The following is a 573,468-nucleotide window of genomic DNA, read 5'->3' as shown; positions in this document are numbered from 1 at the left end:
CCCCCAGCTTTGGAATAGCCTACCAGTCTGTGTTCGGGACTCAAACACAGCCTCCATCTTTAAGTCTAGGCTAAAAACTTACCTGTTTAGTCGAGCCTTTGGTTAATTAGTTTTCCTAACTATGTCCCTCTTATCCCCCCCCTCCCCCTCTCTTTCCCTGAGCTGAGCGGCTGCCTGTCCTAAGAGGGTCTGACCTGAGATGCGGCCGGCGCACTGCACAGTGGTGTAAAACTGTATCCACTTATACTGTTTTGTGTCTGTGCTGTTATCCGGTGTCGACCAGAGGAGGATGGGTTCCCCTTTTGAGTCTGGTTCCTCTCAAGGTTTCTTCCTCCTGTTGAGGGAGTTTTTCCTTGCCACTGTCGCCAAGGCTTGCTCACTGGGGGGACCCGGATTCTCTGCAAAGCTGCTTTGTGACAACATCTGTTGTAAAAGGCGCTATATAAATAAATTTGACTTGACTTGACATGTTTGCTTTCAAAGTTTGCTTCTGTAGTTTTGTGCTGCTGCTACAAGGCTAATGTAGCTCAGTTACAGCCATTAGTTAGCATTGTGCAAACTGCATTCCACACACCTGCTTCAAAACACTGTTGTTTTTGGTTAAATAATAAAATTTGCACATAAACAGTTTCATAAAATAGCATAGTAAAGCCATATTAAACAAAGACAAAGAAACATGCATGTCAAATTGCAACTACATTATCATCCAAGTCGCTTATGCTGTGTTCAACCAAAGCTTGTAACTCGAAATTTCTGACCTCTGACTAGGAAAAACCAAAAGGAATGCCCCGCAGTTGGGAATTCCTACTTGGAAAGTAAGTCGGAAAGGCAGGGGTTGCGCCACACCTCCAAAGGTGGTGCGGCAAAACTTCTTGTTTCCAAAAAAAAGACCAAAAAAACAATTAGGCCACTGACTAAAACTACCTTTAATGTCATGCTAAAAAGTCTCTATAAATCTATTCATGAAAAGGGTCAGTGCTTTTTTTGTTTGACCCTGTGCTTCACTGGGTTCAGCCTCAGATAGCAAACTCTACTCTGTTACTATCACATTTGCAACCAAAAAAAAATCGAAAATAGAGATGGTTATCATCTATGTGTATCACAACTCAACACACCTCACTTGATTTCAGCCTCTTTGTGATTTAGTTATGTTCAAATTGGAAAACTGAACATTGAAGTTCGGCCAAAAAAACACTCCACGATCCATGAGCCAAATCAGACATATCTTCACTATTGTTTCATTGCTCATTGCTTTTATTAACAGTAGCTTGAGCTGCAGGAATGATATGAGTGTTTTTAAAGAGTAAACTGTTAAAGCAGGCAGATTATATAGACAGTACAGCGCTGATGTGATGAGGAAAACATGCTCTAGTGTTGAATTCTCTCATGAATTAACCCAGTTCAGTTGTTTGGTGCGGACCTGATTACGGATTGAGTGTACACATGCTAAAACAGACTGAACTAAAGAACAAGTTTGACAGGTCTGCACCGACCAAGGTAGGTCTAAAAACAATCTTAGTTTAGCAGTGTAGCAGTGTAGTAGAGTGCATTAGCTCATGTATCACATGAAAAGCATGTTTACCAGATCAGTGAGCTGCAGTTCCTCGCCCTGAACACCAACTACTGAAGGTTTGAAATGGGGATGGCTGGTTTTACTCTCTGTCTGTTTGTGCCCGTGCAGTTTAGGGAAAGTGGAAATTTTTATGTGAGCGTCCTGAACTTCAGAAAGTGGTGGGTCGTTGCCCCAGTACTTCAAAACATTCTGGAACAAATGCCCACTCACCCCCATGGTTTTGTGACCCTACACAAAGGCATCCTTAACCTTGAGTTCAGCACATGGTGTCATACCAACATGGCTGCTTACACCGTTCACCACTTGTTTAAAAAAGTAAAACATATAAACAAGACAACAACATGCCTTTTGTGACTTTTTTGTTCTTTAAGTCTTCATTAATGTGAACTGAACATCCATTAATGAGCTCAGACAAAACAAAAGAGGAGGTGTCCATGTTTTTTCCTCCCACTTTCACGTAATTCTGAGCTCCAACTTCCCACTTCTAAGTTAAATCGAAGGCAGAATTAGTGCAAAATTACAATTGTTGGGTGTGTCGCTAATGTAAACATAACCAACCTGAATTTGCCAGCCCTGTAAGCAGCCCCAAATGATCTGAGATTGCCCTGATCAGACTGTCATAACCCGGACTTTCACCTTAGCGTTAAGATTAGAATTAGATATATTCAAACAAACAAACAACAAAAACAAACTTCCATTTAATACTGGATAGAACAGTATTAAATTCTATCCTACAGATATTTTATTTTCCTTATCTTTCTGATTAGACCAGGGGTGCTCCCTCCTGGTCCTGGAGATCTACCACCCTGAGGAGTTCAGATCCAACACACCTGGCTCTAACTGTCAGATGCTCCTGAAGACTTTCATTACCTGGATCAGGTACAATAGATGAGGGCTGGGGCTAAAGTCTGCAGGGTGGTAGATCTCCAGTACCAAGATTGAGCACCCCTGGATAGACCATGAGCAAAAATGTTATAGATAACGTTGGTCTTCCTTTGAGTTTGAGGATAAAGGAACTGTGCCAAGTCACCCCACCCTCCAAGAAACTAATCAGACTTGATTCAGCTAAAGCCCTATTGGAGCTGGATTAGTTTTACCTGGGGAGGTGCTGTAATTTGAGCACAAGTCTGCTAACTAATAATTCCAGAATGAACTACCTTCTATGATTCGCTGACCTCTGAGCTCTCTCAGTAATAGTAGTCGTGCTCCATTTTTTATTTATTTATTGATTTTTGCAACCTGAAGCCAAGGCTAACGTACACCATCGGGGGCAGTCATGGGCTGGAGGAAGGTTGCGGGTTCAATCCCCAGACCCAGTATGTGACTGAAGTTGAGCAAGGCACCTAAACCCCAACCTGTTCGTGGGTGCCGTGGACAGGGCTGCTCACTGCCCCCTAGTGTGTATGTGGTGTGATCTTGAATGTACCTTGATCTTGAATGTACCTTGTGCAAGAAGTTGTCCCAACTGTAAAGTCTCCTCCCTCACCTAGTGTAGCGTTTTTGGGTTTTTTGGCACCATATTTGCCATTTAGCAGCGCCACATGTTTTGGTTCGGATGCATGGTGCCTGACGCGTAATGCTGATGTCAATGTCCGTGTGATGATATTTCGATTGGGGTAATTTGGGGAAATTACACAGATCCTTTATCCTGTATAAATCGGCCAGTCAAATCATGCACAAATTACAGTACTGGACCTCCTCTGGTAAAACCAATCCGCCTTAAATGGGGCTGAAGTCAGCCAGCTACAGAATATATGTGATAAAAATGTCCTCTTCAAAATGAAAGTGTTGTTGTTCAGTGATATAAACATGCAGTTTGCTCTTGGGGACAGGAGACCTGCAGACGAAATGACACTGATATGGTCGATTTGAAGCATTTGGAATTTTTTATCAGGAAAAGACTGACGGTGCTCCAGTTATATAGATAAGTGAAAGGGGAAGGAGTGAGATGACTGAACGCACAAGATGGAGTCGTACCATGAATATTTTTGTGGTCATGGTGTGAATTAAATCAGTCAAGGATTTTATTTCCCTTCAGTCCTTGTGATAACGCCAAAGCCATCGTTTCATGGTGTTCCCGTCTGTAATTTATCACTTATGTTCTTGCCCTGATGGGTAAATTAATCAGATCATACTGTATGAGTGACAGAGCTGAAGTTTTGTGAAATATGAGTCTTGCGCTATTTTCCAGAAGGCTTCAGAGCAATTATTTCCTGGGGAGAGATAGTGATGCAGATGGATCAAAGAGCTGCGTTTTTCAAACCGATAGTGCACGTTATTGCTGATGTAATTAGAGAAAAGCATTTTGATGACACATTGTCTGAATTATGGTTGATGTGAGTCTTATGTTTCAGCACTGTGAAAGTTTTTAGTAATTCAATGCCACAAATGCAGACTACATTAAAAATCAGTCTATAATAGGAAATAGCTGTTTAACTACTCAGTTGTGGCAGTCCCTAGCAGTAGGTCAATATTGAGTAGACAAACTTTGGCTTATTTTACTGTAAATCTTACATTTTCCATCGTTAAATCAGTGTTTTCTATGAGTTGGTTGAATTAAGAACCCATTGTAATTGCTTATCGTTTTGAGCAGTGCCAGTTATACCCATGATCTAGTCTTTAAGCAAGATTCTGCACTGCGTTTGAAAAGGAAACCAATATTGATGTCATTAATTGGTAATGAGAGTTTAAAAAAAAAGAGAGAGAAATCCACCTCCCAGCCACGAGTCTGGAGGGCACCTGTGTGAGGAAACTTGAAACCGTGATGCTTCAGCTCACAGTATGTGCTGTGTGTGCACCTAACAGATGCTCTGTGTGTACATGACGGCAATATAAATGCAGAGGCATGGATTTTCATGGGCCGTATTCCGCTGATTGTTGTTTTTTTCCCATTTTAAAGGGGCTTCTTTTAGATCCCAGAGGTTTGGTGGTTACATTTTGTATGCCAGGATGTATTTGAAGTAAGATGACCATTGGTCTGAGTAGCTTCTTTTAGGGAATGTTGACACATACGGTGTTGAGTGGATTAAATACAAACCCTGGTGCGATTTGTTAGAACAAGCGAGATGCTGCTATTAGAACCCTTGTCACATTAAATAAGCAGACTGCGGCTTGAGAAGGTCAGCCTTGGTCTGCTTCCAAGCAAACTCTGGTGCAGAGTTTAAATCCACCCAAGCCACTGTCTGTTCTCACAGCTGCCGAGCAGGAGGAGCTACAGAAACATCCAGTCCAGAACCAGCCAGTTCCAAGACGGTTTCTTCCCCCCAGGCCATCAGGCTGCTGAACAGCCGGTAGTGCTGGTGTATCGGTCTATAGGCCTGTCACTGCACCTCTGAGTCATCATCTCCATGGACAATCCACACCTCGACAGCCTGACTCTGATCTTACTGCACCTTCATTCTATTCTATCTATATCTTGTATATTCTGGAAGATTTCTATCACCTGTGTACCTGCATCTCATTTATTTATCCACCTCAGACTAACTGCACATACAGAAATGTGTACTTTTCATAGTTTTATTACATAACTTACTACTGTACAGCTGTAAATTGGAAATAGTGCAATACTAGTGTATATTGCGTATATGTGTATATATTGATTTGGTATATATATATATATATGTATATATATATATATATATATTTCTTTTTTCTTCTTATATATATACATATATACCTAAGATTTTCACTCATCTTTCACCTGTGTAAATGTGATGTGACAACAAACATGATTTGATTTGATTTGTTTTGATATGTAATCTTACTGTCTTACCTCACATGTACAAGAATTCCCAAGCTAATGGCGATGCTAATGACACAGTGCATTCACTTAAGACAGCAAGAAAGACATGGTAAAAAGAAATAACGGCTAAATAAATGTTTTATCATGTTTCGTACTCTTTTCTGGAGTGAAAGCAGTGCGTAAATTCACGTAGCCCCTCCTACCTCTGTCATTTATACCAAGATTTCATTTCCCACGTGAATTGGTCACAGACATTACAGACGTCCTGTGGTAACCTGGCATTACGCCACCTCTCCATGGAAATTAATCCTGTCCGAATACAGCTTCAGTTTGTTACCACCTTAATAAGGATACTCACATTTAGCCCAAAATTTCTAATGGTCATCCCCAGATGCTCCTGTTACAAGATCCTCACGACATACAGGCTATGCTTGGACTTTACCTGGCAAAGTTACGTTACTTATCATGAATTTTTTTCTCAAATGAGCTAATCTGTCTCTCTACATTGGCTCAACATACATCACAAGCAGCATAGTGGGTAAATTAATACGAAAATGCCTGAGAATCTTCTCCACCATGTTGGTCAGGCAGCTGTAAACAAAGCCATTCATGCTGATTGTTCATAGCCTATATTTCAAGACATTCTGGGTAGGAAGCCACTTCTGAGTTTGCATCAAAGCAGGCCTTGACAAATGCTGCACTAAGGGTACATAGGGGGCGCTCATGAGCAACCCGTCGAACAACAAAATTAAATATGGCCTTGTGATCTTCCTGGGCACATGCAAACAGGGACTGCACTAGTGCAAGTGTGCAGGCCTAAAATGTGTGTACACAGGTCAGTGGTATGTTCACATTATAGGCAGATGGGTCACTTATAAACAGGAATGTTTCAAAGTGGACAGAGAGGATCTGAGCAAAAAAATCAAGGTTGAGCTTAAATGCTTGTAATGTGAATGTAGCCAGTTGCTAACACAAATATGAACGGTCCAGGCAGAAGAGCAAAAAAGCAGAATTGAGCATCAAAGGTTGAAGCCGGTGTGAATGCAGAGCCTGAGTGGATCAGTCCTCGATGGTAATCACCTTCTCGGGGTTAATCTCCACAGGCAGTAATCACTGCAGCAGCATTTGGTGACACGCCACAGTGTGCTTTTATTTTTTCATACCTAGCCACAAAGGACCCTTATTAATTTTTAATAATTGTTATTCTCAACAAAGAGACGGCGAGACTGTGCCAGCTATTCTTACAGCTCCCAGTGAAAGTGCATTAATGAGGTGCAAATGAGCTCTTCTGTTATGCCGTCAGCGACGGCAAAATAATTTCAATATAGCGGTGTAAATCCACAAGGGGACTTGGGACGGCGTTTAAGTGAATTTCAAAAATCCCTGCGCTGGGGGAGCCGCTTACGCCCAGGCCAGCAGCACAGGAAATGTGACATGAGGCAATTAAGCAAATGATCCTCCCTGCCTGGGTGTAGTTTGCGCTGTTTATTCAAAGTCTTGAAACAGTTCTGGGCTGACAGAGGCTGAAAGCGGGGAGCTTTCTGATAAGGAGGAGGTCGCAGGGCTTGTTTTGAATGGAGATTACATCGGCGGCGTGGGAAAGCTGCTTTCCCACACGCCAGCAAGGACATGGCGATTCTCCACAGGTGGAGGTGGCTAATAGAGCCTCATTACTGTGGCTGACAGCACTCCTGGGCCTGGAGATTAGAAGTTGTAGCAGAGCCCATTACAGAGATGCTGCTTTTGATCTCCCAGCACGGTCTGTTGGACCTGTGATAAACCCGCATCATAACGGCTCCACTTTCAACTCTACAAATCAGCAGGAAGCTGCTGGTGTTGGCGTTCAGTGAGCCGTCAACAGTGGCGCACGGCTTTCTGGTAAATAAAAATAGAATAAATAAACAAGCCAGCTTCTCTTTTACACTATATTTCTACATCTGAAATATCAGGTTATTATAAAAAGTCCATAACCTACTTTTTTAAAAAGGAGTCACATCATGGAAAACCAAACTTTGTGATATTTTGAAATAAAATGGTTTGATATACACCGATCAGGCATAACATCCTTGTTTCTACACTCATTGTCCATTTTATCAGCTCCACTTACTATATAGGTGCACTTTGTAGTTCTACAGTTACAGACTGTAGTCCATCATTCATAGTTTCTCTGCATACTTTGTTAGCCCCCTGTTCTTCAGTGGTCAGGACCCCCATGGACCCTCATAGAGCAGGTACTATTTGGGTGGTGGATCATTCTCAGCACTGCAGTAACACTGATGTGGTGGTGGTGTGTTAGTGTGTGTTGTGCTGGTCTGAGTGGATCAGACACAGCAGTGTTGCTGGAGTTTTTAAACACCTCAGTGTCACTGCTGGACTGAGAATAGTCCACCAACCAAAAATATCCAGCCAACAGCGTCCTGTGGGCAGCGTCCTGTGACCACTGATGAAGGACTAGAGGATGACCAACACAAACTGTGCAGCAGCAGATGAGCTATCGTCTCTGACTTTACATCTACAAGGTGGACTGACAAGGTAGGAGTGTCTAATAGAGTGGACAGTGAGTGGACACAGAGTTTAAAAACTCCAGCAGCACTGCTGTGTCTGATCCACTCATACCAGCACAACACACACTAACACACCACCACCACGTCAGTGTTACTGCAGTGCTGAGAATGATCCACCACCCAAATAGTACCTGCTCTGTGAGGGTCCATGGGCGTCCTGACCACTGAAGAACAGGGTAAAAGGGGGCTAACAAAGTATGCAGAGAAACAGATGGACTACAGTCTGTAACTGTAGAACTACAAAGTGCATCTATATAGTAAGTGGAGCTGATAAAATGGACAATGAGCATAGAAACAAGGAGGTGGTCATAATGTTGTGCCTGATCGGTGTATAATGTAATGTTAAAATATTAAACATTTTTAAAAACCTTCATGAAATCTGTACATTGCTGCTTTTGGGACATCTCCATATTTGTCATGTCTCATTTTTCTTCATTGTGTTCACTGAATACTTTGTCCATTTACTTCCATTAAAAATGAAAGTTTGATGGCTGTCCTGTGGTCTGATACTGACCCCCTGATGAAGGGCTAGAGTACAGCAGAACTGAGAACAGTCCAACACCCTGAGAAGACCATGCAAGGATCATACAATCTCAAAGCATTTGTCCACACTTTTACAACCAGCGAGCTCGAATAAAATAGACGTTAATACACTCCATATTTTAGTAGAGGATGTGGGCCACGGTGGGGCATCAGTGGGAGGAAATCTGATTCAGAAGATGTCCATGAGACTGTCTGTCTCATTGCTGGGAAATGTTAAGCAGTACGAGTGGACAAGAGGCCAGCCAGCCGAATTTGTTGCAATATGTTGAACGGCAAGGCCCTCTGCAGTGTGAATAAATACTGCTTTTCTGCCTGCCACATTCACATTAAAACGCCAGGAGCAAAGTAGCCTAGACTGGACATGTCTGTAGCAGAATTCCCTGCTTCCGTCCAGCGCTGACAATTTCCCTAGAGTGCAAGGAGCAGAGGAGGATATGGCCCTTGGTCAACGTGTAGCAGTGGAGGCTTAATAACAAGGCAGCCTAGCCTCTGCTGTACTCTATCCCATCGCTATAACGTTAAAGCTACAGAACCATGGTTTCCTATATTATGACTCACCGTATTTCCTGTATATGTGTCTTAACCTCGTGTCTCGCTTAAAACAAAGGGGAGAGAGGGAGGGCATGCTGAAGGAACTGACGCACGGATCGTGTAACAGAGCAACGCCGAATAAAAGCTCAAGGCCTTCGTCTTAGGAAAAAGGAAAGAGTGGGTGCATAATCTTTTTCAAAACTGCCATGACTTGGCAAGCGAGAAAGGCCTTGATGGTAGTGCATCGGCCCCTGGAGCTTAGAAAATGTTATTCAGAGAGCCGCGAGCGCGTACAAACTCCGCTTCTCTTTTTATCGACCGGCAGCAAGACGTCCACCGCCGCACCATGCTGCTTGGCCTTTGGTCCTGCATGTTGATGTTGGCTTCTTTTAGAAGCAGTAGACATGATGCACGTCCACAACTCCTGCACATGTTGTGTCTGAACAGCAGGTGCGCTGCAGGGCTTTATTATCAGAGTGCGGTTTTGTGGGGTTTTGTTGTTTTGGTTTGGCTTTTTTTTTTTTTTGGAGAAATCAGAATGACGCTAATGCCCACCGGGCCTCTGTAATAAGCAAATAAGATGCTCTTTGTGTGAGCCTGAGAGAGAGAGAGAGACAGAGAGAGAGAGAGAGAGTCCCAGCGAGATGTGGGCACATTCAGATCATTATTCTGTTTCTTTCATCAGCACTTAGGATCCACATGTAGGTGGGCCCATTACTGAAATGCAAAGAGCTTAAGCGAAGTGGTGGTTTCGCTGTGATCATAAAGGTACAGAGTGATTTTATCTCACAGATGGATTAAAAGAGACTAATTACACTTAGCATGAGCAGATGTAGATGCACTTGTGGCCACTTTATTAGAAACACATAGCTTGCTGGTATAAAATGAGATTCTGTAGTACTTCTGTTCGTGCGCAATTTGTGTTAGCCGCCCTCGAGTCCTTCATAAGCTGTCCTGTACAGAGCCAGTGCGTCCACATAGTCGAACTAGTCAAAGGGCACTTGAAAGAAGGCAGAATAGCGTATCAGATTATTCTCACATATGAGGAGCTTGATTAAGGAGTACTCATTTTTCCAAGCTGTCTATGAGTGCCTTCTGTAAGAGCACTGATTAGCTAAACACCGATGACCAGTTGTAACTTAGCAACTGTAACTAGGCATGGTGTGCTGCAGCTTTGCATGTGGGGAACTTGTAAATCAGATACCTGAAATCCTGAGAGTTTGGAGAGGGGAATGAAATTTGACCCATTTCCTAAACTGAAGACACAAGAGGAGAGGGGTAGGATGTGCAAAATCACATGTAACACATGCTAAGTAGCCAAGTTAGCTATAGAGCAAGCCTGGTCATTGCTATATTCACAGGGCCCTGCATTCCCAGAGTTCTATGTTCCTCGTGTCCTGTGTTTCCTCTTTGTAATTCTGGAAAGTCCTGTATTTATAAGGTTCTGTTTCATGGGAAGGCGGCACAGTGGCACAGTGGGTCGCCGCACAGCAAGAAGGGCCTGGGTTCGATTCCCTGGCTGGGTGACCAGGGTCCTGTGGAGTTTGCATGTTCTCCCCGTGTCTGCGTGGGTTTCTTCTGGGTACTCCGGTTTCCTCCCACAGTCCAAAGACATGCAGTCAGGCGGATTGGACATGCTGGATTGCCCCTGTGTGTGAGTGTGTATGTCTGTCTGTCTGTCTGCCCTGCGATGGACTGGCGACCTGTCCAGGGTGTATCCTGCCTTCCGCCCGATGACAGCTGGGATAGGCTCCAGCACTCCACCGTGACCCAGAAGGATAAGCGGTTTAGATGATGTGTGTGTGTCTGTTTCATGGGAATTTTCATGGAAATAACTCTGTGTTCCCCAGTTGCCTCAATCATATTTCTTCAGCATGAAATTAAGAGTAAGATCCATATTCTGATTTTATATGTTCGATACACACAAACATTTTCTAAGCCGCTTATCCTTCTGGGTCGCGGGGGGTGCCGGAGCCTATCCCAGCGGTCATTGGGTGGAAGGCAGGATACACCCTGGACAGGTCGCCAGTCCATCACAGTATGTTCAGTACATAAATCTGAAATTGTGTTGATGTACAAGCTGCTTCCAAATACATTTTCTCACTAAAACCCACACTGATTGAACATTTCAGTGAACACGAATGAGCATTTATTCAGTGATGGGCCGCATTTAAATGTTTTCAGTCATAATTTTATTTCAACATCACAGTATTAACAATGCAAAACAACCAAACTTGTGCTAACAGTGGAAACCTGGAGCACATCCTGAATGACATCTAACCCACATTTCAGTACTGTGTTTAAAACGTGCTTGTCAACTTGCTCCTCTCCATTTATCCCTGATATCTGTGATACCACCTCAAGTCTGTTACTGTATTCTGCTAACTTGCTAGTTATCAAGGTAAGAGCTACACAACTAGCAACAACAAGAAAGAAGGGCAGTGCACCAAATCAATCATTCAGCAGCTTTATGTTGTTATACACTTTTCAAAAAATGGTTTGAGTTACGAAGTTTACTGAGCTACCTAATTAGCTCTCTGAAGCTAGGCTAGCTAAGGCAACATGCATTCCTATTGAAAAATCTGCTCCTTGTTCTTCCCTCTGTGACCTCTGATAAACTCATGACCTTAACCATGACCTTGGGAACCTTTTCATTGGTCTTCTTAATGTATGATATAAAGAGCTGAATATAGAGCCCTGGGACTTCTATCGGATCTGTAATCGAATCCAATACTAAGACAAGCCACGATTACATGCAGCCTGATAATCCATTAATAACCCGACTAATAGCTCAATTGGAATAGAACACGTCCATGTGTACATCTCAATTGGAATATTCTAGTCAGATTGAGGCCGTTCGGAATACAGTTTCTGTCTGATTGATCGAGGTGGGTAATCCTGTAAATAATCTGTTAAATAGAAGAATAATATCCATTCATCCAGCTTATCGTCCAGCTTATGAGTCTCAGAACATGATGTCTTCCTCTCGGCCTTCTTTAATAAGGACATGTGAAGGACGTTTTCCTGAGTCTGACATCATTTTAAAGTCATTAAAAACGCAAGCACTGCTCACTGCTGCTCGTCTCACTCTGACTGGACTCACATGATGCTTGTTGTCATAGTACGTCTACACTAAGTGGTTAGCTATGTATTTCTTCCTGTGGTGTAACAGAGTGTTTAAGTAGTTTGAGCACAATAGATGTAGATGCTCATCTTAAAGTCAGGGGTGTCGAACTTGACCACTAAAAGGGCCATATTAAGAAATCTCAGCAAATCCATGGGCCATTGTTTATTCAAAATATGCCAAAACTGCAACAGCAAAATAGGCATTAAAAACCTATTAAAAAAGAATTCTAAATAAAAATAAATTGTTTTAGGTATTTTTTTAAACTGCCTGTTTGTTCGAACTTGACACCAGGCATCTTTTCTTTTTGTGTAACCGCTGGCCCATAGATTGTTGTTGGTGGTCAGAATGCACAGTGTTGCAGTGCATGCTGGGGACTGTAGTGCATCTCAGGGTGAAACGGGCCAATGAGAATAGAGAATTAAAATAATTTTGCGGATTGTGTGACGGGCCTGACTTGGCCTGCGGACCTTGTATTTGACACATGGGTCTTAAGTAAAGTACTTCAATTAAAAAAATATTTGAAAACTTAGTAGGTTTTAAAGAAGATGTATCTGATCGATATCAGTATCGGCCAATACACAAAGTTTCAGTGATGGTATCAGAAGACAGTTGGGGCTGAATTGCAAGTGTGGTGTATAATATTGTGACTGCAACTTAAATTGTGATTGTTTTCTACAAAATTAAAGCTCTAGGCTTGTTTTTGACCAAGAACACCAGCGTAGATATTTTTCTGACTTGAGGCTTGAACACTGAATGTAGTGTGTCAGACTGCCAGTTAGTTGTGGTTATGCTGTCATGTACGTGTTGGGTTGCTGATTCGTCTGGCTGAACTACAGATATTTAATGAGCTCCAGGTTATTAGATTAAATTTCCACACTTGTTAAGACAGTGTTGTTGATGATGTAGACTATAATAGTAATTGCAGCTCTTGTGATTTGAAAACCGCACTCTTTCATATTGTGATTTTAATATAAAATTGATGAATCTTTCAGCCCTAATATCTCGAGTATGTTAACATGCTTAGACTGAGCTGTGTGTGCTGTCGATCCAGTGCAAATTGCCTCTGTGTGTATGAACTAGCTAATGAGTAATGTTCTCCTTTGTTTAATCAACACTTAGGATTTTACCTGTCAAAGTGTACAACACCACTATTACACAGAGGATAGAACAAGGCATTGTAATTGCAAACAGACAATGTCATTTGTTAATCGTGTTATCTGTAGCATTAGGTGTGTGATTTAACAGGCTGTGATTAGTCTGGGTGTGGGTATATGGCTCTTGGGCTAACAGCCACCCGCAGGTATAGAAAGCCTCTTGCTAATCAGGGTTGTGCATGAAAATGCTCGGCTGGTAATCAGAGCGCTGTGACAGTCGCAGGCCGGCGGCTTGTTATCTTTCCATTTTAACGAGCTGAAGCACGGCACCCAACTGGCTCCTGATGGAAGAGGGAAGGCGAGAGCTTATAGGGCAGTGGTCTACAAGTATGTGCCCCACAAATCCTTATCATGCCTGTGGAATTTAGTCAAAAATGATCTTTATTTTATTTTTGGATTTCCCCCCGAATTTAGTCATAGCCAATTCTGACCCACTAGCTAGGTCTCCCATTATCACACAATGGTTCTCCTAGACTCCCATCCACAAATCCTATATTTGATTAGTCAAGTCAAATTTATTTGTATAGCGCTTTTTACAACTGATGTTGTCACAAAGCAGCTTCACAGAAATCCATTAAGGACAAAGTTTTAACATGAAATGTAAATCCTCCAGGTGAGCAAGCCAGGGGCGACAGTGGCCAGGAAAAACTCCCTCAGAGCTGGGGAAGAAACCTTGGGAGGAACCAAGGCTCACAAGGGGGGACCCATCCTCCTCTGGTCAAACTACCTACAAAATTATTATACTACTAATATTAATAGTAGTAGTAGTAGTAATAGTTAGGAGTCCACTTCAGTGTAGGGTGGGCAGCTAGTCCAAGGCAGGTGGCGGTAGCTGGGCAAGTGGCGGTGACTGGGGCGTGGACAACTGGTCTGAAGCAGGTAGCAGGAGAGCTCGACAGACAATCATCCATCAGTGTCCGGCCGGATTAGCTTGAATTAAATCACTGTTTTAGAAAAACAAACATCCAGTGAAGTAAAAACTATTATTATTAACCATTGTGGAAACCAAAACACAATTTCATTACCATATTGTGTCCCTAAAAGCCTCAAGGCTTTAGCTGGAAAACCGTTCCCAAGTTAGCCTAGTGAGTTATTGTTACAACCCGGTCTAGGGTCAGACCGTAACAGAAAAATGAGAGAGGACTCTCTCCCCAAACCTGTTACCAGACAGCAGACTTCATTTTCACAAGAAAGCCAGCTCATGTTCATTTTTATTTTCCTAAAAGTTCAGGCAGAAGGCTAAACTGGGTGGGATGGATGACTTCAGGGACGAGCATGTGCCAAAATAACAAACAAAACTTATAAAGATTCCAAACTAAGCTGAAAATATAAGAAACCGAAGGTTTTCTCAGGTCACGTAAAAATATGGCAGGGGTGAGGAAGGACTGCATGCTGATCACCGCCACCGTGACTTTATGAATAGGACTTAATTACTGCTGCAGATTTTGCGTGCTGTGGCATGGTTAACACTGAGTTTTATGAATCTAGCCCACTGTATGAAAACACCTGACAAACGTTCATGGCAGACCGCTGCAAACATTCAAAATGTAATGTCAGAAAAAAAAATAAATTCTAGACTATTAAAGGGCTCCTATACTACCCCAACCCCCGGGGTCTGTTTATACTCTGTGTGTTTTTTTTGTACGAAACCATTTTTGATCTTCTCTTTGTCCCTTAGATTTCAACAGACTGTGCCTTTAAGGCTGATATACACCAATCAGGCATAACATTATGACCACCTCCTTGTTTCTACGCTCATTGTCCATTTTATCAGCTCCACTTACTATATAGTAGCATTGCTGTGTCTGATCCACTCGTACCAGCGCAACACACACTAACACACCTCCACCACGTCAGTGTTACTGCAGTGCTGAGAATGATCCACCACACAATATTACCTGCTCTGTGAGGGTCCACGGGGGTCCTGACCACTGAAGAACAGGGTAAATGGGGACTAACAAAGTATGCAGAGAAACAGATGGACTACAGTCTGTAACTGTAGAACTACAAAGTGCACCTATATAGTAAGTGGAGCTGATAAAATGGACAATGAGCATAGAAACAAGGAGGTGGTCAGAATGTTATGCCTGATATGTAAATAAGCTGTTCTGATTGGCTGTTCTGTATAGGGCCTTATTTAAAAAAAACAATGCAGGCTAAAAACACTCCTTGTAACTTTAGCATGAATGAGTGGTGCTAAACTGCTGTAACCTGAATAGATGAATGGATGTAAATTTTTTGCGAAGTCACAAATCCAGAACAGGTTGTGTTTGTTGCTTAGTTTCCATATATGGACTGAATGGACTGAGGAGTGAATATGTTTTGATACTCTAGAAATATTTATGTAATACATCAAACTCTATTATTTAGCCCTCTGGAGTCGACGAACAGGCCAGCGCGTCAAATGAGATGTTTCTCTGTGTTTTTATATTGATATCTTTGTGATAATAGTGTGCAGATATAAGATTCAAACAGTTCCTGAATCTGTAGAGTTGCCTTTTCAGTTCCATCACATTGCGAGATTTAGCGGCCCAGGAAACTCACAGACCAATCACATGCATTGTACATATCACACGTGACTCTACTCAGCCAATCAGATCTGTGCATTACGTTGAGCACTGAGACTCGAATGAGTGACGTACACACAGGGGAGGGACGAGGCCAGAAACAGCAGTCGGAGAAGAAAGTGAGTCAGAGGGAGGTTATTTCACCTGATAAATGTTATTGAAATATGACTGAATTGTACTTTATTTGATTTGACATTCAGTTGTTGACTGTATAAGATGTTGATATACCTACTAGGCTACTTCAGTTTACAGTATATGAAACTGAGTCATGATGTAAGTGAGACATTATGATGTTCTGGACCTTTGCTTGAGGAAATTTTCTCTAACTGGACCTTATTGAATTTTAATTAAAGACCCCTGGTCTATATTGTGCGGAAAACTGACCAAAGGACACTCAGGAAATCACTAAGGACTGACCCATAACGTCAAACACTTACACAGACGCGAGTGGTGTGTAAAAACATTCGCAGCCGCTGAAGTTCCTGCAGCAGTTTTGGAAAATATTGATGAGGATAACATTCATTTACAGAAGTCTGGAGGGGCCATGAGGTAGTTATAATTTTCTGGATTGTTATCTTGGGATAACAGTTAATCAATGAGTTACAAAGTTGTTATCTTAAGATAACAAGATGATTAACTCGTTACCTCAAGACAACAATTTAGAAAATTATAGCAACATCTCATGGCCTCTCCAGACTTCTCTATTTATCTCCCGTTTTATTAATATATTCCACTACTTTTGTGAGCCTAATACATTGGTAAACCAATTTCAAGCACGAAAACAATTCATCCATATGAGTAAAGCTACATTTTCACAAGCAATATTGAGAATTTCTAAAACCAGATTTCATTTTTTCAGCTTTCAGGCCTAATTATCTCTTTACATGGTGCTTCAGGTCAAAATGGCCTCATTATGAAGAGACCTGAGATTGTTCTGAACACATTGACCCACATAATATGTGGGTATCATGTCGTATGCAAGAGCCTTTGAAGACGAATGTTTAGAATATATGCAAAAATCTAAAAAATGCCCTCAGACCCCAGATGGCTAAAACAAAGATACTGAAAACTCTGTTTTCCACTATATGGGCCCATAAAAGATGATATTAAATATTTAAAAATAAATCCTGTGACCGACAGCCAGGAGACAAAGTTGAGGTAGTTGAGGTCGCCCATTGTAAAAACATCACATGGCCCACTGCAGAAGCATCTCACAAGACACATGTCATTGCTGCTGAGCACATTCTGTCCCCTACTGGGCCTCTGCTTCTCCTCCATATTCTCCACCAAGCCAGTGCCTCCTGTTCTGGCTTTGCCGCTGTTGATTTAAGCTGGTGCCTGCACGGCTAATCTGTTGGAATTTTGCTTCCTGGCTGCCGTCACAGCAGCCACGCTCACGCTTATTAAGCCGTACACATGTGAAGGAGGAATGCTCACTCTCAGGCTCATTGCTGTGTACACACCAAACTCTGCTCACACTTTGAAAGGAATCTGCTCAAACAACACGGCTGAGACGCCGGCATCCGCCCACCCACCTGTTCCAGACGCAAACGGACGAATTCTGATTTGATTCACTTCAAATAAGACTGCGTTCTCTACCCCGTGGTAGAATTACACAGAATCATGAGATCAGTGCAATACACACTGTGTGTTTACAGTGTCTAGTTTAATGAGATATAGTTTATTTGTGATTTGTAGCTGAAAAATGAATCAGGAGGATCAATGTTTTGCCTCTACGTTGCTTCTGATGGTGGTGAAATGTCTGCACAGTTTCTCCCGGCTTGCCTACTGTCTGTATTGCTGACAGGAGAATGGAAAATGGAGCGACAGAGTGAGATGTTATCTAGTTAGAGTGACAACACTCAGGAGACACCGAGCAACACAGCTGCCGACGCGTTTAGCAGACAACACAATGGCCTCAGAGTTCAGCATGCAAACATGTTCAACACACACACATTTGTATTTCTGTCTTTGTGGGATGCTTCTGTGTAAATGCTGCTGTGTTACAGCTAATCTAGCCTTAAGCTCAGCCTCATGGACCAAATTAATTATTTTTGGTGTTTTACTTGTTTAAATTTAAGCTACATATTATTGTACAAAAGCATTACTCCTTGTGGGGACCAGCCATATGTCCCCATCAGAGCTGAACTGCTTTGAAAAAGGTAGTGAATACTGAATATACTGAATTTCATTACAGTAAATAGAAAATAGCATATTTTGGGGGGAGAGGGCTTTACAATAGACACTTTTCTTCAGTCGAAGAGATTGGGGGCCTTGTCTTTCATGCTTTCACAAGTCAAAAAAAGTTGATCTTGAAGGATTTAAGTACCCACTGTCAACATATTGTGCTGACCATTCAGGTCAAAGGTAAGACAGGCCTTTACGACTCTAATGGAGGACCAATTAGTGATTACAATCCTTCGTGGATCTAAATAACAAACAAAAAGCAGCTTTTTAGCTTTAATAGTGGTACATTAATAGTAGCTAAAATTAATAGTAGTACATATTGAAATGATAGATTGCACAGCTGGGGTCCTAACAGAGCAGCACTTGAGATTTGAAGTTAGTTGTTTGTTGTTTCGCTATATTATTTGCAATTAACAAGCTAGGCTAATTTTAGCTAGCTAGTTAGCTGTCAATATCTAGGGAGAAAGCCAGTCCAGTGCACCCTTCGAAAAACGCAGCAAGGGGACCCTGATTGAAGCTATAAACTAATGTCTTGTGTCTTTGGGTATTTGGATATTATAGACCCACCAATTGCGGGCCCAAAATTTTATTACACACAGCTATAACCTAAAAATAACTCAACCAGTTTGCACTGAAGACCCTGTAGTCACTGAATAATAAGTAATAAGACTGGGATTTTAAGTGGTTAGGATTATATTATTACAGGTAACGTACTGTAGTCTATTAGCAGTAGAGCAAAACAAGTAAAGCTACAAAACCTTTCATCACATTTGACCGAAAGAATAACAGTTCAGAATAACAGAACTGAACTGACACTTATGTAACATCCTGACAGGAAATGCACTCACACAGATCCAGTACCACACTGATGCTGAAGACAGTTCAGTTTGATCATCCCTCAAAAGACCTTAATGACACTGAGATTAATAAGTGACTCGTCACATTGGTTTATCAGTCTACTCAGGCTTTAGCAGGAACTTCAGTGTTTGTAAAGCACGTGTTTGCCACACACTGTGTGCTGATTTGCCCTGCGATGGACTGGCGACCTGTCCAGGGTGTATCCTACCTTCCGCCCAATGACAGCTGGGATAGGCTCCAGCACCCCACCGCGACCCAGAAGGATAAGCGGTTTAGATGATGGATGTATGTATGTATGTGTGCTGATTTTAAGAAAGTTAAACAAGCACTGATGTTTCTTTTAACCTCTTTCTTTTGACTCCTTGAGACCACCGTTGGTTCCTAAACGCACTTCGTCATATTCTTCATAACTTTCATATTTCATAAGCTACATTCAAATGGTGGGGGTCATATGAAAGCTGTAACTGTCTTCTTTCCAGTCAAATAGATGGGTAATATAATTTTTGAATTTTTCTTTATAATATAAGAAGCTGAACTCAGAATTTTTTTTGTCTATTGAAAGTCGACCCATTTTTCCACAAATCTGGGATATAAACTATAAACAGATGGCGTCTCTTCAGTGATCTGCACTGTAAAAATTATTTTGAAAAATTTTTGGCTTTCAGCAGTAAATTGTAAGCATAATGTAAGAATAATTGTAAGCATAATGTAAGAATAATTTGCCTTACGATTTGGTCATGAAAATTCAGATGGACAAACCAAAATATACCCTGGAGAATAAGTATTCTCCCTCTGATTCAACAGTCTGTATTCTGGACATGCCTTTTCAAAATGCATCGTGGACTGAATACAGACTTCTGTATTCTGAATACGTTTCCCAAATACTTGTTTCCATTACTTACATACACAACTTTCTGTCAAAATAAAAGTGCCAAAAAGCGCCTCTTTGGAGTGAGGCCATAGAACACTGTTTCCCAACCTGGCCTTCAGGGCCTCCAGTCGGTCCACGTTTTTGCTCCAGTCTAACTCCCAGCACATAGGGATGAAGGAAAAATGTGGAACATCTGGGGACCCTGAGGACCGGTTTGGAAACACTGCCATAAAAGAACCACTTTTTCTTCCCTAAAGAAACAATCAGTGGATGGTTTCCTTAAAGAGATATATGAGTGTGAAGAATCTTTTTAAAGTTTAAAGAACCTCCACATAATGTAAAGGCTCTAAAACAATTGGAGGTTTTTCATATAACCTTATATCCAAGAACCATTTATGAAGAGTACTTTGGACATTTTGTCCTCTCAAAGAGCTCAATACTTGCCCACACACACAGATCTGATCTGTCGTGCCCTCATCTCTCAGGCTGGCGGGAGGGAGAGCTGAATTATTCCCTCCTCCTTATTCCCTTTCTTCTGTTCCCTGACAGGCCCTTCAGATCTCAGAGATGATTCTCAGAGAAGGTAAGATACCCGTTTGTGTAAAGGTAACACATTATCGCCCGGATGAGCGCAGCTTCAAATCTCAAGGATGTGTTTGAAGTACCCCAAGATCCTTTACCAGCTAGAATTTTCCTGTTTGCCTAGAAATATATGCGTTCTTATTAAGCAGCTGAGCATAACTAGGCACAGCTCTGCGTGAGTCTGATATGAAACGACCTGGTAAGGTACTACAGGAGGGTGAGAGCGGTGTCATCCTGATCTAACTTCTCTGAGAATTCTCATTCCGAGATCATTACGCACCTCCACCTGATATTTCCCACAGTGTTAGGGACCTGTCATCAGTTGCTGAAGTCCATATTCTAATTAAGAGTCCACTCTAATGGCTGTGGAGAGAGCGAAGTGGTAATCGTCACGTTCTCTCAGGCCAAAGCCAATCATTTACCTTCGACTGGCCAGCTTGATGGACCGGAAGCCCTTAAAACAGTCCTGTGACTGACTGCTGCACAAAGGTCAGGCCTGCATTTATCCTCACTCTGCCTGCGAAGTGACAGGAGATCCAATCTGACGCTGGTTGGGACAGACAGCATGCGACAGAGTGTTGACATAGGTGAACTCTTCATGATCTCCTCATAACCTCCTTATGCTGGCCTCTCCCGGCGGCTAATGACACAGACTCGTTTGTGCTCAGGTTGCCTACAGAACTGCCTCGAAAGTGTGGATCCCCTGGCTTCAGCCCTGAGTGTTGAAGGAGCCAACCTGCCATGGCCAATTAGCCCAGGCTCCGACTTTAAACTCCGAGGTGAGATGGTGCTAATGATTTCTGCTCTGGGCAGATTTGTGAATTCATAAAGTCTGTGATGTTCTTCGTGCTTATGCACACTGAGAGTAATGTATGGAGTTTACTTAATTGTCTGACACTGAAATACATTTTTCGCCTAATTTAAATATTATTACTCTTATTAAGAGCCATCAATATAGTTCTGTCTCCTGCTGACCATATATATTGTGTTTCTATAGAATGTCCTGTCTTCATAATGGCCTTGTTGCTTGCCATCCGCTTTCTCTTTTACCTTCAACTGTTCCAAACATAATTGACTTTTCCAGTGAATTGGTTCTTCTCATAATATGTCTAAAATAAGAGCTTCGGTTTGGTTTTCTAGGCTTTGAGTGGGAGGAGAGGCTTAATTTGGTTGGTTTGTTTTCTTTGCCGTCCAAGGTACCTTCAAAAGTCTTCACCCACACCAAAGTACAAAGGCATCTTTTTTATTGTATCCAGCTTCCCAGCATTATCCAGCTTTCACAGCCATAACGAACCACAGATAAGCCCTAGCTGGACGATTCTGATCTTCGTACGGACACGTCATTACATTCGAAGATCTTTTCAAGCTCCTTCATCCTTCCTGCCGAGTGCTAACCTTGTGTCATTTTTCTTGACTGCCAGATCTGTTATTGTTAATAATTGATCCAAGTAAACAAAAGCTGTCCACTGCTTCTAGTTTCACCATCAAAGTGAAGTTAGCAGTCTTTCCCATTGTCATAACCTTTGTATTCTTCGTACTGAGCTGAAGTTTCATCCTCTTTCCACTGTGAGTGTCGTGTCATACACGTACCAAAGGTTATTGCTGCTTCTTTCACCAATCTTGAATCCTCTGTCATCTTCCTCCAGTCCTGCTTCCCTCATTATATGTTCAGCACAGAGATTGAAGTATGGTGATAATGGGCAGCCTTGTCTTTCTCCTCTGCTGATGTGGAACTGTGTTTGTCCATTCTCTTTCATGATTGTGGCTTGTTGATCAGTGTAGAGGTTCCTCATTAGGAACAGTGTAGAGCTTCCTCATTAGGACAGTGAGATGCTCTGGTATACCTGTTTTCCTAAGGACTGATCTGCATAAATATTTTAGAAAAATCCCAGAAAGGATTAATGTGGTATAAGTCCAAAAAGTTTTAGTACAACTAATACTAGAAAAAATGTACTGTATAAAGATAGACCATGTCCAAGTGTTTGTACAAAATCGGTCAGATTTCTTTTAAATTTTACTATTTTCAGTTTTTTTGAATGAATACATTATCCAAACAAGTAATAACACACATACCAGAGGCTAAAAAAACAGGTCTGCAAAAACTTTAACTCTAACAATCTCATTGTACACATTCACCAATGTAGGTGCCAATTTCTTTAACGAACAACGCAAAGAAACCATATAAAGTTGAGATGCAGCATAGAAGGAGACACAGACTGGTCGCTTATTGCTCCATTTACATTTGAGCATAAAAAATCTGGACATAAGATTAACAGTGTTGATAAAGAGATTAATGCTAAGGTCACTAGACTGATCAAAAAAACATTTAACGTCTTTGTATTAAAATGCAGGTAGGTTGGAATGAAAGGTAGAAAGCTATTTTTCAGTCCCAGTCCAAATGGTTCTGACATATTCAGAGGAAAAATAAGCATTCTGTGGTTTCACACTGTGACTGACAAAGGCTGCAAGGAGTCTTTTCAAAACCAAATCTACAGAAAATCATTAACAGGCTTGTGTTCAGACGACTCTCAGGTGGATTAGACCTGCTAATCAGAGGCTTTTGCCCAAAATTGTGGAGGCCATGGCAGCTCGAGTGTAAGCTTTCAGTAAAGCAAGAGAAGGACACACCAAATACTAAAAAAACAACTCCAATTGTTATGGTGATATCATTTGTAATGTAAATACTTCATATTAAATGTGTCTGTTTTGCATTCTTATAAAATGTGACGTTTTTCACCAGTGGTCTCAGACTTTTGGACCACACTGTAGGTGGACCAGTCTGCTGAATTAGTTCAAACTGCTTTGACACGTTAAATATATACATATATATATATATATATATATATATATATATATATATATATATAATAATAATAATAATAAATAAACAACACTTACATATTCAGAATTTAGACATTTACAAGGATTAACTCAAGGTAATGTATTTATTGCATGGATAAACTCAAGCCATTAATTGAGATAGTAAGTAGTTGTTTTAATGAACAATATAATTAATTTTTATGTGTACAGCTGTTCAAAGCTGTGTTTGCTAGTCATGTACTGAATGTACAAGCTAAAATGACCAAAATGGTCACTACTTAAACATTTTGCAAGGCTTCGGTTTTGGTAGTGACAACATGAAATGTTCCTTTTATTATATTTACTTCAAATAAGATATAAGGTCATTTAATGCTAAATGATTTTAGTCTAAAGTTCAGGTCAGTTAAAAGTTAGAAATGTGTGTTCAACTCTGACTCTGAACCAGTTTAGTAGGATGATCCATATCAATTCAGTAGGCAGTCCAGCTTATGTTGTTTATGATGTGCAAGACTGAGTGCACTCATACTCCTCAGAGTAAACAGGCAGGCTGAACAGCAGTAATCTGTTGGCAGTGGTCTGCACTGTTTTTCAGCCTTTGAGACCCTCTGGAAATGGGGTTCATGACCCCAGCCCTCTTGACCCTCAAACGTTGGGCAGCTACCAAACACACACAAAAACATGACATTGCTGACTATACCTATATGACACAACAGCTGCCTCTTTTGGCTCTGTGTAATTGGATTACCAGTGTCTTCCAGAGAAAAAAGACACAACCTTTTTTAAAAGTTGGAAGTAGTAATATCTATAATTCAAACTGAATATTGCAGATGGTGTTCAGAATTATGATTGTGCATAAACAGTTGTCTCAAAGGGGTTTGAAAGTACTTTATTAATCTTATAAGAGAAATTTGTCATTTTGCTACTTAACCACATCCTGGGATTTGAACCCACAACCTCCCGGTTACAAGTTCACCTCTCTTACTACTAGACCACCATTTAATGTTCATGAAAGGCCACTGATGACTTAAAACCCCGTCTCAGTCAAATTTGGGCTTGAGTACCTACCCCAAAATATATTTATATCAAAACTGACATTAGGAATCCTTTCATCATCAAAGCCACTGTTGAAAAAACACATAACTTTGTGTAAAGGCCTTCCGTGTAGCCTGCTGTAAACATTAGATGAAAGTAATGTGGTTTGATGAGTCATTTCTTTTTATAGGTCTGGACATGATTTCCTGTTGAGAAAGCCGAGGGAAGCTGAAAATGTCGGTGACCATAGTGCACCTCACAGTGGGTCTCTTCTTTTGAAGAATAATCCCGTTTCCTTTAAAATTGTCCCCAAATGTCTGTAACAGCATTTCAAGAAAAGAAAGCTGCTTTGGAGAGAAAAAAGGCCGGCCCAGCTGCTTTTTACTGATTTATCCACACTTTGCCTGTTGATTGGATTGTTTTTGTTCGCTCTGCTCATTTTGATACAGCGCATCAGTGCAGTCACTCGGGGAATTTTAGGTAATTATATTGTGAATGAGCGAACATACAGCCCACAACGTGCTCAGGCAGTCTTGTGTATGTACCCATTAAAAGACCACAACTCAGCAGCTAAATGAAAGCACAAATCTTCAGCGACTTCAGCGTTGAAATTGGCAGATGTTTCGGAAAAGGATGTGTTTTCCACAGATGAGCTTCAGGAGTCTCCGTGCAAGCCTAAGTGAAGTCTTTGTCCTTTAGAGGTCAATGAGCAGTGACACTGCAGAAGCAGATGTGTGTGCTTATACATTGTGATGCACCAGTCTGAAGGTGGTGATTCAGTATTGGAATGCTGGAATAGATTATGATCGATTTATAATAGTATTCAGTAATTTTTGAGTGAGCTTAACTTAGTTCAGTCACATGTTTTTAGGACTGCATTTCAGTCAGGTTTCAGTGTAAGTTCAGCTTAAAAAAAAACAAATATTGAACATGCTGGCTCATTATAAGCTAAAATTGCTTACATTTTTGATGGATCTTTGCTCATTCTCCTCCTCCCCCTCAATTTGTTTGCTGCTAGGTCCCTGTTAGGACATCCTAAGGGCCAGACTTTGAGAATCTCCAGACTTTGGCCTCCAGTTTTATAGACTTCAGATCAATACTATGTTTTTTTTAGCCACTTTTCTTCCAAATTTAGTAATTGCCAGTTCCACCCGCTACTGAAGTCCAACCCAATCACATGATGCTACCAAGCTGGAGGGTGAAGACTAGCACAGGCTTCCTCTGAATCATTTATGGCCAGCCACTGCATCTTTTTGACCATTTTCTGCCACTAACGTAATGTCAGTGATGGGGGAAGGGAAGACCTTCGAGCCACTGAGGGCTGTGGCATCACTGGAGATGAAACTCAGTCTCCTGATGATACGGTCAACGCTTAGACAGTTATGCCACTCTAGACGTTCACTAACGTGCTCAACGTTCTGCAAGTGTATAAAAAACGCTAAAGAGGGACAGCTTGAGCCACTTCTATGCTTGATACTGACATAAACATTTAAACATTACTTACTTTGGAAGACATTCTTCATTTGTCAGTGTATATATATATATATATATATATATATATATATATATATATATATATATATATAGTTTTTTTTTTCTTATTTATTACTATATAGAACTCCCACCTGTTTCACTGAAGTCATCTCTATGAATTTTGGGTACCTCTATGAGCAAAGTCTGCTTTACCAAGCAGCATCTCTGGATGTTCACAGAAAGTTTGTATTATCACCTTTGTGACCTAGGTGAATGGCAGAATTGGACAGCCCTGTCCTGCGGACTTTCTTGGTAACACATACATTAAACCCGCAAGTCCACAAAAGACTGGAAATTTAGATTGTTCTTTAGGAAGAGTGTGGTGTTCCCAGGATTGAAACTCTGGATGTGCTAAAGCTGCATCAGTTGGACAGGTGCACCACTCTACACTGTTAGAAATAAAGGTTCTGTTCAGGTACATTTTTCATTCATCAGGTTACAAACAGTGTAAATGTTCCCTCAAAGTTTCAACAGTGGTTTTAAGGTCTGATTGTGAACCTTAAATAATTTTTTCCAGGTGAAAAGTTCGTATTTGTACCTTTTCATAACCGAATGTTTTAAAACAGAACAGTAAAATAAAGTCCTGGAGACGAGACGGGGTGTGTGGAGTCAGTACAGCTTAGAACATATCATTTCAGTGGATTATGGTTCAGTTATGTTCCCTGACTAAAGGTACTGAGATGTACCCTTGAGGGTCCCACCCCAGTGACAAGAGGGGCAGTGACGGCTTCATTCCTTTATTTCTGAGAGTAGAACTGTGAAAGCATATACATTTTTGTGCCCAAGAAAGAATGAAAAGAGTGAGGAAATCTTCTCAGGACAGTGTGACCTGTGCTCAGACAGAGAGCAGTGTCTGTGTTCAGGTAAAGAGCAGTGACCTGTGCTGAAAAGTGTCTTTTTTTGAGTAACGTCGTGGCTCTGGAGTGGCACAACTGTCTAACTGCATGATCATCAACAGATCATTAGTTCAAATCCCAGTCATGCCACGACCACCTGCGGTCAGGAGTTCAAGAGTTGGAAGCACAATGTAACGTAGCAACATAAACAGCCCCTCAACAAGTGGTAGTTTTTTTTTCACTTTTTAAAGATTTCATTTTCCAGCACAAATCAGACTTTGAATCAAATTGCGGAGGTTTGACGGCCTGCAGGTCAAAGTCCACCGTGATTGTAACACCCATCATCACGATGTTAGAAAATATTTGCTTTAGCTTTGCGGCATGCTCTCTATTTTGTACAGTGGGATTGCATACAGGTTTCTTCTTGAGGAGTTTGACATCTAATTGAATGGGGTATTATCTCCGCTGGGCTGGCATGTTTGTGTGAGGATGTAGAGGTTTTTGAATATGCTGCTGGTGTGGAGGAAGATTTTGAAAACGGATGGAAAAATAATGAGCCTCATTCACCAACCGCTCTAAAACCCACCAGTGTTTTCTTACCTGAGATTTGTTCTTAGGTAAGAACAGAATCTGCACACACTCGAGCACAAAGGTGAGAACAGTTCTGTTCTTTAAGATCACGTCATGAATCTGACGTAGACTCTTTCTTAGCACCTTTCTTGAGAATATATTTAAGGAAGATATTGGTGAATGAGGTCCCGTGTTTTTAAAAATACCTGGGTATGTGTGACCGAGGCCTAAGCGTTTGCAGATATTGGTCACGTTGTTATGGGTCAGGCAGTTGCTGATATTCTTGTAACATTACTTAACTTCTCTGATATTTCTGAAACAGAGCATAAGAACGTCACCAATGCATCAAACCGTGGGAAATAAGCCTGTTAACCATTTGGGAATTGGACAAAAAGGACAAAACTGCAGCTGTGAACTTTGGGTCAGGCAGTGAGTAAAGATCTAACAGAAGTGTGAGCAGTTCCATCTTATAATGAGGCAAGAAAGCTCAACTCAAGTCTTGTGGTACTGACTGAGGTGCAGCACTAAAAACGTGAGTTAAAAAGCTGCAGCTGCTTTGTATTTTCAAGCTAACCTGACTATAAGGTTTTTACAGTGTTTTTTTTAATTTGAAACACTGGTTTGTTTTTGTTGAAAGTTAATGTTAAATGTTTATATGTCTGTATTTCAGTCCTTTAATGTCAAGTCAAGTCAAAGTTTACTTATATAGCGCTTTTTACAACAGGCGTTGCCACAAAGCAGCTTTACAGAAAAATCCAGGTCCGAGCCCCCATGAGCGTCGCCAATGGCGACAGTGGCGAGGAAAAACTCCCTAAGAGCAAGAGGAGGAAACCTTGAGAGGAACCAAGGCTCAAAAGGGGAACCCATCCTCCTCTGGTCCACACCCGATAACAAACAGCATTAATATAAAATATTATAATACAAAAACGGGGAAAAACAGGTGGAGCGATGGTTAATTAGATAGTTTGAGTTTACGCAGCAGCAGCAGGAGGGTCAGTTCATGCAGGTGAGGTTTGCACAGCTTCGTACAGCCTGAAGCTCTGTGGTGGTCAAAATGGTGCAGATCAGCCAACGGAGATGGAGCTCTGGTGACTCTAGCAGCTCTGGTGGCTCCCATGTGGCGACGTAGGCAAACTCGGTCAGGGGCTCAAATAAAGGGAGAGACAGAGAGAGAGAGAGAGAGAGAGAGAGAGAGAGAGAGAGATTGATTGATTGACAGGACAGGTCCGTTTATGGAGAGATATTAGAGAGTAATAGTGCAAAACAACTGACATTAGCTAAATGCTTCTTCAAACAGATACGTTTTGAGTCTAGTTTTAAATGTGGAGAGTGTGTCTGAGTCCCGAACAGAGGTCAAGAGATGATTCCACAATTCTGGGGCTATGTATGAAAAATGTATGTTCTTACAAATAATAATGAGTCATACCAAAAGAATCAGAACATGGCGATATTTTGGATCAAATAATTTCCTAAAGAATTGCTATGATGTCTCTTGTCTGTGGGATCAGAGATCTGCACCCCTGGTTTGTATATATGTGTGTGTGTAGGCTATGTGTGTGTCCTCCCTCTTGCTGACAGTGACAGCCTCTCTGTGGCTAACAGATTTCTGTTTGTGAGCTGACCTTTGACTGTGCAGTGGGCGGCGGGTAGCGCACACGTTTCGGTAAAATTTTCCTCCTGCCAATTCGTAATAAAAGCCCTTAAAAAGCACTGAAAGCACTGATCCACTCTGCCTCTTAACACACATATTCACCAAGTTTGAACATCTGCCCAAAACACATTAAACACAATTCTCCCACTATTTAAACAGCATGTTGGTTCCTACACGTGGAAAACCACACACGCACAATGTGGTGGTGTTGAACATTCATACAGTCATGAATCAATCGATTATTTGTTCTTCTTTGTCTCTTGTTTAGTGTCTGATAGAGATCAGCATGGAGAGAGATCTGAGCAGGAGACAACAAAAACTAGGACATGTTGGAGTAATGAATGGCTTTCTGGAGGCAAGAAACAATATGAATAAATACACTCGTTACAAGCTCATTAGATCCCACTAAAACATGATAGATAGCACACCTTTTATCAGTGTTATCAATAACCTTTTTTCATATATTCCTCTTTTATTTTCTGTGAAACCTTTGCAATTTTTTGCAATGCAAAATGTATTTATATAGAAAGTTTTCCTCTTGACCTGAATCACTTCAACACTGTGCAAGGTCGTTATGGACAGTGCATTAAGCAGTGCAAACTTTTCATGTTTGTTATTTATTCCTCTTCATATTCTGTGAATTTTTTCAAATTATGTGCATTAAATGCAAACAAGCAAACAAATAGATTCAATAAAAACTCTACTTAACATATTACATGGTATTTGTTCACTGACCAAACTGCCTATTAATACCCTGACCAGCATCACGTGTACATCAGTGGCAAACAGTGACTAATAGTGCTGGGCTTTCAACTCAACGGAGTAAAAACACGAGGAAAAATCCACCTCTGTGATCAGGCTACCTACTACTAACATCCCTGTGGAATTCTAGTAGTTTTTAGCACTAAGCTAATGGGGTATTAAGCCCCCAGTACTGGGCTGTGGAGCAGTGGAACTGCATTCTCTGGAGTGATGGAGCTCCATCCAGTATCTTTGGTATGACTTGGAGTGGCATTTGTGATCCAGAACTAACATCAATAGCTGATCTCACTAAGGCTCTTGTGGCCAAACACAAACAAATCCTCACAGCAATGTCCGAGCAGCTAGTGTAAAGCCTTCCCAGAAAAGTAGAGGCTGTTACTGCAACAAAGAGAGACAAACTCCCAATTAATACCCTTGATCGTATAGTGTATAGGCATATTGAGCCTACAGCTGTTCAGCCCTGCCCATTCATCCTGAAGTTATAAGGAGTGTTTTAGCCTGGACTGCTTTTTGAATGAGTCACTATACAACGATGGCGTTTTAGGGCCACTGTTAATAAAAATTAAAATAGTAGACTTTGAGAATAAAGTCGTAATATTTCGAGAAAAATCGTACGGTATGCTATTTCAAGAATTAAGTTGTACTATTTTGAGAAAAAGTTGTAAAATTTTGAGAAAAAAGTCACAAAATTACAGCATTAAAGTGGCATTAATACCAGGAAAGGTCTCAATATTGTGGCCAAAGGCTTTGTGAAGGGAAGGCAGCACCTCCTCGTGTTAAATGAGGGGTGGTGAGTCAGTGGAGTTCTACTTTCATATCGATTCACCCATAAAGAAACACTCAGTCTCCCTGTCTCTCCTGCACATCAGCACCAGCCTGTTATTAGTATAAGAAACGGCTGAGCAGGAAACTGTGTTTATCTACAATAAAGAGCCAGACGGACTCGGAGGAAACTGTCTGTCTGTGTTGTTGAAGGAGAATCGCAGGCAGGGTGGTCTACACGGCTATCGGGGGCTACATCTCCACACCATTCAAAGAGGGCATGAAGTTTCACAGACAGTGAGAATGATAATCAAAATGATCCACAGAGAGACAGGAGTGAGTGGAGCTCCGGCGCCAGAACAGCAACCGAGACCCCAACGCGTTATGGCAGCCCCCCTACAGTTAGCCCACTTTATCCTCCAAATATTATGACTTTTTTCTCAAAATATTAAGACTTTATTCTCGAAATATTATGACTTTATTCTCAAAGTCTACTATTTTTATTTTTAATAACAATGGCCCTAAAACGCTGTCGTACTATTCAGGGCAGCCAGTCAGAACAGCGCTCTTTCATAGACCTAAGTGTGTAACAGGACAGAATCAGTCAGACGCTCACAGATAAAAAGAGCAAAAGAAGCTTTACTAGTCAATTCGTTATCCAAAATCATCGTCAATAAACAGGCAAAGGTCAACCATATCCAAATAGAAACAGGCAAAAAGGCAAAGTCAAAAAAACAGAGAATAAAAGTCAGAACTGGAACCGAATACAGACACATGGGAAATAACACTCAGTAACTCTAGACTCACAAATAACTACGACTAAAGCTGTGCTAACCTAACCAGATCACATGACAAAGGACAGGTGAACAGAGTCCGAAATCGGAGAATCATATTGTCGATAGATTGGTTGAGATGATGTCACAGTCGTGTCCTCACAGAGGGTTCTGGGAATTGGAGTCCACCAGAGAGTCCTTGTTGTTACATAGAACCACATCAGTGCTGTACGTGGGATGTCAGTGAAAATATAAAATTCAAGAAAAAATTAAGATCTGTCCTTTAAACGCAAACAAAAAAACAAACAAACTCCTTAATGTCTTACTTGACGTTTGTTTTTCGCTGACCTGCAGGACACTTTATAAGGTTATTAACAGTACTTTGCATAGGCCAGCCTTGCACCTGCACATCCAAAACAACCTGAAGACCTCACAAGCCTTCCACCACAGTCCTGGTACTTACAGTAAACTTTGTTTGAGCCCTGAACGCAAGATGCCCTGAGCAGTTTTGTTCTCCGTCTCAGACTGAGAGATCTCTGAGGGTCTGTCTGTAAGCCTCAGCCTTCATCATATCGCCATTTGTCAATCATCCAAAATGTCAGAGCGCAGTCTCTGCAGACGAATGGAAAATGCTATTTCAGACTATTTTTTCTCTTTTTTTCATGCAGTCTTCCTCCCTTTGGCAGAATGCTTCCATTAATCTACGTTGTTGGAAATTAAATAGTAAATGTCGAAATGAAATCTCTGGTTACTACGCCGTGTTGCCGAGACACTGATGGAGGTGTTTTTACCTCAAAGCCATGCGGCTGATTGATGTGCTGTTTGCCAATGTAGTTTTAATGAACACAGTTCAAAGAAAACAGTGTCCAATTTGTCCTGTATTATTCATAATGTTTTTGTGTAAATGTGAAATAGATTGTTATCAGAAGTTCATTGGCCAGTTTATTAAAAACAGCTTGTGGCTCCACCTTGCAGGTGTATAATTAGGGACTGCAGTACATCTGCTAATACAGGTTGTGTTAGTCATGCTTTAGCCCTTTCTCAGTGGTCAGTTTCTGACCACAGAGCCACTCTTGGCTGGGTGTTCCTAGGTCAGGGGTCGGCAACACGTGGCTCTTTTACTGTCTTGTTGCAGCTCCACGGCAGAATTAGATTTGTAGATAAAAATAAAATAATCCTCCTTTGCCATATAATAAAGCTCTGCTGATGGTTCTAACACGTCGTTCTAACACATCATTCTAACGCATCGGTCTAACGTATCGTTCTAACACGTCGCTCTAACACATCGTTCTAACACGTCGTTCTAACACATCGTTCTAACGTATCGTTCTAACACATCGTTCTAACGTATCGTTCTAACGCATCGTTCTAACGCATCGTTCTAACGCATCGCTCTAACACGTCATTTTAACAATAAATAGTCTTAAACGCTGGAGTTATGTGTAACTGTGAAGGTTGGCATGCAGACTGCAGGTCACCATAGCAATGCAGACAACAATCTTGCCTAGCTAGCAGCAAACGAAAAGGCAAAAAGAGAGATTTAAGACGAACATCAATAATTTGGAGATGAATAGACATATTTGCATTTATAATCACTCCAGCTATTTTCCTCATATGTTTAATCTGCAACAAGAAACTGTCAAACACTAAAAAGTCATGAGGCTGAAGTTTTCTCACTTGACATCTTCTTGTTCGAATTGTCACGTTCCACCTTAAGTGGTGCAACAGTTAGCTACATAGTTAGCTACATTCTGGTGCCTCAGGTACCATTTAAGGTGGAACGGGAAAATTCGAACAAGAAGCTGGCGAATGAGAAGCAACTTCAAATGTTAAGAGACATTTTTCATAAAAACTGTTCTACTTTTGTGGAAAAGTTTCCTGCCAGAGATGCGAGAAAAGCAGCTACAGCTGAGCTAAAGCTTAAAGCAGAGCAAAGTAAGTCTGCATTTACATTTATATTATATTTTCAAGCCTATATTAGTACATTAACACATACTGAGACATATTTACAGCCAAGATGGTGAAATGTTACTTCAATAAAATGGACATGAAATGTTGTGGCTCCCAGGGTGGTTTGATTTTTGTTGAAACTTGGACAAAATGTTGCAACCCCTGTCCTAGGAGGTGAACCACGCTTAACCTAGCAGTGACGCTGACGTGTCAGATGGCAACAAAACACTGCTGTGTCTGATACACTTGTGCTGTTTCCACATACACTACCATTATCAGTATCAGTGCTATGCTGAGAGTGATCTGACACCCAAATAATATCTGATCAACAGCAGCCCTGTGGTCAGAAACTGACCAGTGAAGAATGGTGTAGAGAGTGGCTGACAAATTGTCGACTACAGTCCGTAACTGTACACTTATATAGACACCTATAAGTGGTCAGTTAGTGGAAGTAAAAGGTAGGCGTTTCTATTAAATGGACTGTGGAATATTGATGAGTAACTGGTGCAACAATAGCAGTGTGGAGCTCTCCGTGGTGCTGAATGTCCTGGTTCAAAAGGTGTTTTAAAAGGCCAGTATCCATATTTTTCTTGTGTATTATTTGTTAACCCTGAGGTTCATTTAGGATGTTTGTGTGGGTTTATATACCAAAAACACGGCATAATAAGTCAATTATTTTTTACATTTTCTACAAATTTCTAACCCCTCTTTTTATGTTGTTTTTGTGACATCACGAAATGAATTCTAAACAGGTTGTTTTTGCAGCTTAGTTTAAACATATAGATGATATGGACTGAAATAGCCATTTGTACGTACTTCTTCAAACCAATGTGATGTTTGTTTATTTATTTTTTAAGCAATAAGTAAGAACATTTTGTTTTTCCGTGTTATGGGCCCTTTAGTCTCTTACATTTTTGGAATATATAGTGATTGTTTCCCAGGAGTGGAAAATAATTGTACTTAAGTATTATTTTTGAAGATCTCAAAAGCCAGGAAATTTTTGTCTTTTTCTCTTGTTAATCAACATACTTCTTGAACATTTGAATGTAAATCAAAACATTTACTATTTACTATCCTTTAGTGTAATTGAGTATGTTTAAAATTCAAGTGTATTTGTGGTGCCATGCTTGCACTTTTAATTTTGTTACAGTGTCTGAATTAAGTATTTAATCCAAAGCATTTATATTTAACCAATAGAATACTCCAGATTGTGTGTTATTGCAAATAAGATCCAGACTGTGATGATCTACAGCACTCGCCATGTACCCACAACCAAATCACAGCCATAGTGTTATTCACCAAAACACATTGCCTCTCATGTACTAATAAAAGTGTGTTGGAAAATGCTGGACGGATGGATTGAACTTACTTAGTAATGTATTATAATATAATGAGTTATATTAAAGTGCTTTGGAGAATACTGCCGTGGCCTTGAGTACAAAACTGCACAATTGTCTTTGCTTCCCTCTGCCTCCCCAATCACTCAAGTGACGCTAACCAGTGCAGGCATCTGTTAACTGATGTAACAGATCTGGCGGTTAGCGTTCTCCTCCAAGCGTGTTCAGCTGTCCAGTGACGCTGCATTAGTAGCAGTTCAAAAAGATGCAAGTGGTGCTTCATAGGTCTTGGAGGAAACCTGTGTTAGCCTTCACCCTCCTAGTGGTGGTGGTATCGTGTGATTGGGGGAGTCCTAACTAGTGGGTGGAAATGGATACGACTAAATTGGGGAGAAAATTGGGGAAAAAAAAAAAAATGAATGGCATAATAAAGGAGACCTAATGTTGAACAAATGATGAAGTGCTCTGGAAAGTGTTTAGCTACAACTTCATCATGTAGTAATGAGCAGCTAGTTAATTGCCAACTACTAGCTTAAAAAAGGGTTAATAATGGTGTAATAAATGTCTTCCTGTAGGTATAAGTATTACCAATCAATGAAGTTGACTGGGGGACTCAAACTAGTGGGTGGGATTGGATATGACTGAATTGGGGAGAAGATTGGGAAAAAAATAAGGCTTAATAAAGGAGACCTAAAATGTTGAACAAATGATTGGGTAATACACATATATATGTGCTACATTACTACTTAATAATGTAGTAAATAGCCAGTTAATTAGCAGCTATTGGTTTAATAAAGGCTTAACAACAGTTAAGTGCGACCTAAAATGATGTGTAATACACAAATAAAAGTGCTCTGGAAAATGCTCAGTTACTACTTAATAATGTAGTAATGAGCGGCTAGTTAATTACCAACTACTGGCTTAAAACTTAAAAAGGGCTTAATAATGGCTTAATAAGTGTCCTCCTATATTGAAGTATTACAATATATGAGTTTTTTAAGCTGTTTATAATGATTGCAAACAAAACCTGTTATTCCCAGAAGAGCGTAGCTCTTGCTGATGATCAGTTCCTGATGTTTCAGTTTCATTAAAGCATAAACAGAACCTTGAACATGAGTATCAATGCCATTTCATTAATTACCTCTATTCAGCTGTTATTTCCTGACCCGAACGCCTTGTTATGAACGAGCTCTCTGCTCACCAGCGTCCTTCAGCAGGGAGGAGGTAATTGTTTGGGGACATTGTTGCGTCTGGATGACATTTCGTGCCCTCCACTCTGTTCCCCTGCTGTGTCGGTCCTCAGTTGACCCGCCATCCTGTGTCCACTCGTGTGTATCCAGGTGGGCAATGTGGTGGGTCACGGCAGGTCTCTTGTCCAGTGAAAGGACACAGTGAACACAGATAAGCTTTCAGGTGAACGGCAGTTCCACTGTTGCATGTGCTCAGTGGGTTCCTGCAGCCTCTCTCCAAATCAGCCAGCGTCCAGATGGCAGATAAAGCAATGGGGGGAACACAGCGCACGCCCAGGCAGCGCTGGCCATTCTGTTTGGGTTGGAGAGCCAATGCTATTATTGTTCATGCTCAGAGCTCTGAATTGAACTCTGAGTATGCGGATGGATCCCAGCCATGCGCTCTCTTTCGCAGCTGAACATTGTTAAAAGAGGAAATGTGTTTTGTTTTCAAGAGGGACCTACTGCGAATCCAAGGAAGAGAGAAAAGAATGAGAAAGACTGTTTTGGGGCAAAAGCCAGTGGCAGAAACAGACGGATAGAACAGCAAAGCTGGTCCATGGACAATGCCATGGCTCTGGTCTGAGTGGTACCATAAGCAGCTTGTGTTTCGGACACTTCACTCTGCCCCTGCAGAGCTCAGAGAGCAGGCGGTTAAACCTCAATGGTTTCATCAGCTTTTAGCATCATGACCTATTAGAAATGAAGCGGCGACGACCATTCAGTCTGCTAACTCACTGATGAGTCAATTTCAGGAATGTGTGCGCAGAGAAAACGGTTTTAATAAGAGTTTCAACAGAATGTCTTTCTGCTCTATGTATCCTTGATGCTTATACAGTTAGTTCCATCCACACAGTCTAATTGGTTTGATTTGAATGCAGTGCAGTTCTTTCACTTTGTGTTTCATTTTGTTGAGGTCTGGTTGCTGAGTAACGACAATAGACCTCTGAAGTTTTCATCATTCTGTAGTCGACGTCATTCCCATATTAGAAATTTGGGTTCCAAGCAGATTTCTCTGTGGGTAAAATGGCCCTGTATGGGGAACAAAACTGTTCGAAAGCTGATACTTTTTGTCATGCATACATTTTTCCACCAAATAATCTGAATTACGCAGTTCTTAAGAGTTGAAAATATGACTGTTGTTGTGTGCAGGGTTATGTTGCTGCACACTGAACTGACATCATAAGACTGGCAACCTCACCACAATACCTCACACAAACCAGCAAGCTCTGCCAAGTAGACTCTCAGAAATAAAGGTATGAAACTGTCACTGGGGCAGTTCCCCTCTTGTCACTGGGGTGGAACCCTCAAGGGTCCATCTCAGTACCTTTAGTCAGGGAACATAACTGAACCATAATCCACTGAAATGATATGTTCTAAGCTGTACTGACTCCACACACCCCGTCTCGTCTCCAGGCTTTTATTTTACTGTTCTGTTTTAAAACATTCGGTTATGAAAAGGTACAAATACAAACTTTTCACCTGGAAAAACTTATTTAAGGTTCACAATCAGACCTTAAAACCACTGTTGTACCTTTGAGGGAACATTTACACTGTTTGTACCTTGATGATTGAAAAATGTAGCTGAACAGAACCTTTATTTCTAACAGTGTATGGTGGTTAAGTTGTTTTGGCAGTAGTAGCCTACAGTTTGAGTAGCTGGTGTTGGTACATAATAGTATAAGTTTAATAGTAGAGCTTACTTTTCATGTGATATCATTTCAGTTGTGGAATCCAGCTAATGTTAGCATGGTGACACATCTATTGTCATTACCAACCTGCCTAGCTGCGATTAGCTACAGAAACAGTCCAGCTTGTTAACACAGCATTTTGAACTGGAAACTAATGTACTCAATCTAAACCTCAACCATAAAAGGGATGAATGGGAATTTTGCGTGTGTTGCGAAAGAACAGCTTTGAGGTCAGAGCACGGATAGGTCAATAACTCACTGACCTTATGGAAGTGTACCGGTTTTTTATACATTTTATACCTGAAATCATCAATTATTGTGTCAGGCAGAGACTCTCAAAGCAACTCAAACAGAGCTCGCTTGCTTGTTTTGGCACATTTTGGAATTAAACTGCTTTTGGCTTGTTGGTTCCCGAAGATGCACTGATGGAAGTCAGCAGACTAAGGCCCAATCCCATTTCACTCCTCACTCCGACCACTTCCATTGTGCAGGTTCATGCCTAGGGGTACGGTGTCCTGATTGTTGTTGAGATAGAGGGGTAGGGTGAAGGGTTAGGGCTACATGGCCCTCCAAACAAGGTTTTTCAGAGGCACAGTTGAAATGGAGTAATATGCGAAAAAAAGAAAAATTCATCAAGATGGCCGCGCAAGCGAGCAAAGAAACCCAAAAGTGTATTTTCTCTCTTAAAAATTACGATAACCATCGTTTTATCTTAGTTTAATGTCATTTCAGTGTATTATGGTTCTTGTCTTCATAACAAGCATAAAAAAATCACTAGTAGTTTCCTGAGATCTAGCTAGATAACTTTCTCGTTCCACCTTAAATAGCATGTCCAGCAGTTCTGATGCCTGAAATACCAGAATGTAACTGCTGCTCCATTTAAGGTGTAACAGGAAAATTTGAGCAAGAAGCTGGTGAATATCTGACTTCAGCTTCATATCACTGAAGAATTAGGGGTGGGCGATAATAAATAATTGCCCCCCTCTTTGAAGGCATATGATGCCCTAAATGTAACTAAAGCCCAGCAGTGAGGAGCTGAACTTTACCCTCCTCTGCTGTCACTGCAGACTGGCAGGGTCGCCTACAGAGCAGCGGCAGTAGCTGTTAATGAAGTAATGCTCTTTTTACCCATTTCATTGGGAAGATTTCAGCTACTACCCCTTATAACTCAGTTCCAACGGGCAAGATGACACTCGAAAACCAGGGGTAGGGGATAAAAATAGGAAATGGGATTGGGCCTATGACTGTGCTTTAGTCAAGAAGCAATACTTGAAGCCCTTTAGCTCCAAATGTAATTCTTCCCCAGAAAAGGAAAAATTTCCAAAGGAGCTCACCCCTGTATCTCAGCGTGCCATCTGGAATGCATATTGAGTGTAAGAGAAAAGTCGATATCAACACTCCAGACCCTCTCTCCCTCGCTCTCCCTCGCTTCCTGACAGAGAGCTGCTAAGCTGAGGTGGAGAAAATTGTTTTTCACATGTCAGGGGGAAGCGTCAGTAGGCTTTCACTGCGTTACGTGTGCTGTCGCGTGGTGTGAGAGCAGATGTATCCTGCTGAGAACCTTGTCCTTTGTGTTTGACCTGAGAGGTGCTTGATCTCATGTGGAATGGCAGCGGCTCAGAGTTGCACCTGATGCCTGTCACAAAGTTCACAAATTTCAGCCAGAATCACAGCTCATGTTATTGCATAATGGATTACATTTGATTTATAGGCATATGCAAAGATTTAAACACTCCTGGTTAATTTTCTGAGTGAAAATAAGACACATCCTCTGTAGGGAATAAATGTAAACCAGGCATTTTTATGCAAATGTTGTTGCTCATTTTCTATAAATTTGCTGATTTTAAGACATTAAAAAAATAAAAACAAAATAAAATGTGCCGTAACTTTTGAACAGGCCACATTTTATGTTTCATTTTCGTTCACAAACATCACTGCTGTCGGAATGAAACCTTGTGTCTCCAAAATGGTAACTTTACAGGAGAAGGAAAAAACCTACTTAACTTTTAATGTAAGTCAATGGAACCAGACTTGTTTCCAAGTCATTTGGGGCTGTTTCCTTTGGTCCATTCAGCATGAGATTCACACACAATGTAAAGGACAGCAGGCATTTTCAAATTATTTAAAAGAAGTGATGTGAAATTCACCAAGTAAACAGTAATTGTGCATTAAAATGTGCAGCAAAAAAAAAACAGCCCATTTGACCAGGGGCGCCCAAACTTTTGCACGACATATACAGGTTTGAGTCCACACTGAAATATATTTCGATGCTATGAAAGTGTAACCAAGATGTAAAAGATGATGTTTCTTTCTACAGAGCGAGACTGAACACAACAATTTTTCATAAATTCAGATCATAATAAAATACAAACACAAGTATGGTATTGGTTCAAACTAGAATCCGCACTTTTGACAGAATATCTCCACTTATTTCAGTGAGCTATGAGTAAGAAGTAGTTAATATCAAATTACACCACTCTTTAATTATTACAGGCAATAACTGCTCCTTCTAATCAATAAGCACCGTTTAACCTGCCAATAGCTGAACATATTGGCTGGCGAATCTTAGAAAGATATGACCTAGGCTTTCTTCTGCAAGCGTCACACAGAACAGCTCCCCTTTTCTTCCTCCGACAGCGAGTTTTATCTTTTTCAAATCTCACCAAGGTTGACAGTGGCTCAGTGTTATTATGTCTCACAGCTCATAACTCCTGCCTTGCGCTTTAATTATCTTATATAGGCTTTCTGGACTGGACAAATAAGAAGTGACACCCTTTATCACTAGCATTGGAAGAGGTACAGCATTTTAATGGCAGTGAGCCGCAAAAAGAGGTCTTTGGTAAGAGTTTCTTACAACCCTGCCCCCCAACCATGTCACTCTGCCTACCATTAATTCAAATGATTCAGTAAGGCATCTTAAACAGAGCAAATCAATATGTACATTTATTTGGTAATATCTGAAATAGATGCGCAATATACAGTTCTGTTATTCTACCCTTCATTTCGTTTCCAGTCAAAACGTCCATTTATGTACAAGTAATTATTTTCTCAGTGTCAGTAAACAAAGCAGAAAATATATATTTAACAGAAAATTACGCAGAAGTGTAAACAACTTAATATAATCTCAGTATATCAGTTTTTCAGTATTTAGTGTCACAATCTGCCTTCATGCACAGGTTCCATCCTTTTCAGGAGACTTGCTTGCTGTTTTAAAAAGAAATCTGGAGGGATGTTTTTCCACACACCCAAAGTTCAGTCTTAGAAGTTGGTTGCATTTTTTGCTTATCACGGTGCAGGCGATCCCAAACACATTCAGTGATGTTAAGTTCTGGACTTTGGGGTGGTCAGACTCTTGTTCTGAGAACACCAGTGGTTTCTTTGTTTGATTTGCAAACCTTCTTTGTCCATTTCTTTTTCTTAGTAAGAGCTTCTTGACAGCTACACATCCTTTCAGACCCATAGCGCTGAGTCGTCTTCTCACAGTGGAAGGATGGACAGAAACACCTGTGGATGTTTTCAGATCTGAAGCAGCTTGATTTCCTCCTCTCTCTCAAAGATGAAAGCTTTAAGTGCTGTTTATCTGATGGGGGCAGTTTTGGTGTCTACCAGGTCTTGTACAGTCGTTAAGTGTCCCTTTTTTCTGTATGTTTTAAGAATTTTAATCATTTTAATAATTTAGTAAAAGTTCAGTTTTTTCAACCCCCTATTTTATTAATCTTAATCTTTTTATTTATCTAATCTCCCCTCCATTTAAACTAGAAAATAAACTTATATATACCTCAATATCACTGAATGTGTTTGGGATAACGTGGACTGTGATTGCAACCAACTCCTAAGACTGAACTTTGGATATGTGGAAAAATATCCCTGCAGATTTTTTTGGAAACCTGAAAGCAAGCATCCATAAAAGAATGGAGGCTGTAATAAAGGTAAAGTGCAGACACACTAAAAGCTGAAAAAAATGTTTAATGTTCTGTAAAATCTGTTTATTTTTTATCTGACACAGTTTTCTAAAAAAAAGAATAACTTTGTACTTGTTGGCTGTTTTGACTGGAGGTTCTTTAAATGATGGGTGGTCTCTGACTTTTGCACAGTACTGTAGATACATCTACTGCTATGTACTGACACATTTTGAGAAAATTATGTAAATTAGGCAGCACTGCAAAAAAAACAAACTGCAAAAATAAATAAATAAATCAATAAAAAAGGGAAGTGAATCAAAGTGAGTGATTGAGTTCTCCAGAGAACAATAGAGCTGTCCAGAGAGATGAGTGGGATGGACTCACGGTCAGACTGATAGGCACCTAGCCAGCATTGATTTCCTTTCCTCGCTCAGTGAAAAGTTAACATCCCACTTATCGGCTAGAAAGCTGGGGACACAGAGAGCTCCTGAGCAGCGCCTACCCACGGTGGCTTTGTGGCTGCTCCAGAGGGACGCCGCACTTCTGATTTTTCTGGTCCGGACCATGGGAGGGAGATAAATTTGACCAGGCAGGTGTGTTTGGCAGAACCCAGAAAGCCCATGAATAATACCTTCTATGACTTGTCGAATCTAAGCTCAAACACCTGGCCATAAAACAATACCGGTCCAGCCCTTCCAAATGTGTTTTAATTAGGAGCCAATCCGTAAGGTAAACATGACCGTCCACTCCTCCGCCCCCTCACCTCCCCTGATTCTGTGGCTGCTGATTTCTCAATCCTTCCCACAGACTAATTAGAAAGTAATTAACCAGACAATTCAGAGTAGACAGATGCAGGAAGGAACCTGCTGCTGATAAAACAATCAGTTGGTGTGCCAGACGATATGTAACACTGTCTAATCTCTGTATGTAGGATTGATCAAACATCATTTGCTGATTGTATTTTTCTTTCTTTCATTGGTTCTGCAGCACCTCAGTAAAGGCGTCTGCCCTGTGATAGCTCACTTTAGTACCACAGAGTGGGAATTATATGTATTAGTCACAGTGTTGGGGAACAGCATTCAGCTAAATAATCTACTATACCTGCTGGTTTCGGGTCTTGGTCTCAAGGCCGGTCTTGAGACTGTAAACGAACGGTTTTGGTCTTGTCTCGGTCTCCACATCATTTCGACTCTGTCTTGTCTCAGTCTTGGGATGGGGTGGACTTTGTTCTCGAGACCAGCCTAGTTTATTGCCTCTATCTGAGGGAATTATAACTGATTTTTTCATCTATCATTACTGAACATCAACAAAACCTTCAAACAGAATAAAACAGTCCTTTCTCTACATGCATACATAAAATCTGTTCACTGCCTGTTGAGGATCTAATTGATCTTTTGCATGATGGCTTAACTGGGTTTTATTAGTTTGTTGAGGTTCATTCAAAAAATACAATGCAGTTGGACTAAGACTATAATATAATAGTAATTAATCATATTTAAGGCTTTTGTTTTTGTTTATTGTTACATTTCACAAAATATATTAAAAAGTGTGATATTTATTGATATCCTAATCAATTTTTTATTGATCCTAATCAGTAATGCCACTGTGTCATAAACAACAAACAAACTAACTAGCGTAACAAGCCTTCCTTGCAAAGATAATTTGCTCTGAGCAGCTCTCAGGCGTTCATTGTTAGAGGGCAACAAAGGTGAAAAGGGTCAGGTTCATTGGTTTGCACTGTTTACTGGCACTGCCTTTAGGTTTGGTGCTGCTTCCATGTTAATGCTGAACAACTGAAAACATGCGAATTCTGATCTGATCGTTCTCTTTAAAGTCGTATGCCTACAAATCAGATATGTATCCGATCCAGGACCACATATAAAAGTGGAAGATCAGATTTGTGTGTCCACACAGCTCTTAAAAAATCAGATCTGTGTCACATTAAGGAAAAAATCTGATTTGTGCCACTTGAGCTGGGTAATGTGGACGTAGCCATACTGGCCTTTTATATGGTCATGATTTAAGATCTGTTTCAGCAAATATCAGGAAATGCAGCTTATTCGGAGTCTCTTTAAGAAAGTTTCACATTGCATAATGTGGTTATTATGAAAAACATAATAATGTAGACAGGAAGGAGCGTTGGTGATTATCAAGTTTGTGTTATTTTTAAAAAACAGGCATTTATGTGAGGCTCCTGTAGCAGAGCTATAACTCGCTGGTTCACTGCAATTAGGTAGCATAATGGGTAACGTTGCTGCTTTGTGCACTGGAGATTGGGTGGTAATGCTAAATTCTTTGGCTGCCTTTGGAAGAACTCTGGTGATAAGAGTGGGTGCAATATGCCAGAAATCTATTTATTTATTTATTTATTTATTTATTTATTTTGGATGGGGGATTTTTTTTCAATTTTCCCCCCAATTTAGTCATATCTAATTCCACCCACTAACTCCCCCCAATCACACAATACCACCAGCACTAGGAGGGCAATGTGCTGTAAATTAAATTATGTTAAATTCACGTTCAGGTTGTTTTTTTTTCCTTGTGCCACAAAATTAATGACGGGGAATCAGTTTCACAAGAGTCAAGTCTTCAACTCCAGCACATCTCCAGCACGCCAGTGACTCTGAGAGTTGAAATGTTTGGAGTCGACTCTTTGACCCTGTCGGCCCCATGTTTGAGTTTGAGTAACATACATTTGTTTAATTACCAGGTTTGGAAAGAGCTGCTCACCAGCCGCTGTAAACACAAACTCTGGTCAGAATAATGATTTTATTGTGTCTGCCTCTACACTGAACTGCTTTGAACCCCAACTCTGTTACGGAAAAAAGCTCTTTATTTTCTCTGTGATTAGGGTTGCAATAAAAGAGGACTGAAGACGGTACATGGAACAAGAGCAAAAACACAAAAATAAACAATGGGCCTTGTTCACCAATATATTCCTGAGTTTGTTCTTAAATTTGTTTTTGAGATCCTAAGAAAACATCTACGTCAGATTCAGAACGTGTCCTTAAACCACAGAATTGTTCACACTTTGTGGTCTTGAGTGTGTGTAGATTCTGTTCTTACCTAAGAACAAATCCTGAAATAAGAAAACATTGGTGAGTGTCAGAAAAACTTGGTGAATGAAGCTCAGTATTTTTCACAGAACATTGTGGAAAAGAGGGTGAAACTGAGGTTTCCTTCTTAAACGCCAGCTGAAACAGTGCTGCAGTTACATTCTGATGCCTACACACCATTTATAGTAACTTCTGCTTCATTTAATGTGCAAAAAACTGGTCATTAATGGTTCATTTTCAGAGAATTGAGACGATGGAAGTGATTTTCTCAGTACATCACTCAGTTTCCCCTCATCTTGTAGCCTCACTATGTGCAATAGGTGATCTGATGTTACAGTGTGTTCAAACGTTAGTCAGTTGTAATCATGTGTCAAGCTGGCTGTTATTACTTGGTATAATCTTGGAGTTGTCATGATATTACTATAATCTGTTTGTACTCAAAAAATGGGGTAAACTATGTTTAGGATGTTTTAATCTCTGCTATAGTCTTTTATCACCGGCTCTGATGTTGTCTTGGTTACCCAAAACGTCTGTGCACAGACCTTAATGACACTTCCAGTATAAAACGTTTCAGCACTTATGTAATGCCATTCATTTGACAGAATTTAAAAGGCTTTGCTCGGATTCTTTTATTGATCCACATTCACTGAACTGCCATAAGTACAGTAATTAAACATTTAGTCAGCTCTTTCAAAACCTCTTCATTATTCCTCCGTTGCTAAGCGAGTCAGTGCAGATTACGTAATCTATTTTCTCCCCGCAAATATTTGCCCTGCTCTCGGAAAAGGTCCTGCAAGACGTCAGCAAAGACCCAAAACTGCGTATGCCTGATGTGTCTACAACAGTATATCTATCAAACGTTGAGCATGCACTGTAGCTCCTCCCAAGCAGACTGGTCAATAGCATCGATCTGCCACTTGGCACACTGCATCGAGGCTGACAATTGATGTGGTGGTGTTTCATTATGTCTCTTCCTGTCCACATCAGGGGCATTACAGTTCCTGGGCCTGACTGAGCACAGGCCAGCAGACATGGAGTCTCCCCTCATTACTAATGGATGCGCTGCGGACGCTCATCAATAAGACATAAATGAATATGACTGGATAGTGTCTTGTGATTTCGTTCTGTGATGTGGGAGAGCTAATCTATAAACGTGAGGCAGGGAGGGAGGGGAGGTGCGGTATTAGCGATGGTGAAAGATACGTACTTGATCCTTTAAACGAATACACCGGCATTTGTTTGTCAACCTAAACTCTGCCGGCCGCACCTGTTTCCCCTATACTCAGTAAAATAACAGAAATACAATTAATTCTTAGTATTAGCTTTAACTCTGTAGTGCTGTAAACACATCAGACGTAGACCACCATGGAGCCACCTGCATGTACATGTGACCCTCTTCTGCTGTGCCAAAAAAGCCTCGCCTTTAAGCACCTTCCTGAAAGCCTAGGAGACGCTAGTAAGTAGTCCCTCATCGCTTCACCTTCTATAGACTGTTTAGGCAGGTGTTGGCCGACTTCTTCACTCATTCACAGACATTTTACACCTGTCTTCAGTTTATACTAAGATGGGCCAAAATTTGTGTCATGATTGTTTGGGTAGTCCAGGTCCAAGTTAAAAGTCCAAAATCTGTTTTTAACTTTGAACCAATTCAGTAGAATCATCAATATTACTCATTTCCAGGCCTGGTGTTAGACGGTCATTTAGTGGGCCAATTCCCCACCAACCAAACACCATGCCCTTCTAAACCCACTATTTTTTCATGCATGCTGCTGCTGCTCTGTGTGCCCGATATAACAGACTCAGTTGATCATGACATTCTTATTGATAGATTGTGCCACTGGGTCGATATATCTGGCCATGCTTTACCCTGTTTCAAAAGCTATCATACTGACAGAGTTCATAGTATCTACTAAGGATGTCTCATACACTAGATCCCCCCTTTTGTGTGGTGTGCCACATGGTTCAATCTTAGGTCCTTGCCTATTTAATTTATAGATGCTTCTACTTAGGAGGGCAAGGAACACATTTTCACATACATGTGTCATTGACTGCTGATGACTTATCTCCTATGGATCAGTTAATTGCATGTAGTGATGACACCAAAAACTGAATCACAATTTTTACAGTTGAACAGAGACAAAACAGAAGTAACAAATCCCAAATAAAAAGACTTTGGTGTCCTCCTAGACTTAGCATCAAGCTGTGAACCCTAAATAAAATATGTAACAAATCAGCCAAAGAAATACAGCCATGCATAAAGTGAGAAGTTTGAAGGCTACATTGATTAACATAGTAACGTTTGCCTGCATCATGCTGTGTTGGCTGTGCTGTATATTGTGAGAAGATAAATTAGCAGATTTCCTGAATGGGTAGACTTTTGGTGATTTGCTGTAAATGTGGCACTTCTGTTGATTCTCTGCTAAATGTGTGGCTCATTTGGACGGGTGGATTTTTTGTCTTCTGTTTTTGGGGCACATAGATAAGCTGTGCTACACAAATACAAAATTGAACATTTCCAATGGAACTCAATGGGCAGAACTTAATTGTTTTTTAGTTCTTTTCCACGTAAAGGAAAGTTATTGTCCATGGTAGCCAACCATCTATTTCAGATGCAGCAGGTAGAAATAAAGTTGAAAAAAGCTGGAATATTTCTTTAACATATCATTGGTTGGTCCAGCCTTTATAATTTAAACTATGATTTATTCAATAATTTACTCAATAATGTTGCATTGTTTTCAGTTTAGTTACAGAATAATTAGCATTATTTTTGTCACGTAGAGGGTTAAACAAATCTTCCTTCCTCAATTAATTTCTGGGCAATCCCTTGGCCGCAAGGATATTCAGCACATTGGTTAAGCCAGCAATTGTGCATCCCCAAAAGGGCCGAGGAAACGCCACCTCAAGTCAGCTTGAAATATTCTGTTAACAGGTTCCAAAAATGGCCTTGCTCACCAGCGTGGGGGGCTCCTATCCCACTGATGATTTGGACACAGATCTCCCTGATTGTTCTGGCACAAAACGAGCTCTCTAAATCCTCTGCCTGCTGAGTGATCACACCTTCAGGGGCCTGTGTGTGGGAGACAAGTCCATTGGCCATGTTGAAAATTAGAGCTGTCTTGGGACGGCTATGAAGATTAGAGGCCCAAATCGACTCACCCGAACTGTATGCCTTGTGCCGCTATGAAAGAGCTAAATTGGCTTAGAGAGAATTCGCATTTGGCCCTGGCCTCAGAGTGGAGCTGATGGAGAATCGAAGCAAATGGAGCAGTAAAACTCCAGCTAGAGGACAATTCAGTGATGCGTTAAAGGTGAGTCACCGGCCGGTGGGTGTGAATAATGTTAAAAATACCTATAAAAGAGTGACAATAATAACAGAGATGTCATCTACTTTTGGCCACTCAAAAAGCAGCTTTAGATTTGATAAACTCTTGATGGACTCCTGGGTCGATGCTGCTGCAGTTGGGCTCACAGCAGCACGTGCGCCGTCTGAGGATGAGTCCTGGAGCGAGGAAGGCTTCAGAGCTTGCTGGAAATAGAACAAAGCATTTAATTGCTCTGACCCCGGTATCCTTTCTGTGCTTGACTCAACCAACGGTGTTCCCATCGTTCAGCTGTTTGTGTGTACATGTGTGTGTGAGAGAGAGAGCTGATCCGCAGTGAGCACAGTGGATGTTGTCGTATGACAGGTGGACAGCATAGGGTCAGTTAGAAGGTCAGGGGATTGGCATCCGCTGGACAGCCGCAGGAATAAGGCGGCACTTCGCTAAGTATGCATAGCCTCATGAATATTATACTGTAGCCTCTCACTTTGGGCAGCTTCTCAAAGACAGCAAGGAGCAGTAAACTCTGATTAGGATTTGCTGCATAAGTTGATTAATTGAAGGAATAATTGGTCCTCCATGTACAGCACCAGTCAAAAGTGTGGACACACCTGTCTGACTGCATGTTGTTGGTAATCTTAAAGACAAGGACATGGTGTCATCAATGCAAAGCACCAGAAGCTGTTTCAGTGCCGACTGCACCCCCTTGTGGTGAATCTTCAGCCTGCTAAACGTGAGAAAGTGTGGAAGTATGTGAATGAGTTACAAGCCAGATCCATTGCATTTAACAAGACTTATGCTTCGATGCTTAAAATTAGTTTGTAAGGCAAATTTAAGTGAAATGAATGCCTTTGTATACATTTCAATGCTCCCCAACAAATAAGATCTTTTCAATATCCAACAAGTGCTCAGCATATGTAGAACTTCTTAAACCACCCGTTTAAGAAGACCAATACTATATTAGTTCAAGTGAAGTTCAGCAGATGAGCTGTCAAACAGACAAGGGATCAAGTGAAATATGTGTCGACTTGATGCCAGAGGTGGGAACAAGTCACTAAGTTGCAAGTAACAAGTAAGTCTTCACACTCAAGTCCAGAGTCAAGTCCCAAGTCAAGATAGTCGAGTTTTGATTCAAGGTCAGTACAGGAGAGTCTCAGGTTGAATCCCAAGTCAACAGTCCTAATCTTATCTTTTATCTTTAATGACAGCATGTTAGTAGTGTATGGCTGTATCTTAAATTATTATTATTATTATTATTTTTATCTATCCAACTAAAATACGAAACCCATGGTACACAGATAACCATGACAGGCATACTGGTATACACAAAGAGTAGGGCACTACACATGAAAAGAATTTTAAAAGTACTACTGAACTTAATTTAAAAAAACTTTATATTTTGATGATTTTTGATGATTTTTGTAAACATTAGGCGCACAGGATTAAAATAAAAAACTGGCTCAGCACTAAAACTAGCTCAGTCAACTAAAAACAACAGCTAGTCTGATTTGAATTTAGATGACAACAGAAACCGAAACGCCCGAGCTGAGCAAAGTTTACAGAAAAGACGACAAAATGATGGTGAATGTATGAAGCTGAAGTTGACTTTATTTTGCTAGCTTCTTATTTCAATTTTCCGTTCCACCTTAAATGGTGTAGTAGTTATGCTCCGGGGCCAAACTGCTGCACCATTTAAGGTGGAATGGCAATTCCAATATGAAGCAGGCAGATAAAAAGTCAACTTCAGCCTTGCGGTGAATGTTGTGCTTGGTTTAACTGTTAGAATTGCTGAAACAGAAAGAGCTGTCTTTTTTTTTTGTTTTGCTACCATGAGGAAAACGGTCAGTTCGCCTGGTAGGTTTTATCAGTAAGACTGGAGTTTAAGTGCTGAGCGAGGGTGAGTTGAGTGAGTTGATGCTGTTGACGCTTCGCTTGTTTCCAGCCTATGGAGGCAAACTTAAACTCTAAATGCTTCTCTTGTCTTCCGAAATAAAGCGAGTATTAGCACAGCACGACGTTGCTGTTTATTCAGCTATGGGCAGGAAACAAATATATTCACATGGAAAATAATCGACTGTGTAGAGTCCCATCTGTAGTCAGACTCTCTCCAGGTTTTCCATTTGAGTCTTGAGTCTTCCCGAGTCATGATGCTCAAGTCCGAGTCGGAGTCCAACTCACTGGTCTTTTTCAGTTTTCTTGAGTCGAGTCTACATTCATCAAATTCATGACTCGAGTCGGACTCAAGTCCATGTCATATAGCTAAATATGTTATACCTAACGATCCAACAAGGGAAAGCTGTCATTTCGCTGCCTAACTAAGCCTAGTCTGGGACTGGGGTGGTAGGGGTTTGAAAAGTGCATCATATCTATGTAGCAAGAGTGGACAGTCACAGTGTAAGGGATGGAGGTGACCACAAGCAGTGAATTTTTCAAACTGCTGAGTTAGCCTTGCTGAGTTAATCAGCCTGCCATGCAAACTTTGTAAAGCAAAAAAGAGTTTTTTTTTTAGGTTTAAACATAATGCACATAGCATTTGTGAATAATTTCTTCATTTGGCTATAAGCTCTGGTTTAAAACCATGCTGTACACCGACTGGTCACTTCATTAATTGTACCTTCTTGTTTTGCTACATAGCTATGATGCACTTTCAAGCAGTGAGTACAAGATGGCGAGGGCATGTTAAAGTGTTGAAATGAGGCCCAAGACTGCTGGAAAAGCCTCCCTGGTGGCTCCTCATGAAGCTGCTCCTGCAATATGATTTGTAATTAGCCATGCATTAGCTTAACTGACAATTTATGTCCATTCATTTGGCACTCACCTACCATGTTCTCATATTTGTCCAACACAATTAGTAATGCAACAGAGCTTCTCTGACAGTTTTCCTCACAGACTTTTGTTACTGTTGTCTTATCGCAATGATCTTTACTTTGTATGAACAAAGTTCCTTGGTTATTGTATTCTTTTAACTCGCACTCTTTCTGTTGTCATCTCACTATCTGGTGGGTTTCTCCTTTTGAATCTTGTTTCTTCTTCAAGTTCTTATGGAGTTTTTCCTGCTACTGTCACCCTCGGCTTGCTCAGTCTGCAATTGGGCCTGGATTTCTGTAAAGCTGTTTTGGGACAATCTTTGCCGTTAACAGTCCTATATAAATAAACTGAATTGAATTGAAAACTAACGCAAACTATTAGAGTTTTCCATTTCTAATATCTGACTGAAGCGCATTGATCAGGCTACAGCTCATATTCGCAGTGAGTGGCGCATGTAGGACTTCCAGAAGGCCTAGAGCAGAGATAGTGAATGGCAGTCCTGGAGGGCTGGCGTCCAGCACAGTTTGGTGATTTTATAATCTAAACTTGGTAATTAACTGCTGGGTTGAATCGGGCGTGCTTGAGTAGGAAAAGCACTAATCTGTGCAGGACATTTGTTTTCCACATAATTGATCTCACCTATTGCAAATCAAAGCATGATCAGTTGATTCCACTGTCAGTTCCTAATTATGTTTGTGGTTAAACTGGTATGTTAGGCCTTCAGTCTAGCTCCTGAGGTGCTAACCAATAGGAGTGCTCGCTTGCCTTTATCTACCTAGATACCAAAGAGAAAATAAATTATATATATATAATTGGTATCTAGGTAGATATATATAAACAGTGATATTTTTTCAAATAATTTTTCAGGGATTTAATCCTTTTTTTTCAATCAAAACTTAACAATGAAGTAAGAGGATTACTACAGTACTTAGAGCTTAAATACAACAAGAATTATAACGCTACTAATATAAATAAACTAAAAATTATGGACAAGTATTTTTTTTTTAGTTTTCTGAAATCAATAGGCTTTTACTGAGAGTGTTCCACTGTTGAAAATGCTTTGGACACACCTACAAATAGGTGTACAAATTTTGACTGATACTATACAGTCGTGTATAACAGGTTTTGCATATAAGAAGTCTGAAAAGAAGTACCTGTACAAAGAACACACATTTAATCTACAGTCACTGTTTATTTGCATAATTTAACATATTGGGAATGAGGCCTGTGCAAAAGTTATGGCACATTTTATATTTTATTTTTTTCCATGTTAAATGAGAACAACAAAAAAAAAACATTGTCATATTAAATAAAAATGCAATGTTTAACTTCGTTCCCTGTAGAAAATATGTTAGCATACTTTCACTTAGCTAATCTACAAAACATGTCATTTGACCAGGGGTGTTCACACTTAGGAAACAACTGTTTATATGTTGCCAAAGCTTAATAATGATTGACCCAAGCAAATGGTGGGCACAGCTTGAATGATCTGCAGCATATCTGAAAATAAACATTAGGAGTGATATTTAGGGATCAAGTATAATACCTGTGTCTGGGAGAGCAAACAAAAGCGTCAATCTTTCATAAGCCCTGGAGCAACACGTCCTTCAGGTTTGACGCCTCCTCGGCAGTTTGTTAAAGCTCAGCTCCTGAGTGTCAGAAGCAGCGAGCGGTGACTGGAGATGAGCGTGCGTTCTCTTATTTGTCCTCCTCCACATTTTCTGTCTTTCTGTCTTTCTCTAGCTCTCTTTCTTTTTGGTAGAGCGAGGCCCATGCTGGGCTGGACTGAGGGCGGATGTGGCTTTTTAAATGCTGTTTGACATTCCTCCTCTGTCTACTGTGGCAGAGCTTTCAAAGTTCTTCATGCCACAAAATCGCATCTTCATCCACAGTGCGCCTGACATTCCGGAGGACTGAGGGTCTTAGGATGCCACAAAAACACCGTCGCCAAACTGAAGAATGTTCGTGCCCTCAAAAGAGTCTTTTGTAAGCTTGGACTGGGTAATTGTGGAGCACAAATAAATGCAAGCTGTACAAATGCGGAAAGCACACAGAGAGCGGTTATTGGCTCTTTTCTGAATTAGAATCCAATTAATGCTGAACCTCCTCCATGCATGAAAGAGACTGTTGCACAGCAGTAATCCTCTGTAAGGGACCCCAGGCGTGCATGTCATTAACTTCGCAGAGGTTTCTGGCAATAGAGTGACGAGACCCATAGCGGCGGGAGATTTGAGCACAGTGGGCAGTGGAAGGCCAGAGTCTCCACCGGAGGTGGCTGGTCAGCAGAAGAACCATCCTAACCAAATAAAAAAGAAATATAAAATAAATTACTACACCAAATTAACTGGAAGTGTATCTTTAAACACATTTTATATGCTGTTTCCCATCAGCCACTATGTCAACACAAAATCACCGTTACTGATGTGAAAAATGGCAGCGTCTAAGCCAGTGGCTTTGTGTAAAAGTCTCATTCATTAAAAAAATACATATTGTAGCAACTCTCTGCTGGCTGACACTGCCACCGAAAAGTTTGGGAGGTGTGGCCATGTGAGTGGCCATGCACAGTGGCTCATGACAGGCGACGCTCTCCTAAAAAGGGATTTTGTTCCAGCGTATGTAAACTAGCTTTTAGACTCAAAACGGATGACCTTAATTCCCCAAGAATCTCGGCCCTGAGCGCGGATACTTCAGACTTTATGCCGCTGAGTAGCTGTCTGATGTCGTCCGATTGCTGTGGAGCATTGTTGGCTGACGTTGGCGCAGCCCCATCGAGGTCTCCCACTTTCCGCCATCCTGCTCTTTGTGTTCACTCTCAGCACGTTTAATCTCCCGTTTTACGGTCAGCATTACCAGAGTATGTTACTATTTACCACATGGGACAAGTGCACCAGAAAAAAAAAAAAAGCTTTAAATTGAGCAAAAATTTCCGCAGAGCAGTGGCTTCTTAACCGGAAGCCCTAAAAAGGGATTTTAATGTTGTTTAAATGTCATTGCTTGCTAGTGTAAGGATATGTTCTGTGTTTTTGTGGTTTATTGTGTCTGGGGGTGTGGGTATTTTATGTTGGGGGTTGGTCACAGTGAGTGAAGCCTGTGGCTAATCGTGACCTCCACTGAGAGTTCGGTGCTCTGTATTTGATTTCTGGTGTGGTGCTTAATCAAGAGCAAATATGAACTAAAAATAGCATATTTGTATATTAAAAAATGACATAAGAATAATCTATTTTAACAAAGTAATGTTGTTCTGTATCTAATGACAGATCTAGAACTTACACTGCTTTGCAGAGTAGACCAGCCTGGGTGAAAATGAGATATTCAGTTATAGCTAGCCCTAGCTGGCCTTTTCTTTCTGTAGTTTATTCATTTACTTGTTCATTTATGCATAATATCAATAGTGTTAGAATATTTTAGAGATATCTTTGTTTATTTCTTGTATTTGTTGAGTCTTTGTTTGCTTTAGTGTAGCTATAAGGTTAAGTTGGCTTGCTGGCTAGCTTGCTGTCTTAGTTTAAAATCCAGTTATACATTCTCACAGATCAAATTTGTTGCTTTGTACTTTCCTTTCTTTTACTCAAGTATATTTGTGAGGATATTAATCTAATTTTTACTAGGATTAGTTTTAGCCTTAGTTTTAAGGTACAAGATTAAGTTGGCTAGCTAGCTAGCAATACCAGACCGCAGGATGTCTGTAGTAGAAGGAATTGATACAGTTATATTGCAGCTGTTATGTACTATAATTTAATAAAAAGCCATACTCGACACTGAGACGAAATAAAGTGCAGCTTGTGGTGAAAGAGACATTTGCAAAAACACTCAAAGCAGTGCCTCATGTTATAAGGCTGAAAAAGACTCTGCAGCCAGACGACAAACATGCACATACCCTACTGTCGCTGTGATATTCTCTCCCATAGAACCCAGACGATACCAAACTCCTAAAGCACAGATACATTGAACCAAAGAAAATCAATGAAGGTCACAACAGAACGACCTACACGCTCCACCAAAGTTGATAGCCACGGGAGCGTCTCGTGCTGTGCAGCCTTTAATACCGTAAGCTCACAAGATCAAGTTTCTGAACAGAACTACCGATAATTGAAGTCCAGATGGCTTAGCGAAAAAAGCACACTGGCAGAGCTCCAGTCATGAAATGAATGTATAATGAAATACGAGCTGGGTATTAAACTACACAATTAAACAACAATGACATCCACAATACTGTGCAGGAAAAAAAATGCATTAGAAAATGCTAATGAGACGTACTCAGCCAAAATCTCTTCACACATCTATTAAAGGAGCTCTCTGGCCAAAAGGTAACCATTGCTATGTCTGTTGTAAACATGCTTGCTCACCTCCTGGTGATGCCACAATAGCCTTGAGATTGAGTTTTTTTTATTAAAGACTAGGAAAACGGCCCTCTGATGTAGCTTGAGGATGGGATAAATGTTTGAATGAAGGCCTCAGCAGTTTGTTTGCCGTGCATGAACAAGGACCGGCACAGATAATCTATACAGAGGAAACATATGCACACTTTAGACTGTAAATACTGCTGCTATTCCTGGTTATGTTTATCTTCGTCACACCCTTGACACCACCTGTTCCAGCTCCTTCCCTCAGTCTGGCGCTTCAGCCAGATGAAGATCAGGACTACCAGGCTACAGAGAGCTTCTTCCCACAAGCCATCACTCTTTTGAACAGTTAATGATTATACATAAACAATATTCTAGCTTCTAAACTGCACTTCTAAAAATACTGGTATATAATATCACACTCAACATTCCATCCTCTGAAACTGCCGTCTAAGACCAGTGTTTATTCTAACATCTTACTTATCTGCCTTATTACCCCACTTATCTGACTGTTAGCCCACTCATCTGAGTCACCTCACTGATCCCTTTCTTTGCCACAATACACCCTTTAACTGCTGCTGCACTCAGCACTTTAACTTAAGACTCATACTTTGCACAATGTAAAGGTTTACAGGTATGACTGTGTGTGTATGTGTATGTGTGTGTGTGTGTGTGTGTGTGTGTGTATGAGTGAGTGATGGTAGGAATGCATGTTTTATTTTATTTTATTTTATTTACTACATGTGAATGTCTGTCTGAAACTGTGCACTGTGAGCTCCTGTAACCAAAACCAAATTCCTTGTATGTGTAAACACACCTGGCCAATAAAGCTTGATTCTGATTATTGTGTTATATCTACCTCATACCACTTACCTTACCTGCTCTTCTGTCTTATATGCTATGTAAATGTACAAATTGAAATACTTTTATTCCTACTCTGTTATACTTTAACTTGTGTCTGTTTTTTTGTTTCTGCCTAATTTATGTCCATTTTTACTTATATTTTAATTTCTGCCTAATGTGTGTAAGTTTAGGTGCAATTATGTCTTACATGTCTTGCTACTGTAGCACTGCAATTTCCCTTCCAGATCAATAAAATATCTATCTATCTATCTATCTATCTATCTATCTATCCATCCATCCATCCATCCATCCATCTATTACATTGTACCATGCTATCCACAACAATGCAAGTAACATCTTAAATGCTACTTTTAGAATCTCCCTTCAGGCTTAATGAGCACACGATCTGCTGTCACTGTTTTAGGAAAATAAAGGTGTAAGCCTTGGAGAGAAACATGAAATATCTAAAAATACTTTAGTAATATTTTAGCAAGCCCATTTTTATGTATGACACATTTAAACGATGACAAGCGTTCTGTTTCTGGTTGTAAATGAAACATTTATACAGAGTTAATTTGGTTTTATTGGAGGTATTAAAAGTGACTGAGCAATATGCCAGGTTAATCTCTATAATTACCCATTAAGGTTTCATGCTGCGAAAAATTGAACACAGAACAACTGCGGAAGGGTATAATGTGCTGTAAACAATTTGGTGCCGGGGTCATCTTTCTGAACAAGCAGAACTGGCCTGCATGAAATTAAGCACATTAATCTCATGTAGAGGCCTGAAATAGTCGGGGAAATATGATTACATATAAGGAAGACAAAGGGCAGCTTAAAAAACACTAAAACCATTTTTCTTAATCGCGCAAAGTGCTTTATTTTATTCCTTATGAGTCACGGTCACCTTTAAACATGTCTTCTGTTGCTTAGGTACTTTTAAAAATGGATAAGCACGTCCTGTAAGAAGCAAAAGTGTATGCAAAAGTGCAAGGCAGAGGCAGACGATTGGCCTTAAGTTTGAGACCCAGGTAAGGAGCCGTCCCCGGCTTCCTGTCACTTAGTCATGCACAACCTAATTGGGCGCCTAAATCTTACATTAGCATTTTTCTCAAAGCATATTAAGGCACTGCATTTAAAATGTCCAGACACACAGGAGGAGACTGCCCTTCACCTTCGTGTACCTGGGGCACTGTTGAGCAAGAACAGCAGGACTGGTACTAAATTAGTTGAAAACTCAAAAATAGCTCTGACAATGGTCAGGTTTCTCAAACTTCAGTGCGTGAGAGGCCGTATTTGAGGATAACTGGTAAGTTGGTAGTTCAAATATGCACATTTTGTGTATGGAATAATATTAAGCAGAGCATTAATTAAGTTAAAGACATTTTAATGCTTTGAAAACGTATCAGGTTTCTCATTACGAGTTGCATTCTGTTCTATTGTGTCTCCCAGTTTTAGTCACATTTAGTGTGTTATTTTACTATTTTACTTCTACTCAAGTATATTTGTGAGGAAATGAACATACCTCTTCCTCAGTTACACTGTAGTCATTAACATGAAGTTATTTTTATTATGTAACATTGGCATCAAGTGTGCTTTGCGATTGTCCGCATCTCTGATTTCTGAGGTTTTGCATATTGTTTTAAACCAAGAGTACATCAAAAAGAGAACAACAGCAGCTAACAAACCTCAGTTCCTATTCTGGTGAATGCTAAATGTACTAAGACGTTCTGCTGCAGTTCTATTACTGTGCTTAAAGAGACAAACATTTCATCTCGTATCATCTGCCTACAAGCAGAGATCCTAGTGGTGCCGCAGTCTCTAGAGTGCGATTTTCCAGTTTTAAGACTATTAAAACCCCCTTACTGATGATGTATCTCAAAGGTGGGTGGAACCTTTAGGGTTCTATCTCTGTTTGGAAGGTTTCTTTTTTTGCTAGCTGGCTATTGCAGAAAGCAGCCGGACAACTAATGGTATTGCTAGGAAAAATCATGAATTTTGTCAAACCAATGAGGCTGAGTGATACAGTATCACACTACAGAATATTATATATCATGACAAATGCTGGTTTTAGGCCAGAATGCCACAGACCTGGTACTTTACCTTTACGTCTATTTTGAGGGGTACTTTTATTTTATTTCACTGATGTGTATGTTTTTAATTGACTGTAGGTTTTGGCTACTCTACCATGAGCTTCTACCTCTAGACACCGTAAACCTTATATTGACAGCATCCAAACTGTACAAATTTAATGATACTCTAATAGAACATTTCTAGCCTTATGAACAGTTTAACCAGTTCAGATTTTCTTCACTGTGATAAAGTCCTCTGGTAATTTATTAGGAGATAATGACTTCAAGCTGAATCAGAAACTAAACAGCTAAAAAGTCTGTCTCACTGTTAAATATACATACAAGCACAAGCAAAGGGAGTCTGAGAGAGAGCAGGGTCAAGTAGTGCTCTGCGATGTGCTGACAGAACAAACAGTCTAATGGTGCAGCGTCATCTGCAAGGTGAGATTGAGGGATAATAAATGTATGCATATTTAAGTAGGTTACACTCCAGACAAGGCAGTTTTACTATTATTTACATCAGGGACACAGAACTAAACTCTAATCCATCAAAAGGCTTTAGTTTGACTTTTATCTTTGTCAGAAAAATAATCAGAAGATATCTTGGTTGGATTCATTCAAAGTGAGCACAGAATGCCTAGAAACGTGTGTGTTTTTTAGAGAAGAGTTTTTTTTTTTTGTTCATGAAATTTTGTTGAAGAAAAACATTCTTTTACATTTTCCAGTAATTTGTAGAGGAAGCTGATGAAGACTAATTAAGGCCAGGTCTTGAAGAGGACCCAGGTTTTTGGGTTTTGGTCTTGACCCAGTCTCACTTTCATTTGGACTCAATTTCGCTTTCATTTGGACTTGGACTTGACTTGGACTTGACTTGGACTCGGCCCCCTTTAGACAATCTCAACCAGTCACGGATTTGTCTTGGACTCGACAAAGGTGGTCTTGACGACAGCCTTCTCCCACTGCACCACCCGCAGTCATCACAGTCTGGTCAGATTACCTTTTAGGCCAGTAAGTCTAACAAAACAGAAAATGAAAAACAAACCAGAATTATTTATGTTAACCGGCCAAAATTTGTGAGAGAAACTGTATTAGACTAGATTTCTTATATCCCAGCCTTAAACAGCCGTGTAGCTCCAAAATTATGGAAAAAGCCTGTTTTTATTCCTAAATCATATGGATTGACACCTCTATGTAACCACACATACAGTTATAGTATTGTTTTGCATTGTATTGTGTTCTGTTGTATTATTTCTCTGTTTTACAGCATGTAACCACAACAGTGCAAAATACAACCCCATTTCCCAAAAAGTTGGGACGCTATGCAAAATGCAAATGGAAACAAAATGGTTGTGCAAAGCATTTAAACCCTACATTTATCTGAAAATAGTACAAACATATCAAATGCTAAAACTGAGAAATTGTATTGTTTTTTGAATTTGATGGCATCAACACATTCCAAAAAAGGTGGGACGGGGGCCTGTTTACCACTGTGTTTGATCACCTCTTGTTTTAAAAACACTCTCTAAGCGTTTGGGAACTGAGGAGACACTGCTGTAGGTTTGAAAGTGGAATGTTTTCCATTCTTGTTTAATATAAGATTTCAGCTGCTAAACAGTTTAGGGTCTCTTTTGGTGTATTTCTTGTTTCATAAAGTACCAAAAGTTTGGACTGGTTTGGACTGCAGCACTCTTTTTTACTGTAGAGCAATGCTGTTGTAACACATGCAGAATGTGGTTTGACATTGTCTTGCTGAAATAATCAAAGCCTTCCCTGAAAAAGACGTCGTCTGGATGGCAGCATATGTTGCCAAAACCTAAATATATCATTTCATTTAGCATAACACAACTTTACCAGCCTTTTGTTGCCCCGTCCCAACTTTTTTTTTTTTTTTAATTTTTACCCGATTTTCTCCCCAATTTAGTCGTCTCCAATTCCACCCGCTAGTTAGGACTCCCCCAATCACACGATGCTATCAATGCTAGAAGGGTGAAGGCTAACACAGGCTTCCTCCGAGACCAGTGAAGCCAACCACCGCTTCTTTTCGAACTGCCGCTCACGCAACGTCACTGGACAGCCGAACGTGCTCGGAGGAAAGCGCCACCCGCCAGATCTGTTACGTCAGCTAACAGACGCCTGCGCTGACTAGCATCGCGCTGAGTGATGGGGGGAGAGGGAGGGGCCATCCTACCCACCCAGAGAGAGCGAGGCCAATTGTGCTCTCTCGGACTCCCAGCTACGGATGGCTGTAGCATCACCAGGGATCGAACTCGCGATCTCCTGATGACAGGGCCAACGCTTAGACGGTTGCGCCACTCGGGAGCCTATGTCCCAACTTTTTTGAAACATGTTGCTGGCATGAAATACAAAATGGGCAGATATTTTTCAAAAAACGATAAAATTTCTTAGTTTTAGCATTTGATATGTTGTCTTTGTACTATTTTCAAATACTTACAGGGTTTAAATAATTTGCACATCATTGCATTTTGTATTCATGTACATTTTGCACAGCATCCCAACTTTTGGAAATAGGGTTGTAATTAAGACATGACTTGTCATGTTTGACCTATTTAACTTCTCCATCCTGTTAACTTTTAACTTCAGCTACTTTCTCCAAACTGCCTAAAAAGAGCATGACCTCACCTGTCAATCACTGTGAATGAAATGCAAAGCCAAAGTGGTTTCATACTGCACACCACAGAGTGATTGACACCTGACATTATGAGACGCCACTACCATGCAGTTTCTGAGAATGCAGGGAAGCAGATATATGCAAAAGAGAGTAGCAGGAGTATTTTTTCCCTGGTATTCATAAAAGAGCTAGATGGATAGGAAAAAAAAATTCAGTTCACCTTCTGGATTTTAGACTGCAAGGCATAGAAGTTCAGCAGCAAGGCTGATCAAGTTTAACCTCACAGCCAAATCCCCAGGGCTGAGCTAATGCCTACAGTGCTAATTAATAAGTCTAAGTGAACACAAATGAACACTGTAAGTTCAATGCTGTAGGTGTTAATTCAACACCAGGGATTTTACTGGGCTCTTTTAATGAATGATACTATCACATGCAGCAGAAAATAAGTAAATCAAATCATAGCGTTATCTGTATCCGAAATAATTCACGCAGCCCAGAATGAATTGCGGCAACCAAAATGACACTGACTCAAGCCTAACTGCTTCCTTTTTCAAAGTTCCAGAGCAAAACAATTCTCAGATAAGCATTCTCCAGTTTTAAGGAAATCAGCTACTGTGGCTCAAAGCCATGGCTCATGTGCTCTGACAGATAGGCCTAAGTATACGCTCTGGGACTTCTCGTCCTCCGATTAAGAAGGAATACCATGAACTTTGAAGAAGTGAAATAAACCCAACCTTACCCAACCTTTCAGAGGGGCTTATCTAAATGACCTATTAATAAGTCTATTCTATCAGCTTTTCTAGTGAGTTCAGAGCAGAAGTACGTCTTTTTTTAGGGGGTGAGGTTAAAGTCAGAGGCAGCGATAAGCCTCTGTCCTGGTGCTTTGAGGAGGAAACATTCATTTACATCAGAAATGCTAACTAAAGCGGGGCAAAACATCAAAGACAACACACAGCTCAATTGAAGTTTTTTTTTCCCAGGCCTATCAAACGGTGCCCAGATGGAACTGCCTTCCAAACAGGTGAAGGCTGAAGCGCTGACACCAACAGCACAGTGTCCTTCAGTTTTTTCAAAGTTCAAAGCTCGAAAGTCTCTGCATCATGACTCAAATGCTGGCTGGACAGACTGTGTTCATTCACTACAGCATGACACCAACACTATAGACGTTACACTGGATGGCAACTGAAAACTGATATATTGAATATTCTTGATTCAAATGTGTTTCTGTAGGAGTATATTGAATCAATACAATTGACCATGCCATGCTCTGCTCACCACCACAAATTGGTTCCTTTAGTAGCTGTTGCAAGACTGGACAGGCTTTAGAGAATGCAGGCATCCCAGCATAAAGTCTTTATAAAGTTAAGAGATGAAACGTGAAAGTTTATTCAATCATGTATGCTTGCTATAGCCGCGAGGCAGCAATGAGAACACATGACAGAAAAACAATGTGATATTACACCGGTCAGGCATAACATTATGACCTTGTTTCTACGCTCATTGTCCATTTTATCAGCTCCACTTACTATATAGGAGCACTTTGTAGTTCTACAGTTACAGACTGTAGTCCATCTGTTTCTCTGATACTTTGTTAGCCCCCTTTTACCCTGTTCTTCAGTGGTCAGGACACCCATGGACCCTCACAGAGCAGGTACTATTTGGGTGGTGGATCATTCTCAGTACTGACGTGATCGTGGTGTGTTAGTGTGTGTTGTGCTAGTATGAGTGGATCAGACACAGCAATGCTTCTGGAGTTTTTAAACACTGTGTCCACTCACTGTCCACTCAATTAGACACTCCTACCTTGTCAGTCCACCTTGTAGATGTAAAGTCAGAGACGATAGCTCATCTGCTGCTGCACAGTTTGTGTTGGTCATCCTCTAGTCCTGCATCAGTGGTCACAGGACGCTGCCCACAGGACGCTGTTGGCTGGATATTTTTGGTTGGTGGACTATTCTTAGTCCAGCAGTGACACTGAGGTGTTTAAAAACTCCAGCAGCACTGCTGTGTCTGATCCACTCAGACCAGCGCAACACAGTGCTGAGAATGATCCATCAGCCAAATAGTACCTGCTTTGTGAGGGTCCATGGGGGTCCTGACCACTGAAGAACAGGGTAAAAGGGGGCTAACAAAGTATGCAGAGAAACAGATGGACTACAGTCTGTAACTGTAGAACTACAAAGTGCACCTATATAGTAAGTGGAGCTGATAAAATGGACAATGAGCGTAGAAATAAGGATACCCCCCATGAGCTTTGCTGTGTGAAGAAACTGCCTTATTAACTGACTTTCTTTAGCACTTACATTGTTCACTACTGAGTTGAACCAGCCATCAGCTCCAGTTGAAAGTGTTTACCTTCCATGTTTGTGACTCAGTTGAGTGTCTACCTCCCTGCTGTTCAGTCTGTGGCAGTCATTTGACCAACCACCGGGAGCCAAAGCTGGTAGTGTAAGCATGAGTCTGCCAATAAAAATAAGCATATTTCACAATCTTCCTGGTCCCACTTCTTCCTTGGATCATAACAGCATCTTGCTCTGAAAGGCTCAATGCTCAGTGCAGAGAGGGCAATTGTTTGCTTCTAGCATTTACCTTGATAAACCATGGTATCTATTAGAATGATAAAACCGTAACACTTTCTATGAATGTCACCTTTGGAAGCATCTATAAACACATTCATAACATGTTATAATGCATTCATAAGTCATTATAAACATAGCTATAAATATTTATAAAAATGCATTATACGTTATAGCCATGTTTATTATGCATTATGAATTGTTAACATAATGCATTATAAGTACTGTTCGTAACAAATTATAAGAGCTCATAAGTCGTATTTGTCTGCTCTAAGTAAAGTGAAGCGTACTGTACTAAAGCCTCCTCCTGTGTTCAGAGTGAGGCTTCAAGTTGAAGTATTTACTGAAGGATTTACTGAAACACTAAAACATTCACAGTAAAGCACATTACAGGCTTCAAATGTCAGAGTTTAAACTAGTGCTGCCATCAGTGTTTTACCCAATGTGGGAAAGGTAATGTACACCACCGTTAGCTTGGTATTTGTCTTTACTTTACGCTCTCCAAGCTGGGACTGACTTCTTTGGCACTGACATTATAACATGTTATTAACACTATTTATAATGCATTATTTTGACAATTCATAATGTAGAATAAACATGGCTATAAAGTGTAATTCAGTGTAATTCTTTTTTATAAATATTTATAACCATGTTTATAATGCCTTATGAATACATTATAATATGTTATAAATGTGTTTATAGATGCTTACATATGCGACATTCATAGAAAGTGTTACCGATAAAACCAGTGCACAGAAGCACAGATAGCCATGATAGATGAGATTCTAAAAGCTGTGGTGATTTTAGCATCCAGTTTACTTCAGACAGTCCTAGAAACGAAATGAAATGCGACTGAACTTCTTCTGCAATGCACATCTCACACCTCAGACACACAATGTAGTATTCACTGCTAGCGTATAGTTTTGTACTCTTTGTTGAACCAAAATATACTTTTATGGTGATTTTTTCTAGAATGACGACTAGTTGACTTCTACTTTTTTGAATGACTAGTTAACCAGAAAAGATTCATATTAGGGCACCCCTAGTATGCATTTGAATCATGTATCTTTAATATAATTTTTTATTGTATAACACTATTGTGTTCACAGGTAATGCATTGTGAATAGACATTACAAAGTAATGTTAGTAATATTTTACTAACTCCTGCTCTTTAACTCAAAGCTAGCCTCAGGGCATTGGGTGCATTCTTTTGTGTCCATATCAAGGGATTTAGCCTTTCTTTAGGATTTGCGACTGGCTTAATAGACTTACTGTATGGCCTTCATGAGGGCTGCAATCATCGCACAACACCTAATTACTGTCGTTTCTGTAATTCGTCAGTTCTCTGACGTCCTAAGTGCTTAGTCTGACAATATGAAGATAATTGTGGAGGGAATGAGTTAGACACTTTGTTACAGCGTGGTAGAAAATTGCACCATGGGGTACAGAGAAAGCACATCCATCAGCTGGAGCTTTTAATTGCTAAATTAAATTTTGCCATCTAGGTCGCACAAATTCAGAGCTAAGGGGGACATTTCATGCTTCTGTTTGAAGATAAATGGAGGGCTTTTTGACAACATGCTATGAATTTAAAAACAGCTGAATGAAAAGCCTGTATCATTAGATCCGTTCAATAATTATTCAGTTCGCTTTAACTCAATGTGGCCACTAGTCATATACTTTTATCAGCTTATGAGGAAACAGTGGACATTTTTCCACCATGATTGCTGCATATTGCCTCGGTCCTCACTACATATCGAGCTTGCTCTTTGAAGACTGCAGTATGTTTATGACGGTGGTTCTCTCCTCTCGTCTCGCTTTCCATGCATCCAAAAGGGAGCGGTCAGTTAAGCCGTATGACTTCTGAGCCAATTTATTTGCATCCCTGCTATCTTTTTTTTAAACCCTGGTCACAGACATGAAAATGAGCAGTTCTGATAGCCTGATAGTGCTCAGTCAGCGCCGAAATGAACCGCCACGCACAGAAGCAAAGCAATCAAAAAGAAATATGTAGGCCCACTGACCAGAAAAAGCACAAAATGACCAGACTGGAGCTGTGTTCAAAGCCGAGAGTCCAGATGAGATCATTTGCCTTCTTTGGAATGAACAAAATCTGTTTGTTTTTGCCTCTGTCCAAAAAGTGCTTAAGCTTTTCATACTGTTGCAGCCTGCAAAATAATGAACACCTGTGACGATCACTCAGACTTAATGAAAATTGGTGTAGGAGATTCCTCTTCCACTGAAGCCTGTGGGATGAACTTGGAAAGAGAGCGACGCTACACCTGCTTTTTCTGACTGCGTTCCGTACTATAATCGTTAAAGCGTGTTGGAATCCTGCCTGAGTTTTGGCGAAGCTTCTTCCAATCCAAATGTGTTTTGCAAGATAAAAACTGGTTCTGTTTTGCTACTTTCCATCAGGAGCACAAGGAGACGCAAGATGAATTCATGAAAGCTCTGTGCTCTTAGATTTTAGGCGAGTTGTGACTCACTAGGAATGCTCTGAATAAACCACACTTACACTGTAAAAGGAAACAAATCAGCTTGATCTAAAACATCTTACAAACTCATTACATTGATTTGTGTCACTCTGCTATGTAAATATATGGGTCATTCTACAGAAACGTCCATTTTTGTGTCCCTAGTGTTACAGATATATTACACTTAAAAAACATAAAGGTTACAATTTTTTTTACATTTTCAAATAAAACAATAAGTTATTTTAACAATTACACCTTCTTGGGCCTCAATTTAGCAATACTGGTTTTTAAATCAATTATCTAGAATTCCAGGCACCACAGAAGAGCTTATCCCCACAGTCATGTGTAAAAGCTGAGGCCATATTTTGAAAAAAAAAACACGTTTGCAATTTTAACTACAATAAACTAAACATGACTATGGAATATTTTAATTAAATAACATAAAGAAAACAAATAAATATTATAAAATATATAATGAAAGTTGTTGTCCCCAGTAGTCGTGTCACTGGTGTTACTGCATAACAAAAAATCTCTTATTTTGAAATAAAAGTCACACTGATGACATCACTTGACTTCCTTTTACCTGTTTTCTGAGGATCTATGAAGAAAAGCACATGGTGAGTCCACTGTGTCTTTCAGTTATCAGAGATTTTCTCATTTAGCTCATGATTTCATATGAAGCTCTTAGTTGAAGTCACTGGTGTGACCGACTTTATTCTTAATTGTAAAAAAAATAGAATACAAATGGATTAAATTCCATATTTTAGTGGATATTCCATGATTGACAACATGTGGTTTGATGCTTTGTAGCCATTTTGTAAAATGCATTTTTCATCAAAAATGTCTCTGGTGTTACCTTTCTTATGTGTAACACCAATGAGGATTGGTAACACCAGTAACACCTATGGATAGATGGAAAAGTGGACGTTCTGTAGAATGACCCATATTTGAACATACTCATGGGAAGCTATGGCTATGGTTATGGTTACTTAACCCAGTCAGGAGTATTAGTTTGCTAAGTTTTTGTGGCACAGTCTTAATTTTTAATTATATGTATACTATTTTTCCAAAAGTATCTGGACACCTGAACATGGCTCCTATATGAATTTGTTTGCCATCCCATTCCAAAACCATGGACATTAATATGGAGTTGAACCCCCTTTGCAGCTGAAACAGCCTCTGTTGCACAAGATTTTGGAGTGTGTCTGTGGGAGTTTGTTTCTAGCCAAAAGAGCATTTGTGAGGTCAGGCACTGGCCTGCAATTGGCGTCCTGAATCAATCCCAAAGGTGTTCACTGGGGTTGAGGTCAGGGCTCTGTGCAAGTCACTGGACTTCCTCCAGGCCAAACTCATCAAACCATGTCTTTATGGAGCTCGCTTTGTTCACAGAGGTGCACTCATGCTGAAACCGGAAAGGGCCTTTCCCAAACTGTTGCCACAAAGTTGGAAGCATAATGTCTTTGTATGCAGAAGCGCTAACATTACCTTTCACTGGAACTAAGGGGCCGAGGCCAAACCCTCAAAACAGCACCGGACCATTAGCTCCCCTCCAGCAAACTTTACTGCTGACACTGTGCAGTTCAGGAGATAGATTCGTCCATCGGGTCCAGATTCCATCGGACTGCCAGATAGTAAACCGTGTGATTCATCACTCCATCACTCACTCCAGTCCTTCGTGGCTGAGCTGTTGTTGCTTCTTGACTCTTCCATTTCACAATAACAGCCCTTGCAGTTGACCAGGGCAAATTTAGCAGGACAGTAATTTCACAATTAAGTGAAATTAAGTGACAGTAATTTTCAAAAGTTTAAGTAATGATTGGCTGACACTGAACTTCTTTTAGTACATTAACACATTTTCTAAACTTATTATTGAATAAGCTAGTTTACTATTTAAAGTTCATGTGAATTGGAAATTGTGTCCTATTTCTGAGTAAAACACATCAGGTAGGGTCCTTATGTTAGCTGAGTGTTTTCGCTCAGTGATACAGATTTGTCATTTAGGCATAAAAAGTCATTAAAAAAGTAATTCTGAGTTCATTGTATGAGCTGTTTCCATATACTGAATTCTATTGATGAGTTCATGCATGTACTCACTTGTATTTGCTTATTCAAGAGCATCATTCAGAGTCACCTCACAAGCCAGTTAACACCCCTGGCCAAATGACATATTTTGTTGATTTTTGAAGTGAAAATAATTAAACAAAACCTCTTCAGCAGCTATTTTAAAACATCTTTCTGAAAGTGTTAATGCAAAGTTAATTAAATTTCATCAACTTCAACAATAGAAAAAAGAAATTGTGGCACCTGCAAAAGTTTGGAAGCAGCTATGTTGGCACTTAGTAACACCTCCTTTGGCGGATATCACAGCTTGAAAATGCTTTTAGTGACGGCTAGGAGTCTTTCTATTTTAGGGATTTTCACTGGCTTTTCCTTACAGAACACTTCCAGTTCTGTGATATTCATGGGTTGTCTTCCATGCACAGCATGTTTACGATTTTCAGTAACGTTCACATCAGGGTACTACGAGGGCCTTTCCAAAAGCAGATTTAGAGGTATGTTTTGGTTTATTGTCCTGTTATACAAGCCTGCCTCTTTTCAGCTTCAGTTTCTTAACTGATTGTGTCACACTTGATTCCATAATTTGCTGATATTTAGTGAAATCCATAATTCCGTCTACCTGTGCAGGTGATGACTTTTTAATGCAGATCATGTTTGTGCAAGCAACACTGCACAGTAGAACGGTGCATCACTACTACTATACTTCCTGCAGATCCTTCGCTGTCAGATGAGGGTTTTGCTTTGCCTTTCTGGCCAGCAAATAAGCGATTCTATCTGACAGTGTTCTTGGTCTTCTAGACCTTGCCTTGCCTTCCACTTCTTAATGACATGACCACAAGGTTTGAAGAGTCAGAGAATTTATTATGCTCAGGAAATGTCAACTGGCTTAGGCTTGTGTGCAGCTGCTCCGCCATGGAAACCTGTTTCATGAAGCTCCAGAGAAACAATTCTTGTGCTGATGTTGCTTTCAGATGCAGTTTGGAACTCAATAGTGAGTGATACAACATAGTATTAGTGATTGTTACATGCTATTCACCTACCCGCCCCACTCTGTGAGTTTGATTGGTCTACCACTTCTTGGCTGAGCTGCTATTGCTCCAAGATGCTTTGATTTCACAATCATAGCACTTACAATTGACCAGGGCAGATCTAGCAGGGCAGAAATTTCATTGACTTGTGGCAGAGGTGGCATCCTATGACAGAATCACATTTAAAGTCATTGAGCTCTTCCCATTCTGCTGACCATGTTTGTCTATGGAGATTGCATGGCTGTGTGCTTGATTATATACACTAATTAGGAAGGGGTGTGGCTGAAACACCTGAACTCAGTTATTAAGAGGGGTGTCCACATACATTTGACCATATAGTGTAGTAAACCTTCCTTGGGGAAATCATTAGCTACCACCAAGCATGAAACCAAATGAAGTTTGTAATAACATAAGGCTATGAGTATGAACACTACCAAACATTTTTGGCAAATGTTTCTCAAAAGAAATATAATTGCATAGGACATAAATCCTTTTGTGATCACAGCTACTGTTTTCTAAGTAGGACTGGCAGCAAACAGTCGAGTTAGGAGAACACTGTATTTAAATTTCATACAAAAATGCAAATCATCACTGTTCAAAGAAAAACAAGTATCTCCAAAATGGCACCTTTACAGGAGAAGGCAAAACATTCTGTACGTTTAATGTAAGTCAATGTAAAGTGATTTTATTCTGAGCCTTTCTGTTGGTTCATTCATCATGAAGTTTCTGAGCTCCAATTATGTAGAAATCTTTTTTTGGACAGTCAAATGCAGAATTTTAAATTGCCCAATGCAGCTTTTGACAGTGTTGGAGGATGTGTAGTTCAATGCATTGTCACTGTCAGGTCAAAACCTCTCCATTTTTCCCCATTTTTATTTATATAATTTGAAAACACAAGCTACTTTTGACATACATACATCATCTAAACCGCTTATCCTTCTGGGTCGCGGTTGGGTGCTGGAGCCTATCCCAGCAGTCATTGGGCGGAAGGCAGGATACACCCTGGACAGGTCGCCAGTCCATCGCAGGGCAGACATACACATTCATACACACATTCACACCTAGGGGCAATTTTAGCACGTCCAATTGGCCTGACTGCATGTTTTTGGACTGTGGGAGGAAACCCACGCAGACACGGGGAGAACAGGCAAACTCCTCACAGAAAGGACCCTGGTCGCCTGGCCGGGAATCGAACCCAGGCCATTCTTGCTGTGAGGCGACAGCGCTACCCACTGCGAGTGAAAATGTTATGACAAATGGAGCAAAAGAAACATTAACTTACATTCAAAGTAAAAGCTGAACTATAAAAGATTTTTTTACAATTGAAAGGAGTGACGCTACTGAGTCAGGAAATAAAAACGTGAAAATATGGCATGGGTGCACTGCTGCTAGTCACTCTGTAAACCCTGATATAATAACTCAAAAGTCAGAAGCGTTGGATCGGATTTCATGGGAGTTTTGTGGATCTCGCCATACACATTAATTTCACACGCACAAGCTCAAAACGAAAGTCTGGCTCGATGTTTGTATTATATATCGTATGATGATGACCATAGTAGATAATTCACTGACATCCTCAGAAGACATGTCCTTCACCAAGTTTTGACTGAGTTCTCTTTGAATTATCTTTCAACACATTTGCAGAGAGGTCTCCAAAGCCCCAAATGTCCCATAGTGTAGCTTTAAGAATTTGTTTCTGCTTTTCTGAAAACATACTACTTTGGAGCAATGATACTTTTATGATAATTCAGAATTTATCAGAAGAGCTTTGTGCTCTCATCTTCCCGTTGGCTCACAGTGGGCTGATGATAAGTCAAGGCTACGTTCCATAGAAGAAAGCATACAAGGACGCTCCTGACTGCATGCAGAGAAAAGCTCAGTGCTTTTGCTGGGAAATTTCATGCACTGTGTGTAAACATGATACCCAGATTGAAGTGAAAATTGACACAGTCCAAGGTTTTGACTATGTCTTCTTTGGTCTTGGTGTCTGAAGTGCAGATGTGCAGTAACTCTTTCCACCCTGTTAAGTACACAATTTCTGTGAGAAAGCATTGAGACAGAGTGAGAACGGAAAGCGGAAGGGTTGTTTGAGGACACTCTGTCGGTGTTTGTGTGACAAGCGGGTGAGAGAAGGAGTGCTGCATATCTGTGATTGCTTGAAGCTCTGGAGGGCAAAATTGTCTCAACTGAAAATCAGTGTGGCACATTAATCCCCGCCATTCAAACCACAGTGATGCATTTAGTGTCATGATTAGCCTCTAAGTAGAGCTGTCTTTTCCCAGTGAGCCATTTTTCATCTCCCTGAGAACATAAACCACATGAATGATACACCATTAAAACGACTGAACATACTTCTAGCGTTATTCTGTGTTATAAAGGAGGTCCGCTCCATCTTTCCCATCATGCCGAAGTGAGTTGAAAGGAATGACCTGTTTGTTCCTGGTTATGTGAATCACAGGAAGGTGCTGCATGTCTGCTCCTTTATGTAAGGGAACAATTCAACAGTTTAAAGCAACTGTTCATAACTCAGATCCTTCAGTCCACCTGCATTGTATAGTTTTATGCTTCCTGCTCGGGACCTGATTCAGCTCAAGAAGGACTTGTCCTTGTACATGACTTGTAGCACAACATAACACTGTACAGTGCAGTTTGTATAGATCAAATCAGAATGTTTGGAAACATAATAGTTGACTAAATTACCGGGTGGTCAGCACGGAAACCGCTCAATTTAAAGGAGCACTATAAGATTCTCGAGAGCAATTGTTGTTATTTGTACTCAACAACAAAACAAACACACCTTTCCCTTCAGTGTTCCTTCAGAATCTCCGCCCCCCCCCAAATTTGTGGACACACACTGTTGGGGCCAACACGCCTTTTTAGATCTTTGTGGCCATAAACCCTTCGCAAACGTTGCACAGACAAATACCATGATATGACATCAGAGTGAACAATGACTCAGCAAGTAATGTATCTAACATTACCTTGGTAGAGGGTTAGCAAACTACAGTTGCTGTTGTAAGGCTAACCAGTTGCTATCACAAACATTCGCAAGCAGGACCAAACAATACTGAGCTATTGATTGTGTGAAACATTAATAAGTAAACAGTTATGAGTTAATGTTACCCACCTGTCCAGCAGGAGCGACCTCCTCATCCCTTTTCATGCATTTCAACTCTCAGTGAAGCTGAAGCGGCTTCTTTTTTGCCAGCTTCTTGTTCAAATTTTCCCGTTCCACCTTAAATTGTAAACTGTGTGGGCAGTCACTGTTTGGGAAGGGCAAAACAAAACGTGGAGAGGGTCGACATGTTCACAGGGCAGGACTAATGTGAACACGCGGCTATGAAAACAAAACACAGAGAATCTCAGATTTACAGCACACACAGAGGGGCGTGACTTCATTCTCTGCTCATCACGCTATTACTCCACTATGTTTTTACATAGAAAACAACTGTTTGCTGCTATATTAATGTTTAAAATATCAAATATATCACCTTTAAGGAACTGTTCAATAAATTCAATGCAATAAATTCAAATGTAACAGACAAAACATTGGCAATAAAGGTAAAACCTGGCTGTGATGTCAAATGTACCCAAGTACGTAATGGATTTTACTACTGGTTACTAGTTTTTTCAGCTTTCTAAAGCAGGTAGAGCTGCTGTAAGTAGTATTAAGCCCACTGAGGGATCCTCTGTCTTTGGTAACACCAGAGACGTTATAAAGGAAACCATCACTGGTTGAAATATGAATGGAAAAGCTCCCATCAGTCAACATGTTTATGGAGAAAGTCCCACCCTTCAAGAAAAAGAGCCAATCAGTTTGCTGGTTACGTCATGAGCAGGGAAAGCCCCTCCCTCTCCTCTGTTGTTAAGATCTGAACGTGTGTTTTTGTGCATTATTGAGCCAAATGCTACAAACTGTTTATGAGGTTTATGTCAGATTTTATCAGTGATTTCAAAAATGTTTTTGAAATTGTAATTTTACCTTCAGTTTCAGGTATTTCAGGTATTTTGGTCTCTTCCCATTCAAAGATAAAGGAGTCTGGTCTTTTTTAACGGGAAATAACTGCCCGGTGGCATTGCAAAGATGGCTGTCGAGTGAACAGACTTTCCTATAAGGACTTTGGTGATACTTGCATTTGTCAACGACAAATTAGTAAATCCTTTACTCTTCTAGATGAAGTTGCCCAGCACTGTTATTCAACCAATAAGAACACCAGAATGGGATGGTATGTTGATGTGTTCATTGCTTCATTGTATTACTTTATAGAGAGTTTGACATAAGGTGTCATAAGTTGTTTGATTCTACACATGATTCTGTGTAAATGTAGACAGTTGTATGTGTGTGTGTGTGTGTGTGTGTGTGTGTGTGTGTGTGCAGAACATCCTTTCATATCAGCCAATATAGTAAGCTAACAGGTAATCAAAGTGACTAATTAGCCCAAAAATTTAATTATATGCTTTAGAGTGACATAAAATGACCAGAAAGACCAATAAATTGTTGGGTTTTTATAAACACTTTGAGTTCAGTTGGTTCATGTTTGGGTCAGTTTTTGTTTTTGAATGTGAAAACACTCTAATACAGTAAATGCTTCTTTATTATGGGACAAAAAATGAACCTAATAAAGTCCTGAAGTGATTAACACAGGAAAATCAGTTCAAAAAAGCTTTGTTTTTTTCCAGTATTTTGGTTAAATAAGTCTCAGAGATCTTGGGATTATGTTCAGTAAAAAGTTGGGAGAAAGATAATTATAGTAGTCAGAAATCACCCATTATTTATTTAATTTCCAGTCAGAACAGACAGATTTAGTGTGTCCATGTTTTTCGTTTATTACAGCTTCTATTCTTTTTGTGAGATTTCCTTTTTCAGTTTTTCAAAGAAATCTGCAGGGATGTTTTTCCAAACCTCCAAAGTTCAGTCTTAGAAGTTGGTTGCATTTTATCCTTCTTACTATCCCAAACACTCCTGATGGGTCCTGAAGAACGGCCATTTAAAAGGCAAAGATTGTACACGCCAACCAAACGGGCACTTGTACAGCAAAACAGCAGGGGCTCAAACCCCTCGGGGTCAATTTATGCCCATTCATAGGTGAGAAGACAATCCATCCTGTCACACTAATCTTAGTTACAGTTTCCTAACTATGTTTCCAAAATAAACTGTGACTTAGTTAGCTAACTGTACCTGCTGTTCACATTAATGTAGGCTGTTTTTTATATATGGATAATTCTACAAATATGGACCTTTAACTGACTAAAATCTGGACGAAAATCTCTTGTTTTGAGAGAACCTACACCTTAATTAAGTTTTCTTTAATAAAACAAACAATTAAACTCTCAATTTTGTCAACAAAGAAAATAATTATAATACTGTTTTGGTTTTTTACCAGTTTCGGTAGTTGAGCAAAACACAAAAATAATGTCTAATGACCAGTTGTGCACACAGAATGCAAAAAAAAAAAATGTATTAAAACACAAAATCATTTGCTTAATTGCAAAAAATATGTGTTTTGATAGTCACAATTCTTAATGTTAAACACAGATTTTTTTGGGACGCATTTACTTTAAAACAACGGGATCTAACTGCTCCATGTGGCCATGAGGGACAGGGATGCAACCTCACCTCCTGCTCTAAAATACAGGGGTGTGGCTCCGCCTATGGACTAAAACTCCTTGTGTTTCGGTAGTGACATGAAAACATGGGGCAGCATTTTTTTTTTTATTTTTAAATAAACTCACAATACATTTGAGTTTATTTTAAAAATGAAATATCAAAAAAGGGGGTAAAAAGCCCTGAAAGGTTTTGTATTATTTAGCTCAGTTAATGCCTGGAGTTGAATCATAACATATTAAATATGTGTGAATACTTAATTGTTTTTTTGTAATGTTTTTTGTTTTTACTGTAGGACTGTCATGTAAAATAATTCGGTAGAACGGTCTACTTACACTGAATGTCTCATACCAATTATAAGCTAAGCTGGCCACAGTTATTGGGATTTTGGGCAGCTGTTTGGGTATCTGCACATCCATGTGAACTCCCTTTCATGCAGCAAGTGTGATGGGAAACCACTCTGTGAGTAGACAGTTCTGGGCCACATAAAGTGACAAAAATGCACCAGCTAGCTATAAAAACAGCTCTATGCAGAGTTCGACTTTCTGAACCAACACAATGCTCCTAATATACCGTCTTGTATTTGTGTATACTTGGAGACGTGGGGAAGGAGAAGCACAGCAGAACAGCAGAGTTGAAAGCGAATCAGGGTTAGACCTCTATCCCTCGCAGGGGTTTCACGAGACAGCTAATTACACCTCCGCACCCCCTACTCCACTCTAAGAAATCACTCATTTCCTCATTAGGGTCAGGGACTGAATCTCACACCAATCAGTGACAACCCAACCCCCGGGCATGGGGGAAATCCACCTGAGCCAGTGTGCATTAAAGTCAATCTGATACAAACGACCAACGCATGACTGTCTTGCTAATCGCAGCCTGGTCTCTGGGCTCCAGTTTGCTGTTGATTTTTATTGCCAGTGAATGTTTGGACGGACTGAGTAGTCTTTAATTGTGGCTGTAAATCAGGTGCTTGGCACCCGCCACCCCTTCAGTGCGACGGCACGGCAGCCAGTTAGTTTGCCACGAAAAGCTTAGACCGTGAGACACTCTCTGCTAAATCAATTAAAAATCATTTGCTAATAGGCTGGTAGCAGATGCATTGTTGTGGCAGGCACTGCAATAATGATGGAAATAATAAACACAGTTTATTGTGCGCCCCTTGCAGTGTAGTACCAGGGCATAAAACATCTCGAAAGTCACAGCGCGCAGAAGAATTAGAATGCGAGCGTAATAAAAAACATTAGGCGCAAGGCGCTCGGCTTAATTTGATTCGCTGTGTGATAAACAACAAGTACGAACAAATTAGAGCAAATAAAACGTAATGAAGCTAAGATTAAATACACTTGAAATCAAATAAAAGAAAGTTATGCCCTTTGACTTCAGAACAACAGACTGGTGACCTGGTCATGTGATCTGTTACTGTAGCCTTGGCCCGGTCACAAGTCTTGCAAATAAGTAAGCAGTCAGAATTTCCCTGCGGAGAAGCTACTTCAATAAGTGCATATCACAAAGCCTCAAGGGTGTTTAAATTCACCCTTATAGCAAAATTAATTTAAGAATGAAATGAACAGTCAGTTTCAGACTGCAGCTCGAATTTGCACAGTGAATACAGGCAATATTTTTCAGATCAGTTAAGCAGGCCCTCTCACACTATAGCCTCTTATTGATAAAGTGTAATAAAACTTTATAAAACAGCTAGCTTGTGAGTTCAGACCATGCCTTCAACATGGTGGTGGTAGTATGAGGGAAGACTGTTTGAGGGAGGGGGGAGAACTCTGAGAACTTGGGCTGGAGTTCTGGGCAGCTTCTGCCTGTATCTAGGAGGCCGGACACCCTCATAGCTGTAGTAGGACTGATGCAGGACTGAGGAACAGGGGGGAGATGGGGAGGTGGTGGTGGGGATTGTGATCACTGCGTCACGGGAACAGTAGGTGAGGATGTGAATTTATAGGGCGTTAAATTGAAAGGAGGAGGGGTTTCAGCCATGCTCCTCCCCTCAAACTTCAGTTAAAACATAACTACATTTCCAGTTCTAAAATCTAATTGGCTGAGCCAAGCTGGTGCATAATACTAGATATTACATATAGTGATGTGCAAAAATCAGAGACCGCCCTTCATTTATTACAGCTTACATTCTTTTCAGGAGACTTGGGCCCAGTCCCGTTTCACCCCTCACTCCTACCACTTAGCCCTTAGCCCTCTGTTTTGCGCACTCACGTCTAGGGGTAGGGTGTCCCAATTCTTGTTGAGGGCAAAGTGTTGGGGCTACATGGCCCTCCAAACAGAGGTTTTTCAGAGACACTTCAAATGGAGTGTTATGAGAAAAAAAGAAAAACCGGCAAGATGGCTGAACAAGAGACAAAAGAAACCCACAAATGTAAGTATTTTCTCTGTTAAAAAAATTATGATAACCACTGTATTATCTTAATTTAATGTCGTTTCAGTGTATTATGGTCCTTTTCTTCATAACAAGCTAGCTAACTTTCCCGTTCCACCTTAAATAGTCCAGAAGTTCTGTCGCCTGAAGCACCAGAATGTAACTGCTGCACCATTTAAGGTTGAACAGGAAAATCTGAACAAGAATCTGGTGAATATCTGACTTCAGCTTCATATCACTGAAGAATTAGCGGTGGGCAATAATAAATAATTGTCTTATAGCCCCTCTTTGAAAGCATATGATGCCCAAAATGTAACCAAAGCCCAGCAGCGCTAGTAGCCTGTTAATGAAGCAATGTTTTTTTTTTTTTATTTGAGGGCTGTCCCATTTCATAGGGCAAGATTTCAACCACTACCCCTTGTAACTCAGTTCCACTCAAAAACAAGGGGTAGGGGTAAAAAGAAGAAATGGGATTGGGCCTTGCTTTCAGTTTTGCAAGGAAATCTGCAGGAGATATTTTTTCACTCTTCTAAAGTTCAGTCTTGGGAGTTGGTTACATTTTATGTGCCGTACTGTGTACTAAAACACATAAAGAAGGTCTGTAAGCAATTTGAGAGAAGTTCTGAACATGAATTTAGGTGACTATTGACAACCAGTGTTAACAACGACTTGTAACTGTAAACTAAAGAAGCACCAAACGTGTCTTGGCTGATTGACTGCACCTGGGGTAGATGGAGTGGGAACCTGTGTAAACTTTGTTTATTACCAGATCTTTCCTTCAAAGAAACGGTCCTAGAAGGCCACAAGGCTGGTGAGGCAAGCTAACAAGTAATGGAAGTCTATGGCACAAAGGAACAAATATGTTTCAGATCTATGAAAATCTGTGTAAAGTAGATACCACAGTGAACCTCATTCTAGCCTCTATTGCTTTGTCAAACATGAGTGGTAGCGTGCTGATGCTCTCATTTTACTGCAGTGGCGCTTTTGGCGCTTTTGGTGCATGTTAGCTGGACCTTTTGACCCCGCCAAGGTCTCACAGTAGCTTTCATTTTCAGGGCATTTAACTCCAGCAGAAATCTGTCTTTCAAACCAAACTCAGACGTTTTCTCTGTGAAATATGTCTTCAATCATCTCACTACTCCATGACATCAGCCTCGCAAATGCAGCCCACAGCAGACAGGCCGCGATGAATCAGTCCCGGCGGCAGATGAAAGCAGTGCTGGTGCTCGGATTCCCACAGCGTTGAGCGTGTTGAATCTTTTTCTGCATGATTCATAGGAAGAGTGTTTGTCTTTCTTGTCCTCGCAGCCTCTGAAAGCCCAGAGCTCCACAATCAAGGCTGTTTGTTTCTCTCAACAATCACTTGGGCCTATTCAGCAGCACCCATCTCACCCCCCCCCGATCTTGTCTCAATCCATCTCTCTATGGCTCCCTTCCAACTGCCTTCTGCTATCTCCATGGCAACTACCATTATTCACCACGCTCCCTCTATGGCAGGTAAATGGAGCAAGGCCATCCAGGGATGGAGAGAGGGGCCCCGACCCTGCCGTCTTTTCAGCGAGACCACCAGGGAGCCTATCTGACCTCCCGGTGCTGCAGAAGAAATGAGTGCACTAAGTGTGAAGCACTGTCATGCAAACGCAAGCTCTCTGCTATCTCCCAGGAGCCAGTTCGATTCCTCTCATGGAGGTATGTCGGGGAGAACGTTGGATGTTGGAGCTGGCGCAGCGTGAAAAGTGAGGAAAGCAGAAGATGAATGGGGAACAAAACGTTCTATATGCTGTTTCCTCTGGGTTTAATGTCTTCCAGCCTGACAGCTGAATGCAAAATGAGCGCGCTCCTACAAAGTGAGCTAAAGCTGGTAAAGAGTGATAAATGCACATGGACTGGGTATTCTCATACCTGTCAAAACCACTAAATCCACGACTGTATATGACACTTACTGTAGCGCTTGCCACTGATATACTGTACCGTTCGAAATGGATGTCTTTGAGGAACAAAACCCTTATCTGCTATTTCTACAATGCCTTGGCAGAAAGGAAGCTGTGCCAAAAAGAAGCGATGCCAAAAAAAAGACACTTTGCTCCCCAAAAGAACCTTTCAATTGAGTGGTTTCAAGGAAAAACTCTATTGAAAGGTTCTTTAGGGAACCAAGAGAGGCTCTTCTATTGCATCACTCCGAAAGAACCCTTTTTGACTCCTTCATGTTTATGAGTGTGGGATAAGATTTACCTTAGACTTTCGGCAGAGCTAATTAAAAGCTTTTGCATTAAGGCCCCCAAGTGACCCTTTAATTGAATGTTTTCCTTACTGGAAGTCTTTTCCATGCGAAGTGCAGACGCTGAGCTACATAAAGGCTAATGTAATGGTGACATGCTGCGTCTTTCAGTACAGAATTACTCTGCAGTCTCACCGGCCCTTTTAGAGCCACCAGGATATGGGTTACATAAGCACAGAGTTCAGCAGCGACCTGTTGGACATTAACAGAAAATTCTAGAAGAAGCCTCCAACGCTAAGCATAATGTCAAATCTGTCAGTTTTTAATTGGTTCACTTACTTTTATGCTCTGTACTGCCAGTGTAACTCTTTAACCCTTCCCATCTTAAAACCGATGAGTTATAGCTGTGTCCTTCCAACCAAAGGTCACTGACGTTATGCTCCCTTTCAAAGAGGCACTAACGTTCACACAAGCAACCACAAACCAAACTCACCTTAGCTGCCTTCTTTCTCATGTGCATCTTAAAGAAATAAGAAAAATCTGGAATGTAAGCAGGGGGCGGCCCGGTGGCGCGGTGGGATCTGGACATGTCTAAACTGAGAATTGGAATTTCTTCGATCATGAGAAGCCAAAAATGCAACCAACCTCTAAGACTGAACTTTGGAGATGTGGAAAAATATCTCTTTTTAAGATTTTGAAAAACTGGAAGTGAGTCCCCTGAAAAGAATAGGAGATATAATAAAGGCAATAAGTGGAATATTAAATACTGAAAAAATGATGAAATCTCTTTATGTATTGTACTTGATGCCCATGGCCTTTGTCTTTTGCTCAGTAGTATAAACTGCAGGCCAAAACCCTGGAAGCAACACTAATGTTGTTAGGATAAGCATAAAATCTGAATTTTTATAATGGACAGTAATGTATTTATTAACGTAGTACAGAGGGGTTTTATGAAATGCCTGCAGCGACAGGGCACATCTAACTGTTTCTTAATTAATTTTGCTTCTGGTGATTATCCCGCAGAGTTTTATTGCAGCCCTAATCAAATCCACCTGATTCTCACTTTCAGATACGGCTTGTATCTGAGGGCTTGGCTAACTGAATCAGGTGTGTTAAATTAGGAGTTTGTGATTAATTAAATTATAATTTCATTATTTCAATAGGCCTATAAAAATTGTGATTAAGAACTGGTCACTGTGAGGTGCTGCTATCAACTAAGAGCATTTCCTACATAACATGCTGGAGGAAGAGAGTTACACAATGAAATGATCTTGAAAAGTGCCTTTGGTTAAAGTAGAGGTCAATAAATACACTATATGTCCAGAAACCTTTTCTAATGAGTGAATCCAGTTGCTTTAAGGTGCACCTATTGCTCACACAAGTGTGTTACATTCAGCATTTATCATCTCTATAGAAAAGCATTGCTAGACTCTGGAGCAGCTACACATGAGCGTAAGGTCGCCATGCTCTGTGCAAACATAGGCTAGAAGGGTACAAAGCGTCCCTGCACTGGGCTATGAAGCACCATATGTGTCTGAGTGTCTGAGTTTATGATCCAGAACTAATCATCTAACATCAGTACCTGGCCTCGCTAATGCTGTTGTGGCTGAATGCAATCAGATCCTCAGACCAGTGCTCCAGCATCAATTGTGAAGCCTTTTCAGAATAGTAGAGACTGGTACTGCACTAAAGAGGAGGCAAACCCAATATTAATACCCCTGATTTAAGAAGAAACGTTGGATGAGCAGGTGCCTACAAACCTTTGTCCATATAACATATGTTGTGTTGGTCATTGGCACGTTGATTTAATTGACCCGCCATGCTCCGCCCACAAATGCATTCTTTTGTAGCAAGTGTTCAAAGTTGGACCAGCTCTGTAAAACATTTGCAAAAATAAAATTTGAAAAATTGAAACAATTTTTAGTCAAAATACCTACCCATTCCTTTCAAACGATATTAAGCGATATTAATATTGTGCATTTGTGGGTGGAGCTTGGGTCAGTCATTTGTTAAATATTTCTGAAACCTAAAAATCACTTTGCATGTTTGGACCACGCCTTCAACATGTGGTTGTAATATAGGAAGACACTGTATATCTGTAACAGGGGAGAGGACTCTGAGAATTTGGGCTAAAGTTCGGGATGGCATCTGCGTTAAGCTAGCAGACTATTCCCTGATGGACAGAGATAGGACAGAGGAGTTGGGAAGAGATGGTGAGGTGGTGATGGAAATTTATAGGAAATGTATAGATGCCCAGTCCCACCAGTTAGAGGAAGAAAAAAATGACAAAAAAAATGACAAAAAATGGAACAATATGTCAAAGTATTGACTAAGTATCTTAAAATAATGACTAATTTAACTTAAATATTTGTCTTAGTATCTGGAAAAAAAGACTTATTTTGAGAATACTGATTATAAAATTTTAAGAAAGCAAGCTAGTTAACATTTTGTGAAATTAAATCAATATTCTGAGATATTATGAGAAAATAAATTATGTTGAAAAAAAGTCAGTATTTTTTTAAAATGTCATTCTGAGATATGAAGTCAAAACTTCGAAACTGTCAATGTTTTGAGAAAATAAGCAGTATTTTGGGAAATCAGTCACTATTCTGAGATGTTATGTCAACACTTTGAGACAATAAGTCAATATTCTGGGAAAATGTCAATATTTTGAGAAAATAAATCTATGATGTCACTATTCTGAGATATTAAGTCAACATTTTAGAGACAATAAGTCAATATGATGAGATATTAAGTCAACACTGAGACAATAAGTCAATATTTTGAGAAAATAAGTCAATATGTTGGGAAACAAGTCAGTATTCTGAGATATTAAGTCAACACTTTGAGAAAATAAGTTTATGATGTCACTATTCTGAGATATTAAGTCAACACTTTGAGACAATAAGACAGTATTCTGAGATATTAAGTCAATACTTTGAGACAATAAATCAGTATTCTGAGATATTAAGTCAACACTGAGACAATAAGTCAATATTTTGAGAAAATTAGTCAATATATTGAGAAACAAGTCACTACTCTAAGATAAGTCAGAACTATGAGAGAATATGTCATTACTTTGTGATTATATTATTTATACGTACAAGTTAATTATATTTTTGATAAACCAAAAGGTGGTGGACTTCTATAGACGTTAGATAAAGATGAGGAGGAGATTGAGAAACTGTATTTAATTCCATTTTTACTTCCATAATTTTGGCCTTTAGCGTACCCACACATAGAAACCTCAGTTCATAAGTCTGTTTGTAGTAAATCAGCCATCACCGCTCCCCAGCCTCCGCACACATGCACGCATGCACCACAATGAACACTATTGTACAGTTATTTCACTGAGAGGTTTTTATTGGCCTTGATGCAGGATTAGGAGCACACACTACAAGATCAGGAATGCAGGAGGCGAAGACGGACTCCTCTCGCACCACGTAATACTCAAAAGGAACAAACAGTACATTTCAACACAGAGTAATGCATGCAGTAAATTACAGCGTTCAAAAAAGGAGATACCATCAGTGATCCTGCGAGGCTCACTATAGCCTCCTCAGAACTCTCCTCCTCCAGCAGCAGAGGACAGAAAATACGGCTAACTGGTAAAATGATTTCCCAGCTCGCCGTAATCCAATAAAAGGATGGGCAGGAGCAGTAAGCATACAAAGAAATACAATGAAAGTCTTTTTCATTTCTGCGGAGTGTTCGGTCCTGTGGTGGACCAGAGCTGAGTTTGTCCTAAATGTGTTGGCTGTCTTCATATGCTGGCGGCATGACTCACACCTCTGTGACGTGCTTCCTCAGTATATATACCCTGCTCCGCTAACTGGCATGCAGAGACCTGAGGGTGAGGTCTGGAGGCCCCACTCCTGGTCCAGATTCTGGAGAGATATTAAAAGGAAAGTCGTGCAGTCCCTCGTACAGTCCATCCCACTGTCAGGATGTGCGTGCGTGCATAAGATTATTTATGGAGAACGAGGGCCACTGCCTCTGGGAAAAAAGGGCAGCGGCAAATAGTGACACAAAGTAATTACAACACAGTGGCCATGCAGCCCAGAACATAATGCATAAATGGATAAAGAAATAAACAGAGGTAGACAAATAAATGACCTGTTATCGTAAAGCAATTTGCGAGTTTGGACTGTGCCTTCAACGTACGGTGGTAGTATGCGGGAAGACGACTGAGGGAAGGGGAGAGAACTCTGAGAACCTGGGCTGAAGTTCTGGGCAGCTTCTGTGAGGAGCTAGGAGGCCAGACACCCTCTATTATATAACTGTGGTTGAGCCGGGGAACAAGGAGGAGATGGGGTGGTGGTGGGGATTGGATGGAGGAGGGCTTTCAAGCATGGTACTTCCATTCAAATTTCAGTTACTCCACCGTTCGCTACAAGAGATGCAGTTGGAACGTCCGGCACAGCAGACCCCTCACTGCACTTCATTTGGAGGGAGAAGGCCAGTCAGCGATAGCAACATTTCCGGACGCATTGTCTTAATAAGAACCAAGCCTTCATGTGGAGATCAAAGCCGTCCTGCCATCTACATTCATCTGATCGCATATGTGCTGTTATAAATCTATCTCTCCTGCCAGATGGACACGAACACGCTGCTCTTCAAAGCAGCGTGGAGCGCTGTGGGGGAGCGAGGGGTAAGCTGGAGTTTATGCTCATTTGCGGTCATATGTGGAGCAGGATGGCTTCGAGTGGCGTGCCGCTGTTGGTGCTGCACGGATGAAATACATGGCATTGCATCATTCGAAGAGCAAGTTTAAGGCAGCTCCAGGCAAGGCTGAGGCCCATCCGTAAAGCATTTTACCGCTTTATGCTGCATGTATAAAAGCAAGTCTGTTTTCTAAAGATATGACGGTGGGGCCATCTGCACCACCAGTGTAGGATGATAATCATCACGTAGCATGATTATTGTATGATTATGCTCAACGATAAAGCACAGCCAAGGTAGGAAATCATCTAATAAAATCAAAAAAATGGTTCTGATTAATTTTCTTTACAGGCAAATTCTACCAAGCAGGATTCATACGTATTTTTACGTCTAACATGCCGTCGCACCATGAGATGTGTCTCCAACATGATTACTCATACCAGGGCTGCTCTGGCTCATTTGCTGATAAAGCTCAATCATGTGATGTCAGACACACTGCTTGGCTGGTTCCTATGAACAAGGACTTGATTAGCTTTTCAGTTACTGAATGCATTCAAATCCCACGTTTGTATACATGATTTTCTTTAAATCGAGCCATGCATTTCCTTTGCATTGTTCTGCTATACTGTAATATCGCCTTAAACACAAGTGAAACTTTATTTCAAGTCTTTGAAAAGACAAGGTGGTTCCTTTCTTTTATCCAGCTAAATCTCATTCTTAGCCATGTTAGTTGATATGTGTCACTGCCATTTTCCAAACATCACATTTGCATCAGGTTGGAAATCGAAGCAGCTAGTCTTGCAGGGCCAGTGGTAACTTCATAAGAACATCTGGGGACAACCAGGAGAAATCTGGACTAAATGTGGGGGAATGTACACTTATTAGGTGGGAACAAACTGAGTATGACATTTCTAAACCAGTCAAACACTTTGTGAAGGTGAAGCTCTAAGTGGGTCCAACAGACAACAAGCCTATCGTTAGTCCATGGATGTAACATAAGTTAGCATGACTGAAAAGTCACACCAAAAAACTTCAAAAGAGCATGTAGATGTGTGTCATGTGTGCGGAGAACATATTACATGCAGTAAAAATAAACATTACCTTTTGCAAAAGAAAACAGTTCTGTTAGCTAACAAGAGTTTTGCTAGCTAGCTTATTTTGCTTGTGTTATCTGTTGTACTCCAGACATTCGTAAGAACACGGCCTAGAGAAATTTTGAAACCATGTTTGTGGCAGATTTTACGTTGTCCCCAGATATACAGGGTGATTCAAAAAGATTTGTTTGATTTCAAAGTGCCATATATTTACAACAGTGAGGCGCCTGGGAACCAATCACAATCCAATTGAAAGAGGGGGTCATAGAGTTTCTGACTGTCAGTGGAAGATGGCTCCCTTCAGTCTGAGAGGAGATGCGACCCCTGAGCAGAAAACGTTCTGCGTTCTCCATTTCAATAAGAGTGAATCCGTCATAACTGTGCAGTGTGATTTTTGTGGGCAATGAAGCTCCAACAGCTCAGAGTGTTCATTGTTGGTTCCACAACACTGGATGATCTCAGAAATCGCATTGAAAGAGTCGTGAGTGCAGCGACACCCGACACGCTCAATCCAGTATGGGATGAATTTCACTGTGGCGTTGATGTTGTACACACAGCTGGACAAGGTTTATATTGAGCACTAGTAAAATTACAGAATAAACTTTATGCTCATTTAAACCATTTACAGTTTACTGCATTGTTCTGTAATGATTTACAAGTGAAATAAATAATTTTGAAATTGGATTAATCTTTTTGAATCACCATGTCGTTATCAGATCACATTTTGCTCCGCAAGACTGCTAAGCAGCTAGCTATTGTACCTACTGGCCAACGAGGCATTCTGTCCTTTCTTTTACAATCAGGCTTGTCTGAGTCATTTCTAAATGAATGCATGCCAAGAGAAGAATACACCAGCATATTTTTAACATAATCTCTCTTTTCCGCACCTGTAGTATACAGGGACATTAATTTCAACATTTCCCTACACTCAGTAAGTCCTGACAACTCATTAACATACAACACATTTACAGTAGAAGTTGATGGGCTGGTGCTGAAGCAAAATACTGGAATATTCCCTTAATAGCACATAAGTATGTGTACATGTATTAGTGTAATATTGGACATTTACAGTGAAAGTGTACCAGTTAAAAAAATTAAAAACTAATTTTTGGACATCTATTCCAATTTAGGTTGAGCTTGAATTCCCAATGTTGAATTCCCAATGTTTTCTTCATGTAATTGAAATAGTTGCCTGTGTGCCTGCATATCTTTGTAAGGAATGATAATTTGGCAGTGCCCCCCCACACCCCCCGCCTCTTTGAGGTCACTTATTATCATGCATAGAGTACATTAGCCAGCAACTGAAACAATCAACTTAGTTACACAGTTCAGAATTCAGGCAGAATAACGATACACTGGGCTTGATTCTACATTTTCATAAGGATCTGAAGTCTATTCTGTTTGAGGCTAAATGGGAGAAAACGGTTTATTCACAGAGAAAGGTTTCCACACAGACTGTTTGGTTTGGTAAACCGTCAGGGATGCTCCTGTGAGATGTCTAGAACTTCAAGCTGAACACAAACACAATGTGACTGTACAACAGAAGTGCAGAAAGGAATCTGCTTGTTTCAGATTCACGAAATATGCCGGTCCAGTGCAGGCAGATTGGATCTTTTCTGAACTAATGAGCATGCTATTATCTGTGAGACACATCTACACATCACATTACGGATCCTCTTAAGACGATTTTGCTTCACATGTTCTTAGGTAAATTTGGGTAATGACCGTCCATTCTCTTCACACATAATCCTGTAAGTAGCTGCCAAAAGCAGGATGATGAAAGGCCAGCAAAAAGCCTGGAGCTCAGGTTAACAGGGCAAGAGAAGATGAGCACAGCAGGGCAAGCTGGGCGAAGCCTGAAAGAGTCCTGAAAGGCATAGGATTTAAAAAGAAATGCAGAGGTGGCCTTTGTGGAGCAGTAGTAGAGAGCCAGCGGCAGTCAAAGGTCTAGGACTCTGGTGCGAGGCGTGTGCAGATTACTGGCCTAAATGTCCTCATGCAATGGCTCTGTACAGCAGGCGGAGGGGAAAAGGCTCAAGCAGGCACAACGCCAGACCCAGGGCAAAAATTCAGCCTTCAAACCCGTCCTTTCAGTCTGTATAAACACCTTATTTACGAACAGGGGAAAATGGCAATCGGCACAACAATATAGTTTTTTTGTGGTGTTGGTGGTGGTTTTCCTCCGTGGCGGCCCTCCTCTGACCATGCTTTCACTGGTCCAGTACTGGAAGGAGGTGCACAGGGTCCCATTGGAGGTCAAGGCTCAGGAGGGAAATGTTAATCTGGGGTGTTGGCGATGGAGTTTGGAGTAGAATCCAACACAGGACTCATTGGTGAAATGGCCTTGTGACTGAAGTACTCCACTACCTGTTTGGGCACCTCTGCAAGAACGCACTTCGCCAGGGCAGCAGGAGAAGCCTGAAAAAAAAATAGTAAGTTTATGCAGAGGGATGAAATGCCTTTAATTTACTCTTCTTGTTAAGTAATCTTAAAATGACATAATTGCACCTATTTTTACATTCAAAGTAAATAATCCGACAAAGCAGAAATTACACAGATTTTTGCCATGAATTACCAGCAAATGAATGCATAGGAATATACAGTGGGGTCCAAACGTCTGAGACCACTAATAAAAGTGCTTCTATTTGGCATTCACTTCTAATTTGTTGCAAAATTTGTCATTAAAATTCATATTATCATCATCATTTGAGTGAAAAGTGAAACCTTTGAAATATTTACATGAATTTCAGAATTTGTACTCCACAATGGGCTCCCCAAGCTTGTGCAAAACCCTGATGAGTAGATCAAATCCACCAGAGAGTCATCTGACCACACGCTTCAATGGATGGATAAGACTCAAAAAAACCTTTTGTACAAAGGCCTTAACATGGTCAATATCTCAAATATGGTTGCATTTAAATAGTGGTATAGAAAGATTTTCATTTTACTTGTCTTCATTTTAAAGCCCACCCTAAATGTTATTTAGCCCCCCCTTCCTAAGTAAATGTACTAATCCAAATTGTCTATAGTTTATTCTAATTCACAATATACTGTAATAGCAGGGTGCAACCTGAGGAAGGCGCTGTTGCTGATGCTCTTATGCAGCGCTGCCTCTGCTGTACTACCAGAGATTGACTAACGTAACGTTCAGCCAATCATATCAGACCTGATACGCTGTAATCCAGTCATATTAATGCTCTGTTAATGCACTGTAAAGTAATCAATAGCCAAACTAAGGACAGGATTTTGGCTAAGCTCACTAAAATAAACATTAGACCTTATTTAAAATCTATAACATACAGAGCGAAACAGTGTTAAACAGAATTAATATCCACCTACAATAAGAATTTGTGGCAAATTATTGTCAGTATAACTTTACTTGGTTGCTTAACTCTAGTTAGCTAACTTTAGTTAACTTTGGGTTTAAGTGAGGTAAAGAAAAGAGGCAAAGCTAACACTGACATTAGCTAACTATCTGACAACCCAACTAGTTTAACCTCACTTGTGAGTGTGAGAGTGTGAATGAGCAAGAGGGATAGAAATAATGTTACTGAGAGCCTTTTGTATTCTATGTATTTAGATTTGGAAAGAATGACACCAGTATTTACCATATATTGTTGTTCACAGTAAGTTAGTGTCAGTGAAAAGGACAAGGCTGGATTCGATCCTATTCACTAAATTCTTGTTCGAGATCAAGAAAATTCAAACAAGCTACTTCAGCTTTGTGTGAAAAGGTCATCATAACAGTTTTATATCCCTCAATTCCTCAACCTGTAGATGAAAATTAAGAGGCAGCCGTTCTGTCGAAGGCCAGTCGGATGAGATTTTTACCAGTTAAAACAAAACAAAAAAAATTTAAACTGATCTCTCATTATCTCCTTGAGTTAAAGACGTTAATCTAGTGGTTTCATGCCAGCTAACGTCACCTAAATCTATTTTCGTTGCACTGGTCTGAATGTACGCCGCGCTGCATCTAACACGAATAGCAAGTCTGAGGCAACAATGTGGTTCTGCATCTCTGGCAATATTATCACTGCTTCCTTTTTACGTATTTGATAGGCTGCTCTAACCAACATGAGGCACTTTGCATGACAACTGCTTGAGCATGGAGCTTAACAAGTTACAGACTTTTTCCTAAAGTATAGCCACCAGTGCCATTTCGAGGTAACTACACAGGAGTACAGAGAGTGTGTTAGTATTATTATTTTGGGGGGGGGGGATGCATAAAGCAAGCAAATCCAAAGCTGTTGTTTTAGTAAATATTGTTTTAGTAAAACAAACAAAAATGTGTGATTTGAATTTGACTGAAAAGATGACTTAGAAGCTGTTTCAAGAAAACAAGAGAGTCATGATGAGCACACAAAACGTTAATATCAGTATTAGAGAAAAACACAGACCAAGCAAATCCATAGCAAATTGTGTTAGTAAAACAAACAAAATAGGGAAGAATAAATTTATGATTTGAATTTGTCTGGACGAGAGCCAAAAAGAGCAGACAAGCGACAAGTGTATAATGAGAAGCAGCATAATGGTTGGGAAGCATTTAAGCAGTCTACATTCTCACAACTCAGGAATTAACGGATTGTTTTTGGCTGCGCACAACAGAGGGGGTAAAATAGCTTCTTCTGGAAAAAGCTGTGGAGTTCCATGAGCCTTTTCGGCCCATCTGCAGCACTGGCATGGCTCTGCCTGCCTCCCTGGCTGCCTGCCTGATTCGACGCGGCCCCACTTGAGGGTAAAGCTGTTTCAGAAGCGCATCGGAGGACACGCTTGGAGGGCTCATGCGTCAAAACTACAGAAGGGCTGCAATTTGTGTCCATCTCCAGTGAGTGCTGGGGATCAAGTGAGGACTGTGGACATGGACTCACCGTTTTGAAGTCTCTGAAGGGCACAAACTGCACAATGTCCCTCAGGACGGGTTCTCCTTTGGGAGAACGCAGGACCCCGTCGTCTCCATCCAGGATTTGCATGTCGGTAAAGTCGGCGTTGCCCACCCCCACAATGATGATGGACAGGGGCTGGTAAGAAGCCCGTACGATGGCCTCTCGCGTGTCCGCCATGTCCGTCACTACCCCGTCCGTGAGGATCAGCAGGATGTGATATCGCTAGGAGAGGAAAAGGGCCTTATTACTCTGGGTACAAGCAGGGGTGGAAAATACTTGAGTAATTGTACTTTAACATACTTGTGTATTATTTAGGAATATTCGGACTGAAATGAAATACTTGTACTTTTACTCAGTTACATTTCTAAGAGAAAAACATACACTTTACTCCTTACGGTTTACTTTAGACCTTCAAAGTACTCATTACAAATCTCAGACAAGGAGAGTTTCCCCTTTTTGTCTTGCTAGTCAATACTGCACATCATTAAAACATCCAACTAGGGCTGAACGATTTGGAGAGAGTATCAAATTGCGATTTTTCTGACTAAACCTGCGACTGCAATTTAAATTTTGATTATTTTCTATAAATTGAGGCTCAGACCTGTTTTTTTGTCCAAGAAGACCACTTTACTTTTTCTGGCTTAAGGCTTGACACCTTAATGTAGTGAGTCAGAAAGCCAGTAAGTTGTGGTTGTGATGTCACAACACGTGGGGGTTTGGTTGCCTCTGATTGGTCTAACTCTACAGGCAATCTACAAATCTGTGTTATTGCATTGAATTTCCCTCTTAAAACTTAAGAGCTTTTGTGTTTTGAAAATTGCACTCTTAAATTGTGATTTCAATATAAAAACGATTAATCTTTCAGCCAAATGAAACTGTCCACAGTTATGCTAATTCGTCTTGTATGCAAAGACTAGTACCACTGATTGGTCACTGCACAGCATTTATTTGTTAAAACATTTACTTTCTATTCACTTTTATACACTCTTACATACATTAGTATGTTTAAATGTATGTATGTTCCTTAGTATGTTTTGACTTTGACTCAAGTTTATGTTTAGCACCATACTTTGATACTTTTAACTCAAAGTACTTTCACTTAAGTATGATTTCTCTCTACTTTTTGCACCCCTCAGTAGAAGCAGGGCTTTATTCAAAGGGGCTGCAGGATGAGGCAATTCCCTGGGTCCAAAAAAGTGACAAAAAATCATCCCTCCTGGAAAACTGTCATGCTCCTTTGGATTGCTGTTTTGTTCATATTTAAATTCCATCCATATTTAAGATTTACACACCAAGTTGCCTCAGATGTACGAACGTGAAATGTGGAGACGATTATGTAGAACTGTGCACTTTTCATTGGTAATGCACTGGAGCGTTTGGTGCAGCACCTGCTGTTGCTCAGTCTTCAGATTTAAAGATGCGAACACTAGCAATAAAATTTGTAGATCTTCATTTAAAAGAAATCTAACCACATCGTAAGATGAATAATATCTGAAAAGGCTATTTTTCCTGTCCAAAAAGGTAAAAAGGTAAACACTGCTACAGTTCAGAACACTCTCCACTCCCCCTGTCCTTTTGAACCCATCATTCTCCTTGACTTTTTTTTTACAATTCAACCACAGGCTACAAGCACAGCAAGCTGCCAGTCAATGGGCTAAAAGTAGAGGTGCTGGATAGATTACTGGCCTAAATATCCCTGGGGGGTCCAGCCGGGATTGAACATGCAAAGTCTGCAGTTTGAATTCTCCACAGTTAGAGCTCATGTACTGAAATGTGATCACTTATGGTGAGGGGGTGATCCTGAAGATTGAATAATGAATGAAGATCACTGCAAGGACAAAATGCTTGAAAACAGAGCCCGTCGTGGGCCGTGTGTACAATTTGGGGTTTTGTGAAAAGCCCGAGGCCACACTGTTGACCTCAAAGCATGTACGGTCTTGTAATATAAGATGATTTAATGGAATCCCAAATTGATTTTTGCAATGCTTAATTACTAAAGTTGTTCCCTGAAGCGAAGCGATTTATATGCAAACACTTATATGCAATCACTCTGTCATTGAACTATATTCGAAAAGGTGAAAACTGAAAACATTGGCAAGCTTCTAAAATGGAAATTGCAGTGTGGTGAAATAGGAACAGGCTGTGCCAGTAAGGAGGACACACTCACTGAGGCGTCTTTGATGGGCTCCTTCCCAGCTGCCTGCTTGGCTATTCTGTTGATAATGGGGGCCACATTAGTGGGGCCATAGAGCTGAATCTTGGGCAGGCAGTTCTGGTAAGCTTCCACCACCCCCTGAATTTCTGATTAGAGAGAGAGAGAGACAGAGAGAGATAGGCAGAAAGAGAGGGAGAGAGAGTGAGAGAGACAGGTATCATTTGTGCTGTGGAAGTCCACTGCTTTCTGAAAGATGTACTGGAGCTTCTGTAACACTGGCAACACGGCTAAAGCAGCAGATTTTGGGATCGGCTTAAAAGAAAAAGAGAGACTTGGAGCTCTCCCTCCTATGCAGAATTGTGAAAGGAATGGAGGAAGCCCAAGATTTTCCACAGCCCCTCACTCATTTCCCCCAGCATTCTTGGCTTCCGCCATGAAAGGGGCTTCAAAAGAGCAAGGGAAAGGAGGTCAGTGCTGCTTTGCGGAGATGTTCTCATCTCTGGCCACTGTGTGAATGAAATTAATTTGGTGCAAAAACCAGAAATGCAGCATAGATGTAATTCTTACAAAGATTCATAACAAGCCTATTGTATAATAACTGTAGCCTTTCCACCAGTCCCAAACTTTAAAGGGATCTTGGATTTTTTTAAATAAAATAGTTTGATGTAGTATGTAAACATTGTTAAAGTTTTCTTTCAGTGTCCAGTCCATACAGTCCATCTATGTAAACTGCCCATTTTGGATTCTTTCTTTTCAATGTGTTTACATATACCTGCCTATTCAGTCTACAGCATTTTAGCCATTCTTTAGTGTTGTGGTCAAGACCTGGGTACATCAAGTTCGAGTCAAGACCAAGACTTTGCAGTAGTCGAGTCCAAGTCAAGACTGAGACCAGGAGTGGAGAGACAGAGACCAGATTAAGATTTTTTGCAGTATATGAAAAGTAGAAAAGGGGAAAAAATAAATTGTACTTTATCATACATTCATTATACATCGTTTATAATAATACCTTATATATATTTGGTCAAATATAACATTAAATATTATATACCCTAAAACTATTAATAAGTATTATTACATTGCAGTCTGTTCAGTTTTGTGTTGTTACTGAAGTCAACTGAACATAAACCAAGCAACATACATCCATTTTTATTATAAAATTAAAACATCTCCTCTCAGGGGATGTTTGAATTTTGGAACCAATTTTTGTTGTTCAGTAATGAAAGAAAAAAGCCCAGTTTAATTACCTCAGCCAGAGGCATTGCACTCGGCTGGCCTCGAGTCCACCGTACCCTGAGACCGAGACAAGACTAGACTCCCGTACTTCAACACTACCATTCTCACCGAAGCTATAAGGGGTTTTTAGCCCAGACTGCTCTTTGAATGAGGCTCAATACAGGGCCATCAATCAAAACAGGGCTCGTTTTTTAAATCTGCACTCATAACAACAGCTTGTTTAATTCTAAATAATGAAGAGAGATTGGAAAATGGTCAGGAAAAAATTAATTATCACTGTGTTTAGTTCATAAAAACACACAAACCTTATAAGTGGATCTTATAGGTGGTAAAAAATTGTAGGATATGGCCCTTAATTATTTATGATGCATCAGGCAAAGCTGTGTGTTCATGTTCATGTGAATTTTCCTCTGAGGGAGATGACTGATAAAGCCTCTTACCTTCACATTCATCATCATCTGGATTAAAGTTGATGGCAAAGTCATGCGACACCTAAATGGGGAGAGAAAACGTGGTTGAACTCCAAAGAGCAGTGCAGATGAATGCATTACATTCAGACATAGTCTACCTCTTTCAGTGCCAGCGCTACTGGAAGTTTCAAAGAGACATCATTTTCCACTACAGATTTGAAGGTCATAGTTTCAGTTAACAGAAAGGCTCGGAAAACAGCAGCAGGCAACAACACAATGCAGTGCTTGTTCGGCTTGTCTGAATGCTTAAAAACATGACTTTCTGCAACCCTGTGCAAGAAAAAAGGCCTGTAATATAAAACTACATTCCTGCTCTCAGCATCTCTATTAGAAGTCGCAACAATAGCGAAACTTGGTATGATGCACGGGTCAAATTGACTGTATTTTCAGTGTTTTTTTTTATTTTGTTTTGTTTTATTTATTTATTTTCTATTTTATCCACTTCTGATTGGGTATAAATGCGCCGTATCCAAGGCGTTACCCTCATCTCCTTGCTCTTCAGACCCTTCCCCCAGGGTGCTAGTTAAAATGAATGCCTGCTCTCCATACTCAAAGTCCAATCTGCCTAAACAAATGTGCTTGTGGGAAATGAAGTCCCGCAACCTCACACGGTCAACAACAGGAGTGGCCTAAGCATCCAGCCATTATTTTAACTCCCTCAGCCTTTTTTCAGCTTTTTTTCCCAACAAGGTTGGAATATCAAGGGAGGAAGAAGCTGTGAATAGAAATGCACTCCATTTGTTATTTGAGGGAGGCATGGTGAATGAGGGTGGCTGTGGCATGAAAATCAGGTCTGTATATATGTAGACTCCATATACTGGTAAATACAGAGATGGAAGATATGGCCTCTCACACAAATCAAATACCAATAGAGGAGCGCTTCATCAAGGTCAGAGGATTGGAAAGAACATTGGGAGCAAAGGCTAAAGCAAAAGACGACAGACGAATCCCAATGAACGGAGAGACACCCTTACCTCATAATTGGGTGGAATTCTCGCCCCGAAGCCCAAAGCTGAGAATCTTTTGTCACTGTGATGAATAAAAAAGCAGAAAATGTTCAGATTTTTTAGGATTTGTTCAACTTTGACTAATTCACAGAGGGGTGGATCGATATTGAACTATCAATACTTAAGATATAAGATATTTGTGTGAATTGTTTTCTTTAACTAGTAATAAAACGTCATATTTGTTTTAATGAAACTGTTGTTCGATGTTAAAATGAAAGTAAAAAAAAGACTAACACAAAATGCATAGAATAGAAACACGAGTTATCCAGACATATAGTGACAGATGTAATATTAGGTTATTATAATCACTTAACACCCAAAATTTCTGCATAATTCATAATTTCTTAAGAAGCACAACTTTACAATAGTAGGTTGATGAATAAGCACATGCAGGCCAGGGATGTAGCTATGGGGGAGTGGGGGGGCTGGGAGGCCTAGGATGTACTACTTGGAAGCCAGGGCTCCATCAGATTTTTAAGTATTGAAAATGTTCTTCGATGCCAAAGAAAATATCAGAAAATGTAAGGTCGTCATGTACAAAGGCGCTGAATTCTTGCATCCTGCTGACTTTTTTCCACCTTAACAAAAAAAAAAAGAGACTAACAAAGCTTTGCTTAGGAAATCACAAATTATTGGCCGTTGTTATCACCATAGAAACGTTTACACAGCTGCATGCTGTGGCTGGTCATGCAAAAACACAAAAAAAACAATCCTTGTAAACACAGCTTTAACCTGCTCCACTGTTTCTCCTGTTGGTGAGAACTTAGTGGAGCTCTGCTAGTTCCTATGAACTAATTCCTTTACTAGCAAGTAGTAGTAACTCACCATGGTGAAGAAAACCTTAGTCGTCAACCATTCGCCCCGGACATTTAAACTGTGCTGTATAAGGTAGTATAAGATAGGGCTAAGTAGCCTTTACTCGCCATGGTATGCTGTCTGTTCTGATCTGTTTGGTATGAAATTGTGTGTTGCATTAAATTTAAATGTTTTTTTCCTCTCATTTTGGTGAATGTGGTGGGTCATTTTCCAACAGTTTAACTATAATGAAGATGGCTAGTTGGTGGTCTCATCACCCTCACTATAGTGATGTCTGTGGGCTTTGTCTGCTTGCCTCTGCAACCACACATACATAGACAAGACATTTTAATTAAACTCGAATTCCATTGTTTGTTTTGGGTTTTTTTTTCAAAATTTCTTCATAAGTAAAAGGTTGAGATGTAAACAAAGTCATTCAGATTGGTTTGATGTTGGTGGTGGTGATAGGAATCAGATAGCTAAAGAGTTTAATGCCTCTAGAAGCTCCTTCACATGAAATGCTTATGAATACGCTGCTCGATGCATGACACATTGTTTTACAGTAGTTTTGAGATATGATTTTGGCCTAAAATGTACTTTTTTTGGATTTATTATTATTTCACCATTACTTAACATTACATATAAAACCCAAATGACATGTAGGTTCACTATTTGTTTTGGAAAATAAATAAAATGGCTACATTAATGCTGTAAACATCACAAGCCCTGGTTTATATTAACACTGTAAAGAAATCTGAGTCAAGGCAAGTTTCTCCACAAAGAGCCACTCCACATCAAACCACTCTGAATGGCTTTGTTCACATCTCAGTGACTGAAATATGCAGAAACTTTAAAACACTGGTGGAATTCCCTTTAGGGCTACTGCAAAGGCATTGAAATATATATATATATATATATATATATATATATTATATATATATATATATATATATATTTTTACTGATATTCACAAAATGAGGTTGTTAGCCTTTGTATTATTCAATATCAGATCAAAAAGAAAATCAGTGGTATCACCCGTCCTCAGTACACACTGTTATTAACCCTGACTGCTCTCCGTTAGATAGATATTTTTTTCAAAAAAGCCTGTCCCACCTAATTATACACCTGACCTGTCCATGCTCCACTCACAAATACCTTCTGTTGTAGCAACTGTTGCAAGGCAGGATACGTTTTGCAAAAATTCAATTCACCCTTTAATTGCATTTGAAATTAATAACAGACTCCTAATTTTCATATTTTGACAAAAGCAGAGTTTGAACTATGTTTTCTTGTTAAGTTGAATTAGGGTGACCATTCTGGTTTTCAACAAAGACCACACCGGAGGCAGGTGGGTGGCACAAGGCATGCTGTAGAGAGTCAACATGAAGGCAAAGCCAAATCCCAGACATTTTAGCCCTGGGGTGTCCAGACTGGGCACCGGTCACTCACTGCCAAAAGCAAAGTAACTCTCCTCTTAAAGGCGCAAGCACCCGCCCCCACAGTGAGTTGGAAGCCAGTGACATGACTGCACATGCACCAGAGGAGTTACAGGCCATACACATCAGCGCTGACCATCAGTAAAACATATTTCTGTGTTTCTATCACTAAAGAAAAGTTGCGCAAAGCTGCCTTTATTGTTGGATGGATAAGATTTTTTCCTTTGTAAGACATTTTGGCTGTTATTTATTAATATTATTTACATATCAAATAAATGCAACAACAGCAGTAGGATTAATGGAGAAGAGAAATTGCCATAATTTTGCAATATGTATTTAACTTAATGAATTTGCTTAATAAGAAGTTGCTGCTGCAAGAGGAGGGTAGATTTGTGCTACTTCAGTGTCTCTGCCGTCTCGTCCTCTGAATATTTATTGTAATTTTTCATAATGTGTTTTGGTATTAAGTCACATGAGGCACGAGCAATCACTTTGGTTCTTAATGAAAAAGTATTCTGATTTCCACCTCCAAAATTGACCGTTCTGACTGTTAACTTTGTGCTTTCTGGCTGCAGACATGACTAAATGGCAGTCAGTAAATTAATTTGCAGGTCTACTCACAAACAAAAGGCTCTTACACTTTAGGCGACTTTGTTAATACAGCATGGTGCAACAAGCTGTAAGTTTACGCTACTGCTACCGCCGACAGATGAAAGAAAAACTGCAACGTACTGGCTGACAGGCCACATATAATGAGAAACCATGGGCCAATTAAAATCTGTCCACAGATCGCCTTTGGCCCCGGGGCTGGACTTTGGACACCCCTGTTTTTGCCAGCTTAGAAACCTCTGGCTGGACATGTTTTTTAGGTCCCAAAAAGAGGACGCATTGTGGAAAAAGAGGGCGTATGGTCACCCTAGTTGAATGAGTTTTTTGCTAGTGTTCTGTAAAGTGTGTCCAACCGTCCAACAGTTGGTCCATAAAAGAACACATCTGAGGGAGAAGCATGTCTAGGTCAGTTACTTGTTACATTTGCATTACCAACTGGACTGGCACGGCACATGTACCTAGGTACATGTATAATAGGTGCAGTGAGTGGTGGCGGGCAGCAGGGACTGCACAGGGATGAAAGGAGCCCCGAGGGACGGAGGAGACGACGTAGAGGCACAGCGGGCAGCAGGGGCACACAGCTAATCACTCAGCAGGCTTCTGCTCTCAGCCCAGAATGGGGAAAGGCAGAGGATAGAGCAGCATGACGCCTTGCGCAGCGGGGGGACCGGCACAGCCGCAGCCGTGGATCACGCTCGGGAGCCACAGACCCACAGCTATCAGATGGAAGAGAGCAGAAGTTCTGCCGAATCAGAGCTTGTCTTTCAACAGCCTAATGAAGGCCGGAAGTGCTATCAGTATTCCGTGTGCTATTACCAGAGGCTTTGGAAAAATGTATAGCGAGCTTGAAATCTCTCAGCGACGCCATCGCTCTCGCCAGCTGATGAGACATGATTAGAATGAAAGACTCCATTTAAGGGGATGTGGAGTATCATTCTGATCTGGCCTGCGACAAGCATTCTTCACAGAGGCCCAGCGCTAATGCGCTGGCACTCAGGGCTCGCAAGAAGTTCAGCCGATTCTCCCCACATCAGTGGCCTCCTCGCCTTGAGGCACGACGCTGTTTCGCCCATTTAGAATGTTTTTTTCCCGCTGAACCGTGGACAGTAACACATCCATCTCCAGCACTGCGCAATCTCCGCCGAGGTTCTCATAACAGCATGCTAGCTGCAGATGTTAACAAGAGTAATTAGCCTTGCTAATTCGTTTAGCATAGCAGGGGGAGATACTGAGATACTCTCACAAGGCAAGTCACAGGAAGTGCTAGCGTTCGGGACAAACTTCAGTTTTGCCGTGCTCCTCCATCTCCCGGCTGCCTCTTGTAATCTCCTTACACTTCCCTCTTCACCCATTTCAGATGCAGTTGAAGATAGCGTACAATGCCAGTCACACAACTCTCACCTCCGTACCCAACCTGGGGAAGGAAGCCGCTTCCCCGCTCTACGGAACATTCCAAACCCGGGGACTGGACTTTGGACACCCCTGTTTTCGCCAACTTAGGAACCTCTGGCTGGACATGTTTTTTTAGGTCCCAAAAAGAGGATGCATTGTGGAAAAAGAGGACGTATGGTCACCCTAGTTGAATGAGTTTTTTGCTAGTGTTCTGTAAAGTGTGTCCAACCGTGCAACACTTGGTCCAAAAAAGAACACATCTGAGGGAGAAGCATGTCTAGGTCAGTTACTTGATACATTTGCATTACCAACTGGACTGGCATGGCACATGTATCTAGGTGCATGTATAATAGGTGCAGTGAGAGGTGGCGGGCAGCAGGGACTGCACAGAGATGTAATCTCCTTACACTTCCCTCTTCACCCGTTTCAGATGCAGTTGAAGATAGCGTACAATGCCAGTCACACAACTCTCACCTCCGTACCCAACCTGGGTGAAGGAAGCCGCTTCCCCGCTCTACGGAACACTCCGAACGAATCGTCCGACATGCTGTTATCCGTCAAGAAGAATTACAACACAAGCGCATGATGGAACTCTGCTTGGCGAGCAAAAGCCTTCTCACATCCATGATTGAGAGGCGAGCTGTTCTGACAACTGTGACTTCTTCCCACGCAGTCAACTGCTTTCCAAATGGGTAACGAACTGTGCCATGTCAGCCTCCCCAAATGCATGCTGCCTTTTCAGACTGTTGAGTCAAAATAGGTCAGGAGAGCTAAGCCCTTATTAGGCAGCCACGATCCATTTATTCAAAAGAAAGTTTAAATGAATACGCAGCCTGTAATTTGGAGTGTAATTACAGAGCTGACCTTTATCGCAGTGTCCTGGCGAGTCTGATTTTGCATTTAAGCTTCTTTCGAACCCCGCCTGACCCACGTTTTCTTCACGTCGTCACAGACACACGCACACGCTAATATAGGCACATCACATCACTGTCAGAGACGAGAGAAAACGTTGTCGAGTAGCTGTGTCTCCAGGCACAGGCACTCTAGAGGACATCCATCTCTCCAAGCAAGAAAGCAGAAGTGGCTTTAAAAGCCCTGATCAATTAAGAAGAGAAACACAAGAGCTTTTCACACTTTCCTCCAAGAGTTTACTCGTGGTAAATGCACTCTTTTCTTTTTTTCCCCCTCAACAACACTTTCCACATCCCTTCAGAGGGAAACACATCAGTGAGTCTTAGCTGAGCTGTATACTTACATTTCTGAGTGTTTAAAGTCAATGTTGGAAATCAGAATGCATTATTCTTCCAGAACGCGATGTGTTTCCGAATGAAACAGGACACTGTGGCAGGAAATAACTGAGGGCAGAACATGATTTTATTCTTCAGGATTTGACTGGACGGTGAGAAGCGGATGTTGTGAAATGAGCACAGAGTCAGACACTGAAGGTCAGCAGAATCCTTTGGTTTTGCAGAAAAGCCAAAAAAAAAACTTCATACTGCACTATTTAGTTCCTGAAATATGACTCATTATTTACTGAAAGCTTGATTTTAATATGTACTTATGTTTATATATATCATCGCTGTCCAATGAAAAACAAGTATCTCCAAAATAGTAACTTTACAGGAGAGGGCAAAAGCCTTCTTTACTTTCAGTGTAAGTTAATAGAAAAAAGTTTTTATTCTAAGCAGTTTTGGAGCATTTCTATTGGTCCAATCATCATGAAATTTTCACACAATGTAAAGGAAGCTGCTGAGCTCAAATGATGCAGAAAAGTACAAATCGCAAAAAATGGAGATACATGCTTTTCACGTGATGGTCAGCAGACTAGCCTTTTAGCACCTGCCCTGCTTTTGCTAGTCTTACACCTTCATGGCAAAAGAATAAGAAAACGACTTCAGAAATCAGAATTCAAGCTACTGCTAAAATAAACCCCTGTACGAGTGTAACTACCTAATGTCCATTATCTGTTATCTGCTGACCCACCTCACAGCCTCACAGCCTCACAGCCTCACAGCACGGCAGAAAACTTTAGCACTAATAGTGCCAGATATTTGAACTACATCATTTTCATGTTAACGTGAACACGTGTTGCCAGCATAAACTAACTGAAGTAAAGCACTGGACCAAAAACTAGGTGAGAGAGTAAAGTGATAAGAAGAGGTCCCTGTCTCATACATGCATAAATGCACATCCATCCATCCATCCATCATCTAAACTGCTTATCCTTCTGGGTCGCGGTGTGGTGCTGGAGCCTATCCCAGCTGTCATTGGGCGGAAGGCAGGATACACCCTGGACAGGTCGCCAGTCCATCGCAGGCATAAATGCACAGAGAAACACAAATTTTGTCTTTTGAATGATAAGACACAACAGATTGTGCTTAATGTGACCAGGACATGAACTAGCTAGGCAGGAAAGCATTCATTTTGATTTCAGGTTCACTGTAAATAAAATAGGGATTTGCACAGGTAGTCGACTACTTGTTACTCGAGGTTAATAGTTTGAGGTATTTTCCAATATTGAAATAACTATTTGGGTACTCGTTAAAGTCGTGGGAACACAGAGTAAAATATTAAAGATGTTTGTATGATACTAAACTTGAGTGTTACATTAAACACCCAGCAACGCTTCAGTGAAAAATATAAGATATGAATATGATAAAACACGGCTTAAAAAACGCTGATCAGATCTATCTGAGAACTGTGTGGGCGTGGCTAATGAGCAGCTTGATTGACAGCTCTCTGTCTAACACTCCAAGCCAGCACCACCGCTCGTACAGAACTAAAGTCATTATCCATCTTTTATGTGTCTGTAACTGGATGAAAAAAGTCTGGACGAACAGATGGGCAGATGTACCGATGAGCGAACAAATAGACGGACGAAGCGACACGCGAAGGAACAAACATGCGCAGATGAACGGATGGATGAAGCAATGTCTGAATGAAGGAACAGACAAACAATGTGTTTGGATAGTGAATGAAAGGGCGTCAGGCAGCTGCAGACAGGTTGCGAGCTTTTGGTTATGCTGGGTTAGCTTAGTTAGTTTTCAGTCCACCTTGTAGATGTAAAGTCAGAGACGATAGCTCATCTGCTGCTGCACAGTTTGTGTTGGTCATCCTCTAGTCCTTCATCAGTGGTCACAGAACGCTGTTGTCTGGATATTCTCAGTCCAGCAGTGACACTGAGGTGTTTAAAAACTCCAGCAGCACTGCTGTGTCTGATCCACTCAGACCAGCGCAACACACACTAACACACCACCACCACGTCAGTGTTACTGCAGTGCTGAGGATGATCCATCACCCAAATAGTACCTGCTCTGTGAGGGTCCATGGGGGTCCTGACCACTGAAGAACAGGGTAAAAGGGGGCTAACAAAGTATGCAGAGAAACAGATGGACTACAGTCTGTAACTGTAGAACTACAAAGTGCACCTATATAGTAAGTGGAGATGATAAAATGGACAATGAGCGTAGAAACAAGGAGGTGGTCATAATGTTATGCCTGATCTGTGTTTACAGGCTATCAATAAAGGTAAACAGCAAGATAATGTTTAATGTAACTGTAAAATTATACGTCACATAAAATGTGACAGTTCTGCAAGTAAGTATATTGTGCTTTGCTACTAAAAAAGTGCAACATGACCATGTCGCTAAGGACACCATGTTGAGGACGTGAGATGGCAGAGAAGGCAGAGATAGCCAGCTCTGGTATGACTTTATCGCTAATTAGACTAATTACTCCAGCTGATGTTGGGCAAGTCCAGAAAAAGTGAAAATATATTTCGCAGACAAAGTGACATGTTGGCACACTGAGCAAAAATACCTCCGGTAGAAGATGACAAGTTCTCATCAGGATTCAACACTGTACTGGTTAATGTTAGGTCATTAGCTCCTGAGGAGGCATCCTGGTACTTACGCAACATGAAAACCTTCTGTTTTCCTGTGGCTATTTTTAAATGATAAACCATCCAGTGTGGTCATTTAAAATGTAAGCTACAGCGCTATGCTAATTTGCTGAAGTCTGTTTATTTCCCTTTTTGTAGAGAGCTGGTTTCAAGTGGTCTTCCCACCTTGGAATGGAAGATTGCTGACAAACTAGCAAATGTTAGCCAGCCTAGAATACCCAAATACTAGCTAGTTAGGTAGCATTAGCTACAGCTTTTCTAAAATAATTGTGTAATTTTATGCACTTTATGTGGATACTATATGAAAAATCAAAGTATTGTACCTTCCTTCATACTTGTGTAACTTCACCAGCTAGCCTACATGTCTCATTCAGTCAGAAATAAAGAGCAACACAGTTTGACCAAACATCAACCATGCAGGCTATAGTGAAAACAGGTACAGAAGATGAGAATGAAAAATAAATGTAATATGAAACAGGGATATGCTAAACCAGGCTAATGACTTCATCCTTAGAAAAAAAAAAACACTTTATATTAAGTGTCTCTAATAACTGTGTAGTTACATGTGAACAACATGTGCAACAACAATGTAACTACTAATGATTTAGTCACTGTTACAGATAGATTATAGAAGTACAGCTTATGTAATTACACATGTGTATCAACATTTTTGCCTCATGTAATTACACACATGTATCTTAATAGTTGTAACAGTTTATTCTCTCTCATGTAATTACACAAGGGTAATAACAGAAATGTAATTACATTTGTAATCAGACTGGAACAACATTTTTTTAGATTTTTTTTTTCCAGTAGTAAAAGGAAGTATGTAATAATTTACATTAAGGCATTACTTACACTGTATCTGCCAGCTTTCATAACATTTAGCTAGCATTTATGTTGCTAGTGCTGTGACACTGTAACCAGTTTCAGCTTTAAACCATTCTGTAATGTGACAGAACAGCAGATGACCCCTTATCTTAAAATGTAACTTTTATTCATATTGATTAAATGTGTTGTATTAACCCCCAAACAATGTTTATATTACCACTCTATTATTACACAGTACCTACATAACAACTAGGAACTGTCCACTTATGTAACTTTAACACTACACTACAGGAAAGTTCCTGTATAGAAGATGCACTTGTGTAGTTACATTAAGCAAATCTAATGTTGATACATGTGTAATTACATAGGCTGTACTTCTGTAATCCATCTGTAATATTGACTAAATCATCAGTAGTTACAGTGTTGTTGCATGTGGTATTCATGTGTAACTACACAGTTATTAGAGACAATATAAAGTGGGACCAAAAAAACACTGCCTGACTTTCAGTTCAAGTTTTTTTCTTAAAAACAATTTCCCAAAAGCAAGCCCAGCTAAAAACCCACCAACCGAACTGGTCAGCACAAGTCACCAACACAGACCACAGGGGTTCAGGATGTGGCTCAGCACTGTAAAGGGGCTAATCCAGCTTTTAATGAAAGCCCTGAGGACAGGGGGACAACCCGCAGCGAGCCAGGCAGCAGGGATGGGGTGAAATTAGTCATATCCACTGGCCAGAAGCACATTTGCTCTGACAACAGATCAGAACAAATGCAAAAATAAACTGCATCAGGGTGAGGCCGGCGCGTCAAGATTAGTTAATTATTTTCGGTCCAGTAGGTGAGTCATGGTGCCGGGGGCCAAAAAAAGGGCTTCTGGCTCCACTCTATGCTGACAGACAGCGTGTGCACAGAGACATATGTGTGCATGTGTGTATACACAGCCAAACACACACCAATACACTTTAAATGGAAAAGAAAGGAAAGCAAATCTTAATCTGTTTATACTTTTATCTCCAGTGTTCCCCAGTTCACCAGACTGGTGTTTATTTACCAAGTAGGGATGCATGATGTTAGCAGGATTATACAGAGAGATTCACTCGAAAGAGGCCCCGGATATTCTGTAATAACTCTCTCTAGGATGAAGCAATCTGAACGAAACAATGTGCAATGTGTTCCTCAGTATATGGAGCTTGAACAAGCTGGAATGCCCCTGCGTCAGAGCGATGAAGTAGGCACCAGACAGCCGTCGCCACGTTTAACCTCCGTTTGCAATTTGCGGGTGCATACCCCCGTACCCCTTCACTCAGTCACTCAACTTCTCATCAGGATCGTGGTGTACAGTATTGAGCAGCGCATCAAGGTAGGTTGCGTATTTTTTTGGTTCAGGTTGCTTCATCCGAACGGGAGTCAGCACAGAATATTCGGGGCCTCTTTCGAGTGAATCTCCCTAATAATTGCTTTAAAAAGTATCAGCATCAGACAGATGTTTAGATTTTTACCAATATTTCAAACCAACATATTTATTGTACTCCAGAAGAGAAGAACATTTAGGTGACGCTGGGCAACAGCTAGGGTGCTAGGTTCACACATGATGCCATAGAAGAAGCATTTTTGGGTCCTTATGGAACTTTTCAATAGATAGTTCTTTAAAGAACCATTTTTTGAATGTGATGTGTGAGTGTGAAGAACCTTAATTAGGTTGAAAGAGCTCCCACATAATGTAAATGTTCTTGGAAGAATTGCTTAAATTACTAAAGAGCCCTTATTTGATGTGAAGGTTCTGTATACCTTCAAAAGGTTCTTCACTCTTGCACATCTCATTTGCAAAAATTGTTCTTCTATGGCAGGGGTGGGGAACTCGGGTCTTGGAGGGCTAGATTCCTGCACAATTTGGAGAATTTACATGCGGACTCAACTCATCAGTTAATCACCTGGTTTAGGTGTGCTACAGAAAAGAAAGCACCAAACTGCTGGACTCGGGCCCTTAGTTCCCCTGTTCTGTGGCACTGGTCAAAAACCCTTTATGTCACCCTTTTTTTAAATCTGCTGTGCAAAAATGTTAGCATTTTATTACTTTTACTGCATTAGTAACCCTGTAGAACTAAATCGCTGCTGTCAGAACAAAACCTTGTATCTCCATTTTTGTCATTTTTCTGTTTTTGACATGAATTAAAAATGCCTGTTGGCCTTTACATTGTGTGTAAACTTCATGATGAATGAACCAAAAGAAACGGCCCAAAATGAGTTGGAAAAAAGTCTGGTTCCATTGACTTGCATGCAAAGTAAGTTTTTTCCTTCTCCTGTAAAGTTACTATTCGGAGACACAAGGTTTTCTTCTGATAACAGTGATATGTTAAATGTTGTTATATTTCTCCAATTTACAGTTTGTAAATGTTTGCCAATCAAGAGATACAAACATGAAAAACACCAAATATCAGTATTGGCCCATATTGGTGTATCTACTCCTAAGCATCAGTGCTATTTGTGCTATAAGTGTCCTGTCTCCTTCACGTGTACAGGGTGCATTATGACAAGATTAAATCAATATCTACCCATTTTTGCCATCATTATCAAATAAATAAATGAAAATCTTGTTATATAAAATTCCTCCAGGCTTATGTGTATCTTATGCCACTGGAGGCCTAAACAGATGCAGGAGGCAAAGAGGAGGCACACTAAGGGCGCTTTCAAATGATAAGCAGAAGCAGCAGCTTCGCACTGGTGATGCTTTTGCTGGCCTACAGAGAGAGCGGTGCCTCTTCACCTTGATGGAACGCTACCTTGAACATTGCGCACCATATGGATTTGCCATTTTGACGCCTTGCCACTGCACTGAAAGTTCAATCTAATTCGACTTTGACCCAGATTGCCGTTTAACCCTCCAAAGCCCAGCCAATGAGACAAAAGGTTTGTTTGACTTAATGTGGCACTGTGCAGACCGTTCACCGCCTGGCTTGGTACAAATTTTATTTTGTCCAACTTGGGTCAGCGTCACTGGTGTGTCACAGTGACATACAGCAGTACAATCAGGCAGCTGCAGTTTTCAGAGCCAGACACTGCAGACAAATCTTAATCCTCATTGGGGTTAGAAGTGTCGCCAACAACCATGTAGACTCACACTGTAATGAATACAGCATATAACCTATTAAAATTTGTACATGCAAAATTCAGATTTCTATTCTTCAAAGAGATGTTATGTCTGATATGTGAATGGAGTGAGAGCTGCCGGCTCACGTGAGGTGCCGCTAGGGAAAACTGCCAGGCTCTATTCTAAGCTCCTTCTCCAACTGCAACCAGCTATTCTTGCTTTTTATCCAAAACAAGCCCAGAATGTTATGTATGATGTATGACCAACTTTTTTCATTGGATCTTCATCTTCATAACATAACGACCAGCTCTGCTTTGTTTTAAACTGAGATAAACTGCAAAACTGCATTTGAAGAACTTGTGCTGATCTGCAGTGTGTGTGTGCTGATGGCGCAGCCCAGCTTAAACCCAGTGGTGCGCAAGTCAGCAGTGCGCGCACCAGTTTTACAGTGAGCGAAGCGCAAAAACACTTACCATCTGAAAGCGCCCTAAGGAAGCATTACAAAAAGCGAATAGCAGAAACATTTCTGAAAGGAATCAAACAGACTGTGAGCTTCCACTTGAGTGCAACACAATTGTCTGTCATGCGCATGTGTGTTCCTGAGGGAATGCGAATCATTAAAACAATGTATTCATACTGTTCCTCCTGCCTCTAGTGTGTGTGTGTGTGTGTGTGTGTGTGTGTGTGTTAATAAATGCATTCTCACTTTAGAGAGAATATATGTAACCCCAAAAAAACAGTGTTATTTAACTGACCTTGTTTCACAACCAATCTTAAACCAATTTTCATTAGTTTATTACTGGAAACGTTCTGGAGAACAATTTGGTGAAAAATTAATAAATAAATTAATAAAAATATCATTTTTACTTTTAGCTCATATGGTCATCGGCCAACTGAAACTGAACCGAATACTTGTTTGTGTGATGAAAGTGTCCACTAGATACAGTCGTCTGAAAAATTTGTCAAAATGCAAGTTGTGTTGATTTTCTGTGATAATATGTTAATACCACCACGACCCAGAAGGATAAGCAGTTTAGATGATGTATGTATGTATGTATGTATGTAATATGTTAATACATTCTCTACAGAGAACACATTTCGCACATTTTAATGCACATTTGCTGTTTATTTGGAAAAACATATTGAGGAAAGAAAACATAAAATATGGTCTATGCAAACATTATAGCATATTGTAGATTTTATGCTTCAATTTTTTTCCCAATACATTAAACGCAGCAAAGGAATAAAAGTTGTGCACTAAAATTCGCATTAAAAATGGCATATTTATATTTGTTTCTCTCTAGTTCTCTCTAGTTAACTGATTTTACACTTAGAAAACCAACAAAACTGTACTCTGTATGTAGTGTTTATTTCAACCATAATGCAATTTGACTGGGGGTATTCAAACTTTTGCATATGACTGTATATTTGAGAAGATATTCATTATTAAAAGACACATATCACTCTATAACAGAAGATGTGTGCCTGTCATGCCCATGTATGGAAATCTGGGTCTAAGCCATTTTACTCTAAGGAAAAAATGAACAGCATTTTTGAAGATTGCTGCTATAACACCCTGTATGTTTCAAACTGGATCGTCTGGATTATGAGGTTAGTAAAGAGTCGAAACATGAATATCGCTACATGCAAGCTAACACTGCTGCACGTTTAACTGTCATCATATAACTGGCAACTTCACCAAAGTACCCCACACAAACAAACAACCTTCATCAAATGTGGTAGTTAAGCAGCAGTAGCACAGTTATTATGGTGTAATATTGTTTAATAAGTTCAATACTAGTCTTACTTTCATGCAACTGATATCTGCTTCATTTAGATTGGCTATGATGGGAAACAAACAAATGCAAGTTGCAAAAGTCACTGGATTGAAAAAAGCTTTGTGAAGTTAATGGCATAACATCTTTAAAAGTTATTCAAATGGAGAATCTGATGCACTATTTTCGGTTGTAGCCCCATTTTGAAAATCACCTGCCTCTGCACATCATGCTAAAACAGCGCTGTGTGCTTGGTTATTTTGCATGTCAGGCAAATGGCCTTTCCTGACAAATCAGGCAGTTCTTGGCCACATTAAGTGAAGAAAAGCACCAGAGTCTCTGACGACTGTCTGGCTTGTGAGACTAACGACCGACACCAACACATGACAGTGTGTGAAAATTATGCTCAGTTGTCCATGAAAAAAGTTGACCAGAGTTCAACTTTTTGTAAATCCTACTTCACCAGCCAATAGGAGACAGCCTGGGGCAGGGTCCAGTCTCATGGATGTTAAATAAAATGGAGAAGTGATGAATTGCACAAATCCAGGGGCCGGACTCTCAAAGCTTCGTGGAGGTTACTAACAACAGCCTTTGTAAGGGCTAAACAGAGGTAGCTGTGGCATAACCTCTGGGATAAACCTTAAAGGGAACATTGCACGTCAGCTGTTTTGCTATCTACCAGTGACAGACAGCATTTTAATATACACACAGCAAGTGGGAAAAGAGCGAGGAAACCTACCTGGTACAGCATTACACTCGGTCCAGTGCAAACAATAGCGAAACCTTACATGTCACATTATTTTTTATGTTTTATAAATGCATACGTGCATAACCTGACTATGATAACCTGATGAGTCTGGGGGTTTATGTTACTACTTAATAAAGGAAAAAACTGACTTCTATGGCATTCAGTTACATAACCATGATCAGAAAAAATGTAATGGACAAGTTTTCTTTAATTTATATTGTGGTTTATTTAATATTGTATTATGACAATTATTGTAATAACTTTGCCAATTTTGCTCTTTAAAAAGTGATATATATATATATATATATATATATATATATATATATAGAAACAGAAAAAATCACTATTATCACTATTATTATTTGCTATTAAGCAAAGTCAACATTATTGTTGGCTAAATTTAAATATTGTCTGCTATGACTTTTGACTGCTTTTCTGTTGAATTCATTGCAGTTTACAATAAGTGGGAGAGTTCTCTTCATGACGTTCCTGAAAGATTATAAATATTTCCTGCTTTCATCCTGCTAGGACTACTCTGAGGCCTACACTGATGCATACATCACATGTGATGATCTAATAAAGTGGTGCCTGAAATGTTTTGAGAAACGCTGGAGTTATGACTGAGGTTGGAAAGATATGATTGTCCTAGTGGGTTATGACTGCCTTATACGCTTTAAGAATGCAGCCCAGGAACTGTACAGTCTGAACCTAAAGATCTACACCGATCAGGCATAACATTATGACCACCTCCTTGTTTCTACGCTCATTGTCCATTTTATCAGCTCTGCTTACTATATAGGTGCACTTTGTAGTTCTACAGTTACAGACTGTAGTCCATCTGTTTCTCTGCATACTTTGTTAGCCCCCTTTTACCCTGTTCTTCAGTGGTCAGGACCCCCATGGACCCTCACAGAGCAGGTAGTATTTGGGTGGTGGATCATTCTCAGCACTGCAGTAACACTGACGTGGTGGTGGTGTGTTAGTGTGTGTTGTGCTGGTATGAGTGGATCAGACACAGCAGTGCTGCTGGAGTTTTTAAACACCGTGTCCACTCACTGTCCACTCTATTAGACACTCCGACCTTGTCAGTCCACCTTGTAGATGTAAAGTCAGAGACGATAGCTCATCTGCTGCTGCTCAGTTTGTGTTGGTCATCCTCTAGTCCTTCATCAGTGGTCACAGGACGCTGCCCACAGGACGCTGCTGGCTGGATATTTTTGGTTGGTGGACCATTCTCAGTCCAGCAGTGACACTGAGGTGTTTAAAACTCCAGCAGCACTGCTGTGTCTGATCCACTCAGACCAGCACAACACACACTAACACACCACCACCACATTAGTGTTACTGCAGTGCTGAGAATGATCCATCACCCAAATAGTACCTGCTCTGTGAGGGTCCATGGGGGTCCTGACCACTGAAGAACAGGGTAAAAGGGGGCTAACAAAGTATGCAGAGAAACAGATGGACTACAGTCTGTAACTGTAGAACTACAAAGTGCACCTATATAGTAAGCAGAGCTGATAAAATGGACAATGAGCGTGGAAACAAGGAGGTGGTCATAATGTTATGCCTGATCGGTGTAGATCTTTAGGTTCAGACTGTACAGTTCCTGGGCTGCATTCTTAAAGCGTATAAGGCAGTCATAACCCACTAGAACAATCATATCTTTCCAACCTCAGTCATAACTCCAGCGTTTCTCAAAACATTTCAGGCACCACTTTATTAGATCATCACATGTGATGTATGCGTCAGTGTAGGCCTCAGAGTAGTCCTAGCAGGATAAAAGCAGGAAATATTTATAATCTTTCAGGAACGTCATGAAGAGAACTCTCCCACTTATTGTAAACTGCAATGAATTCAACCGAAAAGCAATCAAAAGTCATAGCAGACAATATTTAAATTTAGCCAACAATAATGTTCACTTTGCTTAATAGCAGTAATAATAATAGTGATAATAGTGATTTTTTTCTGTTTTTATGCCTGATTGGTGTATACGATTTAATGTACCCACACGTGTCTTGTTTGCTTAGTTTTGTGAAGAACTGTGAGGAGTTTTCATTTACAGGCATTTATTTATCTGCTCACATGATTGCCAGTCTGGTGGGAAATAAACGTGAACCTCCAACTCGTATCAGTGCGTTTCTTGATGGATACGAAAATGTCCTTGTGAACGCGGCCTAAAGCACAGAAGCAGGAGACAGCTGTGAGAACCAGCAACAGAGCTGCTAATGAGAACCTGATAAATATGGAGATTTGATTGGACAATGTGGCATCTCATTCTCACTTATTTCTCTCATGCGTGTGAGCAACTCAGGGGGTGGTGCGGTGGTGGGGGTGGTGAGGGGTGATGAGAAAACAAAAAGCTACTCCATCCCACAGGCAATGCCATATTTATCTGCAGGTGATCACCTGGTGTGTGGTCGCCCCCACAGCCAGCGCAGGAAACCCACACAGCGTAGGTGTCCAACCCTGAGGGCTTCAAGCATCCTCAGCCAAACAGGTCTACCTGTTGAACTCGTGTTCCTTTATTCCCTCCATGCATGAAAGTGCATACCTTTCAAAGGCAGACCATTAGAATGAGGCCAATGAGTGTCGATTCACACCATTAACAGCAGAGCGTTTAGCGTCTCTTCAGTGACGTGATCTGTTTGTAGCTCAAACCTTTGTTTGGCTCTTTCTCGCTGTGACGGATCTCATTATGAACGTGCAAGACGCTAATTAACTGGTTCCTCTGAGGTCAATTTGAGTAACCTCAACACAAAGCAAGCTAATATTAAATTAGCCATTCTGAGACCAGCACAACCAGGAACATCAAAACAAAGGAAGGTCAGGGGAAATCAAGAATGATGTGCTGAATCCACTGAAAAGCCATATGTTGAAGCATACTGTAGTGCAGGCAGTGTAATCAGTTCACAGATAGGAAAAGCAAGCAGAACTGAGTCTTGAGAAGTTCAGAGCTGCTTTGTGTTGTCCACAGCTTTCAGTTTCACTGGTTCAGTGGTTCTCCAGTGGTTTTTTAAACCAACCTAATCTTTATCTGCCAAATCTGTGGTATATGGTTGATTACAGTAAACAATAATAATGCATTTTCATGTGTTTACATGTTCTTAGAAATCCTGTTTACTTGAAACTCATTTGTAATAGAAGCCAATGGACAATTGTTGAATTCTTTCAATAAACGTCTGAAATACATGATACACAACACAAACTGGAGTTATGAAATAAACATGGAGCTCCTCTTCCTTCATATCTAACTTCCTATGAGTGTCCTTCTCCATCTTCTATCCCCTGTGACAAAATTATTGCACCCTTTCACCTATTCATCTCCTCCCTTTTTCTCAGTCTTATCTCTGTTCAACAAAGGGGGGGTCTTCTAGATTAAAACAGAAGCTCTACAGAACTCCAGCCCAGGTTCTGAGTTCTGTTCCCTTCTAAAGTCATACTACAGCTGTATTGAAGATGTAGTTTGAACTAGTCTGATCTCTAAAAGTTATATATATATATATATATATATATATATATATATGTATATATATATACACAGATAATTATACAGATTTAAAACTTGAAATTAAAAATACAAAATCTTACATGGTGTTGTCTATGTACCCATGTTTTGTTTGCTTAATTTATTGTGATATCTATTATATTGCTCAGGAATTAACATGGCTGTACAAATCTTCATTACTTCACACACTTATATATCTATTAATATCATATATGTACGCACGGATGCCCTTGTGCACACACATATGCTTACACATTCATATGTTTTTGTTTTATGTGTTATGTCGATGCTGATATTTAGGTCATTTGATGTTTGTTTTATGTCATTATTATGTTGTATATTATTTTGTATTTTCCATAATTGAAATAAGCCTATTAGGGTTTTTTGTCTCTCCCTGCACTGTGTGTTATCTTTGCCTATTTGTGTGTATTTTTAAATCGTGCAAAAATAAATTACAACCTACAAACTATCTTACAAATGTATCAACATCGTTTCTTATCTTTTCTAAATACAGGAAAAAATGTCAAAATTACCCTCGTGGAAATCGACTCTATACTATAGATGCAGCAGACAGAGCGCTGAAAACCGCTGAAGAGCTCCATTAATAAGCTACTTTGCTGATTGAGATGTTAACACGGTGCTGCAGTTGGTTTGGATTTCTCACTATTGTCTTTGTGCTGTCCTCTGGGGCTGAGTGTTGTCAAGGCTGGGAGTCTCTAATAGGCTACAGTCTGCTGGCATAGGGACCATGCTCAGTGCCAGGGGCTGGCATGATGTGCCGTGCCACCGGTTGTTAGGACACAGCCTGGAGGAGAGGCCCAGGCTCCTGCAGCCTCTGTCATCTGATCAGACAGCCCACTGACACCTTCACAAGCTGTCGGGACGCTCCGGGCTCATCAAGCAGCGGCTCCAGCAGTGGCGGCAGCAGCAGCGGCGCTAACAGCAAAGCAGTGCAGCGTATAGACAAACAGTGTCTCAAATACCAACAGAGCCTCCAGCCATGCTAACCGGAGATTTCCCTGGAGTCCGCCCCCCTGGCTTGATGTTCGTCTAGGTTGTTTCACTTAGTCTTGTTTTGGCAGTAACAAACACCTCCCTGGCTCGTCACTGGAAGAGTTGTGAAAGTGGCTGGACAGCTCTGACACTCCGACAGCTCTATAAGCATTAGTTTCCAGGGCTAAAAGGCTCTGTCTGTGTAGTAGTATACATGCAGTCTCACTGGCTAATTTTGGAACAAATTAGCCCATAGCGTCTCATTTAGATTTGATCGATTCAGTCAAATCTTGGCCTAAGTACAATTCATTGACAAGACACTTAAAACCCTGATTAAAAAATGAAAGACTTTAGAAATACTTTCTTTCAGCATGCAGCGTAAACAGCCTCCTGAGCAGAGTAATTGAATGGAGTGGAGCTTCAGACAGTTCAGCTCCTCGCTCAGCGTTCTATAGTCATTCTGCTCCAACTTCACTCCAAGTTTTCCATTTCCTGCTCCTCGCTCCTCACAAGAAAACCTGCTCTGTGTCCACTCCACATGATTCATTCTTATGATGTTCCTTTTAAGTCTTGAACATATGGACAAATCCTAAGTTATAAAGCAGTAAACGATCACTGTGGTCTGCAACTACACATCCAAACAACATATCAGAGCAGGGAAACACATTGCTTTCCAGGCATTAGGAACAACATGCCTTGCAATAATGCAAGATGACTCACCAGTGATGGTCTCTGCTCGAAAAGAAAAGATGCCTGATGATCTTTCATCTGGGCAAACTTGTCAAAAACTTTTCTCTCAAGGTCCACCAGTCCATGAATCAATTCAAGTGATAGCAGAGCAAGGGCAGGCAAGGAGAGCAGAAGAGTGTTTTTAGCTACACTCACAGTTAGCCATGTTTTTCTCTTGAACCTCTCTGGACTGAAGGAGCAGTTTTTGTCCTTTCCAGACTGAATGATGTGGAAATCCTCTGGCTGGTGTGTCCCAATCTCTAATTTCTGCTCTAATGGCTGGTACCAAATGTAACTTTTAATACATTTTCGACTCGACTTATTATATTGCCTTGCAATTAGAAGTGGCTACCACAACTGATGAGGAACAATGGCTAGCTGCGCAGCAATGCCCACACCGTAAACGTCTGGATGTATGTAAATGTTTTATTGGCTGCTCTCAGCTTGAGGCCAACATGATCGTGCCCCACAACTGGTTATTAAAAGCGCGTTGAACATGCGCAGTGTTTTTTTTAACTGCTCACTTGGTTAGACAGATGCTGACGTGCCCCACACTCACTAAACAAAGAATGGAAGGAGAAATAGGTAGCCTACTGGCATTTACACAACACGGAAAATATTTGGAATGTATCGGATGTTCGTGTCATGCGCAACAATATTAGTTACGAAGAAAAAAAAAAATATATATATATATATTTTTTTTTTTTTCTTTGTAACTAATATTGTATATATATATATATATATATATATATATATATATATATATATACATATTGGCTGTTAAACTGCAGATTATTGATCATGTCCACAGCAACATCTGGAGGGGCCAGGCTCCACCGGCCCCTAATGTAGAGACGCCCCTGGTTATTAACCAACACAAGTTAAACGTTCTATGCTGCACAGGCTTTTTTCAGTAGGTACAGGCTTGAAACGATGGCCCAATCACAAGCCAGAAAACTGCAAAGAGTAAACAAATGTACTTTTAACACAATCTTCTTTATCACTCATGCAGCAAAATGGACAACATGAGACAAACGAATGTAATATCTGGAGCAGTATTGGAGCAATTTTGAAGTGGAATAGAGCAACTTTCCATGGCCTGAATTATACTTCTGCAGCAGAAGACTCCACAGACAGCACACAAACCTTAAGAAAGCATTTTAGCAGTCATAGTTAGTGCTTCTGTCATGGCAGTATTCTTTGTACTATGATGGCTGTAGAGGTGTACCTGCAAGTCTCCCCTTAAATTCAGTCTTTGTGAATAAAGCACCCCATGCAGTGAGTGCTAAGTTACACAAATTTAGAGGTGCATAAAATGGTACCAGGAGATTCACTCGAAAGAGGCCCTGAATATTCTGTAATAACTCTCTCTAGGGCGAAGCAATTTGAACAAAACAATGTGCAATGTGCTCCTCAGTGTATGGAGCTTCGAACAAGCTGGGATGCTCCTGCATCAGAGTTTTGAGGTGGGCACCAGACAGCGACATTTAACCTCTGTTTGCAACTTGCGGGTGCATACCCCCGTACCCCTTCACTCAGTCACTCAACTTCTCATCAGGATGGTGGTGTACAGTATGCAGTATGCAAGGAGCATGGCAGAAATTGAGTCCTTTTTCGGCAACAGGGTAGTTTCAAAGGGGCTTTGGCCACCACGGTCGCCGGATCTGACACCACCAGATTTGGGGTATGCTCAAAGGAAAAGTCTATCGGAACAAGCCTCACACTGTGGAAGATTTGAAGGAAAACATCCAATGAAATTGCTGCTATTCCACCCGATATGCTTGCCGATACGTTCAGGAACATGGAGTGCCTACGTCAAAATGTGTCTGGCAGAAAACAGAGATCACTTCCAGCATCACATGTAATGCAATCAATTACAGAAACGTCAAGATATGTAGCGTATTCTTTTGGTTCAGATTGCTTCATCCTAACGGGAGTTACAGTAGAATATTCGGGGCCTCTTTCGAGTGAATCTTCCTGGACAATGGTACATAACAAGGCATCAGGTATGAACCAAGCTTAAGTGCTGTCCCAGGACTTTGACAGCTTGGTCTCTGGTGATACCCCAGCCATCTTTGGACTCCAAGACAGCATAAACAGCCTCCCTGTCTCTGAGTAGGTAGGACAGCCCTGCCTCCCCACTCATCACTCAGTGCAGCGCCAGCCAGTGTAAGAGTCTGTTAGCTGACATAGCAGAATGGACAGTTAGCATTCTCCTCCAAGCATATTGAGCTTCATGACTTGAATGAAGCATACTAGCTCTCAACCTCCCAGATTGGTGGCATCGTATGATGCCTAGCTAGCAGATAGAAACTGGCCTCCACTTAAATGGTTGAAAACTAGATAAAAACAACATTAAACAGAAATAATGTCTATTTGAGATTAAGCTATGTTTTGGGGAAATTAGGTTTTCTTACAGCAGTGACTGCAGACTCTACTGAAAGATTCTCATAACATCATAATCATTCAAGCTCAGAACAGCACAGCCAGCATATCTGACAAATTTAGACTGAGAACCACATTGAGTGTAAAGGCCGATACATGATTCCATTTTCCACACAAGAGAGAAGAACATCTCCTCTGATAGGGATCAGCCTTTTCCTGCACAGCCATCAGGACTTACCTGTCATAATCCTGGCAGATCTCGCCCACAGCTATCAAAGCCTTCAGATATTCGTTTGGCTGGTATGGGTTGATGTAGTGCAGTGAGCAGCTATTGCGGGGGTCTCCGTTTGATGCTGTGAAGTCAATGGCAACCTGGAGGAAAAGACAGATCACCAGACATACTGTTAAAACAGCGACAAGGCTGGTTATTGATAGAGTGTATTGTGGCTGTCGTATCAAAAAATTGCAATATTTTTTTTGTATCATGATTTTTTTTTTTTTTAATCACTTGAAGACGCACGCTGCCTTTTACATTGTGACAATATGACCAACAGAAATCAACTAAAATGACTTGGAATGAAATCTGGTTACATTCATGTTCATTAAAGTCTTTTCATTCTCTCTTTTACTTCCTATAAAGTTACCATTTCAGAGATATGAGGTTTCTTTTTTTATGAAAGCAATGATAGACAAGTGTGGTGTAATATTTTCAAAGCTCCAGTTCAGTAAATAGGTCCTAATGGGCAAACATTACTGTTAGAAAACCATCTACACTCTAGGTAATAGAGAGTCTCTGTCTGTCTCTAAGAGGCTCAAATTAGTCGGCAGTCAGTGTGCCTTCAGGGAAGCTGTTTGAAAAAAAAAAATCCTGTACGTCTGTAAAAAAGGCACAGAATGTACTATATGGAAATGTAACCCTGCTCGAGTGCAGTGCCACTTATCAGCATACAATTAACACTTGCTCTAAATGTAATATGTAAAAATGCAAATTGTAAGTGCATCTAATGGTACATAATATGTGAAGGAATTATACAGTAAAATCAAACATAACCCATTAAAAAACACCTGTTTTCCAAAATATGAAAGGCTTGGCACATTAATAAAAGAATACACTGTACTGTGCAAAAGTCAGAGACCACCTTTCATTTATTTTATTTCCAGTCAAAATAGCCATTAAGTACAAGTAATTATTTTGGTAACACTTTACTGTAGGGTGCTGTTCATAAGGCTACATGACAGCTACATAAGCTTGTCATGACAACTGACATAACCCTGCAGAACTGTTTATAAATGCTTATTCCAACAGGCGTCATTTGTCATAAAGGCTACTTTAGCTGACTTTGATCAAAATTGGCAAATGTAACCTGTAAATGTAAAATGTAAATAGCGGATGATGTCTGCTGGAAAAAACACTTATAAACATTTATGTAGGGTTATGTCAGTTGTTAGGAAAAGGTTATGTAGCTGTCATGTAGCCTTATGAACAGCACCCTACAGTAAAGTGTTACCATTATTTTTTCAGAGATGTTACTGAGGAGGTTAGATCAAAAATATAAATAAAATGGACAAAAAAGAAGAAAAATTCCAAATCAAACAATCTGCTACTGCTGGTATTCTCAGAACAGTGGACTGACCACCCCAGAGTCCAGACCTCAATATCATCAAATGTGTTTGGGATCACTTAGAGAAGCAGAAAATGCAGCTTCTAAGACTGAAAATGCTGAAGTGTGAAAAAATACCCCTCCTGATTTCTTTGAAAACTGGAAGCAAGTCTGCTGAAAAGAATGAAAGCAGTAATAAAGGCAAAGAGTGGACACACTAAATACTAGAGGTGGGAACAGGTCTCGAGTCTTGACACTCAAGTCCCGAGTCAGGGCCAAAGTCAAGATAGTCGAGTCTCGAGTCCAGAACAGGTAAATTTTAAGTCACGTCCCAAGTTAATAGTCCTAAATAAGTCAGTTTACACTCATCAGCCAGTTTGAGGCCATAACACTGAATAATGGTCACAGCACTGTTGCCTTTTAATGACAGTAAGTTATTAGTGTATAGCTGTATATTCATTTTTTTAACCCATCCAACTAAAAGACAAAACTGTACACACATAACCATGACGTGCATACTGTATACACAAAGAATAGTGCAACTACACATGCAAAAATGTGAAAAGGTACTATTGAAAAAAAAAAACTTTATATTTTTGGGAACACTGGGTGCATAGGATTAAAATAAAAACTAGCTTAACACTAAAACTAGTTCAGCCAACTAAAAACACCCGCTAGTCTGAATTGAATTTAGACGACGACAGAAATCAAAACTACTGAGCTGAGCAAAGTTTACAGAAAAGCTGAAGTTGACTTTATTTTGCCAGTTTCTTATTTGAATTTTCTGTTCCACCTTAAATGGTGTACTAGTTATGCTCCGGCGCCAAACTGCTGCACCATTTAAGGTGGAACGACAAATTCCAAAATGGAGCTGGCGAATAACAAGTCAGTTTCAGCCTCGTGGTGAATGTTGTGCTTGTTTTACCTGCAGAAGCTGTTAAAATCAGTTTTGCAACTATGAGGAAAACGGTCAGTTCGCCTGGTGAGTTTCTCCAGTAAGAGTTTAAGTGCTGAGCGAAGGTGCATTGAGGCTGTTGATGCTTCGCTTGTTTCTAACTTATGGAGTTGAACTTGAGCTCTAACGCTTCACTTGTCTTCCAAAATAAAATAAGCCGAGCGTAAACACGGTAACAGACGTCTGATGACGCTGCTGTGTATCAGATTTATGGCAGGAAACTAATCCATTCACATGAAAAGTAACCAGCTGTGTAGCTGTCTGCAGTCAGACTCTCTCCACATCTCTTCCACTTTGGGTCTCAAGTCCTTCCGAGTCATAAGGCTGAAGTCCAAGTCAAAGTCCGAGTCATAGGTGTTGAAGTCTAAGACGAGTCGCAAGACTTTCTCGATTTTCTCAAGTTGAGTTTCAAGTCATCAAATTCATGACTCGAGTTGGACTCGAATTCAAGTCATATGGCTCGAGTCCACACCTCTGCTAAATACTGAAAAATGTACATTATACTTGTATGATTTCTGTTTTTTTCCTAACTCTCACAATTATAACTTTATGGCTATTTTGACTGGAAATGAAATACATGAAGAGTAGTCTCTGACTTTTGCTCAGTACTGTAAACTTATTATTTCATGTTCTTATTCCTTTCCCTCTGCATCCCCTATAAGGCCCTCGCCCCTACCACTTAGCCCTTAGCCCTCTGTTTTGCGCGTTCATGTCTAGGGGTAGGGTGTCCCAATTTTTGTTGAGATAGAGGGGTAGGGCGAAGTGTTGGGGCTACATGTCATTTCAATGTATTATGGTCCTTTTCTTCATAACAAGCATAAAAAATTGCTAACTGCATGCTAATGTCTCGGTAGCTAGCTAGCTAACTTTCCTGTTCCACCTTAAATAGTCCAGCAGTTCTGACGCCTGAAGCACCAGAATGTAACTGCTGCACCATTTAAGGTGGAACGGGAAAATTCGAACAAGAAGCTGGCGAATAGCTGACTTCAGCTTCGTATCACCAAAGAATTAGCGGTGGGCGATAATAAATAATTGTCTTATACCCCCTCTTTAAAAGTATATGATTCCCTAAATGTAACTAAAGACCAGCAGTGAGGTTGCTGAACTTTTCCCTCCTCTGCTATCACTGAAGACGGGCTGGGTCGCCTACAGAGCAGCACTAGTAGCTGTTAATGAAGTAATGGTTTTAATTTGAAGGTTGTCCCATTTTGTAGGGCAAGATTTCAGCCACTACCCTGTAACTCAGTTCCAAGGGGTCAGAGTGACACTCGAAAACAAGGGGTAGGGGTAAAAAGAAGAAATGGGATTGGGCCTAAATATTCACTTGTTAATGTTCTAAACTGTCCCGTTAATTTCTCACAGAGTGTATAAGATGAAGAATGGCAAAGAAAGGGACGGGTAGAGGTTTTAATTTGCTCAAGACGTCGCCTCTAGCAGAGCACGCCTGCGCAACAATGATTCACATTCACACTCTGTGGGAAAACTCAAAGCGGCAGCTATCCAGCGACGACGATGAAAAATGGCCTAATGCGTTTTAGCAAATGTTGTAACATTTAATCCACAGTGCTGTTGCAGAGCATGATAAAGGGCAAAAAAACAATGGGAACATGAACTAAAGGTTTTGCTGAATCTAAAGTGAGCTTATTTTCATATTACGGTCTACATCAATCAGGCATAACATTATGACCACCTCCTTGTTTCTACACTCATTGTCCATTTTATCAGCTCCACTTACTATATAGGTGCACTTTGTAGTTCTACAGTTACAGACTGTAGTCCATCTGTTTCTCTGATACTTTGTTAGCCCCCTTTTACCCTGTTCTTAAAGTGGTCAGGACCCCCATGGATCCTCACAGAGCAGGTACTATTTGGGTGGTGGATCATTCTCAGCACTGCAGTAATACTGACGTGGTGGTGGTGTGTTAGTGGGTATTGCACTGGTCTGAGTGGATCAGACACAGCAGTGCTGCTGTGTATATGTCAGCAAAGGCAGGAATGCAGTAATGTGCATACATTAACATGCAGCATGCAGCAAAGTTCATTTCAGTTCATTTGTGGGTGTGTTTGGTCCCCAAACTTACTGTGAAATGTATTTGGCATCCCCCCATGATGTAGTCCAGGAAAGAGTAGAGTCTGTGAAGCTGCGGAATAGAGAGTTCAGGTTAAGTCTGAGAAAGAACACCATGACCTGCCTGGCTGAACTGCAGGCCAATCTGTCCACAGCAAAGCTAAGGATGGATGCTTGAAATTGACCTATCCACGCTCTGTCCGCAGGCTGGACAAGCTTTACAGGAGAAAAACTAGCAAAAATCCAATTCAGCTTACTGAGAAATTGTAGTGCACTTTATTCTACATGATGTTGAGCTCCCTACACAAAAAAAACATCTGATCTATCCTATATGTGTGATTTTTTACTTGCATTAAAAATTTATATCGGAAAACTAAGAAATTTTCCTCACTTTTGAAAAAAAAAGTTTGTGCATCTAAATGTAGCATCTGAACTGTCACTTTACTTCCCAGTCCATACAATGCATATAAGGAAACAGGGAAGGTGTTTTAAGTTGCGAGTGCTGAAATTTTTAGCAGCGTATATGTGGCGTAACCGATGACGCCCACAGTCACACACTGAGATTTAATACTGAGACCGTGAGTGGGAGATATAATGGTTGATTTCATCATTTAAGATCATTATTTTTAAGTTTAAAAAGCGATATTATGCTGCTTTGGGACTCAGTAAAGGTCTGTAAAGTCACTTTTTCCCTGTTACCAGCTATTTCGTTTTCCACTGCAGATATAGTGCCCCCTCAATGTAGCCGTCGAAGCGAAATGAAATTGCCGTCATGTGAAGGAGACAAATTTTGTTCAGAAGAGGCAACGAGACAAAAGACTGCTGAAAAACAGGAGAGTTCGGGAAAAACCACATCAGAGTTCAGACGACGAGACGATTCTGGTTACTCAAAAAAGGTGATGCAAGCAGCTGCGCTAACCTGATAGCTAACGTTAGCAATTCATTCTGACCCATCGGTAGTCTGTAGCCATTTTTACATCACCTTTTTTTTATCGGCTCGGCTCAGCTCTCTTGGAACCTTGACAGAGGTGATACCAAAAACGGTACATGTTACTGGTACCGGAGTCAAGTCGAGCCGGTACCATGCAGCGGAAAAGCGGTTTAACACTGCATAGCCTTTCTCTCTTTGCAGCTCACCCTGCATGTGTTAGAGCGACACGGCCCCAAAGCGGTCAACAGTTTTCAGCTCACTGGACCGAGAAAACAGCGCTCGCTTAAACTACTGCAGATTTTTACAATATAAAAATATAAACTCTCTTAAACAAGCACACATGGGTCTTTATTATGCTCAAATTATAATTCCAGAATGTTTTATTATTATTATTATTAATTTTAACAGTTGCAGCCCCCTCAGCACCCCAACTTCCCACATCCCTGTAAGGAAATTTATATGCAAAATATCTGATTTTGAATTCCTTTTTTTCTACTATCTCAAAAAACAACTCTATAACATATATCTGCCTATTCAGTCTACCGCAGTTTAGCCCCGCCCATTCACACTAACGTTACAAGTAGCGTTTCAGCCCAGACTGCAGGCCAATCAGAACTGAGATCATTTACATGTCAGTCTTAAAGGTACAGTAACAAATTATGACTGTTTTCGGTGCATATTGGTAAGTGGGTATCAGGGAGAGAACAAATACAAGACAAATGGTCCTTAAACGAAATCCAGGTACATCCTCTCTATCACACACACACACACACACATACACACACATACTTGTGGAATCTAAAAGGGAACTGTTTGAACAAAGACACTGTTCAAATGAACATGGCTTTGTTTTGAAATTAATCCAAATGAACAGGATCAAAAGAGTATCAACACAACAAGGTCATGGGAGACCAAAGCAGCTCTGTCAATTAAAAATGCTCCTTTTTAAAAAAGGCACACCAGTGAGAACAACAGCATCCACCCACTCCTCTGCTGCTGCCGCTGGGGCTCAGATAGTTGCCACACACTCCCATATTAATAACAGTATCTTCCCTTTAATGTTTACACACTCCTGTGGCAGCGTTATCACATCATTAGCCTTGTCTTACCTAACATATTGTCTGCAATACAATTCAGAATCGTGTGCGTGTCCACATTGGCCATAGTAAAATTTCACAATTGGAGCTTTCACTGTGTTATCATGGTTTCTATCATTATATGAAAAGCACCATGCTGCCTTTAATGTTGGAGCCACTGTGACTGTGAGTTTTTGAGACAGTGTTCACACTCAGTTCACATTCAGACCTGAATTTAGCTCGCTAAGGGCTTGTTATTGATTTGTTACAACAGAAGGTGACTGAAGTGTGAAGTAGATTTCTATTCATGTGCTTCCTTGCTCAAAATGATAGTTTGTGACATCAACAAAACATGTAGGCCCATTTTTTAGTTCCTTGCTCTCACAACTAAACATAGCCAGGTGAAGAATTAAAGGAAAAACCTGAATAATTTAGTGAAGAAACAAAATGAGTGCAGATGCTTCCAGTTGTTCACAATACAGTTAAGCAATTTCCATTCTATCATGCTATGTGGAATGTATTTAATGCCATGCAAGTCCAGTTGACCTTGATTTTGCATCAAGATAGTAAGAGGAAAAGATCTAAGTGACTTTGAATGTAGGTTCATTATTGGGGCACAGATGACAGAATCTGTGGGAAAACATCAGTACATAGGCTTGGAAATTGCAGTTAAAAGCAATATGTAAGAAAACCATTCCTCAGTTGACTAAGCATGTCAATGCAGGATGTGATCTGAATGTGTGGCATGAACAACTACATAGAAAGACTGTGGCAACAGCAACAACTACAGCCCTATTTCTAAAAAAGCTGGGACGCTGTGCAAAATGTAAATAAAAACAGAACGCAATGATGTGCAGATAACGTAAACTCTATACTTAATTGAAAATGAAAAACAAAGGCAACATATCAAATGTTGAAACTGGAAGTTTTATTGTATTATTGGAAAATATATGCCTATTTTGAAGTTTATGCCAGCAACACATTCCGAAAAAGTTGGGATGAATAGTGCAACAATTCAAGAATAACGTTTCTCAACATGAAATAGCAAAAAACTTGGGGATTTCATCATCCACAGTACATAATATCATTAAAAGATTCAGAGAATCCAGAGAAATGTATGCAAGGGACAAGGCTGATAACCAATACTGGCTGGCCATGATCTTCAGGCACTCAGACGGCACTGCATTAAAAACTGACGCTATTCTGTAGCAGAAATCTCTGCATGGGCCCAGGAGCACTTCCAAAAACTGTCATTGTCTATGAAAACAGTTCCACAAACGCAAGTTAAAACTCTACCTCGTGAAGAAGAAACAAAATATAAAGAGGATCCAGAAATGCTGCCGCCTTCTCTGGGCCTGAGCTCAGTTAAAATGGACTGAGGCAAAGTGGAAAAGTGTCCTTTGGTCCAGTGAATCAAAATTCAAAATTCTTTTTGGAAATCATGGACACTGCATCCTCCAGGCTAAAGAGGAGAGAGACCATCCAGCTTGTTATCAGTGCACAGTTCAAAAACCAGCATCCGTGATGGTATAGGGGTGCATTAGTGTATATGGCATGGGTGACTTGCACATCTGTGAAGGCAACATTAATGCTGAACGATATATGCAGGTTTTGACAACAAATACTGCCATCCAGTCGACGTCTTTTTCAGGGACGTATTACAACACGTTACAACAGCATGGCTCCATGGTAGAAGTGTCTGGGTGCTGAACTGACCTGCCTGCAGTCCAGACCTGTCACCCATTGAAATTTGATTTGATTTGTTGTATTTGTAGTATTTTCAATTAAACATAAGCTTTAAATGATTTGCACATCATTACATCCTGTTTTTATTTACCTTTTGCACAGCGTTCCAACTTTTTTGGAAACTGGGTTGTACATAGAAAGGGATATTATAGCTGTAGCACACAAACCCCTCGTTACGAAGACAAATGCACATTTAAGAGCTCAGTGGCATAAAAGCTGGAGGAACCAGTCTAAAGAGATGTGGAAAATAGTGATACGGTCAGATGAGTCATCCTTCACCATGTTCTTTACAAGTGCACGTGTGGCCACGCTCCAAGAGAATGGTACAGGCCTGAACGCTTGACCCCTACTGTGAGGGCGTTTGGTTGCTCTGATGTGCTGTGGGGGCATTTGCTGACATGGTTTGGGTCCATTTGTCCCCTTAGAGGTAGAGGTCACTGCAAATCAATCCAGTGATGAAATATTTCTATGCCGGAGGGAGCGAAGTCTTCCAGGATGACATTGTCTTCATCCACAGGGTATGGGCTCGCTGAACGGTTTGATGAGTATGTAATTAAAGTAGATCATATGCTGTGGCCTTCACAGTCACCAGATCTCAAACCTGCCTATGGGAGATTTTGGACTAATGTATTTGACAGTGCTCTCCAAAACCATCAAGTGAGGGAATATCTTTTGGAAGAATGGTGTTCCATCCTCCCAGTACAGTTCCGGATACTGTAGAATTCATGGCTCAGCGCCTTTTAAGGACAATTTATGTAGGTTTTTCCTTTAATTTGTCACCTATACCTCACATATTACTTTTATAGTACACTCTTAAAAAGATGGTTATCTATATTCTATATAGAACCATTTTCTTTACTAAAGAACCCTTGAAGAACCATCTTTTTTAAACGGGTCTTTGCATTATGAGAAGATTCCTCAGATTGATGGAGAATGTGTTGTTTATAGATGAAAAGGGTTCTATGTTGCACCAAAAAGGTTTCCTATTATGACGATATCAAGCTTGTAACAGTAGAAGAACCCTTTTTGGTGCTATATATATATATATATATATATATATATATATATATATACACTTTTCAAAAAGGTTCTATATAGAACCATATACAACACATTCTCCATGAGTCTGAAGAACCCTTTCATGATGCAAAGAACCCTTCAATTACGCAAACGGTTCTTTGAGTGTGCATGGTTCTATATAGAACCATTTTCTGTTACTAAAGGAACCCTTGAAGAACCATCTTTTTTAAACAGATCTTTGCATTATGAGGAGATTCCTCAGATTGATGGAGAATGTGTTGTTTATAGATAAAAAGGGTTCTATGTAGCACCAAAAAGGGTTCCTATTGTGATGATGTCAAGCTTGTAACAATAGAAGAACCCTTTTTGGTGCTATATATCAACGCTTTTCAAAAAGGTTCTATATAGAACCATATACAACACATTCTCCATGAGTCTGAAGAACCCTTATATGATGCAAAGAACCCTTTAATCATGCAAAGGGTTCTTTGAGTGTTCATGGTTCTATATAGAATCATTTGCTACTTAGTTACTCAATAATAAGCTTTATTATTGAAACCTGAATAAGTCTCAAGTCCGAAGTTTTAACAGAGAAGAGTGGAAATAAATGTTTTTTTGCCTCAGCAAAGATCTTTTCAGAAAGTTTCTATAGCTCTTACCTTGAGATCAGTGAGAATGACCAGGCCAGAGTTTTTGTAGTTCTTCTTCTTTAGTTTGTACTTTGGGTTGACACATTCCCAAGTGACCTTCGGGAGCAAAAGGAGAGAATGGAGAGAGGCAGGCTGAGCCTTGTCAGGGACATTGTTGCTCATTCACTTTTACCACACACACACAGGTTTGGTTTTTATACAGTGTCGAGACGAGGGGTCTTACATATGTCCTATATGTGTTACATCTATTAAACACCTGCATATCGCTGTTGTCGGAACAAAACCTTGTATCTCTATTTTTGTTGTTTTTCTGTTTTTGACATGATTTGAAAACACTTGTTACTCTTTACATTGTGTGTAAATGGACCAAAGTAAACGCCTCAAAATCACTTGGAAAAAATTCTGGTTCCATTGACTTACATTAAAAGTAAAGTGTGTTTTTTCCTTCTCCTGTAAAGTTGGCATTTTGGAGATACAAGATTTTGTTCCAACAACAGCGATATATAACAAGCACTTTCTGAGCCTAACCCTAAACCCAACCCTATTTTTAACCTTAGTAATCACAAATAAATTGTTTTTTCCACATTGTTGGTTCTAATATTGCAGTGTCTCCTTTTTTTCCTCTGGTTTTCATACAAAGTCGGGACATTTTCGTCCTCAAAATGTACAAAAACAAACACACACATAAACACACACTATATTCACCAGCACACAACAGGGCATGGCATTTCTTTTCATCCATTCCTGCCTCCCTGCGAGAAAATGGCCCCTCTGTGACACACATCAAACGCAGGCGTGTGTGACCGTGCATCTCTCTCACTGACCTTGTTTCCTCCAGAAACTTTCTGCATTTCTTTGAACGTGGCATAGAATTCACCGATGAAGTCGTGCTTCCCCCTGGAGTCATAATCCCACACTAGGCACTGCGGGTGGCACCCAGAGCAAAATGATTTCAGACAGAACCTCTGATTAAATGCATGTATGTCCTTTTGGTTATTTGCTTCCTTTTTTGCTGATTCGCTCATAAATGTATTCATTCTCTTACGCACCCTCAACTTTCTGTCCTCGTCGCAGCTGCATAGAGATATCAAGGAGACTTTAAAGGGCTCCCAAACAGGGTTCAGGTTGTTCTTGATCACCTGTGACAGATATCAGCACCATTAAAGAAGCATTTCACTGGTATTAAACCTAATCTCTGTCTGCCGCAGCTATAGTGTTTGGTAAGTTACCAAAGATAATAATCTTGATTTCCCTGTCCATAGAAAAGAACACAACCAAATGAGTGGTGAGAGGCAAGCCAGCAACTGGAACATCGTGAGCTCAAATCCCAGGACTGTGTTCCTAGTTGCCCCCTTGGGCAAGGCACTTAGCCCCTTACTGGCACAGGCAGTATTGCTCTGCCGATGACACTGTGCTGTTCCTAGACTGGGCATAGTTAGGCAGCAAAATGGTGTATCAATACAGCACATAATAAAAGGTTATAATGGAAACTATGCAGCTGTTGCTGAATTCAGTGAATGTTTATGCAAAACAGATTACAAAATTGTAAAATGTACTTGTAAATTAAGCTGTAAATGTGTATAATTAATTTCACAGATGGGAGTTTTCCAGAGGGAAGATTCTGTGACGATATGTAGTGGTGTAGTTTTCACAGACTCCACCTGTTCGCCAAAGTCCTTAGAAGCAAATGTAACTGGAACTGCTTTTTTTGTGACAGTGTTGGTTCTCCTTTTCTCATTGGTTGTAGTGTTGAGTTTGTGTTTAATAGTCACAAATTTCAAGCCTGTTTTCAGACCAGTGGCTTCTGTGAACCTCTTTCTGCAGGCCCCCTAGTGGCCGTTCTGCCAGTGTAATGGAAATAAATTTGGATATTTTTAACTAATACAAAGAATTTTATCCCCTGTAACTCTGTTAACAGAATAACTAGGACACGTTTGGCTCTCTGTGTGTAAAATGTTCTGATTCTGTGTTGAGCTGCTAGCAAGCAATGAAGGGTGACAGGGGAGGGGTGAGAAACCCCGGCAGCTTTCTTCATATTAAAAAACCACAATAAATAACAGCATTTAAATGCAATAAAAAAGAGTTTTATAAATATTGACTTGCTTGCTCACCAACAATAATCCAGTTCCAGTTTTGTAAACCACACACATTTCCATTAAAATATATTTTATCAATGTTGTTGAATGAAAAGAATATCATGAGGACTTCCAAAACAGGTGGAGATTGCATTGTATAGCTACTGTGAGAAAAGGCCGAAAGAGAGTTCTAAGTCATTTTTTGCTCTTTTCTAGTCCAGGGAATTGAAATGAAACGATTATCCATGGCAATCGATCAGACTATCCAGGTGTGGCGGATAGAGATTACATTGAAACAATGTATTTTAAAAAATACAGAGAAATCAGTCTTAAAGAAGCAGTGCAACTCACCTCAGTCCGATGTACAAGCTGTTCTGTCCCGTCATCGTTGACCCGATAAATCTCCAAGAAGGGGTCGGACTTGCTGAAGAGATCCTGCAACACAGTCGCACACAATGTGCTGCAGTTAGGCACGAATTAAGTGGTGCAAATGAAACAATGCTCCTCATGGGTTTTGTGGGTCCTGTGCAGCAGGAAATTGAATGTAGTTTCCAGTCATTTGTCATCGTTCATTTTCTGCTATCGTGCCTTTGTTTTTGCTAACAGCTATAACCAATCTATCCAGGGGAAACTGGTGTGAAACAATCATTTGACATGAGGTTTTGAGTCAGTGCTCTCAGAACAGCATTAGTAATCAGTCTGGGGCGATTGATTCCGCAGGACACAGAGGACTTGACTGTCAGTGTATGAATGTGTGAGAAAGGACTGGAAAGGAAATGATGGGAGACGACAGAAAAGAGCTAAAAAAGAGATGTGGGTCAGAATGAGCTGTTAAATGTCCCCTTTTTGCGCTGCATTAGCCTGCTACATCTCCACAGGGATGGGAAAAACAGGAGGTACCCCCACTATCTGGTTGTCAAGGTAACGTCTTGCCAGTGGCTTGAGTGCATACTGATTTAGACAAGTGATTTGTCCATGTTCCGTCCCCGTCCGCACTCAGAGTTTCCATCATTTGCACAGTCATCACCGGAATCACACCTGACAACCGAATCACTAAGTGCCAAGTTCAGCGTGATTACATTTGACTGAGCGTTCTTTATCCTCCTCGAGGCATGTCGAAGACGCCGTTACCTCAAAAAAACGAGCACTGTAATGATATCATTAACAGAAAAGTCTAGGCCGCATTTATCTTCTAATCTTTTCTAAGGTCTGATGGTGGATATAATTCTCGTTGTGGTCTCAGATATACGCCAGAGAGTCTGCTGAGGTGTGAAGAGGCATCAGTCAATCCAGCATCAACAGGCAAATGCACTCAGAACATTATTGACCACATTTCTTTCCTGACAAATGTGGTTAAAGTGCTTCATTTCTTCCGTTCAAGATGCAACTTTTCAATCTGAATGAGTGATATGAAATTCAAATGAGATACCTGGTTGTCAAAACAAAGCTAATAGGCCGTTTTGGGGAAGGTATAATTATGTCCATTTAGGCTTGGCCTGCTAACGTGTCCATTCTATTTTAGTCATTGCAGGGAAAATAATGAGACACTCAAAGCCATTTGAACAGACAGATCTTGTCCGAAGATTGCAGCTCGGCCATTATTCTGTCTGGACATTAAGCGGAATTCATCTTCTGACGCATGTGCCCAACTACAGCCTGATTGCCTTGGATTTCTGGCAGATCTGTGAGTGTATGATAACTGTGAGCTGCGCACCATACTTGGCTAAAATGAGTCATTTTATATTAAAATGTTTCGTCGACTCTTTATGGGTTCATGAAGCTGCCAACTACAGGACATTGATCAGGAATAATGAACATAGTAAATGAATCTTAATGAACAATCTATAGACAACGGAGTGCAGTCCTTGAAGAAGTGGCATGATAAAACAAGCACTCTCAGCGGTGCTACTGCTTTAGCCATGGCAGAGAAAAAGCACGTAACTGACAAGGCCTTAGGCAGTGAGAGCAGTGAGAACAACCTCCACACAAGCTTTATGATAAGTGGCAATTAAGTCCTCAGCAACAATAAACTACAGCTGTTATGCAAGAGCATCGTTAAAACTACAGGATCAACGGGACTATATTGGAAAACGCAGCTGATGGCAAAGATCACAGATGATGAACGTATGGATTTGTTTTTTTTATTTCCTTATGGAATTTGCCATCATTAGCCTTTCAGATTTGGGTGCCTGATGCTCTGTCAGTTAGGCTGATGGGCTCAACATTCAGAAGGAAATAAATAACATGCATCTGCCTCGCTTCGGATTTCATGAATATGTAATGCGGCTGTACGGTGTGAACGACTCCCCAGCCCCGAAAGAATAAAGGTGCCTTCAAAGTCGGCTTCATGAGGCCATGGGGACCTGCCTGTGCGAGCGCAGACCAGATTTGCAGGCAGATTGTTGTTCTTTTTTCAAAACGCGGTAGAGGTTTCGCGAGTGAGTGGCATTCCAGGTCTTGAGAGCAGAAATCTCCGCCGGAAGGTCTACGTGGGCGAACTGGCTGCTTGCATTTAAGCTGCCCAAATCTGAGCCACTTCACTGGCAAAACAAGCAAGCGGCACACTCTCACGGCCTCACCGCAAATTCCAAATGCCATCTCTGGCTTCCAGACTTGGCTGCTACTGGTATATGAGGAATTGCCACTAGACTAGCTCGAAGTGAGCAAGATCAATGATCTCCCGCAGATATCGACATGCTGTCACCCCACGCTACTTGAGATGCATGAATTCAGATGGAACAGTGTTAGCCAAATGAACAAAACGCTGCGTTTCACAGATTATCACTCCGCACAAGCGTGGCCTCGGGCAAATGCGAGCGAAGCGGGTGGGGGGCGGTGGGGTGGAGAGCATATGAAAGGGAAGCGGAGGGAGGAACTCATACAGAAAAATGGAGATAGAAGAGAGGAGGAGGAAGAGGGAGGGGAGAAAGCTAGAGGAGTGGAGAGAGTGGGAAGAAAGAGGCGCAGAGGGGTTTGTGTACAGTGCGGTGGTGCTACAGGTGTAGAGGACGCCTGAGGAACTGCAGGGCGTGGAGAGCTCAGCTTGGGCCGATGTGTGGTAGAGTCAGCCACTGCATTATAAAGGTATATTCTTCAAATATAATAGTCATTTTGATGAACAGAGGTAGCCCAAAACCCTCCTTTTCCTGCCCTCAACCCTGTCAGGCCAATCTTGCTAGAGAGCTTTCATTTTGATCATAGGGTTCTAACTTAAAGTACCTAAAATTCCATCTGCCAACAGTCACAGATACCTGTCCACTTCCAGACCCTAATAATGTCAATTTAGTTCGAGTGGTAGATCATAAACATTATTCAGAATCTATTAGGCAATGAAAAGCCTCTTTCAGCCCTGCATCTACCTATCTTGAGAGGTCTGTATTCAGTGATTTAGAGGGGAGAGACTGAGATAAATTTGTTCCACATCTGGCAAAAGGAGTGTGAAGGTAAAATTGCAGTGAGCACCTGTGCATGCAAAGTGTTTTGAGTTTTGAGTAAAAGAAAAACATTCTCTTACCTTATCGTCCAACTTCTTGGCACAAAAGGAGAGTTCGACGTATCCGTTGTTGCCAGAAATCTCCTCGGCGTGAATCTTGGGACATAACAGTGCACTTGATTTAATACTTTTTGTGTGTTTTTGGTTGTGAGCCATGTGAAGTTTTAGCTTTGTTTATACTGTAGATTCTGTATCCTAATCATAAAAAGCCTGGGTCAGCTCCAGATGACAGCATTCCTGAGGCACTACTGAGTTGGTTCTCTCATTTTAGAGAAGGTATATTCTTCAAAGTTTCTTTTATTTGATTGCCAAATGCAAAAGGAACACCTCTGAAAGGATTAAACGTATATTTTGTGGGTCCAATTTTGACACAGTAAGCATTTTTTTCAATAAAGGGAAATATGTGACCAATATGAGACAGTAAACAAGAAGTGGGATTTTAATGCTTTCAGCCAAGCACTTTGTGGCCACACTATGCTGGCCAGAGCAATCATATTCTACTACACTCAATTACACACTGCAGTTGTAGCAGATCTAGATATTTTTCTTGGTAAATCGACAGAATATTACTTGATTAGTAGCATAATCAATAGCGACAGCTCGACATGCAGTGTATTTGTGCTTTTAAGCAAAATATACAGTCAGGTCCATTAATATTTGGATATTGACAAAGTTCATGTTATTTTAGCTGGCTGTCTACTACAGCATACTGAAGTTGAAATTAAACAATGAATATGAGCTTAAAGTGCAGATTTTCAACTTTAATTTCAGGGCATTTACATCCAAATCAGGTAATGTGGATTATATCCTAGGGGCTCAGAAGTAATAGAACAAACTATTAATTGTGCATTAAATTGTAATTTTTCGTACTTTGGCTGCAAATCCATTGCAGTGAATGACTGCCTGAAATCTGGAACCCATAGACATGGGTGGGTTTCAGATACTGGTTTTTTATGCCAGACTTTTACTGCCACTGTCTTCAGTTCCTGCTTGTTCTTGAGCCATTGTACCTTCAGTTTTGCCTTCAGTAAGTGAAATGCATGCTCAGTTTGATTGAAGTCATGCAGACCTGACCATTGCAGAACATTACACTTCTCTACCTTGCAAAAGGCTTGGATTGATTTTGCAGTATGCTTTGGGTCATTTTACTTCAGCACTGTGAAATACTGTTTAATGAGTTTTGAAGCATTTGTCTGAATCTGAGCAGATAATATAGGGCTATATGCTTCAGAATTCATGCTGCTGCTTTTACCAGCAGTCACATCATAAATAAATGCAAGGGAACCAGTTCCACTAACATGCCTATGCCATAACACTACCTCCACCATGCTTTACAGATGAGGTGGCGTGTTTTGATCATGAGCAGTTCCTTCCGTTCTCTGTACTCTTCACTTCTCATCATTCTGGTTCAAGTTGATCTTTGTCCCACCTGTCTATATGGTGTTTTAGATTTTATTGGCAAATTCCAATCCGGTCTTCCTATTTTTGAGGCTTATGAACAGTTTAGATCTTGTAGTAAACCCTTTGTATGTACTCTGGTGACGTCTTCTCTTGATTGTTGACTTTGACGCAGATACACCTACCTCCTCAAGGATGTTCTTGATCTGGCCAAGTGTTGTGAAAGATTTTTTTCTTCACCTAGGTAAAAATTCTTCTGTCATCCACCACAGTTGTTTTCTGTGGTCTTTCAGTCCTTTTGGTCTTTCTGCGTTCACCCATGCGTTCTATCTTTTTAAAAAAGATCAAATAGTTGATTTGGCCACAACTAATATTTTTTTCTTTCTCTCTGATGTGCTTTGTTTTGTTTTGATTTTTCAGCCAAATGATGGTGTACTTCACTGGCAATGAAAACTCTTTGGATTTCATATTGAGAGATAACAGCAACAGATTCCAAATGCAAATTCCACACTTGAAATCAACTGTACATCTGCTTGGTTGTAAGTAAAATAATGAGGGAATAACACACACCTGGCCATGGAAGAGATTGGGGGGAGGTATGGTTGAGCATGGTTGTTTGTTCCTACATATTTATCTGATTTGGATGTAAATGCACTAAACTTAAAGCTGAAAGTCTAAGCTTTGAGCTCATATTCATCATTTAATTTCAACTCCAATAGGCTGTGTATGACAGCTAACATAATAACCTTGTCAGTGTCCAAATATTTATAGACCTGGCTGTAGTTAAACTGTGCCTCCTTGACAAAGTAAAGTTAGATTACTAAATGCAAAGCAGTTACAAATTCATTATTGTCTTTCAAAATGAATTGGTTTTTCCATCTGAATTTACATGACCAAATCATAAGGCAAATTATTCAATAACTGCATGAAATAAATGTAAATTTTTATTTTGTTCATTTATTTATTCTTTGTAAAAGCTCCCCTCAAATTAACAGAACATGTGTTTTATGATCATACACATATTGCTGTATGCTTACAATTAACTGCTGAAAGCCAAAAATCTTAGACGCTCTTTGTATTTTTTTATTTGTTTATAGCCCAGATTTGTGGAAAAATGGGTCGACTTTCAGTAGACAAAAAATTGTGAGTTCAGCTTCTTTTATTATAAGGGTTTAAAATTACATCACCCATCTATTTGACTGGAAAGAAGACAGTTACAGCTCTCATACGACCCCCACCTTTAGAATGTAGCTTATGAAATATGAAAGCTATAAAGAATATGACGAAGAGAGTTTTGGAAACAGCGGTGGTCCCAAGGAGTTGAAGAGGTTAAATGTAATCTGATGACTGGGTGTTATCTTGGGTAAAATGAATTTATGTTGCAGATTAGACATAAAATTCTTTTCATATGTCCATAAAGACACACAAGGGAGAAATATGTCAGTCACTGAAGAAAGAAAAGAGTAAAAATGAGGGGATGTGAAGAGCAAACTAGCAAATCATGTAGTCAGGACCAAAAACCCATTAACATGTCAAAAAAGTATAAAGGTTGATGGTTCCAGACGCCTCATTGCCCATTTCTTCGCATAGAGCAAAATGTTCAGAAGATGTCCTTGACAGTTTTGGACAGTAGAAGAGCTACGAGGAGGAGAGTTTTAAAGCAATAAAGTAATTATGTCAGCGGTAAAAATCTACAACCAGTGTGGAATCTAATGAGGGAGACCTTGGAGTCCATAGGTCATTATAGTGGGTGTTGAAAAGTCAGGAAAAGGCCACCTGTCTAAAACATAGTCAAGTGCAGCAGCTGTAAACTGATGAGCAAGCAAAGCGCTGCGTGTGTGGGCTTTTAAGCATCATCTTACTAAGCTGAAATAAGCAAAACTATTTTTCAAAGCTGTTTTAGTTGTGTGCGGTTTGATTGCACATGGCACATGAGAAAGCAAGGAGTTAGAAATAGCCAGTGAGAGCTTTCAAACATTTTGCAGTTTTTGGAAGAATTACAAAAGTGGTAGATGCACAGAAAATATGCCAATGCCTTCCATTTCCAGCAGACTAATCAGTTGCATATTATCCCAATAGATCAGCCATCTTTTTCCAGAAACACATTAATTTTTTTTTTATATAAACTAGGCCACTGGTCTGAAAAGAACTATAAGGCTACAGTAACATTTTTCTAAGCAGCTGCTATCACATGCACCAGCAAATCTCATCCTTACAGCCCAGTCCCTGGGTCATTTTAAGCCAGGGAGTGAACTCACTAGAACTGCAACTTCAGCTGTACTTAAAGACAGAGTCAAACGCTTTGTAAAGGGCTGCTGTGTGACAAAAAACACAAAACCTTTACAGAATCACCCTTATTCAAATGTTTTGCTGGGGCTGCAGGTGGAAGATTCACTTCCATGGAATTTTGCAAGTCTAGTTCTGCTACCTGTAGGAAGCCACTAAGCGAAGCAGAGCCTGAGATAATTGGAGCAATTCACCTTCTCCGCCCGAATGCTCTGAAAACACCCCGGCTCACATTCATATCTATTAACACATTAATTGAGGGCCTCGGAAAACACACCTCTGCCGACAGTGTTCTCTTTTGAGTAGTGCGTTGGCCTGACAGATGGTGTTTGCTCTTTTTTTTCCAACTCCCAACCTCCTCTTCATCTCTCTCTGTTCGCCTGAGGTACTTCAGCCTATTGAGCTCTCATGAAATGGTTTGTTTTTGTTTTCCGTTCTCAGTAATCTTTTGATGAATAAATCAAAACGGAGCAAATTGTAATATTATGAGATGCAGAAATGTACCTAAGGACTTTTTCTTCTACAAAAGAATGTGTGTTAATGAAAGCACAGAGGCAGCTTGTCTGGTAATACCAACTGGACATGCTGTATCAGAACTGATAAATCAGAACACAACTTACCGTGATGGTGGATTTTCCGGCATATTTTCCGTATTTCAGTAACAGAGGCTTCACCATCTTTTTCTGCGCCACTATCTGTTGGACAGATTTGTAGAAAGTGTTTATGCGTGGAATGTAAAAATGAAAACCATGGTATAGAATAAAATGCACTTTAGAAACACCTACCCCGACCAAGTTATGGGGTCCCACAGCCTTATAGCTCCATTATATAGGTGTATAATTGCAGACTGCAGTCCTATTGTCATGTACAGTTAGCCAGTCAAACTCTATTTATCATTGGTTTCTGGTTGCTGGGTGGCTGGTACAGCATATGAAAAAACCCAAATATGGATGATAAAGATCTAGAGCTACTTATTCAAGAGTGAATCAGCCACATTTATGGCCATTCATCAAAGGTCTACTCATTCAGGAAATCTGCTGATTTATCTTCCCACAACATACAGCGCATTCCTAAAGTGCAGCAATTACAAAATAATGCATGCAGACCTTTCTATGTAACTCGATAGCCTCTGATATGAGGTGCGTACAGGAAGGAGCATCAGCACACAAACCTTAATTTCACTTTGTTTTTGCCAGCTGCCACTATAGAAGTAGAGGGTTTGTGGGGCATTAAGATTGGATGGTGGGGCACTGCCTCACTAAATGACCTTCTGATGCCGAGCCAGGTCTTTAATGCTGGGCACACGCAGCAAGCAGTAGTAGCGCAAACAAAGTTTAGTTTCACTTTGTTTTCCTGCTGCTCATAGAAGTATGTTTAAAGAGTAGAGGGTTTAGAGGGGCACGATGATTAGTTGGTGGGGCATTGCACCAATAAATGACCCCCTGATGTCTGGGTGCTGCTGGGGTTTTTACACAACTCTGAATCAGTACTAGGTCCAGAACAGTCTGCCAACCATAAATATCCACCCTAAAGCAGTTCTCTGGTCAGAAACTGACCACTGAAGAAGAGCTAGAGCAGTGGTCACCAACCGTGGTCCTGGAGATCTGCGAAGGCTGGACCCAACCACGGTCTGCCACACCTGCTACAGCTAATGAGCTTCTTCACAAGTTCCTGATCACTGCCTGTGGGTCTCTTTTTCGAGCTCAACAACTGCCCGTCCTGTGCGTCTGATGCTGTTGCTTCTTCTTCCTTGATCAGGTAACCATTGCTCGCCAGCCTTCTGGACCAGTTTGACCATCATGAACCTTCCTGCTGTACAATGCTGTACAAACCTCACCTGCATGAACTGACCCTCCTGATGCTGCTGCATCTTTGTAAACATAGACATTGCTACTCCTGCTTTTCCCCATTTTCTGTATGTTATACTAATAATCAGATCTTATTCACTGTTATTGTTTGCTATCTGGTGTCGACCAGAGGAGGATGGGTTCCCCTTTTGAGTCTTGGTTCCTCTCAAGGTTTCTTCCTCTTGCTTTTAGGGAGTTTTTCTTTGCCACTGTCGCCACTGGCGACGCTCATGTGGGCTTGGACCCAGATTTTTCTGTAAAGTTGCTTTGTGACAACACCCGTTGTAAAAAGCGCTATATAAATAAACTTATTGTAGGTTGGAACTAAAATCTGCAGGAAAGAAGATTTCCAGGACGAGGGTTGGTGACCACTGGGATAAAGGCTAGAGGATCATGTTTTAAATCATCAACATTTTCTTATTGTACACTAGCAAGGTGGAGCTACAAGGTAAGCGTTTTTAATAAAGTGGCTGAGTGTAAATGCAAAATCAAGAATGCTGAATATCTCACCTGGCCAAGTGTGCACTCCACGCCACCCAGGAAGTCGTCATCGCGAGTTCCAATGCTGTGGGTTCCATGAATGTCGTAGACCTCAAAGCGCAGCTTCTGCACTTCCTCGAAGTAGTAGTCCAGCAGTAAGACCTTGGCAAAGACTGGGTTCAGGTTACTCTTGATGACCTCTGTGCGATCCAGCTGAATGATGAAAAAGAGAACAATGACCAGACCATTCAGGCAAAGTCATAAAAGCAGCCAATGGCCACATTAGAGGCTCTGATTTCTGCTGAGACCAAATCCAACTGAAAAAAGATATTTTGAATTTACTTGATTCAAACATGTACATAATTTCCACATGAATAAAATACAGAGATGATCAGAACTATAGGTGCAAGCAGGCATTAGACCCACCATTTTTCAGAGCACTGGGGTTTGATGTCTGACTGACTTTGGCCACTTGTTTTAAAAAATGCATGCACCCCTTGTACTTAACTCAACTTATTTTGACCGGCACCTAAATGAACGAAAGGAAGGTCTCTAAACTTGGCACAATTTGTCTTTTGGTTTACTTAATTTTCCTTATTTCCTCCTTATTTCTACGCTCATCGTCCATTTTATCAGCTCCACTTACTATATAGGTGCACTTTGTAGTTCTACAGTTACAGACTGTAGTCCATCTGTTTCTCTGCATACTTTGTTAGCCCCATTTTACCCTGTTCTTCAGTGGTCAGGACCCCCATGGACCCTCACAGAACAGGTACTATTTGGGTGGTGGATCATCCTCAGTACTGCAGTAACACTGACGTGGTGGTGGTGTGTTAGTGTGTGTTGTGCTGGTACGACTGGATCAGACACAGCAGTGCTGCTGGAGATTTTAAACACTGTGTCCACTCTATTAGACACTCCTACCTTGTCAGTCCACCTTGAAGATGTAAAGTCAGAGACGATAGCTCATCTGCTGCTGCACAGTTTGTGTTGGTCATCCTCTAGTCCTTCATCAGTGGTCACAGGACCAGCGCAACACCCTAACACACCACCACCACGTCAGTGTTACTGCAGTGCTGAGAATGATCCACCACCCAAATAGTACCTGCTCTGTGAGGGTCCATGGGGGTCCTGACCACTGAAGAACAGGGTAAAAGGGGGCTAACAAAGTATGCAGAGAAACAGATGGACTACAGTCTGTAACTGTAGAACTACAAAGTGCACCTATATAGTAAGTGGAGCTGATAAAATGGACAATGAGCGTAGAAACAAGGAGGTGGTCATAATGTTATGCCTGATCGGTGTTTTAATCAAGTAAACAGATTTTTTTTTATCATGCTTGAAGGCTGCATCTGAACAAATAATGTTTCTTATTGTGTATGTTTTTTGAAAAGGCTGCTGATATTATATAATACCAGTAGCTTCTTATGTAAAAACTGTATTGATTAGTCAGACCTGCAGAACTCTGTGCTCTAATCATTTTGATACATCATCACTGAAGCCAAACTGTTAAGATCTCTCATAAACACACATCCACACATCCACACACAAACGCAGCTGAGCAGATCGTGGCCTTGCTCTCCCTACGGGTTTACTCATCCCTCTAACTCACATCACCTTCACCTCCCTCCTCCCAACTTTCATATTGTTCACATGAGCATATGAAAACCCACCGAAGCAAACAGTCATTCTGAAGTACGTTTATTGTATTAAATCCTAAACTTATTGTGCTGCTCCTCTGAGACGGTGTAGGCTTCGCGACTGAATGCAAATTCATGAGTCATCATGTAATTCATCACTATATGAGAGATGTAATCTGAAAATGAGAGCGAACCAAGCATGCTAAATTATAAGATTAACACTCACGCATGCCTCTCGCAGTAGTAGAGTATCTGAACCAATGTTTCAACAAAAATGAAAGTGTGGGCTCAGTAGAGAGGAAGAAAAAGAGAGAAACAAAAGAAACCTTATCACTTGTGTTCTGTTTTCAAAATTTGCGCACAGTAGAACGAGTGGCAACTGAGCGCAGCCGTCGTTTCCCAAAAGCATATCTGAAAAGGTCATTTACCATCTCTGCGACAGTGAGGAAGAGGAACAGTTCATGCGTGCCCAAGCGGGTAATCAATCTCACTAACAGTATAATAGTGTCAGTGTCAAAGGCCTAACGTGTCTATATTACGCACATCAAGAGGAATGACCTCTCTCCATCAAGCATGTCAGAGCAGATCCGCAGTCCTTCCATTCCATCAATTATGCCTTTAGATGCATGTAGCACTGGCACAACACTGGACATTCCCAAGCTAAGCACCCAGAACTGTTAAACCATTTTCCCAGTGCAGTTTTAGGCCTAAGCGAAGGAATTCATGGACAAAAGGGAGTCGGTAAACTAGGGATGAGCAGTAAGACAGTATTTTATCGTTTATGTGAGAAATTACAACACAATATGCCTATCATGGAGATCTTCAGTACTTCTAGATCACTGAACAACTGCACATTTCATAACATGATTTACATCAATTGAATAGTTTCATTTCAAAATGCTGTATAGACATTTGGAACAATTTTGGATCTTTTTTTTTTGCAAGGAATAACAACTGACACATAATGCAAAACATGTTTTTACTCCTCTAATACAGGTGGTATTACATGTAACATAGCGTAAATATTTCTTGTATGAGTAAAGCCCACCCCAGCAGTGTATATCATTGTGGCGTGCACCCGCCCCCCGGGCCCCGATGGCGGCTGCGAGAAACTGTCGGAAGGCGGGGCCCGAACATCGAGCGGCCACGAACCCCGGCGAGGACGGCGGGGAGAGAGCCGCGAGTGGGTGGGGGGACAGAGCGCAAAGCTCGAGCTCCGAGTCACGCGAGTGACGGCGGGAGGAAGAGGAGGACGACGACGGTGCCGGCAACAAGAGGCACGAGGGCAAGGAGCGAGTCCCGAGCTCCGCCGAGCTGCCAGCTGGGGGCGGTGACGAGGACGCGGAGCAGCGAGCTCTGGTTCCCCCTTGGCTCTGGTGCCCATCTGATGCTGATCTGGCTGGCAGCGTGACGCCTTTTAAAAGAGCTGAGCGGGAACAGAGAGAGAAGGAGGGACGAGCAGCAGCAGCAGAGACTAAGGCCCAGTCCCATTTCTTCTTTTTAACCCTACCCCTTGTTTTCGAGTGTCACCCTAACCCCTTTGAACTGAGTTACAAGGGGTAGTGGTTGAAATCTTGCCCTACGAAATGGGACAACCTTCAAATTAAAAAAAAAATGCATTGATTCGTTAACAGCTACCAGCGCTGCTCAGTAGGCGAGCCAGCCCGTCTTCAGTGACCGCAGAGAAGGGAAAAGTTCAGCAACCTCGCTGCTGGGCTTTGGTTACACTTAGGGCATCTTATGCCTTCAAAGAGGGGGAATAAAACAGTTATTTATTATCGCCCACCGCTAAATCTTTGGTGATACGAAGGTGAAGTCAGCTATTCGCCAGCTTCTCGTTCGAATTTTCCCGTTCCACCTTAAATGGTGCAATAGTTGCGTGCAGCAGTTACATTCTGACGCTTCAGGTGTCAATACTGCCGGACTATTTAAGGTGGAACGGTAAGTTAGCTAGATAGCTACCGAAACATTAGCATGCTATTAGCGATTTTCATGCTTGTTATGAAGAAAACGACCATAATGCATTGAAACAACATTAAACTAGGATAATACCATAGTTATTGTAATTTTTTAATGGATAAAATTCTCACATTTGTGTGTTTGTTTGGTCTCTTGTTCAGCCATCTTGCCGGTTTTTCTTTTTTCTGATAACTCTCCGTTTGGAGCCTCTGAAAATTCTCGGTTTGGAGGGCCATGTAGCCCCAGCACTTCGCCCTACCCTTCCATTTCAACAAAAATTGGGACACCCTACCCCTAGGCGTGAACGCGCAAAACAGAGGGCTAAGGGCTAAGTGGTAGGGGCGAGGGGTGAAATGGGACTGGGCCTTAGTGAAGAGCTGAAAAGCTGAAGTCTAGCTGTCTGAAAAGTGGCCAGCTTAGCGCAGCGTTGGTTGTGTTGTGTTTGCTTTGTGGTTATTTGGGGGAGAATTAAAGATATGGTTGCTGCAACCCTGAACCCTGCCTCCTGCGTCCTCCTTGAGCCCGGGGTAGCACATGCTCTGCTACAATCATGAAAAAAAATCATGAAAGTGTTGTATAATTTATAAAGTGTGTTGGAATGAAATCCTTCAGTTAAACAAAACCTGTAAACAACACCAACACCACCCAGGGTAGAGTGACTGCATAAACTGAATAGCAACAAGTAGCTGATTGAACATCAGCCTTTAATTTACTTGTTTGACTTTTCTGCTTCTTAAAAACACAAAAATGTCCTCATAGCTTGTCATAGCCTTTTCTAAATGATGCACCACTCTTTAGTCGGTGCATTTTGTCCATTCCAGTCTTCTCACATAACTCTAAAGACACTAAATATTCTGATGCCTAATGTGTATTAGGGCTACAGTGAGTAGCTGACAAGGCTGACGTTTTAAAATTGTAAACAAACAGTGTTCTTCTAAATTGTGGAACTCAATTCCACCTTTTATTAGACAGTCAAGCCCAGTGCTCACTTTTAAGAAGCACCTAAAAACGTATCTCTTTAAATTAGCATTTAACTAAAACTGAATGTCTCGTGGTTTTTATCTGGTAATTTTAATCTTCTTCATTTTCTTCTGATTCTAATTAAGTACTAAGGATCTTTTCTATAACTATGTTTTATCACCTGTCTGTAAAGCACTTTGAGCTGCCACTGGCATAAAAAGTGCTATATAAATAAAATTATTATTATTAATTATTATTATTATTAAACCAGAGGACTTTATAATGTTCTGTAATGTATGTATCTAGAACAAGCCATGGTCATTTTTACAGATTATAATACATTCCTATTGGTTAGATAGCATAGTAGGTAACACCAATGTTCCAAACACAGTAGATTTACATTTACAGCATTTAGCAGACACTCATATCCAGAGTGACTTACAAAAGTGCTTAGTTGTCAACCCAGAGAAACTATCTTGGCTAGTATAAAAAGGTTAGAGTAAAAGCTACTCCTGAGCTCAGATATTGCTAGAAAATGAAAGCCTGTGTTGAATTAGACATGCAGTACAATACATTTCAATAAGTGCTTATATTAGTGCTCAGTTACTGCTGTAAAAAGAGTTGTGTCATCAGTTTGATCAGGCTGTGAAGATTGAAGGTTTGAGTCAATCTTCAGGCTACTGCTGTATTCCATTACCATCAAATTAGAGCCTGTGGGCTAGACTACTAAAGCAAATGTCCCTGTTATTTCTATTATATATATGTATATATATATAATATATATATTATATATATATATATATATATTGTATCTCAAAAATAATAACTTTACAGGAGAAGGAAAAAAACCTACTTTATTTTTAATGTAAGACAATGAAACCAGAATTTTTTTTTCCAAGCAATTCTGGGCTGTTTCTTTTGGTCCATTCATCATGAAATTTAAAGACATGTAAAGAGCAACAGACATTTTCAAATTATGTCAAAATTGGAGATACAAGGTTTTCTTCTGACAGCAGTGATATATATATATATATATATATATATAGTTTACAGTTGGAAGTTTAGTTGCAGTGCTTTTTGTGTTCCATGAAAATGTCTTCAAGTATCATGTCAGATTTATCAACAATAAGCAGGAGGTTCTGTCAAAGGAACAGTGGGAACTAATCTGTGGGGAACCAAGACTTACTGTCTATAAAAGACTGATTCAGGGGAAGAAGAACAACTAGCACTGGGTGCATTTGCCAAAGAGCGACGGGTGGACTTGCAAGGCTGAAGGAGGATAAGGAAATCACTGCCGCAGCAAAGCTCACGGAGAGTGACCATTCTACAAAACAGAGTTGCTATATCAACCAATGTTTGTGGCTGTCTGGACTCAAGCCGGGCTTTGCTACCCCTGGCTTTTTTTACAGTGTGCGGATGCAGCAGCAGGAAACATTTGAAGTGTGCAGCCCAGTGGTCTCGAGGGCATGTTGGAGAGAGTTTACACAGCGTATTCTCATGTGATCTGAGACCCCAGGATTATGTAAAATAAGTAAATAAATAAATAAATGCAGATGAAATGTGGCACAGCATGTGTAGAATTGCTAGCATCCTCTCGAACGTTTGTTTGGGGGGAAAAAAAGAGCAAGAAGAAGGAGAGATAGTAAGTGAGCAAGCGGGAGAGAGAGAGAGCAAGAGAGAAATGCAAGTTGGTCTCAGACAATGAAATGTGAGTGGGTTTATCTCCCACTCAATTTAGGAACCGCTGTTGATTTGCATGACAATGGCACCTCCCCATTGAGAAGGAATGGAAAAGAGTAGACCACCTAATGGTTCATATCCTCTCTGTGCACATCCTACAATCCGCACCGGAGAAAGCAATGAGCTGTAATCTCGACGTCACTCAGTCTACTTGGGGGCACCGGCAAGAAAAAAGCCCACCTGACTTGTTCATACATTGTTTTTAGGAGCAAAAAATGCATCAGCGCATCTGAAAGTGGTGACTCAACTGAAGATGAACGTTAGAATTGATTATAGTCTATTAAATTAACATTCAATAAAGTATGTATTGAAATGCATAACATAAAATTCTCTGGTTATTTTCAAACACAAAAAAATAGTAGTCTATTGTTTTTATTGTCTCGCTTCCACTACAGTTTAAATCATGGTCATTCACTCACATTATGAATATGAAAACTGCATCACACTGCCTCAACCTAAAGGTGATGATTCAACTGCATCTTTTTCAGAATGTTCGAATAAACTATAATTGATTATAATAGTATTCATGCATTCATATATGAGCTCATTTTTTGACAAAATAAAAATTCTGGATGATTTTCAAATACAAAATATTACACTTAACAAAAAAACTAAATCATTACTCCACCCACATCTATGTATTTAGTAAAGTTTTTAAAAATAATTCTAATTTATGCCAAAAATAATCAAATAAAATTAAATTGCAGTGACATTTGAGATTTTATTACAAATAATGAATAATTTCCCAAATAACTGTAATCGAATTAAGTAGTTGGGATGTCTGAGATTTACAGACCTGTTTGCATTTTTTTTACATCCTAATAAGGTTCAAGCTTTACACACTGCTTTATACTTGTTTATGAAGTAATAAGGTAATACTAATAATACCTGTTTATGATAAGATCCAAAATTTACGTACTAGATTATGATCTCATAAGGTCCAAGATTCCAAGATTTACATACTTGTTTATGATGTCATGAAGTCCAAGATTGACATGCCTGTTTATGATGTCATACAATCCAAGATTTAAATACTCATTTATACTTGTTTATGATGTAATAAGGTCCAGGATTTACACATACCTGTATTACTGTTTATGTGATAAGGTCCAAGATTTAAATACTTGTTGATGTCATTATGTCCCACATGTTTATACTTGTCTACAATGTAATAAGGTATACAATTTACATACTTGTTCATTCTTATTTATGATGTATTAAGGTGTGAGATTTACATACTTGCTTATATTTGTTTATAATTTAATAAGCTCCACGATTTACATACTTGTCTGGATTTGTTTATGATGTAATAAGCTTTAAGACTTAGATACTTGTTTGTATTTGTTTATGACATAATAAACTCTATGATTTACATACTTGTTTGTGCTTCTGATGGTTATTACAGTCACATTTGTACATATTAGACTGGGTATAAACCAGTCTAATCAAATAGTAGTAAAATGTGAGCTTTTATGATGCACTGGATCATTTTGAGGTCAACCTCTCCTGTTTATGATGTCATAACCCTTTATTGTTCATGATGTAATAAAGCCATACAGCCCCATAGCTACATATCTCATATTCACTTTATTCTGGTTGACTGTACTTTAGCGAGCCGAGTCCTGATGCTCCTTAAACACACTGTTATCTGCTATTCATCAATGACAGAGTGCTGAGAGTGACTCACACCGGCGTGAATCATGTGCCCACTGCAGACATGAAGGCATGACAGCTCGTAGGTTAACATCTAAACCTGGACGTTAACACACACAACAACTGTAGGCCAGTGATGGCATAATTATGGATTGGGATTCACACGAGGCGTCACACAGCGCACCACGCGGACTTGTGACGTGACACATAAAAGACGCCTACATTGATGTAAGCTGGAATTCAGGCTTTCTTCCTCAGCGCATATACAGCAGCTTGAGCAGTTAAGCGTAAAGAACAACCGGCACAAAAGCTCGTGTCCGCATGAAAAGAACTGGCCGAGCAAATGCATTTAAGCTCATGCACTGAGGAACTGAAGAATATTGTCATATCCTACATGCACACGCCAACATACCAGATTTATTCTGGAAGCCAAAGGGAGAAATTATGCCATAACAAAATTTACATCTAGAATTTTTTGCAGAGTGCTCTGAGTGAACCCAGCTGTAGATTAAAAATGAAAAGGTTCATTTATTCTCTCCACACTACTGTAAACTGATATACCAGTTCTTACAACTGCAAATAGGTAGAGAGGAGACTCAAAGCACTCTTTTAAAGGACCCATATCACAAAAAACTAAGAGTTTCATTTTGAATTCATTGCTTTTGTGAATGTGTTTACGTACAGTGCGTCTCGAAAGTTTGTAAGGCCTTTATTATTTCGCGAATTTCTTCATAATTTGACCTATAATATGACCAGATCTTCATTTATGTCATAACAATAAATACAGAGAATCCAGTTAAACAAACAGCACCAACATGTACATAGTTTTTATTCATTTATTGAGCTACGTAATCTAACATTTAATGTCTCTGTTGGCAAAAGTATGTAAACTTCTGCTTTCAGGAACTGATGTGACCCCCTAGAACAGCAAAGACTTGAACCAAACGGTTCCTGTAACTGTTGATCTGCCCTGCGCATTGACTTGGAGGATTTTTGGCTCATTCCTCCCCACAGAACTGCTTAAAACAGCTACATCTAAGAGGAGCAATATATGAAAAAATTAAAACACAAATTTGTATGACAGTATAATTTGTTTGAGTTTAGATATCTGTACTCAAACCTTGAAGTTCAGAAATCAAGCTTTGCTCCTCAGGAACAAAATAAGTGATTTTAACAGGAAAATAATTTAAAAATCAGTACACTCAGACTAAAATCTATTAGAATAAACACAGTTAAGTAGTTGATGCAGAATGATCTAGTACTTTCGACCAAATGCAATATAGTTAAAAACTCTACTGCTGTCCTTTTCCTTATTTGCCTTATTCATTAAAAATCTGCTGTTTAACAAGTCAAAAGATGAATCTGATCAAAAGATCCCTCATCAATAATAATCATAAATACAGGTTGTAAAAGCTCTAACTGCCCATCCTCTGTTTTCTATCTGCTAAAAGGCTGTACTGGCTAACCTTGCCGTGTGTCACAAGACTTCGCTCTCTGTTCACGTTTCAGAGTGTTAGTTAAAAGCTGGTAGGTTAAGGTTAACAAGAGTTTGATTAATAATCAGTCAAACTGTAGAATTTTACAGAGCAACACATGAGGGTAAGGAGTTTACTATCAGATCAGTCTGCTGTTGTATAATCTGTAAAAAATCAGGGTAGACTCCTGATTCAGATAGACCATCTTCAGGAAAATGCTGCAGATCTCAGTTCTGCCAATATAAAATACTAAAATTTCAATGGGCTGGCTGAATAAAAAAACGTGTACTGCTTCTTTTTAGGGGGATTCTTCTTAAATCTCTCCTGGCAGCAGCTCTTCCCCCATCTCCTCAAATTAAAAAGTCTTTGGTAACACTTTACTGTAGGGTGCTGTTTATAAGGCTATATGACACCTTCATAAGCTTGTCATGACAACTGACATAACCCTACATAAATGTTTATAAATGCTTATTCCAATACGCGTCATTCGTTATAAAGGTTATATTTGCCTGTTTTGATCACAGTTAGCTAAAGTAGCCTTTAAGACAGATACTGCCTATGGGAATAAGCATTTATAAGCATTTATGTCAAGTTATGTCAGTTGTCAAGACGAGCTTATGTAGATGTCATGTAGCCTTATGAACAGCAACCTACAGTAAAGTGTTACCAAGTCTTTAAATCTACACAACTCATGTGACATAATTATCATTAAAACAGCAAATTTCAGTGAAAGATGGCAAGATTTCATTGAATGTAATCCTGCTGGTAATCGCCCTATTTTTCAATGTGTAACGTGTAATCTGATTACTGTCTTTTTTTCTGTAATTATAAGGGAAGATAGTTGATAAACGTATTCTGTTACTACCCAACCTTGGCTCTAAGTACTAATTCTCAAACTGTTTTGGTCCCACAGCAGCAAAACAGCCCCAAACCGTGATACTGCCACCACCATGTTTTAAAATAGGGATGAGGATCTTATGTTGGAATGCAGTGTTCGATTTTGCCAAATATGACGTTCATCGTTTAAGCCATGAAGACCCATTTTATTTACAGGATTACCCACCTCAATCGGACTGGACTATTCTGATTGAAGTGTCAGAGTGAGACGAGCAGCAGTAAGCAGCGCTTTAAAATGAGGAAAATGTGCTTCACATGTCCTTATTAAAGAAGGCCGAGAGGAAGACATCGTGTTCCACATAAGCTGGACGTCCGTCCCACCGCCGTCTTTTAAAGATCAGAGCATAAACTTCGTCTCCTCTGCAGACCAGTTTCTGCTCCGCCATGCTGAACAGTATAAACTTTCACTATGACGTGACGAACATGATCAGAACGTACTTAAACTTTCTGATAGGGAATGTAATCAGATACAGGCGTTTACACGGCTATTATTCTTCTATTTAACAGATTATTTACAGGATTACCCACCTCAATCAGTGGGACAGAAACTGTATTCCGAATGGTCTCAATTGGACTAGACTATTCCGACTGAAATGTATACATGGACATATTCTATTCCGATTGAGCTATCAGTCGGATTATTAATGGATTATTAGGCTGTATGTAAACGTGGCTAGTGATACATACACACAGACACACACACACACACACTGTCTTCCCAGCAGCTAAAAAACAATCCATCACATTGACCACACACTGTCTCTCCTGGCAGTTATCTCCACAGTGGCCTCACTAATAAAGCAGCAGGAAGACATTCAGAAGGCATTACTGTAAACACTCTGAAACCCGTTTTTTTCTTCCACTGGTTGTCCTAGAGTCAAAAGTGATCAAAAGCTTTGAGGAGAATAAAGCCCTGTTACTCACAACAACGACTCTCATCTACTCTGGCGAACAGATAGAATAAATTGACTTTTAAAAAAAGAAAAAAAACAATCAAAGTGACACAAAACTGTGTGTTACTTCACATCTACATTACTTTCCAAAGCAGAATGTGTTTCTCCTTCTTTCCTAATCAAATTCCCCTGTTTGTTTCTCCCACGGGATCAAACACTCCAGAGATGGAGATTTTCCCAGCTGCCAGCTGATGGATCCTGCAGTACCCATAACACTTTGTGTTTAATGTTCTAACGGCTCCATCACACCTAATTCAGCCCACGAAAGGGTCTGATTAAGCAATGTGTTAGGTAAAGTGTTAAAAATGAAGGAAAATATGAAACTGTGTGGCGCTGAGGCCCTCAGGACTGGAAAAGAGATTACTACAGGGGGGCTATAACAATGCAAATGCAGTTCACCATCAGCATTTAAACACTTTTTAAAGAAACCCTCCAGCGTTTTTCAACCTAAACTGTATCTGCTGCGTCTGTGGCATACAGTCGATTACCAATTACCACAGCCAATAAACACCCACTGACTCCACACATGTTAATAATAGAGGCCAATGGGCAGGTGCTAAAGCTGCATCCTATTAGCTTCTATTATAAGTGTGCTTTGAGGTAATAGGCTTTCTCTTCTTTTTGTTGGCAGAGAGAAACAAGTTAATCCTATGGTAATCAGTCACCTATGTAGGCATTTTAAACCATTTGTCTGAGCAGTAAGTGTGTTTTGTCAGTAAAATGATAATATAATATTAAAATAGACACAAATAAATGTAAAAATGAAAATGCTTATTGCCTAGACGAAAAGCTTTCTCAGATCTAATTTATTTTCTTGAGTGCCTAAGACATTTGCACATTAGTGCATATAAAGAGAATATGTATACACATATAGGGACTATTGAGGTTCATGCAATAATAACACATTAACACAATCTCACTTTAATGGAGTAAAAAAATTTGTGCCATTAACACAAATTCTTTTTGAATCACTGCATTTTGAATGCGCGTCACTCTGGCCTTCAAGTGAATCAGACTGTATTGGGAGTCACTCTATACTCTTTGAATCAGTCAAAGTTGAGAAAGTTCCATTTTAAAACTTTGCCAGACAGCTTGCTTGAAAAAAGGCTGTGTGTAGTTACTGTCAGGCCGCAACAGACCAACTCAACAGTGTTCGGCAGAAAACAACAGACACGTCAACCTCCAGCAAATTAATAGTAGCAATTGCTAACTGGATAGCTATAGCATGCGGGCCGATTTGCATGGTGGAGGAAGAAGGTCTGCGTGACATAATTAAGATTGCGTCCAATGACCAAACTTATGAGTGGCCCTCAAGATCCACAGTCATCACTAGGATACATGATCACTTGACAGCCCTAATATACACATATACAAGTTTTATTTAAGCAATAGAACATGAGAGGGAGTGTGTTATCATGAAATAACATCACAGCTGTGATGTTATTCACGATAACACACAACCTTGAGTGTTCTATCGCTTTTATACAACAGTTAAATAAATAAAGTAAGAAATTAATAAACTGGGCCGTGAACGCGGCGTTTAATATGTTTTAATGTTCGCAGTTCCTTCCGCCAAATTATATTTCCTTAACAAGCAGCTTATTGCTACGTCAGAGTAATGAGCTCCACCCACTCGCTGCACAGCCGGCAGTTCATTCTCCAGCTCCTTACACTAAATTCCCAAACTGTCACCACTGAGCGGCTTTTCAGTCGGCAGCTGTGACAGAAGAACAGCCAAACAACCTGGAATCAGCCAGAAATGAACCGAATACCATTCGCCAAACGTGTAGTCTGATCTTCAGAGTCTGACCAAATCAGACTGGGCCTGCAACAATATCAAGTTTAGCTCAGTTTTGTCAGTTTTTGCCAGATCAGTATTAATGTTGTTTTGTTCCAGCCAGTCTGTAAAGCATCTTACAGCCCATTTAGTTTGGCGAATGGTATTGGGTTCATTTCTGGCTGATTCCAGGTTGTTTAGCTGTTCTTCTGTCACAGCTACCAACTGAAAAGCTGCTCAGTGGTGATGACAGTTTGGAAATTTAGTGTCGTCTCATCTTCAGAGCCTGACCAAATCGGCTGTCGGTCAAATGTGATCTTAAAAGTGTCCATTTTCTGTTTGTAAAAACGTTCAAATGGCTTGAGCGCCTCCTACAGCTGTCAAAGTCATTGCTTAGCAATGGCGTCTCAGAGTGATACAGTGTTTGTGAAAAAACGCTTCTCAACCAATCAGCTTGCGTGGCCGGAACTAACCGTTGTGTGTGTGTGTGTGTATATATATATATATATATATATATATATATACACTTGTAACATATTCTGTTACTCTTATCTCTGTTTATCAAGGCAGGGACTCGTCTAGCTTATAGCAGAACTCCAGCCTGAAGTCACAAATTATTCTGTAAAGAATCATCTGCTGAAAGGTTCTTTAGGAAACCAAAACTTTTTTATGGCATCTCTCCAAAAAATTATTGCACCTGTGTTTTTTCTTGTTTTTGAATTCAATTGTGGATTTAAAAAATAGAGTCTGGAATGTCTGTGAATATTTCCTGATATCACTGTGCTGGTCACATTTGAGCAGCTTAAGTTGAAAACAGCGATGCACATAATTTGTAGCACAAGCTCTTATCATGCTTTTGTGGCTTGTTTTTGTTTACTGCATTTGTTTGTTAGATTGGATATTGGCTAGTCTGCCACTGTTGTGGCATAATTGGCTGAAACTGTTTTCCCGTCTGTGATTCCATTAACAAGGGATATTGTTGTCCAGACAAAATGATCACAAGTAGTGGTTATTTTCCTATTATTTTATGTTGACGATTTCAGTGAGTAATGCAGTGAAGCACTACGTTTACTGATTAAACAGTGCTAATTCCAACCACAACACGACTTAAACAAATGACAGACTTGCAGACCGACTTGCAATTTAACAACCATAGTTGGTTCCCTCAAGAACTGTGTTTGATAAAGAGATTTGAGAGTGGGAAGAACCTTTTAAAGGTTCAAAGATCCTTCACATAATGTTCTCTTTAAAAAAGGTGCCACAATTGATGGCCATTTCTGTAAATGAGAGGTGTGAGTGTGAAGAACCTTTTTTAAAGTTTAAAGAACCTCTATATAATGTAAAGTTTCTAAGAAGAACCCTGGCAAAGTACCTTTACACCATGCAGCAGTTCTTTAAACTCTTACAACGTTCTTCACGCTCACTTTTTTTTCAAACATGATTCTTTATTGAACCAAAAGTGGTTCTTCTATGCTGGTGCTCAAAGAACCCGTTACAGCACCTTTTGAGACTGTAAAGATTCTATACCACTTTAAGGGGCCACAAAGAGGTCTTTGAGCAATGCCATGAAAGAACCACTTTTGTTTACCTAAAGAACAATGTTTTAAAAAGTGAGCGTAAAGAACCTTTTAAAAGTGTGTAATGTGAAGGTTCTTTGCCACTCTTTGGGTTCTTCCACAAACTTTAATATTATTTATAGGTGCTTTAAACTTTTTTAAAAAGGTTGGTCATACACACATCTAATTTACAAAATGGTTCTCCAAAGAACTATCCATTGAAAGGTTCTTTAGGGAAGTAAAAGTGGTTCTTCTATGGCATTGGTCAAAGAAGAACCACTTTTAGTTCCCTAAAGAACTATCCATTGAAAGACTCTTCAGGGAACTAAAATGTGGTTCTTTTATAGCATTGGTCAAAGAACATTTTTGGGGGTAGTCATGGGCTGGAGGTTATGGAACCAGCCTTATGACCGGAAGATCACCTGAGCCGACAGTACGTTTTACTGAAGTGCCCTTGAGCAAGGCACCTAACCCCCACCTGCTCCCCGGTCGCCGTGGATAGGGCTGCCCACCACTCCGGGCAAGTGTGCTCACTGCCCCTAGTGTGTGTGTTCACTAGTGTGTACGTGGTGTTTCAATGCACAGATGGGTTAAAATGCGGAGGTGAAATTTCCCCGTTGTGGGACTAATAAGGGTCATGTAACTTTATTTTTTAGAGGGTTGGTGGTAGCTTTGGAGTGAAGAACTTGGGAGCTTTGAAGATTGTCACTATCATCAAAATCTAGTTACATTTCATTTATTTCATTTGAAAAACTGAAATTTAAAAATGGCAGTTTTCCATTTACACTGCATGGACGTTCAGTAACGAACTGACCATCAAGAACGAATCAATATTTACTTGGAATAAAGTCACATTATCATACATTAAAGTTAAGAATGTTTCTGCTTGTCCTCTAAAGTTACAGTTTCAGAGATATGAAGTTTTGTTACGGTAGCAACGTGATGGTTCAAAGGTCTTTCCAGAGAAAGGAGAAGAGGAACAGACTTGTCAGCCAACTGTTGTTCTATTAGTTTATACTTATTTATATTCAGCATCTTTTATATTTGCATAAAGGTCTTGAAATATTTTGACATTATCCTCTATTCTGTGGCACTGTCGTCATGGTAGGTTAATGGAAGAGCAGGAGACAAATAAAGGTGTCATAGATGTTTTTGCTGTATCTCTCTGTGCACACAGTCCTGCCTAATACTGCACTCTACTGGGAGGGTAATTTGCATACATTATAATAGATTTCAACCCACCAGTTCTTAACAACTCCACGCTGGCACTGTCAGAATGAATCATCTTCATGCAGTCCGGAGACGCTAATGCATGCAGTTTGTGAGTTTGTCCAATAACTAATGGGAAGGAGTGTCTCTGTATTAACAAGCTTCTTTCTGTTTCATTGACATTTCCATACGTCTTTAAACGTCTGGAACCAAATTGACTGCAATGCATTATACATAAGAATGTAATTTGAGAGAACTGAGGGAGGAAAAGTCGCTGGAAATTGTATTTGTTTTGGGTTGGACAGGGAGGCTGTGCAATCATCATCCTGCACTATTCACAAGTCCAATCTGCACTGTGAATGGAGGCACCTGATATGATGCTCAGTGGTGTTTCATTCGGATAAACAGCAAATTCCAACAGCAGATCGTCAAACAATTAGAGGTTCAAATAAACCAACACTCTTCTTTGTGATGCCATAGAAGAACCACTTTTGGTTCCCTGAAGAACCTTTCAGTGGTTCTTTGAAATGGTTCTTCAAGGACTCTTTAGCATAGGCAATGGTTATATAAAGAACTGTGGACACTCAAAGAACCATTTGAATGCATTGTAAAATGGTTCTTCTCTTTGAACGGAAACATGTTATATACGGTTATTTAAAGGTTTTATTTTCGAAAAATGGTTCTATATAGCACCAAATAGGTTTGAGAACTATATAGAACCTTTTTGTTAAGGGTGTACATGTCCAAAGTTTGTACAACCTTAGCATAAAGGGTTCTGTACAGTACCAAAAAAGGCTCACTTGAAAGAATAGCAGAACCCTTTATCTGCTATATAGCACCATTTTATAAAGGTCCCTTAAAGAAGCAGGTTTTCCATCATAGGGAAGATCCCTTTAACCAGGCAAAGAACCATTTCAGCATTGAAATGGTTCTTTGAGTGTTCTTGGTTTTGCATGCACTCGTAAGTTTGCGCCCCTTGTCGCTTGACATTTTGTTGATTTTAAGTTAACACCTCACTCTACAGTGAATGCGCTTCTGCACATTTTAATGCACAATTACTGTTTAACATACTGGAGAAAAAAATAAGTTCAAAATTGGCCTGTGCAAAAGTTATGGCACCTTTTATATTTTATACAATTTGATTTTTTTTTTCCAATATGTTAAACTCAGCAAGTAAATAGAATTTAAGCATTAAAATTTGCAGAAAATGTCTTATTTAAGTGTTTTCTCTGTGTTAACTTATTATCACTTAAAAAACCAACAAAACGTAATTCAACTGGGGTGCTCAAACTTTTATATACGGCAGTATAACCACTGCCTTATACATAATGGTATATTCCCAAAGCTGAACCATAAAAAGGGGCTCTATGACTTGTAACAACAGCAGAACACTTTTGGTGCTATTGTGGAGCTTCTTTAAAGAACCACATACAACAGGTTCTTTAACCATTTAACCATGCAAAGAACCAGATCCATTTGGAAACTAAAGAACCCCTGAGGAACCCTTTAGTTTAAGGGTATATAAAGAATCTTGTTTAATTAAAAAAAACTCCATATTATTCAAAGGTTCTATACTTTCTATTATGGCTTTTCTTAAAACCATACATCCAAGCCAAGAACCTCTTAGCAGTCTTCATTTTTAAACGTGAGGTTGTGGGCAATCTGTTCTAGAATTTCTCCTGTTTTATGTATTTCTTCTGTTTATGTATGAAAAAGGGTTCTAACTCTAGTGACCTCACCAAAGGGAATCAGTACAAAACAGGAAAAGAGACGGCAGCGATTCTGCTGAGGTCGAACCGAAGTGCCATCTCTCAATGGTTTACTTTGTTCTCTGTGATGTGCTACACGACACAGCTGTTGGAATAATGGGGCCAGGATTAAGATTTCATCCCTCAGCCTGACATGTTCCCTCAGACAGCTCCCTCCTTAACTCGCAGAGCTGTCTTCAACCCACAGCTGTGCTTTCAGATAATGTTTTGCTTTACGTGACTTCTTTGATATGGAAAAATGAGGGTGGGCTTGTCTTTCCTTTTCTCTCCTGCAGCCTCTCTGGCTGTATGACAATGCGTCTTCTAGATTCATTCACAAAAAATAAATAAATAAATAATAATAATACACGCACACACTTGCATGTATCCACCTCAAGTGCGCCTGCCATAGAAACACTCAAGGATTAGAAATGGAGCCTACTTTATAGTGTAAGCCAGCTGAACGCATTACTTGATATTAAAGGCGAATTCTACCTTTTTTATTTCTGCATAATTCAAGATGAAAATAGTCATTCAGAATGTTCTGGTGAAATGATCAATTCTAGAAAAGTTTAACAACCCTGATGTCTTTACAGTGGTGGTGATGGTCTGCGACACAAATATAGCCATTTTATTGACTATCTAAGTGAACCTACACGTGCCCTCTGAGTTCTATATGTAATGTTGATGATCATAAAATAGTGGTAAATCTGAAAAATCAAGTTTCCTTTGTGGACCTGCCATATTTTAGGCCAAATAAACATATTTTAGGCCAAAATATGATCACAAAACTATCATAACCCAATGTCTCATGCATCAGGAAGTGTATGTTTATCCACTTTGTGTAATAACTTTCTGGAAGGTAGCTTTAAGAGGCATTAAAGAGGAATTAGACGTCTGGTTCCTATCAGAATGAACAGAATGAAAGTTTCTCTAAAATGAAGTATCTCCCACCAAACCACTTTGTAGGTCTTTGTTTACATCTTAATGATTTTATTATACAGAAATGTTGAAAAATCTATGGTACAGCTACATACTGCCATTGCAATGTGGCTTGCAGTATATTGAAAACACAATAGTGAATCGGTCAATTATGATAATGATGACAATAATATGTGCAACATTATTATTATTATTATTATTATTATTATTATTAATAATAATAATAATAATAATGACAATAGTGATATGGTTTGATCACAAAAATACCTTGATTCATTAACACTCACAGAAACATTTATCTGGAATCATGATTGGTTAGGATATTCATATCACACAGTAATGAAACACTGTGACTGGTTAGTGTGCTCATTTGCATAATACAGCCTTTCACATTATCGGTACTGCAAAAGCCATTATCACAATTACAATTAACAAATGTATTTTGTGAAATATATTTGTAAATGTAAAATATATTTTGCTGCCCTACTTCATATTAAAGGGCCAAAATAATCAAAAACCAACATGCCCTCACTTAATTACCATAAGTTTCATGTAGTATGCAAACACCATGAAAGTATCACTTCCATGTCCGTGCAGTCCATATATGAACACTAACTTCCAGCTTGGTTAATTGTTTTTGTGATGTCATGATACGAACCAATTTACATATACGTACATACATTTACATACAGTTTAACACATTTACATTACATTCAGGTTGAAGTTATAAGGAGTGTTTCAGCCTGAACTGCCTCTTCAATGAGGCACAACACAGGGCAGCCAATCAGAACGGAGATCATTTACATATATCCATCTATATATCATATCCTACATTTGATGTATTTTTTCTCCTGAAGCCCACTTATAACATGTGTTTGGTTTCAGTCCTAATTCATTTTTACATGACCATTTTACAACTTCTCTTCATCTCATAGAATTAAACAGGTTGTTTTTGTTATGTAGGGTTGATATATGTAAATGAGCTCTGTCCTGATTGGCTGCGCTATACTGTGCCTCATTCAAAAAGCAGTCTGGACTGAAACACTCCATATAATTTTAATCTAAATTTAATGTAAATGTATGTAACTCTATGTAAATTTGTTGGTGTCATGACTTCAGTGTGAGTGGGTGGGGCTAAACTGCTGTAGGTTGAACAGGTGGACACAAGTAAATGTGTTTCTTTTCATGACATCACAGACACAGTGAATTCAAAATGGGCTGTGTTTTGCAGCTTAGTTTCCACAGACGAGCTGCGGATATAAGGGCCCTTTAAAGGTTTTTGTGATGTCATGAAAACCTACAAATGAGACACAGTACAGGGCAACCAATCAGACCCGAGGTCATTTACACGTATCAGTCATAAAGGCACAGTAAAAGCAGCCGGTCTAATTTTAAGGATTTAAAAATGATCGTGTAAAAATGAATTATGACTGTTTGTGATGCTTAAATCCACACAAACATCCTAATTAAGCACCAAAGAAAAAATGAAGTACAAGAAATATGTAGTGTCTTTGATGCAATGTCGTTACCCACTTCTGAGACCAGTACATTTTGGTTTGACATCAGTGTGGTTAGGCTGTGAGAACTGAGATAAAAATAAGGACTGGGTGAGGACCTCAGGCTATATACAACACAAGACATAACAACTATGCTTTCCTTTAGTAATCGTGACAAAGAAGAAAAGGTCACACTTACCTCGGTCCACTGGCCTTGGGCTTGGACCATGAGCATGACGCAAGGGTCTGACTTGTTGAGTGTGTCTCGGTCCAGCAGGGACTTGCAGGACACACGCAGCTCCACTTTGGTCACACAGGCAGCGGGGCCGCCAATGCCGGCCACAGGAGAGGACGCTTCCTGTGACTCACTCATCCTGGCTCGGTATGGAGGGAGGAAGACCAACCAGATGGAGCTGACAGGGCCAAATAGGTCTTTCGATTTATAAAGGAACAGCTATCAAGCCAATTCAAAGACCTTCACTGGGTAAACAAGCAGGAGATGTGGTCATCTCTGTCTCAGGTTTGCTATGGTTGAACTGAACTGACTCAAAACTACCACATGGGGCCTTTTGGATGTCAGGGGAACATTGGGATGATATAAAGGAGGAGAAAGTCCTAGATATGCTCTCTAGCAAATGCTGTCTTCCACACTGGAACCCTAAAGAGGAGAGAAAATGTGATGATCATGCTATTTTAACACTCCGCTCCAACAGACCAATTTGCTTTGCCATTCTATTTTTATTGCATCGCTGAAGTAAGAATCAGTTTTTTTTAATGAGCAAAACATTAAAAGCAGCAGTCACACTATCATGCAGTTTCAGGCAGGATTCCAAATATAGAGCCACATACATTACATATATTGCTTAGAATATGAATTATGCAAAATACTTTTTTTCTTTGGATATGCATGTAAAATGACAGACGATCATGTAAATGTACAATACTGTGTGAAAGTCAGAGACCACCCTTTCCTCTCAAAACCACCATTTTATGCAAGTTATTCATTTTTCAGTGCCAGAAAAAAAGACGAAAACATGTTTTGAACTGAAAATTATTCAAAACCCTCCAACACTAAGCATATTATCAAATTTATCAGGACTTAATTTGTTCATTCTTTACGTTTGTGCACCCAACTGCCAACATCAACTCTTCCATCCTTCCAATCTTAAAACCAATGAGTTACAGCTGTGTCCTCACAACAACAGCTGTTCCCAAACACTGACATTATGTAACCCTTCATAGCTTCGACATTAACATTCACACAAGCAACTAACAACACAGACCTAAAAATTTCGTCCTCAAGTGCTTTTAAAATGGCTAAATGAGATATTTCTAAAGAGACTACATATAAGATAATCCACATGCATAAGGAAGAGGGAATTCAAAGAAAAATAAGAGGGAAAAACAAGAGTTTGCAGAACAAATGTTCAACCTCTCTGCACCCCTGCCCCACCCCCAAATCCCCTCTCACAAATTCAAACTACCATCCTGCTGAAACTCGGACTGATGAGTCTAAATTTGAGATCTGTAGAAGTAACAGAAGGCACTACTGTACACTTTTGCCATTATATATGTATAACAACATCTGGAGCTAGTGATTTGTTTTTGATTGGAGGTATCATGAATGCACAAACAACACATCATGAAATACACCCTAGAAAATGTTTAATCAGGAAGGAATAAATTCAGTGACTTTATTTTCAGGGTCCTTTTTAGATGAAACAAACACTCAACAGACTCTCGGTAACATGTCAGAAACATATGAGGGTGAGGGTTAGGATTGGAGTTGAGGTTAAGGTTAGGGTTAGGATTAGGGCCAGGGTGAGGGTTAGGATTAGGTTTTGCTTTGAGGTTAAGTTTAGGGTTAGGATTAGGACTAAAGTGAGGGTTAGGATTAGGTTTTGCTTTGAGGTTAAGTTTAGGGTTAGGATTAGGATCAGGGTGAGGGTTAGAATTAGGTTTTGGGTTGAAGTTAAGGTTAGGATTAGGATTAGGATCAAGGTGAGGGTTAGGATTAGGTTTTGGGTTGAGGTTAAGGTTAGGTTTAGGATTAGGGCCAGGTTTACGGTTAGTTTTTGGCTAAGGTTGGTAAGGTTAGGTTTTGCGTAATGGAAGTAACATATCAACAAAACATGTTCAACAGAACATCTACAAGATATTTACTTCAGTGTATTCAGATGCTTCACTACTGCTACTTCACTGATATGTTGTTGATGTGTTACTGATAATCTGTGAAGAGTTTATTAATCATCTACAAAGAACCACTCCAAATAAAGTGCTACCATAAATTCTACACCAAGATAACAACCCTCGGCACACTGCTAAGAGAATTAAGACTTACTTATCAAACAAAGAAGCAGCTTATATCTTCAGACCCAGAGCTCAGACCTCAACCTCATTGAATGTGTTTACTTGTGAGAATCAGAAAATGGAACCAATTTAGACTAACCCCAACTAAGACAAAACTTTGTGAAAACATCCACTGTAGATTTCTTTGAAAAACTGAAAGCGAGTTTCCTAAAGAGAATGGAAGCTGTAATAAAGCCAAAGAGTGAACACATGAACAAGTGTTGAAAAATCATATATTTAGTTGTTGAATTTTGTGTTTTCATGCTAAACAAGCGAATCTTGTTCTTATTGGTTGTTGACTGAAAACTAAACAAATTAACAAAAGGGTGGTCTCTGACTTTTGCGCAGTAGCCTATTGTATAAAATAAAAACCACAAGCCGTAATCAGACACTGCCATATCAACCACATTCACCCCAAACGTCCTTCCTAGTGAACCAGAAATGAACTGTAAATGGATTAATCTATATCTCCACACATGTATGACACCACAGAGGTGGTCTGGCCAGGTGAGATCATCTCATCCACTGACTTTAATGTCAACTGGGCGGTTCCGTCTTGCTTGAGCAACAGACGCCAAAATTGCTCTTTTCACCTGGCAGCGCTGACAGACATACATCATTCTTTTTGTACATAACGCCCTGAACGAGTAGAGCCTTTTACATCAGCCTCCTCCTAAATACTGAGAACAGACCAACAACGGCAAAAAAAACAGCAAACAAAGCAAAGAGACAGAAGCGCGCTGACAACATAGCGCGTTTCAGCACCACGGCTCGCGGACAGCTCCCCGGAGTTCAATGGAGGGAGAAAAGAGTTTTAAACGCGGTTGGCTTTGATCTACGTCACAACAGGAGCTCTAATTCAAATAATCAGCTCACGTGTGAAAGGCAAACAGGAAAGCTGTTCAGTTCAGCGCGCGCCAAAGCAGAAATCCAGTCTGCACTTTTAAAGTTTGCGCTTCCACTTACCTGAACGTTTCCCACCCCTGGGATGAAATCAGGCGCCAGTCTCTAAGTTTTCCACTCGGTCTTCTGCGAAGCACTGACGCTAAATGGTGTCTGCGCACGCACAGCGCTGCCCTGGTCTAACGCACATGACAGCTTTGTCTCATTCAACAGCGCAACCACCAGCTCACCATTCACCAAACATACCGCACACAGGAATGACTAAACCCAGCCTATACGACACACAGTGAACGCCTCCGTTTGAGCTCTAACCCTCCTGACAAGCCTCCTTACTGTACCACAGTAGGACTCCTGCAACACAACGCACAACTGTGCAAACGCGCATATCATTCTGTAATATTTTGTACATAATTTCTTGCTGGTCAACGTGCTTGTCTGGTCTGGTCAGTATGTTCCATGTCACACATGTGTGCACTAACCAAGCCAATCCCTTGTATATGTAATACTTGGCGACTCTAATTCTGAACAAGTTCAAAGTTAACACTTAAATGCTACACTTGCGCATGTTGCACCACGGTGTGCGGAGAAACAACACCAATCATTAATGTTCCATATAAATAAACGCTGCATCCTTTTGCTTTTGGCTTCCTCGACACAAATATGCCAGGAAAAGAAAGAGACTTGCAGCTCCGTCACTCTCAGTCACTAATAAGGCTGCCTCCATTCTCACTCACTGAAAAACACAGCTGAACTGAAGAGTCTATAAATGTGTCTGAAGCCAAGATCCAGCGCCTCTTACCTCCTCGCGCACTTGTTTTTCAACTGTTTCGTCCACGGCTGCTAATTTTTCCGAAAGTGATGTGCAGTTGAGAGCAGGGGAGGGGTGGAAAAAAGAGGAGAGAGAGAGAGAGAGAGAGAGAGAGAGAGAGAGAGAAAGGCGTTGTTATTTCTTTTTCCCACTCATATTCCGACCCTATGCTCCGATTGGATAATGAAGTCCCGCCTTTTGTGCAACGATTGGATAGTAGTTCATACTCTGAAGAAGTCCACCAATCCTACCGCAGGTGGGCGGGGTTTTCGCGAATACAGGTGGGGAAAAAACGAAGGCGAGTGAAGTATGTTCGCAGAGCTGCTGCGGGTGATGATGATGAGAAGAAAGAGGAAGAAGCGGTGGATAATGCGCTGTCATTTTCTGCAGGAGGGCCATAAAAATACGACTGACCTTAGAGTGACCAAAGGAGGACGTCAGTTATCTCCAGAGTCGATAACATGCATGGCCAAACAAGAACAGACAGTTCGATTCAATTGCAAGATCTGCTGTAGATATCTTGTGAGTGCACAGCTGGTGGGTCTGTCGGTTTGGCACTGTTTAACCTGTCTGTCCATCACATCTGTAAATAATAATAAAAAAAAAATCTATTTTTTTTTTTTGCATCATTTGAGCCCAGCAGCTGCGCTTCACACTGTGTGAAAATTTCATGATGAATGGACAACAGAAATGCTCCAACATTGCTTGAAATAGAGCCTCTTTACCTTATAACTTACATACTTATAACAGATTGGTTCTTCAAGGGTTCTTTAACGGTTTTATTTAGAACCACAAGTTCTGTATAGAACCATTATATGCTTAAATGGTTCTTTGCATGGCAAAATTGTTCTTCAGATTGATGGAGAATGTGTTGTATATGATTCTGTATAGAACCTTTTTTAAAAATGGTTAGCAGCAAAGAAATCTGTGCTTTATCACATGGAGACCTGCTTCAATTAAGGAATGTCTTTAAGCCAAGGTTCCTAAACCTTCAGCAGTTCTTAGGGATGGAGGTATTGTTCTAAGAAAAAACCTTTAGCAGGTAAATAACCTTTAGGTTCTTTTGACACATTAAAAAGGTTCTAAACACTCACATATCTCCTTCAAAACAGTGGTACGTAATGGACCAATCAATAAAAGGTTCTTTTAGGGAACCATTTATGGTTTATTTCTTAGAGCGTGGTCATTTTTTTGGACGAGACAGTGTTGCAGCGGAAAAAGAGAGGCTCTAGAGGTTCTATATAGCACAAAAAATAGTTCCTCTACTGTGACTAGCTTAGCGCCGTAACAATAGCAAAACCCCTTTTGGTGCTATATAGAATCCCTTGATTAATATAAATATATTTGTACATAGCAGAGAGGATTTTTTTCTCCTTACATAGGTCCCTCCTGTCTCTATATTTTGTGTATATTTTTGTGTATATTTAACATACTTAATATTTTTTATATTTAATATATTTAACATAGTTTCAGTATTTTCTTGTATTTTTATTTTTACTTTGTTTACTTTGTAGAGTGATTACCTGACCTTGTGGCCTTGCCACAAGCATTTCAATGCATGAACGTCCTGACATGTTGTGCAAATGACAAATTGAAACTTGAAACTTGAATCATTTTAAAAAACAACACATTCTCCACCGATCTGAGGAACCATTTCACCATGCAACTGGTTCTATATAGAACTTATGGTTCTAAATAGAACAATTCCCTTTACTAAAAAACCCTTGGAGACCCATCTTTGTTAAGAGTGTACATTAAAGGTAAAGAATATTTTGGCCGTCTTCTATAAAGGTGCCATTTTGGAGATCTTTCTGGACAGTGGTGATGAGGTCAATAACCACATTTCAGTACATTTCCCTGTACTTAGAAAAAGTAGAGAAAAACTATTTACTCAAGACACTTATAATAAAGCAGCTGGCCACTGGCTTCCATAATAAGCGATACAACTGTCCACTGGCTAAAACAAGAACTGACCCAAATAAGAACCAGTGGTCTTGTAGTCCATCTTACACCTGCTCAAGACAGCTGAAACCATCATATTAACCGTGATTAGCGACTATCTGGTTTGAATTGTCATTTTAATCACTTTATAAAAACTCCAAAGCGTCTAATTTAGCTAATTAGCTACCTCACTTGCTAGCTTATTTTCTACACTACGTTGAAATGATATACTACACAATTACACAAATGTCTGCATTTACACAGACTCATCTGAGGAGCAGCAACACTTTCCTATGTTTCCCCTCAGAGTGTGAACTGACATGTTGGCTATCTTGCTTAGCTAGTTGTGCTGATATGAAGTAATATAGCATTCTTTTCTGTGCCTAAACACTCATAAATGTCTACAGTAATACAGATCATGTTTACAATCCAATAAAGCTTCTATTTTCTATGTCGACTGAGAAAAATTGAGCAAAAACACTTCTGTGGAGGCTACCATAAACGCTAATAGCGCTAGCTTTCTGATTAGCTTATGTAGCAAACTGATTGTGAAGTAATACTCCTAAAAATAGCACATTGACACATTAACAAGACGATCTAGCTTACATTTCAGTGCTCTTATTGTCATGTAATCATTCTTGGTCACTTTATTTTCAACTGGAAAAGCAAAGAATTGGCTAAACTTTCATTAGCTTTAGCTGCAGAGAACAACCTTGGGTACCAAAAACCATCAAACTGGAACCATCAGTATTGGAGTGATGGTTGAAAAAGCACAGTTCCAGTTTTCTGGTGCCGAAGGTTCCAATACTTGTTATAACTCATGGAAAAACATTGAAAAATGTTCTTTTCTAAGTACAAGGAATCATATCAAAGTTATTTCTTGTACTATTTGAATGCATGACACACATGCAGAAAACAGAGATTAGGTATAGAAACGTGTTCCACATAAACACTGGGAGCCACAGCTGTAAACTGCCTGGCTCTTCAAGTGTGGTCTACGCAGCACTATGACCCAGGTTTAGCATGAATAGCATATGTTATTAAAATGCTCCATCTTCACGTCATGGTCCAATACATTCTTTATGAAGGTGCAAGAGGTTAGCAGCAAAGAAATCTGTGCTTTATTTATCACATGGAGACCTGCTTCAATTAAGGAATGTCTTTAAACAAAGGTTCCTAAATCTTCAACAGTTCTTGGGATGGAGGTATTGTTCTAAGAAAAAACCTAGCAGGTAAACAGGCTTTAGGGTGTTTTGACACATTAAAAAGGTTCTTCACACTTACATATCTCCTTCATAACAGTGGTCTGTAATGCACCAATCAATAAAAGGTTCTTTTAGGGAACTATTTAAGGTTTATTTCTTAGAGCGTGGTCATTTTTTGGACGAGACAGTGTTGCAGCGGGAAAAGAGAGGCCATCTAGTCACAAGTCCAATTTCGGGTGCTGCAAATGACTGTAGGCGCTGTGGGAAAAGTGAGAGATGAACTCCAAGCTGGATGTAATTTGATGAATGCATGAAAAGGAAGAGGAGAAAGACCCGAGAGGTGGGAAAACTGAGGTGGTATGTTCCTTCTTGATTTCAGACCCTAACATGCTCAAAAAGCTTTCAGTATGCAAATATACAGAGACAGTACTTACACTGTATGTCCAAAAGGTTGTAGACACCTGCTCATCCACTGTTTCTTCTGAAATACAGGGATAATAATAAATTATAGGGAGTTTGTTCTGCTTTGCTGTAGTGACAGTCTCTACTGTTCTGGACAGGCTTTGCACTAGATGTTAGAACATTGCTGTGAGGGTCTGACTGCATTCAGTGAAAAGAGCATTAGTCAGGTCAGGTACTGATGTTGGATGATCAGTTCTGGGTCACATATGTCCCTCAGACACCTCCCAAAGGTATTGGAAAGAGCTCTAGAGAGGTGTTATACCCCTCTAGCCGATGCTTGGCATTGGGCCTGGTGACCTAAGTCTCGCGTGCATCCCACTTTATTGTCTGTGCTTTTCTCTGGAGATTATGCTAGTATCTGAATTCACTAATAGGAATGGTTGTCTGAATACTTTCTGGCAACTACAGGGTGTCCCAACAACACTTACATCATTTCGTAGTCTAATAACAGCCAGTTCTCCCTCAAATGACCTCAAATTTTAACAAAATGTGTAAAAACTAACCAAGTAAAATTTTTTTTTTTTCAGGTTGAAGAATGGCGTTCACTAGAAATGAAAAGGCATTTTGTGTGTTAGAATGTGCTCGAACACAGTCAAACGAGAGTGTGCAGCGTGCATTTTCAAGAAAATTCAATAAAAATGCACCAACTGGAAGATTTGGACACGGCACAAAAAATTCAAAGAGGAAGGCTGTCTGTGCAGCGCAAAGGCATCTGGACGACCACCAGTATCGGAAGATATTACATTTGTGAAGCTGTGAAATCGGTTATAAAATCTACATCCCTCTGAATTTCGTGTTCGAATTTTGACAAATAAATCTTGTATTGTTCAACATGAAGCATTTGATTTTGTTTGCCTACGACATGTAGTTGCTCAGATATTCACATCTCAAATGATGTCAATTTTTTTGGGACACCCTGTACATTTTTCAAAATGCATCAACAAGTGAGCCACCCGCACCATCATGTGACAAAGAGCACGTTTCTGTTGCTACAGCCTCTACCTGACTGCTGAATATCAGTTTTAACACGCTACCCACAAAGCCATCCAGAGCTTACATAACCATCACTCACTCCACTGGATGTGTGCTTTCTCGTATGAAGTGCCTGAACACATGACCTGTTGAAGTAGTCCTTACTACTGCATTTCTCATGCGTCAGCCCACTTTCCTCACTTAGATAACAAGATATAAAAACAATGAACCTGTTCCGTTTTTGTCTGAAATGGAAACTGGAATTGGCTCCCCCTCCCTGAGGGATAAGAACATTTCCTCCACCTCCAGTTAATTCTTCTGCTCAAGCGTTTGCTCGACACAAGGAAGAACACAGCATTTTTGCTTGTCGTGGCCAGAAGATGATGAGGCTGATGTCTTTGCTAATTCAGTTTGCTGATTTATTTCGCTAGTTCAAGGAGGTCAAGAGGCACTCCGGCACTGGAAAGAAAAAAAAAACTGATTGGCCATAATCCTAATGAAAATTAGCGCTAGCACACATGAAACCAGGGTCGAGGAGGCAGACCCTCTTGCTTAATAGCTCTTCAATTTTTTTGCGGCCTCCAAAGTGATGATTTTAATTACTTGCTTTATTGAGTTGTTTGTTTCATGGTCAGGCTGCTATTTAACCCTTAAACTGGCAGACATAATATACACCGATCCTTGCTACTACGCTCATTGTCCATTTTATCAGCTCCACTTACTATATAGGTGCACTTTGTAGTTCTACAGTTACAGACTGTAGTCCGTCTGTTTCTCTGCATAGTTTGTTAGCCCCCTTTTACCCTGTTCTTCAGTGGTCAGGACCCCCAAGGGCCCTCACAGAGCAGGTACTATTTGGGTGGTTGGTCATTCTCAGCACTGCAGTAACACTGATGTGGTGGTAGTGTGTTAGTGTGTAGTCCGCTGGTACGAGTGGATCAAACACAGCATTTGGCCAATCAACATGATACAGATATGAAAGATGTGTGTATAAAGACATTACTGGTTTGTGTGTGTGGGTGGGTCTATGGTAAATAAGTAAATCTCATTTAAAAAACAGCCAATCAGAGGCTCAGTAAGTCCATGCATATTACGAAAACAGTGGTAGTACACAGATGTACGTAAACACGTTGGTTGACATCACAAAAACTTTAAACAAGCTGCTTTTTTCGGTTTAGTTTGCATATATTGACTGCATGGACAGGAGAGTGAACATTATGTTTCAAAACTATAAGTATATACTTCATCAAACTCTTAAAGGTGCTAGAAGGGTTCTTTGGAGTGAGGCCACTGAAGAAGAACTTATGGTTCCCTACAGAAGCGTTCAATGGTTCTTTAAAGAACCATTTCTGTAAATGACATGTAAATGTGAAAGAACAGTGGGGAACCCTCTGGGCCTGTGAAATAAAAATACATATCTGTCATTTTTAGTTCAGTTTTGTTTAATTCAATAATCATGCTTGTTGTATTTAATGTCTGCAATTTTTGTAGTAATTGTTAATTGTTGGTTGGAAACAAAAGTCTTGAAACACCCAACAAAAAATTATACAAGGGTTTTTTTCTTTGTGGAATCTCGATCTGTACTGAGCCAGCTACCTTTCCCATTGGTTAGGCCTTCAGGAGCTGAACTGAAGGCCTAACACTCCAGATTAACCACTAATATAATGAGTAAATGACATTTAAATTGCAGCTGGTGGGGCCAGTTTTGTGAGGAAAAAATGCCACTCTAGGTCTTCTGGAAGTTCTAGATACATCACTGACTGAGAGAGTAGTAACTACGGCAAGTGTTTGAATCAGTTGTTACAAATGGAAAACAGCAGCAGCTCAATACATTAAATATACAAGGTAAAACATTTGTTAATATATCTGTTTCGGGCTTAAAGTAAAACACATGGAATGTCTTTTACAAGCTTTAAATGTCCACATTTAATCTAGAACAGCCAAAAATGTTTATGCCATTAGCTTAGCGCTAACATACAACAGGGTCACAAGCAGAATTTGCATTATCATAAATACAACACAGTATTTTTCCTTGGTTTGGACAAGTTTGGACATTTATGGCCTGAACTATGGCCTAGGTCATGGTTTGCCACTGGTAAAGAACTGCCACATAATGTTAAGATTCTATTCAAATTAAAGGTCTTTCCTAACCATTAATGATTGAGGAGTCTTTATTATTAAGAGTGCATATAAAACTAATATGTAAGTTATACGGAACTGGAAAGTGTGGACCCACATGTTGGCCCTTGCACTTTAAAGGTCCCAAAATAATGGAAAACTCAATTGTCCTCATTTGAAATAAGAGTTTGATGTAGTCTTAAAAAGCACAGTTCACTCCAAAGTTCATAAAGTCCTCTTTTGGAGACTGCAGCAGAGCCTGTTTTGAAATCATTGTTTTTGTGATGTGACATGTCCACCTAAAATCTGCCTACAGCAGTTTAGCCCCACCCATTCACATTGAAGTGATAAGGAATGTTTCAGCATGGACTGCTTTTTGAATGAGACACAACAGAAGAACAAAGTTTTAAAAGCTCAGGTAGAATAAAAAGAAGTTGGAAACTAGTCTTGTAAAAATGAATTATGGCTGCTTATGGCAAATAAAACCACATAAACATCATAACACTGCTGTCGAAAGAAAACCATTTTTGTCGTTTTGCAGTTCTTGACATAATTTGAAAATGCTTGTTGTTCTTTACACTGTGTGTAAATTTTATGATGAACGGACCAAAAGAAATGGCCTAAAATGACTTGGGAAAAAGTCTGGTTCCACTGACTTACATTAAAAGTAAAGCAGGTTTTTTCCTTCTCCTGTAAAGTTACCATTTTGGAGATACAAGGTTTTCTTTCGACAACAGCGATAAGTGAAGAATTAAGAGGACAAATGTAGGATATGGGGTTATTCAAGCTTAAAGATCTAAGACTCCATTCTGTACATACTTCCCATCCAATGGACTGATCAAACAGAAGCCTCGCTGCCATCATGTCTCACCTCCCACTGGAAGCCGCAGAGCCCACAGGGGGATTCCGCGAGTGCGAGGAGCAGCAGGGCTCCGAGGGCTCCACCTGAGCTCCAGCACCGAGCAGCCCTGGACCACTGCCATCTGCTGCCGCAGGGACAGCCAAGCCCAACACATACAGCCCTACAGCCATGCCATCATTCAGCCAGTTAAGAGTATATTCACTGCTTAATCTGTCGAGAAGACAAAACTCCAGGTCCAATTATTAGAAAGCTCATTCAGCTCAAAGGGATTCTGAAAGTCAGACAGCAGTTCCTAAAGGAAAGGCACTATATGAGCTATAGAATTACAGTACATAAACATAGACACTTGTACTAAAGTCATATGAACCCATATGACCCACTGTATTAAATAGCAGTGTTCAAATATACACTCTTCAAAAAGATGGTTCTTCAAGGGTTCTATAGTAAACAGAATGGGTATATAGAACCATTTCATGCTTAAATGTTCTCTGCATGGTGAAATGGTTCTCCAGCTTGATGGAGAATGTGTTTTATATTGTGCTGTATAGAACCTTCTTTTGAAAAGGGTTCTACATAGCACCTAAGAGTTGTTCTATTTTTACAAACTTGACATTGTAGCAATAGAACCCTTTTCAAAAAGGTTCTATAGCTACAATGAACCATATACAAGATTTCTCCATCAATCTGATGTGCCATTTCACCACAAAAAGAACCTTTCAAGCATGCAAATGGTCCCTTGAGAGTTCACAGTTCTATATAGAACCACAGTTTTTTTGTGTAGCACCAATAGAACACATTTTTTGTTGTATACACGTATACAACACATTCTCCATCAATCTGACATACCATTTCATGATGCCAAGAACCCTTTAAGCATGCAAATGGTTCTTTGAGTGTTAATGGTTCTATATAGAACCACAGTCTTTACTAAAGAACCCTTAAAAAACAGTCTTTTTTAAGAGTGTAGCACCAAAAAGGGTTCTTCTTAGGTTACAATGTCAAGTTTGTAACAACAGAACAACACTTTTTGGTGCTTTATAGAACCATTTTCAAAAAGGTTCTACATGCAACCATGTACAACACATTCACAACCAATCGGAAGAACCCTTTAACCATGCAAATGGTTCTTTGAGTGTTCATGGTTCTATACAGAACCACATTCTTTCTTACAGAACCCTTGAAGAACCATCATTTTTAAGAGTGCACTACCAAAAAGCGTTGCTCTACTGTTACAATGTCAAGTTTATAACAACAGAGGAAGGTTGTTGAGGCTATAAAGAACCATTTTCGAAAAGGTTCTACATGCAACTATATATAACACATTCACCAGTAGCCTCTTATGCTCCTTGGAACGCACTTCTTCATATTCTTCATAACTTTCATATTTCATAAGCTACATTCAAAAGGTGGGGGTCGTATGAGAGCTGTAACTGTCTTCTTTCCAGTCAAATAGATGGGTGATGTCATTTTAAACCCTTATAATAAAAGAAACTGAACTCACAATTTTTTTTTCTACTGAAAGTCGACCCATTTTTCCACAAATCTGGGCTATAAACTATAAACAGATGACGTCTCTTCAGTGATCTGCTCTGTAAAAATTACTTTTATAAAATAATACAAAGAGCATCTAAGATTTTTGGCTTTCAGCAGTAAATTGTAAGCATATAGCAATATGTGTATGATCATAAAACACATGTTCTGTTAATTTGAAGAGTTTTTTAAATAAATAAATCAAATAAAAATGTACATTTATTTCATGCAGTTACTGAAAAATATGCCTTACGATTTGGTCATGTAAATTCAGATGGAAAAACCAAAATATACCCTGGTGAATAAAAGGTTAATCTGAAGGACCATTTCACCATGCAAAGAACCATTTAAGCACAAAATACTTCTATATAGAACTCGTGGTTCTAACTAGAACCATTCCCTTTACTAAAGAACCCTTGAAGATCCATCTTTTTAAAGAGTACATTGTAGTAGTCATTCATAACGTTTGTATGAATGGTTTAATGTAACCATTTCTAAATATGAAAGCAATGAAAAACAGCACACTTTGGACTCCTTACATAACCTCCTATGTAATTCTCAGCCAGCTCCCACTCCTCTGTGTTCAGATATTCTTGGCCTCATTGATTTACATGTAGGTTTTTAGGCAAAGATCACAAAGCTTAGTTGATTCAAGACTCCGCCCACTGTGTACAGTGCCTATATGTACTCCTGAATAAACAAATAATCCACTTTGGCTACTTTTATGGTCAGATTGCACTGCAAATTAATGAGCAGTTCTCGCAGCCATCCTTCCTCTCATTCTTGTCCACTACACACTCTGGAAGGAATCCAGTGACATTTAAAAATAAAGGTTCTCCAGATAATTTTAATTCATCCCCTGTTCTGTCTCAGCGATGAAATTTAATGAGCCTTGAGGACACATTCGTCTCAAAGACATTGTGTACATCAAAACAGAGGACATCTGTTTAGCGGGGTTGAAAATAATGTGTTCTTGCAACACCAGTCAGCTATTTTACTTACATTCATTTCTCCAACATACAGGATACATGAACTCCTTCGCTGCAAATAGACAGGACTGGGCAGCAGGGATGTAATGTTTGCATAACACACCCACTTTCCTCCCTGCTTAGCAAACCTCCACCCAGGTATGACACCAAAAACCTCATCTGTTGAGGATAAATGGTCTATTACAGTCCAGAAAACAGCCACTGCCAATTGCCATCCAGCTGTTGATCAACAAAGACCAAAAAAACCTAAATTTCAAGACAGAAACCTAACAACATTATTTCAATCTGATATAAACACCCTGCAGCTTCATGTGAGATTAGATGTGAACTTGTGTGACGCACATACAGCGATCAGGCATAACATTATGACCACCTCCATGTTTCGACCCTCATTGTCCATTTTATCAGCTCCACTTACTATATAGGTGCACTTTGTAGTTCTACAGTTACAGACTGTAGTCCATCTGTTTCTCTGCATACTTTGTTAGCCCCCTTTTACCCTGTTCTTCAGTGGTCAGGACCCCCATGGACCCTCACAGAGCAAGTACTATTTGGGTGGTGGGTCATTCTCAGCACTGCAGTAACACTGACGTGGTGGTGGTGTGTTAGTGTGTGTTGCGCTGGTCTGAGTGGATCAGACACAGCACTGCTGCTGGAGTTTTTAAACACTTCAGTGTCGCTGCTGGACTGAGAACAGTCCACCAACTAAAAATATCCCAGCGGGCAGCGACCTGTGACCACTGATGAAGGACTAGATGACCACCAACACAAACTGTGCAGCAGCAGACGAGCCATCGTCTGACTTTACATCTACAAGGTGGACTGGCAAGGTACGAGTGTCTAATGGAGTGGACAGTGTTTAAAAACTCCAGCAGCACTGTCTAATCTACTCGTACCAGCACAACACCCTAACACACAACCACCACATCAGTGTTACTGCAGTGCTGAGAATGATCCACCACCCAAATAGTACCTGCTCTGCGAGGGTCCATGGGGGTCCTAACCACTGAAGAACAGGGTAAAAGGGGGCTAACAAAGTATGCAGTGAAACAGATGGACTACAGTCTGTAACTGTAGAACTACAAAGTGCACCTATATAGTAAGTGGAGCTGATAAAATGGAAAATGAGGGCAGAAACAAGGTGGTCATAATGTTGTGCCTGATCGGTGTACGCAATACTAAAACTTTATCAAGAAAAATTGTAAAAAATTGAAAGCTGACAAAATATGCACTGAATTTGCAGTTGTACTATTCATTTTAAACACAAATTATTTTTTCCGCCTCCAGAACCTTGAACGGATGCTGAAAGCTTTGGAATCAGCCTCTCGCACTCTACAAAGTATGTAATTCCTTTTCAAATACTACCAAGGCTACTGAAAAGAAGGCGAAACAAAAACAGAACCAGCCATCAAGCAAAATGAGAAGACCATGCAAAGTTAAGCTGTGAACCTCTTCCACTTGCTGCCACCTAGTGGCCAGAAACTTAAGGACATAACCCATCTGAGACCTAAAGTGCACAAGCACTGATGCTTTTAAATGCTGGTTTAATTTGTCTTAAACACAATTTGGCACCACACAGGTGACAAACCTCTTCATTCTCAAATAAATACACAGTACAGTATTTTGGAAGGCTTTATTCTGAGTTTCATACAAATAATCGTTTATTTCTTCTTCTCTACATCCTGCTCGGCGGCCTCCTTTGCCCTCTTGGCACGGATGCCAAAGAGGCGTGCATTGGCGCGGGCCATGCGCAGGCTGGCAAAAGCCTTGAATTTCTTCTCGTCCTCCGTGATCACGTGGGCCTTCTCTTTCTTGTAGACCTGTGGGGGCGACACACGAGAGAGAGAGAGAGAGAGAGAGAGAGAGAGAGGAGTGAGATTTGTGCCCATCAGAAACTGATGAATAAATCAGTATTATGTACTGATAATGCACAGAAATCCTCCATCATGATTGCATGAATGTTTCATTAAATAATACATACGTTTTTAATGGGCATGATAGGTCCAGTGAGCTGTGTTGCCATCTTGAGCTCCTCCTCCTGGAAAAGTTCAAAATAGGTCAGCAGAAATGCAAGAGTGCCATTTTGAAGTGAAATTATTAAAAATAAATAAATAAATCAATGCAGTCATCAGCTGGAAAAGGGTTCAAAGGAGGATCATCAAGGATGTGCAGAGATTCCGGAGAAAGTGTCATCATCTGACTGCAAACTAGGTTTTAAACCTTTTATAAATCAGACAGAGCAAATGTTTGGCTATTCATAGCTTACTGCTACATACACAACAGCCTGTAACTTGGTGTGAGTAGGACCCAGCAATAAGCATGAACACTAATGCTTTGTTTCCATTAACACAGCAGAACTTGACTGGGACAGTAGCAAAGCAGCTGGTACTGGTCAACAGGGCTTAGTTCGCACCTTCATTTATGAAAACACTTGTGTGAAACAAGTTCTGATGCATTAGCAACATCTGAATAAAATAACCCAATTCCTTTCAGCAGAGAACAAATGTTAAGTCTATTCTGATTCTAATCTAATTTACAGTACAATAAATCTGATGCAGTGTCATCTGTCTGCTGCAGTTAAACGTTAACGTTATGAAATCTGTCTGACCAGCACCAGCAAACGTGTTAACAAGAGGACGTTAGAAACTCCAGCCACTATGACTCTGATGTGTCAGGTGAAACAAAGCTAGAGACCATAAAATTGCAGGGATGCCAATTCAGTAACACAGAGCATGATAAACTACTTACAGTGCTGTCTCCCTTCTTGGGCGCAGAGGCCTTCCTGGGGAAGAGGATGAGTTTGGAGCGGTACTCCTTCAGCCTCTGTACATTGGCCTGCAGGGACTCTGTGGATCTGTTGCGTCGGCGAGGGTCAACAGCAATGCCAATGGTGCGGGCTACTTTCCTGTTGATGCCAGCAGCCTGAAAGAATTATCACAAGTCAGCTTTAATTATTTGGCCTGATTGCAAATGTTGAGTTAATATAATAGAAATAGTCCATATAAGTGCAATATTAACTTCAGAGCATAACCGTCATCAGCAAAAAGGGTTCAAAGAGTATCATCAAAAGATGTACAGAGATTCCGGAGAAGTTGTCATCATTTGACTGTTGCTCTGAAGTGTTGATCTGAATTGCTTATATTACAATCACTGTTAATTCGATGAACCAAAAAAACTCATGACTAAGCACTAGTAATCTGACATTTATTCCCCTCATAATTTATATTCCTGATTCTAAAAAATGGCCAAATACAGGCCTTCTCTTACAATTTTTTACTTACAGCAAGAGATCTGACTATCTAGAAACATCTTTGGTCATCAACCTTTTTCATCATAATTCCTACAATCAAAAAGCCCTTCTCTAAAGTGAGTCCTCAACTGTCTTTACCTCATAAAATTTGCGTCACAATAGAAGATCTGAGCAAATAAACAGATTAACAGCCAACCCAGACAGTAAATTAGACATCTTGGGAAAACATTTGTAACCAGATAATCAAAGCTCACAGTATGGCTTAGCAATAAATGTGAGCTAATGTACAAACATTTTAAATGCTTTTCTGAGCATATTGTGGAGATCAGCAATACTGACCAACTGCATGTTCCATTACAGACACATTTAAATGGATGCAGATCACACAGTAAGTCATTATACTAATTTTTGATTGATGAAGTGACACTTGTGGCTTTTTTTGGTTTGTGCTCGCTCTCATTGAACAGAAAAACTAAATATCATGGCGCGATACACAGCGTATCGCAGATGTCTTTCGAAAAGCCGCATTACGTTTTTGTCCTGTCGCCTACACCTGGACCCTAACACCTGCAACCTAAGGTAAGAACACTGCACAAATCCTTTAAAGTGTACAGAATCAGCCATACCTTCAGCTCTTCCAGGGAGAAGCCACGTCCAGAGCGAACCTTGTTGTGATACCTTATCGTCGGACACCTGACCGCTGGTCTCAGTGGTCCAGCGACAGGGCGAGGAGCGATTCGGCGAGCCTTGGCCTGACGAGCCTTGCGTCTGCAGGGAGCCAGCAAAAGGCAATTAAAAACAGGACTCGAACCCCGTTAAAACAAATTCTTAGAAAAGCGACAACATAAGAACTAACTACAGAACTCATCACACAGCATTCATAGACGACAAGCACACATCCTTTGGGCTCACCTGCGGAGTTTTCTGGCTGGCTGGTTGAACCAGGTGCGAACTCTCCTCTGCCAGTCCTTATGGAAGTGGGGGTTCAAGATCATGCCATTCCGGCTGGGGGCCATGATTGCTTATTCCCTGAAAAACACACAGGATACGTCAATTTCTGTTGGACAGACAGCACAGCTCACACATTACACATCACTAATGAACACAGAACATCATCATGCTTAACTCTCATCACCTATAATGCCGTATACACCCAACACACACCTAAAACACCCAATATATACCTAATACACCCAACACGAACCTAAAACACCCATCACAACCCTAAAAACACCCAATATAAACCTAAAACACCCATATTTCATGAGCCCTTATCGAGTTAAGTGACATCAATGCTGCTCAAGCTGTACTCAACACTGTAAGCCAAGTCAAAGGGCCAGAACCGGCTACCTACACAAGCACAACAAACCTAGCGTAGTTTGCCGCTTTCACGAATAATACCCACTTCAAAACCACTTAAAACTTTTCCGGCATGATTAAACAGCCAATTTAACACGCAGAAAACAGCTTATTTACACACTCTGGCGTTTTCTGTGGGCAGACATGCGCGCTGCTAACAGACTACACACACCTCAAAACCAGCCTCATTTTACAGATTTAACAAAACATACATGGACAATAGCGGCACATTCTTATAGATAACAAGCAGCACTGCTCATCTGATCGGGCAGAAACGCTGTATTACGCGCTCATGGAGAGGATTGAAAAGGATAAAGTAGGCGATGCGGGAGGGAATCTACACGTACCGTCCGGGGAGGAATATGGCCGAAAAGAAAAAGGAATAGGCAGCGCGGTGCTTTGTGGGATATGGAAGCGCCAGCCAATGAGAGCTGTAACCCGGATATGTGGAGCTCTAAAGCCACCCCAGCAGAATGACACCAAAAGCGCGAGAGAGGACTTTTAAATCATTTATTAATTTAATGCGTTAATTAATCGCTTTAACAGGTTTAACAAGCGTAGAAAATGACAATGAACGCTTTACTTTCCGGTTAACCACACCGTTATCGCCGTGTGAAAAGACTTTTATTTTGTCAAACTGTGACGCGCTCTGTTAACCGCTCGCCGGCTTTTGCAGGTTTTGTCAGAGAACTTTTTTGGTTGTTGTTTATTTCCAGCATATAACCATATATATATATATATATATATATATATATATATATATATATATATATATATATATATATATATATATATATAGGATGCCTTACAGCCTTCACATTCCAGAATAAACAAAATAAAAAAAAATAAAGAAGAAAGAAAAACAGAAACAAAAAACAATACCATTGGGATTAAAATAAAATTGAAAAAGCTTTAACACAGCAGCGGATTTACAATATTTCTTATTTTGCTGCTGGTGCCAGTTCACTAAGGTAGAAATGTAATCACACAGATCTGTGCGTACGAACGTGATGTATGAAGTTCACCTTGTGTATATAAAGTTGAGCTATTATTATGATCAGGTTTATTATAAAACTGTTTGGGTTCAACAAAAGGTCATCAAAAAGATATAAAACAGTGGCTTTTGAGGGGGATTTCTTTACCAGTCTTTCTCTTCAGGTCAAAAAAGAGATCAACCCAGAACGAGTAAGAGAATACGGAGCCCCGGAGGGGACGGATGTAAAAAAAAAATAATAATAATTCGAGCGAACGTTTTGTAGTTCGCACGCACGTTTTCTCTTATTCATGGTCACGATTTCTTAAATCGTTCCCTCGTTTTCTTTTAATCGTGCGCACGTTTTCTTTACTTCGTGGGTTCGTTTTTTTTATTCGTGATCACAAACAACGTTCATTCAGTTAAAAATAAAGCATGACAACGATTAAAAGAAAACGAGAGAACGAATTAGAAAATCATAATCACGAATAAACAAAAACGCACCCACGAAGTAAAGAAAACGTGCGCACGATTAAAAGAAAACGATGGAACGATTTAAGAAATCGTGACCACGAATAAAGGAAAACGTGCGTACTAACTGCAAAACCTTCGCTCGAATTAATTTTTTTTTTTTTTACCTCCGTTCCCTCCGGGCTCCGTAAGAAAATACACAATTAAAAAATAATCAGTGGATTCTGTAGCCCCTTTACAAAAAGTACATGCGTCACTCATGTCGAAGGATTTACTCATCATACCACTGACAGGGTAGAACCTATGCAATATTTTATAAAGCAGTTCTTTTAACTTGTTATTAAGAACATATTTATAGGGCGGTGTCCAAATTGTGCGGCTGTTCTGCCTTTGTTGAGTTGACCGCTGTAATTTTGCTTTTATCAGAGAACGTGTAGAGAGGAGAATTACCGCTGTGCAATGTTTCAATGTGCAATGTGCAACGTTTCTCAAACGCTAGAGGGCGCTCCCGAGCGAGTCCAAAATGAATGGGGTGATATGGAGCATTTGAGCAAAATCATAGTTGATAAATGCTTAAACATTTTTAATGTAAAAGAATGCGATCATTTCCTGAGCACAGAACTGCAAAAAAACATTTTAACACTGCTGTTATATTTTTAAGAGCTTTTAAACTCGAGTTATAGGAGTTTAAAACGGCGCCTCATGTACGTTCATGACGTCAGTGACCGCGAACAGCCAATGAGCTGCTCCGCTCGCCAATCAATCATCACGCTCCAGCGGTAATGCCCGCCTTCTGCTGCCCAAAACCCGTTTGCTGTAGAAAAAAGGAAACATACAGGTGAGTTTTCTTTGTTTTTTAGTGAAATCCATCCTTCTACTTTCTAAACTTAAAGGAAAGTTCTGGTTCAGTGATTAGAAACTATTTTAACTTTTCGTTTTTAGCCGTTGAGCTCCATTCACTCCCATTCATTGAGGACTCACTCGCGGGCGCCCTCTGCTGTTTAGCAGTCCTGTTTTAAAGTAACGGTGGGGGGCTCTGCTAAAGCTGCTGCAACAGAATGACACCAAAAGTGCGAGAGAGGACTTTTAAATTATTTATTAACTTAATTTAATGCATTCATTAATAACTATAACACATTTAACAAATGTAGAAAATGACAATCCACGCCTTACATTCCCGTTCACCACGCCGTTATCGCCGTGTGAAAAGACTTTTATTTTGTTAAACTCTGACGCGTTCTGTTAAGCGCTATTTTTAAGGTTTTATAATTATTTGACTAGATTTTTTTATTTTTCTGTGTGCTCTTTACTCTGTAGTACCCATCTGAAGTCTGCTCATTAATAATACAGTTACATTTCTGACCAATTATAACGTGCTACTTTTAAATATCACATGCAGCCAAAGCTATAATTTCGATATTTAATTTTGTCTTGCATATTTCAAGGTACCATGATTTCTTTTCTATTTTGTTTGTTTCTTTCATTTTTCTTTTTTCTGTATTTTTTATTATTATTATTATTATTTTTTTTTGCTGTTTCTTATTAAAGGGGAACTCCACCGATTTTCCAAAATGTATGCATGATTAAATTTCATTATGCATTTCACATCAAATTACTCTAAATGACTCTAAATGACCACTGAATTATGGAGACATTTTGAAAAAAACAGTGGAATTCCCCTTTAAAATGAGAGAGAACTTCAGCTTGACCGTCAGAATTGTGCTGTTTGATGCAAAGTTGATTCCGAGCAGCGTTCATTTTAAATATCAAAATATTACAACTTATATTTATTAAATAAAGTAATTTTTATGTACTTTTCTTTAGGGTTTGTGATATGTGAAAAATGTTATATCACAATACTTCGACATTTTCTCAATATTCAATACACATCATGAAATCAAATATTTCTGAGGTTTAATAAGTTGGTACAGACAAAAGGGCACCAGTTGTGCCACATTTATACTGTCAATAATGATGAATACAGTGCTTTGTATTCAGTGGTTCACACACTGCACTGCACTTAATCTAATAAACAGGACTGATTATGCTTTGTAGTGAAACGTGGTTTGTCATGGTTCTTGAAGTACTGACTTGTCTCTCTGTTCTGAGTGCTGGTCACTAGGGGGCTGAGTAAGCAAGTGCTTGAACTCTTCATCCAGAGTATGGCCTTATATTATTCCCTTTACAGTAGGATCCTCAAGATAACTTACTGACAACTTATAACTTTATACATCGATCAGCCATAACATTAAAGCCTTGTTTCTACACTCATTACACTGTAATTCAGTTACAGACTGTAGTCCATCTGTTTCTTGGCATGCTTTGTTAGCCCCCTTTTGCCCTGTTCTCCAATGGTCAGGACCCCCATGGACCCTCAAAGAGCAGGTACTATTTAGGTTGTGGATCATTCTCAGCACTGCAGTGACACTGACGTGGTGGTGGTGTGTGATAAATAAACGAAAGAAAACCAACATATTAATCAATTATGTATTTTATCACTTTGTTTATTTACACTCACCTATTATAATCTAGGTTGGTCCTATGATGAGAGTATTTCTTTTTGATATTTAGGCTTTAACTTTGCATAATAAGCTTTAAGCATCACTTCCTAGTGTGAACACTTTGTGCCCTGGTTTAAAACTAATCTGATTTCCCAGATGAATAAACCTGGTGTTGAATTTAATTATAATATGAGCACATTTTTTAAAAAGGCTTTTAATCTTTATTAAATTTCAGGGCAGGACTTACCAGTTAACAGTGTTGCAGCCACATGCCTAAAATGATTTTCATACTCAGCAAACCTTTCAGTGACCCATCATGCCCGGTGATAGGGGGCTTGGTCATCCTGGAAGAGACCACTCCCATCAGGATAGAAAGGTTTTATCACAGAATCAAAGTGATCAGTCAGAATAATGAGAAAAAATGAAAAGACATGTTGACCCAAATCATGCCAACAAGGTGCCCCTGACAACATAACAGAACCACCACTGTGGGCATCAGGCCTGTTCTGTTCTCATGAGGTGGATCTCATATCTTCAATCATTCATCCTTATTTCTTTTCCTAGTGTCTAAGCTCCTCCCTCTGAGGAAACCAGGAAAAGTGGTGGTAGTAACACTAAACATTGCTGTGAGGATTTGATTGCAGTCAGCCACAAGAGCAGTAGTGAGGTCAGGTACTGATGCTGAAAGATTAGTTCTGGATCACAAATGGCACTCCAGCTCATCCCAAAGTTACTGGATGGAGTTTCATCACTCCAGAGAATGCAGTTCCACTGCTCCACAGCCCAGTGCTGGGGGGCTTTATACCCCTCTAGCCCACGCTTGACATTGGACATGGTGACCATAGGCTCATGTGCGCCTGCTCCAGGGAAACCCAGAGGGTCTACTGAGAGCCTACAAGATTTCCTATGGAGATTATACAAGCCTTGTGTGCAACTGAACACCCCTGTCATCAATGGGTGCAAACTTAAAGTAGCTGAATTCACTAATTAGATTAGGTGGCTGGATACTTTTGGACATTTGGTATACTTTGAACCCCTCTGATTTACCAAAGCCACAAGTTGAATTTTTGTTTAAAAACTCAGCGTTAAAATGAGTAATTCATTAGAACCAATGTTCTTCTAAAACAGAGACTCTGCTCACCGCTTCATTAATCATTAATAATCCTCGCACTGTGAAACTCATCTCCATGTTAATCTAAAGGCAAAGGTCAAGGTGCACAGTGCTCGAGTGCAGCACAGTGCGTCTCCTATCCCTGCTCCACATTCAGCAATAGATAACTTTGGTGTTCTGTACAGTAGAAGTGATTGCTAGTTTACTCAAAGTCAAATATGAGGCACCTGATTTAGTTCTTTTTTTAACCCTTGTGTGGTGTTCAGGTCTGTGGGACCCATTTTCAATGTTTACCAAAGGAAAAAATGATGTGATTTATTATTATCAACCTCAGATTCCTTGTCCTTTGCTCATTTTCTGTGAAGAACATATAAAATAACCCATTTTCAGTGTCTTCACTCTGTTCACCTCCCACACATTTATATTACACATGTGGTGTTGGGTGAACCCGTGGGGAATAAAAGCGTGGAGGTGCTGTGTCCTTCACTCTGTTCTCCTCCTACATGGCCTGCTGTTAGTGAGTGTGTGTGTGTGTGTGTGTGTGTGTGTGTTTATTTATGTGTCTGTGTGTGTGAAGGTGGACAACATGGACAGGCTGCTGACTGGCTACAGCTGCTAAAGGAGAACCCTACACTGGACACTTTGTGATATTTTAAACATCTGGTATTTTTAACATAAAGTGTTATGGCTGTATTGATTTAAAAACAATAATGTGGTGGGTCCACCAGACCACAGAGTAACAAACACATCAACACCACACAAGGGTTAAACACATATCCACATAACCACATTCCTGCAACTCTCCAATTCAGAGTTTGATCTGAAATGTAACTGTTAACGCAGGAGCGCGGCTCCCACACGGTCAAAAGCATCAGCCTGTTAGTGATGGGAAGTTTGATTCAGCTTTACCGAACCTTTTTTAATGAATCAAACGACTGATTCATTGATTCATCAATTCAAAAGTAAAGTCAACTTTATTTTCTTCTAGTCACACTGGAGCCTGAGCTCCATTACTTCTGCTCACTAATGTAGACGGACCTGTATGTACATTAGAAAGACACTAATATAAACAAAACTGAAGCCAGCTACAGTATTTTATGAACTAAAAGATTAGTATTTGATTTCTATTATTAAACAGGAATTTGACAATTTTTTCTAAATTCCAGAATAATTCAGTCCTTGAGATGTAAAGATAAGTCAGAGTCTGGTGTGAAATGGTTCACTGCAGAGAAACTCACATATTATGATTTCTTTACAGTGGTGGTGATGGGAACCAAGGGTCACAATGTCTACAACACAAATATAGCCATTTTATTTACTCTCCAAAACCACCAGCAAACTTACACGTGTCCTCTGACGTCTTATAATAAAATGTTGATAATGGTAAAATAACAGTAAATTTCCTTTGGGTACAATTTTGCCTTATGATGCCCTGCATGTTCCACTGTGAATGGATTTTAAAATAACCTGGACCAAAACAGTTTCAAAATATCATATCATAAAACCATGTCTCAGCAACATATTGATAACAATTTAATATACACGTCTTTCTGTGAGGGAGCTTCTGCAGACACTTTTCGGACATTCTGACTTAGTATGTTTTCTCTAAAGCAAAGCATTTTACATCAAAACACCCTGAACGACACTGTTTACATCTTAAACATCAAACTAGGCGTTTAAAAACATGATAATGCGCATCATGGAGGACAAACGTTCTATTATGCCATATGAACTGCTCGAACGCCAACGTTTGCAAACGATCAGCACCAACTAACAACAAGCAACAACATGATTATAGTTATCATTTTTTCTTTATGATGAAATTGCTGAATTGTAAACCCAATATAGTGAATTTAATGGAGCTGTGGGCTGAGTGCATCATTCCACCCCTAGATTTATTAATTTATTAATAAAATGTACAGAATTTACAACTTCAAATCAAAAAAGCAAGTTTCATTTCAAAAGATTCTTGACTAAGAGTCTTAATGAAAAACTGAAGATACTTGGTGTAGCCTTTCCAGATACAGATACAAAATGGTCCAATAGTGTAATTATTATCCTTTTGGGCCTCATTTTATTTTTAACAAATGCCACTGAGAACATTCAGCATTCATCACTTTTCCCAGCTCAGTGAAAACACCTGAAACTGGTCTGAGTTTTTCAATGGAGCCTGTAAAAAGCTCTTTGAAATATATGGCTACCTGTTGTACAAAGCCATAAGAACTTTGTTACAATAAGAAAAGACGAGCAGCACGGTGAAACAACTACAAATTCAGGATAAATATACTTCATAGAATTTTATTAGTACAATCTCTAATGGTAGCAATTTACAGTGTTTTCTGACTTGGCAAAGACTCGTTGTGACTAATACTGGAAATGAAGCAGACTTAACAGATCACTCAAGTGATTTGACGTATTTTTCATAAGCAGCTTCATCCATGAGGGCTTCAAGTTCTCCAGGGTTTTCTATGGTCATCTTAATCAACCATCCTTGAAGACAGGAGAAAGAATTAAGGAGTGCATCAGAGAACCAGACGAGGGCCACTTAGGTTTTCCCTTTTAGCTAACAGCAGACACTCACCACGCTCATAGCAGGATGAATTGACAAGTCCGGGGTTCTCGGTCAGCTCTGTGTTGACCTCAGTTACTTCTCCAGTCAATGGAGAGTACAACTCACTAGCAGCCTTCACGCTTTCTAAAGCACCAAACTCCTCTGAAAGACAAGGAGAGATGTCCCATGATGCTGCAGCTCAAAACTAAGAAAATAGGGGACATGAAATATAAACGTCAAATAACATCAGTTCTCACCCATTGGTTGAAGCTTTGTACCAACCTCCGGCAGTCCACAATATACTACATCACCTAGTGCTTCCTGTGGTTAACGCAGGGGAGGAAAAAAAACATGACAATCTGCACAAAATAGGTACAGGGCAAGGAACAAAGGGCAGAGCTTTAGAAGATTAAAGGGCTAAATTAGTTAAACACTTGAAAAAGTAGAGTGTAAACACTGTTTACAGTAACACTGTAAAATGGCCTGATAAGTCATACCTAATTATTGACTTGAGTAATGTACCTGAGCAAAATTGCTGATGCCGACTGTGCCGATACCCCCTTCTACTCGTACCCACTCATGTTTGTCTGTGAATCTGAGAGCTGCAGAAACCAGAGAAAGCACATTTGTCATACATACATTTCGTTATGAATCTATTCTTCCTATTGAAATACTTCAGTGGGCAGTACTGTATTTCTTTTTATGCATTTAACACTGATTCAAACAATGAGGCTTAACACAACTGACCAGTTAAAGACTCTATGGTCACCTTACTGTACATATTGTACTTTCTGTAACCCCTACCACGCATATTGCACATCTGGACACTCCACACCTAAACACTTTATTTCAGTATCAATATATGCACATATCTATTCAGTATTGTCATTATATGCTGTTATTGTACTGCCTTTTTTATCTTAGGTTATAGATCTTATTGCAGATTCTTGTATATTTCTATTGGTATATATGCCTGTAGATTGTTTTTTTGTATTTATTCTTCTTTTTATATTGTTTCACCCTTATTATTATTACTGTCCTGTGTTGTGTGACTGATACTGGCTGCTAAATTTCCTTCGGGATTAATAAAGTGTCTGTCTGTCTGTCTGTCTGTCTGTCTAGACTCTAGCAAGACTAAAAGCTAAAAGAAAAACACAGCATCCAATGGATTTCCAAAACAAACGGAGAAAAGATTCCACTGATTTTTTATATTATATTCAATCATTGAGATGTAGAAGTCAGACTGGTCTGATGTGAAATGGTGCACTGAGAAAATCACCGACTCTGCTTTTCTTTACAGTGGTGGTGATAGGAACCAGGGGTCGTAATGTCAAATTTTATTTACAGTCCAAAACTACTTCTGAGCTTTATATGTAATGTTGATGAAGGTAAAATAGTAGTAAATCTGAAAAGAAGATTTCCTTAGCTACTATTTTGTCATAAAGCCCCCTGCATGCACCTGAAAACCAAGCAGATTTTACAAAACACGTTTTGGTATCAAACTATCAGTGTTTCAGGCATCTGCACTTAGCGTAGTAACTTTTTGTAAGACAGATCTGAGAGATAATAAACGCTTCAGACGTTTCCTATCACCACCGCCATGAACAATGCTGACTCGGCAAGTTTCTTTAGAACGGAGCATTTGACATATTTACATCTTACCTATTTAATTATGATTTTTTTTTAATGATCTGTGAAATCTGTCCCTTTGCATAATGAGAACTGGGAAATCCGGAGTAGCTTTCACTGCTGCCCTCATGCTTAGCAGTAATGAAGATGAAATGCTTGCAAAAGACAGAACCTCTTGCAGTCACATCAAACTGTGCCATTTCTTACTGAGATACAGCAAAAGAAACACAAGGCAGTCATTAACGGTCAAACTTGACCAGCAGAGGCACAATATTTTCTCTGACAATCAGTGCCTTTCAAGTGTATTACGGCTCAAAGGACGCTTTAATGTATTCTGGACAGAGGCCAGAAGGTCTTGTGCAACACAGCAGACCCTAGAGCGCCTCCTCCTCATTAGTTTCCCATCTAAAAACTGAACAGTTATGTTGCTGAACTTAAAACTGAATTAGGCACCCTGCTCAAATCACGAGCCCTCATAAGAAGCTAATGTCCCCACTTTAACCCAGTAAAAGAAATTTCTCAATAACCCAAACACCTTCAGGTTCGCCGGTATAAAAAGAGATGAGACACAGACACTCCCTGATTTCGAATTAATTCCTCTTCCACATCTGAATAATAAAGCATCATTAATGTGAATCAAAAGATCTTGGGATAAAAACAAGACCGTCAAGTGCAGGCCTGTTTAGGATTCCCTGAGGGGCAATTAAATGCCTCAACAGTTCCCCACGCTAGCATCAGCCCATGCAGAAAAATACAGGTTTAAACCAGATTGTGAACAGTAAGGACACTGGGACATGGCTGTGGGAGGCAGCCCCCTTTTGTGCCTTCAGATCCGAGCTGAGTGGGAGGAATTTCTTGTTTTTTCAGAAGCAGCGCAGTGCTGCATCAGGGGAGACTGAATTTTATGAAAAATAAATCCAACACAGGCTACTGCAATATAAGAGGATGGAGTGTCTGATTCATTTTCACCAGTCTTCCACTGATTTGATCAGTTTTCTAGACCAGCGTGAGATGTGGAGAGCTCTGTGACTAAGTTTACTGAGCTCCACTAAGAGGGAGAGTTCAGCCCACATGGCTAACAGAGTACTAGAGTCCCACATTATTAACCCATACTGAACTAAGTCCCTACCTAAGCCAGTCATTACTGCCAGCATGACCTGACATGTCAACCTAATCCTACTATTTATTAGGAAATTTCATCAAACACTACAGTGCAACACTGGAGACGTACTTAGAGGTTTAAACCCAGGCCTGTAAGTTGGCTGGTTGAAGTGGACCGTGCAAAACTTGGTCAGCTTCCTATGCGCCCGCTTAATGGCCTGGCGTCAGAATGTCACTGCTGCACCATTTAAGGTGGAACGGGAAAAGTCGAATAAGAGGCTGACTTAAGCCTCGTTAAAACTTGAGTTTAATAAAAGATCAGTTTAATCCACGACACGCCGTGACTCGCCTTGTACAAGAACACGAGAACTTGAAAAACTTGACTGAGCTGATGACTCGTTTACATATCAAACACAGAGGCTTATGCATGTTTGTTGTGACGTGACTAAAACCGTGTTAAGTGACCAGCGTGGACACTGAGCGAATTAAGACTTGAAGTTTAAAGCGTCAGACAGAATAAATAAGAAATAAAAAAAGCGTCCAGTCTCGCTGTGCTGGCGAGTCCATGGTCCAGTAGCTGGACCTTTCAGTCTGACTAAAACGCGTTTTGTTACCTTCCTCGAGCCGCGAGCTCGCGCTGAACGCCCTCCAGCCGGTCGCCCTCCGGACGGTGTGGCGCGAGGGGACGCGCGCGGGTCCCGAAAGCAGCGGCAGAACTGCGGGAAAGTTTGAGGAGAAGCGCCGGAGCGCCGCGCACATCGCCATCTTCAGCTGCTCTGCTGGGCTTGGATGAAATAACAGGTAGCGACGTCCGACTCGTCAACGAATCGTTCTGCTGAATCGGTTCTTTTCAATGATTCAGTCGAACCGAATCACGAGTCCGCACCGAGTGGAAAATCTTCGTAGCATCGCCGCGCTGTTTACGTACGTGTTACAGACTCAATACGTAAAGAGGAAATCCAGCGGTAATTCTACACAATTAAATGGTTGAGTTGTAAACAAAGCCATTCAGAGTGGTTTGGTGAGAAATGCTCTGTTCCAGAGATACTTACCGAGTCAGAATGATAGTTTTGTGCTGAGGTTTTGTATCTGAATCCATTTAATTCAAGTTCAGGTTTCAAGTTTATTTGACATTTGCACAACATGTCAGGACATTTATGCATTGAAATGCTTGTGGTGAGGCTCAGCTAATCACTCTACAGAAAGTAAATAAGTAAAATGTAAGAAAAACAAACTGAAATATAATAATTTTTTTTTTTTCAGATTTCTGACTATTTTGAACATTAACATTATATTATAAAAGCTCAGAAGACACGTGTAGGTTTTGGATAGTAAATAAAATGGCTGTATTTATATTGTAGACTCCTGGTTCCTATCACCACCACTGTAAAGAAATCGGAATCTGCAAGTTTCTCCTATTAACCTATTAACATCTCAAAGACTTAATTATTTTGAAATTTAGAAAAGTAGGTGAAATTCCCCTTTAATAATATAAATCGAATACTAATCTTTTAGTTTAACCTCATGGAATCGGCTCATAAAATACTGTAACTGGCTTCAGTTTCGTTCATATTCGTGCCTCTAATGAACTACGAGTCTGCCTGGCGAGCAGCAGCAACGGAGCTCGGGATTCAGTGTGACTTGAAAATAAAGTTGACTTTACTTGAATCAGTGAATCACTGAATCGGTCGTTTGATTCATTAAAAAAGAACAGTTTGAGAGTCGGTTCGGTAAGGCTGAGTCGGACCTCCCATCACAGACCGATGCTCTTGACCGCGTGGGAAGCGCGCGCTCCCGCGTTACAACAACTACAGCAGATCATCATGTGAAGATGGGTTTAAATCAGGGTTCCTCAATCAGCGGGCCGTGGACCACCGGGAAGCACACTCTGGTGGTCCCTGGACTAATACTAAGGGGGAGCAAGTGGTCCTTTACATATACATATATATATATATATATATATATATATATATATATATATATATATATAATTACATTCCATTGGCACATCATTTTACTTGATTGGAGAAATATTGAACACAATTTTAAAAAAATGATATATAAAATATAATAGTAACAATAATGTTTAAGATATTAACAATAATCATTTTGCTGCTTATTATAATAATTATTATACTGCTTAATCAAGCAAAATGAACTAACAATGGAATGACATTTTAATTAAATACAAAAATGTCTAGAAATAAGTTAGATCATATAATATTCTTACAATCTCATTATGAAAAATGTAAGATAACTACATTTAAGATGTTTTTACTTGCTAAAGTGTTTTTTTACAGTGTAAAAATAAAATATAAAACATTTTTAAATGTAAACATACAAGCTCTGCAACAGCATCTATTTTTTGCAGTTTAGCTCTAGAAACAAAACAGACTCCATTGTCCACTTCTCTGTAAAAATATATGATTTGCCAATTTCACTTTATTTGTGGTACAAAACAAGCTTATGATGATGTTTTAATCTGCTGTGGAGAGATCCAACAACGTCCCATGAAAGGCCCACATCACGACTGCTTTTCAGCCAATACGACCAAAGTCACAGCCCTCTTCAATCTTCAGTGGAAACAGTATAAGGTGACTGTTTATGAAGGCTTCATTCACAAACACAAGTTAGTCCCCAAAAACAGCAGCACATCTTCATTACCAAAGTTCAGAGGTGGAGGTAATTAGTTTCATGTACTCATTTACACTATACTAAAATATTTAGAGATTTTTGTCTTCTCCAATCCTGATATTGAAACCTCAATTATACCAATTCTTCTTTAAAAAGAGCCATTTTTTAATTGAAACACAAGCATCTGAAAGTAAACCATCATGCCTAATCTACTCACTCTATTACCCTATAGCAAGAAATACACAGCTAACAGCATCACAAAATGTGGGAGTACTATTTCAGACAAGATTTGTTACAGTCACAGATCAGATTCATTCTTTTTTAAACCCTCCAATTTCTGATCCAGCATTTTCTGCCTATAGCAGTTCACTAATGATACCTGCTACCATTCCTGTGCCATCCAGTTCAAATGGATTTGCTCTTTTATGGGGTTTTTCCAAAGTAAAATTACAATGCTATTATTTAAACTCAGGTTTGTGAGGAAGCTGCTCTTTACTCAGTTCAATTTTAGTCCACCTTGAGTTCTTAACACCTTTTTTGGGTCGAATTTCATTGTGGTCTGTTTGTGACAGAACCTGGACTGCTTTGCTGTTACCGACACCTCTCACTTTAGAGCTCCACGAGCATCCAACAAAAAAAGAAGAGTTTAACTTCAGTTCCTATGATGATGTTGGATGTGCTAACAAATTCCACTGCAGTCCTGTAGGGAATTCAGAACTTGAGTTCTTGAACCGACATTTTTTTCACTCATTCTCAATTTTTTTTATCGCCATTTTTTATTCTACTCGTCATTTTATTGACGTAACAATATATTTACATGAGTGCAGTTTTAGGCTTGTCTACCCAGCTCTGTTTAAGGCAGAATAGTTACAGAAATAAAAGGGGAAGTTTAGTTCATGGTTGATTTGTTCAAGCTCACATTTTCCTTAAGAAAAATCGTTCAAAGACAAGCTAAAGGCGATGCTATGGGAAAGCGGCACACCTGGTAGAAATAGAAGAGTTGTGCCATCTTTAGGCATTTTTAAGTATTTTAAGTTTAACCTTACCACACTGTTTGCCAAGTTATTTCTTTATATTAAAATGGTTTATTTGTACTAAATAAGTACTTATCATGCGTTATGATCAGTATAGGTTTATAAATGCAGGCTATCTACCCACCACATGTGCCACGTGCAGCCAAAATATGATCAATACTGAAAACCCACACCATCAAATAAAATACCATAGATAGTTTATTATGCACTTACAGGTTTATTTCTATGACCATTGTGAGGACTATTAAAAAAAGAGTGGACAGTAGGTATTAAAACCAGTATAACATCAAAAGTATGGCCGAATTTGAATCTGCTTAATTGCTTCAGCCCATAAATTGATGTGAGGAAGAGACAACAGGCAACAGCGACAGTAAAATAGGGTTCACTGTTCCTGCCTAACTTTGTGCATTTGAAGAGAAAAATGTAGAGACCATTCCCTTTTTACTGAATGTGAAAAGCCTTTTACGTTGCAGATATAAACCCCAATCTTAACAGTAACCTGAACAGCTCGGCGGAAGCGAGAACCCCTGTATGGACGAATCATCTCTATATTTCATCAGAATGACTTTGATTTCTCAGCAGGTGGCATCGAAGGTCAGTGTTAAACTGAAGTTCCCTCTGCTGGAGGGACAGGCTTATTATCGTCAGGCTTCATGGCAGGGAAGAAAAGGACCTCCTGCAACACAATTACAAAAGAAATTAAGATGGTAATTTCAGTACAAAACTCTGAAGTCTTCCACATGTTTGCTACAATCTGTGTAGAGCAAGCAAACATTACTTTCTGTTGCTATTTGATCGAATATTCAAATATTCTATGACAAAAGAAAAGAAAAGAGATGTTTCACTTTAATAATGGATGGGATGAACTGGCATGAATAAGCAAAAATTGTTGCCATTATTTTTATCATTGTCGGTGGTGGTTGTTAATAACAATTACAATAAATATTTTTTATTATCATTCTGCACAATTGCATTTTTTATTTAAGTTGCTTTTTTAATAAAACTTGAGCCTGAGCCCTTGCTGGCTTTGTCTGAATAGCAGTCAGTGGTGCAGAACAGCAGAGAAACGTTTTAATCACGAAAACTTTTTTTTCCCCACTCAGCCCTAATCAGTGAACCAGGGAGTGATGAAGCATTTTAAGCCATTTAAAACCACTTTATACCAGATATAACAGCCTATGACAGCATATGAAGTCCAGGCTCACACTGCAGAAAACCTGAACTACTATGTGCCATGTTTGACACCTGAATGATCAGCAAGTCACTTCACAAGATAACAGACTGTCTACCCTCCAATCCTGAATAATCAGCCATAAGAAACTTCACGAGAAATAGTTCTAAAAATGTGATCCTGGTTGAGTCTGACTTGAAAACCCAATTCAACAGTTGAGCAAATCATAATTCACAAAAAAATATGTTATTGTATAGAACTGTGCAAGTACCTTGATGTTGTTGGAGTCTGTGAGGAACATGGTGAGGCGGTCGATACCCATGCCCCAGCCTGCAGTAGGCGGAAGGCCGTATTCTAACGCACTGCAGAATGTTTCATCTATGAACATAGCCTCATCATCACCTTCTGCCTTGGCCTAAAGGAGGATACAGGATAAGTCTCACATGAACCAATATCTGCATACATTGCCATCTACCTCCTACAGTTGTTTCAAATGAAATATTTCACCTTAGCCTGTTGTTCAAAGAGCTCTCGTTGCCTGATTGGGTCGTTCAACTCGGTATAGGCGTTGCAGATCTCTTTCTTCATGACAAAGAGCTCAAAGCGCTCGGTCAGCCCTTTCTGTGATCTGTGCCTGAGCAGACATGGTGGAGAGCAAATCAACAATAACTTTTCAAGCAGATCATTTCTGATCACAGATGGTAAAAAGGAACAGTAAAAGAGTTCTATAGTCTGGCAGCTGAGGAGCACAACAAGCACTCACCATTTTGCCAGGGGGCTCATGATTTGAGGGTGGTCACAAATGAATGTTGGGTTGATGCACGTCACCTCCAGAAAGTCTCCCACCAACTGCGATACAATAGTAGGTCAAAACATTGTAGATGAGTATGCTTCAATGGGAAAAACTACAAAGACTGAACTATTTGTACACTTTTGATTGAAATTAGTGTTTTTAAATGTATAGGCTCTAGTAATCTACATTCACTGAGAACTTCATATAGAAAACGAAACACCTATTACAACTGTCTACTAAGCAGTGAAGTACCTTATCTAGCAGACGAGCGGTCGTTCTGGGAGGTGGACATTCCACTCCTTTCTGGACACACAGATCGTCAAAGAATTTGCGAGTTTCTGCACATAAAAAAGTAAAGGTACTGTGACTTACCTCAATCTTTCTACATAAAACAGAGTTGCCTATAGTATCCAACATACTACGGTTCAACTGGACTACAATGTATGCTTCTTTAATCCTTGGCTAGTATAGCATGTATTTTAGTTTTACCATTAGAATCATAGGTTTCAGGAGCTGGAAACTTCACACCCATCTCTTTTTCTAGGTCGTGAGTCATGCTTATTCTTCTGAAAGGTGGAGTGAAGTCAATTTCATAGGCCTGTCCCTCTGGTCCATCAGGGTGGTAAGTCACCTTGTAGCCTCCAGTGATATGCTTCACCATTCCTGAGAGAGATGAAGAAAACATTTAGTTCTTAAATGTAAAGCATTGTTTGGTATACAACAGCAACATTTCCACAAAATTAAAGGAGCATTCCAACATAAAACTAGCTTAATTTTATTGGCCTTGGTATATATTATGCCGTAGCACAGCACTGCATCCCTCAGTCTCACTGGTTTGTCAAAACCCATGATTTTCTATCCTTTTTGTGTAGAGTTTTGTTTTTTGTTTTGAGTAGTGTTTGTTTTTGTCTACCAATGTTGTCTCACTACAATACCCATTAGGCATGCATTGGACAACTACTGAAATTCCACCCATGCCGATTAAAATCCACTGATGTAAAGGCTGATAAACACAGACGTGATATTCTGCTTCCTAGCAGTAACATTAGCTATCTGGCTTCCTTAGGCATTATCAAGGTAGCGGGGAAAAAATAAATAAAACAAACATATCAAACATCCTGCAGTCAAGTAGTTTTTCAGAAGTTCCTTCCACCTTCAAGACATCATCTGTAGGAGGGGTTTCCTGAGTCCTTAACCCCATAATCCCAGGTTTATTACACATAAAAGGCTTATTATTCAGTAAAAACAGACTTCAGTGCAAACTGGTTGAGCTATTCTTAGTGTAATAAAACTTTGGGTCCGCCGGCAGACCCTGGCCATTTAATGGGTTAAACAGGAAAATCTTGCACTAGAGACTATTGTGGCACCAATGTAGGAGGCGAGTAGGCATGTTTTCCACCAACCACATTGTTTGTTGCTGTTTATTTATTTCCATTTTGGTCAGAGGGTCCTTTCAACATTCTAATTATGTTGAAAAATGTGTGTTAAAAGGATGCAACAAAGTGTTTACATAAGACCGGTGTTGAAATAATATTTTGGGTAGAACAAGCAGAGCACACGTACTGTATATGAACAACCCAACTTCTATATTTTAAAGCTCATCAAAAACAAAGCTCTCTTCTATGAATAAAAAGGTTAGTTTTGACTAATTGGAGATTGACTGCTCATTAAAATTGGTATTGGTTGCATGTAAACAGGAACATTGGATAACTTATCCCATTTCAGTTACAAGCAAATCACCTCATTCAGAACATGAGCCATTCTTTGGGTTTTATGGACACAAATTTGCAGCAGCTACCAACATATTTTACTCAAAATAACAGCAAAATACAGCAAAATAAAAACAACCTCGATGACCATGAGCTCAAATTTATTTTTGTTTTTATCCCCAGGCCATTTATATTTCAGCATTGTACAAAACCTTTTAAATGGAATAGAATTTGTGTGGTGGCAGGAGGACAAACCTGAAAGAAGCTTCTCTGTGATTTCCATCAGGTCATGATAGTCAGCATAGGCCATATAAAACTCACAGGTGGTGAACTCTGGGTTGTGGGTGAGGTCAATGCCCTCATTTCGAAACTGACGACCAATCTCATAGACACGGTCCATTCCTCCAACCACCAGCATCTAAAGAGACAAACATCCATCATGAGTGCCATTCCACTTGCCTGGAATGATCACAAATTCTTCAATACTCCATAAGGAGCATGCTACTGTACCTTATGGTAAAGCTCTGGGGCAATCCTCATGTAAAGGTTCATATCAAGTTCATTGTGGTAGGTGACAAAAGGTCGAGCTACTGCCCCTCCAGGAATCAAGTTCATCATTGGAGTCTCAACCTGCGGCACACAAATACACAGCAAATGTTTACAGAGCAGTCCATCCACATCTGCGTCTTAAGAAAAGTCTTGCACATTTTAACATCATTATTACTGCTTTTTGGCCTGCAGAGTGTAGACTTACCTCAAGGAAACCAAGCTGGTCCAAGAAGTTGCGCAGGTAAGTAATGATCTTGGACCGGGTCACAAACTTCTGTCTCACAAAGTCATTGAGAATCAAGTCCAAGTATCGCTGACGGTATCGTGTTTCCTGCCACAAAGATGGACCAAGATTACTGAACACAGCCCACAATCAAAATCACTATAATGACAATATACCTTGTTCACCCCTGAAAACATTAACTGAGGTCAAATATATCCTCCGTTAACCTTTTCAACTCCTTGAGACCACTGGTGGTTCCAATACGCACTTCGTCATATTCTTCATAACTTTCATATTTCATAAGCTACATTCAAAAGGTGGGGGTCGTATGAGAGCTGAAACTGTCTTCTTCCCAGTCAAATAGATGGGTGATGTAAAATTTTAAACCCTTACAATAAAAGAAGCTGAACTCAAGTTTTTTTGTCTAATGAAAGTCGATGGCGTCTCTTCAGTCATATACTCTGTAAAAATTATTTTTATAAAAAATACTAAGAGCATCTAAGATTTTTGGCTTTCAGCAGTAAATTGCATGCATATAGCAATATGTGTATGATCATAAAACGTTCTGTTAATTTGAGGGGAACTTTTACAAAAAATAAATGAATAAATAAAATAAAAATTTACATTTCTTTCATGCAGTTACTGAATAATTTGCCTTACGATTTGGTCATGTAAATTCAGATGGATAAACCAAAATATACCCTGGTGAATAAAAGGTTAAAGGTGTTTTCAAAACAGGCCTGCAATCAGCTGAAGCTGCCAAACGCAGCGCAGTTTCACTTTATTAATGACCCATCATCAGGCTAATGGAGGGATTTCCAGAACTGACCTTGTCTTTCAGGCCAAAGTGGAGGTGGGGAAGCATGTGCAGACATGGAGACAGCAGGGTCATCTCAATTGGTATGATGCTCAATTCTCCCTTCTTTGTCTTCCCAGGGTTACCACGGACACCGATAATGTCACCACGCCGCAATTTATTGTTGATGTGAACAAAGTCTTCCTCCGATTTGTAATTCCTGAAAAAGGCAGCAGAGGGCAAACACTTACAGATGACACTGATTTTACATGCTTGGAAACGGCACGAAGACAACAGAAGACAACCGAAAAAATATCTGTGTGTTACAGTGGCAAACCAAGACTATTACTAGACTAGCTAAGTCTTCAGTCCAGGCCATAAATGATGAAACTGTTAAAAACGCACCAATTTTTTTCAGTCATTAGGCTTTTTCTGAAGGCTTAGGAGGCCCTGAGGAATCTTCACTGCTTATGTAAATTACCTAACCAAATTACTTGCAAAGCAAACACATTTTGGCTCTGTATTCTTATGTCAAGCATCCCAAGCAAGGCAAAAACAGTCTTAACTCTGATGTAAAATTTATGTAATGTACACTTATGCAACAAGACTTTATTCCAAGTCATTTTGACCATTTATACTGCTCCAACTGTCATGAAAATACAATCAAATGGTATCCTGATATATGTTTTGCTGTGAAAAGTATCATAAAAATTACAGGGTATTATTTATGATAGTGATGAATTGCTCATTTTATAATAGTGCAGTGCATAAAGGCAGACCTGGAATTTGCCATGACTTGCAGCTTAACCCCCTCTCCTCGCAGGTCATAGAAGAGTAATTTGGCACCTGAGGCCCTCTTGGCATGGACACGACCTGATAAGCAATTAGTTTTATGAAGTTTAATTAAGTTCACTGAGAGCTCAGACACAACCAAAACAAACTGCCTAAATTCCAAAACTCTAGGCAAAACCTTCAAGCCATGTACCTGCCACACTGAGTACATCTGTTAACTGGTCCCCTGGTTGAAGGTGGTTGTATTTTTCGATGAAGTCAGTAAGCGACAAGTCCACATGAAACTTGTGAGGATAGGGGTCTTCTGCGGTCCCCTTCAGAGCCTGAACGGCCTGCGTGCGTATCTTGAAGTATTGCTACAACGACAGAGGTGTATTAGAATACAGACGTTTGAAACAAAAGTGTGATTTATGCAACCATAAGACAAAAACCTGACTTACGTTGGGGTCCAAGGACTCCTCATCAGCCGCATATGCCTCCTGCTGAGCCTTGTCATTGGTCTCCTTATTCTGCTGCAGCTGGTCTTTAACCTTAGCTTCCTTCTCGGCAGCCTTTTTCTCCGCTTTCATGCGCCTCTTCAGCTCACTGAAACCACAAAAGGAAACAGCGGTGTGACTGGAGGTCTTGTGATCTTAAAGAAACAGTGTTGACGATCCAAAACACATAAAGCATTAATTACTACGGTGACAAAAGGTTGGTTGTTTATTCACATTAGATATAAACACCACCAACCTTTTGTCACCTCTCCAGCGACATCCTTGAATAAGCAATGGCACGGTTTGCTGACAGCGGGGAACAAACGTCTGAGCCCGCAACCCAATGGCATGGCACACCTGCTGCCTGGCTGCTCTGACCAGGGTCAACATGCTGAGTGTGTCCTATTTTAATGAACCAAGAAAACGCACAGGTCACATTCAAGCCAGCCCTCGGGCCCATCACTTTCATATATCACTGTTAGAGATGGCATATCGGTATCAACGGGTATTGGGCTGACATGAGCAGGAGATTCTGCATCAGATATCAACACAAACTGTGCAGCAGCAGATGAGCTATTGTCTCTGACTTTACGCCTACAAGGTGGACTGACAAGGTAGGAGTGTCTAACAGAGTGGACAGTGAGTGGACACAGTGTTTAAAAACTCCATCTGCACTGCTGTGTCTGATCCACTGCTCTGTGAGGGTCCATGAGGGTCCTGACCACTGAAGAACAGGGTAAAAGGGGGCAAACAAAGTACGCAGAGAAATAGATGGACTACAGTCTGTAAGTGTAGAACTACAAAGTGCACCTATATAGTAAGTGGAGCTGATAAAATGGACAATGAGTGTAGAAACAAGGAGGTGGTCATAATGATATGCCTGATCGGTGTATATATGTAATTAAAAATTAAAAATCTGACCTGTGCAAAAGTTATGGCACATTTATCTTTGATTTTTTCCAGTATATTAAACTCAGAAAATAAATAAAAACTGTGCACTAGAATTAGTAGAAAATGTCATATGTAAGTTTGTTACCGGTATAAATGTGCTAACTTACTTTCACTTAAAAATCAACATAACATAATTTTACCAGGTATGTTCAAATGTGTACACCTGACTGTGCATTGTTTGATGTGATGCTATCTGTGCTGTTCTCCTTGTGGGGTCCTAGAGTGCAAAGTGCGCTACTTTTGGGCTACTTTTAGATGCTAATTTTCATAAAGTGCTTTAATTAAAAAAAAACAAAAGCTTGAAGTTTAGTAGCTTTTAAAGAAACATAAACTGAGCATTGGTTGATACTCAAAGTTTAAATATTGAGATCAGGAAAAAGTGGTCTTGTTCCACCTCTCACCACTGAGCAACCTTACTTGATGACTGAACCAACAATGCTGTCAAATTACATCAGCCACACAGCTGGAATAGAACAATGGAGGCAGGTGTGCACTATAATTTCACTTTCGCATTTGACCAGCCGTCCAGCCCGAAGGCCAAGCTGCAAACCTGCTCATCTCGCTTCTGACCTGCTAGTCTTGTCGTTTTAGTGTCATGATTATCAGTGATGTTATGTTTACTGCAACACGTCTCAACATTATTCATTATTAAAGCAGTTACTAACCTTGACGAACTGGGGCTTTGCCAAGAGAAGGTCTACTAACTTTTCAGCACCACCAAAACAACACTAGCTAGGCCAGTCTAAAAAATAACCTAGGCTGCCGGTGTCAGGGCTGTTTTGTGCCTTACTGTGTTACTAAACATAGCTGTACTTGTCCTCTCTGGAGGTTTCCGTGTGGAAGGTTAGCAGCGAGTCATGGTGCAGCTGAACACGTTAGGTAACACTTCATGCACATGAGGGCAGAATAACGAATATTTTAATCATTACTGCCTAAAAATAGTCCTTATGTGTGATATGAGGGTCCCAAGACCTCCACAAAGCCTCTCTTCCCGTTAGGTAACCCGAATAGAGACTAGAAAGTCAAACAGGAAACAGAAGAAGTCCTCAAACACACTAATCAGTGCTCCGCTTCATGCTGCGGTTAGCTGACATAGCTAACAACGCGAACTGACACCTAAACCCATCCATACTAACGTTATAGTGATATGGATCATTTTGTTTTTATCGTGGCGGATCGACCAACTAAGCTCAGTATATGTTTACAACTATACTAGTTAATAAACCTTGCACCACGGCTGGATAGCACAGCAAGCTAAGCTAAGCTGAGCAACCACGTTGCTTCCGACCTGCTGACTAAACCGAAAGTATTTTATTCCGAGGCGGAGAGCCTCCAGAGCTCTTACTGCTCCGCCAAACTCCACCACAAATCTGTCTAAGCGATAAGGTGAAGGTCCTGTCACCCCGAATGTAAAGGCATGTGCAGTTCGCCTACTTTTTACTCAGTTTCTCTCCATCCACAGCTCCGTCTGCCATCTTCTCCGCTCTCTGCTTTGACCACAACAGGACGTCGCCGGCTTTCAGCGCCAAGCAGGCGGCAGCGTTAAAGCTGGTGGAAAGAAAAACGGCAGAACTGCCAAAGTAAAAGTCTCCTCACAAAACGTCATATGGTCAGATAACCTGTAGAGAGGACAATTACCACTCTGCAGTGTCTTCCCGAGTGAGCCCAAAATGAATGGGGTGATATGGAGCATTTGAGCAAAATCATAGTTGATAAATGCTTAAACATTTTTAATGTAAAAGAATGCAATCATTTCCTGAAAACAGAACAGCATAAAACATTTTAACACTGCTGTTATATTTTTAAGAGCTTTTAAACGCGAGTTATAGGAGTTTAAAGCGGCGCCTCATGTATGTTCATGACGTCAGTGAGCGCGAACAGCCAATGAGCTGCTCCGCTCGCCAATCAATCATCACGCTCTAGCACTAATGCCCGCCTTCTGCTGCCCAAAACCCGTTTGCTGTAGAAAAAAGGAAACATACAGGTGAGTTTTCTTTGCTTTTTTAGTGAAATTCGTCCTTCTACTTTCTAAAATTAAAGGAAAGTTCTGGGCGAGTGATAAAAAAACTATTTAACCTTTCATTCTTAGCCGTTGAGCACCATTTACTCCCATTTATTGAGGACTCACTCGGGCGCCCTCTGCTGTTTAGCAGTCCTGTTTTTAATATAACGGGGGAAATAGTAAGTCGCCAGGCCAGAGCCGGTTTATGTTATGAGGAGCCTGGCCACTTCCTATTCCTCCCGTTATATCAAAAACAGGACCGCTAAACAGCAGAGGGCGCCCGCGAGTGAGTCCTCAATGAATGGGAGTAAATGGGACTCAACGACTAAAAACGAAAGGTTAAAAAAGTTTCTAATCACTGAACCAGAACTTTCCTTTAATTTTAGAAAGTAGAAGGATGTATTTCATTAAAAAAAAACAAAAAAAAACAAAGAAATCTTACCTGTATGTTTCCTTTTTTCTACAGCAAACGGGTTTTGGGCAGCGGAAGGCGGGCATTAGTGCTAGAGCGTGATGATTGATTGGCGAGCGGAGCAGCTCATTGGCTGTTCGCGTCACTGACGTCATGGGCATACCTGAGGTGCTGTTTTAAACTCTTATAACTCGAATTTAAAAACTCTTAAAAATATAACAGCGGTGTTAAAGTGTTTTATGCTGCTCTGTGTTCAGGCAGTGATCGCATTCTTTTACATTAAAAATGTTTAAGCATTTATAAACTATGATTTTGCTCAAATGCTCCATATCACCCCATTCATTTTGGACTCACTTGGGAGCGCCCCCTAGCGTTTGAGAAAACCGGAAGACATTGCACAGTGGTAATTCTCATCTCTACAAATTCTCTGGCCAGGCTCCACATAAACGGCTCTGACTAGACCACTGTAGTCACAGTTGTCATTTTGTAGTCATGCTCTTATGCCCATATTAGGAACTCTGGGTCTAAGCCCCATTTCTCTGTGGCCAGAATGAACAGGGTTTTAGGAAAATCACCTCTGTCACCCCCTGTGGTAAATGAAAATGTCCAGAACCCGATGTGTTTTGTTCTGTGTACATTTTTCTCCCGAATATCACTGGATCCGTTGAATAACGAGGTCGTTAAAGAGTTGAAATATGATCATGTAAGCTAAAGCTAGTGCGCACTGAATTGATGTCATTAGACTGGCAGCCTCCTTAAGCACGCTTTGCCAGTTTGGTAGCGTATTTCCATGTTCAGACTGAGGGCAGACGAAGTGAGAACAAAAGAAGCAGTTTTCCCTGCAGTTCTCTGTTCATCAGTTACTCACTGAAACATGACAGATCTTTCCGTTCTGTACAGCTTGATTTGAAAAGCTGTACAAACGTACCTGCACTCAGGCTGATCCAGTACAGACTCAGCTTAATATCACTGCTGACCCCCTGATCAGCTGATTTCGGCTCTCAGAATATCCTAATTATAATTTTAATGCTGGTAGCATTTTCTCAAGACATTTTCTCAGGACATTCGCCAGCTTTTTGTTAGACTTTTCCCCGTTCCACCTTAAGTAGTGCGGCAGTTACATTCTCACCCAGAGGTTTTATTTACAGGTATACCTGTAAATAAATATAACGCTGCTGTCGGAACAAAACCTTGGATCTCCATTTTTGTTGTTTTTTCTGACATAATTTGAAAATGCCTGTTGCTCTTTACATTGTGTGTAAATTTCATGATGAATGGACCAAAATAAACGGCCCAAAATGACTTGGAAAAAAGTCTGGTTCCATTGACTTACATTAAAAGTAAACTAGGTTTTTTCTTTCTCTTGTGAAGTTATCATTTTGGAGATATGAGATTTTCTTCCGACAACAGCAATAAACACACATCATCTAGAAGATGCAGAATTCTTAAATCCTTCATTTAGTCCTTGATTTCAGCGCCGCTCCAAAAGTGTTTTCCTGCGTCTCGCGGCGACGCTGCTCGCTTATTTCCAGTACTGCTGTCTGTTTTCACACATGCACAGACTGAGAAATCTGAAAGAAATCAGAGTAAGAGTTCACATGCACTGAGAAATCTGATTACTGAGCTAAAATCCAGCCTCTTTATCAGATTTCTTAATCAGATTTCTAGATCGGAGTCTGGTGTTTGCATGACCATTTGAATAATCTGATAACTGCAGAAATCTGATTGATTGGATTATTGAGTGCATGTAAACGCACTCAAAGTCTGCTTCGCTCTGCAGGACACACTCACACAAACGTTGTTTATAGAACAATTATCTATTTTATTGATAACAGCAAGAATACAGAAAAAGTAACTGCAGGAGTACAAATGCCTAGATGAACACAAAATATAATGTAGACTGTACTACATTTTAAGTTGATAAAATATTTTCTTTTAAACAAAACAGATAAAACATGTAAGTCACCACCTTATTTCCCCACCATACACCAGGCTAACCTGTGAGTGCACTTTGCAGGTTTGTTACTGAAATAACAAACCGAAGACTTTCATATCAAATCTACTTCCATATAGGAAACGCAGGTAACGTTCACGACTGGGTTCGCACGTCAGTGAGTCAAATAAAAGAAGAGAGAAGATGAAGAGAATCTGAATGTGTTTCTTCCAGTTGATCGGGAACTTCATCATAATAATGTTATAGTTATGTTGACAACTTGCACTCCCATTAAAAGAAGACTGACCAAGTAGAAGAGAGAATATTTAACCTTGTGAAAATCAAGTCCAACTGCACAGCAGCCTCAAGTGATACTTGGACTGAACAACTGAGGCAGAAGCACTGATTGTTAATTGAAGTTCCACTGGTCTGTCAAACAAGTGAGAAAATAACCAGCTTTCAACTACAGTTTTCATTCAAAGGCACAACTATCTCTGATTTACCGGTTATTTAATGATATTCATTTGGATTTTCTGTTGTGTGGTAATATTTAGAAAAACATCTTTAAATAAAAAAGTCTTTAGAAAATAATTTAGAGAAACGTGTTTGGAGAAAAACTGGTTTTAGTAAATTACGAATAGAGTGGGACTAAAAGCCACAAGGCAGTTCATTGTGTGAACTGGAAAAGAAGAAAGGTCCATTTGGTTTTAGGTCCATAGTCTTTCCTTCCACAGAGATAGAAACTGGTTTTTTTTTGCTTCTAGATACATTTAGGTACGTATTTTAAAGGCAATACAGATCTACAAAATGTACTGCATACTTGTTAAGTTAATGTGGTGATTTTTAACATTTGTAGATTATTAAAATAGAGGATTAAATATCATATATACAACAAACAAACAAACTAATGGAATAATGAAGAAAAATATTATTATTGGTCCAAAGTCAGATGAGGTTATAAACGTTATGTTTTGTTACATTATGTTATGTTTGCTTATATGGCTTAGTTTTCCCCAAAGTTTTAGATTTTTTTTAAGTCTTATCCAGTTCAATAATTCTGACAGGGACGAGAACAACAGGACATCTGCTCTGACCTGGCATTAAAAATCTTAAAAGTAGGAAAGTTAAAAATATAGGATCAGGAATGTTAACCTTCTTAAACGTATACACTCCATGCAGCTGATGATGGATGATCATATAATACAGAGATGTCTTTTAATCACAATTATGGAGCTGGAAGTTAACAGAATCAGCTTTTTTGATTTGATGAAAATGTTTCTGGAGACAATAACAATGCAAAAAAATAAATTAGAAGTCGTTTTCTACAACAAAGTAGTAGTAAAGTTTTCAAAATCTGATAAAGAAAATATTCGTTGATATTCACATAAATAGTAAGAGACAGAAACAAATAAACAAATGAATGAAAATCAGTATTGTACAGAGATGAAGGCCAATCACAGACAGCTCTTTCAGTTCACATCTATGCAGAGGACTCCTTTAAAGATCTAAAAGAGCACCCCCCCACCTACGCAGAGGTCAGAATAGTCACTATTCAAAACTAGGCATAAAATAGTTAGAATGGTCATGAGAGACACGACACCCCGAACCGTTGATAATCACTGCAATAAAAGCTCAAATGAGCTATTGCCTTAAATATTACAGAGCGCAGGGCCCTTGTAATGTATGCATCTGATTATTTTCATTAAAAAAACACATCAGTTTGCCAGCTGATTCTCAACTAGCCAAATATTCATAACGTGAGACCTACCACAACCATAAAAACAAACATTTGGCAGCTTTACAACAAGCCTGGCGTTGAATTTGAGAGCAAAATTCTGCAACTCACTTCACATTCTTCTCTTCCGTTTGTAACAAAGCAGCCCTACTTACCAAAACCTTCTGAGCCATAAAACTGGCCTAAGTTTTCATAAAGCGTGTAAAAGGTGGTGCTGACTTGAGGCTTGAAGTTCAGGAGTCGACAGGGTTGTCTACTAGCTGAAAATGTTATTCTGTACTGAGAATATGATTTTATGTACAGAGTTAATACGCTAAGGATAAACGGGTGATAAAAGGCTGTATTCCTTTTGTGTGTAGCACCAAGGCAAGATAACCTGGTAAAAAGCTGTTGGTAGTAGGACCTTGTTTGATAAAAAGAAGTCAAACTGCCCACCACCAGCGTGCCAGCCGCTAGTAAGCAATACATCGAAGCACAGAGGCATCATCTAGCGAGATATGTAAATTTTTTAGAATCTGTAGAGCAGTAAACATCTCCTTTTTCACAATAAACGCACTAACAGACATATTTTGAAAGAGAGAGACAAACTCTCAGAACATTACATTTCATAAACTACACAAGCTACATGAGACGATGGCTATAAACGGTGGATTATGCAAATTTTTAGCACTGTCTAAATCATGATTTGAGACTGAAAGCATGAGGGAGGGTGGAGTCGAGACCAACAGTGCTAAACAAACATCTAAACAAATAAAGTGCTACCGGGATAAAATGTCAAAATATGTTACAAGTTTTTTTCTTTTCTTTTTTTTGTGTTTGAACCTTTCATAATTTGATTAATGTACAAGATTAAAAAAAAATATCTGGCAAAAATGCATCAGTCACAAGAAAAGGGAGCTCAAAATGTGCTTACTTGCTGATACGACTTCATAAAAAAGCAAAGTGCTTGCTGAGAACTGACAAAAAGACCAAACATTCCACGTTTTATGATATGTTTCTTTCACAGCTAAAGACAAACAGCACGAAAGTATGCCGTGCTTAACCTGACAGACATAGCGTATCTTGGAAATCTTGTTTGTAGTGACACTGTTCAACTAAGGCATGACTGAAGTAACTCCTTGACCTCCACACCAATATACTTTCTGCAGATGCTCTCTGTAGCGCTGATATCTGAACGATACATTCACAAAGCTCACGTCGTCACAGCTTTCACCATTCAGCCACTGACCCTTAATGACTTCCCCGATCTTCTCCAAGCTTGTCTGGAGGAAAAAAAAGTAAAGGTAAGCAAAGATTGTGTAAGCACTGTAAGGCAAAATAAAGCCCCACCTACACAAGCTATATTTATGCACTTGGACAAACATTTCTTAAAAAGCTTGTATGGCCTGTGAAGCACAAATACATGTACAGCTCCATTTTCTCTCTGTGCAAAAGGTAAATTAAAACAAAATGCAATGATGTGCCAATCATTTAAACCCTATATTTACTTGAAAATAGTACAAAGACAACGTATCAAATGTTGAAAATGAGAAATTTTATTGTTTTTGAAAAATATATGCCCATATTGAATTTGAGCAACACATTCCAAAAAGGGGCAACAAAAGGCTGGTAAAGTTGTGTAATGCTAAAAAACACCTGGTGGTTGATTGGCAACAGGTCAGTAACATGATTGGGCATAAAAAAGAAATAAAAAAATCTCAAAGAGGCGGAGTCTTTCAGAAGTAAAGATGAGGAGGGGTTCACCACTCTGTGCACGATCAAATGGTGAAAAAATTCAAGAATAAGGTTTCTTAATGTAAAATAGCAAAGAACTTTTGCTTTTTATCATCTACGGTATATAATAACATTAAAAGATTCAGAGAATCTGGAGAAATCTTTGTATGTAAGGGAGAAGGCCAAAAAACAGTATTTGCTGGCTGTGATCTTTGGACCCTCAGGCAGCACTGCATTAAAAACAGAAATGATTCTCTAGTGGAAATCACTGCATGGACTCAGAAACACTTCTGAAAACCACTGTCTGTGAAAACAGTTTGTCGCTGCATCCACAAATGCAATTTAGAACTCTAAAACACAAAAAAGAAACTACATAAAAAGGATCCAGAAATGCTGCCACCTTCTCTGGGCTCAAGCTCATTTAAAATGGACTGAGGTAAAGTGGAAAAGTGTCCTGTGGTCCGACGAATCAACATCTAAAATTCTTTTTGGAAATCATGGACGCTGTGTCCTCTGGGCTAAAGACGATTTTTGCTTGTTATCAGTGCACAGTTCAAAAGCCATTATTCATGATGGTATAGGGGGCATTAGTGCACATGGCATGGGTGATGTGTGTGAAGGCACCATTAATGCTGAATGATATATACATGTTTTGGCAACATATGCTGCCATCCAGACGACGTCTTTTTCAGAGAAGGCCTTGATTATTTCAGCAAGACAATGTCAAACCACATTCTGCATGTATTAAAGCAGCATGGCTCTGTATTAAAAGAGTCCCGGTGCTACTGCTGCAGTCCAGACCTGTCTCCACTGATAACATTTGGCACATTATGAAATGAAAAATGTGACAAAGGAGACCCTGAACTGTTGAGCAGCTGAAATCCTGTATCAAACAAGAACAAGAAAACATTTCACTTTCAGAACTACAGCAGTGTCTCCTCAGTTCCCAAACACTTACAGAGTGTTGATAAAAGAAGAGGTGATGAAACACAGTGGTAAACAGGCCCCCGTCCCAACTTTTCTGGAACATGTTGTCCGCATTAAATACAAAATGGGCAAATATTTTTCAACAAATAAAATCTTTCAGTTTCCACATTTGATTTGTTGTCTTTGTAGTATTTTCCTTCATAAATATGGTTCACATGATTTGTATATCATTGCCTCCTATTTTTATTTACATTCTGCACAGCGACCCACATTTTTTGGAAATGGGGTTGTAATCTAAAGCTGATTTAATCCACCTTAACAAGGTAGCTTCCTGAGAGTCAGTACTCATGTTCAAATATGATGATATGACTAATATGACCATATTAATCTTTCTCAATGGTATCTTTATATTAAATATTAATAAAGTGAGCTGTATTTACCTGTGGGATCTGTAAGGTCCTAGTAGGAATGAGGGAGGTTCTTGCCTTGCTCCTGAAGGCTCACAAGGAGGTCATCGATCTTCTCCATGTTCTGGGAGGTGGTTAGGACATTTTGAACATTCCCAGATTCTGACATGGACTGGTTGAGTAAGGAATGGATGTGCCCATCACTCTCCCTCTGGTTCTGACCAGACTGGCTTATGGCAATGATCTGGTCAGAAAGCGTGGTTCCTTGGGAGTTCATCAGCTGACTGCAATCTACAATGTAGATTAGTACAAATCAGTATCTTCAGCACCTCATTAGTCAAATACAAAATCCACAATTCTATGCTAAAGTCATATTCGGACAGAATATGTTTTCAGTGTCCCTAAATAAAAAGGTTTCTGCTGAATGTTTATGACTGAACTGCACTACATATGATATCTGTAATCTGTGGTTTGTCTTTTACTTGTTTTAGAGATCCACACCTCACCAAGAACATTCCACTGTTAACAGCTTCTGTCTTTTCAGTGGTCAGGACCCCCATGGACCCTCACAGAGCAGCTACTATTTGGGTGGTGGGTCATTCTCAGCACTGCAGTAACACTGATGTGGTGGTGGTGTGTTAGTGTGTGTTGTGCTGGTCTGAGTGGATCAGACACAGCAGTGCTGCTGGAGTTTTTAAACACCTCAGTGTCACTGCTGGACTGAGAATAGTCCACCAACCAAAAATATCCAGTCAACAGCGTCCTGTGGGCAGCGTCCTGTGACCTCTGATGAAGGACTAGAGGATGACCAACACAAACTGTGCAGCAGCAGATGAGCTATCGTCTCTGACTTTACATCTTCAGGGTGGACCAACAACGCAGGTGCGTCTAACAGAGTGGACAGTGAGTGGACACAGTGTTTAAAAACTCCAGCAGCACTGCTGTGCCTGATCCACTCTTACCAGCACAACACACACTAACACACTACCACGACGTCAGTATTACTGCAGTGCTGAGAATGATCCACAACCCAAATAGTACCTGCTCTGTGAGGGTCCATGGGGGTCCTGACCACTGAAGAACAGGGTAAAAGGGGGCTAACAAAGTATGCAGAGAAACAGATGGACTACAGTCTGTAATTGTAGAACTACAAAGTGCACCTATATAGTAAGTGGAGCTGATAAAATGGACAATGAGCGTAGAAACAAGGAGGTCATAATGTTGTGCCTGATCAGCGTAAATAAAATACTTCTTCATTTGTCTCTGTAATTAAGAAAAACATGAAAACGTCTATGTAAAAGTAATGTAAAAGCCGCCATAATCTTTGCAGATATGAGGATGGGCAGTCCTTTAGAAGTTAATGACATGACGAACCACAGAATTACTCTGGTAATTATTACAAGTAATAATTAAGCTAGACCAGCTCTTCTTGAAAAACGAATGCTGTCCGAATAGTCCATAACATAAACTTGTAACCCTTTCAACTGAGGTGAAACACTAATACAGTATACATTCTTATTATCTTTACCATTATGTATTTCAAAAAGGAAGATGCTAGGCTGCTGGTTCTGGCTTGGCTGGTTGAGGCTTCCACTCACTGTTGTCTGAAACAGGGATCCAGGCTGTTGCACTGGTGAGGAGGTGGTGGTCTGAAGTCCTGCCACACCATTCTGAGGAGCAAAAAGTGCCTCTTGGGAGGCTATGCTCCTTGGCATATTGGGCTGGGCCACAAAAAGGTTCACAGAAGGCTGAGAGCCGGTGCCTGAACCTGGTGCCAGCTGCATGGGCTGTTGTTCCTGGAACATGGTTTGCTTACTTCCAGACTGATTTGCCACATCAGTGCTCTGATCCTGGAACGACATGGGCTCAGAGGGCTCTTCCTGCCTGACCGTGACCATGCTGGTCTGGGAAAAAGGAAGTGATGCATTCTGCTGCTCCGAGGAAATCAGGCTGCTGCTATTCATTGAGGTCATCTGAGGCTGACCACTGAACAAGAGACCAGAGGTCTGTTCTGGTGCCACTGCTGAACTCAGAGAGTTAAAGAGCAACCCAGCTTGCTGTTGGTTAGGGGAGAGCTTGGCGTTTGATGGCTGGGAGATACCCTGAAACAGAGAGCCCGGCTGGGGTTGTGAGGTCTGTTGCGGCGACTGCTGCTCCATGGGCGTGCCCTGCTGAATGGGGGCCAGCTGGGCAGAGGCTTGGAACACAGACTGCGGCTCAAGGGCAGACGTCTGCATAGAGCTGAGGAAAGCCAGCTGTTGCGACTGGTTGTTATTGACTGCGAGCTGACCAGGTAAGGCACTCTGGCTGAGAAACATACTGGTTGCAGAAGGCTGAGGTTCTGCAGACAAGCTGGACCCATCAAGAACATTCATAGTGTTCTGGAAAAGGGAAGCCTGGACCTGCTCCTGGGTGGGTGAGGTTTTCTGTGTGTGAAACAGTGCCTCTTGAGGGGCTTGGGCCTCAGCCAAGGAAGTGGAGGTGTGGAACAAGGGAGGAGAGGAATGAGAGGGTGTCTGCTGAAGATAGCTGGTTTGAATGGAGATGAGATCTTTTGCTTGCTGAAACAGAGCAGCCTGCTGCTGCTGTGCAGACGGCTGTTGGAAGAGTGCATTGTTGTTCTCCACTATGCTTTGCGAGGAGCCCTGCTGCTCTGGACTGCACTGCATTTGAACCTGGGGATGAAAAAGCTGATGCTGCAGGTTCTCCAGAACTTGTTGCTGTTGCTGTTGCATCTGCTGCTGCTGCTGCTGCTGTTGCTGTTGCTGCTGCTGGATCTGCTGCTGTATTTGCTGATGTTGCTGAAGTCGGTGCTGCTGCTTTTTTGCCAGCGAATCTTCGGACTGAAGATGAATGTTGCAAAATCCCTTTGCTTGCAGCTGTCGCACTGCTTGCTCCAGTTGTGCCACCTCATCTGGAGGTAGGAGAGACAGTTGATGCTGTGGGCTGTCGTCCATTTGGGAAAGTCCCACCATTGTACCAGCACTGCTGCCAGACCTCTCCTGGGTCAGACTCTCAGTATCCAAGAGGAATTGCTGGGTCCCTTGCTGGAGCAGCGGTTTGCCAGGCACATGGAAAGAGCTGTTGGGTGCAATGTCTTGCTTCTGAATGGTGCTTAATGGTTCCTTGTTGGAGAAAACAGAACTCTGAGGCTGTTCTTGTTCTGCTTGTTGACAGGCCAGAGAGCTTGAGAATGACTGACCGTTGGTAGAGATGTTGTTATTAATTTCTAGGGTCTGCTGGGCTGAATTCATCAGATCTGAGGTCTGTTAAGTAAACCAATAAAAAAGAGAAACAAGCATTCAGATGGTGCCTTATTACTGTGCATCACACACCACTTGTGCTTAATTTAATCAGTAATGTTATTTTAGTTTTTACTCTATTCTTTTGAAAGAACAAACCTTAAAGGTTCCAGAGTTACTGGACACCTCCATGGGAGTGACTTCTTCTCTTTTGACAAGAGGCAAGATTGGGACCATCAAACCACCATCCATTACTGTTTGAAAAGAGGACGACTTGATATTACTCAAAATCCATTACAGTAAATCAACAAAACAACCATGAAATGTCTTAATAAAAAATTCAAAATATAGTTATAAGGTACAGATTTGTTACCTTCAAAGGAACAGGGCTTGACTGGAGGCAAGGTCTCTTTTTTCACAGACACATCTGTAGCTGTAAATGCGCATATGTTTCAAGGTCAGTAAGAGAAGCCTGTATTTATTTTCCTCATTTAGTCTTTCTGTGTTCAAGGTAACTGTAAAAAAGCTGTTTAAAACAGGAGAATTGGGGTTCAAGGAAAGGTAATTAGGCTTGGTTTGCGTTAAGGAGGAGGAGAGTTCACAGACCTGGATCTGGAGTGTAGGTAAATGGCTGCACATCATGGGAACGTCCAGCATTCGTCAATACATAGATCCCAACAGATACAGGACAGGTGATGGCTTGATTCTGATATGGTGGAACTTTCACAATAAGATGGTTCTAAATGAGAAATGACAAATGGACACAAATATAAATGACTTATATAAAGTAATAGTTAAGTAAAGAGGTCTGTGTGCTGCTGATTGCAGTGTAATTTCAGACTATATGAATACTGTGACTAGGCTTGTATGTATCAAACCTTTTAGAGGATACTATTCTATACTTAGTATTTCACGATATCCAACATCCCAGTAAGTACAACCCCATTTTCAAAAAAGTTGGGCGCTGTGCAGAATGTAAATAAAAACAGAATGTAATGATATGCAAATTATGTAAACCATATATTTTCTTACCAGCCTTTTGTTGCCCCCGTCCCAACTTTTTTGGGACGTGTTGTTCGCGTCAAATTCAAAACGGGCATATTTTTTACAAAAAACAATAAAATTTCTCAGTTTCAATGTTTGATATGTTGTCTTCGTACTATTTTCAATTACATATAGGGTTTAAATGATTTGCACATCATAGCATTTTGTTTTTATTTACATTTTGCACAGCGTCACAACTTTTTGGGAATGGGGTTGTACAATTGAACAGACAAAAGAGAGTGCTGTTAATATGAGAGGTTAGAGAAAGACCAAGTCTAATAACGAGTGACCTTTACTGGCATGATGGATGTAACTGGCTGATTCTTGCATCTCCCAAACAGCTTCTGTCCTGGGCTTTTTTAAGTATGTATGACAGACCAAAACCAGGCAAATTACTTCCAAACTGAACACAGGACTGCATAATATCTCAGATCACACCACTTTTTGGACCTGTCTCAAATGGCCTACAGCAGCCGAAGACCGTGTTGTCAGCTAAGAACAAGAAAGCACAGTCTCCAGCACAGAAGCCTGGACACTGCCAGCATGGTTATGTACCATGTCACCAGTGTCACAGTTCTGCAGTTAATTACCGTGTATGATCTGTCAGTTAAACGCTCTGTTGAGTATTTTTTAAAATAGTGATTCAACTGATTTCTACGATGGCGTTTTGGGGCCACTGTTAATAAAAATAAAAATAGTAGACTTCGAGAATAAAGTCATAATATTTCAAGAAAAAACGTCGTAGAATTACGACAGTAAGTGGCATTAATCCCAGGAAAGGTCACAATATTGTGGCCAAAGGCTTTGCAAAGGGAAGGCAGCACCTCTTCGTGTTAAATGAGGGGTGGTGAGTTGGTGGAGTTCTACTTTCATATCGATTGACCCATAAAGAAACACTCAGTCTCCCTGTCTCTCCTGCACATCAGCACCAGCCTGTTATTAGTATAAGAACCGGCTGAAACGGCTGAGCAGGAAACTGTGTTTATCTAGAATAAAGAGCCAGACGGACTCGGAGGAAACTGTCTGTCTGTGTTGTTGAAGGAGAATCTCAGGCAGGGTGGTCTACACGGCTATCGGGGGCTACATCTCCACACCATTCAAAGAGGGCATGAAGTTTCACAGACAGTGAGAATGATGATCAAATGATCCACGAAGAGACAGGAGTGAGTGGAGCTCCGGCGCCAGTACAGCAACGGAGACCCCAACGCATTATGGCAGCCCTCCTACAGTTAGCCCACTTTATCCCCAAAATATTAAGACTTTATTCTCAAAATATTAAGACTTTATTCTCGAAATATTACGACTTTATTCTCAAAGTCTACTATTTTTATTTTTATTAACAGTGGCTCTAAAACGCCGTCGTAGATTTCTGTTTACTACGGTCAGCAGAACATTCCATCAAGAGTTAAATTTTCTCAACTTTTGCCATCAGCCACAGTTGTGTATTAAATTGGATGCTGACTGATTCAAAAAACATGGGCACTAAATGCTTATAGTTGAAGTCCAAGCATATCCACACAAATGTATATGTACAAAACCAAACTTCAGGGAAAATACGCCATCAGAAACATCAGCGTGTATTCAAAACACATGGAAAAACACAAAGATGGCTAACATGATCGCCCCACGCACATGCAAGAATGCTACTGTTATTCCAGTAATACTATCATTTTGGCAATATTTGCATAGCTGCATGCTGCCATTGGGTCGCATACCACACTGATTATACCAGTTCTACTATGAACTGGTAAGAAACAATGTTTTTTTTTCAAACGCTAACATGTAAATGCAGCATTTAGATGTAGCCCACAAAAAATTAAGAAAATAATTTGGACTGTTCCTATTCTTTGTTGGACTGTTCCTAATACTTTGCTGTATATACTGTAAGAGTAGGGAGTTGGGTGAGTCAGTCAGATGATGGCAGTATTACCCTTCCTCACTCATGGTCTAGGAGGTGTGTCTCCAATTACCATTTGTCTGCATCACATTCTGAGATATAAGATGAAGTGATAATGATAGCCTACACATTTTCACTCATCTCACAAAATATGGGCAATATACGTCTAGTATATCTGTCTTAGGCAGTGTGAGTATCAGAAAAGACTGCCATACCTTAAACAACCATTTATGATGAGGTCAATTGTGGCACTGCTACTATACTTAGTTAGTATAAAAACAGTTATTTTTGGTTATAATTACTAGGATTGAGAGATTTTACAGCATTATCATTGCCATGTCAACAGTATTGACTAACACAAAATATTTTTATGTTGAGATGGTGCAAAAGAAGCCGTCCTCAAATCTGACTTGGATACAACCAATCATTATCGGAATGTTTGCGAAAAACACGAGTCTTAAATGGAATAAATGAATAAACAATCATTAGATTTATTTAAAAAAAGGAAATTGCCAGTTTTCACACAGTGAAGAAGGTTTTTTTTTCAAAGATACACTCACCATGTGTGACTGTATAACCTGTCTGCATCACTTCATACATATATTACATTAAATTATATACAAGAGCTCATAATGTGTTACGGAAATTGTGAATAATTAATATCTGTGTGAGGAATTATGCTTAACCATGAATGGAAAGAAATCTGTCTGATCTCAATAGATGCTAACACCATTCCTAGTCATTATGAAGACATATGGTTTCTGTAACACCTCAAGTTTCATGCTAAAAGGCTTTTCTCAAAATATTCAGCTCTTTCATCACATTCTATTTGAGTAACTAGGTCAGCAAACTGCAGACCGGGCCAATTTCAGGAATGGAAACTGAAGACAATGATGTCAAAAGTGTGCACAAAGCAGGCCCTATTTGTGACCTCCAAACACACTGCACCTGTACCTGATGGAAAAGCTCCATGTCAATCTCAGCCTCAGCCCTCCAAGACTTCTCATCTGCAAGACAAAGACAGAAAGTCAAAACAAACAGTGCTCCATACAAAGTCTTTAGTATGAGACTACAGATTCAGATGGCAAAGGAGATGGAATATCTGGCCTAGTACCTGAGACGTTCTCTTGAAATATGACTTTTGTTCCCTTGAGAAAGTTTTTTCCAATGATAAACACTTCTTCGCCTCCTTGTACTGAGCAGCTGTGTAGACTCTTCTTCAGAATCTCAGGAACGCCTGCAGGCTGGGCTATGGAAAGGAAGCCATGCAACGATTAGGTCTCTTAGGACACACTGACAATGACCCAGTGCAGGCAGAAAAAAAAAACAAAAGAATTTGATTTGACAAATCTAAGATTCTGCTGTAAGCCAAACATTAAACTAAGATACTGGAGGACACAAATGTGACGCCAACAACATGGTTTAACCGCACAATCTTAACATGTGATATCATGTACAGGAACGCTTTTACTGATTTTGTGATTTACAGTAGTATTGCAGCAATGGTTCTGTTCCACACATATATATATATATGTATACACACACACACACACACACACACACACATATATATATTATATATATAAACATGAAGAAAACCTTGTATCTCCAAAATGACTTTACAGGAAAAGGAAAAAACCTAATTTACTTTTTATGTAAGTCAATGGAACCAGACTATTTACCAAGTCATTTTGGGCCGTTTCTTTTGGTCTATTCATCATGAATCTCTACCCACAATTTTCCAAAATCAGAACCACCATAACAAACTCAAAACAAATTGTGTGACAGATGCTATGAATAACTCTAATCCACTCACTGCACAGAATGGGAGAGGAGGGCGTCTGTAGCGTGAGCACAGAGCCGTCTGGTCGAGGGATGTTCACTCTGAACACCAGCCTGGCACGGGTGCTTTTCTTCTTGGACCCGGCCACACCGATGCGAGCTTCCACGTCAGCATTCCGGAGCTTCAGGATTCCCACACAGTCCACACTACAGAGATATACAGCTATCAGTTGCCATTATTATTATCAAGATTAATTTAACTCCCACAAATGGCATAGGATGCAGCCTTTATTTACGACACAGTTGACATTTTCGATTTCATATACATATACGTACGCAAGGGTCATATTATTGCTGGGGTCCAGAGACACTTCGATGACAGTGGTGCCCTCAATGTCCACTTCTCTACAGGCAGTGGTGTTTCGACCCGTCACTCTACAGGCCTGGTAGAATCCGTGAGGTTTCACGCGGCCAGCATCATTGCCCACAAACACCTGCAGAACCACTGGCTCCTTCACCCCCTCAAGCTGTGAGGATTAGTTGAAAGAGCAGCAGCTAATGAATATAAATGAACGTCCAGACAACTGGAGGAACCTAATAATTACATCTGCCTTTTTTAAAGCAAGTCATCACTATGCAAAGGAGGTAAAAAGCCTTTGACCGCTAGTAAACAGGTCATGTTTTTAGTATGTCAGATTAAAAAAAGATGGGATATACCATTGCATTACTGCTTAACCTCTTATTGACCAGGGTATATTTTGGTTTTTCCATCTGAATTTGCATGACCAAATTATAAGGCAAATTATTCCATAACTGCATGAAATAAATGTAAATTGCTATTTTATTTATTTATTTTCAAAAGCGCCCCTCAAATTAACAGAACGTGTGTTTTATGATCATACACATATTGCTATATGCTCACAATTTCTTGCTGAAAGCCAAAAATCTTAGATGCTCTTTGTATTATTTTATAAAAATAATTTTTACAGAGCAGATCACTGAAGAGACGCCATCTGTTTATAGTTTACAGCCCAGATTTGTGGAAAAATGGGTCGACTTTCAGTAGACAAAAAAAATTGTGAGTTATTAGAACTATTATAAGTGTTTAAAATTACATTACCCATCTATTTGACTGGAAAGAATATAAGCTATGAATGCAGCTTATGAAATATGAAAGTTATGAAGAATATGACGAAGTGCGTTTTGGAGGAGTTGAAAAGGTTAAGCTATGCTTAGAGTACTAGTTAAGAGAAATATGAACAGGGTACAAGAGACACAGATTGATCTTTGGTGATTACTGACTCACAGATTGTGGGTAAAGCCCAGAAGTGCACATACTGCACAAAAGTGTGTTAATGTTTCATTTGACCCACCTTGACCGTAGGAAAGCCTTGCTGTGTGCGGTCCTTCACGGAGCCCCGGCTGCCTTCAGTCAGGTACCGGGCTCTGTGCTGGGTCTCCGGCTGGACGAGGATCTTCAGCTCCTTCCCCTCGCTCTTCTGTGGGTACTGGCCAGACAATACCCCGCCTTTCTGACCAGATGCCTGGTTTCCGTCAGAGCTAGAAAACGAAAAGTTTGTGTTCTAGTGAGCATCAAACTTCAGGGTACCACCTATCGCACACTGAATGTAGCTGATCAATTGCTGGCAACATGAAATGAGATCCAAATAACAGTGCAGGCTGCTGTAGTAATGGGAATGCACTCAGGGTTCCGTGTCACTGGCCTGTCTGAGCTCCTTAATAGACAGTATGTACACAATGAGAGCCACTGGGACCTGTTGGGTCACTGGGGAGTAAGAGGATTCATTAAAACAATGGTTTCGAATTTTTGGGAGCTGTGCGCCGTGTCTGGTGTGTGGTGGCCTTTAGAGTCTGTTCACATGTTAACAAAGTCACAAGACATTCACCAGCAGACTGTCTGAATAAGCTAGATACTCGCAATCCTGTGACTCATCTCAGTCCTTCACAAAGAGGCTGAATGAGTTTCAGAGTGAATGACCATTGTTTGTATTGCGACACCAGGCCCCACCCCAGCTTAGATCCTATCACCCATCCACAGGGGGAGAAAGGAGAAGTGGTTTGGCTATGATTCAGAGCTTCTCATTGGAAAATGCTCACAGCCGTCGTCCAAATATTTTACTACTGGTGGCAGTAAAACATTCTTAACTCAGTTCAACTAAGATGATGATGGTGATTATTTTTGAGTCGTACAGGCAAAGTGGGAAAATAGCCTTTATAGGGATACCAGTCTACACCATCCACGTTTGCTACTATTTGCATGCATTTGTTGTTTAGCCTACTACCACAGTGCAGATATTTGTAGACGCACTCTGGATACCTGCCACATAACACTCATAAAATATAACTAGATTTAGCTGCTGCCCAATCTTCATTTTTATTTATTTTCACGTATTCCCTGAGCACCGTGCTGTCAGGTCAATATGAGATTATTTTATAAGGTTTGTATAATTTCCTCCCCCTCCAGAACCTCTGGAAGCACAAAGCAGGAGAATCACTCACCTTGTTTTGACACAGGTCTTGCTGTCTGGGCCAAGCTGGGAGAGCACAAAGTGTGGGCCTTTGGCACTGTCCGCATCGAAGACGTCCATATTGGCTTCTTCGGCAGACACCGGCTTTGACCCAGGCCGCTGACGCGGCGTGCGCTTCCGGGCCTTGCGAGGAACCTCTGTGTTGTCATTGTAGGAGCTGGAGCTCATGAGGCTGAAGTTTGAGACAGAGTTTTCTGTCCAGATACTGTTGCTCTGCTCCGAGTCCTGGAGCAGGTCGTCTTGGCATCCCGACATGTGGCTGTCATCAAAAAGGTCTTCTGGCGGGGGCGAGATGTTCAAGACGGGTCGTTTGGAGGGCATCATCTGATGGTGGTGCTGCTGAGAGGCTCCCCCGCCCTTCTCTCCACACCCTCTTCCACTTCCTCCACTGCCACTGCTGCTGGGCAGTTTACCTTCCGCAGCCAGCATCTCTGCCTTCCTCCGGCTACCTACTTCACCAGGTGTGCTGTTTTCATGCACCGGGCCCCGGTCCGTGGCTGAGGTAGAGGAGTGCATGGTGAAGCTGGAAGAGGTGGGAAAAGCACTGCTGGGACTTCCCATGGTCATACCAGAGGAGATGGAGGAGGCATCTGCAGTGTGTATAATTAGACAGTAAATAAAGGTTTCTCCACCTACACTGGCTAGCAGTCCCAGCTAAGCAGCGAAATTTCAGTACAACTGCTTTTTTGGTTTGGATTTCCAATTACAATTAGTTTGTTTTTTCTTTTAAGCTTTTTATGCATCATGGTGTGAGTGTGTGTGTGAGTGTATATGTGTGTGTGTGTGTGTGTGTGTGTGTGCACATGTGTCTAAGTGTGTAAAGACTAAAGGTGGTGCATTAATGAATAAATATGAGAAGAAGACAATATTTCCCAGCAAATCTGTTCCTACAATGCAGTTTTCTCTGAAATGTGAGCTAAATAACATCACATGCTCTGTAAAATATGGTTAAAGCACATTTAAGCATCCATTGCAAAAAAGCAAACTGGCACATGCATAATAACAATGAGAGGTTTCTACACACCTCGTGCCAATAAACAGCTTTCATCTTGTATTCTTGTCATGTACATCTACATATGGGCTGGTATAATTACTAAAACATACAATTACTGTAGGTAGTTTTGAAATAAATCAAACTTAGTCTATGTGAGTTCATATTCATAAATGTAAACTGCAAAACAAGGCTTATTTAGACCAGATCAGAAATATCATGTGTCAAATGATGCATTCCAAATGATGGGTTCTTTTGTCAGATTCAATTTTGTTGGGACTGAGCATAGCCACAGAAACAAAATAAACCAGCTTCTGACCTATGAAGCAGAGAACTGCAGACCATTTTATATGCAGACACTCCCTGCTTCAGAGGGAAATTCCTGGAATAAAAACGAGACAACGAATGAGTAATAAAAGCTGACCATTGAAAATGACTTTTAAAAGAACAAAGGAATTTGTTTAGAGTTGAATTAATTAATAAAAATGGAACTCATCAGCAGTGAGCCTTCAAAATCCAAAATGATCCATGTCTCAGGCCTACTTTGGGCCCTATTTGAGGAATGAGGTAAATACAGTGTCAAGCACCACATTTCAAGACATTTTAAAAGCATTCATATAGAGGATTTACAACAGAATGATGTACACAGTGTTATGCTGACAGAATAAGAAAGAGTGGTGGTGGTGGGCAGCCATTGAAGAAGTGGGAACTATATAATTAAACTACTATAACCTTTTTAAAATCTTTTTAAAATGTAAAAAGTCTACCTCTGAAAAGATCAATGAACCCTGAGGGAATTCCATCAAGACATGCACACTCAGAGACAGGGCAATGAAGATGGAAGGATGAAAACAAGCAATTTCTTCTGTAGAGAACTGATGGAAGGGCAACAGACCAAAGCTGCTGGTGTTTTCATACTTACAACGCATCTCAAAGCAAAGCATTGTCTGTAAATGAATTCCAATCTAGCCACATTCTATTCATCCTCCAGTCTGGCCTTACCATTCCAAATGCTCAAATATGTGGGAATAATGCCCTGATGCAACACAAAGTAGGAGGATTAAACTAATACAGCATTGTAACGTCTACAATTACACAGAAACTGGATCACATTTTTTTTGGTTTTTAAACATAAAATAAGTTTTATCGAGTACCTACTGCCACAAAACGTTGTCTGCTTTGAAATTTATTATAACAAAATCTTAAAATCTTTAGGAAACAAGGTGAAGCAAGGACTAGTATTTTTTTCTAACAAAAGAGAACATTGCTTTAGTACATAAATACCATTAGCTTCAAAGGAAATAAGTTTTGAAACCACAAAAAAACAATTTCTTGGATGATGCATAGAAAAAAATTCTCCAGACAACAAACAAACAAAAAAAGAACCTTAAAACATTACAGGTCAAGATTGTTCTTTTCCACTTCACTCACACTAACACGGATCACTCTGCAGGGAAAAGCACAACCTTTCAGAGGGCAAATCTTCATCCACACTCTTGATCTGAATAATACGATTAATTATGAACGTTAGATTAAGCAGCAGATAAAAGCAGAAATAAGTATGACCTCTTTAATGATCTCAGCCCTCGTCTCAAGTGACTTTTACAGAATGAGATCATAGTGGTTCTTGACAGAACATGCCTAGTAAGTTCCGTTTTCACACTCAAACACATCAAATTTCAACATTTCACATTTTAAAGTAAGAATACAATGTGAAACTAGTTTGAGTGATGCAAATTTAAAGTGTTACAATCAAAGTGGACGATTTGCAGTGTGGACACTGTTACCTCGTAGTAAATATGATTAGGCCTGTCTGATTAGAGCAAACATGATCTAAGATTTCAACTGTCTATGTATTCTGAGCTATTAATACTCTGTATTTTAATGTCAGATTATGAAAGAAGCGTATTTTGAGATGCAGCATGTTATGGAGCCTACAGAGGAGGAAATACCATAGACACAGAAAATGCTTCCCATCATTACATAAAAGATTAAAATATGAGACAGTATCAACTGTATGGGTAACAGATATTTTTAAATGTTCTTTCTATCATTTTCCATTATTCATTATTATTTCTATGACTACATGCCAATAATTATCAATGTGGACCAACATATTACCCTAAATAGCTAAGTGGATATGTTCATATGTCAAAGCTAAATGTACTACAATTATGGCAATAAAGGTCCTGTCCCCAACTGTACAACTGTACATTTACTAGACTTCAATAATGATCAGAATGGCAACTTACTATAAATTAATCTCAATTTGCTTGGGGACTTTCACTTGATGAAATAAATGTTGAGTATGCTTATAGATCAACATTTTAGAAGGAAAAGTCTATTATTATATTAATATTAATATTAATATTATATATTTTATTATATACTAAAGTTTATTACATAATATTATTTAAAAAACCATAAGTTTCTTTTGACTTCTGAACAATAAATGTTCAAGTTTATTCACTAGCAGTTAAAAACCTGCACTTACTGCACATTTTTAAAAAGCCTTAATATATAGCTTTAACTCTTATCTGGTATTTAAGTCTTGAGAAAATACGTGAAGCTGTTTATCTGGACAGTAAGTCTTTACTGTCTGTCATATTTATGTGTTAACACAAGCATTTCTAAATGTTTCCCTGAGGAATTCCACTATTAATCCTGCATTAACCAATCCTTCATTAAATTATAAAAATAAAATATACTTTTGATGGAATTTAACAAATTCATTTCATACAGTGGACAGAGTGCACCGAGAAGTCAGAAACCAAACTTGTGTTCTTTTAAATGTATTCTTCTGACCAAAATACAGGGTGATTCAAAAAGATTCATCTGATTTCAAAGCGCTATATTTTTCCAACCGTGAGGTGCCTAGGAACCAATCACAATCTAATTGAAAGAGGGGTTCATAGAGTTTCTGACGGTCACCGGAAGATGGCCCCCTTCAGTCTGAGAGGAGATGAGACCCCTGAGCAGAAAGAGTTCTGCGTTCTCCACTTCAATAAGAGTGAATCCATCATAACTGTGCAGTGTGATTTTCGTGGTCAGTGAAGCTCCAACAGCTCAGAGTGTTCGTCGCTGGTTCCACAACACTGGATGATCTCCGAAATCGCACTGAAAGAACCGTGAGTGCAGCGACACCCGACACGCTCAATCTAGTATGGGATGAATTTGACTACGGCGTTGATGTTGTCCGTACAGCTGGAGGAGGTTCATACTGAGCACTTGTACAATTACATAATAAACTTTATGCTCATTTAAACCATTTACAGTTTACTGCATTGTTCTGTGATGATTTACAAGTGAAATAAATCATTTTGAAATCAGATGAATCTGTTTTATCACCCTGTATTAATAAAAAAGATCCTGTTATGTGTTCTGTGTATTTATGTTTCTTTGTATTCATTCAAATGTCACATAGTGTTTTACTGGCAAAAACATACTTGCTTTTAAGATTTTTAAGGTTAAGAAAGTTTTAAATAATTTTCTTGGCTTCCCAAGACTTTTGGAAAGTAGACTTAAAAGTTCCCAATCTTACCAACCTTCTGAAATTACCAAAGCTAACAATAATGCTGAAGGAAACTACAAGTCACATTTTTTGTCATTTAATACTAAGAACTTGATAAACAAGAGGCTAAAAGGCCATATAGTCTTTAACAATGTTAAAGTTACTTCATTCTATTGTGCATAATACATTTTCTGTCATCCTGTTATTTATGTGTATATAATCTATTTATACATAATAAAGAAAAGTAAGATTTTAGTATTAAAGATATTCACAACAGGCAAACATAACCCAACATGCACATGGGAAATGTAAACACAATCCTAGGCCAGCTAAGTCTGGGTCAGCACTACCCACATTTGAATAGTGAGTGTTGCTTTGACCATTCCTTACTTTGAGCCGGTAGCTTCCTGCACCACTGTGCTTAAAAACACTGTAAATGTGGGACAACGCATTTGACAGCTTTCACACCAGACAACGTGATATAATGTTTCACACCAGACATTGTGATTGCAATATTCAAGTAATATTCAAATATTCTTATGAACTGATTGAAGATAAAGATTTAATATTTTAAAGAATACCCAACAACATATTAGGTAACCCAGGTAACCTATTATATAAAATGCATGACAATAAATTAGAGTTTGAGCAAATACTTGGAATTTAAAACTTAGAAACAAAGAAAAATGTTCAAAAAAAAAGACAGAAAAATCATGCAGAATATTGGACTAATACTTTTGAGTATTACCTGACCTTATAGTAAGCAGACCTCCTCTTGAAATGAAACAGTCTGACAAAAATGTAGCTTATATTTAATCCTTATCTCAGTTTTGCTGGACAAACCAGAAATTGCTTATGTAGTTTTGTCCTGTAGCTACAAGGCTAATATACTGCTTGGTAAAGTAACAATATGCAAGAATCAATACACTCAAACTGCCATTTTACAGTTATTTTGGTGTTTTACAAAGAGGTGGAATTAGCATATGCTAAAGCAGTGGCCATCACCCCTGTGTGCAGACTCTAATCAACCCCACCTGATCCACCCAATTATTGCCTTGGTGTGTCAGATTTGGATTGGAGGTGGAAAATGCTGGAAAACAGATCTTCAGGCAGGAGGGTTGGTGACCACTGTGCTAAAGCCTGTGAGACTGTGCACAGAGACAATCGGAAAAGGTTACTGTATGCAAACTTATTTGCAAAGTGATTCCAGCTTCAATTTGCCACAGCTCTCACTGGTATCTTCAGGGTAAAAATGCCACAATAACTCTAGAATGGCATTCTGGGGGCACTGATTGTTGAATTCTGTTTTAAAAGCTGCACAAACAGGTACATTTCCATTATTAAATCTAACAGCAAGGTATAAGGAAAGTTCAAAGTGTGGAATGTGTATCATTCATGTTTGCCAGCTTCTTGGTTGCAAAGTCAGCAGTGTAACTCCAGTGCAAAGCTACAGAAGCAAAGGATGAACTCAAACTAGAATTATTTCTAGCAGTCTTGAGTTTGTGAAGGACGAAAGTACTTCATCACACTAGGGGGCATCCCTCGCCATTCTCCAATGACCAGCCCCCACCCCACCAAACCACATCTCCAAATATTTGCCACTTTGTTCTCAAAACGAACAAACTGTAAGGCAAGGAAAAACATTACACATTACACCAACACAATTCATGCTCTAAAACTTGCAAGAATATGCTGAGCATGCTGAATCATGAAAACACAAATAATCATCGAAAAGAAAGAACTGGAATGGCAAATAAGTAAGAAGCGAAACAATTTTAAGAACCATCTCACAGAGGTAAACCAAGCCACCCCACTCACGGTAACCTCACTATTAATTCCAGGGGCGATATGCAAAGAGGAAATACAACAAGCAGTGAAAGCCTAAGATTAGAGGTGAGTTGGTGAGATATACAGGGCACAAGAGGATAGGGTGGGCCAGGCCAAGCTACAACGTTGGCAATGAGCATGTGATGACAAGCAAAGCTATGAATAGCAGTCCTGAAAAGATTGAGGTGGGGGGGGGAGTAGTGCTCAAAGCTGCATATAGCACATGTGCTGTTGGAGGGAGCTTAGCATGGTTTTGCACAGGTGTTGGCAACCCAGGCAACAGCTCACTGGCTTACAGAGGTAGAATGTGCAAGGAGAGCAATGCAATAACACTATGATGTGAACAGGCCATAACAATCATCAGGAACGTGTAACCAAATTATGGAAAAAAAAAAACAAAACAAAAAAAAACAAAACAAAAAAGATCATATCAATACCCGCCCCCCCCACCACCCCCATCACCCCCATCACCCCCAAAAAACTCAGTTTGCTCAACCTGGCATAACACATTTCTCTTAAGTCATCAGAGAACCTCTGTAAATATCATACCAAATATGGGGGTCAAAGAAAATATTAAACTAAAAAGAAAAGGAAAGTAGCCAGAAGATGAAAAGCCAATTTTCAGTAAAAAAAAAACCTACAGTTCTGGATTAAAATTCATTTAAGCTGGAAATACTTCACCTTCCTTCTGCTACAGCCAGCATGTCCTGCCTCGTCAGAGGGATGTAACTGGCTGCAGTTAGGTACTGATGTCCGAAGGCAACAGACTTCTGGTTTACTGAAACTCACCCTAAACCTACTTTGGTAAAGGAGTAGAGTGAAAGAAACTAAAGTGAATCTCATTCTGTGTGTTCACGTTTCAAAGCACAAACACGAACCCAAAAAAGCTTTAGACTTCATTTTGGAGGGACGGGTCCGATGAGGAATATTCTTTGCTAAGAGTGTTTTCACTAAATGTTTCTGTTTTCATATTTTTCCCCATCCATGCATGTTACGGCTGGTTACAATCTGGTGATGGCACCAACTCAAGTAGTTAACAAACCACAAAAAAACAATATGCAGTTAGTAAGGATTTTTCAACAGATCAGCCAGCTTGGTTACAAGGAATGACTCTTGTGAGCAGTACCGAAATGGTTTGGGGTAAATTGGTTATCTGTGTTGACTCTGGGAGTGTTAACATTTAGAGAGTGTATTGCTGTTTTATGGGTCAAGTTTGTCTGACTTCTGTTGGTTTTTGTTTTTTTTTTGGTTTTGTGTTTCTTAAATTAACCTCAAACAAACTTTGGCTGCCATATTTCTGACCATTGATGCAACCCAGCTTAAGATCTATCCCCCACATTTAGTTATTAGTCATTTCAGAGAGAGAGAGAGAAATCTCTCAAGGTTCAAGAAAAGATCATTTCCTTAGACTCCAACTGCAAGGCACGAGGGCTATCCATTCAGTTACAGTAAAACAGAGAGTGTTTTACCAGCCAGAGCCATTTTCATGCCCAAACAACTTATAGCATAACACCTAACTAGATGATCACCTTTGCATATCACCATCAATTTGCTTGTTACCTTTTATTAAGTAACTCTGAAAGGAATAACATCTACATAAATGAAAATGATTCACGAGCCTCCAGTGGCTCAATTACAAGGTAAGACTTTCTGATCAGGACAGATATGATCTCTAGTTTTCGTCTACCTCGACCTGTGTTTAAATGCTAAGCCCACAAAAATGCTGAAGATTTCTCCACAGCCTGGTAAAAAAGGTCTTGCAGGTAGCCTAAAGAGTGAACAGCAGGACAGAACCATTACGAGCACTGCTCACCTATATTATGGTACTAAACTGGGAAGAGAGGGAAAAGCAAGACAAATCAGTGGAAAAAGCTTACCTGAAGAAAGAACTGTTGTGGGGGGAGACCCCGTCTCTCCGCCACTTTTCTGACTCATTGTCGCACTGTTCTCCTCAACACAGGGTGGCAACTGCAACTCTTTGGGGAGAAGATCATACACTGATTCTAGAAGGGAAATGGGAGGAGAGAAAACTGTAAACTAGAGTCTAAAGCTGAGACACGATAATCTGTATTATACTGTACGAAATTAGAGATCATGAGGAATTCTGAATTCTGAATATTGCATAATATTGTGTTTGTTGGTCATTAGTCAGCTAATATCAGCCGGTCCCACAGCAGTATATCCATTTACAGTGCTAATTTATTGCGACTGTTAAATTAACTCCGGTCTTGGAGAAGCAATGTTTTCCCTGCTACACTGCTGTGAGCAGCTAATTCATGACCTTTTAAAGGACTTAATAGTTAACTGAAGAGTTGAATTTGCAAGCTGCAATGACTCAACAGGGTACCATTTGATGGGCATTACTGATTTAAAATGCCTTGGTCTGACAGTAAATATTTTGGCCTTCAGTTTCACCTCAAATTACACCAGGGATCTACATTAAATCTGATACAAAGGCTGCACCAAACCTGGCCATCAAACTGGAAAAAGTCCTGACTGTTTATAACTGCCCCACAGCAACAGTGATAAGTACTACAATTTAAGTGCCAAAAGCCAGAGACCGCTGGCCTGAACCCGCAGACCTGGACCCCTCAGCTTTCCAAGGACAGCAGGCTATTTTTGGCAAACAAGAGCACAATGCCCCCAAACCATGTTTAGTATGCCGATGAGCACTGCTCGGAAAGCTGGGCTGCTGCTGGGGGCCAGAGGGGTGTAGTAGTGGAGTGTAACAGTGACTCTTGTCATTCAAGGGGCAGTTACACATCGCTGTTGTTGTAAGAAAACCTTGTATCTCCAAAATGGTAACTTTACAGGAGAAGGAAAAAAACACACTTTACTTTTAATGTAAGTCAATGGAACCAGAATTCTTTCCAAGTCATTTTGGCCTGTTTTCTTTGGCCCATTCATCATGAAATTTACACACAGTGTAAAGGGCAACAAACATTTTCAAATTATGTCAAAAACTGAAAAACGACAAAAATGGAGATATGAGGTTTTCTTCCGACAGCAGCGATATCCAGGGTTCAACACAAACTTTTTACTCAACATGCTTAACTGGGCAAGTGGACTGATTCACTGTCCCAAACAGAGTATTTACTGTCCCAAACAAATTTGTGCTTTTCTCTTAAAATAAAAAAGGTTTTCGTGGGAGAGAAAGAGGGAGAGTATGGGAGGCATGCATGTGTGTCTTCTGTATTATTAATTATAACTACAGTTGTATATTTAAGCAATAGAACGCGAGAGGGAGTGTGTAATCGCAAAATAACATCACGGCTGTGATTTGGTCGCCGTAGATCATCACGGTCATGATGTTATTGTGATAACACACAACCTCGAGTGTTCTATCGCTTTTATACAACAGTTAAATAAATAAAGTAATACATTAATAAACTGGGCCGTGAATGCGGCGTTTAATATGTTTTAATGTTCGCAGTTCCTTCACCAAATTATAGTTCCTTAACAAGCAGCTTGTTGCTACGTCAGAGTAACGAGCTCCGCCCACTCGCTGCACAGCCGGCAGTTCTTTCTCCAGCTCCACACAGACCAACTGACCGTTTGGGAATTTAGTGTCGTCTCATCTTCAGAGTCTGACCAAATCGGCTGTCGGTCAAATGTGATCTTAAAAGTATCCAATTTTCTGTTTGTGGCAAAGTAAGAACTAAAAAGGTTCAAATGGCTTGAGCATCTCCTACAACCATCAAAGTCGTTGCTTAGCAACGGCGTCTCAGCGGAGTGATACAGTGTTTGTGAAAAACCCGTGATGTTATGGTGAAATAACAGCACGGATAGAACACCTCTCAACCAATCAGCTTGCTTGGCTGGAACAAACTGTTGTTTAATCTAATATATATATTCTAATATTCTATATTTTAATTCAAATATTTAATACTAATGCAGTTTGCTATCCGGTGTGGACCAGAGGAGGATGGGTTCCCCTTTTGAGTCTTGGTTCCTCTCAAGGTTTCTTCCTCTTGCTCTTAGGGAGTTTTTCCTTGCCACTGTTGCCATTGGCGACGCTCATGGGGGCTTGGACCTGGATTTTTCTGTAAAGCTGCTTCGTGACAACACCTGTTGTAAAAAGCGCTATATAAATAAACCTTGACTTGACTTGACTTGTATATATTTGCCGTGGATGAGTGTTCAGTGCCACTGATGAGTGAGCGGCGTTTTTCTCCCATAAAGGACATCACAGAGGGATTTTTCAACCTAGTGACTAATTTCTATAAATGGCATTGCTCTGTTTTTGTTAGGATAAGAAATACAAACTGTGCTAAACTCTGTGGTATGGATGGGTCAAAATCGACCCAAGGAAATTGATTTTTAGCTGGATAAAGTATCTTATTCCCTTTGTTTCAGACTTGTATGCCATCACTATTTTCAATGATGCCTCATGCAGCAAAAGAGTACCAAGAAATCAAACTCAATGCACAAGTGAATCAGACTATTCCTGCGGCAAGGGGGTGCCTGGATATGAAAGCGAAGGAGGACAATATCAAATACGTCATTCAACTGATCAACTGTCGATCATGTCATGTTATCAGCTGTAACTATTGGTTGTAGTTCCAGTATCAGACTGATAATTCAGTTTTCCCCATTCACTGGGGGACATGGTGCACCCCAGTTGTAAGTGCACAATACCTATAGACAAATGCTATTAGTTAACTGAACCTAGAAAGGATGGTTTTTCAAGGGCTCTTTAGTAAAGAAAATGGTTCTATATAGAACCATGCACAATCACAGAACCCTTTGAATGATTAAAGGGTTAGTCGCATCATGAAATGGTTTTTGAAAAGGGTTTTATATAGCACCAAAAAGGGTTTTTCCATTGTTACAGTGTCAAGCTTGTAACAATAGGAGAACCCTTTTTGGTGCTATTGATTGTTCTTTGAGTGTTCATGGTTCTAAATAGAACCATTTTCTTCACTTAAAAACCCTTGAAGAACCATCTTCTTTGGGTGTGTAGCAACTACCCTCGACCAAAATTTTAATTCTCTCCAAAAAATGCCACTTGCCTATTTCTTTCTCTCTCTCTGACTGTCAGGTACTGTAACTACTGGTACACAGCCAAGACGCTGGAACCAAGTTAATGGTTCTGGTGTAGTCGATGGAAAAACGCCCCATGAGAAAACACACCAGGTACTAATAGGATTATAATAAGCTATGGCAGTCTCGCTCAGCGAGATTAGCCTTTAACCATAAATTAGAAAAATAAAGACTCCTTTTATATGGTCTGAAATACAGGCAAACAAGCGTGCAGGTGAAGGCAGTCACCCAGTCTAGTGAGCACCACTTAAAGTGTGTTTACAGCAGCAAGGCAGGCAGCAACAAAGGATCTCTGTTCACATGCCCGTCTGTGCAAACAGGACCCTCAGAAGTGAGTTTAAAAGACACGACAACAGTTTTATAGCTTTGCTCAATTTGCTATCCAGATCTCTTTATCTAATCTCACAGGAGATACTGCAGCGCAGACTCCCTGCCAACTGCCAGTTTCAATTATTCACAGCTGGATCCAAGGATACTTAATACCCCTTTACTTATATGTTGCTTTAAGGAAGTTTCACTACATGTTATGGATATTATGTTACTGTTCAGTGTTGTTACTGGAAAAATTATTTTCCAGTAACATGGCAGCACTTCTCAGTTGGGTCATTCAGTGCTGGTGTGCTAAGAATCTTTTTCCATGGCACGGGCCGAATTACATGGAATATTGGGCTTTGGGCAAGGTTTGATTCGATTTCTCATGCACAACATAGGTTGAGCTTGGATTTCTTTTCTTATGAGTGATTTCTTTATCTGAAGGAATGTGGCTACAAAACTTTGATAACTCTCAAGCAGTTTATCTCGTCTGCTCACTCTCTCGCTCTCAACCTCTGTCTGTCTAGTGATGTTACAAGCTCTGTCCCAAACGGCACCCTAAGCCCTGCAAATCACACTTTGGGGACGTCATCAGCACACAGACCTATAGGGCAAGAGACCTTGGAGGTGCTTGGTTAAAACAGTAGCATTTGAGTCAGACACGGTGTCCAGACTCTGCATGGCGCACTGGTTAGTGTTTTTTGTTTGTTTTTTTAACAAGCTAATTTTCTTCTCTACAGCACCTGAATTCAGTTTACAAATACAGGGTGATTCAAAAAGATTAATCCGATTTCAAAGCGCTATATTTTTACAATCGTGAGGCGCCTAGGAACCAATCACATACCAACTGAAAGAGGAGGTCAAAGAGTTTCTGACACCGGAAGATGGCTCCCTTCAGTCTGAGACGAGATGAGACCCCTGAGCAGAAAGCGTTCTGCGTTCTCCACTTCAATAAGAGTGAATCAGTCATAACTGTGCAGCGTGATTTTCATACATTTACATGTTGGTTAATTTGAAAAACGAAAAAGCAAAGTGGGAAATGAAAAGTAAATCGCCAGCAGATGGCACCTGTGTTTGTTTCTGTTTTTATTCTGACACTTATTAAAACAAGTCCACGCCAAAAACTGAACCGCAAAACTGTCACTTTGCGGTTGATTTATCCATTTTGCATTTTCATTTTGCCAGATTCTTTATTAGCTTTTCCATTTTAGATATGACCATGAAATCCCAGAATAACGACTAAAATGAAATGACTTTTTGTTGCAAATGACTAATGTGAAAATGTGATAAACGTAATTGCAAAATCATTTTCAATTTTGGCAGGATATTTGCGCAGATGCTTGGAAAAAGAAATGGCAAAAAGAGGTTTTACATTTACATTTGCATTTTATAATATCTCCTTTGGCAGGATTTCCCACCCGTAACAGCAGTAGCGCGAGGAACTTTAGCGCAGCGGGGCTAACAGCTGATCAGAGGGGGGTGGACACTGTTATGGTCTTACAGTGTAAAATTGTTCATCTCAGCATGGCATTTTCTGTTTCTACTTTCAGAACAAAGCACTGTAAATGTGTCTGTGGTAATCTCTGTGCGTGTGAGTTTGTTCGGCCTGGCTTCAGGTTTCAAATTTAGCAGTACCGGGTCGGATGGGGTCGGGTCTTAAAGTCGTGGGTATGGGTCAAGTTCGGGCTTTAATTTCATGCCAGTGTAGGCTTCAACAAAACACTCCCAAGGACTGTATGAGAAAGACCACATCGCTCAAAGAACCCAATGATAAAACTAATTTTGTTTTGTGACTTGTTTAAGCATCCTGCAACATCAAGCTGAAAATGGCACTGAGTATGTCAGAGACAGACACACCTACTTAGAGGTAGGATTTCCATTTAACAGGGACAAACAAGAAGCACTATATTGTAATGGATGCATGAATGTGTGATCTATTATTCCCAGCTTTCAAAAGACTACAAAGTGATGCATTTATTTCCAACTGCGCCTTGCCCTTGAAGCTAGGCTCTTTGAAATGGGGTGTAACTACAACACATTGCTAGAAAAAAAATAGGTTTCGTAGAGGCTAATGTTACTGGTATTTTCCAAAACTATATCCAACTGCAACAAATGAAATACCTCGCTTGCTGTCTACAATGCCTGATTGTCAATAATTCATTCTGCCTGTCTTGCACACCTTGCCGCAGGTATAAACGGCCCTATGAATTTACGGCCCTTTGAACTACGGTGGCATTAATTCTATATGCAGTCTAGTGAACTACTGCTACTCCATTACTGTTCTCCTAAGGTCAGAGACTGTAATTACAAATGCTTTTACCAAGTTAATGGGAATAATCTTAATGGCATGTCTCTGTGTTAGCACAATACTGATGACAGTGATAGCATATTGGGGAAATTTCCTCTTAATGAACATGTTGGCACTTAGAGGCTGTAATGCAAGTTGCAGAAAACGCTACCAGAGAGGCCTGCTTATGCCCAAATCCTATTCCTCTATCCGTTTCCCATTTCTGCCTTCTCTAGCTGGTCAGCACATGCAGGAACATGTGCGCCGCGCACGGGGCCCTTCCAGTAAACACACTGCCAACCGCACAGACAGAAAATATGTACTCTGCTCTCAGACTGTGGCTGCAGAATCAGTACCTGGCCTGTTTCAAAGTGTTTCCACACATTTTAAGAGAGAAAATTCCCATTCTGCTTCATAGTTTCCTCCCACACAAACACAGTGACTGCTGTTTATGTCGCAAACCAGTTTTCTTTCACTGAGCAGAATAAAAACAGAACGCCGTTCATAGAGCAGAAAGACGTTTCTTTGCCTTTTACTAAAATCTTTTCTTGCTCAAGTCCTTTCTTGCCTAGTTTTTGAAATGAGTAGACATGCTTCCTCTAGGTTTTCTTGTTCCTCTGTGAGACAGACGGCAAAACGAAGTGAAAAACTACTGTACACTTAACCGCACAATATCCCAGGCTTATTATTAGGCATACTAGCAACTACATGGAGTATAGTGCAAACTGGCCGAGTAATAAAAGCTGGTATTCGCCAGCAGGTCCTGCCTATTTAAGGCTTTATTTAAGCAAAAAAAGATTTTTTGGGCTTTTTAAACACTGAACACTCCAGGTGAATGGAGTCTGCTTCCTGCCTCCAGCCACATGAGGGAGTGAATTTTATCTAAACAAATTCAAAATCCCTCTTCCAGAAAACCCAAGCAAAAACCAACAGGATGTTGCCTAGATTAGCCTATATTTAAGAACAGACCTGGAGTTTGGCAAAGTGAAAAGAAAAGGAAAAAAGACTGAAAGACAGGACAGTTTTTTCATTCATTTAAGCACATTCTTGTTGTTTAGTCTTAATAACTCTGGCACTTGGGGTGTGGCAAGGGTTTCTGGCAGAGGGCCGGTTAACCCTCTGCCTCTCCACCCCCTCCCGCTGTTTTGTTCTTGTTTGCTATGTTAGCGGACCCCTACGGTTCTGATAACTAGCTCAACAGGTTTGTGCCATTGACAAGGCAAAAGCTGTCAAACTAAAACAGTGACAAAGCAAATGAGACAAACAGCCAGATCTGCTGCCTTTGGGAAAATAGCAGTGCAACAACACTCAGCACGAAGGATTTGGAAAAATGCAATATCTGCCATGAAACAAAAAAAAAAGAAAGCAAGCCCGATGTAGACACCAGCTTTAAGGGTTTACTGGGGCGAAATAGACCTCTATTCAGAGGGCAGCAGAGACTTAAGCGAGGGCGCGTTTATAGCACTCCTCAAATGTTTACAGCTGCGTCCACATAAGAGCTGCCGATAACACCATAGCAACAGGAAAGAGAGGGCAGCCTCCATTGCTCCGTCTGCCAGGCTTTAATTAGGTGGCGAAAGAAGATTTAAAAAGCAGTCCCTTATGAGGCCAAATAAAAAACAACACTGCTGAGACCATCCTAAAGCTTGTCAATGACCAGACACACAGAGTCGGTTTCAGAAAACCTCCGCTATCCTCTTTCTTACTAGAACGAGACACGTAGATCTCGACAAAGAGGGTTCTTCTTTCAGTCTTATACATCGATTTAGGCCACTTCCACAAAAGTAAATCTTCATAGCCAAGACAGTTCCTTTATGAGACGTTTTATGGGGACATTGCCGCTCTTTTTTTTGTAAAAACTGTAAATAGAAATTAACTTTAAAGAGCAAAAAGTAAGTGAAACCTTTGCCTACTACAAAACATGCAGTTATACACACATATATATACACACGATCAGGCATAACATTATGACCACCTCCTTGTTTCTACGCTCATTGTCCATTTTATCAGCTCCACTTACTATATAGGTGCACTTTGTAGTTCTACAGTTACAGACTGTAGTCCATCTGTTTCTCTGCATACCCGTTTTACCCTATTCTTCAGTGGTCAGGACCCCCCATGGACCCTCACAGAGCAGGTATTACTTGGGTGGTGGATCATTCTCAGCACTGCAGTAACACTGACGTGGTGGTGGTGTGTTAGTGTGTGTTGTGCTGCTATGAGTGGATCAGACACAGCAGAGCTGCTGGAGTTTTTAAACACTCACTGTCCACTCTATTAGACACACTTGCGTTGTTGGTCCACGCTGTAGATGGAAAGCCAGAGACAATGGCTCATCTCTTGCTGTACAGTATGAGCTAATCATCCTCTAGTCCTTCATCAGTGGTCACAGGACGCTGTTGGCTGGATATTTTTGGTTGGTGGACTATTCACAGTCCAGCAGTGACACTGAGGTGTTTAAAAACTCCAGCAGCACTGCTGTGTCTGATCCACTCAGACCAGCACAACACACACTAACACACTACTACCATGTCAGTGTTACTGTGGTGTGTTGTGTGGAATCAATTCTGGTTCCATTGACTTACATTAAAAGTAAAGAAGGTTTTTACTATTTTGGAGATACAAGGTTTTCTTCCGACAACAGTAATATATATTAATATATATATATATATATATATATATACACACACACATACATGCATTACATACATACAATTGGATCTACAAATGACTTAAAAGTAGTACTTCAATGCAGCTCAGTTCTTTAAAAATCATTCTAAATATGCTGTGGATTAAAACTGTCCTAATAACTCTGGAATTTTTAGAACAAGAGTCGACCAATTCAAGACTGTCAGAGCAACATTAGCTAAAGAAAACTGCTGAAACTGACTCTACTCTCATTTTTACCTAGTGTATAAAGTAGAAACAAATATTTAAACATGATGTATTTTTATTTTCAAGAACTGGAATGTGAACTACACTAGTTCATGCAAGAATTCTGCCCACTAAAACATAACACACAACACATTTTTGCTGGTGGCAAATTCATTCAGCGTGGTTCTTTCAAGATGTGTGACAGCTGTATACTTAACAGTAGACAAACTACTGCTCCTCACGTCAAGTGTGCTGCTCAGTCAGTTTTCACTGATCCACGACAGTCAGAATGAGGCATTTCAAAGAAACCTGAACCCTGGTTTTGTGTGACGTCTGTGAGGTTACATTAATGACTAGCAAACCAGAGAAAAAATGAAAAAAAAATAAACAACTTGCTTAGTGAAAAGAAGTGGGCTGCCAAAAGGATTATCCAGATTCAGGTGTGAATCTGTGAATCAGCACAACCATGAAATTGTCATAAGAGCATTCAAGATGAAACATGTTCCGAATTTAGTAGATGGTGCAGACGATTTTGGTGGATAAATCAGTCTTTTTTTCTTTTTTACCCAATTTTCTCCCCAATTTAGTCAGTCACTGTCAATTCCACTCATTAGTTTAGTCTACCCATTTCACATGAAGCTAGCAAGTCGCTGCTGTCGGAAGAAACATTGTATCTCCATTTTTGTCGTTTTTCAGTTTTTAACATTGTTTGAAAATGCCTGTTGTCCTTTACATTGTGTGTAAATTTCATGATGGATGAACCAAAGTAAATGGCCCAAAATTACTTGGAAAAAAAGTCTGGTTCCGTTGACTTACATTAAAATTGAAGTAGGTTTTTTCCTTCTCCTCTAAAGTCACCATTTTGGAGATACGAGTTTGTCTTCCGACAACAGCGAAGTGCTTCCTTCGAGTCATGTAAAGCCATCGGACAGATGTTCACCACCTAGCAGACCCCCATGTTGGCTAACACGGAATGATGGAGGAACGGGAGAGTCACTCTATCCACCCAGTGAGAGTAAGGCCAATTGTGCTATCTTGGCCTCCAGGCCATAGAAGGCTGTGGATCGCCAGGATTCAATTCACAATCTCTTGACATATTACCAGTGTTTAGACCGAAGGGTTACTGATTTTATCTGCCAAGGGCAGGTGTGGCAACAGGTTTTATTCAAACCAACTGATTTAACAAGTAGAATCTGGTGTGCCGCCATTCGATTGGAAAGATAACCTGAAACCACACTAACCCTGTGTGAATGCAGCTTGTGACATCTGGCTTTTACTGCTGTGCTCCTTGGAAGCCCTAAGACACAGCTATTAAGGAAATTAGTGTTTCTTGGTCAATACTAATACAATAATAAAGCTGTTTTTTGGGGATTTTTTTGCTGTTTACCTATGCAGAACACTGGTGGCCTTTGGCTTTCCAAGCACAAATAACAGCAGAACAGTCTTTTCAACCAAATTACATGATCAGAGCTCATTTGAGTAACATGTACACATAGAGACATGACAAAGCTCCTTGTGACGATTGTGTTGTGAGGCATGGCTTTGGGTTTGGTTACCTCAGGCAGACGCAACAATCACACTGCGTACTCTCCCACATTTCAGCAACCACAGAACATTCCCCAGGATTCCCACTACATTCACAGATAAATCAGATGATCTAGCAAGTTTCGCTCTTGAAATCACTAACAGTTAACTGCTCACGTTTCAAGAGATGAAGCTGACAGAGCAATATGATGTTTTTGTTTCCTCCTAATATGGAGAAACTCAAAACCAGCAGCCCCACTGGGTAACTCGGCCAGCCAGCAAATGTTTACATATACAGCGTTATTAAAAATCACAGAGGTGTAATGGGAAGATTTTTATGCTCAAAGACCACACATTCTATAAGATATGTAAAGTATATCTGAGGCACAATATTTATGTTCATCGTTGGAACTTCATGGCACAAAACCAGAATCTGTCATGATTAGGGTCCAAGCAGCATGAAAATATTGTGAGTGGTACAGATTTTAAGGGGCTAAACATTACAATGACAGACAATATCGGCTGATAGAATCTAATATGACTCCAGGAGTTTTAGTTCAACAGTTATTCTGCCTATGATTGTAAGTTCTTATTTGTCACAGTCCATGGAAAAATAAAGTAAAATATTAAAATTTGTAAGTTTGTGTGACATTAAATCATAAAAAAAAACAAGAAATAAGATCTTTAGACCTACACTATATGGCCAAAAGTACACCGATCAGGCATAACATGGACCCCCATGGACCCTCATGGAGCAGGTATCATTTGGGTGGTGGATCATTCTCAGCACTGCAGTAACACTGATGTGGTGGTGGTGTGTTAGTGTGTGTTGCACTGGTCTGAGTGGATCAGACACAGCAGTGCTGCTGGAGTTTTTAAACACCTCAGTGTCACTGCTGGACTGAGAATAGTCCACCAACCAAAGATATCCAGCCAACAGCATCCTGTGGGCAGCGTCCTTTGACCACTGATGAAGGATTAGAGGATGACCAACACAAACTGTGCAGCAGCAGATGAGCTATCATCTCTGACTTTACATCTACAAGGTGGACTGACAAGGTAGGAGTGTCTAATAGAGTGGACAGTGAGTGGACACAGTGTTTAAAACTTCAGCAGCACTGCTGTGTCTGATCCACTCGCACCAGCACAACACACACTAACACACCACCACCAACGTCAGTGTTACTGCAGTGCTGAGAATGATCCACCACCCAAATAGTACCTGCTCTGTGAGGGTCCATGGGGGTCCTGACCACTGAAGAACAGGGTAAAAGGGGGCTAACAAAGTAGGCAGAGAAACAGATGGACTACAGTCTGTAACTGTAGAACTACAAAGTGCACCTATATAGTAAGTGGAGCTGATAAAATGGACAATGAGTGTAGAAACAAGGATGTGGTCATAATGTTATACCTGATCGGTGTGTGTGGACATCTGACATGCATGTGAATTTGGTAAATATCTCATTAAAAACTATGGCCTTTAATACAGAGTTGGCCCACCCTTGCAGCTACAACAGACTTCACTCTTCTAGCAAGGCTTTATACAAGATTTTGGAGTGTGTGGGAATTTATTCCCAATTCAGTCAAAAGAGCATTTGTGAGGTCAGACACTGATGTTGGACGAGAAGGCCTGGCTCACAATCAATGTTCCAATTCATCCCAAAGCTGTACAGCGGGGTTGAGGTCAGGGCTCTGTGCGGGCCACTAGAGTTCCTCCACACCAAACTCATCAAACCATGTCTTAGGACCTCGCTTTGTGCAGAACAGGAAAGAGCATTTCCCAAACCGTTGTCACGAAGTTGGAAGTGTCTTTGCACACACAGTAGCATTAACATTACCTTACACTGGAACTAAGGGGCAGAGCCCAAACCCTGAAAAACAGCCCCAGCCCATTATCCCCCCTCCACCAAACTTTACTGCTGACACTGAGCATTCTGGTGGGCAGCGTTCTCCGTGCATCCGCCAAACCAGGATTCGTCCATCAGACTGCCAGTAAGGCATAGTTTATCAGTCCGGAAAATATGTTTCCATTTCTCCAGTGTCCAGTGGCGGCTTGCTTTATATCACTCCAGCTGACACTTGGAGTTGCGCGTAGGGATCTTCGGCTTGTGTGCAGCTGCTCGACCATGGAAACCCGACCCTTATGTGGACTGCTTAGGACTGCTCAGATTACACAGAGAGAGCAGAATGTTGGCCATTTATTGGACACTGTAAATCTGTGTTGATCACAGGACATACTTTGTACATATATACTGCATTTCCACAGGAGAAAGATTAACCAACTTAGAAAGAAAACACAGATTTAGATTCCCTGGGGTTTTTAAATAATATTAACATTGTGGCTCAGAGGAAGGGTCTCTGGATTTCTGGTGGTGGTGACTCTCAGCTTAGCAGTCTCTACAAAAACTGTTAAATCCTGGAAGAGAAGTGAACAGTTTTCCTAACATCAGAGACGTCTGCTTGTTACAATATAAAGCATACCACTATATATTGGTGCTTTATTAGCAGGTTTTTTGTCATTACAGCTAAATCCACCTCAAAGACCTCAAAATTGGCCAATAATATTGGCCAACTGCATATCAGTCAGACCCTTAAGTGAATGGTAAATTAGTAGACAACATTCTTAATGAAAGCTGTTTCTGTCTTATGTCACAGGAACTATTCTTGACAAGAACAGAATAGGCCTCTAAATAGCCATGTCAGTGCCTTGTCTGTTAGGCCACTCTCACTGCTTCTGCATGAACAATGGATTAACCTTGACATGCAAGGTAAAGCAGGCAGAGATCAGCTCCTTTGTTCAACGTGCCAATGTGAGATGGGTGGCAGCAAAGAGGATGTTTATTTCATTCCATGTGTTTCCATGTGCTTCCTATTATGTGTAATCTATTCCACACTGTATTGACGTGGATAGAGAATTACTAGCATTGTCTTGGAGGCCATTGGGAAAGATGTAAAACACTCGTGGGATCCAGAAAAAAAGCTTAAAGATAAAGAAGTCAAAATAAAGAGTATAGGCCTACATTTGAACCCACCTTCCCCAGTTATTTCACACTTAATATGGTCTGAAACTCTGTGCGCCATCGTTGGCCTTAGTGACATCTCCTTCGGGTCAACTAATTCGAGACACTTGAGAGAGAACCTCATGGAAATTTTCTTATGACACCCAACCCTTGATCTGAAGTACCACTGCCCTGCACATTTAGCTGTTTCCCTGTTCCAACACACCTGATCCAACTATTCAGCTAATTAACAAGCACTTTCTTTGCTGATTAGTTTTTCCATTGTTAGAGCAGGGAAGAGGTATTCCGAAGTAGGCTGGAGACAATAAAGCATTAAGCCACTAGAGGCCGCAGGTTACTGCGATTTTATCATGCCTAAAACTCCCTTTCTCTTATTGCTTTTATAAAATGGCAGCCAACATAAAATATATTACAATACACAATGTTTTAGATAATTATTTAAGTTATTATTAATAATAATCGTCATAAACAAGTATTCCGCCAAGAAATGTAGTTCCTTTACAGTATGGTATCGCTGCTAAGCAACTATTGACTGCTGAATGAGGAGAAGAACATTCGGTCATCAATCAATGTAAACTGTAGACATTTCATGATTTTTTAAAACTTTTCTTGTATAACAGTGAACATATGACAACACAGCACTGTTTAATGCAAACACTTTCAGTTTATAAGTATTTTTGGCCACCAAATAACCACTGAGAGTCTGACAATGCTACGCCCTCAAGCTAGGGCTGAATCTCAGACAGCTCCCAGCTCCCTACATAGTGCACTACATAGGAATTTAAATACTGATTCCTGCAGCCCAACAATGCAAAATATCACTAAAAATGGTCACATTCATACTTGACAAGCAGTCACTATTTGACAGCAGAAGCTAGAATCTAAACTTAATGTCACACAGCTCACTATTTAGCTAGGGAGCACAGAGCCCTTTGAGATTCAGCCTGGGTTTGATGCGACTTCTGACTGAAAGACGGACAATTGAAGCGTGTAAGACATTCAGGTGACATTCTTTAGACTTTTATATTGCCGTTTTTCAGTGAATCATATCGTGAGTACTTTAATTCAAGCCTGTGATATTAATGTTGGAGTTGTTCAGCATGCTTCCTATCTTTTAGCCTGTTAGCTAGCTGACCAGCCTAGTTCTAGTAAAGAAAATAAGTTGCCAGCCCCTCAGTTTAAACAAAAACGGGTTCTTACTTCATCAGTTCACTCAGTGCTCTGTGCGATCAGTATTAGAGTCAAAGACCAATCTGTAAACAGCAGAAGGGTTTTTCATGCCGTGGCGCAGTGATACAGTTCAGTTGGTGTGAGGCGGTCAAAGCCGTGGTATATCGTGGATTTTACAACAGCTTCGAGCGCGGCTCAGACAATCAGATTTTAGGACCACATTATCCCTTAATGTATGTAATATAATGATTACATTCACCTGATCAGTTATTTTAGCAGACAGCAATTATTTTTCCACAGTTGTCAGCTTTCAGAATCATATGTTTACATCTCAGCAAACAGAACGGGTGTGTTGTCATCCACAGAGTTGAAGAATATATAAGTAAATAAAAGAAAGCAGAAGGAGCATTTATTGAGACACATCAAAAGTATTATGTAAACAACGGACGTTCTGACTGGCGCTATAATGTTAAGAGGACAGTGGTGAGCAAAGTTTCTTGCGTTCAAACTGTGTCTGTTGTCAGCTGAGAGCATATCGACAGCTAGGAAGCAACATAACTAATCAGCCCATTTGGCCACTTTTTGTACTTTAATTGTCGCATACAACAAGACAAAACACAATTATATTGTTAATTGCAATTATTTAAACAGCAATTAATTAGCTAAAATTTCATGATTGTGACAGGCCTTTTTCCAAGACCAAGATTAGGAGCCACTGGCATATCAGAGTTATGAGTGTCAGTAAGTTGTTGATGGTTCCACTTTTTCCTGCATAGTAAAGCATATTATGATTTTATGTGTGTAAAACTGTTCATTTGGTAACATTTAGGAGGTGTTATTATTACTATTTGGTGACAAAATGGAATGTTCAGTCACTTATTTTAATAAAATACACATATTTATTAAAATGTAAAATCATTCAAAACAAAATGATTCAGTCAGTTAAAGGTCTGAAACTTGTTTTGAACTCTGAGTTTGAACCAATTCGGTAGGACGATCCACATAAGGTTGTAAATGGACGGTGCATGCATCCAGTCTTTACTGATCAGAGCTTGTGTCTTCTGTGTTTACTAGAGGACTCGCAAGGAGGAGGAGCAAAGGGAGGGACAGACAGTGGACTCAGATGAAAGTGGGACCACAGAGCGCTGTGGAATTCAAACTATTTACACAAGCCCTACCACTGGAACTAACACACACACAGATACAAAGAAGTCCACACACACACACACACACACACACACACACACACACACACACACACACTCACACACACACAAAGACACTCAAAGAAACTCTGGCCACTTGTCAAAAAACATTACAGTGGTCCAGTGATGTATTATTCACAAATCACAGAACTACAGAGGATTCACTCATTCACAAACATGAGGTCACAAACTCATATTTAGCAGTGTGTAACCACACAGGCATTTATATAGCCATCAGCAATCCCACAGGGGCAAGGGGGCCTTACTGGTGCCACACAGGCCCTAAATATCTGACAACACTAGATTCCTCAACGGCTGTCAACTCTACATGTAAGGAAGACTAAAAATACTGGTCTGGGAAAATGAAGAGCATATTTTCAGTTATGGAGATGAAACACTCGCCCCGTGTGAATGATTGATAAACGATAGCTGAGGCGTTTGCAGATGGAGGCTATGAAAGTCGTTTACCCATCAGTCCATGAAATCCACAATTAACCATCACCTTTGGACGGCACACGGACAAAATGAATGGAACTCATCTCTAAATTCCAGATTAGTTGTTTGGAAAATAGCCGTTGGAGCCACAGAACTCCAGAAGTTGACCTCGTAGGATTAACGGAGCTTTTGTATGAGTGCTTGTTGACACAGTCACTGGAATGTGGAAATCGACTCATCACATATGCTCACAAGAGGAGGACTTGGGCTGTTTTGGTGACTTCAGTGCAAATTATAAGAAAGTAATATCAATAATTGCAAATTAAACTTTAATAATTTAAAGAATAATATGAATCCTACCACACACTAAACTGAAGAGAGGAACCCTCATGGCCTCCCACGCCTTCAGATAATGGCTAATTATTTCTAGAAACCAAAAATTCCGTCATTTTTTGTTCATTGTCATTTGGTAGAATCAGCACGCTTGTATTTAAACTCTGCAATTCACTGTTGTCGAAAAAAAAACCTCGCATCTCAAAAATAGTAACTTTACAGGACAGGGAAAAAACATACTTTACTTACAATGTAAGTCAATGGAACCAGATATTTTCCCAAGTCATTTTGGGCCGTTTCTTTTGGTCCATTCTTCATCAAATTTACACACAATGTAAAGAGCAACAAGCATTTTCAAATTATGTCAAAAACTGAAAAACGAGGTTTTCTTCTGACAGCAGCGAATTACTGTAGTACTACTCACATCATTATGTTTTACTTGCAAACCAAAGCGTTCATATCTTAAAATGCCCAGTGGAACTGTACAACTTGGATTTTTCTCTGTGTTATCTTGGTAGACACAGCTAATCCAGCACTCCCATTGGCTGGGACTTCAGAAGCTGGACAGAAGGCCTAATGCAGGGGTGTCTAAACTTTTTTCAAAGAGGTTGTACTGTGTTAAAATACCTGAGGGCTGGCATATTATTCACAAATGATTCAAAACATTAAGCTCTCAAAATATCAGCACATAGAATCTGAGCCTTCTGTGAGCTACTGTGTTTCCTATCACTGTATAAAAGATGCACAAGGCTTCATTTATTGCTGGATTGTTCATTCAGAACAGACTGGATCAATAAGTGCTTATAATAAACAATTCAATTGTTTAAGAGTAACAATACAACATGTCTAATGTAATAATCATATTCTTATTCAAGTATTTAAAATATAATTTGTGAGACAAACTAAACAAAAATCTATACATTTTTGGTTTTGTAATGTTCGGTAATGTTTTTTACATGTCAAATTTTGACTAATTCGTATTACAGAAGGAAATCTTACCTTAATTTAAGAATCTTATCTTACAGCATCTTTTTTATCTCAAGTTAGAAAATCTTAACCTACTCGACTGAAGTCCACAATCAACTGTCGTGTCTGTTACCTAGCAACCGACCCTACGCGCACAGCTGAAATGTAAACACGTAATCAAGTGAGTTAGCCAGACAGCTAATGTTAGCTGCCGTTAGTGGTGTAAAGAAAGTCAAATAAAACTAAAGTGTGATAAACTGTAAGTTACGAATATTGTGTCAGCGCCCCCTGCTGTTTATCAGAGTGTCACCGCTCCCCAGTTTCAGTTTCCATTTCCCAAACGCTTCAGCCGAGCGCGCTAATGTTATTCCTCCTAATAAACAGACACACGTTCAGCTCCGTCTCCTCATTATTCACCACCTTCACTGTAATATTTCATCATCAACATTAACACACAAAGGTAATAAGAGGGACAGCGGAGATCGAGTCTGCAGCGTCTGGGGCTTTTAAAACGCTGTTAGAAAAAAAACCTCCCAAGTCAAAGCACCGCTTTCAGTGTAGATAAATGTAGCGTCATTATGCTACTTATAGTGAACTGTGCTGTCGGTCACTGCATACAACAAAAGAAACAGACGATTAAAACAGAAGTTAAGCCACTCTGGGGTTTATCTTCAAGTTAAGAAAATATTTAGGATATTTTGGCAACTTAGGATGTTTCTGTAAAACCGTTTTCTTATCTGGAAGTAAGATAAGATTACAGACTTAAGAACTGTTGTTCTGTAATGGCTTCTGTCCTAACTTCAGTCTTAACTGAAGTTGCCATGACAACAAAGCAGATCTCAGACTTAAGAATCTTCTGTAGCACGGCCCCAAGTTTTTATTTCCAACAGGTGGGACTGATTTTGTGAGAAACAATGTCACCCGATGCCTTCTGGAACACCTATCTAAATCACAGAGTGCGAGAGCAGGAGGTAGCCTAACCCCTAGGTTTCTGTCAGTTATTAGAAACGGAAAATAGAAGTGCCAGTACTATGCCAAGGCTCTTTCCTATTACATGCTTTGAATAAAACATACAGCGTATTTAATTTAGAACGGACAAAAAACGTTAATGTGCACAACAGTTACCTTAGTGCTAGCAGATTATTAGAAATCCCACAGGAGAGTCAGCAGAAATGACCGTTATTGTATAGGTGGATTTTTTTTCCTCACTTCTGACAGCGTTATGACATTTATGCCTTGAACTGAAGGCCTAGCCACTGCTCAAGTGTGGGGTAATGCTGAGGTCTACTGCATTTACTGTGTCCTTCAGTCTCCCCTCATTCAGACTAATGTGGCACCTCAAGTACATTAATCACATAAGTGGATTCAAGAAGCAATCTAATTAAGGCTGGAGAATGTCTGTTGATTAATTAGAGACACCCAAGGATGATGTGCTCATTATAAGAGCAGTGAGCTTAAGCTCCTCTTGAGGTCAGCACTAAAGATAGTCTTATGGTATGATTAATACTTTTCAGAATTTTTCAAGCAATGAAACAGAGTCTGGCATAAACAATCACCTGCCAAAGGTCTGACGAAGAGCCACAGTGTGATTTGTTCACACATTCCAGCTGAGAGAACTAATGTATGAGAACTAGGCTAAAGCATGGGAAGACAGCAACACAGCCAAAGGACACATTAGTGAAAGTCACAAGCAAGTGACTAGTCCAGGGAGCTCAACCTCAAGACGCAAGCGGCACTTTTATGTCATTCCTGAGATAAATAGACTCCGCAAAGATAATGTCTCTTAGCCATGTGACCCAGTTCTTCTATACTAATGGATAAACCACTCTAAGTCCTTCAAATAGGATTCTAGCAGATATTAAATATGTCTCTTGGTGCTACAGCTTTGAGAGCCTCCTTTACTAATTCAATGTCACATCAAACAAGCTGGAATAAGCTTACATTATAGGCCTATATTTATTACGACTTTTGGCCGGCCTGCAGGTGCACCATGCCCTGACCTGAGCGTGTCCATTGTGTTTCAAGCCTCACGGGGACGCAGTGAATCATGTCTAGTCATGGCATCTATGCAAAAACCACTGTTTTGAAAGAGAGTCTTGCACAGCCAGTATTAGGTCTTCAGTCAGGAGAGAGAATTCAGCTAAAGTTTAAACCCAACTGAACTCAGCTGCGCGGCCCTCCCACCATCACCACAATCGCAGGTGACTCATAGAAGAGGAATGGTAAGAGGAAATCGAGGCTGCGTGACCCTTTAGCTGAATTTTTTGTGCTTTTTTACATCATGGGGGCCAAAAAACTGTTATGGAGACATAAAAAAAAACACCCACCACCGGGACAGTGCCACAGGGTCAGCTCTTTGACTTTTAGAGTAGGTTGAGTATAATGGGGTCAGACACATTAACTGGAAACCTTCAAGCCCCACAACAATGAATGATGCCGAGTCATGGCCATACAGCACCGGTGAACCGATAAATGTGAAAATTATGCAGGTGGATTCCAGAAGGAAGAGCTGAGGTGAAGGAGAGAGAGAGAGTGTGTAGCCAGTGCTACAGAGGAGAAGGAGGAGGAGGAGGCGTGCGCTGTGATGTGACTTGGGTTTAAGCAGAAAACTGATGCCAGTAACCTGAGTGCTCTTCATCAGTGGACGGAAAACAAGCTCCTGGAGGCTTTGATTAACTCCCTAAATATTTAACATTTGGGACTCTGCACACATGGCTCCCTCTGGGGCAGAAGAGCCAGGAGACGAGAGCTCACTCCACTTTTCACATACTGCTGTAAGAAATCAGCCCCTTCTGATGGAGCCGCATGGCGTGACAACACATTCCCTGCAACAGTTCCCTCTGCATTTCGAACCAAAGAACTGCCTTGACTCCAAAAGAGATCTTGGAAAAATATTCAGAGAACAATGGTCACATTAGCCAACAGGCACAATGGGCCTGTTTTTGCAATAGTCCATTGCAAGAAACAGGCCTAAAAAAGGATGGGAGGGTTGAGTTTACAGTAGTTCCCAGGCTCAGACGCTCTGTCCACACAAAAACGTAATGTCTGATATCTAGCACATGCCAAGCTGGCCAAAACTATCAAAATTTTATCGCTCTCATTCTGCCTGGCTATCCACACATGGATTCCGTGCACTATCTGTCTGACGGGAAGGCAGTTACACGCTCTGTACATAGTGACTGAGCATTTCTGAGCAAGATTTGGTCTCTGGATTGAATGAATGTTGTGAAGTTTTGCCTCTCTAAAGGTTATTTAAGAGTTTTTTGGTAGCTTTTAAATGAGGTATCCTTGCGTGTTTGCTGACGCTTCCCACCAATGAGTTTCCAGTGGGTTTACTTCTCTTTTAGCCTGGTTTTAAAAACCTTCCCCTACATTACAATATTACAACAACAGTCTGTGGTTGCTAATTTCTCAGGTCTTTCAAACAGCCCTTTCCTGTCAAAGTAGGCAGTTTCATCCCACATTAAGGGATGAAATGTGCCAGACTATCTGACAATAAGCAGTCTGGCTTGCGAGACTCAGTTTACAGCAGCTGTTTTCTGTGCTAACAAGGGCTCAGTGTTTGCCATAATGGTTTGTACTCCCTTAAAGGTTAAAATAGAAGAAATATACTAGAGAGGGTGAGTAACGTAGCTTTAAAGGACAAAAACTATGGAAAGAGACCAAAGACACACCTCAAGTTTCACTAATAGTGCCAAACAAGACCAATGCACATCCACAAGTAGGCTATATCTACCCATCTGGAACACAGGCTAATAAACTCATCATCACAGAAGAACTAAAATTTGAATCTACACACTGACCTCACGCTGATATGGTGAATTACACCATTTATAAACAGAAGGTTATGCATTACAAAATACAATATTGTCATTGCTTAAGCCCTTCATCCTACATATGGCTCCTATTTCTTCACCCTCAGTTGACAAGTGTTTCTTCATTTTTTCAGAAGTACCTTACAATTATTAATACAGGGTGATTCAGAAAGATTCATCCGATTTCAAAATGATGTATTTCACTTGTAAATCATTACGGAACAATGCAGTAAACTGTAAATGGTTTAAATGAGCATAAAGTTTATTATGTAAACTCAAGAGCTCAATATGAACCTCCTCCAGCTGTGCGGACAACATCAACACCATAGTCAGATTCATCCCATACTCGATTGAGCATGTCGGGTGTCGCTGCACTCACGGCTCTTTCAGTGCGATTTCAGATCATCCACTGTTGTGGAACCAACGACGAACACTCTGAGCTGTTGGAGCTTCACTGCCCACGAAAATCACGCTGCACAGTTATGACGGATTCACTCTTTTTGAAGTGGAGAACGCAGAACGCTTTCTGCTCAGGGGTCTCCATCTCCTCCAGACTGAAGGGAGCCATCTTCCGGTTACAATCAGAAACCCTATGACCCCCTCTTTCAGTTGGATTGTGATTGGTTCCTCGGCGCCTTATGGTTGTAAAAATATGGCGCTTTGAAATCGGATTAATCTTTTTGAATCGCCCTGTATTTAATATGAATACTGAATAACATTGCATATGAACATATGAAAAACAGTCCCCTGAATGAACTATTCCTAATATTATTACTACTGAAATAATGTAGGTAATAGGTAACACAGCTATGCCAGAAAACAGAAAACAGTAATGGACCATATCAAAAAAATAGCCTAATAATGAGAATTAAGAGACATCATCTTCATTACTTTTCAAATATTACATCATTAATGAGAAGGCCTTGTTTCAGGCCCTGCAGTGGAGAAGATTTGAAGTCTTGGCTGAGACATTCCTTATAATGTCAACAAGAATGGGAGGAGCTAACCTGGGCTAAATGGGCTGACATACATAAATGTGTTGGCTTTCATCAACACAAAAACACTGGATTCAAAATGGGGTGTTTTGCTGCTTAGTTTTTACATATGAACTGTAGGGACTGGGGAGCATGTTTTTGAAGTTTAGTAATGTTTACATCAAACATCAAACACTGTTTTTTTCAAAAAAGCAAGGAAAATTCATGCTTCCCTGATATGGTAAAGGAGAGCATACGTAACAATCGAAGATGACGGTTGGGATATAAGAAAGACATCCAAAGCATCTGAAAACTGGGCTTCTTAAAGAACCCGTGGCCTTGGTAGAGATGTTCAGTTTGAGCAACATGAGCCCTATTCACTGTTCCCAAACAAGCCCCGCTTATCTCAATAAAGGCCATGGCTGGATTATGGGTACTGGATGCATGTTACAAAAACATAAACTGGTCTCTTACAATAGCTCAGCATTCTTGTCTCAAAATGATCAGTTTCATGTGCAAAATATAACCCAATAATTTCTTACTTTGCTTCTCTACTAGATGAAAGCAAGTCTTGGTTCAGTCTGACAGTTGCCAGGGGCTGATGGTTTAACCACTCATGCAGTACATTGTGAGTGTGAGTGCATAGCAAATATTCCAAGAGCTAGAAGTTACTCTTTTTTTCTGCGGTTTGGTTAGTATTAACCATTAACCAGCACAGAGGTTTGAAGTGAAAGTGGTTGGGGCAAGGCAACACAACACTTAAGCCAAGCGAATCACCTTCACAATGATTACGGCTTAGGCCTACTTACGCACTGTAGGCACAGCAGCATGGAGTGACGATCACATTTCTGAACCCACATAGGAGAAAGTGAATCATAGGTTCACTGGTGATAATGTAACAAGTAACACTGTGGTGCTATGCGATTTTCCAATGTCTAACCATGGCCAGCAGTACTGATGCACAACCTTACAGCTAAGAAATGTTGGCCTGGTGGTCACCGAACAACAACCCATGCATTTTACAGGTGTATCATTTGCTAATATGGTAGAAATGATGCACAATCCATCTTTATCTAAGATCTTTTGAGTTTCCACAATAAACACCATCCACATCAGTGAAGACTATGAACAGCCAATAAAGAAGTTCCTTAGTTAGACGTGGTTTCTTGAAACAGTTTCATAAAAAAAACATATTAACACAATTTTCCATTCACGTCTCCAGGGTATATTTTGTTTTTTCCATCTGAATTTACATGACCAAGTCATAAGGCAAATTATTCCTTGCTATTTATTTATTTTTGTAAAAGCTCAAATTAACAGAATGTGTTTTATGATCACACATATTGCTGTATGCTTACAATTTACTGCTGAAAGCCAAAAATCTTAGATGCTCTTTGTATTTTTTTTATAAAAATAATTTTCACAGAGCAGATCACTGAAGAGACGCCATCTGTTTATAGTTTATAGCCCAGATTTGTGGAAAAATGGGTCGACTTTCAGTAGAAAAAAAATTGTGAGTTCAGCTTCTTTTATTATAAGGGTTTAAAATTACATCACCCATCTATTTGACTGGAAAGAAGACAGTTACAGCTCTCATACGACCCCCACCTTTTGAATGTGGCTTATGAAATATGACGAAGTGCGTTTTGGAACCAACATGTTTGGTGTCCAAATTCTGCTTATTTAGTTTAGCAATGGAACTACAAGGCTAACATCCCTAGTAGAATTACAAGGCTAGCATTCCTACTAGAAATAAATAGACAAAACTTATCTATAAATACAACCCCATTTCCAAAAAAGTTGGGGGCGCTGTGCAAAATGTAAATAAAAACAAAATGCAATGATGTGCAAATCATTTAAACCCTATATGTAATTGAAAATAGTACAAAGACAACAAATCAAATGTCGAAACTGAGAAATGTTATTGTTTTTTGAAAAATATATGCTCATTTTGAATTTGACGCCAAACAACACTTTCCAAAAAGGTTCGGACGCTGGCCTGTTTACCACTGTGTTTCATCAGCTCTTCTTTTAACAACACTCTGTAGGCATTTGGGAACTGAGGAGACCAGTTTCTGTAGTTTTGAAAGTAATATAGTGAAATATAGATTTCAGCTGTTCAACAGTTCAGGGTCTCCTTTGTTGTATATCCCCAAAACCTCTCTTACCCTATCAAACCGCATTCAGGACTTCATTAAGGTTGTGGCTTTTGGAAATGAAGGACTTGGTTATTTGGTTTCAAGCTCTTGCTAACTTAAAATAACTGAACTACATCATATAGCTGATGCAGTGGTCGTCTCAGGTGTTGTGCCGAATACCAACCTTCTGCAAAAAATCTCACTCCATGACATTTATTTTCAGTTTTAAAAATTTAGAACAACTTTTATTTATTAAAAGAAACAACAAAAGGTAATGAATGTAATCTGTGGCGTTCATATACCTGCATGATATATGTGCACAGGAATGTCAGTCGGATTTCGACACAACGACCCTACTGTTTAAACGGGCTGCCTTAAGCTAGGCGGTGAAGTGTCATTCATTTTTATAGCTTACAGTAAGTCACACTGTAAATCACAGTGAAAGTCTGCACAACCTTAATGAAGACCTGCATATTGTTTGAGAGCAGTTTTGGGGATGTATTTATAGAAAAGACTAGGTTGACTATTGACTTCTAGTGTTTATTAGCCTCATAGCTCCAGCTCTAAAATAAAGAAACAAAATCTGGACTCTAAACACGTCTTGGCTGATGGACTACATCTGGGGTTAGTGCAAAATTGTATAAATTAGATTTTTTTGCCAAACTATTTCTTTAAGGATTGACCAAAAAACGGAGCTGACAAGACTAAACAGTGCACTTCCACATAGCACTTGCAGAAAAAAAAACGAACAAATTCAGGAATACCTGTCATGCCACACATTTCTAAGCTTGTGGAGGTATTTGACGAAAATGTTTACGGTCTTATTTACCCCTTAAGTTAACAGGTTAATAAATTTTGCAAAGCTAGCACAGCTGAATTGAACAGCCACTCATCTCAATGCTGGGTGAGAAAGCACAAGAAAAAGTTTTCATTCATTTCAAATCATAAACAGGTTCTCACTTAAACATGTCACCAGATACTAGTCATAACTTGACTCTGATGCAATCATGCTTCAGGTAGCATGACTGTGTAGGCTGTGTTTGCATGCCTGCGGCACAAACCTTCTTCTTTCAGTACAGTTGGAATACATTAATTGCATGGATTGTCAAAGAACATCAAAAAAAAGGAGGTAAAAATTCATTTCTTGACTGAAAAGTCAAATGAGGCAGACTAATTTCTTTTACTTTGAGTCAAAAAAGGACTACAGGCTATATCTAACATCTAATTCACATTTTGTGAGTTTCCTGTATGAGTGCATAATGGAAACTTTAAAAGGGTCAAAGTATCGACAGAAATAAGAACCTCTCTGTCTCAGAACCTTTTGCTCATTTACCTCAGTATGATATTTAAAGCAAGGATGTGGTTTGGGAAATTGGGTCAAAAGTACCTCTAAATCTTCTTTGACAAAGGCCAAATTGTGAGTTTCTGTTCTTCACATTTAATGTTTTGGGGGTGGCGGAGCACTGAAAACAAGACCTTTTTCCATCCTTGGTTTCATCTTACCACAGATGATATGGAAATTAGGGATGCACCGATATGGAAATTGTTAGCCAATGCTGATATTCGATCTTTTTTTTTTATGTAGATATCTGCCGATGCCACTACATAAGCATTTTTTGAAATTGAGATTGAATCCACCTACATAAGCATTACAGAGTAATGCAACACATATTTCTACAGGATGACAAATAGGACTGGGCGATAGGTCAGTGTAATCAGATATCATTGATGATTGACAAGTAACCCGATGACAATGCTTAGAAAAGAGAACTGACACAGAACTAGAGAGAACTAAATTACCTTTAAACCTCTTGCTAAAAATTATTAAACAATATTTACACACGGAGCTGGGCAATTTGACAATATTTTACCGTTATCGTGATAAATTTTGTTATTGAGATTGACAATATAATTGTCTGAGCATACTGTGGATATCATCCATACTTGAGGAAAACTGACCAACTGTAAGTTTCATTAAATAGAGAAAATAATTGTTATTTTAACATAATATAATTATGTTTATTATGTCATGTTTTGCTGAATTTAGTGCAGTTCATATGTAATGTTAAATAAAAATCATTGTGCCCTACTAGTGCATTGTGCCGGTGTCAAAATATTGTGGTGCATATCGGGTATCGTAAAAACAGGTATTGTGAAAATTTGCAGCATTTTTCATTGAGCGTAAGTGCTTCATTAATTCAAATTAGTTAAATTATGAAAATTTAAGAAAACATAACACTACATGTTTCCTTATTTTTTCCATAAAGCACGTAGGCATGGCATTAAAACAGTTTGCCGTTTCAGCAAGGGGCGCAATTAGTGCACAAGTTGCCATGAACCCACACCAGAAGGAGCTCACTAATGCATGTTTATGGTAACCATTATTAAAACGATAGGTGAAGTAGTTTTCAAAAGATGTTGGGCTGCTCAGTATTATATAATTTACTATGTGATTTTATAATTTTTTTTTTATTAAATCAGTTAATTAAAAAAATGCATAAAAACTAAACACAGAACAGGGCTTAGAGTAGGTGTAAGCTGCAATGGATCGCATATAGGCCTATTAGTGGAGGAAGGGCGATAAAATCGATCATTTTAACTAAACAATACCACGAAAATTGTTTGTAGATAGTTTATTTTTAGTGACAAATGCAGTAAAATAAATAAAATGAAGACATTTTGCCACAGTAACCCAGTGTTGTCTAAATGTTCGGCTCTTCCAGAGCACAACAAATACAAATATTGGTTTGAAATATCAAATCTGAACATGTCAGTTCATTGGCAATTATATCAAACTTACTGTAAATATTAAAGAAAAGGAAATCAGTGCCATACTGTACTGTCCATCCTGGACAATGTATTTTCAGAGCAATCACACACATGCCAAACAAAGTTTCGCTAAAAATAAACATACAGGCCTCATCTCCAGGGCATTTTGCCATCCTTCTGGGAATGCACAACCATATGCTTAGCTACTCCTCTCCAGCGCTGTTTCCACTGTCTGTCACATGACACTCAGGGCTCGTTAGCGGGCCGCTCTCAGAGATCCACACTCCGAGTCACCAGTGAAAACAATAATGAGTCAAGTTCAGCTGTCAGAAAAAGTGGGGACAGAATGAAAGCCTGAAAAGAAGCAGGATAAAGATAATTAACACCAGCCTTTCAGGTCTCCTCAGGGTGAGCCTACTTAGATTTAAAGCACGCCTGTGAAAGAGAGAGTTTTTGGACAGACACTCTCTTTCACTCCCTGTGTTTGTCCCCACATACTCTCCAAAAGTAGATTTTCGGCGCTTTTGCAACTTTCGCTGGATTACGATTACGTAAATGCGTAGACACAACAATTTCTCACCTCTCCTCACTGGGTGGCTTTTGTGTAATGATGAAAATATAATTAAGTCCTTTCTCTAATACGCAACCTCTTATTAGTTCCAATCTCAAGGCTGGGGAGACATATAAACGAAGGCAGATTGCAGGAATTAACAGTTACACAACACAAAACGAGGCTCAAGGACCAGTACACGCTTTTAGCACTCAAACAGAGACCACCACGCTGGAGATGGCAGAAACACATGGTTCAAAATCAGCAGTCTAAAAAAGTATCATTAGGTTATCAAACGTACATTTTCAACAGTGTATGTACTGATGTAGTGGAAGCAGTCTCAAATCTTTTTTGGCCGAGTGGGTGAATGCAGTTTTATATAATTATCACTCATATGAAGCTGCTTACTTCATCGACTATAGACCTCATGTTTTTCATTCTTAGACAAATACTTCTGCACCAAGATCTGATTTCCCTCTGACTAAAGAACTACTCTTCTTAAGCATATTGTATCATATTGCAGCACCTGTAACATGATGAATTTTTAAGGGCTTGCCAAGGCCTCGTCCTGGTGGAGCAGAGGAGCTTTAGAAATCCAAGGCTGCATTCAAACAGAAGGCAACTTAATGAAAAGTGACCTGAAGGTTTTGAACAGACTGCCATTTTCAGAACACCTGTTCAAATATAATCTAAATAAATCTAGATCATTTCATATAACGACCCGATCCTCAGAAACGTCCCATTTTGCCACTGACCCCGTCACATTTTCAATGTCAAGCACTTGTGAAGAGGAAAGCAAGAAGTTGATTTATTTACAACCCCACTTCCAAAAAAGTTGGGACGCTGTGCAGAATGTAAATAAAAATAGGATGCAATGATGTGCAAATCATGCAAACCATATTTTTAAAGGAAAATACTACAAAGACAACATATTAAATGTTGAAACTGGGAAAATGTATTGTTTTTTTTTAAATATATGCACATTTTGAATTTGATGCCAACAACACATTCCAAAAAAGTTGGGACGGGGGCCTGTCCAGGAGACCAACTGCTGTAGTTTTGAAAGTGAAATGCTTTTCATAATTGCTTGATATAGGATTTCAGCTGCTCAACAGTTCAGGGTCTGCTTTGTCATATTTTTCACTTCATAATGCACCAAATGTTATCAGTGGTAACAGGTCTGGACTTCAGGCCAGTTTAGCACCCGGACTCTTATAACACAGAGCCATGCTGATGTAATACATGCAGAATGTCTTGCTGAAATAATCAAGGTCTTCCCTGAAAAAAACGTCGTCTGGATGGCAGCATATGTTGCCAAAACATGTATATATTGTTCAGCATTAATGGTGCCTTCACAGATGTGCACGTCACCCATGCCATGTGCACAAATGCACCTCTGTACCATCATTAATACTGGCTTTTAAACTATGCACTGATAACAAGCTGAGTGGTCTTTAGCCCAGAGGACACAGCGTCCATGACTTTACAAAAAGAATTTCAAATTTTGATTCGTCGGACCACAGAACACTTTTCCACTTCCCCTCAGTCCATTTTAAGTGAGCTCAGGCCCAGAGAAGGTGGCAGCATTTCTGGATCATGTTTAGGTATGGCTTCTTCTTTGTGATTAAGAGTTTTAACTTGCATTTGTGGATGCAACAACAAACTGTTTTCACAGACAGTGTTTTTCAGAAGTGTTTTTGAGCCCATGCAGTGATTTACACCACAGAATCATGTCTGTTTTTAACACAGTGCCGCCTGAGGGAGTCTTTTAATGATATTATGTACCGTAGATGATGAAAAGCAAAAGTTCTTTGCTATTTTACATTGAGAAATGTTATTCTTGAATGTTGCACTATTTGCTCTCACAGTCTTTCACAGAGTGGTGAACCCCTCCTCATCTTTACTTCTGAAAGCCTCTCTGAGATCCTCTCTTTATTCCCAATCATGTTACTGACCTGTTGCCAATCAACCACCAGGTATTTTTTAGCATTACACAACTTTACCAGCCTTTTGTTGCCCCCGTCCCAACTTTTTTGGAACGTGTTGTTGACATCAAATTCAAAATGGATATCTATGTTTCAAAAAACAATATTTTTTTTCAGTTTCAACATTTGATACGCTGTCTGTATATTATTTTCAATTAAATATAGGGTTTAAATGATTTGCACATCATTGCATTTTGTTTTTATTTACATTTTGCAGAGCATCCCAACTTTTTTGGAAATAGGGTTGTATTTTTATCTGACAATTTCAATGTAGTCCAAAGCACAAATAAAATTTAACGATGACTAAGGGGCAAACTGAAACATCCTAGGTAGAAACCAAAGCTACAAGTTAAACTGGATGTGAACTCAATGATGGCAAATCTGTTCCTCTCAATGCCACCAACATGAACTCTGCAGTACAGTCAACTAGAGCAGCGACAAGTATTCAACAATATTCAATACATTTCAGACATAAAGTATTCAAAAATGGTAAAAGCCATTCAAATAACAACCTGCTCACACGCAGCTGCCAGCTCTGCACACTGGACTGTGATTTGGCACAGCTTGCAGGAGCAGACAGTACTAACCTTAACTCCAGGTGATAATCAGGTTCCTACTGCTTGAGATTTCTAGCTAGCTAGCATGTTCTCAGCTGTACATGTTATTATTATGCATAAATGAGCATGTTACAATGTAATTACAGTACGTCTAACAATCAAAACAGCATGAACATTAATAATAATAATAAGGAAAGTAACAATATGAACAAAAACTTTTTTCCCTTTATTCAGATATGCGAGATAATATTCGACAAATAACAAAAATTTAAGTTGCAGCCCTACGTTACAATAAATGACTGACTTTTATTTGAAAAACACTGCTATTCTCCAAACAGAGTGCCCTTTAGACAGCCGTGGATTTGGTCCTCCATACCTCCCCCCTTTCTAGTCCCTCTAAACTCCTTAATTTATGTTTACAGTGCTCCGTGGTGTAAACAACTTTTAAACTGATATTATCGGTTAGAAATGAAGGCTTATGGTAAAGTAATGATGCCATTAACCTCTCAGCTAGGAGCTGTACTTCAGTTTTACTCATACTTTGATATGAGGAAAAGAACGAGAGGCTTGTTAACCCCAGCAAGGGGTTCGTTCTGGCCCCCTGCACAAACTTCCAAAATACTGCAGCCTGACATTTATACTGTGCAAAAGCATGCAGGCAAAACAGAGCGAGCGTTTGTTTGTTCATTACTTGGGGCAGCGTTCGAGCTCTCCTCCAGGTAAGACACGGCAAACTCAGCATAAAGGCATATTCACACACCACTACACTACAAGCCAATAAGCCAGAGGGAACATAGCCGCTCCCTCAACCCGTCACACCCTCATACTGACTACCCCACTCATTTAAAAGAATGCCTCCAGAGCTAGAATGAAACTGAATATGGGGACCATTCAACCTAATATCAGGCTTCGTCTCAGCCATGCTCAAAATATCCAATAATAAAGTCAACAATAGCAGCGACAGCAGCCAGCCAGCAGACCTTCACCTAGGATTACCAACAAGATTATTTCTTATGTAATCTGGGAACTGTTGGGCTACGTCAAGGCACTGACCCAAGATACAATTCCACTGTAAAATTATTAGAAGGCAGTGAACAACCAATATGTTGGTTAGCAATACTAAGCTTCCACAGAGTTATCTGTATTGGCTGAAATCCCCCCAGTAACGCACCAATAATGCTTTAAAGTTGAATCTTTCAGTATAACAAACATATACCTGCAACATAAGGAACACTGTTAATTTCTGAGGACTTTCATGGTTCTTAAACCACTCTTTACAGAGGCTGCTAAGTTTGTATCAGCTACTCAATTTTATCAATGAAATACAGGCTAAACTGGTAAACCTAAAACAAACTCAAAACATCATCATGGTTAAAATAATAAAATAAAGTGCATCCAAACTTAGCCTTTAGCATAACAGCAGCTTTTTGTGAAGAGAGCATATGAAAAAGAAATAAGACAACAGCACAACCACTACGAATGCATTGGCGCTACAATATTTATACAGGGTAGTTCAAAAAAGATTCAGCCGATTTCAAAGCGCCATATTTTTACAACCGTGAGGCGCCTAGGAACCAATCACATTCCAACTGAAAGAGGGGCTCATAGAGTTTCTGACTGTCACCGGAAGATGGCTCCCTTCAGTCTGAGAGGAGATGCGACCCCTGAGCAGAAAGAGTTCTGCGTTCTCCACTTCAATAAGAGTGAATCCGTCAGGCGTGATTTTCGTGGGCAGTGAAGCTCCAACAGCTCAGAGCGTTCGTCGTTGGTTCCACAACACTGGATGATCTCCGAAATCGCACTGAAAGAGCCGTGAGTGCAGCGACACCCGACATGCTCAATCCAGTATGGGATGAATTTGACTGTGGCGTTGATGTTGTCCGTACAGCTGGAGGAGGTTCATATTGAGCACTTGTACAATGACATAATAAACTTTATGCTCATTTAAACCATTTACAGTTCACTGCATTGTTCTGTAATGATTTACAAGTGAAATACATCATTTTAAAATAGATTCTTTTTGAATCACCCTGTATTATTTAAGACATTAAGTTCTGGTAATTTCTTGACTTTTAAAAATGTGACAGGTGAAAACTCATATCTGACTCACAATCTTGTCAGTTAGTTTAAGTAGTATAACTATTGGAATCTGTTTAATGTTTGACAACATAAAATAACACCTTCTGATATTATTTGTTACTGGAATTTTCAGCTTCTTTAAATCAGTGTCAGTGGCAAAAGGTCCCTTCCTACAAGAAGATACCTAAACAGCCCTGAGTTAAGACACAAAATCTAATCTAAACCCAAGGACTAATTGCAAACTACAGCAACAAACTGTTGAGACCGATACACATAAACTGGATCACGTCTTTATAAACCAGGTGAGGAACATGTAGTGCACAGGAAATTGAAAATGCAGAAAAATCTGGCCTTAGTGGAAAGCTGCGAATCCTGCATGACTAACTTTACTCCTAACATAACGGCAAAATAAAGAAAGATTTTCAGGAGAAACATGTCGGGGAGTTCTCTATTGTTGTCTTTGACATGGAGATCTGACAAGGAATTCCGGTTAACATAACAAGTGAATGAAACAGCTTTCAGGGGCAAACTTTGGATCAGACTGATCAGCCCGAACTTAAACCTTCATTAACAAAGTTTAGTTTCAAATATGACCAGCCATTCTGAACTCTTATTGAGTTTAAAAGCATCCAATGCAACTCTAACTGTCTAAACTGTTAATATGGCTGATCTGTGCTGTAATTTTATGATGTATAACGTGACAAAGTTAAGTGACAATTAAGTTACTTTCAATCTAGTGCTTTATCTAATTTCATTTAAACAGGCCCTTTTTTTGGTCATGAAGGTAAATATACTAGATAAATGCTAGTCTTCCCATGAAAGAGCAAATAATTTTATGTATGCAACTAACTTTGGCCAACAGAAAACACTGGAAATGCTGGAATGAGCTACTGTGTTTAATGTGTTCACTTTCCCATACAGTGTGAGCTTCAGTTTAAAAAAGGCTAATAAAAATCGGCCTTTGGCCAATTCGGCTATAAAGAAATCAGAACCGTCCGCAAAAATTCATGATCAGTGCCTCTCTAATGTAACGTGGAGTAAACTGTCACATGGACTTCTTAGGTAGTTAAACATGTCCAAGTTGTACCATAAAAGTAACTTCCTTCATCATATGTGCTTTTTCGATTAATTATATATGGATACACAACTCACAACTACATTATTTAAGTCATTTTCTTGCCACCTAGAAAAAATAACACACAGTGAGAGCTAACCAGGCTAATATACAGCCTCCACACTAGCTAACACAGTGTTACAACTAAGCCTCCCAGTGAACAGAGTGGAGTCCATATCCCCTTCCATGTAAATTCAGTTCATTTTTTAGAGTTCTCTATGCAGGACTCATCAAAACCATACTACAGATGTCATGTAAATGAAATCTATGTACATTTTATCATTCTGTTATTAGCTCTACCACTTTGCGGTCAAAAATAAACGTGCCGTGTTTGACACAGTCTCCTTTCAGCAGCCATATTTATTTGGCTGTGTTTAGGTTGGAAAGCTCATCTGGTCGAGACGACACAGAACGGCACTGAATGAAATGAGTCTGCATTGATTTACACAGAGTTTTAGCAACTGTTACAACAAGCCTCTTTCTTTTGTTGGAATTAGTCTGATTAAAAGGTACGTTATACTATTCACACACGCTGCTGTAGGTGAACAATAGAAACATAGTCTATATGTCCATTTGTAGCGGAGATGTGCAGGTTGCTTGCATTAAAAAGTGTTAATCTTGCTCAAATTGCATGAAGTTGCGCAGCTATTTAACTTTAGCTGACAAGAGGTTGTACAGTGAGTTTTCACAAAGTCGGTTAGACGATAAATGTGTGTACATATAAACCAGGAGACGTGTGGATATCATAATAAAACGAGGTCACAAAACTCAACCCTTCCTCTTTGCGATTTCAAACCGTGAGTGGGCTATTCTCCAACAGTGTGGTTACACATTACCTTTACACAACACGTAATCTGTGCAGTCACCCACTCCATTTCTGCCTTTGAGTCAACAGTAGAGTTTTGCAAATAGCAAATGAACCCAGGTCACTGGAACATCACTGCATACGAGCATGGGTGGGTTCCGAACAGGCCGCGGTCAGCCAGAAACATTATTCAAAACAGCCCAACGTCTTCGGCATAAAGGGATTCGGAAAAGCCTTCTGTTTATCTAGTTCTCTCCCTCTCTTCCTCTCTCTCTCACACACTGATGACAGAAATGTTGAGGGGCTCTTACTTACTCCTGCCTCCCATGACTGAGACTAGGGCTCTGAGGGTGGCTCTACCCTCTTAAAAAAGGGTTCTTTAAGGGTTTCTCAGTACCATGAGTGCTGTACAGCACTGTTTTATGCTTAAATGGTTCTTCACATTGATGTAGTACCAAAAGGAGTTTACAAGATTGCATCACAACAAAAGCAGAACCCCTTTTTGGTGCTGTATACAACACACACAGAACCATGTACAACACAGTTTTCCATCAAAGTGAAAAACCTCTTCTTTAGTGAACTCACAGTTCTAAACAGAACCTTCCCTTTACTCAAGAAAACTTGAAGAACCATCTTTTTTTGTAACTGTGCAGTGGTTTCTGTGACAAAAAGCTGGCTGAGGCTGTTGGGCCTGTCAGGCAAGTGAGCCACGAAGTCCCTTTAAGCTAAACTCTATTAACGTACTCCTCTCGTATCTGATCCCCTCGAACGAGGCTTCCTATTCGCCAGCTTCTGCTTCGAATGTTCCCGTTCCACCTTAAATGGTGCAGCAGTTCGCTCTGGCGCCTGGGCAGCCAGAACGCAGCGGAGGCTCCATTTAAGGTGGAACGGGGACATTCGAACAAGAAGCTGGCGAATAGGAAGGTGTCACGCATTTAGCACAGCGTTCGTGTAGCTTTAACTGACATAGAACAACAGAACTGACTAAAACAGCGCAGAACAGACGCCCCCAGGGCTGCTGGAGAAGGAGAGCGCCGTGTCGGAGTGACGGAGCTGGGAAAAAGTATCAGAAAGTCGAGTTACCTTTGGAGTAGAGAGAGTTCGGGGAACGGAGGTCGAGATCCGCGCTGAACAGCGAGCTGAAGTCAGAGGGCATCGCAGTGCCGCTCCGCTCCGAGCCCGAGAGGAAACGCGCACGAGCCTGCGGCCAAAACTGACGAGAAACAAACGTAAACACGTGCACAGACCTCCTTCACCATTCATACAGCGTCCGTCACACTGTCAGTGCTCCGCGTTCGGCCAGCTGCGTCAACCGAGAAGAACTGTACGCGTCTGTGACTGTGAGTGTGTGTGAATGTGTGTTTGTGTATAAGAGCGTTGAGTTGGTCTCGTGCTGCCCCGCCCACTCCACGCAGGCGCGTCGCCGAGGATGAGCGGTGGGCGGAGCCACAGTCACATGATTGACGTGGTAAACAAACGAAACAGGAGTTCTATTCAGCGCTCGCGGCCTCTGCGAAAATAGCGCAGGACTAGAATAGCACGCGCTTTTTATACACCTAATATATTTACTGGCGTTCAAAAGTTTGGGATCACTTTTTCATTCAAATGAAGAAGAAACGTTGCGGGTAGACGCGTGAAATGGTTCTGTTATTGTGCTAAAACTCTACTTCTACTTCTAATTTTTGATGTGTCCAGAATGATGAACAGAGCTGTAGGTGATTCCATAATGAGAGAGAAAGCTGTATAACACTGAATATGCGGTTAGAAACTCAGTGAGACTGTGTTTGTTTATCAACGTGTATTTTTGTTGTAGGGACTAATTCAGCTTAGATAAGATAAACATGCATTGAGGAGATTTCTTACTTATGAGGCCACATTCTGTTAATAAGACTGTTATAACATTCATGCCTGAAAATCATGTGTATTTTTGTTGTAGGACTAATTCAGCTTAGATAATATAAACATGCATTGAAGAGGTGTTTTACTTGTGAGGCCACATTCTGTTAATAAGACGTTATAACATTCACGTCACACTGTATAAACGCATATAAGAGCAAAGCCTGAATTTTCTTCATATCAACCTAATATGATGACAGGAAGTGGATGTCTGAATCGTTTAACCCTTGTGTGGTGTTCAGGTCTGTGGGACCCATTTTCAATGTTTAGCAAAATAAAAATTGATGTGATTTCTTATTATTATTTCACCCTCAGATTTCTTGGCCTTTTGCTCATTTTCTGTGAAGAACATATAAAATAACCCATTTTCAGTGTCTTCACACTGTTCACCCCCTACACATTTATATTACACATGTGGTGTTGGGTGAACCCGCGAGGAGTAAAAGTGTGGAGGTGCTGTGTCCTTCACTCTGTTCTCCTCCTACATGGCCTGAATTTTCTTCATATCAATCTAATATGTAAGAAGCTGTAAAAAAAGAAGGATTTTTTGATGTGTCCAGAATGATGAACAGAGTTGTAGGTGATTCCATAATGAGAGAGAAAGCTGTATAACACTGAATATGCAGTCAGAAACTCAGTGAGACTCTTTGTTTGTTTATCGACGTGTATTTTTGTTGTAGGACTAATTCAGCTTAGATAATATAAACATGCATTGAGGAGATTTCTTACTTATGAGGCCACATTCTGTTAATAAGACTGTCATAACATTCATGTAACACTGTATAAACGCATATAAGAGCAAAGCCTGAATTTTCTTCATATCAACTTAATATATCGGAAGCTGTAAAAAAAAAGAAGGAATTTTTTTGATGTGTCCAAAATGATGGACAGAGCTGTAGGTGATTCCATCATGAGATAAAGCTGTATAACACTGAATATGAAGTTAGAAATAAAAGTAACATAAGAAAATGCATCATATTTGTAAAAGTGCTGATCAAATATTGAGAGAGATAACATGAAATGCCTGTAAATAGAATAATTACAGCATATTATTTAGCATTTGATAACTTTTTGGTGTTAACTAAAAAAAGGATATGGCAAGAGATTACATATCTAATTTTATATATAAATGCATATGTATCACATATTTGTTACATACATATTTTAAGTTTTAAAATACAAATACAAACTAAGTAATTTGTATGAAAAAATCTCCAAAATAGTAACTTTAGAGAAGAAGAAAAAAAACGTGAAAATATAATGGAAGTCTATGTAATTTTTATTTTTTTTTGGACAATTTCTGTTAGTGCGTTCATCATGAAAGTTTAAGACAATGCAAAGAGTGACTGGAGTTTTGAAAATACACAAAAAGTTTAAATTGACAGAGGTTGATATACGATGTTTTTGTGTGACAATGTGCTACTTTTTAGTAGTTACTCACAGAAGAAATTAAGCAGCAAAACACACTGAAAAACATCTCTCGCTCTTTCTCAGCATGTGTGTGTTTCTGTGTGTGACAACAACTTTCCACCATCAGAGATCCTGTGTTTACAAAGGAAGCACATGGTCTGGCAGTATTACAGTTGCCACATTGTTCAGCAGGACGACGGTTAAGTCACTACAACTATACCAGATTTCATCACTGGCTGCAGGTGGCATTGCATAAGAATTTGACAGAAAACTCAATGAGACATTTGTTTATAAACATGCCTTAAATGACAGTGTATTTTTGTTGTAGGACTAATTCAGCTTAGATAATATAAACATGCATTGAAGAGGTTTTTTACTTATGGGGCCACACTCTGTTAATAAGACTGTCATAACATTCACGTCACACTACATAAATGTATATAAGAGCACAGGCAGAATTTTCTTCATATCAACTTAATAATGCAATATTTATTAAAAACAATAATAATGATAAAATTATGCTTCATTTATAGAGCACTTTTCACACGAGTGGCAGCTCGAAGTGCTTTACAGATGATAAATCTTAACATTGATAGAAGAAACTATGAATATTAATTTAAAACCATAAGACAATCAGACACAGAATTTTAATTAAACGCTAAGTTAAAGACGCTAAGTTACATTGTCAAAACATTTTATGATGAGTGGAACAATAGAAATGCTGAAATAAAATAACTTTACATTAACTTACAATTAATGTTAAAGGGGAATTCCACCAAAATTAAATAATCATGATGTAAACAAAGTAATTCAGAGTGGTTTGAAGTGAAATGTTGCTTTCTAGAGAACTTTCTAGAGAAACTTACCGAGCCAGAATTGTTCACAGTGGTGATGATAGGAAGCAGATGTCTGAACTGTTTAACCCTTGTGTGGTGTTCAGGTCTGTGGGATCCATTTTATAAAAAATTTTGCGATTTATTATTATTTCAACCTCAGATTTCTTGGCCTTTGCTCATTTCCTGTGAAGAACATATAAAATAACCCATTTTCAGTGCCTTCACACTGTTCACCCCCCACACATTTATATTACACATGTGGTGTTGGGCTGAACCTGCGGGGAATAAAAGTGTGGAGGTGCTGTGTCCTTCATTCTGTTCTCCTCCTACATGGCCTGCTGTTAGTGTGTGTGTGTCTGTGTGTGTGTGTGTGAGGGTGGACAACATGGACAGGCTGCTGACTGGCTACAGCTGCTAAAGGAGAACCCTACACTGGACCCTTGTGATATTTTAAACATCTGGTATTTTTACATAAATGGTTATTGATTTAAAAAAACAATAATGTGGTGGGTCCACCAGACCCCTGAGTAACAAACACATCAACACCATACAAGTGTTAATGCCTCTAAAAGGTCCCTAACAAAAAACCTGTAACATGAAATGGTTACAAACATCTGCAGGTGCCTGAGACTTTGTTTTATAATAGTTTTGAGAAACTCTTTTGGCCTGAAAAGTCTTTTTTAAAGATCTAGCCATGGTGGAGAGGCACTTGCAGGATGCTGTAAGGTGAAAAAGTCCAAAAGAAGCTTATTTTTTCCAATTGACCACTAGTTTACCATTATCAATGTTACATATAAAACATAAACATACACAAGACATATGTAGGTTCACTAGTGGTTTTGGATAGTAAATAAAATGTTTATATTTGGGTTGTAGATGTCACGACCCCTGGTTCCTGTCACCACCAAAAAAATCCAAGAAATCCAAGTTTCTCTACTATGCGCCATAGCAAATCAAACCACTCTGAATGTTTTTGTTCACATGTCAACGATTAAAGTATGAAGCAATTGGCTTCCCTTTTAAGAACATTTTTACCTTCAGTAAAGTCACCATTTTGGAGGAACTGTGGTATTTCAGTAATGGGAGAAGGAAGACGGCTCTCGCAATAGCAAACAGTCCAGCACATGTTTTCAGAGTAAGACATGTAGTAGGTTCCTGAGGGGACTTCTTCAAAACATCCTTATCCAGTGTGTAATGTCAGCCTCTTTATCTCTATATTGCACAGCTCTGACATACAGTTCTGTGAGGATTTTCAGTCATTCATGTCAATGAACTATCTAGAAAGTCAACAGGACTTGATTTTATCTTGAAGACATTTTGCCATTCATGAATAAATGAATTCTTTGAGCTTGTCAAGCTCCTCAGGTACGCAGCAAAATGTCTTCAAGGTTATATCATTATGCGTAGTGTGTTTCAGGGGAGTAGTATGAAGGTTGCTGTAGTGCAGGAGTTTTCAGCTCCAGTAGTGGGGACCCACTGCTCTGCACAGCTCGGTAATCAAACTCATGAAGTGTGTGATGTTTAGCTGGTGGGTTGGATCAGGTGTGCTAAGGATGGATGGATGGATGGATGGATGGATGGATAGATAGATAGATAGATAGATAGATAGATAGATAGTTTATTGATCCTGCAGGAAATTTAGCAGCTAGTAGCAGGTACACGTTCGTTTCCCCTCAACAACGTTAATGGAATATATGGTGATGTACAATTTTCAAAACTGAAAGTGGATTTCCATCTTCATAGGTGTGCAAGCAGGTAAACATTTAGAAAAGTGGTTTGATTGTGATTTAATGTTAATTGTTTTCTCAGTAGGGGGTTGTCGCCTTCTCCCCCCTTCACTCTTCGTTGCTCTCTAGCAGCTCAACACAGAGGGACAACAGTGTCCTAGTTAATCTGATAACAGGGAAAATATTTTATTTGATTGTAAACATCCCAGTCTATTTCCACTCCACTGGCAAAGTGGCCACTAGGGGGCCTGCAGAAAGAGGCTACAGAACCCCCACATATATTGTAAATGTTCTCTGCATTCCTTGAACCATATCTCCAAGCAAGGAACCAGTTAGGCACCTTTATTTTTAAGAGTTTTGGCAATTCTAGTCTTTCGCCAAGTCAAGTCAAAGTCAAAGTGAACTTCATTGTCATTCAGACTGCACAACAAGCCGTGCACAGCTGAACGAGACTGCGTTTCTCCAACTCCAATGTGCAAAAATATACATAAATATAACATAAAAGGCAACTCCACATAGACATACTAGATAGCAAAGAAAGACATAAAACATAGAAATATTGCACATTGTATAGAAAAAATATTGCACATTGTTCTCAGTGATAGTATTAACTCATAAGAAAAGACGGTCAACTGTTGTCTTGCAAATCAACCTTATTTCTTAGCTAGAAGACCAATTTCAACTCAGACAATTCAGATCCATCAATACGCTATCAATGTTCTCAACAGACTAACAGACTTTCCTTGTAATAGTGGTTGGACGGAATATTAAAACAACACATCAGTTGATGTTTTGTCATAACGCTCCAGGCACCTGATGACATCAGCTAAAACTTAAGACTGGATTGCATCACTGCATATTTCTAAATGAATGATTCCATTGGTTGTGTAGAATTATTAGCTTTCTATAGTCTAGTGTTTCTTAATCCTGCTCCTTGGGACCCACTGCCCCACACAGTCCCAACCACACACTGTCTCCACATAACTGAACCAGCTCATCATCTGATTATCAGCTCCTTTATGAGCTCGATCAGGTGTGCAGAGAATGGCTGAAACTATGCAGGGCTGTGAAAGATCAAGAAACACTGCTGTAGTCAACAGTGTTCTGAGTGGCTATATGTAACTGAATCATTATGCAGTGTAATGATATTCTTATGAATGCATTGTGTCAGCGCCAGAAACCGAGCAGGTTTGAGCTGTTAGACAACAATGAAAACAAGAAAACTGTTGTTTATTTTAAGGTATTGGCATGACATGTGATAAGATTGTTTACATGCCTTGAAGAAATACTTCATTCCACTTAGAATATCTCTGCTTAGGATATCTGTTTTGTTTTTTTTGTTGCTGTTGTTTTTTTTTTTACTTTTTGCACACATACAGTGAGGGGAAATGAGTATTCAGACATTTTTGTTTTTGTTATTTAATATACTTAAAGTGTACATATCCACTGGAATATATACCGATCAGGCATAACATAATGACCACCTCCTTGTTTCTACACTCATTGTCCATTTTATCAGCTCCACTTACTATATAGGTGCACTTTGTAGTTCTACAGTTACAGACTGTAGTCCATCTGTTTCTCTGCATACTTTGTTAGCCCCCTTTTACCCTGTTCTTCAGTGGTCAGGACCCCCATGGACCCTCACAGAGCAGGTACTATTTGGGTGGTGGATCATTCTCAGCGCTGCAGTAACAATGACGTGGTGGTGGTGTGTTAGTGTGTGTTGTGCTGGTCTGAGTGGATCAGACACAGCAGTGCTGCTGGAGTTTTTAAACACCTCAGTGTCACTGCTGGACTGAGAATAGTCCACCAACCAAAAATATCCAGCCAACAGCATCCTGTGGGCAGCGTCCTGTGACCACTGATGAAGGACTAGAGGATGACCAACACAAACTGTGCAGCAGCAGATGAGCTATCGTCTCTGACTTTACATCTACAAGGTGGACTGACAAGGTAGGAGTGTCTAATAGAGTGGACAGTGAGTGGACACAGTGTTTAAAAACTCCAGCAGCACTGCTGTGCCTGATCCACTCATACCAGCACAACACACACTAACACACCACCACCACATCAGTGTTACTGCAGTGCTGAGAATGATCCACCACCCAAATAGTACCTGCTCTGTGAGGGTTCATTGTGATCCTGACCACTGAAGAACAGGGTAAAAGGGGGCTAAGAAAATATGCAGAGAAACAGATGGACTACAGTCTGTAACTGTAGAACTACAAAGTGCACCTATATAGTAAGTGGAGCTGATAAAATGGACAATGAGCATAGAAACAAGAAGGTGGTCAGAATGTTATGCCTGATCAGTGTATGTATTCATAAGCATACACAAAGACACAAAAAAGTAAATTGATAGGGAAAAATAAGTATGCAGACACTGTATTAAAAACATATGTAAATGTTACATAAAAATAAAGCAAGTTCTACATACTATATATTGCTTTATAACAGATTGCCTTTGGTTGGGAAGATTTCACACAACAAGGAGCAATCATGGTGAACGTGAAGGAGCTTCCTAAAGTTCAAAGGTACGGCAATTTTAAACACTTGAATGGAAAGAATTACAGAGCAATAGCGAAGACCTTAAACGTCTCTAACAGCAAACTGATCTGATAATATGCAAATGGAAAATTCATTGAACCACAGCTAATCGTCCCTGGACAGGGATTAATGATCAGGAAGTTTAAGGAGAAGGCAGTAATCACTCAAAAAAGTTGAAGGATGACCTAAAAGCAACAAGACCAATAGTTACACAGAGAACTGTGAAGAACTATTAACCATGAAGCATTGAACTGCAGCACAATCATCTCCATTCCTAAGCCCTTTGGAAAACTAAATAAGAAGCATTAAGATGCACATCTAAAATTCGCATTTGAACTATTTGGAACAATATACTCTGATTTTTAGAAGTAATAAAACAGAACACTTTGGCAATAATGCAGCTCGTCATGTCTGGAGAAAGAAGGCTCGTGTCTATGATCTCAAGAACACCACACCCACAGTGAAGCATGAAGGTGGGAGCATCATGATATGGGGCTCTTCTAAACGTACTGTGGCATTGCACAGCTTCAAGGAAAACATGAATAGAGCAATTATTGGGACATATTAGAGGAGAATTTAGTCTCAGTGGCCAAGAAACTGAATCTAGGGAGAAGAGTGGGTGTTTCAGAAGACAACAACTGCAAACATATGGCCAAAATAACTCAAGGTGAAGGTGTTCACGGCCCGCCAATCTCCTGACTTGAATCCCACTGAAAGTTTACAGAGGATTTTGAAATTGCACGTCCATCAGAAGGACCCTCAAAACCTTGTGGGACAAAAAAAAATTTAAGCACATGCTGCAAAAAGCTGATTCTGTTTTACTGTAAACGTATTGAAGCTGCAGTTTATAAGCATCTGCTTTGGAAGTGCTGATGTTACTCATTTGTGGCATCTAAATACTTTTTTTCCCTTTCACTTTTGTTAGCTAATGCTAATACCATGCTTACAGAATGTCGTTTAGACAGCTAATCAGCAGCCAGGGTTTTAGAACAGGCATGTTTATTGGTTCACGGGTGCTGAGTCTGACTACTTACAGCATTGCATGTAGCAGAATTTGCTGATACTCTATAGTATTAAAGTAATTCGGTTAGTATCATAAAGGTATTGAGTTTTGATAGCCAGCCCTTATTACATCCCTCCCAATACTGATATGAGCAGATTATATTTACATTTCAAGTTTAAATGGCAAAAGTTACAGTTACTAGGCCTCATACTGTCTAATATGTACGCAAAAGCAAGGTTAACTTTGAGGTGTACAGTTACTTAGTTACTCAGTTCCACCCACACAAGAAGGCAGCACAGTACAGAGCCACAGAAACCCAAAAATAGATACACTTGTCCCCCTAACTCAGCTCACTCACTTGTACAATTAGCTCTGAGTTAACCCTTAAAATCCCAGTAACTTAAAATTATTCAGTAACTACAGGGGCTTCAGTGCAAACTGGTTTAGTCATTCTTGTGTTATATAAATGTATAATAAAACTTTGGGCCTGTGGGCATTTAAGGGGTTAATGAGCAACAAGCATTCAGCCTGATGTCACAGATTAAAAGTTCATTGCTCTTTCTATAAAAGAAAAATAAATAAATAAATCCTAACATCACAGGCTTGACTGTTTACAGCCTTGCCCTTGAAGGTAATCGTTTTTATTGGCAATCTGGGAATTAGATGATAAGCAGTTTTATGACGCTTTAATCACAGTTATAAAGTGGACATCAAATTTTGCGAATGTTTTCCTACATGTATAGTGCACACACCTAAGTGAAAGCTGCATGTCTCTGATCAAAAGGCATTTATTACAAAAACAGTGGCTCATACTAGGTGTGTACTAGATTCATAAGAATCCATGCAAAGACATTCAGGTCCTACTACTTGTTTGGGTTGATAAGAACAGCTGTAACCTATTGTCTCTTATCCAGTTGAAAGAAAAATGTAAAATTCCCTTTTGCAGAGGTAAACAGTAAGTCGTTTTACTCTGTTACTGGCACTGCAGTAAAATTTTAATGGATTTGAACTTTCCTGACTGTTTTAAATGCAAATAGTTTAACTTCTAATTAAGTATATTTATAGGAAATGAATTTACTTTGTACTGCTTTGTGATGGGTCACACACCTCTTTTGAACTTTAGCATTTTTATCTTCAACCAAAAAGAGAAAAATAAAGCCTAACAATTCGTTACTGCACTGATAGATGCTGGATGTATTGGGAAGTTCTGTAAGTTATTTAGTAAGTCAACCTGAAATCAAAACTTGTTAGTTACTTAATCCTTTTAGTTAATTTCTCTTGTCATATTAAGCACAATCCATATCATATCTTTTAAAAAACAAAAACAACAAAATGTAATGACCTCATGTGTGTGTATATATATATATGTATATATATATACAACGATCAGGCATAACATTCTGACCACCTCCTTGTTTCTACACTCATTGTCCATTTTATCAGCTCCACTTACTATATAGGTTCACTTTGTAGTTCTACAGTTACAGACTGTAGTCCATCTTTTTCTCTGCATACTTTGTTAGCCCCCTTTTACCCTGTTCTTCAGTGGTCAGGACCCCCATGGACCCTCACAGAGCAGGTACTATTTGGGTGGCGGGTCACTGTCAGCACTGCAGTAACACTGACGTGGTGGTGGTGTGTTAGTGTGTGTTGTGCTGGTACGAGTGGATCAGACACAGCAGTGCTGCTGGAGTTTTTAAACACTGTGTCCACTCACTGTCCACTCTATTAGACACTCCTACCTTGTCAGTCCACCTTGTAGATGTAAAATCAGAGACGATAGCTCATCTGCTGCTGCACAGTTTGTGTTGGTCATCCTCTAGTCCTTCATCAGTGGTCACAGGACGCTGCCCACAGGACACTGATGGCTGGATATTTTTGGTCGGTGGACTATTCTCAGTCCAGCAGTGAAACTGAGGTGTTTAAAACTCCAGCAGCACTGCTGTGTCTGATCCACTCAGACCAGCGCAACACACACTAACACACCACCGCCACGTCAGCATTACTGCAGTGCTGAGAATGATCCACCACCCAAATAGTACCTGCTCTGTGGTGGTCCTGTGGGGGTCCTGACCATTGAGGTACCAGGTAAAAGGGGGTTAACAAAGTATGCAGAGAAACAGATGGACTACAGTCTGTAACTGTAGAAACAAGAAGGTGGTTTTCATGAAGTGGCCAGTTGGTGTACATGCATATTGCAGCATTTGTTTAAGTATTCGAATGAGACGTTTAAATATATTTAGCACACATGTTTTAAAACATCACATATATTGCATGGATTCTTAATATGAGCAAATAGATGTGCATATATTGTTTATTCTATAAGGGACCTCCACTTATCATCAAGAGATCACTCAGCTGGTTCAGCCCATCCCTGATACCTTGTTTTCGTGTTTCACTCCAAAATCCTTGAGAAAAAAGAGAAGAAAAAAGTTCATAAGAGATTCTTAATAGCATATAAAAATTATTAATCTTTCAAGTTATTTAATAACTTTGCTCAAAACTGTCTTTGTTACTTTTTGTTATTGAGTAATTCTGTCAGTTACAAGATGACATTTAATTCAATAGGAAATCACGTTGTGGTTTCTGATTAATGCAGACCTTACACAGTTTTGACCTGGTACTTTTAAAGGGGAATTCCACCAATTTTTCAAAATTTCTGAATAATTCTCCCCTTCAGATGTAAACATCTCAAGGAGTGTGGTTTGATGCGAAATGGTTAATTATAGAGAAACTAAATGGTTCAATGTAGAAAAACTTACAGACTCTGATTTCTTTTGCAGTGGTGGTGATAGGAACCAGGGGTCACAATTTCTACAACACAAATATAGCCATTTTATTTACAATCCAAAACCACAAGTGAACCTACACATGTCTTTAGCTTTTATATGTGATGATAATGCTAAAAAATCATAAATCTGAAAAAAATAAGTTTTCTTTGGGGACTATTTTATCTTATAATATCCTACATGTGTCTATCTGCCATGAATGAACTAAAATAATTAGATTTAAAAAACATTTTAAGCCAAAATCTTATTGCAAAACTATCATAAAACAAAGTGTCAGACATCAGGCAGTACATGTCTAACCACATCATGTAATAACTTTCTCTGAGGGATTTTTTAGAGGTGGACATGTGGTTCCTATCACCACCACTGTGAACAAATCTGACTTTTTTTTTGTTTGTTTGTTTTTTCTGATCTGTTTTTTCACACCAAACCACTCTGAATGACTCTGTTTACATCGCAACCACTGGAGTAGAAATGTAGAATTTATGTAGAATTTTTGAAAAACGGTGGAGTTCCCCTTTAAGAAATACTCAAGCTGATTTTAGAACATAATTTTACTTCTAGTTAAGCCATTTTAACCAGAAGCAACGACACTTTTTAGGTTTAGGCTTCTCTGCCCTCCTCGGCTCTTTAAGCAGTGGTAGCAGATTTAATTGTGACAGTTCCAGCTCCACTCTGCGCTGCCCAGACTGCCCTCTAGTGTCCAGGGGCCGTATTACAGAGAATTCTTTTTGTCTTAAATTAAGATCTGACAGGCCAAGATAAGATTTTTTACATATTCGTATTACAGAAGCAAATCATGTCTTAATTTAAGAATCTTATCTTATCTTACAGCATCTTTTCTTATCTCAAGTTAGGAAATCTTGCCTTACTCGATTGAAGTCGACAACCAACTGTCGTGTGTGTTACCTAGCAACCGACCCTACGCGCACAGCTAAAATATAAACACGTAATCAAGCTAGTTAGCCAGACAGCTAATGTTAACTACCGTTAGTGGTGTAAAGACCAGTGGTGGACAGTAACGAAGTAAATGTAATTCGTTACTGTATTTAAGTAGTTTTTTCGTGTATCTGTACTTTACTGAAGTATTTCCATTTTGGGCGACTTTTTCCTTTCACTCCACTACATTTCAAATTCAAATATCTCTTTTTACTCCACCACATTATGAGAAATCTGTCGTTCCTTTTGGTTTATGTGTGTATAAAAACGTAACGAAAGAAGCGCAAAGCGAGAACACCAATCAGGGCACAGCGGTCACTTAGTTTTGAGCTTGTTTTGACCTGTTGGTCATCCCGACCCAGTGCAGCACACGGTTCAACATCAGTGCAGCAGAGTAAAAGTTTGGGAGAGTCTATTCAACATAAACGATGAACAAACCTATCTTTGTGTAAACAGACCACAATATAGAAATATGTACACACATGTAGTTGTGACTGGCATGTTTCTTTTTTCTGAATTTATACAAACACTTTCATTTTATAGTAAATTAGTTTTTGCTAGTGTTTATGTTTATGAACAGAGACCTACAGATGCAGTTTAGTAAAGGAAAACTCATTTGTGAACCTGTGATTAAAGCAAGTTTTTATTAAACTTAAACTTGTAACTAAGCTGCAAATAAATCTTAAACTGAAACTTTGCTTGTCTGCAAAAAGTTATTTCAGAGCCACTCAGTTCTACCTAATGGAAATTGTTTGCCTTCAGTGTTTTGTGCTTATGATCATTTTAATAGACATCAGCGTCAGACTAATTAATGACAGTCTATTAAAAAGGCCACGCATTAGGATCTCGGTCCCACGCTTTAATAAGACGTGGCCACGCATTATTTTTATTTATATAGGATGTCACCAGCCGGGCTCTAAGCATGGGAACGAGATCCTAATGCGTGGCCGTGACTTAGTAAGGCGTAGGAACGAGATCATGGCGTGCTAAGTCGTGGCCACACATTAGGATCTCGTTCCCATGCTTTACTAAGTCGTGGCCATGACTTAATCATCTCATTCCCACGACTTACTAAGTCGTGACCACGCATTATTTTTATTTACACAGGATGTCACCAGCGGGGCTCCGTACTTTCCCCCGGTAAATATGGATCACATACGAGCCACAACAGCAGGCGGCGATGTGCTGAGAGTCCGAGATCCGAACGTAGAAGGAAGCGGAGAGGAGCCAGCAGCGGCGCATCGCTCTGATTGTCGTGCTGAAGCCCAGAAAAAAACCCCGGATTTCTTTATTGAGTGTTTGGATTCTGTTGACCAGAATGCCGGATTGGGCTGTGGAAAAGGTGGTCGTCCACCCTTTGGTCCTGCTGAGCGTCGTAGACCACTTTAACAGGTGAGCGGGCACCGGTGGAGCGACGACGAGCGAAAAATGTTAACTCACCCTCGTCCGCGGCTAACGGGCTAAGCTAGCTGTGTCATCTAGCCCGGCTGACGCTAGATAGCTACGCTAAGCTAAGTCAGCGTGAGTTTTAAGTTACTCCAGCGGCACAAATCTGCCCTATCTTAACCGCTTTGTTACACTAATTGTTACTGTAACGCTGTTTTATGTTTGAAACTCGCCACTGGGTTAATTGTCAACGGCAGGTAGCTTTATCTGTTAGCATATCAATAGTTGTCCGCCGCGTCCCAAACCACACACTTCTGTACTTCACATACTGCACTAATGAGCGCACTTCTAATACTATATGCGCTGTTTCTACACACTGTTTAGTGTGCTAGTACGCGGTTTGGGACGGGGCGGTCAACTCTCCGATATGCTAACGAGCCGCAGCTAAAGAAACACCTAGGTTATGGAAGCCAGTTTTACGTGACTTGCTACTGAACCGTATGTCCGTTATCGAGCTGGCTCGGTTTATTTCTTTCCGTTTGTTTTTATGTTATAATATTAAACGGTTCGTGCTTCAGACTAACGTTACACGTCTAGAGCAGCTCGCAAAACATCGCAAAAGTCGAACAGAAGAGCTTGATGGCGAATATAGCGCTAAAGGGGGACTCCACCGATTTTTCAAAAAATTTTACTCAATTATTTGGTTGAGATGTAAACAGAGTCGTTCAGAGTGGTTTGGTGTGAAACGCTCCGTTCTAGAGAAACCTGCCGAGTCAGAACTGTTCACAGTGTTGGTGATGGGAACCAGGCACCCACCTCTCAAAGCTCCCGGACATAAATGTATTAACCTACATGAGATTAGTTAGATGTAGGTTAGTTGTTTTATACGACGGCGTTTTAGGGCCACTGCTAATAAAAATAAAAAACAGTAGGCTTCGGGGAATAAAGTCGTAATATTTTCGAGAAAAAAGTCGTAGAATTACGGCATTAAAGTGGCATTAATACCAGGAAAGGTCGCAATATTGTGGCCAAAGGCTTTGCAAAGGGAAGGCAGCACCTCTTCGTGTTAAATGAGGGGTGGTGAGTTGGTGGAGTTCTACTTTCACATCGATTGACCCATAAAGAAACACTCAGTCTCCCTGTCTCTCCTGCACATCAGCACCAGCCTGTTATTAGTATAAGAACCGGCTGAAACGGCTGAGCAGGAAACTGTGTTTATCTAGAATAAAGAGCCAGACGGACTCGGAGGAAACTGTCTGTCTGTGTTGTTGAAGGAGAATCTCAGGCAGGGTGGTCTACACAGCTATCGGGGGCTACATCTCCACACCATTCAAGGAGGGCATGAAGTTTCACAGACAGTGAGAATGATGATCAAAATGATCCACAGAGAGACAGGAGTGAGTGGAGCTCTGGTGCCAGTACAGCAACCGAGACCCCCACGCGTTATGGCAGCCCCCCTACAGTTAGCCCACTTTATCCTCCAAATATTATGACTTTTTTCCTTTAAATATTATGACTTTATTCTTTAATCATAACAACTTTATTCTCGAAGTCTACTATTTTTATTTTTTATTAACAGTGGTCTGTAACATCTCCTTCAGTGGGTGCCATAGAGATCAGTGACTTACTAACACTGGTGAGAACACAACATGCCTGCAACTGTGGATAAAAATCATATTAGAAAATCACAGACAACTGTGTCCCAATTCATACTGTACTTTCTGTACACTTGTGGTACCTCAGCATTATAAGTCAGCTTTATCCTCCAAATATTCTTTAAATATTACGACTTTATTCTTGAAGTCTACTATTTTTATTTTTTATTAACAGTGGCCCAAAAAGCTGTCGTAGTTTTTATGATAGATATTCATCTGTTTTTTATTCATTCTTGGTGGAGAGGTGCTGGCAGGACGTTTTAAGGCAAAATGTCCCTAAAGAAAACTTATTTTTTTCCACATTTATCACTGTTACCATCTATATTGCATATAAAAACTCAGACACGTTCCCCTCAGTTGTGCTAATTTGTCTTTGTGTGAGGATTAGTAATGGTCACACCACCAAACAGAGAAAACTTTTGATGTTAATAAAATATTTACTTGCTTACTTTGTATACCTGATTGTTTTAATGATTTTTTTTTTTTAACTTTCACTCAAGTATGCAAGTATGCTTTTGTCTCCATACCTTTATTTTCACAAAATGCACAAAAAAGTACTCATACTTTTACTTAAGTACTGTTTCTATGTACTTTTTCTGCCACTGTTTACATATTGAATTTTTTAACCTACAGAATTGGAAAAGTCGGAAGCCAGAAGCGAGTCGTGGGTGTGCTGCTCGGCTCTTGGCAGAAGAAAGTTCTTGATGTGTCCAACAGCTTTGCAGGTGAGTTTGTGTGTGTGTGAGGATGGGCAATATAGGAAAATATATACCGTAATACTTGAAGACATTTTCATGATACACAATATTTACTTTTTCTAAAGTTCAAGAAGTTACAGACCAGAAGTCGCTAGTCTTATTTTTTAAGCAGCAATGTGGCTGCAGGTTTTTATTCCAGCTCAGCAGACCCTTTGTGGATAGGATTAGTGGGTTTTAGTGTACACAGGAAACCTCTAGTACTGCCACATGTATAAAAACGAAAGTGATTTTCATTCAGTGATTCACACACTGTGCTGCAGGAAATCCAATTAAAAAGGACTAATTGTGCCATTTGTAATGAAACATACAGTTGGCCAGTGTTCAAGTAATGACAATAAATGCTCACAAAATCATAGTAATGTGTAAATGAGTGGGTTTACATGCACTTAATAATCCGATAACTGCAAAAAATCTGATTTTCTCACTAATCCAATCCAGCACGTTTACATGCACTTGAGTAATCAGATAATAGGCAAACTCCAAGTTTACATGATTCAGACAGTAATCAGATTTTTGCTTTACAACCAGCCGATAGACTCGCAGAAGAAGACGTGGCGTAAACGTAATGTAAAACTCGAACTTTATGCCGCAGCTTTTTTTAAAAAAACATCACGCTACTTTATCTGAAAATATGAGCATATATATTTAGAAGATGAAGAATTTTAAAATCCTTTATTTAGTGTTTGGTTTCAGCGCCGCTCCAAAAATGTTTTGCTGCGTCTCGCGGCAATGCTGCTCGCTTATATCTGGTACCGCCGTCTGTTCTTGCGTGTTCGAACCGTCTGTTTTCGCACATGCACGGACTAAGAAATAGAAAGAAATCAGAGTAAGAGTTTACATGCACTGAGAAATCTGATTACTGAGCTAAAATCCAGCCTCTTTATCAGATTATTTAATTAGGTTTCTTAATCGGATTTCTAGATTGGAGTATGGTGTTTGCATTATCATTTGAATAATCGGACAACTGCAGAAATCCAATCATGATTGGATTATTGAGTATATATTGAGTATAATTAGTATACACGCACTTAATGCTATCATATTGTCCACCTTTATGTGAACATTATTGCTCTATGCTATTCCTCCTCTGAAAATATGTTAGTAATATTAAACCTAATTATTAAATTATTTGACAGTGCCGTTTGATGAAGATGATAAGGATGATTCTGTGTGGTTCCTGGACCATGACTACCTGGAGAATATGTACGGCATGTTCAAGAAAGTCAATGGTAAGACTGGTGTACAATAGCATCACACTTGCTGATGATATTAGCCTTTAAGATGTTTACAGATGTATTTGCCCATGTTTTAATATAATGCCATTAATATCTGCGGTTTCCTTTATAGCCAGAGAAAGAATAGTTGGCTGGTACCACACTGGGCCCAAACTGCACAAGAATGATATTGCCATCAATGAGCTTATGAAGCAGTACTGTGCGAACTCGGTACGGAACCGTTTTGTTTTCAGTTGTTTACTTGAACAGCTTGGACAAAAGTAAACAATTGTTATACCTTTTTAAAGCCATCGTTTGAAGTCTGTACCTGTTTTTACAGGTTTTAGTCATCATTGATGTGAAACCTAAAGACTTGGGGCTGCCAACTGAAGCCTATATCTCTGTGGAGGAGGTGCATGATGTAAGTTCTTTCTTTAATTTTGTATAACACAAACAATGATTATAGGATAGCGATAGAAAGCAGTGCCAGTATGAACTTGTAGTCCCTCTAGAATCACAATATTCACCATGCAGAGAACATGTCCTGCTGTGCTGAACTCCCTGAGAAACTTGGGGAGTTATATTGTATTGACCCATTGTATTTATCATTGCACAATAGCCCTCCAAAGTGCACGTTCTAAGCATTGTTCTTGGCTCAGTTTTAGAAGATTTGACTAATTATATCTGCATGCTTTTGTGATTGTAGGATGGAACTCCCACATCTAAAACGTTTGAGCATGTTACCAGTGAGATTGGTGCTGAGGAGGCAGAGGAAGTTGGTGTTGAGCATTTGCTTCGGTAAGATATTCTCACATTTCACATGAACTCACACTGTATAGTGGCTGACATTTTGAGCACCGAATCAGGGAGCGACTCCGCTGCGCAGTGTGCTTTGTGAATGATTCACCTGTAAGACGCCACAGAAGCCGAGAATGACAAGATCCTTAATTCAGTGTTCTCAAACTCCAGGCTTGGAGCCGCTGCACTGTATAGTTCAGTGTTTTTCCCTGCTGTTCACACCTTGTTCAGCTCAAGCAGGGATTAAATAGCTAATAATATCAGGTATTTTAATCAGGGAAACCACAGTTATGCAGTGCAGGGGTTGCAGGACTGGAGCTGAACTCTGAACTAACTGCACTAGTAAACTTACAAAATCACGTCGGTCGAAACACGACGTAGTTTTCTGACCCACGACATTCAGACTGATATTTAACGTTTGTTTCTCCATTCAAACATCATTTAAATCTCCAGAAACAGAGAGTAAAGTTATACCGGCTGTTTGCAGCTCCGTTAGGGGAACGACTGCTTATCTCTCGGCTGTTAAAATTAGCTAAAGTTATCTAGCATTGTTCACGTCTGTGTTAATTAGCTGATGTGGCCTTACCCTCCTATGATGAGTTTTTTTCCCCTCCTCTCCTCATGGTTGTTGCATAAAGAGGAGAAAATCCATCCTTTACCCACCCTGATGTGAAGAGCCGGTGGGCTTCTGTGCTTTAAATGCTGTGAGAGACTTTCCAAAATAGGGAGAGGGGCTGAGTATGAGATAAATATAAATGTCAGGAAAACGGATTTGGTAGCTTTCCGCCAGTTTAAGTGGAACCAGGAGTTCAGGGGAAACTGTATCAGGATCACAGCCTATTTTATCGACTTTGTCAAGGTAACGTTTTTCTCTTCCAAAGTGAGGTGAGTAATTTTAGCCATCTTTCAGCTCTAGTAATGTTTTTGTGGAGCAGCGAAGCCAGACATGATCCCAAATGTGGCGGCCACAACAGAAAAATCACATGACTGAAACCCTAGGATATTCATTTGATAAGTTTTGTTGATTTGTTACCCAAACATTTTTTTTAAATTGTGCTCTCTAGTTAAAGACAACTCACTGATTTTTGTGGCATCTCACAGGGACATCAAGGACACAACTGTAGGCACGCTGTCCCAGCGCATCACCAATCAGGTGCACGGTCTAAAGGGCCTCAACTCCAAGTTGTTAGACATCAAGAGCTACCTGGAGAAGGTTGCAACAGGCAAGCTGCCCATCAACCACCAAATCATTTACCAGCTGCAGGATGTGTTCAATTTGTTACCAGATGTAAACCTGCAGGAGTTCATCAAGGCCTTCTACCTCAAGACCAACGACCAGATGCTCGTGGTGTACCTGGCCTCACTCATCCGCTCCGTCGTGGCCCTCCACAACCTTATCAACAACAAAATCGCCAACCGTGACGCAGAGAAGAAAGAGGGCCAGGAGAAGGACGACAGCAAGAAGGAGAAGAAGGAAGACAAGGATAAAGATAAAGACAAGGATAAGGAGAAAGAGAAGGGTGATGCATCCGCGAAGAAAGATGACAAAAAGGAAAAGAAATGAACTTTAAATCCTGGCGTGGACTGACACAATCTTGGCTAAAGTGGGAAGGAATTTTGAGTTTCTTCTCTTCACCTGTAACAATCTACAGGTCTAGTTTGGGATTGTCTTGTCTTTTTTGATATCGAGGACTTTTCATTTTGCGTTTTGAGTAAAAACAAAAGCAGCAAAGAGATTCAGTTTAAAGGATGTCTTCTGATACTGACACTTGTACTGCTTGTTTGCGTCTATATGGTAATGCTGTTCAGAGACCAGCAGAATACATCTGTTCAACGTTAAAGCCCAAAGCAAGGTCCAACTGTAGTCATATCTGATTGTTAATGAGGATAAACACACTTCATGTTCACTACATACAGAAACATTGCATACAGATACATTTCTGATAAACATGAAAAAGCAGTCGTTAGCCTGTCACATAATTAAACTGTATGCTCTCCCTTCCTGACTGTATTTTATTAGTAGAAATTAAAGGCAAACTTTTCCCATATAAGTTTGTTGTTTTGAACTATGATAATGAGAATGAATATTAATGTGACTATGAAAAAGAAAATGCTATTCATCATCTGGAGCTGCACTGATCCAGTCTAGATGGTGGTGCGTCTTTGATGGTTCTTTTTCATTGTTTCTTCTTAGTCTTGACTCCAAAAAAGCTGCAGATCTTCACAAACATCAGGTCCACAATCTCCTCCTCTTCAGAGGGCTGGGGATAAGAGAGTATAATCACAAGGACAAACATTGAGGTTGTCACTGAGCAACATTTCCAAAACAGATTGCAGTATTTTGTTGCTGTCCACAAAAAAAATCAATTTTTATATTTCTAAAACATTAGTGCACTCTTTAATTTATATATTGTGTGAAATGGGCATGATGAATGGACCAATAGAAATGCACCAAAATGGCTTTGAACAAAATGTCTTGACATTAATTTACATTAAAGGTAGAGAACATTTTGTCTTCTCCTGTAAAGTTGCCATTTTGGAGATGCTTCATTTTTTTTGTGGATGGCGATTTTGATTTTGAAATCAGTGTTTTTATTTCATGCTTATTTTAAACGATAAATGTATTTCTACACTGGACAGGATACTAGCTTGTGGGAATTTGGTTAAAATTAGAATGGCCTCAAAAAGTATTTGGACCCTTTACCCATTGGTGAAGTTCAGTGAAGTTCATTAGATTACTTCGTAAAGTAATAAAGTGACCTATTTGATTTGTTTCAGAGAAACTGGTACAGCATCAAACTGATGTGTTGAGAAAGCCTGGAGAAGAACTTCACCCAGACTGCTGTAAGTGTACGGTAAAGCACTGAGGTGGAAACCAGTCTGGGTCTGTTTTTCTTACAGTGTTGTCAGGGAGCTTGTGTTGAACGATAGGATCATGTCGTGCTGGTCTGAGTGGATCAGACACAGCAGTGCTGCTGGAGTTTTTAAACACCTCAGTGTCACTGCTTGACTGAGAATAGTCCACCAACCAATAATATACAGCTAGCAGCGTCCTGTGACCCCTGATGAAGGACTAGAGGATGACCAACACAAACTGTGAAGCAGCAGTTGAGCTATCGTCTCTGACTTCACATCTATAAGGTGGACAACACGGTAGGGGTGTCTAACAGAGTGGACACAGTGTTTAAAAACTCTAGCAGCACTGCTGTGTCTGATCCACTCGTACCAGCACAACACACACTAACACACCACCACCACCACATCAGCGTCACTGCAGTACTGAGAATGATCCACCACCCAAATAGTATCTGCTCTGTGAGGGTCCATGGGGGTCCTGACCACTGAAGAACAGGGTAAAAGGGGGCTAACAGTATGCAGAGAAACAGGTGGACTACAGTCTGTAACTGTAGAACTACAAAGTGCACCTATATAGTAAGTGGAGCTGATAAAATGGACAATGAGTGTAGAAACAAGGAGGTGGTCATAATGTTGTATTTTTAAGTAGTTAAGGCACAAACGCCCAAATGCGTTTTGGGGTCACTGTATATGATGCACGAGTGTCCATTTAGACTGTTGGGATAACATACATGATAAATGTGTGGAGGAGGAGAAATCCATGGCTTATTGCGTGGTACCTTGTGGTGTCGTTGCTCTTGGCTAAACGCTTCGAGGATGACTGAAATGAAGAGGTTCAGTACCACAAACGTCATGAAGATGATGCAGGAACCGATGATGAATGCACCAAGCACTGGGTTCAAATCCAAAACCTGCATGTGACAAATATAGTAGTTAGTTTTTCAACTTTTAACCAGTAAACTGTCAGTAAGAGCTTCACGTACCTCAGCGTAATTGAATATGCCAAGCTGTAAGCTGACCATGGCCATAGCAGCGTCTACAAGCGTCTTGTACGTGTACAGCTTCCAACCAAACAGCAAATTGCTCTGTAGGGAAAAAAAATAACAAAATTTTAATATATAAATGTACTGATGCCATCTTAAAAATGATGGTTCTTCAAAGGTTCTTTAGTAAATAAAATGGTTCTATGTAGAACCATGAACTCTCAAAGATTCCTTCTTTGTATTGTGAAAGGGTTCTTCAGACTGATGAAGAATGTGTTGTACAACCTTGTTTCCAAAAAAGTTGGGACGCTGTGCAAAATGTAAATAAAAACAAAATGCAATGATGTGCAAAACATTTAAACCCTATATTTCACTGAAAACAGGACAAAGACAACAAATCAAATGTTGAAACTGAGAAATTTTGTTTTTTGAAAAAAAATTTGCCCATTTTGAATTTGATACCAGCAGCATGTTTCAGAAAAGTTGGGACGGGGGGAACAAAAGGCTGGTAAAGTTGTGTAATGCTAAACACCTGGTGGAACTAATTACAGGCTAATATTGCAACAGTTTAAGAATAATGTCAATGTAAAATAGCAAAAAACTTGGGCAAATATTTTTCAAAAAACAATACATTTCCTCAGGTTCAACGTTTGATTTGTTGTCTTTGTCCTATTTTCAATTAAACACAGGGTTTAAATGATTTGCACATCATTGTGTTTTGTTTTTAGTTCCATTTTCACAGAACATCTGTAAAATTTTGGAAACAAGGTTGTATATAGTTCTATATAGCACCAAAAGGGTTCTTTTATTGTTACATTGTGGAGCTTGTAACAATAGAAGAACCCTTTTCAAAAAGATTCTATATAGAACCATCTAAAGCACAGTCTCCATCAGTCTGAAGAACCCATTCACGACACAAAGAACCCTGTAATTGTTTAATTTGATGCTCAAAGAACCATGTTTGAACCACGTTTTGAGTGTGAAGAACCTTTTAAAGGCTTAAAGAACCATGCACTCTTAAAAAGATGGTTCTTCAAGGGTTCTTTAGTAAAGAAACCCTAAAGGGTTCTTTGCATCATGAAAAGGTTCTTCATACTGGTGGAGAATGTGCTGTCAAGTTTGTAACAATAGAAGGTTTTTGGGTGCTATATAGAACCCTTTACAAAAAGATTCTTTAAAGAACCATCTACACAAGTTCACAATGAAGGGTCAAATTACAAGATTTATTTCCACTGGAAACCCTGTCTGTCCTATCTGGACGGTCTTACCCTTATTCCCATTTCATAGCACTGTATGTTCACATATTGACATATAATTTTTTTTAATCACCTCCTTTAAGGTATGCAGGCCCTGTTTTCCTTTTTTTGGCTGCTTTGTTTGTTGTCTTGGTTTTTATTGTCTTGCACATTGTCAATTATTTAAATGTCTGTCTTTTATTAGTAAAAAAACTAAAAAAAAAAAAAAACACCTGCTTTAAAAACCATCTACAGCACATTCATGCATATTTTCCATCAATCTGAAGAACCCTTTTATAATGCAAAGAGGCATATAACCATGCAGAGTGTTGATGGTTCTGTATAGAACCATTTTCTTTACTAAAGAACCATTGAAGAACCATCATTTTTAAGTGTGCAGACTTACTAATTTCATAAACTGAAATTGTAAACATTGATTCGAAGCTCTGGAGGTAAAACCCTCAGTAATGACAGATACTTATGGAAGTGTTTTGGACCCTCACAGCGACGGAGTAGGCCAGGAACATGATGATTATGACCACAATGAAGCTGGAGATGTCAGTCCATGCCCGCTGCAGTGTGGAGGTGATCATGTTCAGTTTGGCGTTGAGGCGCATCAGGTGCCACATTTTTATGGTGGCCAGCAGAACCAGGAACGCTATGATGTACCCCAGGGCTGAATCTGCCGCGGCGGTCTCGTAGAAGCTCGGGAACCTGGAAGGAAAGGAAGAACGTTGGTGAATTTGTGTGACGTTCATGTGGAAAGCCTGTGGAGGAACTTCTGTTATCCTCTTACTGGTTTTTGTGGTCATGATAATACTGCAGATCCTGGTTTCCCTGCACCGTCCTCTTGATGAACACAGAAAAGGCACTCCAGCTCAAAAGGATGATGGCCAATTCTAGAAGATTCCACTTATTCCTGAAGTACTCCCATTTCTGCTGCTTCATCAGCTTGCACTGTTAAAATGAGACACAATGCCAGGGAATCCTCTTTAACCACGAATCAGATTCAAAAACTCCAGCAGCACTGCTGTGTCTGATCCACTCAGACCAGCGCAACACACACTAACACACCACCGCCACGTCAGTGTTACAGCAGTGCTGAGAATGATCCACCACCCAAATAGTACCTGCTCTGTGAGGGTCCATGGGGGTCCTGACCACTGAAGAACAGGGTAAAAGGGGGCTAACAAAGTATGCAGAGAAACAGATGGACTACAGTCTGTAACTGTAGAACTACAAAGTGCACCTATATAGTAAGTGGAGCTGATAAAATGGACAATGAGTGTAGAAACAAGGAGGTGGTCATAATGTTATGCCTGATCGGTGTAAAATAACCCATTTTCAGTGTCTTCACACTGTTCACCACACATTTATATTATACATGTGGTGTTGGGTGAACATGCAGGGAATAAAAGTGTGGAGGTGCTGTGTCCTTCACTCTGTTCTGCTCCCACATGGCCTGCTATTAGCGTGTGTGTGTCTCTGTGTGTGTTTGTATATGTGTGTGTGTGTGTGTGTGTGTGAGGGTGGACAACATGGACAGGCTGCTGACTGGCTACAGCTGCTAAAGGAGAACCCTACACTGGACACTTGTGATATTTTAAACATCTGGCATTTTTACATAAATTGTTATGGCTGTATTGATTTAAATAAACAGTAATGTGGTGGGTCAGCCAGACCACTGAGTAACAAACACATCAACACCATACAAGGGTTAATAGTTCAAGTAGAGACCCTACCTGCAGAAACATATAATAGAGAATGAACAGGAAATAAATGGCCTCAGAGGCCAGTATATGAACGCCATCTGTGGTTTGGAAAAGTCGGACATTCTGCAGCTCAGTGCGATACTGGAATGCTCCTGCCGGAAAACAAAGAGACTCAACATCATGTTTGGGAGAAAAATTCATTGCATTGACTTTTAAAGTCTACAAATGTAACAGTTTCCTCACCCACTGCAGTCGTTTCTAGCATCAGTGTCACAATACAGAAGAGGTTGACGTTCGCATTGTATACAGTGAACTCGACAAATAAGGCCCGCGTGTAAACGTCCAGCCACGTGTTGTCAAATAGGTACTGTAGCACACTGTAGAAAAGAAAGGGCTCGTTAATTTTGTCCAGGAGAAGTGTGTCTTACATCATTGGTTCCCAACCCAATCCTCAGGGTCCCCCAGATGGTCTACAATTTTGCTCCAATCCACACATAAGGATAAGGGAAAAATATGGAAAATGTCTGGGGGCCCTGAGAACCAGGTTGGAACCCACAGTGCATTGCATTTTGGTTCCAAATTTAATATATTCCAACATGAATTAGCCAGAATTCCAAAATGCACTAGCCATTTGCATGTTTAAACGCATGTCAGTGCTTAAAATGTTCTTGGATGGAGAATGTGTTCTATATGGTTCTATATAGCACCAAAAAGGGTTCTGATATTGTTACAAGCTTGACATTGTAACGATAGATGCTACATATAATGGTGCTATATTGAACTCTTCTCAAAAAGGTTCTATAAAGAACCATATATAACACATTCTCCATTAATCTGAAGAACGATTTCACTGTTTCAAGGTGTGGTAAAGAAAAAATCTAACCACTATACACTTGTTAGGGTTGCCTAAAGAACCATGTTTAAACCATGTTTTGAATGTAAAGAACCTTTTAAAGGTTTAAAGAACCATATACTCTTAAAAAAGATGGTTCTTCAAGAGATCTTTGGTAAAGATAAGGGTTCTATATAAAACCATTAACACTTTGCATGATTAAAGGGTTCTTCGCATCATGAAAAGGTTCTTCAGACTGGTGGAGAATGTGCTGTCAAGCTTGTAACAATAGAAAAACCCTTTTGATATATAGAACCCTTTTCAAAAAGATTCTATAAAGAACCATCTACAGCACATTCATGGACATTTTCCATCAATCTGAAGAACGCTTTCATGATGCAAAGAACTTTTTAATCATGCAAAGCGATCTTTGAGTGTTAATGGTTCCGTAAGAACCATTTTCTTTACTAAAGAACCCTTGAAGCACCATCATTTTTAGGAGTGTACTGTAAAGACTCTATACCAATTTAAGGGTTCTTCCCAGAACGTTTGCATTATGTTTTTAAAAAGTTCTTTATGCACCCCCTTTATTTATTTAAATAATTTCCATTAAGTACAAGTAATAATTTCTGTGTCAGAAAAAAGCGGAAAATTATAATTACACAGAATTATTATACAGAAGCCTCAACAACTGAATATAATATCATTTTTTCAGTATTTGGTGTATCCACTCTTTGCCTTCAAAACTGCTTCCATTCTTTTTGGGAGACTTCATTTCAGTTTTACAAAGAAATCAGCAGATGTTTTTCCACACCTCCAAAGTTTAGTCTTAGAAGTTGGTTGCATTTTCTACTTCTCACAATCCAAATATTGCACATTCAATGACGTTGAGGTCTGGACTCTGGGGTGGTCAGTCCATTGTTCTGAAAGTACCAGCTTCTTTTTTTGCTTGATTTGAAAACTTTCTTCTTTTTTGTCTATTTCCTTTTTTCAGTAACAGCTTCTTGACAGCTACACATCCATATACACATATACAACATTTTAGGCCCATAGCATTAAATTGTCTTCTCACAGTGGAAAGATGGACAGAAACACCTGTCAATTTTTTTTTTAAATCTGAAGTAAGAGTGGAGCTTCTATTTCTCAAACATGAATGCTTTAAGTACTGTTTGTATCTGATGGTGATGGAAAAACAATATTTGAACAATTCTTTAATTGAACAATTCTGTTGTGTGAAATGTTCCATCTCATTATAGCAGTTTCCTTCTGCGTCACATTCCCACCTGTTTGCACTTTGCTGGTCAGGGCCCAGGACCACTGCAAAGCCTCCACCTCTATACAGAGCCACACCACCCCACACCGGGTGTGCTCTGAGTGTAGACTGGGTTTGGTACTGCCAGGGTGTGAGCAGCGTCTTAGATGTGTTTCCATCTACCAAACTGTTCCAGCCTGGGCCGTAGGAGCCCACGTCCTCCACCTCCCAAGAGTACGGAGCATGGCAATCAGGAACAGAGCGGCGCATGGAACTGGCTGTCTTGCAGGAGTCCTTCTGTACCCGAACCTGCCGGAGACGAGCGTTTCCTACGAGCTTTGAGTTTCCATCTGTGATGAAACCTAAGAAGGTGGAAGTTCAACTCATTAGAAAAGTAATCCACACATTAGACTCCAAAGGCATCCATGGCACAATTAATCTAAACGTAAAGTTCAAATCTGGGGCCGTATTACAGAAACGTCCTATCTTCTTGTCTTAAGATCTGACAGGTCAAGATAAGATTTTTCACTAATTTGTATTACAGAAGCAAATCTGATCTTAATTTAAGAATCTTATCTTATCTTACAGCATCTTCTCTTATCTCAAGTTAGGAAATCTTAACTTACTCGATAGAAGTCGACAATCAACTGCCCTCTCTGTTACCTGGCAACCGACCCTACGCGCGCAGCTGAAACGTAAACACGTAATCAAGTTAGTCAGACAGACAGCTACGTTAGCTGCCATCACTGGTGTAAAGAAAGTCAATTAAAGCTAAAGCTCGATAAACTGAAAGTTCATGCTGTTTATCAGAGTCGCCGCTCCAGTTTCAGTCTCCATTTCCCAAACGCTTTAGCTGAGCGTGCTAAAATTATTCCTCCTAATAAACAGACACACGTTCAGTTCTGTCTCCTCATTATTCACCATCATCACTGTAATATTTATGTGACGAGTTTTCATCAACATAAAACACAAAGGCAATAAGAAAGGCAGTGGAGATCGTGTCTGGGTTTTAAAGCGCTGTTAGAAAAATTTAGATAAATGTAGCGTCATTATGCTACTTATTGTGAACTCTACTGTCGGTCACTGCATAAAACAATAGTAACAGATGATTAAAACAGAAGTTAAGACGCTCTGGGGTTTATCTTAAAGTTAAGAAAATGTTTAGGGTATTTTGGCAACTTAGGATGACTTAAGAATGACTTATAGACTAAAGAACTGTTGTTCTGTAATAGCTGCTGTCCTAACTTCAGTCTCAACCGAAGTTGTCATGACAACAAAGCAGATGTGATCTCAGTCTTAAGAACTTTCTGTAATACGGCCCCTGGCTTTTATATTAAGGTTGAGGAAGGACCTGAACAAGGTCCAAAGATGTTCTTGAGGAGGGTAGAATTTGCCCAAGTAAACACATCCTCATGGCTCATGCTGTCTGAGATGCCGTTGCTGAAGCTTTGCTGAATGTGTTGCGTGAGGAAGTAAGCATTTGGGTCCCGCTGACCATATGCAGCCGTGAGTAACACGCACAGGAACAATACATAAACTGCAAAGGAAACAGATCTTTTAAAACTCTTTTTACAAAACCTCAATTCCAAAAGAGTTGGCACAGTGTCTGAAATGCAAGTAAAAACAGAAAGCAGTGGGTTTGTAAATCACTTTGGCCTGTATTTAAATAAAAACAGTTCAAAGACAAGATATTTAATGCATACCTTATCAGCTTCATTGCTTCTTGTAAATATATGCTCATTCTGAAATTGATGCCTGCAACACATTTCTAAAAAGTTGGAACCGGAGCAATTTAAGACCAGGAACATTGTGAACTGTTCAAAAATCATCTTAAACAGGTGATGCAACCATACTTAGGCATTAAAGGAGCGTCCAGAAAAGGCCTAGCACTTTATGAGCAAGGGTAGGTTGAGGCTCGCCACTTTGCCAAAAAAGGTGTCAGCGAATCAGCAGTTTATGAACAATGTTCCACAACAAGCAACTGCAAGGATTTTAGGTATTTTACCCTCTAAAGTAACATTAAAAGAGTCTGGCAATCCAAAGAAATCTCTTTGTTTAAAGGGCAAGGATGAAAACCACAACTGAAGGTCTGTAACCTTCAGTCCCTCAGACGGCACTGCATTAAGAACCGGCATGCTTCTGTGATGGATATCACCACATGGGCTCGGAAATACTCTGCCAATGAACACTGTTTGTTGCTGCATCCACAAATGCAAGTTAAAATTGTACTATGTTCAGTGGAAGGCCAGAAGCCATATGTCAGCAACTTCCAGAAACGCCACCAACTTCTCTGGGCTTGAGTTCATCTGAAACAGACTGATGCACAGTAGAAACAGGTATTTTGGTTTGATGAGTCAACCTTTCAGATTCTTTATTTAAAATATTAGATGTTCTCTGGGTCAAAAAAAGAAAAGGACCATCCAGATTGTTACCAGCGTAAAGTTCAGAAGCCAGGACCTATCATGATATATGGGTGCATTTGTGCAAATGGCATGAAGAATTTACACATAGCTGAAGTCACCATTAAAACCTTTGGTGTAACATATGCTGCATTGTAGACTGTCTTTTTCAGGGACATAGAACACATTCTGCATGTGTTACAACAGTATGGATGCGTACTCAGAGAATGCAGGTGTTAGACTGGCCTGCCTGCAGTCTAGATCTGTCCTCCATTGAAAATGAGTGATACAAAATTAAGCACAAAAACAGTGTGTTGCAGGCATTAAATTTGAAAAGAGCACATATTTACAGAAAATAATATGAATATGAAAGTTCATAAGATAAAACATTAAATATCATATTTTTGTAGTGATGTAGTCCAAACTATCACTGAATTATCATTCTGTCTTACTGAGAATCTCCATGATTAATGCAAAAGCTTTCTGATCTTTGATCATTTTGTCCTTCATCTTCCCAATATCAGAAGGAGGAGGAGGCTGGTAGAAGCTACATGTGCTGTCCCTTCTAGAAATGCGTACATCATCAGGATCATCTATAAGCAGGAGCATAACTTTATTGTCTAAACAGACATTTATTAACACAATTTAATAGGCAACGATTACAAGATATTTAAAGAATGCTTACAGCGTGTCTTGCAGTTACCTGAGTAAGTAAGGACCTGGTTCCTGACCATGTAAATATATTCATCATCATCATCACCATTATCAACAGACTTCACCACTAAAGCAAAGAAGATTGCAAATCCAAGCACCTGTCAAACAAATGCCACAGTGACAAAGTCAAAACAGGGATAATACCAAAAATAAAATAAATTTCTACTGAATATTGCATTTTTGCCAGCATCTCTTACTTTTATGGGCTGGGTGAGAAGAAGACTCTCAAAGAAAGACACCGTCATTGAAATGAGCCAGCTAATGGAACGCTGTTTTCCGTAGGTCAGCCCGTACAGCATGGTGAAGAACGCAGACACTCCACTTGTGGCTGCCACAAGAAACCAGCCAACAAATAAAAACCACCAGGGCAGGCCTTTCTGACAGCACTTCTTCCTGCCTCCACTGCGGCCTGCTCCTGGGCTGGAGATGCAAGTGACATGGTCCTGGATAGAAAGGTGGGGTTCTAACAGTCCCTTCATTCTCTGAACCTGCAGCACGGCCTGACTGTAGCGCCCTGCCTTAGAGAACTGTGAAGGGCTCAGCAGCCTCAACTCCTTTTCCAAATTCTGGAGCTGCTTGTAGAGATGCTGACGGTAGAGCTTGTACACTGAAACGAATTCCTTTTGAGTGTGTTCAAAACCAAATCTGCCCGTGTGCAGGTCCTGCTGTCGAATGATATCTTCCACATGAGATAATAATCTGTTGACGTCTGTTCTATCAGATTCCAGTGTTGTCATTGGGATGGGGCACCTCACGGCCTTAGTGAGCATGCGAAGTATTCTTTTTATGTCCTGATAGATAGATAGATAGATAGATAGATAGATAGATAGAAAGAAATTATAGGGCTTATTTTAAAGATGTGGATTAAGGCTTGTCTACAAAATTCATTTTAATGTTTTGACATGAAAAATCCCATTTTTTCTAGGATTAGGTTTAGTCTGAGAAGGCAACACAATGTATTAATTACTGTGTATTACTATCATATTATTCTATATTTACACAGCATACTTTGTCATTCTAAATAGATAATGAAGGAGACGACGTTGCTGGAGGAGCACTCTTTTAAATAAATTGTACAATGCTGGTTTTGTATAATGCAGTCTGACCGTATCACAACATTTAGGCATAGACTTACTTTGATGACGTATTCCACAGTAATGTCTGTCTGTTTGCACCACTGTGGGGAAATATGATTCTTCTCCTGCTGAGGAGATCCAGACTTGGGCAGCTGATCCTCTTCTACCTTTTGGATCTTCTTCCTTGGACGAGTGAATCTGAAGATGCTTACAATTAAGAGGTTAACGGGGAACATGATGATGGAGCTCTGGATGCCAATCATCACCTGCTTCCAGCTGAACTTGATGTTACCTTTATGTAGAAGAACACATATTTACTGCATGTCCCTCGTGACCTGTGCCTAAGAATGGACTATGAATGACACATTACTGAACCAATATCAGAGCTATACTGTAGTTGCAGCTTACCTACATCCATGCTCTGCTCAGAAGGGTCAGTGGGAATACCCCAGAATATGATGCTGGTCAGCATGGTGCAGAGCAGCAGGGAGAAACAGCAGGAAATACGTTGCACTCGAGTGAAGTTACTACTGGCCGGCCGACTGACCACGGAGTACCAGATGTGGCCATCACAGAAATCTTTGGCGGTCTTCATGAAAAACAGATTGCTGAAAAGAGAACAAGAGGTTTTATTCCCATGCTAAGTTTCCATTGCTATAATTTTCTTTGGTGGACGTTTGAGTTATTTACCTAAACCCTTTTAAGTCTTTATCTGTTGCTACAGGAAACACTTTGTCCAGGGTGCCCTCTCCCATATCAATGGCCAGCCATGAGCTGCACAAGAAATGCCACTTCTGTCCAGTCTCCACGTCCTGCACCATCACTTTATTAACATACCTTAGAAATAGAAATAATTCAGGAATAATTAATAATTTAAGAAACATAGTAGATCCCTTTGTATAGATCATCCTACCGAAATGGCTCAAAGCTGGAGTTCATTAAATCCTTTTGAGTGACCCTATACCGCAATTATGATTTTTTTTTATTAAAACACAATTGAACATATTATTTAATCACTAACAAAGCAATCATTACACTACCAAAACTTGAACAAGTGTTCCAGTTGTGACAATTTTAGATAATTTTGAGCAGAATTTATAAACACTATCCAGTACATGGCTAACAAACACAGCTCTGGACAGTTACACACATAAAATCATACTATTTTTCATTAAAACACAAAATAGTTTACTTAATTGCAGAAAATATGTGTTTCAGTCGTGACAATTCTTAATGTTCCACACTGATTGTCAGATTTTGGGACACATTTAATTTAAAACAATGGGATCTAACTGCTCACCATGCTCTAAAACGAAGAGGTATGGCTAAAATAAGGCTCCACCTACAGACTAAAACTCTTTGTGTGTTGGGAATGACATAAAAACTTGGGACAGCATTTTCTTTTTTAACTAAAAAAAAACATTAAGTATTCAGATCTTAGATATTTACAAATATTACGCTCTGATCTATTTAAACCCATGACATTAAATCATCAATAATTGAAAAATCATTGATAATGCAAAATCATCATTTATTTGGTACTTTGTATTGGGTGGTGCCTGCCCCAAACACCTAAATTTACACTTGTGTAAAGGCTGTGTGAGGCTGCATCCCTGTCCCTCGTGGCCACATGGTGAGCAGTTAAATCCCATTGTTTTGAAGTAAAAGGCTGAAAATCAGTGTGTAACATTAAGAATTGTCACTACCGAAACACATATTTTCTGCAATTAAGTACATTTTTTTGTGTTTAAATGAAAAAATATTATGATTTTATGTGTTCCAAGCTGTGTTTCCTAGTGATGTGGTGGCTAACTAAAATTCCTATGACTGAAACAGTCACCAATGAAACATTTTGTAAAGTTTCAGTAGTGTTATGATTATTTTGGTAGTGATAAAATGGAATGGAATCATTTATTTAAATAAAATATACATAATCTTTGAATCAGTTCTGTCGACTGATCCACACAGAAAACAGATTTAGGTTGAATTTTCAAGGCCAGTGTTCTGTCCACTGTACCAAGCAGGATGTTTTCCAGAGTTATCGTGCCACAGCCTGATGCTCTGAAGCTCTCCCAGAGAGACTGGAGTGGTCAGCAGGAACATGTCCACCCCTCCCCTCTCAAACACTGGTTTGTCTGGGTCAGTCAGATGATGAGGCTCACTCTCCCACACTGAGCCTGTTAGAGTCACTGTAACCTGCAGTGCAACAGAATTATTACATACAAAACCACAGCAGAATGTCTTGCTAAATGAATACTGAGGTGACCACACTGACATGAGACGAAGTGGACGCTCCCCGGCGATGCCCAGTGCCGATAACCAATAAGTACCGATAATCAGCCAGTGGGTCATTATCTTCCAGCACTGTCACCTTTACCTAGAACATATGACAATAGAGTTAACTGGGGGTGAATATCACAACAATGCAACTCTATTGCGATTCTTTACAAAATGATTAATCGTAAATTTCACCACGATCTGATTTGGTCACTTTGATACAGTTCAGAATTAGCACATTACTGTATTATTGTTTTTTCTGTGTTTAATGGCTCATAGGTCCACTCATGATTTGTGATGGTTTGTTTACCAAAAACAGACATAATTCATTTTTAAGTGACTGTTTTCCAACCTCTCTTTATCAGGCGGATGAGGTTACTGTCCCTTTAAGACTGATATATGTAAATGACCTCTGTTCTGACTGGCTCTCCTGTATTGGGCCTCATTCAAAAAGGAGTGAAACACACCTTATAACTTCGGTGTGAATGGGCGGAGCTAAACTGCTGTAGGCTTAATAGAAAAGCTAATATATAATTAATATATAATAGAAAATAGAAAGCTGATTGGTTTTGTGACATCACAAAAATTATTCATTCAAAAAACCTTTTTTCGGCAGCTTAATTTCCACATTGACTGGGAGGTGAAAAAGTGATTTTTTATTTATTCATTAAAATAGTGATTCTCTTTTTTAATAAATTAGATTTACTATGTAAATATTATTAAAATTTCAAAACATACTGTTCACTTCCCTGTCCATATAGTCCATATATGGAAACTGTATGAAAAAACAGCCCCTTTTGAATGTATATTTTCTGGGATATCACGAGAACCAACATATTTACATTTATCTATCTATTTTGCCTACAGCAGTTTAGCTCCGCCCATTTATATTGAAGTCATAAGCAGTGTTTCACCTATGAGTGCTTTTTTGAGGCACAATACAGAGCAGCCAGTTAGAACAGAGAGTCTTAACAGCACAGCAACAAAAACATCCTGTTCAATGGTAAAGGATAAAGGGAGGTTGGAAAATGGTCAGGTAAAAATATATTATGACCATTTTCACTCAAACATTTTGAGTGGACCTTACGGGAACAGTGTAAAATAAAAGAAACATCTAGGATACAGGCCTTTTAATGATAAGGGCCCTTTATGTGAAGCTCCTCCCACTTTTCACATCAAAAAGACATTCATGCTGCTGAATCAGACAGACCTTCACTTTGTCCTTAAGGTCCTTCCTTCGCGCCCATATCACTGCTAAAATGTACACCAGGAAAACGGCGCAAACAAAACACACCACAACAGGATTTTGGGAGAAAGTGGCGAAGAGCTCAGCAGTGCGAGACACGTCGACCTTGTTTGGCATGACAAAGAAAGAGCTCCCGAAAAATGTCAGGTGGGTGCACAGACACTGGGTGAACATTGGTGTGGTGCGGGGGCCAACCTGTGGACACAAATCTGTTTTAACTGAGTGTACAGCACATTAGAATTAAAGGGGAATTCCACCAATTTTTCAAAATTCCTGCGTAGTTCAATTGTTAAGATGTAAGCAAAGTCATTAGAGACTTTTGATGTGAACTGCATCGTTCTAAAGAAGCTTACTGAGTCAGATTGCCTTATACTGGTGGTGATAGGAACAAGACGTCGGAATGTCGTTACACTAACTGGTTACAAATAAGTTGCCTGATGTGTAAGACCTTGTTTTACGATAGTTTTGAGATACGATTTGGCTTAAAAGGGATTTTTAAAACATGCTGGTGGGTTTTGGGGGTGGTATTTCAGATTCACCACTACTTTAGCATTATTAACATTACACATAAAAACTCAGAAGATACGTATAGGTTCATTTGTTGGCTTATATAGTAAATAACATGGCTATATTTGTCTTGTCGTAATTGCTACCTTTGGTTCCTATCAGCACCACTGTAAAGAAATCTGTGTCTGTCAGTTTATAATTCAACATTTCACAACAAATGACTCAATTTTTTTTTATTTGGCAGAATCCCCCTGTAACATGTAACTGGGTCATTCTACAGAAACGTCCATTTTTGTGTCCCTAGCATTTACAGATACAGTGCACTTGAAAAACATGTTAGGGTTACAATTTTTTACATTTTCAAATAAAACAATAAGTTATTTTAACAATTACACCTTCTTGAGCCTCAATTTAGCAATATTGGTTTTTAAATCAATTATCTGGAATTCCAAGCACCACAGAAGAGCGCGTCCTCACAGTCATGTGTGAAGGCTGAGGCCATATTTTGAAGAAAAAAACACGTTTTTCTGCAAGTTTAACTGCAATAATCTATACATGACTATGAAATATATGAATTAAATGACATAAAGAAAACAAATGCCAAATAAATATTATAAAATATATAATGAAAGTTGTTGTCCCCAGGAGTCGTGTCACTGGTGTTACTGCATAACAAAAAATCTCTTATTTTGAAATAAAAGTCACACTCATGACATCACTTGACTTCCTTTTACCTGTTTTCTGAGGATCTATGAAGAAAAGCCCATGGTGAGTCCACTGTGTCTTTCAGTTATCATAGATTTTCTCATTTAGCTCATGATTTCATATAAAGCTCTTAGTCGACGTCACACCGACTTTATTCTTAGGTAATTGTGAAAAAATAGAATACAAATGGATTAAATGACATATTTTAGTGGATATTCCATGATTGACAATGTGTGGTTTGATGTTCTGTAGCAGCCAGTTTGTAAAATGCATTTTTCATTAAAAATGTCTCTGGTGTTACCTTTCTTATGCGTAACACCAATGAGGATCGGTAACACCAGTGACTCCTATGGACAGATAGAAAAGTGGACATTTCTGTAGAATGACCCAAACAAACAAAATTATATTGAACAACGTTGAGCTCAACACTTTGCAACACTGAACATTTAGTGCAGTAACTGGAGTAAAATGTCATTTACCAGCTCACTTGTTAAATCATAGCATAATTGCATCTAAATGTCAAATGTAGCTCACCCTACAGCCACAGTCGCTCCAGTTTGTTTTAGTCTCGTCCCAGTACTTGCACTGAGCAGCAAAAGACATGATGAAAACAGAAGCATTTGAGGAATTCACAGGAGCTCCTACACTAGGCCTCACGAGAAGATAGTAAACTCCTGCGTCAACTGCCATGTCCTTGGGGCCAAGCACCCATGTGTACCTCTCCTCTGTGTGGAAATAATAGAAATAAATGTGTAAATCCCATTTTGCAGTTCTCCCTATCATCAAGGTGATGTCCTGCCCTGCTAGAAGAATCACCTGGTGGGCTCTCCAGATGAGGAAGCTGCATTTTGGCCTTGTAATGAGTGTCATTTGGGTAATATTGGAAGCCCAAGTATAACTGCAGCGATATCTTCTCTAAGGGTTCCAACTTCAGAACCAGAGATGTGTTTGGAGTGGTCACGTTGATGGCCAGAGTGCTGTACTTTCTGAGGTCCAAGAAAGTACTGTTTAGATCCACAGCTTCTGACCGTGGTAGGAGAACCTACAAACAGGCCGGATGTGTTTAGAAGCTCCACTGTGATAAATGACTCTGATCACTGAAACATTGAAGTATGACCTATATGAATTATTGATTTGTCAGCTAGGATTGATATTTTTACTTTGAAATGCTGTACATCAGACTTTTTACCTCAATCTCCTCCCTGAGGTTTGTGACTGGAATGACAGAGCCGTTCTCTCTGGTGAGGGAGAGACCCCCCACTGCTCCGCTTATGGGATCGCCTTTACTCCAGGAGAAAGGGTTGATCCCAAAACTCAGCATCTGTGACCAGATAAAAGGGACAGAACTCATGTCAAAGCCATACTAGAGAGGATATTGACCCCTGTAGAGTCTCTAGTATTTTTAAATATATCTCACATATAACTGACATTGAGTTACCTGTTTATTAGGTACACTTGTACCTACAGTCTTTGGCCATTTTATCAGGTACACCTGCCACATAGGTGCACCTTGGAGGTTCATCATACAGTGTGTCAGCCACCATCCATAGAAAGGGACCAATTTAGGACAAACACTGATCATATATTACTTTAGTAGTGGTTTTTCTTAGCACAGCAGTGATACTGACATGGAAGTGGCACTTTTTTGGGGGGCGGGGGGGGATTTTTGCCCAATTTTCTCCCCAATTTAGTCGTTTTCAACTCCCAATTCCAGCCTACCCCAACTAGTTAGGACTCCCTCAGTCACACGATACCACCAGCACTAGGAGGGGGAAGGCTGGCTCAGGCTTCCTCAAATACCTATGAAGCGCCACCGAACTGCCGCTCACGCAAAGTCACTGAACGGCCAAACGCGTTCGGAGGAAAGTGCCAACCGCCAGATCTGTTACGTCAGCTAACAGACGCCTGCACTGACAAGCATCGCACTGGCAGATGGGGGGTCATGCTACCCACCTAGAGGGTGAGGCCAGTTGTGCTCTCTTGGACTCCCGGTCACAGATGGCTGTTCTCTTGATGAACTCAGATCGATGATAGGGCCAAAGCTTAGACAGTTGCACCACTCGGAAGCCCTGGTAGTGGCATATTAATGTGTGTTGCTCTGTGTGAGCCCAACCATGGTCCTTTGGTCAGAAACTGACAGCTGATGAAGGGCTAATGGATGCCTGACACAAACTATGCAGCAACAAATGAGCTATCATCTACAAGGTGTTCCAACGTGGTAGGTTGGAATAGCGCAGTGGACAACACTGCTGCAATCCACTAGACAGACTTGAGTTCAGTTTTATGGGCAGGTAAGCATACCTCGCTGTCAACAAGAGTCAGTGGGCAGGACTCCAAACGCTACATTCGCTAACCTCTGTAACATGATTAAATTGTAAATGTAGTTTTTGCCTCGCAGGTCAAACTACTGAGCAATTAAGTCTCATATTTTTAGGTATTGTTTGATTTTGGTCAAATAAAGTTTATGCACAAGTGGAAAACTCTGCAGAGTGCATATGGGGTGACAAACCTAGCAAACAAAAAGCAACCCTCACCCGCACATCCACTGGCTCCACTGAAGGCAGTATTCCAGGACCTAAAGATGGGAGCATGAAGCTGGCTGAGTCTCTGTTCTCAAAGCTGAAAAACTGATTCTGAAGCTTATCTGGTGACAGCCTGGAAGATGAAACAAGACAGGCTTGAGGAAATGATCCTTCACATATTTCACCACCATACGCAATATTACATAATATATTTGTTCAGTTAAATATTATAGTAAAAAAGATCACAGAGCGTAAATCAGCATTCAAACAATTCACAGAAGTTTCCAATGTTCAGTCCTACTTTATATTTTTCACATTGTTGTTTTCTCACCTGTTGACATACAGACTGATCAGAGGGGAAGTGAGGGATGCTGGCTGTTGGTTTGGCTTTTTATTAGCAAGTAGGGCACTCTGTACGTGGTCAGTTATGTTGAGTAGTAGACTGGAGATCTCACTCTGAAAGAAAATGAGGAAGCATTAATGAGATTCTGCATGGGTCATTCTTGGGCAGAGGGTTATTTAGGGAACAAGGGTCAGCGGTTAAAGGAATGGTTTGGTGAAAAATTACATTTACACTTAATTTTCTGCGTACCACAGATCAGTAGTCAATTACCCAAGACATGTTTGGTGTCTAAAGTTTGCTTCTTCAGTCTAGTGCTAGAGCTACTAGGCTAACGTTGCTAACAAACACTAGGAGTCAATAGTCACCCAAATCTGTTCCTTCAAAACTTCTCTCAACCCACTTTTACCAAATGTGAGTTTGATCTTACAAATATACCAAAGATGAAACAAAACTGTCAGTAAAATTTTATGTGCGCTCATTTTATGATCAGATTCGACCATAGGCAACTTTGGTGAATAAGGGCCAGTATGACTTTTAATGAACTATAAAAATGAACAAACTTCACAGTTTAGCTGATTGCAACAGGTTGCCATTTTAAATAACAGGTATTGCACCAAATTTCATGTCCTCTTTAGAATTGTGTGCAGGAATATAGACTCTTACAGAAAAATCACATATATTTCACAGTATGCAAAAACCACGTTTACAAGTTAACACATGTTTTTTTCACATGTGGGCAATGTTAACACAATTTGACATGATCTCATAATTTTTCACATAATAAAGTAACAGTTTTAACATGTGAAGTGTGCAAAAACCACAAGTGTTTTACTCACATGTGAAATTCGTATGACTTTTCTGTGAGCAGACACTGGTTTAAATTCAAGATTTCTGTTGTATCTACTTACACATATATCTTCAGTTTGAAAACTCAAGATTACAGTAATTTATAAAAAGAAAAAAAAAAAACTTAAAAAATCTGTGGCATTTATATGTCTGTGTGACAGATTTTGTCACTTGTCACTTTGTCACTTGTTGTCTAAAATGGCTGCTCGATTCATCTTGTTACACACTACTTTTTGGTCATGTTTGTAATTCAAATGTATAATTTATAGGTCTACTGTGTCTTAAACCACATCAAGTCTGTGCGATCTTAATTCAGTGAGTTGATGAAAGTTTTTTGGGGATGTATTTACAGAAAACAGTGTTTGTGTCACACGTTCCTCCAGCCCTGACTCTCTAGTGGACTCCAATTCCCAGAACCCTCTGGGAGAACACATGATGATAACATCACGACAATCCACCTATGAGAGATCTGCCTCACCTGACTACTGATTTCCCTCACCTGTTTCCTTGATCATGTGGCTTGTTTTAGTTAGTATAAAAGCCCAGGCTTTAGCTTAGATCAGTATGAAGTAGTGCTTCTCTTGTAGAGCTACTGAGTGGTCATTTGTGAGTGGTTTGTTTGTATTGTTCTGGTTCTGACTTATCTTGTGTATTTTCCCACCTTTGTAATTGGCCTCTTTTGGATCTGACTATTGCCTGTTTTTTGACGATGACTCTGGAACACAAACCAACTAGTAAAGCCTCATTTGCTTCTTTTACCCACTTGTGTCTGACTCGTTCTGTCTTGTTACAGTTTGCTAGAAATGTTAGGCATGTAGCTCCAGTTTTAAACCAAAGAAGCCAAATTTAGACACCAAACATGTCTTGGCTACGTCTGGAATAAGTGTGAAATTGTGTTCACCAAGCCATTCCTTTAAGTTCATGTAAACCGTGTGGACTTTAAGGGCTTCAGCCTGAGGTCCTCAGCCACCAAGGGGCCCCGCAAGCATAACAGTGAGTGTTTGTGTTGATGGAGATTGGCCCTTTAGATTAACCACAGTACTGTGTTCATTGTACTTGGTCTAATCTTACCTCTGAACAAAGCTAAACGGGAATAGAACACATCTGTTTTTCTGACTTATGTCAGTGTTAAATACATTGATGTGGTGTGACAGTGCCTTAATACAGCCCTAATGAGAAGTACCTGTTTTTCTATGTTGGCAGAAACTTTAAGGATGTTACTGGAAGCCTGAATAATGGTTGTGGCCGCCTGCAGCATCAGTCCTGTAACATCTCCTTCAGTGGGTGCCATAGAGATCAGTGACTTACTAACACTGGTGAGAACACAACATGCCTGCAACTGTGGATAAAAATATTAGAAGTTCACAGACAACTGTCCCAATTCATACTGTACTTTCTGTACACTTGTGGTACCTCAGCATTATAAGTCAGCTCATCCTCCTGTGTGACAAGGCTCAAGACAACATCAGCAGTCATGTGTACTTCCTTAAGAATCTTGAGCGGCTCTCCAGTGGTCAAAGCTGCACACATATCTGCCAACATCTCCTCCCGCAGCTCCAGAAAGAAACAGTTACAGCTTTATGTCAAGATAACATTCTAACAGTCAACAGTCTACTACACTGATTAGGCATCACATTATGACCACCTCCTTGTTTCTATGCTCATTGTCCATTTTATCAGCTCCACTTACTTTATAGGTGCACTTTGTAGTTCTACAGTTACAGACTGTAGTCCATCTGTTTCTCTGCATACTTTGTTAGCCCCCTTTTACCCTGTTCTTCAGTGGTCAGGACCCCCATGGACCCTCACAGAGCAGGTACTATTTGGGTGGTGGATCATTCTCAGCACTGCAGTAACACTGACGTGGTGGTGGTGTATTAGTGTGTGTTGTGCTGGTCTGAGTGGATCAGACCTTGTTGGTCTACCTTGTAGATGTAAAGTTAGAGACAATAGCTTATCTGCTGCTGCACAGTTCGTGTTGGTCATCCTCTAGTCCTTCATCAGTTGTCACAGGACGCTGCCCACAGGATGCTGTTGGCTGGATATTTTTGGTTGGTGGACTATTCTCAGTCCAGCAGTGACACTGAGGTGTTTAAAAGCTCCAGCAGCACTGCTGTGTCTGATCCACTCAGCCCAGCGCAACACACACTAACACACCACCACCACGTCAGTGTTACTGCAGTGCTGAGAATGATCCACCACCCAAATAGTACCTGCTCTGTGAGGGTCCATGGGGGTCCTGACCACTGAAGAACAGGGTAAAAGGGGGCTAACAAAGTATGCAGAGAAACAGATGCACTACAGTCTATAAGTGTAGAACTACAAAGTGCACCTATATAGTAAGTGGAGCTGATAAAATGGACAATGAGCGTAGAAACAAGGAGGTGGTCATAATGTTATGCCTGATTGGTGTATGTGTATGTAGATACCTATACATCACACCCATATGAGCTTTTTTGACACTCCATTCCAATACTATGGGGATTAAAATGGAGTTGGCTCACAAGCTGCATTTCAGTTCATCCCAAAAGTGTTCTGTGCAGGCCACTGGAGTTCCTCCACACTAAACTCATCTAACCATGATTTTTTGGACATATTTCTCCATTAGATCGCCAGATATTGAAATCTGATTCATCACTCATCACCCATTACAAACTCTATTAAATGCATGTCCCAAACCGCAGCTGGACAGCTCAGTCAGTGAAGCAGCTATCTTTTGAGAAGTCTGTGGTTTGTTTACATTTTGACTTCACACTTGATGTTTCCACTGTAGACATTCTGCAGGCATCACAATGCCATGTGATATGACATTTGAACGCCAGTTTGCTGTTAGGACCCAGTGTAATTTTGTGTTATGGTCAATCATAATCCTGATGCTCTCCACGTCTTTAGTAAACGTCTGTTTCATTTTCCCCCCCAATCACTGTTTAGTAACTGTTGCACTATACTTCATTATCTCACTCAAGCTTTCAGGTTTTTATCATTGAGCTAGCTAAATGTAAAGTATCAACCACGTGTTTAAAAGTTGATTTGTCCTTGTCTGCAGTGATCTGCGTCATCAGAGGTAAGATATAAATGGAAAAAATCCAAACATTTCCGCACCTACCACAGCAGTGTTCTTTAGCTAGGCTGCTTGACAGTTTGGGTTTTTAAGTTTGCTGCTTTTTTCCATCTTTATGCACATTTCAGCTGTCCGACTGTAGTTTATGTCATCTTCACTGGGATTAATGTTTTGCTTGTCAAGAACGGATGACTGCTTTATAGGGAAAATGCTGCACTGGTTGTTGGGTTTAATTAACCTGTGTTCTCAATAATGTGTGTGTGTGTAATCTTGCTACTTGCTACTAGTGGTGACTTGCCAACACTGTGGTAAATATGCTGCCATTGCATGGGACTCCATATGACTATGGGAATATAGGTCTGTTTCCATAATAACGAAAAGGGAACACAGGGCTGTTTCCTGTTTTCCTGACCAGATGTCCCCTTTTTCCCTGGTTTTTAACTGTGAATTAAAAACACACCAGAAGGTCCTAAGAAAGACCTGCAGCAGAGCAGCTGGGCAGATATCTCACGTTGTTCTTGTTTTGTCCAGCAAAGGGAGCTGACTGTTGCTATCTACTAACCACTTTTACCATTTGCTCGCCTAGTTTTAGAGAACACTGACATGTAAAACTGACCAGAACTTAGCAAATGTCAAGTGAGTCCACAACATCACCACAAACGTCTTTTCAAGATACAATGTAACTCAGGGATTAAAAGATGGGCTGGGATTATGGGACTTGAATCATACTGATTGTATAGACAACCTACTGGAATGTAAGCCACCATGCAATCTACAAATATATTAAAAAAAAATATTTTTTTAAAACTGTGCCACTTTTTAAACCATTCATATATGACATATGTCAAATGTTGATAGCAGCCGTCTCTGTCTCTGTCTGTTTTGGGTCTGGCTGTTATGAAGTCATTTAGTTAGTACCAAATTTTATCAGTTGGCCTTCACCCTAGTTTATTACTGCACAGCAGTTACCAAGGTTGAAATGCTTTTTTATTTCACAGTAAAAAAACATTGGATGTTTTGAAGATAAACTGACCGCTGGACTGGAAATGTCCCTGGTTTTCATTTCAGAAATCTGGTCACCTTAACAAAGGGATGACCCCAGAGATTCATGCCAAGCATAGGCGCTAACAGTAGTTTTCTAAGGAAAATCTTACATAAATGCTTCTAAATCTGCTCTGAATTCAACATTTTTAACCAGTCTTACCTTTTTCTTGGCACTCTTCTCCTCCTTGTTATTCAAACCTCTGTTCAACCTTCTGGAAACAAACTGAAACATCTGTGCTAATATAGAGGCTGAGAATAACCCATTCTGCTGCAGCTGAGTCACATAATGTAACACAAGAGTCTGTAGATCCTGAATAGTCGAGTCACAGCTGGTGTCTCTAACCTGAAATGGACATGTGCAAAGTGAGGACACATGCTATAAAAACTTGATGTATGTAAAAGGTAAATGTTCTCAGTTTCTACAAAGAAATTGTACCCATTTCTCAAACCCAGATTAAGCTTAAGTCTAGAAGGGTTTTGAGTGGTGATTCTGATATCTAAGTCATATTAACATATTAAAGGGGCAGTCAGCTTTTTTTGTTAACCTGTTTATGCTTTTAGCTATAGATGCCTGCATGAAAGTACTATTGACTGTCAAAGTCAAATTAAGTAAAGTCAAGGTTTAAATATATAGCGCTTTTGACAACAGGTGTTGTCGCAAAGCAGGTATACAGAAAAATCCTGGTCTAAGCCTCCATAAGCGTCACCAGTGGCAAAGTGGCAAGGAAAAAACTCCCTAAGAGCAGGAGGAAGAAACCTTGAGAGGAACCAAGACTCAAAATGAAGAACCACCCTCCTCTGATCAACACCGGACAGCAAACAATAACAAAAGTGAAGTATGTGAACAGAGAATAAAGTTTTAACATATTTATAAAATATTAAAATAAAGAAAATGAAAAAAGCAGGTTAAGCAGTGGCTACATCAGAGTAACGAGCTCCGCTCACTTGCTGCACAGCCGGCAGTTCGTTCTCCAGCTGCTTACACTAAATTCCCAAACTGTCATCACCACTGAGCAGCTTTTCAGTCAGCAGCTGTGACAGAAGAACAGCTAAATAACATGGAATCAGCCAGAAATGAACCCAATACCATTCGCCAAATGTGTAGTCTGATCTTCAGAGTCTGACCAAATCAGACTGAGCCATAAAACTGCCGCAATATCAAGTTTAGCTCAGTGTTGTCATTTTTTGCCAGATCAGTATTAATGTTGTTTTGTTCCAGCCAGTCTGTAAAGCATCTTACAGCCCATTTAGTTTGGCGAATGGTGTTGGGTTCATTTCTGGCTGATTCCAGGTTGTTTAGCTGTTCTTCTGTCACAGCTGCCGACTGAAAAGCTGCTCAGTGGTGATGACAGTTTGGGAATTTAGTGTCGTCTCATCTTCAGAGTCTGACCAAATCGGCTGTCGGTCAAATGTGATCTTAAAAGTGTTCATTTTCTGTTTGTGGCAAAGTAAGAAGTAAAAATGTTCAAATGGCTTGAGCGTCTCCTACAGCTGTCAAAGTCGTTGCTTAGCAATGGCGTCTCAGTGCAGTGATACAGTGTTTGTGAAAAAAAATGCTGTTATGCTGAAATAACAGCACGGTTAGAACGCTTCTCAACCAATCAGTTTGTGTGGCCTGAACTAACTGTTGTATAATGGAAGACGTCAACATCAGGAGTTCTCTTGTACCAGTCATAATTCGATTTTTCATGAACTGTCCTTTGCCACAGCCTCACGCAACACAAGCCAAAGTTGCTTTGTCTGACTAACCAGGGAGCAAACTAGCTAGCATTTTAAAAACACCACTTATCCTTGGTAAAATCACAGTAATACACTGCTTTAATAAGAAAACTATGTTTGCAGCGCAAGGCTTTAGAGAACAGCTTACTGATAGTGTGCAAGCAGATCAAGAATTAAGGTTCTTTCTGTACCATTTCTCGGATAGTGTAACATAGCCAACAAATGCTCACTTAATTGCTTAAACAATTTGTTGCCTTTCAAACTGACCTATAGGGGAGTAACAGTGACATTGTGACCTTGTGATATTGCAGTGCAAAATTGTTTTGAAAAATGTTTGCAAAGTCAGCTCCAATCCACAGTTCACTCCAGCACAAGTTGTAACACTTTCAGAAAAAACGGTACTAAACTGTCTCTGGATCAGTGCCTCTCTTGTCACTGGGGTGGAACCCTCAAGGGTACATCTCAGTACCTTTAGTCAGGGAACATAACTGTACCATAATCCACTGAAATGATATTTTCTAAGCTGTACTGACTCCACACACCCCGTCTCGTCTCCAGGCTTTTATTTTACTGTTCTGTTTTAAAACATTCGGTTATGAAAAGGGACAAATACAAACTTTTCACCTGGAAAAACTGATTTAAGGTTCACAACTGGAACCACTGTTGTACCTTTGAGGGTACATTTGTATTGTTTGTACCTTGATGACTAAGAAATGTACCTGCACTGAACTTTTATTTCTGACAGTGTAGTAAATTGTGCAACAACGTGATTATAGTCTCCATTTTTCTTCATTCAAATTTTGTTAAAAAAGATATAAGAATACCGCATCATGAACCGAACAAATCATGGGTTGAGTGTATCGTTGCACCCCTACTCACCTATTCAAAGTACTATACTTTAGCAAATGATAACAGTGTTTGTTTGATATGCCAAATTTTACTTGCACAAGCCACTGACACCAACTACCATGATCACATCAGGTTAAATCTAACTTTAACCCCGTAATCTGATATCTCACATAGATTCATTGTCTGGCTCCTGCCAGAAAATAAAAGCTTAAAAAAGCTTGCTGCTGCTGTGGAGTGGTTCACCATGGGACCCCTCGGCTGGGGCAATCCAACTTTGAATTACTGTCTTGGTTTTACTCTTTTCAAAAATGTATTTAGTTAATTATTATCAACTCACATATTTTTAGGACCATTGATTAATTTTAATATTTGCATTCAAGTTCAAGCCCTTTTAATACTAATAACCTTATGGTTGCTAACTTACCTGAGTAAACAATGTAGTGTTGATTGTATGACCATCCACATTCTTAACAATGACTTTCAGCCCAAGACTGTAATGATGATTTTTATCCCCAATAGGAAGGAACAGTGATCTCATCCCCAGATCACTGCCACAATACAAATAATTCCCTGCAGAGATTGGATGAAATGATGAGGATGAATTATTACACTCAGAGAAACTAATTGGTCTTTAATCCTGTGAAGATGTCCACTCTCACCATCAACAGTGGTCAGGCAGAAGGAGCAGGGTCCAGAGCAGCAGAAAGGTTCGACTGTGGTGCAGGTTATATTGAAAGGAGAGAGGACATCTCCAATGGGTGGGTCAATGGTGCAGGTGGGCGGGTAGTAGAGTTGTGCAGTAGAAGTGGTTTGACAAGGGAGGGGGACTGAGGGGAAGGTACTGTTTGGGGTAGAATGGGAGATGGTAGTGTGGGTGTTGTTCTGGTTAGAGGGAGAGACAGTTGGCAATAGGGTTGCTGAAACGTCAAACAATGGAATGGTGAAGTAACCATAACCAGACTTCCCATCTTTTGAACCTGCGTTACAGAGACAGATAAAAATCAGACTTATTTGGAAATTTTAAACATACGTATGCTTTAAAAACTGATGAAACATCCATACCATATGCCACCACTGTGATATTCTGCTTTGCAGTATTCAGTGTTGTACTAGGCACAACAAATGTGCTGAGATTTGCAGCCTGTTGTTTCAGCAGCATCTGACCATTGTCTTTACTGCAGGAATTTGAAAGGGCCTTGAACAAAGAAATACATGAAAATAATGTTCATAAAAGCAAATGTCATGGGCAACCACTACATAATATTAAGAGTGAAAACACTTTCAGCGAAAAGGCTATGCAATAGTTACACAATCAAGCGTAATTTATGATAAAAATATGCAGATATTCTGCAAAACTACTGTATATACTTCTATTAAATGTGTTATTTCATGTGTTGGTATTAATGGATCTCATTAAGTCGTTATTCATTGTGAGTTTGGTTTTTACATATGATACAATCACAACTTACAGAATCCTTTGTTGTGTCTTCAAAATACCAGAGTATATTTTGGCAGCCTGCGCATTCTACTTGTAGAGAAATGGCATTATTGACATTCACGGGATCACAGTTTGAGCAGCTGGAGGAAAGAAATACAGTATATAATTGTATATAAAAGTTCTTTTCTACAAAGAACGATGGCAAAAGATGGAAATATCATGCAGTAATATAACCAAAACTACAGGTGGGTGACAAACGTTCAGGAAAAACCTGAATAAATGAATAAAGAAACTGCTGATGCTTCCAGACAGATAAACTGCACGATACAGTTAAGCAATTAATATCCTACCATGCTCTGTGGTATTTATATAAAAGCTGAGAAGTATCAGTTGATCTTGATTTAGATTTTTTGATATTGAAAGAGTTTTCATTATTGAGGCGCAGAGCTTCGGTAACATGCACTGCTATACGCTGCAAAAAAATCTTGTCAAGTGAAATTATCTTAATTCTAGTCAATATATCTAATGTTTATTATTTTGAGATGGTTGTGCTCCTATTATAAGATTATTTAGCTTATTTCTAGACATATTTTACCTGTTTTAAGTACTTTTATTAGGTAAAATTATCTCGCTATACTGATAATTTAGCTTCTTTCAAGCACATTTCTTAAAGCAAGCAAAATCATCTGCCGTTATAGTGAGATGACCTTACGTGATTAAATTGCTTAAAATAAGTAAAAAATGTTTGCAAATAAGTTAAACAATCTTATAATAAGTACACAACAATCTCAACAGGAGAAATATTAAATATATATACTAGATGACAAACAAGTACGTGACTTGTTTGTCACCCACCTGTAGTTATGGTTATATTACTATATAATATTTTGATCTTTTGCTTTTTCAGTCGTAGGCCGGAGGTTAGGGAGCCAGCCCTGTAACCGGAAGGCTGCTGGTTAAATCTCCTGAGCTGACAGTACTTGGCTAAAGTGCCCTTGAGCAGGACACCTAACCCCCAACTGCTCCCCGGGCCCTGACTGCGCCCTAGTGTGTGTGTTCACTAGTGTGTATGTGGTGTTTCACTGCACAAATGGGTTAAAATGTGGAGGTGAAATTTCCCCGTTACAGGACTAATAAGGGGCACCTTATTTTAACTAGATTTAAAATCATTTCACTTGACAAGATATTATTTTTTGCAGTGTAGTGTTTCAGTAGGAATAGGGACAAAAGAGACGTGCATTTAGATTGATGGGAAGCTTGGAAGGTCATCAGTAAACATGGTTAAAAGCGTACATTCACTGACTTTCATGCTAATGCATTAGTGCGATATGTGGGGGGAAAACAGAAGAGCAGCTCTTTCTAAGGTGAGAATGTCACTGCAGGACGTGATCAGACTGTGTCGGCCAGAACAGTCCACTTACAACTACACAGAGAGGGATATTATAGTAGGGCTTCAGTACATAAACCCCATCATTACACTCGGTGGTGTACAATCCAAACACTGATCTACAGAGATGTGGAAAACAGTGATACGGTCAGGTGAGTCATTCTTCACCATATTCTCTACAAGTGGGCGAGTGCATGTGCAGTACACCAATCACTGCAGACTGGCAGGGTCGCCTACAGAGTAGCGCTTGTAGCTGTTAATGAAGTAATGCTCTTTGTATTTGAGGGTCCCATTTAGTAGGGGAAGATTTCAACCACTACCCCTTGCTACTCAGTTCCAAGGGGCAGAGTGACACTTGAAAACAAGGGGTAGGGGTAGAAATAAGAAATAGGATTGGGCCCAAGAGAACAGTACAGCCTGAAAGCTTGACCCCCACAGTGAAGAGGTCTGGTGGCTCTGCTATGTTGTGGGGGCACTTTTCTTGCATGATTTGAGACCACTTGTCCTCTTAGAGGGAAAGGTAACTGCCCTGTCAATACAAAGTAATTCTGACTGATCACCTCGATTCTATGATGAAACATATCTATCCTGATGGAAGTGATCTCTTCCAGGATGACGGTGTCCCCATCTATAGGGAATTAGGGATTTCTGAATGGTTTGATGAGTATGAACATGATGTAAATCATATGCTATGGCTTTTGCAGTCACCAGATCTCAACCCGGTTGAACACCTATGGAACCACCACCATCAAAACACCAACTGAGGGAATATCCCCCCAGTACAGTTGATTTTTCCTTTAATGTTCACCCATCTGTACATACGCCGATCAGACATAACATTATGACCACCTCCTTGTTTCTACACTCATTGTCCATTTTATCAGCTCCACTTACTATATAGGTGCACTTTGTAGTTCTACAGTTACAGACTGTAGTCCATCTGCTTCTCTGCATACAAAAGCCCCCTTTTACCCTGTTCTTCAGTGGTCAGGACCCCCATGGACTCTCACAGAGCAGGTATCATTTGGGTGGTGGATCATTCTCAGCACTGCAGTAGCACTGACATGATGGTGGTGTGTTAGTGTGTGTTGCGCTGGTCTGAGTGGATCAGACACAGCAGTGCTGCTGGAGTTTTTAAAGACCTCAGTGTCACTGCTGGACTGAGAATAGTCCACCAACCAAAAATATCCAGCCAACAGCGTCCTGTGGGCAGCGTCCTATGACCACTGATGAAGGACTAGAGGATGACCAACACAAACTGAGCTATTACCTCTGACTTTACATCTACAAGGTGGACTGACAAGGTAGGAGTGTCTAATAGAGTGGACAGTGAGTGTTTAAAAACTCCATCAGCACTGCTGTGTCTGATCCACTCAGCCCAGCGCAACACACACTAACACACCACCACCACGTCAGTGTTGCTGCAGCGCTGAGAATGACCCACCACCCAAATAGTACCTGCTCTGTGAGGGTCCATGGGGGTCCTGACTACTGAAGAACAGGGTAAAAGGGGGCTAACAAAGTATGCAGAGAAACAGATGGACTACAGTCTGTAACTGTAGAACTACAGAGTGCACCTATATAGTAAGTGGAGCTGATCAGTGTATAAAACTTTCTTATTTCTGTAACATGAAATAACAAGGGACAAAAGAATGAGTGAGAGAAGGAACAGGAGGAAAGTATGTCAGGCAAAAATGGTATTTTTCTGTATTACTTGTAGAAAGGACTTACAGATGAATTGTTTTCAGAATCTTTTTAAAAGCGTAATAATGGATCAGTATCTTACGTGACTTTAATTTGCACTGCATTGCCTGCAGTGATGGTAATGCAGGTGCTCTCTTTCTCATTCTGACTGGTTTCGTTGTCACCATCCTCACTAGAGCCCCCTTTTCCAGATGTGTCCTCTGGTGATTTTGACCCATTATTATTGTTCGTCTGATTATTTGAATCGTCTCCGTTAGAAGCTCCATTTGTTGTTCCGCCTGTTGATTTGTCTCCAGAATTGGATTGATTGTTTTTGGAGTTGCTGGTTTGTTGTTTTGACTGGTCGTCTGTATTGTTTGTGTTTGGCTGCGTGGTTTGGTTTGTGTTACTCTTCTCAGAGCTTGACTGTGAATTGTTTGAATTTTGCTCATTTGAATTACTATTGGTTTCCTTTGATTTGTCCTTTGATCCATCGTCTTGTGAAGAATTGTTTGCTTTTGATTTGTCATCACTGGATGCCCCATTTGAGTTTGATTGCTGTGTATTGTCTTTTGAATCATGATTTTGCTGATTGGAATTGTTGTTTGTTTCATTTGATTCATCCTTTGATTCAGTATATTTTGAAGAGTTGTTCCCATTTGATTTATCTTCTGAAGAGTTGTTGTCGTTTGATTTGTCATTTGAAGAGCTGTTCCCACTTGATTTATCTTCTGAAGAGTTGTTCCCATTTGATTTATCTTCTGAAGAGCTGTTGTCGTTTGATTTGTCATTAGAAGAATTGTTGTCCTTTGATTTGTCATTAGAAGAGTTGTTGTCGTTTGATTTGTCATTTGAAGAGTTGTTCCCATTTGATTTATCTTCTGAAGAGTTGTTGTCGTTTGATTTGTCATTAGAAGAATTGTTGTCGTTTGATTTGTCATTTGAAGAGTTGTTCTCGTTTGATTTGTCATCTCCAGACGACCCATTTGAGTTGGCTTGTTGCGCATTTGAGCCTTTTTCAGAATCACCGTTTTCGGACTGATCTTTTGTGTCGTCTTCAGCAGATGTTTCTTTGGATTTCTCTTCATTATCATCATTTGTCTCACTGTTTTGAGAGCTGTCACTGGAATCTTCATTTGTATTAGACTTCTGTACAGATCTTTTAAACTTTCCAAACAAAAACATGAAAAGTTAATGTTTATTAGTTCATTAACAAAGTATATGTGCCAGAGATTAATTTGGATGTATTTACATTGAATTACCTCCGAGGAGAAAGGTTTGGAATCTATTGTTGATATTTGGAGCTCTTCATCGCAAAAGTCCATTGCAGCAAAGATTAATGAGAATAATAAGGACACATTTGAGAACGACAATGATATGTGCGTGTTATGTTATTTTAAATATTTTACAATGCATGCAGCACATTTTACATGTACCTACACATGAACCCAGCATACAATACAAATAGTACTGTATATGAAATAAGAAACAAATAGATCTCTAACCGTCTTTGCAGAGATACTTTATTGACAGGTAATTCCCCAGTCCTGGGCAGGACTCTCCAAAGGACATTACGTCTGCAGCCACTTCACAAAATTGCTGCCCATTGCAGAACTCTGTGGAATAAATATATGCTTTGTTTAGAATCATTGGGAAGAGATGCCATTATTTGTCAATCACAGTCACTTATCCATGAAATGGTAAAGGAGAGGCTTTCAGTGCATGTTCAAAAAGGGGGTTATAATCACAATACATACTAAACGGTACATTAAAGACACATCTGGCAGTACTGGTTGCTCAAACAAAGGGATTGTCTAAAGGTAAATATTGCAGATAAATATTTAACCTATGTTTGTAGTTCTTCCGTCTACCAATATGGGACGGAACTTTTTTGTGGCTTTGCCATTAGCATTGTATCTGCATTTTGCTCAAAGACAGCTGCTCTGATGGCTAATGATGAACCTTCATTTACGTATGTCAGCTATTTGTTCTTCTTCGTTGTTTGAGTTCAACACAAAAGAATGTATAACAATCTAATCCATTCACTTTTCTCTGTCCAGTTGTTTTAGCATGAAGATCATTAGATCTTTAGATCAGGGTTTTTTAACCAGTGGGCTCCACCTCTGGTGGTCTCTGGACCAATACTGAGGTGGAGCAAGTGGTCTGTAGTAGGCCATCAATGGCACTTTGTAATAAAAATAATAGACTTAACAATACATTGCAAAAAAAGATGTCTTAGGAAGTGAAAACATCTTAAATGTGAGAAACACATCTAATATTTCTCTGTATGAGATTGTTGTAAGAATAAGATTATTCCACCGGTGTCTATACATTTGTACTTGTTTGCTAGTAATTCTTTCTAAAGTATCTCATTCTGTTGGCACATCGTTTCACTTGTTTTGAGAAATAATGAATGATATTTTGCTTATTTCAAGAAATAATAATAAAACAAGTAAAATGATCTGCCAGTAATCTGGAATAAGACAACTAATGACATTAAATGACTTAAAACAGGTTGGAAAAGATGATTTCACTTGTGAATATAGCTCTTTTTGCAGTGTAAGTAGAAAATATAAAATGTTTTGAAATGTAAACAACATTAATACAAGCTCTGCAGCAGAGGAGCTAATTTTTGCTTCTTCCCTCTAGAAACAAAACAGACTCAATCGCCCACTTCACTCGACGTCCACTCATGAGCAACTGATTTAAAAAAAATTGCAGAAACATTCATGACTATTTGCCACCATTCCACTTGATTTGTGGTACAAAACAAGCTTAACATTTTAATCTGTTAATATTTAACAAGCAATGACACAGGTGATCACCGAGGCACCCAAACTTCACTGAAAAGTGCCCAAAGAGTGGACTTTTTAAGCAGAAAAGTTGAGTTTTGTTTTCTAATGGGCCTTCATGCTTGTGATAAATAGGTGGGCCATGAGCTGGAAAAGGCAGAGAATCCCTGCTTTAGATCTTCCTATCTGACAGCAATGGACAAACCCTTGGTAAAATATTAATCAAGTAAAAGTACAAGTGCTTTATTTATGTTTTTACTTGAGTTTAAGTACAAAAGTACTTTTCTGCTTTTAAAGGTGCTCAGATAATAAGATTTGGGGATTTGGAGACCTCTGGTGGAAATGTTTAATTGCACGCAACATTTTGTACATTTTGTAATGTCATTTGTGTTTCGGAGCCCCCAGGCAGATGAATCTAATGACTGTGAGTGTGCTGAAGAAGTATTCAAACAGAACTCGGTGCAGGACGTGTCGTCTGAGGAAGTGAGTGAATGATCTGTTGTCTTCATATCTTCATTAGCGTTAAGTGGATTTTGCATTTGAGACCTAAACTTCAAACCGGACCTTCTTTTTGAGCCTGACTGTTAAATTATTATTTAAGTCTTTACAGGGCGACTCGCAGCAGGGCATACTCACCATATTTTAGTTTTTTCTCCTGAGTCTGTAATGCTGCTTCTTTCAATTTCAACAAAAAAACTTACACAGTGAAATTTCACTCCTCATCCAAACTCCTGGGATGTCAGGTATGTTATTTAAAAGATTCTGAAAGCTTGTCAGAGGTGCCCGAGCCTAGTTACAGCTGTAGCTGTAAAGTACAAAGCAGTGAAATGAAGTGGAGTGAAAGTAAACATCTCAAAAAACGGAAATACTTAAACAGGATTTAAGTACAATAACAAAGTACATGTTCTTCACTACTGTCCACCACTGATACCTGATACTACATCCACTACGTCCACCCAGCCGCACTTCTCCAGTAAGGATGTGTCGGAGGGAGAACGGCTGGTTCTGCAGTAATGCGGCGTCTTCCTGCCGGAAAAACTGTTGCCAACTTCAATCACCTGACCAGATCCACACTGTAGCACGGCCTTGTGGTCAGCACAGGCAAGAGAATGTCCAGACTCTGAAAAAGAGTGAAGGAAATTAATTCACAGACTTTCATTCGTTATCATAAAAGTGGAAACTACAGCTACACTTTTTAAATTAAAAAGGGGGTTAATTGGCGTGATGCCTCAAAAGAACCAGTTTTTGGGTCTTCAAAGAACCTTTCAAAGGATAGTGTAGTGTTTGTGTTTAGTAGTTTGAGTTTAATTCTGCCTTTTTAACCCCTTTAAATGGCCAGGGCCCACCGACAGGCCTAAAGACTTATTACACGTCTATAATAGCTCAACTAGTTTGCATTGAGGTTCCTGTAGTTACTGAGTAATAAGCCTTAGTATGTAATAAGCCTGGGATTTTAAGGGGTTAAAGAACCTCCACATAATATAAATGCACTACACCACCTAAAAGCCAAGAACCATTTAGAAACCTTTATTTGTAAGAGTAGTCTAGCAGTGCTCCAATAAACGATGGTCTAGTTAAAAAAGTACTAATAACTAAACTCGCAGATAAAGTATACTACAGTCGATGTGGTCTCCAGTGCGCAAATAAATGATTAAGAAAGAAGTGCTAACCAAACTGGCAGATAAAGTGGAACTCCTGGCTGCAGTTACTGCTTGTTCCCCATCGAAATCCAGAGTCTTTTGAGATGTAACCACAGCCTGCACCCGGGACGGGCTCACCGAGCCAGTTAGAGTAGCTCACATTAGAGCCATCCAGCCAAGACAAGGGACCTGCAGATAGAATGAAATGTATGCAAAAGATTAACCGCAGTTAAAAAACTATAGGCAGCTACAATATACATATTAAAATGCAGTGAATTTACAATGATCTGATTAATTATTATGGTTGTGGTTGAGCATCGTTTGATCAGTTACTTAAGACTTAAAGTATTTTTAATGCTACTTTAAGACACTGAACAACAGTCGGTGAGCCAGTATCAGGAGATAGATTGCAAGGTCAGAATCAGTCATGTGCTAAAGTTATTTTGTCAATTACATTTTGTTGATTTTCTGTGAAAATAAGTTAGAAATCTCTACAGACACACTCAAATATGGTGATGGCAACTTTTTTAGTTTTAAATGTTTCACAATTTTATTGTTTATTTCCAGGTTTGAATATAAAAACTGATTTTCACAGATTTGGTCAGAGACTTTTTAAACCAACTGTGTATACAAAGTTGTATGCAAAAGTTTAAGCACCTAAATTACATGTTGTGTTGATTTTCTAAGTGATGACACCTAAATATGGCATTAAATGTAGTGTTTTTCTGCAATTTTTTGCTAAGTTTAACATGTTGTGAAAAAAAGAAAATTAAAAAAACAAAAATAATAAAATGTAAAATATTTTCTGCAGAGGCCACATTTTTTGACATTCAATTAGTAGAGTAAGCGTTAACATTCACTTAATTTTAAATTAATTAATAATTAATAAAACGTCATTTGACCAGGGGCGCCTAAATTTTTACACACGACTGTAGTTCTGACCATGCAATGTGACCGACTGAAAGATATACTCTTACATACTGATATCTCCTAATACTGGTGTACGGACTCTTTAAGTATCATTGAATCTTCAAGTATTTCACCTTGTTTGCTTGTAACCCAGCAACAACCAGCAGCGTACAAAATGATGAGATAAATACTTGCTTGTTAATCAGTTTTTGTGTCATTATTGTCTCTGAGACACCTAATAATAATATTGATAATGAAACTGAGATATAATACTTCACTGGCATCAATATCTCACAATATAGCTCTCCCTCTTATTATGGACCCTGAAAAAGTAATTAAACTAACTTGATTCAAATACGAACACCAAACACAAATTTTCAGTTTATTTACATTTGACAGTAATTGTGTGGATAATATTTTACTCATGTGGAAATGATGTACAAATTCAATTAAGTAAGTTACCTTGAACTTCTGTTGCTTTGCCTCTGTATCACCCACTTACCCACAGCGGAGTCCAGGCTGAGGCTGAGGGAGGCCGGCGCCAGCCCCAGCCACCAGTCCAGCTCCGGTTGCAGATGTTTCTGGAGAAAGTGCTGAGTCTCATCGTTCTGGATGAAGGCCAGGTGTCCACCGCCGCGCTCACACCAGCCCTGTGCACTGAGGAAGCTGCGCTGCAGAGCTACGAACTCAAAGCAGGAGCCCTCAAAGGCCTGCTGCTGCTCTGGACAGGACAGAGCCTCTGTGTCCACTTCAGCATCAGCTGCAGTGACAGTGAAGACCACCACAAGTATCAGAGTGGAGAGACTATGTGTGGCCATCTTCACCTCCTCACCTGCACACCGTCACAGTCAGTCTGGCGTTTCTCTTTGTTTATATAGCAGAAGTGACGTCAGCTTATAAAGGACTGGTTAAACCCTATTAATCATCATTTGCCCTCCAACAAAAGCCTGTCCTGCTATAATAGAGCTCTAATAGAAGCACATTGTGTCTCAGTGCAGTTCAGAGCTGTGCTGAACAGAGATAATGCATAGTGAGTAAATGCAGAGAGGAACACAACAGTGAATTTGAACTTTTTATTGGAAAACAATAAAGCTGTGACTGTTTTTCAGCAATATTTTTTTGATATTAATATTTTAGATTACTTATTAGGTTTTACAACAAATGCACAAAACATAATAAGGTCTAAAACAGAATACAGCAAACACTACACCTCTTTGTGTTCTTCTTCTTTGGATTTTAGGTGCATCGCTAAAGCTAGACCTCACCGTGTCGTGTGTGTGTGTGTGTGTGTGTAAAAGGAGGTACAGACTGTACAGGAATACATGTTATCAGAAAAAGTGGGGCTTTAATATTGTAGTCAGACAAAAAATTGAACGCAACAAGAATCAGACATCATAACACAATTTCTGTATGCATACACTTTCAGAAAAAAGGTCCTAAATGGTCACTGGGGTGGAACCCTCAAGGGTACATCTCAGTACCTTCAGTCAGGGAACATAACTGAACCATAATCCACTGAAATGATATGTTCTAAGCTGTACTGACTCCACACACCCCGTCTCGTCTCCAGGCTTTTATTTTATTGCTCTGTTTTAAAACCTTATGTTATGAAAATTGTACAAATATGAACTTTTCACCTGGAAAACCTGATTTAAGGTTCACAATCAGACCTTAAAACCACTGTTGTACATTCTAAGGTAGGCTACATGTACATTGTTTGTACCTTGATGAATGCAAAAAGTACCTGCACAGAACCTTTTAATCTGACAGTGTACCATGATGTATTTCTAGGTGAAACACGGCATCAGGGAGGGTCTCTGATCTGGTGGAGTGTTTTGATGTTAGGTGAAGGTGATGGGACGGGGAGGTGGAACATGCTAATTTTGGTGAATATATTATTTTTCCCTCCCACAGGTGCACAGTGACATCATTAAAAATCAGATGTTTTAGAGGCGAGGAAAGGTCACTACAGTTCAAAGATAATAGCAACCAAGAACGTCAATCTCTAAAAGCTCCCTCACAGAAAGTTATTACATGAAATAGTTAACTATATGCAGCCTGAGACATTGTTTTATGGGAGTTTTGTGATACGGTATTGGCCTAAAACATATTTTAACCAATTTATTTTAATCCATTCGTGAAGGAGGGATGCACGAAGAGTGTTGCGAGGCAAATAGTCCCCAAAGAAAACTTATTTTTTTCAGCCCAACCGTTATTTCACCATCATCAACATTACATATAAACTTAGAAGACACGTGTAGGTTCACTGGTGGTTTTGGATAGTAAATAAAGTGGTTATATTTGCATTGTAAACATCATGACTCCTGGTTCCCTTCACCACCACTGTAAAGAAATCAGTTTCAGATCAAACTACTCCTGAATGACTTTGTTTAAACCACTGAATTTTGCAGAAATCTCAAAAAATCAATGGAGTTCCCCTTTAATGATTTAATTATGCAGAAAATTATGCAGAGAGATGTGTGGAATTTCCCTTTAACTAGGTCACCAACCTTAATTGCGGTAGTCAGAGTACAGTACATCACTGCAAAAAAATTTTTGGGGGGGAAATTGTTTTTTTTTCTTTACTGCATTAGATGTCAGTAAATATGCTGTTTTTTTTTAAACCTATAAAAGCAGCAGACAGGCCCTTATAGTACACACATGGATCTTCTCTGCACATGTGCTACTGCTAGTATAAAAACACCATGGCTGTATCTCAAATGGCTCCTTGCTCCCTACGTAGTTCACTACATAGGTCTTAAAATAATAGCTCCTGCACACAAACAAAGCATAATATATCTCACAAAAAGTGATTTGGGATTCAGCAGTGTCTGTACAACCGCCTACAGGATATATAGCGCACTATTTGGGTGAATAAGCCAAAGTTTTGTAACTCACATAGTGCACTATATAGGGAGTAGGGAGTGATTTGAGATTCAGTCCATGATTTAAACCTGAGCGGCGCTGCTGTTTTTTGGGGCTTAGCGAGAAGGTCCTGACTGCAGAGCCACATTTTTGTTGTTAACTGACATTTACCACGTAGATCTGTTTAATGTTGAATGTAGGTTATTTTTCCATCATCGGTGTTAAACAAAAAAATGCAACCGAAATTCAGCATTGAACCAATGCACTTCTGCTATCTGGGGAGTATATAGAGGAGGATCTTTCTCAAACGCGAGGTGACATCTGCCTGTAAAACACAGATGGAGCAAATGATCAGAGTTCACTGAGAAACTACGGAGCCCCTAAGGGGTCGTGGTTAAAAAAAAAAGGTTAATGACAATGCGTTCCCTCGCAAATAAAATGCGTTCCCTCGCAAATGTTTTGCGTTCCCTCGCAAATAAAATGCGTTCCCTCGCAAATGTTTTGGTTCCCTCGCAAATAAAATGGGTTCCCTCGCAAATGGTCTGTGTTCCCTCGCAAATAAAATGCATTCCCTCGCAAATAAAATGGGTTCCCTCGCAAATATTTTGCCTTCCCTTGCAAATAAAATGCATGGTCTGCGTTCCCTCGCAAAAGTTTTGCATTCCCTCGCAAATATTTTACGTTCCCTCGCAAATAAAATGCGTTCCCTTGCAAATGTTTTGCGTTCCCTTGCAAATGTTTTGCGTTCCCTTTCAAATGTTTTGCATTCCCTTACAAATAAAATGCGTTCCCTCGCAAATGCTCTGTGTTCCCTCGCAAATGTTTTGTATTCCCTCTCAAATGTTTTGCATTCCCTCGCAAATAAAATGCGTTCCCTCGCAGATATTTTGCGTTCCCTTGCAAATTAAATGCATTCCCTCGCAAATGTTTTGCGTTCCCTTGCAAATTAAATGCGTTCCCTCGCAAATGTTTTGCGTTCCCTTGCAAATAAAATGCGTTCCCTCGCAAATGTTTTGCGTTCCCTCGCAAATGTTTTGCATTCCCTTGCAAATAAAATGCATTCCCTCGCAAATATTTTGCGTTCCCTTGCAAATAAAATGCATTCCCTTGCAAATGTTTTGCATTACGATGCAAAGATTTTCATTCACTTGCAAAAGCTGTGCTTTGCTTAAGCTCAGAGATGAAGCAGCTCATTGAATTTTATGTTGATCTTGGATTGAAATATAAAGATGTGTCGCTTCTCAAAATCAAGCATGATTCTGCTGTTAGTGACTCAAACTGAAACTCGAGTTTCCTCGTACAGTGAAAGCTACATTTACAGAGACCTGCAGAGAACAACAGCTGAATGAACTCAGCACAGACTGGCCAAACTGGGGAAACAGCTTTAAACGTTAAAGATGCTAAAAACAAAGCTCTAATGTAGGCAATGTCGTCGGGCACCTCTGGTCCTACTTTTGCTTGCTGTCTGACGAGGGTATATTTTGCTAGGGAACGCAAAACATTTGTACGGAGCCCCGCTGGTGACATCCTGTATAAATAAAAAAAATGCGTGGCCATGACTTAGTAAGGCGTGGAAACGAGATCATGGCTTACTAAGTTGTGGCCACACATTAGGATCTCGTTCCCATGCTTTACTAAGTCGTGGCCATGACTTAATCATCTCATTCCCACGCCTTACTAAGTCGTGGCCATGCATTATTTTTATTTATACAGAATGTCACCAGCGGGGCTCCGTAGGGTTTCCAATACATTTGCGTTGGGCTAACGTTATATTTAAAGCGTGAGGCTTAAACAAACTTAGGTTTGAGCGCATATAGAGATTCACAGGGTAAACACTACACGATCTACAGCTGATGTGGCTCTGGGTAAACTAGGTTATGTAGACATACAGATCAGTTAACTTACCCTTAATACGAGGGCTTTATGTGTACACTTACATTACATGCACAGGGATAAAACTTTACCTTAAGCAGCTTAAACTGAGCAAAATATTAAGCTTTACGCTAAAACAAGCTTTAGTTTTTGAACGTTTGCTTGCTGAAAGAAACAATCATTGCGCATCATTGCTTCTCCTCCGTTGCTGTAGATGGCGCTGTGGAGCTCTGTGCTGCTGGGCGAAGAAACCCACAAAACACACTGCGCTAGTGAGCGGCAGCTCCATGTCATTTTCTGAGGAAGAGTTTAAAGTGAAGAATTAACCTCATAGACTGATGAGCCGCGCTGGAGGAGAGGACGTGGGCTGTTGTTAGAGGTTAGTATGAGAACTGGACTTAAAAAGCAGTTTTCAGTGAGAGCCGCTGACATATGGGTCCGCATGACTTCAGTAATGTTAGCGGCTTAGCTACGCAGACAGGCAGCCCCATCCGCACTGAGGACACAGTTAGTCTGTTTAATAACCAGCTGCTCCACACGAAGCTGGAAATCAGCGTGTTCGCCTGCTTTTTGTTTGAATTCCCCCGTTCCACCTTAAATGGGGCAGCAGTTACATTGTGGCGCCTCAGATAGGAAGCCAACCTCAGCCTCTTCTGCTGTAAATACAGTGGTGGACAGTAAAGAAGTCAGTGTAATTCGTTTCTGTACTTAAGTAGTTTTTTCGTGTATCTGTACTTTACTGGAGTATTTCCATTTTGGGCGACCTTTTACTTTCACTCCACTACATTTCAAAGTTCAAATATCTAGAGGTGGGTAATCCAGGTCCAAAAAAGTAAAAACCCTCCCCAGGATTTTGCTCCAACTGCTTGACTTCTCTAATTTGCTCAAACCAGCAGCGAAGGTGTTCAGGCAGTTGGAACAAAATCCTGGGGCGGGGTTTTACTTTTTTGGACCTGGATTACCCACCTCTACAAATATCTTACTTTTCACTCCACTACGTTATACGAAATCTGTTCCTTTTGGCTTATGTGTGCATAAAAACGTAACATGTCAAAACGAAAGAAGTGCGAAGCAGCACACCAATCAGGGTATCATGTTTCTTTTTTCTGAATTTATACAAACATTTCATTTTATAGTAAATTCGTTTAGGCTACTTTATGTTTATGAACAGAGACCTACAGATGCAGTTTAGTAAAGGAAAACTCATTTGTGAATCTGAGTTTAAAGTTTTTATTAAACTTAAACTTGTAACTAATCTGCAAATAAATCTTAAACTGAAACTTTGCTTGTTCGCAAAATGTTATTTCAGAGCCGCTCGGTTCTACCTACTGGAAATTGTTTGCCTTCAGTGTTTTGTGCTTATGATCATTTTAACAGACATCAGCGTCACTAATTAATGATATTCCATTAAAATATTGATGTCACGAGTGTCAATGGAGTATTTTCACCTAAAGTGAGTTGATAAAGCAAGAGTCTCGTTACAAAAATGATAATAGGACATCAGAGCCATAATTAATCTTTTAGTACTTTTACTTGTGATACTTAAGTACATTTGAAGGCAAATACTTTAGTACTTTTACTCAAGTGGAGGTCTAAAGGGAGGAACTTCTACTTTTACTGGAGTAATATTTTACCTTGGGTATCTCTACTTTAACTCAAGGACATGGTTTATGTACTTCGTCCACCACTGTGTAAATAAGCTCTAAATGAAAATATGATCTGAGTATCTACATTATTAATGTACCCAGGCAGATCAGAGATGGTGGAAGATAATGCCATAGTGTGGCTAGTGATGTCATGTACATCACATGTGCAATAAGAGTTCTGTAATTATTGATAATGGCAGCAGGCGTGGGCTGGAGGTTAGAAGGTTGCCGGTTGGATCCCCTGAGCTGACAGTACTTGACTGAAGTGCCCTTGAGCAATGCGCCTAACCCCCAACTGCTCCCCGTGTGCTGCGGATAGGGCTGCCCACCGCTCCGGGCAAGTGTGTGTGTTCACTAGTGTGTATGTGGTGTCTCACTGCACGGATGGGTTAGTTTATAGAGGTGAAATTTCCCCACTGTGGGACTAATAAGGGTCATTTAATAATAATAATAATTGATAATGTTATCTGTATATTTTTGTGTCCAGAAGCTGCAAAAAAGGACTGTTGCTGCTAGAGAAATCTTATTTTTAAGAAGGATTGTCTCTTAAGACTTGCTCAGATATCTCACAGTCAGTTCTAAAGTAATGATTTGAATGATTCTCTGAAAAAATCAAATTTACACAAATTTCCTTTGAACCCAAGTGTAGGTGTGTTTGGTGTCTGAAGTTTGGTTCCTTAGTTTTGCAGTGGAGCTACAGGGCTTGCAGTGGGACTTATATGCTACAGTTGTAGCTACATTAACCTCAAAGCTCTTTACAGAAGCAAACTTTCGACACCAAACACGTCTTGGCCAGTTGATTTTGTTTGGAGTAAGGCTAAAATTGTGTAACTTTGTTTTTCCAATGAACCATTTCCTTACAAACCATACATACATTAGGGGTTTACAGTAACGATGGCAAGGTACCTCTTCTTTCTGTCTCAATACCCTTACTAAAACCTTGAATATCAGCTGATACTGATCTGATATCTCTGCTAAACGCAGCAAAGCTTTAAACTGAACCATTTTAAAAGTCACTTCACTTAAGGGCATATTTACACTTACCCATTACCTACTTGGACCTGGGTGATACGGCAAAAATCTAATATCGTGATAGTTCTATAAATTATGAAACACAGCATATCACAATATATATTTTTTCAGATATGTGGTCAGTTGTAACAGAGAAGAAAGAACCAGTAGTGCTACAGTAAAATAATAATATTAAAAACTGAACAATTATTTTTATTCAATATTTGGCATACTCTCCTGCACTAAATCCAGTTAAATGGGGCTAATTTTGCTATCTTTATAATGAAACATGCAGTCGGTCAGTGTTCTACGAGTAGATACCCATGATATGTTCAGAAAAACATATTGTATTGTGACAGTTGATCACAGTAACAGTATATATTGTCCACCCTAGGACCAGTTAAACTTTTTCTTTAGTTCAGTATGTTTTGGCAGATGTAAACGCAGTAGTGCACCAAAATCTGTCTCAGTCTGCTTCTGAGTGAACCCTGGATCAGTTCACCGATGCTGATAACACATTTTTGCGCAACAAACAAGGGAACTCGACAACAAAGCTTTCTCTGGCAGCACATCGTGGGCTGTTCTGTCTGCATAGTCTGACTATTTTAGCATTTAACTCTGCACAGATGCTCTTCACAATGGCGGATTATTAAGCAGTGGATTTGATTTGGGCACAGGGCTGGGCTTGATTGGTTAAATTCCACCTGACGCTTAATTAAACCAAATGGTAGATGTGTGGCTTATTTTTATTGCTTTAATTGCGATGAGTGTAAATGCTAAGCATGTCTATATTGTTTCCTTTCCGATATCTGATCCAGTATTTTCTGGTGTCCTGGTTTACCTGGTATCGGACTGGCAGATCCACTTTCAGTGCTGTACTGAAAACTGCATCAGTGTGTTGAGTGAATATTAAATGAATATCTTAACCTTTTCAACCCCTTTGAGACCACCGGTGGCTCCAAAATGTTCTTCGTCATATTCTTCATCACTTTCATATTTCATAAGCATCATTCAGAAGGTGGGGGTCGTATGAGAGCTGTAACTGTCTTCTTTCCAGTCAAATAGATGGGTGATGTAATTTTAAAACTTTATAATAAAAGAAGCTGAACTCTGCTGAAATTTGATCCATTTTTCCACAAATCTGGGCTATAAACTATAAACAGATGGCGTCTCTTCAGTGATCTGCTCTGTAAAAATTATTTTTATAAAATAATACAAAGAGCATCTGAGATGTGTATGATCATAAAAGCACATGTTCTGTTAATTTGAGGGGAGCTTTTACAAAAAATTAAATAAAATAAAAATGTACATTTATTTCATGCAGTTACTGAATAATTTGCCTTACGATTTGGTCATGTAAATTCAGATGGACAAACCAAAATATACCCTGATCACTCGTTGTTTCATGTTCCAGGGTTATCATGTTATTAGCGCAGATAAACCAGGCTGGTATGGAGTTCCAGCATGCAGGAAGTGATGCCCAGGAGGTCACACTGTGCCTGACTGAAGCTGTTGGGATTTCAGGTCAGACTGATGAGCGTATATTTTTTTTATTTTTTGTTTGAATGAGAGTTATATGGCTGTTTTCAATCTTGCCTTGATATTGCTGATTTCATTGTCCAACCACAGATGGTGATCAGAGCATAGATGGGGTCAGTTTGCAGGCTGTGACTCTTGCAGATGGTTCAACTGCATATATACAGCATAACACTCAAGGTATGGCTCCATCTTTAAGTGGAAACGTTGCAGTAACTTTCGCCAGATGTTCAGTGAAACATGACCTGTCTGTTTTGAGCGCAGTGTCGTTTGAGTCTCAGGGATTGTTCTGTCTTTTGTCACAGATGGCAGCGTCATGGAAGGGCAGGTTATCCAGCTGGAGGATGGCTCTACTGCTTATGTTCAACACATTGCTGTACCAAAAGGTCTGTACGTAGCTGTTATTTGTAGCTCTGTTTCGAGGTGTGATTTCTGACTAACGTATAATAATCACTAAGGGTGGGAGTCTCTAGGCACCTCACGATTCGATTCAATTACAATTCAGAGGCTGCGATGCGATTATAAAACGATTATCGATGCATCTTTTTCTCTATACAGGATTTCTTTTTTTCTCACTGTGTGAGGACGTGGTGCTTTTAAAGCAAAGTATTTGTAATGATCCATAATGAATTTACTTCCAATATCTTTTAATTATAAATCAAACGGGAGCAGTGAGGCAAGTCAACTGAAAGACTCTCGTTCACTGCTCGTTTGGAGAATGTGAGACGCAGACTGCCAATCATCTGTGATAAAATGCGCCGCTATGGTGAAATAAGATCCTGTGGCAGTGGGTGTCCATGCATCACGTTAAAGCTGTCCTACCCATTTTCTTCAGTGATTCCATAACATAGTTTCGGTCTCGATGTAGGGGGTTGGGGTCGCTGTGTCTGTAAAATATCTTCGAGGCGGGATGCTGTATCTCAGCTCCAAAGGGTGCAGCATAGCACGAAAGCTCTTGTTCTCAACGACTGAATACGGATGCAAATCCTTGACAACAAAAGATGCGATAGAGTTTGTAGTTCGCTTCGTCCTTTCCGAGTTGGGTGGAAGCTCTGACATCACTTGATCAATGGTCCTCTGGTTGGCATCAACTACAACCGGGCGGAAACGGGTGGAAACATGTAATATGGTTTTTCCCCTCAAGTCCATAGAAACCAAAGTGCTTCCATACGCAATCTGCGGCTCTTTTACTGGCCAGTTGCGGCTCCACAGCAGAATTTGATTTCTAGGTAAAAATAAAATAAAGCTCTGCTGATCGTTCAACACAGTTTTACAATAAATGATCTTAAATGCTGGAGTTAATGTAGCCTATAACTGCTAGTTCACCTAGCTAGTAGCTAAAGAAAAGGCAAAGAGAAGGATTTAAGACAAATGGAGATGGAGACGAATAGACTTATTGCATTTATAATCACTCCAGCTGGTTTCCTGAAACATTTAATGTGCAACGAGAAACTGACAAACACTAAAAAAAAACGTGATACTGGTCAGTTTCTCGTTCTCCAGCTTCTTGTTCGAATTATATATATATATATATAATATATATATATATATATATTATATATATAGGTAGTTTGATTTTTTTTGTTGAAAGGACAAAATGACTCTTATTAACATTTGGTTAATTACGTTATCAAATCAAATTTAGAAAATCTATTTTTATGAATTTATGACATTTATGAATCATCTAAGAATTAAATTTTTCCTCCCACCCCTAATAATCACCATAACTTTCTGAAATGTTCTTGTGAATCCTCTCAGAAGAGCCAAATGGATGGCCAGGGCCAGTTTTATCTGATGTGGGAGGTGAAAGCTTGAGTCTGGAGGATGGTCAGGCAGTGCAGCTGGAAGATGGCACCACAGCTTATATCCACCACACTCCCAAAGGTACTGTGCATTTCTCAGCGACATTATTTAGGTTTCTGTCAGTCTTGGCATCAGACGCTCTGCGTACATAGGCCTGTCCCGGTTATTACATAATCACCTGATCTTAAATGTTTTTTATTTTCCATAGTAGTTAGCTTTTGCAGTCATATGCAGAAACTGCATTATTGAGACAAATCATGGCTCTTATAAAAACAAGAACAGTTCTAACTTCTGATTGGTGCTAAATTACCTTTAGAGGGCAGCAATAAATGAGTAATGTTTATTTGAGCTTGAACTGTGACTGTCATCAGTTGTGACTGTCATCAGCCAAGTCAACATAATAGCTAATCAGCACTTTAAGCTCCTCCTTTAATAGTTTCATACAATAACAACAACAAACACAAGTAAATTTAAAATTTCATGGTCGTGACAAGCCTCTGTGTACGTATACCATGTCTGTAGTATTATAAGCTGGCCTTAACTAAACTGTTGAGTTTTGCTAATTGCGTTTTGATTGGCTGTCCACACATCCAGGCTTTGTTGCACCACTGGAAAACACACTTTTGCATGCAGTTACCCGCTGTCCATGCCTTTTGGAGCAAGATACACTTGTTTGCAAATGTTTGGGTACCTGGACCAAATGACATGTTTTGTTGATTTTTAAGTGAAATTTAATCATTTTAATCATTTATCATTAACCATGATCTTTGCAAATAACATATTTACAAATGTCAGATATTCTTTCAGTTGTAATGTCTTAGAACTTCATTAACTTATTAGACCATAATTGACACGTAAGGACCAGATAGGCAGGTCAAGCATTGCCTTTAGTGAGCAGTTTGTGACAGTCAGTCAAGAAACTGAAGCTATCGAGAAGCTGGCTTCTACAACAGGATAACGATCCAAATACACTTCAGATTCCACCATGAACTGCTTAAAGAAACACAAGCTGAAGTTTTTGGAATGGCCCTCACAGCCCTCTGACTTGAGCACCATCGATCTGTAGGTAAATCTTAAATATGCTGTGCATGCGAGGTGCCCCTTGCGAGGTGTTCTGCAAGGAAGAGTGGATGAAAATTCCTAGAACAAGAATCGACTCATAGCGGAGTACAAAAAAAGTCATGTTGAAACATCTGTGATGGTTAGTTTGCATGTCGGTCATATGACCCTTTCCATTTAGATTAGATGGTTCTCGCCCACATTAAGGGACAAAACATGCTAGAAAAAAGCAGAAGTCTGCCTGGTGAGCCTAAGTTTCTATCAGTTTACATTTTGCAAGAGATAAAATGAAAATGTATTGTGGTGTTGCTACTGACAACTTATTTCCATCAAGTTCATGTAATTGTCCAAAAAAATGCTTTATCTTATGATGTTGCACAAATTATGCTGTATTGAATGAAAGTTTTTGACCAGTGTGAAAAATGAAAAATATCACATACATTTCAAGTTGTGTAAGCATTTCTTTTGTTTGGCTTCTCTGAATTTTACATAGCCTGCTTTCAAATTTCAAGTTTATTTGTCATTTGCACAAAATGTCAGGACATTCATGCATTGAAATGCTTGTGGTGAGGCTCAGCTAATCACTCTACAGCAGGGCAGAAGTATATACATACTCAAAACCTCAAAACAGTGTAGACAAAACAGAGTAAAAATCCAAAAAGAAAATACTGAAACTGAAATATATTAAATATACACAAAATATAGAGACAAGAGGGACCTATGTAAGAAAAACTCTCTGCTATGTATAAATATATTAAACAAGGGATAATCTGAGAAGAATATATATATATATATATATATATAGTGACTTTGTGTTATATACTGATAGGCATGTTACATATCGCTGTTGTTGGAACAAAATCTTGTATCTCCAAAATGACAACTTTACAGGAGAAGAATAAAACCTACATTACTTTTAATGTAAGTCAATGGAACCAGACTTTTTTCCAAGCCATTTTTGGCTGTTTCTTTTGGTCCATTCATCATGAAATTAACACACAATGTAAAGGGTAACAGGTATTTTCAAATTATGTCAAAAACTGAAAAACGACAAAAATGGAGATACAAGGTTTTCTTCCGATATTTACAAATAATTGATCAAACAGAATATTTTTTTATTAGAATTATTAGGGGTGTGTTCATAGAATATTGCCATTTCCATTGCAGACATCATCAGGCATTTTTAAAGCATTAAAACATTTTTGCATAAAACTCATCAGACGAAAACCTGCCTACTGTAACCTTGTTCTGTGCTGTATTTTCAGAGGCCTATGATCCCAGCGGCCTGCAGGCGGTGCAGCTGGAAGATGGCTCCACCGCCTACATTCAGCATGCTGTTCAGATGCCACAGGCCAACACAATCCTGACCATTCAGGAGAATGGCACGCTGTCTGATCTGCACGTGGATGGGACCATTGACCCAGAAACTATTAGTGTTTTGGAACAGTTTGCTACTAAGGTAATCTGAAAACATGTGCAGAAGTAATAGCTTAATTTTACTGGCGTCACACTGATTGTGTGGTGTTGAGCATTTAGTCAGTTTTATCAGTCGTGTGATTCCAGTTTGTGTATCCTGGTCTTTGCAGGTAGAAGAAATAGAACCTTATGCAAACTCTGAATTGGTCACAAATGGCCAGGAAGGTGTAGTGCAAATGCAGGTACGTACAGGAGTTCTTCAAAAGATCCGCCAAAAATAAACACCATAAATGTGGTGATGTATTAACGTTATTGCAACTTCTCTTTTAAGATTGTTCTGCCAGGCCATGTGGGTCGCCGTACTCTACAGCAGCCTGGTGAGAAATCTTTTCAGTGCAGCTACGAGGGATGTGGTAAACTTTATACCACAGCACATCATCTTAAGGTCTGTGTGGATTAAACCAAAAGTTTAAATGTTTTGGTTACCTTAAATGGACGTTTTTCACTGTAATGCCATTTTGTCTGTCACCTGGGCCAGTTATGATGATGACCGGCTGTATTCAGCAAGTTTGGTAACAGAATATTCCCAAAGCTCTTAGTTTGTATTTACCAGTCGTTTCTTACATGACCTAATTCTTTCTGACAGTGCTGCACTCTTTTGTTTCTATTCATCACGTAACCTATTTTGTTTTTAAATCCTGGAAATACACATCTGTGTAACTGGTAGCGACAGAAACAGATGTTTTCCTTGCTTTATCTTTGTGTGAATTCTGACAGGCTCTATTATATGTCACATATACCTCAATTCCTGTGCAACGTTCTAACCATTTCCCCTATCAGGAGGAGATTGCACGTTCGATCCCCAGCTATGCTGTAGCCAGGAATCCAAGAGAACATAATTGGCCTTGTGTTCTCTGAGTGGGTGGGGTGGCTCTTCCTCTCCCTCATCACCCAGTGTAATGCTAGCAAACAAGGGCATCTGTTAGCTGATGTAACGCTGATGTGCATTCTTCTCCAAGTGTGTTGTGCTGTCCAGTGACGTTGCCTTTGTGGCGGTTCGAAAAATAGATGCAGCGGTGCATTGTGTGATTGATTTTATTTTTTTTCCCAATTTTTCCCCAATTTCATATGCTAGCTCAAGTCAAAGTGCCTGCAGTGACAGACAGGATGACATTACACACACATATTGCTGTTGTCGGGAGAAAACATTGTACCATCTCCAAAATGGTAACTTTACAGGAGAATAAAAAAAATAACTTTACTTTTAATGTAAGTCAATAGAACCAGATTTTTTCCACGTTTTAGTTCTTTCATCATGAAATTTACACACACTGTAAAGAGGCATTTTTAGATTGTCAAAAACTGAAAAACAACAAAAATGGAGGTTTTCTTTCGACAGCAGCGATATACACAGTGGGTCCAAACATCTGAGCACATATTCACCGTTTTTGTTTTTTCATTTAAACCTGGAAATAAACAACAAGCTTTATAAATCTGAAAAACTTAAAGAAACACAAAATAAAGAAGAAATATTCAAGATTCTCCCCTATTCTGGGTCACTGTTCATTGATCTTGACCATATTAAGGCCTTGGTCGTATTTTATTTTGAGTCTTATGCCTTTTATTGAGCGTGTGTTTAGATATTTCAGGTGGATTTAATTGGCCTGCAGCCAAATCACACCCGTGATGTTATAGCGATAACACACTCCCTCGAGTGTTCTATAGCTTTTATACAACAGTTAAATAAATAAAGTAATAAATTAATAAACTGGGTCGTGAACGCGGCGTTTAATATGTTTTAATGTTCGCAGTTCCTTCACCAAATTATAGTTCCTTAACAAGCAGCTCGTTGCTACGTCAGAGTAACGAACTCTGCTCACTCGCTGCACAGCCGACAGTTCGTTCTCCAGCTCCACACAGACCAACTGACAGTTTGGGAATTTAGTGTCGTCTCATCTTCAGAGTCTGACCAAATCGGCTGTCGGTCAAATGTGATCTTAAAAGTATCCAATTTTCTGTTTGTGGCAAAGTAAGAAGTAAAAACGTTCAAACAGCTTGAGCGTCTCCTACAGCTGTCAAAGTCGTTGCTTAGCAACGGCGTCTCAGCGGAGTGATACAGTGTTTGTGAAAAACCCTGTTATTTCGCCATAACGCAATAGAACGCTTCTCAATCAATCAGCTTGCATGGCCGGAACTAACTAATGTATAATGAGTTTTTATCAAATAAGGGGAAATCCTAAAGTTCATGTAACTTTTCTCTAAAATTGTTGTGCTGATAATATAGTTTATAATGAAATTAGAAAGTATTTTCACTCGTGGTCTCTGATTTTTCGATGCCACTGTTATTTCTTCTTCTTCTTCTTCTTCTTCTTCTTATTATTATTATTATTATTATTATTACTAGGTGATAAGAAAATAAAAATATTAGACTTCCAGATCCAACCTAAAAATAAAAAATCTGGAAGTCTGGATTTCTCACTGATTTTCATTAATTTCTGTGTTTTATCAGGTACATGAACGAATACACACAGGTGACAGACCTTACTGTTGTGATAAACCAGGCTGTGGAAAGAAATTTGCTACAGGTAACAAACCACAATTAAATTTCTTTCAGGTTTTGTTTGAATTTCACTTTTACCAAGGAGGACAATGAGTAAAGAGAATGACAATTTAACAGCAGAGTGTTGTGATGCTTTGTGCGCAGTTCTTTAGATAGACTTTCTGAGCTTACATATAGTGTGGTTAGACCTGCAACGTTTTTGTTTTTTAGGTTATGGCTTGAAAAGCCACATCAGAACACACACTGGTGAAAAACCATACTGCTGCCAAGAAGTGAACTGTAAAAAATCTTTCAAGACCTCAGGGGACCTCCAAAAGCACACCCGAATCCACACAGGTGAAACTAATGACTTGTAGTATGTCTGCTGTGAAGCTTGTATGTTTTTGGAAATTGCATTGAAGTGTCTGGCTTACTTTTGCTTCTAGGAGAGAAGCCATTCATGTGTCCTTATCAAGGCTGTGGACGATCATTCACTACCTCCAACATCTGCAAAGTGCATGTCCGCACGCACACAGGGGAACGGCCCTACCACTGCCCAGAACCGGGCTGCGACCGGGCTTTTGCTAGTGCAACCAACTACAAGAACCACATAAGGATTCACACAGGTATTTTGGCTTTAGTGCCAGATCTACAAACCTACCCATGCATCTCCCCAAGGCATAAAGCACTATTTCTTCTTTTTGTTGTTAGGGGAGAGGCCGTATGTATGCACTGTTCCTGGCTGTGAAAAGCGCTTTACAGAGTACTCAAGTCTGTACAAGCATCACGTAGTTCACACGCCCTGTAAACCTTATCGGTGCAACCACTGTGGAAAGACCTACAAGCAGATTTCGACACTGGCCATGCACAAACGCACAGCGCATAATGACTCAGAGCCCATCGAGGAAGAGCAAGACAGCTACTTTGAACCTCCAGCAGGTCAGCATGCAGAATCCGCTTACTGAATCCACGGCTTCTTTTAGAGCCGGACTGTTCCGACAGCTGCATCGTGATATTAAATGTCAGCATAGACTCCAGGACTGTATTTTTCTATCTGTTGTGGTGCTAAATCAGGACTGGGAAGTATTGAAGAAAAACTTTTTGTTTTTGAAGAAAAAAATACTGCAGAAAAGTTTTCAATTCCACCTAAAGGTTACACCAACACTAGACACTCAGCTTTGCCTAAGGCTCTAAATGACCTAGCACTCGCTTACATCACAGAGTGTCTGTCTGTTTATGTTCCAGCAGGTGATCTTAGATCCGCAGATACTGACCTCCTGCAAACACCGTCTGTAAAATACAGAAAACGTTGAGAGACTCTTTCTGTTATTCTGCTTCTAAACTGTGGCGTTTAGTTCACCTTTTATTAGACAACCAAGCTCAGAGCTCACTTTTAAGAAGCATCTAAAAACGAATCTCTTTAACTCAGCATTTAATTAAAACTCTACATCTCGTGGTGTTTATCTTTTTAATTTGATGTGTCATTTTCTAATGATTCTAAATCAATACTGCCTTAAATAACTGTTTTTATCACCTTTATCACTTTCAGCTGCCACCGGCATGAGAAGTGCTATATTTAAAAAAAATATTATTATTATTATTATTATTATTATCAATATTATTGTTATTATTATCAGATTTGAGTTTCTATCCCCTGTGTAAGTGGAGCATCACTTCACCAGAATTGAACAGGTCCTGTGGTACGGGTGCTGTTGGCATGCTAGCCAAGACCACTGAACTGTCCTTGATAGCACTGTGTGTTATCACTAGCTTAGGTCACATGCTCACAGCTCCACCCACCACAGGACAAGTTTGATTTTAGCCAATAGTCACTCCAGTATCGGTCACTCAGCTTTGCGCTCTCAGATTTGAGTCATTATTGTCTAAACGTGTGTCAGTGGAGCCTCAGTTAGCCAACAACGAACCTGCTCTGGTGAACTGTTAGCCTGATAGCTAAGCTAGCGCTTGAACCACAACACACTTCACTTGACTGGCCTAGTTTGCAGCACAGTTTAACCCTGAGCTGTTGTTGTTATTAATGTTTTAACATGTGTTGAATGATATTTGGCCACCGTATAAGCGAATTGACCCTTTTTGTGCTCTTTGTGGTTTGAAATTATCCTGGATGAGATGATACAAATGTGATGTAAGTGTTGTGCCTATCAGTGAAAACCTGTGTCATTAAGCCATTCCAACCAAATGGTTCTGTGTCACTGAGCATGGTTAGCTAACAATGCTAAGGAAAGTGTGCTGAGCATGGTTTGGAAATGTGCTGAACCTGATCTAGATGGAAATATCATTGGGATGGTTACTGTCTGTGCTCAGAACCTCTTGACAGTACAGTAGGAAAGAGTCTCTTGATGTCATGTAGTTGAAGATCTGCATTATTTTTAGACCAAAATTATTCATGTTTGTTGGATCATGTGAATACTGGATTCATCTAAACAGCCACAGAAACTCACCTGAATCGTCTGGAATTTGGTCAGGGATTAGTCAGATGGCTCATTTGCATATCACAGCTTTCTGCAGTATCATTATTGCAAATACCAATATGGTAATAACAATTACAAAACAGTGTATTGTGCAGCTGTACCAGACCTAAACTATCACTGAACATCATGTGTGTGCTGTAAAATGTATTGTAAATTAAATGTTATTTTTAAAATTTGTTTCTATTCAAGTTATATTGATCTCTTTTTACTCAGAAGCCATTGACGATCCCTCCATAAACGTCACAACGGCAAAGAGTGTAGCAACCTGCTCGGAGATGACATCTGTGACCTCTGATATCACAGGGCAAGAGCAGGTCACCCTCATCACACAAGATGGCACACAGCAGGTTTGCATTCACAATGTCTGTTTATTTTAATGTGGTTAAAATACAACCCCATTTCCAAAAAAGTTGGGACGCTGTGCAAACTGTAAATAAAACCTAAATGCAATGATATGCAAATCATTTAAATCCTATATTTCATTGACAATAGTACAAAGACAACATATCAGATGTTGAAACTGAGAAATTGTGTTGTAACCATTTTGAATTTGATGCCAACAACACATTCCAAAAAAGTTGGGATGGGGCAACAAAATGCTGGTAAAGTTGTGTAATGCTAAACACCTGGTGGTTGATTGGCAACAGTTCAGTAACATGATAAGGTATAATAAAGCATCCCTGAGAGGCTGAGTCTTTCAGAAGTAAAGATGAGGAGGGTTCACCACTCAAATAGTCACAATCAAATAGTGCAACAATTCAAGAATAACGTTTCTCAACGTAAAATAGCAAAGAACTTTTGCTTTTCATCATCTACGGTACATAATATCATTAAAAGATTCAGAGAATCTGGAGAAATCTCTGTATGCAAGGGACAAGGCCAAAAAAACAGAATTTGCAAGCAATTATTTTTGGGCCTTCAGACGGCACTGCATTAAAAACAGGCATGGTTCTGTAATAGAAATCACTGCATGGACTCAGAAACACTTCTGAAAAACACTGTCTATGAAAACAGTTCATCACTGCATCCATAAATGCAAGTTGAAACTCTAAAACACAAAGAAGAAACCGGATATGAACAGGATCCAGAAACACTGCCACCTTCCCTGGGCCCAAGCTCATTTAAAATGGACTGAGGTGAAGTGGAAAAGTGTCCTGTGATTTAAAATTCTTTTTGGAAATCATGGACACCGTGTCCTCCGGGCTAAAGGCCACTCAGCTTGTTATCAGTGCACAGTTCAAAAGCCAGTATTCATGATTGTGTGGGGGTGCATTAGTGCACATGGCATGGGTGACGTACACATCTGTGAAGGCACCATTGATGCTGAACGATAAATACATGTTTTGACAACATATGCTGCCATCCAGACGACGTCTTTTTCAGGGAAGGCCTTGATTATTTCAGCAAGACAATGTCAAACCACATTCTGCATTCAGCACTGCTCCGTATTAAAAGAGACCAGGTGCTAAACTGACCTGCCTGCTGTCCAGACCTGTCACCACTGATAACATTTGCCACATTACAAAATGAAAAATATGACAAAGGAGACCCCGAACTGCTGAGCAGCTGAAATCCTACATCGTAGAGAACGGGAAAACATGTCACTTTCAAAACTACAGTAGTGTCTCCTCAGTTTCCAAACACTTACAGAGTGCTGTTATAAGAAGAGGTGATGAAACACAGTGATAAACACCCCCCCGTCCCAACTTTTTTAAAACGTGTTGTTGGTATCAAATTCAAAATGGGCATATAATTTTCAAAAAACAGTACAATTTTTCAGTTTCAACATTTGATATGTTGTCTTTGTAGTGTTTTCGTTTAAAAATATGGTTTAAATTGTGATTTACACATCATTGCATTCAATTTTTATTTACATTCTACACAGCATCCCAACCTTTTTGGAAATGGGTTGTATTTGTGGCAACAGTTGATTTTGTATTATTTATGAATGTGTGTATCTATAGTCTTTACAGGCAATCAGTAATACCATCACCATGGTAACACAAGATGGCAATATGATCACTCTTCCTGCCAGTGAGTCTATGCTGTCTACTGGGGAGGTCACTATGGTGCACGCCGATGGCACGGAAGGACAGGTTTGTGGTACTTTGGACATTTATTGCCCCTGAAAAAATAAAGACTGAGCTCCAGAGCATGCAGATTCTTCACAGTTCCAGCAAATGCCTACACCCTTTCATTTCCCATGCTAATTTTATTTTAAATTGCTTTAATTTGCCAGTAGACGCTTAGTTGACACGGTGTATTCATTGTTTTTTTTGCTTTCTCTGCAGATGACAATTATATCACCAGATTTAGCTTCCTTACAGACCAAACAGGAAGGGCTGGTTCCACACCCAGTTACCCTTCTAGCCACTTCTAATGGTACACAGATTGCTGTTGAGGTAAGAGTAATTGTTTGCGAACGCTGCACATTAATAGTCTATAATAGGATTGCCACATAATAGGGAGCCCTTCCATTTTCAACTTTTCTAGGTTATTATCACAGCCCGGTCTAAGTCGGGCCGCAACGTAAAAAAAGAGACCTCCGTGCCCTCCCGGTTCCCCAGGTCACACATACAACCAGTTTTGCGATAATAACAAATTGGTTTTTATTTTCAAGAGTTCAAGGCTTTAGACAGAGTTATGAAGGGAAAAATAACAAACATAACAAAGCTAACTTAAGTTTAGAGAAATATAACTTGCCTAACAAATAAAAAGAAAATTAAATACAATTTTTAACATAACTTCCTAACTAAAGCTAACCAAGAGAAAAAGACAGCAAAAAAAATAATCCCCTCTCCCCAATGGGAGAGATTATACACGCCAGAAGGAAAGCACTGCACCTCCTGGGCATCTCTCTTTTATAGGTTTATTGCTCCCCCTGGTGGTGGCACAGTGCATCTTCCCTCTGGTCTGTAATCAATACAGAAGACACACTACAAAAAAAGACTATCAGTTATGAATTATAGTGCTCTGTTAAGCAGCTCTGTCATAAGACACCCATTAAATGTCTTTTTACTTGTTTACTCATACCCTTATAAAAGATTAATCATGATGCCTGATAGAAGTTTCTTGATGATGTAATTGTAAATATGATCAAATAGTGGATGATGGTGAATTGATCCTTTATTGTTTTTATTTCTCACTTATATTATCACCTCTTTAAGGCGTCACATTGCTTTGAAGACTAGAAGTAGCGTCCACATAATTAATGTCTTTGAATCACACCTCATCAAGGTGTCATTTGAAACCATTGAAACTCAATAGCAGCTTTCAGTCCAACCTGCAGTGCAGTTAAACATGTAGTGACTTGTCAGAATAGTGTTTTATAATAACACAGTCCTGTGCAAAAGTCATATTATATGTTTTGTTGATTTTCTAAGTGAAAATAACTTAAAACATCCTCTACAGAGAACACACTTCTGCACGTTCTCATGCACATACTGGGAAAAAATGTAGCATAAAATGAGGCCTGTGCAAAAGTTATGGCACATTTAAGACGTTACATTTTATTTTTTCCAGAGTATTAAATAAGTTGGTAATATATATGTGCGTTCTCTGAAGAGCAGGGGTGTCAAACTCAACCACGTAAAGGGCCATATTAAAAAATCTCAGCAAATCCGTGGACCAGCTCGGTTTTATTTCATTTCTACTTAACATTTTGCATTTTGCCATGACTTGAGCGGGCCGTTGTTTTTGCAAAATATGCCAAAACTGCAACAGCAAAGTAGGCATTGAATACTTATTCAAAAATAATTCTAAATAAAAATAAATTGTTTTAAGTAGTTTTCTTTAAAAACTGCCTATTTGAACTAGACACTAGGCGTCTTTTCTATTTGTGTAACTGCTGGCCCATAAATTGTTGTGCATTCTGTCTCCCTAGCCCCCCCCAACACTATGTTGCAGTGCATGCTGGGGATTGTAGTGCATCTCCAGGTGAAACGGGTTAATAACAATAGAAAATGAAAATAATTTCGCAGGCTGAACAGGCTATTGCCACGAGCCTGACTTGTCCTATGGGTCTTGTGTTTGATACATAGGCTGTAGAGCATGTGTTAAACTTATTTTTGCTTAGAAAATTAACAAAACATGCAGTTTGCCTGGGCAAATCAGAACTTTTGCAGAGCACTGTTGCTTTTATTAATATCGTTTGCTTTCTTTTCTGCAGCTCAATGATCATACCTCACTGGAGGAAGCTCTGCGGATAGCGTCAAGTATACAGCACAGTGATGACACAGTGTGACTGGGGTACTAACTCTGCACAGACTTTAATATGAGCATTGGATGCTGGATGAGAGGAAAACGTGGATGTAAAACATGGTTTTGAATTTTTTTCTGCAGTCGCTCAGAGGTTGAAATGGGACTGCAGTGTTTCCTAGATCTTGTTTACATTCATATTTTTTGATAATGTATATAGATGTCATGAGGGCAGGGTGCTGCCCTATTTGGCTTTTTAAATAAAGATCTTTATGAAGTGGATGTTGGCGCTCGTGATGTTCATGTTCACTCACTCATAGTTACGATCTGTTTGTGTTAAAGTAGTTTCTTGTCTTTAAGAATGCACTGAAATTTAGTATGAATATAGAATCCTGGAGTTTCTGGAAGTTTGTCGTTGGCTTCAGCAGGTTGGACAGCATAAATAACATAAGGCAAAAAATGCATACAGCCTTTAGAAATACCAGTAATCAATGTAAATTAATCAGAGTTCCCCACAATTTGCTGAGGTTTCTTCCAACTGAAAGACAAATACATCTATAATAGTCTTTGTAGTTTATGTATGATTTTCCCAGCCATGTTCACAGTCTTAGACAGAAAATCTTTATCCTAAGCCCCAATCCTAAGAATCCCACACCAAGTGGATATACACCCATCAGGCATAACATTATGACCACCTCCTTGTTTCTACGCTCATTGTCCATTTTATCAGCTCCACTTACTATATAGGTGCACTTTGTAGTTCTACAGTTACAGACTGTAGTCCATCTGTTTCTCTGCATACTTTGTTAGCCCCCTTTTACCCTGTTCTTCAGTGATCGGGACCCCCATGGACCCTCACAGAACAGGTACTATTTGGGTGGTGGCTCATTCTCAGCACTGCAGTAACACTGACGTGGTGGTGGTGTGTTAGTGTGTGTTGCGCTGGTCTGAATGGATCAGACACAGCAGTGCTGCTTCACAGATGACCAGATGACCTACAATGACCCTTTCCATGCATCTAAACAAAATGCTGGTCAGAAATTTACCAAAAAACACCTAGACATGATTTAGTATGAACATGAAGAGGCACGTCTCAGACATGTCAAGACACGATAATAAAAAGGTAAAGAGACGAAGACAAAGATGTACTTAAGACTTTTATACAGAGATTCATTGTGGAGAAGTTTTTAGAGTAGTGAAGAAACACAATGTATTGAAGCACACAGTTCTGAAGTTTTTGTTGTCTTTTTTATGACTGTAAGCCTAGGACAGTTATTATTATTATTATTATTATTATTATTATTATTATTATTCAGTAGTACTTGCAGTGTTATGAGGTATAAAAGATAGTCAAAACAGCACATTAAGCATGCACTCATACCTTAAACAGGTAGGTATATGATAAACTGGTATGACCTAATAACACATGTAATACACAATTCAATAATAAAACGTGATTATGTATTATTTTATGAGTCGAAGAAACGGCTGAGCAGGAAACTGTTTATCTAAAATAAAGAGCCAGACGGACTCGGAGGAAACTGTCTGTCTGCGTTGTTGAAGGAGAATCTCAGGCAGGGTCGTCTACATGGCTATCGGGGCTACATCTCCACACCATTCAAAGAGGGCATGAAGTTTCACAGACAGTGAGAATGATGATCAAAATGATCCACAGAGAGACAGGAGTGAGTGGAGCTCCGGCGCCAGAACAGCAACCGAGACCCCAACACGTTATGGCAGCCCCCTACAGTTAGCCCACTTTAACCTCCAAATATTACAACTTTTTTCTTGAAATAAAACGACTTTTTTCTCGAAATATTATGGCTTTTTTCTCGAATTATTACGACTTTTTCTCGAAATATTATGACTTTTTTCTCGAAATATTATGGCTTTTTTCTCGAATTATTACGACTTTTTCTCGAAATATTAGGACTTTTTTTTTCTCGAATTATTACGACTTTATTCTCGAAGTCTACTATTTTTATTTTTATTATCAGTGACTCTAAAACCGTCGTATGATACATTAAAAAACAAATGAATAAATCTTTCTCATTTTGCCTACAAGGACAATCAACATCCCATTAGGGCGTGGTGATGACGTACACAGTCCCGCCCCCAGGATCAGCCTATTTAAACACTCCCGCCCACGTGTCGAATTCAGAGAGCTCGCTCTGATTGGCTCGTTCAGCCGATGATTACCCAGTGACTGTGGCCGGGGCGTTAGAAGCGGTCAAGCCGTTAAAAAGTGTCCGTTTCTCTGCTAAACGGTTTAAAGAGTTACGGTGCACAGCAGAGTCACAGTCACGGCAGAGACACTTTACATTTTCACACACGTAACAAGGATGAGACGGATTCGCCAGCGGTTGGACTTCGGCTGCAGTGATGAAGAGGACGGAGAGGAAGAGTCTTTGACACAACCTGTCGGGACTGCAGCGACCCGAACCGCGAACACTGTGAGAGCTACAGAGTCTCAGAAGAAGCGGAGCCGTTTCTGCTCTACACAAAAGCGCCATGTGTGACGGAGCGCACGCCCACCAAGCTGTGCCGAATTCCTGTCAGTCCCAGCCAGAGACCACCAGCCTCTCCTGCACTGCACTGTCCCACTTCCCTCAAGAGCTTAAGAAAGACAAGACCGCAAAACAGTACGAGATCGTCGTCTAGCAGGGTAATTACAATGTTATAAACATGTTATAATCTGCATATACATCTTCTGTTGTTGTGTTACATGGTAATACGTCACACATACATAAAAAGATGGTTCTTCAAGGGTTCTTTAGTAAAGGCAGTAGTTCTGTTTAAAACCATGAATTCTGTATAGAACCACTTCTATGCTTAAACAGGTCTTTGCATGGTGAAATGGTTCTTCAGAGTGATGGAGAATTTGTTGTGTATGGTTCTATACTGCACCAAAAAGGGTTCTTTTTTCTTGTAAGCTTGACGTCATAACAATAGCAGAACCCCTTTTGGTTCTGTTTTTGCATAACGAACTGGTTAATGGAGAATATATTGTAGATGGTTCTGTGTAGAACCTTTTTAAAAATGGTTCTAGATAGCACCAAAACACATTCTTCTAAACTGTTCTGTATCGAACCTTTTTAAAAATGGTTCTATATTGCACCAAAAAGGGTTCTTCTTTTGTTGCAAGCTTGACATTATAACAATAGCAGAACCCCATTTTGGTGCTATATTTGCATAGTGAAATGGTTCTTCAGTTTGATGGAGAATATGTTGTTTATGGTTCTGTGTAGAACCTTTTTTTGAAAAATGGTTCTAGATAGCACCGGAACACATTCTTTTACAGTGTTCTATATCGAACCTTTTTGAAAATGGTTCTATATTGCACCAAAAAGGGTTCTTCTTTTGTTGCAAGCTTGACATCATAACAATAGCAGAACCGGTTTTAGTGTTGTTTTTGCATAGTGAAATGATTCTTCAGTTTAATGCAGAATATTTTGTAGATGGTTCTATGTAGAACCTTTTTAAAAATGGTTCTAGAAAGCGCCAATTTTTCTACACTGTTAAAAAATATGTTTTTTAAGGGTTCTTTAGTGCAGCATTTCATGCATAAATGGTTCTTTGCATGGTGGATTTGTTCTTTAAATAAACGGAGAATTTGTTGTATATGCTAAATACAATAATTTTCAAAAGGTTCTAAATAGAACCATATACAGTACATTCTCCATAAATCTACAGGACCATTTCACCATGAAAATAAACTTTGAAGAGCCGTCTTTTTAAAGAGTGTATAGTTACAAGCCTGACACTGTACCGATAGAAGAACCCTTTTTGGTGCGACATAGAGTCATTTTCAAAAAGATTCTGTATAGAACCACATACAGCATATTCTCCATCTATCTGAAGAACAGTTTCACCATGCAAAGAACCATTTAAGCATGCAAATGGTTCTATACCGAACTCATGGTTTCGGGTTTTCTCCTGGAGAAGGATGGTAAGGGGAGAGGAGCTTAAAGCAAAGCTGCTACTCCTCCACATTGAGAGGAGCCAGCTGAGGTGCTTTGGGCATCTGATTAGGATGCCCTCTGGCCGCCTCCTGTTGGAGGTTTACCAGGCACGGCCGACTGGGATGAGACCCCAAGGTCGTCCTAGGAGCCGCTGGAGGGATTATATCTTCAAGTTGGCCTGGGAGCAGCCAAGATCCCCCAGAGGGTCGTCTGGGCTTCTCTGCTTTCCCTATTGCAACCTTGCTGGATCAAGTGGGTCAGGAAAATGAAGATGAAGGTTCTAAATAGAACTGCTGCCTTTACCAAAGAATCCTTGAAGAACCATGTTTTTAAGTGTGTATCTTATTTTCTCTCCTTAGCGCCTCGTGTTCGAACTCCAGTCTAAGAGAGGAGGCCTTCAGACTTCAGCCACCTCAGCTCGTCCACTTAAATCAGAGCTGAAGAGGAGACGAGCTCCACTGATCAATATAAACCCATTCACCCCCGACTCACTGCTCGTCCAGAAGGAGACCTCCAAGAGGAACAACTGCAAGAGAGCCTACGGGAATGAGTAAGACAACGGCTTATGTGGAGGCAGACTTTTACAGAATAGCCTGTTGAAAACTACACTACACACTCTTAAAAAATGATGGTTCTTCAAGGGTTCTTTGGCAAAGTAAATGGTTCTATACAGAGCCATGAGCACTCAAAGAACCTTTTGCATGATTAAAGGATTCTTTACGTCATGAAAGATTTCTTCAGATTGATGGAAAATGTGCATAAATGTGCTACAGATGGTTTTATATAGAATCTTTTTTAGAAGGGTTCTATATAGCACCGAAAAACTTGATATCATAACAATAGAAGGACCCTTTTTGGTGCTATATAGATTCCTTTTCAAAAGGGTTCTATATAGAACCATCTACAGCACATTCTCCATCAATCTGAAAACGATTTCATGATGCAAAAACCCATTAATCATGCAAAAGGTTCTTTGAGTGCTCATGGCTCTATGTAGAACCATTTACTTTGCCAAAGAACCTTTGAAGAACCATCATTTTCAAGAGTGTAAATGATAGTTCTTCAGGAGTTCTTTTGTAAACAGAATGGTTCTATTTAGAACTATGACTTCTATAGAGAACCATTTCATGCTTAAATGGTTCTTTGCATGGTGAAATGGTTATTCAGATTGATAGAGAACGTGTTGTTTATGGTTCTTTATAGAATATTTTTGAAAAGCACCAAATGTGATGTAACAATAGAAGAGCCCTTTTTGGTACAATATAGAAACATTTTCAAAAAGGTTCTCTATAAAACTAGAGCTGGACGATATGGCAAAAATCTAATATCGAGGTGATATATGAATGTATAAATGTAGTATAAATGTAATATACTCGAGGAAGTTTTAACGGTACACTATACGTTGCGATATTTAATGTTTTCATACACCTGATTAGTTGAAACAGCGAAAAAATAATCAGCAGTGCTACATTTTTATTCAGTATTTTGGATACTGTGTTGCACTAAATCCAGTTAAACTACAAGTACGGACAATATCTACAATATGTTCAGAAAAGCATATTATATTGCGAATTAATTTAACCTATCACAACAATATATACTGTAATATTGCCCAGCCCTGTACAGAACCATGCACAACACATTCTCCATCAGTCTGAGGAACCATTTCACCATGCAACAAACAACTTAAGTATAAAATTGTTCCATATAGATCTAAATAGAGCCACTCTCTTTACTAAAGAACGCTTTTTGTAAGTGTGTGGTGTGGTGGCCCTGAATGTGGACAGTTTTGGTGTTGGGTGATATATTGTCTATATGCTGGTATTGGTATCACACAACGATATAGATGTTTAGTTTTAGGGGTATTGATAGATGATGACATAGATTACTGCATGTCCTTCACTTTAAATTGTTTGCAATGGACCAAAATACATACAAACATGTAAAAGCGTGAGTCCTGTATGGTTTCTGCTTGGATAATAGGTCCAGTTAATCTGTCTGTAAGACATTCTTATAGTATTCATTAGCAGTTCTTAGGAACATGACCTCATGTATTTTTTAATGCAACATTAAACATGATCTGAGAAATTTGATCAGTACCACACAGCACCAGCAGCCACAGGCCCAGGCTTGTGTCTGTAAACAACAATATTGCATTGCTTAATTATATGAAAACACAGACTAGGTGTTAAACAGGCTATTTTAAAGGTTTCTTGAGTCTGTTATTTTCGTCTGAATCAAGGAACTAAGCCAGACACACATGAGTAAAACTCACATCACATGATCTCTGAGCTCTTAGGCCCAATGTTCCTCCTCTGACCGCATGATTGTTCAAATGTGTTTTTTGTCCTTTACAGCTTATTTGAGGACTCAAGTGAAGCAGAATTTGAAGAGGAATTCATCCCCCCATTAAAGGTAAATGAGTTACACGAATATTGTTTGTATTTGAAACATTTCTGCATAATTCAGTTGCTGGGATGCAAGCAAAGTCATTCTGAGTGGTCTGATGCGACAACGCACTGTAAAGCCATTTAACCAATCACATTTTTTTGCAGTGATGATGATAGGAACCAGGGGTAGTGATGTCTATACCATACATATATCGCTGTTGTCGGAAGAAAACCTCGCATCTCCAAAATGCTAACTTTACAGGAGAAGGAAAGAACATACTTTACTCTTATTGTAAGTCAATGGAACCAGACGTTTTTCCAAGCCATTCGGGGTCGTTTCTTTTAATCTGTTCATCATAAAATTTACACACAATATAAAGGGTAACAGGCATTTTCAAATTACGTCAAAAGCTGAAAAACATCAACAATGGAGATACAAGGTTTTCTTCTGACAACAGCGATGCACCATTATTATTCTTGTATTATTCTAAAGTGACCAGTGAACCCACACGTGTCTTCTCAGTTTTTATATGTAATTTTAATAATGGAAAAATAGTGACAGATCTGAAAAAAAAAGTTTATTCTGCTATTCTATTTGATTTATAATGCCCTGCATGTACCTCGCCACTGTAAATGGATTTTAATAAAATAGATTTTAGGCTAAAACCTTCCCTCAAAACTATTGAAAACAATGTCTGAGACATCAGGCAGCATTTTCATAACCATTACATGTAGAAAATTTCTGTAAGGGAGCTTTTAGAGGCATTAAACATTTTGGATGTCTACACTCCTAAATAAAAGTGGTTCTTTAAGGGTGTTTTAGCAAAGACATTGGGTTCTTCTGTTGACAAGCTTGGCATTGTGACAATAGGAGAACCCTTTCTGATGCTATATAGAAACCTTTTCAAAAAGATTCTACATAGAACTATCTACAACACATTCATTATCAGTCTGAAAAGAATTCTTTAATCATGCAAAAGGTTCTTTGAGTGCTCATGGCTTTATGTAGAACCATTTACTTTGCCAAAAAACCCTTGAAGATCCATCATTTTCAAGAGTGTAAATGATAGTTCTTCAAGAGTTCTTTCATAAACAGAATGGTTCTATTTAGAACTATGACTTCTATAGAGAACCATTTCATGCTTAAATGGTTCTTTGCATGGTGAAATGGTTATTCAGATTGATAGAGAACGTGTTGTTTATGGTTCTATATAGAATCTTTTTTGAAGATTTAGCACCAAATGTGATGTGATATAACAATAGAAGAGCCCTTTTTGGTACAAGGTTCTCTATAAAACTAGAGTCTACACTCCTAAAAAGGTGGTTCCGTAAGGGTGTGTTAGAAAAACGTTGGGCTCTTCTGTTGACAAGCTTGACATTGTAACAATAGGAGAACACTTTTTGATGCTATATAGAACCCTTTTCAAAAAGATTCTACATAGAACTATCTACAACACATTCTCTATCAGTCTGAACAACCATTTCACCATGCAAAGAACCCTTTCATCATGCAAAGGATCCTTTGAGTGTTCAAGAGCTGTCTTTTTTAAGTGTGTAGTTCCTGTCACCACCGCTGTAAACGATTCTGACTCGTTCTGTTCCTCTATACTGGAGCATTTCACATTAAACCACTTTGAATTATAGTTTACATCTTAATGATTTAATTATTAATTAAAAAACAGTGGTTCCCCCCTTTATTGTTAGGCAATTTTTGTATCCCACTACATTAACAAACTCTTCTTTATCTTTGGCAGAGAAAGACTGTTGTTGGGTGTTACTTGTCTCGCTATGCATCTGAATTCCATGAGCTGGAGCAGATTGGCTCTGGAGAGTTTGGAGCTGTTTTCAAGTGTGTGAAAAGACTTGATGGGTGTATTTACGCCATCAAGCGCTCCAAGAAGCCCTTGGCAGGTTCTGTGGAAGAGTAAGTAAGATTTAAGTGATTCTCAGTTACTAAAATTATATACCTGGCATAGCAGGAAGATTTATTTTTGGCAGATGTCATTTTTCAGCATTTAAAAGCTTGACAATCGTCACAATTTTTTAACAAGTTACTAACTGTAATACCTGCTGTATGTCATAATCATTAATGGTGCAGTGTGTAAGATTTTGTGACACCTAGTGGTCAGGTTGCAGAATGCATTTAACGGCATACCCCTCCCACACCCCTCCCTCTTCAAGCGTGTAGTAGAACCTGGTTTCGCTTCTTTGAGGATTCACCTTTCTTTGCTTTCTTGTGCTTTTGCCTGTTCTGGGCTACAGTGGAAACATGGTGGCGCAACATGGCAGACCCAGTACCTATGTACATATGAAAGGCTCATTCTTACAGGTGTTACAGGTGATTATACACTTATGAAAACATGGTTTAGTATATATTATATTCCATTTCTGCTAATAGATCCCCCTGCATCTTACACACTGCACCTTTGAAGGAATAGTTTGACCAAACATGCTATCATGGCTTATGATGAAAGGAAGGTAGTTGTCATGATGCCAGTGACGTGATGCTAATTGGTAGCTATACAGTTTCATTCACTTCATTAGCATTGTTGACTGAACTATTCCTGTAACTTTGATCAACAGAAACTAATGGGTTGATTATTATGTGGTTCTTCAAACAGGCAGACTGCTTTGCGGGAGGTGTATGCTCATGCAGTGTTGGGACAGCACCCCCATGTGGTGAGATATTACTCTGCGTGGTCAGAGGATGAGCACATGCTGATACAGAATGAGTTCTGTAATGGTGGCACGCTCTCAGACCTTATCACAGAGAACGAGAAAAGGCTAAAGCTTCTCTCTGAAGTTCGCCTAAAGGATCTGCTTCTGCAAGTCTCCCGGGGTCTGAAGTACATCCATTCTGCTTCACTTGTTCATATGGATATCAAACCAAGTAAGTTTTATAGATGTGGTTTGTCTGTTTGTCAGAATAAAACACTATCATGATGTGTAACTTATTGTATTTTGTCCTTTCTATTCACAGGTAATATATTTATATCTCGAAGAACAGTGGGCCATGCTATACATGTGGATGGTGATGGATCAGATGCAGACGTTGTGTACAAAATAGGTGTGTAACAGAATTTCTGCCAGTTTTTTTAAGGAACCTGGGTGTACTAATGTAATTAGATCTTAATTCCAGCAGCTCGATTAAAGCAATAACAAAATAACAGATCTTTTACCTGGACATGGGACAAAACTTACTATTATAGTATATATACACCGATCAGGCACAACATTATGACCACCTCATTGTTTCTACGCTCATTGTCCATTTTATCAGCTCCACTTACTATATAGGTGCACTTTGTAGTTCTACAGTTACAGACTGTAGTCCATCTGTTTCTCTGCATACTTTGTTAGCCCCCTTTTACCCTGTTTTTCAGTGGTCAGGACCTCCATGGACCCTCACAGAGCAGGTACTATTTGGGTGGTGGATCATTCTCAGCGCTGCAGTAACACTACACACAGTGCTGAGAATGATCCACCACCCAATTAGTACCTGCATTTTCTATCACAATCTAGCTGTTTTGATCTTCCTGTAAATTTGTTGGAGCACTGTAAATATAATGTATTGTGATTATTATTGTCTAATATTGAATCTTTTTCTCCCTCAGGGGATCTTGGCCATGTAACCCATGCAAGCAGTCCAAGAGTGGAAGAGGGTGACAGCAGATTTTTAGCAAATGAGATCCTGCAGGAGGTAAATGCTCAAACCTTATGGCTCTTATTTGTTGTCATTGACCATTTTAAGGTAGCCTATTGGTGTCATTTGAAGTACCTAACGTGCCGGTCTTTCAGGACTATGGGAATCTACCTAAGGCAGACATTTTTGCCCTGGCACTCACAGCGGTGAGTGCCTCGGGTGCAAAAGCACTGCCGAAGAATGGGGAAGTGTGGCACACCATACGCAGAGGGCAGCTCCCGTACATACCTCAAGTGATCTCGCCAGATTTTCAACATTTGCTGAAGGTTTGTTGTCTTAAGGTTCTCTTTGCTAGACATGAGTGTTTATACGTTTATCATTTGGTCAGTATGCACACAACTAACAAGTGGCTATTTGATTTCTGTTTATTGCAGCTGATGATACACCCTGATCCAGCCTGCAGACCATCGGCATCAGCCCTCACCAAACACCCTGTTCTCTTATCCACCTCCAAACTGAGCGTAGACTCACTGCAGGAGCTTCTGAATGCGGAGAAATTCAAAAATGCACTTTTGCTGAAGTAAGTGATAAAATTTTCACAATATACAATACTAAGTGTGATATTTCATTTTTCGAAAGTTTGCTAAATTTAAACTATTGCTTAATTGACTGAATTAGTGATTTGAAAAAGTGCAATGACTTTGGACCGGTGCTGTAACACCTTTAGAGGGCAGCAGCGAGTAATGTTTGTTTATTTGATCTTCAATTCTGTCTTCGGTTGTGAGGTACCAAGTACTGATATTTGGGAAACAATACACTCGGTCAACCACACTGACCACTTTATACAACATTGTACTTCAATTATTGCAAACAACAAACAACAACAGACAATTGTTAATTTTTTAATATGGTAAAGCTAGAATGTCATGATTGTGACGGGCCTCATTTTATTGTTGAATTATACATTTTGATTTACTGTGGACCTCTGCTCACTTTGATTCTGTGATTATTTAGGGAGCTGAAGGAAGTCCAGCTGGCCACAGTAGCTGCACAGGAGAACGCCCATGACACTGCTTCTTGCACCACTGGACGCAGCTGCAACAGACTGTCTGTACATGCTGGGAAAAAGATGACCCGCTCACTCAGCTTAACAATGTTTTGATGCTCAGTTCTACTTTTTTGTTTTTGCTGCTGGACTTTGAGAAGGTGTGAAATATTCATGAGATCACTTAGCGGAACACTGCGAAACACTGGGGTGACACCTCAGGCTGTCTGCCAGAACAACTGCAACTTGCTGAACCATGGAGAAAATTAACCACAATGTTTTAAAGCCCTCTAAGCTGGCTTTTAAAACATCACTTTCTGTTCAGAACAAATTAGTATGCACAGTTCTGTAATTGTGAGCTAAAGTAATCTATGCAATGTAGTTTGGAGGCTCGAATAATTAACATGCAGAAAACAAAACTAACTTCACTTTAGAAAACCTCTCATTGGTGTTTTGTTGCTAATATACTGGCCTCAGCTGTTTATGTTGTCTCTTAGAAGCTGATATTTATTTAGTTTAGTTTATTTATTTAGTTTTAAACATTTAATTTGATTTGAATGGAATATTTGAAAGGCTTTTACACCTTGGAGGTGTGCTTCGTTAGCTAAAACGTCTCCATATTTAACATGGAACATTACTAATTCTTACTGTTAATGTGTAACAGTGTTTTCTTGAGGTATTACGTTCATGTAAATATCTAATTTTAGAAATGTAGTATGTCTTGTTACATTTCATAGCTTGTTAAAGGATGGACACTACAGAATAAAGAAAGGCAGTGATACTACTTTGAAGGTAATGATACAGTTGCTGTACAATGTGCTGCTTAATGGGGGTTATTTTTATTGCACAGCCTCCTGATATTAAAAAGCACCTTCCTATCCACTGATGTGTTGGATTTTTTTGATTTTCTGTTATATTCTGCTTTTGTTTTATCAAATATTTCTGTCATTTTTGCCTGTTAAAGGTCTTGCACACATTTTGCCAAATGCTGGCATTAAATTAATAAAATAACATTTTACTACCTCATGAAACATATAAGCATATTCTATAATATTTTTCATGCACAATGCTTGAGAAATGCTTTAAAGGGGAATTCCACTCACTATTTTAAGTAAAATATATTCAAAGTGGTTTGATCTGAAATTGTAGAGAAACTTGCTCGTATCATTACAGTGGTGGTGATAGGAATGTTGATGATGATAAATTGGTGGTAAATCTAAAAATGTTTGGCCACTATTATGCCTTGCATGTACCTCTCTACCATGAATGGGTTTCAAAAAATAGATTTCATGCTAAACCTTATCAAAACTACTGTAAAACAATGTCTCACGCTTCAGGCAGCACATTCATAACCATTGTGTGTAATAACTTTCTGTATGGTAAGTTCAAGACATTAGACACTTCAGACGTCTTGTGCCGATCACCACCACTGTAAAAGTAGGACTTGGTGAGTTTCTCTACAGTCAAGCATTTAATGTCAAACCACTCTTGATCTCTCGTTTGCGACTTAACCATTTGATTAAGCAGACATTTAGAAAAGTGGTGGGATTTCCCCTGAATTGTGGAGAAGTGCTCTTATTTTAAATGTGGTTTTCAGCTAGTGGATTTGCATTAACGGTTGGAGGTAATTTATAGATTTCGATCTAAACAAACTTTTCTGAAATTGTAATAACTTGTTTATATCATAATCGTTATGTAAAACGTGGAATAAACATGAACTCTGATTATAATGTACTTAGTTTTTTATTTACTTGCTTGCTGTTTTCTCACAGTCAGTCTCTGTGAGTCTTAATGCTGATATACAGTGGCTCCAAAAAGTATTTGGACGTTTTTTTAACCATTTAAACATTGGTAAACTTTAAGTTAAAGTTAACTATAAGGATTTCAACTGATGAAGTCTTTCTGAGTGGTCTGATGTGAAATTGTACATTCTAGAGAAACTTGCTGTCTCAGATGTCTTTACAGTGGTTGTGATGGGAACCAGGGGTCACAATGTCTTCAACACAATTATAACCATATTATTTACTATCCAAAATGACAATTGAACCTACATATGTCTTCTCCCATATATGTGGTGTTTATAATAGTATAATAATCGTAAATCTGGGTGGATAATTTTTCTTTGGGTACTGTTTTGCCTGCATGGACCTCTCTGGATTTTCATTTTTTGTGGATTCTAAAATTTCCTGTGAGGGAGCTTTTAGAGGGATTAAACACTCCAGACATCTGGTTCCTATCACCACCACTGTGAACAGTTCTGATTTGGTAAGTTTCTCTAGAACATCTCACATCAAGCCACTCTGAATGACCTTGTTTACATCTTAATTTTGTAGAAAATTTGAACATATCATTCTCCTTTAAAGAATTTTTTTGCCCTCTTTGTAAAATGTTTAACATAACGCGATTTGTTTCAGTTTTCATACACTTTGTTAGCATTTGGTGGCATTGCCTATTAATTGTTTAATTTGAATCTAATGCTTGGGGTAGCCTTCCACAAGCATCGCTCAATAATTTACTACATTTTTTGCCCATTCCTTCTGACAGAACTGGTGTAACTCAGCTCAGTCCACAAATTTTCTATGGGATTCGGGTCAGGGCTTTGGGTTGGCCACTCCAGTACTCTCACTTTTGGAGGAATGCTTAGAGTCACTGTTCTGCTGGAAGGCCTAGTTGTAACCACGTTTGAACTTTTTTTTAACTTTCCGTCTTGAGGTGTTGCTTCAGTATTTGTAGACAGTCTTCCTTCCTCATGATGCCACAATGCTGCCACCCCCATGCTTCACAGTTGGGAGGATGTTCTTTTGACTAAAAGCCTCACTTTGTTTGGTATACATTAACTTCAGACCCACTGAAAATTTGATGTAGTGCATTAAAGCTGAAATGAATCTCTCCAATCGACTGTGTTTTAAAATGACTTCTGATGTGAACCTAACTGACCTGCCAAAAGAAATTCATGGCAATGTGAAAAGTGTGGAGTTGTGAAAATTTGATTTTGCATGTCTTTAGCCTAGATGTATGTAAAATTCTGGACTCTATAGATGAGGGGAACTATAAGATGAGGGGCCTGAGAAAATAACATGTCCTCATTTATTTCATTTTATTTTGTCATTTATACATATTTCTGCACATATTCAAGGACTATTCGTTTGTGGTGGATGGTCTTGAGTCTCTGAGTTGATTTGGGCCATGCGACATGAGGTCCGCTAGCAGTGATAGGCCCACCTCAAATTCAAATGCATTTACCCTAGATATAAAGATGTCTGTGGTGTAACTAGGAACTTATTGGCTAAAGGAAAAAACTCTGCTTGGTCTGAAAGATGAGCTGTCTTTATCTAAAAATGGTGAACCGCCTGTAGACCACTTAGACCAGAAGCGACCAAAAACTGAAAAAAGTGCTGTGTACATGACAACACAACTGCAACTAACTGGCAGTCTGGTGCACTATATTCAGCGTCCAGGCCTCAAAGCAGAAAAAAAAAAACAGACCTGGACCTTAATTTATAGAAAATAAGCACAATTTAAACTGCAGTCACAATATTCATATATGTAACATTCAGCCTTAACCCCACCATGCGACAATTACTTTCAATGAATAATAAAATGACAATGTAATTTCCTGGATTTGCTTGCTATTGTTACGTCTTCCTATATGGAAAAGAAAAAATATGTATTGAATATATTTGAAAATGTATGAAAATGGCCTATCAGTGTTTGGAATCATTTTTTGAATGAAATAATGTATTTGAAAGGTATCTTACACATGAAAAATACATGCCCATGTACAAGTTAATACTCCAAAGGCATGCATCTACCCTCACAAGCATCTAACATCAACCTAAATGTTTATGTTATAACGCCTATTTCGATAGCAATAATTTTATGTCATATTTATTTGTCCTAACACATCACCGCCCACGTAGATTCTCAATCCCTGTTGTGCAACATACATGTTTTGATAAAATACATGCAGAAAATAAATATTGTATGTGAAGTATCGTAAGCATGTACATTAAGCAAGGAAATAAACAACTATTTTTATGCATTTTTAAATATGTATATGATATTTAAGCAACAGAACACGAGAGTGAGTGTGTTATCGCGAAATAACATCACGGCTGTGATTTGGTCGCCGTAGATCATCACAGCTGTGATGTTATTCATGATAACACACTCCTCGAGTGTTCTATCGCTTTTACACAACAGTTAAATAAATAAAGTAATAAATTAATAAACTGGGTCGTGAACGCGGCGTTTAATATGTTTTAATGTTCGCAGTTCCTTCACCAAATTATAGTTCCTTAACAAGCAGCTTGTTGCTACGTCAGAGTAACGAGCTCCGCCCACTCGCTGCACAGCCGGCAGTTCGTTCTCCAGCTCCACACAGACCAACTGACAGTTTGGGAGTTTAGTGTAGTCTCATCTTCAGAGTCTGACCAAATCGGCTGTCGGTTAAATGTGATCTTAAAAGTGTCCATTTTCTGTTTGTGGCAAAGTAAGAAGTGAAAACGTCAAACGGCTTGAGCGTCTCCCACAGCTGTCAAAGTCGTTGCTTAGCAACGGCGTCTCGGTGCAGTGATACAGTGTTTGTGAAAAACCCGCGATGTCATGGTGAAATAACAGCACGGTTAGATCGCTTCTCAACCAATCAGCTTGCGTGGCTGCATCGCTGCGATGTTGCTAGGCAGTTGCTATGGTATCCCAAGTGGCTGCTAGGGTATTGCTAGAGAGTTGCTGTGGTTTACTAGGTGGTTGCCAGTGTGTTGCTAGGTGGTTGTGAGGGTATCAGAGCCGGTTTATGAGGAGCCTGGCCCCTCCCTATTCCTCCCGTTATATCAAAAACAGGACTGCTAAACAGCAGAGGGCGCCCACGAGTGAGTCCTCAATGAATGAGAGTAAATGGGGCTCAACGGCTAAAAACGAAAAGTTAAAATAGTTTCTAATCACTGAACCAGAACTTTCCTTTAATTTTTTAAATTAATAATTTTAAATTAATTAATTTAATTGTAGACAGTAGAAGGATGGATTTCACTAAAAAAGCAAAGAAATCTTACCTGTATGTTTCCTTTATTCTACAGCAAACAGGTTTTGGGCAGCAGGAGGCGGGCATTACTGCTACTGAGTGCTGATTGATTGGCGTGCGGAGCAGCTCATTGGCTGTTCGCGCTCACTGACGTCATGGACATATATATATATATATATATATATATATATATATATATATATATATATATGGGGTGCAGTTTTAAACTCCTATAACTCGAGTTTAAAAGCTCTTAAAAATATAACAGCAGTGTTAAAATGTTTTATGTTGTTCTGTGTTCAGGCAGCGATCGCATTCTTTTACATTAAAAATGTTTAAGCATTTATAAACTATGATTTTGCTCAAATGCTCCAAATGCTCGCACCCCATTCATTTTGGATTCACTCAGGAGCGCCCTCTAGCATGTGAGAAAACCAGAAGACATTGCAGAGTGGTAATTCTCCTCTCTACAAGTTCTCTGATGGTATCTCAAATGGTTGCTAAGGTGTTGCTAGGTGGTTGTTAGGATATTGCCAGACAGTTGCTATGGGATCCCAGGTGGTTGCTAGGGTGTAGCTAGGTCATTTCTGTGGTATCCCAAATGCTTGCTTAGGTGTTACTAGGTGGTTGCTTTGGTACCTCAGGTGGTTGCTAAGGTGCTGTTAATGGTTGCTATGGTATCCCAAGTAGTTGCTGGGATACATTGCTAAGCAGCTGCTGCGTTATCCCATGTGGTTGCTAGGGTATTGCTAGGTGGATGCTATGGTATTCCAGGTGGTTGCTAAGATGTTGCTAGGTCATTGCAACCATGTCCTAGGTGGGTGCCCTTTGGAGGGGTGGGGGGTGGTGCTGTCTCTCACTTGGCTAATTGGGTGTTTCTAATGGACTTGTATCATCATGATTTAAGCTGGGTACACAAACCTTTGGCCCCCATTCATTCCTATGGGGAAAAAATCCCCATTGTTTAGTGATGATTGTATGAAAACTGAATGATCAAAAAGCTCGGCCCAATCAGACCGAACATTTCAAAGTTGGAACAGACTAGATATCCCAAAAACTGTGGGACAAGTTAGCGGACAAAAATCCATAACAACAACAACAACAACAACAACAATACTACTACTACTACTACTACTACTACTAATAATAATAATAATAAATATAAATCAGCTAACAATAGTATATTACTAAAATGACTAATTCAGAAGTTTTAAATGTGTCCAAAATGATAACCAGAAGTGTAGAAGAGTCTAAAATGACTGTAAAGCTGTGTTTTTAAGAATGTGCTGTTGAGAACCTATATCTTTCTGTGAGTTACTGGTGCACAGCTGTATCAGTATCTATATGAGGGGTCCAGTCCCCCCCCCACCCCAGTAGTGAGGCCACTGGGAGATGATGTGAAGTTATCTCATATGGGAATCTGTACTATTAATTTGAGTAACTGTGTGGTTGTTTTACACTGCAGTCTAGATAAGGCGCTCATGCAGATGCTGTGAGGAGTCCAGCCCTCAGAGCCGCTCTCAGTCACATGACTCATGTGGATGTTACCGCAGTTCAGCGGCGCTCCGAGTCCTGAGGCAGGTGGAGGCTTACAGCGGGCGAAATGGTGCACCGAGGCGAGATTTTAAAGCCAGTATGGCACGCGTTTGCTGCCCTGGACCTAGACCGAACTGGCAAAGTCTCCAAATCCCAGCTAAAGGTAAGAGGAGCAAAAGAGTTTGACACAAAATGAAACTTAAGCGTGTTAAGTGTTTCCTTGTTTTGCCTGAGGCGCCAGAAGGTAACTGCTACACCATTTAAGGTGGAACGGGACAATTAGAACATAAAAGGGGCGAATAGGAAACTGACTTCAGCCTAAAGTGACATTAACGACATTGTTAATGCTAAAATATAGCACAACAACACAAGACTAACAGACTGGTGCGCTTTTTAGCACTTTCCTGAGGTAATGTAAATAAAGTTAGACGTACCTGAGTGCATAGTTCAGATATTTGCTGCTTTTGTTGCATATAAATGTGATTTATACGGTAATTTCCAGGAAGTTTAGCACGTTTCCACCTCTGATAATGTTACACGAAATGATAGAATTAGGTTAGATTCGTTTGCTGTCTTCTTATACATCACCTTTATCATTGTCATAAGACTGTGGTTTGACTAACATGTGCTGTTTTGTGACTATTTGTGCTTGTATGTTGATATTTTGTGGTCTACTGGTTCCAGAAGTAGTTTTCAATTTAAATTGTAATGCTGACTTTCAACAGAAATACCACTTCTCACAGCATTACCCAGAATGGGGGGCTGCTGTAGCCTGTGTGAAACTAAAAGGATCACTTCATGTTTTTTATTTATAGAAGCGTGGTTTATACTTGAGCAGCCTTGCAGAAATGAGGAAGATTATAGAAAAAAAAATAGCTTTGTGAGAAATAGTCTGCTTTGCTGGGTTCCTGGGGGGTTTCATGGTCTGTCTTCAGCAGTGGTGGACGAAGTACAAAGTAGAGATACCCAAGGTAAAATATTACTCCAGTAAAAGTAGAAGTTCCTCCCTTTAGACCTCCACTTGAGTAAAAGTACAAAAGTATTTGCCTTCAAATGTACTTAAGTATCAAAAGTGAAAGTACTAAAAGATTAATTATGGCTCTAATGTCCTATTATCATTTTTGTAACAAAACTCTTGCTTTATCAACTCATTTTAGGTGAAAAAACTCCAGTGTCACTCTTGGTAAACCAGTCTTTTAATAGAATGTCATTAATTAGTGACGCTGATGTCTATTAATATTATCAAAAGCACAAAACACTGAAGACAAACAGTTTCCATTAGGTAGAACCGAGTGGCTCTGAAATAACACAGGTTCACAAATGAGTTTTCCTTTACTATATTGCATCTGTAGGTCTCTGTTCATAAACATAAACTAGCAAAAATAATTTAATCTAAAATGAAATAGTGTTTGTATAAATTCAGAAGAAAATAAAAAAACATGATACCCTGATTGGTGTTTTTGCTTCGCGCTTCTTTCATTTTGACATGTAACATTTTTATACACACATAAACCAAAAGGAACGACAGATTTCTCATAATATAGTGGAGTAAAAAGTAAGATATTTGACTTTGGAATGTAGTGGAGTGAAAGCAAAAAGTCACCTAAAATGGAAATACTTCAGTAAAGTACAGATACACGAAAAAACTACTGAAGTACAGTGACTAATTACATTGACTTTGTTACTGTCCACCACTGGTCTTCGGATAGCAGGCCACCTGATTCAGACTGATTAAGGTCAAAGCTCAGTTCATTCGGGTCACGTTATGTGTGTGTTTCTAAGGTGCTGTCTCAGAACCTATGCACAGTGCTGAAGATCCCTCATAAGACCTCTGATCTGGAGGAGCACTTTAAGGATGATGACGAGGGTCCGGTGTCCACTCAAGGCTACATGCCCTATCTCAACCGCTTCATCCTGGACAAGGTACACAGACCTCCTCACATCCTCCTTCTCTTCTTCCCAATAAAGCATCTTTTACAGTTCGTCTTTCACTGCTTCTGCAGTTTCGAGTTGCAGTGGGATGTGCTCTGTTAAAAAACAACATTTGGTGGCTTTTTTCATGACACCACAACATGCAGGGCGGCGGTGTTTCTGAGGCTTCTTGTGATGTTATTATTTCCATAATTAATCCACCAAGCCGAATTGTAAAAGGCGAAGCAATCAAATTAAACATTTATAATACTTACAATCACAGGTCTACTACTACTGCTAATGGGAAATGTAAAGATGACAATGATTATTATAAATAATTGTTATTAGAGATAAGTATATACTAATTATTATGGATATTAATAATGAAAACTATTTGGTTCTTCTCCTCAGTGCCACCAGCTATGTATGGATTTGTTTAAATCCTTCACCACCACGCCAGATTTAAATAAATAAAGTGTTGACGAGCCATAAAAATAATTCATAATGATTGTTGTACATGATTCTTATAGATAATAATACTACTACTACTAATAATGATCATTATGTATAATAACCATTATGTATTATACACCATGATTATTACAGATAATAATTATTATAGAAAATAATTTTATAATTCTGTATCTATATATTAGTGTAGATAATAATGGAATACTTATTTTATTCTTATTATTTGTATTTTTTCAAACATTTGGCTTTTTCTAAGCAAATGAATACTTACTGCCCAATTAAATGCATGTCATTTTTACATATAATCTTTTTCAATTGCCTAAAACATGTGCGGAGTACTTTATATACAGCTGTGTGAGATCAGTTCTTACTTAGGATTGTGAACATATGGCTCGGAAAATTACACATAAACCACACGGATCCTACTCAGTTGAATCTGGTGCTGTGGGGTTCCTTGGGGCACAAAAATACTTTGAATTATTCTTGTTATTCATAATAAGAATATCTAATTATTATACTTATAATTAGAAATCACATATTCTTTATGTGATTTCTAAAGCAATCTAATGAAATCAAAATGTAAAAAAATCTACATTTAATGTAATTTTCTCCGACACCTGGTGTATTTGAAGCTTATTTGCTCTTGTATGCATGTGGGTTTATTTTTTTGCCATTTAAATTTCTCTGAGCGACCTGGTAAGGACAAAGCCAACTTTCCAGAAATGCATAGAGCTTTATTCTATTCAATTCTATTCTCTTTAATCTGGCGTGCTGCTGATGAAATTTAACAAATCCATGCAATGTCTGTAGTGCATTGAGAAGTACTGATAATACCAATAATAGATGCTGTTTGCACAAAACATTATACTTACCCTTCTTAAAGAATATACTTAATTTTTAAGAGATCTTGCATGGAATGGAGGGAATTGAAAGGAGGGTAGTCAAGTTATAAATATATACCATGTCTAGTGTAAACAATTTCATGTTAGATGACGCCTTAATAGTATCTGGTTGGACTTATTATCAAAGTGCCACATTGTATGTGAATTTACTTGAATCAAGTATGTCCAGCTTTTCCACATGAAAAAAATATATTACATCAGCACAATAACATGCTCACAAGATATATTTTATTCATGTGGACATGATGTACACAGTTGCAACAAGTAAATTTAATGTAGGGATGCACAATGATATCAGAATCATATCAGTATCGGCAGATAATCACTGTGTAAATTTGTAATAGGCATCGTACAGATAGTTAAATTTGACGGATGTTTCTGATATTTGATGACCTATTAAATGTGGCTAATATTTCTACCCGAAGTTTGATGACATATTTGTTGCACTATAGCTGGTGTTGGGCTACTATGCTAAAATATCTGCATTTTATTGATTTTATCGCAAAGAAATAAATGTAATATTTCTCCATAATGCTAATTCAAGTAAATGTAGTCCCAGTTTCTACATTCTATAGATGTTTATGTATCAGTATCAGCAGATATGTACATGGAGATGATCATGGAATCTGCCACAATTCCTTTATTGGCGCATCCCTACTTTATTTCATCCCTTTTTTCAGTGTATAATGAAAATATTTCTTAAATTAACCCTACAACTCAAGTTCTACACTAATATTAATATAAGTACACAGAGCAAGTTTAACTTGTGGTCAGTGACACCCAGATAACAATTACGCTGAGTGCTGACCTAAAAGAGGGTAATAGCAGTCAGCATAGCGCTGACTTCTTTTCTCCACTTACTCATGTGACATGACACTTTGGTCACTTTAAAGCTGATATTTTTAGTTGTACCACTCTTTATGGGTTGAGTTAGAGTTCTGTCTATATAAAGTGTTTAGTTTCTCTGAAAAAAAGATAAATAATAAATATAAATAACTGTGTGTGACTGTGTTTATAAATACATTTTACTCATATTTGCTTTTCTCATCGAAATCCTTTACATTGTTTTTCCTTTTGATAATTGGCAGGTCCAAAATTATTGGGTGTGATGATTATTCAGCTGCTCTTTCAAAGCCTTTGCTTTTTTTTTTAACAGACTATATGTTGAAAATGAAATGTTGCAGTATCCCATACGGTCATGTTTTTGTATTGACACAGACAAGATGGTGTTAAATTGATGGCTTTTTAATTGCAGGTCCAGGGGAACTTTGATTTTATGGAGCTGAACAGAATGTGCTGGACGTTGTGTTCTCGTAAGAAAGCCAACTTCAGCATGCTCATCTCAGACAATGATGCCTTCAAGGTCTGGTGTATTTTCAACTTTTTGTCTGAAGAACATTATCCCCTAGTCATTGTCATAGAAGAGGTGAGTCTATACTTCAGGCTTATGCCAGTATTTTCCTGCTTATTTCATCATTTGAATCCTGAGAGTTGTTATATATCTATTAAAATATGGTTGTTTGTTCAAATCAGATTGAGTATTTCCTGCGGAAGCTGATAGAAGCCATAGGTAGTGACTGGAATGAGGGCAAATTTGTGGATTACAAGGCTCGGCTGAGCACAAAGAAGAATTGCTTAAGTGTCTGGGAGCTGATTGAGCTGGTGGGCATGAGCTACTTTACCAAGGGCATGGAGCGCCAGACGATCTCTATGGGCATCAATGAAGTCTTTCAGGAGCTCATTCTCAATATTCTGAAACAGGTAAGGGCGTCAGTGATGTTTAACCCGTAAACGCTCACGTCATGACCTGGTCAGTTGAGATGTTTTGTTGATCTTTGAAGTGAAAATAAATCACACATCTGCACATTTTTAATGCACACTGTAACTGTTCATTTGCTGAATTTAACATATTGGGGAAAAAAAATGTGGCCTGTGTAAAGTTTTTTATATTTTAGATAAAAATTGTGTATATATATATATATATATATATATATATATATATATATATATATATATATATATATATATATATATTGATCGACTGCTTTGAACAGTTACAAGGCTTCAGGCCTGGGGACCCTCATCGCTGCATAGTTATTTCCTTCTCCAACTCTCCTTTTTCAGTTCGATAAGAGGTTGATAATTACCTAATGATAAATATAACTCATGTGTGACAGATCAGGGACAACACAAAACTGTTTAACGCAGGACTAAACTTGGGAAACACTCATCTAACAATTATACAAATTATATAATTTATGTTATTTGATTCTATTTAAACTAATATTAGATTGAAATATTATTAGCCAGACACCTGAAGGTATTTTTAAGATGTTCTGTTCAATTTTTCCTTTTTTCAGAACACCAAGTTGTTAATAGGCGATTAATAATATACTGTAATTATTTATTTATAGTAATTTCCTGATTAATTATTTACTTGAAATTTGATTACCACATCATACTCACATCATGCACACTATATAGCCAAATGTTTGCAGACACCCCTTCTAATTATTGTTTCAGCCACACCTATTGCAAACAGGTGTATAAACTCAAGCATAAAGCAATGCAATCTCTATAGACAGACGTTGGCAGTAGACTGGGTCGTACTGAAGAGCTCAGTGACTTTGAACAGGCACTGTCATAGGATGCCACCTTTGCTACAAGTCAGTTCATGAAATTTCTGCCCTGCTAGATGCAGCGGCACACAAGCCTAAGATCACTATGTGCGATGCCAAGCGTCGGCTGGAGTGGTTTAAAGCGCTGGACCCTGGAGCAGTGGAAATGTGTTCTCTGAAGTGATGAATCACAAATCACAATCTTGCAGCCTGGGTTAGGCAGATGCCTGGGTCTAGGAGAACTCCACATACCGCAATGCATGGTGTCAACAGTAAAGTTTGGTGGAGGAGGGATAATGGTCTAGGACTGTCTTGCAGGGTTTTGGTGTAGCTGCTTAGTTTCAGTAAATGGCAGTCTTAATGCTACAGAGACATTTTAGACAATTAGATGCTTCCAGCTTTGGGGCAGTAAGCCAGGCTCTCGTCCAACATCAGTGTCTGACCTCACAAATGCTCTTTTGACTAAATTGGGCACAGATTTCCACAGACACATTCCAAAATGTTGTAGAAAGGAAATGGGGAGGCTGTATACCCACATGCTTTTGACCATATAGTGTGTATGTTTAAGATAACTGACTCTCAGTTAAAGTATATGATTACAATTAATCATGTTTGTCTTGTTTGCTCAGTTTCCAGTTTTCATCACTGAGAGCAACAGTGGCTGCATGCTCCAACCAATCAGTGTACATGGAGCATTCTGCCAAATTAGTTCAAACTGCTGTCCCACAGTGAAAAAACTATTTAAAAACCATGAAGTATTCAGACCTTAGCTATTTACAACGATTATTTTGTGATATATTTAAACTAAAGGCAGTTTAATTGAGATGGTAATATGCTAAATATATGCAAACTTGTCATTTATAGAGTACTATAAGATGTGGCTGTCCCAAACCCTAACCCTTAAATTCAAATTTTAATTAAAAAAAAACCAAAAAAACTGCTGCCCATGTTTTCATATCACTACCAAAGAGTTTTGGTCCACCGGAGTGGAGGGGGGGGCTTATTTTAGCCACGCCCCTTTATTTTAGAGCAGAAGTGAGACTGCATCCCTGTTCCTCATGGCCACATGGTGAGCAGTTAGATCCCACTGTTTTGAAGTAAATTTGTCCCAAAGTTCTGTTGTGTTCTGTTGAAAAATATTACGATTTTATGTGTGTAAAACTGTTCAAAGCTGTGATTGCCTGTCATAAACTGGCTAGTGTTTTTGAATTATACTCAAAATGAGCTAAAATTGTCACAATTGAAACAGTCACTACTGAAACGAGTTAGAAAAGAGTTAGTAGTATTATGATTGTTTTGTTAGTGAGAAAAAAAGGTAGTTTAATTCAAAAAGATTAAAGGTTCAGTCAGTTAAAAGTCAAAAAAATGTGTTTTGAACTCTGACTTTGACCAGTTCAGGTGAATAATTAATTTATCATGTATATCATATTTATCATATATATCATATATCTTAGTAAATAGTTCCAGCTCCTTCGTGATTGTAGCCTCTCTCTTGTTCATACAGCTCATGGATTTTTATAACATTTTTATAACAGTGGTATGTTTGTATATGTGTGTGTGTGTGTGTGTGTGTGTGTGTGTGTGTGTGTGGTGAACATCGTGCAGGGCTATATGACGAAAAAAGGCCACAAAAGAAAAAACTGGACCGAGCGCTGGTTTCGAGCTGCGTCCTGATTCACTCTCGTACTATGAAAGTGAGGACCTTCTTGAGCAGAAAGGCTACATTTTGCTCGATCGTCACTGTTCTGTAGAGGTGAGAGATCGACTGTCGAGCCTGTTATTTCTGTTTTTCAGATATGACACTTAACAAGTAACACTGGACTGTTTAAAATCTTTGCTCTGTGCAGTCTTTACCAGAAAAAGATGGGAAGAAAAACCTCTTCATCGTCAAATCTTCAGAAAAAAGTCTGGAGATCAGCGCGCCTGACAAAAAGAAACGGCAAGAGTGGATTCAAGGTAGCAAAGCAGCATCAGATACTTTTTTCTAGTGCGAAGTAAAGTCAGGGTTACGATATGACTTTTGTAGTGTTAGGGTGTGATATGGTATGATTTTGTGAGGTCATGGTTTCAGTATGAAAAGTTAATGCTGCAGTGCATATTTTTCAAGGTTCAGAGAAATGACACTTCTTGACCACATGCAAATCATGACCGTGTTTGTGCTAGCTGTGCAGGACTGCATTAACCGGCTGAGGCAGGGTCTGTCTCCCCCGCACCGTGAGGCTCGGCAGCGACGCAGGGAGCTCCGCAGTCGGTTGCAGGTGGAGCAGAACCAGATGGAGGGCAGGATGAAGGAGCTGCAGCTGGCCAATGAAAGGAAGCAGAACCAACTGGAGGCCATGAGGAAGGTACTACAGCCCATTCCATTCCACTTACCCCACGTATGGATAGGGACGCTCTCCCAGAACAACTTGAGAGGTGGAGAAAATAAAATCATCTAAACCGTAATTGCATTCTAGATTATGACAAAAATGCCTGTTTTCATAAATGTTGATGTTTTTCCCAATTTGTTTTTTTTTTTGGTTTTTGGCAAAATAACATGCAATACTAGTGAAAAGTTTGGATGCACCTACAAAAGGGTTTTCATTTAACATGTTTCAGAATAGTAGTGAAGGCATCAAAACGATGAAGTAACACATATGGTACTTTGTAGGCAAATCAGTCTATCTTCCATTTTAGGTTATTTTACAAATTAGCCCCCTTTTGCCTTGATGCAGCTCGGCATTCTCTCAAGCAGCTAATGAGGAGCCACCTGGGATGCTTTTCCAACAGGACTGTTGGAGGCCTTGTTGTTACTGAGGACAACTTGTTGGGTGGCATTTAAAAAACATACCCTTACTTGCCACTTTATTAGGAACACCTGTACACACAGTCATGCAATTATCTATTCTGCCAATCATGTTACAATAGCACAGTGCGTAAAATCATGCAGACAGGAGTCAAGAGCTTCAGTTAATGTTCACATCACGCCTGACTTTGACAGTGGTATGGATGTTAGTGCCAGACAGTGTTGTTTGAGTAATTCAGTGATGGCTTATCTCATGGGATCTTATGCACAACATTCTGTAGAGTTTACTCAAAATGGTGCAAAAAGCAAAGAAACATCCGGTGAGCGGCAGCCACCTTTTTTTGAGACACCTTTTTGTGTATTTTTTCCCAGTTTTCTTCCCAGTTTAATCTTTGCCGATTCCACCTACGTAGTTCTCCCAATTATCTCCCCCATTCAGTGGTCAGGACCACTACCGGACGACCCCAGAACAGGTATTATTTAGGTGGTGGATCATTCTCTGCTGGGGGTTTTAAACACCTCAGTGTGATTGCTGAACTGAGAATAGTCCACCAACCAAAAATATCCAGCCAACAGCGTCCTGTGACCACTGATGAAGGACTAGAGGATGACCAACACAAACTGTGCAGCAGCAAATGAGCTACTGTCTTTGACTTGACATCTACAATGTGGATGGACAAGGTAGGAGTGTCTAATAGAGTGGACAGTGAGTGGACACAGTGTTTAAAAACTCCAGCAGCACTGCTGTGTCTGATCCACTCAGACCAGCACAACACACACTAACACACCACCAGCACATCAGTGTAACTGCAGTGCTGAGAATGATCCACCACCCAAGTAATACCTGCTCTGTGGTGATCCTGTGGGAGTCCTGACCATTGAAGAACAGGGTGAAAGGGGATTAGAAAGTATGCAGAGAAACAGATGGACTACAGTCTGTAACTGCAGATCTACAAAGTGCATTTATGTGGTATGTGGAGCTGATAAAATGGACAATGAGAGTAGATACAAGATTGGTGTAGTTAATGAAGTTTGGAGTGGGGAAAGAACGACCACCAAGCACTCTTTTGTGTCATGCAATCGATTTCTCTCATTCTTTCTTCCTCTCTTTTTGTTCAGCTCTCTTCCACATCCATTTCTCTCTCACAGCCAACACTTCCTCTTCACATTCTATTTCACCTTACCCACCAAGTTTCAGTTTGGCTCACAGCTTTTGTGACAGTGCGCCTTTCAAGACCATTAGTTCCGGTCTTCTGTAGAGGCCTCGGAGACTTCCCAAACACTTGCTCTGCTTGGCCTCAATACTACACTTTATTAACTCTGGTCACACTTCTGTGGGCATCGCAGCTGCAGCAGTTCCAACAAATGCTTAATTGGTGGAGGCCACCGTCAGATAAACCAATGTTTTTGAAGATTATCTATGTGACAGCTGAAAAAAATCCCACCCATGCAAAGTATGGACACCTGTGAGCAGTGAACTCATGAGGGCTAGATGCACTGCGTCTGTTTCGGTACATGCACTACTTCCTTTTTGTGTCCCCTGATCTGCTGGGCCAGATCTTTCACTTTTATCTTTTGTATTTCCTCCTATTTGCTTGTTATGCAGCCAGACAATCAAGTCCCACACCACACCAGACAAACTGAACTTTCTAAAAATATCCTGTTGCTTTAAAGTGGATCAGATTACAGTTGTAATAGTAAGGGCACTCAAGGAACTAATCACTGAACAAAGAATGCTTTTTTTCAGATGAGCTTGTGAAACCTTGGTTTTTTATTCAGCTATAAAGTTTAAGACGACTTATTCAGTAACTAGTAACGTAAGTTTTGTAGTTATGAAGGTGATGACTTACAGTGCGGGTTGACATACCTTTAACCCTTGTGTGGTGTTCAGGAACATTTTCAGTGTTATCCAAAAGAAAAACTGATGCGATTTATTATTATTTTAACCCCAGATTCCTTGGCCTTTGGTCATTTTCTGTGAAAAACATATAAAATAACCCATTTTCAGGGTCTTCACACTGTTCACCCCCCACACATTTATATTACACATGTGGTGTTGGGGTGTGAGGAATAAAAGTGTGGAGGTGCTGTGTCCTTCAGTCTGTTCTCCTCCTACATGGTCTGCTTTTAGTGTGTGAGTGTGTGTGTGTGTGTGTGTGTGTGTGTTTGTATATGTGTGTGTGTGTGTGTGTGTGTTTGTATATGTGTGTGTGTGTGTGTGTGTGTGTGTGTGTGTGTGTGAGGGTGAACAACATGGACAGACTGCTGACTGGCTACAGCTGCTAAAGGAGAACCCTACGCTGGCCACTTGTGATATTTTACACATCTGGTATTTTTACATAAATTGTTGTGGCTGTATTGATTTAAAAAAACAATAATGTGGTGGGTCCAGCAGACCACTGAGTAACACACACATCAACACCACACAAGGGTTAAGATTTAACATAATAAAAGACATACAGTGGAGTCCAAACGTCTGAGACCACATTGAAAAAGCCAAAAAATGTTATGACAACTACAATGACGAAGAAATATTTTCAATTCTGAACTGTTTAAATTGAAGCAAAGTAGTGAATTTGTTCTCAGGTTGATTTCATGTACTGATCAGAGGCTTCTGCACAAACGTATGTCCATGCCAGCTTGAACGCACACTGTTATTAAAGTAAAAGGGGAATATACCAAATAGCCAGAAATTCTGAAAATTCATGTAAACATTCAAACGATTCTACCTTGCACTCAAATTGTAAAGCTGATTATATCATTTGTAAAATAGAAGCATTTTCACCAGTAGTCTCAGACTTTTGGACCCCACTGTATGTGTGGGGTAACCCAGGGGAAGGTGCACCAACAGGGTAAGATGTCTCCTCCTCCTTATTCTTAGTCTCTCTCCTGATCAAATGCTGGGCTAATCTTCACACGTTCACTGAAGGTCTAATTCATTCTGAAATTTCATCTTGATGATCACTTTCTTGGAATTTATTGACCTAGAAATGTTTTGGGTTCAGATCAAATTTTTTGTTGTTGGATAAATAGTGATCTATGTGTTTACATTAATTTGCACAGGAAATAGTTAAAAAAATATGAGTGTGGCAGTGCAGAGAACTGTACATTTGGTTTTAAGAGGATTTTTTTTAAGTGAAAAAGTCCTTGTAGACATGGGCCAGAATGCCCCATTTAGTAAAATAGAAATATTATTTAGTTCAATTTTTATCATAAATACACACTTTATGATACTGGAGTTTCACTAGCAAGCTGATTTGATCATGTCATGTTCAGTAATGATTTTCACTTACCAATTAATTGTCATATGTGAAACCCTTTGCAGGGTTCTTAAATGGCTCTTTGCATAATGAAATTGCTCTTCAGTTTGATAGAAAATGTGTTGTAAATGTTTCTATATAGACCTTTTTTGAAAAGAGTTCTATTTAGCACCAAAAAGGGTTCATCTATTGTTACGATGTCAAGCTTGTAACAATAGAAGAACCCTTTTTGGTGTTATATAGAACCCTTTTCAGAAAGGGTATACAACACATTCGCATCCAATAATTTTACCATGCAAAGAACCCTTTAAACATGCAAAGGGTTCTTTGAGCGTTCATGGTTCTATATAGAATCATTTTCTTTACTAAATAATCCTCGAAGAACCTTCTTATTTTATCTTCTTGTGGAAAAAAAATAAAGTAATTAATTGAATTTTGTTCTATTTTGTTTCCCCTGACTGTGTGTAAATTTATGCATCATCATTCTGTACATGCTACACTGATGCACAGATATAGTTTAGCTATACAGTTAAAGGACATTGTTCATTTTGCCATAATATTTTCATGGGTGAATAGCGGAGTGACAAGTGATTAATCACTGTATGAAGTGTGTGAACATAATGAACCATGATCTTCCTGTGGCTCTGTGTTAAATGCTGTTTCTCTGGTATGTCAGAACCTGGAGGAGGCAGCTGCAAGGGCTGCTATGGAGGAGCAAAGGAGAATTCGGACCCAGGTAGATCTGCAAAACCGGTACAGGATGGACTTGGAGAGAGAAAAAATGGTAACCACACCTTCCACACCCCCAAGATTTCTTATACAACCTCTTTATTCTGCTATTCCACGGGTTCGTTTTCCAAGCAGAAGAAACATTTTGTGTAACACAAACTGATGGTTCAGTCAAAAATCTATTTTATAACCCAAATATAGTCAAAAACGAAGACTTGTTTTAGTGTCTGAGGTTTTGTTCTGTATATAAGAAGTAATGGAAGCTTACTCCTCACAAATTAACAGGAACTGCATGCCTAAAGCATCACACTCTAAGTTGTTTAATAATCTCAAATAGAGTTGCTTAATGTGGTTTTTAACACTGTATGACAAACTGACGTCTATAATCATTTTACCAATTTATGGACTAAAATCAAAGATGCCACTGTTTTTCAGCTAAGCCACATACTTCTCTCTTTTTTAGACAATAGTTGGCTATGCCATGAGATTACGTAACAACTCTTTGCAGTTTGAGACAAGTTTGTGGTGACTATACATTTGTTTTACTGTTGGCCACATTGGCCTTGTAGCTCCAGTGCAGAACTAAAGAAGTAAACCTGGGAAAACTGTGTACATTTGATTTTGGGGGAAATTATTAACCACAAAGTCTAGAATTTCATCTGGACGCTAACTGTGCTGTTAATAAAGTGCTGTATCCCAGCTGTCTTACAGTTGTGTGTGTATGTGTTTCAGGTGCGGATGCAGATGGAGGAGCAGGTGGCTCAGAAGTCCAGTGAACTGGAGCAGTATCTGCAGCGTATGCAGGAGCTGGAGGACATGTATCGTCGCCTGGAGGAGGCACTAGAGGAGGAGAGACAGTCCAGACAGGATGAAGAGGCCCTACGCAAACTGCAGGCAAGGTACGCGGTTTTGTTAACATATATAGTAAGAAACAAGTAGCTGAATACTGAAATGTTCTAATACGTTGGGTGCACTGGCATACTGCAGTTTTCCAGTCACATACTGGATTCTGCTGTTTCGCCCTTTTCGCACAGTGTTACTGAAGTTCCACTCTTCCTGCTGCTTTTCTGCCTGTGGTCACCAGCTGATGAAATGTATGTTCCTCATATCATAAAAATAATTGTTTCCACAATTATTATACACGCAAGTTCCTCCTGTCTAATTATGCACACAAAAGCTACTTGAACGCTAATAGCTTGGTATTGTGAAGTAAGTCAGAGTTACAAGTGAAGTCCATGAGGTGCAAATGACGAAAACACAGAACAAAAAAGGTTGAACAAAACATATTGTCAGCATGAAGCACCAGTGGTGGACGAGGTACACAAACCATGTACTTGAGTTAAAGTAGAGATACCCAAGATAAAATATTACTGCAGTAAAAGTAGAAGTTCCTCCCTTTAGACCTCCACTTGAGTAAAAGTACAAAAGTATTTGCCTTCAAATGTACTTAAGTATCAAAAGTAAAAGTACTAAAAGATTAATTATGGCTCTAATTGATCAACTCATTTTAGGTGAAAATACTCCAGTGTCACTCTTGTAATACCAATATTTTAATAGACTCATTAATTAGTGACGCTGATGTCTGTTAAAATTATCAAAAGCACAAAACACTGAAGGCAAACAGTTTCCATTAGGTAGAACTGAGTGGAAATAACCTTTTGCGAACAAGTTTCAGTTTAAGATTTATTTGCAGATTAGTTACAAGTTTAAATTTAATAAAAACTTGCTTTAAACTCAGATTTACAAATTAGTTTTCCTTTACTAAACTGCATCTGTAGGTCTCTGTTCATAAACATAAACTAGCCAAAACAAATTTACTATAAAATGAAATGGTGTTTGTATAAATTCAGAAAAAGAAACATGTCAGTCGCAACTGCATATGTGTACATATTTCTATATTGTGGTCTATTTACACAAAGTTAGGTTAAAGTCAGGAGTTTCCTCCATCATTTATGTTGAATAGACACTCCCAAGATTTTACACTGCTGCACTGACGTTGAACCGTATGCTTGCACTGGGTCGGTATGTCCAACAGGTCAACACAAGCTCAAAACAAAGTGTATGCTGTGCCCTGATTGGTGTTCTTGCTTTGCGCTTCTTTCATTTGGACATGTTACGTTTTTATGCACACATAAACCAAAAGGAACGACAGATTTCGCATAATGTAGTGGAGTAAAAAGTGAGATATTTGAATTTGAAATGTAGTGGAGTGAAAGTAAAAAGTCACCAAAATGGAAATACTTCAGTAAAGTACAGATACGCGAAAAACTACTGAAGTACAGTAACGAATTACATTTACTTTCTTACTGTCCACCACTGTGAAGCGCATCAACCAAGAGGTTGCCGGCACAGGACCAGCCAAACTTTATCACACCCAGCCTACAGCATATAATCATAAAACCCTGTTGGGGTATACTCAGCAAAACTGGTCTTATTTAACCCTTGTGTGGTGTTGATGTGTTTGTTACTCAGTGGTCTGGTGGACCCACTACATTATTGTTTTTTAAATCGATACAGCCATAACAATTTATGTAAAAATACCAGATGTGTAAAATATCACAAGTGTCCAGCGCAGGGTTCTCCTTTAGCAGCTGTAGCCAGTCAGCAGCCTGTCCATGTTGTCCACCCTCACACACACACACACACACACACACACACATACACACACTAACAGCAGGCCATGTAGGAGGAGAACAGAGTGAAGGACACAGCACCTCCACACTTTTATTCCCCACGGGTTCACCCAACACCACATGTGTAATATAAATGTGTGGGGGGTGAACAGAGTGAAGACACTGAAAATGTTATTTTATATGTTCTTCACAGAAAATGAGCAAAGGACAAGAATCTGAGGTTGAAATAATAATAAATTGCATAATTTTTTCCTTTGGTAAACACTGAAAATGGGTCCCACAGACCTGAACACCACACAAGGGTTAAACGGGAATTATGTTTGCTTAAAGTCCTCCAAAATGAATTTAAAATTAGCACATCAGCTGTATTAGCAGACTATGTTATGTTGAAGCTTCGAAAATGTCGAAAATTGGCCAATTGTAATGTATTGATATTACCTAGCAATGACCACATGATTGGTCAAGGGTGTTTTCTGCAGTTCCCTGAGACAGTACTGTGTTATTGTTTGGCTAACGGCGGTGCACTGAATCTAATGGAGAGTTTGGAATCCTCAAACAGAGACCACAGAGACAGCTTCCAGCTGTTGCAAATATGCTTTAATTTTTTTCAAAGCTTAAACAAAAACTTAAGTATTTATTTAAAAATAGTTATGTTTCAGTATGATTTTTTTCTTTTTTGATCATGGTAAATGGTAGGGCAGTGGCCCAGCGCCCAGAATGGATGAAACGGCCCTGTTTAGGTACATGACCCCCTTCGGTATATCACATTAATCAAAGCATCTTCCTTGGTATGAAGTTTTGTCTAAACAAGGATTTGACTTTTTGTTCTCTGAACTCTTGTTAAAAGCACATATTGTAAAACCTTTGGTTCAGCAGTGGTGAATGTAGATGAATAGTGTTGTCACATCACATGGGTGGATGAAATAAATTGGGTTTGGCATCATTCCCAAGGTAGTACTGACACAAATATTTACAGGAGTGATATTATTTTCTTCAGAATAAAACCTGTGCAGACTGAAAGACTGTGTATGTTAAGGCAAAGTGACAAAGACAGCATGTTCATATGTATAAAAGCATTGTGAGCTAGGTATCCCCAAACTTCTGATGAATATTGTACTAGGCCACATACAAACACAGACTCATGCGCACACACTCCCTCACACACACCCTGTGTGCCTGGATCATTATATGCAGCGTGTTTTTTTTGTCACAGGCTGCTGGAAGAGGAGGTCAGTAAGCGGGCTGAGCTGGAGCAGATCCACCTGCAGCAACAGTCTGCCATGTCCCAGACCCAGATGGAGAAGGAGCAGTTGGAGAAGCAGAGGCTGGAGCAGGAGCGCACCCTGCAGGCTGCCATGATGCAGCTTGAGAACCTTGAACGGCAGAGACAGGGAGCACTGGAGCAGTATGAGGCCAGTGAACACTTACTCACTAACATACACCACACACACACACACACACACTCACACACATAATCTAAACCGCTTATCCTTCTGGGTCACGGGGGGTTGCTGGAGCCTGTCCCAGCTGTCATTGGGCGGAAGGCAGGATACACGCTGTATAAAATACACCACACAGTGGCTTGCAAAAGTTTGGCCAGATTACATATTTTGTTGATTTTTGACGTGATGAAACGCAAACACAACCTCTGCAGCAAGCTATTTTAAATATAACACTTTCATGCAAACATTTATGCACTCTTGGTTTGTGTATGATTAAGTAAAAAAAAAGAAAAAAAAACTACATAGTAATTGTGGCATTTGTAAAACCTTCCAGTAAAGTCTCGTAACATAGTCATTAGGCCATAATTGACCTATTAGGACTTCCAATGGGGAGGAAAAAAACATATGGACATGTATTTTTATATGTTTGAAATACATTTGAAATACATTGCAATCCATGGCAAAATACACTCCAAACACTAAAATGTAATGTTGTATTAACCAAAAATATTTTAAAATGCATTTATTTCAAAATGTGTGGGGAAATATTACACATAGAAATGTACCATAGAAAAATAAATGTGAATGTATTTAGAAAATACATTTGAAAATGCATGAAAATAGCCAAAATCCTTGTCTAATGAATTTGTATTCCAGTATCTTAATTTTAAATATTGGCAAATGAACCTTTAACATGGCCAAAGCATGCTTTGTAAATATTGATACACTGTAAAAGTGCAGTTTGATGATTTGATATCTTGTTTGTTTGAAATACACTTAATGTGAGTGTCTTACTGAATACGCACATGGTTAATGCAAAGTACAATGCAGATCATAGAAGTCAGCAGCATTTATTCAGTTAATGTATATTTAGTTATATCTGTAACGTTTGTTTAAACCATGCACTTACAATCAGAAAATATAATAACAAATACAAATAAGTGCATTTTAAAAATACATTTAACAAATCTGTTTATGGCCATTTTCTTATATTGCAAAAATATATTTGATAAATACATTTGGAATTGACAATCAAAAATTGTCATTAAGAATTGTCAGCTGATTCCAGAGCATAAGAAATTCTCTGATTCTTCAAACCGTGTGCTAAAACTCAACAACCATGGGCTCCTCTATGCAGCTGGCTGAGGATCTGAAAATTAAAGACAAAGCAAAATCCATTTATGACATCAAAAGACCTGGAGGAAGATTTAGCGCTGTTGCCTCACAGCGAGAATGGCCTGGGTTTGATTCCCGGCTGGGCGACCAGGGTCCTTTCTGTGTGGAGTTTGCCTGTTCTCCCTGCGTCTGCGTGGGTTTCCTCCGGGTACTCCGGTTTCCTCCCACAGTCCAAAAACATGCGGTTCAGCTATTTGGACATGCTAAATTGCCCCTAGGTGTGAGTGAGTGTGTGACTGTGTATATCTGTCTGTGTGTATGTCTGCCCTGCGATGGACTGGCGACCTGTCCAGGGTGTATCCTGCCTTCCGCCCAATGACAGCTGGGATAGGCTCCAGCACCCCACCGCGACCCAGAAGGATAAGCGGTTTAGATGATGTATGTATATATGTATGCATGGCCTCATTCTTTGGCCACATTCACCAGAGGTTCACAGACCCAGGAACGTTGCTGAGCAGCACAAGTGTGAGAAGTGTTCTGCAAGAAATTCTGCCACAATTACTATTTCATTTTTTCTTATTTTTAAGTTATTCTAATATAAAGTAACTGAGCATTACATTTGCAGAAAAAGACGTTATTTTTAAATTATTTTGCTGCAAAAGTGGTGTTTACTTCATTCAGCAATTACCAAAATAATGTATGAATTGTACATTTGGAAGCATTCATTTGTTTTCAGTGTTGGAAACAACTTTAATTCCTCTTTTTCTTGGTGTTTTGTTCGCTCAGCAAAAGACTGTATAGGTTTTTGTTGTTTTGTTGCCATCTTGTGGCCAAAGTGCAGTTGTGATAGATGGCAACTGTATATAAACAGCACGCTACAGCCATCCATCCATAGCCGGGAGTCAAAGAGAGTAAAATTGGCCTCACTCTCTCTGGGTGGGTAGGATGGTCCTCCGTCTTGCCGACGTAACAAAACTGGCAGTTACTGCTCTCCCCCAAGCACGTTGAGCTGTACAATGACATTTTGTTAGCGGCAGTTTGAAAAGATGAGTTGGTGCTTCACACGACTCGAAGAAAGCAGTGCAAGTCTTTTCCCTCCTAGTGCTGACAGTATCCTGTGATTGGGGGAGACTCAGCTACTGAGTTTAATTGGACATAATTAAAATTTGGTAGAAAATCGGAGAAAAAGAAATGCTTGAAATAAAAAAAGAAAAATGACATATTACAGTGACATAACATCTAGTGAAAGGCTGTTAAATTAAATAATGGCAATAAATTAGTTAATAAATGAATAATGCTAATAAATGATAAATGCATTTAGGATTAAAAGAGTACAGTTTAGTTAATATGAGTTACTCTGACCCTAATTTAATCCATTTAATTCAACACATAATAAATATATTTATGGCAAAAAACAGTACAGTTTGAGTGAGTATGATTTAATGTAATCACAGGAGGTCACAAAGAAACTGGAGCAGGCCACTAACAGGACGAGGAGCTGGAAGGATAAAGTTGCTCAACATGAGGGGCTTATTCGACTCATTCAGCCAGGTAAGAGAAGGTGGATGGTAGACCTGCAGAGCTATTATGAAATCAATGAAGAAATTTAAAATTAAACTAACATGGTTTTATGCAATTTTCAGGGAGCAAGGGTCCCCAGAAAATGACCAACTGGGGGGCTGCAGCGTTCACCGAGACTGAGCTGAATGTGAGGGAGAGGTCTTGGCAGGAGAACAAGAACAAGCCAGGCAACGCACTGTAAAAATGATCTGTTTTTACATGTTTACACGTGTAACGTAATACAGATTTCTGAACCCTGTTTCTTATTTTCTTATTCAGATGCTGTTATTCCATATTTCTAATATTTCAGTTAACACTTACATTGGTTATTTATCTTGTGTATAAACCGCTGGTGGACAAACAAACTAACTCACTGTCACTGCTCGCATGTAGAATTAATTAAGTGAATGAGGTTACAGGAAGTGCTTGTGATTTTTTTAAAAGTGGGTTTACATCATCCTTTTTTTTTAAACTGTATGTTCAAAAAATAAAATTCTGCCGTTCCTTTTTTCTCTCTGCCATGTAAGACATTTTTGCAAATATGTTAATAACGTTAAATTCTGTTGTTAAGTGGATGATTTACCCATTCAGACATTTCACCCCAAAAATTCTACATAAATATGCTTCATTAAATAGTTGAACTGAACATGGAAGTATGGCCAAAGACCTCTTAGTTTGTGGGTGTATGTGTGTATGTACATCCACTAGATGTCACTCTTGTAACTTTTTTAGCATACTAGACAGTCATTCTCAAGTCTGCTGGCCGCTGATGTTGTGAGTGATAACACGATGCAGATAGACTCATTGGGCCTGTCCCAAACGGTGCTCTAAGCCCTCTGGTCCTTTTCTGAGTTTGCACCTTGGTGACAACTTGCATACAGGGCAGGAGCACTCGAGGGGGCTAGGTTTGAGAGTTTACAGATTATACATGTCATGGATCTGGTGAAATTATATAATTGATGGTACTTGTTTTTATTAGCTTATTTGCTTTCCTACAGTGGCTCAGTATAGATTACAAGCAGAATGTAACTCAGTGACAAATTAAATTAATAAAGAAATGCATTTTACATTTTACATCACACCTGAGTAGATGATTCTTCTCTGCCTATGTTGGTCAGGGAACTGTGAACAAACCCATCCACTCTGATTAATCGTAGTTTGTATTGCGAGGAATTTTGTGCAAGAGGCCTATTTGAACAACAAAATGACAAATTAGACACCCTGCGGCCTCGCATTCCTCGTGGACATGTGCAAATAAGGATCCCGAGAGCAATTGTGCCAGTTGGGACAGGGCCAGTGAGTGTATGTATGAGAGGACAGCATGACAGCATTTGGAAGGTGAAGCTAAAATGTCCTCTAGCAGCAGCTCGCTGCAGTACACTTTTTAATCCACACCTAACATTTCTAGTTACAGGCACAATCTTTTCAGCAGTTATCTTCTGTCAGTGCTACAGGTTTCCTTCACATTAGGAGCCAGAGATCCTTCCTTCCTGGCTTGGCTTGGCTGATGTGCTGAATCCATTATGCGATATGCTACAGTATTGTACACCGAACAGGCATAACATTATGACCATCACCTGCATACTTTCTTAGCCCCCTTTTACCCTGTTCTTCAGTAGTCAGGACCCCCATGGACCCTCACAGAGCAGGTACTATTTGGGTGGTGGATCATTCTCAGCACTGCAGTAACACTGACGTGGTGGTGGTGTGTTAGTGTGTGTTGTGCTGGTACGAGTGGATCAGACACAGCAGTGCTGCTGGAGTCCACTCACTGTCCACTCTATTAGACACTCCTACCTTGTTAGTCCACCTTGTAGATGCAAAGCCAGAGACGATAGCTCATCTGCTGCTGCACAGTTTGTGTTGGTCATCCTCTGGTCCTTCAGTGGTCACAGGATGCTGCCCACAGGATGCTGTTGGCTGGATATTTTTGGTTGGTGGACTGTTCTCAGTCCAGCAGTGACACTGAGGTGTTTAAAAACTCCAGCAGCACTGCTGTGTCTGATCCACTCGTACCAGCGCAACACACACTAACACACCACCACCACATCAGTGTTACTGCAGTGCTGAGAATGATCCACCACCCAAATAGTACCTGCTCTGTGAGGGTCCATGGGGGTCCTGACCACTGAAAAACAGGGTAAAAAGGGGCTAACAAAGTATGCAGAGAAACAGATGGACTACAGTCTGTAACTGTAGAACTACGAAGTGCACCTATGTAGTAAGTGGAGCTGATAAAATGGACAGTGAACGTAGAAACAAGGAGGTGGTCATAATGCTATGCCTGATCAGTGTATAACCAAATGCTGACCTGCAGCAGTGGTAAATATGAAGGTCTTGGAAGTATGGTATCTTTCAGGAGTGGTATGTGCCACTAAGAATTGCCATATATGACACCTACTGTATCATCTACCACTAGAAACTACTTTCTATAATCATAAGAGGTGTTCAGGGCAACAGTCGTCAGACATTTTGTGCCTGATATGGATGTGTACCAGTGATATTAGCATGCTAACAGTAGTGTGTAGCCTAAATGGTGTAAACATGCATACGTTAGGCTACATGCTAATAGTTTGTGGCCTAAACATCATGGTACACATTGGCACTAGCCTACATGCCAGCAGCTTGAAGCCTAAGCATGCAAGTACAATTACATAGCCTAGTTCTAGTAGCTTAGTCTATGTACATGTAGATAGGTTACATGCTAATAGCTTAGCCTAAATATCCATGCATATCATTGACACAAATATATGGCATTGTTAGTCCATCTCTGTCCTAAGAAAAAAGCATTATGCCCCGAATTAGTTTGCCCTAAGTTTGTAAGGTAAGATGTTGATTCTATTACAGCCTCTCTGTGCCGGGTGTATACAGACGTATCACACCTGAGGACTAAACTACAGTGTAAGAAATAGAAGCCTATCACGACTGTTGGTTGTTCAATCTTCAGTACAACACTCAGATGTTTTAATTAAGCTGGATCTCCTTTAAAGACAGGAATTGTTATGTAAGGCAAGGTTGTGAGGTTTTGTTTTTTGAATGGCATTTCGGATATTTTCTTCTGCCTTTGCATTACTATAATTAAGTCACGCTCAAAGTGTTTAGTGTGGGAGATTTTGGCCCAATCCCATTTCACCCCTCGCCCCTACCACTTAGCCCTTAGCCCTCTGTTTTGCGTGTTCATGTCTAGGGTTAGGGTGTCCCAATTCTTGTTAAAATAGAGGGGTAGGGCGAAGTGTTAGGGCTACATGGCCCTCCAAACGGAGAATTTTCAGAGACTTCAAACAGAGTGTTATGAGAAAAAAAGAAAAACCAGCAAGATGGCTGAACAAGAGACCAAAGAAACACACACATGTGAGAATTTTCTCCGTTACAAAAAATTTCGATTACCATATATATCTTAGTTTAGTGCCGTTTCAGTGTATTATGGTCGTTTTCTTCATAACAAGCATAAAAATCGCTAATAGCATGCTAATGTCTCGGTAGCTAGCTAGCTAACTTTCCCGTTCCACCTTAAATAGTCCAGCAGTATTGATGCCTGTAGTGCCAGAATGTAACTGCTGCACCATTTAAGGTGGAACAGCAAAATTCGAACAACGAACGACTTCAGCTTCGTATCACCAAAGAATCAGCGGTGGGCGAGAATAAATAATTGCCCCCCTATTTGAAAGCATTTGATGCGCTAAATGTAACTAAAGCCCAGCAGTGAGGAGCTGAACTTTACCCTCCTCTGCTATCACTGCACTACAGAGCAGCACTAGTAGGCTATTAATGAAGCAATGTTTTTTTATTTATTTATTTATTTTTGTTTTATTTGAGGGTCCCATTTCGTAGGTAAAGATTTCAACCACTACCCCTTGTAACTCAGTTCCAAGGAGTTAGGGTGACACTCAAAAACAAGGGGTAGGGGTAAAAAGAAGAAATGGGACTGGGCCTTTGTTAGGTTTAGTGATATTTGTATCCAGCAAGACCTGTCCAGACTGGGATGCCTTCACTACACTCCTTGTAAACAGCTACCAAACAAGGTTTGTTTAAAGTTACTACAAGCAGTTTGGGCACAGTATTGCCCGCAATTGTCCACTCGTTACAATGCATGTAATGTATTATAGTGAAGTAAGCATCATAAAATTTATATAGTTGATAACGTCCCCACCGGCCACTTAATCAAAAACGCAGACTGTAGCTCATGTTAATGCACGTTCTCTATTCTCTAGTCCTTTCAGAGATCAGTTTCTGACCAAAGAGGTGCTTTTGGCTTGAAATTTTTGGGTGTTGACCACTCTGAACCTAACATTGTCAAAAACTCCAGCAACACCAATGGACTTGATACACTCATACCAGTACCACTTTCTACTATGTCAATGTCACTGCTGGTGTGAGTCTACCACCCAAATAATATCTGGTCAACAGCAGGCCTGGTCAGAAAGTGACCAGTGATGTATGGGGTAGAGTAGGGTGGACAAATAGTGCCGGATAACTGTGTGTAACTGTGTACATACATAGTGAACATATAGGTAGATGTAGCTAGGCGTGGGCAATATGACAATATTTATCATTATCGTGATACATCACAGCATGCTTTCCTGGGCATATAGTGGTTATTGTCAGTACTTAAAAACACTGACTGACTGACTGTGTCAATACAAATAGAGCATAATTAGGCCTGTTTGATTTAATTTAGGGCAGTGCAGTATGGTATATGTTGAATAAATGTTGTATCCATAGTTTCTGATTGTATTTTTAAATGTGTCACCTCTAGTTCTTTTTGTCTGCTTCAATTTATCAAACCTCAGAAAAAATAAATATTGTGATGCATCATGTATCACAGTGATAAACTGTGCCCACTTCTACAATCATGCTAATTTCTGCTAGCACCTCTATGGGATTCTAGTAGTATGATGTCACTAAGCTAAGAGCAATGCACGGGAACTTTTCTTTATCGCTGTTCTACATTACACATGGATTTCCGGTTGTATTTAAAGCTTGTAAAAGATGTATAAGGGTCTATTTGAATGTAGCAGTTGTATGGTTACTCTTTCATTAAAGAACCCTGGTATAGAGCAACAGCAGCTACTGTTTTCCAAGTCTTACAACTGACTGAAACCCTAGAGTTGCTTTCTGCTGGACATGTCAGGAATTTAACCCTTTTGTTTGCAACCAAAACTTAATGAAATAAGAGTATTACTGTAATACGTGCAGCATTGTTCTATTAAATAAAAATGACTCAAGTGTATTATTAGGGCCCAGAAATCATTAGGCCTTCTCTGAAAGCTTATAAGGACCAGAGGGTTCCCCACTGGTGTAGCGAGAGAATGTCTTGCGAGTATCATGATATTATAGTTTTGACATATTGCCCACCTCTAGTTGTAGCTCATAAAGTGACTGGCAAATGGAGGTGTTTCTCATAAAGTTGACAGTGAGTAGTTTGACAGTTCTGAAGTAAAAGCCACACTTGATTCTGCAGTAAACTGTTCTAACAGTCTTTTTTGGTAAGTAGCTCATTTTGATATCTAACTAGCTGTGAAATAACTAAATTTCATTCAAAGAGTCATTATTTTGTCATCTTTGAGATTATGAATGATGTTAAATGCATGCTCAGGTTCCAATTTTCACCTCGTGTGGAAATAGTGATTTTCACCGCAGCTAACTTTATACTTTATAATTGCATAATGGGAGTCCGAGGAGCCACGCTGTCCACTCATATATGCATTCTGTATCAGTCTCTGGGATGGTGCATGCTGACACTGTTAGAATGACTGGACTATTCTCACACTGATAAAAGCCACATGAGGGGGAGTGGGGTTTGTGTCTGTGTGATGGAGCGTCTTTGCTGAGCTTCAATAAACAAACTTAAGAGATAAGTTTGATATCTTGTTTGATCCTCTTATTTTTAAGTGTTGTTCTTTTGCTGGACTTAATCACAAACAGAGATTAGTCTCCAGTGTGTTCTGGCCTGAAATGTTCAGCGTCCAATAGGCTCAAGTCCAGTACATTAGTGTTTCCCAAGTCAATCCTTGGGGACCCTCGGACAGGTCACGTTTTTACCCTGTCCAAACTCCAAGAACATGTGGTCCTAGCACACAACCAAGCAAACAAGAACCAAATACCTGATTCAGGTGTGCTGGGAGCATGGAGAGAGCACTTGGTGACTGCAGTCACTGAAGACTGGGTCGGGAAACACTGCAGTAAGCTATACTTGTATTTTAACCAGATAATTACTTTCTGTCTCTGGAATCACTGAAATGATTTTGTGGCGAGTGCTGAAATCTGTTCACTCACATGCCCTCACCTGATGTCATGTCTGGCCTGCGTTGTACAACATCCCTTCAGTTTATCCTGGCAGGCTGAATCGAGCAAAGATGTGCACTGGGGAGTTTTCAGACAGACTCCAGTCCCACCAGGACCCGGGATGACATGCCAGTCATTGTTCTGAAGCTGGCCACAGCACCACAGGCTCCTGGTAGGGCAAGTGGTACGGCTGGACAATATGGCCAAAACTTTATCATGATATACTTTTCTGTAACTTTTGATAGTAATAATCAAAGATAACTATTAGAAGGATTACCTCACAGTAATTTGAACCCTGAAGAAAACAAAATGTTTGTTCTTATTCTGGTGTAATAGGCACATGCCTTTTTAATTATCATGATAGAACACAATATAAGTAAGTATGAGAGTTTAACTTTCCCATCAACACTGAAAATAGCTAACTAGCTAACTTTCCTAACTTTCCCATTGATTTGTGCTGTTATGAGTGAATGGCTAGACTTTCAAAAAGCAAGCACATTTCAACATGGTGTACCAAAGTAGCAACTGTTCAAAATTCAAGCCTTTTCTGCTGAATTGAGAAGAGAACTGCGTAATCATTTAATCAAAAACCTCAAACCCACAGTATCGACAGCAGAAAAAAATGTTTGCTTTGGATAAACAGTGTATCATAAGCATTTTACAGCAAAGGCCTGGCTGGCAAGTGACACAGCGGTGGGGTGAACGCCTACTGGGCTTGATATGTCACCCACCCACGGTTTTCCCCATAACTGGCAGGTGCTGAGGCTGGACCGACTGCATTGCTCTTCTCCAGCTGCCGCCTGGCTCCCCTACAGCTCATTCTGCATGCATACCTCTGACCCTCATTAAGTAAATGGGGTCCCAAATCCATTCTCCACCCTCCAGCTTGGACGTGGACTTGGGTGCTATATTTATATGGGCTGCTGGCATAGATTTGTTGTGGTTACAGCCTGTAAAGCAGCGGCCCAGACATTATTCCGAGAGCTCCAAGAATTTTGGAGAATGGAACATTTAAGCGTATGATCGGAATATTGTTTGTGAAACCCTGGAAGAGGATAATCAATGAGTCCTTGGAGATATGAGCCTCATGTGTGAATGATCTGCACTAACATAAAACAGTGCCGTGAGGGGGATGACAAAAACAACAGCACTGAGCATATACTTAAAAACAGATGATAACTACTTAAGGCAGGCTTAAGGAGCAAGTTCACCTGTTTTCAGCATGGAAAATGACAACATGTTTTAATTTGGGCTTTTTTCTAGAAGTTCAGCTGTTGCATTGCAGTGTGAACTCAGTCTGAACCCCGTTGTTCCAGAAGTGGGATAGAAACTGAAACCGTAGGATGTTGACGAATGAAATACAGTTAATCTGAAAGTGACAAAAAACACCGCTCACTTTGCTGGCACGAATATTCTGAAGGAGACACCAGTCTTCAATGGTGTGTATGCGTGTCAAAACAAACAGAGGTACATGACGCCTTTGTCGTGTTCCTGGCCCCCATGGACCGCCGCCGTTCTCTCATGTCTGCTGCCTGCTGTAACAGAGAAGGATTGTTGGCCCGAAACAACAGTGATCTGTGGGCATTGCCTAAACAAACGCCTGCAAACTGAGCCGTGCGGCAGAGCAGACGAGAAGTGATGTGTAATGAAGGTGCAAGTTCACTGTGAGGTCCAAAGCTGGTAAGGATATGGGTAACATGTCTGGATCTGTCCTTTATAACCGTTCTTGAAGCTGTGCCGGTATCAAGGGACTGAAACACACACGCAGACATAGAAACAAGAATTCTCATATTCGCATTAATGCATTTGTCAAGACCTAGCATAGGATAAATGCCAGACCTCTTTAAATCACAGGCCTAAACCTAAGCCTGACCCTAAGCATTACCCTGACCCTAAATCTATCCTCAACCCTAACCACAAGTGAAGACACAAAAAAGTCAATATTTGTGCTCTTTCAGTTTTAAAAATAGCCTTTAAGTACATGTTTCGTAAGCAAGTCTTGTGCCAGTCTTTTTTTGACATTTTGTTTTTAAAGACACACTCGTGCTCACACTCACGCATACACCACAAATCATGACCTGAATGTGTTGCTCACACCGAAACTCGAGGGCTCTAAAAGTGATGCTCCTTGACACACCCGCGTGGAATGTGCGGATCCGAATCAATGCATCACAACTATTCCTTTTATGGTCTTGTTTGTTTGTGTGATTGGCTGTCATTCAGAAGCTATACCTCTAGGCTTTGTCTTGTCCAAGACCGGGGCTCGATTCTGATTGCAGCGTCCCGGTGGTACTCAAATTTTTCCGTAAACTTTCCCCCTGCTTTTTTCGCCCCAAAACACATGATGGGAGCGACTGATAGAGGCCAGAGCAATAATTCAAAAACTCACAAACAATCGGGTGGACACGTGGAAAAATGACCTCAGGACTCTCAAACATGCACTTTTATACAGTTTATAAATAGAAGTGGATGTGAAACGATTTCCTCCAAAATGTGGACACGGGCAGGCATGCTCGATTCAAAGCACGTTTTCCTGCGACGTGATTCTTGTGGTTCTCACTGTGCACCAGGAAGGCATGATCCCCGTGACTGAATTGTCCAAGCCTCGGCATCCCAAGTTTATGCAAAAATATCATCTGCGGCCCCGTGTGGCCTGTGAAAGCCTCATGCCCAGAACCAGTTGACTTGGCTCCCTTCCAGGAGATTCTCTTCTAAACCCATTCGGAATGGGAAAATTTTTTTGCAACGTCTGCTCAGGAAGAAATCTTTGGCAGATGTACATCTTCTGATGAATTTCCAAAATGACCTCATAGCATTGCGCTCTTATTGCCCTCTTGGTATGGCAGGCTTAGATGCTACAGGTACCAGCAATGCAGGCTAAGTGACATCATAGTGCCTAGGCTTTGTCACAGTTGAATGCAACCAATTGGACCATAGTGAGCCAATTTTGCTGTTTTCATCTTTAACCGCCTCTCCTGACACGAATAAGGCAGCTCCTCTGGGGTCTGAATTAGCCTTGGGGGGCCTTGTTTTGGAATTCCTAAATCTTAGGATTTATTTCAACATGTGATCTATTAAATGCAAACTCAACTTGTGGGTCCATCTTGCTGGTGAGTGGTTCAAAGGAAATATGTACTTATTTACTTTTAATGTATGAATATATATTTACATGTCGATATATTACAATATATGCATATACACTCACCGAGCACTTTTATTAGGAATGTTATACTAATATTGGGCAGGGCCTTCCTTTGCTCTCAATCAGCCTCAATTCTTCATGGCATGGATTCCACAAGATATTGGAAGCATTCCATTGGAATTCTGGTCCATATTGATGCAATTCCTGCAGATTTTTAGTGCATTTCATGCTGTGTTTCTCCTGTTGTACCCAAAGGTGTTCTATTGGATTCAGATCTGGTGACTGGGAAGGCCAGTGAAGAACACTAAACTCATTGTTGTGCTCACAAAACCATTTTGAAATGATTTTTGTGATGTGGTGCATTATTATGCTGGAAGCAGCCATTAGAACATTGGGTAAACTGTGGCCCTGAAGGGATGCACATGGTCTACAACGATACTCAAATATGCTGTGGCATTTAAACGATGATTGATTCATATTAATGGGCCCAAAATGTGCACAAAAAACATTCCCCACACCATTACGCCACCTCTACCAGCCTGGACTGTTGACACAAGGCAGGTTGGGTCCATGGATTCAAGCTGTTGGCACCAAATTCTGACTCTACCATCTGTAAGCCTCAGCAGAAATCAGGATTCATCAGATGGTTTTCCAGTCTTCAACTGTCCAGTTTTGGTGAGCCTCTGCCCACTGCAGCTTCTTTTTGGTTCTTGGTTGACAGAAGTGGAACCCGACATAGTCTTCCGCTGTTGCTGCCCATACACCTCAAGGTATGATGTGTTGTGCATTCTGAGATGCTTTTTAATGACCACAACTGTAGTTTATCTGAGTTACTGTAGCCATTCTGTCAGCAAGACATTTTTGTCTGCAGAATTGCTGCTCACTGGATGTTTTTTCTTTATTGCACCATTCTGAGTGAATGCTAGACACTGTTGTGCAGGAAAATTCCAGGAGATCAGCAGTTATATAAATACTCAAACCAGTATGTCTAACACCAACAATCATGCCACGGTCAAAATCGCTGAAATCACATTTTTTCCCAATTCTGATAGTTGTTTATGCACTGCACTGCTGCCACACGATTGGCTGATTAGATAACTGCATGAATGATAAGGTGTAAAGATGTTCTTAATAAAGTGCTCTGTGAGTGTATGTAGAAAAATAGATGTAATAGTGTCAATTGTCATTGTTTACAGAGGTCAAAAATATACAAATGCATCGCTGCTTTCAGAACAAAACATCATATCCCCAAAATGGTAATACCTTACAGGAGAACGCAAAAAAGTAATTTTGGTGTAAGTCTATATAAACTGACTTTTTCCCAGTAAATTTGGACCATTTCCTTTGGACCATTTCCCTCCATTCATCATTAAATTTACACACACATGTAAAGGACAACAAGCATGTTTAAATTACCTAAATAAATGCATTTAAAAATGCCAAAAAAGAGATACAAGGTTTTGTTCCAACAGCAGTGATATGTAAATATATTTCTTTGCATATAAGATTGCTTCATACCTGCTATAAGCAAGCAAACACTCACTGTGCATTAAACAGACTTTGGCTGAAAGTATATAACTGCTATTCTTCAGCATTATTATAAAACACCATCAGTTACTCACATTGTAGGCCACTACTTCCAAAGCCCCTAAACCGGTTGCTGGTTTGCGTGAGGTACTTTAGTAAGGTTTCTAGTTGATTTCAACTATGATCTCGTAATCAAGAGGAACCAGTGTGAGCCGATTTAGGACAGAACGTTCCAGCTGTGAAACATTTCCGCTTATTTACGTCAGGGTGTGTTAAAGGTGATTCCCACTGACAACATCGCCTTAGACCCAGGATCAAGGTCACTGCTCTGTTGAGAATGGCCCACCACACAACTGACCATTTACAAAATAATGCTCTCCTTACTCCATCAAGCAAAGAGAAAACTCAGACAAAACTACTTAAAACAAACATGGGGGGAGAATGTCAGTAGCAGTAAATTAGTCTGAATTATAGAACTTAAAGTTGGTGAAAAAGTATTACTGAAGGACATTGTTCAGACATCCTGATCATCTGGAGGATGGTGCTGTGTTTATTTCATTTTATTTGTATCATTTAATTAATGTTTGCTACAAAAAAAGATTCTTGTAAAGATAAATCATCCTCAGAATAACTCAGCACAGACTAGCTGCAATGTTAGCTTCAGAGACGTTGCTAAGCCAGCTTTTTCCCCAAAAAGTTATTTTGCTCTCCCAAACTAAACACACATTATTAGTTCAAATCATAAGTAGTTTTTTGTCATTATTTATTCAACTGTGTCACTGAAATTCAATATACTGTGATAGCAGGGCTACTGCTGCGATAACCCAGCGCTGCCTTAGCTGTACTACCAGACATTTTAATGTAAGAGAAGGGAAGGGCCATAGACAATAGATACGTAGATGCCGCGTTGCCTGTTGTTCTCTATCTGAGGCGATACGTCTGTGCGTCCGCCATGTTGGAGCGGTCAAGATTTGCTTGTGAACAAATTCACTTGTACTGAGAGACGACGAGTCTCAGGATTAAATCGGCCATAACTTCCTTATTACTCAGCCGTTCTCACCAAATTTATTTTATTATAATCCTCAGACACAGATAAATGCACGGACTGCTCTCGGTAGCTTTTATTTCTTTAATAACTGATCGTGCTAATTATCCATCCAGACCAGCAGGCAAGTATTCAATCTGCACCTGACGTGAGTTTAGCGCGAGCTCCGGTAAAAACACAATCAGCAAACCCATTGTGTGAATCACTTCTAATCTTAATACACAGAAAAACTGAGCTAAAGTCGGCTTCCTATTCGCCAGCTTCTTGTTCGAGTTTTCCCGTTCTACCTTAAATGGTGCAACAGTCGCTTTCTGGTGCCTGAACGTGCAAATTCGAACAAGAAGTTGGCTGATGCACCATTTAAGGTGGAATGGGAAAATTTGAATAAGATGCTGGCTGATGCACCATTTAAGGAGGAACGGGAAAAAAAATACTACATAAAGTTAAGTTCCGCTGAACAAACTATTGAATGAAATAATATAAAACAAGAGGAAAAACAATCACATCAACAGTCTCTGTGCATCACCAACCACACGGCCATATCTACATAAACATCACACAAACATAAGAGTGGATCGCTGCGTTCCCTCCGTTATATAATCCTATCCCACTTTCTGAGAGCAATATTCCTGAAATCGTGTAATTTTGGACAGCATCTTTCTTAAACTGCCGCTCTGTAATGGTTCTGAATGCAGTCCAGCAGCGATGTTGACCGCCCTAAAATGGCGGCGCCGTTGACGTGCCTGGCTGGACCCAACGCGGCATTTAGGTATGTATATCTACGGGAAGAACAGTCTTCTGCTGTTTGGCAGGAAAAAAAAGGAAATGCCCTGTTTGGCCAATCATATCAGACCTTGTAAACTGTAAACCAATCATATCAGACCTTGTAAACTCTAAGCCAATCATATCAGACCTGGGGGAGGGTCTCTGGATCGCTCTGAAAAGTAAAGGGAGTTGGCAATCGCTGAAGTACTGACAGGATTTTGGCTAAAAAGCTCATTAAAAAAAATTAGACCTTATTCAAAATTTATAATATACAGAGTGAAGAAACCAACCTAAAACACGGATTTGCGGCAAATAATGTTTAGTATAGCTTAATGTTGGGTTTAACTCGGTTGTTTGTTAGCTAGCTGGCTAACTTTGGGCTCTCGTGAGGCAAAGAAACTGTGCTATGCTAACAGGAACATTAGCTAGCTAACGAGCCAACTAGTTTAACAATGTGTAGAAACGTCATAGTGGGAGTGTGAGAGTGTAAACAGCCGAGAGCGATAGGATACTGTTATTAACGGCTCTTTATATTTTGTTTTTATATTTCTCTTCAGTATTTAGAAACAGTAACACCAGTTTTTGTCATATTGTTTACATTAAGCTAGCTAGCTAGCTAAAGTCACTGAAAAGGTCATATAAGCTACGTTCACATTACAAGCCTCGTTGCTCAAATCCAATTTTTTGCTCAAATCCTATCTCTCTGACAGGATGGTTCACACTTGTTTAGGTAAGTGATTCAAACAGAGAGCTTGTGGAGAGGAGAATGACCACTCTGCAGTGTCTTCCGGTTTTCTCAAACGCTAGAGGGCGCTCCCGAGTGAGTCCAAAATGAATGGGTTGATATGGAGCATTTGAGCAAAATCAGTTGATAAATGCATAAACATTTTTAATGTAAAAGAATGTGATCACTGCCTGAAAACAGAACATAAAACATTTTAACACTGCTGTTATATTTTTAAGAGCTTTTAAACTCGAGTTACAGGAGTTTAAAACGGCGCCTCATGTACGTCCATGATGTCAGTGAGCGAGAACAGCCAATGAGCTGCTCCGCTCGCCAGTCAATCATCACGCTCTAGCACTAATGCCCGCCTTCTGCTGCTCAAAACCCGTTTGCTGTAGAAAAAAAGGAGACATACAGGTGAGTTTTCTTTGTTTTTTTAGTGAAATCCATCCTTCTACTTTCTAAAATAAAGGAAAGTTCTGGTTCAGTGATTAGAAACTATTTTAACTTTTCGTTTTTGGCCATTGAGCCATTTACTCCCATTCCTTGAGGACTCACTCGCGGGCGCCCTCTGCTGTTTAGCAGTCCTGTTTTTGATATAACAGGGGAATAGGAAGTGGCCAGGCTCTTCATAAACCGGTTCTGGCTCATAACACAATAGACCACTGTAGTCGTGTTGTCATTTTGTAGTCATGTTCTTATGCCCATATTAGGAACTCTGGGTCTAAGCCCCATTTCTCTATGGCCAGAATGAATCTATCGCGCCCTGTGTTTAATAAAACCCGATGTGTTTTGTCCTATGAACATTTTTCTCTCGAATAACACTGGATCCTCTGAATTACGTGGTTGTTAATGAGTTGAAATATGAATATTGCTACATGTGAGCTAAAGCTACTGCGCACTGAATTCACGTCATTAGACTGGCAGCCTCCTTAAGCGGGTTTTGTCAGTGTACATTTCCATGTTCAGACTGAGGGCAGAAGAAGTCAGAACAAAATCAGCAGGTTTCCCTGCAGTTCTCTGTTCTTCATCTGATTCTCACTGAAACACGATAGATCTTTCCTTTTAGCTTGAATAGAAAAGATCTACAAACGTACTGGTTGATCCAGTACAGACTCAGCTTAATATCACTGCTCACCCTCTGATAAACTGATTTAGGCTCTCAGAATATCCTAATTATTATTTTAGTGCTGGTAACATTTTTCTGAGGACATTTTCTCAGGACATTCACCAGCTTTTTGTTTGATTTTTCCCGTTCCACCTTAAATGGTGCAGCAGTCACGTTCTGAACTGCTGCGCCATTTAAGGTGGAACGGGAAAATTCGAACAAGAAGCTGACTGGAGGGTGGAAAGGCATGATATGAGGAGGTTTTTCTATTTCTGTTTAACAGTAACAACAGTATGAGTAACATAGAGAAATGAAGCTTAGACCCAGAGTTCCTAATATGGGCATAACGAGGACTACAGAATGATGCACGACTACATTGGTCTATTTATATCTCCTAATTCTCCAAATCTCCAAATTCGATTAATCCTATAATTTTTACCAGTTAAAATTGAATTGATTTCTCATTTCCTTGAGGAGTTTAATAAAAAAAGTATGTATTACTAAACACAGGCGAGGAGGAGAGAAAGAAGCTGAAGGAGACTGACAAGGCAGAAGGAGCAGATCTGATGGAGGTTAGTGATGAAGAAAAAAGCTTTCAGTTCACAAACCTGTTCCCAAAACAAAGACAACATATCAGATGTTGAAACTGAGAAATGTTACTGTTTTTTTGGCAAATATATAAAATATACATATTTTAAAATATATATAAAATAACTATATTTTAAATGTAATGCCAGCAACGTTGGGAAACATTATTCTTGACTGTGGTGGTGTGAGTGGTGAGTGGTGTGAGATGTTTCACCAGGTGATTTTTTTTTTTAGGATTACGCAACTTTACCAGTCGTTTGTTGCCCCCGTCCCAGCTTTTCACAAACGTTTTGCTGGCACCAAATTCAAAATGGACAAATATTTTTCAAAAACAATAAAATTTCTCAGATCCAACGTGTTGTCTGTGTACTACTGTCAATTAAATCTAAGGTGTAAATGATATGCACATTATTAGATTCTGTTTTTATTTACTAAACTGATCTACAATCTGTGTTTTTGAGTAATGTCTTTAGCATCAAGCAGCTTATCTAAGAGAGAGGAGTTAGACTTGCTTGACTTCTGTACCTTTGCTTTATCTGTGTCTGTTGTGAGTGGATATAGTGGAATGTTTCCAATATTTTGTGGAATTGATGGCAAGGACATTATATACATACATACATATATATATATATATATATATATATATATATATATATATATATATACATACATATATATACACACATATATTTAAATTAGCAACAGAGATGGCAAATTACCAGTTAAAAGACATTAGAAGAGAAAACTGGACAGTCATACTCAGCTTGTTTTACTCCTCTTGCTAAATTCACATGTGTTTTCAATAAGGTGCGAACTCTGTAATGCTCTTAAGCACAGAGGCAATTTAAATAATAACTATAATAATAATAATAATGATAATTATTATTATTATAATTATAATAATAATTACATCTAGCATAGCTAACATAATCAAGATAGTGTTTACACAGTTTATTTGGATTTTTGCCATGAGTGAGCATTGTTAGAAAATGTTAGCTGTGAACTACTAAAGCACATGGACATGTAGAGAGTATAGATCTGCTCTCAAAATACAGCATTTTTATAGATAAAACTGGATTTATTGAGTGTGAATGGAGTTGTTTTCTATTTTAAATCAATACATCCTTTTATTTAAAAGAACATTTGGCCTCATTCACCGATATCTCCCTTTTTCATAAAGTTGTTCTTGAGATCCTAAGAAAAACTTTGCGCCGGATTCATGACGTTCTTAATTTATGTAAAAATACCAGATGTTTAAAATATCACAAGTGTCCAGCGTAGGGTTCTCCTTTAGCAGCTGTAGCCAGTCAGCAGCCTGTCCGTGGTGTCCACCCTCACACACACATATATACACTAACAGCAGGCCATGTAGGAGGAGAACAGAGTGAAGGACACAGCACCTCCACACTTATATTCCCCGTGGGTTCACCCAACACCACATGTGTAATATAAACGTATGGGGGGTGAACACTATAAGGCACTGACAATGGGTTATTTTATATGTTCTTCACAGAAAATGAGCAAAGGCCAAGGAATCAGATGTTAAAATAATAATAAATTGCATTATTTTTTCTTTGGGTGAACATTGAAAATGGGTCCCACAGACCTGAACACCACACAAGGGTTAAGAACGGTTGGTGAATGAGGCCCATTCTGTTGAAAGAGTGAAGAAACTGAGTTGATGAAGACCAGTAATTTTCTGCCAGCGCATTTTATCAGTTGAATATTTTAATATTGACTTGATTATTTTCTTACAGCTTAATCAGAGGCTGACCAATTATGAATGAGGTAGAGGGCGGCTGACACATTGCAAAGTGACAACAGGTGGGCAACAGTCTGTAAGTGTGCTCCTATATAGTGGACGTCTGAGGTAGGTGGACCCCAAAAATTAGGCTAGCGAAAGAGCAAACTAGGGCAATGAATGTAAAGAGGTTATAAAAAGTCTTATACTGACTTTAATCTGTTATTTAAATATAAACTTCCTGTGTGTTAAAAATAGTAACAGATCCTTTCACTGAGTAATGGATTTCCAGGAAGTCTCATGGACAGGTGTGGACTGAGCCAAAGCTGAATGTGCTCTGCGTGTCCTTCTGTTAATCACCATTCTGCATGCTTGTGTCACACTCACATTGTGCACATTGCTGATTTGCCCTATGAATGAGAACAACCGGAATCGTTGATAACTTCAGACGTGAACATCTGTTCTGCGTTCCTTCTACCAGCAACAATCTGAAGTATCTCAGTCACTCTGTCATGCAGTGAAACATTAATCTGACCATGACCAGTCATGCTGTTGAAATGAGGTCAACGCATAACTATATCGGTTATGATCTTTCAACGGTTCTCTCTTCCTAGACAACAAAAGCTGCTTGAATGTTTTTGGCATGATGTTTTATTTTAGACGGTGACAGCTAAAGGAACAGAAATGTGATTTTTTTATATCCACAGCATGTCCAATTACTCAAAGGATTACATGAATGAGAATCGTCTTGTTTTTTTGCCAGATGATCTCTGATGGGCTGATGATTTTCAGGCTGGCTGACTATGAGATAAATTTGAAACTGTCTCATAGGACAGCTTTTATTACTTCAGTCACCGAGCACATATTCAGGAGATTCATAGGCCTCTTGTGACAGACCAGTTAACCTGCATTTCTCCAGAAAAGCCCGTTTGTCCCATTCCAAAGGCTCCGGGGGGACCCACTCTTCCGCTGAATCCCTCTCTTCTGGCCCCGGGCTGCCTAATCCCCCTCTCTCCGCCTCAGCTATATTTGGAGAAAGCAGCTAGCGAGCCCCAAGTCCAGATGTTTGGTCAGGGCCCACACCTGCTCTCAGCACAAGGCAGCTGGGAGGGATACGGAACACCCTCCGTCTGTTTCCGCAGGCCCAGCGTTATTGGCTGTGCTGGGAGTCAAGAGTGTTTTAGTGTTTACCTCCCACAGAGGAATCTGCATTTTCTTTTCATTCAAATGTTGTCATATAAATGTGTTCTGCTGTACAGAGAGGGCTATTCGACCACCCCAAGGGCTAACAGATCTTCCCACAGATACATCTCCAAAAATCTGAATCCATTATTACATCAAATGTAATATTGTAAAAACAGCAAATACGTTTTTACATATGAATTTCTTCTGGCAAGTGTTTATACAAAAATAGGAAATATAGAACACAATTAGAATATAAAATACATTAAATATATGCAGTGCTGTTCAAAAGTCAGTGACTACTCTTTCTACTAAAATACAATTCAACTAAACACAATATCAGAATTTTCAGTATTTAGTGTCCATTCTTTTCCTCTCTTATAGCTTCTTTTCCTTTCCAGAGAATATTTCTCCACACCTGCAAAGTTCAGTTTTATGATTTGGTTGCATTTTCTGCTTCTCACAATCCAAATAATCCCAAACACATTCAGTGATGTTCAGGTCTGGGCTCTGGGGTGGGCATTCCATTGGTAGCTTCTTTTGCTGCCTGAAATTCCACTCCAGAAGTTCCTGCTCACAACGTCAGAGGTCGTAACTACAAGAGCCAAGTTTACATGCAGCCTAATCCGTTAATAATCTGACTGATAGCTCAATCGAAATAGAATACGTACATGTATACATCTCAGTCTGAATAGTCTAGTCCGATTGAGGCCGTGCGGAATACAATTTCTGTCTGATTGAACAAGGTGGGTAATACTGTAAATAATCCGTTAAATAGAAGAATAATATCTGTGTAAACGCCTGTATCTGATTACATTCCCTATCGGAAAGTTTAAGTACGTTCTGATCATGTTCGTCACGTTACAGTGAAAGTTTATAACGTTCGACATGGTGGAGCAGAAACTGGTCTGCAGAGGAGACGAAGTTTATGCTCTGATCTTTAAAAGACGGCAGTGAGACGGACGTCCAGCTTATGTGTCTCAGAACACGACGTCTTCCTCTCGGCCTTCTTTAATAAGGACATGTGATGGACGTTTTCCTGAGTCTGACATCATTTTACAGTAATTAAAAACGCAACACTGCTCACTGCTGCTCATCTCACTCTGACTGGACTCACGTGATGCTCATTGTGGTGCTCTACACGTGCGTGATTTTGTATAGGATTACTTGTAGTGAGCATGTAAACGAAGATTTTCATCAGATTGTTGAGTAGATTAATCTATCAATGGAATGTATTCAGTCAGATCTCACAAATCTTTGTATGTAAACACAGACACCGAGAGACACGTTCAAGTGGTTTTGATTGGAAACAGATAGACGTGCTGGGAATAATCTTTTTTTGTTTTCTTTTGGTTTTTATTCGTGAAAGAGAGTCAGTTTAGGATGTGCATTAGATGAGTAATGTTTTTATCCAGTTAGAAGCACCATAGAGCTTATGTCTGTTTTTTTGCATGTGGCTGAGAGAAAGACGATAAGAAAAGATTTCAGCCTGCAGTGTTTGTGTGGCTGCTGAATGACTACAAAACACACAGTTTACAACATTATTATCAGCAGCTACAATGGCTTCTTTTGTTGACGCCCCCAACTTGGAATAGTTGGGGCCTATCAATAGTATAGAGTTCCCCCACATTAATTCTGACACTGTGGTGGCGTTTGTATAAGCTCATCTTTTAAACACAATATTTTTGACATGACATGACACTTTTGATAAGTATGTTTTAATCTTATCAGCAGCATGCTTTGGGTTGCCATCTTGTTGTAGCATTCAAGATACTTTCAATCAAAAACAAATTACCAACTCCAGATGCTGTTATACATCCCCAAAGCTTGCACTGATCATCCACCAATGGTTGACCGATGGTTGTGAACATGATGAAGGGGTCTTTCATTGCCTCAGCAGCGTAGATTCTGCCTTCTGTCAATTCCAAAGGTCTCAAATTTAGACTCATCGGTCAATAAATCCTTACTCCACATCTCAGATGTCTAATTTCAGTGCTCTAGTGCAAATATTTTGTCTATTTTATTTTCTCAGTGAGCCTTGTGTCAAGACTGTTCAGACCCATAGTGTTGAGTTATCTTCTTACAGTGGAAGGATGGACAGAAACACATGTGGATATTTATTTATTTATTTTTTTGAAGCAAGAGTGGAGCTTGATTTTCTCCCCTCTCTTAAAGATAAAAGCTTTAACTAGGGCTGAGCGATTATTTGAAAAGTAATGGAAACTGACATTCAGAACCTCTAACCAACGTAATCTTGCCCATGTCAGTTATATAGATTTTTTTAAAATTCTGTTAATCCTTTCCAGGCTCTGTGTGTTCATGTACTGTCCCTGTAAAAACTCACTATGCGTATGTGGTCATGTGACTCTGCCACGTCCAGTCTGCGACATGGAAGCTAAGGCTACGTTCACACAGCAGGTAAAAGTGGCCGAAATCTGATTTTCTCACCGCTGTTCACATTATCTTTTAAATGTGATCTGTATGCGACATCAGTCTGAACAACTTAGCTCCTAAACTGACCCGCATGCACAAGAGAACAGAGCGTCACGCTGCTTCACGCGGCTCATCCAGAGGTAAACAATCACGACTGCCAACGAGCGCCAGTCGCTCCCAGAGGGCTCAGCTTCATCTTCGCCAGCATCACAGGAGCCATCATGAAGCTTCACTGACTGACAGCTGGACTCATCACCCAGAATGTGTTCGAGCCGTAAACAGGGCACGGTCACTTCTTTGCTTCATGTCCTCGGATTCTTTAAACTTTGCTTTCAGACTTTTTACGGTTCTTTCACACTGCAGCCTCGTTCTCCTGCGGCTGCGTTTGGCCCTTTCTTTCAAACTCTCTTTGAACACGGAGGTGTTTTGGATGAGTCTCTTCTAATTTTTGTACAGAAACATCACCACAAATGTTTTTTTCGGTCTCAGCAGCGCAAAATGATGGCGAATGTTGATTTGGATTGATGTAAAAGCCGCATGAATTCCGATCTGGCTATTGAGACGATTTACATTAAGATATGCAGAGTATATTTACAGTACAAACCTTGTTAGTGAACTATGAGGGCGTAAAAAAAACAAACTAAAAACACAAAAACAAAATAATCATTCATTAATCGTAATCGAGGTAAAATATTCAATTAATCGTGATATTAATTTGAGGTCATATCGCCCAGCACTAGCTTTAAGTGCTGTTTATCTGATGGTGACTGTTTCGGCCATCTGCCAGGTTTTGCATGGTTGTTAGGAGTCCCTGTTGTTCTGTATCTTGTAATAATTTTTGGAACTCCTCTATTTGGAAACTCCTGTCTTTTCAGTTATTTTTCTTTTACTTTCTTTTTCCTAATGCAAGTGGATTATCTTTTATCCACGCTCCTCTGTAACATCTTCCTTAGCCTTTTTTTGGAGAAAGGAATTTGCGAGACAGCTAAAGTGTAGCCTACTTGAATAGTTGCTTGTGTGAACATTAGTGTCTCTTTGAAGAGGAGCATAATGTCAGCATAATAAGAGCTTTCGGAAAAGCTTTTATTGGGAGGACACAGCTGTGCCTCATTGGTTTTAAGATTGGAAGGATAGAAGAGTTAAGGTGGCAGTAGGATGTGCAAAAGTAAGAAGAGGACAAATTGAATACTGATAGATTTGATGAGATACTTGGGCCCAATTGCATTTCTTATTTTTACCCTACCCCTTGTTTTCAAGTGTCACCTTGCCCCTTGGAAGTGAGTTACAAGGGGTAGTGGTTGAAATCTTCCCTCTGAAATAGGACCCTCAAATAAAAAAGAACATTACTTTACTAACAGGCTACTAGCGCTGCTCTGTAGGCGACCCTGCCAGTCTGCAGTGATAGCAGAGGAGGGTAAAGTTCAGCTCCTCACTGCTGGGCTTTAGTTACATTTAGGGCATCATATGCCTTCAAAGAGGGGGACAATTATTTATAATCGCCCACCACTAATTCTTCAGTGATATGAAGCTGAAGTCAGATATTCGCCAGCTTCTTGTTCTAATTTTCCTGTTCCACCTTAAATACAGCAGCAGTTACATTCTGGCACTTCAGGTGTCAGAACTGCCAGACTATTTAAGATGGAATGGGAAATTTAGCTAGCTAGCTACTGCGACATCAGCATACTGTAGCGATTTTTCATGTTTGTAATGAAGAAAACGACCATAATACATTGAAACGACATTAAACTAAAATAATACAGTGGTTATTGTAATTTTTAACAGAGAAAATTCTCACATTTGTGGGTTTCTTTGGTCGCTTGCACAGCTGTCCTGACATTTTTTCTTTTTTTCTCATATCACTCAGTGTGCCTTTGAAAACCTCCATTTGGAGAGCCATGTAGCCCTAACACTTCACCCTACCCTCTATCTCAACAACAATTGGGACACCCTACCCCTAGACGTGAACGCACAAAACAGAAGGGTAGGGCTAAGTGGTAGGGGCAAGGGGTAAAATGGAATTGGGCCATAGTGTTGGTGACTTTTGTGTAATTTTCTGTTAAAAATATGTTTCTTGCTCTTTTGACTAAATGAATGAATAACAAATGAATAATAATAACATTTTTTTTCTGGAAATTAAATAAAGGAATGAGTGGTCTCTGACTTTTGCAAACTGTGTACAGTGGGCCAAGCCCAAAATGATGTTATTAATGGTCTTAACAAGTCATTACAAAAATTTAAAGTAACTTAATATGGGACAGCTTTTCTCCTTGATTTCTTTAAATGTTGAAGTTTTGTGTATAAATTTGCAGACAAACTTTTACAGAAAGAAGACTCAGTATTTTTCCACTCAGCATTGATGGCTTCAAACAGTTGAAATCATCGCCAAGCCAGTTTATGTTTAATGTGAAACCAAATATTCTCTAAAGGGTTTATATCTGGACTGTGACCAGACCAAAACCATCAGTTAAAACCATTATATTTTGGGCCTGGCCGTATTTTCTTGCGCAGTAGTGTAGATTTAAATGGAATAGATAGCAGGAAATATGTGCATAACAAAAGAATTTTGTGTTCTTGAGTACGATACACAGCACTGAGCACGTTTATATTGTGCAAGTAGCCTACGTCACATTTTTTATCTTTATAGCGACACAGAGGCGCCTTTTAAGCCTCGCACTGCTCTCCTGCCTCACTCATTACCGCAAGTGAGAAGACTTGGCTCAGGAGAACCAAAGACCCGGCAGCAGCGGTTCTGTTCCAGCAGTGTCTTCTTACCTCTAATTGAGAGAAGTAAAAAGGTCCCATTCAAGTCCCCAAGAACAAGGGGAGATTTGTGCCACGTTTTACTCAATGGAGTCCAGGAAAACGTCATGTTAGAAAGGCGAGTCACTCTGAGTCACTCTTGCTATCTAATAACACAGAGATTTGCAGTAAAGATAAAACTGTGTCATGTGCACGACTTGCACCAGGTAAATGAGTATAATGCCATGCTCTGTGCTCAAAAACAAAAAAGATAATTGCGCATGTACCCTGTAACCTACATATACCTGTTCATATTTTACAGCTGCTACTTCAATATTTCCTGCTGTCTGTTGCACCTGAACCTGTAAAACTTTGGAGATGTACAGGTCATTCACAGGGTGGCATTTGGAATGAGGAAAAAACCCCTAAAAATGGAATGGGGTTTTACAATGAAGGAGGTTGTGTGATGTCTGTATTTTCAGATACTTTATTGGAAAAAAAGAAAATTCTTATCTTTTTTTCTTAAGATCTGACAGGTCAAGATAAAAATTTTCACAAATTTATATCACAGAAACAAATCTTATCTTAATTTAAGAATCTTATCATCTTACCGCATATTTTCTTATCTCAAGTTAGGAAATCTTAACTTTCTTGATTGAAGTCGACAATCAACAGTCGTGTCTGTTACCTAGCAACCGACCCTACGTGCACAGCTGAAATGTAAACACGTAATCAAGTTAGTTAGACAGCTACATTAGCTGCCGTTAGTGGTGTAAAGAAAGTCTAATAAAACTAAAGCGCTATAAACTGAAAGTTAATAAAGTTGTTTCAGTGCCCCCTACTGTTTATCAGAGCGTCGCCGTTTCACAGTTTCAGTCTCCATTTCCCAAACGCTTTAGCCGAGCGCGCTAACATTATTCCTCCTAATAAACAGACACACGTTCAGCTCCGTCTCCTCATTATTCACCACCTTCACTGTAATATTTTATCTGACGAGTTTTTGAGATCATCAAAGCACCATTTTCAGTGTAGATAAATGTAGCGTCATTATGCTGGTTATACTGAACTGAGCTGCCAGTCACTGCATAAAACAATAGAAACAAACAGAAAGTTAAGATGCTCTGGGTTTATCTTAAAGTTAAGAAAATATTTAGGATATTTTGGCAACTTAGGATGTTTCTGTAAAACCTTTTTCTTATCTGGAAATAAGATACTATTATAGACCTAAGAACTGTTGTTCTGTAATGGCTTCTGTCCTAAATTCACCCTTAATTGAAGTTGCCATGGCAACAAAGCAGATCAGATATGATCTCAGACTTAAGAATTTTCTGTAATACGGCCCCAGGATTCCAGCATGTATGTCAGTTGTGTTATTACACTGGAAGTTGTTAACTTGCCCAAAAATGGAATATCTGTTATTAAAACATGTCATATGAATACACTGAGCTGAAAGATGTATAGCGATTAATTAATTAATAGTCATTGTTCAATTAAAAGGTGCAATTTGTAAGATTTTTAGTTTAAAACATTCCAAAATTAACTAAAATTAAAAAGAGTGTGAAGATAATAACAGTTTTGATGTTGCGTCAAAGGCATCTATGTGTCGTGTTGAAGAGATATCTACTAATGTTAGCAATCTAACCAGCTAGCCCAGGCCCGTCCTGTCTCGTAATACCACTTTATTCCTGAAGAGGCGATATTGAGTCAGTGTGGCGAGTATACGCAGTTATGGCCGAAGCTCTTGGCAAGCGACCATTATTACCACCCCTGCCCGCTCCTGGCAAGAAACCACTTTCGGCAGCAGAGAAAATAAGTGACATAAATAGAAGCAAAACAAGTGTTACCATTAGCATTGCTCTCCAGCGCTGGAGATGGCTCATGGGTAATAAAAGGATGAAGTGTGAATTTGAATTTGCAGCGTTCCTTCCAAACTTATTGGTAAACAGTTGTTAATGCTAACTTTAGATGTGATGGCGAAAGGGAGGAGGAATGACTGCATTTTCTTGTTTCTCACATAGTCCACCATAACTCTCTGGTGCCCCATTTGGAGTGTGGAGGATGAATTCAACAGTTTGTGTTATCTTATATATTTCTCCTTTAAAAGCCACGCAACAAATGCTTTCATAGGGTAACTTCAGGATTATCATCTCATTCTGTAATTGAAATAATCAAATTATTGGAGAGTATAAAAAAAACATCAATATAGATTTGAAAAAGCTTGAAAAAGATTTTTTTACTGCAATAATGGTGATACCAGTGACACTTCAAAACAGGAAAATGGTTGTCACATACAGTAAAAGTAATCTTGCTTAAAAATGTTTAAGTAGTTTTATGAAACTGTTTTGAAGCAGTATACTGTGGTTTTAGACCAGTGACAGATAGAAGTTATTGCAGTCTGAAGTGCAAAACAACACATACATTTATGAAAAATGAGGAGAATTTATCAAGTTGACATTCAAAGCTTTGGCTCTTCTCTGCTCACATCATGACCCAAAAAGTAGTTAAATGTAATATGAGCAAATATGTATTAAAGTGTTCTAAAAACACTAGTGACAAAAACAATATTCCTAATAAAAATGTAATGTTTTTTACAATGTTTATGAAAACATCATTATGTATTATGAAAAAAAAACCTATTGCTAATAATATCATGCTCTTGACCCTGAAATGAAAACATTGAGTGTGTTTACTTGCACTTAATAATCTGATAACTGCAGAAAATCACATTTTGTCAGTAATCTGATCAACACGTTTATATGCACTTGAGTAATCAGATAAAGGGGAAACTCCAGGTCTACATGAGTCAGACAGTAATCAGATTTCTGCTTTGCAACCAGCCAATAAACTCACAGAAGACGATGAGATGTAAACATAATGTAAAACTCAAACTTAATGCCACAGCTTTTTTTTTAAACATCGCGCCACTTTAGCTGAAAATATGAACGTACATCATCTAGAAGATGAAGAACATTTAAAGCTTTAATTTCGTCAAGCATGTATTTGGTTTCAGTGTCGCTCCGAAAGTGTTCTGCTGCGTCTCGCGGCGACGCTGCTTGCTTATTTCCGGTACCACCGTCTGTTTTCACACATGCACAGACTGAGAAATCTGAAAGAAATCCGAGTAAGAGTTTCCATGCACTGAGAAATCTGATTACTGAGCTAAAATCCAGCCTCGGATTTCTTGATCGGATTTCTAGACCTTACTCTGCTGTAAGAAGTCAGAGTGTGCTGTTTACATGACCATTTGAATACTCAGATAACTCCAGGAATCCGATTATGATCAGATTATTGAGCACATGTAAACACACTCAGTGTTATGCTTTAAAAATACTTTGGATGTGGGAGAGCCCATTTTGCATACTTGGACTAGACATAAAGTCACACAAATATTTTAAAAAGCACATCATTTAGCGCACTTACACAAAACAAGTGAAGGCATATTTTGTATTCAAACCTCAGTAACATCCGGGTCACATTCCCACCTTAACCAGAGAATAACCCTACATACATATTGTTTATCACTGATCAGTCTTAACATTAAAAACACCTTGTTTCTACACTCACTGGGCCTCAGTTACCAACCGATCTTAAGAAGAAATTTCTAATTAAAACACACTTGGGCAGTTTTCACAAAGATTCTGACAGTGTTTTCCTATTTGGGGTTTGTTCTTATGTAAGAACAGAATCTACACACACTCCAGAGCACAAAGGTGAGAACAGTTATGTGCTTTAAGAACACGTCATGAATCTGACGTAGACTTTTTTTTATCTTAGGACCTTTCTCAAAAACACATATGACTAAAAACTTAGGAAGAATGAGGGCCATTGTCCATTTTATCAGCTCCACTTACCATATAAAAGCACCTTGTTGTTCTACAATTACAGACTGTAGTCCATCTGTTTCTCTGCATTATTTGTTCAAACCATTCTCAGTCCAGCAGTGACACTAAGGTGTTTAAAAACTCCAGCAGCACTGCTGTGTCTGATCCACTTGTACCAGTGCAACACACACTAACACACCACCACCATGTCAGTATTACTGCAGTGCTGAGAATGATCCACCACCCAAATAGTACCTGCTCTGTGAGGGTCCATGGGGGTCCTGACCACTGAAGAACATGGTAAAAGGGGGCTAACAAAGTATGCAGAGAAACAGATGGACTACAGTCTGTAACTGTAGAACTACAAAGTGCACCTATATAGTAAGTGGAGCTGATAAAATGGACAATGAGCGTAGAAACAAGGCGGCTGTTTTAATGCTATAGCTGATCTGTGCATTTTAATTAAAATATATTTTGTTTTTGTGTGAGCACTCACCATAAATATCTTGTATGTGAAAACATGGTAAATAAATGATTCTGTTTCTTATATTGGAGATATCTATGGAACACTCCATACCTTCACTTTTCACCTTTGCGATGGTCAAATAACTCTCTGTGCAGCATAACATAATGTGAGGTCAACTGAATGAAAAAAAGTGGATTTTTCTGTGAGAAGTCAACACAACAGTAGCAGCATCATAAATCAAAGCAGTATAAAATGCTTTTCAGAGCAAGTTGACCTTGGGAATGGTTTGGTGGTCATGCATAATTAATTACAAAGGGTTAAGGAGGGTTATTGCTTATTGTCAACAAAGGAGGAGCATCAGTGACTAGGCCCATTTGACATGTCTTGCATAAAATATATACTTGTCTTATCACTGCATGGGAATGTTTATAGTACCAAAGTGGCCTTAGTGATACAGATGAGAGTAGCAATGTTCAAAAAGCTTTTGAGGGAGGATTTCTGGTGATCTGGTTTCTAGTGTACATTAAAAACACAGCAGATGATTCAAAGACCCCATCACTAAATGACTGTTAACTTGGACATAGCCAAAATTGTGTCCTTTTAATTAGTAGTTTTGGCCATTTCAGCCACATCCACTTGCTTGCTGGTGCATAAAATCAGGCATGCAGTCATGCAATCGCCATAGATAAAGACTGACAGTAGAATAGGGGGTGTACTGAAGTGCTCAGTAACTTTCAACATGGCACTGCCATAGGATGCCACTTTTCTAACAAGTTTCTTTGTCAGACTTCTTCTGCTAGAGCTGCCCTCTTCAACTGTAAGTGCTGTTACTGTGAACTGGCAATGTCTAGGAGCAACAACAGCTCAGTCACGAAGCCAAACAAGCTTACAGAATGAGACTGGCGAGTGATGAAATGCAGTGACAGTGACCTTAAATGCACTCTAGCTCTGAGCAATTTCAGGCATTGGGTGGAGTAAATCACCCTGGCGCTGGTGAAACACATTGGCTGGAGTGATTAATCACACTTCATCTTCTTGTGGACAGACTGACAGATGAATCTGGGTTTGGCAGATGGCAGGAAGAGACATCCATAAATGACTGCCCGAATGCAAAGTGCTAATTGTATAGTGTGCTGATGGAGGAATAATGGTGTGGTCACAAGATTCATAAAGAATTTATTTGCAGAGTATGGTGTGGAAGAACTGGCACAGACCCCTAAACTCAAATTGTGTCTTTAGTCCCCAGACGATTATTAAGTGCAGGTCATGAAAAACAATTTTGCTTAAGTCAGACATGTTCAAGTACTCTGATTTATTTCAAATAAAAAACATTAGTGGCACCACGAACATGGTACAAGGGTACAGTAACATCTTTTTCAGGTACAGTAACAGACATCTCTCTAGTCGGGTTGAGTTTTCTTCAGCTTTGTTTCTTCAAACTGTACACGTACACACACACACGTATAGAGGGCTAAACAGTATTGAAAACTAAAGCATGTAGTGTCCCACAGATCCAGACGAGAGCCCTTCAACACATCCCGAGATCCTTGGCGATAACAGTCAAAACGTAGTGTACTTCCCTTCATGCTGAACACAAAGGTTCATGGCCAAGTCATACAGAGGAAGCGCTTTACTTGGTCAGTATGCGTGACAGTATCATATGTAAAACTGTATGTTGCTTTCAGTTCAGTTAAAAGGTTAGAAAAATCAAACCCCACAGCATATTCACCAAAGTATAAAACAGAGCTTGAAATGTCACAGCTATTTACAGAGAACATAAAATTACCATCCATAAACAAACACCAGTTACTTTTTTAATGATAAAAAAATAATTTACATCACAAAAAAAAACAACCTGTTATCAATGAGCAGACATTCATGTATTAAAAAACAATGACATCAATGACTTAAATAGAAAATGTCAGGAAATATTTATGCTTTAGTGTGCAAAGTACTTTTTTCTAGAGTATATGCTTGTATAGACATGTTTTTTGTACATAAAGTAATGCCTTTTGCCTTTGCTGTTTTTATCTGTTAGAAAATCTATATATTTATGGAGTGCATATCGTAGAATTAAGTGCAAATAAACTGCCTCGTTATATTGTGCATGTTTTAAAAATATTCAACAGTTTTTTGGCGGTTCTTTTGCATCTTATAAGCAGCAATACCTTGTTTCTTATCAGAAATATATTCTTACGTTGAGTCTACTTGTACTTAATTTTATTTTGAACCCAGAGTTTTTTTTTTTTTTTTTTTACAGCTAGTGCTATTGCTTTGTCTCCACTGAATGTAAAAATCTGATCAGCTCTCCTGATGCAAAGGTCAGGAGTAGTTGAGTGGAAACTGCCAGATGGGTAAAACAGATCCATCTAAATGTGAATAAGCACAGTTCCATAGAGGCAGTGATTCTGCTGCCTGAGCGCACTCATAGTGGAAAAGCAAGAGAGAGACTCATCACACTCCTCTTCAACAGGCACTGGGGGCTTTGCTATGGTCCTACTAAAGCACAGTGAGTCTCCCTGCATGGAAGGAGATGGTATAGAGGTGAGGACCCCGTCCTCGGGCCGTCACAGAGTCCTCTCAGGGGAGTGAGCTTCACGCGTCTGAGATGCAGCTCTGGATCTTGTCCATCCATTGCTGGGCGCTCTGAGCATTCTCTGCACAAAAGTTGTACACCCTCTTGGTGGTCTTCAGCTAGAGAGAGATTTGGGGTTTTACTAAGCTTTTAATGGCAAGCATATGTTAGAAACTTGACTGGAGGTTCAAGAGTTGTAGCAATACACAAATTTGTTTTGAAATGATAAATTGTTCGATAAGGCGAAAACAGGGAGTGCGTAAGTATGTGCTTAGTGTTCATAATAGTGTTATTATACAGGGAGATTCACTTGAAAGAGGCGCCCGAATTTTCTGTAATAACTCTCACGAGGACGAAGCAATTCGAACGAAACAACGTGCAATGTGCTCCTCAGTATATCGAGCTTTGAACAAGCCGGGATCCCCCTGCGTCGGAGCCATGAGGTAGGCGCCGGACAGCTGTCGCCACGTTTAACCTCCGTTTGCAGCTTCCGGGTGCATACCCCTGGATCCCTTCATGTGTCTGGCAGAAAACGAAGATCACTTCCAGTATCACATGTAATCAATGACACATGCGTCGAGATATGTAGCGGATTTTTTTCGGTTCAGATTGCTTCATCCTAACAGGAGTTACAACAGAATACTCGGGGCCTCTTTCAAGTGAATCTCCCTGTATTACTGTGTGAACCATGCGCACAGCTTACATGCACGTGAACTGGGTGCATAATGATGCACATATTTCCACATTCAAAAATCACACGCTTTGGAATTTATTATTTATTTAGTCAGTTCACTATGCATGTGTGCATATGGCTGCTGTCGGACAAAAACCTTGTATCTCCATTTTTGTTGTTTTTCAGTTTTCAATTTTGAAAATACCTATTGCCCTTTATATTGTGTGTAAATTTAATGAAGAATGGACCAAAAGAAACGACCCAAAATAATTTGGAAAAAAGTCTGGTTCCATTGACTTACATTAAAAGTAGGTTTTTTCCTTCTCCTGTAAAGTTATCATTTTGGAGATATGAGGTTTTCTTCCGACAACAGTGACATGTATTATCTTATGTGTATATAAGATAAGCCTCTCGGCCTCCCTGCCGACTTTACTCTGATAGAATGCACCAGATGCCTCGTTTTAACCGTTGACACTGGGTTCCATGAAAGATGGTAATTAAGAGACCAAGATGAAACCAGAGGGGCGCACTGGCAATCGTTTTAGATTTTGATACACTATTTAAAATTCAATTTTTCGTTATGAACTTTGTTTCATCCCTTAGAAGGCAGGTGGATGAAAACACATCACATTTTGACAATGTCTTCAGCATATTTAACCAATTACTCAAAATAGCTTTATACAACAGTTAGTTCCGGCCACGCAAGCTGATTGGTTGAGAAGTGTTCTGTCAAAGTCGTTGCTTAGCAATGGAGTCTCAGCAGAGTGATACAGTGTTATGGTGAAATAACAGCACGGTTTTTCACAAACACTGTATCCCTGCACAGAGACGCCGTTGCTAAGCAACGACTTTGACAGCTGTAGGAGACGTTCGAGCCATTTGAACGTTTTTACTTCTTACTTTGCCACAAACAGAAAATGGACACTTTTAAGATCACATTTGACCGACAGCCGATTTGGTCAGACTCTGAAGATGAGACAACACTAAATTCCCAAACTGTCGTCACCACTGAGCAGCTTTTCAGTCGGCAAAACAGCTAAACAACCTGGACTCAGCCAGAAATGAACCCAAATACCATTCGCCAAACTAAATGGGCTGTAAGGTGCTTTACAGACTGGCTTGAATAGAACAACATTAATATTGATCTGGCAAAAACTGACAAAACTGAGCTAAACTTGATATTGTGGCAGTTTTATGGCTCAGGCTGTACTTCAAAAGGCAAGGCCTACAGCAGACTGTGCAGCGAGTGGGCGGAGTTTGTTACTCTGACGTAGCAATAAGCTGCTTGTTAAGGAACTATAATTGGGCGGAAGGAACTGCGAACATTAAAACATATTAAACGCCGCGTTCACGGCCCAGTTTATTAATTTATTACTTTATTTATTTAACTGTTGTATAAAAGCGATAGAACACGAGAGGGAGCGTGTTATTGCGAATAACATCGTGGCTGATGTTATTTCGCGATAACGCACAACCTCTCATGTTCTATTGCTTAAATAGCTCAGCTACCCCACACATTATGCATGTATGTAGAGCAACAGATCTACTCACATCAAAGAAAGCCTTCTCACTGATGTTTTTGGGGGCTCCGATGGTTGGTGTGGCAATCACAACCGATTCAACTTCGGCCAGGTCTATGTGGCCCCTGGAGCTGACGTCTTCATCCGTGTCGTAGTATCTCAACTGAACAAAAACACTAGTCATCACCCGAACAGCAAACACATATTGCAAAGTACAGAAAATCCCAACACTCACTTGATGCTTTGTTATGTCCAGAACAAACCATCTACGCTTCCAGGCCTTCAGTAACGCGCCTCTCTTGTACAGGACACCTTCGAACGACCTGGGAAGGAACAATAAAATGAACTGTCTGCCTTAAAACATGTCATGATGTAAAATAACATGGCAGCTGTGTGAAACTCTTACCTATTCTCCTCATTTTTGGGGGTGAACTGATTGTAAAGAGTGGCAGCTCTGCGGCTGACCCCGTTGGCAGCCGTCGGGCTGCTGTCCTCGCCCAGGCCGCTGTCAGGCAGGTGGAGCATGGAGTGGCGCTGATAGGCCTGCAGGCCGGAGGTTGGGATCAGGCCTGAGATGGACACCGACTGCTTTCCGGAGCTACAGCAGCAAGTCAAAACTGCTTATTTAGGAGGGTTGTGAAACTACAAACTCAGTTATGGGCCCTAAAACCCTGCATTGTGTGTTTTGCAGCAATGTCTACAACTACACCACCTTACCCATTAGTGTGCCTGACATGATCTTGAGTAGAGAGAGGAATGAAGAGAGGTCAGACTTACATTGCCTTCCTGTTTGAGGTCTTCCTGCACACTAGCTCGCACTTTCTCCAGAGTAGTGTGCCATCGCTCAGGTGCCTGACCCAGCTCCCCTTCCAATCTCTCGATGTCCTGCAAACACATTCGTTGAGTCAGAACACATTTTGCGTTGGTTCATCATAGGGAGGACTACATGTCCCAGCAGGAGGGGAAGCAAAGCAGACCAAACTTACCGCCAAAAGTTTGGTGATGGCATCTGGCTCAGCACGGGCAACACTACTGTAGCAGGGCCAGACAATTCTCCTCTTGCTGGTGGCGATTGTGTCTGGCTCTTCTGCGCTCTCTGAGGGCACTGCCAGCATGCTCCAGTCATATGAGGGTCCAGTGGACAGAGTCTCAGCTGTGTAGAACTCCCATTTTGTCAGGTTGGGGATGGAGATGGATGGTTTCAACACTGGCTAAAATGAGACAGATAAAAGGAGAGGATGGGGCTAAGCAATTTCAGTCCATTCTGCCTGATGTAATGCTGTGTGAACAGCAACCGAATGTAGGGTAATTTCCAGTGTATTCTTCTGGTTAGGTTTCAAAACGTGCAGTGTACAAATATTGAACATCCCAATTAACCTTAAGAAAGTATCTTCTATTATATACTCATGACAATAAAAAAAAAATCCATAAAGACACACAACAAAACACAGCACAGACACACCTGCAAACAATTTGCCTAAAAAAAGGCTTGGGCAAAACTGACAAACCAAAAAAAAAAAAAAAAAAACAACAGAACTTTGGTTTTACTCCTTTGACCATCAAAACGTTGGAGAGTAAGGCAGCTCCAACAGATGGTGAAAATCACTGTAAATATACTGAAATACATGACTAGGCCTAGCAATAATAACAAGGGAGATGAAAATGTATTTAATGGTATAGGACAGTGCCAGTGGGTCACCCTTATTAGGGACTACCTGTTTTTGCAGGGTAGCGTCAGTGTTACGGCATAGCAGCCTAGTTTCCTTGTTATGCAGTCATGTTTAGTACTGGGCCTCAAAACTATTCAGCAACTATCATCATAGCTTTATTCTCTAATATCAGTGTAGTTATATGAATGTCTACCAGGATTCTGTTAATAAGATTTCAAACAATTTACATTTTTATTTGTATGTTTACTATATGGACAAAAGTATTCGGGTGTTTCCAGTCTCGTTGCCACAGGTGTATAAAATCAAGCACCCAGCCATGCAGTCTGCCTTTATAAACATTTCTGAAAGAATGAGTTGTTTCTAAAGAGCTCAATGAATTCGATTGTGGTGCTGTGATAGGATGCCATTGTTGCAACAAGTCAGTTCGCAAAATTTCTTCCCTCCTTGGTGTTCTACGATCAACTGTGAGTCGTATTATTGACAAGTGAAAGCATTTAACAATAACAGCAACTCTGCCACGAAGTGTCAGACCACGTAAAGTTACAGAGCAGGTCGCCGAGTGCTGAGGAGCATAAAAGTCTCCGACGCTCTGCTGACTCAGTAACTGCAGAGTTCAAACCTCCTCAGGCATTAACATCAGCATAAAAAACTGCACCAGGAGCTTTGTTGGCATTAGTTTCCATGGCCGAGCAGCTGCATGCAAGCCTTACATCACCAAGCACAATGCCAAGCGTCGGATGGAGTGGTGTAAAGCGCCACCACTGGACACTGGAGCAGTGGACACGTGTTCTGTGGAGTGATGAATCACACTTCTCTATCTGTCAGTCTGATGGACGAGTCTGGGTTTGGCGAATGCCAGGAGAACGTTACCTGCCGGACCGCACTCTGCCAACTGTAAAGTTTAGTGGAGGAGGGATGATGCTATGGGGTTGTTTTTCAGGGGTTGGCCTAGAACCCTTAGTTCCAGTGAAGGGAAATCTTAATGCTTCAGCACCAAGACATTTTAGACAATTGCATGCTTCCAACTTTGGGAACTTTGTATGCTACCAAGTTTGGGGAAGGCCCATTTCTGTTCCAGCATGACTGAGCTCCAGGGCACAAAGCAGCTCTATAAAGGCATGGCTGGGTGAGTTTGGTGTGGAAGAACTTGACCAGCACGCACAGAGCCCTGACCCCAACCCCATCTAACACCTTTGAACCAGAATGGAGATTGAGAGCCAGGCCCTCTTGTCCAACATCAGTTCCTGACCTCACAAATGCTCTTCAGGATGAATGGACAAAAATTCCCACAGACACTCTCCAAAATCTTGCAGAAAGCTTCTTCAGAAGAGTGGAAGCTGTTACAGCTGCAAAAGGGGGACCAACCCCATATTAATGCCTATGGGTTTAGAAAGGGAATCATAAAAGCTCCTGTAGGTGTGATGTATAAGTGTCACAATTCCTTTGTCCAAATAGCGTATGTATGTGTGTCTGTTAAAGTGTGGCCACTGAGGCGACTGCCCCCCGCCCTGTCCTCCTGCTGGCTCCACCTCTCAGGTCAAATCATCTTATTCAGTGTTGTTTTGAACCTGTTCTTGTAAACTGTATCTGATGGAACAGAACCAAAAAAAACTCTTTAGCAGCACAAAAACATGTCAAGCCTTTCTGTCAGAATCCTTTTTGCCCTTTTGTCGATTTACACATGTTGGAATACGGATGAGATGAAAATAGCCAATGATAAAATAATCGACTGTTCCAAAAAAAGTGCAAAAGTCATCCTCTTATCTGAGATTTGGGGTCACACTCAGATCCCACATGTGCCAGAACAGAGGTGAGAGTCAATTACACTTCGGAAACACAAAACAGATCCGAACTAGAAACTGGAAAAACACAAAGATGCTTCTTTTACAACTTGGACTGTGGGTTAAGTGTCATTTGTTTTCGTGGAGCTCAACAGCTCAGGCAAAAAAAGAAAAGACTGTTTTAAAAGGTCAGAGACAAGCATGTTTTTTATGCAAGAGTGCTGAGCTATTCATCACAGATGAAATCTGGAATGGCAGTTCGAAATGTTTGGAGATGATAGTCAACACAACCTCTACATGAAGTGTACTGGGGTAAAAGCCACAACGGCTGGTTGAGTGAACACATACACACACACACTCTTACACGTGCACATTTTTTTCCACTCTGTTTACCTCTGCATCAGATGGACTGTACAGGTAGTTGAAGAAGATTGGACTCCTGCGGTGCATTCTGTTGATACACTCCCAGATACAGATCCCTCTCTTAGCCTGCTTGTCTCCTTTATCCTCAAACAATGTGCCTTTATAGAAGAAAAACAAAGAGTCGGTTATTACGCAGGCTGCCTACTGCAACACAATCAGGTGTGAAACCAGAGATAAAAGATTAAGTGTAATGAGTGTTTCACTACAGATGTGCTATACTGGCAGTTCCTGCATATTTTACAGGCCAGGCTATTGAAGCTGAGGTCAGTGAGGATGAGGGTTTCTTTACCACCACGTGTTCAAATACCTAATGCTTTGGGTTTTTTCCCTGTTTATTTCGTATACTGGATAAACTGCACCCTTTTCCTGTTACAGTTCTTATGATTACACTCTAGATGAATGTTCAAACTGCCTTGCTCCAAAAAGGACTCGATGCACAAGTCATGAATACACACCATGCTCCAGGCGCTCGTAGTCCGAGTCCAAGAGGAAGTTCTTGAAGCGATTGGAGACGTAGTGGTACGCCAGGAACTTCAGATAGTGCTGATTAAACTCAAACTCCAGGGGGTACTGGTTATGAACCTGGAATGAGAGGGTCAGCCCAACGCATTAGAGCCTCATTTAGCCTGGCCGCCGTGCTGTGTATTGTGGCTACAGTGGCTACAGCACATAAGCTAACCATTACAGACAGGACATAGCTCAGCTCAGGGAGCAAAGACCTGTGATATCATCCATCTAAGGGACTGAGAAGGGGGGAAAAAACAAACAGCAGAAATAAAGACAATAATAAGGGATGTCGTCCAACTGTCGGCAGTGGCTAACTTTTTGCTGGTTCTCACATTCAGGGCCACCTGCACTTGTTGGCAAAAACAACAGCTGCTTGTAAGATGAGGCACTTCTATTTTCAGATGCTTTCTGCTATATTTCTCCTGCTTGCAACTCTGAGGGACCTTGCGCTTGGGTCACTCTGGCCATCCATGCCTGTTTCGTCACCCTCGCTGGGAAACAGCATAGCTGAAGAAAGACGTTGGGAGTGGTGCCCCGCTCTGCTGGGAGAGGCGGAGAAGACTCCACGTTCTTGAATCACAGACCCAGTGATCTACCCCTTTTCAAACACACTCCAGTAACTGTGGAAGCTTGAATACAGTTAACTGCAGTTTTCCACTCTCCTCTAAGTAAATACTCATATAAAGAAATAACGGAACAGCTAGGGAAGCTAGGAAAGCACTGACCGTAGGTCCCATCTGGGTTAACTTGAGGGGGAAAAAGCCTCCCATCTGAGCACATGTAACTAAATTACTTATCTGATGTGGAGACAGCAAAAAAGAAGCTTCTTATATGCATGATACCAAGTGATCTGTTTTGGTGCCTCAGTAACTTCACTGACATGGCATGATGGGAACAAGGGAGAGGGACTGAGCAGTGTGTCAGGATGACGGTAAGAGTGAAAACCAGCTTGTACTTGCCTGGTGCACGCAATCGAGGAATTGCAAAAAGACGGGCGTGAAGCCGCTGCCCTGGCTGCTGGGGGTTAGGTTACCGCGTTGGCTGAACTTGTGGCCAAAGGACAGCCATTCCTTCTCCACCAGGACCTGGAAGCCCTCCAACGTCCGGTAGAATGGGTCACTCAGCAGCTGCACTAAAGACACCACCTAGAACAGAAGAGAGAGCGCAGTGATATGAGACTGTGAAGTCAGAAAACAAAGTGTCATGGAACATAAAACATATGTTGTTAGCTTAAAGAGTAACTGCACCCTAAGACCTTTATTTTTCCTCATGAACAGCTGAAATACACTGCTCTGTAATAATACAATTTACCAGCCTTGCTTAAAATGTGAACACATCTTTCCAAACTGTAAAAATATCATTTTTATTGTGGTCAGTTCCGCTTCTGTAGGAGCCTCGAGCAAGGAGGTAACCGCACTCACACACTGAGCTAAATACCCCTAGAACCTCCTCACAAGGCTGCGATATGCCGGCTGTCTGTACCACCTGTAAATAACCCAGTTAATCTGAGCTTAGTTTGTAATAAAGACTGATAATGTTCAACATATGACTAGGTAACCAAAAGGACAGATTAAGTGAGGATTCACGTTTTCCTTCACAGATCCGTAGTTCCAGTGCTGCTTGCCTTTGATTTCATTTCAGTGAGTTTAGGTGCCGAGGGTTCGGTTTATACAGGGGAACGTGAATTTGAGTGGGAACTGAATCAGATGTAACACCGGTAATTGCCATGAACAGCTTGCAGAACGTAAGTATTTAGGGCCACTGCAGCAAACCCTGGCTGACCGGTGATGCAGTCTGCGACCTTGACGTCAAACTGAATGAAACTTAGACAGAGTTCAAAAAATCCACTTTATTCATTCAGAATTCAGGGCAACTAAGAAATCAGGACTCGGGTCATATCGAATACGGACCTGCTGAACAGATCATTAGAATATAGCTGTCGCGGTTTTAGGGAATGTTCTACCATTCGGTGCCTCTCCCACTCGCTGCTAATCATTTTCTGGCACTACGTTAACTCTTTGGCGGCTTGAGACAGTGGATCATACTGTTAAGACTCAAGACGCACTGCCTGATCAGAAACACCTCTCTCGTCAAAGATGAGGATGGTAGTAGAGAAAAATCGTCAACCTCGTAAGACTCTCAGTGGCAAAAACATACGCTAGCTGTAAAAACACAGCAGCCCAGCCCACCCGGCTTCCCCTGCAGCCCCACCTCCAAACCCAAACATCACTGCACGTGCCCCTCCCATTTTTGAACATTTTTCAAATTGTGCCGGGGGTAGAGTTCACCTGGGACTCTTACGGAATTTTAACTTCTCACGGGGGCAGACGTAAAGTCATAATGAGACTACATGTCTGGGGACAACTTGTGAAACATTTGGGGCTAAAACTCCCAGCTAGATAAGGGTATGCCCCCTCTAAACTCCCCCTCAAATTCCTCTGGTCCTGTAATGTCTAGAATAAAATCAGGAAAACGAGCTAGCTAGTGAACAGCTACCTTTTTTGTTTTTCTCTTGCAAGACATATATTTTTTTTTACTGCTTGTAATGTGTTTTCTGCACAAACAACACGCATCTACATGTTTAACTGCATCTGGGGATCGGAGAGTGGCCTGTTGTCCATCAGACAACGTTGACGAGGCCACCATCGTCTCCTAATTTGAGCGGTGCCCTTCGTAAGGCACTGAATTTGTTTGGAAATGTCACACTCTATTTGTTCCCACCATAATAGGTCTATGTTCCCACCCACATTTAGATCAAAATTTTTCGTGACTGTCCAGAGATGTTCTTGTAACGAGATCACGTCTGGTCCCATGAGAGCGCTGCCTGGACGAGATTAGAGCTAACGTAGAACGTGATAGCACCCTGCTCTGTTTCTCCCCAACAGAGCTAGCTAACAGCCCCTGACAGCCCAGGCATATGGAGCCCATTTAGCTGCCTGACAGACCCAGAGTGAAAGGGGGAGATAGAGATATGTGCTCGGATTCTAACACGTGCCTGGCATGTGAAGGTCCCTCCTATTCACTGTACCCCGCTCAGCTTTACAAGCGGGAAAGATGGAGCCGAGGACACCCAATGCCCTCACTAATAATGCTCCTCTTGCTTAACCAGTGGACATGGAAAATTTGAGCTCAGCCTGCAAGAATGTGACAAACCCTGCCTGAACTGCAGCTACAGGAGAAAACTCTTCGCAGACTTTGTCCATTCCAGTCATAATCAGGGGCAGATGGTGGAGCGAAGACCGTAGAGTCTGCAAGCGAGATCACTGATAAATGTAGTCTATGTGTCAGATTCTCACCTGTGTAGTTATGTCCCAGCCATCCTCCAGACTCAGCAACACTGAAGACCCACTGTCCAACAACTCCACTAGGATCAGAGCCAGCTGGAGCAGCTTGTGTAGCTGTGACACAAATACACAAGCAAAACACTAGGGTTAATCTTGGAATCTAACTTTAGCTCTTCCTGTGCATTTATTGTCATGGTTGGCTGTGCATGGGCACAGTTCACTGCTGACTAAGCCCTCTGAGCTACCTTGGCAAAGAGCCCCACAGATAATATTGTTCTGGCATATGAGCAGCAGGGGGTTCTTAGGGCAAGGGGCTTGACGGGGCACAGTTATTAGTGTGGTAAGCAACTCGACTGCATTCCCATCTTTGTGTCAGACTGTTTCCCTTGGGAGAGCGCACTGGAGGAAGCGCTTTGAAAAGGGTCAGAGTCACAGGGAAAAAGCTTGCCCCATTCTCACAGTCCCCTCCAGGAACACCAGTGCTAGGAAACAGACTGCGGAGAAGCGTCAAGGGGAAGTGCTTTGAGAAACAGAAGTGAAAGCATGCTATGTAGCTCTGAACCGAAAGGATGCAGGTGGCAAGAGGAGAATGAAGAGCATGGGTGTTCACCTGCAGGATCCACTCGCTCTCCTCCAGCACCCTGAGGAAGGAGTCTTCAGCGTCTGTCGGCATGGCACTGGGGGAGCACGCTCGAAGGAGTTTCTTGAAGGAGGCCTTTGCCTGCCGAGTGTCTGCAAATTCCACGGGCACCAGCTCACAGTTCAGCATGGAGTCCAGCTTGAAGCCCTGGGAGAGAAGGGAGTCTCAGAATGAGAATGAGGTTCTCTTTCACAATCCAACTTAGAACAGTGAACTACTGTATGTATGAATCAAAGGGGACACTTGAAAACTCTTCAAGAATTCTGATAGATTATTCCTTAAGAGCGTCTGTCAAATGCCATAAATGTAAATGTAATGTAAATGTAAATGATTCCTCTATATAGGTCTGCAGATGTAATACAACCAATGGATCAAGGAACCAAGTAATACAGTGTCTGAGTTTGTGGACTAAAAGGAATGCAGAAAAAGATGTACAGCACTAGAGCAGCCAAAGAACCCACTTTACATAACTGCAGACCCATATATTGATTTATTTAAAAATTATCAAGCCAAAAAATATATCAGTTTTCCATCATCACACACATACAAAAACACAAGAGATATAGTTTAAAAAAAAAGAATACACAGGCCTCACCCAGTGGTCCAAATGTAATACAAATGAAGCCAGAACAGGGAAATTTTATCATTAATCACACCTTTTAGAAATGGCTATTAAGGATATCATATCAGCTGACAGATTTATCACCATCTGGAAAAACTAGAATATCCAAATATTACAGACAGAAATTATTTGATACACTTTGTATGAATAAAAAAAGGTTTCGGACACTTAAAACTGACATGAATGTCCCTAGTAGAAATGCTAGAACCCAGCATTTTAAGTAACACATAACGTCAATTGACCGTATGCAAAATATCTGACGTCTCTCCGTCAATCACAACCTTCACTAAGCACTACTTCCCCCATCAAGCGCAGTGAATAACTTCTCAGAGCTAGCTTGGAGTGGAATGGCAGTGGCAGTAAATCAGTTAGCATTATTAGGCTGAGATGGTGAAAATGTTTACTAAGGAACACATAGTGCGTGACGCATCCTCATCATACTGCGGGTGGTGCTGTTTTTTTTTTCCCCATTCGCAAAAAAAAAAAAAATGTTTTAGATGTGGAAGACCAAATTCAGTTCAATGTCAACTATGTTTGTTTGTTTCAAGATAAGCTAAATTTGATCCCGTGGCTAAAATATTTCCTCAGTTTGATTAATGTAAAAATGGCTTCCAGAAGCTATTTTTGTTTTACAGTTGTATATTGTCAGTTCTATAATATACGTCAGTGTTGACGATTCTACTAGTGCTACGGATTCTAACAGGCTGCCGCTGCTGTAAGATTGTTGGACATAGCGACAGTATCTAAGAGGCGGGACTTGAGAGTTTTGCGGACTGTCAGTTCTATGCTTTAGTTCTGCAATTCGCTGCCTTTTTGTTTCCAATATTTTTAATACAAGCCCTACCCTGAGGTGAGACTTCTCTCCAAAGATGTAGAGGGCTGCTTGCTGCTTGAGAAGTGCTTGCAGACTTTCACTGCCTATAGGGGGTGCCAGATCCTTGCCTGCCAGCCGTGCCCCCACCTCAGCTGCAGAGGGGTGCTGGATAAACCTGCTGCTGGAGCGCAGGCTGGCCCAGACACCTTTAATTGAGACAGGGACAAGGAGGGAGACTGTAAGCATTTGTAAAAGAAAGTAACAGACATATGCAAGCATTTCTTTATAGATCACATGACACAAGACTGGGGGGGGGCTTAAGGAGCACTGCATACCTATTACCTCAAGAGTAAATATCAGTAAGTCTATTAACAGCACAAAACTTTCACAACAGTTCACCTAAAACAAACAACATCAATTTTATTGACTCCTCATTCAGCGATACTCCAGCTGTACCAGAGTTCGACTGCGGTTCACTCTCTACTTCTCCAAAAGTCGATTGTGGTTTACTCTCAACTCAGTGACACGGGTTTAGAAATGAATACCAAAGCTGGCTCACAGTGCTGTCTTCAGCTGAAACATGGAAGTGAACATGAACCAGAACTCCACAAAAAAAAAGACCTGCTCCTCCACACCGCAAAAAGGAACTACAGCGATCCACTGCTTTCCAAACTAAAGACGTACTGCTTACTTATACAGGGAGATTCACTGGAAAGATGCCAGAACATATTCTGTTGTAACTCCCGTTATGATAAAGCAATCGGAACCAAAATAATCAGCTACATATCTTGACGTATGTGAAATCGATTGCATTACATGCGATGCTGGAAGTGATCTCCGTTTACTGCCAGATATATGAAGGGGTCCGGGGGTACGCACCCGGAAGTTACAAATGGAGGTTAAACGTGGTGACGGCTGTCTGGCGCCTACCTCATTGCTCCGACGCAGGGGCATCCTGGCTTGTTCGAAGCTCCATATACTGAGGAGCACATTGCATGTTGTTTGGTTCAGATTGCTTCGTCCTAGAGAGTGTTATGACAGAATATTCGGGCCTCTTTCGAGTGAATCTTCCTGTAGAATGGGACACTGAGGCCTTAAGAGAGGTTTGTGGTGGTCTTGTGGTAAAATGCATGCGCACACTACAGAAGTAGGGTTAGGGAAGTAGATCATGGCCACTGACAGAGCAAGGTTTCTCAAAAGCACAGGGCAGGTTAGTTAAAGTCAGTAAACAGAGGGACTATACCTTGATTGTGGAGTCTCCCCTTAGCTGAAGATTTTTGGTTTGTGTGAGTGAATAGTTTGTCCCTGTACCCAAGTACTGGTAGATTAAGGGTGCGGGGGAGGGGGGTGGGGGGTGGAGGAGGCACAGAGAAATCACATCAGATGGAGGAAATCACACACCAACAAGCAGACTCCTCCAAACACAGGCAGAGCAGTCATTAACAGTACAGCCTGTCAATGATCAAATGGCTTAAAAGATTCATGAAATCTTGTGGTTGCAAAAGCCAGTACAATGAGTTGTCACTGATGAACATGATCCAGAGAGATAGATGGACAGTTAACATGCAGAACACGAACAGGGCTCTGATTGTTCAGAGGTCTTATCAAGTTACTGTGCTACTCTTTACCTTGTCTGTATTGTAAATTTTGAGAAATGCTCTTACACAAGCATTAGGCAAGACAGAGAAAAAGTACAGTTTTATAAGATAAACTCAGCAAAGATTTGCTTTCAATAACTTAAAGGGCCCATATCATGGAAAACTGATCTTCCTTTTTAATTATTTGTTTAAATAAAATTTTAAATAAAAGAGTTTGAAGTACTACATAAACAATGTTAACGTTTTAAAATGCACCATTCCCTTTTTTTAGTCCATAAAGTCCATATCATCGCTGTCCAAAGAAAAACAAGCATCTCCAAAATAGTAACTTTATAGGAGAATATAAAAACACTCTTACCTTTCAATGTAAGTTACAGTAAAGAGATTTTGTTCCAAGTGATTTTAGAGCATTTCTATTGATCCATTTATCATGAAAGTTTTACACAACGTAAAGGACAGCTGGTGTGTTGAAATGATGTAGAAAACTAAAAAATAACAAAAATGGGGATACATGGTTTTCATTGGACAGCGACGATATACAGACACAAAACTGCAAAAAAGGCTGTTTTGAATTCAGTATTTTTGTGATGTCATATCTCACATATATCTGCCTATACAGGCTACACAGTTTGGCCCCGCCCATTCATGTTACAACCAGAACTGCTTTCTGAATGAAGCACAATGCAAGGCAGCAAATCAGAACTGAGGTCATTTACATAAATCCGTAACAAAAACTGTTTAATTCTTAGGAATAAAGAGATTCTTGAAAATTCAAGTTCATTGTAGAAATGAATTACGACGGTTTGTTACGCAAATGTTAGAAGTTACAGAAAAGTTCTAAGTGGACTTCAGAGAGAGAAATCCCAAAAAAAAACCCAAAAAAAACGCATGATTTGGGCCCATTAAGCAAATTTAGGTAGTTCAATTTTACTGCAAGTACAATTCATAAAGTCTAATCTTTAGCACAAGTGCAGTTCGCAGTCTTACATGTTCATATTCTAACTTCAACAGTACTTGATAAACCTCTGCACAAGTCAGTGCAAGTTGATGAATCCATGATAAAGATGACAAACAAGTGACTCAATTCCAGATTTTTCAATTTGGGTCTGATGTCTGTTATTCAGTCATTCTTGGAATCAGTTCACCTGCTAATGGAAGGATGGTGTGGTGCCCTTTCTAATTCTGCTGTGCTACGAGTCATCGCTTGCAGCTGCTGCTTTTAACCCAGATTACAACATCGCTGGCGGTAATCAAGACACCAAAGTCACTCCCTTCCCCTCTAAGTTTCACTCCTGTAAATAATCAACGTTCCATTTGAAGGACAACTATTATGCAAGAATATAATCTTGTTATGGGCCACAGAACACAAGAAAAAACAGCTGAAATTTACAATGTAAATATCTTTCCAGCTCAGTTACCCAGTAAAACCTGAAGGCCTGCATCTGCATCAACAGACTGAGACATGAATCCAGTGGTCTCTACCAAAAGCAAAAGTTTCCAATACGCTATCGGCAAATTCATGTTCCACTGCCTAAATGCCTGTGTATGGCTGGTGTTGTGGATTTCATGAAACATGTTCTGTGCTCCAAAGGATTATGTAAACAAAAATCTGCAAAGTTCAGCCACGCTGTCACTGGAGAATTCGGAGCAGGCCAAAGCCAACAGAGAATGCACATGAGTGTGTGTGCGTTTGTGTGGGATGTCAGACTGTGCCCAGTGGACTGAGAGAACATAGAGAAATGAGATATCCAAGTACATGTGTTAAATAAAAAAACGTGGTATTGATACTTCATTATGTCAGTGGTTAATGAACATATATGACAGTCCACTCACCTCCTCTGGTGAAGCTGTTGGAGAAGGAAATATCCAAGTAGACAGGGGCCATCTTTGGTATTCTTGATGACCTTCTTTCGCTCGCTATGAAGACATTTGTACAAAAACAAACCATGTAATCTTGGATCTTTGACAGTGTTGCATGATCATTATGGCTCAATAGAGTTTCAGGGAACAGAAAACTGCTAATTTGTAAATGTAAATTCTCATGAACATGCATTACTCTGTGCACTCATGCTTGCATGTTTGGCTGTTAAATACTAATGGATATTTCAGGAAAGGTAACCACCATCACCCACACGTACATCACCAAACCTTAGTGATGCTAATACAAGATAACATTTGCGTACAATTGAGATAAATCAACTGGGGTCCCACTGTTATCCGTGCTTTTATCATTAGTGAGTATAAGCCATGAACGTATCGTCAAGGGCTGCAATGACACAATGGATCATATTACATTATATACATGCTTAGCACAAGAGTGATGTAATCAGCTGGCTGGGAAACATACATTTAACAGAAAATTACACAAAAGCCTCCAACAATTTCAGTGTGACGCTTTGTGGGCCACTTTGACTTGAAAATTAAATAAATGAAAGGGTTTTCTTTGTGCAGTGCTGTATTTTACTGGTTTTTATATATTGTTTTTCTGTATGTTGTTTTCTATATGTTCTTGTTGCGCAACCAGCCAGAGACCCTACTTTAATTATTATTTATTTTATCGCTCCTCATATTGTCATCTCAGCATCAAACAACCTCACTGCATTTTATGCGCGTATAATGCAGCCTGAAGCACCAAGTCATCTCAGAAAATGAAAGCTGTAGCCCACAGATGTTCAGAGACTGGGAGATGTATTAAATGTTCTCTAGTTGCTTTTCGTGCTCCAGAAAAACAGGCTGGCATATACTGAAGACTCGAGGAAATCAGGCCTTAAGTACTCCTTAATTTGCTGACATGGCATCTTTCTCCAAACTCAGTCTCACCGCAATCCTCTTAGAGCTTATAATAGGTCTAGATCATGGGGGATCAGTTTAGATTATGCTCAGGTAACTTGGCGATGGCTTACGTAGCTGCAAATGAAGCACATCTGCAGGGTTCCATTACATTTGGAAGGGAACTCACTGATTAGTATCTGACTCAGCCCTTGGGCCACTCTACAAGGCTGTATCTATCTGCAATCTATTTCAATTTGCTATTTTTAGTTCAGTTCATGAAATGTGAATCTAATCCAGGTCTTACAGTCAACTGGCCCAGTTCTTAATAAGACCACTTTGTGTCCTGCCAGAACCGAACAGTCATTAGGGTCAAGATGGATGCATTTTAGTTTGCTCAGGCGAGGAGGGAGGTTGCTTCAACCCAACAACAAGTGCAGAGAAAGGGAACACTGCAGGGGAGAAGCTTTGCTGATGGGGCAGGTTGAACCGGGATTGGGGCAGCGGGGAGCAGTGGGTGATAGAAGAGAGATGGGTTCAAGGTGACCTCTTCATGTCCTGTTCCTCTTATATAAGTACACACATTGTGCTTCAGTTCCTCTGGAGCTCAGGCCCACAAATATAAATAACAGTTTGGGCAATGAGAGGAAGCCGTGTGGAGATAAGACCCCAAAAAAACATTGAATCGGGGACAACAAAAGCCAAAACAAGCGTGGGACAAACATGCAAGCATCCATCTTGGAGAAAGAGTGCATCGGAAGAGGGATGCAGGGTGTCTGAGGGAAGAATACCTGGGGAAAGGCCGATGAGCGAGCGGTTGGACAGTGTGTTGCTGCCGTTGGATTTGAAGTAAGCTGGGATAGAGCTGAGGATGGCCTGCAGGTATTTCTCCTGCTCCAGACTACTGGACAACTCTGATGAAGCAGCAGGAGCTGGAGGGGAACAACAAGAAAGAGAGAGAGAGAATATCAATATTCACATAACATTTTGGCCCCAAAACCACATTTTTCTTCTGCGGACATTTAGACCATATCTTAGGGGCCCCTTGACTTAAAGGGCATCACAGCAAACCAAGTTTTCCACACTTTTTGAAGTAGGGTAGAGTTTGATGTAGTATGTAAACATTGTTAAAATTTCAAAACATACCATTTACTCCACACTTCATACAGCTCATATATGGAAATTAAGCTTGTTTTGAACTCACTGTTTTTGTGATCTCACAAAAACCAACATATTTATAAAAATCTGTCTATCAGATTGCGTACAGCAGTGTAGCACCACCCTTTCCTGGTAAAGGTATAAGGAGTGTTTCAGTCTGGACTATTTTGTAAATGAGGTACAATACAGGGCAATCAGAATAGAGCTCATTTAAACATTTCATTCCTAAAGGCACAGTAAAAAACAGCCTGTTTAATTGTTAGGGATGAAGAGAGGTACTGGTCAGGTACGAATGAACAATGACCATTTCTAGTACATAAAACATTGCCAAAAATGTCATAAGTGGACCTCAGGGGGAAAAAAAAGAAAAGAAAAATGTAGCATCTGGCCCTTTGTGTCCATGTGTTGTCACACACCTGTTGTAGCTGGGTTTTGCGACTTGAACAGTCCCACCACGCTTTTGCCATGAAAGCCCCCTGAGCGGAGCAGCACAGCTTTGGTGCGAGGATGCTTCCAGCAAACTACTGGCAAACGGTTGTGTCTGTAGCACCGCGCAACCTTCTGCAGACTGCTGTCCTGCACTGACTGGGGCACCACCAGTAGTCCAGGGTAACTTCAAAATACACAGGGAGAAACTTCATAAGAATCTGTTCCATCATATACAGTAAACGGTAACTGTTTACACTCTTAGATTTAATTCATTGTGAAACATTTAAACATTAAAAAGGCAGCAGGAACAATTAATAGGACTATTTGATAACATGCTCATGCTAAAATCTTAATGATTCATTTGCACACGTTTGTACATAGCCTGCATAATTTATAGACTAAAGATATATATGATTAAAAAAAAGTGTGATTTTTGCATTTTTTTCTAGGCTTTTTTCAAGTTCAAAAACTCCAAACTCATTAAGAAAAGAGTATTAAGGAAGCATTCTACTATCCTATGTTTGGGTCAGCTTCAGTGGCGTCCTAACGTCTGTTTCTACCGTTTATTTTTTTATTATTGCAACAGTGGTTTAAATAGTGAAAGTAGGGGTGAATAATGAGGAGTCAGAGTTGAACTTGTGGCTGTTTAACAAGAAACAAGAATAGCGCAGCTCGTAGGCAACTTATAGCTTTGGGAAACCAAAACTGAAACTGGAGAGCAGCAACGCCTTGTTAAACAGCCAGGACAGGGCGCAGTAACAATGTTCTTAAACTTCTAGGTCAGTGACCTTTAGTCACTCAAAACCAATCAGACGTTGTTCTGATTTTGTGTTGACGTTTCAGCTGTGCACATATCGTCGGCGACTTGGTAACAGACTAACAACTGATTACCAATCTGATTTAGAAGTTTAGGATTTCCTAAGTTGAGATAAGATGCTGTAAGATAAGATATAATTCCTAAATTAAGGTAAGATTAGCTTCTGTAATAATGATTTTACAAAAAAATGATTGTCAAATCTTAACTCATGACTAAAGATGGGAAGATTCATTTGACACTAATGGAGGAAAATGTGAAAGCAACTGAATTGTTGGTTTCCCTACAAATTTCCTGACCAATAGCTGCTGCAGTCTGAAACTAACCAAACCAAATGAAAAGGATACCTCATTATAATGCTAATTTTGGTGCTTTTTCCAAAAGAAATAAAAAAATAGGTGTGAAAGTAGTCTAAGATAACCCTGCCCTGTCCTTTTTTCAAGGATCTTGTCATGAAATTATTGTCCTTTTTTAATAATTTTCAAAAGGTGGCCACCTTCGCACATTAAATCGGACACTGCTTTTGTCTGCTGTTAAACAAAAGTCTTATAAACACTCATTTTGCTAAGTAAACAGGCCAGCAAGACAGACAGACATAGTTCCTAAAGTCAAAGCATGCAGAGAGGCATCTGACCTTCGACAAAGTGAGTAGAGTCTGTTGACTGCAGTCACACGGAACTGCTCTCCACTTTTGGAACGCGAGGAGCTGGCAGTTATGGTGCCCAGACCAAGCCTCTGGTAGTCCCGGAAACAGGCACGCTCCACCAGCTGCTCCATGGTGGACTTCTCCGTGGCCTTCAGAGTGCTACTAGCGGGGGGCTCACCTTCATCTGACACTGCAACATATCCAATAAGATGCAGGTCATGACTTTTGATTGAATCTCTCTCATCTCACTACCTACGCATGTATAACCTTGGCTCACCTGAGATGTCGTCATCCTCATGCCAGGTCATGCGGCTGCCTTTCTCATTTTTCTTCTGCAGCGTGGACTGACGGCCCATGGTGATTTTGCCTGCTCTCTTAGCTCCTTTTACTATAGTCTTGGACAATGTGCTATCGAAAATAGAACAGGACCTCAATAACTATTTCTTTTTTAGCCTTAATGTTACATTTCCCACATTTTTAGTATGTTTTAGCCCACTTTTCAACCATGCTTTCTTGTTTAGTGTGCTTTAGACTTTGACTGACCGGAGGCCTGTGTTCCTCTCCTTCTGTTTGGGCAGTAAGAGCTGAGGAACTGTCTGTCCTGCAGCAAAGGCGAAGGTACTGAAGACAGACTGCGGATAACGGATCCTTTGTAGGTGCTTCCTGAAGATCTCCACCATCTCAGAGGTCACCTCCTCATCAAACGCCACCTTAATCAGCTGAGACACATAACAGCACAGGATCAGACCCCTTAATACAAACTCAATGCGCAAACAGTAAGATTGATCAGTCTGTTGATGGCTGAAATACTTTCCTGCTGGGGTCACCACACCACATGGTAAAACAAATCTGTAAATAATCACTGGAAATGTTATAGACCAACAACAGGACTTGCTGAACTCCTCTGAACTGCATATTGGGGTTTGGAATAGGCTTGTTCCCCAGTTTCTAAGAGGGAATGTTTCCAAGTAGGGTTTGGCCATATGAGTGCTGTTCTCTGTGACTCCACATCCCCACCACCCTGTGTTCTTATCTCTCTGGTATTCAGGAGTTTGCTGTAGCAGTACAGCGAGCCCCCCAGTGGTCCGCTGTGCTTAATGAAGGTCGAATAATGCATCCCAGACAGCACAGGCCATCCACACGTGGGCAAAGAGGCCCAAATGACCAATACTTTCATACAGGGCTCAGTTTTATAGCACGTGTTAGTAAAGAGATAGGAATGAGCCATAAAAACTTTATGGTCTTATAGTACATGAAGAACACAACACATATGGGTCTGGTGCTTGGTCTAAATCCAGAATGCTATATACGTGAAAAACATGGCAGCAATGCTTAGCCAAAACATGCGTCTTGCCTCCACAGTAATCACAGCTGAAACAGTTTAATGGAGCGTTTCTGAAACAGTGCAGCTCTACATCCTCATCCTACACTTTTCTTTATACTACTCCATAATCATAAGTCATGGGCAAAAATTATGTAGATCATAAGATGCCAAAAAAAGCTCATCCTTCTGCCTTTTCAGGCACGGCTTTACCTGGAAGGAGGCGGACCTAAGCTGCAGCCCCTCCTGCATGTTCTGATGAAGTTGGTTCTGAATGGTGATCTTTTTGTCTTTAGTTAGCGTGGACACTGGGAAGCTTCTGATCACTGGCTGCTCGCCAACTGTACATAGACAAATGTACACACACACAAACATACATCAGGGATATATAGAAGGGTCTGGACAATGACAGCATCACAAATTTTTATGTTGGAAGCAGCACATTAATAACGTAAAAACAAAAATGCAAAAAAAAACTGCAATATTCTATAAAACTAAAGATATCTTGAATCAAAATTCACTCTATATACTGTGCTGTTCCTTCATAGTACCATACATGACCTAATGTGTGGAGGCATGTGTATGGAAACACATACAAAACCAACACCAAACCTATTTTCATGCTACAGAAGAAAGCTATAAGAATTATAAGCTGATCAGATTACTACGAACCAACCAATAAACTATTTATTAAATTACACGCTTAAATTACATGTGGATCATTCTCAGCACTGCAGTAACACTAACATGGTGGTGGTGTGTTAGTGTGTGTTGTGCTGTTACAAGTGGATCAGACACAGCAGTGCTGCTGGAGTTTTTACACACTGTGTCCACTCACTGTCCACTCTATTAGACACTCCTACCTTATAGATGTAAAGTCAGAGACGATAGCTCATCTGCTGCTGCACAGTTTGTGTTGGTCATCCTCTAGTCCTTCATCAGTGGTCACAGGGCGCTGCCCACAGGACGCTGTGGGCTGGATATTTTTGGTTGGTGGACTATTCTCAGTCCAGCAGTGACACTGAGGTGTTTAAAAACTCCAGCAGCACTGCTGTGTCTGATCCACTCAGACCAGCGCAACACACACTAACACACCACCACCACATCAGTGTTACTGCAGTGCTGAGAATGATCCACCACCCAAATAGTACCTGCTCTGTGAGGGTCCATGGGGGTCCTGACCACTGAAGAACAGGGTAAAAGGGGGCTAACAAAGTATGCAGAGAAACAGATGGACTACAGTCTGTAACTGTAGAACTACAAAGTGCACCTATATAGTAAGTGGAGCTGATAAAATGGACAATGAGCATAGAAACAAGGAGGTGGTCATAATGTTATGACTGATCAGTGTATGTTCAGCTAGTTAGTGTGACTGTGTGCACCGTGTCTGTCATGGTTTTCCATGTATCATGGATTTGGTAATTTTGGAAGGTTTATGTAAAAGAAATAATTAGTGTGTTCAACATCGAAATAACATTAAATTTGAAGAATGCAAACAGGCTGGGACAGGACTTTAAGTGTCAAGACCTGAGACGTATTTGTTACTTACAGGTCAGTGACTTGTTCCCACCTCTGATAAGCTCTACGTTGTAAAGATAAGAGCTAACAGCAGTTTCAGGCACTGAGTAATCAGCAGCAGTTACTAAATATAGTGCTACTGCGAGTACTACTGAGACTCACAACAGCCGTGAGAAAACCAGGTCAATAAAGCAATACGGAAAGATAGGAAAGACAGACATTAATTTACAGCAGAGTCAGAACAGGAGCTGGCTTTTACCTAAAGGATCATGGGGTGTGCCTTTGAAGATGATGCGGTAGGTGGTGAGGAAGAGCGCTCCTTCCGCTGGGAGAATGTGTGGTCCTCCCAGCAGGCCTCCCGTGGCCTCCTCCCGGCCATCGGGGTCCAGGACCACCCGCAGGCCCTCCGTCACAAGCTCCTCTCCAGGGAGCATGGCTGGCCGGAGGATCTTTGGCTGCAGAGAACAGGAGCACAGTCAGATACTCCAAATTCCCATGCCTTCTATACAACATTCCTATAAGGCAGCTCTTTGATGTTTAAGGCTGACACTGTGCAGTCTCCCCAGCAGATATACAGCAATATTATTCAAAACAGACAGCATGTTTTTCTCTGAAATCACAGAGGTCATGCCTCTTGACATTATTCCCATTCTGCACTGATGATTTATGAAACACTATCTAACTAACTGACAAGGATGACTCATAAACACAACGAAATCTTTATGGTCCCGTGTCAAGACAAGATCGTGACATTCAGATGGCATATATATGTAGGCTTCAAACTATTTTTTGCTTAATACTAGTGGTCAGTGGAGGCACACACTGTGCTGGTGTCATTACTCACCTCATTAAGAGATGAGTGAGAAAACAGCAAAACAGCAAAGCTTTAAGCCAAGTTTGAAAAATTAGGCTCTTGTCTATTGTAAGAATTTTTGCGTTATCAGAGCAAAAGACCTGCTCTTATATGTGAAGACAGCCCAGGTTTTTCGTATCCAGAGCCAGGGCAGCTCTCCATGGGCCTGTGAATCCAGCAGAGAAATGTTTGCTATGAGGACTGGAACCCTGGAAGAACCTCTGACCACTCACACATCACATAAGAGAGGCCAGGGAAAAGGGAGGTCAGGCCAGTTCTCCATGAGGCCCTTCCCTGAAGCTCACACTAGCTACAGTTCCCCTTCTGGCCTTGCAACACTCACAAACAACATTGCTTGCAGACAGTCCTGAATTCTCTCTCCATCACTGAGAAGCTATTTAAGGTCAGAACACACACACAGACACAAACAGGGGAACAGTCAGCAGACTTGTTTTTATCATAGTGACTATTCACGAAAACACCTAAATCTTAGCAACATCTAGAGACGGAGCACTCCAGTTTTACTCACAAGTACTCTACCATCAATAACCAAGCACTGATTTGAGAATTTGAGGGCCCATGAAGTTTCACACTCCTTATATGTCCAGCCAAATTAGAAGAACAGCTCCAGCATCACTGCTCATAAATCTCCAGCCTGATGGCTTCACTTGTTTACTAGCTCCAAGTCATTATAATGTGTTACTGGCAGCAAACTTGGACCATCTGAATGTCACACATGACCTGGTCCATTGCTATGTAAATATAGCAACCGACGTCAAAGGTCCGGGAGAAACCTTTCAGAGGCCTTCCTTCTAGGTATTGCACAGACATGAATTCACAAAACAGCAAACCAAAGAATGAAGACTGTGATGTTTTAAAACCCAGATCTCATAAATCGGCAATGCAAAAGAACATACATACTTTCTGGATGGGCGGAAGTCTTCTACTTTCCCTATGGACAGCCTCCAGTGTTTCCATTTGTATGGCCACAATACCTGGACACAAGAAACAAGACAAACATTTCAGCTAGCTATACCTCAATATTATACTGGCAGTCTAAACAGACAAGGTAGTATCTCTTACCTTAGTTAGGAAAAGAACATTTTACCTGGAATCATGCTGTGCAGGTTCTTAATGTGATCCTGGGTGACTCCGCTCTCAGTGCAAACCTTGTCAATGAACCGAGCGATGAACCTCACCACAGAGTTGGCAACGTCACTGTTTTCAGAGTCTTCAAATCCGCTCTCGGTGTCGAAGCTTTCTGCTACGCTGCCTGCAATACTGGAGAGTACACAACAAGCAGGCTGTAAGACATTCCTGTGTGCAGTACAGGTATACAGCCCAATATACTGGCCAATGTACGTCAAAATATTTTGATTTTATGACTAAACTCTAAACACTATTCAAACCCAAAGGCTCAAAATATTAAAAGGTCATTTCCTCACTATATCCAATGATATATTGTTTAAAATCTCTCATATCAGAATTTCTAAACAGGCAACAGAAGCAAAAGTAAACAAATGAACTCTATCTTGTTGGGTTGTTGTACGTTGAATGAGGGCATTTTACAGACAAAGTGACTCTAAAAACAACCATATTCTGCCTTTGGAAGTAATCTAATCAAATTTCAAATAAATTAACCCAAAGCTGGGACAAAGTCCACTATGCCTGGACTGCAACAACATGTACAAATGGGAAAATTTAATACCAAGCTCTCTTGGGTTCATTACGAATTCAGCATCTGGAAAAAAAGTGATGTAACTGTCCTTTTCTGTTTACAAATAGACAAGTTCCAGACACATTCAGTAAGGAATCAAAACATGTCTGGAGTAAGACTTACTTAAGGATCCTAACAATGACAAAAGAGACTGAAGATTCTCCCCAATAAAACAAGCCATGTGTCAGGAAATGGAAATGAAGCACCTCTTAAGCAATCTCACTTAAAACAGTCATGAAAATCTTGGGAATACATGAACAGATGAAAAAAAAACGTGAGCTTTGGCACAAAGCTTAGTAACTTGCGCTAACTGCTTTAGTTAATGTGCTTTGAAATGGCTACTGTGCAGCCTGGAAAGAAGGAAAGAGGCAAAAAAAGCTAAGGAGAGGGGCTCTGAGGATATGAGGTTGGCCAATTTTCATTCTTTTTGTGCCCAAAGTTTCCCAAAACGTACACACATTACTGTTACTACAAAGCTCTGGGTTCCCTCCCATTGTTGTTTTTGGTTGTGCCTGAGATCTCTCTCCACAACAAGCCAGCACATTTCACCCACTCAGCTGAGGCAGAGAGCCGTAGTTAGGCTGCTACCGGCGCCAGCTGGAGGAGGCGGAGAGGATGTGGCACATAACTGGATACCTCTCCGGAGGAACTACACCATGTCCTCAGCCGACGCCCCCAGAACTGTCAGCACCTTCCCCAAAACTGCTTCTCTTATGGAAAATAAGAATGCTTTTTCTCCAAAATAATGCTCCAGGCTATACTTAGGCAAATTTAATTCTGTTTAATTGCTCTTCAGAGGCACTAGAGTCCTGGCCATTATTTTAATTTGCCTGTATCACTACTTTCCTGACCAGCAGCCTGTCCGCAATGACAGTCTCCAAACACAAATGCCACACTGCACATGTGCCGAACGCAGATACCACACAAATACAACCTCTGTCATTAAACAATATGGACTGGCTTCCACTGTTTGCACAGTAAGTTGCTCTGGATAGAAGCACCTGCTGAATTGGAAAATGTATTAGAAAATATGACTATTCCAAAAAGTCTAATTTCCTGCAGTTTCAACTCTAATCCAGATCTCACATACTGGATGATGGTAAATAAAGTCTTCAAAAGACCAAGATCACTTATTGGATCATGTGAGTTAGGCTTGTCAGAATGTAGGATCATCCAAACTCTGTTTGTAGCCATAGCTGATTGACTATAGCATCATAGGGGAAGGGGGTTGGGTGGAGGTTGGCTGTAGTGGTATGCAAGCAGTATGAACAGTAAACTTCAGGGTGTTTTCATAAAGAAGGTGCCACAAATACTGTAGAGGCTACTTCTATCTGAAAGGTTACGGATTCTATGGCCTGATATCTGGTTCCTTTCTCCAATGCCACAATTCCTGCTATACTGAAAATGGGTACTGGGGAAAGGACCCAGACAGAAGCCTGCTTAAACCAGAGAAAACTTGAAAATTAGAGCTGGACTTGAACTCTTTAGGATGGTCGATCTCCAGAAGCAGAGTGACCAATGCTGTACATAGGGTGCCTGGATATGTGAGTGAAAGCTGAAAGGCTGCTGAAGGTGGTATAAGTTATCTTGCCTGTTTGTGACGATGCTGTTGCTGCCGCTCTCCCAGTCTGCTGTGGGCGCAGCACGGAGAAGCTTGTTCTTGCTGGCATCCAGAGGAACAAGCAGATAGACCATGAGGCTGGCGTAGTGGATGGCCTGGCTGAACACTGTGCTCTCCTCACTCTTCACCAGCTCCTGCTGCTTCTCCTTGCTCAGGCTGGGCCAGGCCCGCAGCTGCTCAGCGGCCAAGTCCATGGCCGTCCGCTCTGACTCACTGGGGGACGCTGGCGGCAAAGGACCCGGCTCCTGACGGTCAGGTCATGGGGGACACGAGAACCAGAAGAGCGAAAAAGCTGTTACAGTGTTCTTCATTTGGGAAAATAAGCTGTGCAGAGGCTGTTTACTTGAGTGACAAACATTCTCTTACACCTCGTTCTAATGTTTGGTTCTGAGAGATTAAATACCGCGCTGACTTACCCACCGGTATTAAGCAGCAGTTAACAACAAGTCACGCTTTTGTTAACGCTTAGACTGACGTGTTTATGACAAAGATATTTGGTATTTACAAAAGTATTTACGCAACAGACACCACAAAAAAACTTTTTTTTTGTTTTGATATGAGGAAAATATTTGGACTTCTTTCTTGTTTATATACAATGTCTCAAAGGGTGATTACATGAATAATTCAAATGGCAGCGAGTCTGGTGTCCCTAATGTGGTGTGTACCTTGAGTTTGGCAGTGATGAGCTGGTTGTCCTCAGGGGTGTTGAGGTACAGGGCTCGGATCTGGTTCTGCACCTCTGAGTAGAAGGTGGCCTCCCAGAACTGCTGATTGGTCCAGATAGGATGTTCCTGCACGCAGGTGTAGGCAAACTGGTTTACCCCAGGAGCCAGTTTCTGTAAGCAAAAAGAGATGTTATTTTACCTCCAACTCCATTACATCATTCCTGACCAGTGGCCTGTTCAAAGGCAGCTCATTTATGACACCAATGGTTTCATAACCATCGCTACCTTTGATTCCCACTGTGCTCCTTCAGCTATATACAACACAGCAGCTTGGCCCTTGAACTCAGAGCAGCCTCACAGCTCATGAAAGCAGCTGGGCTACAAAGTGCTCTGCTTGTATGAAGACTGTAAAAAAGCATGGCGAAAATATAAAAACAATGTCCAACTGCCAAAAATTTCAGACCAACCAATCATTCTTAGTGGCCATAACTTTATCAACATGTACAGTAAGAGCCCACACAGAGTGAGAATGGGCCTGGCTCCCAGAACATGCTTTAAAAACAGGGCTCTAATGTTTTTCTGTGCTTTCAGATGCAAATCACAGCACCTGTTGATTGCCTGCTAATCTAATGGGACATACAAGAGGTCTGCTTAAGACATAAGGATTGTTTTCAGCTTCTGTTCATTTACAACACACAACTGAACTCATGCAGAGTCTCATCACCACCAACGATCCAGAAGGCAATGTACAATGACTTATTGTATGAAACCCCCTTTCAACTTCTGTTCCCTCTGACTCAGAGTGCAGGCAGGCTATTTGCCCTCCTTTAGCGTAAAGCCTCTTATTAGATTAGCGTCTGATTTCTTTTCCTCTCAGCTCCACAGTGCACCACGCTAGAGATCCCTTCTCTTACCCACTTCCCCTTCAACCAAACAAACTGCAGCCGCAATCGAAATGACAGATGGAAAGAGAACGTGTCAGCTGAGAGACAGAGAAAGGGAAGAACAATACTGAGAAGGACCGACGATAGAGAAAAAGGGAGAAAAACAGATTTCATAAGCCTCACAGAAAAGCTTGCGAGAAAAACGAGCTAAGCAGTAAATGTTCGAGGTCTCTTGCACCAGGGATCTTCAGCAGCCTCTCATCTGTGAAATGGCAGCAGGAAGCTACCTGTTGCCGGAATGAGTCAGCTGAGCACTTGGTGTTGCCACTTCTAGTTCACAATAAATCCACGCACCGTACCTTTATGTAAACTACAGAGGAGAAGCCAAGGTTTTGCAGTGAAATGTATGCACTTTTCTTCAAGCATGGTTCTCGATCACTGGGGAGAGAGGCAGACGGTAACCTGAAAGGGTAAGGGTCTGAAATACCTCGTATACATAAGCCCATTAATTGCATCCCAAAATGCACTTCTAGACCTGTAGAAAGATGTTTCCAACAAAAGTATCCTTTGACAACACAAAAGTAAGGCAGTTGCTGGTGGTTTTTTTTTGTAAAAGCTCCCCTCAAATTAACAGAAAATGTGTTTTATGATCATAAACATAATGTCATATGTCAAAAAAGTTGAGTTCAGCTTCTTTTATTATAAAGTGTTAAAAGTACATTACCCATCTATTTGACTGGAATGAAGACAGTTACAGCTCTCATATGGCACCCAAATATGAAAGTTATGAAGGAAAGAATAAGACGAAGTTCGTTTTGGAACCACTGGTGGTTCCACAGAGTTAAAGAGGTTAAGGACCGCACCGGAGTATCCTTCACGGTCTTCTGTCATATATAATCCTTTGCACGCAAGTCTGACCTGAATAACGTTCTAAAGAACTGCTGGCAGATGAAACCAACTACTAAACACTGCTTAAAAAAGTTAATGCATAGCAAAATACACAGTTATTTTTTTTAGTTTATCTGAACTTATGTAAACTGAACAAAAGGTTATGAAACCCTGCTTTCAGTGACTTAAATGGTTTTTATCTTGCTGGACAGCATTTCTAACAAATAAATTTATGTTCTGCCTTCCACATTGCATCGCTCACGCTAATGTTTTGCTTGCCCCCCGACTATCACTCACATCAAAAGTGTATACTTCATCAAATTTCACGCAAATTTTTTCCAAAGACGAAGACAGAGAGGCCTTGGTAGACTCTTCTGTTTGGCATTACATGATACAAACAAGGAGCCTTCATAAGCCCTGTAAAGGACCCATCCATCTCGGCTGCAGCCTTGCTTTTTGGAACACTGCTTCAGACGTCCCCGTAGAAGTGAGATGCTGGCTCTGGAACTCACACTGCAGGCCGACTCAAGTTGACTCAAGCTGGCCATGCTAAGGATAATAGATTCAGAAGATCAAGACAGATTGTGGTGTCTAGACACTGTTTCCAAAGGTCACAATTTGAAGATGAATTGAAAGGGAAGTTGTTAAGAAATCCGGGAAGGAGAAAGACTTGTTTTTCTAGCTGCACACCAGGAGATCCAGCCAGCCAGCTCTGTAATATTTGTCTTCATCACATGGGTGCTATCTGGAGGATGATGGAGTGGAAGCCTGAACGTGATGGGTTTGTGTGAGCTTATGTAGTCTGTTTTCTTGCTAGAGATGTGATGGAGTCAAGGTGACCTGCTCCAGCTACATAGCCATGCTGTTAGACTAGGGGAGAAGGGAGAGGTTGAGAATGTGCTGCTGTGTTGCTTACCAAATAATCAGGACGGAGGGATACAGCAAGTCTAAAGATGTAATATCTACAGTAGAATGCAAAAGTTTGGGCACCCCTTTCTGGTACTGTGAATAACTAGACGAGTAAAAGATGACATTTTTTTAAAAGGCATAAAGATGACAGACTTCTTGAATATTTTCAACAATATGACTTTTTATTCCCATCTTTTACAGATTTAAAATAAAAAGAAAAGTAAAAGTACTTAGTAACACCACCTTTGGCAAGTATTACTGTATGGTTTTTGCTAGAAAAAAGTGTCTCAATTCTTGTTTGGGGGATTTTCAAAAGATTTGTAGTTCTGTGAGATTCTTGGGCCAACCTGCAGGCACTTCTCTTTTGAGATCTATGCACAGATATATGATGATGTTTAGGGCAAAACCTTCAGTGAGACAGTCCATTGTGGATTTTGTGGTGTGTTTAGGATCATTATCCTGTTGTAGTAGCCATCCTCTTTTTATCCTCAGCTTTTTTACAGACTGTGAGATGGCCACTTCCAGAATTTGCTGGTATTTATTTGAATCCATTTTTTTCACTCTAATGTTCCCCAAGCCACTGGCTGCAACACTAGCCCAAAGCATGATCGGTCCACCCCTGTGCTTAAGTGTTGGAGAGGTGTTCTTTCATTAAATTCTGCACCCTTTTCCTCCAATCTCACCAAAGCCAAAAATCTTAGACGCTCTTTGTATTATTTTATAAAAATAATTTTTACAGAGCAGATCACAGAAGTTTATAGCCCAGATTTGTGGAAAAATGGGTCGACTTTCAGTAGACAAAAAAAATTGAGAGTTCAGCTTCTTCTATTATAAAGGTTTAAAATGACATCACCCATCTATTTGACTGGAAAGAAGACAGTTACAGCTCTCATATGACACCCAGCTTTAGAATGTAGCTTATGAAATATGAAAGTTCTGAAGAATTTGACAAAACGTTTTGGAACCACCGGTGGTTCCAAGCAGCGTAAGAGGATACGGTCTGAGATCTTGGTAAAAGTTGTCTGAGAGCTAAAATCTCTTGGTGTGCCCAAATTTTTGCACGGTGCTCCTTTTCTTTTTTCACTCTAAAATTGTACAAAGACAAAATAACACATTAATCTTGCTTAAAATGTTGAATGTTTCATTTTTAACTTTATGCCTTTTGGAGATCAGTTCATCTTCTCCTCACTTCACTATTCACAGTAACAGAAATTCTGACCAGTGGTGCCCAAACTTTTTGCATAACACGGTATGAATCATTCTGCATACTCACATGCATATGCACTTATCTACTAGTACATACACAAAAAAACAATTATGCCTTACTTTCACAGCAATTAGCATTTAAGGAGGAGGTCAGTGGCTAATGGTGAAACAAAAGCCGGAGTCAGTGGGGCCGTCCCCTGCAGTAGAACCCGTCATACATCTGACCAGTATGCTAAAGGGGCCCTGGTGCAGTCTTAGTCGAGGGAATGTAGGTCTTTAACTCAGAGAGATCAGAGGCCTCCAGTGCCAGAGGGATTCACCATGTCTCATAAAACCTGTCTGAATTGTGTCAGGGGACAAGGGGGAAAATGCTCAGGGCTTTGATCCATGAACAGGCTTGGGTAATGCAATGATTTACAAGTATTTTGGAACAAATAATCTGGCGTCCCTGCTTATTTAATACTAACACACATTCTTCTGTGGAGCCCACGAGGGAGTCGAAAGAACCCCACTCGACCTGAATAAACTGGTTTAGTGTTTTAACGGGGGCTTGGTGGGGTGCTGCCGGACAGAATTAAATACATTGTGCCGCCAAATATTTGTGTCTAGGAGCACTAAAAGCCATCTTGAACCAAACAATGCGTTTACAACTGTGATATTTAACAAACGAAACAGTGGAAAAAGAACAGCGGGACAACATGTTACACATCAGACCAAACTGGCTCTGGCTGCGCAGGAAGACCGCAGGATACTCTGTAATCGGACGCACCGCAATGCAAAGTAAACACAAGAAGGTCAGGATCTGGACAGCTTAAGGCACGCAGGGGTCACACTAGCAAATCACTGTGTCTAGTTTGAGGAATATAACAGCTTGACAAAGAAAACCCTCAAATCCCCTGCTGCACAAACTGTGACTGAAAATATGCAAACAATCGTACAGCGTTGGCTCTGCCTCGGAGGAAGCCAGAGCGGAGTTTGGGTCTGCGTGACGGCTGTTTCCAATTCATTCTCTACTGCATGACCTGGAATATGCCAAGCTGAAATCTGCCTTTCAGATATTCCTGGACCTTTCCTCATAACTTGTCAACGTTGGTCACCTCTCATTCAGGTGACAGAGTTTTCATATGACCCATTTAGGTGGACGTCAACTGAATGTACCTTTTAAAAAAGTGGAGGAAATCAGTGCAGAATGTCACTGATTAGTGAGAGGCAGCAGCCAGCAGTGTGTGAGGAAGAAAACAGGTGAGGTCTCCAAGGAGTAATAAATATTCTTAGGGCTAATACGAGGCAGACAAGCATGACAGACAGAAAGAAAGAGAGGGTGAATAAACTCTTTGAGCTAGTTAACGTCCCTGACATGACAGCAGTGGATGACACACACCTATTTTCTCACAGAAACGGCAGCAGATTTGGTCACGTTCAAATTTCATACCATTATAGCAAGTTGCGGCAATTTGTCAAAGCCAAGACATGCACAAGTAGATTTAAATGACCTGATGATGGGGCTGTAAGGTGCATATAAGATGCTGTGGGATAAAGTCTAGGATCTCTGTTCGAATATCAACACAAAAAGCTTGGTGTGAAAGAGTGACCAGTACTGTAGCAACCTTAACCACCAACCAGCTATATTCCCTGGGATACATGACAAAGCTCTGATGGAGTGCTAATCCTCCTTACTCAGAGACAGGGCAAGCAACAGGAGCAGCTACATTTACAAGTGGCACATGTTACACATCTGGCCATGTTGGATGACTGCAGGACACGGTTTAACTGTAACTTGGACGCACCACGATGGAAAGTAAACATGCAGAGGTCATGTTTACTTTGCACTGTGGCTATAGGAGTAGAAGAAGCCATGGCTATTGGTAGAACTTGTTTTTTTTAATTATTGACTTTCTTAAAGTACAGGGTGATTCAATAAGATTCATCCAAATTCAAAGCGCCATATTTTTACAACTGTGAGGTGCCTAGGAACCAATCACATACCAATTGGAAGAGGGGGTCATAGAGTTTCTGACTGTCAGTATGGCAGTGAACCTCCAACAGCTCAGTATTTGTCGTTGGTACCAACAGTTCCAAGAAAAAGGTCACCAGCATCACCAGATCTCATGCTGTGTGACTTTTTTGTGGGGGTACGTTAAGGATTCTGTTTATGTGCCGCTCCCAACAACACTGGATGATCTCCGAAATCGCACTGAAAGAGCCGTGAGTGCAGCGACACCCAACACGCTCAATCCAGTATGGGATGAATTTGACTATGGCGTTGATGTTGTCCGTACAGCTGGAGGAGGTTCATATTGAGCTCTTGTAAAATTACATAATAACCTTTATGCTCATTTAAACCATTTACAGTTTACTGCATTGTTCTGCAATGATTTACAAGAGAAATAAATCATTTTGAAATCAGATGAATCTTTAAATCACCCTGTATTATGGATATTGTGCATTACCACATTAAAAAAGCACATCATTTCAGTGTTAAGTTGTAACTTAATACTCAATACTTTGGAACCAACTAGAAAACTTTCACCAAACTTTTTCCCCATTTTTCTTAAAATATAAATAAAATAATTATTGGGACACTAAACCAAATACATCACACCTGGCTTTTCTAATGATAACTGAGAACAAGCAATACCCCTAACAGGCTAATTTAAGTCTGAGACCTTGGTAAAAGTTTAAGTGCAAGCTCAAATCTTTTGGGGCGCTCCTTTCCTCTTCTTTATTCTAAAATTGTACAAAATAAAAATAACATGAATCTTGCTTAAAATGTTGAAAAACTCCCCCAATGTTCAATTCTGAAAAACATTGCTTTAGAAAACGTGAATACTGAGTTGAATTAATCCATCAGAAAGTACTGTCTTTTGGTAACAAATCGTGAAAGACTGCAGATATGCTACAATTTCCAAAATCACCTGTAAAAAATGTACTGAAGTCGTGGAAAGAGAAAGTATTAAAAAGAAAATCTAACAAGTCTGGTTGAGCATCAGTTGTGCAATCGTATGAGATCTGTGCTTAGAACACCTCATGCGGTCATCCAAAACAAAGACATACGCAACAAAATACTAACCAAAACTTAACTACATAAAAAGGCATTAATGTTTGTCCCACTGATTTTTATCTGCTTTATTTAAATTTCCAATTAGTTACAGAGATCATTCTGAGTTTCAGTAAATATGGTCATTATTGCTGGTTTTTGTATTTTTTTGATGGTTATAAATGAATAAAAATAACTTCAGCTTGGAAAATAATAAATTAACGAGACAAAAATTGTATCCAGAAAGTGTCCCAAGACAACGTTTGAATACGGTACATTTACTTCACAACACATACTCACACACATCCATTTTCAAACCCAGCCACTCAAAGAAATCCCACAGTTAGCTTCACAGACCAGTTTCTGGATGTCACAAGACTGAAACAGGGTTTTAAGATTCTCTTCTGTGGTTTAATGGATTTAAGAAAAAAACATTTTACAGCTTAATAACAGCAACTATTTCAAATATTATTGTTATTATAGAAGTGGTTAGGCATGAGACACTGAGCCTGTTGAAAAGTCTATAAAACCGAAAGAAGCGAGTCTATGACATTTTAAAAGTGTGCAACAGTTGTTGAGAGCTGGGGCAACTGAATATGATTGGATGATAAATCCCTGGAGGTTCTGACCTAGTTTTCTTCTACGGCTGAGATCCACAACATTTCCCAAACACACACGCATGGACAAACCGGCTGCGTGCGCTGGCAGTAATTCATAGCAGAAGCAACAAGTGCTCTGGGATCCATGAATGAGAGCAATCAGCCAATTACTGGAGACCAGGAAATGTCACAAACAACATGTCTCAAAACTTTGTGGCTAGGAGTTTTGTTAATAAGCCCATAATATGAAGCCATCTAACAATCACATACAGTCACACTCCCAGGCTTGAGCCATTGGGATCTGCCAGTGCCCCTGCTGCAGTGGCCAAGGTGTGAGATCAGGATGTCAAATCTCTCAGCATAAAGCTACTTCTTAGTTCTCTGACCAGCTTAGGCTTGGTCAGGCTTTAGTAAAGTTCAGAATGAGCAAGTGTGCACTTGCCCTGTTATTCTGGATCAGTGTGTAACTAATTAGCCACCAAGTTAAAGCCAATCTAGTGAGATGACAACAACCTGGAGGACCCCAGAGGAAGCCTGCAAGCAATTACTTTAATTGTTTTGCAGAGCTTCTACAATAGGAGTGGTCTAAGACAGGTACTGCCAACCTCTTAACGTTTTTTTAAAAATGTGAACCACAGCCCGTGACCAGCGGGGAAGCGGGGATGCAGCAATGCATGATTAGCCTACATAGTACACACAATGGATGTGGTGCATGAGCATCCCCACTGCTAATGAATTCATATTTTAGATCAAAATATGCTTTTTCTGTCTAAGCGTTGGTTCTATCCTCAGGAGATTGCGAGTTCAATCCCTGGTGATGCTATAGCCGTCCATGGCCGGGAGTCCAAGAGAGCACAATTGGCCTTGCTCTCTGGGTGGGTAGGATGGCCCCCTCCTTCTACCCCCATCTCTCAGCACAATGCTAGTCAGCGCAGGCGTATGTTGTTTGCGCAGCAGTTCGAAAAGATGCGGCGGCGCTTCACAGGTCTCGGAGGAAGCCTGTGCTGGCCTTTGCCCTCCTAGCGTTGGTAGTATCATGTGTTTGAAGGAGTCCTAACTAGTGGGTGGAACTGGAGACGACTAAATTGGAGAGAAACCCCTTGTTTTTTTTCTTCTTGGTTTCATTTTTTGTTCCTCTCTTTGATGTTTTTTTTCGGTGTTTGAAGACCACAATAAAAAGGTTCATAAAAGCTACAATATATACATTTTGGGAATTTGGGGATTTGGAAATTGCACACAACGTGCAAGAACATTTTGTAACATTGGTTGTACTTCCGACCCTTTTCTCCCGGGAGGATCAATGACATGATTTCCAGTGTGTTGAAAGTACCCGAAGAAAACTTAAGTCAAAACTTGAGCAACGTGTTCAGAGGACGTTGGAAGTGAAATTATAAATATAAATTATCTACTATGGTCATCGTATCCTTGTCAGTATAATGTTGTTTTTGCAATTTAAACAATGAGCCTGACCTTCTTTTGGAGCCTGTGTGTGACATTAACACGAGAAGGCGCGTGACGGGGTCTGAAACTCCTGTTAAATCCAACCCGAGACCTCTGACTTTTAAATTACTATTTCAAGCTTTACAGGCTTTTCAAGTTTTTTTTTTCCCTTCATCTTGGCTCAGTAATGCCAATTCTTGCGGTTTTAACAACAGCAAAACATCTGTTACTTCATTTTGGACTTATCCAATTATGCTAGCCTTAGCTTACAGTAACCAGTAGCAACCTACGCGCAACCATGCAGCAATACAGAGACTAGGCCAATATATTTAAATTTTTCTTTTTTTTTTTAATTACACTTCTAAAACATTTTACAGGAAAGAATAAAGCCTTAAATAACATTCTTAGTAATATTATATTACTACTATAATATTTAATATTATTATTAATAATACTACTATTACTACTACTACTACTACTACTACTACTAATAATAATAATAACAACAATAACAACAACAACAACAATAATATTAATAAACAATGGATTTTAGCTGTCTGCTGCACAGCCCAGTACACAACGATCCACAGCCCAGTAGAGATATGAGGCCCATATTAAAGCACCATATTAAAAAATCTCATCAAATCTATGGGCCAGAGAAAAAAAAAAGTTTTTATTTAATTTTTAATTAACGTTCTGCTGTAACCCAAACTGGCCATTGTCTATTCAAAAGTCTAAGTCAACAGCAAAATACAGACACTTCTAGGAGGCCTTGAAATTTAACATGGACACTTAAATTATTCAAAATTTAAATGTCCTCAGTCTTTTAAACCTACCTATTTGTTGAGCTGCTGAGCTGATGTTAAGTGTTTATGTTGGTTAAACTGCAGCTGAAATGCATTTTTTGTGATATGACTAGTGTGGAATTGCGCAGAATTGTGTAGAATTGAGGTGTCCATAGGACCACTGTCCCATAGACTGTTGTTGGCGTAGGAGATTCAGAGCACATTACGTTGCAGTGCATGCTGGGGACTGTAGTGCAGCACATTGTGAAATAAGCTAATATTAATAGAAAATTAAAATACTTGTGCGGGCCGATAGGATTGTGTGACAGACATGATCTGGCCTGCGGGCCTTGTGTTTGACACATGGGGTTTAAGGCACTGAATGGGTTTTCGAGAGAGAAATGCTGCATGCTCAGTGTTGTAGAAGTCTTTGGTTGACCTGCCTTGAACCCAGAGTTAATCTTCCACCCATGATAAGCCAGTAAATTCAATACTGTCAAATCCTGAGTGAGTAAACCTGCACTAATGCTACTGTCCACTATCTGTCTGGACGAGCACAACACTGATTGCTTTACAGATCTGGCTTTGAGATTCCCACGTTTATTGCACCTGGAAATGGAGCTGCAGGAGAAGAAGAGCATCTAAATCAGCTCTACTTATCCTCTTCCTGACTTCGCCTTCCTGTATTATAAACTAGCATTTGGGAGATGAAGGGAAAGACACAGACAGACACAAAGCCATCCGTGCCTTCATGTCCTGCCAAGCCAGCCCTGAGAAGAACACACAGTGTGGTTAAGTACAAGACTACTGGGAGCTGAGAGAAGATGGAAAATGTGTAGCACAGAGCTAGAGAAACACGCACTGGGGGGAACTGTCTTTCGTGCCATACAAGGATTACGCGAGGACATGCTAAGAAAGCAATACTGTTTTCTTCCAAAATGTCCATGCCTTAATTTCAGGTAACAAACTGATTACCAAACAACAAGCCGCAGGTCTAACCTCAGTGACCTTCCTTTGCCATTTGCGTGAGAAAACTGCACGTGAACACCATTCCTTTGCAAAGTTGGGAAAAATCAGCGTTTTGGAGTAGGAAGAAGTGCACAAGGATTCCTTCCTCTCTCTTGGCAGCTGCATTTCTAGTCCATGTTAGAGATGTATCTCACCTCTCTGTATGCAAACCAGGCCGAGTGGCCTTTTTACGTAATGCTTTAATCAGGTTTTGCGGTTACGTAAACAGAATAGGAATAACAGGAAACTCAATATGTTTGAGCAATGGCTTTCAGATGTCTTAATCGCAGCAAACTCGAAGAAGCCTGTACAGCTGGTCAGTGAACTGTTCTCTGGCTCTCCAGAATAGTTTGAATGGCAGGTGCTAAGGCTACATCCATGGAAAGGATGTTCCGCAACTGTGGAAGCACAAACCATTAACTGTCCGACAAACAAATCACAAGATGTTTCAGGGCCTTGAACAGTACACTAAGCAAAAGCATGTCTCAGCGTAGAATTTGTACGGGTTCCAATCCAAGATGCGCCATATGCTGTGGTCTGGAGTACTCATAGGCTCCTGGCTTTATTCTTGTTTAGAAGGAAGTGGAATTCTCCCCAGTCGAATTTCTCAACTTGACAGGCTGTTCTCAGGTTGGTGTTGACGGTGTGTCATGCGAAAGACCTGCTACGCTGAGGAGCAGCTGCAAATAAGATAAATCAAAAATGAAAGAGGGGAAAAGGGATTTTTTTTTTTGGAACTGAAACTCTGAAAGAGCTTAAAATCTTCCTGAAACAAACTGATACAAAACAACATGCACTGATGGGCTGAAATGGTTGTTGATCCCAGGCCCAGGGCAGATGTGCAGCAAATACAGTTGAGGGTTTAGGACTAGGATGGAACAGGTGCTGTTGTCATGGCAAGGAAGAAATATGCCCCCCCATGACTTTACTAGTTACATCAGATGTCCCATAGTCATGCATTGAGTCATTATGTGAATGCACTCCAAGGCAGCCGGCGTTCACAGACACACGGCGAGGAAGCAACTGTTCGTTGTGTCTGTTCCTATGACAACACGCGTGTTGATTTGTGCTGAATTCATGTCGTAAGCCGCAGCCACCCAGAGGCATGGGACCACAAATCCCAGCAGCCCTTTGGGGTTTGTGAAAAATGCTTGTTTCCCCATTCTTCAAATGAGCTAAGCAAAACAAGCATACTGTAGGCCTGTGCTAATATCAGCTGTTGCACTATTAGCTCACTAATATCTCCCCATAAACAGACCTGTCCTGTTAACCAATTTCTCTCTCGCTCTCTCTTTCCCTCTCTCTTGCTCTCTTTCCCCCTCCCTTTATTTGAGCCCCTGAGCCTAAGTCGCCACATATGAGCCACCAGAACTGCTAGAGTCACCAGAGCTCCATCTCTGTTGGCTGATCTGCACCGTTTTGACCACCATGGAGTTTCATGCTGTACAAAGCTGTGCAAACCTCACCTGCATGAACTGACCCTCCTGAGGATGATGATGATGATGATGCTGCTGCTGCATAAACTTAATCTATCTAATTAACCATCGCTCCACCTGTTTTTCCCCCGTTTTGTATTCTAATATTTTATACTAATGCTGTTTGCTATCTGGTGTCGACCAGAGGAGGATGGGTTCCCCTTTTCTTGGTTCCTCTCAAGGTTTCTTCCTCTTGCTCTTAGGAAGTTTTCCTCGCCACTGTCGCCACTGGCGATGCTCATGGGGGCTCGGACCCGGATTTTTCTGTAAAGCTGCTTTGTGACAACACCTGTTGTAAAAAGCGCTATGTAAATAAACTTTGACTTGACTTTGACTTGATAAAGAGGGCTAGAGAGAATGAAACATCAAAATCGGGGAGAGGGAAACGTGACGAACCTGGATAAAGCACTTCTGAGCCCTCAGAGATCTAATAACCCTCATTAATGCCTGCTGTGTGTGCTAGAAGTCATGATGTTCAATAAATATTTGAGCATAATAGAAACCTCCTGTCTACCAGGCAGAGAAAAAGAGAGGGTGGGAGAGAGAGATAGGAACAGACAGAAAAAGAGAGACTGAACAACATAGTCTCAGCTTACATTCACCACTGCCTATTATTAGGGGTGGCTTAAATAATTTACATTTCTATTTAGTATTTGGAAACTTTGTCTTTTTTTCACACCATAGAAAAACTGCATCACAGCTAACTACAACAAGAATTTTATCAGCAAAGGCCTTTAAAAAGCACATTTACTGTTAATATATGCAAAATGTAATAAATATATAAATTATTGCTGGTTTAGTTGAATGCATCATAAATCCAAGGCTAGGCAACTGCGTCATCTCTCCATTCCACGAGGGCAGAGAAGCTAAAAGAACAACAATGCCTGAGAAATCACATGTGGGAATACTTTAAATTACCTTACAATAAGACAAATGCCCAGTGCAAAAAATTATATGAGTTTGGAACATCATGCAGGCATGACCAGCATTAGGAAGCATCTCAAATATGTATTTGTAGTGATTCTGTCTGAGTACAACTAGTCTTTGGTGAGGGCGATGCTAAAACCTGGAAGCTCTGAGCCTCAAATCTGTTTGTTGAGCTCTAACAGTGGTGGAAAACTTGAACACTGGTGCTGGGAGTCTGGCGGTGAAGTACACTCGAGCCAAAGTTTATTTACGTGACATAATCATAGTTTTAGTTTGGAGAATCACGATAAGCAGGTTAATATACGGGTGTCGCAAGTATACACTCACTGTGAATCGAGTACAATTAGATTTCATATACAGGAAATTGTTCTATTCAGCAAAATCAAATTTAAATACCTTAACGGTTTTTAACTAATGTAAAGACATCACTCAAATGTGTCGGTTACCAAAGTCTCAGCAGCTACTTCTCCACACAGAATTCAAGCAGATGCCAAGTGCTGATTCTGAATGAGCAAAAAAATAACTTCACAGGATGTCTATAAGCGATACAAATAAGGCACTATGTGTAGAATCATGAAATTTGTGCATTGTTACACTTCTAGTGTCAGTGGTTTTTCGCCTCGTATCCTCTGAGCTTGGTACCGAGCCCAGGAGGACAGGCTGCATCAGCTGAGCAGAGTATCCACTAAGCCACTTCTACGATGGTCCTCCTAATGTTCAGATAGGTTTGTCAGTCCAAAAGCTTCTCAACCCTCCGCTCCACTCTGCAGTCTGGCTCTATCTTAGCATGCGTGTCACTCTACATTGCTACTTTCCATAATAATAAAAAAAACAAAAGACAAACTAAACAAATAAAATAACTTGATAAATCAAAATCAACTAACTAAAGCAAAGTAAAACTAAAACCATGATGGTGATGAATAAAATGACAGTTCTAATTTCTTAAACCCTCAGCATCTACACGAGTCATGAAAGCCGTATTTGAACAAGAGGGATACAGCTGGGCTTCAGTCTGACCATTAAAGGGCCGGTATCCCACATTTTTTTGTATTTTATTTTTTTTGTTGAGGTCCACTTACATCTTTCACCACATATATATAATTATAAATAGTTTTTATATACCAAAAATGGCCATTACTCATTTTTACATTACCATTTACAACCTCTCTTTAATTAAACAGGCAGTTTTTTGTTGCTGTGCCTTTAAGACCCACATAAGATAACCTAGCTGTATTCTGATCGGCTGCCCTGTATTGTGCCTCATTCAAAAGGTACTCAGAGCTGAAACACTCCTTGTAACTTCAGTGTAAATGGGTGGAGCTAAACTGCTGTAGGCTGAAACAGTGGTTTTATGTAAATTAGATGGGTCTCCTGACATCACAGAAACTATTCATTCAAAATGGGCTGCTTTTGCAGCTTATTTTCCATATATGAACCATACAGCCTGGTTGTAAATGGTATGTTTTGAAACTTTAACAATGTTTACAAGCTCCTTTATCTTAAAATGGCAAGGGAAATTTGTTTTCCTTTTCCATGATATGGACCCTTTAATACACTGCTGCTGCCTACTGGACATATTTTGAACTGCAGTGACAAAAGCACTTAAAAAACTGCGAAACATACATATTCTTGTTTTTAAGGGCGATTTTGAGAATGAGTATTCGCATACTTGTTTGGAAACACCAATGAGCATTCCAGGGCTGTAAGGGGCTGTTCGAACCAGACCTACTTATTATAATTGCTCTGAATTATTTGAAAAATCATACTGAAATCCTGACACACTCACCCGATAAAAGGCTGTCGTCAGGGGCAGCAGGGCTGCAGCCACTGTGTACTCTTCAGAGTTCGAGCAGTCCTGCAAACAGACAGAGAGAAAGACAGGATGAGAATGGTATGTATGGTAAAATGACTGTAACAGACTAGATCCATCCATAGAGAGAAAAACAATCAGGGTATAATTGTGATGATAAAACAACATCTGTTTCATGTTTTATAACGGCTATTACTTGTTTCTAAAGCTATCACTGTCTTTTCAAACGACTGTTGGCCTTCTTATATCTGTGTTACTCGTCAGTATTTTGGCAAGAACATTTAGCATTAGGTCAGCTGTAACTGTCCTTCCATATGCTTCCAATACACTTATATAATCCATTCTCTTGGCAGAATATTTCAGTGTCATTTAAAAGAATGTTTGAATTTTCGAAGTAACAATGATTTGCATTCCCAAGAGAAATTAAAGTAACTGGCTTCAAAAAACATCAAAAATCAAACACGTCAAAACTGTTCATGAGTTCATCAATTTCTCTAGTGAAAACATACTCTTTCTGGAATATGGTATTCAACGGCATATGGCAATTATTTAGAAGTGTGTTACTAACATCTCTCCATGTACTGATTAAGGTAAAAAGTAAAAAGTACAGCATCCCCCAGAATAACTGGCACCTTTGAACCACATAAGTGTGAATGTTTTTGCCATATAACAGTCTATTATTTAGAATATGAGAGAAACTTCAGGGAGGTTAAATTATATAAAATACACACATTGTAAATCAACACTTTTACTGGCACTTTCCCTGCCAAGGTTACGGCACTTCAACCACAAATTTTCTCATAATGTTAAATGAACTGCGATATCACCCAAACGAATCTGAGACCATTCCTTAATATAAAATCTCTCCAGATCCTTCAGTTCCCGTGATCCTTCCTTGTGGACTCTCCTTTTCACCCGGTTCAAACGTTTATCAGTAGCAATGCAGTGAAATGAAAGTTCTTGACTGAAATGGAAAAACAAAGATCAGAAAACACTGGGCCGAAAACAAACAAACAAACAAAAAAGCTGCTGGCAATAAATAAAACCAGTTTAAATAAAAGAAATATATTATAACAGCATGTAAGCTACGGTATAGGCCACGAAATCCAGTGTCCTTCAGTGGTTGGTCAGAGAATGTCTGGACAAGACAACGAATTCCAAAAATTTTTAGCCATGATTTGCACTTTGGTGCTGTGGTTTGCGATTGTTTTTTTCCCCAACATTTCAAAAACATTAACCAGAGATGGCATCGGCGTGTAGAAGTACTTGGCACAAACAACCTGCTTGTCTACAGTCCATCTTAGGAACCCTGAATTGGTTGCATGCGGTCAACATTTTTACTATCCATCTGCTGACATTGAAACTGTTTGAATGTGTCTGCTCTGACCAGATGCAGCAAACAAAGCCTGTTTTCTTTCTAACATAAACCCAACTAAAAACCTGGGATGCACCAAAATGTCCACCGAAAAACACACATCATCAAAGCTCCAACTGTGTACTTCACTGTGGTTATTTTCTGCATGGACTTGACTATTTTTACACAAAACTTACACTTGAAGTTTGCTACCAAAAAGCCCAGAATCCAATTCCAATCTAAGTCCCAGTGATGTTTAGCAAAGTTCAGGCTCTTATGTTTATATTTTGATGACAGCAGATGCTTTTTTTCTTGCAGGCCTGATACACAGTCTGTCGGAGGTGGTGTTTAATTATGCAACCAGCTCCTGTCGCTGCCCAACTGTGACCCTTGGTGAAAGTTCTGCCTCTTGACCCTCACTCTTCATACTGTGTACACTACTAGAAATAAAGGTTCTGTGTAGCTACATTTTTCATTCATTGAGGTACAAACAGTGTAAATGTTCCCTCAAAGGTACAACAGTGGTTTTAAGGTCCAGCTGTGAACCTTAAATAAGTTTTTCAGGTGAAAAGTTCGTATTTGTACCTTTTCATAACCGAATGTTTTAAAACAGAACAGTAAAATAAAGTCCTGGAGACGAGACGGGGTGTGTGGAGTCAGTACAGCTTAGAAAATATCATTCAATGGATTATGGTACAGTTCTATTCCCTAACTAAAGGTACTGAGATGTACCCTTGAGGGTTCCACCCCAGTTACAAGAGTGACAGTGACAGTTTAGTACCTTTATATAGTGTAGGGATAAAACGATTGTGTCATCCAGGGATGTTAATTACTGCTCCAGTAGTCTGAAAGCTTTTGTTGTCCTAATAGTAGAGATGACCATTTCCATGTGTGAAGCTTTTTATAGTCATTGCCTGATTTATGAAGGTCAGCCACCTTTTGTCATATATTTCATTTGTGTATCCACTGATCTAAAGGTGTTCAACCTGTGTGTCAAACTCATATTTATACCCCACTAAAGCAGGTGTGCTTAAAAAAGGTCAAATATGAAGGGGAACGTTTCACTTAGTTTTAGTTCCTAAGAATTTCTACGAGTGCAAATGATGAATTTGCCAAACATATTTAATATGAAGGGTTTTTTTCCCACCCGAATAAATTGCCTCCCTGAAATGTGAGATTTCTCTCTTTTTTGACATCATTTTTCTATATCCTTTCTTACTCATCTTTTCAAGGGTAGTATTTCTTTATATAAGAGTGTATACAAGAGGCAGCAGAGCAGATGACTAGGCAGAAAATGCATTGGGGGAATATTAGGTTGTGGGACTGTGACAAAAAGTTGGAAAAGTTAGACAATCCTCTGAGCATCCAGAGGAAATGGATGGATATTTACAGTTATGTGAGGAAGCCACAAAATGTATTTTATATATATATATATATATATATATACACACACACACACACACACACACACACACACACATACATATATATATATATATATATATACATATATATATATATATATATATATATATATATATATGCATGCATGTTTTATGTGTCCTGTGGAATGTCTGTTCACAGCTCCCCCCCACCCCCCCACCCCCGATCCTCCTGTTCCCCACAAAAAAAAGAGAAGGAGATGGAATGTATGGAGAGGAGCAAATGCAAAACAGAAGTTCCTGCGAAGAACATGAAAGCATGCCCCCCATAGACCTTTTTTTTTCTTTCTCCTTTAGTTCCTGTAAGGGTCTTTGGTGGCTGTTATACAACACACGGCTTTGCCTACCAGCATTTTAAAAAAATCAAGGATGAAATGTTACTAGGGAGGAAAAACAGTTAGTACATATATAGAAAATGATGACACAACACAAATATTTCAGCATTTTCTGTAAACAATTATACAATCCAGAGCAATGCCTGCAATCATTTAAGAGCTGCTGTTTCTGAGGTACATGCAGAAAAAGCCAAACACTGTCCTGGTATCAATAAGTAAACTGACCTACATGTCGTCGCTGTCCAAAAGAAAACAAGTATCTCAAAAATAGTAACTTTACAGGAGAGGGCAAAAACACTCTTACCTTTCAATGTAAGTTAACGCAAAGAGATTTTAGAGCATTTCTATTGATCCATTTATCATGAAATTTTCACACAACATGAAGGGCAGCTGGTGTGTTGAAATGATGCAGAAAAAAAATGGTTTTTATTGGACAGCAACAATATTCAACATGTCTTATTGACAGGGGCACAAAGGCTTATATTGTACCCGCTCCCCCAACTTTTATTACCTCTTTATATATATATATATATATATATATATATATATATATATATATATATATAACTTTACAAATACACACTTTTCACATTATTTTATGATAGCTCCTTAATATGAACATATGTGCATTAATAAAAAAACCATTATAGGCATTATGGCTCCCAAATTTTAATAAAATGCCAGTTGGTGTGACCAAGTGAACTATTAAAATTGGTCATTTGCGTAATTTTACTAAACTAGAAGAGCAGCCTTTCTCCTCTTTTTGGACACTGGATAAAAGACATGATGCAATTTCTCATCAGAGAAAATCAAGTACATCATGCAAGGGTCAAATGATAAGTTTTTTTTCCACTGGAGACCCTGTCTGTCCTATGTGAATGGCCTTTTCCTTATTCCCATTTCATAGCACTGTATGGTTACATATTGACAAAACAGTTTTTTTTTTTTTATTCATATTTTAAATGAACTTTTTTAAGGTATGCAGGCCCTTTTCCCCTTTTTTTGTTCCTTTGTTTGTTGTCTTGGTTTTTATTGTCTTGCACATTATTTTAGTAATTTATTAGTCTTATATTAGTAAAAAACTGTAAAACACCTTACTTTTAACAAAGGGTAATTTAGTTATATAAAACTCTAAATTAAAAAAAATTGGCATGATTTTATGTTTGAAACCTTTAAAATCATAGCAAGTTTATTCTGATACGCTTTTTAAGAAAGAGTGGTCGGGAAATTGCATTATGAAGAAGTGACCTTAATTGGGCAATGTCAAGATCAAAAGGGCATTCAGAAATATTTGTCACAAAAAAAAAGAATCATTTTTGAGACTGGTTCAGTTCACCAAGTCAAGTGGTTTGACCCCAGGAATACAAGAATATGTGTTATCACAATAATGTTTATCTATTTGGAAAAAAAATTAAACCTTGAGTTCAAGGACGAAGGTTTATACAGGTGCCAAAGTACAAAGACTAGTTAATACATGTTTTCAGTAGCTGTAACTATTTTTAAAATATAAGATTTTGTGGTTATGCCACCTGACATTTTCTGGGAGGTATAACTGGTTACCCTCTTTAAAAATTTAATTATATTAAAGTTTATTTATTCCTGTAAAGTTACCATTTTTGAGATACAAAGCTTTGTTCTGAAAGCAATAGTATACACAGATACATATGCTACACTTTGTAGTAAATAGTATACGGAGATCAAGCCCAATGGCTAGTAGAAGAAATGCTGAATAGGCCAGTGACTGTCTTCGGTGGCCTGCAGCACGTATGCGGTTTTACTCAGCTCCAAAGGAATGCAGAAAGAAACCATGTGCCTATGACTCAGGCTGCTTTAACCACATACAGTACGTGCTCTTGCGGGAGTGTCTGTGTGTGTGTAGGTAGGAAGAGAGTGGGTCATCTCCCTCTCTCTCTCTCAGCTCTAGACCACGTGAGACAAGTTGCCTTCTCTCTGACACGTTTACATCGTGAACTTTCACACACAGAGGCAGGAAATGATGATGGATCAACTTCCCTTAAGCATTCTTCCACGGACTCTTTCGAGGCACAAGCTGAGCTCAGGCTCAGGATGTTCGCAAAATTCTCCAAATGTGGACATGACAAAGGTGTCGTTACGTTGAACTGAGGAAATATGAGCCGTGATGGACAACAATAACCACAGCAAACCGTAAAAAGCATCTGGAATACCTCGCAGAACGCCAGCCGCTATTACTGTGAAATGTGCCCCTCTATCACCCGTACAATATTTGTTCAGCACGTGGTTGAATAACAACCAGCCAGTAGTTTTTTCAGCCATATGAAAGTGTGAAAGGCCAGGACTGATGGTGCCACCTGGTGTTTACCAATTCCTGCGGGATGTCATCCTGAGCTCTCCATGGGAATAATGCACATTACAACTTCCCAGCATAGTGGTTTCTGTGGGTTGCATAAGCCCATCGTACCGGAGTCCACATGGACAGATATCTCCGACATGTTCTGACAGGAAGATCTGAACACAGCAGCATTTTTGTCCCCATAGTCACAATAAGCAGCAGAAAATGCAGGCAAATAGCGAGTGGATTTAGAATCAACTGGCAGTTCCAATCTTACCCCTTCTGCACAGTAATTCTTTGATGCCCATCATTCCTAGAACAGTCTCCTGTATGGTGCACTAGCTAGTGATCCAGAAGAATGAATAGTGCTGTTTTGCACAGCATCGACCTCCAGCACAGCACAGGTATTATTAGAGAATAATACCACAACGGACAGGACACTGTCGAGTCTCAAGGGTCCAGAAGATTCTCGCAACGAGAATGTCTGGAGACAACCAGGAGAAATTTTGGGTCGGAACAAACTGAGTGTAAATTTCTAAATCAGTCCAACGCTTCAGGCACTCAAAGAAAGGGGGCGGTAGTACACTCTTCAATAATGCCCTATGCTGTCATTAGCCCATGAATGCGAGTTAGCATGGCTGAAAAGTCCTCTCAAAAAACCTACTTAAGCATGTAGTTGTGTGTCATGTGTGGAAAACAAATTAGATGTGGAAAAAAGAAACATTACCTCTTGAAAGGGAAAAACAATTCTGTTAGTTAATGACAGGGTTTTACTAGCTAGCTTTTTTTGCTTTTGCAATCAAGTACTCCAGACGTTTTTTAAATCCAGGCAGGTTTTACAGAGGTCGTAGTGTTGTATGCGTGTATTCTTGTTACGGGATCACATCTGGCCTAGATCTTTAATTGGGTCTGAAATTCTGACTGCAGCCAGAGAATTTTTTGTCCGTGCACAACCTAACACACAGGACTGGGCCTGAAATTTTGGTCCAACCTCGAGGCAAGCCTGACGAAATTCAGTATGAACCTGACCCGAACCACATCGGCAGGTTCTGAGACCAAACCTGACCTGAGTATAACAAAATTCTGTCCAAAACCAACTCAAACTGGCCCATCCATCACCCAAAGTGCCAAAGAAAACCTGCCATGAGAGAGACAGCTACTGTGTAGTGATCATAACAGCCATCATTAGAGCATGGATAAATAAAAGATAAAACAATATAAAATAATATGCTGTATCAAAATCAACAGCTGTCCAAATTTGAGTTTACATTCTGCTCTAACTACTGCTATTAAAATTATTTAAAATGATGAATGTAGTGAGGAATAAAGTAAGGAGTAGAACTAAAGCAGTGGAAAAAACAGGGTAGATTCTGTTAAAAGTGAGAACCCGAATGTAAAATTTGACCCAACCCAACCCGAAATATTATCTGACTGAACCATACCGCACTTAGTAGAGCCCCATTGGGTTTGGATAAGTATTTCAAGCTCTAGTCTGGCCCTGCAAGACCAGGCACTGTCCTGAGGCCCTGCTAATAGCCTACTGAGCAGGAAATGGCCAGGATGCGTTTTGCACTCCATCCCCTAGTGGGGCTCTGCTTGCCTTGCGCAACATCCAGTCCCAGAGCCGGCCACAGCTGGAGCTTGTGCCCACACATGCCAGAGTAAACCAAAACAACATTCAGTAAATATTCCAATTAGGCTCATTAATGTGTTTGTCACGAGTCTGCAAGTCTGTGATTGATAAGACTTATCGTTCATGGCCTGGAGAGATAGCTGCAGTCCAAGGTCATTAACCCTGGCACTGTCCTCAGGCTAATTTAGCAAAAATGAAACCAGGAGGCGCTTGCGTTGTTTCTTGCTAGTGGCCATTTTCAACAGTAAGCACTAGAGGAATGCACAACAAAATGTTTTTTTGTTAATAGGGCCTTGTTTATTCCAAGAAGTTGTGCAAACTTGCCTCTCCCCACAGTGAGACCAGGCCTCCAAATGAAAAAGTGGTACCACCAGGTGGGCTTCATCAGAACGACACTGCAAGGGCTGAGAACTTCCTGTTTCCTACACAAATACCTTGCAGACTTCAATCATATAAATTATTAAGTGATGAATACCAAGTTGATATTAAGGCGTGTTGTAGATCAATAAATTTGAATGCTAATATTCAAACAAAACAGACTCCTCTGAATAAGAAGTGGAGCACAACGAGTAAACAGATGTTCCATGAAGGTTCAGAAATGCCAGAATGAACGTCACAAGCTTGTAGTCACTGCAATAATAGCAATGATACACTCCCTGAGGAGCACTCAGACCATCAGCACCTTCGGCCACTTCTAGATAACTCCAGCACGTCATGAAAATTGCTGGAGCAGCAGATGAGCACCTAAAGAGGCATGCGCGACAAGGAGCCCAGGAAAAGCCTATCACAGACATAAACAATTCCAAAGAAACCTCTCAAGCTTTCACGAATGCATTCTCCACTTAAGAACACTAAGTGCTTAGGATGGCAAGCTTTGAACAAAAGGGTTCTCATCCATCAACAACACGTTTGTCAGCCCACAGCTCGTCTGCTTATGCTTAATGTCCCTCAATCAAGCTGCAGAGCTCCTGAGAAGTCTCAAAACATGATTTACAGTCTAACACAGGGGTCTATAATTACAATTTCCTCAAGCAAAGGTCCGGAACATCATAATGTCTAACCTGCATCATGATTCAGTGCCACATACTGTTTACTGAAGTAGCCTAGTAGTTATAGCAACATCTTATACAGTCAACAACTGAATGTCAAATCAAATAAAGTACAATTCAGTAACATTTCAACAATATTTGTCAGTTTTCTCTTTTTAGAGCACACCACGTAAAATAATCTGACTCACTTTCTTCTCCGATTGCTGTCTCGCCTCCTCCCTCCCGTGTGTGCGTCACTTGAGTCTCAGTGCTTGTCGTAATGCACAGATCTGACTGGCTGAGCAGCGTCACGTGTGATATTTATAACTCATGCGATTGGTCTGTGGGTCCCCTGGGCCGCTAAACCGATACCGTAATGACTAGAAATGATAGGCCGATTAAAATAGGACCACCCCGTTGAAATTAAATAATTATCCGTTGGTTATCATAGATCCAGGTCCGCAAAGGACAGCGTCTGGGTCCGGACTCGGACCACGGTCTGCTTATTAGTGACCTCTGGTCTACCACACGGCCTTACACAAATCTTCAGGTGATTTGGTGCACATGTGGCTGTAGCTTGTCCCCTGGGATGTTCATAAGAAGTTTGTCACCTAAAAACAAAGCCTATATGTCTAAATCACAACACGGCTTAATGGACATATGGATCCTATAATGCCCTGACATCTCCAAGTGTATATGTGTAGGAATTGACTGTATTTTTCATAAAGAAAAACAGGCCATCTATTTTCTCTAATGAGCTATTTTGTGGTATTAGTGCACTGAAAAGCTCAGCAGGGCAGATCATGCTCTCGAGACAGGGCGCTGATGGGCCAAAGACAAAGAACAGATCTCTTTTCCACTGGCCTGTGTATGTGAATGCGTATATGATTGTGAAGTTCCTCAGTGCCAAGGTCATGACATGCACCGCACATAAACAAGTGCTGGCACCAGTGCCGGCATATCTCAGCAGCTTTTGTGTTGGCCTTCCCCTGTGATGAAGCAAGGCGACGAGAGCACCAAAAGTGGGATATGAAAGCAATTAGAGAGAAGGCCAGGCTATCTGCTATTTTTGTTTCCTTTACAGCTCATCCGAGACAAATCCATGGACCCCCGGCTCCTCGCATACGCCGAAATCATGACCAAGTATCTGGAAAATGTGAAGATCTTTTACAGTCGCTGCTACCTTAGTTCCAATAAAGCGGTGAAAACAACAGTACAATATTACCCCGAAGAGCGAGACAAAATAATTAAAAAATTCTTGCCATGCTTAGTCTGATCTTTTTGGCCAGACAGACAGTAATTCTATTGGATATTTAGGCCGCATATTTGAATATATTATTTACTGTGTAACCAAACAGCAGCATTCTTTCGAAAACAAAGCATACTTGCCGAGGAGAAAAATGTGCCCGTGCTCCGAAAAACACTTTGACCTTCCTCTGTCTACAACATAATGTTCCAAAGAGACACAGTTTAACGATCCTTTTATAGGTGCCTAAATTTTAGTGCAAATCTGGAACAGTTCTCTAAATGCAACTGCTAGTCACATGGGTCTATAAAACGTATCTGACGCTAGAAGATTTACGACTGTAAAACAATAAAAACAAAAATGTCAATGTTTCAGACAAGTATGATAGTAACGGTGTCAGCATGAGGAAGTGATCTCTGCTACATCCATTGAGGACGACATTCCTGAGGCCAGAGTGCCTGTCTACAGTGTGCTGACCTACAGCATTAGCATGGATGCCAGCAGTGTCCTCCAGCGCTGCTCATTTCCCACTGGGGGGAACAGGCTTCCGATTCCAAACAGGGTCAACCTAACCCTACAGACTGAATTCAGAACTCTACTGTCTTGCTTTTCAGCCCTCATCTATAAGGTTCTCAAAAGGTCCTCGTGAGATGTTCCAAAATAAAGCAAGAGGACATGACTGAACTGGCTGGCCTCCTGTGGACGAGTCTTTACTGTCATTCAACACTTCTCCAACACCAGCTTAATGGGGCACTATCAGTCAGGTGGTTTCCATTAGAACGTCTCCACGTGCCGCAACGCTTGGAAAGTTGCTCCTGAAACAAGACAGAAGGGCCTCGACTGTTCCAGATGTGACCTGACTGGAAGAAAGAGACCTGCTGAACTTTCTACAATACGTTGTCTTCATCTTTCTTTCCAAACACATTCCATGTTAACTTGTAGCCGGTGGTGCCAAATGCCCTTTCACCATGAACAGCACAGGCTGTTTCTGTAGTGCGAGTCCATATGAAGTCATATATGACCTGTTCTCTCCCTCAGGCCAGATATTTTTGAAAACTGAACTTTTTCTGTATTTCATTTCTGGTCATTTTTTGGCCGCTGAAAATGGCAGTTTCCCGAAAATTCTCTCCAGGGTGAAGACTTGAAAACGGTGTTATTAGTGTTTCAATGAGGATGTTTCTTTTAAAATGCTTATCTTGAGCTACGTTCACATTACCAGGTTGAAGTGGCACAGATCTGATTTGCTGCCCTAATGTGACTCAGATCTGATGTTTTCAGGGCTGTGGACACACAAATCTGATCTTTTCAAATCCGACCTGAGTCACTTTCATATGTGGTCCTAGATCAGATATGTATCTGATTCGTGGCCATGTGACCTTAATGCGATGCTCAGATTGGAATTCATGTGCTTTTCCTTCACGGCGCGTGCGCCATCATTCAGCGTTACCATGGCAGCAGCGTCGAACAGACGTTAAAGCCTGTAAACGGTGGAAAAGCAGCACATCTTTTTCACCTTCATCTCACTCTAATAATGAAGCTGAGAGCTGATCAGAGTTAATTATCTTTTCAGCGAAGCTCGTTCTGACCGTTAGTTTGTTTGCTGATGATGCACGTGATTCATTCATGTGACGTTACTCAGCAAGACGTGCGCATGCGGGTCATTTCAGGACGCCAAACGGAGTGAAAAGCTAGTGAACTATGAAGTAGAAAAAACTCTTCTCGGCCTGACTCTGTTGCTGTTCTAGAGAGTGACGTAGGCATGGAAATGTAAACAACTCCATGGCAGCAGGGAATAGGCTTTCTTTTGCTTTTTTGAAAATCTGCTCCAGTTTCACAATGTATTCTGTATTTTAGCCAATATGCATGCTCACAAATGTTCTCTGTGAGGGATCTGGCATCAACTTTGTATGAAATATTGCTCTCTACTGAAGAGGATACTCATGTAAGCATTTCTGAGCTATTTTTTACATTATCATGTGGATAAAAACTCTCAGGAACTGCTGTTTGTGTGGACAGTTTCTTTCTAAAAAACTGAGGAAAAAAAACTGCTTTCGAAATATACAGATACATGTGGATGAGGCCTTAGTGCTGCATGTTCATTCGATGCTGTTGGTCAGTTTGATTAATCATGATGGCTAATTGTATATGGATTTCACTGCACATAATCTAATTAAGGGATTTCCAGTGCCTCATCAAATAAAAAATCTCAAGCTTAAAAATCACTTCCATGTATCTGTTCCTAGAAAGTCTTAAGCTCATAAGGGTCTTATTTCACTTAATAAAACACACTTTATTAAATATTCAATGTGCAATTAGACTTGTTTAAATTTAATTCACACTTTCTTTTCTAGAGGATGACTGTACAAACTGCACTTAAAAGCAGATACGTTTCTATTTGGGACAAAGTAAATTAGTCTTGACCGGGCATCAGAAATATAATGAGGTGGGATACCAAAGCCCTTCCTAATATTTTGCTGAGGCCGAAAAAACACAGGAGATCACATATTTGACCTAGACCTACACGTGAATGTCAGACTTGGACTGTGATGTCCCCAACTGCTTTTACAACTCCCATACCTAGTGGCCTGCAGTGGTCTGCTGATGTCCACTCAGCTGCAGATGTTTGGACTAATGGCCAACCAGTCTGGAGCACCAAAATATGCCAGGAACTCAAAATGACTCAATAAAAATCATTCACTTAGAAAACAGCACAGTGCTATTAAAATCTCCCAACCTCATGATGTGAAGCTGTAAAACATGAAGGTCTACCAACAGGACCTTGTTATGCACTGTGATTGATGGCACCATGACAGTTTATAGAGGTACACAACAGAGAGACATTCGATAACTTGCCAATCACTTGCCGATGATAATTCGGAGGAAAAAAGCAAAGTAAACCCCAAAAGCACAACACGGATCAGACAGATTCTTAGAGGCAAATTTTGGTAATGTATGGTGAGTCTGTTTCTGTAGGAATAATAAATTATAAAAACAAAGCAAGAATTGAAATTAAAGGCAAAGTGCTGTAATTAACCCAAATCTGCTCTCTCCATGAAGTCATACATTTCAGATGAGTCACTAGAAGAAGTTATGTAAGTCCCAGTGCTTGTATCCACAGCAATGGCTCAATATTATTGAGGCAGTTAAAACAAAGGTAATATAAATGAACCTGCCTTTGCAGATGTGTCTGTTGAGCACCACTCTCTCAGGTACTCATTCACTTGCTACCCATTATAATCAAAACCTGCTTTAGCTCATTAAAATCCACCAGGAGGTCCAGCTACTACATATTAAAGAGGAACTGACAGCTACTGAACCTCTCTCTCGTGATAAACCTGTGGATTTGTAGACCTCATAAATGCCTTGCGAATCTAGTCAAGGAACTCAAGTTCTAAGAAAGAGCCTGGACGTCTTGTAGAGACAGTGGTCAGTGCACACCTGATGTTATTAAGAAACTTTCATAGATCAGTGGAATTTCACAGCAAGAGTTCAGCAAAACACTATTTGTGCAGGGAGCAGGTAAAAGGAAGTCGTACCTGAAGAGCACAGTTCATCATGCGCACTATGTGGTCGAACTGCTGGTGGTCCAGGATGGCACGGTTCTGCTGTACGTGTAGGCTGAGCTCTTCGGTCAGACACTGTCGCGCCGCCCTGCCTTTCAGTGCGCGCAGGGCCGCAGGGAGAGCCTGTGCACAGCAACACATTCACATCTCAGACAGTATAACAACACAAGCTGTGGAATTCCAGAGATTATGTCACTTTAAGGTCTTTCTCACTAAGCCTGATTCTTAGACCACACAAGTTGTCACGTTTTGGACGTTAATGGTGTACAACACTGTGGTATCTCAGTCTGTCCTAAAATGCTATCATTACGTTTAACATGGACTTGAAATGTAACTCATTTTGAGGCACAGCTACACACAATTTTTGTACAAAATGATAAACTTTCAACTTTTTCAACACATATATGCATACAGGGTGATTCAAAAAGATTTATCTGATTTCAAAGCGCCATATTTTTCCGACCGTGAGGCGCCTAGGAACCAATCACAATCCAACTGAAAGAGGGGGTCATAGGGTTTCTGGCTCCCTTCAGTCTGTGAGGAGATGAGAACCCTGAGCAGAAAGCGTTCTGCGTTCTCCACTTCAATAAGAGTGAATCCGTCAACTGTGCAGCGTGATTTTCATTGGCAATGAACCTCCAACAGCTCAGAGCGTTCGTCGTTGGTTCCACAACACTGGATGATCTCCGAAATCGCACTGAAAGAGATGTGAGTGCAGCGACACCCGACATGCTCAATCCAGTATGGGATGAATTTGACTATGGCGTTGATGTTGTCCGTACAGCTGGAGGAGGTTCATATTGAGACCTTGTAAAATTCTGTTCCTGGGATGCTGGTGTCCAGGGTTGCTGGTGTCCAGGACAATTTGGTGATTTACCTGCTGTAGCACACCTGATTACCTTATATGTTAAGTGGCTATGTTTGAGTAGGGAAACTTCCAAACTGTGCTGGACACTGGCCCTCCAGGACCGAAGTTGTGTACCCCCGATGCTCGTAAGTTTACATACTTATGGTTCAATTTTTAAGACATTTACCATTTTTAGAAACTATGCGAATACAAAACACATTTCTTTTATTTAGTAATAGATGTAGCTTTTCATTTTCACAGAAATTTGCATGTAGTATATTAATCATAATATTCACTGAAATTACTCAGTCAAAAGTTTACATACCCTGTATGCTGGGCCTGTTAATACACAAATATCTTGAGATCACTGATAAAGCCTTAGTTCTGAGGGAAACCTTATATAATTGTTCTAAATTTGCTTCATGCTAAAAACAAGGAAAGCAAAAATAATGTTATTATTAATGTTAAAAAATATGCAAGAAGGCAATTTAAACACTATAAATTAGGAAAAGCTTATAAAAAGATTTTAAAATACTCTTTAGCACTAAAAGTTTGATAAAGAAGTGGAAAACCAGCGCCTCTGTCGCTACCAACCCAAGATTAGGCAGATCAAAAAGTTTTCTGAGACAACCTCCAGGAAAATAGTGCGAAATAAGAGGAAAAACCCCCAAGCTACTGCAAAACTACCATACAAACGTCTCTGAGACAAAGTAATATGGCTGTCAGAATGTATGATTATGAGATTCTTAAACAGAAATGCTTGCATAGAAGGGCTGAAAGATAAAGCTTCCAGATGTGACAACATCAAAAAACCATCCCCTTGCAACGTGCCAAACATCATCTAGGGGAACCTTGAGACTTATGATGAGCTCTGTTGTTTTTTGGGAGGGGAGATGGCAAGATGAATGCAGCAGATTATCAGACAATCTTAGACAAAAGTTTGCACGCATCAGTCTTGTGCATGGACTGCACTTGGACTTTCCTCACAAGGTCAAGTTGACCCTTCAGTGGCTGCAGCACAAAGTGCTCTGGAGTGGCCCTCACAGTCCCTGGACTTCATCACTCAGCCACTCTGAGGAGAACTCAAATGTGCAGTACATGGAAGGCAACCAAAGAATTTACAGGGCCTGGAAGCTTTTTTGCCAGGAAGAGTGAGCAGCTTTTCCACCCGAGAAAATGAAAGCGCTCTTTCACATCTATGACAAAAGGCTGCAAGATGTCACTGATGCTCCGAGGGTAACACACAACATTAAGTTGTTAACAAGGGTGTAAACTTCTGACTGGGTCATTTCAGATGTTATTCTGGTTAATATAATACATGCACATTTCTGTGGTGACATAGTTCTATTTGAGTAGTGTTACTAAATAAAAGAAATGTGTCTGGTATGATCGCTCATCTTCCAAGACTGAAAAAAATATCCCTGCAGACTGTTGGCGCTGTGATAAAGACAAAAGACTGACACACTAAATACTAAAAAAAGTGCTATTATATTCAGTTTTATAGGCATCTGTGTAATTTTATCTTAACTATACACTGATCAGGTATAACATTATGATCACCTCCTTGTTTTTAACGCTCATTGTCCACTTTATCAGCCCCACTTACTATATAGGTGCACTTTGTAGTTCTACAGTTACAGACTGTAGTCCATCTGTTTCTCTGCATACTTTGTTAGCCCCCTTTTACCCTGTTCTTCAGTGGTCAGGACCCCCATGGACCCTCACAGAGCAGGTACTATTTGGGTGGTGGATCATTCTCAGCACTGCAGTAACACTGATGTGGTGGTGGTGTGTTAGTGTGTGTTGTGCTGGTCTGAGTGGATCAGACACAGCAGTGCTGCTGGAGTTTTTTAACACTGTGTCCACTCACTGTCCACTCTATTAGACACTCCTACCTTGTCAGTCCACCTTGTAGATGTAAAGTCAGAGACGATAGCTCATCTGCTGCTGCACAGTTTGTGTTGGTCATCCTCTAGTTCTTCATCAGTGGTCACAGGACGCTGTTGGCTGGATATTTTTGGTTGGTGGACTATTCTCAGTCCAGCAGTGACACTGAGGTGTTTAAAAACTCCAGCAGCACTGCTGTGTCTGATCCACTCAGACCAGCACAACACACACTAACACACCACAACCACATCAGTGTTACTGCTGAGAATGATCCACCACCCAAATAGTACCTGCTCTCTGAGGGTCCATGGGGGTCCTGACCACTGAAGAACAGGGTAAAAGGGGGCTAACAAAGTATGCAGAGAAACAGATGGACTACAGTCTGTAACTGTAGAACTACAAAGTGCACCTATATAGTAAGTGGAGCTGATAAAATGGACAATGAGCGTAGAAACAAGGAGGTGGTCATAATGTTATGCCTGATCGGTGTATGTTATCTGCTTTTTCCCCTGATGCGGGAAAATGAATAAAAAATAATTTATGGCCACTTTCACTGGAAATTAAATAAATGAAAGGTGGTCTGACTTCTGCACAGTACTGTGTGACTGTGTATATCCATCCCTTAAAGATTGATACTATGCACACATGAATATTTTCAAAAACTAAGACTTGGTGATATTAAACTGTTAACAATTGCACATTTACCCTAAAATTACAGCTTAAGTACAGTATCTGCTGAAAGTCTTTGTAACCTCTGGCTGCTCTACTATCACACAATTCAATTATTACTATGAGTAGTATGGAAATTGCTATAATGGCGGTGATGGGTTTACTGGCTCCATGGAGCAGTCAGCAATGAGTTCAGCATTTTTGTAGTCACAAAGGAATGAAAGCATTATGTAACTTGCATATGAAACCCAGTGGGTGCTCAAAGTAACTGGCTGCCATCCCATAGCCCACATAAGGGGGATCCATCAGAAAAATGCGGATGAGATCTAGGTAACCCTTTTTTTTACAGGTCATTTATGAAGTTATTTAGCTTAAGAGAATGTAAATGGCTTAGGGGAACAATGGCGCAAGTTAATGTTGGAATAACATTTCTGTTTGTGATAAGGGGAGGAAGATAAGCGGAGTATGTGTGACTGTTTGTTCACCCCTTCCCTCCTCGTCTCCTGCATCTGCACAACTCCCAGCTGGAACCCTGATGGCGATATCCATTCTAAGAATGCCATCATTAATAGTCACTAATCTCTTGCTCCAGATGTGCGAGTATGTGTGCGAGTTTTAATCACAGCCTGCCATGAAGCTCTTCTACTGTGGAGTACTTGTTAGAGTCACCTTCTCGGTCTCCAGCGTCTTGTTTTCGAAGATGAAGCCAATACAGCTCCGCACCACCTCCAGGCGCCGGGCACTGTTGAACACTGAGCTAGCCTTCCCTGTGATGGACACTGAAATGAAGAGATAGAACATATTAGCTATTAAACATTCAAAGGTAAGACAATTCTTTTCCAATCATACATTTCCATTCAAATGTTGAAGGAACAGTTCATAAAAAAGTCACATTTAAGCAATTTTTCACAATTTACCTCATCCAAGATGTAGTCAGTCAGTTAAGACTCGCTTGGTGTCTAAAGTTTTCTTCTTTAGTTTTTCAATAGCACTATGAGGCTAATGTAGCTAACAAATAATTAAAACTTATGTATACCTATTACTGCAAAAAGGCCCTGACACACCATATTACAAGAAAGAATTAGTGCCAATCAAGGCTGTCTGATGACCACCTGCTATCACCTCACATCACATCATGTCTTTTGTGAAAAGCTGTCTTTGAACACAGTCAAGACTACAAAAACTACAGATAACTTCATGAAAGGAAGTAATTCTCTATACCATGAGGTGGCATAACAACAACAACAACAACAACAACAACAACAATAATAATAATAATAATAACAATAATAATAATAATAATAAAACCAGAAAGAAGTGATGACTGAACTCAGCTACAGGCTAAGACATTTCATCAATCCACCAGTAACATTGAGGCTTTACGTTAAAATTTTTACTCAAGGCTTCACTCTGAAACTGCATATAACATACAAAGTGTCCCCTGTCCCTTTTGTCTCAAAGTTAACAAGCATAAATATTCTTAATATGCTGCCGTGCAAAAAATGTAAGACTATCCCTGGAGGATTAACAAAAGGGCATTTAAAGCACCAGCCCGTTTGCACATTACTGCAGTTCCTCACGCCAAGACCTTTTTGCTTGATGCTTTCAGTATGCATCATACAGCAGCTCCAGCGTATCTGTCCAGCTTTAAAATACAAGTAACATTTGTATAAATATCAGGAGACTGTAAGATACATTGCTCTTTTTTGTTAGCTATGGCAACAAAGAGATGTCATTATGAAATATTTACACTGTACACAGTCGAGTCACATTATGACCATGTCCTACTTTTGACGGCGGCAGCGCGTAGCTCATGAAGGAAATCCCGTGTCGTGAGCTGGCTTGGTGGGTATATAAGGTGTGCGATAGGCTGTCTGCACACATATCCCTCAATGCTGTCGTGGGTAAAAGGGGCGATTTATCAGACTTGTAAAAAAGGGATGATTACTGGCTTTCGGGCCAGTATTTCTGAAACTGTGCAGTTTGTGAACTGGTCGCGTGCTGCTGTGGTGAAAGTGAGTGGACAAATGGCAGCATTGCGAGCAAGCGATGTGGAAACCGCGGAGCACCACGTGCCACTGATGTGAGAGGTGAATGTCAGCTACGAAGGTGCGCGAGGGCGGACCGACATGCTACAGTGGAGCAGCTCACCACCAAAATGAACCGGGGGCTACCAGACGTGTGTCTAGAACTACAGTTCCGCTAACCCCAATGCGTACGGGGCTCCGAAGCAGACAGATGGTCACCGCACCTCTGCTAATGAAGTTGCATTGGCAGGAAAGGCTTCAATTTTCATGGCATTATCGTAATTGGACCTCCGATGATTGGCAAAGAGTTGCCTTCTCCGATGAGTCACGTTTTCTGCTTCATCGAACGGATAGCCGTTGGCATGTCAGGTGAGAAACATCAGAGAACAAACATCCTGCAACCATTGCTGGAAGAACATAAGCTGGTGGTGGCAGCGTTATGGTCTGGGGAATGTTTTCATGTGGAAGTCACTCTCAACCGATTTGGGTATGAATCCATCCTTGCAGATCACGTACACCCATACACGCTGACTGTCTTCCCTTGGACGGATGGGATCTTCCAGCAAGACAATGCAACATCACACAGCTAGAAACGTCCGACACTGGTTGGAAGAGCATGACTAAGACTTCCAAGTACAACCCTGGCCTCCTAATTCCCCAGACTTTAACCCTACTGAGCATCTGTGGAGCCACCTCGATCGTCGTGTTCGCTCTATGGATCCTCCCCCACGCCCCCTCCAGCAGCTGTGGGATGCATTGCAGTCAGCATGGCTCCAGATACCTGTGACAAACTACCAGGACCTTACTGAGTCACTCCCAGCCAGTCTATCTGCTGTCCGTGCTGCACATGACGGTTACTCTGGATATTAGCTGGTGGTCATAATAATGTGACTCAACTGTGTAAAAGCATTGTAGTTTGAAAGTAATATCAAGATAACATGCTTTGAGAGTCGTGGGTTTTTTGTAAACTGATGATGATTCACGGCATTTAAAGTCAGCATTAAAACTTAACACTTTATATTAGTGTTATGTAAGTTTGGCCTAAGCTTTCTAGGCTAGCTAACAGCTACATTTTATTTTTATAATTCAAATGAGATATATAATATAATGACCATATGTTAATCATTTTTATTTGATATAATAATTTTTATCTAGAGATTTATTTCATTTTCCAAAAAAACATCAATAATTTTTGAGTGCTGTGGCCCCCACAAAACCCCTGCTTTACAGGGTTACGAGCTGAATTAACCCAAGAAAAGAGCTCTTCCTAGCCGCTGACACTGATTCAACATGCTTAGTCGGCCAAAAGCGCTGACTATGGCTAACTAGGACTGATGGTGCAGGCCGTGCCACAGAAACTACTGGCAGCAGATGGCTACAGATACTAAATGACAGCCTGACAACAGCTTACGAAGTTTCAGGGCCCTAAATTACCATAAATTTGGCTTAAACTGGATCAAGTTGTTTAGCAACCTCAAACAGACGTGGATATATGGTTTCTGACACTTTGTGACACACCGTTATTCATAAATGGACAAAATTTAAGGCTCAAAATGGCTACAAGTACTGTTTTTTTTTACCTTTGTAACATACTTTTGTTTATTTTACAGCAGTGTACAATATTGCTTTGTCACCACATCATTCCTTTAATCAAATTTATTAAGCAGTACTCACCCACAGGAGGACCGGCGGGCACCACACACTTCCTTTCAGGCCGGGCACTGATGTTAGTGTGGTTCTGCTTGGCCAGGCCCTCTTGCATGAGATCTTCCACCTTGTCCTCTTCCAGCAGGGGGAAGGGCACCACATGCACTCGCAGGTGAGAGCCCTCGCTGGGCCGAGGCACTTTTTGGAAGGCCATGTGGGGATTAGGGTTTTCCTATAAAGCCAGAGCAGAAACACAGTAACTGAAGCTGTGGTTTAGTTAGGTATTCAGCACTCCCTGGAATTGGCTGACATGAACACAGCACTGATTCGACAAGCTCTGAAAATTTTCTTCATTAATCACTGAGCGTATTAACAGTTCCTCCTGGGCTAAGCTACTCCACAGAAGCCTAAAACATCAATAAACAAGCCCTTAGTCCTAACTGAAATGTCCATTTGGAGAACATCAATGGTTAAATATTTGGCAGAACAGCAGTACTTAATCAAGACAGTGCAAGCAGAGCACAGAAAGACAAAACAGTTCTGAGACGTGTTTAAAAGGACAGCCAGATGGACCAAGGAGATGTGGAGCATGGCAGTCTTTCAGCAGCCTGAAAGCACAGGCGCTGGTTCAGAAGATGAGGCTGAGTGGGCTCACGTTTCGATAAAGCTGCTCAGAGAGTTCCCTCATGTGCTTCTGCAACTTGTTTGGGTTCTCTTCTTCCTCCTTAAAGCGCTCCACATCGAAGGCCACCAGCTACAGAAAGAATCGTACAAACATGTCAGACTCTGTCTGCGCAGAAACAGCATTTGACGGATTAATGAATCAGCATTTAAAGTCTTGGGTGAGGAATCTACTTAGCAGAGTCAAGCACCCAGGACAAAAACAGTGGAATTTTACTGAGCCAAGCTGAGTCACATGATGACCAAGCTCATATTATTCAGCTGTGCTGTAAACTGTTATTTTGGTGAGAGACAAAGCCTGGTATACCGCACCTCATCGAAAAGATCACAAGCTCTGTAAGGAGGCCCTCTCTCTGACACAAAGCCGGCGAAGGCCATGCCATCCAGCACCTTGGGCAGAAAGTCATTTTCGATCAGGCCACGCTGACCCAGGAAGGCAGCCTGCAAAACAAAACAAAGACGTCAGGAGGGCATGACTAGCTTAATCGATGAGTCACAGTTTTTCACAGTCTCCAGTAAAATCCCCAATGTAAGAGCAAAGCCTTTTCGTAAAGGAATAAAGTGCCACGTGATTCAAGTGATAGAGAATGACTTATCTAAACTAGACTATCACCAAACAAACAATGTGAACGGCAGCTTAATCAGCCGCTGTTTATGTGGATAAAAATGATTAGCTGACGTTCTAGTATAAACGGATGACTGCAGCAAGGATGACAATAGTGACTGGGGAATGAGATGGATAAGGGGAAATGCTGGGCCTCTGAGCTGGGCTGGCACATGGAGATGCTATGAGTTATTGGGGAGACGTGCAGCATTCCTCAGCCATAATCTGACCCATGTGGGGTGCTCTAAGAAGGATGTGTGGAGAGGTTGCTGTGGAAACAGCCTCCCACACAAACAAAAACAACGGGGGGCGGGAGTAACACATAAGCACATACCCACACTCGCACACACAAATGTAATTTTGATTCTTTGCATGTGGCTCATCACTTTGCACAGTCCATAGTGCAAGGACAGAGAAGTTTTAAACAAACAGGGAAAGATATCATCAGCACAAATGCTTTCAGCCAAGCACTTCAAAGCATAAGGCTCCTGAAATAAAGCATGGCTCCTTGCTTATCTCCTGGTTCAACAAGATTATCCCCCCCTCATACTCTGGCCACGGGCCCAAACCACTTGGTTTATGAAAAGGCAGGTATTTGTACAAGTGCAAGCAGCTTTTGTTTAGAGGTAGGATTAACAAAACTACTGCCTCAAGCCACTTCGAACAGATTGTGCTGCAAAATAAGGCTCGCGCAGGATATGACTTCCAGATCTAGTCAAAAACACAAAATGCGCCACTTGCATAAGGAAGGGGAAAGACAAAGGAAAATAAATGAAAATATTATAGTTTTCAAAACTGGAGTTCAAAAAAATTTATTAAAAGCTACAGAAAAGCAATGGGACTCCTAATCACCACCTGGAAGACCTGACAGACCAGCAAAACTGCCCCCATCAGATAAACAGCACTTAAGGCTTTCATCTTTGAGAGAGAGGAGAAAATCAAGCTGCTTCAGATCTGAAAACATCCACAGGTGTTTCTGTCCATCCTTCCACTGTGAGGAGACGACTCAGCGCTATGGGTCTGAAGGGATGTGTAGCTGTCAAGAAGCTGTTACTGAGAAAGGGAAATAGACAATAAAGGGAAAAAAAACAAACAAACTAACAAACAAAGAAGCTGCTGGTGTTCTTAAAAAGAATGGACTGACCAATCCAGAGTCCAGACCTCAGCATCACTGAATGTGTTTGGATTACTTGGATCATGAAAAGCAGTAAATGCAAACAACTTCTAAGACTGAACTTTGGAGGAAAAATATATCTTTGATGTATTTCTTGGAAAAACTGAAAGCAAGTCTCCTAAAACGAATCAAAGATGTGATAAAGGCAAAAGCTGGACACACTAAACACTGAAAAATGTTTTATTATGTTATATTTAGTCGCTGTGGCTTCTGTGTAATTTTCTCTTACAAATGTTTTCTGCTTTTTTCTCCCCTGACGCTTGTTCTTAACTGCTGTTTTGACTGGAAATTAAATAAATATAAGGAGGTCTCCCTTTGCAGAGTATCATACATATGAAAGTCAGAGACCAACAAGGATGTGGCACATTCACAAATGAACATATGAAATTCATCACATGCCAGTGAGCACTAGCAAGTCTAGACTGGTTTAAAGAGGACAGGGTTACAGTAATCATTCACCCGTGAATGACCCTAGCCCCCTGACCCCTTTCATACATGCAGAGGTTAATAGCAGGGTGTTCCGGCTTGACGTGCTGTCTCTCTCACCTTGTGAAAGTGAATCACGGGTTCGGGATGGATTCGAATGAGCTGCAGACAGGACCTGTAGCCCTGGAACAGTTGTGCAAACAAGCGCAGGAAGACGGCCCTCACCTCCTTATCCTGGCAAACCGAGAAAGAGAGAGAGAGAAAGAAAGAGACAGATGGAAAGATGGACAAGCAGCGTCAGATAAATGCGTCAGGCTGGCATGAAACGGCGAGAAGGTGAACATTCCATGCTCCGAAATAGAGCTGTACACGAGGGAGGCAAAACTCCTAACTTGCTAACACATTTTTCAGCCCCCTGCGGAACAGATAAGAGATGACTCCTGCATCTGCTGTATCAGACCAGCTGCTCGTCTTGCAGTTTCTGCTGATTGCCCTGCAAGACTATTACGGGAAAAAACACTCCGAGAGGTCAGCGGGGCAGTCCTGGTTTATTCCTGAAGCTCTTACCAGCAGCTTGAGGTTGGACGGAGCGGAGCGCGGGGGAGGGAAGGCATTATCTGCTATCTCAAGATCTGGATGCAGAACCTGGAAGATAAGAAAAAATATCCTGTTCAGTTGATACATTAAGAGCTATTACAGAATGTGACCTGATCGCTTCCACTGAAAATAAGTGACTATTCTGGCACTGTGAGTCATTCAACTCCTCACATTACGGCCAGACAGAAAATTCTGATGACTTAATACAAATGCGAATTTATGGTATGTCAAAGAGATTCAGTCAAATTCAGTGGTCAGCTGGTAAACACTTTTTGAGAGCAAATGCATGTGTATGTTAAAGCAGAAGCACTCAAACTTGTTTTTGGGGGGCCAAAGTGACAAAAACAAAATGTTTTGGTGGTCCAAGAGCCAAAAAAGACAAATTATAGAAATAAAGAAGCTAGGTAGGTTTCAAATTAAAATGACCATTTTATAACATTACACTATATTTTGCTGCCAAACAAACAAACAAATAAAGGAAAAACATGGCATAAGTTCTAGTGACTAGGTGAACTTTCTGATGAGCTAAATCAAACATCCACTTTTGCCAACTTTGGGCAGCCCTGATCTAAAGGGTACTTACCATAGACAGAGTGGTCTGAGTGTTGTGTAACAGAGGCTCAGGTAGCTGAGACAGGTGGATACACTCTGGAATTTTTATCGTTCCTCCATCTAGGTCCGCAATGATCACATCAAGCTGAGAACAGACCCCAAAAAAGCTCATCAGAGACTCTGCTGCTTGGCTGGCTTTGCTTCTACAACTTAGCGCTGACCATTATGTGCAAAGTAGCCAAGAAAGCAAAACGCTTTTCTGTGGAAATCTAAACTCACCAGTTCATGAATCTCGCTCTGGAACATGGAGTGCACGCCGATGATGAAGGGAGTGGGTGAGCTCAGCACCTCGAGCAGCCGAGACGGGAGGATTGGAATGTAAGGATAGCTGCGGATTCAAAAATCAGGGAGAAAGACGTTACTATCGCCTCTTGTCAGCAACGTTTACGTTCTATTGCAAAACTGTCACAAGGATCTAAAAATAGTTATACCTAAAATACGCTCACGAAACTGCTGGTAGGCAGGAGATTCATGCCAATTTGAATTGCATTACATCACTTTTAAATGCATTCTGAAGGCTTATCTTTTTTAATTGAGCGACCTCCTTCAACAGTCATGGATACGTGCATAACTCTGTGCTCTATTTATATCCTGTATTGCACTCTCTCTCTGCATACTTAAGCAATAGAACATGAGAGGGAGTGTGTTATCGCAAAATAACATCACGGCTGTGATTTGGTCGCAGATCATCACAGCTGTGATGTTATTCGTGATAACACACTCCTCGAGTGTTCTATCGCTTTTATACAACAGTTAAATAAATAAAGTAATAAATTAATAAACTGGGCCGTGAACGCGGCGTTTAGTATGTTTTAATGTTCGCAGTTCCTTCACCAAATTATAGTTCCTTAACAAGAAGCTCGTTGCTACGTCAGAGTAACGAGCTCCGCCCACTCGCTGCACAGCCGGCAGTTCATTTTCCAGCTCCACACAGACCAACTGACCGTTTGGGAATTTAGTGTCGTCTCATCTTCAGAGTCTGACCAAATCGGCTGTCGGTCAAATGTAATCTTAAAAGTGTCCATTTTCTGTTTGTGGCAAAGTTAGAAGTAAAATCGTTCAAATGGCTTGATCGTCTCCTACAGCCGTCAAAGTCGTTGCTTAGCAACGGCGTCTCAGCGGAGTGATACTGTGTTTGTGGAAAACCTGTGATGTTATGGCGAAATAACCGCACGGTCAGAACGCTTCTCAACCAATCAGCTTGCGTGGCTGGAACTAACTGTTGTATAAATATACATACATACCTGTATTTGAGAGGAAACATCATGGCATCTAAGGCTCGGCAGGCCTCTCCAAGTCTCTGGTAGCTCGTGGAATGGAACAAAACCTTGTGTTCTGTCAGAACTGCACAAAAAAGACTCAGAACATTCTGGATCCCTGGAACGCATAGAAGAAACAGAAAATGTTGTTAATCATGTTTTAGAACTTGCTATTAATTAAAAACACACTGTTGAGATTTACAAATGGGTGAAGTGGTAATCTGCTAGAGTGTAGTTAAAATGGTGACTACTTCAGTTTCTATTTCCAGACCATGAAACAGTCACAAAAACAACCAAAACAAAGACCAAATGTCCAGCATAATGTGAAACAGACAATTTAAACCAGGCGTTAAAGCATGGTTTACAGGAAAAACGGAACAATTTCATGCCACATAGACTGCAATCACAGCACGCCACATTCCACATAAGACATCCTTCTATCTCAAACAGGATAATGAAAATATGTCTACGGGATAAAACAGGATCTCACATCCTTTTCAATGATGTAAATCAAATGACATACCAAATCGGCAGACGAGGGGGGGAAAATGGTTTACAGTTCCTGTTATTGTTTGCTATCAACATACCACTGAGACCATTAATCACAGGTCTGAGAAAGATAGAGAGAGCCAAACAGTGACAGAGGCATCCGCACAACTGCCCAGGGTCAGCGGTTCAGCTATGCCTGTGTCAAGCTTTGACCCTCACCAACAAACAGGAACAAGATATGAAAATGAAGTGTCTGTGCTACTGCCCAAAGACCTGAACTTGAAGACAAGCCAGGAAATGATGAAGAGCTTGGGAATTTGAAGTCACTTTAGCTGTTCCATGCAGCCACATTTAAATGTCATTGGTGACTTGCTTCCTGGGATGCACACCTACCATAGACTATATTACTATCCAGGAACAGCTGTTAATTAACCTCTTCAACTCCTTGAGACCACCGGTGGTTCCAAAACGCACTTCGTCATATTCTTCATAACTTTCATATTTCATAAGCTACATTCAGAAGGTGGGGGTCGTATGAGAGCTGTAACTGTCTTCTTTCCAGTAAAATAGATGGGTGATGTAATTTTAAACCCTTATAATAAAAGAAGCTGAACTCAAATTTGTTTTGTCTACTGAAAGTCGACCCATTTTTCCACAAATCTAAAAAATTATTATTTTCAGTATATTACTTCAGTAATTACTTTTATAAAATAATGCAAAGAGCATCTAAGATTTTTGGCTTTCAGCAGTAAATGGTAAACATAAAGCAATATGTGTGATCATAAAACAGATGTTTTGTTAATTTGAGGGGAGCTTTTACAAAAAAAATAAATAAATAAATAAAATAACTTATTAAATTTACATTTATTTCATGCAGTTACTGAACAATTTGCTTAAGGATTTGGTCATGTAAATTCAGAAGGACAAACCAAAATATACCCTGGAGAATAAGAGGTTAATGAGTTTTTAAAAGAGGAATGCAATATTTGAGATCTACGATTCTCCCCAACTTCATGTTTATCGCCTTATTTTGTGTCCTTGGCCTCTCCTGGAATAAACGGTTCATTGCATCAGCTAAACTGAAAACAACAGGTTTCACAATCTAAGAGATATCCAGCCACACACACTCATTTGCTCTCTGACCTTGAGGTGTTTACTTATCAGCTGGAAACAGCGGTCCATTTCCGACCCTAAATAACAGCAAACTGGCTCGGACAAAAGACTACAAACAACAAGCTGAGGGCTGCAGGCGAACTCCTTCCTGTTCTACCAGGCCTCCACTTCCCGTGGAGTGTGACGGGGCTAGGGGGACATTTTTCAGGCCTGACTGCAGTGACTCTTTCTGAGAGGAGTCAAACACGGGGTCTGGTCTTAAAGTGCCTTTCACCCAAGTTTTACTCCCTTCCCTGTGATAAAATCGCAGTAACGCACTGCCTCCAGTGGCTTTTATAAAACACCAGCCAACATAAAATATATTAAAATACATAATGTTTTAGAAAATTATTCAAGTTATTACTAATAATAATCAACATAAACAAGCATTCCACCAAGAAATGTAGTTCCTTTACAGTACGGTATCATTGCTGAGCAACGATTGACCACTGAATAAGGAGAAGAACGTTTGGTCGCCCATCACTGTAAGCTGACATTTCATGGTTTTTAAAACTTTTTTGGTATAACAGTGAACATATGATAACACAGCACTGTTTAATGCAAATACTTTGTAAGTACTTCTTGTTCACCAAATTATCACCACACGTCTTCTGCCAGTCTGATGATGCCACTTTTCTCACGCTGGGGCTGAATCTCAAATGGCTCCCTGCTCCCTACATAGCGCACTACGTAGGAATTTAAATACTGACTCCTGCAGCAAAATATCGCTAAAAATGGTCATTTGGGATTCATCTACATTCATACTCGACAAGCAGTCACTAATTGACAGCAAAAGGTAGAATTTCTAAACTTAACTGTTACACAGCTCACTATTAAGCTAAGGAATATGGAGCTGTTTGGGATTCAGCCTCAGTTTGATGTGACTTCTGACTGAAAGACGGACATTTGAAGCGTGTAAGACATTCAGGTGATGTTCTTTTGACTTTCATATTGCCGTTTTTCAGTGAATCATATCGTGAGTACTTTAATTCAAGCCTTTGATATTAATGTTTAGCATGTTTGCTATCTTTTAGCCTGTTAGCTGGCTGACCAGCCTAGTTCTAGTTAAGAAAATAAGTTTTTAGCCCCTCAGTATGAACAAAAAACAGCTTCTTACTTCATCAGTTCACTCGGTGCTCCGTCTGATCAGCATTAGAGTCAAAGATTAATCATTAACAGCAGAAGGGTTTTGCGTGCCGTGGCGCAGTGATACAGAGTTCAGTTGTTATGAGGCGTCACAGCCGTGGTATATCGTGGATTTTACAATGGCTTTGAACGCGGCTCAGCCAATCAAATTATAGGACCAATACCCACAGTAAAGTACGGAGATGGGAGCATCATGATATGAGGCTGCTTCTATGCAAACAGTACAGGGGCATCACACACCCTTGAAAGAAACATCAATGATGAACTGCGATGAGCGATGAACTGGGATATATTAAAGGAAAATTTAATCTCATTAATAATTTATAATAATAATAATAATTTGTACTTATATAGCACTTTTCATGTCAGTGCCAGCTCAAAGTGCTTTACAGATGGGGGTTTAAATTAAAGTATTAATTTAGAATAATATAAGAAAACGTAGAGACGTAGAGTTTTGATTAAATGCTGAGTTAAAGAGAGACATTTTTAAATGCTTCTTAAAAGTGAGTGCTGAGCTTGACTGACTAGTAAGAAGTGGAATTGAGTTCCACAGTTTAGAAGCAGAACAACTGAACGAGGCCTTAGCCAAGAATGAGGCTGTAAAACTGTAAAAGCTAATTACTTCTTACCGTAGACATTGGGAAGCTGTATTGCCAACAACCCAACCATTTTTTTTTACATTTGTAAATACAAGGTTAAAAGACATTATGCATATTTAAAGTGGATATACACTGTCTGAATACTTGTTTCTCCTCACTCTACCTGCATGAGACCCAGTACAATACTTGAGAAATGACCAGTGTGGCTTGTGTAAACAGAAGCTAAAACACTACCGGGAAATACAATACAAAGACGTCTAGATTACAACCGGTAAAGCTGAATGTCCCTGAATTTTTTGTTTAGTTTTGTGAGCGAAAATATCATGGGTTTGTATTGTGGACTTGCTTCTGGAGAGAAGCAGCAAAAATCTACCTTGCATGCACGCATGGCTGCTTCCGTACAAAACACGAGCAAAGCAGAAGACTGAAATGAAGGAAAAATGAATGAGCTCTTGGCTATTCATCCTAAGAACCTCCTGTTTACTGGAATTTCCATGACACGTAGGATCACGAGCATCCTGGTCAAATATGCAAACGTTACCAGTAAGAGTCCCAGTAATGTCCCAGGTTTTGAGTGAGGAAGAGGCATAAGTGACCAACTGCCCCAGGGCAACAACACAGCCGCAGGGGCCGTAGGCAATCGACCCACGCAATGATGGGTCAGTATTGGCTGTATTAAGCCTGATCAAATTCTCATCCTTTCTTGAGGCTGTTTTACCCGATTGCACTTTCATGCCACTAACGCGAAAATGTGACACAAATGGACAGCCTAGTATATCTAAACGGGTTTGGCTGACATTTTATGTCTTTCAGGTGCACCAGTTGTATAAGCAAACACTTAATATTAACTAACTACCCGACAAAGCTCTGATCTGTTATGAAATGTGCAGGGAAAAATACGGCCTGGCTTTGAACCAATTCGAGGAGCCGGACAGCATGCCGATAAGGATGATTCACAGTGAAAGAACAACTCCAAATGGGGTTGAGCATAAATTAATGAGCAGTGTAACCGACATTTATATGAGCTAATGTGGTGCAGACTGCTGCTGGGCCATTAAAGACATTTGTCTCCAGTTTTCCGTCATTTTGAATCAGCTAAACATTTTCTCGCAGATTTGCGTTTCATTGGTACTGAGAGGGTTTTGATGTAAAGAATAAGTGGAGATTATTACAGAGGGAGGTTTGGTTCCTAATGGTATGAATGGGGATCTTAATCTCAATTGTTTTCTGTAAGCCTGTTTTCTATAAAGACTGCTTTTGATTAATGCATTATTTTGAAATAGTCTCTGTTGTTTTGATGTATTTGAGTACATTCCCTTGTTGGTGTACTGTCACTTTAAGAAAACCCTAGCAGAACCCAAACAGGTGTGGTTAATCTGTTGGTGTCTGGTTTTTGTTCTCCTTTTAATGGAATAAAAATGTATTTTTGCTAGACTTGTCTGGTTCATCAACAGTGTGTGTGCAGTACTTTTTCTATTCCATTAAACACACAAATCGCACAGTACACAACGACAACGACACCAAGCAACACAAGCTTTGTAGTTGTGTAGCAAGAACGCAAGATGAGAACCCAGTGGCATTGTTCCCCAATTATGCATAAAACTGGGTCCTTGGATTTTCATTATCTTGCTGGTGATCTCCTCGATTCTGACAGTTTCACGACTGAGCAAGCAAAAAGAAGGTAATGACGAACTTGACAAGCTTCCAGACACTGGTTTGTTTCGCCACAACTCTTATGACCAGAAGGCCACAAAGTTCAACCTTAACTCAGCCTTTTCAAAAATTATTAAGCAACTTAATGGTTTCTGGAAGACAGTCTAAAAGAGTTGTGTCAGATGAAGAACTGGAGAAAACCGCAAAGCTCACAGAGAAAGGGCTGTGTGACATGGAAAAGAAGCGGAAAAGGACTGCTTAACTTCCAGGGTTAGCAGGCTTAAGTAAATCATTTGACGATATTGTTTTGTGAGCGCACCATTAATCTCCGACTAACATAAATCCACAAAAAAGTACAATTTTATGAAACGCTGCACAATAACTAGTCTATAACAAAGTTGAATAGTTCAAGTGGATCTGTGCCAAAAAAAGTCCCTGTGAACTACATTCTCAAGCATTCCCACTTCAGATTACAAGGGTTTTTGATTTTAAGTGGTCAACAAAACTTTGCAGTATAGTGCCCTGCAAAGTATAACTTGGGCATCAGCTAGACTGAAAACATGATAGAAATCAGACTTCTTGAAGAAAATACATCAAACATTTCTCAGAAACTTTGCTCAACCTCCATCTGCCTTAGTCTTGGGTTGACAACTGATATTATTGCATGTTACGATAATTTAAATATAACAATTTAAATATAATAACATTTTAAAAAGTACAATTGTTATGCAAATTATTAAACATTCTTTTGTTCGCTTTCACATCCTCAATTCCCAATAAATAGTTTAAAAATGCATACAATAAAAAAGATCATTAAAGGCTTCACAAACATAACATCACCATAAACAACATCATATACTTAAGCTGTAATGTTTTGCTGATCTTCTAAGTGAGTATCAGTCAACATATAATCTACAGCAGAGGTCACTATAGGCGGTCCGCGGTCCGGGTTCGGACCCAGACGCTGTCCTATGCAGACCTGGACCTTTAACCAATAAACGATAGAGAATTAATTAATTTCAACTGGGTGGTCCCATTTTAATCGACGTAACATTTCTAGCCATTACGGTAGCTTTAGCGGCCCGGGAGACTCACAGACCAATCGCATGCGTTGTAAATATCACACGTGATGCTACTCAGCCAATCAGATCTGTGCATTACAACGAGCACTGAGACTCAAGTGAGTGACGTACACACAGGGGAGGGACGAGGTGAGAAACAACAGTCAGAGAAGAAAGTGAGTCAGAGGGAGGTTATTTTACATGGTGTGATCTAAAAAGCGAAAACTGACTAAACTGACTAAAAATATTACTGAATTGTATTTTATTTGATTTGACATTGTGTTGTTGACTGCAAAAGATGTTGATATACCTACTAGGCTACTTCAGTATAGAGTATATGACACTGAATCAAATGCAAGTTAGACATTATGATGTTCTGGACCTTTGCTTGAGGAAATTTTCTCTAAGTGGACCTTGTATAATTTTAATTAAAGACCCCTGATCTACAGGAAACAAATAAATATGATATTTTGCTATAATTATGCACAGGCCACATTTTATGCTGTTTTCATTTTTTCCAATACTGTAAATTCAGCGAACAATTAGCAGTTGTGCATTCAAATATGCAGATGTGTGTTCTCTGTAGAGAATGTGTGTCAACTTATTTTTGAATCACACAATAAACAAAACATGGAATTTGACAAAGGGTGGCCAAACGTTTGCATACGACTGAACATAAACGAAATAAACTCCGGTACATGAGATCTACCACCTGGTAAAGAGTAAATTTGCTATCGGCAATATTGTGGACGGCAAAAGACAGTAATTATACAGTGACAACATCATCGTCGAGGAAAATACAAGCCAAACTTTAAGGCTTTGTGATGCTCACATGCGGTACCTAGTAAGTAAATCTGGATAATGACAGTATTGTTTATCGTAATAATTCTGCAGACGATAATTATTCAAAATCGACCCTGTCCAAGCTTACTGTACTTAATGCTGCTGCCTTGGCTATTTATCCTTCCCTGTCGTGCAACCTCAACGGCTCTTTGAACTCCTTCACCTCTCCTCATTAAACAAGCAGAGGTTCGGAGAGATACTGAGAAAGTCCACCTTGCTTTTTTTTCCACTTCACAACAATGAAATCTTGCCACGTAGAGCACGTAGCCACGTTCTGATGTCCAAGCGAGAGAACAACAAAATTTGAAATGCTTGTGGAAAACCCTGGAATTCACATTAAGAATTCAGACATATGAGGCTAATCACTGCCGGTGCCTCATGTTCAATATCTGCGTAACATGTGGTCCATTCGTTTTTTGAAACGTACACTTTAGACGACTGACATAAGCCACGGCTCAGGAGAGAAGGTCAATGTGCAGATAATTCGTCCATTAGACTGACTCTTTACATAGCTGTAATGCTATACAGATACGTTTATAAGCAATGTAAGTGCAGAAGTATGCGTGTTTGCGCTGCTCTGTTTGGGATTTGGGAGCATGCTAACTATTAGAACATTCCTCAGGAGGTCACTATCTATTGCTTTCACGCAACACTACTCTTTCAGCAATAAGCAAATTACTTTCATCTCAATAAATAAGGGCATTTTTTCCCCCACTGTTCGGAATGTGCTCAAGAGAATGTACAAAATGCACCGCGTATACTTTCACAATCATTCGTCAGCTCAGACATTGTGAAATGACCCCCTTACAGGTTTACTACACCATAAAAGCAAGTTGATCAAAGAATTCCACTTCACTAAGGGCCAAAAAGTAAATATTGGTTTATTCTCTTCAGTCTTCACCTTCAACTATTTACTGTCTGTGTACTCTACAGAATTAGCACTGAGAGTTTTCACATGACTCCTGATCTATACAGATGGGAATGTGATGTCAGAAAAGCCACATCATGTGCTGCATATGCCAGGAAATGGACACAGCAAGCAAGCAATCTTTTTGCAATCCCATTTCTTTAAAGGACTTTTAAATATTCACACAGTTAATATTAATGATTATGGTCTATTAAGTTTCAAAGGCAGATGGCAACATTATTTCATAACCACATGATCCAAATACAGGGTGTCCCAAAAACACTGACATCATTTCGTAGTCTAATAAAGTAGCCAATTCTCCCTCAAATGATCTTAAATTTTAGCAACAAACTAACCAAGATTAATTTTTAATGCGTTTTTTTTTCAGGTTGAAGAATGGCTTTTACTAGAAATGAAAAGGCATTTTGTGTGTTAGAATGTGCTCGAACACAGTCAAACAAGAGTGTGCAGAGTGCATTCTCGAGAAAATTCAATAAAAATGCACCAACTGGAAAGCAGATTTGGACACGGCACAAAAAATTCGAAGAGGAAGGCTGTCTGTGCAGCGCAAAGGGATCTGGACGACCACCAGTATGAGAAGATATTACATTTGTGAAGCTCTGAAATCGGTTATAAAATCTATATCCCTCTGAATTTCTTGTTCGAATTTTGATAAATAAATTGTATTGTTCAACATGAAGCCTATTTAATTTCGTTTGCCTACGACATGTAGTTACTCAGACATTCACATCTCAAATGATGTCCATTTTTTTGGGACACCCTGTATTATGGCATGTCCTGTAAGAGGTACATATAAGGCAAAGTTTATCCTGAAAATGCTTGATATAAGCATTAATACAAACTTTATTAGGCACTGATTAAAAGCAACTTGAATAATGTGATTAAAAAGGATACAGTTACCAAGCAAACACAAACATATTAAACTTCCAAGACATGTTCGCAACCCAGGTGGGTTGAGCTGAATTAAAGGGGAAATCCACTGATTTTGCAAGACCTCCACACAGCTAAACCATTAAGATGTCATTCAAAGTGGTCTGAGGTGAAATGCTCTGTTTCAGAGAAACTTGCCGAGTCAGAATTACTCCCAGTGGTGGTGATAGGAACCAAACACCTGAACAGATTTAATGCCTCTGAAAGCTCCGTCAGAGGAAGTTATTCAATGAAATGGTTACAAATATGCTGACCAGACATTAGGATAGTTTTGAGATAAACCAAAAACGTAAAATGTATTTTAAGTCCATTCTTGCAGGAAAGGTACATGCAGAGTGTGGTGAGGCCAGATTTACCCCTATTTCACCATTTTCAACACTTCACATTTTCAATCAATTAAAAACTCGTGAGTTTAGGTTTACTGGTTGTATTGCATCGTACATAAAATGGCTCTATTTTTGCTGTACACATCAGGGCACATCAGATTCTTACTGCCACCACTGTAAAGAATTCTGAGTTGCTAAAGTTTTCCTACAATTAACCTTTTCACATTAGACCACTCTGATTGATTTTGCTTACACATGGATGACTGAGTTTATTTACACATGAACGACTGAATTACACAGACATTTTGAACAACACGTGGAAGGATGACTAGACATCTTTGTGTAAAGATGGAGGCAACAGTGGTCAACTAATGGGGCCTGTAATTGTGCCTTTTGTAGTGGAACGGATTAAGAAAAAACACCCACCTAGCTGCTGGAAGAGGAGAGACACGCTTTTATTGGTAACAGGCAGGCTGTCGTTTATAGGAGTCTGGATCAGCTGTCGGTCTCCAGCTCCCAGAGAAAAGAGTTTCTGCAAAACAGACACAGAAATAGAAACAGAAATATGGACAAAAACAGTGGCATTAGTTCCAGATCATATTACATATTGTACAAAAAGAAAGGCATAAATGATAAAAACATTAACTCTTCATACTCTATTATAGGCTTATTATTCAGTTATTAACTTTAAGGCTTATTATACAGTAAGTACTATAAACTATTAAGTAAATACTATAAAACCTGTATTATGTAAGATCTGCAGTTGTGATGCGTCAAAATGAAAGTTCTTGGATGAACATAATAAACATAAAAACTACAAGGTAATAAAGAAAAATACTTATTACTGATAATTTCAGTCCTTTCAATTATACACCTGAGTTGACAATAAATACATTTTAAAAAATGCTAATTTAGCTAAAATCAGCCTATTACAGCCTATGAAATGGTTGGCAATCGAAAGCAGTGAATTTGTTTTTAGGTTATAATCTGCATAATGTTAGCACTGTTGTTTCATTTCAAAATGACCAAAAATGAATGGCTACAGATGGCGTATTTTCCTTTTTGCTTTAGGTATTGGGTTTATCAGGGTATCAAACCTGTAGATGGAGAAGGTTTTGGCCTCTTAAAACAAACAAAATGAACAACAATTAACAAGTGCTTGTCTAATGTCCCTGATAGAAACCATGAAACAGCTCAGCATGGCCAGCACTTTCACAGTTGATCTGCTTTCAAACTGTTTGAACTGGTCTTCACTGACCAGTGCAGTAGTACAAAACCAACAAACAGCATTTTTAAATCAATACTTTTCTTTAGCCTTTGTAAAAAAAATTAGTGCTTTGACACTTTACTGTAGACCAGCGGTCTCCAACTGGAGAACTACCTTCCGCCTAACCGCAATTTGCCACCAGCTAACTTCTTCCGAAGTCCCTGATTGGCTGGAACAGATGTGTTGAGTTAAGTAAGGTGCTATGGGAGCTTATTGGATACAGGTTGGAGATAAACCTTGTGGGAAGGTAGCTCTCCAGGATCAGGGCTAGAGACCTATTGACTGTAGCATGTCGTGCGCTAACCCGGGCTCAAGGAGGACGCTGGAGGCTGGGTTCAAGGTTGCAGCAGCCATGTTCTTTATTCACATAAAACAAACACAACACAACCAAACCAAACCTATGCTAAGACTGGCCACTTTTCAGTGGCTTCTAGCTAGACTTTTCAGTCCAACTCTTCACTCGAGCCGAGAGGGAACGAGAGCTTGTTGCTCCGCCTCCCTGTCACCGCCCCTGCGCCGCAGCTCAGCCGCCCAGGTCGAACGTGTGGTGTGGTGAAGCAGCCTTGCTTTGGAACCAGGGGTGGGGCCGAGGCAGCGGAGCAACGAGCTCTCGTTCCCTCTCGGTACTCACTCCTTGCCCTCATGCCTCTTGCGGCAGGCTCCCGCTGTCACTCGTGTCCCTCAGCGGAGCTCGGGCTTTGCACTCCGTCCCCCACCCACTCGCAGCTCTCTCCCTGCCATCCTCACCGGGGTTTGTCACCACTCTGTGTTCGGTCCCCGCCTGCAGGCAGGCTCTCACAGCCAGCATCGGGGCCCAGGGGCGGGCGCACGCCATAGGAATCCTTTGTTTTTTCTGGCCAAAATTGTCTGCTCTTTTCCCCTTTCAGCTGAAAACCGAACGTGTTGCTCAGCAGCCAAAATTTCAGGGCATCCCTCGTATGGAGAGCGAGAAACAGAAGTCTAGACAGTCAACAGGTCCGTAGGGTTTAAGAGGTTAAGACAAAAATTTCGGCAGGATGGTGTCTGATGGTAGTTACCATGGAGTGTGCAGGTGCATCACTCAGACTGGGAAGGATCAGCACAGGCTAACTCTGGATTTTAAGAAGCAGACTAGGCTATGAACCACAGGACTCTCAGATTACATAAGAGGGCTGCAGCTGTGTGCACTAAAGAAACTTCCTTTATGGTCTCAGTCCTGCTTAATTCACCCTCACATCATGCCACTGCCGCTGTCCTGCAACATCACATCTGCCCAACCAAATTAATTTTAGCCAGTCCAGCAGCAGCACACAGCAAACCTCAAATAACAGGTTTATGAAAATAAAACAGGCACGAACGGCAGCTGACTAAAACAGGAAGAAAAGCCCTAGAGTAAGACTCCCTGCTTGTGGCTCAGCGCTGTAAAACGAGGCAAATGTACAGCGTGTAACGGTTCACCCCCTTCATGGTTCAGTTCGGTCTTCAGTTTACGGGTTACGGTTTTGTTTGTATCACGGTCCAGCATGGAAAAACGTAGCCACAAACTTTTAAACCTCAGATTTTGTTTTTGTGTTTTTTGAAGACGGGCAAAACACAAACACAAAGCAGTCTTTTCAAAAAGAAAATGAAAAATCACTTTTAAAAGTTCCCATTTCACAAAACAGTTGAAAAGCAAAGTACAAAAACAAATAAATATATAGCAGCAAGCAGCAATGCATGGGGTCCAAGCACCATGAAACCTAATGTCCCACGAGGTGGAAATCATGTCATGAACATCTCCATGTTTTATAATTCTACTACTTACAGTTGGGCTCCACGTAGAGTGATTACAATTGTCCTTCAGCACTATGAGGCATAACGCGCCAGTATACGGCTTCGTCACAGACAGTAGACCAATGAAAGGTAGACAAAATTTTGAAGAAGGCCACCATTCATCTTGATTCTAGATGAGGAATGTTCAAAGGCAATGTTTGTCAAGTTTAAGTGAAACTGACCTTTTGACCTTGGGATATTAAGCCGTAGAGTTTAAACAAATAAGTCAAAATACCTGACAAACGGTTCAAATTCCGATACGAGTTGAAATTGCAAAGTTGTTCAGCTTAAGAAGTTGAATAACTTAACACCCATTACTTACGTATAGAACACAGAAAATTATGGCAACATGATTTTAAGCCTCTTTGTGCACTGTAGCGCCCCCTAAGGGCAAAACCAAGTCAAACTTTGCATGCCTCGTTGGAACCTCAGTCCATGCAAGTGTTATAAATTGAGATGTTCAGGCTGGGTTTTTTATTAAACTATATAAACACCGAAGCAATAATGACTGAAAGAAATGTGGAGACCATGGTAGACAAATAAGGTAATTATTTTCCTACAGAACTTAGAGATTATATATTATTTTTGGTACAACAGTAAGCTCCGACCTTACAATCTGATTGGTGGAGAAGCATTCTAACTGTGCTGATATTTGTGATGGATGACCAAGATAACATTTGATCTAAGGCCCATTTTGCCATACTCTGAAGAAGAGTGTGGCTGCAGATACACATCAAACTGCCATTACCATAAAAACTATGTCGACTACAGTGATGGCAGAATAACTGAACATGCTGAAATTGGCTAGAAACAGGATACAATTCAGCAAACAAGGTAGGCTACAAAATGCTTTGCAGACTGGCTGTTACAAAATGACATTCAGGTTAATTTGGCAACAACTGTAAAGGCTGTGCTGAATGTGACACTTCGACAGTTCTATGGCTCTATCCTCACCACAATCCTTATGGTATCAGCAGTTATCTTGGACTGCACACAGGGCTCAACAGGTACCTTAATGAACATCCACTTAGTCGTTCATGGTGTGTAAAGAATTACCCTGAGTTTAAGCCTGCAAACAACATCTCCCTCGGAGCCGTTAAAACGATGAGACGCGAAGAGAGAGACAAACGACCTATCATCCGTCAATGGGGCAGTCGTGGGCTGGACATTAGGGAGCCAGCCTTGTGACCAGAAGGTCACTGGTTTGATCCCCTGAGCCGACAGTACGTGACTGAGGTGCCCTTGAACAAAGCACCTAATCCCCAACTGCTCCCCGGGCGCTGTGGATAGGGCTGCCCACCGCTCCGGGCAAGTATGCTCACTGCCCCCTTGTGTGTGTGTTCACTAGTGTGTATGTGGTGTTTCACTGCACAGATGAGTTAAATGCAGATCTCTAACTCTCTCTAACAGAATAAGAAGAAAAATAATCTACGTGCTTGGACCCCTAATAAATGTAAACACTAGCAAGTAAATCACAACAAAAGTTATAATAAATGTAAACATCAAATGTAGACAACATCAATCAGCAAATAAAAAAGGTAAAAAGCAAAGCAAATTACATGTAAACACCAAGTGACACAAATCTAATCATTCGGTTTTCACATTTTCTTTTTTTTCCCCCCCAAAGTGAAACGTCCAGCATCATAAATGCAATTGTGCCTTACCAGTTCTTCACAAAGTTCTGCTTTTACTTTCTTTGTACATCTTTGGCACCTATGTGCACTGAAATGTGGTGGGATTGGAATTTCATACAAATTTCATACGGAATTTCATGCTTGAGCACATTTAATAGTGATTGGAATTCCTCAATCTCTACAATTTGAAATGGATGTGTGTCTAACGCAATGAAGCAACCTGTCGCCACTGTTATTGCTTGAGCACAGTCAAGAGGTTGGGGAGAGTTTGGCACCGAACATTGCTGGAAGCACTGGCTGTGTCATCAGTAGCCTTCGTGGTTGGTGATTGAATACAGAGCAGCGTACTCTCACGGCAAGAATAAAAAACAACGTTTTCCATCACGTGCACTGTTAGCTGAACTGAAGCCTGTTGAACCATGGACTCACTAATATCTACCCATTAGGATACCGATGCAGAAAGAAACATTTATAAAATGTAGAAATTCAGAATAGACTCACAGAGAAATGTAACATTTATTTCTATAGGGCTAAAAAATACAGTAAAATTAACAAAATGCAGATATTCTAGTAAAGCAGTCCAAAACCGACCAGCACAAACAAATGACGAAATATCCGTCTGAAATATTGGTCCAATCTAAACATCTGTCCAACACCAACCTTTTTTTTTTTTCATTTTTTATGCATTTTTTTGACCCTCTTTTGCACGATGTTGCCTCAGGGCAACAAATTAATTTTCCTCACTTTACAGTATCAATATACATATTTGAAGACAACGATAGGGTTAACAATAAAGGGAAGAGTTTGAGTAAGTCAATAAAAAGTGTGTGTTTGGTCGTAATCTCTCTTAGTGGGAACTTTTAAACCTCTTTTTAAACACTGAGTGTCAATTTGTTTGTTATGAGATTTTGCACAAATATGTTTGTGTCTAGAAGCAACACTGTGCGACAGTGGAATGGATTTAGTCAGTCACAGGCCAGGTGTAACCTTTTCAGGGAACACAGCTCTATATCATTTCTTCCCTTTGACACACAATGTTGCCTCAAGACAACATACTCCAAAAGGACCCCTACACACATTATTATTATTATTATTATTATTTATGTTCTTGAATGTAATAATCAGACCTAAAAAATAAATCAAGGACCATTTTATGCAAGAAAAGTGAACTGATTTTTTTTTAATTGCTCTCATAATGCATGCAGTAGAGTGTTAAGTAACTGTCTGCCAGTACATGTATGATTCCATATGATGCGTGTCTGAAACTAAAATTAAGCTATTTTAACAGCAATTCTGTTTTGGGTAGCAATATTAAATGTGCCTTGTGTCTTTTTTAAAACACTTTATTGTACAGTTTTGCATAGTTTGTCTGTAATTACTGTATTTTTTGCCTGTCTGCACTGTTGTCTGTTAATGTTCTATGTTGAAATGTAGCGCTGGATCCTGGAGTAACTGCATTTTATTCCTCCCTCAACTCATCCGTGATCAGAAGGAATGACAATAAAACTAACAGTGACTCTTTAATTGCCTAGACCTTCGAGCAAGATACAAAAAGGCTAACAGTGGCATCATGAAGACGACAGTTTTGTAAGGGAAATCTGAATGGTGAACAAAACAAGGATACCGCCTTCCCTCTGCCTCCTCCCAGCTCTCCCGTGGAAATACCACAAAAGGTGAGACGTCTCCTCTCCGACACTGCAATACTTAAGGTACCAAGCCAAGCAAGCAAATTAACCCTGGCTGACCCCTTCTTAGAGTTGGCATCCCCCTACGGGCTCCCTGGGGGGCCAGCCACTGGCGCTGGCTCAGGGTAGAGGCATTTCAAGAATTGTCTGGGTAAGTAAAGCCTCACCTGGGAGCCTCCTGCCACAGGCACCGTGCATGTGAGAAGGTTGGCCACCAAACCCTCCAGAGGGAAGTTTAGAGTGTCGATGTAAACCGTGTAGATCAGCCCCAAACAGCCCTGGGGGACAAAGCAGACATGGAATTTAGTGCGTGCACGCGCACACACACACACACACACACACACACACACACACACACACAAAAGATATACACACATAGGCAGACACACGCAAAAACACACTGTGCAATAAACAACACAGAACTCCCAGACCGCCACAAACACACTGCATACCTACCTGAAAAAGGTCTCTCACTGTCAAATGCCACAATCCAAGGCATTTCTTAAGTTTAACAGGGATTTTACAAAGTATCACTAACAGGAAATGCCACCATGGGGGCTAATTTCACACGTAAGAATGCCTGCTTAAGTGGCTAAATTACTACACTCATCAATCTGGTATGCGGTTGTAAACAGTTATGTCTCGGGTGAGTACTAGAGGGCAACAGCTCCTTTTCCAGAACAGCCCTTACCTATTCCACAAATGTAGGCCAAGTTATATTAGAAAAGAAAAGCTTTGGATGCAGCATATTTCCTGGCTTTGGACTCCTGTGCGCTTGCTCTCCAGTCCCTGCACATTCCATCAGCTAAACAATTGCAGAACTGTTTGCAGTAGTGATCGATATCATTCAGCCCAGTAATGGGCTCAATTATCCCACAACTAACTTCTGCTCCAGAAAAGCAATAATGAGTAAAACGGCTAGCTTTGAAAGGAACCTCTTTGGAGATCACTGATTTACATCCTTAGCTAGGCCTTCAACAATTATTGCATAATTGTTTGTTTTCATAATGACGTTTACACTGTTAAACAGCATGTGATGTTCAGACGTTGAGGCAAACAGATATAAATAATAAAAAAAAAACAGAACCGCCTTACAAAAATAAATCACCAACAGATATTACAGTATGTAATGGGCCCGTAGTCTGGAAATAGGGATGTTAATAATTACCCAATCAACCCTTAACTGACAAATACATACATTTTTGACCAATACCTTCAGTTAAAAGGTTAACCGACAAACAATTGATATTTGAATAGGTGGGTTTATCATTCACTTTGAGGGTCATTGTTAAATTGTATGTATAAGGGTAGAAGAGCACAACTTGTTCTGGCAGTCCTACTTAGTAACGCCCAACTCCCTCGACCCCTGCCGCTTAAGTTTACTCCATGACTCTACTTAATTTTATCTGACAGCGCCAGAAGCTACAGTACCTACTGATCACAGTGATATGATGAAAATCCGTGCTTTTAGACTCTTACAGTCACTGACCAAGAGTTGATACCAACATCCAGATGTGCTGGAGTCAAAGGCTGACCCCTGCTCATGTGGTTATGTTGGTATTTCTCAACAAAAATGACTGGGACATTTAGCTAAGAGCTAAGAAAGGCTACAATTGACTCTTATTTTTAAGTCACGTTGCTTTTGTTGAGTGTAGCCTAAGCTACTGCCTTCAAATGTGTTTGTTAGCTAATGGTTAGCTATGTAGTTAGTTAAGCTTATGTGGTTAGTTATGTACAGTGGTGGACAGTAAGGAAGTAAATTTAATTTGTTACTGTACTTAAGTAGTTTTTTTTGTGTATCTGTACTTTACTGAAGTATTTCCATTTCTGGTGACTTTTTACTTTCAATCCACTACATTTCAAAGTCAAATATCTTTTTACTCCACTACATTATGCAAAATCTGTTGTTCCTTTTGGTTTATGTGTGTAAAAAAAAACTTAACATGTTAAAATGAAAGAAGTGCAAAGCAAGAACACCAATCAGGGCACAGCGGTCACTTTGTTTTGAGCTTGTTTTGACCTGTTGGTCATACCGACCCAGTGCAAGCATACGGTTCAACATCAGTGCAACAACGTAAAATTTTGTGTTATTCAACATAAATGATGGAACCAACCTAACTTTGTGTTAATATGTGTAATAATATGTAATAATGTGTCCATGATTTTAGATCTTTGGATAAACGATTAATCGCTGACTAGTAATGATGGGTTATTGGTAAAAAGTATTTGGTAAATACTGGTAAAAATTCTCATCCCTGCATATAAGTATATGATGAGGAGATGAAGAATATACTGTGATCAAATCAAAAACACTGCAATTAACTACTGGTGCATTTATACACACACTATAACGTAACAGCAGTGATACTCAAAAAAAAAATGTAAGAAAAAAAAAATTCAGTGTTGTTAATAAGGCCACCAGGTTCAAACACTGAAGTAACAGAGAGGAAATGATGGATATCTACTGTAGTTACAACATCACATACTAGAGAAATCACGTTAGCCATCTTATGTATGCATTACCCTAAATATTTCTGGGTAATCCAGCCTGGAGACCAAGATTAGACTTTTGGGCGCAAACACTTGCGCTGGCTGGATCAGACCATCTTCCTCTTCATCTTCATCTCCATCACCTTCCAGTGTCTTTGTGCCCTGGAAGAGAACAAGAATATGAGTAAAAAACCTAGTGAGTCCAGAGAGACTACAGATGAACCTTGTGTGATACACTTCCAGCTCAAAACATCTGTCTTTAAAAGAACAGCAACCTTGGCTGAACCTTGCTGTCTTGAGTGCTATTAGCAGGTATGACAGAGGAATTCTTCAACCTTTGGCTGTGGAGAGAGAACAGCATGGTCTGCTGGTTCCCTAAGGCGAAGGTTTTTAGCACAAAGAAATTTAATCACTGAAACGAAGGCCTAGTTAAATCCTCTGCTTCCTCAGTGGAAGATGACAGAATATCAGGGGGGACTGAGGAGATGTTTCTGTTAATTCTGCATCATTCGGGGTTGATAATCATCTGAGTTGAGAAGTTGAGAAAGCAACGAGAAACCATGCATAAATATGATTACAGCTAAACCCCCATATAAATCTATGCTTAGCGTGCTCATGAGCACAACGTGACCAATTTGCAGCATACAGACAGAGCGCTGTTCATCCGGGGAATTCTCACGCCAAAGCGGCATGCCACAGCTGCTAAATTATTTGTGACATCGATTGGAACTTGATGTGGTCTGAAGTCACTGGTCCATGTTAACACCCAAATGTAATTCCTCTTTTTTTTCCCCCAGAAAGAAAGCATGAAACATAACAGAAGTAAATTAAGTTTGTGGGGCCTGCATACCTCTTAGGCAAGAGCATGAGTCTATGCTGACAGAATTAATGTTGCCCAAGGATGGAGGAAAAGTTCAGGGAATCTTGTGATATGAGACTGTAGGCTAAGCACGGAAATCCAAAGGGAAATGGAAACCCAGATGCTGGCCTATTAATAGAATTCTCTTTTAGAAATCATATAATTGTCGCCCATTTTGTCCAAGAGTCGTCCAAGAGTCGTCTCCAACGGCTTGAGGGATGTTATTTTAACCTATGACGGCTCACGATACAAGCAAAGCACTAAAGTTGTGGCGGCTGGAAATCTAATTCATTAAATTAGGCTCAGTTTGTATTTGGAAAGAAATCTAATTTTCCTCACAACTGTGTCAAAAGATGTAATCTGTGCACAAACAGCTAGATCAGCATGAACAACTACAGTATGGCCCCATTGTTTGACATTAATGAGGTCAAAAAAATGGAATTAGAACAAACATTGGCTGCCTTTTATTAAAAAAAGAAAAAAAAACAACAGAAATTAAAATTATTCGTAAAACGAACAAAAAGAAGGCACAAAACTGGCTGAATAAGGAATATTAATATAAATCTTTCATGAGTGACCATTTTCTTCTTCAGATATATAACAAAGAAAAATGAAAGAAGATGAACATAGTGGTCAAGTCTTGAGTCCCAAAACTCTAAACCTGGTTCTAATTGTCTTATTTGAGCCTTCAACACGTGTAGATATTCATACTGGTGCCCACCTCTCAAACCCCGCTGACTAACCTCTTTATTGGACTCCACTGAGTTTGCTCAGACAAAGAAAACATGCCATGAGAGCCACAGCATCTTATCTGTGGGGAGCGCGGGATTAAAATACCCCCATAGATGGGAAACACATTTCAGCATTATTGGGGGGGATTTGGCTCAATTATGAGAGAAAATACATTCCATAGCTGCTTCATCCAATCAGATAAAAGCAAAATTTACTTCAGTGCTCTGAATTCTATAGTGTTCTACTGCAGCATGAAATGAAGCGGACTAGGACAGGATTATCTTTGCAGTGTCAGATCATGATTCTCAGCGCTTTTCTTTATGGTTTTCTTATTATTTTTGGGGATTTTAGTAAAGTTCAACTCCACCCGCTAGTTAGTCTCCTCTTATCGCACAAAGCTACCAGGCTGGGAGGGTGACGGCTAGCACATGCTTCCTCGGAGCCTGTTAAATAAGCTAACAGACACCTGCGTTAGCTAGTATGTCGCTGGAGAGGGAGAAAGAGATGGTCATCCCACCCACCCAGAGAGAGGAAGGCCAATTATGCTCTCATAGACTCTCAACAATGGATGGCTATGGTATCATAAGGGACAAAATCTCTGATGATTAGATGGCTGTACCACTCAGGACCTGCATTCATTCTGTTTTAAATGTTTATCAAGTTATTATAAACATTCACATATTTACAGTAGATAAGAATATAACATATTATAATACAAGCTACAGAACAAGTGGTTGGTACAGCAAGAAGAATCAAAGCTGTAGGAAAGCACCGATATAGCAATTGTGTCGATGCCGATATCAGATATTCTTCATGAGTTTATCTGTCGCTGCCAATGCATGAACATTTATTCAATATAGAAATTTAGATTAAATCAATCTGGATTAGCAAATCTATTTCTGCAAGCTTACAAATGCAGAATAAATAGAAATTTTAGCATTACCAAAACTGTCTGCTCTTTCAGAATACGATACATCGCTGCTGTCGGAAGAAAATCTCATATCACTATTTTTGTCGTTTTTCAGTTGTTAACATTGTGTGTAAATTTCACGATGAATGGACCAAAAGAAACGGCCCAAAAAGACTTGGACAAAAGTCTGGTTCCATTGACTTACATTAGTAAAGTAGATTTTTTCCTTCTCCTGTAAAGTTACCATTTTGGAGACACAAGGTTTTCTTCCAACAACAGCGATATACAACATATAGGTGTAGAATATTGGTCAAATCTGAAAATCTGTCCAACACGGACATCTTTTCTTGAAAGCAGATATTTTAGAATATTGACATGATTCTGATATTATCGCGCATCCCTACAAAGCACACTATGCTCAAATGCCATGACATTTCTTTGGACATCCATGCCATGATTGCAACAGGGTGTGGTACAGATGCTGGAATTTGCCAGCAGAAGTCATTTCACCAAAGACTGTTTGTCAATAAATGCATTTCAATCTTGCAATTTTGTTTTCTAGTCATTAGACAATAGAAACTGAAGATCTGAAGAACATAAATAAGAAAGAATAAACAGCATAGCCAAAGCACAAGCAGAGTGAAAAGGGCTTGCGGGAGGCAGGAGAGGGAATGTCTGTTGGGAATGTCTGATAATAAAGACTGATTCTTTGGTCCTAATGTGCGCAAAGACACTACAGCTGCACACATCCGGGTGGCCTTCACCACTAGTCGCCTGCGGAGCTCGGCATTGGAGGACATGGCCTAAACGAGGAGGATTAAAGGATCTCTTTGAAAGAGGAGGACTGGAGGACAACTCCTGCGAGAAGTCACGAAGGGAGGCTGCGCCGGCCGACAGCTGGGGGTTATCGCAGCTTGATGTGCTTTGCTTCTTCACTCCTGCCAAGCTGTTGCATAAACTTCAAAAAAGGCCAGGCCACAAATGCACAGTGGCCGTCACATTACACGTATTTGTGTTGGCATGTGTAAGTTCAGCCTCTTATTTGAGCTGGAGCTTTGAAGCAACAGGAAGTCCACAATAACTCCTCATGCTGGCATGCAGACTGACGCCTGCGGTAAACAGAGTGATTCACGAATAGGAGGTAAATTCATTAACCTTTCTGAGCGGTTAAACAGATAGGAGTCCACTAAAATGATTCACTTCATCGCAATGCGTGTCTTTGTCATGACAATTAGGTCCTGAGCTCCTCCAATTAAACAAAATGTTGAATCCTGATGCTGGGCTAACATTCCAAGTAGATGCGTATTGTCAGGATGTGGAAAAACATGAAAATCCAAGTATGCATGGCATAATGAGCACCATTTACAGTGACGCCATCAGTATCTTTATAGAGTTAGCCTTTTGTTTACTGTGACCTTCTTTAAAAGAACTTCAGTGGTCTATGGCAGCAGCCACTGACACCTCAGATGTTACCAGTCAAGCTGAAAAGTTTCATTTCCAGTTCACTTTTACTGTGACTGTTCTTGGAATCTCAGTGTTTTCTTTCTAAAGCCCTCAAGCAAGAGTTTCTGGAACCCATCATGCACGTGACATGAGTTGCTAAATAAAAAATTGTTCCTAAGAGGAGAAAAAAATACATTTCGATGCATAAAGAACACCAAATATTAAGCCAAACAAACAGTGAAGGATTTGCCCAACAGAACAGAAAAACAACTGCACACAATGAAGCCTAAATCCTGACCCACAGACAGACCAGTTTGCAGTCTTCAAAACATCAGGCAATAAAATGAGGTTGTCTACTAGGGTTACTTAACACAACTGATCCATTTAATTACCTATCTCTAGCATTATGAGGGATCCTAAAACTTAGGCCCAATCCCATTTCACCCCTCGCCCCTACCACTTAGCCCCTAGCCCTCTGTTTTGCGCGTTCAGATCTAGGGTTAGGGTGTCCCAGTTTGTGTTGAGATAGAGGGGTAGGGTGAAGTGTTGGGGCTACATGGCCCTCCAAACGGAGGTTTTTCAAAGACAATTCAAACGGAGTGTTATGAGAAAAAAAAGAAAAACCGGCACGATGGCTGAAAGAGACCAAAGAAACCTACAAATGAAAGTATTTTCTTCGTTAAAAAATTACGATAATCATTATATTATCTTAGTTTAATGTCGTTTCAATGTATTATGGTCATTTTCTTCGTAACAAGCATAAAAAATCTCCAATAGCATGCTAATGTCTCTGTAGCTAGCTAGCTAACTTTCCCGTTCCACCTTAAATAGTCCAGCAGTTCTGATGCGTGAAGCGCCAGAATGTAACTGCTGCACCATTTAAGGTGGAACGGGAAAATTCGAAAAGAACCTGGTGAATATCTGACTTCAGCTTAGCATCACCAAACAATTAGCAGTGGGCGATAATAAATAACCGCCTTATCTCCCCTCTTCGAAGACATATGATGCCCTAAATGTAACAGTGAGGTTGCTGAACTTTTCCCTCCTCTGCTGTCAATGAAGACGGGCCGGGTCGCCTACAGAGCAGCGCTAGTAGCCTGTTAACGAGGAAATGTTTAATTTGAGGGTTGTCCCATTTTGTAGAGGAAGATTTCAACCACTACCCCTTGTAACTCCATTCCAAGGGGTTAGGGTGACACTCGAAAACAAGGGGTAGGGGTAAAAAGAAGAAATGGGATTGGGCCTTAGACTCTTTTTGGAGAAGTAGCACCTCATGGATCAGCAATATGAAGAACTATAATACTCTTCGGAGGAATCTCAACTCTCTCTTGGACCGGCACTGTGAACCCGAATTCTATGAAGAACAGAAACTTTAAGACGTTACATTCAGTGCTGTATATAAGTCGTGTTAATAAAGACTGTTGACAGCATGGTAACGACAGCACCAGGCAATCTCACCTGCAAGTTGACTTCGGCCTCATAGAAGGTCAGGCAAGAGCAGTAGTGTCTGTCCGAGTCGATGTCCGTCAGCACCACTGTGAAGAAGGTCGGAGGTTTCCTCTCACGAGACAGCCTCCATCCTCCTGGCTGACAGAACTGGAGAAAGAAAAGAAAGAACATAAACATTATATATAGCTAGATCCCACACAAAACATACAAAAGCAGAAAGCAAAACATCTAAAAGAGAACTACAGAGTACAAGAGGACATTCAGGCAGGTGTGGTATCAACAGGGCCGGGGTGTTCATATACGCAAACCAGCTGATTAAAGACGATGTCATTTTACCAAGCTCTCTATGACAGTGCTCTGCAAGCACGACTGGTTGAGGACATTTCCTGTCCCAGCCTTCGCTAAAGCCTGACCCGAAACACAGACCAAACACAGACATCCCAAAAGTTTGAAGAGGAGATGGAAACAGTGAGATGATTTTGAATTTTTGCTGGGTTATCTGACCAACAGAAACAAACAACTATACAGGGTGATTCAAAAAGATTCACCCACTTTCAAAGTGCCATATTATCACAACTGTGAGGTGCCTAGGAACCAATCACATTCCAATTGAAAGAGGGGGTCATTTTTCTGTCACCAGAAGATGGCTCCCTTTAGTCTGCGAGGAGATGAGACCCCGGAGAAGAACGCATTCTGTGTTCTCCACTTCAATAAGAGTGAATCCGTCATAACTGTGCAGCGTGATTTTCGGCAGTGAACCTCCAACAGCTCAGAGCGTTCATTGGTTCCACAAAACTGGATGATCTCCGAAATCGCACTGAAAGAGCCGTGAGTGACATCCGACATGCTCAACTTGACTATGCCATTGATGTTGTCCGTACAGCTGGAGAAGGTTCATACTGAGCTCTTGTAAAATTACATAATAAACTTTAAGCTCAGTTTACTGCATTGTTCTGTAATGATTTACAAGTGAAATAAATCATTTTGAAATCGGATGAATCTTTCTGAATCACCCTGTATTATTATAGTATAGTATTGGTATAAACTACTGTATTTGTAAGCAGGTTATTGTAAAACACTTGCTTGGAGTGTTATTTGTATAGTAAATTATGCATCACATATCTTACAGGATTGAAGTTGGCCACTATGTGTTGCTTAGATACAAATAACTAGCCTGTTTTTATTTTTTGGGGGATTTTCACCCTATTTAGTCTTTGCCAGGTCCATCCACAAGCTTGGTCTTTTGCCAATTAGATGAAGCTACCAAGGGTGAAGGGTGAAGGCCAGCATATATACATCCTTCCTGCCGCTAACACAACAGGACAGGTAAAAGTGCTTGGATGAGACCGTCAACTCAGTTGCGTTAAATAACAGACACCTACTCACACAGAGAGAGCGAGTCCAATTATATTCCCTTGGACTCCTAACCGTGAACGGCTGTGGCATCACCAAGGATTAAACTTGCAATGTCCCGATGACGGAGCCAACAGGGAGCCCCTATAATTGGCCATTTTAACAAGTGTTGAAAGCGTATGCTGGCCTAACAATACTTAATTTGAGTTCATGGGCAGAGCAATGGCTTTTGTGTGTTGCTTATTGTTTGTGACCATTACTGGAAAGAGATGTGAGAAGGGAGTTTTGTGAGGATGGGCCCGCAGTGCTGGGGTGCTGGTAACTCATAGGCGTAAAAGGTGGTAATGTGTTTATTATTGTGGAGAAATGGGCAGGATGTCCTCCTCCAGCTACTACATCCTCTCATCAGAGGGCAGGAAATGGCACCAATCCGCTTTCCTTGCTGCTCACTCAAACATGCTCTTCAGATGATCTGAGTCAGGCAAACAGAGCCCATCAAGCAGCCTGAGCTAGTCCCCTCATTTTGTGGTGAAATTAAACTTTTAAAAAAGAATGACTAAGTAGAGCTACTGCATCACAGATTTGTCCAAGCCTACTGAGAGATTTGGAACCACAAAAGAGTTCCTGAGCAGTGGAGCAGAATACTGTAGCTGATAAAAGGCATGTCCTGCAGTGTGACAGATTGGAGAGGAGAGAGTAAGTCTGGGAGGCCAGGCAGCGAGAAAGCTAAAATGTGCAAGGGTTAGTGCCAGCATCCACTGCGGCCTGGCATCCGTGCAGTGTTTAGACTGCAAACAACAGCCCAGTAGGAAAAACAGGAGGCACAGGAAGAGTATAACAGATGATGCAGAAACAGAGGAAGAGAGATATGAAAAGTTATTTAGTGACCGTGGAATGATGAAAAGCATGCCATTATGGTTATTTTCATTACTTAGGAACACTTTAGCAGTACGCTCGGAGGAGGAGAAGGATAGGGGGGAAATAGAAAGAAAGGAAAAGAAAGCGAAAGAGTGGTGCAACGACCCGAGAGCTTGAACCAGGATGTCACCGTCCAGCAACAGACACAATAGCAGGCAGGAAATCTGTAACGCTGGAAGGCAGAGGGGGAAGAGCGTGACGCTTCCCCCGTCATCAGATCAGGACAGGTGCCAGGAAAACTACGGAAAAATATGAAAATATGCAAAGTATGTCATAAATTTCCAGCGGAAAACAGACAAACTCTGATGTTGTCTACCTGAGTACACAATAGGTACAGAGGCCTGAAGTGGCGGACGGAGTGCGTTTGGCTACAACTACATCAACAGCCCACTTCTCTGAACTGTTATGATTTCAAAGGCCAGCAGTTTCAAGGAGAAATGCCGGAATTCTGGCCTGGACTCAACCACTCACAGATGAAGCATCAGTTTATGTGCACTTGCTCACGCTTGGGTTTAATTCACAAGAAGGAACGTCCAGATGGAACCCGTAACGGTAGATCTTCTGACATGCCCACCTGATGCAAATTACAGCAGTTTTGTTTACAAGGTCAGCTTAAGCTTGATGGCTAGGCCCATTTGAGAAGTCTGTAGGGAGAGCAGCATCTCTAGTAGACTCTAGGCAGCTCTAGAGAGGGAGGCGCTTCCCACGGTCAGAAGCCGAAGCTTGACTGATCCAAACCGACTGCCAACAATGAAGTCCGATCACATGACTGGCCTCCGTCAGAGCTGAAGTCGTAATATGTAATTCACACCGAACAATTCACTTTTCAGCATGTTCAACCACATCAGCTTGTAAAAGACTGGAGATCTTAAAGTAATCAAAACACCTGAACAACATAAATATCAGCAATGTGAAACTATCCTGCATGAAAGCCTAAATAGGGAGGACCTGCAGCCCTGATGGGTAAGGAGGCACTCGGAGAAAGAGCAGGGAGGAGAAGTTAAAACAACGTTAAAAACAAGTCTCTGATAAGAGACCCCCACTACTGTATGCTCACGACTGACCTCTGTACAAAGTACAGGGTGACCAGAAAAAGAATGCTCATAACAGTGTATCTAACCTCTAACAGGCTGTATGTGCGCACACACACACACACACACACACACACACACACACACACACACACACACACACACACTCAGACAGAAGCAGCTGAGTCACATCACAGGCAGAGGACAGACCCTGGGCTCAAATTAGCTCCCAGTCAAGTGACAACGGCACTTGAAGTGTTCCAGTGTTTGTGATGTCAATAGACTTGGCAACATCTCTGCCTTGTCGGTGAGGGTTCCTCGTCATGTGGGCAGCAAGTGGCACGTCCCCCGCTGCACAAAAGAGACACCAGATCTGCGGCTTGACCTGCTAAGAATCGGTGCATCAGAGCAAGTATGAAGAACAGGACAACCAAATTAGACCCCCGTCTGCCGTCTGCTGTATTCTATTACTCTGGTCGTGCCTTTCTGTTTAACGACAACCATAAATGGCGTGGGATCATTGTCCCGACTAGAGGACAAAGAGAACATCGCTGGTGTGTACGAACCGCAAGAGCAGTCAAGTGTGGGCTGTGTACTGAGAATAACTTCTCCGCACCACAATTTCTCTCGTTTCCTCATTTCTCATTTCCTTTCAAAAGGTATAACTTTTTTCCTTTTTCTTTCTCATTATTTAAAAAAAAAAATAACTTGCCAGGAATACAATGATTTGTACAGAGAGAAAAATGGAGAACAAAAGATGACCAAGTCTTTCCACGAATGAAATAAGAAATCTGTGCACATTGCAGTTTCAAAAGGCTTATGACAATTTTACTGGAAGGGCTCTGGTCAAATTCAGCCCTTTTCCATACTACGGCCCAACAGATATAAAAAATTTTGTGGTCAAGACCGATTTTTTGATAACGGATAATATCAGCTGATCTAATTTTACACTGATATTTTACTATTACACACCAGTGGCTTGGTTAAACTGAGATGATTGCCAGATCTCAATTACCCCAATTACCATCTCAATTCTTACACTAAGTAAACAGCAAAAAATTCATGGCATATAAATATTATAACACTGGGGGTGGAGCTACTCAGAACACTTTGTGCTTTTGGTTTCTGTTTATCATTGTTCTCATTTTTCATTCATTTCATTTCAAAGTTTTGTGTGCATGGCAGAACATGTTATCCTGACGTTAAACATGAGGTTCGGATGCACTGTCATCAACAGAAAAGGCAAAATAATTGACAGTGATACTGAATGAATGACACTGAATGAGGCTCAAACAATATATCGGTTGGCCGATTATATCGGCCAATATTAATGAACAGTGGTGTTATTGTAATTTAAGCAATAGAACACTCGAGGTCGTGTGTTATCGCGAAATAACATCACGGCTGTGATTTGGTTGTCGTAGTTTATCACAGCCGTGATGTAATTCGTGATAACACACGACCTCCAGTGTTCTATTGCTTTTATACAACAGTTAAAAAATAAAGTAATAAATTAATAAACTGGGTCGTGAACGTGGCGTTTAATGTTTTAATGTTCGCAGTTCCTTCACCAAATTATAGTTCCTTAACAAGCAGCTCGTTGCTACATCAGAGTAACGAGCTCCGCTCTCTCGCTGCACAGCCGGCAGTTTGTTCTCCAGCTCCTTACACTAAATTCCCAAACCGTCATCACCACTGAGCAGCTTTTCAGTCAGCAGCTGTGACAGAAGAACAGCTAAACAACCTGGAATCAGCCAGAAATGAACCCAACACCATTCGCCAAACTAAATGGGCTGTAAGATGCTTTACAGACTGGCTGGAACAAAACAACATTAATATTGATCTGGCAAAAAAATACAAAACTGAGCTAAACTTGATATTGCAGCAGTTTTATGGCTCAGTCTGATTTGGTCAGACTCTGAAGATCAGACTACACGTTTGGCGAATGGTATTGGGTTAATTTCTGGCTGATTCCAGGTTGTTTAGCTGTTCTTCTGTCACAGCTGCCGACTGAAAAGCTGCTCAGTGGTGACAGTTTGGGAATTTAGTGTCGTCTCATCTTCAGAGCCTGACCAAATCGGCTGTCGGTCAAATGTGATCTTAAAAGTGTCCATTTTCAGTTTGTGGCAAAGTAAGAAGGAAAAACGTTCAAATGGCTCGAGCGTTTCCTACCACTGTCAAAGTCGTTGCTTAGCAACAGTGTCTCAGTGGAGTGATACATACATACATACATACATACATACATACATCATCTAAACCGCTTATCCTTCTGGGTCGCGGTGGGGTGCTGGAGCCTATCCCAGCTGTCATTGGGCGGAAGGCAGGATACACCCTGGACAGGTCACCAGTCCATCGCAGTGGAGTTATACAGTGTTTGTGAAAAAAAAAACATGCTTTTATGATGAAATAGCGCGGTTAGCACGCTTCTCAACCAATCAGCTTGTGTGGCCAGAACTAACTGCTGTATAACAACCACTATTAACCATATTTAGTCAGGCCCTTTTTCAAGATATCAGAAAATTACATGCTGTTCAATACCAAATTTCAATACCCAAATAGTCTTATTAGCGTCCGTGAGCCAATAAGCACGCTTGCTGCTGAATCTAAACTGCTGACTGGCTGTCTAAATTACATTCCGTATGCATCCTGTTAATCTCAGCACGTCTTGATTAGTATACAGTCCATTGCTGTCAGTAGATATACCACCTCACACTCATTTCTGCTTTAAGCCACACCCCCTTTTGGTTTGTAATTTAAAAAAAGTCGTTTAGGAATTGGTTTCAAAGGTACCGGAATTGATTATTTTTTTTTTTTTAAATACCCAGTCTACTTACGGAGAAGGGACTTTTGGCTAGACAATCACAGATACAGATATTTATTAGAAAAACACACATCAAAAATAGCCTCGTCTGGAATGACAACAACAGTGTATCTCAGGAAGGCAAGACAATGACATAAATGAAAGAGGAGGAAGGGGGTGTTGCAGGAGGCCTGAGCAGTGCTGGGGGTCTCTGGCCAACACAGTAGATTTTCTATCACGTCTTACGCTGAGCTCCAGACATGGGGGTCGTCTATTTTGGTCAGCAAGAGCCACGGCCAGCAGCAGGTCCGAGATAGGAAGTCTTCAGCTTAGCCAAGATGGAGGCTCTATTCATAGGCGTGAGTGTGTGGAGCTGGAGGAAGCATGGCAAACTCCCTGAGTAAAAACACTTCCTGAGAACATCTTCAGGGTCAAACCTAAAGAAGGGGAAAAAACTACTCTCCTGCATGGCTGCACTGTATCACAGTAAGCGCCAACAGCTCCTGTGTACACTCTAAACAAAGTAGTTCCATGGTGCGGTGCGGCCGATGTTGCCACATTTTTGACTCCAACGACAAAATATATACATTTCAGTTGAGCACTGTTCTGCGCACAGAAATGCTGGGGATTTTCTGTTGGTGGGGTTATGCAATCTCATACACATGGTTCACTTTAGGGATAGATATTTTTAGTGGGTCAAGAGGGATGTTTAATTCTCCACACACCCTTGGGGGTGAGTAATATGGAGACACCAAAACTGAAAAAGGAGACTTTCAAGGCCCAGAATTTGGCTTGCTGATGATGCTCCAAGCATGCAAGCAATTTAGATAAGGGGTGGAAGGCCGTATCTCTAATTTGAAGGGTTAGCGTAATGTATCAATTACTTAAGCCAGCCCTACGTGTAGCTCATACAGCTGCGTCTGCCTCGCTCTCGTCTTGCACAGTCCTTTGGGGAGATTTCTTGAGGCAAATACTTGTGTCGTTTTAAAAAACATGACACAAATTAAAAGCACACGGACAGCGCTCCAAACGCTCCTCAGCCTTAAACACTTCAATGTGAATTACACGGACATGCAAATATCCAGTTTTCCTTTGGGCATTCATTCAGTGCAGCCAGTTTGGTTTCAGTTCTGGTTCCTGTAATTAAGTGGGGGGAATAACACCCATCAAGATGGACCAATCTCCGGGAAGACTCAGGGAAGTTCTGAAGGAAATTCCTCATGTGTTCATACAAAGTACAGATGGTTGTAGCATAAAAAACCAACAGAGAAAGACAGCAAAGTAACTGTTTAGCAGTTTCTCCAGCTAATTGTGAAATTTATTGGGCTTTTTAATCATAGCTCCCCACCTCCTCACTGTTCTTAATATAAGTATATTTGTGAAATATGGAAATGCATTGCCACATAAAAAAGGAAAATAAAGCAGTTATCCATAAAAGGGCATGTTACTGAAGTTGCATATATATACACACACACACCGATCAGGCATAACATTATGACCACCTCCTTGTTTCTATGCTCATTGTCCATTTTATCAGCTCCACTTACTGTATAGGTGCACTTTGTAGTTCTACAGTTACAGACTGTAGTCCATCTGTTTCTCTGCATACTTTGCCCCCTTTTACCCTCTTCTTCAGGACCCCCATGGACCCTCAAGGAGCAGGTACTATTTGGGTGGCGGATCATTTTCAGCACTGCAGTAACACTGACGTGGTGGTGGTGTGTTAGTGTGTGTTGCGCTGGTACGAGTGGATCAGACACAGCAGTGCTGCTGGAGGTTTTAAACACCTCAGTGTCACTGCTGGACTGAGAATAGTCCACCAACCAAAAATATCCAGCCAACAGCGTCCTGTGGGCAGCGTCCTGTGACCACTGGTGAAGGACTAGAGGATGACCAACACAAACTGTGCAGCAGCAGATGAGCTATCGTCTCTGATTTTACATCTACAAGGTGGACTGACAAGGTAGGAGTGTCTAATAGAGTGGACAGTGAGTGGACACAGTGTTTAAAAACTCCAGCACACTAATACACCACCACCACATCAGTGTTACTGCAGTGCTGAGAATGATCCACCACCCAAATAGTACCTGCTCTGTGAGGGTCCATGGAGGTCATGACCACTGAAGAACAGGGTAAAAGGTGAAGCTATATAGTAAGTGGAGCTGATAAAATGGACAATGAGCATAGAAACAAGTCATAATGTTTTTATATATATATATATATATATATATATATACATATATATATATATATATATATATTTTAGCTTTTTTTGTACCTTTTTTGTTTATAGTGGTTTTGACTTCCTCATTGTAAAGCGGCCTTGGATATGTAAAAGGCACTATGGAAAGTAAACCTGTTACTATTAAAAACAAACAAACAAACAAACAAACAACAGCAACTGCCTCTGACAGTACATTGCTTAGTAACTATCAACAGCTAAACAACAACAACAACAAAGTATCCCTTTAAAGAGTTCTGTGTGCTTTGACCAGCCGAGTGTAAACACCTTTGTCCTGGGCCGAAGCGAGGCACAATACAAGGCCTGCGTCACCCACCAGCCCCCTGCCTGTGACCAGAGCGATAACACATTAGGGACAGGTGCTTCCTGTGGCTCGCCGAGTGCCTAACTCAGCCTCTTCTGCGCCCCTTCCACTCAGCAAGCTTTCTTCTGTCCATTTGTGTTCTTCACCTGACAAAACAAAGCTTTCCATACTGCAGGTTGGACAGAACTGGTCAACATCGGCAGTCACGAGGCCCTGCCTCTCTCTAGCACTGGGCCAGGAAGGAGAAAGTGAACTCTGATTCTGACTGGAAGCGGCGGGGTTTCCCTCCATGCTCTCTAAACAATGGATGAGCCATACACAACAGTTGCTGATCTACAGCTTTACCTTAGGGTTGTTTTTCTCCTGCAGCGATAGCAGGTGCTCTGGCCGTACAGTGACAAACATAAACTGGACCAAAATAGGCCTGAGATAGTAATGATGATGTTTGGTCCGAGTTGAAGAAAGTAACCTTTATTTTGAGATCACCAAAATAGCTTTATATTATGATCAAACAACTAGAACCCAACAAGAGAGCCCATAAAGCTTTCGTTTACAAACATGGCGGGTCACAAAGGCCAGATGTCCAGACAAGCATTACGTTTTCTGGACCCTGTAATTACAAAGTGACCAGACAGACCTAAGTTTAGACTCAAGACTCTACTGAGAAATGCTTACTGAAGAATGCTTAAAATTGGCACAAGCAGGAACAAAAATAGGGCTATTTAAAAGGTTCAACGAGTTGGGGTTAAACACGGCGACACTGTGTGTTCATAAACATCAGAACGCAGGTTCTTCCAACAGAAGAATAGGGCTGATATGATCTATGGCCTCATGACTCATGACTGAGACTGTGTTTAAAAGCAGATTTATGGAGACTAAAAGGAGTCACCAAAGCACCTCCACCTACTAGGATTGAAGACATGTTGGATGTGTGCTTTTTCTGTATGGCACTCGAAATTGAACACATATAGCAGAGACGGGGACTCGAGTTGCCAAGTTGGACATACCGACTGACATGTGACTCGACTTGGGCTTGCCTTTAACTGACTCGTAACCAAACTCAAGATCCATAAAATTTCAGTCCGAGAGAAAAACACAAAGAAAACTGATTAAATTATGACCACCTTAAACATAAAACATTAGTTTCCAACAGCATATGTGCCTCTAAGTTTTGCTACAGTCAGGCATAGACAGTACTGCAGTGCCGTTCTCTCTCAGCAGCGTCAGGTTCAACACTGCTTCAAATAATGAGCCTACATGAAGTGTGGATAGTAAGTATGCTAGCTAGCACATCAGATAATATAGCTAAAAAAAAACAAAAAAACAAACACACCAGCCAAGCATTATAAGTTGTTTTGCTTCTTTTCTTTAAACACTGCATTCACTGCACGTAATGCAACAATAACAAATGTCCATCATTTGAAGCCATATCGAACCTAATCAGTTTTCTTTTGTACAGTGCAATGTGTGCTTTTAGTAACGACACCAAACTAAGAGCCTCGAGCCTTGACTTATGCCTGCCTTACACCAAACGACTTTTCAAGCGATTTCACTGTCGCAGACAAATTTTCAATGTCAGAATAAAATCATGAGAGTCTTGCTAGAGTTGCGTCGTGCTCGCGTCATCTCAATCGTTTAGTGTGAGGTGGTCAGGATGGCTGTCTTAGGTCAGTCTTTTTCTCGCCTTGACGCAACGACAAAGTCAACCGTGTTTAATATTATTGCAAGTTTTAAGTCTTGGCTCATGCAAATACTGACGTACCAGCGGCGCGCGACGGTGAGCCGCCGAGCCGGCGAACTGGCAAGCGCATGCACGCGGCGTGATAGACAGAGTGCGAGAGAGTGTGCGCGAGGGAGAAAATGAATGCATGACAGCCTGAAATCTCAGTAAAAAAGGCAAATCTGCTTCACTTTAAAACAAAAATCATATTAACCTAAAAATTGAAACTAAATATTTCAAGTTCACTGAGCGTAACAGTAATGTACGGAAATGTGCAGAGGACTTTAAGAGTGGCATTACTGAAGATGCTTCAATGCCCCCCCCTTGCTTTTTTTTTTCTTTGTTACACTGGTTTCTTATTTTGTTTGTTTGTTCTTTACAGTTCAGCTCATAAAACCTGATCAACAAGGTCGAAACACTGCATGTTTTGTTGATGTGTTAATCTTTATATTAAATAAGAAAGTAACTGTATAAAGTTTTACAGGTTAAGTTAAAAATTCTGGGTGATGATCTGTCAGAATATACAGTTCTACAGTGAACTGGGCTGCCAAGCCAACGTATCTTCCTATTAGCACCACTACAGAGTGGAGAAGGAAAAGGGTTTCTCGGCTTGTAAATGTCCACCAGGTGCATAATGGGAAATTATCTCAAAAGTCTAGCTGCAGTCGTGCAAAGTGACCCCGCGAGATCCCCAGCCTTTGCAAAATCATAGTCTGTGACTAAAACCTGTGACATTGTCTCTAGATGTGAGAGGGTGTCAGACTTTAGTCTTTCAAAAGCCTTTTCAAAGTCTTCTAGTGTACGGTTAGCATTATACTCAAACCCTAGGGATTTGACTTGTGCCTGACTCGCACTCTAGAGACCCAAGAAGGACTCACACGAGGCAACATCAACACATCTGGCTTATAGCACAGCTTGATGGTACAGCTGGGTGCTTAGGGATTTTCATCCAAGAGAGCTGAGGCGACAATACTGTGCGAACAATGGGATGTAGTGGTGGTCAGCACAGATGCTGGAGGAGGCTTTTGTTCTCTTTGACTGGTAGAGTCAGTGTGTGTTGTGGACAAGATGCATCATTCCGGGAACTGACCAAGACCAAATTTAGAGCCAAATATGGAAAAAACAACTTCAAATAAGAATGAAAAACTGCCTTCCAAATGGTCTTTTTTGGTTTTATTTTGAAGTCAATATTACTTAAAACATGTTGAGCTGTGGGGGGTATGGAAAATATGGGAACTGTCTCAAACACATTTGTTTGGCTGCATGACATTAAAATGGCAGGCATTCCAAAGATGAAATAAGGCTGCACATTTTGTCCATCTCAACCAGAAGCAGGTTCTCAGCATTCCTTTAAAATCTCAGTAAACAATAGGTAGATGGGAACCCGTTGAGACTTTGGCATCTCGGACAAACACAAAGCTCCTGGACATGTAAGCAGTCATGCCATGGGCTCTTTTGTTATTGTGTGCCAGCAAGTGTTGAATGGAGCTCTTCGGCTTGTTTTGAATCAGAGAAACTTGGCGTGGAGCACTTGCGACAGTGTTTCCCTTCAGCAGTGTGCAATGACAGAGGGCAGGAAATAACAGTATGGGTGAGCTCCCTGTCTTTCTGTTTGGTCATGCTTTGCTTGCAGTCACTAAGCAATTCAAGCACTGCATACTTTAGCTCTGCGTGCATCAGTGTTTGTGTGCTTGGTTTATTTATAACCAGCATTGTGTTGGAGGGATGTAAGCATGTGTGTAATCTGCAAATATATATTTTAGGTCTTTGGAAATTATAGACAAAACAAGGGGAGCAGCTCCAGTGAAGAATCGCCAAAGAACGTGCTCCATTCAGCAAGACAATAGAAGACAGCTGTTCATCACTTCGCATTTCGAAGGAACGACAGTACTTAAGTAAAGTCTCCCGAGTCAACGAGCTGTCCTAAACCTGCTGGTGAAGCTTTCCTCACTAGAAGCTTCCTGATGAGCTCATGGTGAGGCTGATTGTGTGAGGGGCCTCGGCTCCAGCGCCACTTCCTCGGGGGCGTTCAATTTCCATGGCAGGAGGAGCGTCCATTACTCATGTGCAGATCTTCCTGACAAACACATGATTCTATTCTCCCTTGGAAGGCATCCTGGCAGCTGGAATGCACTGTTTTGTGTTTCATTTTTTCTTGTTTAACAAACATTAAATGAAACGACGTGCTGCAAGACATCAGCTTTGGCTACGCTGGCCTCTGAGGGACTGTGACTCAGGCCCACCACCAGGGGGGTAAACATGCGCCAACGGCGGACTAAATATGCTCATTAAACCGAGCACTCGGCATGCGCGGTCCAGCGAGGACCATTACTTGAAATGCAATCCAGAGAGCCTCCTTGTCCCCCAAATTAGGGGGACAGCTCGACTGGACAGACGGCAGACGCTGCGCAGACCGTGTTACAACTGTTTACACATTTTCAGAATAACTCCCGGCCTCCTTCCCGGAAGTACGTGCCACATTCCAGATTACAACAGGGATTTGGGAGGAAAAAGAGCGGTTCAAAAAGTCAAAGCCGGCAGACAAGAGAGATGACACAAACGTTTACAATCTGCCCCGTGCCGGGAGGTCAAATTCCTTCATTATAGGATGTCGGGCCCCAAAAGGGAATGTGTTGTGTTTCATCACAGTCCTCTCAAAGCAAAGTAAGCATAAGAGGATTAGATTAGTTTTACTGTCAGTGACTGGAGTGAGACTTCAAAGAATGTGTCACTACATCCTTTTTGTCATCATATGATTAATTCTTGTCTAGTATACTCCATGAATTAGGCTATGCATGGACCTCAAGCACTCACAGTTTGTTTTTCCAGTTTTCAACATTTCCTGCACCATATTACACATTTATTACTCTAAATCCACTTATGACAATTAATTTGTACAGTCATTGTCCAAACTGCGATTTATAATAAAGCAGGAACTGTTACTGTGCCTTTCAGACTGATATATGTAAATGACCTTTGTTCTGATTGGCGCTGTATTGTACTTCATACAAAAAGTAGGCCAGGCTGAAACACTCTTTATAACTTCAATGTAAATGGGAGGAGAATATAACTATAATAGCTCATAAATTTTGAAAAATCATATTTGAAGTAATAGTCTTTAAAGGGTCTCCTTCAGAATCTCTTTTGTGGAAACCATTGTTAATGATCCAAACTCAGCATCTGGGCACATTCTATCAGATTAAAGTGGGTAGGGGGAGGGAGGGGCTCGTATTATGCAAGCACCCAAGCTCAAATGACAGGGCTTTTCATAAATCAATTATAGAGTTGTTGTGATTTGCAGATGGCTGCATGGCAGGCATTTAAAAAGTTTTATTAGAGAACTTTTCTTTATCTTAGCCAAACCAATGTAAGTAGTATACAACTTTTCCATTGTATAAAATATCAAAATTCATAATGAATGTTGATCTCAGAACTGGAAATTGCATATTAACATATAAACATAAGGCACACATTCAGGAACCTCTTATTTTTACTGTATCAAAAATGCATCATATCGAGTCACTACTGTATCGTATTGAATCAAGTTTTGAATTTTGTGTCTCATCACATCCCTAGTAGTGAGTAATACAGGGTGTTTCAAAAGGATTCATCCGATTTCAAAGCGCCACATTTTTACAATCGTAAGGCGCTGAGGAACCAATCACAATCCAATTGAAAGAGGGGGTCATAGAATTTCTGACTCTCAGTGGAAGATGGCTCCCTTCAGTCTGAGAGGAGATGAGACCCTGAGCAGAAAGCGTTCTGCGTTCTCCACTTCAATAACAGTGAATCTGTCATAACTGTGCAGTGTGATTTTCGTGGGCAGTGAAGCTCCAACAGCTCAGAGCGTTCGTCGTTGGTTCCACAATACTGGATGATCCCGAAATCACACTGAAAGAGCTGTGAGTGCAGCGACACCCAACACGCTCAATCCAGTATGGGATGAATTTCACTATGGCGTTGATGTTGTCTGCACAGCTGGAGGAGGTTCTTACTGAGCACTTGTAAAATTATATAAACTTTATGCTCATTTAAACCATTTACAGTTTTCTGCATTGTTCTGTAATGATTTACAAGTGAAATAAATAATTTTGAAATTGGATCAATCTTTTTGAATCACCCTGTACCACTGCCTTCCACCTAGCAGACTGGAGTTTAATTTCACACCATGCAACGCCATTAAGAGTCCATGGGCAAGATTCCTAATGCTATGTAAGATCCCTCTGTAAGTCGTTCTGGATAAGAGCTTCTGTCAAATGCAGAAATGGTATTATATATATATATATATTATATATATATATATATATACTATACACACACATACACAGTCTCATTACATAAAAAAAAACTAATTATTTCCATAAATGGACATAAAGACCGGAGAGTGAATGGTAGGCTTTAAATTCACATTAAATTCCAATTTCAGAAAGTGAAGGGGGGAAAAAAAAACAGTTTTCCACACAATGGGCCCTTAAAGTTATTAAATCACATGACCGAACAAAAGTATCAACGTATAACAGCGGACGTCTAAAACATGCGGAAAAAATATATCAAAGTGTCATTCCGTTTGTCTTCTAGACAAATAGGGAAGTGTTTTATTTCAGGCTTATGAGTCAAGGGCCACATTAATCCACTTTACATGGTCAGCAAAAATAATACAGGGGACTCCAGAGTTTTCAAGCTCAAGACATGGATGAAATCCCAAAGCCACAGCGCTTGAGAAAGTGCCAATACGTCTGCCTCATTCTTAGCGCACTGAGGCAGAAGTGAGCTAACGAATGCATACATGGCAGGTAAAACATCCCAAGGAGAAAGTGACATTCATCAAATGCCTCTAATGTCTTGGGGCTCTTAGAAACACAGGTATGCTTACCTTCTGTTGTGCCTCGTTTCCACTCGACACACAGCCTGAGGCTAGCCCAGGTTTCAGGTTCAAAGTGATGTGCGGGTTTGGCTGTATGTGCCTGGGTGTGAATGAAAACATGACCCACGTGCCAGTCAGTCGTTCCTGTTATGTTGCGAAAACCACAGTGGACCTTGGTTGACTTCCCTGAGGTTGTTGCTATGGTACGCAGGTAAGAGCTGCTGTCTACAGGGAGACGTGTCAGGGCAATAACCCAAAGTTGCAGTACTTGTTACAAGCAGAAAAAATAGTTTTAAAAAGAAAATGATTACAGTCCCAGCTGATGGCCTACAGAGCTGATCCTTAGAACCAGGGCCTGAAAGATTAATCGCTAAAATCACACACACACAATTTTTCAAAGTGCAAGAGCTGCAATACTAATAAGGGCTGGGTCTCGTTAGAAAATGTTCGATATCGTTAACGATGCGATACTTTCAATTCGATATCGATACCATAATGATACTTTTTTCGATATCTTTTTTTTATAATTGTGACAAAAAATACAAAAAAGGAATAATTTTTATTATGAGTTTTTTATTTCTACTGCATACCAGGCAGGTATGAGTGTGTCTGACAGCATATCTCTGGATGGGGGCTGATACTTGGGCTTTAATGCTTTTGTCATCTTTCTAAATAAATAAAAACACAGAGACAAACGTATTTCCAAAGCACAAACACATTATTGCAACCACTATTGTAAGTTCGCCATAGAGGGATAAAACAAACGATCTATCCCACGTATCCCACCTAAACCAGGGCGATTCAACAGTCGAAAAGAGTTGCAATCCTTTAACAATAAAACTGGTTACTGCTCTGTGGCGTTCTTCCCTCCTCTCAACTGACATCCTTAGCTTTTCTGCTACATGAAAGGGGTTGTTTCTCCGTGAACTGGTAAACTGGCCCCAGCGCTGACAAAGCCCTCACCTCCAACATGAAAAGGACATGCAAGTAGTTAATATGGCTCATTTATGAAACCCACGAAACATGAATCATATGAGCGTTACAGATACGTTCATTCGGCAGCTGAATTGTAGCCAGCTAGCTAGCTAATACGTGCTAGTTGTATGCTAACATTAGCTGAATCCTAACTGTCTTTCAGTGCTGACAAACGGCAGAGTAACGAGTGTTAGTTTTCTCTGGCAAAGCGAAAAAAGGGGCGCAGTAAACCGTCAACTTACTTGATATTTTATCACTGGAAACACTGCCGTCTGCGTGTGGTTGTAATATATTTAGCCCAGATTCTCAGCAGCAACGCAGTGCTGATCTTCATGCACTTGAAAATTCTGCAGTTTTCTTGATGGAGATTAATTCCATGTGTGATCAAATGTGATTCACCAGACTTGATGTATCACCCATTTTGGAACCCACTATCTTAAGGCACTTGTTGCACCTAGAACTTCAGTAGCATTTTCGAAGTAGAGGCAGACTTTCAACCACTTCGACTCAATAATGACTCCAATACTCGAAAGTTACTCCAATAATCCCTTGTGATTTGTGTTTTATGCAAAGTATCGAAAATAAGCACCGATGTTTTTGAGACTTTTTGGTACTCGCTAGTACCGAGTTGTTTCGGTCGGTGCCTTTTTGGTATCGGATTTCGGCACCCAGCCCTAATGCTAATTATAACTAAGCTTTCAAAAGGATTTAACCAACAATTTGACCTAATTACATCACTTGTAGATGAACATCTGTGTACAAGACTACACAAACCTAACTAACTGGTAGTCCAGCACTCTACGTTCAGTGTTCAAGCCTCAAGCCAGAAAAGTGATTATTCTGGTATTCCAGTCTAAAATAATATGACTGGAGCTTAATTAATGGAGGATAATCGCAATAAAGATATTGTATGTTGCACTTACAATACTCTCAAATTGTTCAAATTGTTCCACCAAAATATCTGTGATAGTCCGTGCTTTGATACAGGACCCAAGACCCCTTTATAACCCACAGTCTTCACTGAGCTTTAGACCAGTGCAGCACAACTATATTCACACTGACATTTAAATTAACAGCAGTGTCAACATATTTTCCTCGTGACAACAAAATTTCTCTTAAAAGACCTTATTTTGTCTTTTAAATACTCAACTGGGCTCTGACCTCCAGTTAAGAGGCCTCTGGGAAACTCAGTGAAGCAGTATAAAATCCTTTGCCCTTTACAAATCAAACAAACTAGTGTGAAACACTTCTTGGGTCGTTAATGAACAGACTTGACAGCTCGGAGAAAAAGAACAGAACCCACTGAGCGTTTTTCCTTTTTTTGCTGTTCCTGCACAACAAGTAACACACTAAAGACTTTTTAAATGTAAAGTAACACTTCTGCAAAAGATCACAAGCTGCAGGAGTAACATCCTGACTTTCTGTTAATGAAGTACTTTCTTGCTGAAATGGCAAATATTTTCATAAAGACAAGACAGCATGTGAAAACAGACCGTTCGTGGTCTGGCAGTAATTGAGTGAGGCTGCTTTTTCAGAGCTGAACTGTGGACAGATAATAGGCTTCAAACTTTCCAGCGGTGTGCATGCTGTCACCTTTAAACTCAAATGCAGTTCAGAGCCAACTTCTCTCCATGATGAGATCTGTAGGACTTCCAGACTCCACTGTGATTAACAACAGTTCTGCCATGGCAACGCAAACAACCCCATGGCAGCAAGCCTTTTAATTTTTTTTTAAGCTTTTCTTTTCTAGCAGAGGTTGGAGCCCAAACCTACAACTGGGCAACTGTAATATGTAGACAACTTAAAAGGTTTTCACAATACAAAATATGTCACAATAATTATTCATTTATTTACAACCCATTTCCAAAAATGTTGGGACGCTGTGCAGAATGTAAATAAAAATACAATGCAATGATATGCAAATCATGTAAACCACATTTTTAAAGGAAAATACTACAAAAGACAACATATTAAATGTTGAAACTGAAAAATTGTCTTGTTTTTGAAAAATATTTGCCCATTTTGAATTTGATGCCAAAAACACATTTCAAAAAAGTTGGGACGGGGGGCCTGTTTACCACTGTGTTTCATCACCTCTTCTTTTCTTTTTTATCAACACTCTGTAAGCGTTTGGGAACTGAGGAGACACTGCTGTACTTTTGAAAGTGAAATGTTTTCCCGTTCTTGCTTAACATAGAATTTCAGCTGCACATCAGTTCAGGGTCTCCTTTGCCATATTTTTCATTTCATAATGTGCCAGATGTTTGTGGTCACAGGTCTGGACTGCAGGCAGGTCAGTTAAGCACCCGGACTCTTTTAATACGGAGCCATGCTGTTATAATACATGCAGAATGTGGTTTTACATTGTCTTGCTGAAATAATCAAGGCCTTCCCTGAAAAAGACGTCATCTGGATGGCAGCATATGTTGCCAAAACATGTATGTATACCGTTCGGCATAGCGCCTTCACAACTTTACCAGTCTTTTGTTGTCCCTGTCCCAACTTTTTTGGAACGTGTTGTTGGCATTAAATTCAAAATGGGCAAATATTTTTCAAAAAACAATAAAACTTCTCAGTTTCAACATTTGATATTTTGTCTTTGTAATATATTCAGTTAAAATAGGGTTTAAATGATTTGCACATCAATGCATTTTGTTTTTACTTACATTTTGCACAGCGTCCCAACTTTTTTGGAAATGGGGTTGTATTACTAATATAAAAAAATCATACTGCACTGAACTAAATTTAATTAACCGGGCCTACTTATTCTACTTATGCAGTTACTTAGTATTTTTAAGTACCGATGACCTAGTATTTTAATGTTTGCATACAACAAACAAACAAAAAAAAGAAAATTGCATTGTTATAATTACTTCAATGGCAATTCATCGTGAGATAAAATTTCAAGATCGTGACAGGCCTAAAAAACAGCCAGCCTCTTCCAGGATAATTCCTGCCCAACTCAAACTAAAACATGACCTGAATGGGTTCTTCATTATAGTACATTTATGTAGGAACCTAAAAAAACAAGCTGATAGCCCCTTTAATGTCAATGTTCTTGAACAAGCTCAGTTGGGCTTAGTATTCAGTGCTGTTTGTACAAGCTATATATCAACGACCATGAAAGATCATGGAAACGAACAGGCAAAAACGGACTCACATTGCTAATCTATGAGAGAATTCCAATCATTCTTCAAACTTCCAATGCTTTTAACTTCTTCCCTTTTGACACTGCTAATAAATTTAACTTTAAGAGAAATGTCTGTGGATCTTGAGAGCATCAAATTCTGACCAGGAATTCGCTCAAACTGCATTACAGGAATTTAAGACACTTCTAGGTCATAAAACTTTCCTTCCTTGACATATCAATATGACAACAAATTAAGCTGAAGGACGATAATTACATCTAAACAGAGTGCATCTTAAATACCACATAATTCGAAGCATATGGTATATGGAGCACTTTACACTCATAACTGAAATGAAGTCACCACAGAGAACATCATTATAAACATATCTGTGCAAATACTCTAGAGTCCAAAGCGTATATGTGACCGATAATTCCCAAAGATTAGTGGTTAGAAGAGGCCAACATGTTACGAGATAAGAAGTCCGTGCACAGAATAGAACTCAGGTCACATTTACAGGTCATTAACACCTGAATAGCGATATAGTCTGAAGGCAATCTCACAACCACATTTCCAAAAATGTTGGGACGCTGTGCAGAATGTAAATAAAAATACAATGCAATGATCTGCAAATCATGTAAACCATATTTTTAAAGGAAAATACTACAAAACAACATATCAAATGTTAAAACTGAGAAATTTTGCTGATCTTTGAAAAATATTTGCCCATTTTGAATTTGATGCCAACAATATGTTCCAAAAAAGTTGGGACGGGGGCCTGTTTACCACTGTGTTTCATCACCTCTTCTTTTAACAAGACTAAGCGTTTGGGAACTGAGGAGACACTGCTGTACTTTTGAAAGTGAAATGTTTTCCCTGTTCTTGCTTAACATAGGATTTCAGCTGCTCATCAGTTCAGGGTCTCCTTTGCCATATTTTTCATTTCATAATGTGCCAGGTGTTTGTGGTGACAGGTCTGCACTGCAGGTAGGTCAATTTAGCACCCGGACTCTTAATATGGAGCAATGCTGTTATAATACATGCAGAATGTGGTTTTACATTGTCCGGTTGAAATAATCAAGGCCTTCCCTGAAAAAAAAACGTCATCTGGATGGCAGCATATGTTGCCAAAACATGTATATATCGTTCAGCATTAATGGTGCCTTCACAGATGTGCACGTCACCCATGCCATGTGCACTAATGCACCCCTATACCGTCATGAATACTGGCTTTTGAACTGTGCACTGATAACAAGCTGAGTGGTCTTTAGCCTGGAGGACATGATTTCCAAAAAGAATTTCAAATGTTGATTCGTCGCATCACAGGACACTTTTCCACTTCAACTCAGTCCATTTTAAATGAGTTTAGGCCCAGAGAAGGTGGCAGCATTTCTGGATCCTGTTTATATATGCTTCCTTCTTCGAGTTTTAACTTTCATTTGTAGATACAGTGATGAACTGTTTTCACAGACAGAGTTTTTCAGAAGTGTTTCTGAGCCCATGCAGTGATTTCCACTACAGAATCATGTCAGTTTTTAATGCAGTGCTGCCTGAGGGCCCAAAAATAATTGCTAGCAAATACTGGTTTTTGGCCTTGTCCCTCGCATGCAGAGATTTCTTCAGATTCTCTGAATCTTTTAATGATATTATGTACCATAGATGATGAAAAGCAAAAGGTCTTTGCCATTTTATGTTTATGTTTAATGTTAGTCTTGAATTGTTGCACTATTTGATCGCACAGTCTTTCACAGAGTGGTGAATCCCTCCTCATCTTTACTTCTGAAAGACTCCGCCTCTCTGGCATGCATTTTTTATACCCAATCATGTTACTGACCTGTCGCCAATCAACCACCAGGTGTTTTTATTTAAGCATTACACAACTTTACCAGCCTATTGTTGCCCCCGTCCCAACATTTTTTAAACGTGTTGTCGGCATCAAATTCAAAATGTGCATATATTTTTCAAAAAACAATAAAATTTCAACATTTGATTTGCTGTCTTTGCAATAATTTCAATGAAATACAGGGTTTAAATGATTTGCACATCATTGCATTGTGTTTTTATTTACATTTTGCACAGCGTCCCAACTTTTTTTGGAAATGGGATTGTACAAAAAACATTCATGCATGTTCCCAATTAACTCATTTAAATTTGAAATGAACAGTTAAGAGAAGCGCAGAGAACATCTGTCTCATATATGAGGCCAGGCTGACTATCACTGTTTACGCAACGCTGAGTAGCTCTTTAGGTTGTTTGCGATGACTGTTCACTGGAATGCACAAATCTCCTCACAATTCATGAGAATGCTCTTTTGGTCAGAACAAATGGGATTCAGAACTCACTGGCCTGCACTCCTATCCCCATCCTGTTGACAGTCTCTGGCTGATCTAAGCAGTGAATAGTAAGAGCATTTTACATGAAGAGCGTTCTCTGTAAGCTAAACTGTCGTGCAAAGGTTCAAAATAGCGCACGAAGGAGCAGAGCTGGCCCAATTCCTCCAAGATTGAAAACACCTTTGGAGACAAGAGCTGTAAATATGTTTGGGGGCAGGACTAATTTGGAACATTCCTCATCTGTGGTTATTTAGTTTGCTGGGGGGCTGCTTTGACCACAAGATGCTTTTCGTGCTTGGTCCCATCCGCTTTGTTTTATCTATTCCCAGGCGAAATCTTAGGAGTAATTTTCATAGTGCAACAAAAGACTGCAAATAATAATGGTTTACATACCAAGAAAAAAAAAAAGCTAACTGCTTAGCTGGCGTGTTAAACTCTATAGTGTATCTTCATTAAAACTACAAAGCTGGAATCCCAGTAATTCTGCCACAAAACCAACGTGTGACAAACTTCGCTGGATACATTCAACCCCCAGCGACTAATTCACTTACATTTTTATGAATGGTTAGGCCTAAATGTGGTAAATGTGGAGGAGTAAACAAAATTAACATACGAATGCAATTAACAATTAAAATGTTTAGATTTTCTTGAGCAAATAAGCTGAGGCACAGAACTGACCCGACGCGCGGCAGTTTTTTCATTAACAGGATGTGGAGCCACGAAGATTCCTAAACGCAGACGCATATAAAATGCCTCGACATCACAAATCAGCAGAAACAACTCTGTGACGGACCACGGCAACAAAACACAATAAGAACCAGGGGGCATAATTGCGAGATGAACAACATCTGGAGATGCTGAGATGTTTGGCTGAACAAACAGAGCCAAATCTATATTTAGAAGTCCTCCACATGTTGAAGACTTTCGGAATGATGTTGAGTGGATGCAGTCATGCCGTGTGCCTTGAAGGCCATTATAAACAGCCTGTGCTGTATTTCAGCCTGCTGGGACCAGAGCCACTGACAGGCTCAGTGACTAACAGGGATACATACACAGCTCTGGACTATAAATACAACAAACTGCTCGCTTCTACTTCGTAATGATGACTTGAGTTTTCATTACGATGAGATTGCCTGTGCATAGGGCTGTTCTACAAATTAAAATCTTTTCGAAAAACAGGAAACACGGACACATCAGCAAAAATGGTCAAGTTCAAGGTACATGTTGTACATACAGCTCTCCAGAATTATTATTGTTATTATTATTATTATAATAAATGGCACTACAGATTCTATTTTGTCTGATCCAACTTATTAAATCTCCAACTAAACATCATGATGCATTTCATGGATTGTGAAAATGTCTAAGTATTGTGATTGTCCACCTCTAGCTCCAGGTAGAGCCGGGCGATATGGCCAAAAATCTTATCATGATAAAAATGTTCATATCATTCAATATCGATACACATCACGATAAATGTCAAATCGTTATTTCTTTCAAGTCTGAAGGCTGATTTTTGCTCCTGAGTGGTCAGTTGCTGTTTTAAACTATGCTTTATGGTCAGAACATGACAAACACTCTGCAAACAGTGGAACATGGGACAGTGGGAGAAAGTTTGTGGTTAACTGGCTTTACCAGCTGGAAAAGCATGGCCGCAATTTTTGTAATATTCATAATTTAAGAAAGAAAACATTATTTTTAGCTGTCTGGTGACGAGTGCTAAACCGTGTAGTTTCTCAACAACGTCAGCTTAATACGAACAGCAAACATTAGCTGGCTCAGTACGTCAGTGATGGATCACACCGCGTTACTGACGTCACTCCTACCACATCTTTGTCAGAGTATATCACAGTATTCAGACACCAGCTAGCAGACGACTGAATTTCTCTATTCTATCGTAGTGTTTGAGGGGTGAACCGCAATATATCTGACGCTCGCTGCATTAACTGCAGTGTGAATCTCTAACACTAGACAAACAGAGTCCTCCTTTCAGCTACGATTAAACTGAAATCAGCACTTTTTTGTGTTGTCTGATCTACAGTAACATCAATTCGCTGTTTAGTCAGCTGCTAAAAACAGCTAGCCTGGGAAGCTAGCGTTCTCCCACTCTCCAATGCCTCACATACAGCATCCTCAGTTTACTTTTGTTACAATCAGGGCTGTAACTAACATGAACACTCTTCTTTCTTTCACTTTTGTTGCTTGGGAATACTAAAATATGACTAAGCGCTGTAACAGTGCTGTAGCTGTGAGGAGCAGACGTGATTTAACACTGCTAAACTACGTTAGGAGAGAAGTGAGTTCACTTTAGGACAGTACAGTTACACCACTTATCTCGTCACTCACTCTTGGTCACAGGAGAACAGATCGCCGGTCGCTCCACTCAAACAGGGAATATATAACTCCACATTTCAGACGTTGCCAAAGTATATTTGGCAACTCATTTCACTCATTTCATGTCGAGAAACTCGCAAGTGCGCCCTCTCGTGGTGAAAGCAGAGTAGCGTCGCTAAAGGGCAGTCGCTAAACGTAGAAACGTGAGAATGATCTATTATACTGAACATTTATTAAACATTTCTTATAGTTCTATTGAGGCAAGTTATATCGCGATAATTATGGTTATAGTTTTATTGCCCAGCCCTAACTCCAGGTGATCAAAACGTTGCTCCATATTGGAAGAATGACTAGAGAGATGGCTTCCATAATATTGATTGGTCAGCTGTGCATGACGTACGGTGCTCAGCACAAATGCTGGTGATATTTCAACTTAAACATGGTTTAAAAACATGAAATGTGTTGTGCAGGCTAGAGGAATGTTTTCCAGTTGTGTTGTGCATTGCTCTATAGGCAACGATGAAAAGAAGCGTGCTAGACAGAGTCTGAAAAGGCGTCATCTGAACAGCCCTAAAGTCTGCACGAGTCAGGCCAAGCATCACCCTTTAACCACAGTAAACTGTAACACACGGCCTCTTGTGGCTTATTGCTTTAATGTGTCAGATCTGCTGCCTCTTCGCAAGTTCACACAAACCCAGGGGCAGCCATTCCCCCAACTACTTTGTTTTTTCCCACTAAGGAATGGAAGATGAGCCAGCGGCCTGAGACCACTTAGAACACTGAAACCGACCCAGCTGATTCTGGTCCTTAAAATAATGCATCCTGATCTCCATTAAATCCAGTGAACCAATCTGATTTTCAAATTAGATATATGTACAACCACATTTCCAAAAAAAGTTGGGATGCTTTGGAAAAAGGTAAATAAAAATAAAATGCAATGATCTGCAAATCATGTAAAGCATATTTTTAAAGGAATATAGTAAAAAGACAACATACTTAATGTTGAAACTGAGAAATTTTATTGCTTTTTTCAAAACATATATACCCATTTTGAATTTGATGCCAACAACACATTTCAAAAAAGTTGGGACGGGGGCCTGTTTACCACTGTGTTTCATCACCTCTCCTTTTAACAACACTAAGCGTTTGGGCACTGAGGAGACACTGCTGTACTTTTGAAAGTGAAATGTTTTCCCATTCTTGCTTAACATAGGATTTCAGCTGCTCATCAGTTTGGGGTCTCTTTTGCCATATTTTTCATTTCATAATGTGCCAGATGTTTGTGGTGACAGGTCTGGACTGCAGGCAGGTCAGTTTAGCACCTGGACTCTTAAAATGGAGCAATGCTGTTGTAATACATGCAGAATGTGGTTTTACATTGTCTTACTGAAATAATCAAGGCCTTCCCTGAAAAAAAACGTCATCTGGATGGCAGCATATGTTGCCAAAACATGTATATATCGATTAGCATTAATGGTGCCTTCATAGATGTTCATGTCACCCATGCCATGTGCACTAATGCCCCCTATACCATCATGAATACTGGCTTTTGAACTGTGCACTGATAACAAGCTGAGTGGTCTTTAGCCTGGAGGACACAGTACCTTATATGGTTTCTTCTTTGCGTTTTAGAGTTTTAACTTGCATTTGTGGATGCAGCGTCAAACTGTTTTCACAGACAGTGGTTTTCAGAAGTGTTTGAGTCCATGCAGAGATTTCCACGACAGAATCATATCTGTATTTACTGCAGTGCCACCTGAGGGCCCAAAGATCATGACCTGCAAATGCTGTTTTTTGGTCTTGTCCCTTGCATACAGAAATTTCTCCAGATTCTCTGAATCTTAATGATATTATGTACCGTAGATGGTGAAAAGCAAAAGGTCTTTGCCATTTTATGTTGAGAAACATTATTCTTGAATTGTTGCACTATTTGCCTGTGCAGTCTTTCACAGAGTGGTGAACTCCTCCTCATCTTTACTTCTGAAAGACTCAGCCTCTCTGAGATGCTCTTTTTGTTCCTAATCATGTTACTGACCTGTTGCCAATTAACCACCAGGTTAGCATTATACAACTTTACCAGCCTATTTTTGCCCCGTCCCAACTATTTTGAAATGTGTTGTTGGCATCAAATTCAAAATGGGCAAATATTTTTCAAAAAACAAAATTTCTCAGTTTCAACATTTGATATGTTGTCGTTTAAATGATTTGCATATCACTGCGTTTTGCTTTTATTTACATTTCGCCAACGTCCCAGCTTTTTTGGAAATGGGGTTGTATATACATTTCAGTGTATGTATGTGTATAATGTATAGTATTCTAACAAAAAAGCAAAGTAGAACCCAAGTAAACAACAAAAAATGTCTAAAATGGTGAAAAAAATAAAAACTTTTTCCTAAGAAGTCATCCAATAAATGTTACTATGTGCTTATAGTCACATTATAAAGTGCTCAGAATCAGGCTTGACCCAAATTATGCAATCCGTTGGCTGACCAGAGGCTTCGCCACCTGCTCCGAGGGCTGGTCTATATCTACTAAATGCAGCCCCTTTGACAAGCTTCGCGCAACCCTAAGCAATATACCCAAAAGCACCCAGCTGCTCTCTATTCTCCTTCCCACGCAGAGATTCACAGCGAAGTACAAGGGGAGCCTGAATGCGCCCAATCATGAGACAATCTTCTTAAGTCTTCCAAATGGGATTTAGTAATAGTCAGGAATGTCCTCTGTCTTACCAAGAATGCATCAGCTGCGCCATCAATAGACTTTGCTTATTAGTAATGAAAAATGCTTGTTACGGGGTGAATAATCTCTCAGACAAGATGAACACTGCGCCCTAGAACAAAATAGAGCCTAAATTTCACTGCTGTCGGAGCAAAACCTCGTATCTCCAAAATGGTAACTTTACAGGAGAAGGAAAAAACATACTTTACTTTTAATGGAAGTCAATGGAACCAGACTTTTTTACAAGCCATTCTGGGCTTGATCCATTCTTCATGAAGTTTACACACAATGTAAAGGACAACAGGCCTTTTCACACTGAAAAACAACAAAAAATGGAGATACAAGGTTTTCTTCCGACAGCAGCGATTTATGGCATTATAAAGGAATAATATGTTGAATTACCTTAAGACTAACATATGTTTGAAATTTACTGGTAAGCCTTGAAAAGCAGGTTTGAAAGATTAACTCTCAACATCTTCACATCCGCATGACTTCCTTGAATGTAATTACTGCCTGTCAGTCAATGCCAGAAGCGAATCTGCGCTGTGACCAAAGTGAAATTAAATTTGACATGAGAACGCCAGGCCAAAACTGTTTCATTTGAGGTTGAATTTGCTTCCAGTTCGCTTTCCAGAGAAGGTTGAGAACAAGAAGTACCGCAAAATGTTTCAGAGGAAGCCAAATATTGTAGGTAGACTTTAACACACAATGATGACAGATGAAAGGCAGCTTATTCCTACGCTGTCCAGCATGAAAAATGTTGATTACAATTGGATCTCCGTTTTAATGGTTGACGTCCACTCTGTGGGAGGGATCAAAGCAGAGAGGAGGCCCTCCGTAGAAAACTGTTAAGTGAAGTAAAGGCGTCTCAATACCTAGTCATGTTTTCAGGCTCGGGGCAGTTTTGTCTAAGTGAACAAGTACAGAAGGACTCACGGCCTGAGGCAGATTATGTGAGCTCCTGAACCCGAGGGCAGAAACTGGTTTACTGCTACTGTTGCTCTGGAGATTTACAGCTTGTTCTCCTCCGTCTCAGATAAGCAAATATTTGGTTCTGAGCTGGGATGATTTGTGCCTCTTGGTAATTGGTCCTCAGTCTGGAGTTTAGACCCCCCAGCTTGACCCAGAGACAGCAAGGGAGTGATCTCCCTGATACTGCCCTTATATGGAGTGCTAAGACACCCAGCAGAGTCATGACGATAAGAGGCTAGATGGGTAAAACCCTCCTCACAGAGAGAAAATGAGACAAGCGCATGAAATTCTCCCATTAGTGCAAATGAGAGGGGCTGGAATCAACTTTTGCGTAAACAACCAACAACCATTATGTATTTGCTGACAGAGGAAATGCAGATATGCATTCCTGAAGATGCGGAAAGTAGATACAACCCCATTTCCAAAAAAGCTGGGATGCTGTGCAAAATGTAAATAAAAACAAAATGGAATGATGTGCAAATCATTTAAACCCTATATTTAATTGAAAATAGCATAAAGACAACAGATCAAATGTTAAAATTGAGAAACAATAGACTGGTAAAGTTGTGAAATGCTAAAAAAACACCTGGTGGTTAATTGGCAACAGGTCAGTAACATGATTGGGAACAAAAAGAGCATCTCAGAGAGGCGGAGTCTTTCAGAAGTAAAGATGAGGGATTCACCACTCGGTGAAAGACCGTGTGGGCGAATAGTGCAACAACTCAAGAATAACATTTATCCATGTAAAATAGCAAGGACAAGGCCAAAAAACAATATTTGCTGGTCATGATCTTTGGGCCCTCAGGCAGCACTGCAATAAAAACGGACATGATTCTGTAGTGGAAATCACTGCGTGGGCTAAGAAACACTTCTGAAAGACACTGTCTGTGAAAACAGTTTGGCGCTGCATCCACAAATGCAAGTTAAAACTCTAAAATGCAAAGAAGAAAGCATATATAAACAGGATCCAGAAATGCTGCCACCTTCTCTGGGCCTGAGCTCATTTAAAATGGACTGCGGCGAAGTGGAAAAGTATCCTGTGGTCCAACGAATCAATATTTGAAATTCTTTTTGGGAATCATGGACACTGTGTCCCCTGGGCGAAAGACCACTCAGCTTGTTATCAGTGCACAGTTCAAAAGCCAGTTTTCATGATGGTATAAGCGGGTTATTAGTGCACACAGCATGGGTGACATGCACATCTATGAAGGGGCCATTAATTCTGAACGATATATACATGTTTTGGCAATATATGCTGCCATCCAGACTACGTCTTTTTCAGGGAAGGCCTTGATTATTTCAGCAAGACAATGACAAACCACATTCTGCACGTATTACAACAGCATGGCTCTGTATTAAAAGAGTCCGGGTGCTAAACTGACCTGCCTGCAGTCCAGACCTGACATCACTGAATACATTTGGCACATTATGAAATGAAAAACAGAACAAAGGAGACCCTGAACTGCTAAGCAGCTGAAATCCTATATCAAACAAGAATGGAAAACATTTCACTTTCAAAAGTGCAGCAGTGTCTCCTCAGCTCCCAAACACTTCCAGAGTGCTGTTAAAAAAGGAGGTGATGAAACACAGAGGTAAATGTGCCCCCATGCCAACTTTTTTGAAATGTGTTGTTGGCATTAAACTCAAAATGGGCACAGATTTTTCAAAAAGCTATAAAATTTCTCAGTTTCAACATTTGATTTGTTGTCTTTGTAGTATTTTCAATGAAATATTTTTTAATGCTTTAAAAGCGTCCCAACTTTTTTGGAAATGGGGTTGTATTTTTATGTGTCAAGATAACTGATTTCTCTTTACCCTTTTACCATGTATTTATTTATTTATTTTTTTTGGTGAAAAGAGGCCACATACATAGAGCTCTCTGTGATATAGCCTAAATGAATACAGCTAAAAGGCAAGAAGTGGTCCTACAGCTTCATTAAGTACAGTTCTTAACATGTTTGACACAATCAGAACATCATGACGAGCTTTTTAATCACTTAATCACAAGCAGGTGAGCATTACAGTATGACTGCCAAGACCATGCCAAAGCATGACACCAGCCTACTTCATTTATAACACCAGATCACATGTTCTAGGCAGGCTCTACTCACCATCTCCACACCCTGAGGGAACGCTGTGCCATCCCAGTCCTTTTTGGGGAAGCGCTGGATGATTCTGCCACTTCCCTCTCCTGAACCTGATGAGAAAAACAGATAAAGAGACACTAAGAATGAATCGTATATCTTTACAGTCAGCATACAACTTCATAGGTAATTAATTAACAAGTAATTAATCATTAATTACCCATCTAGAGGAAAAAAACCAAGTAGTTAAGCAATTAAATAAAGAAAGCAAGAGAACACACATTACAGGCATGACAGCAATTCTTACTAATCGAAATTACATTTTCCAAGGAACTACAAGGAGGCATGTCAGGATAATCCCCTCCACAAAAAGCTGTAATGTGTGATCACTATTCCAGATTTCACAACTGGCACAATCACTCTTCATGCATTCTTCCAGGTCTTGCTGAAGTCCAAAACCTATCATTTCCTTCCCTTCATGGAGACAGAGCTGTGTTTGTGTAGCTTAGAACCCCACTTTTCAATCCTGTGTCCCCAAAGGCTTGGCAACCAATGACATGCATCCATTTCATCCACCGAAAATATGAACAATTCGGGTTATTACTTAATGCACTGTCACAACATTTCTGCTTACAACAAAGATGTTTACAGTAAAAATATCATATTTAAGATTGCAATCAGAATGAGCTTCGACTTATCTTGTTGCAAAAGATACAAAATGCAGCTTATCAGGCTTGTGCTCACATGTTTCCACAGCACACTACTCTGCTGAACAAGGCTATTTCACATCATCTAAAGCACTCCTCTTCAGGAGTCTATAATGCGAATTATAAAACAGATAGTAAAATCTGATTGGCTGAGCTGCGTTCGAAGCTGTTGTAAAATCCACGCTATACCACGGCTACGATGCCTCACAACAACTGAACTCTGTATCACTGCGCCACGGCACGAAAAACACTTCTGCTGTTAATGGATTGATCTTTGACTCTAACGCTGATAAGATGAAGTAAGAACCCGTTTTTATTTAAACCGAGAGGCTGAAAACTTATTTTCTGATCTAGAACTAGGCTGATCAGCTCATCCACAGGCTAAACAGCTCCAACATTAATATCACAGGGTTGAATTACAGCACTCACGATATGATTCACTGAAAAACTGCAGTATAAAAGTCCCCGAATGTCTTACATGCTTTAAATAACCGTGTTACAGTCAGAAGTAGCATCAAACCCAGGTTGAATCCTAAACAGCTCTTTGCTCCCTAGCTAAACAGTGTATTGTGTAACATTTAAGTTTAGAAATTCTAGCTTCTGCTGTCAGATACTGCACTGCCTGTTGAGTATGAATGTAGATGAATCCCAAATGACCATTTTTAGCGATATTTTGCATTGTTGGGCTGCAGGAGTCAGTATTTAAATTCCTACATAGTGCACCATGTAGGGAGCAGGGAGCCGTTTGAGATTCAGCCCCAGCGTGAGAAAAGTGGCATCGTCAGACTGGCAGAAGACTTGTGGTGATAATTTGGCGACCAAAAAGTACTCATAAAGTGAAAGTATTTGCATTAAACAGTGCTGTGTTATCATATGTTCACCGTTATAAAACTAAAATTCATGAAATGTCTGCAGTTTACAGCGATTGACGACAGAACGTTCTTCTCATTCGGCGGTCAATGGCTGCTTAACCTACATTTCTTGGCAGAATACTTAATAATATGTCAAGTATTATTAATAATAACCAAAATAATTACCTAAAACATTGTGCATTTTAATATACTTTATGTTGGCCACTGTTTTTTAAAAGCAATAAGCCACTTGAGGCAGCGAGTTACTGCAATTTTATCATGGGGAAGGGAGTTTTAGGCACTCTGCTTCACGTCGTGCCAAAGAACAACCTTCCCCGATAAAATCCCAGTAACCCACAGCCCCTCATGGCTTATTCCTTTATTGAAATATTAAATTAAAATATCATCAGTTGTTTTAGGGCCATTGTTACTGATGCAAAATGTACTGATGATAGTCTTCATTTTAAGGGCCCATATCATGTTAAAAACAAACTTGTCTATAAAAGTAATTCACTTTAAATAAGTGAACATAAGTAGTGTTTCAGGTGTGGAGTGCTATATGACTGAGGCAGCCAATCAGAACAGAGCACATTTATATCAGGCTTAAAGGGACAGTAACAAAAACAGCCTGTTTAATTCCAAGCAGTGAAGAGAGGTTGGAATATGGTCATGTAAACGTGAATTATGACCATTTTTGGTACATAAACCACATAAATGTCATAAGTGGACCTCAAGAGAAAATTAAAATTCAAGAGAATGTAATGTAGATATGGGCCCTTAAAGTAAAGAGCACTGACAAACAGAAATCATTTAAACTACTGCCTTAGCCAGGTTATTCAAACTACTCAGTTCTTATTAGGTAAGATCTTTTTAGATAAGAGTAAACATAGTGGAGCTGACACGGTTTGGGAATTTAAGAGAACAGAACTTGCGTAAATCCCCATGATCGAATCTGAAGCTGGGAAATGAAACCTGGAGTTTTCATTTTGCCTAAGGTGCTGGAGTTTCCTGCAATTCATCACGCTGACTGAACAGGGAGGCTGAGGTAAAGACGCTTAATCATAAACTGACACAATATTTAACATGCCAAATTACCTGAAATGCCCTGTACTTGTGGGTTAAAAGGTTACCATACTAAGGTACCTCTGGGAACACAGTGGCTTGAGTAAAGACCATATACACGACTATAGGCTGTGACACAGGCCATTCTGAAGTCTTCACATCCAGTACTTTGCTGACTCCATCCAAGCTTTGCAACACCAGACCTTCCTCTTCTCTACAGTTTTGTTATCTGTACATTCTGGTTTGGACACTGACCCCTTGTGCACAAGTAGATGTTATATACCATGGTTTCTCAACCTATGGGCCACGGACCACCAGTGAGGCACCCTCTAGTGGTCCGTGGGCCTGTGCTCAGGGGGCGGCAGTAATTCGTAGTGGGCCACGAACTTCACTGGAAGTTATAAAACGTAAGCTAAAAACATGATTACCTTATTAATTCAATCTGAGAATTAAACATTTTCACGTTATAACGAAACTAAGTACCAACAGAGACGTACAAATAAAAACGTAGCAGTAGTGGCTAATTAAACATCATTAAGACTGAGACAACACAGACGCGGGCTCGCGGTGCAGACAGCAAACCAGAGACGAAGAAGTTTCTCAGGACGCTTTGTTTGGTTTGGACTTTTCACACCTTTTTCTTTAGTTCGCTTCGTTTTGAATTGACAAACACTCCACCCGTATTTGGGTCTGCTTCAAAGTGAACCTGTTCAGTTCACTGCTGACGGAAACGTGCTCTGTGATCAAACGAGGGAATTCATCAGTAAAGCTGTCTCTCCTTCTCTCTAGCAGCACATCGGCGCCGTACAGTCAGCATAACGACTGTTTTAACGACTGACTCTTTAGAAACTGAGCACAAGCTGCTGTTAAAAACAATAGACGAGCCATAAAATAACACAGAAGAGATGCGTTTGACTTCAACTCATGGATCGCGGAGCTTAATCTTGGTAATTTCGGGGGCCAATTCTAGAAGAGATGAATGCATGAATAACTTTCTCCAGGTCAAAAAAACAGAGAAAAGGCTAAAGCTTTGCAATGTTTCTGAGCTGAAAGAAGCTCCTCCTCACCACAGAGTTGATTTTTATCAAATCTGAGGTCTGAGTCAAAGACTTGCCTTCATTCAGCTGGAGGAAACTGATTCGGGTGGGTAAACAGGAATCTAACTAAATTATCCTTTAAGGAAACAGCAAAAATACAAAATTGCAAAAGCACTGTTCACTATTGTGCACAATACAAAAAAAGAAACTCCTAACAGCTACTTATATCAGAACTGAAAAGCTGAGAAATATATAATTCTCTTGCACACTAAAAACACAATACTAAAAACTAGGCTAACAACTCCAGCTGATGTTTGTCCAGGAAGAGTTTCTCTGTCAAACAAACAGGTTGGCACATCATCCACTCATGAGGAGAAGACCTCGAGTAGAAGATGAATAACCAAGTCAGAAGAAACAGAAAACGTTTCTCTAGTTACAATTCCTTTATTTTAAACTAATATAATTCTGCACTGTAAATAATATATTTTTTAAATGAATAGAAAAAAGTTGCTGTTTTGTATGAATGTTTATGGCTACGTATTTCTTCTCATGGGGTAGGATTTGATTAGTTTTGGCATGGCAGCCTACCTTTAGACGGCCACAGCACTCAAATTAAAAATATTTAATTTTAAAGCTTCGCAGATTTTAAAGAAAGTACGTACGATCATCATCTGTTCTGGCTGATATTCAAATTTTCAGCATTTTATTGAAAAAAGAAAAAGCCGTATTGTGCCACTTAAAAAATGACTGAATTCATTGAGAGTAAAACTGCACTCGAATATGAAATAACCCTTGAAACATCAAATAAAGGATTCTGAGAAGGCAGGAGAGGAATGAGTCACAGCCAATAAAAAATATTAGTTTGTATAAAATCATAATTCTTGGAATATTGTTAAAGAGTATGTGGAAGAAAAAAAAATCACGAGAGTTGACACATGCCAGATTATGAGAGTGGGAAAGACAGTCACGAGTCATACGATGCAGAACACGTTTTAAAGTTTTTTAAATGTGTAAAGACACAGCACTGCACACTTGCTTTCCTGACTTTAACTCATCTGTTATACTAAAGTTAAATGATATTCAAGGATGCACAACTGTGTGTTGAATATAATGTAATTATAACTTGATTGATAATCAAGTTATTCCACACTTTTACACTGTGTAATGCTAACAGTGAAGCCTGGTTTTGAGGCAGAGAAACAATGAGTTTATATTCAGGTCAAAGCAGGTAACGGGGTGACAACCGCGGCCTGTTTAAAGGTTAGCTTCAGTTCATACAGTAAAAACCAGGACAGGGACGAAGAGGTAAATGAGCTTTGGCTCTAGTCAGCAATTTCAGTCAAATATCTGATACGCAGGATGTTAAAATCTCTGAAAATTAGTAAATGTTTAAAGGGGCATTCCAGCCTAAAACTAGTGTTTAATATGTTATTTGTCATGTTATGCAATATTCTGCAGCGCAGCATCGCATCTTTCAGCCTCATCACTTTTACAAAATTCACAATTTAATAACCACATTTCCAAAAAAGTTGGGACGCTGTGCAGAACGTATATGAAAATACAATGCAATGATATGCAAATCATGTAAACCATACTTTTAAAAGAAAATACTACAAAAACAACAAATCAAATGTTGAAACTGAGAAATTTTGTTTTTTGAAAAATATTTGCCCATTTTGAATTTGATGTCAATAACACATTCCAAAAAAGTTGGGACGGGGGGGCGGGGGTGTTTACCACTGTGTTTCATCACCTCTTCTTTTAACAGCACTCTGTAAGCGTTTGGGCACTGAGGAGACACTGCTGTAGTTTTGAAAGTGAAATGTTTTCCTGTTCTTGCTTAACATAGGATTTCAGCTGCTCATCAGTCTCTTGTGTTGTATTTTTCATTTCATAATGCAGCAAATGTTATCAGTGGTGACAGGTCTGGACTGCAGGTGGGTCAGTTTAGCACCCGGACTCTTTTAATATGGAGCAATGCTGCTTAATACATGCAGAATGTGGTTTGTCATTGTCTTGCTGAAATAATCAAGGCCTTCCCTGAGAAAGACGTCGTCTGAATGGCAGCATATGTTACCAAAACATGTATATATCATTCAGCATTAGTGGCGCCTTTACAGATGTGCACATCACCTGTGCCATGTGCACTAATGCACCCCTATATCATCATGAATACTGGCTTTTTTTGGTCTTGTCTCTTGCAAACAGAGATTTCTCCAGATTCTCTGAATCTTTCAACGATATTATGTACCGTAGATGATGAAAAGCAAAAGTTCTTCACTATTTTACATTAGGAAACGTTATTCTTGAATTGTTGCACTATTTGATCGTGCAGTCTTTCACAGACTGGTGAACCCCTCCATATCTTTACTTCTGAAACACACAGCCTCTCTGAGATGCTCTTTTTGTACTCAATCATGTTACTGACCTGTTGCCAATTAACCACCAGGTGTTTTTTTAGCATTACACAACTTCACCAGCCTTTCTGAAACTTGTTGTCGGCATCAAATTCAAAATGGGCAAATATCTTTCAATAAACAATAAAATTTCTCAGTTTCAACATTTGATTTGTTGTTTTGTACTATTTTCATAGAAATATAGGGTTTAAATAATTTGCACTTCATTGCATTTTGTTTTTATTTACATTTTGCACAGCATCCCAACATTTTTGGAAATAGGCTTGTATAGTATATTCTTGCTCATCAACGTTCTTTTACTACAGTACCCAGCACATATTACTTAAATACAGTACACAACCAATAGGAATCCCTGTGGTGTCAACCAGTCTTTACTGTTAGCGTAATCACTGAGCTATAGGCTAATAAATATAACCAAGCTAGCATTACAGCAACTCTTACGTCAATCATCAAAAAACAACAAACAAAATCATAAACAAAACAGTTTCTAAAGATTCTATCAGTATTTACAAAATAGAGATGCAGTTCTTTTTTACTCTTTCAACCACTGAAAAGAAGCTAAACTGAGGTAGAGTATATAAATAGTCAGGCAGCTCCTTTGCTAACTATAGCTTTTAGTTTGTGGTCCTCCTTATATGATTAGTAATCTCTGTTGTTTGAGTAATCGATTCTTTCCACTGTAATGACAGTTGACAGTTACCACAGTTAAACATATTTCATTCAGCTTTCTAGTACTGACATTCGCTACACCAGTTAACCAAAAAATTAAACATTTCAAATAGCCAGTGCCTAAAAATTCACCCTAAAGTAGCTGTAGTTTTTCACAAGTTCCTCCCAACTTCAAGACAGTTCAGAAGGGCACTTTTATAGTGTTCAATTTGAAAGAACTCCCTCTAGGACTTCTGCGGCGCTGCTGCAAGATGTGACTAAACATGTTTACAACAGATTTAGTGATGGTTCCATTTTTCTATTTTGGTCTGAGTTTCCCTTTAAAGGAGTAGCTTGACCAAGAATGCTAACAATGCCAGTTTCTAACAATGAATGAAACCGAATAGCCACCAATTAGCATTACGCAAATGACGTCATTGTAATTGGTGGCTATTAGCTCTCATTCATTTGAGCCACATTAGCAATTTTGGTCAAGCTATTCTTTTAGAGTGGCAATTAAACATTCAGTAAATATTTAAATAGACCAAACCAAAAATTTAAACCCTGAGGTTGAAATTACTGCATTACTCATTGTAAACAGAGTATTTGCTGTTGGTCTGTAATTAAGCTAAATATAATCTCATTTTTGGCCAAAAACATAGATCTACATACACTGTTGGAAATAAAGGTTCTGTGCAGGTACAATTTTCGTTCATCAAGGTACGAACAATGTGAAGATACCTCAAAAGGTATTTTGTGTACCTTAAATAGGTTTTTCCAGGTGAAAAGTTCGTATCTGTACAATTTTCATAACCTAAGGTTTTAAAACAGAGCAATAAAATAAAAAGCCTGGAGGCGAGACGGGGTGTGTGGAGTCAGTACAACTTAGAAAATATCATTTCAGTGGATTATGGTACAGTTATGTTCCCTGACTAAAGGTACTGAGATGTAACTTTGAGGGTTCCACCTCAATGACAGTGTAGTACCTTTATTTTTGAGAGTGTAGCAATTTCAAAAACAGAACGGCGTCTCTTTTTTAATAGAAATAGAGAAACACCTGACAGAGAAACACCTGACAAAATAAAATTCAAAAATAATTTACATACGTCAATCAGGCATAACATTATGACCACCTCCTTGTTTCTACGCTCACTGTCCATTTTATCAGCTCCACTTACTATATAGGTGCACTTTGTAGTGCTACAGTTACAGACTGTAGTCCATCTGTTTCTCTGCATACTTTGTTAGCCCCCTTTTACCCTGTTCTTCAGTGGTCAGGACCCCCATGGACCCTCAGGAGCAGGTATTATTTGGGTGGTGGATCATTCTCAGCACTGCAACACTGACGTGGTTGTGGTGTGTTAGTGTGTGTTGTGCTGGTCTGAGTGGATCAGACACAGCAGTGCTGCTGGAGTTTTCAAACACTGTGTCCACTCACTGTCCACTCTATTAGACACTCCTACCTTGTCCGTCCACCTTGTAGATGTAAAGTCAGAGACGATAGCTCATCTGCTGCTGCACAGTTTGTGTTGGTCATCCTCTAGTCCTTCATCAGTGGTCACAGGACGCTGCCCACAGGACGCTGTTGGCTGGATATTTTAGGTTGGTGGACTATTCTCAGTCCAGCAGTGACACTGTGGTGTTTAAAAACTCCAGCAGCACTGCTGTGTCTGATCCACTCAGACCAGCGCAACACACACTAACGCACCACCACCACATCAGTGTTACTGTAGTGCTGAAAATGATCCACCACCCAAATAGTACCTGCTCTGTGAGAGTCCATGGGGGTCCTAACCACTGAAGAACAGGGTAAAAGGGGGCTAACAAAGTATGCAGAGAAACAGATGGACTACAGTCTGTAACTGTAGAACTACAAAGTGCACCTATATAGTAAGTGGAGCTGATAAAATGGACAGTGAGAGTAGAAACAAGGATAATAATGTTCATAATGTTATGCCTGATCGCTGTATGTGTGTATTTCATATAGTCTTTCCAGAGGGTTGCTGCTGAATTTTATAAGTGTGTCCCAATCTGATCAACTTCATTAGCAATTAACTTGCTATTTCTCACAAATGTGAATAGCTCTGTTCACTAGTTATGCCATATTGACAACTGGGAAATCAAAGCTTCAGAGGTGCAGCGTAACCCAGCATTAGTCTACTTAAAAGTTTTTATTACAGAACAATAAGCAACAGTTTTAAGCACATCAAGGACGCATAGTTATGGCAGCACACATGATCCGTGGACCACCAGGAGGAAATGCAGCCATTCTCTCACAAAGGACAAAAGAACTCACTTCAGATGGTGAACGCTCTTCTTCAAAGCCAGTGGTTTGGCCATTCAAATAACCCAGGTGAAAACAAAAAGTACATTGCAAGTTTTTTCCTGATGGATGACCATGGCAGCAAAACGAATTTTCCAATCACCTTCTGTCTTTCATTGAGCTGCTTTCATGCTCATTTTTCACACCGACTTTGACGTGGATTCTGCTTCCTGTAAACATGCTGAGCAGGGAATAGCAGTGCTGACTATTTTGTTTCTGAATTTAAGGACTTTCAAATAGGAAACTACTGGCTACAGTCAATAACTAAAATCACTACGTTGGTCTATGAAATTACAACCTATGACCAAAGTTATATTTTCTTCTTTAACCCTTCAAACTCCAAGAATCTGTGGGTTGTTACATATGTTCATTCTGTACTCTCATATCTACACACTTTACATATTAATTTTATAGTACTTACAGGCTATTTGCATGCTTTTAGCGCTTTGTTTTGTTAGTGCACTGATGTCTTTGCACTGTGTGTGTGTGTGTGTGGTTGCATTCAAAAGTTTGGGTTCCCTGGTCAAATTACGTTTTGTTCATTTTCTAGATGAAAATAAGTTGTGCAGCAAAATTTGAAAGCAGAAAATTAGACAAATACCATATTTAAGCTGGTCAACCTTTTGGTTCAAACTTTGGCATATGACTGTAGGTGTGCTTATTCTATATATATAATAATCCAAGTCCTATGGTTACTTATCAATCCAAACTTCCCTCCTGGGATTAACAAAGAACATCTATTTATTTACCATAAAAGTGAACAAACACTTTATACGGTTCATATTATATACATGTTCTTGCATTACTTTAAAGTGATACACCTACAGCTGCCAGACTTTTACACTACTCATGTATTTTCTTTCATCTGCTCATCAAATACAGTAAAACACAAAAAATAAATAACTAGTACTTAATAGCTGTTTTGACCACAAATTAAATAAATGAAGGACTTTTGCGCAGTACTGTATTAATTTACACATGCTGCCTGTACTGCATGTATGCTGCTGTTACACCTATAGAGGGTGATTCAAAAAAGATTTATCTGATTTTAAAATGATTTATTTGACTTGTAAATCATTACAGAACAATGTAGTAAACTGTAAATGGTTTAAATGAGCATAAAGTTTATTATGTAATTTTACAAGTGCTCAATATGAACCTCCTCCAGCTGTACGGACAACATCAACGCCATAGTCAAATTCATCCCGTACTGGATTGAGCGTGTCGGGTGTCGCTGCACTCTCGGCTCTTTCAGTGTGATTTCGGGGATCATCCAGTGTTGTGGAACCAACACCGAACGCTCTGAGCTGTTGGAGCTTCACTGCCCACGAAAATCACACTGCACAGTTATGACGGATTCACTCTTATTGAAGTGGAGAACACAGAACGCTTTCTGCTCAGGGTTCTCCATCTCCTTGCAGACTGAAGGGAGCCATCTTCCACTGACAGTCAGAAACTCTATGACCCCCTCTTTCAATTGGATTGTGATTGGTTCCTCGGCGCCTCACGGTTGTAAAAATATGGCGCTTTGAAATCGGATGAATCTTTTTGAATCACCCTGTATTTACCAATCAAGGACTGATAAAAAAACACTTTATCTTATAGTAATTACTGAAGCCTTAAGATTAACAATGGGAAAATTAAGAGTTTAAGTCTAAAATAACACTAGAAGAGAATAAGCACTTTGGACGGATGTTCTAACTCAAAAACAACCTTTGTGAAACGGAGAAAGTGGAAGTGAACTGGCTATACTCTAATGAAAGAGCCCAGAAATACACGAAGTCCTGGCTTATATTTCCCAAAGGAAAGAGAAAACCAGGCCTAAAACAACTGGAGACGTTCCGCAAGGCAAAACGTGGAAAGACGGGGACCGTTCTGGCAGAAGGCAAAAGCCCTGGATCAAAACAGAGCGAAGTGTTGATCCACAATGGACACCATGTGCTCCAGTGTGTTACAATGAGAACCAGAAGTAAGCCTCAGGTAATACTTGAAATTCTGAGGGCCATCATGCACAGCAGACTCTTCTGACTGGATGAAGACTAAAGCAAATAGAGATATCATATATTACACAGCAGCCTTGGTGTTTTAGCACTTCATTAATACTTTGAAAAGACAGGCTGCTGATTGATTCGTCTTTTCTACTGGAAAGTATCGCCCAGAAAATGGAAAAGGGCTTCAGAAACAACACGTGGACATCCACTCCAAGGCGCCTCCCATCAAAATAGGCACATGATGCAGAGAGAGAGAGAATATAGGCTGCTATGTTACATACGCATGGCTTATACCCTCAGTACTACATGCATCTCAAACCAGCTGTCAGCAGCTTCTTCAAGAGTTGACCTCTGAAGAACTCTTTGTGGAGCTGGGGAGCAATAAATCTCAGAGACAGTCCCCAGCTGTCACTGGGGCAACAGCCTGGTTTAGAGCTGTGGGCCACTGATGACAACACATTAGGTGTCCGCAGCCCACATTAACTGAAATCATATGGTCTAGTTCTGCAATGTAAAGGCAAAAGCATTCTTAGCATTCCAGAAGGTTCCACACCAAGTGTATATCACATCACAGGAGGCCTGGGCGATTGGGCGATGGCATCAGATATCGGCGATGATAGACGAGTGATGGTGATGTGTTAAAGTCAATGATCGCCGTTTCGCGAAATTCTTTCTGCTACACACTGTAATGCCAGTTTTACCGATCGTGCAGCTCGTCCTCTTCTTCTTATATTACTTTACGTCCCACGTGTCACACACATCAGGCCCACAGCACAATCCTATCCAGCCCGCCAAAGAAATTCAAATTTTCTATTACACAACAGTTAGTTCCGGCCACGCAAGCTGATTGGTTGAGAAGCGTTCTAATTTTGCCATAACATCACGTTTTTTTCACAAACACTGTATCACTCCACCGAGACGCCGTTGCTTATCAATGACTGACAGCTGTAGGAGACGCTCGAGCTATTTAAACGTTTTTACTTCTTACTTTGCCACAAACAGAAAATGGATTCATTTAAGATCACATCTGACCGACAGCCGATTTGGTCAGACTCTGAAGATGAGACGACACCAAATTCCCAAACTGTCATCACCACTGAGCAGCTTTTCAGTCGGTTGCTGTGACAGAAGAACAGCTAAACAACCTGGAATCTGCCAGAAATGAACCCAATACTATTCACCTACGGCGACTAAATCACAGCCGTGATGTTATTTCGCAATAACACTCCCTCTCATGTTCTATTGCTTAATTAATATTGACCTGTTTCACAATGCACTGCACTACAGTCCCCAACATGCACTGCAACGTAATGTGCGCTCTGAATCTCCTACCCCAGCAACAGTCTATGGGACAGTGGTTACACCTCAATTCTACACAATTCCACACCAGTCATATCTCCCCAAACACACTAACTGCATTTCAACCAACATGAATGCTTAACATCAGTTCAGCAGCTCAAAAACTGAGCCCGAGCATTAATGAACTTGCAGCAAAGAAAGGATGCCAGGTGTCTAGTTCAAGCAAATAGGTAGGTTTAAAAAACTGAGCTCCCGTGTTAATGTAATATTTCAAGGTCTACTACAGGGGCCTGTATTTTACTTCTGACGATTTTTGCATATTGTGAATAAACAATGGCCAGTTTCGGTTACAGCCCAACATTAATTAAAGGTGAAATAAACATTTTTTTCTCTGGCCCACAGATTTGTTAAGATTTTCTAATAAGGCCCTTTTACTGGTTGCGTTCGACACCCCTGCTTTAAATTAAGTTTAGCTTGAGTACATGGCACTGAAATTTAATGCCATCGTGCGTCAATGGCTGCGTTTACATACCAAGATTTTTGCCAATCTGATTGAATACGTGCCGATTACAGATGAGGACAGAGGTGTTTATTCTCACTCTACTCACTCTACGTCATTGAAAGATCAGAGCATAAACTTCGTCTCCTCTGCAGACCAGTTTCTGCTCCGCCATGTTGAACGTTATAAACTTTCACTATGACGCAAACAAACATGCACAGAACGTACTTAAACTTTCCGATAGGGAATGTAATCAGATATAGGCGTTTACACGGATATTATTCTTCTATTAAACAGATTATTCACAGGATTACCCACCTCGTTCAGTCGGACAGAAACTGTATTCTGAATGGCCTCAATCGGACTAGACTATTCAGACTGAGGTGAATACATGAACGTATTCTATTCTGATTGAGCTATTAGTCGGATTATTAACAGATTATTAGACTACATGTAAACGCGGCTACTGTGACTCGCTGCACCTAAAGTGACTGGGTGTTACCCTAGAAAGCAGCTAGCACTTACATTGAAAGGAAACAGGATCAGAAAAAGTTAATAAATTATATTAAATAATATGTACACATAATGTTTTATTCACTTTTACTGTGAATAAACATTGATTTGTAATGGGGCCATTAAAGGGCTGTGGTAGTGCCTTTTAAAAGGCCCCCACTGTCTCCGCTGTGTGTTATTGACTGGCAGGGTTTTTCCGCTGAATTATGGAAACACCACTAGAAAGACGGAAGATGTCTTGTTTCCAGAACCCGTGGATACTGCTCTGGAAACTGTTTGTAGTCTGAAGTTTTTCCAGCAGGGAGCTCTACTAGCACACAAGTCGCCATAAATCTGCACCAGAAGAATCTAATGAATGTGTGTGTTTGCGGTAACTTCTGTTATAACGACAGGTAAAGTAGTTTTCAAAAGATGTTGGGTTACTCAGTATCATCTTACTTAACATGCATTTTTATTAAGGATTTTCACAGAAAGTATGACAAAGCTGCAGTGGACCATGTGTATTTGCCTTGGGGGAGGTAAATTCGACAGTCACAATTTTTTTTAAACCAAAAAATATCATAACTATTTTTAGATATCACCCAGGCCCATACGACACCACACAGTCAGCCGTCATCCACCAGATAACATGGAAGAACAGCAATGACACCCTAAATCTGAATTACAGAACACAAAAACACCATATACACCGATCAGGAATGACATTATGACTTTATGACCTTGTTTCTATGCTCACTGTCCATTTTATCAGATCCACTTACTATATAGGTGCACTTTGTAGTTCCACAATTACAGACTGTAGTCCATCTGTTTCTCTGCATACTTTGTTAGCCCCCTTTTACCCTGTTCTTCAGTGGTCCGAACCCCCATGGACCCTCACAGAGCAGGTACTATTTGGGTGGTGGATCATTCTCAGCAGTAACACTGATGTGGTGGTGGTGTGTTAGTGTGTGTTGTGCTGGTACGAGTGGATCAGACACAGCAGTGCTGCTGGAGGTTTTAAACACCTCAGTGTCACTGCTGGACTGAGAATAGTCCACCAACCAAAAATATCCAGCCAACAGCGTCATGTGGGCAGCGTCCTGTGACCACTGATGAAGGACTAGAGGATGACCAACACAAACTGTGCAGCAGCAGATGAGCTATCGTCTCTGACTTCACATCTACAAGGTGGACTGACAAGGTAGGAGTGTCTAATAGAGTGGACAGAGTGTTCAAAACTCTAGCAGCACTGCTGTGTCTGATCCACTCATACCAGCGCAACACACACTAACACACCACCACCACGTCAGTGTTACTGCAGTGCTGAGAATGATCCACCACCCAAATAGTACCTGCTCTGTGAGGGTCCATGGGGGACCAATAAAATGGACAGTGAGCATAGAAAGAAGGAGGTGGTCATAATGTTATGCCTGATTGGTGTACTTAAAGATCAACTTCCAATAACATACTGTGAAAAATTCCAAGCTGGTATTTTTTCACTCTTTGCTGACACATAAAATTCACCGTACGTGAAGATCAGCATAACGGGAAACAATGCTTGCGCAATTTCTGAGAGTACTCCAGCATGTGCAAGACACATCTTATCTCATGCAACGCAATAATGTGAAACAGCTAGAAGCACATTCTTACTAGAAAAAACAACAAGTTGGACAACTTTCAAAAACTTAAGCAATATATAAAGCCTGTGGCATGAAACGATACAATAAAGGACCGAGTTGAAAAGTGAGGCAATATCTGTGGCTATTTTAGTCAAACTTATTTTCCTCTAGCACATCTCACCACACTCTGACCCAGAAACATGTCTCATAGCAGAGCACAGCACATCCGAAACTTGTCATAAGGTGTGGCCGTGCTATGCCTGGGAGCAATAAGCAAAACATACGTTTTGGAGTTTTAAATAGATCAATATGTTTGGTTATGTTACAGTGGCTTCCCCCCGACAGGCGTTTTAGTTCCCGTCTACAGTGGATCAGTTTTATCTAGGAATACGAAGAAAAGCGATGGAGAACAATGAGACATGAAGCTGTGCAGTAGGCCTGACATTCTAGCATTTCATCATGTGTGGTTTTAAAGAAGTCCAGATTGCTCATTAGTCTTTTTGCACTAAAAACACTCATTAATCTTGTTACCGTTTCTCTCAGCAGCAGTTGTTCACAGTAAATCACAGGTGGGAGAGCAGAACGTGGGTTTTGACGAGCGCTTAACGAAGAATTCTGCGTCTTTTTACGTCATCGCCACGTTAACACCTGACATGAACTGGCTCAATCCACTGACAGGTGGGATGCTGGAGACAGGTTGGCTTCTCCTTCACAATACTCCATCTAACCTTCCATGTAAGTGGGCTTTTGGAAAATTTTTTCCCTGTCAGATCCATATTTCAATACCTGGTACCACACTATATCAGTGTTACATAAAAGGCAGGGAGTTTCCACAGCTGCCCTTCCAGCATCAGGGTGCACCACATGTTCTAAAATGGAGATATACATGCAAAGGAAGATGCCACTGTTTGCATGATAAAGGGCATCAAAGATCGTGATGTCAGAAAGCCCAAATACCAGGAAGCAATCCAACGAGTGCGAGCAGAACTGGAAAAATAATCACTGGGAGAGATGTGCAGCCCCGAGATTGTTCCAAAGCACCGATGGGCCAACAAGCGCAAGCGTACACATCTATCAAAACTTAGTTCACTTCAGCTGTGGCAGGTCAGCCATGAAACTAAACAAGGTGAAAAAACAAAAGATAAGCACTTTGAAAAGTCTCCATATGCTGATTGAAGGCAGGGTTCCAAATGGAAAGTGACCATGTGTCCAATACAAATATTCAAACTCTAAGCACAGCTGACATAACCTATACTGGCACCAGGTAACCACATGTGGTCGACCACAAGTAAATCAGTTTAACCTTTCACAAGATGCAGCGACAGCCAAAAACGGAAGTACAGTACAGCGCTGACAGAATATCCTCCTACTGGGGTCACATACTGTACTAGAGTAGACGGACGAGCGATGAGTCACTTTCACCCAGCACAATCAAGCAAAACCAATACAACCCTATTTACGTACTTCAAGAGACAAAACAGATATAACGTCAGATAACGCAGCAGTGCTGAATTAACTGTATATCAGCATGGCGATGATGTTGATAGAGAGCTACAGAGGTCTACTTTAACATTAACCAGCTTGCTAAAAAATACAGCATGATTCAAAAAGATCTATCCGATTTCAAAATGATGTATTTCACTTGTGAAATCATTACAGATCAATGCAGTGAACTGTAAATGGTCCAAATGAGCATAATGTTTATTATGTAATTGTACAAGTGCTCAATATGAACCTCCTCCAGCTGTACGGACAACATCAACACCACAGTCAAATTCATCCCATACTCCATTGAGCATGTCGGAGATCATCCAGTGTTGTCGAACCAACGACGAACGCTCTGAGCTGTTGGAGCTTCACTGCCCACGAAAATCACACTGCACAGTTATGACGGATTCACTCTTATTGAAGTGGAGAACGCAGAACGCTTTCTGCTCCGGGGTCTCATCTCCTCCAGACTGAAGGGAGCCATCTTCTACTGACGTCAGAAACTCTATGACCCCCTCTTTCAATTGGAATGTGATTGGTTCCTAGGCGCCTCACGGTTGTAAAAATATGGCGCTCTGAAATCGGATTAATCTTTTTGAATCACCCTGTATTATTTCACTCCTTTTTACTCTGAAAACAGTTGATGGAGTATAAATATAGAGCATTAATAATCTGAGCAAGTTTCCCATGATTTCTGCTGTGGGTTTTTAAGCATTTTCTGTAAAGTGTCCAAATAGTTCAGATAAGTTGAAGATATAATATTTTTCCTACAAACACCTTCAGCTGAATTCCAGAGTATAAGTAAAGCATATGAACGTGGCTCTGAAACGTACACACGTCCGTGTAGCAGTTTGAAGTTTCTCCAAAGAGGGACCCATCAGCATTAAAGTCCTTTGGAAAGTCTATCTACCCAGCAGCCATCTTTGCAATTCTCCAAAGCAGCTATTTTCAGTCATACAAGACCAGATTCCCATCTCTTTGTTTGACACAAACAGTGACGTGTACAGGTTTTACTTTTTAAAATTTGTTTAAAATTAAAACTGCAAGTATGCAAGCGGAGCTGTTAACAAGGAAGCAGCAAAGGGTAGTACATGGCTCAGTGCTTAAGACAGGTCAATCTTCATTTTCCTTCGACCTCAGATTCCACTGCAAACATCACTGTCCTACAGCCCTTTATTGCCTGACCCAGATACAATGGGTGCTTGAATAGAACAAAAATGATTGCTGGCAACAGCGTTAATAGGGTTGCAATGATTATTCAACAAATTGATGAGTCTTGGATGTTGATGACGGTTATGCAAAAAGCATTTAGTCCAACTGGCTGCAATACGCTATGGGAAGCATTAGGGGAACATAACTTCTAATGTTTACTAGGGGTGGGAGTCTCTAGGCACTTCACGATTCAATTCGATTACGATTCAGAGGCTGCGATGCGACTATAAAACGATTATCGATGCATCTTTTTTCCTATACAGGATTTCCTTTTTCCTCACTGTGTGAGGACGTGGTACTTTTACAGCAAAGTATTTGTAATAATCCATAATGAATTTCCTTCCAATATCTTTTATTAATGAATCAAACGGAAGTGATGTGGCAACTGAACTGGAAGGCTCTTATTCACCGCTCTTGTCTGGAGCACATGAGACTCTGGCTGCCACTCATCTGTGATAAAATGCACTGTTAAGGTGAAATAAGATCCTGTGGCAATCGGTGTCCACGCAGCAGATTACAGCTATTCTACTGGTTTTCTTCAGTGATTCAGTAACGTTTGGTTTTGGTCTCGATCTACGTGGGGGGAGTCACTGTGTCAGTAAAGTATCTTCGAGACGGGACGCTGTATCTCGGCTCCAAAGTGTGCAACATAGTGCGAAAGCCCTGGTTCTCAACGACTGAGTACGGATGCAAATCCTAGGCAATAAATGTTGTGGCCCCCAAGGTGGTTTGATTTCTGTTAAAAGGACAAAATGACTCATTAACATTTGGGTTGCCGAACTCTCACTAGCTTTTAATGTAGTGTGCATGCCACTCACTGTCCGGGCGCTGCCCTTCTGCACTTCCAAGTTCCACCTTTCGCAATTGATTTTTGACATTTGTGAATCGATTCAGAATTGTCCACGTCCGCATCGCCATGCATCTAAGAATCGATTTTCCCCCCACTCCTAATGTTCACTGCACCACAAAAGAAGAAACTTCTGCACAGATGACACTTAGCTGGGTTCATTATAAGCCTCATTGAATCCGAATTGTTGCTCAAATCCGATCTCTCTGACAGGATGGTTCACACTCGTTTAGGTAAGTGACTCAAATCTGTCATTAATATGAACGAACCGGCGTCCTGAAATGCCCTGCATGCGCTCATCCTACTCAGTAACGTCACGTGAATGAATCGCGTGCATCATCAGCAAACAGACTAATGAGCAGAACCTATCCGATCTAGGACTGCACGTGAAAGTGACTCAGGTCGGATTTGAAAAGATCAGATTTGCGTGTCCACACAGCCCTGAAAACATCAGATCTGAGTCACATTAGGGCAAAAAATCAGATTTGTGCCACTTCAACCTGGTAATGTGAACTTAGCCTTTAATGATGGTGGCGGTGTAAAGGGGACAAAGTGAGGCTTAATGGTCGAAGGCATAATGACTCGATTAATCGACTCAAATAAAAGTCGAGAGGGTCATCAACTATAGATACACTATGAGCTGTTAAAATCACCTGTATCACCTGTGACAGAGCCAAGTGTCTCATAGAGAATATGCTGAGAAGCTTAAAATACCTGTTATTCTCATCAAATGCCCTGTACTGCGTTTGCTATTTCACTGACATGCTTCACTGGCAACTTTCCTCGCAGTCTATCAGGAGGGGAGGTAATAACACAAATGAGCATCTGTGTTTCTGCAGTCTGGACTAATATGACTGCATTTATTACAGCTAAATCCATCTCCTAAGATGATAACAGTTTGCTAAACAATACTTCAGAAAGAGAAATATGTTAAAGTATCCAAAAGTGCACTTTCCAAATAAAAACATATTAAAGTTTATGGATCCCATGAGACACTGGCTCTGCAGGATGAGGTGTACTGTTGCCATTCTTTTAATTTTTTTTTTTTTTAACGGTAAGCCTGTTTCAACTGGTTTTGGCAACAAAAAAGCTCTTTTTCTTTTTGCTGTTGGGACCTGCAAAGCTTCTTGTTTTTTTCCAAAGTGACGGACAGTGCCTGCCAAGACTATGGGAAGCACAATGTTTGTAGTACAGCTGCAACATTAACGGTGTATCGTTCAAAATTATGCCCAATGTTTCCAACTTTCATTGAAGAGTTCATGAATACCAGACACACATTCACAAACCAAGCTATGAATGTGTTTACATGCACTTAATATTCTGATAACTGCAGAAAATATGATTTGGTCAGTAATCTGATCAACATGTTTACATGCACTTGAGTAAACAGATAATGGGTAAACTCTGGGTCGACATGAGTCAGACAGTTATCAGATATCTGCTTTACAACCAGCCAATTAACTCACAGAAGAAGACGCAATGTAAATGTAATGTAAAACTCAAACTTCATGCTGCGGCTTTTTTTTTTTTAAACATTGAGCCACTTTATCTAAAAATATCAACCTACATCATCTAGAAGACGATATCATCTAGAATAATATTTAAATTATTTCGTGTTTAGTTTCAGCGCCACTCCAATAGTGTTTTGCTCCGTCTTGCGACATCCACCATCTGCTCTCGCACATTCGCAGACCGAGAAATAGAAAGAAATCAGAGTAAGGGTTTACATGCACTGAGAAATCTGATTACTGAGCTAAAATCCAGGCTCTTTATCAGATTTCTTAATCAGATTTCTAGATCGGAGGGAGGATATTTACATGACCATTTGAATAATCGGGTAACCGCAGAAATCCGAATAAGACCGTGTGCATGTATATGCGTTCCTTATTAGTTATGCCCTGAAATGTACCATTTACTGCTAATTACAGCCTGGCATAATAATAACAACAATAACAATATCACAAAATAATGAACAATGTTGACAGTATTAATTTGAGTTTTCACTGTCTGGACTGATATGATTGTACTTATTTAATCTAAATCCATCTCTTAACATGGTAACCGTCGGCTAAACACAGTATCAGAAAGATGTTGGCAAAAATACTATTCGGCACAAACTGCTGTAACTGAAAGAGATCAAAACACGTCTAAGTCAACACTCATCACTGTCACAACATCTCCGCTCATCAGCACCTTACCATCTTTCCATGATACAGGGTGTTCCAGAATTCCATCTCCTACCGTCAATAAAATCAAAACAGTAATAAAAATGCTTTGATGTGCTCTGCCAGTTCAGTTTTCCACTTTCCTGTAAAATAAGCAAACACTTCCCCGCTGAAGGGCCATTACAACTCATTCCACAAAGGCTAAGCAGTCACTGCTTGTGCGAATGTCACATAGACAATGTCTGATGGTATCAACATTGCGCTGTTGTCGGATCAAAACCTCGTTTCTCCAAAATAGTAACTTCACAGGAGAAAGAACAAAACGTATTTTACTTTTAATGTAAGTCAATGGAACCAGACATCTTTTCACGTTTATTTTGGTCCATTTATCATGAAATTTACACACAATGTGAAGGACAACAGGTATTTTCAACTTATGTCAAAAACCGAGATACATTTATTTTTTCTTCTTAATAAATGTCACTTTTCTTCTCATTGTATTATATAATTCTGTGTGTGTGTGTGTGTGTACGTGAATATATATGTATACACCAACATTTTATATATATATATATATATATATATATATATATATATATATATATATATATATATATATATATTTATGTACACACACACACACTCTACACAAACAAAGTACACAAACCTTGTACTTGAGTTAAAGTACAGATACCCAAGGTAAAATATTACTCCAGTAAAAGTAGAAGTTCCTCCCTTTAGACCTCCACTTGAATAAAAGTACTTTTGCTTCGTTTACTTATTTTAGGTGAAAATACTCCAGTGTCACTCTGATGTCTATTAAAATGATCATAAGCACAAAACACTGAAGGCAAACAATTTCCATTTGGTAGAACTGAGTGGCTCTGAAATAACCTTTTGCAAACAAGCAAATTTCGGTTTAAGATTTATTTGCATGTTAGTTACAAGTTTAAATTGTATAAAAACTTGCTTTAAAAAAGTGAGAGTTTTGCAAAAGTGTTTGTATAAATTCAGAAAAAAGAATCATGCCAGTCACAACTACATGTGTGTACATATTTCTATATTGTGGTCTGTTTACACAAAGTTAGATTAGAGTCAGGAGTTTCTTCCATCCTTTATGTATGAATAGATACTCCCAAATTTTACTCTGCTGCACTGACATTGAACAGTGTGCTTGCACTGGGTCGGTATGTCCAACAGGTCAAAACAAGCTCAAAAAGTGTGCGCTGTTCCCTGATTGGTGTGCTGCTTCGTGGTTCCTTTGTTTTGATGTTACAATTGTATGCACATATGAGCCAAAAGGAACGACAGATTTTGCATTATGTAGTGGAGTAAAAAGTAAGATGTTTGACTTTGAAATGTACTGGAGTTAGGGCTGGGCGATAAAACGATAACGATAAGTATCGCGATATAACTTTTTCTCGATAGAGAGATAAGACATGTTCGATAAATGTTCGATATAATATATGGTGTACATTCTCACACTTCCACGTTTTAGCGAAAGCCTTGGTGGCGTTTTCTGCTGCAAGGAAAGCGACACTACTCTGCTGTCGCCAGGAGAGGGCGCACTTCCGAGTTTTTCGACTTGATTAGAGCGGGAGGGGGCTGCGAGTAAAAAAAAAAGGGACGCCAAATATACTTGAGCAACGGCTGAAACGCGGAGTTATACAGTCCCTGTTTGAGTGGAGCGACCGGCGATCTGTTCTCCTGTGACCGAGTGTGAGTGACGAGGTCAGTGGTGTAACTGTACTGCCCTACAGTGAACTCACCTCTTTACTAACAACTTTAGTGGTGTTAAATCACGTCTACAGCGCCGTGTTACAGCGCGAAACCGTCACATTTTAGTATTAGTGCATTCTCGAGCAACGAAAGAGAAAGAAAGATGTGGGTTCATGTTCGAAAGTAAACTGAGGAAGCTGTGAGGCACTGGAGAGTGCGAGAGCGCTATCTTTCCAGGCTAGCTGTTTTTAGCTGCTGGCTAACTTGAAGCAGCGCTCCGGCAAAACACGGTGAATTGATGATACGGTAGATCAAACAAGACACAAAATCACCGCTTTCAGTTTAAACATACCTAAAAGGAGGACTCTGTGACTGGTGTGAGAGATTCACACTGCAGATAATGCTTTTACACAGCGAGCGTCAGATACACTGCGGTTCACCCCTTAAACTACTACGATAGCATAGAGAAACCCAGTCATCGCTAGCTGGTGTCTGAATACTGTGATCTGCTCTGACATGGATGTGGTAGGAGTGACCGCAGTGACCTACCGAACAGAGTTGACGTTGTTGAGAAACTAAAGAGTTCAGCTCTGTTGTTGGCCACTTGTTTAGCATTTGTAACGGGGTAGCCGAGCGCTCGACACCAGACAGCTAAAAACAATCTGTTTTCTTTCTTAAATCATGACTATTACAAAAATTGCAGCTCTGCTTTTCAAGCTGATAAAAACAGCTCAGAAACTTTCTCCCACTCTTCCATGACAGATTAGTGAAATGTTCCACTGTTTGCCGAGTGTTTGTCATGATCGGACCATAAGTGATAGTTTAAAACCACAATTAACCACCCAGGAGCAAAATCAGCCTTCAAACATGAAAGAAATCATGATTTGACATGTATCGCGATATGTATCGATATCGAACGATATGAATTTTGTTTATTGTGATAACGTTTTCGGCCATATCGCCCAGCTCTAACTGGAGTGAAAGTAAAAAGTCACACAAAATGGAAATACTTCAGTAAAGTACAGATACACGAAAAAACTACTTAAGTACAGCAACGAATTACATTTACTTAGTTACTGTCCACCACTACATATACACACACACACACACACACACACACACACACACACATATATATATATATATATACACACACACACACACACACACACATTTATTTATTTACTTATTTTTTAACTGTCTAAAAACAATAAAAAGACCTTAGTTTAAAACAAAAAAATGCTGTATAAGGTTTTGTTCCAAAAGCAGTGATTTATATTCAAATAAAAACAGTAAAGTCTTTGGCTATTTAAATGCACATAGTCAAACTGTTCAAATGTTTCTACACTATCCTCACTTTTCACAAGATGAGAGAGGGTAAGCCTTCACATTATCTTTAACTTTCACTTTGGGATGTTTAAATGTGTGTCATAATGGTGTCTTGGTTTATCTTTTGGTTAATGAGGTTCAGGGGTTTCCACCATCTGCCCACACGGTTTCCTCCCTGATCTTAATCTCAAGTGTCTTCATGCTTCAGGCAAGTAGGTCTGACAGAGGCGTATTCTGATAAGAGCATAACTGAATAGACTGCATACTGAAGAACCACAGAGGGAACCCATAAGGTAAACCGACAGTACTCAAAATATATTTGCAAATGAACAATGTCATCAAAGTAAATGTAGATCATAATCAAATATGGTTGACACCTTAGTAAAACGCAGGGATTCACCGATATGGGAACTGTGCGTCAATATCTTTCATACCTGCCGATTTACACCGATCAGGCACTGATCCTTGTTTCTACGCTCATTGTCCATTTTATCAGCTCCACTTACTATACTTAGTAGTGCACTTAGTAGTTCTACAGTTACAGACTGTAGTCCATCTGTTTCTCTGCATACTTTGTTAGCCCCCTTTTACCCTGTTCTTCAGTGGTCAGGACCCCCATGGACCCTCAACGAGCAGGTACTATTTGGGTGGTGGATCATCTCAGCACTGCAGTAACACTGACGTGGTGGTGGTGTGTTAGTGTGTGTTGCGCTGGTCTGAGTGGATCAGACACAGTGCTGCTGGAGTTTTAAACCCTCAGTGTCACTGCTGGACTGAGAATAGTCCACCAACCAAAAATATCCAGCCAACAGTGTCCTGTGGGCAGCGTCCTGTGACCACTGATGAAGGACTAGAGGATGACCAACACAAACTGTGCAGCAGCAGATGAGCTATCGTCTCTGACTTTACATCTACAAGGTGGACTGACAAGGTAGGAGCGTCTAATAGAGTGGACAGTGAGTGGACACAGTGTTTAAAAACTCCAGCAGCACTGCTGTGTCTGATCCTCTCGTACCAGCACAACACACACTAACACACCTCCACCACCACGTCAGTGTTACTGCAGTGCTAAGAATGACCCACCACCCAAATAGCACCTGCTCTGTGAGGGTCCATGGGGGGCCTGACCACTGAAGAACAGGGTAAAAGGGGGCTAACAAAGTATGCAGAGAAACAGATGGACTACAGTCTGTAACTGTAGAACTACAAAGTGCACCTATATAGTAAGTGGAGCTGATAAAGTGGACAATGAGCGTAATAATGTTCTGCCTGATCGGTGTATGTTAAAATGTGTAGCCCTTGCACTGTCATGAGCTCCTAAAGAAGAAGTAGTTAACTGATTACAGTGTGTTTCTTAATTGGTACGGAAGCACATGTGGTACCTTTCATATTACCGTTAATGCAGAGCTAATCATTAGGCCCACCGCAGTCATCCCACCTACTTCAGTTCACTCTGCATGCAGGAAAACTGACTCAGACAAATAGTCTGTCAGCACCTCTCAGCTGTTGGAAATACTACCCCAGCATGTCCCGAAAAATCCAGACAAAGCCAACTTCAATCATGATAAGCGCAGTTATTCTGACAAATACAAACGTAACAAATGATTTAAAAAATGGTAAAATACAAGGCCAAGACCGAGTTTTTAAAACATTTTTAAAAATTATTGAGGGAAAAATGTTATTGACAGTTTATTAATCTTGCATAACAGCAATTTTCCAGACATTTTTTGTAAAACAGTCTACGTTTTACACTGCAACGTGCAGACAAATAATTTTTTTAAAAGCAACGGCCATCTATTAAACTACACCGAGAGGACGAGCCAAGAAAACATCCCTCATCCAGCGATACAGCCAAGAGTCAAATTCTGCAAGAGCAAGCACAGAAAAATCGAAAAAAAGGGAGTCTGTTACTGAAAAGGCTCTCGCATGGCTAAATTCCCAAGAGTTTACCGCTCAATGACAATAAGATTATGTTAAAAAAAAACACAGGCACCAGCATATGGAAGCATTTTATAGCTTTCTGTTCTTAGCATATGCAGAGTTTCAGAGCCAGTCTAAAGTTACGTAATTCATTTTTCATACTTGCACTCAAATAACAGGCGTTCAGTCCTGAACACTGAGGCTCACCTTCCGCGTCAAAGGGTCACGATCTTGGTCAAATGCAAGCGGTAGACCAAATTCCACTCTTTCACTTAACAAATTGCGATTTATAGTGCAGCATGTGCCAGGGAGCAAATTTACAGCCAATAAAGGGTAACAGTACACCTACGGAGAAACATACCGAAGTGTCCAAGACTGCACTTTCGTATACCCTCCAAACACAAACATATAAAAGTTTATGGATCAATTGAGACACTGGTCTTTTGGGATAAAGGTGGATTGTTGCCATTCTTTTCTTTTCTGGTGATACGCCTGTTTCAGCTGGTTTTGGCCACCTAAAAAGCACGCTAATGAACTGCTCTTTGCACAGCACCATTGTTTACAGCTGGCATAACCTTTTATGTCTATATTAAAATATGACAGTTGTTCTGTAGTTCTTTTTCACTGTAGGAATGTGTGAAGCTTCTTGCTCATCCAAAGAGAGTAACAGTGCACGTCAATGCCACTACACTGTAAAAAGTGGCTCGTCAGATCTACTTAAAGAAAAATAACTTCAGGTGGTAACAAGTAAATGAACATTACAGGCACATTAGGGCAAGAAAATTGGATCTGCGCCACTTCAACCTGGTAATGTGAACTGCTAATCACACCCTGCCCTGATAATCACAGTAACAATATCGCAAAATAATCATTACCTCTGTTGTTCAAAACCATGCAGCTCTAATTTAGAAATGGCAGAGCAGACATAACCTGACCACTAGTCAACCCACACCTCATCACGGGCAGCCAAGTCTTTCCATTTTGTATTACAGTGAGGAAATTATATTCAGTCTTCTCACATTCAGAATGCTATGCACTTCCGGGCCTCGTTATGAACATTCCAAGCAGCACTGCGACGAGCGGATGTGGACGCTGTGCTGCTGATCGGAGTTCAAATGGCGGCAGGCAACAACGTCACTGCCGTCAATAACAGTAGATGAGAACGAGCAGGAAAAATAAACCGTGTAACTCAGAGGGGAGGAAGAGCTGCTCTCCGGGGATTTGCCTCGACAGCGACATACGACTGAAAAACCAAGAGAAAACAGGCTCTAGCTGGACGAAGCCTCGCGTCCATTTATTATCTTTCTCTAATGGTTCCGGCAGTGCTGCTATGCGAGCGAGATGCCTGAATCCAGTGCAAACTCCACAGATGCCAGGAACATTTTGTTCCCCCTGCACAAGAAAGTCATTTGTCCCTTGGCAGCATCTGCAAGCTCACGATGGGGGGACACTATTTACCTATTCATGCGAGCCACTGCCGCAACTCACACCAGGGACTCAGCTGTGTCGGGCCTTTAAGTCAGAGCTCTGGACAGAGGCCAGGACCACTGGCCCACTCACTACACTCCCAGTAAAGGCTGATCAATGTTTACCCGAAAGACGTGCCTCTCCGAGGAGCAACAGTGAAGCGATTGAGAAGACTGAGCTTCGTGCCTCACAGCAAAGGCTGAGAGGGCCATTGTCGCTTCTTTCGGTTGCTGCGCATCCCGAAGAAACAAAGCCTGAAAATGGAATCTGCAGCACTCCTTCTGCTTCTAATCCAAACCTCACACCAGATTTTCCATGAAGTGATAACAAATTGCTCCACATTATCAACAGGACTGCGGAGTCTGGAATAACAAGATGGTCATAAATACTCTACGACATGACTTGCATAACGCAGACAATAGAGTTAAGAGGAGGAGGAGTAACAGGTTTCCACAACAATCCACAGTTTGGGGCCTGTGTGTGAAAAGAAATGACGTTAGGATGTTCAGCATTCATGGAAAGCCTTGCTGTCCTACTACCATAACAAAACACCTTTCGGCACACGAGCAACATACATGCAGCTATAACTTTAACTACTTGACACAAAATTTTTGGCAAACTAAAATTTCTTTTTAAAATCTTCATAAAATGTTTAACATAGTCACATTTGTTTCAGAGAAAACAACAAACTGATGATACATTCTTCATGTGGAGAAAGCCTGGAGAAGAATTCCAACCAAACTGCACTAATGTTGCTGTAAAGCATGGATATGGGAAAATCTGGGGGCATTTTCTTAGAATGGTGCTGGCAATTGTGTGAACATTGATAGCATCATGAATTCAGATCGCATTCTGGACGCAAGGTGTGCACCAAAACTGCTTAAGAGAGAGAGAAAAAAAAAAGAAAGCTAATTGCAATTATGGAACGGTTTAAAATAAATCCCATTCAAATCCCAATCCCAAATGTCCAAATACTTTGTGGAGCCACTGTAACTATACCTAGAACACCTTCGGGTACCATGACAGGGGAATATTCCAGCTTATGATAAGCAAAAACGCAAAGCCAGCCGAGGTTTCTCTGCACCACCTGGGAGCTCAGCACCACTCCAGCACTCATAATCACGCCTGTTTCCTCTTGGTTGGGGCTGTGCATCCGCTTTCCACAACAAAGGAAGCTCTCTCTCTCTCTCCTTATTCGATCCACACTCAGCCCTTCCCATGCAGCCCAGGCTCCAGCACTGAAACCAAAGCTGGGCTTTCCCCAATCTGTTCAAGCTACATGGCCTGAACAGACAGAAAAATCAATGACACACAGATCCCTGTGCATTATCCATTAAAAAAATCAATGAGAGTACTTAACTGGACATTAACACAAACATCAACTGCCTAAGTGGCCAGACAAGTTGTCTTTTAAACAGGCATGAAGACCATTGTAAGCACATGTATCTGCACACACAGCTAGAATGCAACGTTAATTCCCAAATCAGGGCCACGTTCAGGACCTAGACTGGGATGCAGTGCCTGTTGTTATCCCTACAGTATTTAGAATAAAGGTATTAGTAGTCTGGTAGTCATTCCGTTGTCCTCTCTGAACCTCACATGCCCTGAAAAAAAACACCGAAATCAAAACCAGCCTTCCATTAAATCCTCTTGTCAGCCTCCTCACTGAGCCAAACACGTCACATGAAGAAGCTGACCGGGATACACACAAACACAGAACAGGAGAACAGGACGTGACAGGCTGCTAACTTGCCTTCCAACGGACACATTTCATTCATAATAATCATTCGAGCCTTCGCTGATACAAATTAGCCTCGTCGGGACTTTGTTTTCGTCTCACGAAGCCCCCGAAACCAGCTCTGCACAGCTCATGTTGGCTGGAACAAATCTCAGGTAGCTAGCTTAGCTCGCTAACGCTGCCAGGGCAGAGCTGACGGCCTCAACAAACCCCAACATGAACTCTCAGCTCCTGAGGGGACGAATAAGGCGCGGAAACGTACCCGTTTTTTCCTGGTCGTATCCTACGACAATGAAGTAATCAGCCAACCTTGCCATGCTTGCCTCTTTTTTCGAAATCTTCCACCACAATTCAGCATTTTTCTTTCTTCAAAAGCACAGCCATGTTTGACACAAACGTCGCCAGGGCGCATGCGCGCAATTCCAAGCTGCTCCTGCTGCTGCATGGGCGTGGGCCTGTGTGGAGTTTGTTAATGGAACCCCGGGCTGTACTATTTTTAATGGGATAGCATTTAGTCCGGGGGGCAAATAGGCTTCGCACTTTTTGTCTAGGATTTTTCTGGATTTTGTTTGTCTCTCCCGGTAACAAAAACGATCCCATTCCCGGACGCGAAAAGCATTTTCATATTAACATCTGTTATGAAGCGTAAACTGCTTATTTCTATTCAAGTCAAACCATTTGAGCAACAGAACGCGAGAGGGAGTGTGTTATCGCGAAATAACATCATGGCTGTGATTCGGTCGCAGACCATCACAGCCGTGATGTTATTGGCGATAACACACGACCTCGAGTGTTCTATCGCTTTTATACAACAGTTAAATAAATAAAGTAATAAATTAATAAACTGGGCCGTGAACGCGGCGTTTAATATGTTTTAATGTTCGCAGTTCCTTCCGCCAAATTATAGTTCCTTAACGAGCAGCTCGTTTCTACGTCAGAGTAACGAGCTCCGCCCACTCGCTGCACAGCCGGCAGTTCGTTCTCCAGCTCCACACAGACCAACTGACATTTTGGGAATGTAGTGTCGTCTCATCTTCAGAGTCTGACCAAATCGGCTGTCGGTCAAATGTGATCTTAAAAGTGTCCATTTTCTGTTTGTGGCAAAGTAAGAAGTAAAAACGTTCAAATGGCTTGAGCGTCTCCTACAGCTGTCAAAGTTGTTGCTTAGCAACGGCGTCTCAGCGGAGTGATACAGTGTTTGTGAAAAACCCGCGATGTTATGGTGAAATAACAGCGTGGCCGGAACTAACTTGTATAACTGTATTTAAAGAATGGGCATGACTGGTTCAGATTACCCTCAAAGTAGGAACCATTGTTTCAGAAAGGTGCACCTGAGAAGATTAGGTTCTGCAGTTGAACTGACATACCTTGCACTCTTAAAAAAGATGGTTCTTCAAGGGCTCTTTGGTAAAGACAATGGTTCTATGTACAGCCATGAGCACTCAAAGAACTATGTGCATTTGCATTTGGTAATGGTTATTCAGCTTGTTTGAGAATGTGTTGTGTGTGTGTGTATATATATATATACACACACAATTTGAAAATGGCTCTATATAGCACCAAAAAAGGTTCTTGTATAGTGACTAGCTTGACGCTGTAACAATATAGAACCACATACAACACATTTTCCATCATTCTGGAGAACGATTTCACCATACAAAGAACCATTTAAGCTTGCAAATCGTTCTTTGAGTGTTCAAGGTTCTTTACAGAACTTTACCAAGAACCCATGAAGAACAATTTGTATTAAGAGTTAGGCTGCATCTGAAGAGTCAGCCACCCACTGAACTTAGCAAAACAAATCACTGAATGAGTATCTAAATTGCCTAAAATGGCCAGGATTTGGCTTTGCGTTCCTCAGCCGCCCTCCTGCTCCGTGTGTCCTCTTTTTAGAAAACCAAAATATGGTCACCTTACATAAGCCCATTACCAAGTTCTTCACCAGTAGAACTGAGTATGTTAGAGGAGGGTGGATACTATACACTGCAGAGCTCTGACCTTCCAGGACCTGAGACTGGCATGTCTTAGCCTGTCATCTTTGTTTCCATATGAACAATACATCCGAGCAATATGTCTGTCATAGCTCTCTTTCCTGTCCTCTTGTTTTCTGATGCAATAGGAATGATCTACTTTATGGTTTAATAGTTGCACAACACGTTTTTTTGTCATGTAGTTTTAGGCTGGGAAGTCTAGAGGTTTTGTAGAAAAAAAAAGTTCCTGTCAAATTAACCTAACTGACAAAAGAAGCAAATTGATGTGATTGAAACAAAACAATCAGTGGTTGAACATTTGGCAGAAGGCAAAAACTGTGAGAACTCCAGCTTCTCTTTTTTTCCATTTGAAATGTTCTTAGTATTGTAGTTGTACTATAATCAGGTCAGGTAAAGATTTGTGACCGATATCTCTGAGGTCAGTGCAAGTATTTATTCTATTAAAGAGACAACTCAGATATAAAAAATGACACAATTTTCCATGCACCTTAAATGTGATCAGCCAAGAAATGTTAAGTAGTCCAAAGAAGCGTCTTTTTTAGTTCCACTACAGCTACGAGGCAAATGCAGCTAACAAGTAAAAGTTTATAGCCACCAGTTAGCATAATAAAAACATTTGCCTCAAAGTTGTGAAGTAGTCTCAAATAGACTTGCTAAAGTGGTTTCTGATGTTGTATGATATTCTGTCATCTATAAAAAATGACAAATTTTAAGCATGGCTGCTATTACCTTTTTTAGTTATGTGAACCTTTAGGTAACAGTCATGTAGGGTCAGAACCAAGTCCATTTGAGATTAATGGTTTGAGGCAAGTGTTTGATAATTTAGGTATGAAGTTAGCACAATGCGAACTGGTGACTCCAGTGCAAAATTGAATGTTGGACCTCATAGTTGTCTTGGCTGACTGATTACATTTGGGGCAAATGAACACATTATTGGCCAAACTATGAATTTAACACCACAGATTAAAGCAATTTTAATCAAACTCATCGGACATAAATGCACCACGATTGAAGATACAAAGATAATTTTCAGAGATTCCAATGTACTGATTAATAGGAACTAATCTGTATGTCACACCCTACTCAACCCCCTGAGGTAGAAGCATGTGCTTCTACCTCAATGTGACTCTGAGTCATATATTGTTTGCTAGTTATTTGAACTTCAAGGTTGAAATATGGGTTTTGAACCAAGGTAGTCTGTCCAAATCTCTAGAGTTTCTTTTGAAGCTCGCTGTTGCCTGACAAGCCCAGTCTTTTCCTCCCTTATTTGTCGCCAGCCATCATCAAAACGTGCATCCGTTGTACCGGGAATCTTGTGGCAGGGAAAAGATACTGTAGGTCTTAATTTTAGGTGTACGCATTTCCACAGAATCAAACACCCTCACGCCAAAGAAAAGACAACAAGATAACACACCTTTAATGCAGGGGGTCTCACCTGAACATCCACATTCCTTGAACATGACTAATTATTTTTCACACTCACTGCAAACTGACTTAGCAAACAATATCCATATACGGACTGAGTCACAAACAACAACCCCAATGGTGCCGTTAGGCTGTTGTGCAATCTCTCAATCAGTCCATAAAAGGATAAAGTACTGAAGTGCATAGTGAGGTCTTTTCGCATAGCATCAATTAGCATTACCAAACAGTCAACACCCGCTGCCTGTAATGTAACCCATGAGTGTCATGTTCTTTAATAAACAGCCATGTTTGTCTGTCACTAAGCAGATTAAACAATAGCAGGAAATTCCAACGGTTCTAAAATGAGTGATGCGAACAGTGTCGGCAGCTGATTGATCAGATTTGAAAGTCATACGTAATCTATTTGCATTCCAAAGGATCGATGTCTCATTTGAGCTTAACTGAGCTTTTAAATCATAGCTCTGTCACGCCTGCTTAGGTCTAATGCTCCAGTTATATTATTGCCAGGCATTTTAGACACTCAATCCGATAAATTCAAACATGTGAAGGTCAATACTGCCTGTGCAAAACATGAAGAACATAAGAAGAAATCAACACACATAGTTCAGATATAACCTCACCAGGCACAGGTCAACCGTTGCTTGGAAGGTCTGCATAACAAGACTGATAGGACCAAGTAATCCTAGCAGCATTTCTTTTGCCTTTAAAATATTCACCCCCTGGGGGCTTGTAATCGACATCTGCTTGATGACCCTCTCTGACATCGTCTTCACCCACATGTCTCTAATTTTATTTTTCTTTCAATGCAGCGAAATGTTCTTTCTGGTAATGAAGCAATTTCCCCATTTGAACACGATAGACATGGGATACGTTTAATGGCAGCTTTGCCAGTTGTGGTTTCCAGCTTAAGAGGGCTGTGGTTGACTATTTTATCAGAGATAACGCCATATCCCTGAAGCAAAGCGGAGACTTGTTCCTCTGAACGTGTCCATTAGCCTTGAAAAGATTCCAGGATACGAGACACACTGACAGTAAATGTGATGTTCTGTTTAATTGCGTTTCAGATGACTTAATCTGGGAAATGGAAGGTAGAGAAATGAGTAAAAAAAAAAAGCTGACAAAAAAGATTTTGTAAGAGTATGAAAATGATCTATCATTCACCTCACTAGCTGGTTTTGTAACCAGTATAATTAACAGGAAAAGTACATTCTGCTTATACTCCCAAAATAGTTTGAAGATGTGTTGTTTTTTGGTGTCAAAGTTAATAGTTTCAAAATTAAACACAGATTTCACGCTGTGTCCTTGTTTCAGACGGTGCTTGTGTTCATTCACTCACTTGTTTTACCCACCCAAATACTTTAGACATGAGCAATGTTACCAGCCTCTCAGAGGACTAGGACTGTTTCAGTTGTTTAGTGTAATTATGGATTTGTAGAAATTGGCTTTTTACATATGAAGTTATTCACTTTTTATAGAATTACTATAATCTGCATGTGTTTAACACAAGGAGGAGGGAAGAAAAATAGTTTTTCGTGATCATAGTGATGTTTGGTGCGGCTGCAGAGTGGAAATACTGGCTTGGTGGTGGTTGTCGGAGGGGGTGGAAAAGGGATGAGAGTGTGTCAGACAGCCCCTCCCACCTGCAGTATAAATGCCCTCGCGCTCGGTGTGTAGAGTCAGACTATTAGCCGAGTGTCACAGCTGCATTTCAGCGCAAACGGCGAGCGAAGGAGCCGCTGGATTACTGCTTCTGCACAAACTCCCGAGTGAACCGCACAGCTTCACAGGTACGGACACAGCACTCTCTCATGGGGGCTGCTCTTTGCCCTCCAGCTGATGGCTTTACTCATGCTGTTTTCTATAGGTCAGGGCTAAAATAGTGTCTCACTATAGGAAATTTAACTTGTGTGCATGTAAGTTAGAGCTAATTATCTTCCAGCATTGGCTTTTGACTTTAATCTTTATGGGCTGGGTGTTATAAGTAGAGACTCTGGCAAGCTGCAGAGAGATTAAAGCTCACCCAAGCTGTGGTCATCCCGTGTAGCCTTTGTCCTTTTTTTTCCACCTCGTCAGGGGACTGGTTGTAAGTTTACTTATTTGTACAGAGCATGACCCCAGCTTGCCATTTCAAATAAATGTATGATCAGGGCAGATAGGCTGGCTTTTGGACCTTTGTCACATGCAAGCTTTCTTTTCAAACCTGATGGAAATTTTGTTTTCATTTCTCCTACAGATATCAGACAAAAATGAACCCGATCCTTCTGTCCCTCTTCTGCTGCTGTCTGCTGATCACTGTCACACCCGGTGTGGACAGTGCAAAGCTCAACCTCAGCCAAGTTTTGAAAAGGAGGTGAGTTGAGTTGGCTTTGTTATAAATTGCCTTATTTTACAAAGGTTATGGTTTGGTTTTGTATCATATCTAATGGGTTCCATTCTTCTCTTGCTCTTGCAGTGTATGGCTTCAGAGAACGAAAAGGGATTTGAGTAGCCTGTCTGCTCTGCAGGAAGCAGATCATGGGCAGTTTGTTCGACCTGAAGACGTCAAAGACACCCTGCTTCCACATTCCAGGTAAGAAGCCGCAAATAATTTTTTATGGAGCTGTACACACCGCCTTGTTTATAACACCACAGGCTGGACAAGGAGCAGAAAACCAGGTCTATGAGTTATGAGATTTATCCAACTGATGAGATTTATGAAGGCTGGCAAGATTTTAGGAGAGATTCATCATACCTGACAAAAATTTTGGTGATATTAATTGAACCTTTTAAAGATCCTTAATCAACTTCAGGCTTATTATTAAGGTATTCATCTTAAGGCTACTACACATTATTCAGTAACAACTATGTGTAAGACATGCCTAGTATGTAAGGTATGTTACAAGAGTGATAGACCCTCTGACAGTTTGTTTAGTTGGGCTAAAGTAAACCAGGGCTATGATTTGCAAGCCAAATGCTGTGAAGGAATGTAGAGTAGGACTGACCGTCCACTCTTTCCTCTCTTCCCCCTCAGTGCTGGCCATATTGGTGTCCGGACAAAGCGTTCCAAGAGCTCCATCAACCAGTCAAAGAAGTCCGGCTGCGCCCTGGGCACCTGCACTGTGCATGACCTGGCACACCGTCTGCAGCAGTTCAACAACAAGCTGAAAATCGCCAGTGCACCCATAGAGAAGATCAGCCCGAAGGGCTACGGGAGGCGGCGCAGGTCTGTCCCGGAGAGAACGATGAGCCTGGAGCGAGAGGAGAAGGGTGGCCGGTTACGGCCCGTGTGGAGGCTGCAGAGGCTGGAGGCGCTGCTCAGGCGGACCTGAGCAGGACAGGTAGCTGCGGAACAGAATGGAGGGGGAGGGAGCGCCCCCACCAGGCTCGCCGGCCAACTCCGAAATTCTACGCATGCTTCAGACTCCTGCCAAGAGTTTCTCTGCCGCATTCCTTTCCCGAGCTGAGAGGCTGGGGAAAAAAAGCCGAGACTTGCTAGAGGAGGCATGGCCAAAGCTCAAGTGCAAAAACAACAGCTGTTCCACTAAGCACTGTGAAAGAGAGAGAGAGAGAGAGACAGAGACACAGAGAGAAAGACAGAGAGAGAAAAAGAGAGAGATGGGGGGGTGCTGTGGTCAAGCACTGGAGATGTGGTGGAGCACTCAGTGTGAGTGTCAAGATCTGTATTGATCCCCAGCACCATGGACAAGCACAAGCACCAGTCAGGAGAAGTAACCTCCTCCAGAATTCTCTGTGTCTTCTTGCTGCTCCTCAAATGGACTATTTGGTGGGATTTTGGGACTTATACACTCTCTCAGAAAAAAAAACAAACCTCTGGACTTAAAGCCATCCAATTCATCTGGTAAAGATGCACATCGATGATTCTGGGGAGATGGACTTTAAGCATAAGGCAATAAAGCTGTTTTCGGTCTCAAACCACCTTTTTGGACACTGTATGAGGGATGAATGCCTTAGATTATAGGAAAAAAATGCCTTTGCCAGTCCATAAGGATTGTACTCTACTTGAACATTATTATTTTTTTGTATAGAGATATGTGCAATCTATATGTAATGTTTTTTTATTGCCAGTATATGTATATATATGCCAAAATTGTCTAGATATTGTTATTTAATTGTTTTATATTACTTTCTACTACTTAAAGAGAGCTATTTTTGTACAGGAATAATAAATAAGGGCATTGTATGAATGTTGTTATTCATTTTGTGTCATAAATGTAATATTGTTTCAAGCTGTGGTCAAAGAATCATGTGTTTCAATGTCTGTTATAATATATTTGTAAATGCGATTTATTTTGTCATGTCAGAGTAACATTGTCATCCAATAAACCTTTTGCATAAATCAAAGCCGATGTCGTCAGGGCCTCATCTGTTCTGTACTTTATTAATCCTACAAGGTCAATTTTGCTGCCCAACCATGCCCAGTCTCACCAGCAGAGCTGGCTCACTGGGGCAGTAAGGGGCTGAGTGACTTGTCCAAGGGCACAACTAGGAATAGCCAGTCAGTCCAGGGATTTAAACCCACAACCATCCAGTTGGTGGCTCATGTTTGCTACCCCTAAGTCACAGCTGACATTATAAGGTTGAATTTGCATTGTTGGCTAAATCTCACATCAAATATTTTGAAATCAGATTTGTGCCACTTTCAAATGTGGTCCTAGATCAGACACGTATCTGTGGTCATGCAGCCATGATAAAAATGGCCAAATTTGATGCCAAAATGAGCATGTGCAGGCCTTTTCAGAGTAAAGGTTCACTAATGACAGATATGGGTCAAACACAAACACAAAGAAAGCTAAGTTCTGATCAAAAAGTGGTAAAAGACTTTTGTTACATTCCCCATTAGCCAGTCAAGGCCTAAGCTGCATTCCTCCTCTGCATGTGTCCATATGGACAGACTGGCCGAGCAGGACATCCAGTGTAACAGCATTAGACTGGAGTCTAAACTAGTCCTGGACTAGGACCAGCATTTGACAGAAGACAGGCCGTCTGTCCACAAGGATGCTGCTCTCCGAGGGAGGTGTAGGGATGGAATGTGCAGCATTCCTGCAAGATGTAGACCAAAGGCCTTTGCACCATTGAGAGAGGCACACCATAGGATGCTCCTATTAAACACATCATTACCATTCCTCTCTTAATGAGATGGAACTTCAGCTATGCAGTTTTACTGTGGCACACATGCTGTTTTAATGCAAAAGCCCAAGACCGTTCACTGGATCATGCAGTACTAGAATAAACACAGTTACAGAAAAGCAAAGGAGATGCTGACAGTTATGTGGAGCAGATAAAAAGAACTTATCTTTCTGAAAACTCAAATATGCTGTTTTTTTTTTTCTTGAGCTAGGTTCTTTGTAATCTGCAGAGTGGTTAGCCTGCTAGTATTATATAACTAACCTCACTCTTTCCTTGAAGTCCATTTGGTACTCATTATTCTAGTAATTGCAATACCAGTTTCTCTTCTCGGGTGCTTACAACCACTAAAAGTTGGTCATTTCTATCAGTCTGGCCTATGTTGGGCCACAAACAACCTCAGCCAAGTCTTATACATTTTCCCTATTATACATACAAATCTTGTATAAGATTTGAATGATTTGTAAAATATACCCATAAATTCTGAAGGAGTTATTATGGTACAAATCTTTGCCCAGTTTTGAGCATTAAAATGTCATGCTCAGGAAGAAAATTTTAATTTGTTCTCTATAAAGTTTCCTCATCCACACACAATTTTAAAGTAAATACACAAATCTGGCCAAGAGGTATTAATGGCTGTCTGCGCTGGGGCTTACCCTGTCTGACAAAAAAAGGCCAAAAAGGCCAGTACAAAAACATGTTTTTCATATTTTTATTTTGCCTTTCTTCTAAAGGCTGAGGGGACATAAGTGGAGGGATGTATAGAGATACTCAGAAAAGGGCATTGAACTTCCTCTTTGACTCTTACACATTGGCCATTCATGACCCCCTGGCAGGCACAGAGTCTCCAGGGTCAGTTTAGGGGTAACAAACTTCACCGTAGCTATTCTACAGCACACAACCACAATGCAAAAATGCATGAGTAATGTGTCAGCAGGATTCAGGATTTCACAATCTGTATGATTAGAGCTCCACCTAGTGTGGGTGGTTGTTGCTGACAGTGGTATGTTCATTAAAATAGGCTGGGATATCTAGCCTTATTTTAAACTCACATACAGTATAGCCACAAGAAGGAATCCCTCAAGTTCTATCTCTGTGCTACTTTTCAGCACTTCATAAATTGTATTTTCGTGCTATACTGGGTGTGTACAGTACTGTGCAAAAGTAGTGGATTTAAGTACCAGTCAAAATGACCATTAAATACAAGCTATTTATTTGTCAGTGTCACAAGAAAATACAGAAAACATCTTTAACAAAAAATTACACAGAAGCCTCAACAACTATATGAAATATCACAGTTTTCAGTGTTAAGGTCCAATCCCATTTCTTATTTTTACCCCTACCCCTTGTTTTCGAATGTCACCATGACCCTTGGAACTGAGTTCCTCTACAAAATGGTACCCTCAAATAAAAAGAGCATTACTTCATTAACAGCTACTAGCGCTGCTCTGTAGGTGACCCTGCCAGTCTGCATTGACAGCAGAGGAGGGTGAAGTTCAGCTCCTCAATGCTGGGCTTTAGTTACATTTAGGGAATCATATGTTTTCAAAGAGTGGGGGGGGGGGCGGTTATTTATTACCACCCACCCCTAATAAATAGAGCAGCTGTTAGATTCTGGCGCTTCAGGTGTCAGAACTACTGCACCATTTAAGGTAGAACAGGAAATTTAGCTAGCTAGCTACGAAGACATTAACATACTATTAGTGATTTTTTTATGCTTGTTATGAAGAAAAGAACCATAATTCACTAGAATGTCATTAAACTAAGATAATACAGTGGTTATTGTGATTTTTAACAGAGAAAATCCTCACATTTGTGTGTTTCTTTGGTCTCTTGTTCAGCCATCTTGCCGGTTTTTCTTTTTTTCTCATAGCTCTCTTTTTGGAGTGTCTCTGAAAAAACTCTGTTTGGAGGGTCAGCCCTAACACTTCACCCTACCCCTCTATTTCAACAAAAATCAGGACACCCTACCCCTCGACGTGAACACACAAACGGAGGGCTAAGGGCGAAGTGGTAGGGGCGAGGGGTGAAATGGAATTGGGCCTAAGTGTGTTCACTCTTCGCCTTCATTACAGATTCTTCTCAGGAGACTTGCTTTCAGTTTTTCAAAGAAATCTGCAGAGATATTCTTCCACACTTCCAAAGTTCAGTCTTAGAAGTTGGTTGTATTCTCTGCTTCTCAGAATCCAAGTAATCCCAAACACATTCAATGATGTTCTGGGCTCTGGGGTGGTTGGTCAGTTGCTCTGAGAACACCAGCAGATTCTTTGTCTTTTTTGTCTATTTCCTTTTCTCAGTAAGGGCTTCTTGACAGCTACACATCCTTTCATAACAACACTGAGTTGTCCTTGTCGTAGAATTTCGAGAAAAAAAAGTCATACTATTTCGAGAAAAAAGTCGTAATATTTAAAAAAAAAAAGTTGTAGAATTACGACATTAAAGTGGCATTAATACCAGGAAAGGTCGCAACAGCCAAAGGCTTTGTGAAGGGAAGGCAGCACCTCCTCGTGTTAAATGAGCGTCGGTGAGTTGGTGGAGTTATACGTTCATATCAATTTCACCCATAAAGAAACACTCAGTCTCCCTGTCTCTCCTGCACATCAGCACCAGCCTGTTATTAGTATAAGAACCGGCTGAAACGACTGAGCAAGAAACTGTGTTTATCTAGAATAAAGAGCCAGACGGACTCGGAGGAAACTGTCTGTCTGTGTTGTTGAAGGAGAATCTCAGGCAGGGTCGTCTACACGGCTATCGGGGGCTACATCTCTACGCCATTCAAAGAGGGCATGAAGTTTCACAGACAGTGAGAATGATGATCAAAATGATTGATCCACAAAGAGACAGGAGTGAGTGGAGCTCCGGCGCCAGAACAGCAACCGAGACCCCAACGTGTTATGGCATCCCCCCTATAGTTAGCCCACTTTATCCTCCAAATAATATGACTTCATTCTCAAAATATTACGACTTTTTTTCTCGAAATCTTACGACTTTTTTCTCAAAATATTACGACTTTATTCTTGAAATATTACAACTTTTTCTCAAAATATTACGACTTTATTCTTGAAATATTACAACTTTTTTCTCAAAATATTACGACTATGGCCCTAATACACCGTCGTAGGTTTTGCATGGTTGTTTTTGAACTCCAGTTTTTTACACATATATTCTTTGACTTTCCCCTTCCTTATGCAAGTGGATTATCTTCTATCAAATCTCCTCAGTGAAGTGTTGTCTCTGAGTTTTGCGCAGTATATTATTTCCATTTTCAGATTTCTGGAATTAACATTATAGTTTAGATGACAATAAATGATAGTGATTTATTGGAATCACCATTTTTTTCTTTCTTGAATTACTATCTGTGCCCAAGCACACTCATCTTCTTATAATGGAAAACTAACATGAACAGCTGATTGACAAAACTGACTATAAGCCACAGCTGTGTAAGGCCAATGACTACATAGTCTCCAGGTGAAAAAAAACAATGAGTCATTGAGGTGTGACCGCCCAGAGGCTCTGCTGTATTGTATTTCATAACATGTTGAACGTGATGCATTCTGCAGGCATCTCACTTTTTTCAGATGCAGAAAGAAAAGAAAGCTTCAGGTGAGACCCATTTTGTTTTATTCTGAACTATCGGCTGATTATGATGAGGTTAGTCACTCGCAGATTGGAAAAAGATGTTTGCGGTGAACCCTGAAAAACAAACTAGAACGTTCTTTGTCCTCTTATTAAATCTCAAGACTAAAAACATCAGAGGTAAAGCCAATGGCATTTCTGGAAGGTTGAGACGTGAAGGGAGGACAGTGAGTTAAACTGGGAGGTGAAGCTGTCCTAGTCACTCTTCAAACCAAACTCTGCCAGACATCTACATGATCTAATAGGGATTTATGATTCATCAAGTAACATCATTATCATCCATTATCCTCATGAAATAGCAGCAAAGCCACCCCAGGAGATTCTTTCCATGAAAAATGTCACAAATGATGCATGAACTTGACAATTCGATTTGAGAACCACTCTGGTCTTTAATTGTGCAATCCTGTTATGTTCATGATGATAAATAGCAGAACATGGAAAATATCAAAGTGTCTCAGGAAACGTGAATATTTAGCAATGTACAAAAGTCAGAGACCATCCTTCATTTATTTAATTTTCAGTCAAAATGGCTATTAAGCACAAGTTATTCATTTTCCAGGAGACATTTTTGAGGAGATTAGAGATAAAATATTGCACTTGCATAAATAGGGGAAAGTCAAAGGAAGTGAAAAAAGCGAGCTTCCAAATCTTCAGAACATTAGTGAGCTCAAAACATTATTAAAAAATATAGAGAAAGTGGAGCTCCTAACCTTGCAAGACCTTGAAGACCTCCAAATTTACCACGACCATTTAAAAGGCACTTAAAGCTGTCATTAAGGATGAGTAGCTGTCAAAAAGAGTTTTGATCAAACTTCTTATTCTGACAAAAAGGAGAAAAATTTGTAATTCAACACTGAAAAGAGGACATTTGAGATGTCGAGTAAGGTTTTATGGACTGAGGAGTTCAAATTTTTAACTGGGATTACTTTGTGGGAAGCAGACATTGCAACCAACTTCTAAGACCAAACTTTGGAGGTGTGGAAAAACATCCCTGCAGATCTCTGTGAAAAAATAAAAGCATGTCTGTGGAAAAAAAGCTGACTATATTTACACTCAGCAAACACTTTATTAGGAACGCCTGTACACCTACTCATTCATGCAATTATCTAAACAGCCAATTGTGTGGAAGCAGTGCAGTGCATTAAATCATGCAGACACAAACCAGCAGCTTCAGGTAATGTTTACATCAGCCACCAAAATGGGTAAAAAGTGCAATCTCAGTGATTTCGACTGAGGCATGATTGTTATACCGTACACTAGAAGTCTTTGAAAAGACTTTGAAAAGACTTTTGAAAGACTGAAGTCTGACAACCTCTCACACCTAAAGACAATGTCACAGTTTTTAGTCACAGACTACGATTTTGTCAAGATTGGGGATCTTGCAGGGTCACTATTTGCAAGGCTGCAACTACATTTTTGAGATTATTTTCCATCATAAACCTGGTGGAAATCAGTGGTACAAATAGTAGGATACATTGGCTGGGCATGTAAAGATCTGGGGCTCAGCCCAGATCACTGTAGAGCTGTATATTCTGGCAGATCATCACCCATTATTTTCTTAATTAACCTGTCAAATGTGCAGTTACTTTTTTATTTAACATAAAGATTTACACATAAAGAAAGCATGCAGCGATTCAGCATTGTTGACTGGGTGTTATGAACTAAAAATGGAAAAAAAAACATTGATGCTTCTTTAATAATGGCAAAAAGTCCTCTACACATTTCCTTACATTTCTGTTACGCTCAGTAAACTTGAAATGTTAAAACAGCTAGATAACATTTTTAAGTTAATACCTTTATTGTTTTAAAGTGGAGCAGATTTGACTTGTTAGCTCACTCGCTCACTCTCAGGCACGCCTCCCTATTTGCATGAGCCAAGACTTAAAACTTACGATAATATTAAACATGGTTTATTTTGTCATAGCGTCAAGACGAGAAAAAGACTGACTTAAGGCAGCCATCCTGACCATCTTACACCAAATGATTGAGATGGCGTGAGCGCGACGCAAACCCTAGAAAGACTCTCATGATTTTATTCCGACACTGGAAATTTGTCTGCTACAGTGAAATCGCTTGAAAAGTCATTTGGTGTAAGGCCGGCATTGGTGGCATTTCTGCGGATAGAAATGTCTTGTTGATGAGAGAGGTCAGAAGAGAATGGCCAGCCTGGTTTGAGCTGACAGAAAAGCTACAGTAACTCAGTTTACCACTCTGTACAGTTGTGATGAGCAGAGAAGCATCTTGGGCAGCACAACACGTCGAACCTTGAGGCAACAACAGCAAAAGACCACATTGTGTTCCACTTCTGTCAGCCAAGAACAGAAAGCTGAGGCTGCAGTGGGCACAGACTCACCGAAACTGGACAATCGAAGACCATAATAAAATCTGATGAATCCTGATTTCTGCTGAGTCACACAGATGGTAGGGTCAGAATTTGGTGCCAACAGCATGAATCCATGGACCCAACCTGCCTTGTGTTAATTAATTAATAATTGCTTCTTGGCCACAATTGACCATCTTTTAATGGCTACCTCCAGCATGATAATGCACCATGCCACAAAACAAAAGTCACCTTTGGGATGTGTTGGAATGGGAGATTCTCAGCATAAAAGTGCACCCGAAAAATCGGAATTGCAGTCATGATCATTTCAACATGGACCAGAATCTCAAAGAAATGTTTCCCACAGCTTGTTGAACCAATGTTGTTGAGAGCAATGAGAGGTCTCACCCAGTGTTGGTACAGTGTTCCTAATAGAGCACTCAGGGAGGCTTCTGTGTCATTTTCCAGCATATGTTTCCTACTTTTTTCCTGATGCTGAAAAATGAATAAATTACACTTACTGGCCATTTGGACTAGAAACTTAATAAATTAAGGGTGGTCTCTAACTTTTACACAGTAGGTATATATATAGACAAGTCTGATAAGATCACACATTAACATTGCTTCATGCCTGCTGACCCTTTTCTTTAATGAATTTCAGTGCTGCATATGTGCACAACTTTCTTCATCTTTCTCTATCTTTCCCAGGCTGCATCTGCAGGTGTCTATGAGCTTCTACTGTACAGAGAGGTGAGCAGTTCTGCTGTTTACACTGCTGGACTTTCTTTGACCATGTTGCCACTGAGGAGCAACAGATTGGCAGCTCTAAGCCTTCTACTGCCAGCACAGAAAGGCCCAAGGGACCTAATCACTGATTAACACTGTAATCTGGTATATTACAGACTGAAGATGCCACCGCATGCCCCCCTCTGCTCTACAGGACAGAGCAAAGCATAGACACACAACCAGGCAACACTGATTATACAAATAAAACACTTTAAGAGTTCTGAAGCTCTGGGAGCATGAGCCTGTCTAATATTGAGGTTCTTCTATGTAATCGCTTCAAACAACCTTTTTGTTTATGTTTAGCATCTATTTTTTTCATGGTACTGACTTCTGACTCACTCGCTCATGTTTAGCAGGCTAGAAATTCTCTACAAGGGCTGCCAATTAACAGTCAAATAACTCATAAGCTCATAAGAGCAGTGCTTTGTAGCAAAGCCACTCTATGACCATGCTTGGATAGTTCTATTTATAGGGACATTAATCAGTGCTCAGAAAGGTTATACCAATTTTGGTAGGACAATGAAATCAAGCCATATTATTGCTTGGGAGGCACTGCATCTTGCAAAAACACTACAACCCCATTTCCAAAAAAGTTGGGCTGCTGTGCAGAATGTAAATAAAAACAGAAGGCAATGATATGCAAATCATGTAAATCCTATATTTAAATGGAAATACCACACAGACAACATATCACATGTTTAAACTGAGAAATTTTATTGTTTTTTGAAAAATATATGCCTATTTTGAATTTGATGTCAATAACACATTCCACAAAAGTTGGGACGGGGGCATGTTTACCACTGTGTTTCATCACCTCTTCTTTTAACAATACTCTGTAAGCATTTAGGAACTGAGGAGACACTGCTGTAGTTTAGAAAGTGAAATATTTTCCTGTTCTTGCTTAACGTAGGATTTCAGATGCTCATAAGTTCTGGGTCTCCTTTGTCATATTTTTCATTTCATAATGTGGCAAATGTTATCAGTGGAGACAGGTCTGGACTGCAGGCAGGTCAGTTTAGCACCTGGTCCCTTTTAATACGGCGCAATGATGCTGTAATACATGCAGAATGTGATTTTACGTTGTCTTGCTGAAATAATCAAGGCCTTCCCTGAAAAAGACGTCGTCTGAATGGCAGCATATGTTGCCAAAACATGTACATATCGTTCAGAATTAATGGTGCCTTCACAGATGTGCATGTCACCCATGCCATGTGCACTAATGCACCCCTATACCATCATAAATACTGGCTTTTGAACTGTGCACTGATAACAAACTGAGTGGTCTTTAGCCCGGAGGACACAGTATCCATGATTCCAAAAAAGAATTTCAAATGATTCGTCAGACCACAGGACACTTTTCCACATCACCTCAGTGGTTTCTTAGCCCATACAGTGATTTACACTGTAGAATCAGAATCATCTGTTTTTAATGCAGTGCCACCTGAGGGCCCACAGATCATGGCCAGCCAGTATTGGTTTTTGGCCTTGACTCTTGCATACAGAGATTTCTCCAGATTCTCTGAATCTTTTAATGATATTATGTACTGTAGATGATGAAAAGCAAAAGTTATTTGCTATTTTATGTTGAGAAACGTTATTCTTGAATTGTTGCACTATTTGATCATGCAGTCTTTCACAGAGTGGTGAACCCTCGTCATCTTTACTTCTGAAAGACTCTGGGATGCCCAATCATGTTACTGACCTGTTGCCAATTAACCACCAGGTGTTTTTTTTTTAAGCATTACACAACTTTACCAGCCTTTTGTTGGCCCCGTCCCAACTTTTTTGGAACGTGTTGTTGGCATCAAATTCAAAATGGCCAAATATTGTTCAATAACAATAACATTTCTCAGTTTCAACATTTGATATGTTGTCTTTGCACTATTTTCAATTACATACAGGGTTTAAATGATTTGCACATCATTGCATTTTGTTTTTAATTTACATTTTGCACAGCGCCCCCAACTTTTTTGGAAATTGCAGGCTTGTAGGATCTTTGACCCTACTTTCAAAGTGATGTTCCTTTTGAAGGATTTAAACGTGTAATCTAACTATTGCAGACATATGACAGGTGATGTAGGGTCTGTCCACTTTGTCAACAAAATCATTCAAAGTCAGCAGAAAACTGGTGAATACAGCTGGACAAATTCTGGATCAGCGCTAGCATTTACAAAAGCATCTTGAATCAGATTCCTAAGTTGTTCATGACAATTTTTGTCAA

The 573,468-nt window shown here is 40.1% G+C and overlaps 12 protein-coding genes and 2 non-coding genes across 24 annotated transcripts; 5 read left to right on the top strand and 9 right to left on the bottom strand.

The window, feature by feature from the left end:
• Positions 1-86,132: 86,132 nt before the first annotated feature.
• cpne7 (copine VII) lies at positions 86,133-158,296 on the bottom strand. Its single transcript, XM_036586825.1, has 15 exons — positions 158,088-158,296; positions 137,914-138,096; positions 136,177-136,251; positions 131,894-131,968; positions 128,731-128,814; positions 127,354-127,443; positions 127,129-127,227; positions 126,314-126,400; positions 120,895-120,954; positions 116,496-116,629; positions 94,035-94,089; positions 93,031-93,082; positions 91,367-91,500; positions 89,185-89,421; positions 86,133-86,734 (listed from the first exon to the last, which is right to left on the bottom strand). The coding sequence occupies exons 1-15, from the start codon at positions 158,259-158,261 to the stop codon at positions 86,594-86,596; spliced, it is 1,680 nt and encodes a 559-aa protein (XP_036442718.1). The 5' UTR covers positions 158,262-158,296; the 3' UTR covers positions 86,133-86,593.
• A 15,349-nt stretch (positions 158,297-173,645) lies between these two features.
• rpl13 (ribosomal protein L13) lies at positions 173,646-177,085 on the bottom strand. The gene is made up of 6 exons (XM_036586745.1): positions 176,984-177,085; positions 176,190-176,306; positions 175,904-176,045; positions 174,776-174,949; positions 174,009-174,065; positions 173,646-173,847 (listed from the first exon to the last, which is right to left on the bottom strand). The coding sequence occupies exons 2-6, from the start codon at positions 176,291-176,293 to the stop codon at positions 173,689-173,691; spliced, it is 636 nt and encodes a 211-aa protein (XP_036442638.1). The 5' UTR covers positions 176,294-176,306; positions 176,984-177,085; the 3' UTR covers positions 173,646-173,688.
• LOC118819584 lies at positions 174,138-174,222 on the bottom strand. Its single transcript, XR_005008187.1, has one exon. It is a non-coding gene; the product is annotated as a small nucleolar RNA MBII-202 (small nucleolar RNA).
• On the bottom strand, positions 175,040-175,128 carry LOC118819585. Its single transcript, XR_005008188.1, has one exon. It is a non-coding gene; the product is annotated as a small nucleolar RNA MBII-202 (small nucleolar RNA).
• Positions 177,086-183,972: 6,887 nt separating the features above from the next.
• Positions 183,973-187,779, bottom strand: gcshb (glycine cleavage system protein H (aminomethyl carrier), b). Its single transcript, XM_036587137.1, has 5 exons — positions 187,588-187,779; positions 184,766-184,845; positions 184,501-184,564; positions 184,274-184,405; positions 183,973-184,182 (listed from the first exon to the last, which is right to left on the bottom strand). The coding sequence occupies exons 1-5, from the start codon at positions 187,736-187,738 to the stop codon at positions 184,088-184,090; spliced, it is 522 nt and encodes a 173-aa protein (XP_036443030.1). The 5' UTR covers positions 187,739-187,779; the 3' UTR covers positions 183,973-184,087.
• Positions 187,780-190,821: 3,042 nt separating this feature from the next.
• On the bottom strand, positions 190,822-199,668 carry kars1 (lysyl-tRNA synthetase 1). Of its 3 annotated transcripts, XM_036586629.1 has the most exons (15): positions 199,536-199,643; positions 197,407-197,552; positions 197,115-197,259; positions 196,868-197,030; positions 196,662-196,755; positions 195,916-196,102; positions 195,069-195,194; positions 194,825-194,944; positions 194,570-194,732; positions 193,095-193,268; positions 192,858-192,943; positions 192,576-192,661; positions 192,320-192,446; positions 192,084-192,227; positions 191,243-191,317 (listed from the first exon to the last, which is right to left on the bottom strand). In XM_036586629.1, exons 2-15 carry the CDS (start codon positions 197,538-197,540, stop codon positions 191,243-191,245), a joined length of 1,824 nt encoding a protein of 607 aa, XP_036442522.1. In that variant the 5' UTR covers positions 197,541-197,552; positions 199,536-199,643. The 3 variants fall into 3 exon arrangements, with proteins under 3 accessions (XP_036442521.1, XP_036442522.1, XP_036442523.1); XM_036586628.1 differs by lacking the exon at positions 199,536-199,643 and having other exon boundaries at positions 190,822-191,317; positions 197,407-197,540; XM_036586630.1 differs by lacking the exon at positions 197,407-197,552 and having other exon boundaries at positions 199,536-199,668.
• Positions 199,669-202,313: 2,645 nt separating this feature from the next.
• Positions 202,314-261,418, bottom strand: nfat5b (nuclear factor of activated T cells 5b). 7 transcript variants are annotated; one of them, XM_036586820.1, is made up of 15 exons: positions 225,951-226,078; positions 224,755-224,872; positions 219,055-219,286; positions 217,716-218,334; positions 216,569-216,755; positions 215,532-215,722; positions 215,230-215,402; positions 214,528-214,662; positions 214,368-214,420; positions 211,079-211,211; positions 210,846-210,905; positions 210,632-210,726; positions 208,759-210,496; positions 207,309-207,521; positions 202,314-205,445 (listed from the first exon to the last, which is right to left on the bottom strand). In XM_036586820.1, the coding sequence occupies exons 4-15, from the start codon at positions 218,309-218,311 to the stop codon at positions 205,414-205,416; spliced, it is 3,606 nt and encodes a 1,201-aa protein (XP_036442713.1). In that variant the 5' UTR covers positions 218,312-218,334; positions 219,055-219,286; positions 224,755-224,872; positions 225,951-226,078; the 3' UTR covers positions 202,314-205,413. The 7 variants fall into 7 exon arrangements, with proteins under 7 accessions (XP_036442713.1, XP_036442709.1, XP_036442708.1 ...); XM_036586816.1 differs by lacking the exons at positions 219,055-219,286; positions 224,755-224,872 and adding an exon at positions 261,112-261,418 and having other exon boundaries at positions 207,264-207,521; positions 225,951-226,076; XM_036586815.1 differs by lacking the exons at positions 219,055-219,286; positions 224,755-224,872 and adding an exon at positions 261,112-261,418 and having other exon boundaries at positions 225,951-226,076.
• A 12,941-nt stretch (positions 261,419-274,359) lies between these two features.
• Positions 274,360-281,037, top strand: psmd7 (proteasome 26S subunit, non-ATPase 7). Its single transcript, XM_036586790.1, has 7 exons — positions 274,360-274,570; positions 276,853-276,944; positions 278,114-278,206; positions 278,325-278,422; positions 278,532-278,612; positions 278,898-278,989; positions 280,091-281,037. Exons 1-7 carry the CDS (start codon positions 274,497-274,499, stop codon positions 280,551-280,553), a joined length of 993 nt encoding a protein of 330 aa, XP_036442683.1. The 5' UTR covers positions 274,360-274,496; the 3' UTR covers positions 280,554-281,037.
• On the bottom strand, positions 280,658-317,834 carry pkd1l2b (polycystic kidney disease 1 like 2b). Its single transcript, XM_036585956.1, has 32 exons — positions 317,519-317,834; positions 316,138-316,296; positions 315,399-315,587; positions 313,181-313,291; positions 307,827-308,144; positions 307,592-307,737; positions 304,760-304,942; positions 301,908-302,048; positions 301,678-301,833; positions 299,637-299,761; positions 299,318-299,438; positions 297,973-298,104; positions 297,600-297,825; positions 297,318-297,508; positions 295,536-295,766; positions 294,324-294,425; positions 294,066-294,244; positions 292,739-292,885; positions 292,457-292,656; positions 292,108-292,340; positions 291,170-291,763; positions 290,962-291,070; positions 290,711-290,851; positions 289,211-289,396; positions 287,891-288,221; positions 286,019-286,152; positions 285,806-285,927; positions 284,860-285,020; positions 284,567-284,777; positions 282,829-282,930; positions 282,625-282,756; positions 280,658-281,250 (listed from the first exon to the last, which is right to left on the bottom strand). Exons 1-32 carry the CDS (start codon positions 317,832-317,834, stop codon positions 281,167-281,169), a joined length of 5,913 nt encoding a protein of 1,970 aa, XP_036441849.1. The 3' UTR covers positions 280,658-281,166.
• Positions 317,835-321,999: 4,165 nt separating this feature from the next.
• znf143a (zinc finger protein 143a) lies at positions 322,000-339,751 on the top strand. Its single transcript, XM_036587265.1, has 16 exons — positions 322,000-322,132; positions 325,825-325,934; positions 326,040-326,126; positions 326,252-326,332; positions 327,705-327,830; positions 330,074-330,267; positions 330,395-330,466; positions 330,556-330,669; positions 332,734-332,809; positions 332,995-333,120; positions 333,210-333,389; positions 333,475-333,702; positions 335,469-335,602; positions 337,220-337,351; positions 337,547-337,657; positions 339,424-339,751. Exons 2-16 carry the CDS (start codon positions 325,832-325,834, stop codon positions 339,496-339,498), a joined length of 1,839 nt encoding a protein of 612 aa, XP_036443158.1. The 5' UTR covers positions 322,000-322,132; positions 325,825-325,831; the 3' UTR covers positions 339,499-339,751.
• A 2,043-nt stretch (positions 339,752-341,794) lies between these two features.
• LOC118818667 (wee1-like protein kinase) lies at positions 341,795-350,609 on the top strand. The gene is made up of 10 exons (XM_036585955.1): positions 341,795-341,905; positions 343,774-343,964; positions 345,772-345,829; positions 347,559-347,728; positions 348,426-348,694; positions 348,785-348,871; positions 349,419-349,504; positions 349,603-349,773; positions 349,882-350,027; positions 350,462-350,609. Exons 1-10 carry the CDS (start codon positions 341,795-341,797, stop codon positions 350,607-350,609), a joined length of 1,437 nt encoding a protein of 478 aa, XP_036441848.1.
• Positions 350,610-357,066: 6,457 nt separating this feature from the next.
• On the top strand, positions 357,067-377,554 carry swap70a (switching B cell complex subunit SWAP70a). The gene is given in 13 exon segments (XM_036587293.1): positions 357,067-357,211; positions 358,831-358,971; positions 361,588-361,758; positions 361,866-362,093; positions 364,556-364,606; positions 364,608-364,703; positions 364,798-364,906; positions 365,114-365,295; positions 369,672-369,779; positions 370,457-370,623; positions 373,571-373,769; positions 376,370-376,466; positions 376,559-377,554. Coding segments are annotated over 13 exon segments (1,764 nt in total). The 5' UTR covers positions 357,067-357,115; the 3' UTR covers positions 376,678-377,554.
• Positions 377,555-405,334: 27,780 nt separating this feature from the next.
• Positions 405,335-556,386, bottom strand: sbf2 (SET binding factor 2). Of its 3 annotated transcripts, XM_036585844.1 has the most exons (41): positions 556,228-556,386; positions 527,160-527,245; positions 497,366-497,503; positions 491,997-492,125; positions 489,641-489,751; positions 483,523-483,628; positions 473,955-474,087; positions 472,930-473,038; positions 472,682-472,795; positions 472,069-472,146; positions 471,622-471,735; positions 469,610-469,738; positions 469,272-469,370; positions 468,644-468,848; positions 465,612-465,721; positions 461,513-461,662; positions 448,604-448,672; positions 433,660-433,830; positions 432,965-433,239; positions 430,765-430,937; positions 430,578-430,651; positions 429,063-429,258; positions 427,499-427,626; positions 426,508-426,683; positions 426,242-426,372; positions 425,953-426,154; positions 424,492-424,688; positions 423,709-423,849; positions 421,982-422,065; positions 418,581-418,756; positions 417,085-417,261; positions 416,487-416,588; positions 414,150-414,335; positions 413,139-413,265; positions 412,654-412,781; positions 409,796-410,020; positions 409,587-409,694; positions 409,216-409,397; positions 409,045-409,132; positions 408,841-408,972; positions 405,335-406,735 (listed from the first exon to the last, which is right to left on the bottom strand). In XM_036585844.1, exons 1-41 carry the CDS (start codon positions 556,280-556,282, stop codon positions 406,637-406,639), a joined length of 5,613 nt encoding a protein of 1,870 aa, XP_036441737.1. In that variant the 5' UTR covers positions 556,283-556,386; the 3' UTR covers positions 405,335-406,636. The 3 variants fall into 3 exon arrangements, 1 of the variants encoding a protein (XP_036441737.1); XR_005008102.1 differs by lacking the exons at positions 405,335-406,735; positions 408,841-408,972 and adding an exon at positions 419,794-419,868 and having other exon boundaries at positions 409,216-409,407; XR_005008103.1 differs by lacking the exons at positions 405,335-406,735; positions 408,841-408,972 and having other exon boundaries at positions 409,216-409,407.
• A 4,567-nt stretch (positions 556,387-560,953) lies between these two features.
• adma (adrenomedullin a) lies at positions 560,954-563,722 on the top strand. Its single transcript, XM_036587068.1, has 4 exons — positions 560,954-561,168; positions 561,615-561,731; positions 561,834-561,950; positions 562,392-563,722. The coding sequence occupies exons 2-4, from the start codon at positions 561,628-561,630 to the stop codon at positions 562,687-562,689; spliced, it is 519 nt and encodes a 172-aa protein (XP_036442961.1). The 5' UTR covers positions 560,954-561,168; positions 561,615-561,627; the 3' UTR covers positions 562,690-563,722.
• Positions 563,723-573,468: the final 9,746 nt, after the last annotated feature.

This window comes from Colossoma macropomum, unplaced genomic scaffold, assembly GCF_904425465.1.
Source record: "Colossoma macropomum unplaced genomic scaffold, Colossoma_macropomum, whole genome shotgun sequence".
Classification (NCBI taxonomy): domain Eukaryota; kingdom Metazoa; phylum Chordata; class Actinopteri; order Characiformes; family Serrasalmidae; genus Colossoma; species Colossoma macropomum.
The sequence above is the reverse complement of the archived record's forward strand: the minus strand, read 5'-3'. Positions and strand labels throughout refer to the sequence as shown.

What these genes read in the sequence shown, in the direction of transcription:
- cpne7 (XM_036586825.1), bottom strand. Translation starts at nt 158,261, where the DNA reads ATGAGTGAGTCACAGGAAGCGTCCTCTCCTGTGGCCGGCATTGGCGGC. An exon ending in AAGTTTCTGGAGGAAACAAG is followed by an intron (nt 126,401 to 127,128) that starts GTCAGTGAGAGA and finishes TTGCTCCCGAAG; the next exon opens with GTCACTTGGGAATGTGTCAA. An exon ending in GATGCCAAATACATTTCACA is followed by an intron (nt 116,630 to 120,894) that starts GTAAGTTTGGGG and finishes CTTTTCCTCCAG; the next exon opens with GTTGCCATTGACTTCACAGC.
- rpl13 (XM_036586745.1), bottom strand. Translation starts at nt 176,293, where the DNA reads ATGGCCCCCAGCCGGAATGGCATGATCTTGAACCCCCACTTCCATAAG. An exon ending in CCAGCCAGAAAACTCCGCAG is followed by an intron (nt 176,046 to 176,189) that starts GTGAGCCCAAAG and finishes GGCTCCCTGCAG; the next exon opens with ACGCAAGGCTCGTCAGGCCA. An exon ending in CCAAGAAGGGAGACAGCACT is followed by an intron (nt 174,066 to 174,775) that starts GTAAGTAGTTTA and finishes GAACTTTTCCAG; the next exon opens with GAGGAGGAGCTCAAGATGGC.
- gcshb (XM_036587137.1), bottom strand. Translation starts at nt 187,738, where the DNA reads ATGGCGATGTGCGCGGCGCTCCGGCGCTTCTCCTCAAACTTTCCCGCA. An exon ending in GAGCTCGCGGCTCGAGGAAG is followed by an intron (nt 184,846 to 187,587) that starts GTAACAAAACGC and finishes TGGTTTCTGCAG; the next exon opens with CTCTCAGATTCACAGACAAA. An exon ending in GCATCAGCAATTTTGCTCAG is followed by an intron (nt 184,565 to 184,765) that starts GTACATTACTCA and finishes CGTTAACCACAG; the next exon opens with GAAGCACTAGGTGATGTAGT.
- kars1 (XM_036586629.1), bottom strand. Translation starts at nt 197,540, where the DNA reads ATGTTGACCCTGGTCAGAGCAGCCAGGCAGCAGGTGTGCCATGCCATT. An exon ending in ACCAGCTTGGTTTCCTTGAG is followed by an intron (nt 194,945 to 195,068) that starts GTAAGTCTACAC and finishes TGTGTGCCGCAG; the next exon opens with GTTGAGACTCCAATGATGAA. An exon ending in TCTTTGAACAACAGGCTAAG is followed by an intron (nt 192,228 to 192,319) that starts GTGAAATATTTC and finishes ATCCTCCTTTAG; the next exon opens with GCCAAGGCAGAAGGTGATGA.
- nfat5b (XM_036586815.1), bottom strand. Translation starts at nt 261,184, where the DNA reads ATGCCCTCTGACTTCAGCTCGCTGTTCAGCGCGGATCTCGACCTCCGT. An exon ending in CTCCTCTCCCATTCTGTGCA is followed by an intron (nt 214,663 to 215,229) that starts GTGAGTGGATTA and finishes TCCTTTCCATAG; the next exon opens with CCCAGCCTGCAGGCGTTCCT. An exon ending in ACATGGAGCTTTTCCATCAG is followed by an intron (nt 211,212 to 214,367) that starts GTACAGGTGCAG and finishes TTTCTCATTTAG; the next exon opens with AACCATCTTATTGTGAAAGT.
- psmd7 (XM_036586790.1), top strand. Translation starts at nt 274,497, where the DNA reads ATGCCGGATTGGGCTGTGGAAAAGGTGGTCGTCCACCCTTTGGTCCTG. An exon ending in CATGTTCAAGAAAGTCAATG is followed by an intron (nt 278,207 to 278,324) that starts GTAAGACTGGTG and finishes TTTCCTTTATAG; the next exon opens with CCAGAGAAAGAATAGTTGGC. An exon ending in GGTGTTGAGCATTTGCTTCG is followed by an intron (nt 278,990 to 280,090) that starts GTAAGATATTCT and finishes GGCATCTCACAG; the next exon opens with GGACATCAAGGACACAACTG.
- pkd1l2b (XM_036585956.1), bottom strand. Translation starts at nt 317,834, where the DNA reads ATGGCCACACATAGTCTCTCCACTCTGATACTTGTGGTGGTCTTCACT. An exon ending in ACCTCAGGGAGGAGATTGAG is followed by an intron (nt 297,826 to 297,972) that starts GTAAAAAGTCTG and finishes GCCTGTTTGTAG; the next exon opens with GTTCTCCTACCACGGTCAGA. An exon ending in CCAGGTCCTTACTTACTCAG is followed by an intron (nt 290,852 to 290,961) that starts GTAACTGCAAGA and finishes TCCTGCTTATAG; the next exon opens with ATGATCCTGATGATGTACGC.
- znf143a (XM_036587265.1), top strand. Translation starts at nt 325,832, where the DNA reads ATGTTATTAGCGCAGATAAACCAGGCTGGTATGGAGTTCCAGCATGCA. An exon ending in TGGAACAGTTTGCTACTAAG is followed by an intron (nt 330,268 to 330,394) that starts GTAATCTGAAAA and finishes TGGTCTTTGCAG; the next exon opens with GTAGAAGAAATAGAACCTTA. An exon ending in GTACACAGATTGCTGTTGAG is followed by an intron (nt 337,658 to 339,423) that starts GTAAGAGTAATT and finishes TCTTTTCTGCAG; the next exon opens with CTCAATGATCATACCTCACT.
- LOC118818667 (XM_036585955.1), top strand. Translation starts at nt 341,795, where the DNA reads ATGAGACGGATTCGCCAGCGGTTGGACTTCGGCTGCAGTGATGAAGAG. An exon ending in AAGAGAGCCTACGGGAATGA is followed by an intron (nt 343,965 to 345,771) that starts GTAAGACAACGG and finishes TGTCCTTTACAG; the next exon opens with CTTATTTGAGGACTCAAGTG. An exon ending in AAAAATGCACTTTTGCTGAA is followed by an intron (nt 350,028 to 350,461) that starts GTAAGTGATAAA and finishes GTGATTATTTAG; the next exon opens with GGAGCTGAAGGAAGTCCAGC.
- sbf2 (XM_036585844.1), bottom strand. Translation starts at nt 556,282, where the DNA reads ATGGCAAGGTTGGCTGATTACTTCATTGTCGTAGGATACGACCAGGAA. An exon ending in TCCCTCAGGGTGTGGAGATG is followed by an intron (nt 497,504 to 527,159) that starts GTGAGTAGAGCC and finishes TTCTTTCTCCAG; the next exon opens with TTCTGTCAGCCAGGAGGATG. An exon ending in TCATCACTGCCAAACTCAAG is followed by an intron (nt 433,240 to 433,659) that starts GTACACACCACA and finishes CCTGACCGTCAG; the next exon opens with GAGCCGGGTCCTTTGCCGCC.
- adma (XM_036587068.1), top strand. Translation starts at nt 561,628, where the DNA reads ATGAACCCGATCCTTCTGTCCCTCTTCTGCTGCTGTCTGCTGATCACT. An exon ending in AGCCAAGTTTTGAAAAGGAG is followed by an intron (nt 561,732 to 561,833) that starts GTGAGTTGAGTT and finishes TTGCTCTTGCAG; the next exon opens with TGTATGGCTTCAGAGAACGA. An exon ending in ACCCTGCTTCCACATTCCAG is followed by an intron (nt 561,951 to 562,391) that starts GTAAGAAGCCGC and finishes CTTCCCCCTCAG; the next exon opens with TGCTGGCCATATTGGTGTCC.